We start from the raw sequence: 576,716 nt of genomic DNA, 5'->3' as shown, positions 1-576,716 counted from the left end.
GAGATCCTGATCCCCTTCTTATTTTATTACACCACATGAACCACAAATAGATTGAGTCCGTGCCTTTGTGCCACCTATATGGCCCATAATGCAACCTGACCACCTGCAGTTCATTCAACGAGTCATGTGTTAATGACTTCAGTTGCTGGTTCCTCGTGCAGAGATGAGAAATGGGCCCTGCCCCCGATTCTCAAACTTGTAGTCTTCAGATTCAATCAATACTGACTCAAATAACATCACTAGAGGCAGTTTATCAGACTTTGACACAGCGCCCTTCCAAACTATTTATATGTTTTATTTAACTTATACAGGATACTCAAAGAGGCCTGTTAATGGACTGATGTGTAAATGTGTGATGCTAATGTATTTTTCTGAGTGACTGACAGAATGCACAGAGCTAATAAATTAAAAAAAAAAAACAGGTAAATAAAGATATGCATACATAAAATATGTATTTTTTGTTTGTTTGTTTTGAAGATGGCCTATAAAAGGCTCATGCTACTCTGACAAATAATTTAAACCTTGGAGTGTATTAATGCTGAGGATGAATGAAAAGTGTTAAACATCCTGTTCAAAATGTCCTTCTTTTGAAATAGTTCAAATTTTAGGTACCTACATATGGTAGCTTATACAGGACTGTAGAGTTATAAAATAAAAGGACATATTCAGTGACAAAGCTCTAATCATCTGCATGTGCTACACCTTACAGTATGAAAAGCCTAGCACACAAACCCACAATCTGGTTGTATTACAGAGATTAAGACCTGCTGATTTCCCCTTGGTGACATTTAAAAGCATTTAACCTTTCGTTTTAGCCTCAGGTTCAGATAAAAGTTGTTTACAGCCTTCAAATATTTTTTGGAATCAAAAAAAAAGATGGCTGAAGATGCCATTTTCCTAATGTGTTGTTCTTCAGAAAAGTCTGCTGTGTGACCGACATTTGATAAGTAGCTAACGGAAATAATTGAATCTGAGGCTATAAGATTTTTTTTTTCCATTCAGGGTTAATTACCATGTCTTTCAAGAGTAATTTTTCATCACTTTCTGCTCATTCCGCCATAGGAAAGAAAAGTAAATTCATAAAATGTCATCAATACTTTCACACAGACCACAGCGATCTGTTGTGCCACAGGTACAAACAGTTCACTAATGGGCTCTCGATCACTCTCACCATGGTAACCCTATTGTTCCCGCAGAGCGAGATGCTGGCAGCGAGGTGGTCAGGTTCTGGTTTCATAGTCTCCAGACGTAGCTGCCTGCTCTTTAAACATCAAACCAGAGCTTACCAGGCTTAGCTACCATTATCAGGAGTAACATTGTTCCCTCCCCTCTTAAAACACAATCATATTATATTATAATGTCACTGCGGGTGTTAATGGATCAGTAAAATGTTGTATGAACATTGGAAACACAGCAAAAACGTTGCAGTCACAGGCAACGCAGAGTGGAGCAGAAACGACTTGATCCAAGATGAGAGGAATATGAGATTGTGAAAATATTCCTAAGGCATAAAACATTTAATTTCCAACATTTTGTCACTTCTTCACATCAAACCCCTCTCACCAAAACCATATATTCCCTTTCTGTAGCAGATCCCGCTCAATACCCCCTGCCTTGCACTATCCATGCAAAACTGAGACCATCTGTAGCTTTAGAAATCATCATGGCAGAGAAACCTAGCAAGGCTTTGAAAGGCATCTCTTTGACTTTGGTGGGCCAAGATTAGCACCCAGGATGCAGCTGCTCCTGGAGACATGCAGCAGCTTTGAAATCTCGAATGAGGAGCAAGAAGCAATGTTGCCTATAATCCTCTTATCTGTGATGTATCTGGATTTCTCCAGATATTTTACACAGATATTGGCAGCTATGGGTGACGACTTCTAGTATCCGAAATAAATTATTATAAAACAAGATGAAGTTTTTTTTTTATCAGTGTTATCAGTGCTACAGTATTTTATAAGTTCAGACAAAGAATCTGTATTTTGGATCTTCTTTTATACTTTAAATCAAACTTAATTTTCTTTAGCTTTTGCGTTTCTGTTAAATCTGAGCTGATCTGTTGGGACAAATAAAAGATCAGCTCAGTGACTACGCAAAGAAAAAGCAATGCAGTATTTCAACATCTATCATAGATCATGACAATTTATAAATAATACAAATCTTTTTGTCATCGTCTTGAGAGGCTAAAGGGTAAATAAATACAAACGTCGCCACCTAATCACTGTGACTCAACTGTGGGCCTTGGATGGATAAGATGGTCATGAGAGAAACAGTTGGGATGAATGTTAAGAGAAAAGTAGCAATATTAAATCAGTGGCAGTGTTTTATCTGTGGGTTGTTTGTCTTTGATCTGAATACTGGCATGCTGCGTGTGTAGATGTGAATGCAGTTAATGATATCAGTTGTTCAACTGTATAAATGACTTGACAGTTGTTTCTGAAAATCTGAGATCCCTTTATAAAAAAAAATATATAAAAAAAGTTTCCTTTTTTCAGCTAATTATGAGAACAAATAAATCCAAGATGTTTTTACATTTCAAAAGCAAAGAGAGTGAATAATTCACTAGGGATCCAGATTCTGGACACAACAAATCTTTCATGCTTTGAAAAGTGTGTAAAATATTGATGTCTTCTCTGAATCTACCCACAGTCACAGAAAGGAAAAAACACGGGAATCAGAAGTAGACATGATTCTCCTGTTCTGCTGTTTTATTTCTGACATATTTATTTATGCCGTATCTTGCTTAAGTTAAAACATTATTATTATTATTATTATTATTATTATTATTACTACTACTACTACTACTACTACTACTACTACTACTACTACTACTCATCATTAGTATTAGTATTAGTATTTTACATTATAAATGTAGAGCTTGTCTGTATGCTGCAATGACATTTAATAAATGAGATGTCGTTTAAGTCAAAACAGCTGCAAAGTAACAGCTGTATTCAACAACAGCGGAAAACGACAGTGATCAACATTCATTTAGCCTGTGCTTTGTTCACTGAAGGACTTGCAGAAAACACCAACATCAAAAAGTAATGCAAGAAGTATTATATTATGTGACCTATCCAGTAGTTTTGTGTGACAGAGAGAGAAAACATTTATTACTGTGGCGTTTTGTGAAGAACCAAAAGGACCAAGATCCACACCAAAAGCCTGTCACCATCTCAAATGTAAAAAATTTTAACACTTAACACTTTACTTTTTCATCCTCCACTGATCTGATCCTGATCTCCCACAAATGCTGTCATTATAACACAACCCTACAGTCTCCCCTTTTTAAACACCTCTGAAGTAGCAAGTCGCAAGTAGCCTAAGAAGTCTCCTCAAGAAGCGATCCAGGTGTTTACTTTTAGCTGTGATACTGCAACTCACTAAAATCCTTGTCAGCTCTCTGTGATGCTTGTAAAACAGAATAATAGACAAAGGGTTGCTGGTTAGGATGGCTAATATTCAGCACAGAATATGGACTACTGCTAACTATAGATCATTTAGCGTGTGAAAAAGAAACAGCCATGATTGCACATTCTCTGCCAGCTACAGCTAAAAATGTCTTTCTGCATTCAAACAGGTTTTCCTGAGCACGGCACTACATTATATTACTATCAGTCTTTTTTTTTTCCCACAAATGGCACAATTTTCTCTGCACATATGTCTCTGCTGTACAAACAGACCTACGGTGTGCATTGTTCCACAAGATGCACACCTGTGTTAAGTCTATTTATGAATGTGAACGTTGCAAATCAGGCAAAAAAAAAAAAAAAAGATGACAATAAAGTGACTGCTTTCATCCAGGTGGGTGTGATTAATGTGTAAGTGTGGCACAGGTGCTGTGCCTCACAGAATGAAGATAAACCTGAGGTTTTTGCCCAATGGCCATTATAATTACTGATTCCCTAATCCAATCTGTCATACTCATCACCCCCACATGAAAATGTAATTGAAAATTGAAGCTGCCTCCATTTGTTACAATTATAAATTGTTTTCTTTTCCTCTACACTTTGTTGAAAATATTTCTTGAGTTTCTTGAGTTTTTTTTTTTTTTTCTCTCGACAGGACAGTTAGTTTTTCCATATGATGTGATAATAGGAAAGCTTAAAGGAGGAGGTATCTCTGGGGATTAAGCTGTTACCACACTTAATTAGCACATCATGTCAGCACTCAGGTGTATGAGAAATTCCCTTCGCAGCGATGCATTAGAGCAATCACTCAAGAAGACTGCCAGTCAAACCAAGGCTCAGAAGAACACCTCTCGACCCTTTTAACATGAATAAGTCAACTTCAGCAGGTCCCAATTCCAACAGTATGCACCAGTGCAGAGTCCTTGAAGTATCAGAGGGATCGATTTTCTGTGCCGTGTGATTAGAGTTTGTCTTCAGACCTAAGTAAATAAGATATAATGGGGCAACTGTTCCCGCCACACTTCAACCACTGTGGTGTTTTTGCTCGCTGGCACTGACACAGATCTTGTTTGAAAGTACTTGATATACATGTTTAGGTTACGCAGCTTTTATTTCACATATTAAAATACAAAAACAAAAAAACAAAAAAATAACAGTTTATTTGGAAGAATATTTTCTTACACCCCTACCAATTATTATGTAGTAGTTGTCTGGTGGTTTGAATGTGTTAAATGAGATAGGTCTAGTGATATTTTATATTTGTCAACATACAGTACTACCAATCAAAGAATCAATCCTACTAGCAAATACTGTAATTGTAGCCAAAGTCCAATAGAACCTACTGGCCGCTGATATTGTTATCCTATAACAAAACACATCAATTAACCACATTTAACTGGACATGTTCCTTCATTACAACAAACATGGGTACTTTATTGACATACTGTAAATACTTACTAGCTCAGCCAACCTACAGGTAAAAATAGTTTTCTACAAATATACTGCCATCTACTACTATAATATGCTCTTGTAGGGAATTATTTAAGAAAGGTTTACATTTGTGACATGTTCCAAGATTTTTATCTAACGTAGGAAATGAGCTCTGCGCTGAGAGCCACAAACAGGCTCTAGATGTTGACAGAAGAAATAATGCATTGCTCGTTTTGGTCTTATGGGATCTGCTGACAATAACAAATATACAGAATATGGCCAGTTTCATCCTTAAGGAGCAAATCTGAAACAAAAGAATTATTTGAAAAGACAATTTTTATTTTTTTAGAGAATTCAAGATCATGTGAACCTTCATAATCCTTCCAACATATTGTTTTCTTATCAGTAGATTTCTATTATGTTACGAACTGACTAACGGGACCAACGAGTAAGAACAAAAAGATACATTTATTAACAAAAGAAGGGCAGGGGACACAGGAAACTACACAAACCAACAAAGTATCAAATTAAAGAGACCCAAAAACGCTGTAACAACATACAAACAAAACCATAACCCAACATACAAAGTAACAACTGAAACTACACACTAATGTGGACCAAACTAACGGACAAAGCAGATGAACAAAGTAACAAACTAAAATCACTGCAGGAGGCAGGATAGACGGAAACAAACGTACAAAACTAACAGGACAAAGTAACAACAAAAAATACACTGCAAAAGGCAGGCCAAACAATTCAAACTAACAAACAAAACAGAGGTTCCTGATGGACAAACGAACAAACGAACAAACTGACCAGAATTGTGGAGCATGAATGACAGAAGTGATGTCAATGTGTGAAAGTCAACAAACCAGCAACGAACTGAGGACTGAGGGGTGCTTTTAAAGCAGAGGGAGTGCACAGGTGAACTGAGTCAGTAATTAGTCCGGGGAGTTCAGTGGAAAGTGGAGGAAGTCCATATATGGGTGTGTGGCAGGAGGGTGAGACACAAAACAAAAACAAAACAGAACAACCCGACAGGGGCCGAAGGGGGGAATCGTAACAGAACCCCCCCGGCAAGGGGCGGATCCCAGACAGCCCCAAACAAACCAGGACGGGCGGGGGGAGGGAGGCCCGGAGGAGGGCCCGAAACACCAGACCGGGCGGGCGGAGGGAGGCCCGGAGGAGGGACCGGGCGCAGCAGACCAGGAGTGCCTCCGGCGGACGGCCAGGAGGCGGCAAACGGACCAGGAGTGCCTCCGGCGGACGGCCAGGAGGCGGCAAACGGACCAGGAGTGCCTCCGGCGGACGGCCAGGAGGCGGCAAACGGACCAGGAGTGCCTCCGGCGGACGGCCAGGAGGCGGCAAACGGACCAGGAGTGCCTCCGGCGGACGGCCGGGAGGCGGCGAACCAGAAGGCGGAGCCTCGGGCGGACGGCCGGGAGGCGACGAACCAGAAGACGGAGCCTCGGGCGGACGGCCGGGAGGCGACGAACCAGAAGACGGAGCCTCGGGCGGACGGCCGGGAGGCGACGAACCAGAAGACGGAGCCTCGGGCGGACGGCCGGGAGGCGACGAACCAGAAGACGGAGCCTCGGGCGGACGGCCGGGAGGCGACGAACCAGAAGACGGAGCCTCGGGCGGACGGCCGGGAGGCGACGAACCAGAAGACGGAGCCTCGGGCGGACGGCCGGGAGGCGACGAACCAGAAGGGAGAACCCGAGACCCTTGAGCCGGCTGGAGAACCGGGGACCGGAAAGCCAGTCGGAGAGCAGGCCGAGGACCCCCAGGCCGGGGGCCAGGATACGACCCATGGGGCAGGAGACCCGCAGGCGGACTGCCGGATGGCGAGCAGTGAGCCGGGGAACAGCAAGACGGCTGAGGACTCCCGGGCGGACTGCCCGGCGGCGACGAACAAGGCTGGAGAGCCCCGGGCGGACTGCCCGGCGGCGACGAACAAGGCTGGAGAGCCCCGGGCGGACTGCCCGGCGGCGACGAACAAGGCTGGAGAGCCCCGGGCGGACTGCCCGGCGGCGACGAACTTTGAGCCAGCTGGAGCTGAGGGGCCAGGACAGGAGCACAGTTCTCAGGGGCCCCCCAAGGAGACAGGAGCAGGGTGGTGGTGTCCTCATTGTCATCCCACCACATCTCCTGGGGTGACAAACAAAGTTCAAAGGTAAGAGACGGCGGCGACGGCCTCTGCGTCGACCCGTCCGAAGACTGAAGAGACGGCGGCGACGCCGGCCTCTGCGTCGACCCGTCCGAAGACTGAAGAGACGGCGGCGACGGCGGCCTCTGCGTCGACCCGTCCGCAGACTGAAGAGACGGCGGCGACGGCGGCCTCTGCGTCGACCCGTCCGCAGACTGAAGAGACGGCGGCGACGGCGGCCTCTGCGTCGACCCGTCCGCAGACTGAAGAGACGGCGACGACGGCGACCTCTGCGTCGACCCGCCTGGGAACCTGGCGGCTGCACGGACCGGAGCAGCAGCTGACACCAGAGCAGCGGTGACTGCAGCAATCAAGGTGGCTGCAACTGCGGCGACAGCTGAAGGACCAGGAACAGAAGCCGGATCCGTGACAGGAACAGGAGCCGGATCCGTGACAGGAACAGGAGCCGGATCCGTGACAGGAACAGGAGCCGGATCCGTGACAGGAACAGGAGCCGGATCCGTGACAGGAACAGGAGCCGGATCCGTGACAGGAACAGGAGCCGGATCCGTGACAGGAAAAGGAGCCGAGACCAAAGCAGCCTGGGCTGCAGGACCAACAAAAGCAGCGGGAGCTGCGGGACTAACAAAAACGGCATCGGCTGCTGGACTGACAAAAACGGCATCGGCTGCTGGACTGACAAAAACGGCATCGGCTGCTGGACTGACACACACGGCATCGGCTGCTGGGGGGCTAACTAAAACAGCATGGGCTGCGCGACTAACAAAGGCAGCTTCAGCTGCACAACCAACAAAGGCAGCTTCAGCTGCACAACCAACAAAAGCAGCATCAGCTGCAGGACTAACTAAAGCAGCATGGGCTGCTGGGCTAACTAAAGCAGCATGGGCTGCTGGGCTAACTAAAGCAGCATGGGCTGCTGGGCTAACTAAAGCAGCATGGGCTGCTGGGCTAACTAAAGCAGCATGGGCTGCAGGACCAACAAAAGCAGCAGTAGCTGCAGGACCAACAAAAGCAGCTTCGGCTGCAGAACTAACAAAAGCAGCTTCGGCTGCAGAACCAACTAAAGCAGCTTCGGCTGCAGAACCAACTAAAGCAGCTTCGGCTGCACAACCAACAAAAGCAGCACTAGCTGCATGACTAACAAACGCTGGGGACCGGGGAGTACTGGAGGAGGAGAGCAAATGGTGCTGGCTAGGCAGGGCAGTCAAACAAAACCCTTGTTTGAAGGAATTCAGAGAAGCCATCACAGCGTCTTTAAGACGCTGGAACTCTGGATACGTCATCATGTATCCCTTCTTCACAAAGGTTCTGATTGCTGCCCTGTACAGCGCCTCGAAACACTCGGGGTCCACACCCGAGTGCAGCCAACCGACCAAATGCTCCGCACTGCAAAGCAAGTCTAAATACTCCTCCTCCAGAATATCCGCCAGGCCCCCATAACAAACAAAACTAGGACAGGGAGGAAGGGGGAAGCGACCAGTGGTGGAATGCGGTGGTTCCATGGTCGCAAACGTGGCTGGTTTGTTCTGTTACGAACTGACTAACGGGACCAACGAGTAAGAACAAAAAGATACATTTATTAACAAAAGAAGGGCAGGGGACACAGGGAACTACACAAACCAACAAAAGTATCAAATTAAAGAGACCCAAAAACGCTGTAACAACATACAAACAAAACCATAACCCAACATACAAAGTAACAACTGAAACTACACACTAATGTGGACCAAACTAACGGACAAAGCAGATGAACAAAGTAACAAACTAAAATCACTGCAGGAGGCAGGATAGACGGAAACAAACGTACAAAACTAACAGGACAAAGTAACAACAAAAAATACACTGCAAAAGGCAGGCCAAACAATTCAAAAAAAGGTTCCTTGGACATGTGCGATGTCTAGGTGACAAAAGATAAGCAGGGCTTATGAGCTACAGAATAATCCAAATGCTAGGACTGACAACCATACAAGGGCTCCGTGTAGTAATAGCAGGCTTTGAGCTAATCCAAATGCTAGGACTGCAACATACAGGCGCTCCTAACATGGTGATGATACTGTTGATACTGTTTATTTATTTACTGTTATACACTATCACTAATGCTATTAAGGTATGTCCTCTGGTAACCATGAATATCTGAAAAAATAAAAACTATTTATCACCTTATTTAACAGGGAATAACACACAACTCATGAAACAGCTGAGCAGCCAATTGTCAAAATATTTCTGAGCCACTAAAACAGAGAGGCTCTGAATACAGTGTCCGTGGCTGTCATTACTACACGGTTCATCCAAAAATCTCAACCCACCAAACCATTTAAACACATCTCAACTGCATCACTGTCCAAATGTATACAGACCTTGCTGCAAATGTGACACATTGAAATAACAGCCTCCATCTTTTACGTTCCTAAACTGAAATTATGCATACGAGCAGTTTGAGCGACAGCTTCCTCACAGAACGGACGTTCATTGGGAACAGCTGAAACAACAGCAAGCTGAATGTTTGGTAGCGCTGACATTTGCTAATGATACATAGCAACAGCATTTGAAAAAAAGCGGAGCATTTCACTCATGTTCCCAAATTATTTTTCACATTTTCACACATTAACGTTTGCTTTACTGTGCTGCAGATAGATTTTTAAAACTGGACTGTGAAAGAGGCCTGCACTACGACACTAGCATGGTGATATGGACAAAACACAGTAAGAATGGAAAATCCTTTAAAATCCTTAAAAACTGGATTAGCTCCGATACCGACTCGAGCCTGAATGAAATGGAAAAAGAGTTGAATATCAACCGAATAGCAACTTTGTAGAGCAATATTGCACCTGAAAATGAAATTCACTTTCCTTCAGTATTATTCACTGCAAATATGCTATAAATGAAAGTAAGGAGACCAGCACTGTACTTTAAAATGCTCTTTCATAGGCAGATGCACACATACAGGGAGGAAACATCACCAAGACAAACTTTTTTACTTTTTTCATTCAACTGTTCAGTTATGAATCTGTTATTCTATTTTTCCTGTCAATGATCTCCATTTCTGCACATTAAGCCTGCAGGGATGTTGCTTTGATTGTTTTTAATACTTAGCTTAAAAAAAAAAAAGCCTTTTTGGTTCGCACCTAAAATCTCAGCTTTCACGGTTTGAAAACTATGTTGTGTTAAAACAGAGATGCGCGGGACGGACATGTCTAGTTGAGCTTTTTTCAGTCAGAACTAAAAGGGGAAAGACAGACAATCATTGCCATAAATAGAGCCACGTCGACAGCATGACAAAAATGACAGAGTAGATTCTATTAGTTGATGTTTATTCTCCAAGCCCCTAAAAGTCCTGTCTGTAGTCTGCTGCCAGTGCTGCCGGCCGCTGCACTCAGTGTTGTTAGTGCTTTTCAAATTGTTATGCAGGAAGAGCAGTTTGGCGCACACAAGTCTCAAGGTCAAATGTAATGGCTTCCCTTATAAACAAGACATCAACAGGCTGGGCTCTGAAATACAGTAGTTTTTATAGTAATAAAAAGCAATGGCATTAGACTGGTAAGACTCTGGACTACTGCAGCAGGGATTTGATGATATTGAATTGAATATTAAAAGACATTCACAGTACTCTCACTCGCCCTCTACTTCTGACTCATACTGGAGTCCATAAACTAAAGAATGATGCAGCGTCATATTTTTAAACATGTTTGTACTGGAATAAGCCATCAATGACAGCCTGATCTAATCTTAAAGGCAAACAGTCTGGCAGCTCCTCTTTAGATGATTCACTATGACCAGGCTTTTTGTTTTTCACTGCTTTTATTTACTCTTTGCCCTGAACCGGTATGTCACCTTGGACCACATCTCACACTAATTCACAAGGATAAACATGAATAGACATGCCCACACAGTTTAAAACTGAAATAAAATCAAATAAAATAAACATATACTCAGCCAAGTTTTTTTTTTTTTTTTTTGTTCTTCCTGAGTTGAAAACTCATCAGCAAAGGCAGTAGAAATGGGAACTGTCAGAATATCCATCATAGCTGTCAGGAAAAATCTGCATTCATCAATAGGCATGGAGCAAAATGTGAACCTGCTTATCATCCCTCATGGGCCACTTATGGAGGTCACTCGTGAAAAGTCAAAGACATATTCTGAATGCTGAGATAAAAGTGCTATTTGGGCTAAATTCCGGTGAAATACTCTGGTTCCACGGTTATAATTTTATGAGAAATAATACTGTTCTCTGGTGCAACTAATCTAATCCAACAATCTGTACATACTGCAAGTAGAAAAGGCAAACGTATCCAGTCAGCTCTGGTCTTTTGATCAGGAACAGGCATTTTTGAAGTTCATACAGCTTGAAAATGTCTGACATTCGTTTAGAAGATCATCTCAAAGCACAGGGGGCTTTCTTTGTACAGCCATTTGTGTCCAAAGTACAACACAAACGATGATCTCTAGCCTGATTAAAGCTTGACTGAACAACTACGGGGCTATTTCAGGAACAAATCAGTAATTTCCTTCCTAAAAAAAAAAAAATAGAAGTGGAAATGTTGAATATGATTTTCCATGAATCATTTCCTTTGCTCTCAAAATGCATGCAGATGAAAAGGGGACAAACACATTAGAAGTAACTTCACTGGGAAGGGATCAAGCATCTGCTACAATCTTCCCCCCCATCAGTTTGAGAAAATAGGCCATTTTGTATTCTGTGCCGTACGTCTCCCCAGAGCAAAACATAAAGTCAAATAGCCACAGAATGATTTCCCTACCCTGACCTCTACTAAGATGATACCTACTTACCTCGCGCAATTACTGTCTTATTGACTTGCAAAACAATGTTCGTGCAGTATCTACCCAGGGCTGAGCAAGTGAGAATCAGTATGACATATGGGATTAGGTGTAGAGGGCACCACTTGTTCTTTTGTTGTTCTCGTCCTTGTCCTGTTTTTTTCCCTTTTTGCAGAAAAATACGGCACATTTTTACCCAATAATACAGCCAGATTGTTAATTCCTCATTATTGAGAAACACAGTAGTGAATAGCTGCAATAATGATGTTGATTGTAACTGTGTTACTAGACAAACTTACATAACAATATATGGTCAGTTGCCTACTCTGATTGTTGTGTTAATTCCTCCTTACAGTGTTCTGTATCCTGTTTAATCAAATGATTATATGAAATTGAGAAGATAAAAAGTTTTAGAAAAATAGTACGAACATTGAACGAATCTGCTGCTACCTGCTGGTGTGTGCATTTCCCCAGAAACTGATGCTTGTGGTGCATTCATGGGCTGTTGTAACATAGATACTGATCTGTAATGCTAGACAGTTGGTGATACAAACCAGCCCAGGCCCAGTAAGAACCTGTCCATATTGGCCATTCTGGCTTCTGACAAAACCTCTATCATGGCTAATCACAATTTAAATAGTCTACAATGCCTGCAAAAAGGGAAATAAGGTTAGAAAAATATGAGGATGAGCAAGTTCACAGGTGTCCAGGCGTCTGCAGAAAGGAATAAATCTTGACCCTATGACCACCCCAAGTCTGTCTGTATTTGTCACAGTCCGAGCTGCACTTAAGTTGAGCTGTTGTAAAATTTGATTGACTTTGTCTGACTGGTTAGATGAATATGCTTTCCTCAAAAAAAAAAAAAAAACTTTAATAGGGTTTCAAGGCCGTCTAATGAGTCTAGGTCACGGAAGCTGTTGACAGCACCTCACCACATTTAGAGTGAGTTAGAGAAGTTTTATTTCTACTGAAAACATATTTGTAGACAGGTTATGTGCTGTATTTGAACACCTGGATGAAGTGAAATAAAAACCATGCTCACAGTTTATAAAATGTGAACATTACGGGACAGGCATCCACCATCTCGACATCCAAACCATCCATCACCTTGTTACATACAGGACACCCTTCTTCACTGACATGTTGATAATCTATATTTAATTTAAGAGAAAAATACTTCTATGTACAAAAAACCCAAATGAATGAAAATCATTGAAAACGAAAGTGTAACTAAAGCATCCATTCTTGTCTACCCACAGTTTCCATCTTTATTATTACTGGATCCTTTAAGAAGGAACGATCATTTACCATTTGTGTGCTGTCACATCCACAAAGATCCTAAGTGTAGATTAGAGCGGGCAGTTTGATTAGGTAAGGATTTTTCTGTCAGGGGGAAGGAAAGGTAAGGGTTTGTGCCAACACTGGTACATTCCACCTTTTCTCTTATCCCTACACTGATTAATGGCAGAGTCCCGCAGTCCACTGACAGATCGCTGAAGCCCTGGGAAACCTCCAGAGATCAAGCTCCCTGCCAATTACCTTCCTCAATAATGTCTATTCAATGCCTGAATGACAGGGACCTGCCCCTAAGGATCCGAGTGGGCTGCTATTAAAGCTACAAGTCATAGGTTTCATGAGTGGTGTGGCTGTACTGTATATGGCAAAATATGTAAGTGGCAGGGAAAATAAAATTGCATTACTAATGCAATGCTTTTGCCATATGGCTCTGCCCCTCTGATAATGTATAACTGCGTGTGTGTATAAAGGGGGCACCAATGACCCATTGCTGCAAGAAAAATAAATGCATAAAAAACATAAATTAAACATAATGGATGGAAAATATTCTCATTTTCCATAATTATGATATAGCAGTGATAATGTTTTATTGAGCATTATAGCAATGAACATATTTATCACACTAACCTGGCAAATGTAGCTTCCAGCGAGTCATCATACAAGTGCTGCATGTTCTGGAAAGAATGACGCATGTAGAAGAGATGGAGGCAAACTTTTTGATTACACATGTGGGGGGGAAAAGGTGTGAGCATTCAGAGAACTGTTGGAAGTGAGGACTTCAATTGTGCCACCTTTGGAAAACTTCTCTCCGAGATAGTGCAGATAAGTGGGCCTGAAAGGAGAGATTAGGAGCTTGCAGCAGATTCTGCTTCTCCCTGCTGATTTGGACATCCATTTTAATGGGACACTTAACACTTTTTCAGAAGCTAGACCTGGAGAGTCACAGGGCTTCCCCAAGTGCAGAAACACTACTCCCTGAGCAAGGAAATGGTAAGCCATTGTGGCCATCAAAAATGCATTACCTATGCTCCTCTGTCTGCTCAGCATTCTCACCAGTGGCAAGGTTTATTGTCAGCACAGTACCTTACTGACGAGAGCAGTTTGTAGGCTAAAGAGAAACAGGAGACCTGAATTACATCCCATAGCAATTTAAAAAGTACATACTTAAAAGTGACATACTTCGACAGTGCTCTAATTTGACAGAATTCATTGCTGTGAATTTGAGCAGCACCTTGAGAAAACTACAGTAATCTTACTAGTTTGAGTTACCCGGGCTGTGATAGTGTGTGTTTGGTTTAAAGTAGGGATGTTGAGGATGAGGTATTATTTGATTAATAATTGTCAATAATACTATGATTTTGCAGTGACACTGTCAGTAACATTACTGTAATTGCTGTATTACCTGGTTGCGCCACCAGGCGGTGGGTGAGAGACGCAGTTCAGTGTGTTTGCCGACAGCCGCAGATTATTAAAGACATGTTTCTGGTTGACATGAAATGAAGAAAAAAACATGTTTTAGCGCTCACTGTGGGAGACAGTTCAGAAGCAGCAGCTGGAAAACGTTAGCGAGGTGTGTGTGTGTGTGACACTCGGTGTTAAGACAAAGTTGAGTAATTTAAAATGAACATGACCTAGAGTTTATCTACATTTACATTAAGTTATTTGGCTTTTTATCCAAAAGAACGTAAAAGTTAAGTCCTCTAGGAAGAGCTGTTTCAGTTTCATGGGGTGTAAGTGCAAGGTTCTCTTTTCTTTTCTTTTCTTTTTTTAATAAAAGTTTTAAGTGCACAGAAAGGTTCAGAAGAGTTCAGTTTCAGTTTCATTCTGTGAGGTGAGGTGAAGGAACCAAAAGACATTGTTTGCTTGCAGAGTGCAGTGGGCAGGAGGGATTGTAGACCATGAAGGAGTTCAGGTAGGCTGGTACAGTTGAGTTGACCACTTTGTAGGCAAGGGTCAGGGCTTTGAATCTGATGCGGACAGCTACAGGAAACCAGTGCAGAGATCTGAAAAGTGGTGTAACGGGTGTCCTTTTGTGGTGATCAAAAATGAGACTTGCTGCTGCGTATTGGATTTTCTGGAGGGGTCGATGGTGCATGGTGGTAACCCTGTCAGTGACACATTGTAGTAGTCCAGACAAGATATAACCAAAGCTTGCACAATAAGATGTGTTGTATAGTCGGAAAGGTAGAGTAGTGAGTGTGTAGTGAGACAGTGGAGTCATCGGGTGGAAATGACAGGAAGAGCTGTGTGTCATCATCACCATAGCAACAATAGGAAAGCCATGAAACTGTATAATGGAACCTGGAAATGTGGTATAGATGGAAAAGAGAAGAGGACCAAGAACTGAGCCATATGGGACACCAGTGGAGAGGCAGTGAGAGTTAGAAACTGGCCCTGCCAAGAGAACTTAAAGGTACGTCCAGACAAGTAGGACTTAAGCCAGGCCACAACTTTAAAGGTTCAGGAGTGCTGTTTCTGTGGAGTGACCACAAGCTGGATTGGTTAACATGTAGGAGATTGTTCCTAAAAAGAAAGTCAGTCAGTTGATTGAAGACTGCTCGTTCAAAGGTTGGTCAAAATTGGAAGAAGAGAGACAGGTCTGTAATTTAGGAGTGGGGTGATCTGGGCCTGCTTAATTGAGGTGGGAAAGGTGCCTGTTGTATTACTTATTTCTCGTTTCTTGCTGTAACACAGGTCATATCAGTGGTTAAACAGTTTAATTAGAAAACTCTGATTCTCTAATTAATGAATAACCAGATACTAGTCTAAATACATTACAATTACTGTATATGGACAAGTGCGAACATTTCGGTGTTCATAAAGTTAACTTTACCTACCATTCAGTATCAGAGGAAAAAGTTGGACTGTGGACTTCTTCTTTTCCAGCATGCGGATCGATTCTGAACTAAAATCTCATTAATTGTTTCACTATAGACCCACTTGCATTCTGCCTCCCTCAGTGTGGGACCATCCAATTCTACAGAGCCAACAGACAGTCTAAAAATCAATCCCAAATACACTAAAGGCATAATGTCAAGCTCTCTGTGACAAGAAACATCAGCAAAAAGGTTTAATTGAAAATCATAGCGACTTGCCTTTCTCTGTCAACTGTTTTGGTTCTACAGCTACCTGTATAGGTGAAGAGGTGTTTCTTTTTTCCTTTCATTTCTTAGTCTTGTTGGGCCACCTGTGTTTTTTGTCTCTTATGTGAAGCACTTTGTAACACATGTTTATCAAGGTGCTCTAGAAATGTATTATTTACTGTTATTATTCACTAGTGTTATGGAAATGTAATACAGTCATTTTTTTTTCTCTAGTTTGCGTTGGATAAATACTACTTTGGTTTGTCTTTCTTTGAGAGGATTAAAATGGTCAGTGCATCCCAAACTCTCAAGGGGAAACTAATTTCAAACCATTACAGGCACAAAACTGAATGAGTCTAGTACTGCTACAATGGGTCTCTGTGAAATGATTTTTCTTATTTCCCCCTGTTCTCCCTGTGAAACACACGTACGTCACACACTCATGTCATGTCTGTTTTCCTGTAACACATGGACTCGTGGGTTGGAAGAATCCTTGTCTTCTCCAACTCGCACTTGGTAAGACACAAGACTAATATGAGAACAAATAGTATGAAAACAAATAACAGAGGAAATAACAAGGGGAAAACTTTTTTTTTGTAAAAAGTCAAGGTGGTACTGCATCCTAGCTGTCAAACAACAGGACTGTCGAGATTTTTCTGGACGTGAGCGCTCACTAGCCCCCGCCCCACAACCATTTCCCTAAAGAACAGCCATTTGTTCTCCTATATGTGCTATAACATTGACCTTCAGGTCTGTTCTTGTACCTTAACAACTAGAATATATAATAAAGAGGCATTTCATTCTAAGCAACAGCACCCTGTCTTTGCCTGAAAAAAAAAAAAGACTATGTGGAAGGAGCATGGTACATTTTCATTAGCATACAGTACAATGAACACTTTGTGGGCAGAATATTAATGTGTTTTTCAGAGCAATGTGACAAGCGTACATCTTGGCCTTTGGGCTGAGCTGAACGGGAAGAGAAGAATGAGAAAAGAGAAAGTATTTAACAGTGTTTTGTTTCCAAGAGCTGGAAGGTGAAAAGAAAATTAGTATTATCTATAATGTGGTAACAAGAAAAAATGGACAGCTCAGATGGTGCACTGCCAGGTTGAAAGTGGAGGAGCGGAGGACTTTGAAAATAAACTGGCTCAATTAGAAAAAATATGTTTCATGTATCATGGGCAATAAGCCTAAATAAAATGTAATTGTCTAAAAGCCATTATGCACAATTAGAAACTATTTTCAAATTTATTTTTGGTAATTACATTACTGAAATGTAATGCTACAAAAACGAATTCAGTACACGTATTTAAATGGTTCGAGCCTTGCAGAAGTGGAAATTAGTTATAGAACTGCCTGCATGAATTATGATCCATGTGTAAATCAGTGCTCACCAACGGTATCTCTCCTATATTTAACATCTCATCAGAAATCTACAAAAGGAGCATTTCATGGCGCCAGCAGTGCCACAAGCAAGATGCACACTGAAGGTATCAATCTCTCTTTTCATCTTCCTGCAAACCTCTCCTACCTCGCCCCCACTACTCAATAGGATTTTGCGTCATACAATCTTTTTCATTCCCATTTTTCATGTTCGAGCAGATGATTATATGATTATATTAAAAGTGAAAAGAGGATAAGCTTCTTTGATTGACTTGCCAGCCGAATGAATTGTCTGCCTCATCTCAACTCAATCCATTGACCTCCTGTGTGCAGGAGAATAGCAATAGGTGGCATCTAAATTCACCCATCAAACTAAGGAAGCCAGCAATACCTTCGCTTTTCATATTCAATCACACCAGTAAATTACAGTCACATGAGGCACAAAAAACTGTTCCAACATATATATTTAATGTTTCTGAATAGCAGAATGAATAAACCAGACTGTTTTTAATATATAAGACACATCAAAATGACACAGACACAAATAATCATATTTATTACTGACGCTGATATGTGCACAGCTTTATTTGGATGTGTAAAGTTCCAAAACAGCCACAAAAAACACAAGACGCTACTTGTGATGTAGCCACAGAACTCCAGGCTAACTGTGAATGATGTGAACCATCATGCGTGTAAAAATTTGACGAGCACAGAGCAGGATATCTTAGACTGAGATAGCAGATCAAGCTCAAAACTGGCCCATTCTGGTCTCCAACAAATCGATCTTCATTTAATATGAGAGCAAAAGGCATGGAAGATGTATGGCCAAAGAGGAGGCAAAAAACTGTGGAACATGAAAATCATTTAAATGACTAAAACGAAAAATGGCTATTTTAGAGGTAACTAATGCTAAATTAATTACCTGTTTGCTTTGTAGACGAAGGCTGGTTAAGTGCAAGGTGGCTGCCCAGCACTGACCCCTAGAGTAGAGATCTGTGGTAGACCTGATAGAATATGTTACTAATCGTATTAAAGTGACAAACATCATTGACTGCTGTGAGTAATAGGGGCCAGTTGGTGTTAAATAGTTCAATAGGCTTGGAGTTATTTATTGATTGGCAGTCTTGTGGGACTGGTAAACAAACCCTTTCCCAGCCAGTCTTTGGTCTGACATCCATCCCTCCCAAAGTAGTATCTGTGCATATGAATACTGTATTTTTCTCCCTGTGGCAACCGTAGAGTCACAAAACTGCCAAAACACTGACCCACTGCAGCTGAACTGTTTCCCAAAAACATAATACATCTAATCACAGATTATCTTCCCAATGTTCTTTTTGATCGCAGTATCCACTTGGAAAAGCCAACAAGATAAATGGTAATGAAATGCTTTATAACAATTTCATATTGATACAGTTATCTCATCCCTCCCTCGCAGGTTAAAATTACCCTGAATGTTTGTGCTCAGTCCCTCTTCAGATCAAGATAAATATTGCCAATCTGGCTTCCACAGGCTCCTGTTTGACTCTCACATCGTGGCCAAAAAAGAAAAATGGTCTGCCTTCCAAAGGAGTAGAGCAAGACTATCAGAGCTGTGCAACTTACAAATGCTGTGGATATTAGATTGCAGTTTCTCTCCAAAGACTGGCATTTATCTCCTCAACCTGAGCCACCTGATTGGTGGAGATGGCTTTCTTTGTACAGATGTCAGGGGTGACATTTTTAGACATCCAGCTAAAATGGAATGTTTGGAGTCACTCAGTGCAATAGCTCAAATGTTGACAGCAGGGGATATGCCAAGCCCTAAGAGAGCACATCTCTCAAGTGAAACATTTTGGAGATTGGATCCACCGTATGCCAGATGGAACAAGATTATGATGCACTGTCTACTCTGACAGCATCTGGCCTTGTGCTGGTTATCATAGAATACTAAATCTGTTCACACATTGGTATTTACCTGTCTGCGAGACGGTGTGCATATTTATATCAAGATAAGGATACTGTTCTCAGAATAAAGAGATTACTTTAAAGTAATAAACTGCACGAATATCCAGAGGAAAGTAGCCAGTTTTGATATGTATATTAAACACTTAGAGCAAATAAAAACTGCTGTGATATATTAGTATCAGTTTTAGAATATTCAAGTGTGGATGGATTTCTTTAGAGAGGAGACAAAACTTGAGTATAGTGGTGAGATCCTGGCTTCAATTGACAGCCTCACACTTCCACTATTGTAATTAGCCCCGTGGAGACATAAACAACACACTGTGGAAGAAGATATCATTACTTTCTCATGCTCCTGTCAGGTCTCACGCATCTAGTCCCAGTTGGTACCGCTAAAGTAAAACTAGCAACAACTATATAGACTTTTAAATGTAAAACACACGTCATTAAAACATCTAAATGTCGCTTTGTTTTATTTTGTTGTTTTGTTTTGGGTGTTTTTATCTATCTCTTAGATCTAAAAAGAAATAAAAGACATCCTGGACACGACTAAACTATACTGCTGTGTTATGTTTTCCAAGTGCAATATACAATAGATATAACATAATAAATACTCCAATAGCATAAAATGAGACTAGAATACTGTAACTATAGAGAAAGATAGTAAGTTATTAGTAAGAATTAATAAAAGCACCATTACAATGACATTCTAACAACTTTTGTCAACTCACTTTGACACTGTGTATATATTGTTTTTGGGAAGCAAAATCACTATGTTGGCAAACCCAGAACATATAAATCAATGAAAACTGCTAATACATTTTAACAAACAAGTGAACATCATCTGGCTAGGGGATAAAATAGGTTAAGTCATTTTAAATACATCTGTTTGTCACCCAGCAAATCAAGTTGTTTTTGTATTGTTCAAATCTGAATGCAAACACTGTGCACAAGGACACAATGTGTTCACACCGTCTTTGATTATAATTACAGATACAACAAGAACATGAACCTTTTTTTTTTCTTGCTTTGTTGTGAGTGATTGAAAATGGAAGATGCAATGAGTTTGGCCTTCAAAAGAAAGAAATGCAAGACACACACAGCTATAACACAGAACCTTTCAACTTACAGAATCAGTCAGTATCACATTGAGCTTCTGTTATGTTTTCCACACTATGCACCTACCTTTTGTGTGTAATATCACAATACATAATGCATATGTTCTTAATATTCAACATTATCTGAATCTAAGACATTTAACACTAGCAGCTCCTCTGAATGTGAGCACATTTATACTAAACATGTGTAAATGCACAGAAATATGTATACATTTGAACAGTCAGAAACAGGCAGAAACACCCGGTGTGAATTTCCTAAACTGACACCAGTGATTTGTTTTCTCTATTGCAGATTGATTTCCTATTGTGCACCACTGCGGATGCATGGTTGCTGTCTGCTGTATCAGCTGTTACAATAAACCCTGACTTGTGCATTTGCGCTTAGCTGGCCAAATACAAAAAAAAAAAAAAAAAAAAAAAACAGATCTGAAATGCATCAAATGTTAAGGACATAGATCAGTGAGAGTTCTCTAAATGTTAAAGATATAATACAAATACATCTGTGATTTACATCTTACTACTTACTACTGCTCTTTTGACCATGCAATTAATGCAAAACAAAAATTGTTCTCCTCACAAATAGTGAATTTGGGGTCTACCTAAACATCTGATTAAGAACACAAATCATACAGCAGAGAGCTACAGTACAGCGAGTAGAAGGCCATGTCTGATCCACTGGTAGAACGTTTTAATAAAAAGACCTTTTCAGTGCTGCTGTTGTCTTCCCTAATCCTATTAAATGATTTGGTTAGAGCCAAGCTCCTCACTATTTCAGAGGTCATGACTAAAGTACTGTACCCCTTTGCACCAAAAGGCTACCTAATAATGATAAGCCATTTGCCTGATAGATTATCATATATGCAACCCTGTAAACTTAAGTCTGTGAATGTAGTTGAACCATAAAAAAGTGTTAGAGATTAAAATGTACAATAGTTGTGACTTCTAATATGAGTACACTGTAATGCAAAGCATAGATGCATTTAGCTAAGCTAGTTGATTAAAACAAATGACCTGCCCTGTGTTGAGTCATGCACATTATATTAATAAACTCCCCTAAGACTCTGCGTTTTGTTTCTTTTACCTAAATTGCAAATTGCAATTATCACAGCTGAAGGAACCAATAAATTCTGGACCCTCTGGAACAATGGTGCAGGCAGTGCGTTCAACAAATTCCTCACGGGTGGTTAAGGATTTATGAGAATGGAGAAAGTGATTGTTCATAATGACATGTTTGAGATGAAATGTAAGGGCTCCAACATGATACGTGCAGCGACCCGGGTAATCACCTCTGAGGGTATGTGCACACTATCTACACCAATACAAGCGTGTAAATACACACTCATTATACTGTATATATGAATGCAATGATGCATTGTTTGTGTCATCGCCTTCATATAGCACAGAACTATTCTGTTTTATGGATTTATTGAAGTCGATATGTTGAGACATTAGAGAATAGGACAGGAATTGGTCAATTTTAACAATTCACGATAGTTTACTGTGGACAAAATCAGATTAGCCGCTCCATCAATAAGACATGCCACATTTTCCCATAAATGGACAAAGACACAGTATTTTTAACTAAACCAACTGTTTGCTTGAATAAAACCAATGAAAACTCATATGCCACATGCAACACAAGGCTACACACGAAATGAAAAGATAAATAATGTCAAATGCTACACATGTAAAATTGGTAGAAGCTAGTCTGTCAACTATTTCAGAGAGCACGTTTGGAACATCACAAAATTATGTCCTGCATTCATCCCATCATAATACATGCCACTAAATATAAATCCTTCTTTGTCAGTGATCCCTGAATCCAATTTGACGACTACATAAGATGCTGCTGAAAACAGAGGCTCCTTTTTGTTAATGCAGTGCACTTATCTAAGATATCCTGGGGCAATGTTGTCTGTGCGGACAATAAATCATGCTGTAAAATCATTTGTGCCGGCCTAGAAACAAGTGTAAGACTGTGAATGTTTCCATCAGAAAGTGTGCTTCAGCCTCGAGGTTAAATTCTTCTTGTGGTTGTACTGAATTTACAGGAAAGGACTGGTTGCTCAATGAAGTACATGATAAAGAGAGAAACAAAGGGAAGATAGCAAAATAACCCAGTGTATAGCAGAAACTGCTTTAACGTGTTCTAGCTAAATATCATGCCAGCGTGATTTACTAGTTGAGGAGACAAAGTCTTTTCTCTCATGTGCATTTATTCTAATCTTATACATGTTTTTTGTCCCATACATATTTAGACTTCATATACAGTGGCAAGAAAAACTATGTGAACCTCTTAGAAGTTCAAGATTTCTGCATTCATTTGTCATAAATGTGATCTGATTTTCGTCTAAGTTGAGAGAATTGACAAATATAATGTCTGTGTAAAATAATAACAAAGAAATTATGATCTTTCATGTGTTTATTGAGAACAACCTTAAAAAAACCTCATAGTACGAGTGGAAAATCTATAATAGCCTAAACCAGGCGCTTCCTGTAGCTGTAGTGAGGAATTTTAGCCCATTCTTCCTGCAGAACTGCTTTAGCTCTGTCATATTCTTTGGACGTCTCGTGTGTGTGGCTCTCTTCAAGTCGTTCCATAGCATCTCTATTGGGTTAAGGTCTGGACACTCCAAAAGACAGATCTTGTTTATCTGAAGTTATTCTGTTGTGTGTTTTGGGTCATTGTCCTGTTGCATCACCCAACTTCTAGTTCGACTTCAAGTTTCAGCTGAAGTACAGACATTCTGATATTATCCTGAAGACTTCTTTGATACTAATGGGAACTCATCCTCCCCCCAATCACTGCAAGCTGGCCAGACCCTGATGCAGCAAAGCAGACCCATATCATGATGTTTCCTCCATCATACTTTAGAATTGGGATGATGTTTTCATGATGATATGCAGTGACCTATTTACGTCAAATGTAGTACTGTGTTTTCTTTCCAAATAGATATATCAATATCAATATACAGTAGTTTCATCAGTTCACAAAACATTTTGCCAATACTGCTGTACAGTGTCAATGTGGTCTTTGGTGAACTTCAGGCATGAAGCAATTTTCTTTTTAATAAGCAGCAGCTTCCTTCCTGGTGTTCTGCCTTAGAAACCCTGCTAGTTCAATGTTTTACCTACTGTAGACTTATGAACACAGATGTTAGCCAGTACCAATGATGGCTTCAAATCTTTGATGATCAGATCACATTTTATGACAAATTAATGCAGAAAACCATGAAATAGCAATAGGTTCACATACCTTTTCTTGCCACTATATGTACATATGCAGTATTGTTACTCTCCTGCATACACACACTGAGTGACCAGAAAAAAATGAGATAGACACTGTAACATACTTTCTTCACCACCATTCATTATTAATCAAAAGAAACCACCAGCTGCTGTAAGTTATCAAACTGGCCAGCCATCTTTTAATAATGCATAAGCAAAGGTAACACTAGTGAGGGAAACAAACAGATACCTCCTTTAACACCTAGCCTACTTCATGTGGCATTGACAACTTGGATAAAAAAATAAATAAAGTACCTCAACCAGATGTTGATCCATCTACCCTATTATGTATGTTTCCACATTAATTTAGGAGAATTACGATTACAACAACAAAAATGTTATTTCAGTTGTAAAAGGACATTTCAACATTGTTGTCTATTTAACATATGACTCACCACACATACACATAAAAACTCTCTCCTTTCCTCCCCTGAACGGTCCAGATGATTATACAGATATGATATGACAGAGTGTATATACGCATCTTTGTTTGCTGTTCACTTCACCTAATTCTTATGATACTTCTGCATTAGCTGGTTCTCCCACAGCAGCATCCTGTCTGACTGACTGGGAGAGGTGAGTAACTGCAGGCAGTGAGAGAGGCTTTACTTTAACAGCACAAAAACACGATGCTTGAGATCTTTTATGATATTATTAGAAGTATACAAATATTTTGGTTCATCGTGACACTGTGGCAGAGTAAATTTGGCGATGGCACACTGCTACAGTCTAAGTGATTTGTACAGAAGCATGTAGTTAAAACATCTCTGATGAAATAACAAAGTGGACCTTATTCTCCTTATTTTTTTTAATTAGTGACAAATATTTTCTGTATGGCAAATGTTTCTTAAGTCTTAAGTTAAATATTGTTGAAATGTTAGTGGTATTATGCCAGAGCTGCTTTGGTTGGAAAGCAAAAGAGATCATATTTCACCTCCTTTTCACTGCCGTTTGATGTTCATTAATGTTAATGTGGCGGTGTAGTGTAGTGTAGAAAAGGAGGTGAATTATGACCTATTTGGCTTTTTGTGTCAGACAACATCAATGTGTATTCTCTCACCTAGATGTGCTCATAGCCTAAGCACCCAAAAATGGGAGCGAGTGATTTAACATGAAGTAGTACTCAGTAGAACAAACATGATTTGGTTGGTGATCTTGAAAGTCCAGAGTTTGCACCATAGTCGACAGATATTAAGTCATATCTTCCATATGGAGTGTATACCTCAGTAGAAAGTAAAAAGTCACATGCTTCATGTACGTCATGATTTATTCACTATATCTGTTTCCATTGCTCTGTCACATCTCACTATGTGAAAGTTATAAATATGTGTAAAAACAAGTAAATAAAGGTCCACCTGTTTAACCACAATCATGTACAGTAAATACTAGTAATCTTTATGTCTTCTCACATAAAACTGCACCAAGAACCCAGAAAGTTGTTACTCCCAGGGTGTTTAGCCAACAACGTCTGGTGTATTACATCTACTCTCTAGACAGAAGTATACAGTAAGCACTTTAGATGTGCACCACCTGGACAAATTAACTCAATCACCGCTATACTATAGTGCCAAAAAGACAGAGCAACAAAGAATAATTAAAACAACATAATAATAGACGACAATCTAGGCAATTTAGACCATTTTCAACTCTTCTGTAAGCTCATAAAAGGAAACATGCCACAGACACAGACCATGTTGCCTTCAACCTGAAGAAAAAAAAACATGAAGCAATGGCAGGAAACCTAGAGTTCGTTTTTTTTTTTTTTTTTTGTTACTGACAACTGTAATTTGAGGCACTTGGCTGTGATCGCCTGAAGACTGTCCACAATCTCCTGTGCTACAGTGAGCTCCCTCCCACTCTTTATGACAAAACGAAGTGCTGCTCCTAGTTCACACTTCATTACCCACAGTAATGCCTCAGCACAATGATGTATGGAACTCTTCTCACTCCCAGACTTGCTTCTGGCAGGAATGGCTCAACAAACTTGTGAAAGGGGTTACTCCTGCAACTTTTATTTCCTCTGGAGAGTGGGAAAACGTATATTACATTAATCACACCTCTTTGCATTGGCATGATTTTAAATATGTGTCGCTTTGAGATGGTATATCTTATCATAAGCAGAGCAAAGTATACATCACTGTAATCATCGGCCAACACCGCTGTTCTTTGTGTGTTGTGTGTCTGATTGGGACTGGAACCTCAGACATCTCATTCTACAAGGCCTGCTTATAAAAAGCCTACAAACTATATGGGTATACAGTGACTGACTAACATAACATGTCTTTAACTAATGTTAGCATACAGGTAGCATCGGGTCTGGACTTAATTTGGTTTCAAAAATAAGTGTGGGTAACGGGTCCGTCCAGTACCAAGTTTTGTGTGTGCAGGATTGCCACAATGGACCCATGGAGGACTCTGCTCATTTTTGCCTCCTATATATGTCATGTAGCCATCAAGAAGGCAGTAAAAGCTCATGTCTGAGCTGCAGTTAGGTTGACACTTTGCCATTCTGAAAGTAGAGTTGCACAACTCACAGCTTTATTGATGTACTGTTATTAGTGGTATTTCCATTTTAGAAAATGTTTCCTTGAAACACATAATGTAAAATGGCTCTTAAATGCACTAAATGGGTTTAGTATCGACAGATAATATTTCTGTCTGCAATTTAAGCAATAAAAATATTGATTTCTCTAAAACGAAAACAAATTAGTTGTTAATTTTAAGAGACTCGTCTTATGTTTTCTTTCTTTCGTATACTTCTTTGATGCAGAAGATTCAGATTAACCGATTAATTGATGGAATAATCAATAGAATATTCACCTACTAATATAAAACAAACAATCTTGTTTTAACCCAGAACCATTCAATAAACATTTTTCAAATGAATGTGTAACTTCTACTGGAGAACAATGGGAGTCACATGAGAAGACATGTTTTGGAAACCTCATTAAAATGTTTTGCTGTTTTTGTCACATGGATGATCATGTTGTTCTTGGATTAACTCAAGTAGTAAGACAATGCTCTCTGCGAGCTGCATATTTTTCTCTCCTTGAGACACTGGGGATTGATGATGTTGATGTCACAAAGTGAATATTATGGAAATGTCAAAAGATACTCTGTTGTATTAAATACTTTACTATGATTTGACTTGAATACTGTATTGAGAGATAGAAGTGGAAGAAAGATGCGTCAATGTACGTTATAACTAGCTGTCAGTAAATTACCACACAGAAGTATCGGGTTGAATGTTTTCCTTTTCAGACTGAGGTTAAGTTGAGGAACAGCCACTCCACCTTCACCCACTCAGCCACTGTTCTCCGTTTGTACATTTTCATGTATGATTCAGCAGCTAAAAAGGAAAATTAAACTCCCCAGCTATGCTGGAGAATGGAGGAAACGCTATAAATCTAGGTTCTTTGTTGCTATCAAACGTTGTATCAACAAATATGAATTTAGCCATGAACTAATTTTTTTTCACTGTGGAAAAAGATAATGGGAAAAAAAAATAAAGATAGAAAAAGAGACCTTAAGAAAAGAGAAGTGATAAAGGATTCCTTTATTAACTTGTCTTATAGAGTGAAACAGCACCAAGGTCTCCATACTGTATATCTAAAATCTTCATCCATTCACTTCAATCCACACTTATCCTATGGGGTCTTATAAACATTACAATGTGAGTCTTGAGTGTCTGTTTGAAATGTTCTTATTTTATGGTGCTCCATTTATACATCCTGTCATTTATGTTATTTAACACATGTAGGATAAATAAGACTGTGTATTGCTGAACAAGGCTCTAAGTTATATATATGTTTTAATGTATAAAAGGTATAGTCCTGGGGGTAACGCAAATACAACTGAAACAAATGAGGCACAGTAATTTGTGACTATACAGTACACTCACATAATAATCAAACAGCTAGAAACGGGAAAAAATATACACACACAGCTGTCAGAGGCTAATACCAGCTATAACTCCACTGAGATCAAATACTCCCGATTATCCTTTCATTAACCTACAAAGGCCTCCAAACAACAGTCACATGACAGCATCAAAGTAAGTCTTATAATAGCGCTTTGTTGGCTGAAAGCTGGAGCAAGCTGAGAATAACAATTATTCGTAACATTGGATGGAGCCGGTCGACAACCTAATTAATGGGTCAGAATGTGTGTGGGCACTAAGTAATTGCACAATGACACTAATCTACTTTGAGTTATTAAAATTTATGTTTAAATATTTTGTGCTTTTGAGAAATAATTAGTTATTTTCATGCTTGCCAGAGGGGATTTGTCTATCCCCAAAATCTGGGCAAAAATCCTGATGGAAGGCTTGGAACAGATAGCTGGAAACGATTATTGATGGTAAAATCAAGTAGTTATTAGGACATGCCCCCATTACGTTATTTGCAAACAAACATCGCAGCACATGCCCTGAACAAATCCTGTAATTCGAGGATTTTTCTAGAGATTGCCACAATACCAAACGCAGAATATTGCGGATATAGATATGTGGCAGATAATGCAGTGCATTAAAATATAGCTGGGTTTAGCCGAAATGTAACAGACCACACTTCCACAACAGAACAGAAGACTTTCGCCCTACAAAAGTTAGTGCAACACAGCTTTAGCACCATGTTAACGACACTGAACTGTTAACGTAGGATTCTGGTGGTTCACGTCTACAATAACGGGTGAAGACAGAGAATTCATTGCCCATCATTACCCTTCCTGCCTAATGTGGCAGGAAACAACTGATTACCATCACAGCTGATGGTTTGATCCAGATCTCAGGAGTTCATATAGGGTATTATCAGTCAAATCCAACAGCAAACGAACAGCAAATCCAGAATACTGTTGGAGAATTAAGCAGCAGAATCAGAAAGCGTATGTTTTGTCTTGGTTCATCATTTAGAACGCCTGTCCCAAAATAGACAACACTTCTAATTATCTAATTATCTTTCTGCTGGTGCATTTTTACAGTCACAATTAGGGAAGTGTCTAGCACAGACTTTTCAGCTTCCCCCCCCCCCTTTCTAACCTCCTTTAGGTTTCACTTTGAGCAACTTTCACATGCGGAAGGCTCTATTTGGAGCAGAGCAAAGGATCAAAGCACCTTCTGTCTGTGTGTGTGTACCTAAACACAAAGGGGCTCTGGTCAATTGAAAATCCGAGTCAGTATTTGAAAATAAGGGGAAGATCCTTAATTATACTGCAGCTGATATTTGTGCATTTCTCTCAGTGCGCCTGAGTGCCTCCCCCACTGGGAGAGGGCTCTGACTGAAAACTAGCGCTGACCTATTTAACCTTGGATCCTAGCAGCCAGCTGCACTTTGTGTAATTGAAAATGGGTACAAGAGCATCTTGCTCTGCTGTTTAATGCAGAGCACTGAAATGTGCACCTCGTAAACTTAACAAGCAGCCCTGTTTTCAAAAATGATTTGGCTCTCTTTGTAGCTTTACAGTACAGTGGCAAATGATTTGTTGTTGTTTTGTTGTGCTCAGTGATAAGATGATGGAGGCAGACAACAGTGTCTTTTGATATTTGCATGTAGCCAAAATTTTTTTTTTGGTTCATTAGCAGTGCTCTTCATGTATGTCAAGCTTCACCCCTGGTTTAGCAATGAATCTGCTTGTTTACCCAGCTGAAAAAAAAAAAACACATCACATTAATCATAGCTGGTTTCCCGTTGGCTTGATGATTCCCCTCCCCAGCACAAGACTGCAGATTAGCAAAAACACTCAGAAGTCATCAACTATCACTGTAGCTTTGGAGTCTGCTCCGCCGAGTGCTTCGAATCTGACTGAGTGCTCCACAAGTTCACATGACCAGATCTCAAATTCATATTCAGCATTCAGCCCCCATCCAGAGCAGTTAGTCTTTCACACATTAACTCCCGAGTTATTATCATGCCTAAAGGTGATCTAGTGGATCAAAGACGAGGATGTACCGTTTAATATTTCTGCCTCATTACAGTATAGGGGCTTTTGATTAGTGGCCTTTGTGTGGCTTTGTCAATTTGAGACTGTGAAGTCCTTTGCTGTTCAGCAGGAGTACAATATTAATCGCAGGAGATTTTTACTCCTGAATTAGGGAAGCACACATACACCGAGTTTCAGCCAGTGCAGGGCTTGTAATTGGTCTTCATATGTCACCTGCCTGACTTTATGCCATATGTTCTCCCTTTGGGAAAACTACTTCTCCCATTAAACCCACTGGACTGTCTATATTAATCTCACCTTTCCAATGTAATGATCCAGTGTTTCACATTCGACACTCCAGAGTCACTGTAATAGGGATGTTGTCAACTCAACCTGCATTAATTATTGTACCAAATGTCCTCTTTTATGTTCAAATAAAAAAAAAAAAAAAAAAAAAAAAAACTAAATTAATTTCTGAATTCTCAATCCAGCATTTTTTGGACTGTTAAATATGATACCTACCAGTGTAGAAAAAAAAAAGTTTCACACCTACTTGATTTACTTGTCAGTCACCTTGAGTCATTTTGCAAGGACTAGGAAAAATGTTACACTAATAAAGAGCAAAAAGTAAAATAAGAAATAAAATATTCCCTCTGCACCTTTATCCTTTAAACAGAAAGAACTGACTCATTCGACTTGAATTCAGGATTCTACTTAGCGGATCACAACATGTTGTCATTGAGGTTGAATAGAACAATCTAACGCCCCTGTCAGTGTTATGCATATGTGCTCATTATCTGCTCATTCACAGCTCTGTTAGGATACATTTACAGTACCTTTTCTGGGGCATCCGTTTGCAGCTCTGTGAAAACCAGCGCAAACTGACATTCTCCAGGAACCTCTCCCTTGGTCTTATATTCTCGACTAATTGGGGGAAGAGGCTCGGGCTAGCGTGAAGGTTGTTATTGTTTACCATGGATGAATAAACAGTGTGATGAGATGGGCTCGCTGACTGATGGTGCAAGAGCTGCCTTTGTGTCAATGCATCGATTCGCTCACATGCTCAAGCCAAGATGAAGCAAAGAGCTTTGAGATGATCCCCTCCCCCAAGCCTCAACGATCTGTTAGTAATCAGGTACAACAAAGCTGCAAATATTGCCTCTCTCACTTATATTCTTCCCACCACAGGTCAAATCAAAGCAATTCACTTATGTATGCCACCTTAGGTACAAAGAAACATCCACCTGTTCATTCATCCAGTAGCTACAGCATTATCGTATTGACAGCGTGAGTTTGTGGACTTCTGTCAAAGCTTGGAGTAATTATCTGATAGAGCGAAATATTAGGTATAGAAGAAAAGATGTGATTGATGTCGGCACAGCACATCCCCACTGTAATAGGTAACACTTGGCTTTCTTAAAACTTGTGCTTCACTTATATGTCATTATCATGTTGATTTAACCAACATAATGTAGGTAATGTCTTACATGAAATATTTAAAATACTAAGTCAGGTGAGCAGAGTGGACTTTAAACTACGAAAGCTACGGCACGCACACACACACACACACACACACACACACACACACACACACACACACACACACACACACAAATTAAATGTTCACTCAGGCTCATTTGCTCATCTGGTCATACACGATATTGTTCTCATGTTCAGAAAATCTACACGGAGCAGGTTTAATTAGGAACAACATAAATTGGCATAAGTCAAGGCAAAAATGTTAATTTAGTTTCACTGCAAAAGTTTTTCTGTATGTTATGAGGAAGACATTACATTCAGGTGAAATGACCCGGGTTAGCTAAGGCTGAGACATATCAGCTTAGGATTGTGTATACAGTGGTAGCAGAAGCATTAAACATTTTAAGAATATTTACAATATTATTATAAAAAATAATGCAATAAAAACTGAATGTCACGCAATCGTATTAAGGACCTACAGTGACAACAATTGCGTTGAACATGGTCAGTTTGATTTGTTTCATATTCCACATAGTTTTCATTTAGGTTGAAATGGGTCTGCGTTATTAAGGGTTAAAAGTGTGGCTATTTGCATCTGAAATGTAGTTGAGCGCTGCACCTGTTTGCAGGGGTTTGGATTTTAATGATAAACATTTTGACATGCTTCTCAAATATGCTTCAAATTTATGTGCATGAATGAAGGTTTAATTAAATTGAACTTGAATTCGTCCCTCACAGACACCAGGTCTGATTAATTTGAGTTCCTAAATTCTGCTGAGTAAATTGAACATTTTAGTTAAGTGATACTAACTTAGTTAACTTTAAGCTGCAAACAGAATAATTTAAGTATTCACCATGTATGACAACTTAAATAATATAATGCTGTAAATGCAACAGCAGTTTTAGTAAACATTGATATATGGATGTCTTAACAGAGGACATGAGGTTGGCTAGTGTTAGGGTAGAAGATGCCCATGATAGAGTTAGGTGGAGAAGGATGATTCGCTGTGGCGACCCCTGATGGGAAAAGCCGAAAGAGAAGAAGAAGTTTTAGTAAACATTACAAGTAGATATTAAGTAAACATAACCTGAAACTATTTGTTATATATATATTTTGTTTTTCAAGGCAATCAGTTTCCTAGAATTTTTTTTTAAGTAAGAAGACACCAAGGAGATTACTCCACCATCACCTCCTTCCTCTGCTCTGAAACTCCTACAAAAGGAATAGTTTTTACACTGGAGAAATCTATTTGACAGTTTTCCTTTTTACAAAGGCAAGAATTCTGCAATAGTTCTGCTGTATTGTTACTGTTCATGATGTATTGTGAGGTGATTGGGCAAATTGATTGCATTTATAATAATAATAATAATAATAATAATAATAATAATAATAATAATAATCACCCCTCTGAATTTATACAGATTAAAAACTGAAACCTGTTCTCATCAAGACACAAAAATCCCAGATGAAATAATTTGAAAAACTGCTCAAGCACAAGCTACTAAAAGTATAAATACAGCATCAAGGATACACTGGGTTTGATCCATGCGTTTTCTTTGGCAGCAGATAGAAAGAAATGTGAATTGAGTATTAAAGCAACTCCCATAATAAAGTTTGTGGCAAGGAGTAAAGCATACAGTGTATATAAAAAAGTATTCACCCCCTTGGATGTTTCATCCTTTTATTGACATTATAAATCAGTCATAGTCAATAAAAGTTGCTGACTTTCACAAAGAAATTCAGAAGAATACCTCATTTATGTCAAAGTGAAAACAGGTTTCTACAAAGTAATGTCAATTAAATAAAAATTTGTAGGTTGAAATCAGTGTTTGTATTAATATTCACCCCCTTCAGGTAAGTATTTAGTAGATCCACCAACTCTGTGTGGATAGGTCTCAATTAGGCTTGCACATGGACAGTAGAATTTTTTGCCATTATTATTTGCAAAACTGTTCAAGCTCTTTCAGGTTGCGGGGGGATCGGGCGTGCAGCCGTTTCAAGTCCATCTATAAATTCTCTTTTGGATTGAGGTCTGGGCTTTGACTGGGTCACTCCAGAACATTCAGTTTGTTGTCGTTAAACCATTTCTAGCTTTCCTTTCTTGCTGGAATACAAATCTTCTCCTAAGCTGTAGTTGTCTTGATGACTGAATAATATTGTTCTTTAGGATTGTCCTATATTTTGCTGCATTCATCTTACCCTCTACCTTAACAAGCCTTCCAGGGCTGGCTACCGAGAAGCATCCCCACAGCATGATGCTGCCACCACCATGTTTCACAGTGGGGATGGTGTGTTTGTCGTGATGTGCAGCGTTTGGTGTGCTCCAAACATAGCGTCTTGTCTGATGGCCAAAAAGCACCATTTTTGGTCTCATCAGACCAAAGAACCCTCTTCCACTTGACCATGGAGTCTTTCACATGCCTACTGGCGAACTCAAGTCGTGATTTAACATGGGTTTTCTTCAACAGTGGCTTTCTCCTTCCCACTCTCCTTTAAAGCTTTGACTGGTGAAGAACCCGGGCTTGTCAGAGTAGTCAGTAGTGTGTTAGTGGCCTCTCTCACTAGTTGTCTTTATACACAGTCACTCAGTTTGTGTGGACGGCCTGTTCTAGGCAGATTTAAAGATTTTTAAAATTTCTTTGTCAAAGTCACCAACATTTAATAACGATGATTGATTTACAATGTCAATAAAAGGATGAAACATCTAAGACAGTGAATACGTTTTATAAGCACTGTATATATGGCATCAGGTGCCGACTACTACATCAGATTCACATAGGAGAAACTGTTATACAGCTTCAACCAGTACCTGGTTGAACAAGTTACACTGTAGCTAAATTGAGTCCATCCATCTTAAAACATGTTCTCCCTCCTCATTAACTTTCACTGGATCTTGCAGAGTTTGGTTTTAACTTTGCAACCTTGGTGGTTAATTTATGTGCAATTTTAAAAAGGCAAAGATGTAAAAACAATTTTAAAATTAACACTGAGCAAATGCAGCAGTTCTTTGCATTTTAGATTTGGAATTTATTACACCTACCCACTACTAATGAAAACGCTGCTCTCTCACTGTGCAACGAGTGATGCCCACTCGACCAGTATTCGTATTAGTATGTGTTTCTTGCAGTGGCTAATGTATGCCAGCATAAATATTAATGATACAAGTCAACCAAGCTGTCTACTAGATGAAATTGCAAAGTTTGGGTAATATTAATGAAATGTAGTTGCTTATATGATCACGATAAGGTTTTTTTTTTTTTTTTAAACAATGACTTTTCTTACAACTGAAAGAGCATACTGAACAATTTTCCTCCTTGTATTTAAATACAGTGTGTTACAGTGGTTTCGTAAAATCGGACCACTTTGATTCACATCATGCCTAATGCCACTTGAAATACTTATACAGATGTAAATTATAGCCTGTCATAGTTTATTATCCCATCATAACTGTGCTGAAAGGAGCCTGAGAGTGTTTTTTTTTTCTCAATTAGTAAAATACTTCAGGCATTTCTGGCTTTTAAATTATGTTACAGTAAATCACTAAAAGTATGAGATGATATGACGTTGAGCATTTTCCCCAACATCTGTTAGCAGCGGCTTTTAAAGACAGCCTGTTTTGCATATGGACACAGTATAATACGCCTATAAACACATGCCCTGATATGGTAGTGTTGAAATGCAGGTGACAAATTGCACACAATTGTGTAAACAGGATTAAACTTACAGAAACACATTCACACCATATAATTCTCTCTCTCACACTCACACACACACAAAGCGTGCACGCCTCTTGTTTATACAGACGAGGAGCCCAACTTTTGGCATTGTGTGGCATTAAATGAGGCAGATTCCCTGTGATGTTCTTATCACCTCATCCTTCTCCTCTCCAGGGTCCACTAATGCCTCCCCTTCCTCGCTGATGCTTGACAGAGCCGCTGCAGTCTGGAATGAGATGAGCGGCTGGCCCAGATATGACAGAGAAACACACAACACTGAGGTCCTCTGCCCAGTAGGGATGGGAGTAATTACTGACAATATTATCTCCAGCTGTGGGCTGCTTGGGTTGCTGTACTTTTTCCACACTTTACCTCAGAGCCTTAACGTCTGCTGGGATTTCCCTCTGTTGTTCCTCTGTTACATTTCTCAATTTACTGCACAGTTGCTTGGGTACAAATGTTATGCAAATTCTGCGTTTTAATGTTGGGTTTAAATATAGCATGCAGGAATAGGCAACACCAGACTCTTTTTATGCATCTGGTAAAAAAAATAAAATAATAATAATAATAATAATAATAATAATAATAATAATAATAATAATAATAATAATAATAATAATAATTCCCTCACCACTTGTCTAGAAGAAATGCACGACGTCGTGCCGAAAATGAATTTGAGGTCTGTAAATTAAACGAACAGAAATTCAGTTAATCATTGTCTGCTGCATTTGAACCCTGGGGAAATGTGGTCTCACATACACGAAAATGAGAGTTTTGTTTTGGTCGTTTAAAAAAAAAAATGTGAAGATACTCATCAATTATAAACACTAGAGCTAATAAGTGTTCTTCACCTTGTTAAAAAAAGTTCACCTGGCACAGGAAGGAAAGTACAATAATGAAAAGCAACCCCAGTGTTACAATCTTTATTTAAGGCTAGACATGAGAAAAGCTAATGGTCCAGAAAGATTATAAATGTATTTTTATCCTGGCTTTTCCTCTTCCACCACTGAGCTGTTTATCATTACGGGGAGCTTCCTGCAGAGCTAATGTCAGTCACACAGGTAAACGACAAAGTGTGATCAGCTCATTACAGTGAGAGAGTAAGCGTTAAATAACAAGCCTGGCACAGTTTTCTTTTCCCTTGCACTTGTGCCATACCACACAGATGGCGTAAATCCACGGGCCTAAAATGAACATAGGGTGCCTATAGACCTATAGACAAGTGCACTGCATTGCTGACTTCACAACATCCTCCGTAATATAGGAGTACAGGTAGGTTTTGACGCAGCAGCTGAGGGAGCCCTGTACAGATTAGCTGTTACGAAACACAAAATGAAGTAAATGGCTTATTGATTTTGTCCCTCCCTCACGCCAAACTTAATAGGATGAGACAAGATGTTAATAAAGAGTGATGCCTTAATGAGATGACGCCTTCACTGTCCAGCACCTGCTGGTGATGCATTTAACTGTAGTTTCCACTCGACAGATAAATGATAATTGTGCTGTTGCAGAGAGATATACTGTTCCACTAGTGACAAGATTATGGTATGCAGTAAAAGTTATGTGCAGGTTACTGGTTCTGATCCATTACTAAGACTTAAGCATAGTCTGAGTGAGCCTGGACAAGTATTATTAATGAGTTGCATCAGCCCAAATTGATTGGAGCCTTAGAGAAGATTATCAAAAGCATTTAAGAGAGAAAGAGATAGAAAGTATTGATTCTTTGTGCTGGCTGCTCAGCTTTTCCACTGAAATCTCATTAAGGATGAAGAGCCCTGCAACAGTTGGCTTTGAGCAGTGTTTACCATCTTCTGCATAGAATTTTTTTTAATTACGGGAGCTGGCATAGCTGCCAGGATCAACAGTTACGAATCTCACACCAATGACTGAAGAGAGGAAATGTGTTTTAGCTGGAACTGGAAAAATGAAACATATGGACTTAGGCTATTTGCTTTGGGGCCCAGGTTCACGGCAACGTCCTTCAAAACTTCACTTTCAGCTCTAATAGTCTTGAGAAAAGAGGAAAAAAAAAAAAACAGGTTGGCAAAGGAAAACGGCCACGATGTGGAAGGCTGGTCAGTTATGCTTGTTATTTTTTCCCCTCCCGATAAAAGCATCATTAGCTCAAGGTTACTCCACTTCCTCCAGCATTTTCATTTTCTTCACACAGACTCTGCTTTTCACAAAAGGTGCTTCTATGTGTGACAGGAGAAAGGCTTTCCTCCTGCCGCAGACGTTGCAAACACAATTAGATGACAATTTCATTCTCTATAAAATCTCCATCAGCGCTGTCTGTTAATGCAGCACTCTAAAAAGGATAATCATCAGGACACTGGCCAGGGTCCCTGTCGACAATAAAGATATTGACATTTAATACTCACCAACTGGAATGTACATTTAAGTAGTTTAGTCACTTTCTGTGTATTAAAATAAGATTTCCGTAATACATTTGTAGTCCATGTATGACAGATATAGAACATAGCTACTGTGTAGTCTAGTGTATTAAAAATGTTAAAATCTTACATTCATTCATGAGCCATACATTGAATACTTATTTCCTTACAAGAACATACAGTAGATTATTAAAACTAAACGTTTCAATTGAATATCTCCAAACCTTCAATTCCACACATAAGTCACTCATAAGTTATTAATTGTTATCAAACATCTCTGCTATTTTAAATCATTTATTATTTAGGAACAGGAAGGCTCCATATGTCCTCTGCTAAGTCCAGTTTTACACAAATGTAAAACAACATTAACGATTAGTTAGAGATAGAATTCATTGCTCATAATTAGCATCTCCCTTCTGTTTGAGAAGTGCAAATACGTAGCGAGCAGGACGTGGCTGAGGAAAATTAGGATTTAATGAGAGTGATGCAGTTGAAGAAGAGAGTGTGACACCTGGTGAGAATATATAAAGGTTTCATTCAATAAAAAGAAGGATTTATACAGCCTGTGAATTTTACTCCAGGCAACACGGCAGTAAAATGATTCCAAGACGTATCAACACATTTGACAGTGTTTGAAACATATTAGGAGACCGAATCTAAACCTCATTAATGCTGGAGATGAGCTTACTATAGGCGTGGGTATGTTCGTGATCAAGTTGATCTCCACAGGCTAATCAGAGCAGTGCTGAGAAAAACGTCAACATTGATCAGTGTGATTTTACAGGCAGAGCATTAGCAGCTCATTACATATATAATGATAAGGGTTATAAGAGCTAAATTCAATTAGCCATTCCTTAAAATAATGAAGCTCCCTGTTCCTTCTCAGCAGTTACATCCATCACCCAAACTGATTCCAATAAATAAGCCACTTTAATTAGCACGACTAACCCTGGTTATTCCTTTGCATCGCAACGTAAATGAGGATGAAAGCGAAATTAAATCAGGACCAACACACGGCCTCTATTTGCTGTTATAGAAATTTCTTTCACGACCACAGTGAGGTAAAAAAAAAAAAAAAAAAGCTTCCAAATGTATGAAATGTTTTATAGTGAGCTTCTTTTACTTTAATCATTTTGGCCACAGATAAGCAAACAGCACCGCAGCTTGGGATCCATTCATTGTCCTCCGTTTTATAGCTAATGAAACCCATCCAATACTGCTGAGCACTGTGTGAGAGTGCAATAGGGAGCAACATAAACAGTATTGACACACAGCATACATGCTATCTTGATGCCCTCGTCAAACTGTCTGGCTTAAAAGCCAGGTGCTTTAATTAGCTATGGATTCTCCCGTACAATGGTTCTTCCGCAACAGCGGTAAAATATTTGACATGATGCCATTTGTCCAGTGACCAACACTAAGTGTTTGAGCAGCTGCTACACCCCTAAGTAAACCTCTAAAAGATGGTTGACATCAGTAAACATAGCTGCAATTGCTGTCACAGTTTATGTAGTTAAGGATTTTTCCCTGTGGCCCAACATTAACGTCCACTTTGGGTTGAAACAATCAGTGATAGATTATTACCTCAGGGACCACCAGTTTGTCAGCCTGAAATCATATTAACTGACTGGAAGATTTGAAAACTGAAATTGCTGACTGCCTGTGCCAAGATGCTCCCTGTACAGTACAGTTGTTTTCTCCTGCGCTGGGTATTTAACACCATCGAACACTTCAGCCGCTTTATCACCAGAGTTCTAATATGTGGCAGCAATTGGTATTTGTAATTGACATAAAGTCATTTGGAATCATTTCTATTAAAAAACAAAACAGTCGACCACACTAAAAACTCTGAAGTGATACTTAAGCATAAATGAGTGCTTTGAGCTACTAGAAATGTTGACATCACCTGTAATGAAGGTCCTCTTCATTACCTGTGGCCTTTGATTAGATTTACTTAGATAATTCATAGACTACAAACATGTGTTAGGTTGATATGTGTTAAAAACTACAAAGGTTAAAATGTTTAAACTAATGTAAAACGATTTAAAGAACTTACCTCATGTGCTTTCTCTGCAGGGTGTTCGGGCTAAAAGAGTCCCCCCCCCCTCAACTGAGTGCCATTTTAAAGGTTCCAGCATTAACCAACTGTTGATTAGTGTGGGGGGAGTTTGCATTTCTTTTTGGTTATAATTTCATTTAAATTAACTTTGAGTTCTTATGACTAGATTGTTGTATTATCTTTAGGGAATGTTTGTGATTTGTTTTTGCATATGTTTTCATGGGTTTAAATTTAGATCTCCCTTTAAGTTTTGGACGATCTAGGGCGGGGCAGCCTTCAGTATAAAATGGTAAATCTCATTCCATGGTGGAGAAAGGCTGCTGCCCAAACCTGCTGCCATTTTGTAGTTTTTTGTAGTTTTGTTTGTAGTTTTGTTTGTAGTTTTGTTTGTGCTTTGTTTGTGCTTTGTCTGGATGAGAATAAACACCTGCAACTCATCTCTGCCTCAAGCCTCTTGTTCATTCCAGTCGCTAACAGCTATCCTAACAAGTCGCCTCTTACACACATTAGGGATGTAAGAAAATATTGATACTCTTGAGTGTTGCATTATCTTGTTTTCCAATACTATAGATTTTCAAGATTACTGTGTCAATTTTAATTAACAGTTCACATGCAAAGATTATTATAGCTTAGGAGGCATTAGGTCGAAAAGGAAAAGACTAAACAAAGCGCAACTCAATAGATCATAACCAGTCAGAAGAGAGATTGTCATCATTAGGGCATATGAATGTCTGTACTAAATTTGATGCAGTAAATTTAACCAAAGGATTGGAATGCTAAGATCACTATTTGTTTTTTCTTTACACTGAAGACATTTGGGTTTGAGATCAAAAGAATATAAAAAAAACAGAAATTTACTTGATGGTATTTACACCTGTACACTGAACCACATGAAACAACCTCTGCAGAGTAGGGGTGAGGCCATGCCTTTACCATACAAAGGAATTATAGAGTGAATTAATACAAAGAACAGAGGCCATACCACCAGATGCAATCCCCTCATAAGCAATAATAACATAAAAGCTAAGTTGGAATTTTGCAGAGATGAGACAGAAAAGCTGTGGAACAAGTTTTATGGACTGATGAACCAAGTGCCACTTCTACCAAGGTGATGGAAAGGCCAAAGTGTGGAGGAGAAATGGATCTGCTCATGATCCAAACCACGCAAGCTCATCTGTGGAGCAGGACGGAGGTAGTCATTGGGCTTGCACGGCTGCTTCTGGAAGTGGCTCACTAATCTTTATTGATGATATAACTCATGGTGGTAACAGCAGACCGAGTTCGGAGGTGTACAGAAACATTTTTCTGGCAATTTACAGAGAAATGCATCAAAACTAATTGGGAGGAGCTTCATCATGCAGCAAGACTGTGAGCTAAAACTCTATGCCAGCTCGACATAGGACTGGCAAGGTTTTGCAATGACAAAGGCATTACCCCAATCGAACATTCATTTGAAATACTGACCAGGAGGCTGGAGATAGAAACCCACTATAACAAACAACTAAAGGTTGAAGGCTGCAGTAAATGCCTGATAAACCTTATTAAAAAGGAAACAACAGTTTGGTGTTGTCAGCATTAGAGCCCATGTAAAGCAGTAATAAATACATGTTCTAAGATTGTTGCACCACGGGAAAAGGTGTTATTTACCACCCAGCCAACTTTAAATGATTAATTCAAGTAAGTAAGTGTATAAAATTTCAGAATTAGAATAAAATAAGCAGCACTCTCTGTGCCTAGAGCTCACTGGAAATTGTGTTCTTTTATGGCTGTATAAAATAGAATATTGCATAAACACCAAATTAGACCTACCATATTTATTGCATCAGGTAATTTATGCGACATACTGTTGAAAAAGGCTCTGTTCCAAGTTGGAGTTTTACTTATTAGTGATGCTGAAATGTCAGTGGGATTGTGAATGAGGTCTTTTAGGTTCACCTCAGTTCAGTTGTTTCTGTGCATCATCAGGTTTCATTTCTGCTCCACTCAAAAAGTCCTGACCACAATATGGCGAAAAACTGTTAAACGGTCTAATTGCACAATTCAGTACTACATAGACTTTTCACACATTTTCATTTCAATTACTCAGTAATTTACTTGGTCTAAATACTATTATCTAATTATCTAGCATTCATCCTAAACCCAAATGTCATCTGTACAGCAAAAACTAAAAGAGATTTAGTGAAAGGATTTATCTTAGCTGTGAAACTGTGTCCTATAACTGTCTTCATTTCATTGTTTTTGGCTTTGTGTCATTGTTTTGAGCATTTTGTGTATATACACATATATACACAAAATGCATCATCAACATGAACATCATCAACAACTATGTGTAACGATGGAGCTGCTATTATTTGCTCTCAGGAGTCCCACATGTATTCTTTGTCCCTATTTGAGTCATGTATGGTTTCGTGCTGCGTGCTACATTTATTTGTCCTCTGGCACAACATAAAGAAGCCTACAAAGCCATAAAACTATTAATTTCTGCTCTCCCATACACCAACAAAAATAATAGGTCAGCAATGTTTATATTAGGCTGTGGCTAACTGAGTTTACCACAGTATATAGCTAGTGTCCCCGAGGCTCAGTATAAGAATGCACAGGTCCCTCAGATTCAAAAGCACCTGCACAAACACCTGCAAAAGATCCCTTGTGCATTTCTGTGAAATGCTTCCCTCAACACAACCTAAATCAGCACACTTTGTGCTTGTTTCAGTAAACAAGACCTTCAAGGTGTGCATTTTCAGCTGCAACCTACATGGCCTATGTCACCCAGTATTTCACAGTCAAACTCCAAGCCTCAGAACCACTCAGCAATTTTACCTCTGAAGAATTCTAATCAATCACGAAGCCCTGCAGCCACCTCCACAAGAGCTCTCTCATTCCCAGCGAGACCAAAAGAAAAGACATGACTTCAGTCAGTTGGGAATATAGATGGAGGAAATGGTGAAGACTATGTATAAAATGAATGCCTTAATTTTAATTTTCGTAGACCAAAGCCTAGAAACACTGTGCAAACAAAAAAAAAAATCCAGCTCTTCGCTAATCCAATTGCATGAAGCTTACTCACAGTCAAGATCGAAAGCAAGTAGTAGAAAATTAACACTTTGTTTCACACAATTTTCAAATGACTAAAAAGGGGAAAAAAGTGCATTTGATTACCCAAATGCACGAAGGAGTAAACAAGCTGTATGTCTGTGGCTTCAGTTTAATCCTCGAATGTTTTGTGGCAGTTAAATACACCAGATATTTCAAATTAGTTTTACACATATGGGAGATAAAAAATAAATAAATAAAAATCAGCAGTGTTCTAGTGAGGAGTACAACAAAGAGGAGGTGGGAGGGGGTCAATATAAAACGCTACTTTTATAAACTGATTGTATTGAAAATGTGGCTACAGTAATGGCTAAATGTGTGTGTGTTTTTATTTTAGTTACATAATCGAGTTGTTGTATGCTTAACTTGGATGATGATGAGGCCAGCGAGAGGTTTTGGTCTGTGGTCTGTTGGTGTGGTGTGGCCTTTAGGTAAAAGTTATCTTGGAAGAAAACAGAAAGTGAAAAAAGGAGGAATTTTGCATAGCTGCAGTCAATTTTCCATCCATGCTGCAAATGTAAGACAGGACTTCATGAATAAAATATGCAAGCAGGGAAAGCAAGCAGCATGAAAATCTGATTGGCCAGTGAGAAGTTAAGTCTTGGACATTGCTTTGCAGCTTGTTAAATGTGGCCAACGCTGGCCGAGTTTCCCTGGTCGCTCAGCTCTATAAGAAATTAAAGAACCTCTGGTGACATTAGCCAACTAGCTCTGAGATGGTGATGGGGAGAGACACAGCAGAGGAAGCTCAGGTGGAACTCACCCCCAGGCCAGTGGAGAAGCTAATCACTCATTAATGCTATCAGTGGGCACAGGTTGAGGACATTTTTCTGCTAAATGAACTTAATGTTCCCACTTTTAAACAGACCACTTTAAAATAACATGAGGATGTGTCTGGAGTAAGGTCAGTGATTAACTGTGGAAAACAGTCACTGGCATCAAGAAGAGCTTCTCCTTCACAGCACAGGAAAATCAATGGTTGTACTAATGTGTGTGTATATGTAGAGATGTATGATATTCAAGTTGATTGTACCGTGGCATCCTACACATGTCTCCTGTGAGATTAAGGAAACTGAATTTGTCCCACATGTTCTCTGAAGAGGTTTGACAACATCTTACAGAACCCCTGTACTCCTCCGATACCCCCATTCTTTGTTTGATGCATCAGGCGGGATCCTAATTTGCCCTATTAATTCTATAGTGCAAGGCAAGGCATGGCAAATGTTAAAAAAAAAGGGAACTATGTGATATCTCTGAAAACAGATGTGTCTGTTGTTCAATTACACAGACACACAGAGTCAGATTACTGCTACCTTTTAACTTGTCTGGTTTAAATGTAGATTTCATTTTCTGCATATGAAGTAAATGGCCCATGTAAATGGTTCATGACATTGCTTATCGTGGCCCTAAGTGCATTTAGGCCTCAGCTGAGCGTGTTAAACTGTATTCTTAGTCAAGCTAAGTCACTCAGTCGCTGACACAACATACAATTAACAAATGCATGAGTGCACACACACACACACACCCACACACACACACCAATTCCCCTGCAACTGTCCAAATTATTTATTATTAAAGCAAACTGTTGTGACAAATGATTAACCAAACTGTGCATCAGAAACAGTAGTTCCTCTTTTACTCCAAGTAGGTAGTAAAAAATATGTTGAATCTCTATCATTTGACTGTTAAACAATACTTGTTTAATGTCACACCATGTCACACATATTCTTTTATTATTATGGATGCAAGAACACATAAGCTTGAGAAGAAAAAGTATGACCTAATGCTAAAACATGGAAAACTGAAAACCTGCCAACAAGACAAGACAAGAAGGCATAGATTCAAGTGGACGAAAAAGAAAGCGAGGGACTGGGGAGTAGTTCAGGGCGTCAGCAGCCAGTTGTGGCATAATTAAGTCAGCTTGGCGTCTCTTTCTCTGCACTGAAAGAAGTGGCATTGAGTGCCAGGCCTCCACTGGGCCTGCTGAGCAGATGCTAATAGAGATGCCAGCCTACTCTGTGGTGTAGTTGTTGAATATCAAAGTTTTGCTCGGTCATGTCTTGGTTGTGAGAACTAAATAAAAAAAGTTAACCTTAATGTATTTTAAACAACAATCAGGGCCAACTGATGCCGCATGATGTTGACAATGTTCAGGGTTTCTAAACATTTTAACCGGGTCAGGCCCTGTGAATGATTGATGATCTTACGCTCCAAGCATTAATATTTCATGCTATTACACCCCAACAGGAAAGCTCCACATTTCTATGAGCATTACTTTGCTGCTATTGCAGAATAAAACTGCAGCTAAGATATTACGTAGTGGTATGACGTCAGAGACAAAAGCAAGCCTAGGGTGTCTTAAGATGTATGTATGTAATACTGAAGCATTTCATTACAATGACCTAAATAAGGGACTTTCAGTACAAAACAATGTGCACGCACATTGTAGCAACACATAATTAATTCGTTTCAAAGGAGAAGCAGCATATGGGAGACATCAATACTATAGAAATAATGGAGACATTGGTTATGGTTATTTCACCGTTCAGGAGCAAAGCAAAGCAAATCAAAACCTGTTTACAGCCACGAGTATCAAACTGAAGTGTATTCATGTAGCAACGACTGCTGAAGTGTTGAAGTCAGCATCACACATCTATAAATTCAGTATGCTGCATCATTTGTCATGCCTAGTCCCCCAAGCCGCATGTACGCACAGCAGCACCACGAACGCGCTCTTCATATAAATGGCTCTTTGGTATTATTCACCACGGAGAAACACAATTAGTTTAAGTACTTAGTGTGCATCAGAGATTCATGACAGGCCTATTTGTTAAAGGAACACTTTACGGTTTTAATTGTGCATAAAAGAATTTACATCATCGCAGAACACTAATCAAATATGTGTAGTCTCTTTTTAAAATGGAGTAAAAATAAATGGAAATCTCAATGCTAGCTTTCATTTTGTGTGTACAGTACGTGTTTGGTAGAGTGCAGAACACTCTAACCCTCTGCAGAGGACAGCAGCTGCATTAATGTTAGACTATTAGTAAATGCAGACAACAGTAGTTGTGTCCACAATGGATGCGAGCAGGGAAAGGAATTTGGTTTAATTTCCCCACTGTCCACCATTGTAACTGCACCCCTCGTCATTTGCCTTTGATCACAATGTCAATATCTATACTGAGCCCATTTCCCTCTGTGACTTGCTGCCATTTACACTAAGAAATTCATTCAGAAAGTTATTAATGCTTGATCATAAGGGATTCATGCCTCTGATTTCAATGTACATTTCCTGAATACCCCTCAGACAGTCGACAAATTTTAATTTTATTGGCTTATTCTCAATAAGCGTGAATGCCCAGGCCCAGGCCACAACACAATTAAAATTCTCAGTACAGAACAGACATGATGATATTCAACACAGCGGCTGAAATGACAGATGCTGGGAGGGAGCCACCCACCATATAATTACTCACACATTGTTATTCCCCATTTGTTCTCAGAGAATATACTTTTAATGTACATTAAACACTGAATTCACAATTCTCATAAAACACACAAATATGTACGTACATACCAAACAACCAGCAGCACTCCCAAGAGACACATCGTCTGGACATCTAGTCCAGCCAGAACACTGCGGGCCTCAGGTTATGACATTCAACCTAAATGATGTGCTTTCGTTCATTGACTAGAAATAGTTTAATATTATATATTATAACACGTTCTCTGATCTGTTCTATATAAAAATAATCCCGACTGTAACTGTTACTCCGATTTATGGCATTTTAGGCTTTATTAGAGAAAGAGAGAGTGTTTGACGTGCAGCAAAGTTCCCCTTCCAGGCTCAAACCGTAGACATTGTGATTATGTAGCATGCACATCAGCTATCAGGCTGCCAGTGAGCTCACGTAGCTGTTCATTTAAACTAGAAATTTGCAAACACTAAATCCATTACCATGGATTTGCTCGTCGTGTAAGATGAAATCTAAACAGTAATGGACGTTTCAGACATGCTGAAATTTTAATCATGATTATTCTCATGTATCATGCTTGTATTGAGAATTTAGGAACATTACAGGTTCTCTGCTGTTTTCAAACACACCAACCATGAATTAATTAATTATTCATGTAGACAGCATATGAATTGTGGACTTTTTTCACTGCTAATTGCTACATTTACCCAATCATTAGTAACTTTGGCAACTTCAGAAAAAAAAAAACTATTGTCTGGCATTTATTTCCTTTTAAGTAATGACCAACCATCCACCTTTTTTTTTTTTTTTTGTTTTTGCTAATCTATGATGCAGCTGAAGAATGAAAGAGAGAAGGATTGCAGGCACTGGGGAACTGGCATATATATTCTCCTCTTGGCACTCTCCTTTTAGAGCGATTCTACTGAATCTCTTAATCAAAGCCCTGAGTGTGGGAGAGGATATTTAGGATGGATGTTTTGCACTTAACTGAAATGAGTCGCATCTTTTGTCATTAGCGAGTCCTCCTTTGTTCCCCTCCTACTATTGACAGTGTTCACAGAGAACTCTATAGGAATGTGAGAAGGATGTTCTCTGTCATGTAAAGCCATTCGAGTGGGAAGGACGTACCGCGGCTCTTTAGTGGATGACATATTCCAGTGTCGCACAGACAATGTCAGTTAATGATGAACAATCCTGTAGGTGTCAAACTGTGCTTGTATCCTGTGCTCTTTTCCGACTGCATTCTGGTTGACTGTTATTGTTGGCAATGAAAATAGCCTGGCATAATGGTAGCTAATGGGGCTTTAATGGAGAGTGTCACAGAATAATCAATCTGAGAAGGAGAGTGGATGAACAGAAAGCCCATCACTAATGAATTTCTGCAACAATAAGACAAAATATTGTTCTTACAGTGACTTGTGAGATTCATTGGTAATTTAAGTCAGTGCCGACAATAATGGAACGCAATGGGGCCTTGAATTTAATCATAAAAAGCTGTTGCCTTTGTAATAAAAATAAAGATTAAATCAATTGGACTTGTGTTTGTTTTCTCTGAAGCAGCCTCGGATCGGAGTACAGTATAACGCTAATAGATTTAGAACAATGAGTCAACATTACAGTATGTGTCCTTAGTAAAAGGCTATTCATGTTCAATGTTCACATTTGCAGGGTGAGTGCAGAGAAGGACATAAAATGGTGATGGAGGCTGCGAGTGCCACTGTGTGTATGTGCCTGCAATGTTCAGAGTGTACTTTTCACCTCCTACTCCAAAACTCGGTGTTTCTGCGAGAGGTCTGAGTCACTCAAACTGACCTACATGTCACCCCTCCTCGCACCCTCTCCAGACATTCAGGGGGACCAGTGGACCAAGAAGACGGAAGAGAGAGAGAGAGAGAGAGAGAGAGAGAGGGAGGGAGGGAGGGAGGGGGGTCCAACAGTGGGGGAGGAAAATGAATTTAGGGCCAAAGCCGTACTTGATGTGAAAAGACATCTCTATTTATTTCCAAAAACATTTTCAGCTGTGCTGACAAACACAAAGTGACATCGCTGCCACACCACAGCTAGCTCCAAATTCTGATACTTGCTCTGTCCAAGTACCGTGATTCATGCAGGAAGTGTTCCACTTAGCAACATGGTGCCAACAGCTTGAAGACTTCAAACTCTAACTTTCTTATGATTTGGTTGAGCATTATTTTAAATCAAAATCTGCGTTCCCTTCACCCCCTAGATATTAAATGACTTCATTGGATTCCAAGGCACTAGAAATAACTCTTGGACCCTCTACGGGCAGATAATAAGCAGATTTCCACTGTGCACGATTGATTTTAGGCACCTTGAAGGACCCTGCTGTAAGCAGCCATGATGAAGACAGCAAAATTATTTAGAGTAGCTCAGATAAGCCTTTAGAAGACTTTCTATTTGTTGTTCTATTTCTATTTGTTTGACTCCCTTGATCAAGGCACTCGATCAATAGTGCCTTGTTGCAGATGCTGAGAGAGGGGACTGTCTGGCCAGATTTGCACTCAGGCTGTGCCACCTCTCTGATATCAACTGCTTTGGCTCTGGAGATTTCTGCCTTTTTCACTGATGACGATAAACAATGTCTCTGTAAATGTTGAGGGAGGATTCGTTGTAATAATGCTTCAAGCACACAAAGAAAAAGGCATTTTTTGCATGAGAGACACTGTGGTCAGGATACACATTTGATAGTCCTTTTTTAAGAGCCCTTCAGGATTTATATTCATCTGTTCTTTTGTTGAACAAGATGTATTACCCCGGTGTGTTGCGGGATGGAGAAGCTGTTTTCGAATCAGCTCATTTCACATTTTCCTGATGAGAATGGCAAAAAGGGAAAAGGCTGTTGTACCGTGCACTATTGTTAAATGGAAAGAGACATGGAAATATCTGTGACAATATTTTGTCAAGTGTATCGTCTTGTTTTTGTCTTTCCCTGCATCTTCATGTCTGACTAGTGTGGTAGAGAAGAGCATCCCAACAAATAGAAAACAGTCACTGAGACAGAGGTGACCTGGGTTGTATTTCACTGACAAAGGCCCGAACACATGCACTAACGGCTATCAAAACAATGAAACCTGATTCGTGACCAGCTTTTAAATTATTCATGAGATCTTACAGTTTAAAAGAAAGAGACATGATGGCATTTTATTCACTCTAATAAAGTTGTTTTAAAGCTCCTTTTACCATAACTGTTAGTTTTCCTTAATCACTTGTAACCTTTTTAACAGTAGAGCATGAAGTCATCACTGTTGATGATGAGGTTAGGAGATGATTTTCAATCACTTTATTATGTTTATTTTCATACTCGAATGACCTTTGAGATTTTAGGAAAAGGTGAGAAATAAATGCTAAATGCAAACTGCAGTGCAGCACTGGTTCGAGCTCTGTCATCCGTTTCCTGCAAACGTCTGAATACATTCTTTGTACCATTGTGATGTTTTAGATTACGAGCAAGTGCCAAACTCCACAAAATCCTCCCCCCTCAAATCATTTCCTTAAACATGTCAGTGTTTTTTTTTTTTTTAAATCAATATTTGCTTGTCTAACCCTTTTCTGTCTACCCTCTCAGTTTTCAAACTATAGATCTGTCTCACTGCTATACAGTATGTATTACATTCTTCATCGAATTCTTCTTCCACAGCCTCCATCACAACGGGCACTTCTGCAGAGCACAGATCAATTACAAGCCGGCCTGCCAAGCGATCAAGTCTATAATAACACAGTCTCTCCATCTTGCTCTGCTGCAGTAAATTACCTGGGCTGCAGGACAAGCCTCATCTTTCCACTCCCTCAACCCTTGAGGGATCTTTATTAATGCCCAGACTTTACATCAAATACAGTCAGGTGGCTCGGTAATGAGATTACGGCCAGGACTGGCCTGATTTAAATGCTAAATGCAGGTCAAAGCCAAACAATGACCTAAACACACTCTGCCAGCTGGATGTAATAATAATCCAGAAGCTGGTGTCACAGGAGGAAAGCAGAGAGAATGAGAGGATGCTGTGTGGGAGTACGTGTTTGTGTGAGTGGGAAAAGGATGCATGATGGGTAAGACGGGAGAAAGGGATGAGAGTGCAGAGACAGGTAGACAGAAAAATTAAAGATCTGAGTATGATTGTCTGTTCAGCTGAATTTTGCAGAGGATGTTTATTGCGGGTGTCTATGTGGAAAGTGCTGCAGTTATAAAACCACCTTTACACACCTTCAGTCTGGCAGACAGAAGCCAGCCAGGCTCTACCTCCTTGTTTTCCCTCACCACTCCCAAATACGCCAATTACTCAAGCCCTGGGCTAAATGTGAGCTGTCTAAAAGTTAAAAAGGAAAAGTAACAGATGAAAAAAAAAAAAAAAAACACGCACACACTTGTGGTAATTAAACATCAAGGCTGTGGAAAGAGGAAGTGCTAATCCGCCCAACTCAGCTGATTCCACCATTCCAAAAGCATTTACACTTTCATTAAAGTGTGCAGCCAAGCAGAACAAAATCATTTAGAAGAACCGGCATAAACAGAAGTGAACCTGTGGCTGTCTATGCCGCACAGTTCCAAATACAATAATTAGGACTAGCTGGGGCCACGACAAGATATTCACAAAGAGAAACTACAGAGAAAAAAATGCACGCTTAGATAAAATGTTCAGGGACACAAACAACTGTTAGCCCGCTTTTCTTCAATGGGATGCTTGACAATAAAAGGGATACAATTATTCTCCTTGGCTCCTTCATAATGAGCAAAATAGAAATACGAAACAAGCTGGAATGTGACTAAAAGTATTATTATTTTCAATCTAATTTTAGCGCATCGCACACAACATCACTGAAGCTGAGAGAGGGGTTAACATTGAGTTTCCTGATTAGATTCGGCATGTAAAGTGAATCTCCTAATGGGATTTTTATTTCAACCCACAGGACCGAACCCAGTATTTATCTGTTAATGAGCAAATTGCTTAATTAAGTGAGTGACCTGTTATTTCTTTTTATATCAGCCTTGCGTCTAATATCAGTAATAATCATCTTCACTTGCTAATTGAAATCTTTGCACCTACAATTTCACAACAGCAAACGGTGAAGCGCTTGTGAAAGTGTTTGGATCGTAAGATGGCACTCTTTAGTAGCTAAAGAGTGCCATCCCCACCTACTATACTGCATTTTAGAAGTGAGTTTTAAGTCCTGACTGTGCTGCCAAAGGAAAAAAAAAATACCTATGTAGCACACGAGTTTAAGGCTTTCAAGCACTACTGAACAAATATGCACTTGAAACATGAATATATTAATAATGTCAATTTTGTTCTGTAGCAGCATATGTGTTTGTGAAGTATTAGAGAGTAATTACATTTGAATGAAGCATTTATTGTATACTATGAGTACAACTTTCTGAGAAGCTTCTCTATCCATTAATGAAATCATAAAGCTTTGAATTATGCATCGCAAACTAATTTATTAATGTCAGCCACAAAGGAACAGCAGTCCACAAGATGAGGGGGAATTATTTCTTTTTTTTTTTTCCCTTTACAGTTCATTAAGTTTTAAAATCAGAAAATCAATGCCTGGAATCCATAAAGTCGGTGGTGGTTTTGAGTAAATGCATTCAGTCAGTGGGCAGGAGTATGAGTCAGTCTGAAGGCTCACACTGCTACCACTCCCACCTGCTTCACTGCCATCGGCATTATGTATTTATTTTTTAATGATTGTGGAGGAGAGCATGCCAGTGATGCGTGCGAGAGTGTATTGACAGAGGAGGCAGAAGGGTGAGGGGAAGGAGGGAGGGAGGGAGTTCAGAGAACATGTCTATGTGCCGCTGTGATTGGTCCCATCAAAGTCAACACTGTGCTGGTTGATTGGCATGATCTGTTTCTGCAAATTGCTGGGATAAATTGACTTTCCTCTCAGGACGTATAGCATTCCCACCAATGCCAGAAAAGAATGGCAGTGTGTCATTTGAGTGTAGCCACGAACTGATGGCTCTGAATTTACATCTGACAGCAAATCTTCTTGCAGACTGATGCAGGTGATCATGCATGTAAAAATCTAAAAAAATAAAATGTTTCAAGGCTTCACCTTCCCTGTATCCAAACAGTCGGTCACTAAGAATAAAAAATGTAAACACAGTAGAGTATGCATGTTTAATTTCATGTGTACAGTTTCAGTTCAAGGTGTTCTCACCTCGGAGACTAAGACAACACTAGCTCGTACAGCAAACAGCATTTATTAGCGTATTGACAGCCACACTGTAGCCCAAACACCGCTCCTGCAGAAAACCCAGTAAAAACCATAGACCCAAGCACGCAAGTCTGCAGTCTACTGTTCAAGTCAATTTGGTGAAGATGAAACATAGTTAAAGCTGTCATAATCACTGAAACAGTCCATTATTTAGATGTCATGCAGCCATTTGACTGTCACACAGTGTGGCTGAGTTTTACAAATCCCTGTCCTTCTAACAAAATGTTCGACAAGATCTTTGAAAGGCTGCCTTTTCCTTACTCAAAACTTTAGCTCTCTCAGTGGAGGGAGCTTTAATGTGATGGAAAGTAAATGTAAAAGTTTTGAACTGACAGATTGGACATAGATTGCACTTTTAAATATACATTGCTTGGATTGAAAATCGCTGAAGGCCACTGAGGACAGTAAATATGGAGTCAATTTGTGTAGTCCGAATAAAGTGTACTGACATTAGTCAGATATGTTTTCCTGTTTATGCAGTTTACTAGTGATCTGTGACACACTCAGTGTCCTTGAAATATTCAGGCTCTGTTTGTCTCTTTTGTCCAGGCTCCGTCCTTCACATCAATCGACTCTATGAATACGAATTAATACCACTAGTGTTTTTTTTTTTATGACAGGGAGGCTTTTTGAGTATGCAATCACAATTTAACTCAACTGATGGTGAAAACCTTAAAGGTCGGTAACTATCCTGAAGGCAAACAGAATCATAATTCTAAGCTTATGAATGTACTCAGCATGACACCTCCATTATTTCTCATACAACAGACAGCTGGTGCAAATTGACCCAATGAACACGTAAATTTGCAAAATGTACTTTACTGGACCATTTTTATTGCTAATAAATGAGTTTCAGTTTAGTTGATTTGTGTTGATGTGCACGCTCAGTGTACCTTCATCTAAAATTATTTACAGCCAGTATCAGCAGACATTCAGGGGTCCAGCTGATCTAGTACCAGAAGTGCAGGAGAAGAAGTGGCAATACATGCCAATTCATTTTCTCCATGTTCAAATGTGGCCTTTGATTCCAGCCACTAATTAATACAGAGTATCCTTGCAGTTGAATGGTCTCGTCCTTATCCTCCATGTGCAGGTACACAAACAATCAATGCTTGCCAAGTGCCTGTTCGCTTTTTAATTAGGCCTGCTTTCAAATGTATTACATCTGAAATACACTGTGTTCCTCTCCATGTCCGACAACCAGCATGTGGCTAGATTACAACCCAACACTTACAGCGCAGTGCATCCATCTACAACCCAATGCAGGGGCTCAGAAATTGATTACATCAGTGGTCGAGCACCGCGTCAGACTGCACACAGTCCACTCCTGTCCAAAAGGAGACAAATGACAGGTAAATACACCAAACTGCTTGTCACTGCACTGATCTACTGCCTATTTTTCATTTCAAAATAACAATGCAAGGGGGGAGACTTCTTTGTTGGACCTGCTGGAGCGTGAATGACTGGGGGAGGAAATAGGCCCAGTAATTATTCTTTCCTCTACTTGTCCCTCCTGTCGCGTCCCACCATCGCTCACACACTGGAGATACAGGCTATTGAATCCTGATGAAATCCCAGCACAACAATAGCTAGCATACTAGTCATGCAGCCGTCACTCTGTCCAAGCGATTGTTCCGAGCTGAACTCTGGATCTTACACTAAGGGATTTCCAATTATTGGAATTTCAATGATGCAGTCAATATACAACGTGGCAAGCTGGCAAGTGGCCCATAGGTAAGAACAAGCGGAACAGTGCTTTCACATGTCCATGGAAGCAATATCAATCGTCTGTGTAAATAGGCAGTGAATCTTTTTAATGCATAATTTCTTTTTAATGCATTGATGCTGAGAGTGTCACTTTATTAGACAAACTATATCTAGTATGTGATATGTAAAAAAAATATCTCATTTGTGAAAATCCAGAGTACTAAACTGAATGTCAAAACATAGAATAAATGGGCTCACCTTGGGCTGGATATACAGTAAATGTTCAGTATCGTAAATTATGTCCTACTACTCAACACAAGTGAGTCACAGCACAGAAATGAAGGAAACACGAAAAACAGCAACACTGACATTTACTATGCTAATATAAATGTGTCACAATGTCCTACAAGAGACAGGAGGATGGCTGTGTTTTATTTACATCTGGCTTTACTTTCTTGGCATAGCTGAATCTGAAATAAATGTCCATTGACCTGTGAAAGGCCGCTGTCCTCCCAGCCAACTACAGAAATGATTCTTCTGTCTGATAGTCTCTTTGAGCACATGAAAAGAATATCAAACAGAATAAATATCCATTATTAATATGTACTGTCCTGTGTACGGACTTTATACTATCGCATGTGGGGCTTTCATCTCTAGACAAAAACAGATGAGGCTCCCTTCCAGTTGTTTGGGAGTGCATCAGTGAAAACCTGCTGTCGGCTCTGGTTTAGAGCAAGTATTCACTGCATTGTGAACCCTTGCACATGTACTTGTCTGTTTGCACAATAAAGTAAGAGACAGTATCCGTGTGAACACACAAGCGAAAACTAAATTAGAGAGTGGGAGGTACAACGCTCCAGATGGCAATGCTGCTGTGCAAGGGGATGTTGAAAGTACCCACCGAAAGGAGAGCCAGCTGGGAGAGGTCAGCGAGATGAATCCACTGGGACACAGGGAACCAACATGAGGCAGCAAGAGCAGTGTAAAGATAGACAGAGCACTGGTGCATGATCGGTGCAAAAGCCAAGGTCAAGAGGACAGCTGCTGTATTTCTCTGCAGTACTGCTTCACCATTTTCAGAATTCGCAATGCATCACCAACTCTGACAATCCCATGATTCCTATGCACGTTTCTAAATAGCCATTCAGTAAACTCCACCATTGTCCATATGCCTTTTTGCTCTAAGCTTTAAACCCCACATTGACATATTTTCTAACTTTGCCATGCTTCATCTCTTCCGACCCTTCCAAGAACTCCCAATATAATCAGCTCGGCTCCCACGAGTGTCCAGCATGGATGCCCTTGGCATGTGCCCTCAGCTCCCAATGGTGGCATGAGAGAGAATTAGGGTCACCCCCGAGCAGCAGCAAGAGCCCAGGGAAAGCCTGTCATGACCAGTGACTTGGAAGTACTTTCAATGCCGAATTGCGTTGGTGGAGGCATGCAGCCAGTCGGAAGAAAACAAAATGAGCAACAGCTCATCACAAAACGGCCACAAGCATGTATTTGGAAGTGACCTGCCCTCCTTCCAGGTCACATGAGCTATGTTAGCAGTTGGCCTTTTTTAATTCATAGTATAGACACCGATGAGAGTAACATAAAGAGAATAAGACAAGAATGACAAAGGGAAGGGAATGCAGCATGCAGAATGTGTACCCACCCTTCAAACACCTTCAGTGGTCAAGTTGTGCCCTAGGTCAGGTATGTAATCTGATGTCGGAGTGTATTAGTACTCAGTGGGTCTACCACCTTTGTTTATAGTCTGCAGGTTCAACCCACACATTTGCTAGACATAAATTCACATCACAGCAGCAGCGGCCTTGGCCACACTCTGCAGCTCCGATTTTTCCATTCTGCTTCAACTTCACACTTGTTTCAGTCAAGGTCCATTACTTTGTATGCCCTTAGTCCTTGTCCAGACAACGTGTAACCTTGCATGTATTACATGGTCTGACAGAGTCTAGCAGAAAGTGAGAAAAAAAAGAAGGCAGGCCGAGGAAGAAAAGAGCTGTCAGAAGTCACTAAGGTGCTAAAACACCAACTACTTTTAAATCATATTGTCACCATCTCCATTCATTTTCTGCAGAATACAAAAAAGACGTAGAGAGATAAGGAACCTGGTCTGAAGAAATCAGGGACATCTGATGTATGTCACGTTCGCTCAGTAGGACTAAAAGAACAAAAAAAAAGGAAAAAATAGAAAACCAGCTCTCTTTACAGCCACAATCTAAATTAAAAAGGTCAGGCTTTTCCTTCAAATTAAAACTAACTGACAAGATCCTAATACATGATTTTGAAACAACTGACATTTTTATGGCTCTGGTTTGTGACTTGAAAAGCAATGAGGAAGTACTGCAGCTGCATTATTCATATCTCCACTCAGTGTATGAACTGCCAAGAAATGCCATAAACATTTACCATTGTGGGTCTTTGGAATGATGATGACGATGATGATGATGATGATGATGATGATGATGATGAACAATTTAGTTTGAGTTTTGACAGTAATGTAAAACACCGACACCGCTCTTGTCTTTGTTTGCTGTACTGAGCACTAATTCCTGGCCTATCAAGTGGTCACAAAGGAGGGAAGCGGTTTCCAATTATGCTTCATTACAACCACCCTTCCCTGAAAATGATCAGCGGTGATCATAAACATCAGTGAAAGTCTTGTCCAGAGAAGAACCTAACAAATTTGGCCTCTGTGAGTATGCAAATCCTTAAATCAGCCACTGCAGTTAAATTTTTAACAAGCTCAGTCCTTCCATTTGCTCCCTGCGCTGACCAAGTCTGGTTGTAAACAGGCTATTAAAGGGTCTATCTCTCCCTCAAGCGGCCTCTGGCCTTGGGCTCACAACACCAGCACTGCAGCTCTTAATGAAGCGTAAAATTAAAAGGTTTGGTTGGACATTGAAAGCTGGTTTTTCCTGTATGAAGGGATTGTTTTTTTATTCATCTCGCTTTGCCTGCTTCTCGCCACCAAAGCCCTCCACCCCTATTTCACAATCACACTCAAATAATCAAAGGTCACAATCAAATTATTTCAGAAAGTGCTTCACGTTTAACAGAAACTTGGTCAAGTGGATGAAGCCGGCATTGCCACTCATGCAAACAAGCCGCAAATAATAAGCACAATTAAAATTGCAAAACACATGATGTGGTAGAATGAAAAACTAATATCACATTTGGAAATTTGGGGCCTTGATAATACTTATTTGCATACTTAATTACATTTTTAATAAAGTATCACAGCAATGACATGCTCTACACGATTGTAGGCCTCCCTCATATCTGTCACAACGTTCAACCCAACCAGAACACAACAGTCTCATCAGAATATTGTATCTAGGGGTTTCATAATAGTTATTTGCATATTTCAGCAGATGTTTAATAAAATATTGTAGAACAGAAGTAGCACTACGCCATGCTGAATGTGTTTCTGAGGCTCCTTCGGCTCTGGTAATTTACGAAACCAACCAACACACTGAGGTCTCATCGAAATTTAACACGTCTCCACTGCCGGTTTACATTGTGACATAAGTGACTGCGAGTAGTGCATTAAATCTGTCACTGAATAATCTCTACTGGCGGGGAAGAAAAACAACATTAACACCCTGTTGACCTGTTGCCATGAAATATTTACAAGTTTTTTTCTCTGCTCCCATAATATAGACGATGCTCCCACTCACTCAGCTGTAAGACAGGAGAGTGTATCTCACGCTCAAATAACCAGCCAGGTGCTGAAGGCCCTACCAGTGGCAAGACCCTTTGTCATTTCTAAATGTCACTCACCAGCTTTTTAATAACTGCAACTACAATCGTCACTATCCCATGGGTCCACTTAAAAACTAAGGGCTAGCTTAAAACATGCTTAGTCTTTCTATCTTGCCATTTTAAGAGGGAGCCTAGAGAATCTTGGTCTTGAGGGTTTCACACAGACCTGTAAAGCACAGGAACCATTTTTCCAAGGGAAAATGTGACGGACGAGTCAATATCACAAGTCCAGTAGCTCTAATTAAATTCTAAGGGCCTCAGGACTGAGTGAGCTTCAAATGCTTTGAGGGAAGGAAAAGGGCTCACATGCTGCTTTGACTGGTAGCCAAGGGACAAGAAATTGTTTGCCAAAGGTAACAGGAACTTTGCTCAGAAAATGACACGCTGACCTCTTGCATTGACCTCAATCACTCTGTCCTGCTGCGTCCCACAATCCCTTCAACTTTTGGCAGTTTCCTTGCGTTACCACAGCGATGGCCTAATTTGGTGGAGTTTGGAGGAGTCGGGGAAATGCAGTCACTCATTGTGTGAAAGGACCTGGGACTTCAAACGAAGGATTTGGCCCTTTGACCCTCACTTTGTGCTTTGTTTGTGTCGTTGCACTGAGTGAACATCTAAATTGGTTTGCCTTTTGTTTTGGTTTTCTATTCCCGGAAGCACGAGAAGAAGAGGACGACTTAGTGTAAGAGACCTGTGTTTGATGCTGTGTTAAAGGGTCGTTTGGTCTAAATCACAACAATATAGTTTTCTTCCACCCTACTGTGTGACATATACTGTAACAATGCAGGTAGTCTTTGACTTGATGTGAAAGGTTTGGAGATAAGCTTGTTGATTTAAGTCTGTTTTTATCCCAGTACATGGAAGTGAAAACAGAATTAGATCTGCGGTGCTCAAAGTGTTAAAAAAAAAAAAGCTTGACAGCTATATGTCTTTACAGAGAAAGTTCCTGGTTGATCTGGATAACCTGCAGCCTTTCCTGTGAACAGTTTTATTTGAAACTGTTTTCTAAAGAAGAAATAGTCCAAGAAGTCGCCTGGAGCTTTGTTTGTGGAACGATACATTACTGTTTTTTTTTTTTTTTTCCCTGAAGTATAATTTTTAGTACGTTCAGCTGAACAAACAAGGACTCATTGTAAAATGCTTTCACATGATTCGTAGGCAAGGATACTCAAAGTTGGGCAAAGACCACCTAAGGTATCTGCATTGCGAAATGCTTTTGTAGCAAAGTTATGATGTCTCTTTGTTAATTTGGTGATGGATGGGGCAAAACTAATCTGGCGGTGGAAGACAAAGATCAACACAAACTCACATTAAGAAACATTTCCCAATGTGTAATATGTGTTTTTTTTACATGCACTGTAGTGCTGGTAAGTGGAATACTTTATTTGACGTTTAAAGTTTAAAACACAATGTAAAACGCATAATTTATAACTAACATTGCCTTGGGCGTCTCTAGAGAAGGTAATTTGACAAGGATATTCAACAGGGAGCACTCCTTGCATATTCAGTAAAACAGTTTACACAAACTACAGCTGTATCCAACTACAGGGTACAACAACAAAACAATGGAAGTATAAAAACGTCTGTCTCAAAGGCACATAAATAAATAGCAACATTATAATGATTATAAAGCAATATGGTTATATTAATATTTTGCCTTAGTCACCAAATATCCATTGAGATTGTGGATTGTTTTCCAGGCAAGCAGAACGGTAATGACCTGTGTTATCTGTCGGTGTGTTTACAGTCTATTTAGAATTTATTCCCTGGGCACAGGAAGAAGAGTTCTGCCCCCTTATTCGCTTTCCAATTTCGGACCATTGGGGACTGATTCCATCGATGTTCCTGGCATTGTACAAGATGTTCCCTTGCATAAGAGATTTCCCTCCTGATGTTGGCCAGTCATTTCCTTTCGTTGCTGTTAATATAATGTGACGACGTGGTGTCCCACACAACAGGGTCCTCCTGAGAGGCCCAAAAGTGTCCTGTGTCTCCGCCCACCCACACAGCCAAGCTGTGATGTTCTTCAACACCCAAAGCTGCTTTCACTGATGGTGTGAAGTAAAAAAAAAAAAAAAAAGCACCAGGTGTTATTTGAATATTTGAAGTGTAAAGAGCTTCTACATTGAGACACAACTACTTGAGTACAAAGACAAACCGTGGAGCAGCATCAAAAAACAGAGACCAAACACGTGAATGAAGCAGCTAGTTGAAAAATTCAGTTTATCCCACTACAAAATACAACTTCCCTATTCCATCTTTTGTGCAACCTTTTTTTTTAGCTGTTTGAACAGAGTTGTTCTTTTGAGATATATTTTGTATCAACTGAAGCAAGGAAACCAACTAATTGAACACTAATTATCACCTTTGTAGAGCCGCATGAAATTATCAAGACATTTAGCTCATCTAATAGTTCTAAGATGAGAGTTACTGGACTGTAATATTTTTTGAAAAAAAAAATTGTAATGAGCTTATTCTTGGGTGCCGTTTTACATTTGTTCTGCAGAGTTAGAAATGTCTTTGTCCATAGTTGCTTAGAATTTAAAATACTGAAATCATCTACCCTCACAGTGTCACTGTCTCACCATATCTTAATCTTCCAAAAAGATTAAAGGCTATTTGTTTGTTTTTAACTCATTTTAGAAATGAGATCATAGTTTGTACAGATGTGTGTCCCCTTGTTTGCAAGTTGGAAACGTGCATGTACAGAACCAAAAGTTAAGCAGTAATAATATTGCATGCAGTTCACATACAGCAGATTTCTAGTGTGGTTACAGTCCTGTGCGAAAGCAGAATCAGCAGGGCAGGGGTGTCTCTTAGTTGTTTCAGTGTGTCTCTGTAAAGGGTCAAATCCACAGGGTCAAGAGAGATGCATTCGAATGTCCAGGAGAAAGAACTGCAACATACAGTGGTGTTGACACAACCTCAACTTTCAGGTTAATTAATCTGCACCAAAGGAACAGAGGCAGAGGAAGGTGGTGCTGCTGAGTCCCTGTATGTTTCAGCCACAGCTTGAATCACTGGCAACGATGTGGGTTACACTAACAATTTAGAGGAGAAAAGGTACAGCATGAAAGCTCATTATGAGAAAAATGTTTTTTTTGTAATTGTACAACATCGAAAACTGTTTCACCAAGGCCTCTGAATAAAAATATGACCTCGAAAGATGGCCTCTATAAATACCACAAAACAGTTAATGCAGTGAGTGAAACAAATATTGTACATTTTTTTATAATAACAGATGTCTTCATTCACCAAATAAACAACTTCAAATGATGTGAAAGACCTTAGATTGAAAGAGCACATTTGAATTTGTTAGAAAACATTATCAAACCTTTTCCCTACAGTGCACTGAAATGGACCAACGTCACAAGGCTGCCAATTAAAAAAAACCAAAAGGCTAAAAATTAGACGTGTTTCTTGTGCAATATTAATCTAAAACCTGATATTCAGTCATGTCCGATAAATGTGTAATGAGACTGTTATAAATGTTAACTGTCATGCTGAGAAAGCACGATCAAATGTGTCGCGAGCCTTTTATTAATGTGCCATGCAAATCCTGAACCAACCAGTGTGCCACGCGCCACTGATTGACAGACTGAAGTTTCAGAACATGATCCACTCTGGCTGATGTGTCTCAGAGACTGTAAATATACTTTATCTAATGACAGAGACCACTGTTCAAAACATCGCTTGCTGCTCTTGATATTTGTGATGAAGCAGTGGGTGTGATACAAAATCTCTCTCATCCTTCTCCCTCCAGTTAAAATGAAAACCAGACAGGGAGGAAAAGAGTGGTGGGCCACAGCAGCTTCTATCACTTATCCACTACTCATGCATGATTGAAAGGCTTCTGCAAGCTTGGAGGACTGCATGATTTATACCAAGCTCCTTCAAATAAAAAAAAAAAAAAAAAAAAAATCAAGAGCCAAAGCAGTAGCTACAGTTAATATTGACAAAGCATTGGGTTTAAAAAAAAAAATTAAAAGCAGAAGAAAGTCTAAATACAAGTACAAGTTGATTCCCTTTTGGGTAAAGCTTAGATTTTTGTCTTTTCTATTTCCTTTGCTCCTATGCTAATCCTTTAGATGGGTTCGGCTAAATTGTTATAGTCTCCCACAGAACATAAATGGAGAGCATCCAGGGATTTGGAGCTGCTATTAGGGAGACAAAATGATCCATCAAAGCAGCTGCTAGGGAAGGAACTGGGAAATGAGGATGATGTGAGAGAAAGAGCTATTTTTGTAGGAATGCCATGTGGTGTGTTTTTTTTTTTTCCCCTCCCTTCCTATTCCCTTGCTTTCCTCGTTCCCCAGCAGTGGCTATACCACCATTGGTGAGCTAATCTGTGTTATCTTGTCCCATGTGTCCTCCATATATTTGTTCTTCATCAAACTTGCATCTAAGAGCGCATTAGGCTCAGCCCATCAGATCACAGAGCCCACAATCACCTCAGCACCAGCGGCGGCGTCTCACAGATGGACCATCACGGGCTGCAGAATAACTTCCTCTCTCTCCTCATGTCAACAGCTTCTAGGTGAAAGCAGAGGATTTCTGCTCATCAGTCACAGCCCGAGGGTGTACGATGTGTCGAATCTGCATTTGATGTCCGACCGGTGTGAAAGAGTTGAGGGAGTGGTGGGACGTGGAGGATGTGGGGGGGGGGGGGGGGGGGGGGTCACCGCCTGATTAATGGCTGAAAGCATCACATTCTCCTCCACCTACATCACCCTCGGAAAGAGGAGAGATACAGCCAAAACCCCTTACTGTTGCAGAATCCCAAGCCTCAACCAGTTGTGTTACCAATTTCAAATCCCCCAGCCCCTCTTACCCTCCACCCTCCTCCACCCGCCCCCTCAAAGCAGTACGATTATAATCACTCAACTCCGCTTTTGTTGTATGAAGTTTTTTTTTTTTTTTTCCTCCAATGCTCCGGAGATGGAAAGCTTGCACCTGTCAGTCACAGCTGCGGCTGGGTTTTGATGCCTTTAAAAGTGTGACATCGTGCTGCGAGATGAGACAGGAGCCCAGGCTCTGGCTGTGGCTGTTTGCCCACCGGGTTTCCAAGGGGAAATGGAAGCCACAGCAGTATTTACTGTTTTGTTTTTGCAGCCTTTTCCCTCACGCTCCAAAAATCCCTCACAACTGAAAACAACTGTGGCGAATGGTGGGGGACGTCTACGCAGTCTCATCTGTGGAGAAGTTTCATGAATCAATACTGATTTCCCTTTTTTTGTTTTTTGTTTTTTTTTCAACACATACAATGTGCAATCTGGAACAACAAATGCCTGAGGACTCGTGCTGGCACTAAATTCAGCTGGACTTTCAGTAGGTGAGAAAACGTATTCGGAACAAGGGCAAACACAGATATTTAATAAATGAAAACGTGGTCTCTGTGGCCAAAGTTAAATGCAAGAGCTTACATTAATGAACATAATTTTAGAAAAAGGGATGAGGCGTAATGAAATTCATAAAGTGCAGTCAGACACTACCTAAAAGAAACCCAATCATTTAATGAATACGCAGGCAGCATCATGGATCCGCTTCGTCTAGTGCTAAAACAATTAGGGGCAAACTGTTCACCTTGCCACCCCCACACATTATAACATTAGACGTGCTCTAGTGTTCTAAGGGTCCTGTCCTTCGCTATTCTGCGATAAGGCTGGTGATAATATCTGGCTGCAATATCGAGAGTCAAAGGGAAGATTCCTGTCAGGTGGGGAGGAAAAAAACGATTCAATCTGACAGAAGCTGCTCTTATCAAATATGTCCATAATATCCTGTAAATGTAATTAATGGCTCACACAGTTCTGACTGGACTAATCAGAGGATTCTGTAGTATAAGTCCTTCTTTTTTCTGATAAAGTGTAATTTCAAATGTTTAAGGATGTCACTTCATGTTCATCTTTACTGGGTTTCTTGAGTATAAGGAAATGTTTCACCACGAGTAGTGCAAGGCCTTATTATAGCCCAAAAGTGAGGGGAAAATGGCATACATTATACATAAAACAAGCTAAGTGAGATGTGTCACTGTATAATTTACATCTCATTGTCATACATACAGCCAGGCAGCTTAATTACGCTGTCAAACAATGGAAAAAGTCTCGATGGGAGTTAGAACAGGGCTCTGACAGCCTCTGCGCCTTGACCTAAGGCCCCACTGTTAGATGCTCCATGGGTACCGATGCAGAAGCAGAGGCTGACAGAGCTCAAAATAAACCTGTCCGAGGCTCAGTCGCAAAGTTTTTCTCATTTATTTTTCCTCCACACAACCAAAAGTGGCTTATCGGCCGAGTCTCACGTGGGAATGATAACTGTGATTGATTGCTGCAGTCGAGCCTTTCAAGGACTCACCGGAAAGATGTGTGAGGGGACAGGTATGCTTAGCTGACCTCCCAGGCCGTTGATTAATGCTGTGTGTGCTGCTGATTTGTGCCCCTGTGCGAGGGAGCACCGAGAGGGGCTGTGGAACACATGGTCCCCAGCATTGATAAAACTCAGAGCAGGCACAACCACAGTCTTCCTCCCTCCTCTTAGTAGAAAAGAGGTGTGATTTAGATTGTCGAAACACTGCAAGCAATCCACCCCAGTGCTCTGACAATCTATACTGTTGCTACCACCACTGCTTCCAATAAGTGGCCAAGACGTTGCCCAGAGGGTACCTACCATAGCAAAAGTGGATGAAACAGGGCTTGCTGACTGACATGAACCATAAAATGAGAAAAGCTGGGAAATTTTTTGTGTAAACACAACTGCATGTTTTTCATAGGCACCTCCGGGGGCGTTTAGCTTCGAATCTCTCTTAGGTTCCAGTTGATAAAGAGGCCCACGCTTAAAAATCACATCCAGGCACCTTAAGTAATAAGCTGCTGAATGGAAACAGCCTGGGAACATGTGGACGGGGCGAGCCAGGCAATCCTTTTCATGTGTTTATACTCAAGGCCAAGGAGCAGGACGAGGAGTAAGTCTGCACTGTCTTTCTCCAGGCTACGGGTTTTTTGTTTGACACAGATCAGCTCAACTTTGTTTACCGTTTCCCTGATTTTCTATTTAGTTCCCTCTCTGCACAGCTGCGGGGCTAAACACGTGTTTGTGTTGAGGAGCTCAATGTGATGCTAGAGGTCCCTTGGTTCGAAGATGAGGGTTTTGACTGATGGACAGGCTCCCCTCTGGCCATGGTATCCTGCTTTCTGCCTGCAAACGTGCACTCAGAGGAGAGTTTGGAAGAGCTGCACAGGAAGGGCAGAATACTGAGGGGAGTTGCTTTGATGTTTCAGTTTTAGCGTACTCCATTCCTTGTTATTACAACTATTTTTAAAGCATAATATAAAATAAGAATGTACATTTATATTTGCTGTAACATTTAGTTTACATTAGTTTGACGCAGTCTACGAGGAAGTGACACTTTCCTCAGCATCATTTTTTTTTCTCACATGATACAGCACCGTTGGATCATCCAAACAAAGTGTTAGCTTATGTGTAACACTGAGCGAAGATGGAAAATAAACATTCCACTTTCTATTTGTATACCTTTTCCTCACCATGACAGACAAAGCAATTTTCACCTTTTTATCCAATTTTCACCTTTTTATCCACCTTTTAATTTCTAATGTAAGGGAGGAGGGAGCTGAGCCGAAGGAAGGCTAGAGTGAAGCATATTTAAAAGAGCCGCTGTTATGAAGCAACTCACTGTGGAAAATGGCAAAAAAAAAAAAAAAAAAAAAAAAGACAAATTGCTACAGGAGAGCACATGTCCCCTGTGAGCATGTAGGGGTGGCAGCCCAACTGGAGCTGCGAGCAGGGGTCAGGGAATCACTTGTGTCGGCATATGCAGACACGTGCATATATAAAGCGCACGCCAGCCAAGGCGAAATAACAAATGGGTGATAAGAATGACAGATTAGTGCTGTAGATAGGGTGAAATGGGATATAAGGTGCTGGAGGGGGGGGGGGGGGGGGGGGTGAGGCACCATCCATCCTGGTCCGCAGGTGATCCATCAGGATGTGCTCAGGTCTGGTAAAGGGCAACTTGAGAGATGCAGCATGAGACCAAAGCCCCGTCCACGTCTGTGCATTTTCTGTGTGGGTGCATGAGAAAGACAGAGCCACCAATGATAGGGGAATTTCCAAATAGACAAAGCACGTGAATTAGGCTGTGGGCGAGATCCAGCCGTGTGTGTCCGCAGGAGAGTGTTTAAGCGAGAGGGAACAGCACTACTATGGGAATTCAAGCGCGCTAAAGGTAGATGTGAGAGAATAGGTGAACGCTTACGTGTGTTTAAAACTGACGTGAATGGGGGCGGGGGTGGCTGTAGGAGCACCAGCTGTGCATGTGAGGAAGAGTCTGAAATAAAGCTGGCATTCCTGAAATGTGTCTATTCAATATGACTACTCAAGGATGTCAACTTGGATGTTAGACTCCCACTGTTTGTACGCACGTGCGTGTGCAAGTCACACCCCACTCGATTCAAATTGGAAAGGTTGTCCGCCTGCATTCGGAGCTCCAGCACATGTATCAACCAGCTAAGTACAAAGCCTCCATATGCTCGCTCAGAGTAATATTACAAAGGGTTAAAACAATATCCTCTCTGATAACTCAGGGCTGAATGGGAGTGAGATTTGCTCCAGTGATTATGCAGTCAGACACAGCAGCCACTTTGATGCGTGATCATACTGTTGATGGCTTCAGAGTGCACGGATAAAATGACTTATGACAAATGATTTTGTATTCACATATCCGCCGCCCACCCACCGTCACCACTAACATGACACGCACACACACACACACACACACACACACACACACACACAGTAATCTCTAGACTGTTTGCAGAATATTCTGGGGGGTTGGTTTGGCTTTTGAATAGACCTCAGTTTCTCCATGTGCCCGAGGTTATGAAATCAGAATGAGATGTCTCCTGAGAAGAATGCTTGTCAAACATCATTTTACATCTCTTTCTCTTTACATCTCATGTCTCCTTCTGCTTTGGTGTGTGTTTAAATGAGAAAAGATGGTACCAGAGGTGCTAAACAGACAGACATACATGGACAACAAAAACACTCACTGTTTTGAGTCCAGTGCATTTTGGTTGCTGCCGAACAGCATTAAGCGAGAGAACATCAAAATGCACGATCACATCCAGCCTCTGGGCCTAAGCTTCGGGCTTCCCATGCAATATTTCTGAGTACACGGCTTCTGCTTGCATTGCATGTGTCATCACATAGCAGGGAATGCGCAGATGATACAACAATAGCAACAGTAAAGCTACAGATGTTTTGTTGCTGAACACCTCTTTAGGACGTGAGATGTTTTAATCATGTTTTTTTTTTTGTTTTACAGTTAAATAAAGCAGCACATCCTCCATGCAGCAAAAAAAAAAAAAAGGTTCTTATTCACTTTTACAGCAGTGGAGCAAACTCATATCTTTTGACAGCATTAGGGATCTATGAACTGGTTAATGGTGCCTCCAGATTGCGAAGAGCTGATTAATTGATTAGGCCCATTAGGAAAGGAGCATTAGAAGTGCTATTAATTTTGCAGCAGCGGCGCCCTATGCGTGCTGCCGGAGAGCAGATGGCAATGAATGATGTATTTTGTTAGAACAGTAAATATTGACAGGTGCGTCCGGGCGCCTCCTCTTGCTCCCCACGGATGATGCAAAGCGAGCACATTCTAATTGGCTTTCTCCAGTGTGGAGCCCTCTGGACGGCTGACGTGTTGACCCAATCAAGCCCCAAAAAAGGCTCGATGAAGGGACTGAGGAGACAAGTCATTTGCTTCAACCCTTCTTTGTAAATGTGTTTGGTAGGGGAGTGGGAGCCGACTGTGAATGCGAACACTCCTTCTCTGGAGCCGCTTTGCCTCCAGTCACAATGTCTTCACGTCATTTCAATCGGAAAAACCAAGAAAACTCATTTCTGAGCAGCCTTGACATCAATTGCACTCTCTCGCTCTGTGGCAATTTTAAAATCGATTGCTTCACACAGATCCCTTCACAGACTGTGAAATTTTTCCAATCTCAGACACAACCCAGACACTGTAACACAGAGAGACCCATGAAAGAAACAATAATGTTATGAGTTGGGATTAGCTGATCTCGCTCTCTGTCTGAGCAGAATATACCTGATTTAAAGAAGAGACACCACCAGGAAATGTACCCGCATAATGACTCCACACCGTAAAGTCTCCCGTCCATCCCGCGTGCCTTTGTTCTGTGTGAAGAAGCAAGAGCGCAGATACATATGCAAACACAGCAAGATGTCATCGGGGTATTGATCGCGGGTCCTTCTTTGCTGAGAGGCAACTGTTCTGCCATCTGCAGTAAGAGAGGCATCAGTGACGAGCCGGGGAAAGTGCTCCCCCGGGGATCTGACACCAACAAGATGTTTAAGTTGACCCAGGTTGGTGGTTCAAGGTTGTGGGCGGCCGCGTCACTAAAATATCCCAAGCAGGGATCAAAAGTGAAGATCATATGAGCTATGAGCTTAACCTTAGACGCTTGATGACGACAGGAGGAACAGATTCGATGGACTTCTTACAATTAATCCCACTTTTAAATCAGCTCTACAGCAGGACACACCAACACAACTTGGCAAAAAGTTTTAACATCTTTTTAACTAGTGCTGCACAATTAATCTTATCGCAGTTATGATCCTTTGCAATTATACTGTATGACGCAAAAGGCTGCAATTTAATTCATTAACTATGAATGTGTTTTAATGTGACAACCTTTTCTGTTATAGGCATCATAAGAGGGATTTAAGAAAATGATCCACACAACAGGAGGTACAACTAGTTTATATGTATGAGTTGCAAAACTGACATTTCAAAATTGTCTGTAATGTGCATTTTCCTTTATAAGCAAGCAAATAGACTCGTAATACCATTTGTTTTATATGTACTAATGTCAAATCATAATATTGTCAACAATATTATGACATTTACATCTATCTTTATACAACATATTTAAACAATTACATTATCCTTTAACCTCAACTCTCTTTTACAACAATGCCCTGATCACGTTCACATAGTTCACACATTGACATCTGGAAGCTGATCAGCCCCTAATGTACATAAATACCACTTTTTCGTTCTCTACACGATATCTTGTGGTTGCCTCACCTCACCCCAAAAGAGCTCAGGCAAAACTTTTCAGCTCAGTGGAAAAGACCTGCACACCTCTGCACGCTCAGCTGCCTCACGCTCAACTTTCTCAGCTCTCCGCTGCTGAAAACAGAACTCTTCCCAATCTTCCTCTGCACTCAAATCTTCCTCTGGACTTAAAAAAATAAAATAAAATAAAATCTTGCATCTAAACCCCATGAAACTGAAACAGTTCTTTCTAGAACACTTACTTTAAAGTTTGTCTCCTTGGCTCAGATATTAGCTTCGTACCTCACTTGTAAGTCGCTTTGGATAAAGGCGTCTGCCAAATAACTTAATGTAAAAGTGAATACAATCGGGACTTTGAAACCACAACAGTCTAAGACTGAACACAGCCAAATAAGTCTGAGGGCCAACAACAACAGTCTTGCAGTAGAACTGTTGTCCTAAGCTTAAACCTACATCAGTACTTTTGAATGTTGTTACTTGTTATCATAGGATCTGAAAATATCTACAGACAGTATACAGTGGTTTTATTGTGATGCCTTTGTGAAAGTACTGTTGTGCTGAGTACTGAGCTACACAAGGACGTTTCATAACAGTATGTTAACCTTCCCTTCTGCATCATGTGATCACATGGTGCGATAAACTGACTGCACCACTGCGTCTTTAACATAAATGAGGTACATATTATAATATTTCAACATGCTACACAGAATAAATGTCCAACAATATGTATGTGAAATATAATTATCTATCAAACTAAACTACTTCCTGTTACCATGTCACCATTTGCTTAAGACCCTTTACAGATGATCTGCTTTTAACCTGCCAACATATGGTTCCTCACGAAATATAAACCTAGTTACCAGACACAGGACATCCCATACTGGTTTTGTGTTAGCAGGCGAACTGGTGTGGAACTGAACAGACACTACCCGTGATCCAATACACACGGCCATGGTCCCCCTCCACTTTAGCTGATGACAAAGATGATTGGCATGTGATAAGACTGGTTTTTCCAGGCAGCAGATTTCCCTTCCAGAGAAATGTGTTGTTATTGTTGTTAGGCAGCCAGTTATAGCCCCCAGGAGAAAACCACAGATGATGCTAGGATGAAGTGTCTTTCCTGGAACTGAGGGAATAATAGCTCTGCTCATTCTTTCTCCACTCCTATGCTTCCTCTACGTTTCCCTGTATTTCAGCCTGCGAGAGCCGGCGGGCCGCTGTACCTCTGATTCTACTCCTTAATCCATGAAGACATGGCAAATTAGATTATCCCCGCTCTGTGTGCACGTGTGGGTGTGCGTTTCTGTACGGTCGTCCTAGTTGCGGGAGAAGGTGGGAGTTATTTTTAGGCAAAAAGTTAAAGTATGCTCACATCATTTTCCTCGTAGCAGGGTGTCAAACCTCTAAAGCAGTACATGATGAGATATCCTCTCCTCTTTTTTTTCCTCATTACAATACCATGTTCTTTAGTCTTTACTTTATAGGCTCTTTTCTTCTCTTTTATTTCATTGTATCTTAGCTGACCTTTGTGTCTTTGCTCTCCTTTCCCATAACTGCTGCTGTGTTACGAAACTGCACAGTGGGTTTTACTGCAGTTCTATTGTAGAGCTCCTGGTCCATTTGAAATGTGCTATACAAATCAAGTTATATAAGACAATAGAGAGATAGATAATTTATGGCATTAATAGTGGGTGACCTACAGTACCTTAATAACCTGGGATCTTTGGATAAAGAAATCTAATTAAATATTGTTGAATAAATTAAATCCAGCAGCGCACATTAATCCAAACACCTAAATCCTAAGATTTAACATTAATAGACAGCTTTCTTCTTCAGGCTGTTTGACTGAACAGGACACTTTTATATTCTTTCTACGATCAGCATACAGAGCAGAGAACAGAGATACTGACGGAGAAAAGTTCAAACCTTTTTAAAAAAAAGAAAAGGTTTCTGCCTGCATTATTTTACCATGTACTATATATAAAACACAAACATAGTGTTTAGACTGAGATAATATACTTTCACAGTGCATCATTAGCAGAGCCAATCTGTGACAGAAATGCTTTCCAATAGTTTGTCTTTGTTTTCCAACCTTAAAACGCAAATGCAATCTGGCTATTTAAAAAGGCACCCTGTGGGGTTTCCTTGCAAATTGTTATGTTTATATTTAGAGCTTCTCAGAAAAAAGCTCTCTATTGAACACATTTCCTTCCTCATAAAAACATTTGTATAGCCAATTTTTGATCCCTTTGAAATCTGCATTGTTAAAAAAATCAAGCCCTTAGGATCAGTGTTGGGCTGTGTAGCAACTTCTGTGCTGGCGATAATTCGGTTCCAAGTTCATATCAAAAATGGAAACATGACTTGTTTTCTGTGTATCGAAGGCACCAAAAGCTCCTCAGCAGCTGCCGTCAGGTCGTTTCTCCATCGCTGACGAGCTCAGCAAAATTAAAAGTGTGCTCTGAAGTTAAAATGGTAATAATAGACGAATGTTATTTCTATCGTCTGCCGGACCGCCGTCGCTTCCACGACCAAACAAAAGTCGTGTGTGGAGATATTCTGGGTTTGAGTTGGATGATCACAGACAAGTTATGGACTAAGTTGCCAAAGGTGTCTCAGAGGCTTTGAAACAAACAAAGGGAGCACACTGAACTGTTGCCTGTGTATGTGTTTATATGTAGCATGGTTTTCTTTGAGCTCTACCTGATAATTAAGGTCTCCTTATTTCCACCATAAAAAAGGTTTAAAACCATGTATTTGTGTTAGCTAGCAGTCTGCTAAGGTGACCTTTGCTGGTGCATGGCTACATTCCTTGGCACTTTACCTTCACCAACTGTTCAGCAGTCGTCTGACACAGTCAGCGGTGATGTGTATCATGTCACTGGCATGCTTGTGCGCTATCACATGCGTCCTTGTGCATACAGTATGTGAGCGGACCTGCTCATCATAACACTGTTTCCCAGTACACTCATGGTCAGGAACGCCACGTGGTACCTTTAAGTGCTCATTTAGTCCATTACATGATTGACAGGACTGTGCTTGGATAACCAAGCATATTATGATGCCTGACTGCATTCCGGCCCACCTGCCTAAACGCCATTTGGGCTCTGCACTGATGTACTACAACACAGAATTTCATTATTTAGCAGCATAAATGCAAATCAGACCGCTGGCGGTCTGAGGCAGGGATGTGGCGGACGAGGGAAACTGAGGTGAAGAGGAAGAGGTGAGCCATTCTTCCTGTGTCCTTCTCTAAGCCTTATTACACAGGAAGAAAATGAACACAGCTGATACATTATAAAAGGCTGCATATCTCTAATGCAGTCTTTTCCCTTAAACAAAAGAATGGAATAAGGTCTTTGTCAGCAGTTAGGGCATCTGTCCTCTTTCCCTCCTGCTCGCCTTGAGATAAAAGAATCAGCAAAGTCGCATAATGATTCTTAATGGGATCTTTATTAGCCAAATTATTGTCTCGCTGATAATTGCTTTCTCAATGTCATGTAGCTATGTTTTACACTGGCATTGAATTAATGTTGGGCATTAATGGAGTTGATTAGCCAACTTCAGCCTGGCCCTCCATCACCTCTCTTTGATTGGGATAATCGTGTACAGTTTGCTACCCTGAGTTGTGCAGTTAACGCCCTACGTAGTGCATTTCAAATCTGGAACTGAGGACACTTGTCATAGCGATGCAACAGCAGCCTTTCCAAAATACGACGTTTTCGTTTTGCACTTGTGCGCGTTTGAATGTTTGTTTGTGCATGTAGATGCTTGTAAGGTATGTGTTTGTGCATTAGCAGGCACAAGTATCCATCCCTTGTTGCAGAGGCAGAGATGAGCTTTGCTTCTTTTTAATTAGAGGCTCAGTGGACTTAACCCCACCTCATCATTCTGCCTGAACTAAAGCCCTGCGATTAATTGACTCCTCTGAGTTGTCATGGAACTTCATTTCCTCAGGACACTCTGAGTGTGCCTGTGAGTTCACAACACATTTTGCTTGCACAAATATCGAGTCTTAAGTAATGACACACGGTAAAGTCCTACAGGGCTTTGATGTTCCACTTTTCCATCTCCCTCACTTGTCTTACTTATCTCAGGCTGACTATGAGCTTAACAACTTATCACAAAACGTGCCTTTTTCCTCATTTTTATGCCCGTTTCTCTTTTCCAACTCGTTGCAGGTTTAATTGTTCTTTTGAACTGCCAGTACGTTGCACGCTGCCCTCAGTTGGTGACTCTATTACTGTTTCCATCCAACTGTCAAGAGAGTCTGAATTGTACTTTTGAAATGTCAGAAAAATAAAATGCAAATTAGGTGCATTTTTATTAGCTGGATTGAAAGGAAATAGTCTTGCAGAATATAAAACCTGCTAAGAGAGAAACGAGACCCACAAGAAAAATGTTACCAGGCTTAATGCTATGTAATTGTATGAAAAATGTATTTTTATCAATCATCTCTTTGCTGACAGCAAAAAGAACTGTCCTCAGTGTCAAAGCCTGAAAGAATAATTGATCATTACATGCTGCTTGGAAGCCTTTTTTTTTTTTAACTGCACACCTGCACTTATATTTGATGAGATTGTGAAAAGAAATAGTTTTGCTAGTTATGATTAGAAATGTCACAAATGATGTATGAGGTAAGCTGAGACGGGAAGATACAATGTAATGCAGAATGCAGGAGTAAAGGTTCAGAGCACCTGGTAGATGAATAGTTAAAGCACATGCCAACATAACCTCAGCGTCCCGGGTTTTTAATCTGACTGGGGACCTTTACGATGTGTCATACCACTTCTGTCCTGTGATGGACATGCGTGTGCCCAAGAAAACCCGGGAGGGGATCTTCTGAATGGCTTCATCCAAAAGGAAGCTCAAATAAACATTTGAAACTTACATGTATGGCAGGTTAACACAATCCTAAGTGTTAGTAGGATCTGTTCATCATAGGTTATTTTCATTTCATGGGCTTATTCACAACAAAAATAGTAAATATCACCACACTTATCCATCAAGTTTGCAATATTTGTTTTCGCTCTTGGTACAGTCTAATTTATGGCACTGTAAACCAATTATGGCCGGAGGCTTTAATTCCTGTGAAATGGTGACCAAAATACCAGCAATACATTTCTTTCTTCAGGTATTGGCAGCTGCAACCCCGTTATAAATGTCTCTGCACAGCTGTAGGCCGAGTGCAACAGAGGAATTAGTTACCTCTATTTAAGGTCTGCTGCCTATGCTCCCCCATTAGGCTTACACCCACAGATTTATATGGGAAGGAATTATGTGCGGCTGTTGTGGCACAGTTTTGATCCTGCAGCACCAAAACTGGAGCGTTGCCCTGTGAACTCAGTGGGAGTGCAACACTTATATTGAACCTCATCAGTTATACCTGGATACACACGCAACTGCTGCTCGCCTACTGAGCACCATCTCCCTGGGATGATAATCTTTCCCTATAAACTCACTGGAATGAGGATCTCTTTGTAGAACATAGCCATTAGACACTGATTACATCGCCAGCACCTGGGGACTGAGCTCAGGATGCAACTAAAGATGATGCGATAACCTTTTTGACCTACAGGTTTATGTAACAAGTTCAATTTCTTGAGTTTTATGTTTAGCTGTCAAACAATGTTCCAGCTGTTTTTGAAGAAGAAGGGTGCAGAGTTTTGCTGAATCAGATCAAGTTAAAGGAGAAAAACATATTTTATTATTTTCTCACTTCACTCCATAAGATTTCTCACTTAGCTGGATGTTTTAAACTTTGCTGGTAACTATCACCATAAACTCTCTCATGATTTATTAGAGGACGTCTTTATATTGTAAATATTTTCTCCTGACTCAATGTTGATGTCACCCCAGGAGTTTATAATATAAATCGTTTTTACATTTCTACTAAGCGATGCTGGGGAATATTCCAACATGTTTTAGGGGAAGTTAAAGGTCAAGATTTGGGCTGTTTACATTGTTGGACACAGTGACATCTGTAACAAAATTTCCCTTGATAAATCTTTCACCAGTGAAACACTACTGATCGCTCCAGAAGAAACATTTGAAATGAGTCATATCAAAAGTTGTGCTTGTCTATACAGATGCTGATGTGAGAAGATGTCACGTCAGCTCCAATTCACATGAGAAAATCTTGTTTTCACATTAGGACTGCATTCTCTTGTACTTCTGCCCGTGTGCATGCGTAAGTCATCCCTAGAGATGTGAAAAGAAAAACTATTCTGCTTTTCCTGGACGTCACCTAGAGCTGCACTTTTAAAGGGCTTTTAGTGTAATTCATTTCCCACCTCCAAAACTACTCCTTCTTAAATTAATGGGCCCCTAAACGTCTATCAGCTGAGCACATTTAGCAGTACTTTACTGTGCCTCAATCACTGCCAATGCTTTCAAGTATTATAATTTTGGTACTTTGCATCAGTTAGAAACATTTGCTCTGTGCATTAACTACATTGCAATTTTACCCAGAGCCCAGAAGACTAAAAAAAAAAATTATAAAATTGGCTCGGAACAGAGGAACTTACACAAACTTAAAGGTTATATCTTTATCCCATTTCATGCTCTAATGTAGGATATAAGCTTTGGTTAGCAATGAGAAACTGATGTCATACAATTGTGTCAAAATGTGTCAGTTTCCAACCAGTTTCAAGCAGAAAGTGTCAATAATACAGTCACATGAAAAAGTATGTGAATCCTTTGAAATTTCATGGTTTTTTTGCATTAATTTGTCATAAAATGTGATCTGATCTTCATCACGGGGTTCAACCAGTTAATAATTCCAAGGGTTCACATAGTTTTCTAGGGTTCACTTTGAGTTTTTATGGTTGTTCTCAATAAAGACATGAAAGATCAGAATTTTTATTATATTTATATTTTAATACTCTTGACCGATCAGTGCACATTTTATGACAAATAAATCCACAAAACTACGAAATTCCAAAAGGTTCCCAAACTTCTTCTTGTCGGTGTATAATACAATACAGCCACTATGACAAAGTCCAGGTTCTCTGCAGTGAAATAATTCTGTTCATTTGTTCAAAAGCACTATCAGAGGTTCTTCAGATTGGCGTCACATAAGAATCAGCTTGAGGTACGAGCACATTCTAAGAAATAGATGTTCACAGCATGCAATACCTCACAGATCCTGAAACAACTTCCAACAGATCTGCTGGTGCCAAACTCTTTTAGTCCATGAGATTTGGGCTCTTTAGTTTTAAATATGCACTGTCGGGCGTCAGTAGTTTAGCCAAGTAAACAGCGAGGAGAGAGCGAAGACTCACAAAGCTGTTTGAGTCCAGCTAGCTCTACAGACGTTAAGCAAAGCAACCAGTGCGTTCACCTTCCAGACGACTTTGGTTAAACCAAACACATTCTGGAAATAAATAGAGCAGACATGGAGCTAAAGGCCGCCTTACCGCCTCACAAGTAAATTCGATTCAAAATTCAGCCAGCGCACCGGGATGATGTGCGACTGGCTGCTGACGAGGCCGACATATGCTTTGTGTATCCTTTTGTTAAGCTGTCATGCGAGGGTGTCACAGATCAGCTCCTGCTTGTTTATGCCAGGACCAAGCAAACAAGCCCAGACAAATGGTGTGGCGATACAGCTGGTCTGAGAGCGCTGACACGAACACACACACATTCACTGACACACGTAAATACAGCTGCTTCCAGGGTTTCTCCCTGTCAAACACACATGCACACGTATGGAGAGATAACACACCTGCAGTGTCATATTGCAAACTCAGCCCACTGCAAGAATGGGGGGGGGGGGGGGGATTCAGATATCCATCTCCAGCACAAAGACACAAACACAAGTGAACGATTGTCCAGGTTCTCAGTGTCCCAGAGACCTAGCTAGGGCCAGGACCGCTGTCTCTGTGTCTCTGCCCTTTCTCTGTCCATCTCTGGCTGCTTTAGTGGCTTTTGACTTGAAGGACAGAGAGCAGGGAGCCTCTGCCAGGCTGGGAAAGGATACAAAGCAGCAGCCCTGACAAACACAAAGCCCTTCATTCCCTTTCAAACAAACTGCCATTCAGTCGCCAGGCTGCAGAGATCCAGGGAAAAGTAATTGACCCACGATTAGATTGATTAAACCATACTGAATATGATGATTTAAAAATACTACACATAAAGATGGGATCATTCATTGCTGATGCCCCGGAGTCAAGACAATGCCTCATCGTTCCCTGGGTGGAGTCAGATGTGTATGAAATAGATGAAGAAGTCAATGTTCATTTGGAGAAGGGCCAATACAACAGTCCTCGCGGCTGAACTCATATTCCACATCCATCCATTGCGTTTGACTTTCAGCAAAGCACATGCTTTGATTTCTGTTCAAGGCTGCACCGTGCAGCGAAATGTAAACTGGATTTGCGCATCACTCGCTGCCAGCCCGAACAGGTTTATATTGATTTCAAAACATTATGCAAACATTCAGATGACACATCCTGCATTTGGAGTCGTCGCAAGATCTAAGCGTGAAGTCCTCTTCAAAGTTTAAGCATCCGTGTTACAGTCTTTAGAGCTCAGCTCCAGCTCCAGCCTTGTGTAATTGTCTGGCTGCTTTTGTTTTGCGGTGTTAGCCATTTTATATGTAATTAGCTGTCAGTGATAGTGAAAGGGGGCTAATTCCCTTTCTATTTTTGCCTCCCTGAGTGGAGGCTATGCTCAAGTCTGACACTGACAATAATTAAAACTCTGCCTCAATGACTCTCATGTGCAATGTTACATTTGTTTTCACCCGTGTAATGTGTAATACGGCCGAGCATCGCCCCACACATTTCTCTGAGTAATTTGTTCCCCCTCAAGGATTTGACCGCTTGACAACGCTGGGCCATGACACTTAACAATGCTATCACTCACACGTCTAGTTAAGAAATATCTGAACTATAGGGCTTTCAAAGTCAGTGGAAGGCACAGATAATACAGTTGGTATCAGAGGAACTTCATTATTCATGGTGACACTATTCAACTTTGGCAGCTTGCAGTTAAGGGATTCAACACTCCAAAACATCTCATGTTTTTCATATCGTGTTTTGCTTTTATTGTGAGCACTGAATTTTAATGTTTAAGGTTTTTCATTTTCTAACTTTAGAGACACAGTGAGGTGAAGACTAGTGTGGAAATTGAATCCATCACACAATTCAACCCTAGTACAACAGTTTTCTTCTCCAACCTAAGTTGTTTCCGATTCCTATAAACACATAACGTATCCATCCAATTCATTTATACCCTCTAAATTCTTAATTTCACAAAATATTTAAAGATTAAAATCATTATCCTTTTTCTTCCACAGGACCGTAGCCAACCTCCTTGGACGTGGCTGCAAGAGGACAATTGAACAGAACAGCAACGAATTGATGAGACAGATAACATTGCTTGCGAGGAGCGAGCCAAAATACCCATCGACAGCCGCAGAAGTCTTATTGAGAGTAGATTGAGAAGTAGCTTGCTTACGGTGATTGCCTCACAAGGTTGTGCAACAAAATGTTAAGTAAAGGGTGCCGTCATTTTTGTTCAGGCCTGTTTCGCTGGTTTTCATGCGTTAATTTTTAGTACCTTTTTATTTATTATTACTTATGTCAGTTTCAAGTTATTTACATCTGTAAATAACTGTATTGAGTTTATACTAACATATCTCTACTTTAACTCATTTGCAGATTAGTTTCAAACTATCACGCCACATTGATGAAGACATAGTCAAAGATGTGGTTAAAACATACTACAAGGAGTTTGTGGATGTACTAATGCCAACTAATTTAATTTCAAGTCTATAATTTAGTTGTCCAGGCTAATGCTAGAGTTAGCAATAAGTGATAATTAGTAATGTGGGTAATGAACATTAATTGGTTTGGTGTGAAGTTGGTTACTGTAGTTGAATGGTATGAAACTTCAGGTTGGGTTAGTTTGAGTTTCTTAACTTCTTGGTTGGCGTGTTGGTTACTGTAGATAAGAAGTGTTTTATGGATGTGGTTTTTGTTGGGGTTTTGTGTAAATCAGAAACAATTCAGCAATTAAGATCTACAATATGCATATTTGAAAGTGCATCTTGAATTTCTGCAGCAATGCCCCGGCATGCTTAAAACGTCTCAATATGTAACCATAAAAATGCGTCTTTAAAAATAATGAACCATAACACAACATGACAATCAGACCTGAAACTAAATTTCTCTCCAGCCACGACGTGAATCTAATTATAGTACACATAATGATGCATCAGGGAACCAACAGCTGTTATTGTAATCATTATCCTTACCACTGTCATCAACATGTCATCTTAGTGCTGATGCTGATGCTTGATCCGATACGAGATGTATAGCAAGAAAAGAAATCAATGCCCACATACTTTCACCCTAAGAGGAGTCTTTTAGAATAGCAGGCCAGTGCAAAAACCAGCGTGACATGATGATATTCACATGGCAAATTGCAATCACTTAATCCTATTAGCAACATACCGTAGTCATGGCAACCCTTACAATGAAGTACACATTTGATCAAGATGTCCTGCATTTGCAATGGAGGTGCACAGATGTTTGCACTCATCGAGCTTTGTGAGTAAAATCCGGCACTCACACGGCTTTTTCCTCCATCTTAAAGCTACTGCACTTTATGTAAATTCCCCCCACTGCTGTTTGCATATGTGAGTGCATTTGTGCTGAACATCAGAACCAATTTCCAGCTGACGCTAAGGTAAAGAGTCAAACAGTCAAAGTAAATGGAAAAGCCAACGTAATTGCTGTATATGTTTCCAGACTTTTGAGTGAAAAGTGTGCCGCTTGTGTCCTTTCATAAAGAGTTCCGCTGCTCGACCCTCCTGATAATGCACAACACTGAGAGACACGCCTGCTGCGTTCAGAGAAAATTAAGGTCTGAGACTGACAATCAAGTATGTATGCGAGTTTTTTTTTTTTTTAAAACAGCATTGTTTGGCAGCTATTCTCCAGGCAGGTGCAGCAGGCATCTCTTTTTAATTTGCTACATGCTCAGTATTCAGCCACATGGATCAAAGGGACACTTAATTTTCCTCCCCTCTCCCCATTATGTGCAGTGAGGAATGAGGCAGACCCTCTCGGGAGCAGATTTGATTACGGTTTATCATTACTGTCACTCTCCATGGTGACAGAGGGGCTGATCCCAGGCCGCCAAGACGCAATCAAACAGATTAGTAAGAGGACCCTTATTTTCTGCTGTAATTTTATGCATCACTTGTACACTGAAGTCTTGTTAGATTTTAATTGTTGAGTGATTGTAAGGTCTATTTCCCAGCAGCCAGGGCTACATTTTACAACTTTGTATTTGTGCTCAAGCGGTGGACAATTATCAGGAAACCACTTTACACGTTAGCCTGAAAACAAAAATAAATGAAATTCATAAAAACACAGAAATAGCTGTAAATCCAGCCTGCATGCTTGCTAACAACAGCATCGTGGCCAACTGCAGATGTAGATATATGCTGATGCCTCTGCTGTTCAATGCAGGGGCAATCTGTGGGCCTAATTATTTCCCATCCAAGTTCGTTGTCTGTGTTTCCCCACCTCTCCTCTCTCATCCTCTCCAGTGCATCCTCAGCTCTCACTTTAAATCCACCCTAGCACTCGCAAAATGGGAATATGTGAATATTTCCTAACTACACACTACAACAGTATTCATTTCCAATTAGAGACACTATACTTTCATCCCTCAAGTGAAACTGGTAATTTTTTATCCGATTTGCTTCCCTCTCTACCTTTTTTTTCCCCCCCTTCCTCTCCTTATGTGATATTTTTCTGTGTCTACATTAGCATAAGTGCAGCGGTGATCAGCTTCAGGTTGACGGTTTTTAATGGTGCGGCATTTCCATTTCACAGAGGACGCATGTGGCGGTGGGATGCTGAGGAGGGCCGGGGGGAGGGTGGGGCGGGGGGTTACGGGAGGTAGCGGGTAGGGGGAAACAGTACAAAGAGAATGGTTGAGACACTCTGCAACGAGTCCTGTCACCCTTAATAATGCAGCAAGGATGGGGAAGGAGCAGTCATCTTCATCACTAAATGGAAGGTTGCAGCTATGGAGCCTAATTTTAACAGAAAGCCTCCTCTTATGTCCACAGGCATGTGAGCACCAACTCTGAACCACAGGAGAATCTACAAGATCCTTTCATAGGGCTCCAGGGAGTACAGGTGACACATGGGTAGGTATGCCACAGAGCCTCGGGGGACAGTTGCACAGCCCTCATGGCAGCAACTTGTCATGGATGTCAGTAGGACTTGACCTAGTTGCTCAATTGAGTGCTGGCAGCTGTCTCTCCAACACAGCATCTGTCAGTCTCGCTTGAAAAGTGAAATGCTAAGTCACTATGCAACAAAATGCAGAGGAAATTGTATAAATTTTCAGGACAAAAGTCTCACTTTAAACCGAGTTCCTCAGTTAATGTGAGGGTATGTTCGCTGTGCCTGTAGTGTAGAGAAGCTTACAAGCAGTGAGTGAATAAGATACGAATAACATTTAAAGTGACTTTATAAATATACACAGTGTAAGTCACCAGCTGACTGCTTTCAGTGAAATTTACCTGTGAAGAAACAAACTCCATTTCAAAGAAACGTTGCACTTTTTCCTCACTAAAATCTTTTTAACACTCAAAAGCTTTTCGCACTTCTGTTCTGAAAGCAATCGATTCTGAGCAAACTCCTCCCATCTTCAGGAGATAAACAAAGGTCAGCTTGTCAAGGGGACACATTTCCGATGGCTGATGCTAAACAGCTCACTCTGATTGTCTAATTAGGTTTGTTCTATATAGGATCGTAGAACTGATAAAGAAAAGGAAATGTCATATTATCATAGAAAACACATTTGAACTTCCGAACGTTCCCACCTTCGCTGTAATTTTTCACATTAATACTATAATCCTCGGGGCTTCCGAGACTGGAAAAGAGAGCGTGTTAAATGCTTGTTCAATCAATTTTAGTCACACAATATGCAAAAAAAATGTTTTATGAAATGACTACTACTGAAATACTATTGTATATATTGCATCTGCAATTATTTGACTTTTTCCCTCTAGAATTTACTGATTTGTGCTATAGCGATGTGGAAAATATAGCGTTTTTCAAATGGTACAGAAGCATGTTAGCTTGTGATATGGCATATATAATGTATACGCTGTTGGCATAAAAACTGACAATGTGACCTCGCTGTGCACTAAATAAAAGAGACGCACGACCGGCCGATTCATTAATGAGCTGTCACAGCAAAATAATCTGCACGGCAACACCCTACAATAATATTTTCCCTCACAAAAGAATGCTGTCACATCGCCCCAACTAGGAACAGTCTCATTTGTTGTGTTCAGAGGCACACGCTGTTGTTTTAGTGTTTGAACTGTGAAAGGCTGTTTTTTTTGTGAGCAACTTTTACGCAGGTGGAAATTGTTGCAGAAACAAGGGAAAATGTCAATTTGAGGAGAATTAAACAGCAGGTCCTGCTTCCCAGTTGTGATCGACAGACTCAGGAACAGATTTCAAATACGACATAAAAACACAGTTGTGAGGGATTAAGAGCGCCATCGAATAATAGAGATAAGTGAATGGATCAACAAACATGTTCTACGTTATCACTGACTTTTATGGTCTGAGATTAAATCCATTTCAATGCAGAATGTTTTTTTTTTAAGCTTATGTACTACAAGTATGTAAATCCAGTTTATGGATGTTCAGTAAAACGTGTTCTTTATCAAGAGAGGTATAGTTAATGGACCTACTGTAACTCAGCCTATTGTCCTAATTAATCTACAAGACTACAATGGCTGACTCAGGTTTTGCTTCGACTACTGGTGCTTGTAGGAGCACCTCAGTAAGAGCTGGGCTCTGTTTGTTTGTTTGTTTGTACAATGCATTCATATTAACTACCTAAATTCATTCAAATTCCCCATTAAGTAGCTTTGAAGTTTAGAAAAACAAATGAGTCATTGGGAACAGTGTGACTTTGCATATACAGTCTAATCCAAATCTGTTCCACATCCTCACTGAAGCCACATGATGTTTACATTGAGTGACATATTTGAACCCAAAATGCCACTTGTGCATCATTTATAACCATTTCCCTGTAATTCAGTCTGACATATTTGGTGTCTTCGGAAAGGTTCGTGTCGTGACTGGAATTTGAAATACACTTCTGTGGGTTTGTGCTTGTGCTCGCGCTGGGAATTTAAATGATAACCGCCCTGTGGGTCCAGGATGGTTTAAGAGGTTAAATCCAAGGAAACGCAATGGTTGAAGTCCACTGGCAACGAAATTCACATTCACAGTCACAACCCCGATTCATTTGGACAAGGACACGTGCACTTACGCTGCAAAGGCTTGTGGGAAGGTGAGCGCTGAACATTTGCAAAGCAGCAAGAGGGACACATTGAAAAGAGAGCTCAAGTTGTCTATGCAAATTTAAGCAGTGTGAAAGAACAGTTGACTAATGAACTGCCAGGTGTCTTTTTGATTGACGTCTGCTCATAAAACATCCCTATGCAGCTTTCACCTGCTTTGCCAGTGGTCTACAATTTTACCACACAAAAAAAAAAAAAGTAAATTAAAATCAGCCTGACTTCAGTTTTCCCAATAATTACAATACATCTCTTTTTAAGCACAGTGACAAATTAAAGCATGTAGCAGCACGGAAGAAAGTCTGTGAAATAATGGGAGTCGGTGAAGTATGGAGAGGTTGTAGCAGTGCTCTACAGTGCAAACAGCAGCTACATCACTGGATTTGAGCATGCAGAGTGAAGCGACATGTGGACTGAGACTTGGCTCATACCAACCATATGGCCCGGGGTGCAGACTTTGCACTCTGGCATTCTGTTTGGCACTCTCAGTACATATAAGTGCCTGAAACCCCCAAATGTACAAGTATATAAAAAAAGAAAAAAACAAAAATCAGCTTTCTACACCTCTTCAGCAAGACAAAATAATAATCCCATTGGAATGCTGCAAAGCAAATGCTTCCAGTTTCTATTTGTTTGGCCAAGCCTGGACATTTTGGCACCATCGACAGTGTTTCAAAATATCAGGTGGCACTCAGCCTTGTGCAGGACTCCAATTACATTAGTCATTTTTAGCACAATTGTGTAATTATCAGTGCCACACAAAGGGAAACTTTGTACTGGTAAAAGTAAAAGCTGCTGCAGAACCACAGAGTATACAGGAATCACAACTGCAGCTCTATATTGGTGTGTGATCGCTGAAACAAGTTGGTCTTAGCTTTTGCACCACCTGCCACAGTAAGTGCAAAGTACTGAAAGCCAAAGAGGCCACATGTCTTATTTTGCCCATGTTTGGGGAAACATGGTGAGGGTGACATAAAAAACGATACAGAAACTAAACAATACAAAAGAGGAGATGGAGACAACTGATGAGCTCTTCAGTTTTCAATAGCAAGCAATACAAGTGGGACAGTCCGGAGACGGTTAGGGACAAGGCAGCGGCTGGGTAGGTACTGATTAATTGAAAAGCCACATTTACTCATGATAAATATATGGTATTAAAATGATTATATTATAAACTATATAGTGTAAATTCTACCAAGCAGTGACAATCTAATTAGCAGAATAGGTCGAATAACACCATTGGTAGTTTACAGCTCCTCAGCCAAAGGATAAGTCAGAATATAGTCCCAGCGACGGCACATGAGCCGATTCAAAACAAAAAACATGGAGCTACCACGCTGCCTGTAAAATTCTGGTGCAGAAAATCTCATTAATCCAACCACACACAGTTAATGAACAACATGACAGTCTCACACCAGTGTGAGAGTGATTCCCCCGTGCAGCAGGTCTAATAACAAGAGGCTTTGAACTTTACAGGCAGATTACAGACATAAAACACAAGGTAACACAAATAAGCGCGACGTAACTGAAGCAAAAAAAAAAAATAATGAATTACAGTCACTGTGTGGATGTTTACATCGCAGTCCATCATGCACTAATCCGTCTTTGTGGAAATGTCCATTGCAGTGATGTGGGTATTTTTATCGGTTTAAAAGCCACAAACCCCCTCTCCTGTCAAAAACAGGCCCCTGCCCTTTACTCTCACACAGCTCTGTTACTTTACTTTGTTCCTCAAAGTGCTCAAAATGTCCTTCTCCGCTGAACTTTGAAAACTTGGATAATCTTTCATGTTCATCTCCAACTTACCAGGAAATGGGTGCTTTTAGAAAAGAATCCATTTCTGCTGTTCTGTGCTGGTAAAAGTTGCTTCCCATGAAATAGTGAAAATACAAAGCTGTGAAAGGACAAGCGAGCTCCTGAACTACAGTTAAGAAGACCGCATGCTGATGTCGGGCATGAGTGCAGTAACAAAAGCACAGGTTGCTCCACTGGAGTGCAGGTAAATCCCACCGAGGCCAGTATTACGCATTCAAGTTGGCACATGCTTTGGGTGAAAACAACCCTTTAACACGTTTTTAAAACAGGCAAACTGAAGTGAACCTGTTGACCTGCGTTTGGACCAATGCTGGCAAACATAACGAGAAATGCTGAATTTCCCGACACACATGGCACCGACTTTGAATCAGTGACCTACTCTTCACTGGGTCTGTTCACAACGAGACTTGCAGGTCACAGCTTCACTCCGCAGACGCAGGTCAGGTCAGCTCTTCGCACAGTGATGGCAGGAAGCGAGCAGCGGCACCACGCTCTGCCATAAAGAACATGACAGTATCCAGCATTTGAAGAGCAGGTTTTCAGGACGACATAAGAAAAGCCACAACATTGCAATTCATACAATTCAAACAATGATCTAACTGCTTGATGTCATTTCAAATTGTGTTTCTTCTGCACAAGTCTCCCGCCGATACACGTTCCCTTTACCTTCATTTTATATCCGCTGTAGAGAACGTCAAGGCTTTCTTTAACAAAGAAACAGATGTCAGTGCTGGATGGCTGTTGGAGAGAAGCAGCAGGTTCAGGTATCCTGTGCTGCAAAGCAAAGCTGTCTATCAGCTGCTCACAATGAAAACCCACGAAGCACAGATGAACGTCTCAGCAACAACGGGGCAGATTTCATGTTGATGTCGGTAACAAAAGCACGATTTGTTCCACTAACCTGCAGCAAGACTACTTTAAATAAGCCGCTTGGCAAGTTCAAAATGGCACGAAATGTCTTCCTCGTTTGTGTTAGTGACGGTGAAGCTGCCGTGTGTCGTGCTGTGTGCTGCCCCCTGCTGACTAAAGTACATGGTCTAAACAAGTACTCCATTAACAAACTGTTTCCCGTTGTATCAATCTGAATGATGAAATGAAACAAAATAGTTTAAACGCCAATAAACGTGAAGCTGCTCTTAGTTTAAATGTAAAAGTCTGATCCAGATTTGTTCCACACGTCCCTCATGAATAAAATGTCCTGCAGAAATCTAAAATGTTGAGACCTTGTTAAATTTGATTCATCCAGATTCAAGGAGAGAACACTTGACTTTTTTACTCTATGTTTATTAACAGTATGAAAGGCAAAGACTGGAGGCTACACACCATAGAAACTACAGTTTTCCTTATAGAAAGGTGAAAAGAAAGTTTTCTAATAATAATAAATAGGGACAAAGTTTTCTGTTAACTTCTTATGAACTGTCAGTTGATTAAATCATTATAATATAGTTTATTATATCTATATCTGCAAGTAACTTCCAGCCTGTATCAAATAAATGGAGTGGAGAAAAAAGTAGCATATTATAATAACAAATATAATTTCAAGTTGTGTTATTTACGACTAGATCTAGAATATTAAAGCAGCCGAATGGTGATTATAACACTGTAGCCTAACACTAAATAACATACAGGTAAATACAAACAGTGCAACAGTGCAAGTTACTGCCAACAAGCTGGTGCCTTTTGCCTGTATATTATTCTAATACATCATACTTAAACCCTGTGTCGGTGCTCTATTACATGTCCATTTATTATTTATTAGAGGAATTATTATTAACCACAAAGTGAGCCCCATTGTGTACTTGCAATACTTTCCCATAGTTTAATAAAGAGGTTAACTTTGGGGAACACATATATTGTTAAATAGCCAGAAATAAGCACACACTCATTTCGGCTGTCTGGAGACGGTAACTCCCAAGGTTGAGTTGACATAAATCACTGTATTTTGCAGCAGCCCATAAATTCATATGATGATAACTCAGATCTAAGTAGGTAGCTGGCAAAATTTTGCTCCATCTCAGCTGCCACTGGTAGCCTGGCAGTGTCGAGCAGATGGCGCTTTATGTATTTATAATTGTCCAAACATTGTAAAAACCTCTCAGTATTTGGATCCTGTGCACACTAATTAGCTTGATGGATATAAATAAAGTCCTTAAAATTTAGCACATCACAAAAACAGTGTGTCGGTGTGTGTGCATGTGTCAGCGTTGCATGGACATAATGTATGGACTCTGCTCGCAGATGGGTGTTTGCATCAGCGTGAGTAAGCCCCCTATCTGTTTCTAAGAGCCAACTACCACTGTCCATTATCCTCCTGTTCAACATGGTGTCATGAGGTTTGCTCAGCGGTGCCAGAAAATCATCACGATATTTATGATCTTTCTCAGGAGAGTTGTTAAACCAGCAACGCTAACATACTCAAACAACTGAAACTACTGAAGATACAGAAAGATTTTAGGCAACGAAAGGGGTGAGATAACGTTATTATATAGGCAACGCGGAGACAGTGTTAGCATATAACAGTATATTTTAATTTCGTAGCAGACCTGGCAACATTTTAACTAGAAGCCGTTTCTGATTTGAATATTTCAAGAAGCATAAAGATAATAAAAATAACTGGTGAGCATTATTAATGCACATTAGGAATAAGAGATTGTATCCATGTATCTGCACCCTAATGACACATACCCACATTTTCTGAATTTCTCCTTGTATGGAAGTAATTAATACAAATATCTCTCGTGCTATTGTGCATTGCTTATACGGTGTCTCATTTCCATCATGCTGCTGAGAGCACCTATCAGGTCTCCTGGGAAGCCCGATGATTGACACTGCTCAGTAAAATGAAACCCTGAATACATTTGTCATTTGTTAATGACAATAACATATAACGTGAGGCTTAGGAAACATAGCAGGAATAAGATGCTGGAGAGATACAATCAGTCAATCCCTCAAGCTTGGTGGGAGTGATTTATTTTATCTGTGTCTACACAGATTTCTTTTGGAAAAAATAAACATAAACAGCATAACATTAGTGAAATATCTGCAGTGGACTAATTTCTGGAGACGTACACTAATCCGCATATTAATTCACACGGCTGGTTGCTGCTTTAATAGAAAGTGCTAGGCTGTGACTGACTACTGATGCCACAGCAGAAGATCTTACAAAACCAGTAACTGCCTTTGAGCATGACTTCATCTCAAAAAGCTCCAGCTGTGCTCTGACATTGACAGTGTGCTGCTACACACTCCTTAAATTTGGATAAAAGGCTCAGACACAGTTCCAGACAGTTACAGAGGAACAGATGTAGACATGAACTGTGTAAATACAGACTGTTCCCCATCACGTACAGGAATACATGACAGTATGACTGTGTGCTGTGTGACATGACACATATTTGTTTTTAAAAAAAACCAGATCCACTTTCTTTACATTTCAGAAATGTGGGGTGTGGGTAAGATGTCGAACTTAAGTTGAGAAATAAGACGTGGTTTTTTTCTATGAGGTTCTTGAAGGACAGCAGATGGAGTCTTTGCTGGTTGCCAGGCAACCTTATTTGTCAATAAGGCTTCGGGGCTCTCTGTTTCCACCTTTCACAAAGAAAATGTTCACGTCAAATAAAGCCACCATTTGTTTCCCGTGTCTGATGATTTATGGGCGGGTTAGTTGTTTCACCTACTTAAAGAGTTAATGCAAAGCTAATCTTTTGACAAAGACCAACACAGTTAACCTAACCTAACCTGCATGTCTTTGGAGATGTACACATGCACACTTCAAATCCAGCTCTAACCACTGTGCCACCTAAAACTCTAAATAAAACGTCTTTTTTATGGCCGCTGTTAAACCTGTCACATCTATTTGCATTGGAAACCCTAAAATAACCTATTTTTAGAATTCAATAATCCATTTTTTTTGACTGCATAGAGGAAGCTCAAATAAACTGTAAACACAACACCTGAATACTATAGAGTTTTAAGTTGCCACAGCAAAGTTGCTATAATATCTGTCAGATATAAAAAACCTTAATTCATTGGAAGTTGTTGGGGTCCACTCCAACTCCAATCTTCACTCTCCATTAGCTCTGTTTTGCTGCTTCTCTGTCTCTCCAGCTGCTGAGTGCCCCATATGTTCACCAGCCAGTTGTTAAATTTGACAGCTTTCTAGTACTGGAGGACGGGACATGGTCACATTTTAGTTTCGTTTTTGGCACTGAGACACGACTAAAGACCAAAGTCTGGCCCGAAACTCTTGACTACAAAACCAAAACAATGAGCCAAAAACGATGAAAATTGGATGTGAGGCTGACAGTTCTCAGCAGGTTCATCAGTACGACACACAACACTAATGTGACAACACTTGTCACATTAGTAGTGGCTGTGAACCGTTGTTAATATGAAAAAAGTGCTAGTTTAATAAGCAAATAGCAAGTGCATTGTCATCAAGTAAATGCAACACCCTTCAAAATGTGCCATAAAGTCAAACTTTATACACATTCATATCTCATCAGCATCACCCAGTTGTTTATGTAACACAGAGGCCACAGTAATTATGCGAGTACACCATTGTAATTTATGGGAAACGTGTCCTATTTTGATGTAGAAGGATTAAGAAGCCTCCGAGGCTTTTTGACACCAATTCACGCAGGAGTGAATGCAAAACATTTCCTGCATGTCACCGACAGCCAGATCTGCATCAACAACATTATGCTGGGGAAAAGATTACACTGATGATGTGTGCATTCAATGAGTGTAGTCATCCAGACACTTAGTTACTTTTTTTTTATTCTTGATGTAAAGCAAGGAGTTGTCTGGCCTCGTTTCTCTAAAACAAGTTCCTTTCCCATCTGTCTGCTTTTCTCAACACAACAGTAATAATATAAATAAAAACATTAATAGAAAATACATTTAGGTGAACAAACTCCAAGTGATACCGTCCATGAAACTCCCATGTTACCTTGCTGTTTCCATTCCCCGTGGTTCAAAGCTCAGTGACCTTTCCTTGCACCTGCAAAATCAAGATGTACTGTGAGTGCGATGTGATATGGGATTTAAGAGTGACTGCCAAAATAAAATAGCTACGTTTCACAAGGAGGTTTTCATATCGAATAATAGCATAATAAAGAGTAATGGCCAATGTAAGAGTGTCATTACATATTCAGCGATGTAATTATAGCATTCTCTTTCTCCAGTTTTTTTTTTAAAAATCCACCATTTCAAATTATTATGGAGTAGTGCCGGTGGGTGGGTAAGATTTATCTGGAATAAACAGACACTGTTCTCTGGGCAATGAGTCTCTACTGTCATCTTTTCACAGGGACTAAAAATCCTTCTGCTCCCACTTAAAACATCAACAACTCTAACCATGTGGGCAGGGTAAATAAAACGGTTTGACAGAATGATACCGCTTTTCTAGCCTGACCCTCAACCCCAGCATGCTTGTTTTCCTTTCCTGCAAACTTCTGCGTAGGTTTGGTTTGTCGGCTTCCTCTTCAATGTGTGTGTGTGTGTGTGTGTGTGTGTGTTTCCAGAATTAACATCAAACCAAAGCAAACAAGTTTGTTTTTGTTATATCCTGCTCAGCAGTGCACAGGCTCCCTTTTGGGAGACACAAAAAACTACCAATATTTGGACTGACACAATAATTACATCAGAACTGAGGTTCTATTCAGATAGGTTTTTGTATTTACTGGTGAAAAGCCTGAGGAAAATTAACCTGATTGTAAGATCTCAAGTAGATGTTGAGTTCTGAAGTTACAAAATTGCAATAATTAGCATTTGCAAAAGAAAGAGGAAGTGACTTTTTCCCGATCAAAGAGCCACAGCAGGAAACCGTCTTTTTACTGGCGTGCTTTTGACCATTATTGCTCAATTTCCCTCAGTTAATGACTGGACATCAGTAGTACGTTAAAGGCGGGAGCGATCAACATGTAGCTCAGACCATATCACTGTGAAAATATTCATGGAGAAATGTACTGTGAGTCTCATTTCTTAATTTGTATGTGTGCGCCCGTCTTTCATTTTCACCGCCTCTCGCTGGTTTGCCTTCCAAGGAGAAATTCTATAAATATAAATTAGTGACCTGAAGTAATGCCTTCAACTGAGGTTTTAAGTAAACATACAAATAGTGGAGACAATTTATCTTGTCCTAACACCACTGAAGCATGCTATTGAAGAAGAAAAAAAAGATACTGTAGTTCAGCCTTTTTGGGACATCTGCTGCTGTCTTGCCTAAACTTAGACTCTCTCACTTCCATATTGTAAATTTAGTTTGGCTTAGCACAAAAACTGGAAACAGCCGGCCTGACTCTATAAGGGCAAAATGAGTTGTTTAGACTCCTTTTAGTTTAGACCCTATCTAATCTATTATTTTTATAAAGCTTTGTTACATTCCTGGTACATATTCATTCATATCAGTAGACCCTGTGTGTACTGCTATGTCTACTACTCTCTGTTACAGCACCATAACAACCTTTAGTGTGGAGCCATCATTCGCAGACCCCCTTTAAATGGATTTAAGCTGTAATAAAGAAACACAACATGTGTTGTTAAGATTCATAGCACAGGGATAGACTGACTGAAAGCGTGTAACACAGCATAATCCCTGTGAGTGTGCGAGCTGCCCAGGATGGTGTCATTGTTTCATGGAGCTGTTGATGACTGGTTTCCAGCACAATCTCTTTTGTTACATCTCTAGCTCATCATCCCATCTCTCTCATTTTTTCCTGGAAGTGGACCTCTTATCTGGGTTTGCCTCTTCCCTTTCTTCCTTTGCTTTAATGCAGCTTGTCAGATTGAATGTTTCCGAGTCACAACTCTCTCATTTCTGGATTATAGGACCCTTGAGGATTCTTCTTCTTTTTTTTTTTTTCCTGCATCCCAGCCTCTGCTCTTTTTCCTCTTCTTTATCCTCCCCTCCTCCTTTGAGATAGTAGGCCGGTATTCCCAGTAAGCCTCTTACCCCAACCCTCACCTCCATCTTTCTCCGTGTTCTCGTGATTGAAACAAGAAATACATTAACTTCTTGCTTAGCCACTTTCAACCCTCATGCACCCCTGGATCATTTTCGAAAGGGTGGGCAGAGGTCTCCATCCCTTGTCATGCACAGTTATCAGTGGTTACAATATATTCAGCTGTACTAAGTGGAGGCATATCTATATCACAACCTCTCCTTCCCAGCTTCACCAGTGAATGTGAGGCCACAGCACAGAAATGAGGCAACAACTCAGCAGGAGTGGTCTGCCGAGTTGTACTTCCATATGACTGATTTCACAACTGCAAGTTCCAGAAAGTCTTTGCTTTTAAACGCCACTAAATGGTCTTCAGGGTCCAGACCTTGCAAACAGATCAACATCCTTAATGTCTTGGTTTCAAAGTAACAATACATTTAAAATATTCATAAACAGACTGAGAACTACAGAGGACATTCATGTTTCTGCATCACCAGACTTAAGGAATTTCCTCTTTGTTTTCCATCTAGGATAATGGGATTTGTATCATTAGCGTGGCCGGTTCAAACTACAATCGCCATCAGCTCTTTCTTTATTATTTGTAATGATATTCTACATAAAATCACACACATAAATCACAGCAGGATGACTCTTTGTGGTTTCTTATCTTAGCTGTAGATGCAGAGTTCAGTGAACTGCTGTCATTTATTATGATATTTACTTCAACTTTTTTTTTTTTTTTTGTGGGGGGGGCCTCTGCAGGAGGTTGTGTTTGTTAATTTCTCACATGTCTGCACAGGATAGAGAGCATTACTGGTATGATGAAGGAAACGTTCTTCTCCTGTCTTGTCCCCTGTTCGCCTCCTCTCACTCAGCTCAGCACCCTACAGTGTGGCGAAGCCGAGCAGACGGCTGTCCAGACTCCCCAGATCATTACACAGGAATCACACTGGGAGAGGTGTGTGGGAAGCGGCGGTGACTCAGTGTGTGCACCAGTGGGTTCTGACATTCATCTCCATGTGTCACGACCCCAGCCAGTCAGAAGCCGTGGACGTGGATTTGGCTTTGGTTTGGGAGGAAATAAAAATATGAGGTGTGGGAGAAATCCAAAAAATGTACTTGTGCTAACTACATTTATACGAGCAGATAAGATTTTATCACCACAGACGCTGCTCATTCATATTCCATATCAGAACATTTCGATTTTGCAGCGTGCACGCTGATCCAGTGCAGAATGGGTGAAACATACTGTTCAAATGATACAATTCATACAGAAAAAGTCTCAAACCGCAAATGAACACCCTCAAATCTCAAATGAAAACAACCGGCTCTTGTACCGACTCCAATTACATTTTGGCATATCAGTATGAGAATACATACTCCAGAGCAAATTAAACCCCTTGCTTAACCAGCCTCCCCCCAGCAATTCAATTCTATGCAGTGTTGAAATCACTTCCCTGACTGCACTGCCAATCCCTCCATATGAAGGGAGAGATTCACTCCAGTCTATTTCTGAAAGTCTAATAAGATGAACCCTCACACTTGCCATGCCACGATAAGGAGTCGCTTGAGTGTGTTGAAGTGTTTACCATGGCTCAGAGTTGCCTTCCATGTACACAATACCTCCTCCAAACGTCTTAACCCATTAGTTTCCTTACAAGTGATTCTAAAACAAATTTGGAGCTGGCCTCTCGTCACTCATTATTTACATACTGGACAATCATTCGGTCACAGTCACTGTTTAGTCTGGTCACTTGTAAATATTCAGGGTAGCTACAGTAACACTCGAGGGATGACCTAAGGGGAGATTGGCCTCAAATGGAGAGGGAGACAATAAGTGGTTGTTGAAGTGGCGTTCTTTGGCATCCCATCTTATTAACCTTGTTATCAGCCTGAAGGCATACAGTTCCACTCTGTTTATGCATCCCCTCTACTGTTGAGTGGCCGTGGGCCACGCTGCCATTTCATTACAGCCTGGTAAATTGCAGAGTTGAAAGATAGCCCATCCCATCAGCTAGACCGCTGTGAATCGCTTTTGTGTATGATGTGAAGCAGAAAATGTCATCCTCGCTGTGATTCTTATGTCCTCCCAGAGGCCAGATCCACCGCCTATTTTAGATGCATCAACTTCTCCTGCTCTCCGGCTCCCACAAGAGCGCATGCAAAGTGTATGATCAAAACTGAAGCATGTTAGCTGTTCATTAATAATTTCTTTTTTAGGTGAGCAGATATGCTGTAGGTTTGCAAACATGCCCTATGTGGTGATTCTCCTTTTAAATATCTCATGTGTGTTTTCTCATCTATTCGTATCGAAATTACGATTTCAAAAGAAAAAAAAAAAACACACCTTTCTTTAGATTTAACATCAGTCCTTTCTTTTGATCATATCTCTCTGTATTTTTAGAATTAGTTTCCTGCAATGACCAACATCCAGTGATTACGTGATCACTAGGCCACAATCAGGCTGTGTCAGCGTAGAAGAACTGCATTGGCTGATTGTTCTCTTGGAGCTACTAGCTCCCTTTGATTAGTGCCGCAGACTGCAAGTGCAATCACATATGCAGCTACATACACACACACACACACACACACACTTTACACACACACAAACTGCAGTCTTTATATACCTGTAGAGGTCTTAGTGTTAACTGTGTTTTAATCACCGTGTGTGCTGACCTGAGTGAGTTGGGATGGACGCATGACTTTAAACAGAGCACAGTAAAATCAGCCACTGTTTAATCTTCTTTGGTCCTGGGTTGTAATCCTCTTTCTTATACTCTGACCTCCAGGGCTTACAACACAAGAGTGAACACACCAATCTTATTCAGATGATACAACAACAATAATCATCGTCTCTCCTCCTTCTGTCCTCTGCCCTTGCCTGCACCACATGCCGCTGTGGTTCTTTGTAATTATCCCTGCCTTGCAGATGGCAAAATTTGATTAAAAACCCTCTCTAAAAAATCACACGTTCTGCCCATTTCTCCACACAACAGAGTGTAACACCCCACCTGAACATTCAAAGTTACAGTAGCTACGAAGGGCCCACTGTGAAATGGTTTATCAAAGTAATCGGTGCTTTTCACTTTGGCCCAGGGTGTGGAATGGAAGGTAACAGATGTCGGTCTGAAGGAGATGTAGGTCATTGAGTTTCCTGTGCTCCCACTGATCCTATCAGATAAAGAGGAGGTTGTTTCTACGGCTGCTTCCCGCCATGACATCCTATCAGATGTGTAGCCCCATCTTACTTCCTGTGTTTGAGGAAAATCCATGTCTTTTGAGACTGCTGGAGAGGCCATGTCAGAGTAATTACTGCACCATGATATAATCTACCCCCACTTATCCTCTAATGGCAACAGTAGCTAAATCCTAGTATTGTTGCCCCGTTTCATTCGCTTTATGCCTAAATGTGACGGGATTTTATTTTGAAGCGTGATTCATTTTATAAATACAAAATAATCAAGGTGATGAAAAGCATGGTGGAGGTAGGACAACTTAAACAGCCTGTAAATATGCCTATTATCATTTTCCAGACAGTAACAGGGAGCGTCTCTCTCCATACTTACTGTAGGCCCGTTACGTGCCACCGAGTTAACAAAAAGCTTAATGGTGTAATCCTCATCGGCTGCCAGTTTGTCAGACTGTCCTCTTAGTGACTTATCCCCTGAGCCACAGGTCAAAGTGCACGACCCAGGAAACGCACGACCCCTCACACAACTCCATGACAGCTGGAAGCAGCGACAGTGTGCAGTCGTTTATGAAAAAGAGCAACTTACAAGGGAGCGGGGGGAAAAAAAATGCTTGATTGGTTTTCACAGACAGATGATTCCCTGTAAAAACCACACAACCCTGACCAGCCTCAAACGCTGCTGCTCACGCTCGTCCCCCCTCCCTCCTCCCAGCCAGCACACGGCCCGCAAAACCCTCACCATCCATGGTGGATTACGGAAAGGCCTCAGGGTAGACTGACTGGCTGGTTTCACTATCTGCCGGGTGTGACCCACATCCTCTCTCTGACTAATCCTTTTGTTCCTGCGATCTCTGAGTACCTAGCCACACCTAATCCTTTGTGCTGCTTTATTTCAGCGTTAGATTTCATCTCATCCAAGCATCTTCCTGATGATACCCCCTCATTCCCATCATCAGTTAGTTTTGAATGTGCAGTGAATCATTTTTTGCCTCAGGTTCAGACAGAGGGAAAGGAGCTCGGGGTTATTGTGTGTTCTGATCTCATTCTACTTTATCACCCAAAGAATATCAGATTAGTGGGCACGCAATTATTCCTTTGCTTGTAACACTAGACTAACTCACTCTGTACTGTTTGTACTGTTAACCTGAAATCGTCTGACCACTTGCAGAGAGATTAACCAAATTAATATATCTTCTTCAGACTCTTTGTTAAATACATCATTAGTTCACATCTTCAAGACTGTAAATCTGAGCCAGTTAAGTTTTTTTTTTATCTCTAATTCCTACAAACTCCAGTTACTTTGTCAGAGCAATTACACCAAGCTACAACAAGCAGCATCAGTTCATCGTTAATACAGTGTGACATATCAGTGTTGACATTTTTTTTTTATTTCTCTTCATTAAAGGGCAAGTTCCGCAATGAAATATGGAAATATTTTTTCACTTCTTAGCTAAAACAAAGCAACTGGGTTTCACATCTGTTAATTAACAAACAGAATAGGCCACATTTATGCTCACCCGACACAAACATGCACGCAATGTACATACACACAAAAAAATTTTAATTGGTTAGAGCCCCTCGGTCCACTTGGAGCCCCTCAACAATGAAACCGCTCTCTGCCTTGATAAATAAATAAAACTTACTGCATCTATTATACATGAATGTATACTGGACATATGGAGGAGACAAAACAACATATTAAATATACTGGAGTGCGGCTAAATTAAATAATCTGACGTACATTTCAAGCATTTAATACATGACTCAGGTGATTACTAATATTTGTCAGCATAAAACTAAAAGTACACCCAACACCATCTATAGCTTTGCTCCATAAGCCTTGCAAAGGCTCAGTAGTCAGTATCTTTCTCCTGTGTTTGCTGTTTTCTTTAAGCTCTTTTTGACCTTTTACTACCAGTGGAAGTAAAGCTACCGCCACAGACTTTAACTCTGGCTTGATTAAAGCTATGTTACATATACTGTAGGCTGTTAAACACCTTTCGCGTGTGCCCCATAACCTGTTAACTGTTCGAGCGTCACCATCACAGCATGTGAGAACGGAAGCTGCAATTGATTTTCCATGTAAGACGCATTTTAAAACCTAGTAAATTTTTCAGCGTGACTCTGCTGGAGTTGCTGTTTATCCTGTATATACCTCGTTCAATAGGACTTCATCCACAGCCGGGGAACATGCTCAGCATAACAGCAACACTACAATATGGAGTTTACAGGGTGGACAGCTAATGGACCCTGGCACGATGTGACAAAAGCTGTTTTGTAATGCACTTATGCAGTATGAATGTGTGTGGTATCTCCAGCAATACCAGTGACAAACTATACTGCGCAGCAGATTTTATCAGTTGTACGTAAAGTAATTAAGTAACATTAGCTTCATGTTTTGAAACTGCTGAGTCTGGCTTAAATGTTTCTTTCGGACATTTAAAGGGGAATCGCATCCAGTGCACTGTGATTGTGCACATGAAGAGCGGTGGCATGGTATCACTGCAAAAGACAGAGGCTAAAGTTGCAAAAAAAAGTCAGCATCCATTACACATGGGAATAATGTATAAAGAAATGATAAGAGACAGTAGTTAGAAGAGCTATTGTAAATATGACTGTAACCATTAGGAAAAATAAGGGGGGAAAATCCTTGGATCAGCTATGACACAGTGGAAACATAGAAAAGCTTTAAAACCCGTCATCAGAATTCATTATGTTCTCTTCGGAGTCCCATATTTTCCACTTCTCAGCTTGGAACTAGCCAGGAGACAGTGCAGTAAATCTATGATGTCATATGAAGACAGACTCAGCAGTGGATTTATCCTTGTAGTAAAGTGGGAATAATAAAAAACTGCATTTCTGCACTATTGAACACGCAGCACTGTCCAAAGTTTAATGTGTGAAAAGGCGTAAATCTTTGCTCATAGTGTAAAACACAATTATTACACAGAATACAACCTAGAGTACAATCCTGTGTGGTCCTAATCACACAACTGCAGTTACTTTCCACACTTAATTTTTTTTTTCTTCTTTTTACCAGACAGGATCCACTTTCGAGGTCAGATTGCTCTCCAGTGTGTTTCCCCTGAAGTCTCACTGTCCCACTGTTAAGCGGAACTCACATTTCACTAGAAATTTTCAGTTAACAGTGATCAATTTATGTTAAGTTTATTAATAAGGATAGAATTCCCCCAATCTTTATGGGGGAATAAAGATAGAAGCATCTATTGACAAATTGAAGAACTGTTTGTGGATGAACAGAGTTCTTAGGCTTCACAGGACTTTTTCAAAGCCAAAGGGAGTCATAAAATTGTTGTGTGTGGGCTGCTGGCAGAAGAAGACAGGGATCATGTTTTGTCTCAACATGCGGATGCATTCACTTTCCTCTCTCTTTCGCTTCCTTACACACACACTTAGAGAAAAGGCAAAAGTTGGCAGCCAGACTACTCTACTACTCAACAAATTGCTGTCCAGCCTGCTGTAGGCCTGTATGCATCATGTCTCAGCATTCGGGCGACGGCTTTGAATTGCTTATTATGCAGTTTCTCTGGAGTGCTCTGCTTGCACATGCAAGCCGCAATCTCTGTGCTGCAGCAGCTGACTAGGGAAACTGTGGAAATAATTGTCTGTCGTTCCTTGTTGGCTGCTTTGACATCTGGCGAATCCCTTTGTGTTGCACTAACAGAGTTGTTTGAAGTCTCTGTCACCATGTTAGGAAGTGGCATGGTGCAAGTGTGCACTACATGCTACTTCGCATCTGTGGTGCATTCCACGATCCACACAGTGTCAAACTGGTGGGTGGGTAGAAGAGAGGTTGGAGGGAAAGACAGGCCGCGCATAATAACTGGAGGGTTGATCCCAGCAGATGGACAAGCTACAGCTACTGAATTGACTTTTTTTTCATTAAACATGGATTATTAATGCAATATTTGGAACATTAATCAAAAAACTAAAAGAGAAAGTAGCTCCCACCTTCCTATCGACCCAGACTACAGATGCGAGAGAGAGACAATCAACCTTTGAATAGATGTAATTCAGCTTTTCCTCAATTTTGCACTTGTCAGAAGGAAACAGTTGTTCATAAAACAAATGGACATCGGCAGAAAAACAGGGAAGGATGCATGTTTCCCCACTGTCACCCGTCACTTTGGTCTGTTAGAAAGTAATGGCAGTTATTTTATTGTGTTGCCTGCTGCGTTACCTGTTTACTGTTACTTTCTAAAATGAGGTGGCTGAGAGTGACTAGTTGGCTATTGCTTGCTGGGTTGAGCAACCTGCTGTCTGTGATAGCAGCATGCTGTGTATAGCTTAACATGGACTTCCATGGGTGCTTGTAAAAAGGGGTTTGGTTATGAGATGCTGGAACAGACTGTTGAGCCAACTCAACAGGCCCAACAACTCTGCAGTCCCACACCCATGTTACGTTAGTTGGTAAAACAGGTCGTTCAGGTAATTCCTGGTTGGCTACTGGTGAGATTAGTGGAACTGGACAAGTGACTCTCAGTAAAGTGGTTCTCACTGGGTCAGACACTGTAGCTGTACATGAGTAGATAGATGCTGCCAAGTAGTTACGAGGACTGGCATTCTCTGCAATCTTAGCTGCTCATACTGATCTGCGTGTAATATTTTCTTTATTGGAGATGAATACAAGCTTGGATAAGTGAGTCTGGTGACTAAATGTTTATAATCATAGCCCTGGGTGTCGGCTAATGTGCCCAGGGAGAAGAGGGGGTGGGGAGTCGGGTTTGGGAGATGAGGAGCTCCAATCATCTGTCCAGGCAAGTCCCTCCAAGGCAGATGATAATGTGGGTCTAAACTGCTGCATGGGTGGGTAATGGGATTGTGAGTACGTTGGTCTCCTGCTGGATAAGCTCCCCTGATAGCACAACTGACCTCTTCGCAGATAGCCGGGACAGGGAGTCACAGCATGGCTCTATTTACTGTGTGTGTGTGTTTAGGTTGCACACACCATGTGTAAGGCAAAAGGGTAATGATAGGTGTGACAGTGGGAAGATGAAGAGGTAGGAGGTGTACGCATTTCCACAGGCAGAAAGGAAAGTATAGGGGATAAAACAAATAAAAATAAGAAAAGACAGTTCAGGAATTAAGCCTCAGGAGGGGTGCTATGATTAAACGTCCGGGAGAGTCTTGTTTTGGCACATACAGAAAATATAATATCCAAAGCAACGTGAAAGCTAATTTTCAAGCAGCAAGATCGCATTTCAAACACTCTTATGACAAAGAGTCATATTAGGCTGCATGCAAATTAGAAGTTTTCCTCTCGCTCCTGTTTATTGCTGTCATCTCTCGAACCCATCTCTCCGCGGTTAGTTTTCAACTTGTGACCGTTGTTCCGCTTTGTGGATGCAGCACGTCTCAGCTGGCCTATGTTGTAATGACTTCCCTAAAAGTTCCTCTTGACATAACTGAGTCATTTTCTAGTTTTTTTTTTAAAAATACAGTCTGTCTCATTTGTAGCTCTGTTGGTAAATCGCACACTAAATCTTACTGTCAGACCTGTTCAATAGCTGACAACGACCAGTAATTAGCATCCAACTGAATGTGATGCACCTGAAACTGACAACGTGAGTTAAAGTCATGATTCCTGAACTTTTAGGGTCATAAAGTGAAGACATACAATGCAGTGCACAGTGTACGCATATAAAGACTTACACTGTAACACTATAATCAGACTCTGCCCAAAGCTTTGATGATAACTGCTGACTCGGTTCAGTGGATAATAGTTCCCAACCCCATAATAAAGATGTTCCTGAGATGTACTTTAAAGTGGAACTGGAATATGGCCTCAGCCTGTAGAGAGAAAATTGATTTTCAGTTGGTTTTGTTTTGGAATCCCTCTTCCTCCTTTCCTCCTGCCTCCTGATGTCAGATCGTGCAGAAACAGGAGATCAAACTAAAATCAGCCTAACGTAAGCAGAGTTGTATTTTCAGCACGGCTAATAACGTGAGCGGCGGATTGTGGAGTCGTGGCGAAGCGTGCGACAGCATTAAGACAAAAAAAAAAAAAAAAAAAAAGGCCTCAGAACCGGAGCGCTATCTAAATGAGGCATAATAGATGTGAGAGTGACACAACTATGTTGAAGGGATGTAAGCAGTCTGACAAGAACATTGCTTCTAGCAACTCCTGTGTTGCATTAGTGATGATTTTCCAGGAGGTGCTCACAAAGAGCCTTCAGAGGGTTCTCCTGAGTCCCAGCCAAACCCGGAAAAGCCCCAAAACAACAGGCCATGTGCACACGGGCAAACGCTCTTTGACACAGCTTCACATGTTGTTATTCATAACTCGCCCTCGACACCGGCCAAATCTATTTCCCCCTTCCACTTCTAAATATATATATATATATCTATCTATCTATCTATCTATCTATCTATCTATATATATATATATATATATATATATATATATATAGGTCATTCCTGTTCTAAAAACGGCTGCCTTTCCCTGGGGCTTGCCAGAGCATGAAATAGACTTTACATCACGTTAGACGAGCAACAGCAACCAACTTTTTTTTTTTTTTTTTTTGGTCGTTGCTCATTTTTCATCTTTTGTTGCTGTAATCTAACATATGGTGGCTCTCTCACTCTCCTCTCTTTCAGTTTATGACCTGAATAAGATATCAGCAGTTTGCCAGGTCCGGGATTTGACAGGCGAGACTAAAGTTATGTCGAGATTTAGATAATATGGTTGTGGAACACTTTACAATGCTTTCCACCTCTGCCTTTCAGACTTCTCCTGTGCTGATAAGCAGGGATTTGGGGGTGGATTTCCAAATGCTTTGGATTAGCAAAGTGCCTGCTGATATGGCAAAGGCAGTCACATGACAGGCAGCCCAATCACTTCCTACCTGCCTGTAGTCTTCCCCTCCTCCCCTCAACCACAGGCAGATGAATTACAACAATATCTACTTGTTCTTTGTGTGGCTGCTGCAACACAATATGTACAAATAAGCTGCTCTCGCCTCCACTGTGGCTTTGACAACTTAGATTCCAATTTATAGAGGCACACGCATTCAAGGCAAATTAAATAATGCAGTGAGGAAATTTCTAGCGTCCTATTTGCTCTAGTCTACACTCGATTTTACACATTTCCAGATGCTCTCTCTCTCTCTCTCTCTCTCCACAACTATATTGTCCCAATTTCCCTCGGCAACATTTCCACCTTCTTCCTCTCTATGTCCAGTGTTTAAAGTCCCCGGTGGCTGTGCCTTCAAATGGCCTTATGTTTATTTAAACTTGGAGGGCAGCAGCGAAGCGCCTGGAGCGCCATTCGTTTCTGTGGTGTTTTCCTATAGCCAGCCAACCCCGGGGCCATTCATCAACCGGGCTAAGTGTAGCTACAGCGCAGAGGGCTACACGGCACTTCACCACAATGAGTGTGACATCAACTCTCCACACAAACCAGTGGGTGTGTCAAAGAGAAGCGCAATTACAGAGGAGAAGGAGAAGCCGAAGAAGTGGAGAAATGACCATGGACAGAGACAGAAAAAAAAAAAGTGTCAGTCGGGTAGCTTCTAATTTTGGTTCTGGCTCGAGTACTACTTTGTTCCACCACAGACTTTATGTTATGAGCATGAATGGGCGCAGAGACAGAGAGAGGCAGAAGAGCTATTGAATTAGCAGACCACACTTCACACACACACACACAAAGATCATGAGTAGGAAAGCTGATGGTGGACATATTTGCGTGTGTGAGCATTGAATACTGTTATAAAATTAAAAAGCACCCCTGAATGTTTGGTTTTTAAATTTGAATTTAATAGGCATGTATAAAAAAATAAAATAAAATAAAAAAAAACACACCAAATTCCACGGAGCCACTGTAAACCGTTTGAAAAACGATCTCCCCCAAATACAGATAAAAGGGAATGCTTGTTGAGCGGTGAGCAAAACAAAAGGGAACTTGGGCTGGGATCCAAATTAGAGGAGAGATGAAGATATGACAGATCAAAAGCGAGAAGGGGGAATTAGAAAAAAATGAATAGGAATTGGCAAACACTGGCGTCCAGCTGTGCCACAGTGAATCAAATTTTAAAAGGCAATATGAACCAGAGCCAGACCTCCTATAACTTACATGAGAAATCTTAAAAAAAAAAAAAAAAAAAGATTGAGACACAATCAATAAGAGTCCACACACAGCATAAGTGTATACATATCTATATATATATATCTATATATATATCTTCATTTATTTTAATATTTAAACCCACTAAAAGTTGTAAATACAACTTTTGAATGAAAGGCACAGGAAAAATCAGACAATGCTGATATAATACTCAAAAGAAAAATTACAGTACAAAAGTGGACAGTTAGTTACGCACGTACAAATCCCTCCAGGTTTCTCCACACAGAAACAAAGGAAGTGGGGCTTCAAAACCAGAAATCCATCAGCCCGACTTCTCTTTATTGCTTTTCCTAACTGACAAGGGTTGAATCAGCTCCTCGGGTGTCGCGCAAGGCCCGAAAAAAAAAAGAAAAGCAACTGCTATGCTTTCTAGTTTCCCAGTAGATGGAGTGGTTCATATTTACGTGATTATTGGCCTGTCTACTGACCATGCTACAAACACTCCACTGGGCATTTAGTGTCTGATGACATATGACCTACAAAACATAAAGGGTCTAAGAGGGGAGGTTTTTTTTTATTATTATTTTACTTTAATGTAATCTCTCCTGCTGCATTACAGAATCCGTTTATATTTGTGTGATTATGATTTAATTTGTTGGCCCACTGAGTGTAAAATCAGCCCAACCTCTAAGTGGTGTTAAATGTTTAAATATTCAGACATTTCTAGGCTGCTAAATTTAAAAAGTACAGGCTGGAAACTGGTTCTGGAGCAAGAACGTATTTTAGAATATCTTGATTCCCATTTTTAACCTTTCTTTGATTGAGCTCACTGCGCTCCACACCAGTGGGAGAAGGCCGACAATAGGATTCGTTTATTATTAACAGAGGAAAGATTAAAGAGAGTCTGGTGCTGGAGGCCATTGTATGACGTTTTATTTTATTTTCTAGTCCTTTTCATAATCACTACACTTCTGATTTTATTTTTTTGTCTAGATTTTTTTTTTAGCCTTGTTGAAGAGATACATGTCTAGGCCAAACCGATTTAATTTGTCAATCCTAGGGGAGATTAATGAAGGAGAGGGGTTTATGTAATATTAAGTATGGTCAGTTTATATTAAGGGGGGAAATCAGTATGCAGGCCAGGTCAGCTCCTAGAAGATTGTGTACACATTAGGATTCCTATGAACTCCTCTAGTGGGGAACAACTGGAGGCAAAGGTGCTGTCACTTTGTACTGCTTGGGGCTCTTAATATTACATATGGCCTCTTTGGTATAGGCACATCTGCATCAAGGGACCACTGTCTAATTACCCCTTTCCATTTCCTATGTGCAGCTGTTTCATTCTCTCTGGTTCCTATTAACAAATGAGAAAAAAAAAAAAACACTAAAAAATTAAAATATGATTGCCACAATCCTGAAACGTGGAAATTGAAAGATTGATTGGAAAAACAAGACATTAGCCAAAAAGGATTTTCTTTTCCTCCTGACCAACCCTCTGCTTCTTTCCTCTCCACCTGCTGTAGCTTAGCCTTCCCTGCTGCCGTACAGTGGGAAATTCATGATACCTCCGCCTTCCCTAGAGTCATGCTATGGAAAGAAAAAAAAAAACCCATGGCACAGCAAAAAGGGAAATGCACCAATCTACTTAAATTCAGCCCTGAAAAAAAATTTAAAAAGAGGAGATCCTGGGGGCAAAACGAAAAGAGTCAGCATTAAGATTCAATCTTATAAAACACAACAGCTCTGATGGATTGAGGACTGAACAGCGGGGTTGGTTATGGTCAGGACCGAAGGATGTTGCTGCTGCTGCTGCTGCTGTTGTTGCTTGGATGCTCTGGTTTGTGGCTGGGTGCAGTGAAGGATGCGTTCACCAGAGCCCTTTCTCACCTCCATCCCAGGCATGGCATGCCCACCCTGGGAGAGTAGTAGTTACCTCTATCCTCTCTTTATCCTGGTTCTAGCCAGAATCTCTTAGTGTCACACTCCTCGTTCACACAGAAGCAAAGTCAAGTAAAAGCTAGAGATTTAACAAATCTGCTTTGAAGTTTGATTCCTATACTTTCTGATGCAAGAACTCTTACACCTTCCTGCTCCAGTGCACAAAAGGGGGCGAATGACATCATGTACAAGAACCAGGATCTCAAGAGTCCGATGATAAAGAGTACAGGATCCAGTCTCTCAGTGCAACAGGCTAACGCCGACTCCTTTTATTACCTGGCCGTGGCAGAGGAGGAAGCAGCAGCTAGCTGTGTGAGGTATTCTCGCAGTTCCTTGGCCGCCTGGAAGCGGCCGTATCGTTTTTTGGGTTTGGTGCACTCGTCCAACAGGGCCTCGAGTTGTCCATCTTTGGCTATGTGGCCAGGGGGATCGTGGAGGAGGCCTCCAGTGGTGCCCCGCCACGTAGCATACCGCGACAGCAGGTTCTGGCAAATGGCATAGTAGTTGTGGTCAACAGTGACCCTCGAACAAAGGGAGTCCTTGGAGAAGGACAGACAGGCTTCCCTGTCGCACTCCTCGAAACGACTCTCATACCACACATCGTAGTTTTCGGGCTTGTCTGCAGGGGAGACAGTGACACAGTTAAAGTTAACACACTGTTGTAACATACGGATCATAAAAATGGTCAATAATATTAACAGGGCCATAACTACACAACATCCATTTTAAACATATAAAGCATTTATCGAGTCATGAGCTTTTTTTCTTACAGCTTTCATCAGATGAATATTCACTGAGATCAAGATATGTAGATCTTGCTGATAAAAATCATACAGCCAATACTGAATTTTTGGCAGAGCTCCATACATTTTTACATTCTTTGTATATAGCTTAAATACAGTATGTAGCCTTGAGCTTGAAACCCACATGGAGTGTACTTTTAAAGAGCTAATATTTCTTGCAGGAAGAACATTTTCTATCTTTCTTTCTTCTATTTTATTTTAAAAAAGGCGTTATTGTAAAAACAAAAAAAGATATACATGAAAAGTTTAAAGCAAAACTAATTTTAAGTGATTACAACTGTTTGGTGCATGTGACCATGGAGAATAACTATTTTTCAGACGTTTTTGGAAATTATAAACCAAGAAATCGACTTGAACCTGACATTGACAGGACTTGGGTGCTATGTTTGATATCCCACAGGCAACAGGGAATTCTTTTTCAAAGCACACAGCCGAACAACGCATCTAACATTTCATTTGACAGAAATGAACCACTTTTCAGATTTACGGAGCAAATAAAATTCTCTCTCCAGCTCATTTCCCTTTGCTTTTTCCTCTTTAGAGGATTGGGGCGGGGAAAGAAAATAACCTGGAATGATGAGAGAGCTATTGGTTTGTGCATTAAAAAGCAGATCAATAACAATGTTGGGAGGGGGGGAGGGGTAGACCCAGAGGATGCCCACACATAATCAGTGTATAAGCATTGTAATGCACTTCTCCTCTGGCTCATCAGAACAACTCAATCAAACATCCAGCGCTGCCCTGTTAGCAAGGGGCCCCTGTGGCCCCCAAAGAGGAGGGGCACATCAACCTCAATCAGCGTAGGTGATGAAGATGGATCTGCCTGTGTGCGCAAGCCACAAGCACGTGCACAAGCACACACACTTCTATAGAAAGACGTACATGCTTAAGCAGCAAGGTGAGGTGAAAGCAATTAATGTTTCAGAGCTGGCCATGCATCACACATCAGCACTGATTGACAGATGGCATCAGGAGAGTGTCCCCCTTCTTGTTCATTTTTTGCACAAAAACACGCACGCGCGCGCACTCTTTTTAGAACAAAAGGGAAAAAGGTTCATATTCAAGGACAAAGATGAACGCAGCAAAAAAGTACTTTAAGACTCAAGGGAAGGCTAAAAAAAGTGTCTTATACCCATTTACTTGCACCTGTTTCACACTTACTGCAGGCCTAAGTGTAAAAAAATCTCCAATTCAAATGAGTGAAAGCGCTGTAGGTAGGCAGCCTATACTCTCTCGTTTACTGCCTATCCACTCTCCATGTTAAAGAGCTTAGGTCAGACTTGTATAGATTCACCTCAGCCTTCTGCCTTCCCAGCGCAACACTGGGAATGGACACTGGGCCTGAAATGCTTATTAGCGTGGCCTTACTAGTGGCATTCGAGAGTACAAGCTGGTTTTAACAATGCATGCCTGAGTTAGAGTGCATTATTGAATGAGAGAGAACGAGCGAGACTGCATCTGTGTGAATGTTTAAAGCACTGTTGCGTGTGTGTGTGTGTGTGTGTTTGTGTAAGCCAGGGAGCGATCGTGTTAGGGAGAGAAGAGACTGAGTGAAGTGTGTGTGTGTGTGTGTGTGTGTGTGTGTGTGTGTTACATTATACAACAAGTGTTTCCAAAAACCACTGGGACTGAAACCATCCTCAAACGCTATAAACTCAATGATGGGGAATGGCTCCTCTCGCACCACTGGACTGTGCAAACACAAGGTGCGTGGGCCAAAGCGAACACAGCGTGCGTGTTATCTCGCCGAAACCCACTGCATCAATATGGGCGCTCCTAACGAGGGAGTGGAATGGCGCGTGGCGTTCTGTGTGTTTGATTTGCAAATCAATTGGCCTCAGTTTAGACTGATGAGATTCACACCACACTTTAACCTGCTTTCAATCTGAGCCTTTAATTGTTGGGATTGGATTCTCTGCTTCTGGAGCCTTGGGAGGTCACTGCGTCTATTTCCTACCGCTGTCCGACACATGGCCGTGACCTCGTAACACTCATTACCGCCATCATCCCTCTTCTTGCTGCTGCAACCTGACACTTGGCGCACACACACACACACACACACACACACACACACACACACACACACAGATCCAGGCGCACAAACACACAAGAAGCACGTAAACATTCTTGAGGCTTAAACTCTGAATGGCTAGCGTAAGCAGCTTGAGTTGTCAAGCTCCAACTGTGTCGGCCACACAAATGGAGCCTCAACCTAGATTGTGCTTCAGGATTTGCAAAGGGCTACTCAGACAGGGTGGAAAACTGCAGATATTGGCAATAGAGTAAATATACACACTTTTGGACTTGACTAACAGATGAAAATTATTCCCATAGGAAAATCAAAAACACCCAGATTAAATACATAGAAAAGTTAAAAAAAAAAAAAAAAGGAGCTAGTACATTAAAAGTTGGGAGAACATTAAAATGCTCATCTGTTAGCAGTTTTCTGGTGGTGATATTGTAATTAAGAAAAAAAATAAAAAATCTGTTTCACACTCTGTCTCTCAAACACACGCACACACACACTAGATAGTTTGTATATGCAACAGCATGATAGCAGAAGTGCAATACAAGAATACAAGAAGGAATTAACACATTTTAGAGCCCGACTGGGTGGCCGTCCCTCCCTCTGAAGTAGCCCTGGGAAGGGGGAGGAAGGCAGAGAAAGGCACGGGAAACTGCCACAGAGTGTGTGATGTATAGTGCTCGTCGTCCTTGTTATGATTTATTCTGAGAGGCAAAAAACTAGGGCAGCGGAGATGGCTTGTTATCTGAACGATCTTTGCTTGGACGGGGACAAATGTGTCGGAGGCAAAAGAGGTACCAGAGGAGTGTATTCTTAGTAGATATGAGGCTTTGAGCATGGGCAGATTTGCCCACAGCTGTCCCTCCCTTGAGGTCTTCACTCGAGCCTTCATCAGTGTCTCATAAGCTACAGTTGGAAGTTATAGTTAATAAGCTGCAATCTCACAGAAGTATAAAACCACCAATGGCAGCTCCATAATTTGAAGTTGAAGTAGTCCCAAGTGTTAAAGTAAAAAATGTCCTGTAAAAATGAGCAGTATTTCTCCTCTTATGTCGCTCCAGAGGTGTTGCTGTGTAAAGATGTGACACATGCATGTTTGTGAACAAATGGAAGCTGTATTAGGCATTATTCACAGACATATGGACGTACACCCACACACACACACACACACAGAACACATATGCGTTCAGGTAATGATGCTGCCACTCACTCTGCTTGATCAGCCTTTTGTCTGCCACCAGAACGTTCTCGGCATCAACAACGATGACTTTTCCGTCACGTGGGCCAACCGCAAAGTTATCGAAGCTGACATCGAGCAGATAGAGGGCAAACTCAAAGTCATTGTTGGTGAGCTGCTCTGCAATGTCCATCAGCTGGCGTGCCAAGTCTACCCTCTTCTCCCAGGGTGCGTTGTAGAAGCTCCACAGCTCCTCGCCAACATAGTTGACAGCCACCACGCGCCCACATGCTCCCAGGTACTTGGCAAAGGGCCACCCTTCGTCTGATGGAAAGCTCTGCGAAGGAGAAACAAATGAGAACGGAAAATGTTGATTTAAAAACACATAACAGAAGTCAAGCTGCGTAGAGTTGACTCGAAGAATATAAGAAATAACCTTTTGGCTTTGAAAAGCAGAGGCTAACAAGACTTAAGAGAGCCTTGGGGATTGTCAGAAAAGATTTGTTTAACTTGCACTAAAAATCAGGTTCTCACACAACAATCACAAACCAAACACAAAGTTCTCAAGCGCAGCCTTGGGTAAGTTTTGACAATTGCAAATATTCCAAAGGATCACATGAAACAGAGCCAGCACTGGATATAACAGATTAAAATTAATAAAAAGAAAAGAGCCAGTCTGTGTTAAAGCCCTACAGCTATGAGCTGATGTACACGGCTATACTTAGTGCTTCCACAGAACTGATGGGAGGTGATTTGTGGTAGCAGCAGTTAGCAGGAAAGCCTTATGTGTTGTGATGTAGCAGCGGGGCGATTTTAACTGCTGCGTGTTGTCGGCTAACCGAGTTAATGCCGTTTGGGCGTACTGACAAGAAATCGCTGTGTATTACAGGTTGATCTGATTAATAACAACGACGACAACGACAAAAAGGCAATACCACAAGAAGGAAGTGGTTTCACTGATTAAACGCAATAGACTAATCTTCATTTCCTTCCACTTTCATTATTGAGGTCAAACAAAAACAAAAACAGACACACACACACACACACACACACACACACACACACACACACACACACACACACACACACACACACACACACACACACACACACACAAAATCGCTTGAAATCAAATGGTAATATCTGCCCAGACAGACAACCTCACACCCAGAGAGCGTAAATGAGTCGGTCATAAAGCAGCTGCATTTGACAAATGTGCCATGCTGCTAAGAGACTTGATTCTGTACAGTGCGTCTCATTATGGCTTCCATGTCTCTCCATGAGCTCTGCTGTCTCACACTACATGTCTCTTTCTTTCTCCTGGTCCATTACATTGCCACAGGCTATCGCAGTGAGTAGACAAATCAATGGAAAATAATTAAATGAAATGCCCCCCCCCCCCCACCCCCCTTTTCTGCAGTCACAAGTTTTGCTCCAAGTGATAAGCTCCCATCTTCCACAATAAACCCCCTGCCATAGGCTCCATCTTTTACAATAAACACCTGGCCATATGCTAGCTTAATGATAGCCTGCAATTCCTATGTAACAAATCTCTCCTAGGCTGCTTTTTCTGGCAGGCAGCCACTGCACAGACAGAGACAGAGAGAGATCAGGAGCGCTCGTGTTTCACAGCAGCCTCGGTAGCCCTCCCTTTCTGAAACCCAATCGCATCAGAGATACGGCAGCGAACACACCGTGTCACTGCAGGTAAGGTGTGAACTACTATGACTGTCGCATCTCGCTTTACATTTGTGGTAAGGCAATACCTCACCAGCTTTCAATTTCTGTCAGGGGTGGGGGGTGTTAAATATGCATGACTACTGCCCTAACGCCCTTTAAACTTTAATCAAATACAAATTATTTAAAAACATACATTTTAAAACCCAGCTGTTGTAGCTCAAACACAACAGCTGGACCACTGCCACACAGACACTATAGCTCCGAGGATGCATGTTGAACAGGTGACTTTGCAGGGATTTGTGCAGCACTGACTAATGTTGAGACATTTTCTCTCACATAGTCCTCAAACTACTCTTTATTGCATCCACTGACTGGGCCATAAAGTGTATTAAAGAGTTGAGTCACAGCCACAACTCTCCGAATAACATTGATAATTAGCACATAGCAACCATTTTTAAATTGGTACAGTTGTTTAACAACTCCCTAATTCTGAAGGTATTTCCTGAAATACAATAATGTGGTCCTGTTCCTGACACAAACATTTGTTGGTTCTCATTTTGACAATTTCTTCTCCACATAAAAAAACAGGAGAAAAAAAAATGGTGGGACAATTTTTACCATTTTTGTTTTTGTGTACAATAAAGCCATACCAGAAAAAAGTACTCAAATTATGTTTTCTTTCTGTATAGAGAGAGGATTTGGGAATATCGTACGACTGTACAGATTAGAACCAATCACCATGTAATAATTTTGGAGGATATCGGGGGAGTTAACACTGCGACTCAAATGTAGATAATACATGAAGGGCACAAGCTGGAACTAATAAATCCCACCTGTGCTACAGTGTTTGATGCAAAAAGCAAGTGAGGCCTGTGGATCTTTTGCAAGCGTAACCTTAATCTGCACAGAAGGAGAGGCCACCTTCACAGTCTCTCACAGCCTGTTTTAATGGTAAAAATCTATACCTTACCTTATCTCTTGGGCCCATCAGTTTTAAGATCCACCACCAAAAGGGGAGGACAATGATAAGCTGCATGCAAGGCAGTCTTGGTTGAGCCTAATTCCCTGAGGTGACCCAATCAATTGCGAGTGAGACAACAGTCTGTCCAAGAAGCACTAAAGGCTTCCAGCAGCATGTCTGTCTGTGCCTGTCATGCTTTGACTTGGCAATGACTCACCCAAGTTCTCCCTAAAACTCTTGGCTTAATAGGCTTCCACTACTTTTTTTATAGCAAACATGACAGGAAGAGGATTCAGAGGAAATACGCATGTCTCAAAGTGAAAAATGTAGCAGATAATAAGAAACAAATGATAATGGTGGGCTTCCTGCACTCTGAAATACAAAGTATTGGCTGGAAAGGAGACAATCCCAGACTACTGAGGGCTAACAGGCATTCTAATATAAGAGATTTTAGGATTATTAGATTTAACAGGCTAAATATCTAAAATGGCTTTCTAATTTCTAGAGTTGGTATAGAAAGATTAGGTTGAAGCTGGATCAGTTGGTGGTACATCCCTATTAGGCTGGTTTCCCTTTGACCCAGTTTGAAACCTCAGACTGCTTTATGTTGCTGCAAATCTAAGCAGCTCTTGGTCTTGTTGACAAAACTTAGCCTGTCCAATGTTACGGTTAAACCTTCTTTGTGAAACATCCTCCCCTTCTCAACCCTGCAGGGCAGATGGATAGTTCTGGGGAAAGGGGTGTTGTTGGCGAGAGCAAAAGAGGGGAAGAGAGAGAATACGATGGAGACAGCAAACAGAGGAGACAAACAGAGTGTCTTTCACTTCTCCGCTCCAGTGGACAGGAGGAATAAACCAGCAAAGACCTGCCTGCTAAACACATCTCTCTCTTTGTTGTCAGGTTGCAGCCTGAATGGGAGCAAAAGTAGAGCGGCGGCAGATGGGGAGGATGGCTGATGGGAGGGAGGAGAAGGATGAATGCCTTACGGCTACTTTCAGACACTGTCAACGGCTGTTATGAGAATACCTTCATGTCTGTCCAGCCCTCATCTGCGGTTCTTAACATATATGTCGCTCATTCAGTGCACTGACAGCCTCATTTCGCTTCATCGACCATTGCCATGGTCTCAACAACTCATACCTTGGTGCTATTTTTAGTTCACTATGTTTAAGTTTTATATGCAATAAGCCGAAGGGTGAGAACTACTGAACAGTGTGAGCAGGTCCATGAAAGTAGGCACCTGAGCTTTGGATTCAAACACCTATTGCAGAGGTTGATAAATACTTCACATGTCCCACCAATCATTCTCCCTTAGTGATCCTTAAATGGTTACTCTGCAGAAGTCATTAACGTCTGCAATGAGGCGTTGAGGATAGGGTGGAGGGGTGAAATAAATTGGAAAGCCCAGCCTAATATTACATCCAATGCAGTATCTCTGAGAAGACTTGCGTGGGACTGCATAGGTAGTGAATTTTGCCAGCGATTTCCCAATGATGTTATGTTATACTGAAAGATGCTGAAGGTGCAAAAGTGCCAATGACACATCCCAGTGACTTTTACTGCTTTAAAGGTCTCACAGCTTCTTGTACCTGTCAGATAGAAACCTTTTATCTCCTCCTGGTACTCTCAAAGAACCCTGTGCCAAATGTTAATATTATTTTCCATACAACTTTTTGCGTAAAAATATCTTGCAGTGTTACTGAAATAATGAGCCTTGCTTGGGAGACAATGAAAGCAAGGGCGGAAAACAGACCAAAACAGATTCATCTCGTTAAAAACGACCTCGCAGTGACTTCTAGGCCGAAGTCTGACAAATCTAATCTTAAAGGTTGTGCTGGTGCACTACAGGAGCTTTGACTGGGGGTGTTTGTGCTTTCCACTCCTCTCCCTGTAATACAACAGACATGCTGGTGTCCTCTTGGGGGGAGATTGGAGTGGGCTGAAATGAAACACGGCCACAGACAAATGGGCAGCCTCTGGAGAGGAGGATGAAACGAATGGCGTAAGAGGCACAGGAACACACACCTGCGTCCTGACATCTGCTGACAAAGGCATGCCCTTCTACTGGGCCACTCAGGGGAGGGCGTGGATGTGTGTGTGTGTGTGTGTGTGTGTGTGTAAGAGTTCGAAAGAGCTTCTTTGTGAGTGTGTGTGTGCGTGTATATGACACTGTATCCCAGTGCATGTGAATGAGAACATGCAACGTGACCAGGGCTGATAACAACCTCTTTTCAGGGGCCAAGTAAACATGAGCAGCTCCCAAGATATTGCCTTGGCTGGCCTGCAAAGAAAGCTGGTCCATCAAACAGGCATATACATACAGTACACAGACACACACGCACGTGCAAATACAGTGAACACACAGAGCTGTGTTTATAAATGCATCATTTAAAGGAACCTGGTGCCTTTCCTAATGCAAGCACAGCTACTTAAAGCTAAAAGGAAATTAGTAGTTTGCCACAGAAGTGAAGTGTTTCATGTGTGCAGCTTGTTAAAGCCGTGAATGGGGCGTGGTGCAAATTCTCAACATTTTCTGTCTTGAACAAAAAACCCCACAGCTTCGTAGCGAACAAGTCAGGACAAGACTTGGCAAGATTCTGGGGATCAAAAAGTAAGGTTGAATAAGCATGGCGGACGGGGGCATGTAGTAAGACAACAAAAACAGAAATACTTTTTCATCCCCGATGTTGTGAAATGAACATTATACACTGTGTATATCAAACAGGCTCATCGTTAAGGAGTCACATCTGCTCTGCCAAGCTGAAAAAAAAAAAAAAGATGACACTTTTCTGTCTGTGCCGCTCTCTTGTTGACCTTGTGTGTCTAGGGGATGTGTAGCGAGCCCCGTCTGGCATTTTGCTGGCCATTTAAGTTTAAAATCCAGTCAGTTAGTCCACAGCAAGAGCTCAGACCCCACAGGGGAACTGCCGCTAACTCCTCATCCTGGCACACATGGCGCTACCCCTTTCTTTTCTTTTTTTTCCCCCCTCTCATCCCCTGCTGCTGCTGCTGCTGCTGCTGCTGCCGTTTCTCCTGCTAACCCTGCTTTCTCCCCTTGTCTCTTTATTCCACCACCAAAACCTGCAATAAAAGGACAGTGATGCTGTTCCAGACATAGAAGCCAAGAAATGCCTAGTCAGAGTAACAAGCTGAAAGCATGTGAGGATCTATAAAGGAAGTAAAGAGTAGTGAAAGACAGAGACTGCAAAGTGTATAAAGTTGAATTCAAAATAGGCCCTGCCTCTTTCTTCACAACACATGCAGTTCAAACAGTGCAAAGTCACAGTGTGTATAGCTGACAGCAGTCTTGAGAAAGAGGAAATCAATGACTGAGGAAACTGGAACTAGGACTGCTGGGCACATGTGCCTCTATCATTGTGTAAACTAATTATGAGGACATTTTAGCCAGTCCTCACAACTTCAAAGAGGAACTTGAGGGCCAAGGTTTAGTTTTAAGACAAGGGTTTAAATTAGGGTAAAGGCTGTGGAAAAGGGTTACGAAATGCCTTACGTCAATGAGCATCCTCACAACTAAAGAAAACCTATGTGTGTGTAGAAGTCAGAGGCAATAAGAAAGTCAGAGGTCACAAAACAAATGGTTGTGCGCAACACAAAACCAAAACCCAGAGGTCAGATTTTGACTGTATACCCCATGTATACTGGGGTTGTGAGGCACAAAGGACAGAGTGTGCCTATGATTCAGTGAGCTCTATTGTGCAGTGAGAAAATGGTTAGCTTGGACTTTGAATTCTGCAGGCCTCTGCTTGGGAGAGAGATAGAGAATGAGACCAGGATGAGAAATGAGAGCACAGGACAGTGCAGCTCTGGGTTGCTAGTACACACTCCACCAGTAACTGATCACTGAAGCCTTCTGCCAACCTGAACCTGAGCCACTGAGCACACATTCACCCCATAAAACACCTCGGCTGGAAGATGTGGAATGTATTAAGTCATAGGCAATGGTGTTGACTCATTCTAGGTGGTATTGCCGCCCACACGGCTGAGGAGGAACCCAAGTGAAACTTGGCCTCAGACTTGGGCTGTGGATTTGAGGCCTATATCAAAGCTTGCGTACTTCAGTGCAGGTGGCAATAATCTCAGGGGCAGCAGGGTGGCGTATTGAGTATGGAGACTGCTGCCACTGACCCTGCACTTTAACATCTTTGTAGAACAGGGAAAATAGAGAGGTTTGCACCCGCAGGGAACAATAAAGTATCTCACATTCCTAGTAAGGCCCACAACCAGTTGGCCTAACATTACCAGTTTAATGAAATTAAGTCATTTTAGCTACTGCAAAGATGCAAGTGCCAACGACCGGAAGATGCTACAGCATATCCCTGACCGGTCATATTTTCTCTGACGGGAACTAGGTGCCTGATGCTTTGATGCAGTGGACAATTTTATTACTGTGGCTGAGCTGATGTGGTAAAAAGCATATTCTTGCTCTAACATTAGGCTGTAGGCTCTCCAGGGGATGAGGCATAGTAAAGAGCCATCGTTACTGATCCATATTAGCCACCTTAACTGGCCCAAGGAGAATTGCGAATGGGGTTAGACTCTCCTGTGGTGCAGAACTACTTCTTCAGAGGCTGGGCATAATGTAGGTTGGGTGCAGGCTGTAACAGTAGGAAGCTGGGGTGAGGGGGAGAAATCTAAAAAAGGAGGCAGTGGGTGGGATCCAAACGGGGGAGTGTGTGTAAGGGGGTGTGGGGGGGGGTCGGCCACAGGCATTTACCTAACCAAACACAGCTGTCATGTGTGTGTGTGTGTATTTGGATAGAAAGAGAAAGAGAGAAAGGATTATGGTACCACAAGCAGTCTGGCTCATTCAAATGAGGGAAAACACCACAAGGCTCTGGCTTGTACAGCACACACTCACACAAACCCTCAGCTCCTCTCCCTCTCCTCCTCCTTCTTCTTCTTCCCTTTCCACGAGGGCCTCCATCCAGTGAGGGCAGCCAAAAGAGAAGAGTCGGGCCCAGATAACTCCTCGTCTTATCCTAACAGGATTCAGTCTGTACACAAAGGCCTATAAGAATAATGAAAGGGGGTTTGGGAGCACTTGAAGCGGGGTTAAGCGCCGTACACAACCTTGTCTCTTATGTACTAAGAGCGTCACAATCCCCCAGACCCAAAAACAAAGGTACTAATCACAGACTAGCAACTCCAATATTATTTACCAGTGGACCTCAGCCATCGAGCTGGCCTTAGAGACTGAAGGCTGTCACTTAGGTCTGGATAGCATGCAATGTCTGTGATTACATGAAAAGGGGAAAAAAAAATCTAAAAACAAAACAAGCTTTGATCCCCTTTGTAAAGAGGCTTGACCCAGAAAGCCAGACCATAAGATTACCAAATTTGTCCCTGTACAAACAAAATAAAGGCACAAAATCTGTGCTTATTGTAGGAATTTTGTCACCGCTCAATCTCAACTTGAAACAGCATAACGTCCTACTTGTTTTTATATTATGTGAACACTGACAAACTATCACGTTTCACCACACTACTACAAATTAGCTGTGCAGTCTCTAATATGGATAGAATAATGAAACAATTAATGTTCATGAAGATAAGCAGGGTTGTTTTATTTAAACACATTGTGTCCCTGTTTTCTTGTTATTCTATTAAAAGGTTTAAGACTATTGTTTACTTTCATGAATGCTATTTTTTTCAGCTATGCATATTTTACCGGGTTCCTAGGTGGTGAAAGTGTATGACCTGAGACTGACCTGAGTAGGTTGTGAAACCACCTCTGCCTCAATTAATGCTAGGAAAAACCCTGAATTCAGTTTATTTTGCCTTTACTTCTCGGAGGCCCATAATAGATTATGCAGAACCCTAATAAATTAACAGCATACCAAAGAGGCACCCTCCCATTTTCAAAAATTCAAACAAGCAGCGTTTGCTCAAATTGCTGTGAAGGTTTACTTTCACGTTAGCGTTAAAATACTTCTGTCAAAAATGTTAGGAGGAAAAGGAGATAAGGTCATCCTTCTAATCTCTCTCCTCTGCCTGTTCTCTGATTTAGCATCGGTGTCAGATGTCTGTGTTCTGGATAAAACAGACGGTGTTGTGTGAGAGGCTCATGCCTCCATGTCAGGTGAGGCTGGGGTGTTGAATTAGGATCTGTGGAAGGCAGGGAGAGACTGTAATAGAAAGAGGGAGAGGGGTGTCTGGGAGAGCACAGATTTGAGTCTGGAGGAGATGAGAGTACCACTGACTGATTTAACCCCACAGGCCTGTCACATCCTATTCTCGGCTTCACTGAGCAAGACAGGGCTGAGGACCAAAAAGGGTGCGAGTGCAGTCACATGCTCCTGGCGAACTCACGAAGCTTAATGATTTGGAAGGGAGGACTAGGCTAAATCGAACTAATTTAAGGTTGGGCCAGATGTACTCCATCAAACACAACCATCACCTGATGAATCAGTGAGTCATCTAGCCGGAGGAGATGAGCCAAGGATAGCAAATAAGATTACAGCCAGGGAAATGAGAAGAATAAATTACTCACTTTTCATGCAAAGCAAGTTATTGTCCAATAAGAGGTAAAATTAAACAGCATCATGTAATTTCTCCAGCTGGTGAAGAGACAACCCCTTGACACAAGTAGATTTATCACAGTAACAGAGAGCCCTTTACAGACCAAACTTATCTACGAAGCTTAACAACAGCAGCACTGGTTAATGGGGAACAAGAGAAAACAGATGAAGTTGCATAAGGTGCTTCTCGCTGCACAAGGATTTTCTTGTTTGCCTGTCATCATTTTGTCTTCCAAAAATATTTATTCTTCAAAGCCAAATTGTCCTCCACGTGACAGAGGAGTGGGGGTGGTGTGTGTGTGTGTGTGTGCGTATGCATGCGCTTGCGCTTGTGTACCGCAGAGCACACACAGAAAACGCATTGTTGGCCAGACTCAAAACAACACAGCAGATTGTTTCCTACTGACAAAGGAGGTCTGGTTTCTCATAGTGAAACAGGGCCGATTTACTGCCTGTGGCTTCAAAAGACTGGAAACAGAAGCCATTCTAAGAGAAAGTGCAGCTCACTGAGCTGACAGCAGAAATGTTCTTCCCATTATTCAACTGCATAAAGCCAAAGAAGACAGAAATGAATCAAAACAAATATTTAAAAAATAAAAAAATAAAAAAAATACACACACGCTGTTGACCAGTAGGAAATAATTTACACTAAAAAGCAAATATAATATCGCAAACTTAAAATATATACTGAGTGATACCAGCCTCAGAAAATGAAGTATTACTCTGATGAGGAGGCTGGGTGATTAAAAGTCTAACCAAGTATGAAGTTTTATTACACACATTCCTTTTGTTAAAACCAGTCCTTACGTAGTACCACTAACCTCTGGCAAAAAATGGAGACCAAGGTGTTGTAGTACAGCATGTCTCCTGTTCAGTCTCTATAGATGCCATTAATTCTTTATGGTCTACTGCTGCCCAACCTTGTGTATAGGGTCTCTCAGTCTCTCAGCAAATTTTCTCCTCATCTTTTGAGTTCAGTGGTGCTGACGAACAGTCAAAGCACTCAGGATCTGCGATTCTCTGAGATGTCTGGTGCATTTCTTTGTTTATTATCCGTCCGCACAACCATTTGTTATCCCTGCCATGGTGCATACGCAGACCTACAGTTATTTCTTATACCCACGGGTCACAAGTTCAGGATGAGATTAATGATTCATGAGTCCCTGTAAACATGCAAAGGCTACGTGGACCAGGGAGTGAAGAGCATGAAGAGCACGGTGGACAATGTGTGTGTGTGATGTGTTGGTGTGCCATTTGTGCAAGATAAGCGTGGTGGGTGATTCACCGAGCCTCTGAACTGGGGCATAATGGCATTAAAAACACTGATGGAATTAGAGTTTGTGAAGCGTACACAAGCGGGAAAGGGGAAAAAAAAAAAAAAAAGAAAAGGATGACACAGACATTAGGTGTAATGAGGGAAAAAAAGAGAAGAAAGGAAGGAGGGGAAGGGAAAGTAGCCAAACAGACTAATCAGATTTTATAGATTGACCGGACTAAAAAGCTGATCTCGGCTATTGTCCTCTGAAATGCCTCGAGGTGTCCAGCCCTGTGTTTGTGTGTGTGCATGTGTGTGGGAGGGGGTGTTTGCGGGGTGGGTTATCGTATGTCTATGTGGGTCATGACCATTGTTGTTGTCCCCTCATGAGACACAGTCAATGGCAGATTGAAATTGAAATTGATTGGCTGCTTGTAAAAGCAGTGAGAGAAAACGAAGAGGGTAGTGCTTATGTGATATAGTGTATGGATGCTTTGACAAACTGGATGACAGAAAAGAACTAGTTCGTGATTTTACTCCTAATCTGATGTCAAATCAAGATAGTCAAGTCTAAAAATTTAATTTATACTACACATGTAAAATAAAACCATAGGAAGCTTTGACTAAATCTTATTTTTATGCTGTAGTGATCAAGAAAGGAAGTTTTGTAAAATCAGAGGATCTAGTCACGTTTCTCTCTCACACACGACAAGAATCCAGTGGACACAGATGTATATTCAAATTAAAAAACAACTTGGATGATTAACAGATGCATCTTTAAATAATTCAAAACTGCCCTACATATTGTGTTAAATATGCAGTAATGCTGCCAGCCAGAGTCTCTCATCTTTTGGGCGGCCACAGGTCTTAAACCCTTTATTCTAAGCAGACACTACGCGCCTGCTAGTCTCGGTGCAGCCTCGAGTTTAGAGAGGGTGTAATGGCTTGTCTGAGATCTATGGAAGAGGAAGGAAAATGAGGATTCCACACCCTGTAATTTCCTGGGGGCTTTGTGGGCCAACACCCTGGCTTGCTTTGTACTGATGTTCTTACGCTTGTGTAGCAAAGTTAATCCAGAAACCGTGCCTTATCAATTACTCTGAAAACACCTGGTGCCACAGAGCAGCAGACAGACACCTCTTTATCAAGAGACAGCGATTCTCTTTCAGACTATAATAGATAAACATCAGTATAAAATATAGAATTAAAAATAAAGCCTCAAATATTATAACGCTGATCTAAATGACTTCACTTAAGAAAGTTAAAGAAGCAGTACCTGTAGCACGAGTGGTTCTGGATTAAATGCCAAGGTCATGAGCAGCTGCATTCTCTCTGTGTCCTTAAGGTTCTTGAGCAGGAAGCTGCCTGAGTCTTTGGTCTCAGCATACCTGCGGACCACACGGTCCAGCAGCCTCTGAGAGGGGCAGTGCACCAGGTCGGACCAGCCCTCCACTACTTCTGGAGTGAGCAGGCGTACATCGCCATTGATTCTAGCAAATTCAGTCTTGTACATTGCCTGAATGAGGTCACAACGTGGCCTTCCTGTGGCCCTCTTGCAGATTTTCTGGTCTATTTCGGCCAACTCCTGGTTGGAGCCAAGCCGTTTGAGTACCACACGGCGGGTGCCTTCCCTGGGCTCACCGTACTGGGCAAAGTAAACATTCTTGACATTGAAGACATCTAGGAAACGCAGGCGACCCCAGGTCTCAAAGGATACCTGGCCATTCATGAACTTGCGGCACCAGCTGGTTCCAAAGCAGGCGGGACACTTGTTCAGGTTGATGAAGCGTCTGTCTGTAAGCTCATTCTTCTGGAAGGAGGCGAACAGGTTGTGGGTGTTCATCAGCAAGATGACAAACAATCCCACCACCAACAGGAGCTTCAGACAGCGGTACAGGCGGCCAAGTTTGAGTGGCAGGAAGCGCAGCATGATGGGGACGGGGTCGGGGTGGGGAGGGTCTTGAGGGATTGGGAAGAGGGGAGGTATTGAGATGATCGTCAAGGAGTTATCCTCAATGCCTCTCAGTCATGGCGTACCAGCGTAGCGTCTAAACCGGCAGGCATGAGCAAGGTTGGCACAGCTGCCCCAAGCCATTTTCTGGCAGAGGCCAGTGAGTCATGTTCTCCTTTCTTGGTGTTTGTGTGCAACCTTGAGCCAGCAGGCCTGAAATCAAGCAAAGAAAGAGAGAGGGGAATTCATTACATCACAGCAAATTAAAAAAGCAGAATTTCATAACACAAAAAATTGCCCTTTTGGTCAAGGATAACATGTAAAAAGGTTTATTTATTTTTTCCTTCTGCTAGGCCTGTAACTTGAACACCTAAACCCTAGCACACAATACCTGCAATAAAACAAAGAAGCACTTTCGTGGCATATGAAATTGTCTCACAAATTTGTGTAGCTTGGGTCATTTGAGAGATTTCATTACTTTTTGAGCAGAAATGAGATGGCCCACAGCCAATGCAATACATTTCCCTGTGTCGGTTTGAGTTCTCTTAGGGATGCCTCACCACAAAAAAAGAAAATCAAAAAATAAAAATAGGGGAAAAGGGAAAATAAAGTGTCAGTTATCAAATTAAGAGGAAATGTACAACATCCTCTTCTAGTATAAATAAAATGTGCTGCACTCTCTAGATGATTCCTCAGAGGACCTTCCTCTGCAGCTACAAAAGTATCCATCACTTTCCATGCGATGCACAGTAAAATAACACCGTCTGCATACCTTAACAGATACACTAAGCTGTTACACCCCCCACCCCCACCCCCTCCCTTCAACTGGAGGAATCATACTTTGCTTTGTGAGGAGAGCCACACTGTGAGTAGTTTAACCTTTGATCAGAGTTTCTCTGCTTCATTTTAATCATGCTTTGAAGTTGTTTCTTTGAAAATGGCTGTTGTCACTAAAATAATGTTTGCGGTTAGGTGGAGTAACAATGAATACTTTTATTAGGCATATCAGTGTCAGGAAAGGGAAAGGTAGGAACTAGGACGGGAATATGAGACAACAATATGGGTACAGTGAGAATAAATCCTCAGAAGCCCCTAACAGTCTGCCTATGATGAAACCATGTTAGACCCCCAATCAGCTTTTTAGCAATGAGTCTTGTAAGTCTTATAAGGAGCTTTAAGAACGACAATGGCTCAGTCCATGCAAATTAGCTATCCTCAATTAGAACTCATTAGGACATGCTTATTAGGACAGCTGACTTGAGAGGGCATGGCTAACGAGCAGGCACACTACTGTGATTAGCGTGCGTGTCAATGGGTTTCTTACATTTTGCTTTTAGATCGAAGAGGCTGAGATCTGGAAAGACATGGGGCTGGAGGTAGGCAAGAGAGCAGCAGTCGCGAGAGATGTGGAGCGGTGGAGTGTCAGTTAAGAAGCTGGATAAACTAGTTCTTACCTCACACCTTTGTCTGAAAATATCTCGAGCACATCAGGCCAATATAACTAATGTAAAAATAGACCTTTTTTTTTTTTTTTTTTTTTTTTTAAAGGAAACTATAGATGGTTGTGCTACATATTTAATAACGAAAAGAAAAACATGATTCATGCAGTTGTCTATTATTACCACAAATCAAAAACTGACATAATGTGAGTCAAAGGTGAGCATATCATTTTCTTCGCTTCATGGTAAAATGGGAGCAATGGGAATGATAGGCTTTGTTTACATCCTTTTATTATAAGCAATCGTTAAGCAACAGTAAATACTAATAGGTAAAGTAATGTGTAACCAATTTTCAAGTAATTGGATGGCATTTATTTCATTCTAATGATATATTATGTATTATAAGAACGAAGTGCAATGATAGTTTAGATTTTACACATTAAATATTGGACAGTTTCTATATATTTCTTAAAAATCACATCAACCTGAGCTATCTGAGAAGCAAAACAATTCCAAAAAGTTAATTCTTTATGCACTTAGACAGAAACAGGATTTCCTCAAGCAAGCTGAACAAGAAAAATGTAGGTCCATTTGCCTGACTTTGACAGAATGTCTTCAGTGTGACAAATAAACCCATTCAGATGAGTTTTTTTTTTTTTTAAGCTAACTACAGCTTAACAGTACCCAGAAGAAATAGTTTATATTCTGCAAGATATTGAGTGGAAATTGGAAAAGGAAGATATACTATGTGCACCTTTGTGTGAAGCACCACACAAAAAGAGTAACTCCAAAAGGAGTCAGAAGATGTGCGCCTCATGCTTGGTACAACAGGAAGAGAGAGGAGGCCGATTGCTTAAGGGGAAAACTGAATACCCTATTGCTATAAGATCTCAATTCAAGTAGCATTTGGAATCAGACACAGAGGTGGTGGCAAGAACTTCAGAGTAAAGATATGATTTAACTAGGATTAACAAAAGCTCAAGGGGCACATAACATTGCCTCAGCCAGGCCAGAGGAGATGTTCACTTCTACTACATCCCTAAAAAAAAGTAAACGGAGAGGCAGGGGAAGTCGGAAGCAACCTGAAAAAGTCCTGGGCACTGCAGGGTACTGAGATGCATGAGCCAGAGGTTACAAGAAGAGGACACAGCTTCTACTTCTTCTTCTCCTAAGGATAACATTAGTCCTCAATTACCTATGGAGCACTACCTGGATTATGTCCGTGGTTGAACTAATTGCTGGTGTGAAAAGATAAGTTACACATAGCATTTCCTTTCTGTTAATAAGACAACTGAGGTGTCGCTTAAAATATGAAATGTACAAATCTGCCACCAATGGCTTTAACCCTTGGTTTTATAGGTTGTATAAAAGATTTGCTACTTATATGTCACTAGATTAGATGTATTATATTTGCTTCGCTGCTGGTGCTACACACAGTAATGTGTGAATGAGACCCAAACATTTAGCTTCATTGGACGGATGGCATGGTAATTTAAGACAGTGATATTTTTCCCTGGTAATTATCCCACTAGACTACTTCTTGAGAATTCTACACCTGCAAAACCATTTATTTAACTGTCTCGCTGTCTATTGCCGCATGCCACCCATTTGCTGAGAGTTATTTAACTCTGCACTTTAACAAGTGCAGAGAGGAAGGCAGACTGTATCTTTATGGCAAGGTTGCCTACTCGGATTTTTGACAAGGGTAAGGTGCACTTTAGGCTCTAAATTGAAGCCAGATGCATTTTTTTTCAAACACAGATGTTATACACCGGAATAGAAAAGCAGTGAAATTTAAAGCAGTGTTTTCTTTTGGACAAACCTCACTGTAACCACAAAAACTATAAATTAGGCCCCCTACTCCATTCCTCCCCCACAGTGCCTCAGCTCCTTGTGCACTTTGCGAAAAAACAGGGATGGGAATCCTGTTTAGAATAAGCACCAAATTACCTCTCATCACACACAGCCGCTGCCAAAAGTGGGGTAAAAGTTTTTCAGCGTACTCAGTCGACAAAAGTACGGTGGTGAGCGCTTCGGAAGAGAGGCAAAGAAAAGAGGGCAAATCAAAGGATGCCTGACTTCTCATGCATGGGAGATGAGTCTTGCATTCAAAATGTTCCAAGTTTGGCAGATGTTAAGAGTCGCAAAATGGCTCATTACTGGGACAGAAAAGGCGCGGGATAAAGCAAGAGGCCCTGTGTTAGCTTAAAACAGAATGACAAAAGGTCAAAACAGATGAAGATGACATCGTAATATCCTAATATTTCAACTTTTATTAAACTTAAATTTTTCACTGAATAACCGAGATAAGAGAGAGGGCTTTGAAAAGGAAATTTGCTTCTGGAATAATCTTTTCCACAGCTCATTGTGTAACACTGGTTTCAGATAATAGTGTACGAGGAAAAAGGCTACTTTCGGGCTAACCCATTTCCTTCACTGCACCTGAGGCTAAACTTCATTATGATATAATGAAGTCAAGCCACACATGAACATATCTGATTAAATTCACTAGAGATGCAAAGGCAGTGCTAAAAGAAGTGGTGAAAACGACTGGAGTCGTGAATAGAGTGGCAGCGTAAGAAAAAAAAAAAAAAAAGGAGAACGAAGAGCACAATCTAACCAAATGTAGAGCTAATGGACAACAAGATGAGAGAAATTTGAGTGTTCTTGTGATGGAAATGAACGGAAGGAGAAGAACACTTGAATACAGAGGAGCAGTTCTCCATCTCTGAATGGACAAACACACACATGAACGCGTCTACCCCTGGAGACCGCCGGAATTACCACGAAGCCCTACTCAAAGCTCGGAATAAGTCTCCTCTGACTCAGCCCCTCCCCTCCATTGCAATGTGCGGCTCTAGCTGGAGAGAGGAACTACTGTTGCCAAGGTTATCGACTGAGGGAGTCAATAATGTTTGATCACAAAAACATTCAGCCACAGCCGGATTTCCTCAGCACAGCAAACATGTAGACAGTGATGGATAGATACAAATGACAGTAACATTCGCACGCCTAATGGAAAATTGAGTCCTCACAATATAGGCAGCAATTAGCGGCATCCCCACATGAACATTAGTCCATTCATCTCTGGCTCAAACCGAATGATAGAGCTTTTAATGAGAATATCAATGGTGTCTGCTTTGCACCGAACCGCCGCAGCTGTTTGGAAGCACAAACTTGAACTGGGAAGACTTGCTCTGGTTCCTTTAACCGATAATTTGATTATTGTTGTTTGTTTTTTTACTCAAACAGCTGCACATTTCCCCGGAGTCAGCAACACCCTGCTTCTGCCGTTTAAAGAGTTGTCATACATTTAAGTCTTAGGTTAATGTTATTGGCAAAACAAACGTGTCACTGAAACAAAGCTATATTTGAACTGATTAAAACAAGATGCCAAAACAAGATTCAGTATGAACAAATGGGAAACATGTTTGGAGTGAGGGGGGACGTAATCGATTACCTGACTGACATTACTTATTCTATTTAGGATGATTCCTAACGTTGCTCCACATGTTGTGGAAGTTACTTTACCCAAGTATGATATAGTGAGTTTGGAGGTCAAAAGCAAAAATATACTGCTCCTATGGGAGCTTTTAGGCCACAATTACAAGACATTTCCCTGCTGAGCACTGAGAAACATTCAAATCAACCACCAGCAGAACATCTTAAGTGTACTGGTCTATTTTCATTGTTCCCTTGTCGACTAACCTTGCAGAAAGGCTCCACAATTAGTCTCTTGTTATGGTAAAATTAATTCTAACATGCTCCTTCTATTCATTAGACTAAAAAAAAAAAAAACTTTTTATGAGCGTTATCTGAACCAAACCAGCAGGACTGTTGTGGTAATCTATTTTCCCCCTTTAACAAATCAAGGGCAGGCGTTTTTCAAAAAGCATTAACTCCTTATTATGCCACAATAATCTCGTGGCCAAGTCAATTTTGCTATTATTGTAAAATACACTTCCATTTTCAATGCCTGAGCCGCTCTGTGTGATGGCCAAATAGCTCAACCTGATGTTTACTCATGCCAACAAGGCAGGCAAATATATAGCAAATCAATCTAAATCCAGTTGGCCAGGTGGAAACCTGTGGCGGCTTGTTCTAAAACTGCACTGCCAAATAAATAGAAGCAATGCAAAATAAAAATAAAAAATTTAAAATGGGAAGAAAAGAAATACTTTTAATGCAACACATGAAAATCTAGTAATGCCTAAAGCATATCCACGCCTTCTTAACACGTTTTTCCAACTATAAGTTATATAAGAATTAAAAGGATCTAAATCATATTCGCAAAGGTTAAAGGACACAGTGCCCAGCTGTGCAGCACAGCATGAATGATGACACTTGACTGCAGTTGTTGTTGTTGTTTGTGCATCAAATTGTTGTGCAGTCGACAGTGACTTGTGTTTTTGTGCCTCCTCATAAATAACACCAAATAGCCTCTAATGAAGGAAACAACTACCGCAAAGATAAGGCGACGCGACATCAGTGCTGACTGTCGAGATGCGGACGATATGCGAGTTTTAACAAAAAAGCATCCCGGGCTCTAATAGAGGTAATAAGAAACTTCCTGTTGCCCTCCGGCGGATGCGGGCACCTGATAAGAGAGTTTGTTACTTAAAAAACAAACCACGGTCGCCTCTGTGTTTCCTCTTATCATTTGTGAGGTAGCAACAGTAGCGCTCAAAGTGTCGAACAGCCTCGTTTATCAATGCACGGAAACAAAAAAAGGAAAGAAGAAGCTGAGATGTATCTGCTCACAACGCTTCCGTCTCAACAACAACAACAACAACAACAACAACAACAACAACAACAACAACAACAACAACAACAACAACAATGTGCCAGCTCCTGTTAGAGCAGCTCGCACCGCAAAGACGAGGAGCAAGTGAGAGACGAACCTGTGCGACTTTTCTCCCTCTCTCCGGGTCTGCAGGAGTGAAAATTGCTCAGCGATCAGTTGATCTCATTCTTCAAAGTTGCGGCTCCTCGGCGATGAGGGCGACAGACACTTTAAATCACGGCCGACTGTCTCTGGACCAAACGAGCAGCTTCTTCACAAGCTCGACGAGGATCTCTGTCGAGCAAACTCACACGGGCTCCCCATGTCTAGCTCCTAGGTATGTAGCCAGCTAGCCTGCTAGCTGCAGAAATAAACAGTTGGGATGTCTAGTCTTAACTCTTCAGATACCGGATCTTTCCGACTCGGAGACACGGTCCTCCTCACAAAGGAAACCGGCGGCGGCGCTCGGCGTGCACATTCGCTGTCTGTCCGCGTCTCATGAGTCCCTTTGTGGCCACGGAGTCGCCTGTTTCCCCCTCTGTGAGACAGCAGCTCACTCCTCTTCAACACCACAATGGGTTCTGTTTCCACTCTTTTCAGCACCAGCCTCTTGCGCCTTCGCGACAGCCGCTGTCTGTTTACGGCCGCGGTTGCTAAGCGATTGTTCTAATATTGTCTCGTCTGAAACGCCGCCCCCCCCCCCCACCAGTAGAAGTTAGCCACATTTCTATTTTTCCCAGTCCTTCCATTAGAAACATAATAATATAGCAACATAATCTATGATCTCATATCAGCACCAGTGCACCCTTTAGGCTAGTAAACTAAATAATCTGCAGGACATGTGTCCGCTGAAAGATGTGGGTAACACGCACAGAATTCATTTCCAAAATGCCAATAAAGTGCTTTTTCTGTAAGGATGAAGAAGAATAGTTGTGGAAGCAGACAACACAATCAATAGAAAGCTCTATCTGCCTCTATTTCTACAGCATCGACTGGATGTGTAGCGAGCGGGTCTTAGGAGAGCACCCAAGGAGGCCAGGCTTTTTAAAGGGTTCTCCATTTCATAATATAGGTCTTAGTTTGGAGTGGAAGATCAGCATAAGGCATTACACCCCCAGACGACTATCTGATTAATAATAAATTGCCAATGAAAGGCCATGGCCGATTTACTTAGAGTTACAGACGGGGTGAGTGTTAATTCAGTGTCCAGCTTCTTCCCGTGGACCAGCTGGAGCTGTGCGTGCATTAGTTTGCATCAATCGCCATCTGCTGGAAAGTGAGAGGCTGACACCCGGTGTTTGGTGCATTCCAGTGCTTTCGGAAGTGCTGCAATTATTTGGAAGCAGAGCAGAGAGATAAGGACACGAGCAGTCTCAGTTTTCATACTCACTTGAGCTTAAATGCTCAGTTTAAACGAATATTCACCAATCAGTTACGTTTTCCAAAGAAAAAAAAACAAAAAAACACAATCTCACAAATTAGTTTACTAAAAAGTGTTATTCACGTCGAGTGTGACAACGAAACTGAAAATTCCGTGCAGGCGCAAACGCAGCGCAGCACCGGTTTTTGAGCGCTGCTGATGCGGATGTTGCTGCTGCAGCACTCACACAGAAGTTTGTTTCCGAAAAGTTGACCTAGGTTTTGAAGATGTCGGGCACGGGGAACACAAGACAAGACAATGGGGTGCTCTTAGTGCTTCTTGCTGCCATTGGCTTGGCGCTTGTAACCATCCTGAGTGTGTGGAAGCTGAAACAGTTCAAATATAAACTTATACATGAGACTGGAGGAGCAATGTTTTATGGTAAGCATCTATTTAACATGGCTTATAGAGTACGGAAGCCGTTATTCAATGACACTTCCTGAAGTACAGAAATGTGGACTGTGTGATGAATCTTAACTCAGCTCTTGAATGGAGGCTACCTTTACATCAGAAACAGTGCACTTAAAGATAAGCATCTGTTATATGTCTGTATTATTTTTTCCTGCACCTAAGACATCAGGAGATAGTCATAGTATTCATAATATCAGCTTCTCTGTCTCTCTGTTTGTTTATTTATTTATCATTATTATTCTTATTTTGACTTGCAGGTATGCTCCTGGGATTAGCTGTTAAATACTTGACTACCCTGAACCACGGAGAGCCAGATGTGGATCATGTGTGCAGATGTGGGGGTATGAACAGCACTCCTCACATCCTGACCATCAATGCCACGCCACATGTGCACTGTTACAGGCGTGTTGGGAAAGTAAACCAAGCATGCCCCCTGCTCTCAGCCCCGCACATGGTAAATATGGCACTTTGAGTTGACCTTTGGTTCAAATGCACATAACTGAGGTGAATCTTTCGTTTGGATAAGCATTGCAGGTTGTGACACAGCAAAGGCACTGTAGTGAAAAGTGAAACAGCTTCAAATATAGCTTCATTTTCAATACTGGAAAAGGATTTTAAAAACAAACTGCTTGATACAGGATGCTTTCTGTTCCTTTGATGTAATCTTCTATCATTTGAAATGTTTTTTCCTTCATTGCCTTCCCTTTGACCACATCTATATTTTGTGTTTTGGCTCCTCTAATGGTTTTTAGTTATTGGTTTTTCTCTAAATTATTTGCATGGTCTGTTCATTACAAGGGAAGCAAGAGAGTGGTGGTACACGGAAACAAAACAGGACAATAGAGCAATTTAACCTATAATAAGGTTTTTATTAAGAAACAGGTAGACTGGGGAGGCTACGTTTTCAGGTGAAGCCAAAGGGAAATTAGAAGGCAACTAAACACAGAAACAAATAAACAGACTATATACTGTACCTCGACTACTAGAGTGGATAAAACAACATGAACGGTCTGATCATTGAGCAAAAATTCTTGCCAACAATGGTGAAACAGAAACTGTGTGAGTACAATTATAAAACCCAATTGATTTTCTTTTTTATTTGCGTTCCTCTCAAGACATTTTCCTAGTTGTGTGTTTAAATGTTTCAATTATTTTTTGTTTCAAGTCTTTTTTTGTTTGTTTGTTTTGGTTCATTTCTGTATGTTTCATTTGAACTCTTACATGCAAGAATTGTATTTATCAGAATATCATTTTTAATACAACATTTGTATTAGAAGTGCAACAGAAGTAATGCTGTAACTACAGCTCGGCCTTAAACCACAGTGCTTCCAGCTGCAGTATTCACAGCTATTTTTTGCTAGAAAGGAATTAGTCTGTGACTTTAATATCACTGCTAAGTAGAAGAATCCAAGCTCTGAGATGGGCCTCTGGTTGTCATTAGTATTATTACTATTTTCTGGCTCCTTTTCAAATTTAAGCCATGGAATCGGAGAGATTTGTCATATCAAATAAACTAACCAATGAGCCAGGGATATAACCATATGATGGCCAACAAGCATGAGAGGATATCGGATGAGCATATTTAAAATGTATTTCTTAATCCTAGAGTAATATTTCAACCCGAGAGAAAGGGGGTAAGTGAACCATGAACCTTGCAAATCATCCAGGCCAAGTGTAACTCTTCTCTAATGGCCTGGACTCTTTGGTCCCTTTGAATGCCAGGGTCTCATTAGCAAAGCAGCTGAGGTTACTACAAAGACCATTACATCGGTCAGACTGTTCTGTGCAGCCTTCACGCCATTAAGTCTGATACATATGGGGACCTAGCAGGGAGAGATAAGGATTTCATTGCATTACTGAGTCCATTATGTGCCACTAGGGAATAAGGCATTAAAGTTTGTGGTCTGATTAAATTTAGTGTTGCTCAGCTGAAGAGGCAATTAGTGTATACAACACACCTCCATCCTTGACTCTGTGTTGCAGGTGGCCCTTCGAGTAAAACCACCAGCATATGCATAATTTATTGATTACAGTGTCTGTATTAGTCTCTCTTATGCTGTTTTACATTTGTCTTGCACAGGCAGCACAGATGAAAAAGTATATATTGTGCTCTGTGGGTAATTGCAGCTGCAGAAAAGTAATTTATATTGAGTCGGGTGATAGTAGCAGAAAGATAGGAGCAATTTGTAGCTCTAGCAACCATTTCAAGTGTAAATTACTGAGAAAGCACAGTAGCTCTCCAAACTCTGTGGGGGGGGGAGTGGAGGGGTCTCCAGCCTCAGAAATGAAAATTAAAAACAATATTGCACATGTCCACACGTAATTCAATACGTCCTGGAACATTTGCAGAGGTAGGTGTGTTTACCTTCAACCAAACATTCATGCTTTCCATGCTGCTTCAACCTTTTTTTTTTATAAAAGCTAAATCTAGACCATCCTCAGAGGTCTGTGACCACAGCACTAGCAAGCATCAGCACCACTTTGTGCCTTTGGATTGAAAATTGAATTGAATTGCAATACATTTTTATTGCAGTGTTATCAGACTTTGTGGGATGTAACGAAGCATTATTTTGATCTGAATGAAGCATCGCTGGCGTTTGATCCTCAGAATGTAGCTGCAACACACTTAAAAAGGATTCAAGGATGAAGGACATGAAAGGCTACCTTTCTGAGCGGCGTGCATTGCATCATGTTGACGGGGATGAGGAACAGAGAATGCGCACGATATGTGCAAAAGCGCCTTGCAATCTTCTTACTATTTGTGGAAATAATGTAGTGTAGGTCGTTGTTATTAGGAGCTTTGGTTTTGTTTGATGTTAATCTGCTATGTGAACATGTGTGGCTAAACCAGTGGTAGTAGCTTATTCCCATTCTAATGAACGCTGGGAGCCTCCAGGGTAAAGACTGACACAACCAGTTAGACATCTCACTTTGTATTATGCTTTCCTTTAATCAGCTGTGGAAGTCTGACTCAGGGCACTTTGACAGAATGCTAATGCAGAACGCAGCATTTATATTATAGGCATAAGGCGATATAATGCACCATATGGATTAAAATTTGTATCCCATAACTTAGTGTTTGAACGCTCGTTAACATGTTAATATTCGTGTTGTGTTTTGTTTGTTTTGCTATAAAGTGATGGTTGTAATTTCTGCACATTGGTAAATGTTATTTGGCTGCTATTGAAAAAGATTGTCACATTTTCCTAATAACATGTGGTAGTTTCTTTATAGAAATAGTGGAAAGATAATAGCTCTATGGTACCGGGGGAATAATGTGACACCGGAAATCAAAGGGAAAATGAATTGGTGCCCTAACAGAGCTGCCGACGTGAAGGATCTATGTGTAACATCTGTCAGTCAGTCAGTCACATTCAGTAAACGGAGCCCTCTCGTTCCCTGAGGAGGCTTGTCAGTCACCAACATAACAGCTCTGTCTGTTACAGGAGACCTTTGATCCCGAGGTCATTTTCAATCTGTTCCTGTCACCCATCATCTTCCATGGAGCTTACACCCTTAATCAGGTGAGACTGCTGTCCAGACATGCACCCAAGAGGAGAGAAATACATAATCGGAGCACTACTCCTTATATATATGGGTTTACCATCACAAAAAGACTCATAGACTATGGTACTACAGTATCTGTTACATGAATTTTAAACAAATGTCTTCTATATTGGTATGGACTATACTGTTGGCTGTGGTTTGTTTTACTAATTGCAGATTGTTTTAATTACTCTTCTAGAAACGATTCATTATGAATTTGGGATCTGTTCTAGCCTTTGCTTTTTTGGGTACCATAATAAGCTGCTTGACCATAGGGTAAGTATTCCTCCTCACACAAACGTAGTCAGTATTAATAGTGTAACACTGTACTTATGCTCATGTATTGATCATTGTTAGTCAGAATAGTTCTAATTGTCAATTAATATGTTTCTCGTTTGAAGTGATATGAACTTACATTTATTAAAAAGTTACATCTGTACTGTTTAATTTGTACATTTACGAGGTAATCGACCATTAGACTATACAGTACATATATATTCTAAATAAAGAACGGAGAGGATAAAGTTTTGATTCGTTGATACATTGCACTGTGGTACAACAGCATTGCAGATGTACTTTATAACATAAATTCATTACAACAACATTAGTTATTGCTCTGGTTAATGCAAATGTTCGCGTGATAGCGTGCACAACAGCAGAACCCTGAAAATGACTGACTGGAAATGCAACAACAACAACAACAATAGAACAACAGAGATTTATGAAGCTTTGCTATTCTAGCCATACAACGCTAGATGGCACTCTCGGACTTTGGAGGAGTTGTTACTGAGCCACTAATGTGATGCACACAGAGTTTGTGTGAAAACCTCACATCTCCAGTCTCTGTGTGTGTGTGTGTGTGTGTGTGTGTGTGTGTGTGTGTGTGTGTGTGTGTGTGTGTGTGTGTGTGTGTGTGTGTGTGTGTGTGTGTGTGTGATCAGGGAACAATGAACAGTCTGGTTTCACTGCGCTATTATCACATAGTTCCAGCAATATATTAACTGTTGTTTCTCAATATATACATTTACATAGTATGAGAATATTAAATGTAAAATGGTTATTGTGATTGCTGGTATTAGTATTCGTTATCTGTTCATTTTCTGGTCAGAGGATTTATTGGGGACTTCATCCATGATTAAAGTTCATGCCCTTTAGATATCATAGCAGGGGCTAATGAGCTCCTCCGACTTGCTGATACCCAGTGTTAAAGACGTTGTCTTTCCTCACCGCCTTCTTCTTTCTTTTCCTCAATCACTCCTTCGTCAGAAACATCCTATGTCAAATATCGCCAACTCCCCAGAGAAGCAGGGCAGGGTTTGACATGTTGGGTCATGTGCACATTCTTTGATTCCAAGGCACCAGACCTGACCAATCATGTTGCTTGTTAGTGAGTCTGTCACGTCCTAAAGGAAAAAGGGTGTCATGGGAGCGGGGGAACTTGACTCTATACATGAAGGACATTCACTCATGCTCTTTTTTTTTCTGCCTGTCTCTTGCTCTCACTCACTCTGTCCCTTGCACACACACACACACACACACACACACACACACACACACACACACACACACACACACACACGCACACACGTCTTACATCATTACCATGGCTTCAAATGTCCCTTTAAGATACATGAATAAGACAGCTTAGTTTCTTGGGGCAGGACATGTGTAGTCACCATAGTAACAGAGTTGTGCCAAGAGACAGAGAGGTTCCCAAGAGCATACTGATTATTATGGGATTTCACAGACATAACACACATCAGTTACCCATTATAAGCTTTTCAGCAGAGGTAAATGCTGAATAGTTAAGTTAAGATTTATTTTCATAGTTCATTTTTGTAAGAGAGACAATTTTGTGGTTTATTCAGGGACAGTAAGAGTTTAAGTCTATTTTACTGCCAGCAATTAGAGCTGATAAAAATATCCTTCTTCTTCTTTTGTGTTATTTTTGTCACAGTGTCCTTTACAAACTCACGTCATGGTCTTTTTGGAGAATTCGTGTGCTCACACATAAACACACACATTTATAGTTATTGTGACGGAATGATTACACAGTAATACTGTCATAAAAGGATGACAGGGTGATGATAAATAGGAGCTAAAGTAAACTGTCTTAACAAGGGAATCTTTCATGTATGGTAGCGGGGGTGGTATTGCCTGAAGGGGCATGTATTTCTCTACACCTAGACACATTAGAGTGGTTAAATGTAATGCTATCCAACACAGTCACAGCTTGTGTGTCCACTTGTGCTAAGTAGCCGCTGTCTGGAAATGGGTCAACTCACCTGCTGGTAGTGCCTGGCCTCATTACCCAGACTACTCTGGGGTAAGCCCTGCTGTGGTTAGAGGGATGAATGATAGGCCTACTCTGGCTGGCACTCCCTGATGACCTCACTGTGTGTCATTCTGTCTGTCTCTCTGTCTGTCCTCAATCCCAGGGCCTGCGTCTACGGCTTCACCAGACTGATGGTGCTGTTGGGCCAGGCAGCAGATGGAGACTTTGTCCTCTCTGACTGCCTCCTGTTTGGTGCCATTATGTCAGCCACAGATCCAGGTATTGCCCTTATCAAGGAACTCCTACAGTAATTCTCACTAGTTCCAATGGCAGCATTCAAAAACTCCTTCTTTTACACATTAAAAATTTCAGATTTCATTCAAAAGACTTTATTTATTGCTATACAAAAGCTGAAAAGTGGCTGTATGCTACTTGCTCACAGTGAATATAACAGATATATAACAGATAATACAACAGACTGATCACAGACACATCACAGGGATCTGTAGTTAGGTCCTTATGATACAAACGAAAAAAAAAAAGTCAATAAAACATCAAAGACACATAATGGGTTGAAACTCTTCAGTCTCAAATTTCTGCACTTTCGGTTTTGTTTGGAGATGCTTCCATTCAACAACAGTAGTTAACATCTCAAATAACGTGTTTGAAAAGGTCAAAGCTGGCTCAACCTGTTCTTCCATACCCCCCTCCTCTTGTTATCTTGTATACATGTAAATGTATGTGACGCATCTCGTTCTCGTCTTACTCCATAGATACCCTTCCGTTTCTTTGTGTTTGCAAAGCAGAAATTTGCTTTGAATTCATTGCTTTCCTTAGGGCACCCATAATACAATGCATGCTCTTCAAGTGCAGCATTGGCAATGTGTGTCGCATGTGTGTCGATCGCCCATTTATTGGCAATAAATGGGCGATCAGTATGTGCGTCAAAGAGTTTATGCCACAGCTGTCGCCCCGAGAGACATTGTTTGCCTATGACACACTGTGCTTTTTCCTGCTGACCCCAGCGCCCTCGTCACTTTGATTAGAATCACAGTGCAATGCATTGATGGCCCCAACACCAAGACCTTTAGGCTGTCTCCATCTCATGCTGTCCAAATATAGCACCAGCTCTCTGATTCCTCCGAAAAGGAGGTCGTTGAATTTCGCCATCTCTCTCCCTCGTGCATTTGCATTTACAAGGCCAAAGCTGATGGACAACAGGCACATGCACGCACGCACGCGGACACACACGCGGACACACACGCGGACACACACGCGGACACACACGCACACAGTGAATCTCAAAACAATTTAGTGCTGAGGAATAAGCCTTTTTATCTGTGTCGTAACCCCTTGTGTGACAGCTCTCTCGATGTGCTGCTGAGTCACCGCGTAAGTGCAACTTTGTCACGTACTGACATAAATGATGGAGATCTTGAAAACACTGTGAAAGTCATCGCAAGCTGACAGCCAGGCCTTGAGTGAAATAGGAGCCCAATTTATTTGCCACTTTGCTTGCAGTGGTCTGTGGAATATTACAGGGACATTTGATATTCTAGGGCTTCAGCTTTAATGAGTTGATGCAAGCTTTGTCTAAGATAAGCAAATAGTAACAGTGCAGGGATATTTTCATAGCTAGTATTTTAAAACTTTAATTGGAAGCAGACTTAGACCGAATATACGTACACAACTAATCTATTATAGTTTCATATTTGAAAGTTGTGATGTTAATCTGGTGGTTTGGAGAAAATAATGTCAATGCGAGTTCTTATATAAGATCCAGATGCAGCGTTTGTTGACTGTTCAAGAATGAACCAAGGAAAGGAAAACTGCTGAATTTCTTTTTTTTTTTTTTACAGGAATAGCAGATGTAAAGATAAGTAAAGTTATATGCAGTGTTTTTTTGTTAACATCTCTTATTTTACACTGAACAGAAGTCTCTTTTTTTGACAATAGTGACAACTAAGGAATAAAATTCTCAGTAGTTAAATAATGTAATTTTCGTTTCTAGCACACTGTCTTCCTGTTTGTTCCTTTCGTCAGGAATTGATTTGTGAATTGCTCATTAGGTACGAGGCCCTGTTCTTGTCAGAGTCACAATAAGAGACATGGTTCAGGTCACCAAGTGAATGTGAGAATTCAGTAGCCTCAGGGATGGTTAAAAAATTGGTTGGTGAGATATTCCCTTAACTTTTTTTAGTGCAGTAGTTTTTCCCTTTCATCTCTGAGTTTGTGTTTATTTATTTATTCCCTTTTCAGTAATTCTCTTGACATGGAAACTGTGGGCACATCTTTCTTTCAGTACCGTATGTTGGTGTTGAAAATGATGCCAGAGGTGGAAATCACTTGTTTACATCTGTGGTTCTGAGCCAAGTGTCAGCGGTAACTACCAAGAATTAAAATATTGAAAAGACAGTAAATGTGTAAAAAAAAAAAAAAAAATACTGCAACAATAAACACAGGCCTGGTGATTAGTTACTACAGAAGAGTAGTGAACAAGAAGAAAAGACAGACAGGCCACGATTACTATTTACTAACCTTACACACCACAATAAGCAAGATAGATGGGCTTAAATGAGGTTAAGTTAAGAAATGTGGTGTGATGTTGTGAAATGTTTAACAAACATAATAAGCTGAACTTAGTGCAGATTGCCTTTAATTTGATGGTAATTAGAAATACTGAAAAACTTGTCTTGACATCCCAAACAAATAGTCTGTCTGATTCAGCATAAACAAAAAAAAACAAGCTAGAAAACTGAAAATGATAAAGTGCTGGTTTTACTTTATCTTGACCCACATTTGTGCACTCGTCAATGCCGAGAAAACTGAGCACTTTTTCCATGGAGAAGAGGAAATTATAGTAATTCCTTGTTGACCGTTATCTCTTTCCTAATGCGTCACTTTCAGTATTTCATCCATCTAATTTGGTCGAATCGGTGAGCGAATCCCCTGCTCTCTGACTGAATGACAGTGAGCTTTGCCTCTGCAGAACGGTAATTTGACCTAATAAGGTTTCCATTCGACCCTTTCAACTGTATTATGTTGGGAATAATTGTCTACTCTCTCCACCTTATGGTGTTGCTGTGGAAACTGATGAACACTTGACAGCTGTAGGACAGGGTTGCTATGACAACACAGCCAACACGAGCCCATCCTTGTGTATGTGTGTGGAGTGGGCGCTCCCCCCACCCCCCCCACCCGCCCACCAACCTTTCTTGCAATGTGGGTAGAGCAGGACATACTGTCATCAGCCAGGCATTATGGGAGCAGGGAAATGGAACGATCCTGACTCCGGGGTCGACCTCACCCTCTCCAGATAAAGGATTTTCCCCAAACAGGAAGAGCTTTAAAACTGTCAAAGACCAAAGAGCCAGATCTGTCAAAACAAGTCCAGAGGCTACTCTCTTGCCACTGCTCTGATTGTGAGGCTGTTCCCATTCTGGCTGTCATGCCCTCACTAGCATGGCGTTCACCATGGTCCAAGTTATGCCAGTCATTTCCTTGAAACTAATTTAAGCAGTTTTTTTTCCAGTCTTGGTCTCAACAGGTGTAATATTAATCTGCTGGGAGCTGTTATTGTTTTGAATATGATATTGTTTGGCCTTCAGCATGGCACCACGCTGAGTTTCCTACATCCTTGTAAATATGAGTGTGGGTTTGTGAGTGTGCATTAGTTTGGTCTTTTTCCCTATGTGACATTGTTTTTGTTATAATTTAGTTGTTCTTTTCCTTTTGTATTTACCTATCTGCTATCTGCAGCTCTCTACTTATCGCAAGCAACTTAATGTGATCAATTCTACTTTTTTCATTAAACACAGAGCCAACAATGCTACAGCTGATACCTCGGGCGTCAGAAAGTGTGCAGCTGACACTCATGTCACTGTCTCGTCAATGTCAGCACTGTCCCTGTCACTCAACCAGAACTCTTTGCCGCCCTGTGGCGTAGAGCATGTTGTGTTATGCGTGTGCTCATTCATGTGCTCAGCGTCTTCCACTTGATATTTACTGTTGGTGAACTCACAGTGAAGTTGCAGATTGTATTTATAGAGAATATATACCTTCTACTGATGGCTGATCTCAAACTGCTAATGACTGGTTAAAAGGTGCATTTGAACTAGACACACACACACAAACACACACACACACACACACACACAGATACATTTTGCCGCATGTGTAAAAGGCTCCAAGAGCTCTACTGATTAGTTAAGAGCTCACAACTCTCCAAACTTTCCAAAGATAACGCATGCACACTAGAATACAAATTTGAGAGGTTGCGTCTTTAATTTTTTTTTCTCATGTTCTCACTGTGTCTCTGCTGTGTGTGTGTGTTACACATGCAGTAACAGTGAACAGCAGGGAGCAGTGAGCAGCAGTCATTATGCAAGAAGCACCTGTGTGAGAGACTGGAAATATGTGGGAAGGTATTCTTTGTGTTGCTGAGCACTTAGTGACCCTTACATTATTTAAAGCATGGGGCTCTCTGCTGTATTTCCTCACATTAGGCTGTAATTGGCTCATTCTGGGCATTTTAATCAGCTGCAGCATCTTAACTCTAATCTCCTCCTTTTCAAACCAGCGCCCTCTCTTCTATTCTAAAAACTGCTGCAGTGCCCCAAGCTAATAATCTACATATATTCATGCAAAATATGACCATGATATGAACCAGAAACACCTGCAGTGTTAACAGTAAGGAAATAGTAACTATCTACATCATGTACAGTAATGCAAATCATGTTCAACTATTCAGTCATTTCCTTTACATGGATGATTTGCATCTGACCTCACTACTGCTGCCCTCATTAAGTCACACATTGACCAAAAAACACAGATATGTGCCCTTGTGAAATGTATTTGATAATATTTGTTTTTTACGTGTACCGATCCACGTAGTGAGTTTTGACCTGAAAATGTCACATTTTAGCAGAAACAATTAAAGTTAAAGAGCATTCATACGTCATCACGTCAAATAAGATAGGTATGCCCTTCAGTCTATCTGAAAATCTTCATGAATCATACTGATCCTTCATATCAGTAAATTAATATCGATGGTAGCTAATTCTTTTCATCACTCACCAACATCTTTTCTATAGGATAAGATAAGAATATAATAAAGATCAGGACCAGTGCAACATCTGTGTCAGCTTTCGTTGTCACACTAGACCTTTAGTTCCCCTGGTTATTCCTGTTTGTGGCTACAGCGGTAATACTCCACATAACTTTTACTGTGTGCTTAGAAAAGCATGTATTGTGTTTCTTCAGTAGCAGTAACTCTTTTGTTTTGTTTTGTTTTCTCCAGTTTCTGTGCTCGGCCTTTTGTCGGAGCTACATGTTGACCTGGATCTCCACTCCCTGCTGTTTGGTGAGAGTGTCCTGAATGATGCTGTAGCCATTGTGCTGACACAGTGAGTATCTCCCTTCAGGATTCATCTCTGCCCGCACAATGGCATATACTTCTAGGTTTAATTGTGTTGCAGATAAGTCTTTTCAAATTGGCTTTATGGGGGGTGGATGTGTGGGGGAACTGAAGCTGGATGGATGCTGCCGGCCTTAAGCAAAAAGAAGGGTGTGATTGTTAAAACAGCAGGAGTGGCTCAGATGCTATGCAGTGGACTGTGTAAGCGAGTTGCCCCTGGCACTGTCAGCATCTCATTAAGGTAGTCAGTGGAGAGGCTCACTGCCAAAGCAGAGACACACTCCCAGCTAACGAACTCAGCCAACACAGCTACTGTCAGATTCAGTCAAAATACAGCATAAAATTCTCGGAAGGCCAGTGAAGTGGCCATGATGCTGCTGAGCCTTGTCTGAGCATTTCAGTTGCTCCATTCTTTTCCCTGCACTTTTTCCCCTTGTACTTAAATATGCATGACTGTCTTTCTTACACACACACACATAAACACATTGGAGTGACTGTTTGCTCTATTTATGCAATGCTAGTGAACAAAGCCAGTCAAGTAGATGCGCTAACAGACGGTAAGATGAGGAGCAGATAGGGTGAGGGAACTCACACGGGGCCAAACCCCTGCTCGGGGAGACACATGAACTAATAAGGGTGGAAGGAGATGACAGAGGTATTATTTGACTATTGTATTCACAAGGACAGACACGTGTACAGTACTGGCACACGGCGACATGTCTCAAATGCACAAATGAGCGAAGACAGTCAGGCGGATGGAGAGGAAAGGGATTGGGTGTCGCATTTGTTGTGTTCACACTATGGCTGGTGTCTGCGTGAACACTGAAGCACAGGAGAGTGATCCCGCATGTCTTCCCGGACAAATAGTAAGATAGTGCTGTGTTTGTTCTTAGAGTGGCGTGACCGGCCTTCATGCCATCTCCTGTCACTTGACTGGCTCGCTAGCCTGCTGGTCGCCCTGGCCTCACATACAAAGCCGGCCCTTATTAGTGAACCACGCGGGGTCCTGGCACTGGAATTTTAACAAGCTCCCAGAGCAGCTCAACCTTACGCTGATGTGCCCTCGCACAGGCACTAAACTTCTTGCCCCGGCAGCCACCATTCAGCCACGGCATGTGCTGACATCTTAAGAAGGAATTAGCAGTCCTAAAAGTGTGAAGATGCAGTCTCCCAAAGGTCAAAGTGACCAAGTGACTAGTGGCCTACATATAATGTGCTGACTCTTTATTTTCATGATGAGACTGATAGATTTTCCCTTTTCAGCGTGCTGCGCTCATTAGCGACAGTTTGATTGATTTCTTCCAATTTTGCGTTGGAGATTAAGGCATGTTGTGGTGCGTGTTAGACCATTTCAACCTGACAGCATGAATAGTGGAGATACATTACAGGGCTATTTTCAGCAGTTTGATGGACACTTTTTTGACACTGAAAGTGTCTTCCACAACTCATTTTCATCCTAGCTGGCCATATAAAGTAACTTATTAGTCTTACCCTGGGTACCAAAAGCTTTGTCAATTCAAATGAAGCAAATAGCATTTGCACACTGCTTTTACAGAGTCAAATGTTTGACAATCATTTAAAATACTCAAACTCTAAAAGGAGTATACTGTATGTCAGAGTCTGTAATGGGTTAAAAAATACTGTCATTCCACAGATGCAGCCATCTCAATCAGCAGTTTGCATGTGTGCCTGTCTCTGCCTGCTTCACCTCAGGCCCTCTTCCAGTTTCTTGCTCTCTTCCCTCTCTCTTGCACTCATACTAACCTCCATGTGGAGATTTCCCCTTCCTACAAAGGAAATATTAAATATTCTTCACAAATTTATTGTGAAGAGCAATAGTATTTCCCTTATTGGCCACTAACTACTGGGGAATATCTCTGAGGCAAATTATCATGAATGTGTTGTTTTCCAATGAATGATTTCTTTTCTATGAAATGCCATGTATTTTTAGGAACGACTCCAGTAACCTGCACTTAAAGGCCTAGCTCAGCATAACAGGCGTATGAATTTATGCACACTGCTCCAGACTGGTTCAGACTAAGAAGCGAGGGCGATATTTTTGATGGCTGCACTTGTTTCTGAGCCATAAACCATGTTGTTGCTTTAATGTTTCAGCATATGTAACGCTCATTTTGACTTTGGTCGTAATTATGCTGCCGTCTTCCGTTTGTTCTATAACAGGTCTGGATTTTGTCATTTTTCTTGTAGTGCCATCACCACCTACAACCAGATGGATGCAGGACACACTTTCAACCACACTGCCTTTCTCCGCTCTGTTGGTTATTTTCTTGGAGTGCTCGTCGGCTCCTTCCTCTTGGGTTTCATATTTACAGTCATAACGGCCCTCATATCCTTTCATCCCCTCCCTTGTCTGCCTCTGCACCTCAGGCTCAATTATCACCTCCGCATCCGCCGCAATGTCCACTTCCTCAACTTGATAATTGCTTCTCTAACAAACTCCTACTGTACCAACATTATCAGCAAAAGCAATGCAGCAAAGTCTTAAGTGCTCCTGTGACATTAATGGTTGCAGAGAGGTCATCAATCAAGCCAATAGCATCTAATGAAATTTCGACTTGCACTGTTGTCCAGCATTTCTCTCTGATCTTCTAGTAATTAGACCTTGGGATGAAAAATGAGGATGTGTCATGAGACGTTCGGGGCAGAGCTCAGCTCTTATTTACAGTGACTAATCTCTGGGTGCAAGCAAAGCACAAAGTGAACATTTATTAGATTTTGCTTATGCCAACAGTCTGCTCTCTTCAAACAGTAGTTGTTTTGTTTTTTTGAAGAGATTCAGGTTGACATAAAGCTGTCAGCTGTCATGTTTTAATACCTCTCTGTATGTGTTGGTAATTACAGAAAGAAGCAATCAAGCTGAGGAAGGTATTTTGGTTATTGTGAGCCACCAGGGTATTTAAGGGAGATGAGAACAGCCAAATGCGACCAATGAGACGTTTTTAAATCGTACTATTTAAAGTACCTACAACTACTTATCTTCACTTTTTGTGTGAATGTTAGAAGTGAAGACAAGTGAAGGTGCTGTAGTAAACAATGGTAAACAAAGGTAAACAAAGAAGCTTTTCCAGTGGGGACTTTGGACAACAGACGTCTTCTGTTACGAGCTAACAAACTAACCAGAATATATACAAACAAAAAGGATTTTATTTACCTCCTGGACTCAAAATCAGAGGACACGGGGAACCAACAAGTCGAGGGAATCAAACACAGACACTACAACATAAACTAGGTGGGTACAAAGTGACAACTGAGAGACCTGAAACTCGGTGACAAACAAAGTGACTAACAAGCAAAAACAAGTGACCCCCACAAACCAAGAAAACTAAGTGACAAACAAAACACACAAATTCGAAATACAACAAACAATTGTGTCAACAAAAATCTATACTAATACAAACAAAAATACAATTCAGCTCACTAATCAGAAATACAAACAATAAATCACTGCAGGCAAACCAACTCACAAACAGGGAAAACAAAGTCCAGCAAACGAAGGCAAAGTCCAGGTTGTAACGAAGTGGTGAGTCCATGAAACAACAACAAGTCCAACAAACCAGCAGTGAACAGAGGACTGGAGGGAGCTTTTAAAGAAACGGGGACACACAAGTGAAGTGAATCCATAATCAGGGACCAGGAGAGTGAAGGGACAGGAAGTCCAAATACAGGTAAACAGGAAGTGGCTGGAGCGGCACCAGGTGAAACAAACAAAAACAAAACCTAAAAAAAAATAAATAAAAAGGGATGAAGAGAGGACGTGTAGCAGTTTTTGGAGAACTTGCAAACTGGATTTACATTTACATTTACATTTAGTCATTTAGCAGACGCTTTTATCCAAAGCGACTTACAAGTGAGGAACAAGGCAAGCAAACAAAATCTAAGTCAAGAAGAAACAACATCAAAGCAAAGTGCTATCAAAAAAGTGTTACTGTTTCAAGAGATGTTAGAAAGAAAGGGTAGAATTTTTTTTTTTTTTTTTTTTTTTAAGTGCAAAGGAAGATGCGAAAGAGTTCTGTTTTCAGCAGTTTTTTAAAGATTGCAAGTGAGGTGGCTGAGCGTGCAGAGATAGGCAGCTCATTCCACCATCTTGGGATCACTGAGCTGAACAGTTTTCCTTGGTGTCGACTGTGTGGTGCAGGTACCACCAGACGACGTTCCCTGGTTGAGCGCAGTGGACGGGAGGGGATGTAGACCTGAACGATTGAATTGAGATAAGATGGAGCTGTGGAGTTCACCACTCTGTAGGCAAGAGACAGAGCTTTGAACCTGATCCTTGCAGCCACAGGAAGCCAGCGTAAAGATCTGAAGAGCGGTGTGACATGAGACCTTCTAGGTTGATTGAAAATGAGGCGTGCTGCCGCATTTTGGATCATCTGGAGGGGTTTGGTCGTGGATGCCGGTAAACCCATCAGTAGTGCATTGCAGTAATCCAGGCGAGATAAGATCAACGCCTGTACAATGAGTTGAGTCGTGTATTCCGTCAGATAGGGTCTGATCTTTCTGATGTTGTGGAGGGCATATCTACACGACCTAGCGACTGTGGCGATGTGATCTGTGAAGGTCAGCTGGTCATCAATGATGACCCCCAGGTTTCTGGCTGACTTAGTAGGGGATATCACTGCAGATCCAATGTTAATGCTGATGTTGTGTTGAGTTGAAGGTCTGGCAGGGAAGACTAGAAGTTCAGTTTTGGGTATGTTGAGTTGAAGGTGTCTTTTTCTCATCCAGGCAGAGATGTCAGAGAGACAGGCAGAGATGCGAGATGAGACAGTTGAGTCATCCGGCGGAAAAGACAGGAAGAGCTGTGTGTCATCTGCATAGCAGTGATAAGAAAAGCCATGAGAATGGATGATAGAGCCTAGAGAAGCAGTATAGAGCCTAGAGAAGAAGTATAATTACCACTCAGGGCTGCTCTACATGGCAGAACCCCTGGCTTAGCAAGCACCCTCTGCATTTGTTTGCAGATACAGCACTATTGTGTATTACTACTTGTGTTCAGTGTTAGGTGTTGTATGATTATCTTTAACTCTCCCGTTCACCTCACCAAATTTACTAAACTTCATAAGAGACCATTGCTGGAAACATCAGTCTTCTTTCTGCTGTCTTGGAGCAGCTTCCTCTCAGCTGAAGCCAGTGGACTTTCAGGTGTGTACGATTCTCGTATATATGTCATTTGTGAATGCGGGGACATGTTTTTGTTCTGTGTGGCAGGGAGGGCAGACAAAAGACAAATCTTTTTAGTGAACCGCTGTCCTTTTTTCTGTCAAACAGCTCTTCTTGCTCTGGCTTGTTGCCTCAAGGCTACTCACACTCCACAAACCTGGAAATGATGTGTGTACAGTCTCCATGGTCCAAACATGAGCATCTGCATAATTCCGTGCTCAAAAACAAATGTATTTTCAGTCAAATAACTCCTCCTATACATTAGAAACTCCCCTGTTCCTTATAAACACACACATACCTTACCATCAGAGCATCCTTGAAATTATAGCAAGTTAATAAAGTGCAAATGACAAAGTATTGAGCCATCTCCCCCTCTACAGTGGACTGCAGGTACCAAGTACATTCTGTCCTAAAGTCCTATTACTCGTTTTCAAACCATGTCCGCCTTCGTCTGTCTCGGCGTGTTCGTACCATTAGTATTAGATGTGGCACCACAAATGGCAGTCAGAGAATAAATTCTTGCCCTAGATGTTTTGGTTCAAACTAAATGTGCTATCCTCTAAATTACGTAAAGGATCCAGATGTAAACACCTGGAAATGAAAATTGAAATGTCAGTCTTCATATTCATCTGTTGATGTCAAACCCAAGTGTTTTCAGTCTTCAACTGCAAAAATAGAGGAACTGGCCTCACTTTTCCAATACTTTTGGAGGAGAGTGTACTATGTATTTATTAGAAAGTAGTAGTAAAGTTGCCCTTGGTGATGGATTGATCATGCCGTATCTGTTTTTACATGTGGCCTGAGCACTTGTGATGTTCTAGGAAAGTTATGTGTTGTGGTGTACATAGGCACACATTAGTGTTGTTGTTTCCTCTGCCCTGATTGTGTCAGAGGGATTCCACTCATTCAGCTGATGTTGTGGTGCTTGGTCTTATTTGGCAGCACTCCCCATGGCCTGTGGAGGAGGAGAAGATGGTTTTAATGAAATAGCTTGACCTTTGTCTATTGGACCCAGATGCCCTGTCTACAAAGTACTACCACTTACAATTCTGCCCAGTGTGGGAGGCATACAGCAGCAAAACCTAGGGCAGTGATTCTCAGTATTATCTGGATGCAGTGCCCTGGGTATTTTTAGCAGTAGCACAGTGCCTTTCTGTGCTGTAGGACTGGAGCTAATTGTAAAATGCTTCATTTTGACTGTAAACAACAATTGTGATGCTTTGGCACAATTTAAAAGTCAGAATTTCTAATATCCTTGGTACAATATTGAATTCTACAAATCTAATATGTGGAGGGCTGCTATTTTGAAGGGCCGTTAATGGTTCATTTGGGGTGAAGCGTCACGTCATACAGAGGCGCCCAGTGAGCGATGGCACTTGTCCCTGGTGTCCTTTGGTAATCAAAGCTCTTTCTGTCTTTGTTAATTGCTGAAGTTAAGTGAGGGTGTGCCTAATGACCCTCAGCCTTTCAGGGAACCCTGCTATCATTAATCTTATGCCCCTCACAACTCCTCATTAATGGATGCGTCTCATCAGTTGCCAAGTGCCCTGAATGGAGGAGTCTTTTTGTGGATGGTGGCCAATGTGTTACCTCTGTCCATGTTATGTAAACCAAGGAGGACGTTGTTGTCCTAAGCCAAATGGAAACAAAATGAAGTCTGCTGGACAGGACATTGTGAGCAGGGATTACAGGAGTTAGCATAGTGCAGGAACAGATCGGCACCCCAGTCTGACGAATGGACGAATGGTGAAGAGAGAGTAATGGACTGGCTTCACTTAACAGCATGGACCACAGTCCCTATCTTTTCCCTCCTGCCTTATTTACCACTGCCAGGCACTGTCTTCTAACTGTTCCTAACCGTCACAGTAATTTCACATTTTGCTATCCTCTGTGATTCTCTCTCAAAATAGAAGGAGCAAGAACATGAAATTGAATTTCTGCGACAAAGCAAGCATGTCCTGTGAGGCAGCAAACCCACCTTTCATGCTTTGCGTTTCAAATTTCAGCTTTCTGCTCCAGCCAGCCTCCTCTCCTGACCTGATCACTCCCCCTGTTTCTTGTCTTTTTGGAGTCGTCTTTCTTTGGCTGCATTTCTTTCCCTTTTGTACTTTGCTTGTCAATTGTGTGGCTTTTGTTAATTTCTGCTCCTCCGCATCTGGCACGATCTATTAGGATGACTTATTTCTTTAGCATGTGTTATTCCCCGTGTTTTATGTCTCTGAAGCAGATTTTTTTTTTTCCAAACATGAGGATGTTTGAATTGGGTTGGGCAGCACATTTGATTAAGCTTATACAGCTGGAATTCAGTGGATACAGGGTTGGGTTGGTTTGATCTGGACTCATTTAATACTCAGATAAAAAACGTAGCTGCACACGGTCTCATTCAATGAACCTTTCAGACCCTTAAGACAATACTTACATGCATTGCTGTGCTAATATTTCTTTTAGTGTAGTCATAATTCCCAGGTTTAATTAGAAAATCATGTTTTTTCAGCTGAACATTTAAAAATTCTTGCATGTTAAACCACACAGCCTAACAGCCCTTTTCACAAATTTCACAAATCGTTCTCTTACGATGCAGGGACCTGCATGCTCCCAATACGAGACTCATAATAAGAATACTTTATATACTATGTGCATGTAGAAGTGCTTTTGCATGCTTCATACTAATCAGATTTCTGTGTCTTTTAGGTGTTGTGGCAGTGCTGTTTTGTGGCATGAGCCAGGCAAAGTACACAATTCACAATTTGTCCTCCGAGGGCAGGACCAGAACCGAGCAGGTACGTTTGTGGAGGACGGTTGAGACCTATTTCGGTGTTGTTTTCAAACAGCATTTTTCAGCCTCCTCATTATGTTCACGTTGACTGCTGATGCCAGTGTTTGTGTCTTGTGTGCATGTGCAAGCAATCATTAATTACCATTAGTGCTCTGCCTGTCCAGTGGGTGTCTGTGTAGGAGGCCAGTCTCCAGCTATCTGCTTAAAAGGCTGAGCACAGATGGAAGCAAGTACACTGTCATAATGTAAGCTTCACAGAGAAGCAAATAAATCAGAAGTACACACATATACTCATCTATGCATTTATTATTCATTATTGGTGCCACAGTGCAGCTAACTGTTTATCACAGAAATGCCTTTATGAAAAACTGCAGCAGGGTTGAGGCATTTGCCTATAAAGTGGATTGGCTATGCAGTAGTCAATGTATGTGTATGGAGCGGTGTGTTTACTGGGCACAAAGCCTTTATCTATATTTTTATGATTTATACATGCAGTCACAGCTCAAAGGGAAAGACAAAGTGATTTAGTATATGCAGACACTAGTTGAATAGCTAGTAAGAGAAATCTTTCTTCTGCGGCATCCCGTGTCCTTGTGATATGAGGTGAAGGCAAAAAAGGTACACTTATTCAATTAGATAGCTTTTTTTTTTTTTTTTTTACTAAAGCTTTAAATCAAAGCTGGTTTAATTGATAGAAACAGCAATTATTAAATCATTAATGAATCACAACATCTGCTGTAGTTTAATCTAGACACAACATATGGGCTTTAATTCTTTAATTAATAAATGATTTCTGATGCAGAAATGACTCATTAAAATGAATCCAATTCTGTTTTTTTTTTTATCTGCAGTAAATTATATCAAGCTCTGTAATATGGACAAACACAGGAACTGTAGGGCCGATTTGATGAGTTGTAATATTTCTTCATTATTAAGGCTAAGTCCAGAACTATTTCCACAAATGGCAATTTTCCTTTTAACAGGGAAATAATGAGAAGAACATGCAGCCACATTATGTCTTTAAGCTGCAGAGATGTTTGCTGTAGCTGCCTAAGCAAATCAGAGGATAACATCGACACTGAATTTGTAATATTTGTGATAATCTAAGCCTGTTTACTCGTTTCAGAAATGATCCCTCACTTTCACTTTTGCACGCACGCACGCAGACACTCCATCCACCTTGAATGCGTCGCCATCTCAGATGACCGTCTCCCTCATGATCCTCTCAATCCCTCTTATAATTTGCAGCTCTTTGAAGTCTTCAACTTCCTGGGGGAGATTTTCATCTTCAGCTACATGGGATATGTTTTGTTGACGTTCCCTCACCATGTCTTCAAAGCCCTATTCATTTCTGGGGCATTTGTATCCTTTCTGCTACATGATGGAGCATCTTCGCTCCCTGCTGTGCAGCCTTTGGAACCCACGCAGAATCCCGAAATTGTTGTTTTGTTCTGTCTCCCCTACCTTCAGCCATAATCCGTATCTGCACAATCATCTGCCACACATGTGACCAGAGTGGTCTTATTGTTCTCTGTCTTGCCTCGCCGGTGCTGCAGTGCAGCGATTTCCTCAGTTCATAGAAAAAGCAAAGTAATTCAGCACTTTAAATTATACAGGTTTGGGCCAGTGAGGTTTGTAGCAGCCATTCAGCTGGTCTCCCATGATCACCATCGCTGCAGATTAAGATGCTGCAGTGCAGCATAAGTTTGGAGGAACACCTAGGAAACTACAACTTAAATTGGACTGTAGTTAATGTTACTTTTTCAGTTTTCCTGCAAAGCTCTGTGGAGTCAAATTGTTTGCCAGTTTGAAATAAGCTTACAGTACCTTAAAATGCCGTGGATTAAGCGCTGTGGTGCTGCTGCAGTTGAAGATGAAATTGCGTTAGTTCCAGAAACACCAGTGAAAGAGGTTCTTGCTGTTTGAAATAGTATTCTGTTCATGGAGGAAAAATAGGTTGTTGAGGAGTTATTGGTGATTCATATTTATTTATGTTTTGGCCAAGCAATACAATATACAGTGTTGTTTAGTGGTGTATTATTTTTTCTTTTTGCAGAAGCCAAAATGTAGACAGTGTCTGAAATGATTAGTTCACTTAAAAAAAACCTGATAGTGACAGTTCATTGATTAAATGCAGAATCATCCCAGAATCATTGCCTGCTTTTAAGTATCATACATTCAATGTAATTGCAAATTTAAACTATTTAGCTTTACAACAAAACACAGAATATGACGATGTTTGTTTATTTGGGGGAATTTGGGATTTGTATTTAATTGCAATTTCTGGCTGAAAATTAATTCATTACATAAATATTCACAGTCATCTGAACATCAGCAGTAAACAGAGAGCAAAGGCTTCTTCAGCATAGACTCAAGCACAAATCCATCACAGAAAATGCTTTAGTTTCTCTAAAGAACCTCAACCCGTGCAGCCACAGAGCACGCTATCATATCAAAAAGCCATCACCCCCGTAATGATACTCATCACAAGTGAAAGTTATGCTGTCATAACAGATGCCCGATATTCACAGCTGTCGTTGTAGTGTCGGCCAGCTTTGCTACCTGAGGGGGAACAGAGGGGTAGTAATGGGCTTCTGGCTACCTATTCTACAACTGTCCTTGCCTTTGAGCTTGCATGAGTGTAGTGCATGCCTGCGTAGTGACTCTAGTGGCCACACTCCAAGGAGCTCTTCTTTCACAGTCCAGTGCCCAGATGGCCAACAATTATTATTTCAATCCATCTTCCACCACAGGGTCAAAGGAGCCAGAGAAAGAATTGAGTGCAGATCTTTCTCCAGTTCTCTTATGTTCAGCGCGAGGGGCTGCCAGAAAGAAAATGTTTGACTTCAGCACTGAGCCTGTTTAGCTCAGTCATCAGCTTTGTCCATAAAAAAGCAACTCTGGCTAACTACACCTACTGGAAACTAACCCGGATGTACAAATAGGAATAAATGGAGGCAGACGTCCTCTTGTACAGTGTTAAAAGTGTCTATAAAAATGAAATAACCCCAGTGATTCAACCCTGTTAATCGCTTTTTGGTTAGGCAGTAGATTTTAATCGCTGTAGCTTGCAGCCTTTGCCAGTGACAATGGAGATGGGCTTTATTGGAAATGAGGCTGAGATGAAAGTGCTTAATTACCTCCATTCAAATAGCTCAGAGGCCTTTGATAAAGAGAAATGACTGCTTTTGGGAGCAGGATATTGCTTTTGAAAATCCATAGGGTGCATGAGATCTAATATTGACTACAGGGTGCAAGTGAGTTCTGTTTTACTAAAAGCTCTGTCAGACTAAGCTCCCCTGCCGAAGATATCGGCCTCTTTACTATTGCAAGCGTGATATTTGGACTTTGGACAGTTGCAATCCCTCCTCCACGTGACGCTAAATCAGGGGAATCTGTCTGTATGATGTTTATGCACCAAATTCAAAGAGAGTCTAAAACACTTGGATTTAAAAGCGTCAAAACTTTGCTTGATCTCCTGCTGCCCAACCTCCTCAGGTTTATAGCTTTTAACTGAGGTATCACTAATACCTACGTGAGGATGTGAGGTGGCACCGAGGCTGAGACACATACAAGGTTATGAGATTAAATGGGGGACATAGTAACTTCACCCAAAGTATGATAAAAGCTGTTAAGTGTATCCAGGACAGCAGCTATGTCCCTGATAATTGTACAGATATCGTCTCCCTAACTGTTGCCCAGGACGCTTAGCATTCAGTCCCATTCTGTGTGAAACATCAAAGTGTGTGTGGAGGGCAGAGACAGCTGGCAGAGACCGATTGGCTCCATGCCTCAGCATGGTGTCACACTGCTGTGTTTGCATCCTAAACAGAAGATATTCAGAGGGTATTATTTTTTATGTGTGTTCGCTAGTGTCTGCACAAGAGTGTTTGCAACTGTTCATTTAATGTATTATGCCTGATAATAAATCTTTTATATATATATATATATATATATATAATTTTACCCTGACGTTAACCAGTACATAATAATAATTTTACATATCATACAATATGTCTCTGGAGCAGTTAGTGTGATGTAAAAATACTTTTTTTTTTTCATGATATCCAGATTTTCATGTGGATACGCTGGTTCATAAGTGTATTTGAAGTGTGTCTGAGTGCGTCTTGGTTCTAAGTATTCTCCTTAATCTGCACCCAACAAATACAGCTCTCCATGTTTATTTCAAGAGCGTGCAACATCTACCCTTTATCTTTCCTGTTAAACCTGGGACGAACAAACAAGATACCCCTCAGCTTCCAGCATTTTATGATGTGTACAGGTACAGTTTCCTCTTTCAAACACTGTCATGCCTTTTATTGCTATTTGTTGTGATTTATTTAAATTTTGCAGCCACAGTTTTGGATGTGGCTAAACATGTCTGTGTGATCTCTGGCTGCTACTGTGATAAATGTTGAGTCAGTGATGTGTGTGGATGTGCACAGTCAGTCAGGACCCGTTCCTTCCTCAGGCTTTTTTATTGCACAAAATGTTTTTTGTACTGATTGAAATCATCCGAATCTTTGACTTTTATATATTTTTTTAATAATTCACTCTCAGCCTTTTCTATTTTTAGAGTTGTATTTTGGGATGAAGAGTAAATAAAGTGTTCCCTCACATTAGCATCTGAGACGAAGCGCTCAGGCTCTCAATGGTTTGATGATGTGGGAAAAAAAGGGAATGTTTGATGTGAAGTGAGGCAGGGTAGTGCTGCAGCAGCATGTTTCACTGCTTGCCTGACCCACTTTGCCTCTTACGTAAGAAGGTTTCTTTAAAAAAAAAAAAAAAAAAAAAAAAAGCCCTTGTATTGCTATTTTTCCAAACTCCTCCACGGCCACCATCGACACCTTCTTCTTCTGTTTCTCATAATAATAAAGGGGAATTGTCTTAGCTTTAAACAATATAAGCAATATAGAGGGTTGTTTTGGGCCTGTTTGCTGGTCAGCATCTGGCCAGTGACAGTGATAGTGAGGCTGAAATCTGTTCCCTATTGGCATTATTATTAACTGAGTTGGTCTTCATTGATTCTTTATCATTTTTACTTTGTAGATGGTTGTTTTGCCATTTAATAGACAACAGCAATCCAGCAGTTTGCTCCGAAATGTCCTTTCTGTCCTTAGGTTTGAGGGGGGCTGTGGCATTTAGCCTTGCTATCCATTTAGACAAATCCACTGAAGTGAGGCACACCATCCTCACCACGACCCTGCTGCTGATCGCCTTCACCGTCTGGGTGCTGGGTGCTGCTGCTGATCCCATCTTGCGCACGTTGGACATCAGGTTAGTACTAACACACCTTGCTGAGAAACGCAGTCAGTCCTATCTCTCCGTCACTTTCCGCCTCCCTGTGTCTCATACGCTCACAGACAGACACGTCTTAATTAGACTCTCACATCAAGTATGCACTTTCCTTAATATGCAGTAGCTCTTTCTAAAGCTTTTCTCTGTGTGTCTGAATTCTGCGGCTCCCTTGTCCCCTTGTGGTTCAACCCTACACAGGCACTTAGCTCTGCGTGTCTGTTCCGGTTCTGCTCTGAGTTAGTGATTTGCACAGCTGTTGCACAGGGCCTAGCAGGTCTACAGGTCCCTGAAAATATGTTGCAGGGGAGATAACATAGGCTATTTCTTGCTTTAAAGTCTGCATACTATTTGTGATTCGTGGCCAGTGGGAGATAATGACTAAAGAGTGCAGAGAAGGCGTGAAGGATGCAAGGCAGTAATTACATACTTATATTATTAAAGTGCAATCTATGGCCCAGATCATCGTGATATAATTGACTCCCACAGTCTTTCAAGGCAGTGCTTTAGAATCGGAGTGCGAGCGTGCACGTCTGTCAGTGAAGACATTGTAACTGTAATAAAAGTGAAAATATACAAGATCAAATATATACTGGGCTGTTTTTGACCATCAAATTGCCCTCCTGCTCAGCAACACAGTGCAGACAATGAAGCAATTTGTGATGTGAGACAAAACCTGGCGCTGCTCTATTGTTGATGACTTGCAGATTGGCTTTGGTAATTGAATCTGCCCAGTTGTTTGTGTGAGCTTTTACAGCCAAATAGGCTTCATTTCTTTGTGACGTTAACACTTATGAACCAGACAAAGAACCCAAATTCCCGCCGGGGCACTGGAATCGTCTCTACAGATTCTGGTCTCATGATCAGCATCAGGTGAGCTGCTTTAAGAAGTGTCGACAGTATTTTTTCTAGATCCCCGCCTAGATCGAGCTGTGTTCAAAATAAGGGTCTGATTTGCACACAGCGACTGCCAAATACTTGAGAAACTTGTTTTTGGCAAAAGAACGGTGACTCATGGCCTGTAACTTTTTAAAACAATAATGTATGAATTCCTTTACTGTTACATCCTCTGGTTGAGAGATTAAGTGGCACCCACTCACTTTCACATGATGAGATCACGGCCCTCTAGGTCACATTCTTTATTTTTTTTTATTTTGTGTTTCTCACTTTTATTTTATCAAGTTACTCAAGGTAAAGATCCCCTAAAGATGTGTTTTATAATGTACAGGATGTATTCTCTCTCAGCGAAACACACTTTCGTTGAGGGGAATAAAAAAAAAATCCTTCGTTATACATGAGCGATCAGGTGTAACACAGTGTGGTTTGGTCAGATTCGACTGATAGCAGATGCAACAGAAGCAGCAACAACTGTTTCCTACATTGTTAGATCATCATTTGTAGGTAGAAATTCGTAGACTGAGCCTGCTCGTAATCTACAAGAAATAAATCCCCCTAAAGTCTTCACATTACTCACAGACTTCGCCCTTAGGTGCAGTTGCTGAGTTATATTGCTGCCATACGAAACCTTCCACCAGCACCGCTTGTTGTGTGTCTGTGTACATACATGTGTACCTGTGGATGTGAAGCTGCATATTTCTATCCCGATGACACCGCTGTCTTTGTGAGTAGTCGTTCCATCTCTGGATCACACCACCGCGCAGTGCGTCGAGCCTTCGGGCTGTTGCGTTTCAGAGAATAGCTCTGTTTTCCTCACTTGCCGTCCCAAAGTCCCACCTCTGCTTCCCCGCTCATCTCCCTTCCCTCATTCGATTGTATGAAGTGGAGGAACGAGTTACAACTTTGAAAGACTTCATTTCTGTGAATAATACATTACATTTCTTCACCTGGAGCAAATAGAACTTCCTCTCCGTTTCTGAAATGGTTCTGTGGAGGAGTCTTTGAAAGTTGTACCCTAAGTGAAATTACAATTTTTTTCCAGCCCTATTGCTACCTCAAAAGACCCACCGCTGCAGGCGTCAAACACAAGAAGAAGAGAGGGTAAATCTTTTGTTTCCATTATGTGGCATTTATTCAAGAAAGCTGGTATCACAGGTAATGTGGCGCTGGATGCATGTGTGCCGGTGCAATAAATGAGGCCGGTCTGCACTCTCATACATCCTGCATACTTTATTGTATACAGGAAATGGTGATGATTATCTATTCTTCAGTCTGATGTACTATATATGTTTTGCCAGTTGTTCCCCCTGCAAAACCAAACAGAGGTGTTTTTGTTCTTATTCATCAGATGTTTACATGTTTGAGGGGGGGTGTAGGCAGACAGATGGGCAAACGGACGAGCTCTCCGAGTTACTGAACTTCCCCTTATATCAGTGTGCTACATAAGCTGCTTTTATTGCTATTACGCCTGCGCACAGTACCAGAACCAGAATTCGAGGAGGGAGGCGAATTGAGTTTTTATAACCGAGACTAAAAAGAAAAACACATTTATGCAAATGCACACTCACATGTACACACCGCACAGCAGAGAGCTGGACTTGGAAGGGCGAGCTATCTGTGAGACTGTATAGAGAAATGAATGCGCTGCATGTGATAAAGTCTCCAACAGACGAGAATGACGAAAGCGCCCTTAGTTTTTAGTGAGCTCGCTGTTCAGTCAGACATCAGACTTCAGAACACTAGACAAAATGTGCTTTTAAAGCCCAGACCGTCTGTCTCTCCTCCACTCACCACTCCCCCCTTTTCCTCTCCATTTCAGTCTCAATTTCAAGGTACATTATTGGCCACACTTGGAGAGTTTCATCATGCCGCCACAAAATAAAGTGCATTTTAAATTCCTTTAAATAATTTATAAGCTTTTGAATATATGGTACCTTATGAAACACAGTTTTGACATGTCGACTTGTGCGGTCGCATACTATCAGTTATACTCATGTGGCTTGTGGTTCTTTTGTTGTACTAAGCACTACTTCAAACCTGCTGCTAAACAGGTAATCGTTGATCAAATTGAAATAATTCATCTTTGTTTACATTTTGAAAACAAGTGGCGTGCACTTCACTAGCTTATGAAATGACTCTCTTTATGCTGACATGTAACACACACATCTTATCTATTCCACCCATTTTTTTTGGTGCAAAACAACTAAACACAGCAAGGAAGGGGAAAAAAAAACTGCCTGCAAATGTTTGTGGCTCCACCAGCTTTGTACCATCATGGAAAATAGTCCTGACATCCTGACAACAACAGAAGTTGCTGAAATCCAAACCACTATTTGTGTGTGGTAATAATGACATGGTAAGTTGATATGACCCCTCCTCAAAGCCTTTTTAGAGCTGATGGTGAGGTAGACTTCAGTCAAAGTCAAATTTAGGTCACTGACACACGGTTTCCTGAGACGATCGTCCACAAAAAGGTTAACTCAAATTCAACAGTGCTTCAGTCAGTTCCAGACAATAGCTTTAAAAAAAGAAACTATGCAGCTTGTTAAATAACTACGGCACATTGTTGTATTTATTTGCGTCTGACTTCGTCTTTTCTTTTGCCTTTGTACCTCTATGTCCAAGCCGTATTACCAGCACGTAGACATACAGTACATAATGTCCCACAGCCGTTTCTCCGTCTCTGTCAGTCTCCTTGGTTTTAATAAGGGCTGGGGGTGATAAGGCACCCATGGGAAGATCCATGTCACATAGTGAGCAGGCTCAGGCCTTAAGGCTTTAAAAGTTGGCCAGACATGTCCTTCTCCAGACCTTTCTGAAAGTGTGTGAACATGGATTTAGTGTGAATCTGTCCTTTTTTCTCAGGCTGTTAATTTGATTTTGTTTTTTGCAGTTGTAATGTTGGATTACTAATAGTAGCCGTACCTGTAGAGCAAACAAATTGTGTTAGATAACTGATGATCAAATCTGATTATCTTTGAACAAACAAAATTGGATTGTTTTTATATCCTATCCAACTTGCATATGTTGTCCTAGTTTTGATTCATATCTGAAATATAGAAAAAATAGGGAATATGTACAAAATATAAAGAAGTAGCTTCTGCAGGCTAAACTGACAGATGTTGAGTGTGACCTTTGTAGAAGATTATGGAGAGGACAAGAACAAACATAGGAGGAGAAGACCTCACCTGTCAAAATCAGATGAGAGGTTTCTCAGTTTCCTCTTTGAGAGACCAGAGGCCCAGCAAGAGCCTGGCTCAGCATCTGACAGCTTCGCCTGGATACCAACGTGGATCCTCCCGTAGTCTGAAGAAGCTTGATCAAGAACTGGTCTTTGTAGAAGAAGAGCAGTCAAGAAACGACTTTCGCCAAAAAATAAATATATAGGGCCATCTCATCAAAACTAAATCAATGGCGGCCTGAGACTTGTGTGCAGTATTGTAGGCACTTCGCCAGTCATAATCATTCATTGTTGGCACAGGTTGGAACCTCCCAGACCAATAAACAGCAGTGAAGCACATTAAATGGAGAAACAAGTTTTATACATGTTGCATATTTATGAAAAGACGTCTGTTCAAGCTAAGCTGAAAGTCTTTGATGTCTCCCGGCGTTTTAGACCCAGCCCCTCCAACCCTCGCGTCTTTCTGCTACTTTCCCACCTACCGTACATGATGGTCAGACACACCTTTGTCCTCACTTACCTGCTCTGCATCAGTGCAGTCATATACATAAGCCACCAGCCAGCACATACTCCTCACCATGGTTCCTTCCTGTGACTTTCCAGCATCCTTGTTTGTGTTTGCTTCGGCCCGCTTAGACTCTGAGCCTGCCCGGCCCTTTCCGATGTTTTTTTTTTTTTTCACATTTCAGTATTTTTTCTAGATCCGCCTAGATTGAACTGTGTTCAAAGTCACGGGCTGATTTGCACAGAGCGACTGCCAAATACTTGAGAAATTAGTTTTTGGCAAAAGAACAGTGACTCATGGCAAAAAACAATAATGTATGAATTCCTTTACTGTTACATCCTCTGGTTGAGAGATGTAGTGGCACCCACTGTCACGGTTTAAGGAGGGGGACGAGGCAGGAATGAACTTAAACAGGATTTATTACTGAAAACTACAAAATCAAGGGAAACTAAGGAGGGCGTCAACAGACACTACAAAAACAGGCAGAAACACGAGAACAAAGTAACAACTCAGGGATCTAGGGACAAAACAAAAACCACTGCACAAGGGCAGGAAAACACTCACGGGAAACAGGTAACAAAGTCTAAGGTCCAGAGGGGGAAAACAAGTCCAGGGAATCCAGGGGGGAAGCAGACAGGGCTGAGGAGGACAGGCAGGAACAGGCAGGTTCAGGCAGGTTTAGAAACAGGCTGGAAACAGGTGGGGGAACGACGCTGGGGACAGGTTGGGAGCGACGACGAACTGACAGAGGGGGAAAAGGGCTGAGGAGAGTTTTGTAGGGGAAAGTGGGCACAGGTGAGTCCAATGTTCAGCTGATTGCTGTGAGCAGAGGGAGAGAATGGGCTGGTGGGCGGAGTCCAGAGGGAGAGTGAGGTGGAGCGGTGAGGGAAATCCTCAGCTTGGCCTGATGCCCGGCCGAAACCATGACACCCACTCACTTTCACATGATAAGATCACGGCCCTTTTTTTATTTACGTGTTTCTCACTTTTATTTAATCAAGTTACTTGAGTTAAAGATGTGTTTTATAATGTACAGGATGTATTCTCTCTCAGCAAAACACATTTTTGTTGAGGGGAGTTACAAAAAGTCCTTCGTTATAAATGAGCAATCGGGTGTAACACAGTGTGGTTTGGTCAGATTCGACTGAGAGGCAGCAGAAGCAGATGGCTCCAACCTTTCTTCTATGGCCCCAGCAGTTTGTGTAGCATGGTAGCATTTCAAAGTATGTCATGGTGGCTACTGAGCACAAGTATCGTAGGGCAGGCTAGAGGCCTCGCTCTGTGCTGTAGCATGCTTCCATGTGTGAGTCACTGTCTCTGTGTGTGCATACAGATAAATGGGCAGTATTGAAAACTCGGAGGCTAAGACATAACTGCTGGAGCCTGGCAAATGACTGGCCTGTTTGTTTTGAGTGGACAGATGGACGGGTGGAAAACCATGTCTCTGATGGTACTCACTCTCCTTCATGCCCCACTGACCTCTTATCACATTGGCTCTTACATTCTCACTCACACACTTGGTGTCTTTGACATCCATCTGCCCATAGAGTGTAATGCAAGACTAAGACATGGAAAGGCCAACGCACATCCTCTTCCCTAATATGTAGGCACAGCAGATTGAGAAAGAGAGAGGAACACCATCCTTTGTTGGATAAAGGATACTTTATGTCTCCAAAAATGAATAGTTCCTACATAGGTTTGGTCCTTCTGATACAGAAAAGAGACAATAATAGAGCAAAAAAATAATAGAAGCTTAAATCTGGACTTCTCCTTCAGTGAAACATACTCTGTTCTGTCCACTCATTGGAATTGCATTGCAACCAAGGGAAATAGGAAATATATAAGAGAAATGTGAATTATAAAATATAATCTATAGCAAAAGATGACTTTGAAAACTTCCACATGGAAAAAAGACTTTTCTTTCTTGCCTTAAAAGTACTTTATTAAATGTAACATATTCGTTAATAGGGTTTTCAATGGATCAGTGGAGGGTCAGTGTCTCTCTGTTGTCTGCCGGATTTGCACACTTTTCTACAAGTCTACAAAACACATTCATTATTAATGTAGCTTTATGATCCGCTGGTGGATTGGAGCTATAATATCATGTCCAGAAGATTTTGCTGCTGTTATTTCTCAAACTAACCTGCAGTTCTGTTTTCATCTCTCTCTTTCTTCTCCTCCTGACTTCTCTTCTCTCCTTGGTTGATTTAGCCTCCCTCCTTTTTTGCTGAAAGTTTAGTCTCATTTCTCATTACATTGAGCTCAGCTCCACTTAGGCACAGGGTACAGATGCTCAGCTCTAAGTCACGGTGGAGCCCTCCAAGTTCAGCCAGCCGCACCCGCCATTGATTAAGCCCCCTGTGCGCTGAAGAATCAAACATCATTTTAGCATTTCATATGTCTCTTTTCTGAGTTCGGGGAAGGACTCATATGGCACTAAGTCTCTACTCCAGATCAACCTGACACCAAGCTGTCATGTGTCGTTTCTGTTGTAGTCAGGGAACACGGCACTGTCACTCGGGTCTAGCTAACTGTTTTGTTGAGGTCTTCTTCGCGCTCATCCTATATTCATGAAGGGGAAGAGTCGATCGGCGCGACTTGTTCGGTTCTAGGGTGTTGCTGAGACCTCAGTGCTGAATTTGGAGTCAGGATAAGTAGGACCCGAATAGAGGATGGAGCTGTTGGTAACGTAATGAGAGTGATGGAAGCTGGGAGAGGCCAGTGAGTTATGATTCTGATGATGATCAGACATGAAACGTAATCTCTTCACATTAGCCTTCCAGAGTTACTCGCTATGGCACCAGATATAGATAGTCTTCTCTCAGTTCACCTATCAACACACACACACGGAGCTGATTGTTGAGCCACGTGTCTGTGTGTGTGTGTGTGTGTGTGTGTGTGTGTGTGTGTGTGTGTGTGTGTGTGTGTGCAAATGATGCACAGGTGAGAGCTTGAGGGCATGTACTGTATGTGCCAGTGTTAATGCACCACTCTCTCCTCTGACACACAGTTCAATGAGCTCCCTCTCAAAGTGGATTGATAGTCATGGTGGTGTGCAGAGAGACTGAACAGATTGCCGTGGTAACTGTGTCTGTCAGATCAGCCAATATGTTGAGTTTATCAGGTGGAGATTGACTCTGGGCAGGGGTCTCGTACACTGGCGTCCTGTGCTCCAGCGTCCACTAAAAAGGCCCAGAGGCACGGGCTAATGGATATGACGTCAATATGGAGAGGGAGGAGGGCCATTAAAAAGAGCATCAGGGCAATAAAAGTGCCCAATCCACTTTGTGTGTCTGTGTGTTTGTGTGTGTGTCTGTGAGGGCAGATAGATGCTCTAAATGCAGAGCCAAAATTTCTTTTGCATGAATCCAAATAGCACAAATACAGCGCATGTTGGTTTGTTAAGAAGTATATTTTTTGATTATTTGAAGAACGTCTCAGTTAAGTGCCAGGGAGGGAAGTATAGGGAGAACATCAGTATGTGCTGTGTGTATCTCTGGCAGGTGTCTGTGGGCTGAAAGAGGATCCACACATGAGTATGAATAATAAAACAGACACCGAGCGCCTCTGCTGTGTGCTTGCTCACACTCGCACAAATCCAAACATACACAAATACACATGCACACACATTTTTCCACTCCACTGGTGGATGAACGATGCTGTAAGAATGTGGTCTGCGTGGAATCCTCCGCGGGAAACGGGTAATGAGGGTTGATGGATGGTACTGATGGGGCTAAATTTGCACCACTGCGGAGATCTGCAGAGGTAGACTGAGAAAGTGTTTGTGTGAAACACTCTGGTCCCAACGCTGCCTCAGTGTGTGTGTGTGTCTGGGTGTGTAGGTCTGTGTGTGTGTTTACAAGAAAGCCGTGTTTTTGTTTGAGAGAGTCGTGGGGGATACTCTTTGGAAGCAGAGAGCACTAATGAATCCAACTTACCCAGCATCCCCAGCTGCCTAGCGACCTGACCTCTCAATCATTCTCAATGGGCACCTCTTATTTATAGAACCATTATTTTTAGCCCTCTATAATTTCACCACCGTGCCTCTTGATGAATTAAAAAAAAAAAAAAGACTATTCGTGGGAAAACTGAGACAGAAAATTGGAGAGAGACAGTATAAAAAGACTGCAAAACAGCAATGTCTTTAGGTTTGCATGTATCTGATTATAAACCAACTGACTGGGCAAATTAAACACTGCAGTATTAGGATAAATGTTTATATAGAACTCTAATCCATCTACTAGTTGAGATATATTACTCTGGAACAGAAACGATGCTCCAGAATTTAATAAGGAAGCAGAAATTGTTGAAATGCTCTGATTGTTTATACTGGTGATCCTCCCTCAGAACAGAATATCTCCGAGCTGTTGTGTTCTGACTTGACTGGAGGTGTCGACAGCAAGCGAGCTTTATCCTACATGAACTATTAATATCTTTCAAATTAAATGGTAATCCACCAACAAGTGCTAAGATTTTTCAGTCTGTTCAAAGTAGTAGTCTGACTGATAAGCGCTGTGATCCACTGAGCCACTCCTCTAGCCTGGACTATAGTAACCAGACTAGTGACTTGCTCATGTGTCCTTGTCAAGACACATGCAAAGTGAGGTAGCAATCATACGTGATGAACCACTCTACCCTGAATAATGAAATTCACCACAAGGCTGAAACCTGTCAGGCACTTTCCTGTGGTTGATGCTGTGTAATCCAAACTCCCTGAGGTGGTTCTTGTTTGGTCCCAAATGCCTGCTCTTGAGGCAGGGAATCACTGGCCAGAGAGAGAACAACAGTGTTGGCAAAAGATGAACTCCCAGTACACAGATGAGGAAAGAGAGGCGGATTTTAGCAGTTCAACAGAATGGATACACACACACACACACACACACACACACACACATACACATACATACATACAGCAAGAGAGGAGAAGAGGGTCGGGAAAGGGCGCAGGGCACAGAGGGAGAAGTGGATGTAGACTAACTATGAGACAATCAAGTGAAACGAGAGAGTGAGTGCTGGAAGATGGTAATTTATTCAGTCGTGAAAGCCTCTTAGCATTGGCACTGCACAAATCAAGCCCATGAAATCAAATTTTCAGGGCAATGAAGATGTGTATGAAGATATGTGAAACTGTTATGTAACTGGTACATAGCTAAAAGGACCACTTTCCACTACGGTACACCAATAATGTGAGCAGTGTCTGAGAAATGAGTGAGGAACCAATCAGGAATGACCTGCTAATTCATTATTTGCTAATGAGTCGACACCCTTAATAACTCATAGTAGGTAATGATGAGTTGTGGGTTAGACACAGAAATGTAGTTTTTGGTGTTTGTGTGTGCTGCACATCTGTTTTTGTGGCCTCCTGTTTGTTTTCTAGACTGTAGACCCCTGCCTCAAGGCTGAACCAGGATAGAAGAAGAATAGACTTGGCAGGCCTTGAGTTGGCCATCTGTTTCTTTGGATGTGGTCAGTCTGAATCAGGCCCCTCCGTCTCTTACACACACATAGACACACAACCCTCGTCCTCTTTCTACTGGCTTTCTCATGCTCTGTATTTCATCAAGCCTCTTACACACACAGGCACGGTGCATCTGGCTGTCCAGTCTGCCCCGTCCCGTGGCCATGTGTCTGTACTTCTGTTGAGAGGGTCTGTGGTTTCAGATAGAGAGAGAGAGAGAAAAAAAAAAAAGTGGGGGCGGGGGGGGGGGGCTCATATCGATTCATACCCGCCAGCGACGTGCCAAGAAGCTGCTTTCATAATCCTCCCTCTTAAATAATTCACCACTCGCCCTCAAAATTTCATCAGCACCTACATATAGAGAACAATCTCCCCCTCAGCAGCATTGTGTAGAAGGTGTGCTTACAAGAAAGAGAGGGGAGGCGGGGGACGGGAGGGGTGATGAGCAGCAGATGAGTGAGCAGGTGGAAGATGGTTGGGCTTGGACTCTTGTGCAAACCCAAGTTCAACTATTACAGGCCATTTCATGCAGCTGCAACACGTGCATGTGTGCATCGCCAGCCATGACAGTTAGATCCGCTCCATGCCTGGAGGGTGTGACAGAGTGTCTTGACACTTCATTTGGTTTGTCAGGCAGCTTCAACTAATGGTCATCCATACCTGCAGGGCTGCTGTGGCAGCAGACACACAGCAATGCATTTGCCATGCAGCCTCACCACTTCTCTCTTACTGCCTCTGTGTTAGTTGCGGGGCAAGTTTATTCTCGGTCTTAGTTCCCTTTTTCCAAGTCTCCATCCAGTGCAGGTTTCATTTACTAACTTCTATCAAGCCTGGTGTAAAGTGCAATGATACAAAAGTAGGCCGGTACTGTCCATTCTCCTTTAAAGAGACAAGGAAATCCCTGCAGCTACCTTTGCATCAGGAAGCAGCTGGCTTCATTAGCGGATTGCTGCACACAATAAGAACTGTTATTGGAACTGCTTCATCATGTTAAGTCCTTTTTTTTCTGAGATTCGTCTGATATATTTAGCTGGTGCCGGCAGACAATCGCCCTTTATCCTCCGCAATAAAGAGATCACACTGTCCAAATATGACAACCAAACACAGGATGAAGACATGCCTCAGAGGCAGCCATGAAAGATTTCACCATCTCTATCAAAATGAGGCATCTGATCTCATACCCTTGAGGTAGTTTTGGGCAAGAGTCGGAGAAAATAAAATGGAATGAAGGAGAAAGAAGGCCATGAAACAAAATCTGATCTGTCCCACAGTTATAATTGGTTGTGGAAATAGACTCGCAGGCAAGTGCCATCAGACTAGTTCACTTATTGGAAGCTTCATCAACAGCTTTGTTTTTGAAATTGGTTTTTCACTGACCACAGCCCTTTTCATTATGATTTCCCAGTCAGTCGGGCACATACACACACCAGCGAGCAGTAATGTGTCAGGCTATTATTTTATTTTCAGTCAAATGCTTCGCTCGTCATTAACAGTCATTAAACAGCTTGAGGTTTTAGAGCAATTCAGCGAGGACCTCGCTGGGCCTGGGAGAGACTTTAGCAGAGGCGTCCACATTTGTGTGGCTTACATTTTCATACAGTCATTAATAGTACTTGCTAATGGCAAAGTCGAAACATCCAAAGAGGCAAAAAAACAAAAAAAACAACATGGATTGGCTTGAGTTTTACTAATGTAGATCTTCTAGCATTGTTACCCAATTACAGTGCATAAAGAGCATTTAAATAGATATTATAGATTTACAGCACATGGCTTTATTTCCATGCCAATGGAAGCTTTGCTGGTGCTGAGCTCGTTGGCTAGCATTAAATTAAATCTGTCTCATGCACCAAAGCTGGTGGTTGCAGCTCTTTTCTGCGAAAGTAGTGGCTCACCTCTCATACACTCTCTGTGTGTAGAAATGAAGTGGCAGTGTCTATCAAGGGTAAACATATTTCATGTTTCCTCATCTTAAAACATGTAGAAACTAATTTAAGGAACTAAGACAAGGACATTGTTTTATTCATAGCTGAGATACGTTGCTGAAAAGGATTGATTCAATCATTCAATGGGCGTTTTTTTGCTCTCAGGTACTGACTGTTATCCAGCCCTGTATTCCTTTAACTCCACCAGACTAAATTTAGCCTCTTTCCCCGTGTCACGCTGAGACATCCAGGTGAATGTTGCGAGAAGGGAAATGAATTCTGCGAGATAATAATATCTTTGGCTCCCACAGTCTTTTCTTTGCTCCCAACTGTCCTTGGCTCCACAGGGATCCAGCTGGCTGAAATACTAACAGACTCTCTCTTCCTGTTAAACTGACACTGTTGGAAACACTGACGGCTGTCAGCTTCCGTGGTGGAGGGACGTCTCTATATTCAGCAGCCGAAACTGTAAGAAAACATGGGAGAGGTAATGGAAACAGAGATGTGATACAGCATAATTGCACTTTTTTTTTTTAAATCCCACACAGTAGCACAGGAGGATCCTGATACATAGATAATACAGGCAAAAACAAATCACTAGAGCAAAGTATAGGCTTCTTGGAACCTTGTTAACCTTAAGTAGGTTTATAATATCTACACTACTGAGGATATACTGCAGCAAATAATAATTCCTTCTACCATGAGACATACTGCATCCTGATCAAACAACACTAAAGTAATAGCTACAGCCAGCAGCCGACGAGCTTATCACAAAGACTGGAATTAGCCTTTCTTCTGTCTTTGTCAAAATATAATGTTATTTAGTGGGCCTGTTATACTAGCTACAGGACAGCTTTATATGTACAGATATGAAAGTGCTATCGGTCTTCTGCACATCTGAACATAATTTGCATTCTCTGAAAGGGAAAGTTCTTCAGAATTAAAATGTAAAAATTATATGAGAGGCTTACTCTGGTTTATTTAAACCATGTGTTTCAACAGTTACCGTACTTAAGCTCTTTCAAATTCAACTTAGATTTTTGTGTCACTGCCTTTAAAGGGGCCTTTGCGGCCCTATAAGATTATTATCATTGTTCACCTAGCTGTAGGGATTGAATACATTTCACCTTAAGTTGCATTATCACAAATGTATTTCAGCAATGTGAAACATTCAGTAGAATTATTTTTATAGCGTCTGTCAGCATTTGGTTTCAAATCATGACTTGCTGCAATTTCCAAATTGGCTTTACATATGCAGAGTTATTTCTGGGCATTATTGTGCTGCGGCTCAGTTTATACAACAGAAATGAAAACGTGATATTTGGACATCTGTTGAGTGGGTGATTGTTCATCACTGTGCAATATGGCAGAACATTTTTGAAAGTTTTCTCTGGTTAGATGAGATATGTACCAAAGCACATTATGTCTTATGACAATGAACCCATGCTTTTATGTAAATGCTCTGCACAGCCGGCTTCAACATGCACAGATGATTCCATGGCGTATGTCGTTGAATACACATGCACCTGATAACAAATACGCATGCACTACTCATAACAATTTTATTTTTACACTTGCTCAAGTGATGTGAAATTTAGGTTAAAGCTACAGAGAGGGTGGGATCTCCACTCTAGGTTGCAGTAGATTGACCTAAATACTGCAGTTAGAGACTTGGCCGTAAATGGATTGTTCTTTTGTAACACTGCAGTAATAAGAAAGGAAGCTTCTGCTGTACGGTTCTTTGCTTTATCTCCTCATAAAGCGACATTGCATTATTACTAAGACATGTAGTGCTCAGAGCACCTCATGCATGACAGCTCATATGCAGTAATGTTTCTTATAGAGGTTAGTGTTACGACCTAGTTTATATCCATTATAAACCATTAATTTCCCCTCATACCATCAGTGACACTGAAATCAGTACAAACATTTGGGATTATAGTTATTTTTTGCCTGGAGTTAAAAATATTATCATATAACTCCAGTGTTTCTATGCTTGTGGAGCACATGGTGGAAGTTAAGAGCTTATCACGCTGCACATCTGTGTGCATGCGCGTGTGGGTTTGTGTGAGAGCGCTGTCTGCCGCATGTTCTCATGACATCTGCCGCACAACCTTTGTTTTTGGGCGACATATTTGTTGCTACATAACTTTGATGACGTCTGTGGATTGGAAGCACCCATGGCAATAAATGATTATAAGCGTTTTCTGACGCTGTCCTTACACGGCTGCTGTTGTTTGTTTTTTTGTTTGTTTTATTTCTTGCAGTCTTGCAATTTTTCCGTTTCGATCTTACAGCCAGCTTGTGAGTCACTGCCGACATTGATGTCTGCATAGTGTTTATTCTATTTTAGCTATTTGTTAGTTTTATGTCAGTGCTAACGCTGCTTGTCCCAGTGCACAGTCTCTCACATTCTTTATTCTCTCAGCCATTTAGTTTTTCTTTTGGAGGTTATAAAAGATGTTACAGTACCTATATTGCCAGCTATAAGTCTGCCAATAAATGTATTCTGACACATTTCCAATCTATTGATCAAGGTATCTTTCTTCCAGTAAGCTTTGTCTTTGTAGTCCTGCCTGTATGCACACTTGTGTTTGGTGTACTTCACACATAATATGACAGGTGCTTTTTGCATCGCACATTTTGTGCTGGAAATGGTATAGTCAGATTCTTTCTGTAGCGCATATTCCCCTGTCTGCTCCAATTATGCAAGTTATACCTTTCATCGCCTTTCCCTTATTTCGATATACTCTATATGTGTTTTGTCAGTGGTGTTTATACTAGTGCTCAATCTCTGTTGAAGAGCATATGCTGTTTATTATGAAGTCCATGTGTCCCTGGTGAGAAGGACATCCGATTGGGGATTTGCAAACTTGAAACTGAGAAGATGACTTACAGCATACCTCTTGTCCAAACTCAAATTATAGAGCAAACACAGTCCCTGTGAGACTCTGGCTCTCTTTGTCTTCATCTCTCTGCGCTCCCCCTTCCTCTTCCCTCTCATCCCCTCGCTCTCTCTGTCAGAACTGCAACAGAAGGAAATAGCACAGAGGGAGCACAGCAGAGAGGGAGGAGTGCTGTAACTTAATTTGCCCTGCTGGTTGAGTATCTGCTACTTGAGCACTCGAACTGAAGAAGAAACTCATCCAAATGTTTATTAACTAGTGCTGCTAATCACATGGAGTGGAGAGTTTCTCCTCCTGAGCAAACGGAAATGTTTTCTCTGCATGTAAACACAGTTAAGTACTACCTGTAGACTTCCTCCAAGGTAAGACAATGGATCAGAAGGAATTGAGAGACATTCTGGCAGCCATACTGATGAAAAAGCTATAGTGGAGTAAGGAGGTGTTAATGGGTGTGTGGGCACGTGGATGTCTGTGTCCTCTAAAAGTGGTAATCTGCTATTTTCTCCTACATTTTTAAAAGAGTTCATGAACGGTAACCCAAACAACACGTTCACATTAATAGCCATCTTTCCCAAAAGCGCAGATGAGTTGTCAGTAAAGTCCCTGTGAATAGCGCTAAGTCATCCTGGAATGGGTCCAGAGATATTTTAGTCACAGGGGGGTATAAGCACATAAACAGCCCACTAACAGTGAACCGAGAATGAATTTTTTGGTCTTGGCAGCTGCTGACGACTGGTATGAAACTGGCCACAGCTCAATCATACAGTCTTGTTAGGCTGAGTTATTCCATCATGGGTTTCTTTTCTGACTGGATTGTTCTTGCATTGAATGTGATTTCCTTACAGAAAGGGGAACTCCACCTCAGTGGGGGATCTGTTACTCAGCCATTGTTTGAACCCCCGTTTCCTGCAGTAGATATAAATGTAGATAAAGTTTACAGTTACACTTTTCTTCCTCCTCCGTCCGTGTGTGTGTGCCTCTGGCTATCTACTTTCGCTCATTTGCAGATTTAGTCATATGAACTCACCGTCACAGAGTAGTTAGATTGGTTCGGACTTGATTTATCTTTATTGAATGTCAGTGTGTTGAAGATAAGAGCGACAGTGCACAGGCGTCACATCACTTTAAAAATGCATGGCTGTGAGAGCTGGCTGACAGCTTAATATTTTCTCCACAGCACGAAGCAAGCCATCGACCTACTCACAGACACCCCCACCCCCGCCTTGTTATCACATTGTTCCTCTCGCGCATCAGAACTTCTATTCTCTTTAATGTCGTTCCCTCTGCCCCTCTCTGGCTGTCTTGTCTTGTTACCCAGTCAATCTTTCACTCTCTCCCGTTCACTAGTAGTACCAACACATTCTGTCACTCAGGGGTCGCCACAGACCATCTTCCATCACGCTCAGGAAACTGCGACTCTTAGTTTTGCTCTTCTTCCCCCGTTTTTTTTTTTTTGCTCTGCCCCCAGCTTGTGTTCACTTTCTTGATCTTTCACTCACAGCTTAACTGCCCCGTCCCCTTTCAATCAGCATAGCTCAGTGACAGAGCCTGTTCCTGTGGAATGTATCCCATCACCTGGCGGAAATGCACCATGTCCAGTGCTGTACCTGTCACAACCTGCCCCCTTCAAGAGGTTTTCCCTTAGTCCAGACCCAGAGAAACATTGTGTAATACAGACAGATCCCAAGCTCCTTCTTTGCACAGATTCCTGTGCAATTTCAGCACAATTTCAACCTCTGTTGAGAACAGATCCGTGTGGTGGGCAGAAAATAAAGACAGAAGCTGGGAGATGGTAGTAGGAGGTGAGAAACAGAAAAAAGACAGATCTGAAAGTGTTAAATTAATGTTAAGAAGATAAAAAAAGGAGAGAGATGAAGAGAGATGGTTCGTTTAAACTGGGACATACTGTAGAAAAGGGGATAAAATAGAAGAAACAGGAAAAAAGGAGGTAAAAAAGGAGCAAGAAAGACAATGGTTGGTGCAATGAGTAGCTGGAAGGCAAAAACAGGAAGAGAGAGAATCTGGGTGAAACAAACAGGGAACTGGAATAAACTAAGGGAAACAGCTCTTTTTGGAATACACCACAGCCGAGAAACATATCAAGTTAATCAGCAAAACTCACACACAGAAACAACACCGAACAACAAAAGACAACACTGAAACGGGAGAAGCAGCAACAAGAGGAGGAATGATCAGAGTGGAAACACATTTAAAAAAACACACACACACACACACACAAACACCAGCAGAGACAGAGTGTGGAGGGAAGGCGGCCAAGACAAACCCTAAATAGTTGCAGCGTCTAATGCTCAGATGAAAATCTGCCCTCTGCTGCGAGGCCTCTGAGTGAATGTCTTTGGTGTCAGCACATTCAAAAGGCTCTCACACACACACACACACACACACACACACACACACACACACACACACACACAGTGCACAGTAATAGTGGTAAGTCATCTCAAAATGTCCAGAGCCTTGCAGGAGTACTGCAGGGCTATTAGAGTTAACTGCTGACCTGTAGGAGTTAGCAGTGACAATCATCTTGCACTCAGTACCCCTCTAAGCTCTGGGAGAAATGTTGTACCCATGGTTTAATGAATAAAAGGCTTTTGGACGGCATGTGCTCATGTGACTAGCAGAAAATGCTACCAAGTTATCATCACGTTTTGATTACAGATTAAGGGCTCTGTTTTCCTGCAGGCACAATGCCAGCGTTTGTCCAAAAGCTGAGATTTTATGCAATTGTCCTCGGAGCTGGTCTGTTTTCTATATTATTAAATTTTTTTCTCAGTCGGTGCCCACCTTTTCCTGGCTGTGGGCGAATTTGCAGCAGTGTGGGAGAAGAGGCGCAGCTTGGGCTGTGTTTATGCAGATTAGGCAGCAGTCAGTGTTTGTATATGAATATGAACTTATTTTAGTTGACCTTCAATGTTTATAGCAAGTAGCCGTTGGAAGGATGATTGCATTAATTTTCCTGTTTCCTGACTGCACAGTAAAACCAGCCCTCAGATATTCCAGCAGCTGCTGCACCAATATAGATTAGATGCCTGTTGATTTTAGTCTTTGACAGCACGTTTATGGTGATTTACATGAGTAATTGTAGTGTAGTGAGTATTTTGAATGTGTTAACTCTTTATATTTTAGAGATGGACATTCCCTCTAATCTAAGACTTCCATCTCACATGCTGCTTTTGAAGGGGACGTGATTGGCCATCATCATCGACTCCTGCCCTATCTAAGCCTATTCATCAAGCATTGCTCCTAGTAATAATGTATTCCACCTTTCTTCAATATTGCACCTCGATGAGCCATTGTAAAAATAGCAAAAAGATCACTGGAGACGCCCATAGCCACCAAATGAATTTGGACTTTGCCTCGTTTCAGGAAAAAAGGGCCCTTAGTGCTAAATATAATGCCATAGTGCTGCAGTGTAGGGATTCAGAATTCACAGAGATACACTGAATGCATCCATACACTGACCTCAGCAGGGTGATGATTTCAGCCACGCAGAATGTCAAGCAGAAATGAGCATAAATGTGTCTGTCATTTAGCAAGAGTTTACGCACTCTCCTTTTTTTTTTTTTTTTTTTGCCGTGATGTGAAAGATGAGAGTGATTTTGATGAAACTGTTCTGAACTAAAAGGTCATGTTCAAACCAAGTCGAGTTCCACGCTGATTCTCACTTTCATCGCTAAATCACATGCAGCGTTATACTGACTGTGCAGTCTAGCACTCACACATGTATGAAAACCTTGGTGTTTGTCTCTTTCACTTTGTCATTTTATTGTATTAAATCAGTTTTTCGCTGTAATCTTTCATTCGCTACAGTGTGGGGGAGGATGAAAATCCTGAGGAGCACCCTTCTTTGGAGGTAATAACACCATTTTTTCATACTGTCATTGTATTTATTCTTGCTGCATTTGTTCTTTCAGGACTCAAAATGTATTTTAATTTGAACTCTGTGCAGTGTCAGCACCATCGGCCTCTCAATAAAAAAATCATGTAGAACACCCTGATGAGATTTTAAATCAGAATTCCTGTTGTAATATATATCACAAGGTGCCAAATCATTTATAAATCATTATAATGTATCAAGAAACTGTGACTGTCACTGCACAGTTGTACTGTACTGGTACTGCTCATGAACCCCCATTTAAAATAATGAGCTAATATTAGTGCTACTGTATATTTATGTATTACAGTTAGTGGGAACTTGTGACATGAAACTTTTAAATAAGAAAAGCTAATTCTCGAAAAAGGAAGCTCAGCAACTGCTGTTAAAAAAAACAAAGTGATATAGATGTGTGTGACTGTGTGAGTATATGAGCTTTGAGCATTGACAGGAACTCAACAAAATGCTAGAGCATGGAGCAAAGACAATGATGTGCTGGCTGATACTTCATGTGATTAATCACAACTGTTACAGTGTATTTTGCACATACTGTACATTATAGAGATTTAATGCAGCATCTTTGCTGTATGTCGCATGGATTTACAATATATCCCGCCAACCTGTCCCACTGACATTTAATATGCTTCTACCCTTTAATTTCGTCTCGGTTGTTTGTTTTAACCACTCTGTGACTTCAAAGTAAAAAAAAAAGGTTCAAGAGGAGGAAATGCACCTTTACTTCCTGATAAATGACAGGCTGTAGCACTTCCTCTGACACTCACAGGCCCTCGGAGTGTGCATTTTTGCTGTGCAAGCACTCTCAACCACACACACACACACCCTTTTTTTTTTTTTTGACTTGACTCTTATCACAATGATTTGAATGGTAAGTCTGGTCACCTGCCTTCCCCCTATGAAGCCAGTGTTACAGACAGAATAGGTCTAGGGAAGACTGGAGGAGGATCCCAGTGGAGGTATAAGACTGAGCTCTAGTTCTCTTTCTTATGGAAATAGATGAATGTAACCTTGAGCCCACACAGACACAGCTCTGGGCAGGTTCTTACTGTAACGGGAAGGAATATCTGGGGACTCTGCAGTATCTTGAAACAGAATTCTTTTTTTGTTTTTGTTTTTCATACCTGCACAAAACCAATATGGGTATTGTTATTTTGAATTATTTGGGCATCTGGGGGTTCATGTTTTCAGCATCTTTATCAGGTATCAGCTACCTCAGAGGGTCTTTCTGTGTCACTGAGAAACAGTGGTTCTCTCATGGTCTACAGGTTGCTACAGAGAGGCCAGAGACAACACCAGGGCTGTTGCACAGACTGGACCACAAGTATCCTTTCACTATTTCGTTTTTAAGCACTGTCACATCTGCTCACACTCATAATGGTTAATGCACTGGTCCGTGGGGTAGTATTATAAAGTGAGTACAAGGAAAAATGGAAGCGTGCTTCAATTCAGAGCGTATGAAGAAAGACGCTTATGTACAGTGATAGGAGCACAAACTGGAAGGTCACGAACTGCTTCAGTTTCTTAGCACTAGTACAGTACCATTCAAAAGTTTTTGGTTACTAAGAAAATGTTTTTATTTCCATGAACACAAACATGCCACATTATTAGGTCCACCTTGCTAGTACTGTGTTGGACCTCCTATTGCATTAAAGGGTGACAGGGTGAATTATCCTGCTGGAAGTAGACATCAAAAGATGGGTACATGTTGGTTATAAAAGGTTTGTCATGGTCAGCGTCAGTGCTCAGGTAAGCTGTGGCACTCAAATGATGCTCCTAGGTACTGAGGGGCCCATGTGTCCCCAACACCATTATACTGCCACCAGCCTCCTGAATCATTGGTACGAGGTAAGATACATTCATATTTGTTGTTGATGTCAAATTCTGACCCTACCATACAAATGTTGAGACTTGAAATTGAGACTCATAAGGATTTTTGTAAGCACATGTAGTTATTCAGCTGCAAGAAAACAGTAGTGGAATTTCTTGAGGGCAGTCTCCTGACCTGCCCCAGTGCCCAGTAAAAACCACATCATTTTACTTTATGGCCTCCATCTCCTCTGCAAAATGATGAAATGATAAATAAATGAATCGAATGAATTCATTTGAATTAAAGTGAAGGGTGAAATATTTGAAAGGACAGTGTTGATAATGCAATTAACCACTGTGGGTTGGAAAAGCTCAAAACGTGCAGATGCAGAACTAGATGATAGGCAATGTTTTGTTTATGGAGAAGTGTTCTAATCTTGTTTCAGCAAGAAAGTCGAAAACCTCTAGTGAATTTTGATAAATAGAGATGTTTGCAACAGACTGTCCATTAATTTGAGAAACATACCCATATTAAATCATGTTATGACTATTAATCTTCTCTGATTATAACAGTAATGCACTAAATGGGCAGAATAGAGAAGATTACTTGAGTGTAGACAAGAGGCAACAATGCAGATAGAGTGGGTTTAGGTTCAAAATAACATAAAACAAAAGTGGAAAGCTGTGGAATAGATATAAGACCATATGTCAGGTAAGGATGAGTGAAGGAGTGAATCAAGTGACAGGACTGTCAGGAAGTTGGATGAATGCAAGACAGGGATGAGTGGTCAGGGTATGGATTGACAGAGGATTAGTGAAAACAGAAAACTGTGAGAGCGTGACACTTTCTGGTCATATCTGTATCTGTACAGGATTTTTTTCACATCATGCCTTGCATGCTAAAGTAGAACACGACACACGTGCAAACATCTGGCTTCACGTAATTCTTCCATAGTCAAAGAAAGACTTTCTACATATCGTTTATATGTTGTAACATTCTGAGACTAATGTTTCTCTAACGTGTGCCTCCTCCGTTGTCTTTACAAGACTCCATGTTCCTGCTGCTGAAAAGCCTCCACACAACATGATACTTCACACTTAGATGAGTGAGACTCTCGGCCAAGTTGCTTTACAACTGAGTCCATTTAAGCCCATTTTGAAAATAGGTTGAAAACTTACTGCAAAAAAACACATCACATTTGATTTATCTGAAATAATTACAGATTACGTCATGGATTATTGTGTAATGATTATCTAATTAAACCCATTTGGAATAGAAATATGGTGAAAAGCTCAATGTGGAACTGGCTGTAACCTAACTTCTTTTGCTTTTATTGGATTTGATCTTAGTGTTGCAGTTTCAGAGAACAGTGATTCAAATCATGTCACAGTCACTGCCAAAATGAGTTTCAAAATTCTTTCTTTGCAGAGATAGGACACTTTTACATTTTGAACTAGTGAAATCTATACCTTAGAGCAGTTCAGAATGACTGATGAATGACTGTGATTCAGTGAACGGCAGGAGGGGATGCAACATCACCTGAAGTGGCCGCGTCACAACCACGTTCTTCTCCTCTCATCCAACACAGCCAGGAAGTTGAATAAATGTAGTATAGTGCACATGCTTAATATGACTCACCGCAAACAATTAACTTATATTTGCCTGCATTGACCTACTCCTGGCTTGCAACAAAATATTGCAAACTGCGTAACCATAGCAACTACACAGCTATCCTGCAGACATTGTTAAGTCTGCATGTACATAGTGGGTTAATTAGCACATTTGACAGAATGAATGTCTGTGTTTTGTTTTTGTTTTTTTTTGTTTTTTTTTTGGATATCCATGTGAATGTGAGAAGGCTGAGGAGGGGTGGTGTTGAAAGTAGCCACAGACGCCTGATGAAAGGCACACTCCTGGCCCGTGTTTCCCATTGATGGGGGAAAAACATAGTCTGAAGATGCTTTGATGTGACCAGGTGAGAGGAGGCTCAGCCTGTATTGCGCTGCCAAGTAACTGAGTTTCTACTTGGCTTGTGTCTCTTACTGAAGTAATACTCTTAGGAGCAGATTTTGACCGTTTGATCCTTCTGGCAGAAATGGTTTACAGACTGTTTTGAGGACAGGTAACCACTCATTTTGGGTTGACTCTGATCCCTCATCCCAAAGGCCACCCATGTTTAAGAAACCTGAAGTGTCTATTATACAGCTGGTGGGGCTCAGGATGAGCCTGTGACATGACTTGGTTGTGAAATCTCAGGGTGTTACTTATATTTATAGCATTGTATTGTTTACCACAATAATCACAGGCATAAAAAATAGTCTACCAGAAGTAACGGTTAAAGGGAGGTGGCACCAACTGTAAATATGTAGTGCTGTCATTTTGTATTGTGTGTTAGAGACACATACAAGTAGTTATTATGCAGTATTTTTATTGTGTTGTATTATTATGTGTATTATATTGTTGGATGTCATAACCTATAAGCAGCGTTTAACATTGTTGCTGGTCAGTGGGGCTAATTTTACTTGTACTGTATTTTAAATAGACATAGTTTAAATACATACATAAATGTATATGTACATTAATTAAATTAATTAATTTGTAGGATTATTTTAAGTTTTGCATGAATATGGATCTGCATTATCTTATGTTTTGTTTTTTAGAGTGTAGCATACCGAATTGAAGCAGGGGATGAAAAGCTAGTATCGCTCTATTCAATGGTAAACAACTCCACCAGCAGTGGCTAAAGACCAGCCGTAAAACCTTTGACATCCTCATTCTAGTTTCTTATTCTGGGACTTTATGTTAATCTAAACTAGCAAGTATGAGAGAAGTATCGCCAAATTAGTCTTTAATGTGGGGCAAGGTCGCAGCACAAAGAACCGTGAAGCATGCTTCATGGTTTAAAAATACTTCAACAAGGTGCATCACTGTATCAGTCTGGCCTATTTATTTTTTAATAGGAGTCATTGACCCTCCTTGCTCTTCTTCATTATTTTAAATGTATATGTGCTTATTACGTGTGCTTTGTCTTCACTAGTACACAATACAATCTGTGTAGTAGCAGAAGAAAAATGCCTCAGAAGCTTGCTGAAGTATAGTAGTTGAGTAAATGCAGCCTTTGTCCCTGTTTGAGGGGTCGGGAAAAGATGAGGAGTGGAGCATACAGAGGAGGGAGTGATGCTTGTTATGTTGGTGGCCTACACATACACACACACACACACACCTGACACCACTGTGGAGGAGAAACCAGTTCTAGCAGTTATAATTACCGTCGCTGTCTAATATTATGCCAGCATGGAACAGGAGGACAACTCACTTCTGTAGATGCCAAGGAAGTCATTATTCCCCCATTCTCTACCTCCTCATCCGACGCCCTCTTTCCCTTTCTTCTCTCTCCCTGTCCCTCATTTAAGACATTTATAAATAAGTCCTGTTAGCTGGCAGAATGATGCCCATAATTCCCACCTCTTGTATATTGCTGATAGCAGCACCAGAATGTAAGAATTGGTGCCAAGTAACATATTAGATCATTTTTCCCTTGTCCTTGTTTTTTGTGCTTATGCCAGAGGATTGTGTACTTGTGTGCAGCTTCTGAGTCCCACATTATTTACTATTGGCTTTGCAGTACAAAGGTTGCCTTTGTCCAGAAATGATAGCATTGCTGAAGTATTGTTTTGTCTTTGTCCATGGAACAAGCAGAGCAAAGCGTATGAACACCTGCAATAGGGGCAGCTATTAATCAGAAGTGTTTTTACAACAAAAAGCTGGTCTGTAGTCATTTTCGAGCCTGCGAAGAGTTCAAAGTCAAGTGTAATACAAGACGGGTTCTCCCTAAGATATTATATGCTGAAATCTGGCCTGAAACGCTCTGGAAGGACTGGTTCTCTTTGAGAATATCAAGTGACCACCAATAGTCACAAGTGATTTGAGTCCAAAGCTCCAGTAGACTTTAATCAAAACATCTGGCATCCAGAAACAGTCCTTTCTACTTCTGCACTGATCTACAATATCCTCGCCTATCCTCCTTCATATAAGCACTTTTATAACACTAACACATTTACAACCCAGTTCTGACCTTGCCTCTGGTTTCAATAAAGTCTAAGACTGACCCGCCTTGCCTGAAATAACACATTTTATACCTTTATTATATGAGTAAATTCGTTTTTATCTCCATCCAGCCTCTGCCGGGGCTGCTTTTGTAAAGCACTTCCTTCTGAAATCCCAAAAATAGCACAAGCACCTAAAGCTTGAATGACTAATATCGAGCTCTATGCAGTTTGCTGTGTTGAATAAAAGGCCATGATAACTTAACGACAGTAAGCTGAATATGGTTTTAAAAGGAAACTAGTGTCTGCACTGACTATACTTACTTTTTACAGTGTAGATGTTAACTACACTAAAAAAAAAAGTGTGTGTGTGTGTGTGTGTGTGTGTGTGCAGTCCAGTTGAAGACAGACTACTTGGGTGATGTGTCGACTACTGCATGTCTCATGTTATAATCATCGGGATCATGATCATGGTTGCAGATAGAGATTTCGTTTGGCCCCCTGCTCACAGTATGTTTGGGGAAACCGGCTATTGTTACACCGTTATATTACACAGTCACTTTACTCCAGAATAAATGACTCACTTTAACCCATTCTTTCTAACATAGTCACTGAAAATTAACACGCTTACCCGAGAAACTAAAGCTCAGATGTTGCATCTTTTGTCTTCTGAACCTTGAAACCTCTAAAACACTACAATTGCTAATTTTCACACATATTGCATAATGTGCTCCTTCTGTGTCAGGAAGCTGTGAATTGGTCCTGCTGAAATTTTGACTGTTAGCCTGCAGCTACGTTTTGAAAATATTCAAAACCACTTCCTCTCTCACACTATTGCCACCATGCCCTAACAAGGTCACAGATATTTAAAGCCGGTGCTGACACACTGTGGCCCTCCGCTTGCCGACTCACTGCCACAGTGCTGTGGAGCATTTGCCAGACTCTTCAGCAGTGCGCATGTGCAGGAGGTAAGACTCTTTTGTGTTGTTGCATACTTTATCCTGAGAAAAAAAGGAAGGCAAATGAAGTTATCAATTGTGAGTTTCAGGTTGAGGAGCGACTGTGTGAGACTGAACCAGACGCGTCCACCTTGGATTTGGAGAAAACTGACATTCAACTTGTATCTATCAGTGGCGATTCTGCATCCGAGCACCAGGAAGACCTGGTGGAGGGAGACCTGGGCCTTGGCACTGCTCCAGCTCTCACTAGGGAGGCCTGAAGCTCCAAGACACCTCTAACCCCAGTTTATCAGCCCCTGTTGCTGAGAGGCTAAGGCGGTGCCTCCCGCAGAGAATAAGGTCACTGACCAGGGCATGTGAGAGGAGCCAACCGGGACTCACTGTTACAATGGCTCCCAAAAGGTCACCCCTCCCCTTTGTGCTGACATGCAAGCAAAGACACACTCACAGAGGGAGAAAGACAACTGCTCTTTCTCTCACTCTGCTGATGCTTCTTGTCTTGGCTATGCTTTTTTTTGTTGTTGTTGTTGTTGTTATAAGTTGTTAATAGAAACGTTAAGCCCGTAAAATGTAAGTGCCTTAAACTCAACCAATAGGAAGCAGCATTTGACTTTAACACAGCAAGCAAAATGATCAAACAACCGTTCTGGTAACAAAAAAAAAAAAAAGAACACAGTAAGTCACACATTAATTATGAGCAGAGCATCTTCATGATACTTGGTTACATAACATTTTGGTTTCAAGCTTTCGGGAGAATTGCTCATGATTGAATGCTACAGTATTTCCCTTAATCAGCGGAAATGGTATTTTTGTGCCAACTTTGCTTCGCTCGTCTTCAACTCCTTATTAAACTTTTATTGCACAGTGTTCTGCTACAATCCTTTTAACCGATTCAAATGTATTCCACTGAATTGGTTGCCCCATCATCCTCTCCCACCCCCACCCTCCACATCTTGCTTATCATTCTGCGCCTCGCCAGAATGCCTCCAAATGCTTAAGTATATTAACAGCGTTTGAGAAAGAGACTATTAACTTGGGGTTTCCTCTGACTTCTTTAATTATACATTGCACTTTGCTGCTTTCTGAGTACATCATTATAAATCTCGGGGCCCTTTTCCCCCTGAGTGAAGCATGCTGTGTACTGCACAAATCCAATCTGTGAAGGTTAGACTTTGTGATTAGGCAGACTGTTTCTCTCATATTAATAAAGACATTGTCCTTGGAGGGAGGGCCTTCCACGGGTGGATCCTTGTATTGCTCCTCTGTTTCTTTTTAAACATTTTAACTGCTGCAAAAAAAAAGACAGCATATTGTCTGTTGTTAGCGCCTATATGTAAATACTGCCTTGCTTTGAGCATAACAGGGTGAATGATAGCAATGGCCTTTATCGTGAGTGCACAAGCAGAGGTGCAGAGACCAGCCTTCCTCATTTTGATGCAGTTAGATGATATTTGGAGCCAATCAGCTGAACAACCCAATGTAATGCAAGTTTTACATTCCAAAACTCAATGATTATGTCTATTCTTCCACCTCACAGCTACTCCTGATAAACCACAGACCCCATTTGAACCGATTTCCTTGATATTTTTTTTTTTGTTGTTGTTCGTTTGCTGTTGCACAGCAATACAGGTCGTTCAAACAAAGATGCATGACGTGTCTCATTCACTGTGAGCTTTACTTGATGCAATATTCCCAAGACCATGTGTTTGTACTGTATACGAGCAAGCAGTTGTAAACATTAGAAATGGCAGAACAGACTTCTTACACCAACACTGAGGCAGACATTCCAGCTCCTGAGCCGTAACATTGTCCACAGCGCACGATGTTATCCTACATGAATTTGGAGACACAAATCAAAACATCTCTCATTTTAAATCTAGAAATACCACTAATGCTGTTCTGATGTAGCCTACTCATCACACTTTTACCTATGGCACATAAACAAACCAATTTATTGATTGTCTCTTGACTCCAACCAGATTACAAATAAACATTAGCAACAAGCCTGTTTTTTAAAATCAGATGTTCTTTGTTTTTTTTTTTGTTTATCTTTCATCCACTAGTTTCACTTTTACAGACAGTATGGAGACTGAAAAAAAACAGATTTTTTTGAACATTCAAAAATAACCTCAAAACATCCACTTTGAAATGTCATCATAACAAGATACATTAATTATACAGTTGTTGTTGTTGTTGTTTTCTCAACCGTTGCAGCTTCACTATTCATGTCATTCATTGGCCTCGCATTGTCAGACACATCCAGTATTCCAGTGTAAAAGAAGCGGTCCCTTCGATTCAACTTGGAGAAGCACGATACATTCCCGATGTTGCTGGTGGAACCACTCAAACACTGATATAAAGTAAAGCTTTGATTCCACAGTAAAAGGAAACTTGATGCAAAATGAACATTAAATTAAAAGGTCTTTGGTGGTGTGGACGCTTTCACAGTTTGGAGTGTGTCAGTAGTGATTTGCTCAAGTCCTTGGCCTCCCCGGCTGTTCTTACTCTTTCGTACCCTAGAACAGACATGGAATGGTGGCAATAGTCCTCCACTTGTTTGATCTGTTGAATGCTGAGAACTGTTCTCCATGCACTAGCAGCTTGTGTGGCATTCCTGGACGACACTATGAATGGCTTAGAGGAGGAGCTGGAGCCACTGGTCATGTTTAAAGCAAATGACTCGATGTCATGGTTGGTGGTCAGGTTGGCGAAGCGATAGACGTTCCTCAGGGTTTTAACTGGGTTCTCGACCAGGTCCTCGTACCGCACGGCCATGTACTTTCCCTTCAGCCAGCTGGGTGGGTTTAAGGCAGTCCTCAAAGTCCTGGAGGTGCGGTCACAGATCACCTCCATGGCTCCTATGGAGTGATAGTCGGAGCCGTCCTTCTTGTTGGCTTTGTGACCAGGGTCCACAAAAGGTATCCGACGAAGTTTGGGGTCCCTGCTGCGGACTACCTGTAAATTCTCCCTTATCAAGCCGTGTCTGGATTTGATCCTGGAGTTGGCCACTGCCCGGGGGTCTCTGACCAGGTGTATCACCTTCAAATCCAAGGAGGGATCCTCCATGAGAGGTGCTAACACGTTAACGTCCAAAATGCGTACCCCTTTAATGACAATAGTGTTATATTTGAGGCATTCCTCCTCCAATAGTCTAAGGCTTTGAGGGGGGCACTTTTTGCACACCTTATCATCCACCATCCCGACCACCTCCTTCCTGTAGGCTGAGCAGAGGGGATAGGAGCACACCACTTTATTGAGGGTGGCCCCAAATAGTCCTAGAGAGGTAAAATTCTTGCCCCCAGGGTTGTTGTAAAGTTGAAAAACAGACAGATCACAGCGATATAAGGAGCTCAGCATGTCCCTGGCTGCCCCTTGCAAAGAGACCGCATCGCCCGGGTACAGTTTCTGCCAGATATGCCACATTGGTTCATACAAGAAGAACACTTCAGGATTTTGGTTGAAAAGCTCCCCGAAAAAGGAGGAACCAGACCTCCAGGTTGTCAGAACATAGATAAGCTGTCTCTTTTTAGCCAGCGAAGGCCTGTACAGGAACCGAATGTCAGATCTGCTCTGATAACTGGCGCTCCTCAGCTGATGGTTACACTGCTGTGGCTCTTTAGTCCATTTATAATTAGCCAGGTTAAGCATAGTGAGGACCAGCAATAGGAAATAGGCCATAATCAACACAATCCTCTTCCTGCGAAGGACTTTCATCACGATCCCAGGCTGTGCTATTATCTTGGTATGATTCCTGTAGGTTTTAAGCTTCCTCCCAAAGCCAGCATCCTTCTCCCAAGGCGCTGTTAACTTCAGTGGGTGATGATATTGTTTGCCTCTCATCTGTACCCTCTGCTCCTTACATTGACAGTGCACCGACACGCTGCGTGAGCTGTACATGCACCATATACTGGGAACGGATACCCACTCGGAACACCAGCTGATTAGCTCATATATTTATCAACAAACCCAAATCCACAACACGATATCCCGTTTTGTTGTTTTTTTTTTTTCACTGCACTGCGCAACGCTCTTCATAGAAACGACGGATGCGAGCGGAGCTGAAGTTGTCCACACCGACCGCTGCGGTGTTTCTGTGGGTGGCCCGCGTTCAAAACAAAAAGGAGGAAGCCTTCATCACTGGAACAGACGCCCTGTTTTTCCATGTTCAGCGGAGGCATCCCTGCGCAGTTATCATCTGATGACTCCCCGTAGAAGGCGCCTTGTAAGATTCAGGCACAGCAGACAATGCAATCGTCACGATTTTTTTTTTTTGGCGCAGGCGTCTGGGAGTCGGGTTATTCCGCCTCTCGCATCGCGGCGCGGTTCGTGCCCTGTGTCCACAGTTAGCGTGCTCACTTGAAAGATCTCCCCTCTTCTTCTCGGTGCTCTGCTTGTCCAACTAATACAATCCGGACCGATTTAATCAAATACAAGATGAAAGGCCCGCCCACATGGGGAGGGAGGGCGGGGGGGTGTATTGGTCCGCGCCGTGGCGTCGTGCGTCAGCGAGCTGCGCCATTGGACGCGCTGCTCGTCCGTCTCTGCAGCCTCACAGCGCAATAATGTTGGACGGTGGGAAATGATGCTGTTGTGTTTCAGAGAGGTCTGGTTCGCTGTTACATCCTTGCAGCTTCGCTCCGTTCTTCCCTTGAACACACGCAGCTGCGTGTTTTACAGGGTGAAGCTGCGCTAGAGGAGTTTCTGCTTCTTTTGCTTGTTTTTTTTTTTTACTTTGTGGAGGAGACAACCTCACCCCCCCCACCCACCCCCCATTGTGTTTAAAACTGCCGTTTGTTCACGCCCCATGTGTTTTTAAGCTCTTATTCTCCTAATTGTTCTATTCCTACTTCCTCACTATGGTGTATGCTCGTATTATAACGCATGGCTGCAGAGAAGAGTCAGTGTTTCTAGTAGCTACTTGTTTTTTCCCAGTCCGGCCTCAAGAGGGTAGCCCAGATCTATATAAAAGCCTATTAATTGAATTAGTAATAGGAAAATGGCATCATTATTAAAGCTATATTAGCCATATTGCTGCTGTAACAGTAGTTTGTATGTGTTAAATTAGATTGAAATAAAACCATTCCACATAAATAAAGCAGTACGACAGGCCTGTAGGAGTATTGCAGTGATTTTTTTATTCAATCACTCAATCATCACCAATTACTTGACATTCGTCTCATGTGGAATCAGCTGAAATCTGACATATGACAGCTGCTCCCCAGGAACTGACAAGTCGTGGGAAGCTGTAAGACCATGTGTTTGAACAGGGGAGAGCACATGCTCCGCAGATTGAAAATCGTCTCTTCTAAGAGGCTTGCCAGTTTGGGATTACAGCTCTGCTCAACTGAACGGCACAAAAGACTGAATGAAAGGAGATGGGCTCTCTGACCCCTGATTTCACAGGGTATACCTTCCACATATGACTTTTATGTGTAATGTGTAGGGATGTGGTGGTAGTCTCACTGTAACTTGCCTTTATATCTTGTACCAACAAAACTGTCTTGTAACACTGACTTGTAACAAGGCTGTTTGTGTGTTAATATGCCAATAAAAACGTCAAAGCTGTGTTGTTTTCCCAAGAAGAACATCTCCTACAGATTAAGAAATATATAGGCTATTGCAACATATGGAATTCTTTGACTCTGTGGTCAATAATTACTCTTCTTGCCCTGTAAACCGTGCTGGTTGCTGGTGTTTATAACCCATAGATGCTCATTTTTATAGTAGGTTACTCATCCAATGCGGATGTTTACGTTACAAAGCCTTTGTGCATATCGCCCCCTGCTGGAGCTACTGTGTACAACCAGGACACAGATGCGGCCATTTCTCTCTGCCTTCTTACTACAAATACACTTTTAGAATAATTAAAGAATACAGGTCCTGTCCTAAGGTGTCTTCTTCTATTTGCCATCATTGACTGTACACAGTACCAAAGAATCCCATTTAGTCTGTATATTCTCTCGTCCATTCCTGGATGTTGTATTGTTGGATAATTAAGTGCAGCTCAGGAACCTTTCCTTCACTTGAGAGTCTAATTGCTTAGAAATGGAGTGAGTGAATGGGGAGAAGCCTGTTTTAAAATGCTCATAAAATTTTACGGGGCCGTCGTGAATGTTAATTAGTAGGGGCCAATATGACTTCATCTGAGCTATTTGGAGGTTTTATGTAGATTCTTAGACTGAGCCACTCATAGCTCTAACTAGTGTGTCTTGATCACGTTGTTTTGGACTTTTTAGGCTACAATGTCAGACTTACATGTATAAGGAAGGACGCCTGTTTATTCACATTTTCACATTTCATCTGTTAAATATGCCTCTGATGACGTTGTCTCAGCATAGGTAGCACATGTGCAAATAAAATACTAAATATAATAAAATAATCAAACATTATACTGCTTCTGTTCAGGGTGCTGGTTATTAATGCTTGCTCACAGTCACACTGACATATGAACAGAAAAGATCCATGCCAACCCCAACCTTACTGTAACACAATCCTGCACAGACCAGAAGTAATAGCAGTCGTGTATTTTCTTTGTCACACATGTATGATTTTTTTTGTGTGTGTTAATTATATTGAGCCATGCTGCCAAACTATATATTTCACACAGTCAATACTTCACAGTTTATTCTATAAAATAGCTTACAGAGCATCATGATGTCAGCACACAGCTGCACATGTGAATGTAATCTACTACATCAGCTCTGCTTAACTTGCAAGTATCTCTATTTTGCACTGTGCTGAAACTGGATCCCTGCATATAAACACACTCTGAGATTGTCAGCCTTGTTTTTATTTATTTATTTATTTTTATTTTTTTGTTACGTAATCATGAAGAGGCATTGCGCCCGCGACATGAACCAGCAGGTGGAGGATGAGGCATGCGCAGTAGCCTCGTCGGCAGCATCAGGACCAAAAAGATCCCTAAGGAGCCGATGATGCGAGAAGATGGTGCATGTAAACACGCCGAGGGAGCTCGTCGTTTTGCTTCGTCCCACTGCAGTCGCCACTTATTTAGGCTGAATCGAGGTTTTGAAGCTGTTTGGTGCTGCTGAAGGCTGAAGACACCGGCGGAAGCGAGCGCGCTAACGCACGCAGCAGAGATGCGATAATAATACTTGATGACATTGGTGTAGTCTCATGACGACGATTTAAACCTCTGCGACGGACAACCAAGGGATTTGTCTAATGTCACCCCATATGACGGGCTTTCTTGTGTAATGGTCGCCTCTTCCTAGTGGGATGCACATCAGTGTTTGGCCGTACTCGCTCTCCGTCGTAATGGCAGCTCTGTACCAGGGCACGGACGCTTCCTCTCCGGATAAATTTCTGGCCCTGAAAGACGTGAGAGAGGTGAAGGAGGAAACGACGCTGGACGAGAAGCTCTTCTTACTGGCGTGCGAGAAAGGTTTGTGATGTTTGGCTCTGGTTTCTTGCAAATGATGCATTGTTTCTTCCTGCTGAATATGGCGGATCCAGGGCCCTGTAAAAGCTTATCAGCATCATATCAGCAGGAATTCAGTAGATGTACTGTAGGGAAAAAAAAAGCAGCATCACTACCAGCTTCACTCAGCCTGTACAGCCATACCAGGTTTTAACAGGGGTTAAGATAGATTTACCTGAATGTCTGCTCCTCTGGAAGTTTTGTTTGTTTGTCCCGGGACTGCTGACTGTTGACAGCTTCTACCAATGAAGGTTCACGTATACTAAGCAAGAGAAACTGCTCAAGACCCAGACAGTACAAGTGTGAAACAGCAACAAGTCATGCACATTCTCAGGCAGACAGATGAGAGGAGGATATTTCATTGAGGAGTTCAGGACGCTGCACAGACAGCGGTTGTTTGAAGTGCACAGACCAATAACTGCCACTGTGACCATATTAAGTAAATGTGGCTCCGCAGCAGAGGTTGTCCTTTGAGGGAGATGTTATTGTTATCATACAGCTGAAGTTAAGGAGACACCTGGAGCTCAGCCTGCTCTGTAAGAGTGTGTGTGTTGCCTCATGAGTGAAGCCATGTGTGTCTGTCTTGGAGCCTTCTACCTATAATGCATCACCACTTTTATAGACCTGACTTTTGTAAAAGTTCATCATGTGCTGCCTTGGCACGCTCTTCAGGGGACTACTACATGGTGAAGAAGCTGCTCGAGGAGAACCGACACGGCGAGCTCAACATCAACTCCGTAGACGTGCTGGGCCGAGACGCCGTCACCATCGCCATAGAGAATGAGAATCTAGACATCCTGCAGCTTCTCCTGGAGCACGGCTGCCAGGTGGGGAAACGCTCAAGGGGCCAAACTGGGCCACACAAAGATGTCATTTTTTTCAATAATGCCATTACGAACTCTCTGCTTAGCTTGTACGATGATGCGTTTGTTTTGGTAGGCGACAGATGCCTTGTTGGTGGCCATAGACTCGGAGGTGGTGGGAGCTGTGGACATCCTGCTCAACCACAGGCCCAGGCGATCGTCTAAACCCTCTATTGCTGTTAGTCTCTTCTCATTGCCGCTCACCGATCATAAACAACACTAGTGATTGAACAGCTAATATCAGCTTGTTCTTATCTTTTTCATATATATTCTTTGTTAGAAACTGATGCAGCGAATTCAGAACCCAGAGTACTCCACAACCATGGACGTGGCTCCAGTCATCCTGGCAGCCCACAGGAACAATTATGAGATCCTGACTATGCTGCTGAAGCAGGACATCTCCCTTCCCCGACCCCACGCTGTAGGCTGCGAATGCACGCTCTGCAACGCTAAAAACAAGAAAGACAGCTTACGACACTCCAGGTACGGACAAACAAGAAACAGTCATCTGCAAATCAGAAAATGGAAGTGATATGGGTGTTCTCTTTGTCCTTTTTCTGGTATGTTGGGGCTTTAATTGGTTATCAATGTTATCTGTATTTTCTGGCTTGCTGGGAATGCTTTTATCCAGTTTTTACAGTACTAACACAGTACAGTAGGATATTAGGCTTATAGAGGACTTTCTGTATTGCTTTTCAAGATTTCCTTATCTAGCGTCTTCAGTGAGACACTGTCAATAGATTTGTTTTTGCCGGTTTTCAATCCAACGTGAAATCGCCACAAGATGCAGGATCAGAAACAGCAGTGTTTCCGTTGGAAGTAGTGATCCTCGGTTTCTGATATCATCTTGGACTTGCAGATGAGATTTTGCTTTATTGCCTTTGCTGGGCCTGTTCATTCTCTCTGCAGGGCAGTGTAGCTTCCCACACAGTACACTAAATGAATCAGTCTGCAGTTTGGCTGGTAAACAACATAGAGGTCAGAGAAGGTACAGATGAAACAGCTCCAAGACTGAATGCGTTTCCATTTTCCCGTTTGTTCAATCCTCTCTTATGCCACACGCTTTCATGCCCATTTTCTTTGCACCATCACTTCTACCTCATTCTGGGTCAGGTTCCGTCTGGACATCTACCGGTGCCTTGCGAGCCCCTCTCTGATCATGTTGACTGAGGAAGATCCCATACTCAGGGCCTTTGAGCTGAGTGCAGACCTCAAGGAGCTCAGCCTGGTTGAGGTGGAGTTTAGGTACGTTGACAACTGCTGTACATCAGTTGTTCATGTCAGATCAAGGTAATCTTATTTCTTTGCACATAAAGACTCAGACATACACAGATAAATGTGTCACGTGCATCATAATCATATGTATATTTGTGCAGAAAGTGATAAAACCCTTTTTCCTTTACTGCGTGGAACAGACAACAATCACACTCTGGACTGATTGCATCTAATTTCCTTACTCCAGGAATGACTATGAGGAGCTGGCAAAGCAGTGCAAGATGTTTGCCAAGGACCTGTTGGCTCAGGCTCGAAACTCTCGAGAGCTAGAAGTTATTCTCAATCACACGTCGAGCGAGGATCACGTTGACAAGAGAGGTTTGCTGGAGGAGCGCATGAACCTCAGCCGACTCAAACTCGCCATCAAGTACAACCAAAAAGAGGTGAGTGAGGCAACATGAATTTTTTTTTTTTTTATTATTGGCAGCATGAGCGAACGAAAAGCCAGTCTGCACCATCAGTGGGTTTAGAAAATAACGTCTGCTATATTAGTTGATCATTTCATTTGATACATATTCACAGATTAGTGGAGAGATAATAATGTAATTACTGTGTATATCCAACATGAGTATATCATGTTGGACTAAACATCTGCTCCACACACCATGTGCCTGTCATTAGGAAATATGGGTTTGGCACGATAAAGTACTTCCTCCAGGCAACAGCAGTCAAAGACAAACTAAAACAGAAAGTTTGAAGCTGTGGGGCAATTTACAACAGGGATGGCTCAGTGTGAAGAAAATTGCTCATATGTCAGAATAACGACTTGCTTATTTCCAAGTCTCACTGTATTCATTTCTTGGCTAGTAGCATGTTTGTGGTTAGATCTTTGTTGCACAGAGTAAACTGACACATTTATGGTTCAGCCATTAATAATTCATCTACATACAGTAATACACATTTAAAGCCGTTCCCACTAACAGCCAGAGTTTAACATATTTTCGTATCCTTCAGCAGAAAGAACACTATATTTACTCACACATGGATGGAAAAATGTCCACAATAATGACATTATTGTTGATACAGTTACATTAACTTAAACTAGAATATGCTCCTTATGCATCAAAATATTATCATTCTGGGAAAAACTGTATATGTTGTAGCTTTGTTGCTGAATGTTGAAAAGATTGACATCACTGATAATAAGCAGCTGGGCGGCTTTTGTTTAATTGATTTTGTTTAATTTAGCAAAAACCAGGAAACAGATTACTGATTAACAGACTTAGTTAAAGCTCACTAGCTAGACAGTCAATAAATTGAAGACACAGCACATTTTCCAAATCAAATATGTTCCTTCACACTTGAAGGGTCAATGCAACTCATTTGACCTGTGAATGATCAGATTCCAACCCATAATTTACACATTCATTATAATCTCCTGTTTATATTTTCCCTTTGTCTCATCCTTTCGCCTCTTCTGCAGTTTGTGGCCCAGTCCAACTGTCAGCAGTTTCTTAACACGGTCTGGTTCGGAGAGACGGCGAGCTACCGGCGAAAACACACATGTCTAAAGATAGCCACGGTGCTGAGCGTGGCCATGCTTTGGCCGCTGCTTTCCGTCTGCTACCTTCTGGTGCCGCGCTCCCGTGTGGGTCAGATCATCCACACGCCCTTTGTGAAGTTTATCATCCACAGCGCCTCCTACTTTACATTCCTGCTGCTGCTTAACCTCTACTCTCTGGTCTACAACGAGGGCAAGAAAAACACCATGGGCCCTGCGCTGGAGATGATTGATTACCTGCTCATCCTCTGGATAATAGGTCAGATTTTTACCCAGTAAATACCATACAGTGCAGAGGTTGTATGTAGTTAGTGTTTGACAGGAATATGCCCTATATTTCTGTCACTCAACAAGTATTTGTCTCAAAGTAGAAACAATAGAAATAGAAAAACTGGAATAAGATTTCCGACAAACTAGAATTTAATACAGTAGCATTCGCTCAGTGGAGTGCAAATGAGAGAGTCATGTCAGAGTCTGGCCAAAGTCCAGTAATCTTTATCTGTAATCTTATCAGGCAGAACATGACAAATAGCTGCTCCTGTACAGAAAGGCAGAATACACTGGATTCAATCTGTCAACTCTGCTTCTAACTGAGCTCTATAGCAGGGAACTGGAGCTTGTTTCTGTGCTATGTGAGTGTTGGTATCACTGAACCCTACACTCACAGGCACACATACATGCCAATATATTCACACAAAAACAAACATGTACCCAAGCGTCTTTTCAGAAGAACACTGACAGTTAGAAATTATCTCTCTGTCTTTCTCCGTGGAAAGGCTTCGCTACCTTCCTCTTTTGCCAAGAAACCATTAGCATGATCATTCAATTGCTTTAATGGCTCTGCCTTCTCAGCAGGGATATTTGTCTTGCTGTTGCAGCATCCTGCCTCCCTCTCCACTCAACGCAAAGCATTGCAACCACAGCTCATTGGTCTAGGTTTCATTGGCCGTTAGATAAATCATCCCAATAACTCCACCTGACAGGTTATAAAAGGATATATTATTCAATGTTGCTGTGGTGTAATCTCCATTACTTTGTGTATAACAGGTGAGAAATCAGCAGTTCAGTCATTAGCCAGTGTAATGGGTTTTTTCTGAGGCAGAGATAGCCCACTGGAGGGGGAAAGGGTTCTTAAATACTGCAAGAACAGCAGCATCAAAGATCAATTTTAACAACTTCAGGAGTTTTTTTTTTTTCTTTTCGTTTCTGCAGAGCTGCCTCATTCTGAAGCAGCTTCACTGCAAGATGTGATGCAGTGATGCAGATGTTATGGTCAAGAGCCTCTACAGAATCCCCCGAACATCCAGGATGAGTTAAATAACAGTTAAAATCAGATGTTAGCAGGAATTATTAGAGTTCCTACATGTGCTGGATGTCTGGGCAGCACAAGCCAAACAACAGCTTAACAATTCTTCTCCTTTGCATTGTTCAGTCCCTCTTCCACACTAACCCCCATCTACTCCATCCTGCTATTCCCCCGAGCCAGATGCCTCACATTAATGGGGAAGTTAGACTGGGAGAGTATCAGTGTGCTTGTGCATGCATGTGTTATGTGTCACGGTGCGCCGTGATGCATCTCTTGCTGCGCCGTACGCGAGTTCATGCCCTTTTGATTTCTCTATTACAACTCAAATTCAGTCGTTCCATTTTAAACCCACAGATCCTGCTAAGCAGATGAAATGAATGCAAATTATTCCGAGATGGAGACGATTCATGTGTGAAACATTACCTAGAGGGATTTCTGTGCCAAAGCCTGTAGCTCCGGCTCACTTTTTGCTGAAACCATGGAAACCAATAACAGAGCACTCAAGTTTAATCACATGTAATAATTTCTGAATCAGGGCATAGAGAATGTTTCACTGCCTCGAATTTCAGCTGGAGTCAAGCTTTCAGTTCTGACTTTATTATCGCCGGTGTACATTTGGACACATAAAGATGCACATATATCCAACAGATGTCACATTTTCAGCACATTAATCTCAGATTTCTGTGTCTCGTACATTCCTTTTTTCCCTGGGCGCTCTCTGTGGAATGACTTATGGCTGAATTTATGAGTAGTTTTTGAGTAGCATTTTTTTCCGTGTATATATATATATATATATATATATATGTGTGTGTGTGTGTGGTGATAGTGAATTTCTGCTCTCATATAGGAATGGTGTGGTCAGACGTGAAGCGCCTGTGGTACGAAGGCCTGGAAGACTTCCTGGAAGAGTCGAGGAACCAGCTGAGCTTCGTGATGAATTCCCTTTACTTAGCCACCTTTGCACTCAAGATTGTTGCTCACAGCAAGGTACCTACACAAGATTCTGCAGACGTGAAGAGTTGTAAGATTGCAAGAGAGTTTCTATAAGTATAGTAAATCCAGTTTCTGTTAAAATGTAGTTCTCTACATCTCTGAGAAGAAGTTAACTTCTTCTGCACTGCTTCTCTTTTCCTTTTTCTTCTTATTGTGTCTGCAGTTTAAGAATGCGGAGGACACAGAGAGGAAGAATTGGGATGCCTTCCACCCTATCCTGGTGGCCGAGGGCTTGTTTGCCTTTGCCAACGTTCTCAGCTACCTGCGGCTCTTCTTTATGTACACCACCAGCTCTATACTGGGGCCACTGCAGGTAGGAAAGCAGGGGAACGGACGCTGTACACTGAAGTATGATTTTGATGGATATTAGCAGAAGCACGGCACAGAGTCTGATTCCTAGTAAAGCCAGACATGCAGTAAGAAAGATCCCTGCCGGGTTTTAGATCATTTGCTATATCTTTACCACTTCGCTTAGGATAAGAAAAAGATACCAGGTTCTTATGTAATGATTATAAAACTGCTTCCTTTTCTCTCGATCTCTCTAACTCTCTCCACACGCATATATACCACCCACTCTCTTCCTCTGTCGGTGAAGTGTGAACACTCAAGGACAAGCCCACACAAAATATCTCGCCAGCTGTGCTCAGCAGTATCATAACCATCATCATCATAAACCTTAAGCATAAGCACAGTGAACTGAGTGAGTGATGTGCTGTAATAATATGCCCATAATAAACTGAACACATTATGAAGCTCTGCAGCTTAGTGGCCATATGCATCACCATACTGCTACCATTGTTTCTATCATCAACAGGAATGAGATCCTTCAGTTTACACAAAATTGATTCCTTTATGACTTATTTTAAGCTGGAGGACACTGATCTATATGGCCACAGCAGTTTTTCCTTTGCTTCAGGATCTTAGATCTTATTTTATCACCGTCTGGCCCATCTAGGAAGTTTGAACCAATGCCAGCTTAACAGGAAATGTAGCTGGAAGGGAATCATTTCTAACACTTATCAGTTGTCAACTTGACTTTAATACATTCAAATGAATGACATTTATTTAACATGGCAGATTATAATTTATATAGGTTTTGGTTGACTTGATTCTGATGTGTAAGTGTTGAATACCTGTAATAGAAGTAAAAGCCTAAGAGCTCATTTGTTTCATCTATTTATATTGAGCCGTTGCAGGTGGACAGTCAAAACCTGTTGGATAAACTTATTGTATTTTGACTCTGGAGCTCTTGTTATTCCGCTGATCTTCCACCTCCATGCTGAAGCCACTGATCTGGTTTGCATATTTTCTACTCAGTTTTCTCAACCGTGCCAGAGGTGTTACTTTTTATCACATCATGATAATCTGCATCATCCAGCCAGCTGGCAGAGTGGGACTGTAAAGCTAGCCAATATCTGACTTTGTGTTGGCGGTCCTTTGGATTTCACTTTTCCTTGTGTGTGACTTTTTTTTTTTTTTTTTAATACATAAAGCAGTCTTCAGGTATGCGGTGAGGTCAGACTCTTTGTTGGGATACTTTCCAGGTTCTAAGGCTGTTTATGGCTGACTTATATAACACTAAAGGTGCCCTGCAGATTGTTAATGAGCGCTTTTCAACTACAATCTCCTCCATCTCTCTCCTTCTTTCCCTTCTCGTTCACTCACTCAGTCTGTGACGTTACTGTCTGGCTTGGCAGAATGGAAAAATGATTAGCTTTGGAAATAGATGTGACTGTGTGTTCATGGCTGCACTCGCACTCACGTGGCCGACCCACCTCCCTACTAACGCCCACACATTTCCACACTCGTGTGATAGGTGAGCATGCAATTCGGTTACACTCACAGACAAGTCACAGGCGCGCGCACAGGCACACAGACAGCGAGTCGGTGATAAGTGGGATGCGGTGGTGAATGTTTCTCTGACTCCATCCTTCCAGTAGAAGCCAGCTCACCGTTCTGCTGGGTGGTGCCCCCTGCTGAGGTTGGAAAGAGTGACTGAAAGTGTCTGTCTGTGTCTAGCTGATGAAGTGGTTGTCCAACTATGCACTACAAAGAGGCTCACAGTTGAAAAAGCTTAAAATGAGCTGGAATAATATTGGCACGGTTCCAGGAACACAATTGGACTAAACTTAGCTCTCTTCTTGCTTAAATAAAATGTGCTTCACACATATACATTCAAAACACATCTTTTTGCTCGTGTGTGTAACTAAGTCGAGCTACCTGCCAGCCTGGGCACACAGGGAACATCCTCATATCCTAAATCAGTACAGAGTGTCAGAGGAATACACTGTGGGCATTTAGACATGACAAGAGGATGAATCAGACTAATAGAGTTACCCTCGTCCTCAAACAAGCTGCCTGGGTTTCAGTGCAAACACTGCAGCGGCTATTCACCTTGAGGTGCAGGCAGCGTGGTCACCCCTCACACTAAATGCTTTGTGTGTGTTTGTGTTTCGCAAGGGCAAGTGTGCTCTGTCCTTGTTTGAGCATCTCAAGGTCCTAGTAAACAGATAAGCCACTCAGGTTTAAAAATAGTGGGTTTCCAGTGGTCTGAGAAGAGTTTGCTTGTTTTCAAGCTCTCTTCCTGGCTTCCTCCGTGTTTGTCTGTCTCCTTTCAGGTAGGGTGAGGTTGCTTTTTCCACTTCTCAAGGGAACAGCAGCTAAACAAGGACATGTAGGAAAAACATGGTCAAAATGTTTGCTTGTTCAGGATAAGTGTTGAAAACGAACCAAAACATCACACTAAACGCCCTATTGCAACATTGCACTGTAAATGAGAAGTTAAAAATAACGGTTCCCAGACCCTAACAACATCTAATGTGATATTACATTTGGCATTTAAGGTAAAACACAAGTGTGACTAATAACATTAGCCGAGATTGCCCCTGCGTTATACAGCACAGCATACTGGAACACTTACATTGGATATTTTCATCATTACTAAATGGTTTTATCTGTGATTTTGTGGAAAAAGTTCTACATTATGCTTCATACTAAACCTTGCAAACTACATCACTCAGACATCCAAATGAATCACTCTGAATTCACAAACACTTCAAATCAATCAGTCTCTGGAAGGGTGAGACAAACGTCCTGCCTGGTGTCAGATCTGACCTCAGCTAGGTCCCTTTGTGATTGATGAGAATTGCCAGAAATGCTGGCGGAAAACTGACTTTAAAAAATAAACATAACTGTCTCATGCTTGCTTGATTGGAACAGATAAAGAAGCATTAATAGCCAAATATAAATCTTTCACCAGATCTCCATGGGTCAGATGCTGCAGGAGTTTGGAAAGTTTTTGGGCCTCTTCCTGCTGGTGTTATTCTCCTTCACCATTGGACTCACCCAGCTCTATGGAAAGGACCTGAAAGACAAAGACAAGAATCCACCCAAGGACTGCGAGGGCATCTTCTGCCAGCAGCAGAGCAATGATGCATTCCACACGTATGGTCCAACCTCAGTCTGTCACTTGACATCATTAGAGGACTGTGTCTTTTTTTTTACCATCATCTCACATATGTTGTCCGACAAGTACTAGGTTCTTCTGTTTCACAGGTTTATGGGGACCTGCTACGCCCTGTTCTGGTACATCTTCTCCCTGGCGCATGTTGCACTCTTCGTCACCCGCATCAGCTACACAGAGGAGCTGCGCTCATTCGTGGGTGCCATGATCATAGGCACCTACAACATCGTGGTGGTTATTGTCCTGACCAAGCTGCTGGTGGCCATGCTCCATAAAAGCTTCAGACAAATTGCTGTAAGTGTAAACAACTTTTGTCAGGGGTAATTTGAGTTCAAGCTGGAGTTGGAAGTTGTCACTGTTTTCATTTACTGTTAAGATGTAATCCCGCTGTAATTCACCCTGAAATGCTGCACAGATGTTAAAAAGCTTTTTCTTTGGAACCCCGCTGCACACTTTTGAACAAACAGGATTTGTGTCATATTAAGGAAAACAACTCAGTGTGCAGAAGAATGTTCTCCTCAAGGATTTCCAAAGAAATTGTCCTTTAGCATTTTTAAGAAGTCTCTCAGGAAACAGTGTGTGAAAGTTAACTGCTGCATTGCTCTGTTTTCAATCATGACCTCTGTAGAATCACGAGGATAAGGAGTGGAAGTTTGCTCGGGCCAAACTGTGGCTTAGCTACTTTGATGACAAGTGTACCCTGCCACCGCCCTTCAATATCCTGCCCTCCCCAAAGACTGTGTGCTACTTGGTGACAAGCATGAGAAAGTGGATCTGCTCACATACCTCAAAGGGCAAGGTGAAACGGCAGAACAGCCTCAAGGTAAGGAAAATAGTTACAGCTGCCGATCCAATCCCTTGCCTTTAATCTTGAACAAATGGTTGACAAACTGCTTCTAATTGCTTCTAAATTCCTTCCAGGAGTGGAAGAACCTCAAACAGAAGCGTGATGAGAACTATCAGAAGATAATGTGCTGCCTGGTGCACCGCTACTTGACCTCGACGCGGCAGAAGATGCAGAGCACGGACCAGGCCACGGTGGAAAATCTGAACGACCTACGCCAAGACCTCTCCAAGTTTCGCAATGAGATGAGAGACCTGCTGGGCTTCCGGACATCCAAATATGCCATGTTTTACCCAAGGAGCTAAACAAAGACTAGATATGTCTCCCCCTTTTTGCCTATCCTCTTGAAAAAAAAAAACCCTCTGCTTCTTGTTTATCTGGGATTTTATGTGACCCGAGCATGTGCAAAAACTCTGCTCTCTGAATCACAGAGGCAACCTTTAAACCTGGAATTTAAATAGAACAAATATATACTCTTCACCAAAGCCTCAAGACTCAGGCCCCCTTAAGTATTATACTGCTATTAAACATTTTTGTAAATAAAGAAAGCCATTGTTTTCAACAGAAAGACAAATAAAGATTTATGGAAAAATGTGACCAGCTGGGGCTTCAATGATGTAAAGAGCTGATGCATTTAGTTGCTTTTGAGACTTTGAAGTTACTGGTTGATCTCTCCGCTTGATAACAGATCTTTTGGCCGCTCAGGTCTGAGAGCCAGAAAAATTCGACTGTTCCGCCAGCTGCTCTGCGGTCGAGTCCACGTGAGAGATTACGTGCACCCGATCCTGTCTCGTGCTTGTGTGAGTGTAGCTGCCTGGACTGAGATTTTAAGGTGTCCAGTTGAAAGGCCTTATATAAAGACAGACGAAAGGAAACATGTTCAAGTGTTAGAGTTTTATTTGGGTAGACGAAAACAATAAAATATAAATTATATTCACAGACTTTTTTTTATATGAAAATATTTTTCATTTCACACCTCTGCCTTTAAAAACAGTGACAGTCAGGAAAAAGACATATGCTGATGGTGGTGCTTTGCATCTGTAAACAGACTAAAGAAAAGAGCTTTGGCTGGGAAGTGGCTTCACAAACCAGCATAAAAATATTTTTTCAAGAATCGTGTATATGTTATGAAATATTGCACTTTAATCATAACTTTCTAACTCCCAAGCCCCAGCCATTAAAACTAAATACAGAAATCTAATGGCAAGTTGTTAACAATGTCATTAAATCAGCTGGACCCAAACCCATTTGAATACCAATCAGACTTGTCTCTGTGCTGTACTCCCTATTCTGGGCTCTAGGTTACTGGCTACACTTTAATTCCCTGCTAGGGTGCATGACAGGAATGTGACTGGGCAGAGTACAAACGGTCTGAGAATAGGGACGGAGATTTCAGCTAATTTTTGCTGCTGATTCTATCTAATGGAGTTTCAGAACAGAGTAATTGGTTGAATTTTATTGGAAGACAAAGTTGAAATACTCGTTTAAAAACATGCGACCCACGGTGAAATTACAAAACTTGAGTTGCTCTCAACTAAATGAATCATGTAGATTTTCTGTTTTGCGCTCTGCATCAAGATTCGGTTTTGTTTTTGGTATAGTAAGGTGGTGGTCTTGAGATGGAGATGATTTCTGTGGACTTATTTCCACCTGCAGCTGAGACTCAGACCACACCAGTCCAGTGGAGATCCTCGGGGCTACTGAAGCTCAGCACCGCTTGTTTTTCAGAACATTTAGCAGTTTCTGGTTCTTCGTCTTGAACACCATGACGAAGTGGTGTGGCGCGATTTTCCCCCGGCCCTCCTCGTCCACCTGGCCCATGAAGATGTAGTTCAAACCTAGTGAGGTCACACAAAAAATACCTGAATGCAGTGGCGGAACGGCAGAGACATTCAGGGAGGCCAAATATCAGAATCTCCACACAGCAGGTCTGTATACCATGTGTTGATATGAATCCATATCAACACATGTTACACTTTGTTGACTGTTTGGACAGTGAGTTCTGCCGCTCACCTCACACACTAGGGCGAGCTCTATCAGCTGAGCACGGCGGCACAGCTGAGGGGGGCAAACTCAGAGCCATAGGTTATTCAAAAAAGTCCACCGAGAGCAGTTTGCTCGTGATCATCATTTAGATAATGACCAGTTTTAGGCAACAGTGATTTCATACATCAAAAACTACACTCTCAAGGACATGGAGTCAATTTAATTTCAGCAGCACACTGTATCCTCACCTCTTCTGATAAATGGGCACTTCTTGCACAAGATAATGATCTTGGTGCTCATGGTCTTTCCTGCCTGCTGGATGGCCAGACTGCCTTCTTTATACACGTTGATGATGGAGACGGTGGCGTACATACTTCCTCCTCTCATCACTGCCGTAATGACAGTCCCGGTTATCACTGTCGCGGACACACAAAATAACAAAGATGATCTGTGAAATGTACCCATAGATATACTGAATATTACCTACAGTACGAAAATGTGTTCTTTCAAAAGATTCACAAACAGCGCTCTTTACAATAAACAATAAAAAGTCTGTCGCTGGTCGAATAAGTGGAACCATAAGAATTTAAAACAAATGTTTAACGTCAAAGATAACATAGCCTGGAATTTACTGAGGGCATTTTAACATAGAAACGGTAGTTGTTAAAGAAATCTGCTTTTTATTGTCATCATAAATAATCTCTGAGAAATGTGAACAAGGTGCACATCAGTTCTGGATGTCTTTGAAGTGCAGCTTGTCTGTAAAGATGTCTTAGTGACTTTACAACATAGCTTCATAACATTTCCTTTCAGGCTTTCAACAGTCAACCTGATGACCTTTTTATGACTTCGTCTAGCTCCTCCTCAATCCACCCACCCCCCACCCCGAAAATACGGCAAAGGCGTCATTTACTGTAATTTTAAGATTAGCAATTCCATGGAATAGCCTGTGACGAGGTCAGCTATTTAGCAAATAAAATGTTTTGCATGTGAATCAGCAGAGCAGAGATCACTTGGGATAATGGCCAATACAATCTAGAGAGAAAATACAGAGAAAATAAGCGCTTCCTACCACAAAACTATTTCTATAACTATAACAAATCATCCTACAGGTGATCAGAGTGTTACTGCCTGCTGCCTTTACAGTTTGGCAGTGAAAGGAGTACAAATGTGCGGGGAAGTGAGGTTCCAGTTATTTCCTGTTTAGTCTGACCAGGTCTCCAAAAGTGCAGAAAATGCCATTTAGTTCTTGAAGAGACGCGACATTTAGCAGTGATAGTGTAGCAGAGTTAGAGGGAATCGTGTCATTCGGCATGAATAGGATTCTTTACACTGATGGTTCCAATATGTCTGGACTTTACATACTGCCCGTTTCAATTTCCTGATTTTCTTTCAGTCCAGTCCAGAGAACCGCCTGATTCAGTGATGTTATTTTTTCTGTTGCTGCAGTTACATAAACCAGCGTGCTGCCTTTGACGATTCTAAGTGTATCTATGAAACAATACCAAGTGACGATTAGACGCGTTTTCTTTGGTCTACTGTCAAGCCTCTTCATTAAGATGTGACGTAACATGTCGTGTGCTGGCTCCACCACCACATCACACGGGCAACTTTTTCCACATGCACCGCCGCACTGCTTGCCTTTTCCCGGTTCCTGATGCAGATCCAAATCAAGGTCTTTGACATGCCAATCTAACTCATGTGGTAAACATCTCAGGGAGGAAAACATCACAGAGCGGGAGAGTAGCAAACCGAGGCCAAGCTCGAATCAACACGTTCATTTATTAACAGTTTACCCACAGTCAGAGGATAAAGTGTGTGTGTGTGTGTGTTTACACTGGAGGTAACTGTGTCCCACTGTACATACTCCTTCGCTTCCTGACAGGCTATCAAGGAGGTCTTTGAGATGAGAAGCAATGAAAAATCAGAGGAACAAAGACTGTGACATGTTCGGGACTAAAAACTGCTTGTTAGGGGAGTTCTGGAGGCTGCTGCTCTGTGGGCTCTGTCTTGGGTCTATCTGCTGTACTGGATTGGCTATACTGTATGTAAACAGGAGATATGAGCGAAGCTGGACCATATAGGTGACTGTTTGCGTGTTTTTCAATAAATTGCAATACATTCAGTGCCATAAGATGTTCTTACCAAAGTTGCTGGAACAGTAATTGCTCTCAAGCGTCCCTCGCCTGTTGCACTTCTGCTGGCACAAAGCGACAGAGTACTTCAGAGCTGTGGAGACACACACACACACAGCCAAGAAAAGTCAAGTCTCTGTAATTTTGCCTGCCAGTGATGAAAGTATGCAAGTTATGGTTGCTTCTGCTTCCAAAGTTGTACAGTCACATAATTCTGTCAGTAACACAAGAATCTCAGCCTCAGAAGCAACTTGCATTGTTTCAAATAGCCCCATAATGTGACATGTGAATATCTGGTTTTAGACTTACACACAGTAAAGAGTCCATAGAGGAATGAAGCCAGACTCAACAACATATAAGGTGGCTAACTAAATATTATTCTTATTGGAGAGGGGGAAAAGTCAGGGAAGATAAGCCAACCATAAAACGTTGTCACAGTATGACATCATGACGGGGAGGTGCCAGAATAGCCTGGCTTGACTAAGGGAAAAAACCAACAGCGTGTGGGAATGTGAGTTGATGTAAGAAAACGAGCTGTGATTGCGGGTGCACACATATGTCCACGACATATGTGTTTTTTTACAGTTCATGATAAACGTGAACACAACACACAGCTTCAGCATATGCTATTTTTGTGCATGTGCTGCTGTTGGCTGCATCTCACGCTTTTTAAAACTTTCTACTTGCTGTATATTAACTACTTATCTGTAAAGCAGCTCTGATTCAGATACCATAACCATCGGCAGCGTAAATATGCCCTTTACAGTGGATAATTGCCAACACATTGTACTAATAGCAGAGTGTATCACTTCATGTGCTCCTTCTCTTGCCTCAATCTGCTATTAGAGTCAGATTCCAGATGCTTGAAGCAAACGATAAACGCCACATGTTAGTAAGAGAATCCAGTAGCTGTGGAGTCTCATGGCTACATCAACAAATACAGATGTTAGAAGTCCTCAAGTGGTTATTACTGGATCAAAGTTGCTACCTACGTATGGGTCTGGTGGTGACTGGCTGCGTCGTAGTGGTGGGTGATATTGTGGTGGTGGGGAATTTCTTTGGTCGGAACTTGTAGTGTCCAATGAAGCCATCTGCAGTGAGACTAAGATCTGACAGGAACTGAATTAGGAGCTGGTTCCCATCAGAGTACACGGGCCTGCAGAGGAACAGAGACTGAGTGACTAAGGATGAACTCAGATAAAGCCATAGCAAGGATGTTTTTTAGTAAAAACAAACTCCTCTACAGAATCAGACTGAATCACCTACCCTGGAGGGCTGTCTCCACAATATTTCCCAATCCTCTTGGCATCATTTATTTCGGCCCCGTTGAAAATGGAGACATGGTCATAGCGGCAGTAATTGTCTCGCTCCACATCAAACTTCTCGAACTTCACTTCGATAATCTGCAGCAGGACACGAATCACATGAAAAATCATCAAGAAAAAGCTTGTAACAGGCTGCTTGATTAATGGGCACTCATTTGTCATCTCATTTGTGGGGTGATGTTGTCCGTAACGATTCCACATGTTGACGTGTTAAAAAACAGTACAGGTAACTTCTCATACATGTATAAAATGTATACATTTTAACACATAGTCTAGCTGAATCCGATATTACACATCACACATCCCTTCGATGGCTCAGTTGGTAAAGCGGAGGACTGTAGTGGAAACTTAGACATCCTTAGGTCGCTGGTTTGAATCTGGCTCGAAGGAGGGACTCTTTTAGGCGGTCTGGTGGCTCAATGAGTAGATCATTAGCCTTAGATGCAGAAAGTTCAGGTTTCAAACCCCGTCACAGACACCAGGTGTGTCCTTGAGCTTCTTACTCAGCCCAGCGCTGTATGTGGCTGCCCACTGCTCCCCCCAGGGGGATGGGTTAAATGCAGAGGACCAATTTCATTGTGACATATGATGATTAAAGGCTTTTTTCTTCTTCTTTGGTCAATTTGACTAAAAGTCTCTTCATCTGAAGGTCACTTTTACCTTTTACCTCCCGTTTTTGAAAAAAAAAATACTTTGGTGAAATCATTTCAAACACACCAACCTGGTTCTTTGGTGCAACTATGTGCCAGGAGCAGGTGACACCAGCTGGGTAGTCCTTCTCAGGCCAGTTGGGTGTTTTGAAAGTCCCAGTGGGCTTGTCCAGCCTCCCTCCACAGTACTGGTCGCCTGTGGATAAGGGTTATCAGACAGCTCTTTTTGTTGCATTTATCATCCTTTTAAAGGCAGGAATTAAATGTAAATTATATGATCTGCTTTAATAACTGCTCTCGTTGTTTGTCATTATGAGCACCCCACAGAGCAACGTCATTTGATAGTCCCGTACAGAGAGCAGTTTCAAACACACAACATGTCTTCAATTATGACAGACATCACCTCAATAACCCTACACTGTTCACTTAAGTCTCCTAATGACGTGTTTTCTTCTTAACATAAACTTAGATTGATGTTTCTTTTCCAACATGTCTAAAAATGTCCAGTCACAATAATAGACTGTACAGTTGACAATGCTCAGGGACAGTGCTGCACTCCTGGTACCACTTGTAAAGCCAGGTCAGCTCGTTAACACAAACTGTCCATTACAGCTGTCAGCTCCCTGAGTACAGAGAACCAGCTATTAAAATTCCACAGAAACAGTAGATGAAACTTTGCAGAAGGCAAAAGGCACGTTCAGCTCTCAGTGATACCCCTGACCTGCGCCTTCTACTGAGGCGATTCGAGAAATGTCAGTGAGAAATTCCACATGAGACTGTGAGGAGTGCTGCGATGTTGCTCTCTTACTGTCAACATGCTGAAAGCAAGTATGGGAAGCAGCCATAGCTTAGTGTTGGATGACTGGAACCTCCAAAGGTCACAGGCTTTGACTGAGCAGGAGAAAAACTATATTCCGCTTGATTTACTGTAAGTGTGAAGTTTATTCACAGATTTATGTCAAATCTATTTATGCCGTTGTGTTAACATATAGTGATCACGCTTTTATATACATCAACTTGTTAATTTGCTTCTTAAAACCTGACCCTCTGCCCAAACAGCCGAAGTCATAGCTCCAACACAGTCCCACGTGTTTCTGTATTACACACTTGGGAAGTGGCAAGACATTCTCTACACAGCTGCTACCTTTGCAACCTTGGCACCTACTACATATGGAAGACATCAACTTTGAGAAGAATAATGCCAACACCATTTTCCCGACTACCCCTGTCTCCCTACCTCTCTCATGTGGGTGGGCAGCAGAGAAAACAGCAAGGAAGCCGCTCCCAGCTGTGTTGGCATCAGATACCATCTGCAGGAGCATCTTGTTGCCCATGGAAACCAGGGAACCTGGCTTGAATGTCCCACAGAAGCGGCCAAGTCTCTGCCCATTGACATGGCCGCTGTAAACATCCACATAGTCATAACGGCACAGGTTGTCGTTTTCCAAGTCAATAAAGCGGAAAGACAGGACCACGACCTTTCCCTCGGGCACCTGGGTGGAAAATGCAGAGAATATCAATTTTCACATAACCCATGCGATTATTTAAAAATACCATCTGACAAACTGGTATACAACTTTCAGCAATGCTGCATACATTTCTTAGATAATGCAATACAATTGTGCCCCACGGTGATCTCCACTGTTCCACAGCGCACTGGTGTAATAAAGCCAGGCTGCAAAAACTGCCTGGAGCCAGCTGTGGCTGTGGTTAAGTATTTTTAGAAGGAAATTAGGAGTTTGGGCTTAGTGAGAGAGTAGCATGCTGTTGCCCAGTGCAGCTGTTTGTTGTGTTTTAATAAACAAATCAGCTATCAATTGTACAGTCGTTTTCTGGCTGTGGTATAAAAATGAACCACGAATATGAAATTGGACTCACTGTGATTCTCCATACACATTTAGTATTTGGAGGGTAAACACCTGGGTACCCCTGGCTCCCGATTACTCCAGACTCCTCTGTGATGTTACCGCCGCAAGTGAAGGTTGGTCTAGAGGGAGAAAATATGTTGTATTTTCCAGATCTCAAAATGATTTATGTGTTAAAACATAATACGCACAACACCCTGTAATCAATGCCGGTTTAACCCGTCGGGACTGCGCCGTTTGTCCTCACTACAGGCTGTCCAGACTGCAGAAAATCCCTCTAAATAAACTCCACTAACGTTGCTGCCATCAAAGATACGTAGGATTCCTGACACCTTGCTCACTCATAAAGCTCCCAAATATATTGAAAATAGAGATGTACCTCTGCTGAGACTGCGCACAGACCTCTGTCAGAAACAGTAGACTCCATGCGCCAAAAATACCGCATGTACTCCACATTGTTGGGTTAACGGAGCAGGCTTTGCGCCTGTTTCGTGGCATGAATGGCATTATGTTGAGCAGCCCAAACGGTGGGGTGAGCACCGGGAGTTCCTGCAGGGAGTTTCAGTAACTGCAAGCTGGAGCAGATGAATATAGCGTTTGTTCTGCGCTGTAGGAGGGGAGGACGCACAGGCGACCCGGCTACCCCCTCCCTCACCCAAAAAAAAAAAGAAAAAAAAAAGAAAAGATTAAAAACAGCCTGTGAGGATGTGACTTCTCACATTAGTGCCAAAGAAGCCAATAAATACACTTGATTAAAAAAAGTCATACGTCCAATCAGTGGAGCCCCAGCGTTTCTGACAAGCAGAGCTGAGTAGAAGACACCTGCAGCCTCTTCTGTTAGAAGAATGTGAATTTTCACACCAGGTGAAACATTGAAATATGTGTTTGAAAGCGCTGTAGGCAGAGTTGACACACTAATACGCACAAGACCAGTAGTGGGTATACTGTGCAATAAGAGCTCCAGAGAGCAAGGACACCATCTGCTGGAAGAAGAAAAAATGATTTGTCCAATTCCACATCTCATTTTATTTCAGTTTTAAAAGTTGGTTATTTGGAAGAACTGGATACTGATTAAACGTAAACATAACATGGAGCTATATGCAGGAGCAATATTCTTACACAATTAAAATAATTACATAGATGTTATAACTGATCACGTAAAACAACATTTTATTTTATCTCTTAAAATATTGAGAAGGACAAATATTTGTGTTTAAACATGGCACAGTTGCGGTTCAACATAATCGCGTAAGAGTTTCCAGAAAAAACAACTAAGCCATCGGTGACTCGGTTATTGATTGTGTCGCCTGGACTTTTACAGCCGCCGCTATCTTCTAATCCACGATCGATTTGTTTTAGTTCCACAAAAGATGGCGGACCGAACGCCTGGTGGCTCTCAAAAAGCTAGCGCTAAGGTGAATTTACCACTTCTACTTTCATTAGCTAGGTCTCATGAGTTCCCATTAAAACGATGTAAAAGATAATATGCCGGAACAAGATTGATTGTTTACATATTTATAGCGCGCACGAGGCAAGAGTTACGAGTGTGCGCAACGGTGTTAGCTAACTACCAAGCTAACCTTTGGGCGCTCGCCACACTAGCTAATTTAGCTAGGCTACGCTGAGGATTTAGCTAACATCAACGGTGCTAGTGTGGGCAGTTATTTAAGAAATAGCTAATCGAAAGGTACCGACACGACTGGTCTCTTGAACAAAGTTTGGTTGCTGTGCATTTGAATTTAGTGATGGTAAATTCATTATTTGGGAACTCCGGCCTTTGCTCCTGCTTCTAGTCATTCGCTGTTAATGTATTCAGTCGGAGGCGCTGCTGCAGAGACCAGCTCATTAGGCCTCTTGTTAATTTTGCCTATGTATAGCAACTGCAGCTATGCAAACTACAAAATATTCACTAAATATAGCTTATAGAGTGCCCATCAACGATTTGTGTAATGTAGTCCAACCACGAGTGGGCACATCCCACTTTATAGTGCACTATGTGTTACGTAGCGTTAACAGTAGGTAACCGATGATGAGTCCCGCTAAACTTACCCTTGTTTATTATAAATATCACCTTTTAGCAACAATCTAAATAATAATAATTACATCCGTTATGCACCGAGTTCAATCTCATGTTGACCCGAGCGTATGACATACCTGTTGAAACATAACCACGCTTTGTTTACATCGGCAGGCGCTACTAGAGAGCAAACTGAAGTCTTTCAGCATTGGCAAAATGGCAGTGGCAAAGAGGACACTAAGCAAGAAGGAACAGGACGAAATAAAGAAAAAAGTAAGCATGGGAGAAACTTTGGAGAGTATTGTCTAACTATAATATGTGTAGAAATATCTGCAAGATGTTTTTCAGTGCGGTGGCGTATGTACTTTCTTTGATACTGTTTTCTGTGTTCAGGAGGATGAGCGGGCAGCAGCAGAGATTTATGAGGAATTTCTTGCTGCTTTTGAAGGAGGAGGGGAGGGTAAAGTCAAGGCTTTTGTGCGTGGTGGTATTGCAAATGCAACAAAAGGTAATTTAGTTACATTTTTGTGTTTTGCAAATGGATTGCATGAAATGTTAAGGCATGAGAAGTGTTCATAACTTTGTCTGACATCTGATGATGTAATCTAACAGAAAACTTTATTCGCTGTTTCAGAGGAAGCAGCCGCTGATGACAAGAGAGGAAAATTGTACAAGCCTAAGTCACGATTTGAGACCCAACCCAAAAGCTTCTTGCCTTTGGAAACCCCACCTCAATTTTTAGCATTAGACAAAAAACATGTAAGCGCTGTCACAGTCAACAGATAGTCTCTCTTGATAATGCTGTATTAAATAATAAATTGTATTTTGTTATTGCTGTGCTGACATTATTTCCTAATTTATGTTTTAGTCATTGAAGAAAAATACTGAAAAGGAAAAGAAGAAAAGCAACTTGGAGCTCTTCAAAGAAGAACTTAAACAGTAAGTTTCAACAAATAAATCTCTAACTAGTAGTTTCCAGCTGTTATGCTGTGGAACTATGATTATAAGTACAAGGTTTTTGGTAATTTGGAGGTAAGTTGTACTTAATTCTTATATATACTGTTTCCTGTAGAATACAGGAGGAAAGGGATGAAAGACACAAGTTGAAAGGACGTGTTAGTCGTTTTGAACCTCTCTCCGGCTTGGATGGAAGACGTTCATGTAAGTGTCTTCCAGTTGCATGATTCTATTCCATTTACTAACTTGGCCTGAAATGGCCCTGTCCTGCACGCTTTAGTCCACTCCCCCATCCCTTTTTCCACTTTCACCCAGAAACAAAATTTATACTGCTTTTCTGCTTCTTTTAGCGGATGGTTCTTCACGAAGAAACCGTCCGTCCAGTGGTAATTTTGACTTAATATGGTGGCCGTGAATACCTTCATCTTGCTTATAAAATATATTGTGCTGTCAGACAGCAGTAGGAAATTTTCTCTCTTCTGTCTCTGCAGTTTTGGATGATTGTGCACCAGGTTCCCATGATGTTGGAGATCCATCCACTACTAACTTGTATCTTGGAAACATCAATCCACAGGTGAGATTCCATTCAAACTATTATCAATAAATGACAATTAATTCCAAATGGACATTACCTTCTTATTTCCCTGTGCCCATAATTACAGCAGCAGTGTCGCGCTGTGCAAATATTTATGAAGTAATAATTTTTTGTATGTTTTTATTGTAGATGAATGAGGAGATGTTGTGTCAGGAATTTGGTCGCTATGGTCCACTGGCCAGTGTGAAGATCATGTGGCCAAGAACAGACGAGGAGAGGGCTCGGGAGAGGAACTGTGGCTTTGTGGCTTTCATGAACAGGAGGGATGCTGAGCGAGCACTCAAGAACCTAAACGGTATATAGCTGTACTTTTTCATATCATGTAATTAATTGACATACTTGTGCTTTTTTGTGCACATTTATATATTTTCTACTCTATATATTACAGGAAAGATGATAATGAACTTTGAGATGAAATTAGGATGGGGCAAAGGTGTGCCCATTCCACCCCACCCAATCTACATCCCTCCTTCCATGATGGAGCACACACTTCCACCACCTCCCTCTGGCCTTCCCTTCAATGCGCAGCCCCGAGAGAGGCTAAAGAACCCCAATGCTCCCCTGCTTCCTCCGCCTAAAAACAAGGAGGAGTTTGAGAAGGTAACTCAACATGTCAGACTAGGATTTTCTCATGGGTTATGGCAGTGTTTTGTTAATTCTGCTGGTACGATATTAGCTTTTCTAATTACAGTTAGAAACAGTTAGAAAGGTTTTAATCATAGCTTCTATAAGTTATATAGTTTTTTGACTGAAATAAATTAGTTGCACTGTATATCAAAGTGTGGCTATAATGAGATGTGTATAGTAAATGGTCAGTGTTAAAGACAGGTGTTTACAGTTAAGTGTCAGGGGTGTAGGACCTTTTAGTAAAACTGACAGCAGTAAAGGAAAGTTGTTGTCTTTTTGCACTTTTAAATGCATTTATAAAAAATTTATCTGTTGCCTTTTTAACAATACTCACATTCTATGTTTATTATCTGATGTGACTTCATATACAGACTCTGTCGCAAGCCATAGTCAAAGTGGTTATCCCAACAGAAAGGTACATGTTTTTCTTTTTTTAAATTGGTGTAAAAATTCAGAAAAAACATCCCATAATAAAGCAAAATGTTTGATCAGTTGATCACTGCATGCTACAGGGGGCTGGTCTGTGTGGGTGAGCAACGGTTGAGGCAATATTACAATGTTTTCATACCAGTACATAGATGAATACTGACTGACAACCTTTTTTTTGTGCCCTTCTCTTTCACATCCCACCATCATTTACACTTGGTTTAAATATGCAGCAAAACATTGTTGAAGCTGTTTGTGCTGTTTAGATGTTTATCCAGAGGACATGACATTATTCCATCAGAGTTCCACGCTGTACATCAACATTTATTTGTGTTGCTCAACTTTGGTGACATAGTACTGCCACATACATAGTCTGCTGACCCTAGATCTGTAGTTTGTTAAAATCTGCGCTCTGACCATTGCTCACTCAGACCGTCTACCCCCTTGGCCTCTGTCATTCTATCGGGAGCTCAGTAAATATGGCCCCTGCCAACAAATCTAAACCTGCCAGGATTAGTTTCTATATGACCTTTGACATTGGCCTTGGTGAGCAGCACAAGTTGAACTGTCTGCAGCAGCGAGGGACCTGAAAAGCATCATGGGATGGATTGGGAAAGTATACTGAATTTTACCCTGCCATTGGTACGATCGGCTCCAATACAAGTAAATGTGATCTGTGTTGTCAAATAAAAGACATCTTTTGTCTTGTTGGGCACTTTAGGTTAATTGTATGCAGCCTGCACCATGTATTTCCCCAAACATCGTCACAAAAATCTCTAATGTTCCCATTTGCACTGTATTCAGTCATTATCAGCTTCACCAGTAGATGAACTGTTTAGCATATTTAGGCCAACAATCCTATACTGCTTTGGTTCTTCCTCACTCCACATTAGTCAGGAGATGAGTGGGAATTGATAGGAAGATTTCAACACAGTGCAATGTAATTAAAACCTGTTGCACTAAAGCCTTAAAGAACTTCATGATACACCATAACAAAATCATGCTATGTAATTTGTTTGATTTATTTTTTTGTTGTACAAATTCTTAATTGTTTGAGTATTTTACTGTTATGAGTTTTTGGCATTCATGTTCTACATAGGCTCTGAGGCATAGTCACAGATGGAATTTATGCCTGGTCATGTGACACTTTGACAGTTGACAGTCTCTCTGTGAAGATATCTATCACCTAATTCTTCATTAAAAATGTAGCTGTATTAGATTAGTAAATAATTTATCATTCATCATTTTAGCATGGTCCATTGCCGGGTATGTTGTATGGCAACTCACTATTCCGCTGTAGACTCCTGTAGGTGACAAAGGCTGCATGTTCTTGTGAAACATCTGCCTGGCCTTTAGTAAGACAACTGTTCAGGGTGTCAAACCACCAAGCATAAATTAATCTTTATTAGGCAGGCTTTTATAGTGCTCAAAAGTCAGGCCAGTCTGAATCTGTTTGCTTTAACTGTGTTTTTCTTGTAGGAATTTGCTCTCTCTCATCCACCGAATGATCGAGTTTGTGGTGCGTGAAGGACCAATGTTTGAAGCCATGATCATGAACAGAGAAATCAACAATCCTATGTACAGGTCAGTGCATCTGTACTGAGTCAGAAATGTATTAACTGTTTACATTTACTAAATTGCATTATTAGTTTTAAGGTGTTTTTTTTTTCCCTGAGTTATGTCTTTCTTTTCCAGGTTTCTATTTGAGAACCAGAGCCCGGCACATGTATACTATCGGTGGAAGCTCTACTCCATACTACAGGTTTAATTTCTGTGTTTAAAGATTGTTTCAGTTCAGCAGAGGATTTCTGTGGCATCCAACATATTTACGAAGACAAACCTAATGTTCTAGGAGTAGGTTTTATTTTGACATTTTCTGCAAATTATCTTTGTCAGGGTGAAGCACCAGGCAAATGGCGAACAGACGATTTTAGGATGTTTAAAAATGGTTCTTTGTGGCGTCCGCCTCCTCTTAATCCATACCTCCATGGTCCTTATGATGATGGGGAAGAAGAGGAAGAAGAGGAGGAAGCCAGCAAGAAAGGCTCCTTGAAAGAAGAGTAAGACCATTTCCTTATGACTATTGGCATAAATTGTTTAGTAATTTATGGCGTAATGAATCAGTGCATGGAACTACTGTGTTGAAATGCTCTGCTGTTGATAAACCTGTAATTAGAATTTGATTTAACTGGTTTTAATTTCTGCAGGGAGCGGGACAAACTGGAGGAGATGCTGCGTGGTTTGACTCCAAGGAGGGGAGACATTGCAGAGGCCATGTTGTTTTGTCTTAGCCACGCTGAAGCTGCTGAAGAGATTGTAGAGTGCATCACAGAGTCCCTCTCCATCCTCAAGACCCCTCTACCCAAGAAGGCAAAACATAACACAGCCCTTCAGCTAGAAAATAATGTCAAATGATATAGTAGTCAATTGTCTGAAGAAACATTTGGATTTAAAAGAAATTTATTTATTTTTTCTTTGTCCCTTTTTTGTCTTTTCAATTTCAGATTGCACGGTTGTATTTAGTGTCTGATGTGCTGTACAACTCTTCTGCCAAAGTAGCAAATGCGTCTTACTACAGAAAATAGTAAGTTGTGCAATCTATCATATTAAACTATGACATAAGGCTTTCAAGTTAAGATTTTTACTATATTCTCTTATTCTCAACAGTTTTGAGACAAAACTCTGCCAGATTTTCTCAGACCTCAATGCGACATACAAAACAATACAGGGCCACCTTCAGTGTGAGAACTTTAAGGTAAACATCAAAATGACCAGATGTTTAAAATCCAACCTATTACCTAACCTAACCTATCCAACCATAATTTTATAAATCAACTGTCTATATTTTGTGTTCCTCTGGCAGCAACGAGTAATGTCCTGTTTCCGGGCATGGGAGGATTGGGCTGTATATCCAGACCCCTTCCTTATCAAGCTGCAGAACATATTCCTGGGTCTGGTTAATCTCTCTGCCGAGAAGGAGCCTCCAAGCATTGTGGAGGTAAAATATGAAACAATACTTTCACAATTTTATTACAGTAACGTAGCCCTAGGAACCTACCCTGTGTTCTACTAAAGTCACACATTTCTGTTTATTTATTTTGTGTGTGAAATGTTTAATTTGGTCCAGCCTGAGCCACCAGAAGACATAGACGGAGCACCAATCGGGGACTATGTCGATGGCACTCCACTGGAGGATGTGGATGGGGTGCCAATTGATGCAGGGCCCATTGATGGGGCTCCTATTGACGGAGCCCCCCTCGATGACCTTGACGGTGTTCCTATCAAGCCCATGGAAGAAGACATAGATGGAATACCTTGTGAGTAGTACAGAAATCTACACAGGATTTGATGACCCCAGTCCAAATGTTTTTGCAGCTATTGTACAGTAACTCAACTTAATGTCATTTTCCTGTTTTGTTTGTTTTTTTGTTTTGTTTTAAAGTGGATCCATCCAAGGAGGTAACCTTCAAGGTAGCACCCTCAAAATGGGAAGCGGTGGATGAGTCTGAGTTAGAAGCTCAAGGTGAGACCTTGAGGTGGCAAATTAGACTAATTATACCCTGACAGACATAATACACACAAATGTGTACCTAAATTACAGTAGCTTGACAGTAATAGATGTGATGTTGCTGCTATTTTTGCCTCAGTGCTGATTTCTAATTGGTTTGTGTTTACTCCTCAGCTGTGACAACCTCAAAATGGGAGATGTTTGAGCAACCAGAAGAACCGAAAAAGTGAGTTGGTGTGTGTGGGGGTGCACATGCACGTTTGTTTTGACGGTAATAGTCTTATTTTGTTACACTGTGAAGACCTCAGGACACTGAATTTATAAACTGTTTTCCACCTTTTGAAGGAATGAGGAGGACAGTGATGATGATGATAGGAGCCCTTGCTCGGAGGACATTCAGAGCTACTCCAATCCCATTAGAGAGGACTCAGATATTAAGTCCAAGATGTCAGAAATGAATGAGGAGAAACGCTCCAAGCTCAGAGAGATAGAGGTACCTTAGGGTTATTACAAACCCCAAAATTTCATGTACCAACATGTCATAATCTTTGAGGTATTTTGTGTGCAGTAGAAATTAATTATTTTGATCATTATTTAGGTTAAGGTCATGAAGTTCCAGGATGAGCTGGAGTCTGGTAAAAGGCCAAAGAAGCCTGGCCAGAGTATCCAGGAGCAGGTGGAGCACTACAGGGATAAACTACTACAAAAGGTAATAAATAAGGCCCTGCAAACGTTATCACATTAAGTACCGGAATACAGCAAAATTACTTAAATTTATTATGAACCTTTCCTGTAGGAAAAAGAAAAGGAGAAACTTGAGCGGGAGAAAGAGAAGGAGAAAGCCGAGACACGCTTGAAGGAGTTGAAGAAGGAAAAAGAGAAGGATGACACACCAACAAGGAAAGAGAGGTGGGACCTATTTGGCAGGGAGTAAAAGTGTAGGTCTAGTATTTTGGAGTGGGTATTTTAAACATGACATTTGTTGAATTAATGGATAATTATTTTCCCCTGTGGGTGATAGGAAGCGGCGTCACAGTGGGTCCCCCAGCCCAACACGAAGTAGCAGCAGACGAGGCCGATCATCCTCTCCCCGTTCAGAGCGCTCAGAACGTTCCGATCGATCATACTCCAAAGACACATCTTCACGCTCTTCTCATAAAGACTCCCCTCGATCCAGCAACAAGAAGTCCTCCAAGAGGTAAGATGAGCTCTCATTAGGAGCTTCTGGCTTTAACCTTGCATTTTCTGCTACAGTCCCCATGATCTTCATGAATAGTTGTGGGATCAGGTGAGTTGATGCATAAAGGTGTAACCAAAGTATTGCATCTTTGTCCCACTAGATCTCCCTCATCACCGCGCACACCTAAACGATCCAGGAGGTCGCGTTCCAGGACGCCCAAGAAGTCAACTAAGAAGTCCCGCTCCAAATCAAGGTCTCCCCACCGGTCTCACAAAAAGTCAAAGAAGAGCAAACACTGACATGTCTTTTCCTTCAGCCTCCAGACCGGCCTTTTCTCCTGCCCTGTCATTCTTCCCTTTTCTGCACCGTGTTGTATAAAAAGATTGACTGACTGATTTGGCAGCTGAAGCTCTCTACCCAGATGTTAATGTATAGACAATGAAGAGTGGAGGATGTTGCATGGGTTGCCAATAGGTGTATCAAATGGATGGGGGCCATTGCTGTTTTATATTGTACAAAAAAAAAATAATGTGCTTGTGTGTCCTGATTCCCCACCACCTTCAAATGGAATTCATCCATGTGGTAGACCACACCCGTACAGAGTGTGATGACAATTAGTCTTATATTCATGCTGTCATTTTCTGTTTTTGTAGTTCACGTAAAAAAAAAAAGACTTCCTAATAAACACGTCATTTTTAATCAAATATTATTTAGTGAAAAACAGGAATCGAGTACTGATTTTGATTTGAAAGAAGGCAGTTCTGGTAAATCTCATTTACAGTTAGTGTATTTTAGTAGCACAATAATGTAATTCTGAGGACTTAGAGTCAGAGGCCTTCTCAGCGGATACTTCATTGGTACTGAAAAGGCATTATGCAAAAATGTATCTGAAAACAGCAATGTAGTTTAGTGAGGCGGTTACAACTGCTTGTTTACAGTTTTGCCTGTGCCTTTTTGAGCTGATCCTTCAATTCTTGATATGCAATAGAAGAGAGGTGCACTTCATCAGGTCCGTCGGCAAAGCGCAGAGTCCGTGCATATGAATACCTGAGGAAGAACGTCCTTAGTAGGGGTATCAGATTTATTTCATGATGCTCTTCACTTGTGTGGAAAATATACTCACATCTGTGCTAGAGGGAAGTCTGCAGATACACCTGCACCTCCATACACCTGCATGGCACAGTCCACCACCTTACAGGCCATCCTGGCTGCTGCCACCTTAATCATAGAAATCTAGGAAGCCGGCCACAGTAGAAATAAAGAGGACTCATGCAACATCAAATAAATACTACATAAACACAGGTATAAAGTACACACGGGTAATAAAACGGTGTATGCCTAAAATGTAATTTTTCATACTTTAACCCAGTGATTTGGTGCATTGTTGAAGGAAACATGAGTGATAGTGCTGTGAAACTTACACAAGTTTAAACTTGGGGATAAAACTAATTTTAATATTTAGCTGAGCTGAAGTAGCAGGGCCATTCTGAAGCCAGTTTAAAATGTGACAGCTGTAAATATTTTTTCCTTTGTGTAAATCTGCAGTATGGTTATTTCTTACATATTAATTGCAAAGGCCGTATACTGTATTAGTAAATAGTGTGGAAATAGGACACAGCATGCTCAGTTAGACTAAAGTCGTACCTGTTTGCGAGCAGCCCGACTTCCCACTGTATCCAGCGCATGAGCAGCATGTAGAGTCAGTAGACGGGCCTGTTCTATCATGAGACGGCACTCTGCTATCCAGTGAGCAACAACCTCCTGTACACATACAGTAGACATACTCACATTTACTCACGGTGTAGCTACACATCTGTCCACTAGGTGTCGACAGTGGGAAGGAACCCCACACATGCTACAGGAACCTTCAAATTAAAGTAGAATTTAGTTCAGTTGACTAAATGTTTACTCACATGTTGGTAGAGTTTCTTTCCAAATGTGCGTCTGGACGCAGCCCGCTGACAGAGCAACTCCAGTGCAAACTCTGCGAGGCCAACAGCCCTCATACAGTGGTGCAGCCTTCCTGGTCCCAGACGACCCTGAGCAATCTCAAATCCCCTGCCTTCTCCTGGAAACAACAGAGATATCGTCAATCATCACCAGAGGGAAATGATACCTCTGTCTTAGTGACCTTTCACACATGTTCATCTGAAAATCAGTTTATTGTCTAAACACTATAAAGATAAGGAATCACATTTCTAAGGCTTTACAGGTGTAGAGTGCTTCATGGAAAAATCTAATGTGAGGAATACAACGCAAGAGAAGTACCAATACAGTTTCTTACCCAGAATAATGTTGGAGGCAGGGACCCGCACGTTTTCAAAGTGCACTTCAAAGTGGCCACCATGGACGGCATCTGAGCACAGAAATGGGGGGAAAAATGTTTAATTTAATGAAAACTGGTTATATTTTGTATAAAAACTTAATATTGTGGTAAAAGATAAAAAATAGCACACGAAGATGTGATGACAAGGCATAATCTTACCATCCTGTCCAAACACAGTGAGTGGTCTGATGAGCTTTACACCTGGTGTGTCCATAGGTACAAGGATCATGCTGTGTTGGCCATGCCTAGGAAAAAAAGGTTAGAACCAGAGCTGTAAAGGAGTGCCATCATCCTTTGTTGACCACGTAACTGTTTTTCTGTTGTAGTTTTTCCTCCTTATTTAAATGTGATACATTTTATGACGTTCACTGCTGGTGAAAAACCTCCAACCCTGATTTATTTCAGTCTCTTTGTGGACTAGTTTGGGCGTGTGTTTTGTTACACTGCTGTGGCAACAAATAAAGTAGAAAGTGTATTACATATATTGGGTGTGGTTGCTTCAAAAAAAAAAAAAAAAAAAAAAAATCATTAACATCAACATTATGCTTGTAACTGATGAGCATTGAATTCAAATGTGTGCCAATTATTTGTCAGCCACATGATTTAACTGTCAGAATGCCTCAGCAAGATTAAATTAATACATTTTTCTGCTATGCGACACAAAACATTTAGGCGGTGACACTAGGCAGTGTTCTTAAAATGTGAGCGCACACTGGGAAGTACTCCCTGTGCCTAAGCAAAGCCCATCTACATTATAATGGCAGCACAGAGGAAGTGCTGCCATTATAACGGCACAGTGGTTATGGTGAAGTCAAGTGCAAACGCAAATTAATCATTGAAATATTCAGCAATTTACAATTTATAAAACCAGAAACAGTAAGCAGGACTACAAAAAAGCAAAAATAATAACACCTGTGGTTAAAAACATGACTTCAGCTTTGCAAAAATACATACAGTGGCAAGAAAAAGTATGTTTTATGGTTTTCTGCATTAATATGTCATAAAATATGATCTGATCTTCAATTAAGTTAAGAGTATTAACTAATACAAGGAGATCACATTTTATGATAAATAAATGCATCAACCTATGAAATTCCAAAACGTTCACATACTTTTTCCTGCCACTGTAAAAAGTGTCCTTCCTGTCCACACCAGAGGAGGAAACGGACAAATATCCTTTGTCCCACAACTGTTGTACAGACCTGTTGCTCACATCCTGAGAACTGCTCTTGCACATCACAATGGCTACTTTGCATTGGGAACTGCCAGCACCTGCAGGGAACAGTTAAAAATGGCTCATTGGTATTCATGGTCTGCTGCTGTCCAGTGGTATAGCAAACAATAGAACCAGCAACCTTTCACAGCTCCACTCTGTCCTTAGCCATTTCATGACCCGAGTCTCTCCGGAAACATTGTGTGTCACGGACTAGGAAGTGCTCCAAACATTGGAGGAGCTGGTGACAGATTGGTGGCATGAGAACATTTCCTGAGTTGAACTATTTCACATATAGTTACTTTTTGGTTGACAATAAACAGATCGTATTTGTTGGAGACAAACTGGAGATATACATGAGTAACTTCTGGAAAAATAAAACATTGCTACTTATTGAGGCAAAAACATATAAATACTAGAAAACTCCCACTAGAGGGCGATCTCTGCAGACGTCACAGTGTAGACCGGTTTCCCAGCATCTGTCCAACAGTTCAGTGGAAAGGGAGTGAAGATGTGACATTTCTGATAATAGGATAGCTGAAGTGTGCAGAGTGATAATGACCAAATGGACAGTACCGTGGCACGTCCATGGTCGGAAGCCTACGTTCAGACATTCAGTCTCCCATATGGCCTTGAATCCCTCAGGCACAGTCTGGGTGACCAATGGTCTCCCTTCCTGTTTAGATTTTTGTCCAAATGGTAAAACTGTCCCCTAAGGAGAAGACATATGGACACCAGACGGTCCTTGACGACACATCAATAATGTCTGAATATTCAACAGCAGAATCACAGCATGAGCGCCTGTGAAGACTGAAACGATCCGACAGATGTTCAGTGTTTCAACTGCTTTACTGATTTAAACAAACATTGAACTATTATGCATGCGATGTAACAAAAACAGAAAAGATCGCCAGCCTGCTCCACCCAAAAGCAAACCACATAGAGGAAAGCCCGTTTGGCTCAGGGGCAGGCTGGCTTTTCTTGCTAACCCTTACATAAGTCTCATGGTTTCTGATCAGGGGTGAGCCCTGCTGTCATTCGTCAGTCTTGCCCATACACGTCTTATCACCACTGGAATGAAAAAACAGCTTCCCAACCCACTAATCTGTCTCCCCGAGAATGTGACAGTCAAACATGTTATGTTACTGCATTCTTTTAAAAACGTCTGTCAGACTAACTTACTCATAAAACTGATATCTTTCCAATTTGCCAAAGTTATGTTTAACTTTTTCACACAAGCATCCTTTTATTTATTTTAGTCTCCCGGATCCTCTTGCTTTGTGGATTTCTATTCTACTCATTTATTTATATAGTGAGGCATGAAGAAAGAGATAGAGAGAGAGTAAGAGAGAGCCAGGGAAGGTCTATAAACAAGTTGACCGTTTCTGAGGAAGCCAAAATAAGGAAACGGCAATCCTAAGCAACAAAATAATAAATAAATACCCAGGAATTCAGAATACTGTCGCGTCATTCAGAAATAGTTCTTGTTGATTTTAGCATCTGAATAGTTCACAGGAATATTTGCTAATATGAGTGCGCACACTAGCAAATAAAGCAATAAAAGGAAGCATTCCAGCAAACCACGGTAATCACAATGAGCGCAGCAAATGTGACAAACATGATCCACTTGGAATGTATTTTATACCCTATTATCACTTCTTTCCTTTCACAGACAGACAAAGGGCAACGGCCAGGGAACTCCCTGCATTACCTCAACAGTAGGAGATTAAATTCACAACTTAATCTGAGAATGAAACCCATCTTTTCTTTCTACAGTGCTTAGACAGTGTCACAGAGAAAGAGAGTAAGTCTATCCTGAAACGGGACAAAGCCACAGTCAGAGACGCGCACGCACACATAAACTGTGGAGAGCTACGTGGTTGAGTGAGTGTCAGCAGGGAGTGGGGAGGGCTGAGGCTAAAAGATCATTCACTGCAGTGCTACGGTACAGACAACTTTTCTCCGGAGCATGCACAACAACCATATGTGTGTAATTCAGGATTAATATTGTCAACTTTACAAATCTTATTAAAGGAGCACACAAGGTAAGAAAATCCTATCAACTTTGTCACACAAACATAAAAACACAATTTTAACAAAGTACTCAAGAAGAATCTGAAAGAAGTATTCTGTACCATGTACTGACAGCTTTGTAGAGGAAATCTTAAGATGTAATTTTGCTTTTATTATTTGTTGATTTTATGTTATTTTACATATTGTTAATTCTAAGTCAGTAAAATACATTTTTCCCATTTACTTGCACTAGCAGATACTGTAAATGGGAAGGCATGGCACCTTGTTTTTCTGACAGTAAACATTTACTTTAGTGTTAGACTTGCAGTCAAAGTCCTGGATATTTTATGACATTATTATAACCAGAGAGTTGTTGATAACAAATTAAAATAGGTATGCTGCTTGATGTTTGCATTTGTCTCAGTGGTGCTTCTAAAACTATTATTTTTAGTTATTGCTTGTATCATGATACATTTTTTAAGATAAAATGAATTATTTGAACAATTTTTAACATGAATGTTAGTACAGTACTAAAACTCCAAAATTAACAACCCTAAACAGCTAAATCTGAAATAATTAAGCTTTTCCAATACTATTAAAGGTTGGTTTATATATTATATATTTATAATATAGGTTGCTAAATTATAAATCCACATTGTGGTCATTTTTGTGATCCAAAAGTAAAGGGCGAGTTTTACCAATAATCCAAACAACTCCAAAAAATAAATAATAATCCTCCATGGATCCTCCAATCCATCAATCAACCTGTTACTATGCACCCTAGATACAAAGTGCAGTTGTCGACAGGGAAGGAATATCTGACATATTTGTGTTCCAGTCTGCTTAAGTAACACCCACTCCTCCCATGTGGGACCAAATAACTCCTTATATAACGAACCTAGGCAGTTGTCATAAACAACTGTTGTCATCTGTCAGCTCCAAAATATTCCTGGGATGCTGTATACTCCATACATATCTGGTCCATGTCCAAAGATGATGTAACCTGCTTCCTGAATTTCACTTCTTTGTGAATTGAAAAAAGTGTAAAACATGATAAGATCTATGTGAATAAATAGTGAAAAATATTTTCAGCTAAGCATTATTGCTGTTTTCAGTAGTCTTGATATCAAGCGTACATCTTGAACAGGCACATACCACCTACAGTAAAAACATTCTCCTGGCTGCACCGAGTAACTCTCATCTCTCTCCACATATTTCTCATAGTTCTTGACTTTTAACAGGAACAATTCCATTAATCATTAAAGAGAGATGGAAAACCAATTGGAGCTGTACACATGGATCGCTATGTTGTCAAAAGACCAAAAGATACCATTTCTAAATTCAGTAGATCATTCAGTATCCAACAGAATGCAGAGTGACTGAATTCAAAAGGACGATCTGTGAGCCTCTTGTTTTTTTTCCCCCAGAGCTGTGTTCACTGGGGCTATTCAAGCCCTCACAGTTCAGACTTCCAGAGCTCAAGCCATTAGTGAAACCAGGCAGGAGAGATTCCTCTGATGCAAAATACAGAAATAACTCCTCTTTTCTGTAACAGAGCTTACACGCCGTTTTGTTCTGCTGAATAACACAGACAAAAAAAACAAGACATGGATTTTACTGTTTGTGTTGTGTTTTCCTATTTAAAAATAAACAAATGTTTCCCTAAATTGTGCTGTATTTTCTGTAGAGCAAACAAAAATGGATTTCGACCTTGTTGATGGCGACTCCGGCTCCAATGACAGTTACGATGATGATTATGACTATATTGTCCACAGTATCTGTGACAAAGAAGATGTGAGGTCTTTTGCCGGCATCTTCCTGCCAGTCATCTATGCCCTGGCTCTGGTGGTGGGTCTGGCCGGGAATGCCCTTGTAGTGGTGGTCTACACATCTCGGGTGCGTGTACGAACGCTGACAGATGTGTGCATCCTTAACCTCGCCATTTCAGACCTGTTGCTCCTCTTAACCCTGCCCTTCTGGGCAGCTGATGCTGTCCATGGCTGGATGTTGGGTTCGGCAGCCTGCAAGCTCACCTCCTTCCTCTACAGTACCAACTTCAGCTGTGGCATGCTACTGCTGGCGTGTATCAGTGTGGATCGCTACAGGGCTGTAGCTCAAAACCCGACAGGCAGGACTGGAACGGGTCCCCGGGTAAGGAGACAATGGTTCCTGGTGTGTCTGGTGTTGTGGAGCGTAGCCAGCTTCCTCGGTCTTCCTGAACTTATCTTCTCTACAGTAAAGCACTCCCATCACAGGATGGCCTGTACAGCCAGGTATCCTCCTAGCATGGCCCGCCCTGCAAAGGCTGCTTTGGAGCTGCTAGAGGTGATCCTTAGATTTCTGCTGCCTTTCCTTGTCATGATAGTGTGCTACAGCTTGGTAGGACGGGCACTGAGCCAGGCAGTTGGGGTGCGGAGAGACCGGAAATGGCGCGCCCTGCGGGTCCTGCTGGCTGTGGTGGCTGTATTCCTGCTTACGCAGCTTCCCTACAACGTGGTCAAGCTGTGCCGAGCAATGGACGTCATTTACCTCCTTGTGACTGACTGCCAAGTCAGCAAGAGACTGGATCGTGCTATTCAAGTGACAGAGAGCCTGGCATTGACCCATGCCTGCATCAACCCACTCCTCTATGCCTTCATTGGATCCTCCTTCAGGGGACATGTGCTCAAGGCTATCAAGCACCTTGGACAGAGACTTGGGAGACACCCGAGACACGTCAATGAGGAGCCAGCAGTGGAGATTGCACTGAACACCTGCACTCAAACACAATCCCAGTCTGGTTCAGAAGACCAAGACACCAGTACCTTTACTATTTAAGACTTAAACATGTAGGGTACTGTATCTATATTTTTCTTTCTTGCACCTATACAAAATTGTCTATGTATACTGTATATATAGATATATTTACACATCTTTACTACCTTATACAGTAAGCTACACATCAGTAATCTTCAATTTTACTTCTTAGTGTTAATATATATATGTACAGTGAATTTATAAGCACTAACTAAAGTATTTTGTATAAATTATGTATTTTTTGTTAAATAAAGGAACAAATATTTTTCACTGAACCGCATCTGTCAACATCTGTTGCCAACTGATGTTGAAACTCAAGATGCTCTGAGTACTACTTCAGTTCCTTGCAACAAATCACAACAACCTTACAGTCCGCCTTCTTTGGGATGAGGGATGGCTTTGTTGCACAGTGAGTTACCCATTCTGTCAGAAAACATTTGGCAGACAAAGACAGACCAGCAAACAGCAAGAATGTCCCCTCCATTCCAGCTAACAGGGAAACCTACAAGGGGCTTCAGACTGAGTTGAATTGTTCATCTTTATTATGTGATTTTGTAGAAGAAATGCTTTCCAGTTGAGTGGTATCTAGAGTTTTGTGTAATGTCTTACCATTTCAGTGGTGTATTATAAAAGCTCTCCACAGACTTTACCAAATACCGTGATATTACTTTACCCTTTACTTGCTACCCCTAATACATTCACTGCTAATCAAATTCTGGGTCAGTGTGTTGGAACGGACACAGTCCAAGAAATAGCAGCAAGTTATTCAAACAGCTGCAACTATGAGAGGGACAGATGAATTTGGCCAGACTGCCTGACCAGATCCACCACAGATAATGACCTTAAGACGCAAAGCCATTTAATTGTTTAGCATTCTTTCCATCTCCTTTCAGCTTTGAATAAAAGCACGGGCCAGATGAAGGTTATTTACAGTTAGCAATCCTGTTTCCACTGTAATGTCTTACTGTAATGTCTGTAATGTGTGCGAGCTAGACTCTGTACAATATACAAACTAGGTGTGTCAGCCAAGAGAGGCAAATGTTTACACTGCAATTCCCAGTCTCCAAGCAAAGGGATGACTGGGTACCCAGAAAACACAAGTACTGCATGTTGCAAGAATAAGACAAGGAAGATCTAAGGCTTGCGTGATTCCGGTTAGTTATGTATCAAAACACCATAATTAAGTTCAATATTTACAACCTGTCTTTCATTTGAATTCATTATGATCTGACCCAGATGTATAACGTTTTTCAAACTGTAAATTTTCAAGCAGCTATTGGCAGACATTATGTATCACAACAAACTGTAACACTAAATCATGTGACCATTTCGCTCAACAATCTTTACTTGGCTCAAAGAAAACCAAGTTTTAAGGGCTTGTATGAGGATCCCTTTCCGCTAGCGACTACTAATAATGTTAAACATGTACAAAGTTTGAGCTTGCGTGAGCGCGTATACAAATAATAAATGCCTATGGCTTCATGATAAAAGACTGCAGGTCTGGGAATAATTTCAGTACATTTTCATGCCAACGGGTCAGTCTTACATAGCTTTAACACCACCGAGTTACACTGGTAAAATCTAGATTCTCCCCACGAACAAATTTAAGAACATAGGAAAATAGACTGGTTTTGTAGTGTATGTGGATTATAGACGTTTGTAGTGGATTAGTCATGAAATATTATTTCATGAAAAGCAACAGTTACTCACAGAAAGCTACTACAAGCTGCTGTGGAAATATCATGGAATTATTATAATTCACCATGAAATCCACAGACTTTTATTTCTCTGTGGGGAACCCTACTGTACAAAGATAAACACACAGATAAACAGACCCTCCTTTAGAGGACACATTGTGAAGGCTGCTCTTGGAGAATGTAGCGGGGAAAAACCAATAAGTGCTGGCTGTGGACGTTACGTTTTATACTTGAAAAGAATGTGTGACGATAGAAAAACAGTATTATGTAATTTAATTTAATACAACATGGTCCAGTTTGATCCTCCCTTTTGTTGCATAAAGTCAAGTTGGACTGAGTGTGTCTGGACATCATGACTCACCACAAAAGACCATCCAAAACCCACTCCAGAATAATATGTTTGCCACAAAAGCAGCCAAAGGTCACAGTAAGTATGATACATCCATTAAAACATCTGCTTCCCCCCCACCTAACACAGAGATCTAGCATATACAGGCAGACAGAGGAAATTCTCCAGAAGATTTTTTTTCCCAACTAATGGAAATTTAACTTCAAATGAAAAGAGGGGCGGTAGGAAAAGACATTCTTTTTTAGATCAAAATGACAGCTACCGTCTACATGATGGCTCATTTTTTAAAGAAAATAGTGCTTTCAGGAGGAATTCCACACAGACTCAAAAGCAAAAAGACTAAACAACAGACTCATGTTTTCCTTTAAACCCTCAGACCACATCCATGTCAAGGAAAACATCTGGAATATCTTTTAGTTCACAGTGATTCAAAGAGCATATCATATACATCTAAAAACTGTAAGCTGAGAATACGTAAGAGCTCATTTTACGCTGTTGGTGACTTCATTTGCATTATATTCCTTACATCAAATTATTCTGTTTCGTTAGTCTAACAGGATTCTATGATATAAGTTATTGAGCCAGTGGGTGGTCACAACAGACTACATTGCACCATAAACTAGAAGAATTCTGACTCACTTAATCAGAGATTACTATTTTTGTCCACAGAATAAACATATTCAATGTGCGCATGTAGTCAGGCAAACCAAAGGTGCTCCACAGCATATTTTCCAGAATGAAATGGAACAAAGTGTTTAAAGATCATAAAACGTTCTGTTACACAGTGCTTTTTGAATGAGTCATCTGCACTTTTTTTGTTGTCCATATGTTAGGAGTTTGGGGTTTGGGTAGGGATTTTTGGACAGCCACATCTTGAGTACACACAAATAGCAAAAAGCTCTTAAGGTAATGGACAAAATTCTCAGATATCAGATTAAAAAATACAAACTGAACTCAATTACTTGTGTGTTTATTATGTCTTGGGCTCTCTAATGGCATTTTCGGCTTTAAATGGACCATTAAACTCTTGAAGGACACAATATGCAATCTCTTGTATAACTAATAAATAAAAATGAACATACCACTGCTCCACCATTTCTTGCCATTTACGATGTAGCTGTTTTCATCCCTACGAAGAGTGCACTCCATGTTGGTCGCATCACTGGAGGCTACATTAGGCTCTGGGGAAGGGAGCAGAGGTTAGCTTAAAATTCACACCAAACAGAACATAGTGAGTACAATATTCAGACTCTAATTAATTGTATAGTCCCCGGCATTTGCTTCGTGTAGCATCTTTTTCAGGATTCCAGCTTAAAAAAACAGGTAGAGCGATTAATGTAATATACACTGAGCACTCAGTTCACAAATTTCAAACTTGAATTATACAGCAAGCAAGTTCTAACAAAGTCACACATCGAAATTCTTTTTCAGCAAATGACAGAGGTTGCTGTTTCTAATCATTGTAATAAATCAACCCAACTACCGACAAAAAACATCCCCAAAACACTACTTATCACCATCTGTGTTTACAAAAACCACGGGGAGGTTCACACCCAGTGTAATCACTTCTGGCAACAGCATGTCGCTGTTTCCAGGCAGTATGGAAACCAAACTGGAGAAAAACAGGGAGGAATTACTCATAACCAAGGGTTTCTGATGGCATATCACATTAAAGTGTTTGACAGACCTGCGTGCTACATTTCTTCTGAAAGATACCACAGTAAGTGTCCCTCAAGTGTACACACAGAAAATGATTTCACTCCATAAATCTGCCTGGTTCACGCCTGCCTAACTCCAGCTTTCAATATTCATAGCTCTACTGAGTCTATGAAATATGGTAGAGTGCAGTTTTATTTTTTCAGTTTTTGTAAAGCACAGTTACCTGTAATATAAATCAAATATCATTCAATAATGCACGGGAATATACACATTATAATACCTGTCATACAGAAGCAGGAACGTATTTCTCCTTTGAGTAGAGGCTCCAGCCATTTTTTCTTCTGTTCCTCGCTGCCAAACATGTGCAGCACCTCCATATTTCCGGTGTCTGTGAATCAACATCATAAAAAACTGTTTCTTCCAGTAGATGAGCTAAATTTGTAAAACGAAACAAAAAAACACATCCTCTCCAGGATCATACTGTTCTAACTCGTCTGAGACAAGTTGGAAAATGCATGATTACCATGACAAACCTGAATAGTTGGATGTGGAGAGGACATGAGATGACTACCTGACCACAAAAGATATTATCCGGAACATGTGAAAATATGATCTATGTTATATAACAAAGAGGAAGTATAGCCATGTAACTGACAAAGTGGATCCATAACATTGTCCATGCCCTCAATGTTTAATCAAAATCTGACACAATGTTTTACCAGGAGCCTGACAGTTGAAAACCTCAGGGGCAAAAATGCAGCGCCCAGTTTCCTCTGCAATATAGGCATAGTCCAACTGACTGAGACCACTGACTGCAGGAAGGAATAGGTTCCACAGCCCTGCCTCCCTGGCTTTAACCTGGCCACAGAGATACATTTTATTACACCCACTGTTTCCGTATGCACGGACTAAAGCAGACATTGATAATAAGCAACGTTCAAGTTGCAGCAGAAAACTGTATTTTTGATTAAACTGCTGAATGTAGTGTGCGGCTGACTCAGTAAGGACAGTAATGTTTAAACAATATTTGAATAAATAACATACCTTTAGATCCTCTATTATTTGCGGGCTGTGCCATCTTTGTGGAGAGTGGGTGTGTTTGGAATAGTACTCTGCAACTTCCTGGATAAAAATTGTATTTATTACAAAGCAGCTCAGTAATACAAGTCATAGCTATGCCAACATGCACCCATTTCATATTAACTTTGCTTTCACTACTGCACACCTCTCATTAGAGAAAACATGCAAATGTATTTATTATAAAATAATTTAAATATTTCCTCAACAAATTAATGCAAAAAAGATTTGTGACGTTTCAAAAATGCTTCTGTTTCCGATACAATGAATAGACGCATTGTTTTTTGCACATGAATTAATTTGTCCTCATTGAATGAACTTCTTTGTCGAACTCTTTCAAATCCTTTCATGACTGAGTTAAAAGTCCAAGTGGACAAACAAATCTCTCTTTTGTTTTACCAGATCTTGGTACTAACCTCCTGAGCAGGAAGTATGTATTGTCTCATAAAGTCTTTGACCTCCTGGAGAACAGCCTGACCTTTAGCTGTCTGGAGGAACAGTGTGTGTTCTGTTGGACCTACGGGCAAACTGGCAAAAACCACATCCGGCGGTTTAAAAACATCCAACAGGGAATGTCAAACACAGCTGCTAACTGCCTCATTTCAACTGCTGCTTGTTGAAACTTTAGGAGGCAGGTGGAACTGATTTGTTTTCCGGCCAACAACAAAAAGGAATTTAGATAACCGTCTCTTACATCAGCATACGAGCTCATTATATCAAGTTTTATTAACTTGATATCAGTGCATTAATCCATATCAATCAGATAACTGCAACCAACCTTTGCACAAGCTGCAAAGCAACCTTAGCCAGGGGCTCCACACACTGGCCAAACAGATCTGCCTTGGGTGCGCTGGCATTACCCAGAAGATGTCGAGCATAGATACCCTGGTGAAAAAAGGAGTCCACTGGGTTAAATCATACCAATCCAAAGAGGCATTGAATTTCATCTGGATCCTGTAATATCAACAAAGACAAACCTGAGCAATTCCTGCCATTTTAAAGACAGACAGGGCCAGATAGAAATTCAGCTCTGGCAAAGAAGATGGGATCCCCCGACACCTGCAGTAAATGGAGGTCAGGTCAGCCACACTTGGGATACCTGCTCAACAACAGCAACAGGGACAGTATACACAGTAAACCATGAGTGTACAAACATAAATAGTACACAAAGATGTTACAAAGATGTATCAATACATCTATTCACTGAGTATTTTCAAGGATTTAGTTAACTGTTGTCATAACCTTGTATTCCTTTCAAGCTGCCCATTGTACTGATGATGTGGAGGCTTCTGGGCCAGTAGTGAGGCATGAGGAAGTAGGCCAAGTCTGCCAAGGGCTGCCCAGTGGTAGACAGCTCCCAGTCCAACACTGCAACGACACGTGCCTAATGACATCAAATACACCTTGTGAAGCACTGTACGTCAAATATATCGAGGGGATAAGAAATAACGTCAGAAAAGGTTTACCTCTGTTGGATGGAATATTAAGTTGTCCAATCGGAAATCACCATGAACAAGCGTGACCTCATTATCACTGGCTGGCAAATTCTTCATCAACCAATTAGACAGTTCATTCATTGCTGGAATGTCTTTGTGGGCTGCTGCGTGGTACTGCTTTGTCCAGGTGGAAACCTATTAAGATGGAGAAACACATACTAATGTTAAAACTAGCCAGTCTAGATTACATTATATACAGAATACATACTGTATATAAAATGTTTTGACTTATTGAGTACAGTGTGTTATCTCACCTGTCTCTTGCAGTAGCCTGCTCCTCTCCCATACCCTTCAAGTTTCAGTGATGCCAAATCCAGTGAGTGCAGCTTTGCCAGTACTTCTACAGCGGCCACATACAGAGCTGTTCTCTCTGCTGGACTCACTCCAGGAAGACGAAGATCTCTGAATATACGTCCCTGCACAAGTGATGAGGGGAAAAACTCTATTTCTATCTGTTGACCATTACATAATGCAAGCATGCACATTTAGAGGTCTGTGCATCAGTTGGGTGTGTTAGCAAGCAACAACATGTGTCCAGATTTAATCTTTCAACAGAAAACAGGACAAAGGTTGAGGCAAACAGCAGTAGATATAAAAGATCAAAGGACTTTTGGCTGGTAATCTGCCCACTGTGGCACAGCTAACCTTCACATGCTCCATCAAGTAGAACTCTGTTCCGATTACTTCGACATCAGTGCTGTGCAAGAGAGGCTGGGGCACAGGGAAGCCAGCTGAGAACAGGGCCTTCTGCACCTGATACTCCCTGCCCACCTGCATTAACAAGGTGACAAAGATCAACCATACTGAGTCAAAACATAATTTTATTTGATATCTTTTATATCCTAGACACAATTGTCCTAAAAAAATCCTAAAAACCTCAGAGACATGATGTGACAAGGTGAGCTGGTGCTGCTGGAGATTTCTTCCTCTAAAGGGAGTTTTTCCTCGCCACTGTCACCTAGTGCTGCTCAAGTGGGGTTGTTAGGTTTTCTATATAATTCTCAATACAGTTATATTTTGTAAGGTCTTAAACCTTAAACACTGTAAAGTGCCTTAACATGACTTATTTATTTAGTGTTATACAGATAATACATTTGGAATTGAACTGAATTGAATAATTGAATATTGATTTGTAAAAATAAATACAAACTTAATAATATGGAAGCAAAAACAGTATTCTTTCAAATCATTCATTTAAATAAACTTCTAATGCAGCCTAGAGAATCTGTTAGTATCATCTGTTAGTACTGGACCAGTCGATCAAATCAAATGGAGCTTCTCCTCCTACTGGAGAAGTAACACTGCTACACACACAGCAGGCCCACATTTAACTTGATCAAACACATTTAACTTGATCAAACACATTTAACTTGATCAAACACATTTAACTTGATCAGACACATTTAACTTGATCAGACACATTTAACCCTAGGGCCAAAGGTTGCATGCATATCCAGCCTTACCTGATGAGCCCCTGGCAGCAGCTCACCTGGGGGTTTCTTCCTGAGAACATAGCTTTTTGACGGTGTCTGGATTAGGAAGCTGGGGTTTGACTGACCAGCACTGAAAAGATATCAGGAAGCTATTAACCAGTTAGCCACAGATGATTTGCACCATGTTTGCTTTTTAGCTGGTTTCTCGTTTAACGTGACGACACAAAACAAACTGAAGAAAAAAGAAAAGTGTGAAACGACCAAAGCAGCTCCATCTTACCTGTACTGTCTGACAGTGAACGTGTCATTATTTGACACCAGTGACTTAGCAGACAGATATCTGTGAAGCCTGTCGGTGTTGAACCTGTGTTGCTGTCGTACAGGAGTCGTTTCTTCCATGTCTCTGTCAGAACTCAACTGTTAATCATTTCTAGCTGTCTGTGTTGATCAGGACCCGGAGCGTTTACGGGTGCGCACACGGACGTAACGTCGTTTTTGTTTTATTATTATTATTATTGTTATTTAGCTGTTTTACTAGGTAATGTTTTAGAGGATAAAACATGTTTTGAAATGTAATGGGCAGAGATAATTTAACATTAAATTAAAATTACATTTTAAATAATCCACTGAAGAAGTCGGACCACTTTCGATATTTGTACTCATTTCCTGTACGGACGTTGTTCCGGGAGCACATGTCATGACAGCTGATTCGTGTTGTGAAGACGTGGACTTTTTGCGCTGATTAAAACGCTTCGTCAGATCGTTACCCGTTCATTATATTCGGTTCACATCGTTTAGATACCTTTGTTTTCACAATGGCGACCGTAGAGGAACTGAAGCTGCGGGTTAGAGAGCTGGAAAATGAATTGATCAAGTGTAAGCAGAAGCAGTGTGCCATGGAGGATGCGCTTCATAGACCGAAAATTGAGCAAATGAGTGCCGAAGTAGTGGATTCCAACCCATACAGGTGATTTTTTAAATTGTATTATGTTAGCTTTTGAGATTTTTGTCTAAACTGTTCATAGCGTCCAGAGGCGACGCCTTATGAGTCACTTATCCCATATGGTGATATTTCACAGACCACACATTAACCTCAGCTGTGTTTTCATTACAGTCGTCTAATGGCTCTAAAGAGAATGGGCATCGTGGATGATTATGAGGTATGATACCTTAGGGTTAGTCTTTTAGCTGTACAAAAGAATCAGAAAATAAATGATGCTAGTAAGGAAACGCATATTTCCAATACGTCCACGTCAGTGCTAGTTGATATTAAAACTAATGTGCTTATTATTATTTTCAATGCTTGTGTAAAACGTGTGTCACATTGTATTATTCTCTATTGTTTAGACCATGTGACATTCATGCTATTAATGTCAAAATGTGAACTGGTCTACTTCTTGACACTGATTTGCATGAATTTCGTTCTTCAAATGTTTGTACAGAAAATCAGGACATTCACGGTGGCTGTGGTTGGTGTCGGGGGAGTGGGCAGTGTGACAGCTGAAATGCTCACAAGATGTGGCATTGGTAAGGTAATACAGACGCTTAATTATTCCATCACATAACCCTGATTTATATTCACTTTGTCCAAACAGGCTGTCTGCTTGTCTGTGCTCACTCTTTCCCACTTCTCCTTGTGTGCCGTCATAGTTGCTCCTCTTTGACTATGATAAAGTGGAACTGGCCAATATGAACAGACTGTTCTTCCAGCCTCACCAGGCAGGCCTCAGTAAAGTGGAAGCAGCCGAACACACACTCAGGTACAAGGTTGTTGGCAGATAACCATTTTTCCTGTAAAGTTGATTCTTTTTGCTTACATGCTGCTCAATTATCTCAACAGAAACATTAATCCAGATGTGTCATTTGAGACCCACAACTACAACATCACCACAATGGAAAACTTTACACATTTTATGGATCGCATTAGGTGGGTGATTCTTGCTGTCAGCCATCTAGTGTTCTTCACCTGTTCCCACAGTTACACAGACCTTCATATCAAACTGTTGTATGTCTTCTCAGTCATGGGGGCCTGGAAGAAGGAAAGCCGGTGGATTTGGTCCTGAGCTGTGTGGACAACTTTGAGGCCAGGATGGCCATCAATACAGTAAGTATCTCTATTCCAATAACAACAACCAAGAGTACACTCTAATACAGATGCTGCTTTTGTAATGTTTGTTTCAGGCCTGTAATGAACTTGGTCAGATCTGGATGGAGTCTGGTGTCAGTGAGAATGCTGTATCAGGACACATCCAGCTTATCATTCCTGGAGAGACGGCCTGCTTCGCTGTATGTCCAAAGACAAAAGCATCTTTTGATTATGATGTTAAATTTATACATCTTGACCCTCTGAGAAAAATTGCACTAATTAGATTGTTATATATATTGTTTGTTAGTGTGCTCCTCCACTGGTGGTGGCAGCCAACATAGATGAGAAGACCCTAAAAAGGGAAGGGGTGTGTGCTGCCAGCTTACCAACAACAATGGGCGTGGTTGCAGGCCTTTTAGTGCAAAATGTCCTCAAGTAAGTTTCCATTATTTATGACCAGGTTGAAACTTAAATGTGCCATTTGTTAATTATTATTAATTGTTATGTCATTCAGATACCTGTTGAAGTTTGGCACCGTCAGTTATTACCTTGGCTACAATGCCATGCAGGACTTCTTCCCCACCATGGCCATGAAAGCGAACCCTCAGTGCAATGACCGCTACTGCAGGAGACAGCAAGAAGAGTACAAAGTGTGTATGCTTTGGATTTTAGGGTGTGGGGCCAACCAAAAGCCCACTTCATTTCAGAACAAATTTTTATACTAAATGCTGTCACAACATTTGGCAACGCTAACTACATCTATTTTTTTCCCCCCCATTTCAGAAGCAAGAAGCAGAGCGGCCCAAAGTGAAAGTTGTAGAGGTGGAGGAGGAGGTTGTACATGAGGACAATGAGTGGGGTGAGCAGGCAACTAATCAATCAGTGTACGACCTGTAGATCAGTGTGCAACACTTAATATTGCACAAAACATGTATGTGCTCATACTACTTGTGCTGTGCAGGTATTGAACTGGTATCAGAGGTGACTGACGCTGAGCTACAGGCTGCATCGGGCAGTGTGCCTGACCTGCCAGAAGGCATTACTGTGGCGTACACAATTCCAGCTAAGGTCAGTGTTGTTTACAGTGTTAAAGACATTTACTCCAATGTTTGAGCTCAATGTGTTGAACTAAATTCAAAATAATGGCTAAAGGATTTATCTTAAGACATTAAGGTCAAATATTTTCTACGAGAAACAACCTTAGGCAAGTTTCGAGTTCCCCATGTAATTTCATCCAGTCTTGATAGGAAAATAAAACCCCTGCCTGGATGTTAAAAGTCCAGATGCTGTGGAAAGGATTCAGCATTAATGTAAAGGATACAGACATTTTAATGTTTGTGAGACTCTTTCACTTTAAATGTAATAACATTTATTTTTTCTTTTGTTTGAACTAGGATACAGCAAGCGGGGAAACCGTGGAGGAGACTGAACAGAGTCTAGAAGACTTGATGGCTCAAATGAGAAAGTTATAGGCAGCAAGCTGGAGACATATTACTGCTATTCAGATAAAACATTGCTTTTTTGATGACAACAAACCTGACACTGGCTGCTTGGGACAAAAGAGTCCAATTCAATCAACAACAACCCTGAACTAATCCCTTCTAACAGCTAAAGAAGGCAAATGCATGAGAAGTGGAGCTTTGCAAAGGCACAATAGAGCGGTTAAATGTGTTATTAACTGGCATAATTGTTAACTGTGCGACACAGAATATCTCTAATGAAGAGTGTGTCAACCTAGAATTATATCATGGTTAGTGCATTAACACCTATCTCGGTATATATTTTCTAAGGTCCTGATTAGTGAATGAGTGTCCCTGCTTTTAACATATGTGCTCTGTCGTTCACTCAGCTTTAAGAAAACATTTGCTGAACAATGTTGAAGTTGTCTAAATAAAGTATTTATTAGACAGAATACAGTCCTCTTGATATACTGGACATAATTTGTTATGTACAGATTTTACAAAATTGAATTACATTATATCAATACAAACATAGAAAAAACACTGCATGTACAATATTTGGCAATGAAACAATAGGCTTTGGTATACTGTGTGCTTCATGTATCATAGTTAGACAATAATGCCTATTTTATTGGACTTTAACTTGGAGACTTGTGGCACCATCATGACTTTGGCAGCTCCCCTAAAATACTTTATGTAAAGAAGAATGCACATTTAATTTTGCATCAACAAAAGCTGAAAGTACCAGAGATAGTAGTTTCTCAGACTTGGCCTAGGTTTGTTTTGGACTCTGATCGTGGGCTTTAAATTTTCCCCTCTTTAGGATGCATACTTAATACTGATAGGTAAACAATTCATGAAACAAAAAATTGCATCCATACACTGTACATGTATCGTTGTTTCACAAAATGCACATCTAGCTCCAGGGTCTACAGTGCTCCATTGTAATTTATTTATGAATAACTATTCAGAATGAAGACTTGGAAACTTGGTAGTGCCTGAGATAATATTAACTAATATTCTCTAAACAGCTTTGGTAAAGATAAGGCATACCAACGCAGTGAGTGGTCGCAGTGTTTGAGGGTTCATCTTTCAACTCCTGAGGAGAAGCTTGAGAAAGTCCTGTGTAATGCATTTTTGGTCTTATAACTTTAAAAAACTATTTAGAAACAATGATCACTCTGCACTGAATGTGTTCATTCATATTACCCATGTTCTCGATGGGAATATGCACTAAAAAACCCCATACGCTGTAAGAAATGTAAATTGGAATGAAATGTTTGAGTCTGAGTTAAAACTAGTGTACACCTGAGTTCCAGGCCCTTAAAAGGACTAATTTAACAGAAGTTCAAAGTTTCTGACACACATTGGACTAGACATATGATTCACAGACTGCATAATCCAACTGCCAGTTAGTGTATATTTCACTAAACCCTAAAATCTCTATCCACACGACGATCACATCGTGATAAAGGTGACGATCACCTTTTTCATGAAACCATGGTTTCTTATGGTGGTTAGAGCTGTTAAAACCAGACTTTACTTGTAGTACTACTGTCAGCAATTGCTAATACAATCACCTCAGGGTATGGGGCAGTGGGGCAGGTGTCCTCAGACTAAATGTGTCCCCACTGGAGGAATGGCGGGACGGGGCATTTCCACACACCAACGATGGCTCTGCCTCTTTAATCTCCATTGCACGCTTGTAAAGCTCTGCCGCCTTCTCAAAGTCGCCCTCTTCATAGCTATTTACAAAGCATAGGAACAGCACAGAGAGAGAGTTATTCAAGTTATTCAAGGCCAAAACAAGTATTTATTTTCTGGTAGACCACATGTCAAATACTGTCTAACAACTACTACACCTTAGCACAGCCAGGTTTTTAAGGGTTTCCCCAACACGTGGATGTGAGCGCCCCAAACTGTCCTCATACACCTTCAGTGCTCGTTCATAAAGAGGCAAGGCGTCACTGTGTTTCTTCTACCAAAGACAAAATTAATTCACATTAAGCTTTGTTATATACAACATAAAGTACAGTAACACTGATGTGCTCATAAAATGAATGAACAAATTATATTCCAGAAATATGCAGTCTCACCAGTTGGCAGTATATGACAGCCAGATTGACCAGTGCTGTGGCCACACTTGGGTGTTTGGGCCCAAAACTTTTTTCCCTAATTTCCAGAGACAGCTCATACAGTGGCACAGCCTTGTCTAGTTTCCCCTGTACAAAACAAACATCTTTACATTAGACACTGATCCAAAAACCAACAATAAGTTTACTTTTAATAGGCAAGTGTCTCACTCTGCGTTTATAGAGCATGGCCAGGTGTTTGAGTGTGTATGCCAGTGAGGGGTGGTCTGGGGACAGAGCCTTCTTGCGGATGTCCAGTGCCCTTTCATACATGTCCTCGGCCGTTTCATATTCCTTCCTCTCTGTATGCAATGCAGCCAGGTTATTAAGGGACTGAGCACAGTCTGGGTGATCAGGCCCGAGGACACGCTGACGCATCTCCAGAGAGCGGGTCAAAAATAACTTAGCTGCACTGGGGAGAGCAATGAAAGATGTTACAAAATGTGAACTGCATTGAATCGTATGAAACAAACGAAGCTGCACATGTACATAGTTACATGCTTCTTACTCCAGGTTGTTTTGGAGGTAGTACAGGACACCTAGTTCATTAAGTGTCTTAGCACAGTCAGCTGAATCCTTCCCCAGAGTCAGCTCTTCCAGCTGTAGTGCTCTGCGCCTCAACAAAGTAAAGCCATACTGAAAGGAGTAAACAAAAGGCAAGTAAATTATGAGTGATAAAATTAATATGACAGGACAAACATCTTCACATTAGACATTGATCCATATCTGTGAAATACGCTCACCATATGACCTTTTTGGCGAGCAGTCTTCTGACGTATCTTCACTGATCTTTTCCTGAGTTTCTCTGCTTGCTCATATCTGTTTGTAAAACAGGTGTACGTCATTAAACATATGTTCAAAGTGTTTTTGTTATTGTCTGAATTCCATTAAGGTCTTAAGATCATCAGAGCAGCTGGTACACTCTCTGTAAACACATTGTTTAGTTGTGAGCAACATAACAGACATGACATCATACACATCTTTACCAAGAGGGTTCCATTTACTTGTTTTGTTTCTGATACAGCATTGCAAGTGACTCCAGCTCTCGTGCCACGCTGGCGTGCTCTGCACCATAAGCGTTCTCACTTATCTCAAGGGCCTGCTTGTATAGCTGCTCAGCATTGCCATACTTTTTCCACTGAACATAAACCCCAGCCAGCTGGTGCAGGGAGCGAGCTACACTGGGGTGGTCTGGGTCCAAGGCTGTCTCTCTGATCTCAAGGGACCTTTGTAAAGGGGCTACAGCCTAGACCCACAGACAGAACCAGATACAGATTTAATGGTCAATACACAAAAGCAAGCAGAAAACTGTGATAGTAGAAAATAATGCAACCATATAGCCTCCGCTACCTGACTTGGAAGGCCCAGATCTTTGAGGAAACGCCCCAAGGTCTCGTACAGGTTTGCCAACTTGGTCATGCTGTCTTCACTCTCACAGCTCTTCTCGTAGTGTTTCAAAGCATCAAAGTACTCAGTAGCCATTGAGCTTTTGTCTTTTCCCACATACTGCCAATAAGCCAGCAGCTCAGAGAAATGACCCCTGGAAAAAGAAGACAACACCCATCTGTAGGACCCCAACCAATAGGGCAGCCTCTGCGATGACAGCTTACATGGATGCATGTTTTATACCTTTTGTAGAGGTTTTGGGAGACAAACAAGTTCAGGAGGCTGCGCTGAAGTTTAGTCCTGTCCTCCTGCTGTTGGAGCAGCCATGGAAGTTCATCTGCAACACGCCACGTTACACAGTCTTGGCTATACAAACACAGACACACACTCAATGAAAAGGGTTGTTCTCAGAAGAGAATGTAAGGTTATACAGTGGCAAGAAAAAGTATGTGAACATTTTGGAATTTCATGGTTTTGTCAAAGATCTTAGAAATACACCAGTCTTGAGTTAGGAAAACTAAACTTCCTCACTACAGCTACAGGAAGCGTCTGGTTGAGTTTATTGCTGCCAAGGGGGGAGAGGTCAAGATACTTCTTCTACTAGCACTATGAGGTTTTTATGGTTGTTCTCAATAAAGATCAGAATGTTTTTTTTAATTAATATTTTAGCCACAAATATTACACTAATAGCCACATTGGAGCACCTGAGTTGCTGGCTGAAATAATGGATGAGTTTTTCTCTGTAAGTAGCAGAGCTGCTTCCTCCACCCAGAAACTCCAACCTCACAGCTTCCCAAGCCTGCAATACAGACAGAGAGACAAGTGTCAGTCTACTGAAAAATGTTGTGTCATGTAAATATCATAATTCTTTAGTGCATCTTGTATTTAGTAACTTTTAACGTTCTACTAGTCAAAGCCCAATTACCTGCAAGTGCTGAAATCTGATGAGCCCACAATGAAGGGTTACAATGCAGAGTCTGTTCAGGCGGTACAGCATAGAAGACAGTGCAGGCAACTCTAGGTCTGGGAATAGGTCTAAAACTTCAGATTCACTCACTCCATTATGGCTGGCACATACAAGGCACAGTATCTAAACCCCAAAAACAAGCATAAAGAAAAAAAAAACCACATAAAGGACAACCAAGTAATATAATTTCGCAGTACTCAGTACTTAGTATAGTGACAATAAAGAATCTTAAACCAAGTGTTCATATTAGTGAGGCAGACATTCTTCAAAAAAACCTATAAAAGTAGGTTTGCAGCACTCTTTCCATTAAAATTACTGTAGAAATGTTAACAAACCTATGTTTGTGTACCTATTGAGATAATGTATAGTTATTTTGGTCTAAACCTGTTCTACCTCTCTTATAATGTGTTGCTCTCTGTCTGTGTTGAGGGAGTTCAGCATCATTTTGAGTGCTAGGCGATAGAGTGACATCGTGTCCTGACATTGCAGACACTGCTCCATGCTCTTCTCCAGGGACCAACACGATCTGCTGCAAGACATCAACAAAATAAATGATCAGAAAATCAAACCTGGGTAACCACACATCCACATACATGTAATGAAGACCAGTAGAACATTTTCATTCACAGCAACATGCTTAAAAACCATTATAAAATTGTTTATATTGTTATATATATATATATATATATTGTTTGTATCCTATGTGCCTTGAATAGCAAAAGGCTTCCAGAAAAGAACACCTGCACCAGAGAGTTTTTTATTTTATATTTCATATTTCAGACAAATCATGCTGGAAGAAATGAAAAGAGAATTTTCCTGTAATGATCGACTAATTTAAAGTTGACAAGCCAGTGTTTGCTAACCTGGTGATCATCCTTGCTAGTAGTGTGACATACAATGCATTGCAAGTCGACGCAGAGCGACAAAGCCTTTCCAGCTTCTTTTCCTGAAACAAACATACATTCACATGTGGCAAAAAAATCTAGTTGCTTTTGATTCCGAATGTTTTCCCTCATTTGTAAGTGTAAAAATCAAAATCTCTTCCTAGTTGTTTAAAATAGATAGTGAGATGATGACTGACCTGATCCTTATTAAGTTTAAGATCCATACTTTGGCATTCTGCAATGACAACACTCCTGACCTCTCTGGGGCTCAGCGGGTCCAAGTGCAGTGTGGGCCACAACCTGAAGGAATAGGGCAACTGTGTTTCTGACAAAAATTAAACAATAAACCCAGTACAAATATATAAATAAACATATTTAGAATTCAAGTGGTGGGTTCTACCTCCAAGCTTGAGGACACGTCTCAACATTAACAGACACCACCACTCTAACATTGACAGGCAGAGGATCAATCAGCCACTTCATATGTCGCTCAGCTTGCTGGAGGAATACAAAAAGACAAACTGTACAGTTAGAAGAGCTATTCTGGGGACATTTGGTGTGATTAGTTAATCTGGGTTAAGGTGTTAAGCTTGTGCCTGTATTTGGTCAATCGAGTCAATGATGATGATGATGTTTCCTTGATGGCGTGCTGAAAGCCTTTCAAGCCAGCGGGGAAACTCCTCCAGTATCTTGCTGGGTTCCATGGACAAGCCAGAAATGGACCAGAAGTGCTGCAGCAGCTACAGGATGTGACAACAGGATGTGACAACAACAGGCAGACAACACATCAGTCTGAAAGATGACTTTAGGCCATCTCTGTCTGTCAAAAAATGGAAATAAGCCTGTGAGAGAGGTTTCTTACTTTGACTGTGAGGCGTTTGATAATGAGAACTGGCTCTGAGCTTGTGGAAAGTGGACGACCGACAAAATGGTAAAGGAACAAGGTGTTCGGGGATTGCTTCTGCTGTAGCTCAATCCTGAAGGGAATTAAAGAAAAAGTATAGTCATTTATTCATAATGTCATTCACAATGCTGTAGTGCCAAGTTATAAAGCAGCCAGTAGTATGAATCAAATATAAACCACTGGTAAGATAATTTAATTAATCAGTTCTCACCATTTGGAGAGCAAGAGAGATTTTCCTGAGCCTGGACCACCCGACACCAGCAGAGGAGGGGTGGGAGGGGGAGCAGCTATCATGTCATTTAAACGGTCTATATACTAAGTGGGACATCATATACAGCAGAGATTTAGACATATGAATTAACAAACTATTAAACTAGAAGTCAGGAGAGGAGAAGAAAAGGAAAAGAAGAGATTTGCTCCACCTTCTGAAAGCCTAAGTGAGAAGTGGTGCTGCTACACGCCTGCTGATAGGATTCAATCTGTTCTTGTTCATCATGCAGGTCCCACAGCACATCTCCAGAGTCTTCCTCACGCCCTTCTTCTATCCCAGAGTCCTTAGAGTCAGTATCTGCTGCTTCAAGACCCAGCAGCTCCTAGAAGGAGAGTGAAAATGAAAGTTTAAAAAGTTGTTAGGGACACGAGAAGTGAACATGAATTACTGTGACTTGATGAAAAGGTTTAAGTCATTTACTGCACCTGCTTGATGATTTTCTCTAGTTGAGCATAAATCAGGTCAGCTCCATCCTCTGCAGAACCACTGTGATCCACAACCTGGACTCACGTTCAAAACATGTGTGGCAGTAACAGTGAAATACAGCAATACACCGACAGATTAAAAGGAAATGAGATACGAAATGTACATACTGTGCAAGTACTGTATAAAAACTCCATGTAACAAAAAAATTGATGCTGATAATAATAAGATGGTGAATATCATAATCATTCATAGTAATCAGTTATTAAACGTATACAATATTTTGAAAAGATGAGCTAACTTGTTAATTTAATATATGGTACACACACACACACACCTTGACTTTGGCGGCCTTGTCTGCAGCATTGATCCTTTCTAGCAGATGCCTAGTGGGTCCGGTCAAATGCTGATCTTCTTCAGTTCTGAGGTAGAGCACCAGTGGATGGCCATCTGGATTCTTCACAAAAGCCTCCTCGCAATCCTCTACCCCAGAACTAGACGCATTTATTTAACGTGAGTATCAGAAAAGTAGAATTCTAAGAACATCTTCATTACATGGGGACATCAAAGCGACTATTGTTATAGGAATTATTGTACCTAGTGACAGTAGATTTGAGAAGAAGCACACACACAGAGCTCCTTTCAATCTCTTGCTTGCGCTCCACAGAGTATGAAGCAGCACTCTCTTCTGGAAAGTAGACATTCAGATAGAAATGTCCTAGACCCTCACACATCTTCCGTAACACAGGACAGTGTTTCTGAAACGAAAACAATCAGCACATTTCCTAAAAAAGTTAATTAAGTAATTTCCTTAAGATAAAGGTAAATTAACACTAAACACAGCCTCTAGTAGGCAAATTTAACTATTTTTGTTGAAGCCCTGCTCACATGTTATTTCATGCCCAAGAACCTAAAAAAGGTAAATAAACTTAATTGCTTTTACAATAACCAATGATATAAGAATATTTACAGTTTCACAATATAACATATTATTGCACAACCTTAATAAAGATATCCAGCTCAGCTTTGGTTTCCTGGTTATAGATTAGGTAGCAGCGCACTGTGTTACTCCATAAGGCCTGGGGCACGTGAGGGGAGACCTGAAGCAGACTGGCCACTGCAGCGTCCCAGTCATCTGACAAAGACAGATACACGTGAACAAGTAAAACACATAAACAGAGTGTATTTCAAAATCTATGCATATACAGTGTTTCCCCACAAATAGATTTTACTGGACAGGGCAGGGGGCACCCAAGTTCTGTGGGAAATACTGGGATGTTTATAATATATATTAGCTAATAATTAGGTAATGTAGAGGGGCAATTTATAGAAAAGTAGTATTATTCTTCCAGTGTTGCTGTAGCCTCTATGACAAAAGCCCTACTTCTGCCATCCTTACAACCCACATCATGATGCATCTCTTCTTTCTTACATGCTTAAAGTTTACTTACCTCTGCTCACATTTGCAAATGGCCCCTCTACATCAATCAAGCTGTGGGCAAACTCTGGCCCTCTGAAGGTCTGTTGCAACTGCATCATGCTACCCATAGAGGGCTCACTTCCCAGCACACCACCAGTCCAGTACTCACATTGAGTCCCTGCAGCTAAAGACAGGTAGTGAGTAAATTAAATATGTGTTATGCTAACAGAAAAAATACTGATGGAAAAAACAAAAAGGATGAATGGGATATAAGCTTGTCTCACTGGGCTCCAGAACAGGTATACTGAATGTACGGATGGACAAAGTCAAATGTATATACGTGTATGTATGTATGTATGTATGTATGTATGTATGTATATATATATTGTGGATTCTGGTTCTTACCAGTGACAGTGGTTTGATTGTCATCCGAGTCAGAATCATTCGGGTCGTATACTTGGATGCCCTGAGCTTGCAACTGTTGCAGTTTGGCCTCCAGGTCTCTCTTGGCCCGCAGGAGATCCTGAATCTCCTTTTCTTTTGTCTCTCTGAAAATCTGGTCACCGTTTAGCCATTAGGTTAGAGCTACAGTCATGATTACTTGAGAGAATGACACTCAGTAACATATGTGGGTTGGTTTACCTTAAACTGTCGTTTTACTTTGTCTCTGTCGTGTTCAAAAGTGGCAGCCCTCTCCATAGCTTGGTACTTTGCTTCAAGAGCACTCTCTTTTTCTCTAAGGATCTTCTGGTAGGTTTTCTGCAGAGCCTGTTGTCATAGTAAGAACAATGAGCATCCCATGCGACATGTCACAACGTCCACAAACCTAAGATTTAGCAACCAATAGCTTGTGCAATGATGATCGAGTGGTCTCTGAACTCCTACCTGTAGCTCAGCTCTAAGCCTCTTGTTTTCCTCATCCAGCTTAGCTTCTTTCTTTTGCATGGATGAGATCTCATTATTTTTGCTGACACGGAATATTTCATATTCTTTACGGAGTCTTTCGTACTCTGCAGCATACTCTAGATCCACAGAGCCTGTGGATTTGAAACTGGCACCAATCGCCCGAGGTCCTCTGCGAAATGAACTGCGCAGGAGTCGGGCTTTGGGCTTGACCTCCACTGGGATCTCACAGGCTTCCCCTCCTTCACCCCCATATCCATCCTCAATCACTTCTCCTGGGGCGACCAAAGAAGAAGCAGTGCCCATGGTGGCACTCAACACTGTAAATAAGTACTCAGCTTTTCAGATACCCATGGTTTGTTGTAATGAATTCCGGAGCAAGGGCAATAAATTGTCCTGCAAGACTATTTTGCAAGACTGTGGGTCTCTGTGTTGGAGTAGTTGTGAGTTGTTGTATGTAATGAGGTCTTTCTCCAAATACAAAGATTTACTGACAGTTTCAGAGAAAGATTTTCCTCAGCCATTTCATACTAGGGTTAGAAATAGCCTGCTGGACTTAAACTTGTTGCATCGTATGCGTTAGAGGTGAGGTGTAAGAGGTGACAGGTCTTTATTTCTCCTCAAAATGTGTTTAGATCTGAAAGTAGAAAGAAACTGTAATAAGTAGTAAGGAAGTTTAGGGTGCGATAGCTAATCAGTGTTGTGTTCTGTGCTAAAACACTCAGATTTGCGATAGACTAACCACAAGTATCACACCGACCACACCCATACGCTCCACAGAGCACTGATTTAAAAAAAAGCTATCTAGTTAGCTTAACGTCTGTCTAATGCATTTTAGGGTTGGGGGTTCCTGGAAGATGACAGACAGGCCAGGGACGGATAAGTTAGTTACAACTATAGAAAAGTTTTAATTTAGTGTACCTAGTACACTAAATGAACTACATTGGTAAGTTAACTAGGTTTCTACAGTGTATCACTATATGTTAGTCAATATATAACTAGCTAACTAGCTAGTTAAAACCAAAAAGTTAACGTGCATTTGACAAAAACAACAGCGCCGTCGACCATCAGTTAGTTTAAGGGAGGGCTTCTAGCAACAAAAAAGTGGCTGAACGAAAAGTAGTTTGCATTTAACTATTAGCCTTCTGATTATTCCTATTTGGCCACTAACGATTAAAAACGTGATTTGGTTTCCTAGAAAAACAACATTAGTTAACGCTAGCTACCATAACGGTACAAAAAACAGCTGCTCAACGCGCAGCACTCGCTGGCGGAAAAATACGAGGAAAGCCACTGCAACTGCTGCACATATTTAGGCTTCTACAGATCGTGGACTAAAACTAAAACAAGTGTTTGAGAAAACATATGAAGTTTGGTTAAACAAACAAGAATACACTCACCGTTCAGCCCCGTCAACAGCTTCTTCCTGGCTGCCTAGGTAACAAGTCCATAATACGGGTGCTCGCACGAGTCAAACTGGGTAAAAGTCAATTTCTCTTCTGTTGCTGTAGGTAAAGCTAAATGTTTCCAAAAGTAATTTTTAACGAACCTTCAAATTACGCAAATATATCACACTATACTAGTTATTAAAATCATTTTAAAAGCTCACTGATACGCACCACGTTTTATATCAGCGGCCTAGATTTCATCTTTAAAGGAAACTCGATTGATGGAGTCAGCTGTTCCATCAAACACTGTGAAACTATCGGACCTGTTCGTCTGCATGTTCTTAAAACCTGTCTGTAAAGGTCCCTCAGTAATATAGATAGGTTGAGCTATAAAAGTAGTCTGCATTTGAAATGTCCACCATGATTTCTGTTAGAAAGTAGGTCTATGTGTAGCTGTAGGAGTTTTATTATTATTATTATTATTATGGCTTCATGGGCTATACAGTGATTACAATGGAAATTTAGTTTGTGCAATTGTAGGAGTAGTCAGTCAGATAAAATATAACCCGTGGCATCTGATTTTGTGTTTAACTTCCTTTACCAGGTAACTGATAAGATCACAACCAACTTGTGGTTGACTGCATTCACATCCGAACTAACTCTGCAAATAACACAAGCAGAGGGCAATTTTTATTTAACCCTTTATTGTCTTCATAGCATGCATTGTTCACCCTCTTATTCATAACCTGCCCTGCTTTCGGAGAACAGCTGAAGCAGTTTATTCCTGTACACCCCGTTCAGGAAGAAATAGAGCAGAGGATCCAGGAGCCCGCTGACACAGCTGAGTGCAGATGTGATCCGATTGGCTCTTCCCAGGGACTCGCAACTTGCTGCAGTCAAACCCCCGCGGCTGTGTCGGTCAATATAGATGACCCGGCTCACATGGTAGGGTACAAATGCAAAGCAGAAGTTGATCACAATGAGGAAGATCATTTTTATGGCTTTGTCTTTCACTGGTCGGTCTTCCTGTTGTTTCACTCTTCTTAGTTTTAATATAATCAGTATGTAGGAAATCACTATGATGCTGAGGGGAATAAGAAATGCCACAATAGTGGAAACCAAGGCCTTAGAAGATGTCTTTTCCAAGTACAGACTGTTGCAGTTGCCAGTGGAGTTGTTGGTCACATTTTTTGTAGAAAACAGAGTAGGACTCATAGACACAATAACCATCACCCACAGTATGCCAACAAGTATCTTTGCATATTTAGGCTTCCTAACTAACTGTGATTTTAAAGGTAAAACCACAGCCAGAAATCTGTCCAGGCTGATGAAACTCATTAAATAGAGGCTGCAGTACATGTTTAGGTAAAAGAGGAAGCCTGATAATTGGCAGAGGACATGTCCGAAAGGCCAGTGGCTGTCGGACAGATGGTACGTTGTACGCATGGGTAATAGGAGCACGTAGGAGATGTCTGCTACAGAAAGGTGTCTCAGGAAGACCTTCGATGGAGATGTGATCTTCTGGTGAAAGAATGCCCACAGTGCCAAGGCATTCCCGGGCACAGCAATGATGAAGATCAGGATGTAAAACGTAGAAAACATGATGTTCTCTTCGTGGGAGGCACTGCCATAGACGCACTCTCTCTCCTCCTCAGAGATGTTCATAGTTGATGTGCAGAGGATCAGCCTGATGCAGCATGCAAACATACACAGCTTGTTATGATGCAGTAATTAACAGCCCACATAGCCTGTGGTTTAAATTATTTTCTAACGCATTACATACTCACACACATCAAACATAACATCAAAACAAGACTAAAAATGAACACTGTGCATGACAACATACAAGCAGCACAAGTGTGAAGTGTTATAGACAGGAAGTCCCTTTTACCCCACTCCAAACTTGCTATACATATATAGTTTAAAAGACAAACTGCATCATATAGTTATATATTAAAAATATTAGTATTAATATTACACAAAACACACACAAAACAAAACAAAAAATATTCACAAAGTAAGCAATGTGGGATGTTTTTTTTATAATTAAATAAATGACTGTTCAACCTCTTCTGTTTAAAATGGCAATTTGTAGTTGTTCGCTTCAAGTTACATTAATGTGAAAACATCAGAATCCATCCCGTAATGCATTCCGTCGAGATATCAGCTACGTCAAAGCAATAAGAGGGAAACTTCATCGTTTTAGCTGGTCTGTTTTTTGTGATAAATCATGTAATCCAGAAGACTGTATTTAAGACACACAGCCTCCACATGTCACAGTAACCATTAAGAATATTCTTACCTATAATTGAAGAGACACAAAATGTAGAATGTAATGTAAACAGAGAGTTCTACTCTGTGTTTAGTCTCAGTGGAAAAATCTTGTGACAGGTGAAGGGGAAGTGAGAACTGCTCAGTTTGTGTTGAGCATCTCCACTTTCATACTTATACACGTACACGTACACACACACACACACACACACCCACACACACACACACACACACACAGAAATGTAAATTTCACTAAGTGCTACCACAATAAAACAGGAAACTAGAAATTGAAAAAAAAAAGAAACAATTTTCAGGCATGCAAGTCTTTATTTATGCTACTCCAACACAGTTTTGTCTTTAGCACAATGCTCCATTATAGTATGATTTAAAGCTTTACAAAAGGAGAGAAAAACAAATATTTACAAAAATCTATCTGTGCAAACATAGTTCTTCTTTTACACCACTCTCCTAAAGTATCTGAAAGGCATGCATACAAATAAACTTTGGTATGTTAACAAAACTACTTATTTTCTTAGTAGAAGCATCTATTTACATGTGGTAGAACTGATTCATCACTTTTTGTTTTTTAGTACAGGTTACATTTTGACAACAATACATGTTAACTTAACAAACCAAGACCAGCAGTACAAACACTGAGGTCAACACTTCAACCATCAACACCACGGAAGTGCATTTTATTTCCCCTAAAACTTGTGACTGGTTTAGGCCTGAAGTGAGTCACTCTACAACAACTTTGGCAAAGAGACACATGAAATGAAAAACTGTATAAATCAAGAGTAGGTTTACAAATCTGTAAAAGAAATCGGCAGTTTATATGGGTGAAGAATGAGAAAATACTCTTAGAAAACAGAATTTAGAGAGTCCAACTTTTGAATGTCTGCATACGTCATGTATACAATTCATAAAAGGCATTTACAAGGGCTTTGTTAAATGTCTGGCAACATAAGAAACATAGAGGATTCAATTTACTATGGTTATTTAATCTCTCGTTTGAAAAATAAAACACAATATTTACACGGTACTTTGTGATTGTACATCAACTCTATATGCCCTGCAAGAGCTAGCTACAGCAAGAAAAATAGATTTAACACCATGAGTCTTCCACTTCAACTACAAAGTGGTAAAACTAAATAGTTTTTAGTTCCATCATAAAATATTTCTGTCAGATCACCTTCAAGAAAGAATCAAAATCCAACTAAGTATGATTCAACTTTTTCAAACGCAACTCAAACAAGATAAAAGCATTTGTGTGAGAATGCCAGTGTCAAATAAAACATGAATTGCGGGAGTGCAACACTGAATAATATTACTACAAAACTTTCAAAAAACTGAAAAAACAAGAAACCCAAACAATATAAAATAAAACATGACTAAGTCTACCTGCGATGCGGTAAAGCCAGGGAGGCCATAATAGGGATTAAGTAGTGTCCTTAGCTGCTGTGGCTGTTGGGATGCAGGATTTGCCGCTGCTGCCGTTGTGGGACCTGTAGCTGGTGAAGCTGGGGGTGTGTATGGTGCGGATGCTCTTTCCACCTGGGCCCAAAGGTGTGGGCGACAGAGGGGAGGGGGAAGGGGAGGAGGAGGAGGAGGAGGAGGAGGAGAATGAAGAGGAGGAGGAGTGCACTCGACCATTCTGAGTCTGCGAGGAGAACAAGAGAGCTTTACCTGTGTGCTGTGAGGATGTGGGGTGGAGTTTAAGGGATCCGTTACACAGGGAGGGGATATGGGATGAGGGTAGGGAACTAGAACGAGGAGTGTGAGAGGACAGGATGGAGGACTTTGTCACAGAGGAGCAGGAGGAAGGGTTAATCGGATTAGTAGCATCTGAGTTTTGTGCAGACTGGGAGCTGCCTTTAGTAGAGCTAGGATTAAAAGCAGGGATTTTAGAGGTGTGTATAGTAGGGGAGGTTGTTTTATGATCCCCTCCCACTCTTTTAGCACTTCCGTTAGCCTGCAAACAGAGATGCCAAACAGATACTGGTTGTCAAAATAGAAACCTGGTCAAATAATAGATATAAAAGGCAAGACGATGTTAAAAAAAAACTACAAGTTATACACACAGAAACACATTATGACCAAACATTAATATTACTAAGACACAACTAAAAGACACTAAAACAACATACACAGAAAATCTGTTGTACTACATTACACAAAATTTGAGACACACTGGAGTGAGAGACATTTTACCAAGAAACAGAACACTGACAGGATAGGGTTAGACAATGGCAATGGCAGACAGGAGGGGCATCTCTACAGACTGCCTGTGGGTTAGAGGAGTTGTTAGGTTTTTGTGGGGCAGTGGGAGAAAGTTCAGAAGGCAGAGATGCATAGGAGGGCCGGTGAAAATTAGATAACAGGGTTAGGAGTTTAACCAGTGAGAGCAGGCAGCGGAAATGTGGGCCAGTATTCCACTGAAACTGATGTTGCAAGATTGTGAGTTGTGCGGAGGTTTTGAGGGTAAGGCAGAGTCAGAGGTGCATTGTGAGATAGGAAGAACATAGCCGAAAAGTCAGTTAGGTTTGTATTCTTATGTAGCCACAAGCATCCTGGGATTTGGCAACACTGTTTAGGAACTCAGCTGTGATGGGAACTGGAGATGTGATGAGAACTCAGATGACAGGATATGATTCCACTTTTCCTTATTTTTGTTTAGTCACCAACACAGTGAAAACCATGACCAGTGTGGACATGCAGAAGCATACAGTACAGTGATGTTATGGGGTAACAGTCAAGAGTCAAACATGCCTTCTTGTCAGAGCAGACTCGAGAGAAACATTAACAGATCCACAGTCACCACCATGGCGACCTTTTTTTTTTTTTTTTCCCCAAAACTTCACAGCTTTGGTAGTCTTTTCACCCTAATAATACATGCCTCATTTTTTCGAACCCTAGTCTCTGGTAAGGCCTACAGTAAAACTACCTGTCGGAACTGCCTCTGAGCGTCCTGCAGTTTTTGTTGTTTTCCTGCTTTGTCGGTAGTACCCGGTGACTGCCTGGACTTCACAGACAAAGGGACGGGCATCCGACTAGTAGGGGAAGCAACACTGGTGTTCTGCAAGGGGATCCAAACGAAAAACAAAACAAGAAATAAAACAAAAGAAAGAAAAAACACACACCATATAGGAAGTATGAAAAATCAAGGCACTAATAGGTAAAAACCTGTTCAATAAACACCAGTGAAAGACCATGCACCCAGTAGGACCTTAAACAGTAAAGTCAATACACATAGTACATGCAGTCAAGAATAAGAGAGATATCAGCGCTTAATCATCATGAAAGTGTCTCTGATGATGAATGTGCTACTTGTGGAAAACCTCAGAGTTGAACTGAAAGAGAAAGATGGTTGCCAGGAACCCAACAAAATGCCACCCCCAATCATGTCACCATGATTTCACAGAGGGAGAAAGCCACGGGGGACATTTCCAATATTTCAAAGCACCTGTGGATTAATAATCTGTCGTATCAGTGGTTAGGGTTGAAGTGAAGGTAGGTTGGAAACAATAAAGAAGGACCCAAAGCCTCCCGGAGCAGCAAGAGCTAGAGAGAGACCTGTTGTATGATGCTGGGGGCACTGGGGACAGTAGTTGAGGTGGTCGTAGTGTTGGTAGTAGGGATGACTACAGGGCGAGGAAGGAGCTGAGGTTTACTCTTCTTCTGCAAAGAATTTTTGCTGGGTACCGTAGGACCTAACCCTCTAGACGCAGGGAGAGAGGAAGACCTCTTCAGCCCTACTCCTTCTGAGGTTTTCCTATTTGTTGCTTTAGCCTCCTCTGTAGAAACTTGCTCCTCGGGGGAGCATGGTCCCATCTCGCTGATTGTATTCTCAAGCTGCTTGATGGTTTGTTCTAGGCTGTCCAGTGTTTTGTATGTGCTCTTTCGGATTTCATCGGTCCTGCAGGAGGAGTCCGAGTTCTGCCTCTTGAGCATAGCTGAGCCTGCTGCCTTGGAGGTTTCTGCCAAAGATTTTGAGCGTGTAATCTCAAATCTCTTTGCTTCTTTATGCTGCCTGACAGTTCCATCTGATTCCTCCTCGTCTTCATACACAACAACTTGTAGAGTCTTCTTTCCTGACTTGGTGCCCGTGCGAATCGCCTGGGTAAGTGCCGCCAGCTGTTTCTTGGGAAACTTGAACTTGAACTTCTTCTTACCATCCTGCTTGGCATCTCCATTTGACTCCAAGTTTATTCCACCATCTGTTATTTCAGATATTGAAGACGAAGATGAGGATGATAAGCTAACAAGATCAGCAGAACTTTTTGAAGAGCTGACCTTTGTGCCATCCGTCATCTCAGTCTCTCCAGCTTTTACCTGCAGCCCACCACTCCTCTCTGTGTCCGACTCCTCACTCTCCTCCTCGATGCGCTCTTCTGCTAGCATCCTGTCCAGTTCCTCTTCACATTCAAAGATGGTGGACAGGCGCTTGTAAGCAGAACGGATGTCCATGGGCTCATCAAAAATGATGATGACGGGCTTCTTGGTAAAGCCATTATCCTGTGGTGCAGTGGAATCTGCTGTGACATTCCCCCTGTTTGTGGCACCACCTACAGTAACTGTCTGGACACTTCCCTTCTTGGCATTGACCAGTTCCTGGTATTCGCCACAAGACAGTGCCTGGACTTTGGTGTTAGTGATCATAAATGCTATGTTGTCTGGAGGTGGAGGTGCCTCCTCTCCAGGTAAATCCGGACTAAGACTAGCCCCCTCATCGCTCTCATTACTAAAAGCCTTATATGGATCACTATCCTCCCTAGAAGCCTTTTTAGGTGGAGCAACAGAACCTTTAGGCTTACTGGTTATTGTAGTTACCGTAGGCTCATGTATTTTATTCTTCCTGGAAGAAACATGCTCCTGAATGATTTTACTTTTCTTTTCAGTGTTTATTTTGTTGAGGATTTTTCCCTTCTCCATTTCTGCACTTGTCTTCAAGGACTCCGAGCGTTTAATGTGCTTCTTTGGAAGTTTGATTCCATTCAGTCCCACAGGCTTAGGTGATATAGGTGGAGGTGTTATTGGTGGAGGTGAGTTGGGTGATGTAGGCTTTGGCTGCTGCTGATTTTCCTGGCTTGGAGAACTGTCATTAACATTGACATTTGACACCTGTGTTGAAGTCTGTGTGGGCTCTCGATGTTCAGTGGATTCCTCCGTTCCTGACAATGATGGATGATCTTTGTGAATCTGGCCAGTCACATAGTATATGACCTGTGATTGTGAAATAAAAAAACAATTATCACATAATTTCCAACTTTAAAATTACTCTAGAATATACACTGCATTAACTATGCATGAATATAGTGTAATAACTAAATGGCATACATACCCCTTGGCTCTGTCTCATAGTAGTATTCCCATTTTCATCAGTGTCTGGATCTTTATCCTCCTGACTGGGCTCTGAACTCTGCTAGAACAGTGTGTGAGGGAATAATATTACTGTGCAACTGGTGTGCCAGGGGGCTGTATATGACTGCTGTAGCATCCACAGTGCCCACACTGCAGAGGGCAATTACCTTTTAACTCTTTGTAAGCTATGACTATAAGTAGTTTAAACTCTGCTAAAATGTTGCTTATTTTTTTGTGCTTGGTAAAGTTAACAATTCTACATTTAGATTATGTTTTCTAGTGCATTCACTTTTATATATATTCTTTCTTCTCTTGTTCAAACATTGTGTACTGTAGACACTACTGTAACACTACTTTCACTATTTAGTAAAATAATTTGGGCTACAGTCTCTGAAAAACTACCATCATTAATGTTTTAATATTTAGGTACTAGCTTACAGTACCACTAGTCATCGTACACCTCTGTATATTTCAAATCTCAGCTGTGAACTAGTCAAATTTGTTGCATTTGAACTTCCGTGTCTTATGAATTTACCTAAATGTAAAAAAATACAGCATTGTAGTGGTTACACGGGTTTAAAGCTAGGAAAGAAAACTGGGGTAAAGTTGTGCAAAGACATAGAAAAACAAAAAAGTAATTTCTCAGGAAAGTATAAGTGAGGGAAAGAGCATGCAAAGTGGTCAGACTGACCTCTAGTGAACCAAGTCTGCAAAAACAGGTTGTGCCTACAGTACAAAGGGAATTTTAATGTTGTTTCTCTCAATTGTTAATCATTTGAGAAATATTTGCTTTGTTGATTTCGTATGAAGACATGTCATTAAAGAAAGACACAAGACGATTTAAATAATAAAATACAGTGCTGAGGTCTTTATTGATTTGGAGAAAAAAGACAAATGAAAATTAAATCAGTGGCAAAACACATAGTTGTCTGGTCCAGGCACACGAAAGACACAGCATCTTTTGAGAGGCATATCTTTATGCAGACTTAATCCTGAAGATGTTCGAGCTGTGATGTCCAGCAGAATCAAAAGAGGTAAAGAAAATGAGGCAGCAAGGAAAGGAGGTTTTTGGAGGCAGCTGTTACAGGTTTCTCTCGAGCCAAAGCAAGGATGCAAAAGTTGTAGAATGGTTAGAACACAGCCTTTGATTGTGTCAGACAGTTGGCAGAGGCAGGCAGTTAGCTGGGCAGCTGCACGGCGACATATATTTTACCTTTTTCTCTTTTTGGGGCAATAAGGCCCCTGGTCTTAGTTCTCTGATTTGTGGTTCAATTCGAGTGGTGGGCTCTACCAAATTTTTCACCACTACATCCTTAACTGTGCACTTCTGGAAAACCTGAAGAGAAAAGTGAGGGGAAATGGGGACAAAGATTTTGGGGAGGGAGGGAATTTGAGTATCTCGACCACTGCCACCTAGACCCCACACCTAACAAAACTGAATTTCAAATCAAAGAGAAAAAAGAAAGAACTCTTTTGGCAGCTGTCAGTGCCTATCCTTTGCCACTTCTGAGGAAGTCAATCACCACATGAAGGCAACCCACTTCCACAATGCAGAACATCGAAAAATCCAGACAGACACCTTCACACACTCTAATTAATGTGCTTCAGGGAATGTTTGTGTGAGTGCTTGAATGTACATATGCGTCTAACCTGGAGCTCTGCCATGATCTTGTCCCCTTCATCCTCCTCTTCATTGGTAACAGAGGCAGTAACTGGGGGAGGAGTAGCAGGCTTGGGCTTGGTCTCCGGTGGAACCTTGGCAGGTTTGGGTTGCGGAGTGGGAGGTAGGACTTCTTCTTCACCCTCCTGTAGAATGATTTAATCTTTAATTTTCTAGGTCATACACCAAAATGCTTTAAAGGTTAAGACAACTGTAGGGTCAGATTCAACAGAGCGCTCCCTCTCATGTTTGTGATGCATAAAGGTCTGGGACAAAGTCATAAATCATGCAGCTCTAATTTGCCTTTTTTGTGTGCATGAAATGTGTTCATTTGTTAGCTATAGAGGTAGTGGTGAGTTTCTCTTTTCAAGTTTTGGATTAGTTATTTTTCGCTTCCTTTCAGTTCTGCAAACAGCCTCTTTGGTCTTTACTTGGTAAACTTGCACTGTGCACTGCTGGGAAAGCTCTCCGTGTTGAAACTGTGAATTTAAAAACAAACATGCAAACTGCAAGATGCAAAGAAATGTGAATAGTTACAAAGAGAAGACTTTTCTTCCACTGACAATACAAGAATAGAGAATGAGAAAACAATCTGCAGCTGCTGTTTGACCACCGAACAACCACTGACCAGACTGACCTGAGCTGAGACGCTGTCCTTCCTGCTGGTGTAGACCACTTCACCAGAGCGGGTTGTGGTCAAGCCTGAGCTCAAGCTGGAGTAGGTTTTTCTTGGAGGAGGTGGTGGTGGGGACTTGTTGGACTTTTCAAACCCCTGCTTAGTAAAACTGTCAAGGGGTGCAGGCTTTGTGGCTGTCTTGGAAAGCTTCTCCAGTACAGGTTTGGCTTGTTTCTCCATCATAGTCTTAGGGAGCTTCTCAGCCCCCTTCTTGGCTGGTTTGTCTGAGTGACGCTCAGACTGGGGCTCTTCTGTCATAAAGATCATTTAAATTATGTAGGAATAATTTGGACACTGTATAGTAAAACGTGTAAAATGTGCCTGTGTAGTAAGTTAAAGCTAAAGTTGTACCTGTTGAAGGTGAATCCACAAGATTTTGGATGTGAGCTTGTTCTCCGGTGGCAGCGAGTGGCAGTGCTGGGCTCTCCTCTGCCTCTATGCTGGGAATGCCCTTCATCATGTTGGCCTGGGCCTCTAGAAGGATCTTCTCAAACTCTTTTCCATCGTAATGACTCATGTTTTGTCTCCTCTCTTCCCACTCCTTCTCCGCTGCCTGTAAGTTTCAGAGATGAACATTATTAATTCAGAGATTTAAATGAATGTAGTGGGAAGGATATCCCCACGATCTGACCACAGCTTTACTATGTGAGATTAAGAAAAGGACCATATGCTTCTGGTTGGGTAAACAACTATACCTCTATGAACATGGCTCTGTTTTTGCTCTTGTCTTGACTGCTCTGCAGCTCCTCTATGACAAGGTCCGTGCTGGTAGTTCCATTGACATTATTCCCTTGTGCCTTCTTATGAAATGTGGGACTCTGGGATTCGGAGGCGCCCCCTTTAGGAGACTCCCTGCCTCGACTCTTGCAAGGGTTTGGATTAGAAACCTGAGTGGGGCTGGGGGTCAATGGGGGACTGGGCTGAGCAGTTAAGGCTGCAGACTGCTGGGACTGGTGCATGTGGACCGGGGAGCTCTGGACATGATGAATGACCACTGGGGAGGAAGGCATAACCTCTGATCTGATGGTGGAGTTCTGGGGCTCAAGTGGGGCTGAGGTGGAGCCAGGCTGGACTATTGCTGAGGGAACTTCTGCAGGGACCTCAGCTGGAGCGCTGTTTTCCACTGAGACATTAGCAGAAGGATCCGGTCCTTTCTGAGGACCCTCAGTAGCACATCTGCAGAGAGGGGGGGGAAACAGTGTGTGATTCAAACAATGTGGAAAACACAGGCAAAAAATATACACTCTTGGGTTTAAATCTAAACCTGACCTGGACCGATTTCACAACCAAAGTCGTATTAGTATGCAAAAACATGTTGATGTTCCATCCAATTTAAAAATAAATCAAACTTTATAATAATGCTGTCAAGTAATGTTCATACTCCAATGTGAGGGGTAAGAACAAAAAGTTATGACAATGTGTCCTATGGTTTGGCAACCGCACATGTTTCAGATGAAAGACGAGTGAGTAGTGGAGGGCAAGACGGGGCGAAAAGTCTGGAGTGAGTTTGGTATCTGTGACATATTTAAATGGAAATGAGGAGCTGCAGTGTCCACCAAATTAATTCACTTATCGGTTCAGTGAAGGCGATGGAAGTAAATCAAGCTGGACGTCATACTGCTCTGTCCACATGGAATGACCTCTTTGAAAAGATGAAGGCTGCCTTGCCACTATCATCACATAGTACAATCTCCCACATCACAGGCCTCAATGAGTAGCAGTGGAGACTGCTTTCTGTTTTCATCTTCTGTTCTCTCCCACTCTTATCCCCCATACTATAGCAGCCTCCTCTCCCGATGCCTACTTTATCTCCTTTGACATTTTTTTCTCTACATTTTCTTTCCTTTACCTTCTCAGACTGCTGAGTGTGTCAGTCAGGCTCTTGACCCTTTTCAGCATACTGTCCAGTTTATGTGGCTCCTCCTTCAGAAACTTTACAGCTTCCACTTCCACCCTGAGCACAGCTCGCATCCTGGTTTGTAGGGCTGGGAACTCTCCTACGCAAAGAGACATGCAAATATTTTGTAAACAGCTTGTTTAGGAACATTATTTTCAATGGCATTTCTTTTTCTGATTACAGCAGTATTTTAACTGCCTGCACTGTTAATCATTATAGTGTGTGAAAGCATCACAATAACATTTAGACTGCAATGAGAGGGTTACCAGCTTATTACCAATGTTAGATGTTCAGTGGGATACACTGACACCTTTGAATAGTTATCTGATAGTTATCTGATATAATCTTTTACTGTATGTACTTCAAAAGGAATTTTATCATGGTATTCTTCTCAAAATCAAATGAAGTCAAATGAATAATTTGTGCAACACAGCATACGATTTACTGCTTTGAACATCATGTTGACTATTTAATACATCATGATATATTGTGTGTGTGTATTAGCATCTCTCTGGTAAAGACAATAACATAGAAGACTAAGCTACTGTATGCTACACTAATGTATGTCACATTACTGAACAGTAACTTCTAGAAAAACACTAGTGTCCCCAGTAGTACGAATATTACCATCTTACCTTTGAGCCCTGCCAGAGATTCTCCCACCTTCCTCAGTGTCACGGCTCCCTCCTCCACATCCTTCAGGGTCACCACTCTGTGTGTTGCTGCTGAGTCCTTCTGCAGAGAAGCTACAAACAGCTCCAGCTCACTGCAGAAACAAACAGAGAACAAAGTAATTAGAGTTTGAGTGAAAACAGTTTTCCTATATCTAATGCACAGAACAAGAACATTGTGCTGCATGTATACCACAAAAAGACAATGGAAAATTAATCTGAAGATCAGAAAAAATAGTCAGTGGACAGAAAATACAATGGCTTCACTGATAATCATCACTGATAATTGTTAATTGTATTTATTAATATTTGTTCCTGACATTAATGTACCTGGCACAATTTTAATGTAAGAGAAATGCAGTAAAAACAGACGGATCATGAGGACTTTACATTTTATTTACTCCTTACAAACACCAGGGGGCATGACAAAATCATTTATATTCAAGGTTATGAAGTGACTGACTGTATAAAGGTGAGAGCAGATTTAGGACCGTGATTTGATAAAAACAAGGTGAAAATGGGATCATATGTAAAATATGTCTGTATGGGATAAACAGTCACTCTGAAATGAACTCTCCGTACTAAACTGGATTACTAAGACTAGATTGGATTGAATCTCATCCCAAAACCGCAGATGTTTACACACTGAATGAGAGCTTTTTTTTTGTGTGTGACAGAGCACTTCCTCACATAGAAAACATATCGCGCTTCTTCATAGCCATCCCAGTGCTCGAGAAAACGGCCTGCTCCAAGGGGAAATGTGGCGAATGATAACATTGTGTGCAGTGCTGGATTGCATGAGAGGGACGAAAATGGTGTTTCATTGTGGTCAGGTACCCTTGAGAAACAGTCTTTTATAGAAGTCCCCTAATGGGAGAGGGAAAGGCAACAAGGAGACGGTGTGTTAAATGCCCTGCTATGCCAAGGCCTGTTGGTAATAGGAATGATGATGGGAAATTCCAGCTGAGGACAAAGGAAACATAGTTTCCCTTTTTTATACCCACAGAAAAAAACAGATGCTAAATGTCTCGAAAATTAATATCTCAGTGTGTCAGAGTAAACAAGGCAAACGTCATGGAATTAGATACCCCCCCCCTGTGCCTTTTGTATTCTCTTTCATATACTGTAAATTACTGCTAGCAAGTGAATGCTTACAGAATTGGATCTAAAGCATATAACTAAAGATAAAGAAATCCTGACATAGCTTTGAGATGACAACTCATTTCCAAGCGCTTTTGTGGCGCTGGATAAATGCTTTGTATTTTTGCTTTGTGGAAGCTTTGTCGCCACCATCAATAGAAGCCAGATGATCATGTTTAATAGTCCTGGCATTGATTTATTTCTTGGCTTTTTCGAGTGTTGCTATTGTTGGATTACTTGCAAACTATGCCACATACAGTGGTGACACTTCACAAGTGAATGTAGTGAGCCACAGAATTGTGTAAAATGTAACACAATGTGCCCCGTAGGTCACGATAGATTTAGTTTTCCTCTTTTCCTCTTTAGAGGGCAGTGGTTTTCACACCACAGTCTCCCCTATGGTCTTAAAGCCAAGCAGCCCTAATTACCTACCCTTATTTAAAGTGTCAGCAGTCATGTTTTGCTGACTCACAACTGGCTCGATACCAAGAGCAACAGAGAGCTTAATCCACCTACTTGCCTCTTCATTTCTCCACAAACTGCTATCATGGCGTTTATTGGAGCATACTGTATGTTCACCACTATCTAGCATAACAATGCTGTTTGACCTTGCCTGTAAACATCCAAATAAAAAGGATTCAATTACAGCTCCCTGTTGGCAAGATTCTGCAAGTGAATTAAAATAGGAGCACAATAGTGAGTAATTACCCCACAGTTGAGTCCTTTGTTCTATATTTCTGTCTCTCGGAGGCAGGCACCACTTGCCTGTATCAACCTGTGCACTGCAGTTCAGAGGGCGTTGGCTTTTCAAAGGGGAGGGGGGTTAAAAAAATTTAATTACCTCATCATCAAGCTCTGCAACTCTTATGCAAGGAGTGAAAAACTACTAAGAAGAAACATTCAATAAGGAAATACACGAGCCTGATATAAAGGCTCTCCTGGAAGTCGATCTAGTGAGGACAGGGCTCAGTCTTACCTGAGCTGTGTGAGGACGTGCTCCTCCAGGCCCAAGTACTTGTGCCTGTCCTCTTCTACTAAAGTTCTCTGCCTCTGGACAGGGTCCTCCAGGCGCCGCATGGCCTCTGCAAGTTTAACGCTGATTTCCTGCTCGGCCCGCTTGAGCTGAAACCGTAATGCCTCCTGGTTCTGGAGCTGCAGGGAAACACACAGTGGAATGTAATATTGCCGGGCTCGGTCTAGCTAGATACCATTAAGGTTCACAGTCCCTCGCATGCATTCCCATAGGTGGACATCCGAACGGGGACTACCACGCTCTAAATTAATTAAAAGGTGAGAGGTCTTGCCTGCAGTTGTCTCATCTGATGAAGCTGCATCCTGAGGTCAGAAACATTCTTCCTGAACTGCAGGAGATTGAGTTTGAGAGGAACTGTACCCTTGTCCGAAGGGGTGGCACTGCTCTTGGGAGCTAAGACCGGAGAACCACCTGAGCCAAGATAAAAAGAATTCCAAACCGTACTCGAAATGAAAATGTGTTCATTTATCTGCTGATGCAAATATCCTAGGAACACTTCAGACACCATACATATCACCATTTATAACAGCCAATATTATTCCATTACAGTAGAAATTAGACCTACTATTATTGATCAAGGACAAACTCAAATAAAAAGATAACTCTCCCCTTAGTGTGAGTGGACAGTGTTGTTCTTTTCCAAACCCTCATGCTACCATCAAGTCTGACTTTGGTCTGCAAAATACTGGTTTGATTTTACATGTCTGCAAAGACAATTTCTCCTGGTAACACGCTGGTCTGACTTAATAGCCCTAACATTTAGAAATGAATGCCTGAACTCTGTGTGGCTGTCTTTTTGCCTGCACAATAAACACAGATATACTGGCTGCACCTCTGAAATGTCTGTCAACAGATTTCAGAAGAGGTTGAAACCAAGAGAGCTACTATTTGTGGTTTGGGTGCTAGTCCCTAAATGGCCAACAACAATAATAATTTAATTAAATCCATTTTCAGAATCTCGCCTGTAACTTTTGACTTTTTGAACTTTAGTTATCATCTACACACAGATGATGGTTTTATGAAGGAGTTCATTTAAATCTGTAGATAAATGGACTCGAAACCACAGAGCAGTTTGAATTAAAAACATTAACTCTTTGGCTTTAATTCATTTAAATGACAACTCAACGTTTTTTCATTTACGTCTAGATAAATTTAGTTTTGGTTTTACTTTTACAGAAACAACTCTTATTCCAGAAACTAATGTGGGTATTACTCTAGATAATCTACAGAACAAGTATAACAGGTTTTCCAAAGGACTATATCTTATGGAAAGTAGTTCTAAGAAGTGTGCATTATCCACAGGAACTGAAAAATTGTTTATGCAAAGACATGTTTGTGTTGCATTTTTCACATATCATTTTTCATAGCTGTGGACACCGCAAATTCATTAACCTCCATTAAATTGGGTTTGAGGCATGAATCCCAAATATGGATATCTCAATACATGGACAAATAAAACCAAAACTATCTGCAAAAAATATTTGTTTTGTAATTTTGGAGAACCAATCCTTTAACCTCAGAAGCACCAAGTCTATTAGAGAAAGTAGAGTCTCTGCCTGTGAGTTACACAATAAGCCAGGGGAATGTCCAGAGTGTACCGATAAGTTCCTGTGCCACAAACACTCTCTTTCTGCTGGGAAGTAAAACAACAAACTTTTGTCTTCATAATCCCAAAGGCCTATTCACTCTCTCTGACTTGCATATTACCTGACGACTGCCTAGACCTGAAGTGCAGGTTGCACAAAGTACACTGGTGCTTGTGTTTTGAGCCTTGAGAACATAAGGTCCATCAAAAAAGGGTGCAGGCTGTGTGGTGACACAAATGAGAATGTGACTCCAAAAAAAAAAAAAAAAAAAAAGAAAAAGCCATTGCTGCTGATTCTTCTGATTTTGAAGACTCACACTCAAGCATAACATGACAAGTAAATCTCTCCAAAAGCTACATTAGAAATGTGTCATGAGACATGAGATTAACTCCCAAGACACATAAATAGAGTTGGGTTTTCTCTGTGCCGCTGGTGTGGTTGGCCTTTTTATCAAACCTAGATCTGGCCACAGAGCTGCGAAGCAAAGATTGAATCGCTGAATCATCCTGGCAGGCTTGAGAAGTAATGGTGTCTTGTTTTAAGAAGTGCTCTGAGGGGCTTGTGTTAGCTGTGCTGGCTCTCTCCTCTTAACTACTATTAAACTAGATGTACGGGGGGAAAGGACTGTGAGGAAATATGAGCCGCTGACAAGCAAAGAAACCCGACTTTGTTTTCCCGCCCTGCAGCACTGCTCATTGCAGAGTGCTGACTGACACTGATGTGTGGGCTTGTCTGCACAAGACATTATGGTGCTAAATCTCTTGTTTATATATAAAAAAAAAAAAAAGTAAAGAAATTGTACAGAGTAACAGTGATACTAACCTGAGCTATTTGCACTGTGGGCAGGAGATGATGTCTTTGGTGGTCTCTCACTGTTGCCAGAGAAAATTTTGTAAGAGCAGGTTTTTGATCATAAAAAGAAAAGATTTTTGGACACTTTAGATTTACAGGTTAGTATTAGCAGCAAAGTATTATAGGAAACACTGACAAACCAGAGAGGTTAAAATGATGTTAATGAGGTTAACAAAGTTCATCAGCATTGCATCAGAACACACAAATTCACTTGACTCAGACCGTTTACACTGTCAAGCAAACATTTACACAAGCTCTCCACAGAGAAGATTGAAATGCAAAGAGGTGAAATGCAGCCAGATAAACCATACACAGTGGCCATTGATCTAGAGAGCAAATTACTTCAATATCAGATTCACAGTCAAACCTGTTTCCTCTTCACCAGATGCTATTTGACCTCAATGTTTGATATGGCCATAATAGAAGGGATACTTTATCTTTTCCACTCTGGCTGGATGGCTAGGCTTTTCATTTGAAACTCCATTTCCCCTGATGCCTCACTCTGCCCTATACTGTGATTGCTTACCTTAGAGGCTCCTTGGTGCCACTAGTGTTTGGCCCCTTTAAAAGTGCATGCTGAACAAGACCAGTCAAGCTGGCAATCTGTTGCTCCATAGCCTTCATTCGCTCTCTGCAGAAACATCAGAAAATTCTACTCAACACTGAGGCCTATTGGATAACACAGCTGCCACTACAGCAAATATTAGCTCACAATTAAACTGGTGGGGCTGTAATAGAATAATCCATTTTTTTAATGACCTGACCATAAATCTTATTGTTATTTCATGGGTAGGTTACACAACACTTTTCTTCCCCAATTGATTAGCAATTATGTCCTCAGTAAATGTGGCCTTTTGTCGAAGAAATAGCTTCTGAATTGCAACAGTCTAACAGCATTTGACTCACTCTCTTCATAAAAAGAAAAAAGCTTGAATAGAATAAAAAAGATGGACGACTCAAGACAGGAAAAAAAAAACCCTCAAAGATAAAAACCTCCACATGGATAGTGATCAGGTCAGATTGTTTTCTGAATAAAACAGGAGTGTGTCACAAGCGCTGGGTGCCAAGAGGGGAGTGAGAGGACAACTCTAAAATGACACCACCTCATGAAAGCCAAACACCAGAGGGGTGAGTAAGGAACCCGACTCTACGATTGTTTGGTAAGGCTAGCGGTTGGAAAAGAGGACAACTTTTGTTTTCAGATGTCATCATTTATCTTGAGGAAGGATATGTGGCCAGCTGAGGACACAGAGGGAGGGGGGGGGGGGGTGTGATTTTAGCTGTGCTATACACAAAAGACACAACAATACCTAACCTCAGTGTCACACAGCGTACGTCAAATGAATACAGTCTATGACAGCTAGAGAGCACTGAGTGCTGGGACTATTTTTATTTTGAATACAAAGTATTGTACTTTCCCGTTCAAATTCTTACTCTCCTTCCCCATGTTCCCGCGGCATTTCTAGTGGAGGGTTTTGGCCTACCCAGGTGGTCCAGCATGATCTGTTTGACTGATTTGGGTATATACTAGTAATAGTATTCAAATACTGTTTCAACCTGGTCAATATTTTCTTTGGTTTTCATATGTCCACATGTAGCTGTAACCTCAGTGTTAGTAAAACCACATTTGCCCGGCTAAGTGGCAAGCATTCCTCTTCCTCACTTTCCATGTTTATTTGCTCTCAGTTAGAGTAGACTAATCTAACCCAGGTACCAAAATGTCTACAGGATTATTGTAAATGTAGAGAGTCTACAGAGGGATTGTTGCTGTTGTTGTACAATATTCATGGAATAATAGTAAAATATACAGTGGCTTAATGGGGGTTTCATACTCCACATAGTTTCACTTGTGGTAAGTTATGTCTGGGTCTACACAAAATAACCAACACTGTGGGCCGAATACAGACTGTGAAAACAACCAAACCTTTTCAAAATAATGTGCATTAGTCTGCATTATTAAATGTGCAGATTGTAATGCTCAAGACAGTGAGATGGCAGGCTATACTGTGTTCTTAGTTTCGGTTATGGATGATGAAACTGAGTCAGAGCCAGGGTTTGAAAATCAGCAGCTCTTGGTTAGGGTGAAACTGGGATGCAGAGTTAGTCCATGCTCCCATGCAGTGTCTCAATGCTATCTTTAACAATCTCATCAGCCCATTGTATGTAACATTTCCCCTGTGCACTTACCGTGTCTGGTCACTCGTAGGTGGATTGGGTCCTTGGAGGTTACCTGGAAGGTCTGAAATCACAGGTGAGCCCATGTTGTTCCGGGCCTTGGTCCCAGTTACTTCCTCTTTCCTGAAGGACTGCCGCACAGGTGAGCTTCTCTCTATGGGAACACCGTGCGGTGGAATGCCATGAGGAGGCCCCCCGTGGATGTCAATCATCCGCACTTCAGTCACCCGGTGAGGGGATGGGGGTGGAGTCTTGGAGCCCAAAGTAGGCAGTTGGCTGTTTCTGGACTTCTGTCTGTACAGAGACGGGTGATCTATTGTATCTGTTGGGCTGGGTCCACCATAAGAGCTTGTGGATCGGATGGAGGCTCGATGAAATCCCCCCATGACGTGTTCTGGACCATCAAGCCCAGGGTTGGGGTGTGGTCCATGGGCAGTGGACACGCTCATTCGCCCCTCCTGGAGCATGTAAGGATCTGCATACAACCCCTCATTGCCCCTGGCTAGAGTGTGACTTTTCCCCCCCATGTCCTCATCTGGCTTCACGTCCCTTCTCTCCAGGATAGCGCTGGGACAGGGTGAGATAGAGCGAACTGAGGGGTTGGCATTAGCTATTCGGTCCCTCGGCATAGTGGCGCTGCCAGGTATGGAACCCTGCCGTGAGCCAAATGGGATTCTAGAGGGTGATGGGGGCATGGAGTGGGGAGTCGGGGAGAGCGCTCCCTGCATCGGATGGTGTGCTGGGGGAACCATGGGGGGCTGTCTCAGAGGGTGCTGTCCTTCACGACCGGCATGTACCATCTCATTGTGCATCTAGACAAGCACAAAACCATGTTATTATATATTTACAAATGTGAAAACTGGAATTACTACAACCTTAAATACTGCATTAACATTTAAAACAACTCAGCATAATTGACTGATTCATAAACCAAGCAACTAGCAGCTAGAAAATATTTGCAAGAAAACTAGCCCCTAGAGCACATTTTCCTAGGTAATATACCCACAAGCTTTTATGAACAATGTTACAACAAATGACCTCATTTCTTTAGCCCAACCATCTATAAGGGGTCACTGAAGGTCATTGAAGATGTACAATAAACCTAACTTTATTTAACTAGACCATCTTAGGGAAACTACTATGGGTACCCAAGTTGTACAGTAGGTGGTAAAGGAACACAAACAAGAAGGAGAAAGTCTTATCCTTAGTCTTGCACAGTAGAAGAAGCGTAGAAGAGGTAAAGTCAATGTGGTGACCTGGCTGTGTAAAGTATGAAAAGTTTCAACATGAATGTAAACAACTATCTTATCACAAAGTTTCAACATGATTGTAAACATGAGTCTTATCACATATATTCAAAGTTAGCTTTGTGTAATCTTTCCATCTCTTCCTCTATGTTCATAATACAGACCATAACAACACAACATAGAGCTATGAGGATATGTGATGCACTGAAAATCATAACACACTTTTCTGGGAGTGTCACATGCAGTCCAATCCATCTTGCTTCCTGTCTAAATCTATTTCTGTCACACAAACAAACCATTGTTCCTTCAAGGTATGACTCACGAGTTACACCTACACAAAAAGACAAGTTAAAACCTAATGCAAAGCTCTTTTAAAAACTTCAGGTGTGGTGTTTGACACTGTTTTTCAGCATTGTCTTTATTTCTTTAATTGCCCCGGGGCTGACACGGATTAATACAATGAAGAGAACAGTAAAGTGGGTGTGACACGTGTGTGTGTTTGTGTGTGTGTGTGTGTGTGTGTGTGTGTGTGTGTCTGAGCTCAGCAACTACTCAAAGTGTACAGTAACAAAGGGCTGAGGCTTGGCTGTGATAACAAAGGAAAAAAGAAAACTGTTGGCAATGAAAGCACACGCAGCCCATAAATATGGCAGCAACAAGTCTGACCAAGCAACAAAACATATAATAGGGAATCTGAGAAGCACAGAGCCACTGGAAACCATCATCAAGCCTTAATGACTTTCTCTATCCAAGGTGCCTACAAACATAGAAAAGAAAACTTGCCATATTTTGCAGGAATTTCTCTGGAGCACTGTGAGGGTGTTTTGCCAATTCCAGCACAGCAGTAAAAACAGCTTGGACCAAAACTTATCACCTGTCAATTCCACATATATTTTGCACCTTTGGAACACCCACCGTTCTTAAAATATCCCAAAAATACACCATTATTTTCTGTACGACGTGCATAAAGGCTCAAAAAAACAAACGTGCAAGCTACCGTGTCGTGTGGAAAACATTTGGTTTGAATTCTACTCGTGGACTTTCTTTAAAGAATTCAGTCTCTGTTTCCACTGTGCTCTTAAGCTTCCAGTAATGAGGCCGGCGTGACTAGTAGCGGCGCGCAAAGTTGCCTCAATCTTCTGCCATGTGAGAGATAGAGTGGGGTCTCTAAACTGATTCACAAACTGCGGAGCCTCAGAGGCAGCCGAGCTAACCAGATGAAGCGGTGCAGCAATGTTCGTGCAGCAACTGTGTCAGCGTTTGAAGAGCTGGAAATAGTACACTGTTGTGTCCCTAATGCTGAAAAAGCACCACTACTATTATAATAATGTGTGATTAATATTGAGACAATTGTTCATATTTGATTACATTTTTTAAAAAGGTGGGGCTGGAGGGGATTTTGCCAATAACTAAACCTCAGTTTACAAAATATCTCCCCCAGCTACTCACTGTGTACAAAACATCACTTCTGACAGCCATTGCTCTGGATTCAAAGCCCTTACCTAAGTACAGATACATATTTCAAAATAATAGTGTGTTTTCATCAAGCCAAACATGACAAAACATGCCAGAAAATGCCACTAAATCCCGCGTGTCTGCAACCTTTTCTGTCTATCAAGTTACTTATCCATTACTGTGTCCATCTGTCCACTTTATATCAATTATGACAGGCAAGATGATTGTTTTCATAACCAGAGGCACCTCTATTTGCCCAGAGGGCATCGTTCAATAACAGAAGTAATTGCGTACTCAGCTTTAAATCTGATCTGAGGAGAGGCATTCCTGTAAGACAAGAGCATGCTCAATAGCACAAACAGATGTGAAGTATCCCCCTCCCCAAACAGTGTTTGAACAGGTGTACGGCTCATTAAGTTGTAGTATTTGCCCTTCTGCCTCGAATGCCAGGGTTTTTTCTTTCATTATTAAAAGATGTTGCCAAGAACATAAAATAGAGAATAAAAAAGACTGTCTCTTGAGCAATCTTTAAAAGGCAACAAAAACCTAACACGTGTGTGTGTGTGTGTGTGTGTGTGTGTGTGTGTGTGTGTGTGTGTGTGTGTGTGTGTGTGTGTGTGTTAAAACTTGTCATTGCTTGTGTGGAAAGGCCGGTTTGGCATAAGGCTGCCATAAGAAGAGACATTTTTAGGTCAATACCACAAATGTCATCCAGCTAAATTCTTCCTGCCCTGTTCTCTGCCATTCTTCAACCACACTGCACAGCCACCTCCAATCCTTGTATCTGTGTCAACTGCTGGTTTGGTTAAACAGTGACAGAATTATTCATGACGACAATATTCTTCAGCAAATCTCTACCTCAAGCCCAGATTTCACAATGTTTGCACAAGCGCCTATATAAAGTTGCCTCGCTTCTCTTCAAATCAATGCACTCCAGTACGAGTTGTGTTTGACTAAACTGATGATTCAGCAAAACCCAGAGTTATTAAATAGCAAAAAGTAAAAAAAAAAAAAAACAGAACAAAAAGTATCAAGAAATCTAACATGGACAATTCAAATGATTCTGCTGATGCCAGTTTGTTAAGTTTTTCAGCACTATTAAATTCCTTTTTCACCTCATCAGTTGTATCTCTTTTTACCATCTTTTTCTCAGCTGTCTTTTGTTCCCTTTCCCTTGAAGGACCCCATCAGAACCAGCCGAAGTAACTCACATGGTAGCAGCAGAGAATTTTAAAAAGAGTCTTTGGCGCACCTCAAAGTCATCGTGCCATCTGAACTAAGACCTCCTAAACCATCATCACGCTTGCCTCATCACTCCTTTAAATTTCAGCAATTTCACTTTACACCTATATCACACGTACAGTATGTGGCAATGGAAGTCTAAAGCTAAGGTTAAAGTCATTTTGTCGTATCACAATAGCACTGCAATGCTGTCTGGAAATCAGCAGCAGGCAGAGAAGAGCTGCAGGCTAGGGCGGATTAGAGAGGTGGATTTGGGGAGGCACATTCTAAGAAAGGGATCTTTTGAGGTTTTAGTTTTGTTACATCAGCAGGAAACAAACATGAGATTACAGCTGATATTGGGGAAAGAAGGAACAAGGGAAATAGTCCTAAGAATTGCATTCAATTGTCCCTTAAGCAACAGAGCATACAGGCAAGGCTGAATCACAGAGAACAATATGAGACCCCCTCCAAACAGATTAACAAGAGGCAGGGGGACATTCCTTTCCTAAACTGCAAACAAGGTAGGAAAATAGGGTAGGACTTACTATTGTATCTGTATCTCTATACAGTTTGCACTGCTGTGTTGGCAGCTGTTATAGCTAAGTACTCACCCGGGCATCGCCGTTGGCAGGTCTTGGCCCATGGCTGAATGCCTGAGCTGGGTCTTTGTGGTAGACCTTCAGGCAGGAGTGGTCTGTGATATTCCTGTAGGGGGAAGAAGCGTCCAGTGGTAAGAAGGCAGCCCAGATATCACCATCAGACAGTGGCCGATCCTGCCTCAACATGGATCTCTTTAGCAGCCCCGCTAAGGGCACATACCCCGACACAGGCTGTGAAATGTCACGCAGCAGTTCCCTGTTACCTGACATTTTTACTAAATATTAAAAGTCTATAAAAAACAATACTGCCTTGAAATGTGGCTCGACATAAAGAGAGAGTGGCTCTAGTTGTTTCCCACTCACTCTCACTATGGTGTTGCACCCGGGACACTTCCCAGGTAACAACCTTTAGGAATCATGAGGCTTTTTTTACAGCCGTGATAAAGAATTCGTCACAAAGTACACATCGCACTTGGGCAGGAACTCAAAGGGTCAAAGTTGCTAGTGTCTACAAGAGTAATGTTTTTTTTTTTTTTTTTTTTAATAAAAACAACATGTGCCTGCACATGGAATCAATGTATTATAGATAAGAGATGCAGGTGAATACCAAACCAGGAACAAGGTACAAGAAAAAGAAAAGCAGTGAGCTAGTATGTGTGTGTTTGTGTACTTATTATACACACAGTTCTTAGTGCATGATTCTTTGGAAGCTACGCTGTAAAAAGCTTAAAAGTGCATAATAAAAGCTTTCATTGCAACTTTCCAGAGTCAAACTTTCTCCAGAGAGAGAGGACACCAGAAAGGAAAGTCGTCAAAGTCTCTCAAGAGTGTGCTTCAGTTTGTTTGGGTATACCAAAGACATTCTGCTTTTGTATACCTTGGGTTTCATCTCCAAATACTTTTCTGCCAAGTTTAACAAGGGACAACATGGGAAAACATAGGGAAAAGGGAAGTGAGAAGCTTTCCTGAGCAGTGACACTTCCTGTGCAGGGTGAATTTAAACAGGAAGTGCTCAGAGAGCGCAAAGGGAAAGGACTTTCAGAGAAGGGGTGAAACTATGAAGTATTATGAACCTTGGATGTTCTTGGATGTTAAACTGTTAGGCTGCTCTCCAGTACCATACTTATATCTTTACCTGACATCGGTGAGCTCATAGTACATGTTCCTCATGTCATCTTTGACGTAGACAGCGACGCTGGGCGATTCCAACATCTTCATTGTGAGCTGCTGCGGGAAGGCACTGACAAACAGAGCTCTGACTGTGTCGATGCTGGTGATCTCATTAGGCATGCGGATCTGTTTGGTCTCGTCCCCGTACTGCAGGTACAGCACACCTGCAGACAGAAAGTGCAGAAGCATTGATGAGCCCGAAGTAAACCTATTGCAGTTCCTGAAGCCCTTTCCTAAAACAGGCATGTGACTTACACAACTTGAATAAATGGTGAGACACCGTTTTGTTTCTCTCACTGCACTTTTCAGATGCTAATGAAGTTCAGTGTTAATCATGTAATGCAAACACAACAATTCATGCAGCTACTTAACAGTACGACCCATTTACAAAACACTGCAGGGCATTTACTCTTAAGCCGCTACATGAAGTACAGACTTACTTACTGAGGCTAGAGAGCGATTATTAAGATCTTTTTCAGTAATTGGCTCATCTTCAGTTTCTGTACATATGGGTGGCTACTGTTTATGTCCTTTAAAGTTCCAGCTATTTGTGGAGCTGGAAAAACAACTTTTAAAGTTTCTTTCCCTCAACAGCTCCGTAATAGATACTAAGACCTTCAAACTGAGGTGTGTGCATGTTGTAGCATGATTGTAAGCCACAAGGTCTTGTACTGAACCAAACTCAAAGATGACAAACTTTACATATATATGTGCAGAATCCTAACCGTGTGTTCGAAGTGGAACCGCACAACTTGTGCATCAAAGAGACCAAAGCCTGAACCTCTGAACCCTGGGTGTGGCCTCGGTACTGTGCTTTAGAAAAACAGATGCCTCTCCAACAAAATTTATGGACACGCCCACACTGCACTTGTATAAACAATGCCACGGAAAAGAAAAAACACATTTCTGTGTCTAGTTTATGATTCATTGCTTCAGGCAGCACGGCACTGATTTTGAAAGGGTTTATCAGTAAAAATAATAAACCGTTTTATTTATTTAAGGTTTATGAAAAGAACAAAGGAATCACATCAGTTTATGCTATGTTTTGATTTTGTTGTTATCATATTCAGTGAAAGGTGCTGAATGTCACATTTCATGAATGTGTGAGACTAAAGACTTGCTGTTTTACACAGAAATCAACCATTTTAGTCACTATTGCACTGAAAATAGCCGGGTTTAAGCAAAGGAGGCATGGTTTCACTTGATGTAACCCCATAAAAAGACTGCGCCAGTAAAAGCTACCAGATGTTGGTGAAATATTATACAAGATCCTACATGTTCCACGAGACAGAGAGAGGGCAAATCCAGGAAACAAAAACTGCTGAGTCTATCCATTGCTCTTTCTGGTCTGTCTGGGTTCCTGGATAGTAATAACTTAACAAAGTGCCCATTTGCAGAATAACTTCATCATTCTCCTGAGAGCTGTTATGTTAACAGTCGGCTAGTTTTCATCCAGATGTTAGCAACTAGAGCCCGATGACAAAGCGCCATTGATCGAGCATGCAAATTTGAAGATTTGAATTCTTTAACACTTTTTTTTTTTTTTAGCTGCAACAAAGTTAAATAGCTCACGTCTAACAAAGAGTGACACATTCCTCAGCGCCCGAATTGGAGTCAAATGGCCACTGGGTTTCCTGACCAAATGGGCACAGCACAGGATTCTTACTTAGCTGCAAAGCTGTTCTCCTAACTTCCTCAGTGACACACAAAAGTTTCAGTGCACGCATGAATAATATCACTCTGTGCCTATTGATATCATCATGAAGTTTGAAATCCTACAAAAAAAAAAAAAAAAGCAGAAAAAATATGTTGCAGCCACAGAATAAATGACCTGAAACACAATACCCTTGATGCCACACTCTAGACTAAATCTGATACTCACATTAGGGGTTTTAAGGATTTCCTGTTTTCTGCTGAGTCTTACGATGCTCGGGAAAAGCCCACATGCCAACTCCTACAGTACCGACCGAAGCCCCAAATGTCCGCTGGGACACAGCAAAGTGTGTGTCTGTGTTTGTGTGTGAGAGAGCGACTGTGGGAGGGGCAATGTAGTAAAGTGGTGCCCCCTTTTTTTTCCCCTCCTCCTCCTCAATCACACCATAACCCCCCACTGTCCCTAAGCTTTGTCCTGATGTTTTTCACAGAGAAAGAATCAGCGAGGTGGCGCATGTATGTGCACGTGCATGCATCTGTGGAGTGTTTTTTCTACGGGTCTTGTGTTTCTTCCCTTCAAGCAAAGCAAGAGACACTACTGGCACCGAGGAGAGTAGAAAACGACACCCTATGGTTTCGTTCATTTTCACTTTAGTTGAAAGGCGTTCCACTCAGATGCTGTGCTATTATCCAGAAGCAGATGCCTTGCTGAGTTTTGAACTACCTTTGAAGACAATCCTCTCCCTAAAAAACTCTAAAAGACTCTATGCACTGTTTAGAGAGCTTTCAAACTCTCTCCACCACTCTCCACAACAACCTACTTCTGCACAACTTTTGCATTGTTTCTGCATATGGATGTAAATGAAGCACCATGCGCATTGATAAGACGACCCATTTCTAATCCTGTCAATAACACGATGGCATTTTGTGGATGGATTCCCTAATCTTTCACTACAGAGGAAATTAATTCTAATTAAAACAGAGCTGGGTGTTGTGATGGAGAGAGGAGGAACGCAGCAGAGGAGAGGATACATGGAGTGTGAGGAAAACACTTGGACTGTCAAGGTGAAATAACAAGATCGTGGTGTGGTAGGAAGTTATTTCAGGGAGTTCTAAAGTTTGCCAAGATTGTGCTAAAAGAGCCGTAAAACACAGGTTATCCAACGTGTTTAATGCCACAGTCTATTCAAACAGTCAATTTTAAAATCAAAGAAACAGCCTTTGTCCTCAATACGTTCTTTATTTCCCTGTGGCAAAAATAATGTCACATTGCAGATTTTGAAATAGACTTTAATGTTAACCTAATGTAACAAGAAACAGCAACTGACTGAATTGTTACAAAAGTTATCAACCAGCTTACCTAGCGAGCGGTCCTTTGTCTGGTTGGCTGATCGCACCACTGGCAGGCTGGCACGAACCCGGCTGCCACGGGTAAAGGCTGTAGGTGCGTCTGCCTCAGACATGGCATCTAGCGACTCCAGGGAGGCCAGGGATAAGTGGTCAACCTGGTCACCGACGGCGGGCTGAGGGCTGGGGCCGTGCTTTGGGCTTCTGCTCTGGAGGGGAGACGAGAATGTTTTTAAATTTTCTAATATGTTAAACGAATTTTTTTTTATAAGTTAGAAAACAATGTACTACTTGCCATTCTGACAGCGTTAAGTGTGCTATGAGTCATACATAGTCTTTGGCAGGCTAGAAAGCCAGGCAGGCCTTTGATGTTGACTTTGAGTTTGACTCCAGCACAACAAGCAAAAGACCTCAGTCATGCAAATGTGCAGAGGAGTGATAGTACTGTAAGTCACTCGTATGTGCTCCCGGATCTCACACTGCTCAGCACTGCACATCACACCACTCAACGCCATCAAGCATGAGAAGGATTCTAAGAAATTCCACATTTACATGCACAAGCTGGAATTTACTTTAATTTAAGTTGTTTTTTTTTCTCAAATAGATCAAAACCCGAATGATGACACACTCGGAGATCAAACAGAAACCAACAATGAGACTCCTGTAGAGGAAAATAAAAACTCCTTTTAACCACCGATTAAAGATCGGGAATTGTGTCATCAAAATTTGAAGATCAGTTGGCTACTCTGTAATCAGATCTGCATGATGTGGCATCCTTGAGCCACAGCTTCGATAAGGTGATGTGTGACATGCCTACGGAGCTCATTGAGCTATCGTGTGGTGCTGTAAGGTGATCTGCTCCACAAGAACAACGTGGGGCTAAAACCGAGAGGGTCAGCGAACACAGGGCTCCTTTATGAGATGCTACTCTTCCCTGAGAGAAGGGTGGTAGAGTAGAGCTAACGAAGCTGGAGACATGAGGCCATGTCCACGTCCAGGTTATCTTGATCACACATACATGCACATGCATGCTGTGCACTTACAAATAAAGAATTAGAGCATTTTAATAATAAGCACAGTTGACACTTGTGGCCAGTTCATGGCCTGGACTGCTTTAGCCTGGAAGCCAAGTGTGCTTGGCAGACATAGACAGGGCAGACGCAAAGAGACACAGGGGCACAAAGGTTGGAACATGGCCACACAGCAGATGTTAGCAAGGGTCCAAACATAGCCACACACGCTAAGACACACACACACACACACACACACACACACACACACACACACACACACACACACACACACACAGTGGCATGATGCAGATAAGATAAAAGGCAGACTAACTCTGTGGGGCAATTGGATTTTCGTCAAGTACCCCTGAATGTCAAGCTCAGAATGAAGGGAAGAGAGCAAGGTCTGTAAAGACTGGCGGGAGAAAAGGAGAAAAGGAAAAGCAAACCCATCACTCAACTTCTGGGATTCCATTAAAATACGCTTAGGATGCAGCAGTCATGGATTACACGAGTCACACGAATAAAAATCAGCCCTTATATTGTTAACACATGACGATAGTCACCTTTAAAAGACAGAGGTCACATGGAGTTGACATGTCACCTGAAACCAGACATGTGTTGGGAAATTTAATCTGAACGCTGAATGATTTATGAGCGTGTTCGCTGGTGGTGGGTCCAAACAGCCCTCCCACATTGTTGTTCTGTCTTCTCGCGTGCTACTGTGTCACCCTTGGAAATGTAACGTGATATCGTCTTCCTTCACCTGTAGATAGTAATTACTCCATGTCACAGTGACTTAGCAGTGAAATCCACTTTATCAAAGAATTAAAACAAAAGTGGCACAAATACCATGAGTTCAAACTTGTAGAAAAACTTCATTTCATATGTGAGTTTATTGCACATGTTTAAAAAAATATTTTTACTTCTCACTTCTGCCAAACGTCGGAAAAACATTGCAATGGATGAGAAAGAATTTCACAGTAGAGAAAGTTAGAGCAGAGGCAGTCGCATATAAAAGCAGAGGAAATTGCAAATGAGACCTTCTGCCTCTCTCTGTGGAAAGAGGTAATTAAGTTAAATTGCTCCACACCAGTCCACATCTGACAAATGAGGTGTCCCCTTCAAAGGGCAACAGTTTAGTTCAGATTAACTCCTCTGTCTCTCTCGCTCCCATTTTCTCACATACGCATGCAGATGTCATTGCATGTATTGATAGCACCAAAATATCTTGCATAAAAAAAAAAACACGTCTTGACCCGGTTAACCACTTCCTGCTTTAGGTTCCAGATGTTAAAACCGCAGACTTACTGCGCTAACCGATCAGCACCGTAAAACCTGTTTCAACCCGCACACACCTACGGTGCATTCCACACCAGTGATTTCTCCTGCCTCAATCAAAGCGGCACAGCCCGTGATTCTGCTTTTTCAGCAGAGACTCCCATTTTACTCTGACAGCTATGATGAATGTGAAACTGAGACACTGACATTAGCTCATACACAGGAATATGACAAGTTAGAAAGTCCTTTAAAGACCTACATGGGAAAGAACGATGTGGAAAAGAAATCAAAAAATGCAAAGCTGCAATAACGGCAGGTTGCCTGTACATTGCTGCAGCCATTGTCAGAGTCACTAATCCAATATATTAGAACTGGTCTAGAAATAACTCAGTGGAATTTGCCTCATTTTGATGTTCGAGCTACAACATATAAGAAATACTGCATTGTTTTTTCTTCGGTACTAGAGAACGTATATTGAGATTTCTCATTGTCGAGTGATGATTAGGCAAAGGACCATGCTTGTTAAAAAAAAAAAAAAAAAGGAATAAGATTAAACCAGCTTAAACGTGCTGTCCTTGTGCAGTGTGTGTGTTTAAAAGAGAGAAAGAGGGATACAAAGAGAGACCAAGTGTGTGCATGAGTGAGCCAGGCCATTGTTCCAGAAAATCTGACCTGAACCCAGGACATCCTGAAAACATTTATGCAACAGTGGCCTGACAAACAGTATGCCGTCATCAGAAACAAAGCTTAGGTCTGTGTTGGTGAGTGGCTGCAAAATGTAATATTCCATTATTTATAGTTGAGCGCGTTTACATGTGATAATTACTGTGTTTCTTCTTTTGCATCATTTCACTTCTCACTGTAACATGTGTGAACAACAAGAGTGCCTTTCATTGCAACCTGTCACCTGTCTTGAATTTTGCAGAGCCTGTTTCAGACTGAAGGGGCCAATGTTGCATGATTTCACAGAGCAGAGCACATTATGTTATATCATGCGGCCCCTGTCTTAGCTCCTGACAGACAGGCTGACATGTGGAGCCGAGAAGGGCCGATTAAAGTAAATTATGATTGTTAAGTATAATGGCAGCTCCCATCAGGAGCCTGCTGTGTCACTCATGGAGATTTAAGTATAGACATAGCCTCAAAAGCAGCCAGAGCCTCGTGTACCACACCTGCTGCCAGCCTACATAAAGCCCACTGATTGGCGCCTACTTTCTTATATAATCAGCGTATTTGGGGTTATAAAAGATTTCTCATAGCACTGCTTTAGCCTTAAAAAAAGAAGGCATGTCATCATGTCAATCTTTTTCATCTCTGGGCTGTATCATTCTGGAGATGGGCGAACAAATGACACACTGAAAGATGGGCCAAGAAGCGTTTAACTACATGTATTTATCTGCAACAACAGTAACTACCAAGGTTTCGACCGCAATAGCATGCACTGGTGCATCATCTCTTCTGTACACAAACACAGCCCGTGTGACACAGGTAACCAGACAAACAAGTTCCATTACAGTCAAAGAATGTAAACATGAGAGGAGGAGGTGGCGAGTTTGTGTGTCTTTAAACACAAACTACAGCGTCGTGAGCACGGCTTCCCACTTAAGATGCTAATTTGGCCCCAAGCTCTGGGGAGCAGAAACAGAGTGAACTGTAATTACCTGGTCTGATCTGTATGGCAAACACATAAACAGACCCTGACTGAACACTGCAGACTTCTAACCTTAACTTATCATTCTGACATATTGTTTCATCTAGAGCACCGAGGAAGCCTTTGGTATCCGGGAGCAAAACACTATCATTGATGGCTCATTACAAATCAACATAGATAACCAATGTCTAATAGATCCCAATGTGTCACAAAAGTTCAACAAAGCAGGCACAAAAGGCGTTCATTAAAACGCTGTGCCGCTGCAGTTCTACACAGCTTTGAAGCATAAAGCCCCCATCAATCAACCAGTCAGCGCTCCGTCTGTATACTGTCTATAGACAGACCATCATCCTTTGTCTCCCCTAGCCTTAATGACATTATTCTGAAATTCCCTAGTCATCCATTCCCATTCACTGCTCCCACATCCCTCTCTCACTCCCTCCTCTGATGCATTCCTCTTCTAATCCCTTCACCCGAATCCCCAGATGACCTTTCAGAGATGGGCTCGTTTGTTAATTGATCTGTTAAAAGAAGATGACTTTATAGTATCCACAGTCGAAGCTGACGTTGAAGCTGAAAGTGTGTGCAAGTTGGAGCCATTTAAAACGTACTTTCTACAGGTTTATTATCAATTATTGTCAATATTATTGTCCAGAACTGCTACCACCTCATTCATAAAACATTACATTGGCAGGTAAAATATAATCAGGCAGATCTGTCAATCAAATGAAGTGCATAATCACAACAGAGACAATACTGAGCCTCTTAACCAGGTGCAGGAAGTAGGCAAGACGACTATTTCTTCTAGTGACATTTTGAACAACTGAGCCACACCACCCAACTGATTTCACGAGTTAGTCACGGTTATCACCAGCAGACATCAGCTCCATCTCTGAATGACAAAGGTCAAAGGAGTCAATCTTGTGTTACCATCAGATAATATCAGCCAATGGGAGTTTACGAACCAGAAAAAAAAAAAAGCCGGGTTAAAACCAGAGCCATCTTGACAGTGTGAACAAACATGTCAAATCTAAATAAAAACATTTTAGGCAACAATCATGTATTAATGATCTGGAAGAGCATAGTTACCATATTAGACTAGGGGTAGTCTCCTTCCTTCCATGTAGGATGAAAATTGCACTGGTATGAGGAAAACGCAGCCTCTTCCTCGTCCACTACTTTTATTTCATCCCTTGTAGCACTTGCTGTGTACAACTGTCCTGTCGAGCTCCCTTCCCTTTCTGCTCTGCCTCATAGCGGATGCCCCCACCGCCCCACATCCCTAACGAAACAAACGCACAATACAACTGCACACAATTCACACTCGGCATACAGCAGGGGGAAAGTCATTGCTTTGTGGCTGCTTTTTGCATCTGTGCACCTTCGTGTGAGACAGAGGTTGTGTTAGGGACTGAGGAAGATCAGTGCAAATCATGGTGTTCAGATATTTCTTAGATGTGCAGTGGGTTCTTCTAGCAGCCTGTGAGTTGAACATCTGATCCATGCAACAGCTTTAAAATTCCTCAAAGTTTCTATTCACAAGTAAATAAAAATATTTTCAAACGGCACCTTCAGCACAAATCCCCCTTGTCCCAGCTCAGCTTTCATTTCACTGCCCAGAAGTCAGACAAACAGATGACAGTGGTGCCCTGAGGAGATTAGAACCTGTTCTGCTGTCAGAGATCCTGAGAATATATTCAGCATATACTCCGCAGGGTGTCCTCCTATAGAAAGCACACACTGGGACACACCCAGTGCATGTACACACAGAAACACAAATCCAAATATTGGTGCTTACTTATTAGTGGAATTGTGAGCAGAGTGTATAATAAGGAATATGTAACTTTAAAGAAAGAGCAATTTGCTTTCCTAATTATACAGTTTTATTGTCAATATGTTGTGTTGTGGTTTCAGCCATGCAGTGAACTCAAGGTATTACGTAAGATTACAAGCCCAGACCTAGACCAAGATTGGCAGATCATTAACTAGTCTTGCATGCAATGATTTACACACACACACACATGAATGAGTGCGTGAACATAAAGTCTCACTTCCCGCTCACACACTCACGGTCTCTTTTCCCAAACAAATACATGCAAACTATTTGCTGACAGGGCTGCAGGTCCACAATCTGTCCAGACCTGCTCCTTAATATCACTCCATCAACAATGAGACATATTGTACAGCTCTGAACACTTACAGCATCCCAGAATAACCAATAAATGTCACACACTCAAACACACACGACAGTTGAAGTTGTCATCGCCAGGCAAAATGTCCTCACAGCAGCGGCACTGAATTAATGCGTCCCCGCAACAACATACAGACATGTACACACATGCAGGGTTTCTCCACAATGAGACAAAGTGAGAGCACTCATCCATATACACACACAGTGGACAAAGCCCCTGCACACATGTGAGATTTCACTTGACACGTCCCCACATGAACTGTCTGTTCTGTCTCCAGAAAGCATTTCTCCAGTGCCGAAATCAAGAAGCGTCCCCGTCTAATTTCAGCCACTCTGTGTGTGTATACAGGAGATTATGTGGATATGTGTGCTGTGCTGAACTTGTGATCACGGAGACAAAGAGGTCCTTCTCCTCTCCAGAGGACTCCAGCATCCTCTACACGATGTTACTTTATAAACGCTCACATAATTGAACTTTTAGAGAGAACAGGAAGTCTTTGCTGGTTTAAATGCGCAGTATTGTAACATGTGTCGAGCCTCCTTTCTTTTTGTATCAGGAAACCAGCCCTCATAATGGCAGAGCTTTTCATGTCTAATTAACAAGTCACCAAGGACTACACACTCTTAGCCTTCACTTAGCCTAAGATTTATTATACCCACAGTCTCCAAGGAGAATTTCTCGGTGTCTGTATAGAAACAGAGTCTTTTAATCTGTAATAAAATTACGTTTTCATTACGCTTAGAAACTGTGCAGCATTTCCTGATAACATCCACTGCACACGACCACGCCATGTAAACACTCTCAACTAGTTTATTTAAGTTATCAAGTTAAATTGAGCATTTTAGCAGGGTTATTTCCTGCGCTTCTCATTTGCTACATATTCCCGTCAACTATTGTTTCTCCTCTCATAGACATGCCTTTTCTTCATTATCCACTTCTAGCCACAGGTGACCTGTTTTTGACCTCTGGGTGACACAGTAAGAAACATTACTCACACACACACACACAAACACACACAGACCTGACCTCTCAGCTCTGTGTGACTCAGTCAGTTACGTGTTACTCTGTGATATTACGACTCACAGTGTCAACAAACAGCACCCACTGATGCAGAAGTGCAAAATCGCCATGTTTTTTATCCTGCGCTGTTCTCCAGGCTGACTTAGTCTGTTATCTGCCATGTCAACAAGTGTTAAACAGTGAACTAGACGTAACATCGCAAGAACTTGCACATGCAGTATATAAAGCACGAGCCAAAGTGGATAAAGGTACTGCAGTGGGCATGAGGAGGTGCTATGATCAACTGCAGCACACGCTCTACTTCTGCCTAACAGCCTAATTTATAACCGATTCCATTAGCTACTGATGCCTGAAAGATACTGTATACTTTCCCACGGCACACTTTCACTTGTTCCCTATCGCCTGTCATTTTGTTTAGTAAATGAAAAACCTGCAGTCCTGTTCTCCTGCTTGAAATGTCTTTTAAACATTTAGAAAAACTACTTCTACTGATTTGATGCCAAGTTGCTCTCTATCTCATACCCATGCTACCCTTCTTTATCCCTACTGACAAGGACCAGCTGGAAATAAAGTGCAGGAGATCAAAAAAGGGTTTGAGCCAGATGCTTGGAGTTGGTCCTGCTAGTGGTGAAATGATCCTGGTGTACTTCTGTCTCTCACTAGCCTTTTGAAGTTGGGTTCATACCTTTGGCCCAAGGTGGAATCCAGATGTTGGACTTCATGAAAAGGTTTGCAAAGCAAAGTTACTGTTGTTAAAGAGTCCTTTCTGTCATAAATACCTACCAAAACACATAGATGTGAAAAACAGACTTTGCATATATACAGTACTGGCTTACAGGGAGGACCCAGATGTGCTGTTCTTCTGGTCTACAAGCTGTCGTAACCAGTAAGAGAGTAGCTGTCAGTTCAACCAGTTCTCTGTTGACAACTTTAATTACTTGTTCTGTCTTCTGTATAGTATGCTGGAAGTCTAGTGGATTTTCAAAGAGAACAAAAGTCTGAAGACAAGGAACGGATGTCAGCTCCTCATGCTAGAACTGCGGTACTGACAAATGGATTTAATTTTACACTAAGAAACGTCGGGGCATAAGGTTAAAAAAGTCCGAGACATTTCACCTCCACTCTCTGCAAATCTGTCAAGAAACTGCTTTGTGCCTGCTCAGTTTAAATGAAGATAACTCCGGCTGCTGTTGTGAACTTAAGCCTAGGATAATGCAGCTCTGTTTTTCTGCAGAATAGCACACTGAAAGGAGCTCAGACCTGATTAGCTGGTCTGATTAACACACTGCCACTGCGTTTGAGACGGTGTGTAAAATTCCGTCTGGCTTGACTCATTATCAGCAGTGATTGGAGGCATGTCCATCAGGGCCTTCTGTCAGAGCGGCTTAACCTCCCCCCAGCAAAACTTGGAATTAGACACAGCCTTGACGCCACTCCATGGACTACTTGTCCTCTCAGTTGGAGAGCTGCATCCTTAAAAACTAACCCCCCCACCTCATATGTTAACTGGCAGGTGAAATGTATGCCTGTCGGTAACCTTGTGGTTCTTGTTTGTTTTACGGACTGTAGCTCTTAAAGTGTCACTTCATGCAGAGGTGACATGCTATTAAAAATAACCTAACTACTGCTAATTATGGTCAGTGGAGGAGATTAAAACCAGATGTTTTGCAGCACACATACCCTTATGATGTAATTTCAGCATTGCAGCGTAAAACAAAGACGTGTTATGTTTAAATGCATCCTTGAGTTTTAAATGTTTTAGTTTGCACTATCTACATGCAGGCCTGGTGGTTCATCTCCTCGAATGATACTCTAATCATTTCAACGATACTTTGCCAGCAGTGGAGGTCAATGAATGATCCTTTTCTCTGTGCAGTTTAGTTAATAACAGGAACAACACCGCCCCAACAACTCCCTGCTTCTTCTTCTTTTCTCTGATCATGGTCAGATTTCGTGCAGGGAGTTGATGCATGCTCGGAGCCACTGTTATCTAACCGACGCTGGCTCTAAGGAGCGAACATGTAGCAAGACCAGAAATGTTGCTATGTCTCAGAAAGACTCAGTGGGAGAGTCCAAGTCTACAGTATAATGACAAATATGTGGCTTTGTTCAATGTGAATTAGTGGGAAGATGCAAATAACCTGCATTAACCTTTTATTTTACTGATGTTGATGTTGTTACTAAATGCTATATTTTTTTAAATGCTTAATTTATATTGCTGCTCTGCTTTTGACATGATGTAAATTGTCCTTACGTCTTTTACTTTGTAGCAAAGCTCCAGCTCAACAAGCAAAAACACAGATTACACTGTTTGGCTTTGACGTATCAGGTCGTAAAAGTCACCGCACAAGTAACATTTTGAGACTTTTGATAACATCAGTGGTTATTAACAGTACTTTGTTTCTGCTATTCATCGAACTTGGTTCATGCTGGTTCTGGCCACAACACACACAAACACACAGTAAGCAAGTATATCAAGAGTAAAACCATGAATCTACTATCTGTCTGCAGGCAAAATACTACAGGAAATTACAGTGGTGGCGAGATAGCATAGCATAACATAACATAATTCATAATACAACTACTTAGCTTATCTGCTTCATCAAGACCATGTTAGTGTGGTTTGACTGATACTGATGGTGGCATCTTCTTGGCAGCCTCAGACAAACAGACTCAGATTCTTACGTAGACTGTTCAACTCTGAGAGGTACATGCACACAAATACCTTAGAATCACATTTGTAAAGTCCACTAAAAATGAGGAACTATCAACGCCGTTACCATAATCTGTGCTCTCATCAGATGGTGGATTATCACAGCTTGGGGTGACAGACCTGTGCGTCTGTCTGTCTGTCTGCCTGCCTGTCTGTCTGCCCTGTGCCCACAGCTGCAGACAACTGTCCTGACATGGCGACTCGATCCTGTAAGAAACTCAGGGCCCAGCAAGTCACAGCTCATCACACACAGACACACAGGCGGAAGGGAGGGGATTTGTTGAGTATGTGTGTGTGTGTGTGTGTGTGTGTGTGTGTGTGTGTGTGTGTGTGTGTATGCGTGCTTGTGATCGGTCAAGCGGCTCAGTTTGTGCCTGTCAAAGCCCCCGGGCGGAGAGAAAGAGGGGTGAGAGGATGGGTGGCGATCAGGCCAATGGGATGTTATCTCATCTCCCTCGGGTGGGATCCAGGTCTTTGCAGGCCTGATGAGGAGTGGAGGAAATTAAACCACTCGCCTTTGTTGAGGTTTTAGGGGAATCGAGGGGTCCCTTATTCAAGAATAAGTCACCCGGTGCGTGTCTGTATGTGTGTGAGCATTTGTGCGGTCATGCTGGATGGAGAGGGGTCATCCACTCTTAAGACCAGGGTGATATCATCTTCCCCAACCTCCACTTGACCTTGATAAATCTCTGCCTTTGTAACTCAAACCACTGGAGACATGTTTTCTTCTCACCTCTGGAGCATGCTCTGCTGCCATAGATGTTGCCTTTCTTGTATGGTAGGCGCGTTTATGCGTGAGAACAGTAGGAAATGTTATTCTTTCCCACACAATCTGTCACAGATTCAACAGCCACATTGCTGCGAGCAAGGCTGACTTGTTTCTTTGCTGTTTTTTCCCAAAGTAGAATGATTATATCTCCTCAGGACACCATATGACAAATGCTTCAATAAACTGATTTTCTTCTTTGTTGTTGTTTGTTTGTTTGCTTCGTTTTAATTTTTCAGCTGTTTATCCTAACAATGAGTTATTGCATTCATTTTGACATCGTGAATAAGATTATGCCAAAATGGTCTTCAATCATCCTCAACACTGCATATATTTGCCAGAAAAATCATGCTCAGACTAGACCGTTTCCTGACAGCCTCTTGTATCTTCTCCCAGGACATGATAAGTTCACCACTCAGATTTCATCACATACATCTTAATAACATATGAGGGACTTCATTCCCAAATCAATCTAAGAGTGCTGTGTCTGTTAACCGACCATCAACACTCAGATTATCTTATCTCTCTCATCCCATTCCAGCGTTTTCAGTAGCAAACGGAGAAGCTGGAAAAAAGTTTTTTTATGATTACACAAATTGGAATAAACCATCATAGCTTTTAAAGGAACTGTGCCAAAAAAAACAAAACTGGTAGAGTACTCCCTTGCTAATAAGGACCAAACTATTTGTGACCTAGAAATCACCCAAAACATATTTCTCTAGACTGGTTCACATACAAGCTGAAGAAAACGAATTTCCTCTTCCTCATTTGGCAGATGCTTTTATCCAGGGGTACAAGGAAAACAACTAGTAAAACATTCAAGTACAGTGCTGTAGTAATGGCCAGAAATGAACAAAATAAGAGAAACAGAACAAACTGTGGACACATTACAGCCAAATTATGCACCAACACACGCACAGTTCACTAATCAGCCATAAAATGTACATTTGGCAACATGCAAAATAAAAAAATCACGTGAAACATGGAAGAAACAAAACAGCATCAGGTGATGAGTGGGAGCACAGCATTATCCATGACACACAGGGACTGTAAAACTTCATTTGGGTCTTGTGTAATGTAATAATAATAATAATAATAACAATAATGTCACCGAAAAACGCGCAGCAGCCACCGTCCAACACTTGTATTATTACCAGATACTTCGCCTCCATAATCTTCCTGGTGATCACAGTCGTGTAAGATGCGTTTAAGTGGCACAACCCTCAACTTCAGTTCACAGTGACCGATTTGCTTTGCAATTACGGCTGCATAATTATGGTCAAGTTTGTTACACCTCATGGGTGGCTCACAACTGGAAACACCAGGGCGTCAGAGTTACTAAACCCCACTGGCATCAGTTTTTTTTTTTTTTTTTTTCCTTCCAGATGAAACTAGACCACCAAGTTTTGCGCTCGCTTCTCGGGAGTTTGCAGCACCTGACAGACCGACGTGCTGCGGCACACAAACTCCACGACGCATTTTTCACTTTTCCCATAAACCCTGCAAAAAAAAAAAAAAAAAAAAAATGAAGGGCGCTCCCAAAAGAATCGTCCGTTTTCGGACATATCCTACCTTTACTGCGGGAGACCGGGGCTAAATGCGTCGATGTTATAATTCCTCCTCCTTTAAGAAAAGTTTTCTTTCTATTCATCTGCGGGCTTCACGCACAGAGAGCCTGTCCCTCCTGTCTCCAGGTCCATCGCCTGCGCTCTGCAGCGCCGCGCACTCCCACAGATCTCACACAGATCTCAGCCTGCGCGCGCTCCAGCAGGCACCTACACGTAAGCTGAGCCCCTCCAGCGGTGACATCACGAGTCGCTATGGCAACTCTGACTCCACCCCAGTCCGTAGCTGAACTTACCTGTCTGATTACCTGCGCTTCATAATAAACCCTGCTCCACCTTAGACCCGTGGGCAACACGAAATGTTCACACGTCGTCCATTTTTTTGGGATCTGTGGGTTTGACTTTGGTGATAAACAGTCCACAGGCACACGTGTAAATAAACAAACACACAAACAAAAACAAACAAACAAAAAAAAAAAGACCCAGATGAGCTGATCAACTTGCAGCAGGCTACCAAAAAGCTGCTGGGTGATATTAGGCAAATGCACAGAGTTGGGGCTCAGTGCAGTGGGAAAAAAAAAGGTCTGCTTTGCATGTGGGCAGGCTCTGTGGGCTGGGCCTGAAAACAAACAGCTTCTTGCACAATGCCTTGTATCACTGCCTGGAGCTCCACTGTGGCTCGGTGCCAGTCTCACCATTACCTTGGTTGTTTTGGCTACAAAACCTGTTTGCCCCTCCCTTTCGTGTCCTCTGATCCGGAGCAAACAAATGGACAATGACCAGGTGAGCCAAACATCCAACTTTAGGCTCCCTCTGTGTCACCCTCCCCCCATCAACTTCGGTTAAAAAAAGCTGAGGTATGAGGAGAATTATAATCTTTATAATCCCGAGCAACACTGAGAAATCTGTACACCACAGCCTAGAATATAAACTCCAATCTGAACCTGTGAGAAAGCTCAATTATGGTGATCAAAAAAAAAGTTAAAGTGTATGAACAAATCATTGTCCGTGCTCCGCGTCTTTTTTCTGCTGCTTCACAAAAACACTACCTCCTCATTTCACAGCAGCTGTGGGAGGGAGATGTGATTTATAGGACACACTTCACATTTAACCTGGAGCCAAAAGAGTGGAGGAAATAGGTTTGCAGTTGCAATTCTGCCTCCGTCTACAAAGCAAATAAAAAATAAAAAATAAAAAATTGCAACTTCAAGAGTGGATAAGAGCATTTCGTAGTTCACAAATGATTCTGTCTATTAAAAACTTATTTATCTAAAGCTGTGCAATCCCATCTGTGTTGTAATTATCTTTTCGTGTAAATAAATATTTGTGGTGTAACAGTACATGCCAAAAACCCAACAATTCAAATGCTTTCAGTTCACAAATTGTTGTGTCAATGCCTCATCATGGTATTTACCCAGTGGCAACAAAACAATGTGCTGAAAGATGCTAAAACGGTCCCCTGAGCTGAGGGTAATAGCTCAGTAACCCCTTTTATTTATTACACATAGTCATCTGATACTGTTAAATTGATAATCTAATGTATAATAATGTAACGCCTTAAATGAAATAAACATAGCAGGATTCAGATCATCCACTCTTCCAAACATCCTTCCCCATCCAGTCCCCCTTTGGACTCACTGACCTGCTCTCGCAGTCGTTCCTGATGGCCCATGATCGCCGAGGCATGATGGGGGTATTTCTGCTTCAAATGCTCCAGGAAGGCCTCCCTTTTCTTGTCCATGTCGGATGGCTGCATAGCCAGGATCTCTCGGGAGCTGCGGGCCCCCCCTAACGTGTGCCTCCGGGGGACAGTTCGACTGCCTTTGGCGTCTCCTCTCGATGCGGGTGTCCCATTTGGGGAGGCCTGTCTACGGCTTATGTGCTCGGAGTCCTCTGGAGAGGTTACCTTCAGGTTGCTTTTGGTTTGTTCTGAAGGAAGAGACGGGACACAGAGACAAGGGGTTCAGGACAAGCGCTGTGGTGATGTTTTGACGAACAAGTGCATGTGTTTTAAAGAACCATCAGAGACCTAAAACTTTGCCTAAATAGAGGACGTTAAGACTCCAAACAATAGGAAACACACTTAAAGCATGTTTCTGATTAAAACCACTCTTCATAAGACGTCCACAGCTACAAGTGAATGGAGATACAACACCTCCTTAGCACATGAAAATATCTGCTTATTGTTATTTTATCTTGAAGCGATCAGGGCCTGGGGAACACATTGATAAATCATCAATCTGAAAGGTATCCCATGAGATTTCTGGTGAAAAGCAGATGGGCGATAAAGCAAACTGACCTGCTGCCTTGTTTTCTAGACACGCAGGTCGAGCTATAACAGGTGTCTTTCAGGGGCAATGGTGGAAAACGAAGGCCTGTTTTTGCAGAACACCTCCTTCACAGTTAAAGGAGGATATCTGAAGTGATTTGCCACGTTTTTATTGGGTGGTTTAAATATTCTTTTTTCATCTTTGAATGCTTGAAAGCACACCGTGTGCCACAGAGGAAGAAACACGTTTCTCGTTTTCCTCCCAAGACATGTTGGGACTGAGACAGAGGCAGCTTTGTGGCTTTAATGCAACAACGTGGGACAGGAAAAACATGCTACTGTTGCTTAGAAGCTGCATTTATTTCAAACTATTTGCTTCCTGTGCCCTCAGATTTCCTTCAACATCTGAAACTGCCTTGATTAGGAAACATAAAAAGCAGGCATCATTGTTTTAGAAACACTAAGCGGTTCTACGTCTTGATCAAACCCCGTCAGCAGCAGCCGCTCTGCTCAGGTTCAGAGACGCAGCACGTCTCATGCACTTCCAGTCCTATTTTTAACTCCCAAACACAGTTCCCTACTGCTAGCCAAATTACACACGGCACACAGAATAGACTGAAACCTCGCAAGGATCTGACTTCATTTGTGGGTGTCATGTCAAAAAAGCACATTACCTTCCCCAAGTGAACAATCTTTGTCTTCATCTGCAACTGCTTCTTCCATTGCACTTTGAGATTAAAGCACACGCAGTTACGGTGAGAGAGAGAGAGAGAGAGAGAGGCTGTGAGACTCAGCTAACTGCTTGCTTAGAGATTCCAGACGTTGCTCACATGGTAAAAGGGGGCTTGAGATAGGCCCTGCCCCACAGCCCCAGGATAGACTGGTGGGGATTTAGAAAGTCAACTGCATTCCAGGACGCGGCGCGACTCCCCTCAGGCTAAAGGCTCTTCTACTGCCATGAGGTGGTCATAGTCTGAATCTAAATGTGTGTGTTTGAGACAGAGAGAGTATACAGAATTATAAAAGAGGCTGCTGACAAGAAACGCATCCTCTCCTTTTAAAAACCGGACACTCAGACTAACAGGTGTGTGTGTGCGTCGAACTTTTGGATGCACACCCACGCTGCATACATACATACACACACACACACGCACACACACACACACACACACACACACACACACAGTCTGCTCTTTATCTGGGCTTTGTCTGCAAGCTGTCTCCTTTTTAACTCTGTGTCCCTGTTGAGGGGCCCACCAGGCACTCGCATGCATCCAAATGTGTCATAACCTACTTCTGAGCCACATCCAGAATGCTCTCAGCATACAGCAGCCAGCTAGTATGTGATCAAGTTATCTGATCAACACAACAGAATAAGACAAGCGTCAGTCCTGCAGGCAGTGTTGTTTCCAATTAGGAACCTCACAGGAGACACACCGCAGTCTTTGTGTTTGCTCTGGGATTTATAAAAAGCAACAGTGTCCTGTTCACCTGACAGTCAGCAAACATGCTGGCTGTATATGTCAGTATATGTTTGTCTCATACCCAACATATATGTCCAATACATATATGTTGGGTTTTTTTAAGAAGAAGAAGAAGGGGGAAAGGTTGCATCTGTGCATGAGCTCATTTCCTTGCACCTGCTGATGTAAGTGATCCTGTGTAAATGTACAGGGAAAAAAAGCACAAACGTGAGGGGATCAATGGCAACGAAAGTTGTGGGCCTCCACCCACTTTCTCCCTGCTTTCATCCCGTCACATGCTCGGGCACTTCCCAACAACAGGCAGATAGTTAGCAGGGCAATAATCAAAGATCATGCCATTAAAATTAAAGTGTGGATTTGAGTCAGCTTTATGCTGTTCTGGTAGTGTTTACACAGAATTTCAGTGAAAAAGTTTTTTTTTTTATGCAAACACTTCCTTAAAGAAACCCCTGGAGAACAGATTTGAACACGTTGGAGCTATAAGAGTATGTGAAATACCTACACTCATACACTCTACACTCATATTGACTGACATGTATATTTTTTAAAAAACGTTACCAATAGATTTCACCCAGAAATGCAAAAATCTTCTTGAGTCATCGCAAATCAATATGTGTCAAAAGTCTTTCTGTCCCGGCAAAGACACAATCATTATCTCAACTAACCAACAGGTCAGTCTTTGCCAAGCCAAACTTATAATTAAAGCAGCTCTTCCAAACCAGCAATTACATCCTTGGATCCAAACAACCTGCCTCCCTGCACTTTTACTGTCACCATTCCAGGCCAAAAAAAATGACCTCCTTCTTTCTGAAAATGTCACAGGGGGATCTGCGAGTGACCTGCGACTTGCTCCAGTAGCTCAAGAATGTCGCTCGCTCGTTCACAGCTGCCGGTGTTGAGTAAATGATGGTGCACTGAGATGAAAGACAACTTGAAACAATTGGCCCCAAGAACACCCAGGTCTAACAAGGAGCAGGGTCTCCTGTTGTTCGCAATTACTTTCTGGTTGTCACTTATTTATGGAGGAATTTATCCCTGTGTGCTCTCCCACTCTCCCCTACTATTACTGTCCCACAACTACGCAGTTAGATACAAAGCCCCGTTGTGTGCAATAAATCATGCCTCACATAGCATCGCCATGGCTGCAGATATTCTTACATAATTACACTGCCCTAACATTAAATAGATAACTTATTGGCTATCATAATGCAATTAAAAAATCATGTGGATATAAACATCTTAGCCACTAGAAATAGCATCAATCCATTTGTTCACCATCTTAAAACTAGAATAAAAACAAGCTCGTAAAACGTTATCAATCTGTGGACATACTCTTCCTACTCCGCTGCATCTCTGTGACTGAAAAAGCTTTGTTTCCTCAGTCATCCTTCCCGTGTCAGGCCCAGACCACCTGATCCTACGCCCTTCACTTATTGCATTACTTTCTTCCGCCCACAGTACAGCGCTGCACGCTGACCCCACCGTGCTGCAGTGGAGGGCTCATGTGTGAGTGTCTGTGTAGGTGACCTGCCCAAAGCCTGGAGGTAAAAAAAAAAGAGACAGATTTCTACTCTGACGTTTCACTGATTGCTGATCTGACAGATAAGCTCTCTCTGTGCAAGTAAGTGACACCAGAGTTCAAAAATGCCCCTAAATGCAGTTCAGTGACATTTTTTCACACCACATGCTGTATGCACACAAACACATACATGCACATAGTATCACTCGAGTGCAGGAAATATCGGACTTCCTAGCTGGGTATCAGTTTCACGCCCTCCCTGTCAGTCATGAAAAGCTTTTTTTTTCAAGCAACATGTTTAAATTTTGCACACAATAGGGGAAAAAAACATGCCTTATATGATGTCTTAAAAAGAAAAATGGGGAACCAGAAACAGCAGAAATCAAGGAATTTGGTGTAAATCTTAGGGCCAAAAAACATTGTCCACCTGTGAGTCCACCAGTCAGAGTCGCCTTTGTGAATAAGCCAAGCCCTTCCGTCTAAAGGGATGTGAATAAGTGGAGCTTTGTTTTTGTTAGGGAGGTTGATGGTATGAGCTTCAGGTCAGGGTGTCACAGTGCTCGGAGAACAGCAGGCTGCTGTCTCTCTCTCTCTCTCTCTCTCTCTCTCTCTCTCTCTCTCTCTCTCTCTCTCTCTCTCTCTCTATATATATATATATATATATATATGTTTACTTGCTGCCTTAGGACAGAAATGGACTTCTAGACCCCTTCTTTTACCTCTACCCAGTAATCTCTATTTTATATCCCATTATTTTCCTCTATCTGTGACCTGCTGATTCAAGACTGTGAAGTTCACAATGCCCACACATGCAGTGAGTGCAGCCATCCAGGATCCATGGTCATTCTGTCTAATGCAGTAAAAAAAAAAAAACACAACAGCGTTTTCAACATCTCCTCTCTGGCTGTCCTCTAACCTATAACAATTACACCACACCACACATGAATTATCCTAGTATATACTGTATTAGTGGCTGTAAAAAGTCACCAGGACTTCAGATGTCAAGTCTTTTGACTCCTCACTCTGATTGTCTTTCTACTTGTATTTGCACATTTTTCTTCTCATTTCTATATTTATCTATCTTTCCCACCCATTCTTCCCCCCATCTCTCACCTAATGAGGCATCTCCCAGCTGCCGTGCCACTGTTAATGACTGTTGATCCCCACCCAGTTAGCTAAGACCACTGCAACATCTGTCTCAGCTCAGACTTGCAGACACCCAGAGCTCTGTGCTACATACACACTAATTGCAATTCACATTTCATTTAAGATATATAATATATGTATAATATCTCTGTCTCTCTGTGTGTCTAGTCTGTCCAGGCTTTCTGTTCTGGTTATAAACAGACAAGGCTGCCAACTGACAGGCTGTCGGCCAAAAGATATTAGTTACACACATGTGGTCTATTGTGTGCATGTGGGTGTCAGTGCTGGGAATAGTAGCAGTGGTGGAGACAGATATCAAAACAGTCACAGAACAGCAGAGAACTTGACAACTTAACATTGCAAAATAAAGGTTAAGTACGTATTTGTGACTCCAAGCATATTCAAGTAAAGCTCTTTAGTGTAGCTGGGCTCATTGAAGCACGACAAATTGATTTTAGTGCTGCTTCACCTCCAAGTGGAATCGCTTATCCTGAGCAGGTAGATCTTTAACTCGAGTGCAAAGTTAATACGCTTCCTACTCAGTCGCGTACAACTTTGGAACAACAACCAGAGTCTTTGGGTGAAGCTGTTCCACAGTCCTCACAGAAGTAAATGACACTTAAATGTCTGCAAACAAGTCACTTTGTTCTCCGTCTCCCTCACCTCTTCCACTTCTTTCTTCTGCCGTTGTGCAACTAATAAAGTAAACAAGGAGTAGGGAGAGGTGCTGCTGGCAGATCAGGTCTCTCCTAATGCTTCCCTCTAAGACAGATAGAGGACAACTCAAACAAACAGCTTTATATATTGGCCAGCTCTGCTGAAGAGCACAAACACCATGTCTGTCTACTACTCCTCCTACAGCACTAGATCAATCAAGAGCCTTCTCCTTGCTGAACACACTGTTGCTTCTTATGAGATGAACTGCATATTTTTACACACCAGGGGGTGCTGGTGAAGATGAAATTATACAGCTTGTGCATGTGAGTCGCTTACTTGTGAGTTTGTGTGCTCTCTTAATATTGCACGAGGAATGAAGGAAACAGGCTTTAGAATATTTCCTTTGTCATTTATTAACTGAGCCAATAAGTGCTGCTTAATGAACCGGTGGGTTTGTTAGTGTGTGTGTGTGTGTGTGTGTGTGTTTGTGCACGTGTTTCTCTATAAATCCCAGAGGTGCGTACACTTCATTAACTTGTGGCCAGAGTAGGTGTAAGTCAACCCAGCCGTTTGATCAGATGTCGGCTGGTATCCCGTGACAACCGTCTCTGGGCCAACAGCGGGGCTGGTGGTGTGCTGAGGGGGAAGTGATGGAGAGATGCTGAGAAGGACTGCAGCTGGGAAAAGGACATCCACCCAGAGGGAGGAATTTGCTACCTCCTCCTCCTTCCTGAGAGTAACTTTTTACTCTGTGACTAGAGTTAGATGTTACTTCCTTAAATCACAATATAGAATCAATTAATCCGAGTTTCAATAACAAAATTATACCGTCTTGCAAGGCCACTGACTTGCCGGGCACTTAAGAGTCCTCACACTCACGCAGCATCTTTTCTTCTCTGCTGCTTCATGATACTTATTAGATGTAGTCGACCTTTAATGATGATAGAAATGCAAATAATAGAAATTTAAAAGGAAATAATATATAGAAAGGTACCTCAGTAACATGCTATACAACTCAACAACACTACAAAATGTATCTGTTTTTAGATGCCTGTAGCCTTTGGCATTGCAAATACACTATAAGTTGATGTTTATTTTCTCTTTTTGACAAAACCGATCCATTAACCTTCCACACGCATGACATCCAGTCGAAATCCTGCATTTGTACTTTTCTCCTGACAAGGAGAAACATCGTCTCTCTGCTAAACTCTGGACATGTGATGATAAATTCAGCGTGCACATCAGATCTGCCTAAAGCAGTTTTACTACAAGCCGTCCATGAGTCTGCAGAATGTTGCCTAAGTATTGCAACAGGAACAACGTCAAGTGAGAAAAGAAATTCTCAGGTGTCTCTCAAACTGTGTGCTAGAATGCATGATAACATATCTTTTATCTGTTTAGGCAAGTTTTCTGTGTCAACAATTCCAAAATAAGTGCACACAGCAGAAATGCTCTTGTGATATCAACACACAGTACATAGAAAAAAAGCACACACAAGCAAAAGCACATACTGTGGGCATGCAGTAGATAAATTATACAAATTATTTGCAAACATACAAGGGGAACACCTGCTTTTCTTGCCTGCTGATAATTAGATGGGTTAAGACACATTTTAAGACAGATTAGATGAAGAGTCACAGATGTAACAGCAAAGTCCTAAATGAAAGCCCTTCAGTGCCTTTTACTGCAGCGAGTTAACTATGCATTCAGTCTGCACATGGCATCCATTTAAATATGGCTTTCATTATGCCTGCCTCTCTCACAAGTTTATTAAAAAGTGATTGCACTGCAATTGACTCTCTTCATAGTGATAAGCAGCTTAGGACCAGCCAGTCAATCATGTGTTCCTCACTTTTCCCCCAGCACTGCCTATCTCTTCTTCACCCTCTTTTTCTCTGCATGCTAACACAGCATAACCAGTGTTAACTTAAAGCTTATTACTACCCAACAGCTCAGGAATGCAATGGAAATGAAATGCAAATAATAGAAATCAAATGATTCTAAATCAGCATCTAAATTCGCTGTATGATCTCAGGCATCAGGATAATAGTGTTTTGTTTTTTTTTTTGGTTTATTTTATGTATCACTCAAGCATTTTCAACATCGAGCTTTAAATTCAAAACCGAGTGTTTACATCTGTGTTTGCCAGAGAGCTGGCAAACACGAGGAGAGGTAGCTGGAGCTTGGTAAGTGATGCAGGTGGTTGTTGGATGTGAAATAGGCCCCATGAAGGGGGAGAATCCTGGGAACAGTAGTGCCTCTGTCTTTATCTGTGAAACCTGCTGTGTGTTGCCCATGTAGCGTGTCCCTGTCCATGTGTATTGTATACATTTGTGTGGGCCTGTGGGTGGACTGTATCCAGGCTCAAGGAGCTGTGGAGCTGAAAGCGCTGGAACTGCAAGGTCTGTAAATGTGCAGCAGCTTGGCCAGACTTCCTGAAAGGACCCTAACGCATAAACTGTACTGTAATGCTAATCACCACATATTTATCCTCAGTGTCCTATGTAAGAAGTAAAAGGGAGTGTGTAAAGACCTGCAACTGAACACACCTCAAACACACTAAAACCCCACAGTGGTGACTGCACAACAGGCCCGGGATGAGGACATAAGGTGCATGGATGGGAGCTGAGAGTGATATAACAACATGAAATACAGTTTACAACAAATGATCTGTGTATAAAATGTACTCTTTGAATTTACTGAATCTCATTTCGTTTTATTTCCAGACATAACAAGCAGATGTTTTCATGGAAAAAGCTAAACCAAATGTACAGTCCCTTTGTATAGATACGGAAATCTGAATTGGTAGATGGTGGAGACTAAAATGGGAGCTAAAAGTAGAGGAAGTACTGCTCCTGCCACAGGGCCTGAAACATGACTACTACTTCTCTGACCTTGAAGACAGCAGTGTAAGTGAATTTAACGGCTATAGGATACAGTCTGTTTCTCCCCTGAAGTCTATTCGTGTGGACAGGAACAAAGTAGTTATTCATGTGCTATTATGCTAGTTAAATTTTAATACCCTTGGGGCTATATTTACATGGCTGTTTACTGTTTGGGAGAGTCAGCTTCGCTTACCCTTTGCTCTGCGACAGAGACAGGAACAGACCTGAAATATATTTGTTTTAGCAGGAGCCTAAAAATAACGCCAGAAAAAAGCACATAACGACACAAAGGCTCCATGATTTGAGAGGAGGAAAAGACCATATCCTACTATTTCAGCCTGGGGAACTGGCCAGAACAACTACCGTCCCCCCCGGTTCTCTGATTGGTTATTAATGACATCATCCCCCAGGGCCAGCCCCCTCCCAGCCAGACGATGTCATCAGTGCTGAAGCATCTCAGTGATGTAATGCAGGGAGGCAAACGCTTGACAAACGCTCAAGTAGCACCCCTTCTTTCTTCCCCAGCCTTCCTCTCATTTCTCCGCCTGTTTCTTTTTTCCTTGATTCCCGTCTCAATCTCCGTCTTTTCATTTAGCTCTTTCCGCTCATCAGCTGTATCTAAATAAAAGCCCATTTCCACCTGTTTATTTGCGCTCAAATACAGGGCACAGGGATGTGCAGTCAAAAGGCCACAACTATTCAGAGTTCTTAACCGGTTCCTGAAAAGATGAGGCGAAATGGCTGCAAAAGACTATTTATGTTTCCTATTCCTGCCTCTGTTCTTAAGACATAATTAAAACATGAATCAGCTTTCGTGCCCATTTTTTTTCCCACAAGGCATTACATGAAAACCCGGCTTGATGTCATTAAATAATAAGCAGATACAGATAAAGAAGTCAGGACTAATCTTTACTCTTGTATGTATACAGACACAGGGTATAATGGGATAACTATCACTCCAAATACAATGTTTACCTCACAAAAAGTGGCCAATGTGTTGTCAGACATCCGAGTGTTATATCAGTTTGGTCCTGTTTGATTTATTCAGACTATCTCTTTTTGGCTAGGCCCTGACATCTGCTTTTTTTAATCACAAATTGACAAAGAGTGCATGTGTGTGTACAAACGTGTCCTAGGCAAACATGCAGAGCTCAAGCGGATTACTGAGGCAACTCTACCCTGATCAAAGCAGCACAGAATCCAGCTTACTGGGACATACTGTGTATCACGTATCCCCCATGGAAGTGATACTGTACATAGTGCAAACCCGTAGACAACTGACTGCAAAATACATTCTCAAAAGGGAATATCTGGGATTTCAGATTTCTATTTCTTGTATATCTCCCACATTGTCTAGACAAATTCTGGTTTGAGAAAAATAAATAAATAAAAACCTCTCTTCTGAAGCTGTTAATCAGGAAATGGACACTCAAGTGCTGTCATCAAGTGTGAATTATGCAGCTGCTCCATAGAAACTGTTCGAGTTAATAGTCCAAGTAGAATCTATTAGGTCTTTCTGGAAAAACACCAAGTAGAGATTTTTCCCTGGCGACAGGCTCTGATAAACCCAGTGTTCACCACCTGCCCAGCACCAAATGTCAGGCAGGCGAAGTTAGTGATTAGCAGGTTAACACATTGGAGAATTTCGCAGCTAAAGAGCCAGACATATTAGTAGACACCAAATCAGAGCTAATGGAGAATAGATAGTGGGCATATATTCATGTGTTTATAGCTTGTTGTACTACCCCCATGTGGCCAACTGTTTCATTTTAATATGCATTAGTCATAACTTTTACATGTTTTTACATTATAATTTATACAAGTTTGATAACAATTGAAAATAAAATACATAGAGGTCATAAATTATTGGTGCCAAATGCAAACAGCAGCTTGCTGCACATCTGCGGACAACCAGCATCAGAGTTCTGTCACAGTTACTGGTCGACTAATTGGGACTCGCTGATACAAAGTAAGACATGCATTATGGATACACTCCAAGTAAATTTAGATTGAGATAGTGACTGTAATTAACTCATTCTGCAGCTCCAGAGAGAGTGCTCCATCAAACTGCCTGAGCTTGACTGAGGGACCAAATGAGATGTGTCTGAGTCTAATAATAAAAGGCCTCCTCAGACATGGTGCGGGATCTGTCAGACCGTGGAAATTCAGAGCAGCGTTTGGCTAAATTCACAGGAAGCTTTAACAGAGAATATCTTAATATGTGAACAAGGCATGCCTCCCTTTGAAAGGCTTGTTTTATAATTGGCAGTCCACTGGTTGGAAGGCAGCGTGCCACATTTCAACACAGCTGCACGTGCAAATACAGGCAGACAGCTGATTCCACCCCATTCCATCTGCTTTATTATCTACGTAGTGAGATGGTTATTTTTCAGTGTGGCTAACCACTGCTATCCACCATCTAATGGCTTAAGCATGTGCCTTGCAGTCTATGGGCTCCAGTGGTTGCAGATCTTGGAGAGCTGAAATGAAGCAGGGCATTGTTGTGCTGCTGCCGGGAGGATACACATTTTGGAGAAAGGAAACTTGTCAGGAAGGAAACTTAGAAACAAAGTGCTAAGAAAATGTGATAGAGAGCACAAGGCACGGAAACTGTGTGTGCTGTGTGTGAATGCATATATTAAGGAGCTGTTTCCCATCTTCCTGCTGTTATGAAAACTACTGGAACTGTTCAGAGCAGTGGAATGTTCTCCATGCCTTGATTTTTAGGGTGGGATCTTAGGGTGGATGGAAATTTCAAGCAACCTACTTACTAGCCATTTTATGAGGGATGTAATGATAGTGTAGTAACTCTTATGGCTACTGCATGATATAGATGTTTTCTATAAAGATTAGATCTAAAATATAAACTTTCCCCACATGTCTTCAAGGAGGCTTTCAGCTACAAACATTCATAACTACACTATTAGGATTTTTAGCCATAATGACTGCTATAATATTACTAAACTATTCTCACACTGGAGGCATACTGAGCTTTTATTAATACATGCAATACACTGAACTAAGGTGGAGCATAAGGTAAAGGGCTAACGCCAGGTTTTACAGAGTGACTTTTATTGCTTCGAGGGGAGTCTCGGAGGAGCAGTGCACTCTGGGTAAGAAGTTAAAACAGCTAAAAAACAAACCAACCTCAAATTGTTTTATACTGTAACTCAAAGGTACTTATTATAGTTACGAATATTGCATATATCATTTATTGCATTGTCAACAAATCCCATAAAAAGAGCAAAAGCAACAATAACTGATCTTAGTAGTTACTAGTATGGCATATGCTGTCATCCAAGAACACATTAGCCACACTGCTGCACCGAGTGACATGGTCCTTCACTATACTGAACCTGGGAACTACATTATTTTCATGTCAACGCATCCAATAACTGTCAAGATATTTGATTGAAAACTAATAATGCCAGCCTTACATTGTCACCGGGGGGAGGGGGGAGGGGGGGGGGGGGGGGGGGGGGGGGGGGGAACAAGTGGGTCAAGGGATCATAAAAACCTGAATTTATTGCCCATTAAAGTGTAGATATGTGGATATTTCAGTCTGGACCAAACACACTGGAAATTGCTTAGAAACTACAAATGCAGCCAATACAGCCTGTTACACATGACGAAGTCTGTACTTAGCTGCAGTATGGATTTGAAGTTACGAAGTGCCAAACATGTTTAATCCTATGACTACTTAAAGCGCTCTGAGTAAATGGACTGGGTTCTGTGCCCTCGTGTATCCATGCACAGCACAAATATAGCAGCTCTCTCTCCGTATCTGTCACTACATTTAGCCTGAAATGGTTTTATTTCATAGCCATTAAACTGCTCTCCTGGGCCTCTTTCCAGTATTTATATGGTCCCGTCTATTTATCAGTCAGAGCAGGAAGGAGTTCTCCAAACAAACCCTACAGAGATAGAAGCCAGGTTTCCTCAAAACTTCCAACTCCAGAGCTCAGGTAGCTGCTGTTCTTAGAATAGCCTGGCTTAACAAAAACATGGATGTGTGTGTGTGTGTCACAAGCTTCGCAGGATATTTTCAGGAACAGGAGTTGTATAATCTCAACTGTGGCTAAATAAGAGTGTACTAAGTTTGTCAGGCACAAGGATAATGATGAAATCATTCCACGATGGTGAGCCGTGAGCAAGCGGTCAATTCGGTCGATAGAAGACCTAAAAAAAAGCCAACATCTGAGGAAAAGTGGCAAGACACCGGAGGTTGTTAAACAGGACTCAGGACAGCAATCTCATCCATATTTATTGGGATTAGGCAGCTTTAATACTCAAACTCACACTTTTCTTAATTAACAACGCTTTACTGTATGAAGAAAATCTCAAGCGCTTTATAGGATTTCAAAGAGAGAGAGTGATGTAAGTTTTGCAGACCTGACACATAAGGGCATTTGTAGAGAGCTAATTAGAGTCAAATTATAATTATCAGTGCACGTCTGCATTTAATCTTCCCTCTTAAATCGTTTTCACCTAATTTTTCCTTGTGATTAATTTGCTTAGAGGGCATAGATGGAAATAAACGAACGGAACAGTCATAGAAAAACATATGGCTCTCCTCTTTATGTGTACACAAAGCATGTTTGTGAGTAGACAAAAACAGCCCAGGCATGTTTTTGTGAGTTATAGGAGGCACCACGTCTAACTAAATGCCTGAAGGGGTGGACGGAAGGGAGAGGCAGAGGGATGTTTACACTGGGGAAAAAAACAGGGCTAGCGGGGTTAATAGTGACTGAAGAATGTCAGTTGCAGCGTCTGCCGGAGCGTCTCCCGCCTCCATCTGAGCCTGTGGGTAGAGAGCATTCGCGTCCCCAGCATACCCCATACTGACGAAGAAAGAGGAGGCGGTCAAACGAATGACTTCACTGAAAAGGTGGAGCCGACAATTGTCAAGAGGGAACAGAGTTTTTAGAAGTTTTACAAGAAGGAACACCATCCTACACAAATATATATATAATAAATGCACACTGACGTTTGACCAGTCACCAGATGTGTGACTCTTTGCAGAGAGACCTTCATAAAAATCTATTTATGTCTTGGCAAATTTTCCATTAGCACCACCAGCATCCAACACCATGACATGAAGCATGATTTTCCTCTCTGGATAATCCTTGTTACAGCAAAGCCTACAGCAGCGGCTGCAGCAAATTCTGAGGTCTAACATAAGCCTCTACCGACGTCCAGCAGCACAATGAAACACAGCATCAGGGAAACGTATTTGCTGAATTACTTTTTGTAAAACTTTGCAGGATAAGAAGACTTGTGATTTTTATTTGTGGTTACTTTCTTCTGCTCTGTCACTTTTCTCTGTATAAGTCATTCAAATGTTGCTGTTAGCTGCTGACAAAAATAATAATAATAATGATAATAATTTCAGAAAATGGCTGTATGTCATAGAAACAACTTATTTTCTGCAGTTTTAAAAAATGTGGCGTCCACTGCAGAGATAAAAGGTATTCAAACAGTGCCTTCATCTGTTCCTTTGGAAAATGATTTGGCTCAAAATGAGGTCAATTTGTAGCAGGGGAGAAGTCAATTAATGTGGTTGAGATTTGTCTGATTACACCTTGCTATCGTCCTCACCTCTGTTTGACTGTAAGCTGTAAGCTGTTTTGGCCTCTCGGGCTGCTTCTGGACTAAGCTGCTGAAAAGACTGAAAATCTTTCTTGGGGACGAGATCAGTTATTTGCAGCTAATTGAGAATCTAATGTTCCTCAGGCAAAATCTGAAAGCTTACTGAACAAACTGTTCAAATGACATCGGTTCCTGAAAAAAAAAGCCACTCCTTTGTCATCCTGTGCGAATCTCGCTTTCTTTTTTAACAAATATTTTAGGGAGCTTCGTTGACTGAGAACATGTGAACAAAATGAATGAGGTTTGAGGTTCGGTGACACAAGGCACGAGTTGTCTCGGGTCTCACTGAGGGATGACGCCGCAGACAGCTCTCTGGAGGAACACCTGGTCAGGCCTCTCCCTCCCCCCACTGCCCTCAGCGCTGCTTGGCCACATGCCACTGGACCAGGTGTGTTTTCCCACCAAGCTCAATGTCCCGTGGCAGCCATCAAACTCCAACAGCTCCAGATTTACAGCAACTAATGCATACGGCCAAGGTTAGTGCTTGATCTCCTGCACAGATCCAGATATGATCTTTTACTGTGTGTCTGGACACCGATGCAACAAAATATTTCAGCCAGGTAATCAAGTGTTCAAGTGACCTTAGTGTCTCGAGACCAGGGAAATGGAGGCATATGGTCAGGAACTACTGTGTGCCTTTGCTTGTTAAAACACTGCCAAATCCACTGTGCTTCATATGCTAGCACTTAGAAAAATAGCTTGGCTGAGTTAAACTGGCAGCCAAAAGGCTTAAAGTTAATAACAGTTTCCTCTGGTCTTGTGAGAAACTGACAACTTGCTACATCAGCATACAGAGAAAAACTTGTGAAAGTCTCTTAACGCTGTCAAAGAGCACGAACAAGTGATGAAGGATGGGGTTTGTGGGCTCTGGAAAGGGGGGTGCTAGGGTGCAAGCTCATTTGTCTTTGTGACGAGGCGCTTCTTTCTGACCTGTTTATCTTCCCTCCCAGCGGGGGGAGCTGAGGTTGATATACTCATTGCTAAAAGACACATAACAAATCACACCCATCACTGAACATTTGAGTGGTACAATATAGGATTGTGGAAACTTGAAGAGCTGGTGTTGCCCCTCAGCTGAACAGAAAAACAGTGCTGATGCTAAAATGTCTAATGATGGACCACCTAAAGGTGTTGCTGACATGTGTCAAATAACAGAAAAAAAAAACAAAACATGTTTGATTTCTATCACACTGTTACATGTGAATAGCTGTGAAATGAACTTCGGTTTTTCCATTTGCCTGGGCCTGTGGCAGACCAGCCTTCACCAGATGCAAATCTACTCAACAATGGAAAAATTCAAAGCAATTCCAGCACTATTCAAAAGCTCCAGACAGGAAAAGATGCTTGTTAAGACAGTTAAAATATGTTAAATGTTCCTTTATTTGCAGTGTAATGACAAACTTGCTACTAACAGCCATGGTTACCCAATAAAATGAGCTCACCTTCTCCTACGCTCTGCCTAGTTAGTGTGATCTATGGACGTGACAGTGTCTTTGAAGTTGCACGGTGACAATGATGCTCACTTTGACAGGAGGAATGCTCTCTCTCTCTCTCTCTCCACTCTGGGTGGGAAAACGTAGCTATCCATTGAATCCACAGAGCAAGCAGCACCATACATGGCTAAATCTACAGTAAATCGCTTCCACAACCAGCTACCTTCATCCGCAGATGTCATTTCTCAGAGATGTGCAAAATGAGATTCAGAACACGTTTGCTCAGTGACTGAGACAATTGATGCAACACATAGTTTGTGTTTCTGTAAAAGTGACTGTGCTGTTTTCAAGTGGAACCTCTCTCGGTCTGACCCTCACCACTCTTCTCCCCATCTGCTTAATTAGACACAGCCATACACACATTAGATGGTCCCCTTTTTATGCCTCACACGCTGAATGACTGGCCGCACTTCAAGGCACCACAAAAACAGCTATGCACAAAACAAGCAGATTTGAGGAGCAGGGGAAACAGCAACACATGAAGGTCACTGCACTGAATGGCATTCAACAGGCCTCTGGAATTTCAATGATATCGCGTGAAATAATAAGAAGAACAAGTCATTTCTCAAGTGCACGCGAGGATGTTTGCCTTACAAAACATCAATCTCAATGCAAGGACAACTAGTGTTATTTGTGTGAGTGTCTGTATTTCTACGTTCACATCTCTGTGCGAGTACGTGTGTGTGTGTCTTTGTATGAGATGCAGCTACTGACCTTTTTCTGGTTCTCTGTGATTTTCAGTATGTCCTTACAGAAAAAAGTCTTCGATGCAACAGGAGTGTCACAAACTAGCAAGCCGATGCAGTCCCCAAACTTTTTTGCTCTCTCCCGGCAGATCTACACACCTCTCCTAATCCCCCCTCCTTCTTTCTCTCTCTCTCTCCTACTTCAGCGCTTCCTGGGCTGCGATTTATCCTCCAATCAGTTCATCCTAGAACCCCCCCTCCATCTCAGCCAAAAGCCATTGTTTGGCAGGGGCTTGTCACATGTACACGTCTGTCTGTGTATGTGTGTTCCCTCTTAACTAAGTTTTTTTTAACGTCTTGCAGCTATCCGAACCTCAGACCCCCTTAACCAGGAGAAGAAGAGAGAGGGAGAAGCAAACTACGATCTGAAAGTGGAGGGAGGAGGAGGGAATCGAGGCTCGGAGACTAAAGAAAAACACATGGAGGGGGCTTCCTGCTCGAATGTCCTGCTGAGACAGATACAGTTTTTCAGGCATTAGGAAAAGGGGGCAGCAGCGCTGGGAAAGGTTGGGAGGTGTGTCTGAAAGTTTTTCTCCAAATCCCACAGCTTGCTGTTACAAACTGCAATGAGGCTGAGCCCAGCGAGAGCCTCAGAGCTCTGTCTCTGAAACAAGGCGCTGTTCCCATAGTCTGCCAAAGGTTTTCACCATGATACGCCAGCCCCTTCTCCCAAAGCCCCAAACTTTAATTCACTGCCCCGCTAAGCTGCCCAAACACAGCCAAGCCAGCTCTTTCTTGGTTTTGCATGGAATAAAAAAGGGTGGAGGTGTGATGTGGGGGTGCATAGTAATGAGGTGAAAGGTGACATGTGGGAGGAGGCAGGTTGACAGGAGCACACTGAGCTTTTGTTGGCGTTGTTAACGAATCCATCAACGCAGGATGGTAACACCTTGTGGTCAGCGGAAGAGTTTAGACTGACCTAATCGGAGTTGGTAATAGTCAAAGGCATGTGTTTGAAACATTGCACATTCGTCTAGACCACCTGGACCACTTTATTTCAAGGTAAAACAAAAAAATAAGAACTCCTCGCTCCTCTTTCCTCTTAACTCCCCTTTATTTTTGCTCTGAATACGAGTCTTTCAGGCCGCCTGTTGAGCCACACGGGCAGACTGGGGTGCCTCCGTGCCAGGTTGAATTCAGGAAACATTCATCTTGTTGTTTAGTCTGGGCACCATGTGTTGGAGCTGTTAGACTGCTCTCCTTGACAGACCCCCCTCTTGTGCACACAAGCACAGAAAACCCCAGACGGACAAACATGATGTGGACTTTCGCGACGATGGTGCACCGCTCAGAGGCCTCAGATGCACAAAAGAACAGAACTTCAAAGTAGCATTTAGCACAAAAAAACACCCACATGAAAAGAGAAAATGTGCTCTGTCACTACCTCCGCGGCTCAGGTGTGCCAGCACGACGGCTTTGTACATCAGCATCTTTTTCTTCTTCTTCTTTAATCTCGTAACAAAGGCTGAGAAAGAGATGTTGACTTAGACCAATTAATGGAGCGGAGAACAGAAGGCAGGTGCAACGAGGTGTATACAGTCCAACAACTGAAGGGGGAAATATGTATATGAAACTGTATGTGCATGTGTTCATGAATGTGTTTTGAACTCATGATGCCATGTGAAAGAGGAAACGCTTTGGCATTACCTTCCTCCTGCATGAATGCACTTTGACTAATCCCTTAGTGATAAATCCTGCCATTGCTGAAAAGAGACACAAACAAATGGAAGGTGAGAGACAAAATAAATCAAAACATTTGGGATTTACCGTGAGCGAGCAGGTGAGGATTACACCTGAAGCTATTGAGTTTGCCACCTCAGCCTGTGCCAGTCTCCTATTGAGGGACCAATCCTGCAGTCACCCAGTGAATGAGCCACCTGTGTGTTTTGGAAGAGACTGAACTGGACTGCACTTGGATAATATGACTTGAGTAAATGACAGGCACTTTGCTTTCAGTGAAGTAAATGGCACCAGATTCAGGAAATGAGCCTCAGTGGCACCATCGTCTCAAAGGCAGCTTTTAAGACAAATCTTTGTATGGAACAGTTAAATTTAACAGAGATTAGTCGTATCAGACAATAGAAGAACTAAATGAGTTGTGACAACATAACAGCTTGTCGCAGGAAGTCTGCTACTTTAATCCATGACTTAAACACTTGAAACAGTAGTTATCAATGAACAATACCTACAATTACAAATTTCATGAATAATTTATTGATCCACTTGGGGAAATTGGACAATTACTGTACCAAAACTTTATTTTAAACCCCTATTTATATGCACAGTATCATGCAGTAACAAACACAAGTATTTATTATTCAAACCTAACTGCCAACAAGGTTAGAAGAGAGGAGGGTGAAGTGATGCACCATCATGTCTAGTGTCTATTGTACAAGCCTGTGGGGGCAGTGCTATGATCTGGGGTTGCTGCAGTTGGTCAGGACTAGGTTTGGTAATGTTATGTGTTCAAAGAATGAGGTCAGCTGACGACCTGAATATACTGAAGGACCAAGTTATTCCATCAATGGACTTTTTTCTTCTCGATGGCATATTCCAAGATAACAATACCAGGATTCATCAGGCTCAAATTGTGAAAGAGTGGTTCAGGGAGCATGACACATCATTTTCACACATGGATTGGTCCACTACAGAGTTCAGCCCTTAACCCCATTAAGAATCTTTGGGATGTGCTGGAATAGACTTTGGGCAGCGGTCGGACTGTCCCATCATCAACGCTAGATCTTGGTAAAAAAGTAATGCAACTCTAGACGGAAATAAATGTTATAATATTGCTAAAGCTTAATCAAACGCGATGCCATGGCAAATGCATGTCGTGATCAAAGCTTAAGGTGGTCCAACAAAATATTAGAGTGTGTAACTTTTTTTTTGGACAGGCCGTGTATATAAACACAAAAAAATCCCTGAATCTATTTACAACCATCTTAGTATGTTAACAAGTGTTATAACTATTATTCATCCAGCGTTTCCCTTGATGGAACACTTGAACCGTGCCACCAAGGTAAAGTCTATGTGTGGGAAATGGTGTCATGCACTGCCTACAAAAAGATGTACAGTGGCAAGAAAAAGTATGTGAACCTAAGTATTGTATTTATTTATTTATTTTTCTTTCTTGAGAACAAGCATAAAAACGTCATAGTGATAGTGGAAAAAGTATGTTCAATGTTTTACCTACTGTAGATTCATGAACACAGATGTTAGCCAGTTCCAATGATGCCTACAAATCTTTAGCTGTCACACAGGGATACATCTTTACCTTATTAATGAGTGTTTATTGTGCTCTTGGGGTCATTTTGACTGGCTGGCCACTTCTTGGTAGAATATCCACAGTCCCAAAGTGTCTCCATTTGTAGATTGTTTTCTAACTGTAGACTGGTGAGTTTCTAAAGTCTTTGAATTCACTTTGTAGCTTTTTCCAGCTTTATGTAAATCAACAATTTCCAGCTTTATGTAAATCAACCATTCTTGATCATAGATCTTCTGAAAGCTCCTTCTGGCAAGACATGGCTCACATAAGTATTATTCTTGTGCGGAGCAAACTCAATAAGTTAGAGTGTTTCTTGTCAGTCAAAGCAGCTCTAGCCCACACCTCCAAACTAATTTCAGTCTTGAGTCAGGTGTTATTAGTAACACCTGACTCAAATGAGCTATTTTTGAGGTCATTATTCAAAGGGTTCACATACCTCTTCCACTGGCACTATGAGGTTTTCATGACTGTTCTCAATAAAGACATAAAAGATCATGAATAACGCTCTCACTTTTTCTGTTTACACCCTGTCTCTGAGTTGTGTATTTAAGATCAGTTTTTCTTCGAGTTGAGGACCTCACAGTCTTGCTGACTCATGTTAGCTTTTGGTTTGCAGGGGATTTTTCTACCCAGCTACTGAGTGTGAAAAAAGGCACCAGAGGTCTTGGCTGCCATCCACCCAGATCACACTTTAGCCCATGGACCAAGCTGACTTTTACACATATTTAGCCTAAAATCATCCAAAGCCCTGGTGAGCTGCTGCTCTCTATTTTAAAGCCTGTTTCATAATGTTTCACAGGAAGGCTGGAGTTTAGCTGATGGCAAAATGCAGCTACTGGACTAGTATAATCTGATCAAATATTCCGAAGGTGTGTAAAGAGACATCTTAGTTAAGTGCTGAGTTAGGATGATGACCATGTGTACACTGTGCACATAACACACAGCTCTCTACATTGCAACCTGGATTTAACCCAATGAGAACACATCTGAGTCAGAGGAGACACCACAACTCCTGCTCATAACTTGATGCAGCAGCTTGGAGAATATGCCTGTCATTATAGATTTCTGCGGAGAGGGACGTCAACAGATGTTGATTATATAAATTAATAATAGCCTGAAGTAATGAGATTGTGAAGTGAGAGGTGTGAGATCAGAGCCGAGCTGGAGAAGTGATTGTGGCACTATGAGGCCAGTCTGACTGTCCTGTAGCCCACTGCCAGAATGACAGAAAGAAACAATGAGACATAACTCACCCGGAGAACATAGTACAGAGGGTTAGAGGGGTCACATGAGTGTGTTCTGTCTGTCTGCTAGTCTTTCTGTCTTTGAGTCACCCATACATGCATGAATTAAAGTGGCAGAATCTGTGGGGATGGGACTAGACAAACTGTGTCCTCGTGAGAATGTGTGCGTGTATCATCCTGTGGTGAGTGGTCAGTGTTTATTCTTCTCCCAGTAAGACAGAGTCAGAAAGGAAAGGCCAATAACGTGCAACTGGGTCAACAAAGAGTGATTAACAAAGCAGACGCTGAGTGCAGATTCTTCAGAGCCAGTTGCATCGTAGGCGCCATTGTAGGGAGAAAAAAACCTTATCTTATAAAGGAATTTACAAAGGTTAAAAAAAGTGCTGCTCTCAAACAGCTACTGTCACAAATACACTAGTCACCACATGTTTTAAAATGTTGTATTTAGTGTTAGTATTTAAAATGTTGCATGATGGGTTTTGCTTTTTTCTCACTATGTTTATATCTAGCACTGAATCTTTAACAATGTTTGTGGCAGTGTAATATGGATGCAGCTGCACTAATCTTTCGTCTATCTAAATCTATAATATATTAGATTAGTCAGGGAATAGTATTAACAGACAATGATGCAAAACATTTTGTTTGTCTGTCTGTAGACCACAGTGCTTCGTATGAGCACTTCAACTGTCAATAACCCCATTTTAACAAGAAAAAAGAGACCCTGGCTTATCCTCAACCGTGGGAAGTTTCTGTAACTGTCTTGTTGTTTATGAAAATGAGACTGTGAGTGACCTTGAGTGCAACTCTGTGGTTTTAGCCAGTGGAACAAAAACTGTGAATGTGTTTACATGTGAACCCTGTAATGCAACTGTTGGTATGAAGAAGGGCAGTGCTCTCTCAGTCATGTCAGTTTGAAGAGAGCGTGTGTCTGCTTGTCCTGCACTGTCATCAGTTTTTGATTAGAGTGCATTGCTACGGAAGAGAAAAAACAAAGATCAACATGGACGGCAACAGTGCTGTGCCACCAGCTGGTTTAGGTGGTGAACCTGTCAGGTCAGGCTCTTCTCTCCCACCTGGCCCCACATCTGCCCGTCACTCTATCTGTGCCTTTCCCCCTTATTATGTAACACTATCAAATAATTGCAAGCGCAGCTCGACTAACAATAAATGGAAATACATGTTTTTTTGTTGTCATAGAAATGTGAATTCTAATCAGGTTTATAGATAAATAAGAAGCATTTAGTTTAATTGTGTTTGGCCCGTAAGTGCACTTTAGAGCCTTCTGGTGCAAAACAAGAATTATGGATCTTAATAAAATGTATTCAGAATGGCCAAGAATAATGAGACTACAGTTTTTATTATGTTTTTTTATCAGATATTTTATGTAATCTCAAAAGAAAAATGAACAAATATTATTTTTCTAAAATCAAGGGCTTTACAGCAAAGTGCAGCGCCCTATCTGCGTTGTAAAATATTTATTATTCAAAACACATCTGCGGGGAATCTGGAGATAAGCGGCCCTAAAGATACTTCATATAGTCACTTGCCTGGCAATAAAAGCGCACTTCATTGCTGCTCTAGAAAATGTTTCAACTCTGAATAATTGATGATTTCTGGTTGCATATCACATTAACTGCCAGCTGTCACACTGAACTGTGGGCCTCAATCAGCAACACACCCTTTTTGACTTCCCACTGATAGGAGAGATGCTCCCTGTCTGCCTGTCAAAGGGCTTCAGGGGATCACACAACAACAAACAAATGTGTTATGAAATATGCAGCACTGAGGAGCATTTGGTCTTAATCACAATTAATATTCTGTCACAGAGACCACAAAGAGAACAAAAGAGAACAATGAGGCCTGACTGCTTTCTTCTTATACCTACAGCGTTTCTGTGGTTCCATGCGGCCTCAGTGTGAAGCCGTTCACAAAGTGGAGCCACTGAGTTTATGATGCTGGTGTTACGTCATGATTTCACGCTCATCTCTGTAATTTAATTATTAGAATGTTTTACAACACAAATGCACCTTTTCATCAACCACCAATATTATTCATTTAGTGAATTTACTCACATTACCTTGATTTAGTTTTGAAGTGCAGATATGAACAAGTAGGAAAGTGTAAATTGAGGTGATGAACACTTAACGCAGCAGTCACAGCAAAAAAAAAAAGTAAGTAAAACTTCGAATGTCTTGTTTAAGTATTCATCATATTGTAGATGCCCTTAATGAAATGATGTGTTTTTCCAACATAGCAGTCTCCACCTTTTAGTTAAAGACGTGTGTGGCAATCAAAGACAGAAAGGGTGCTGACAAGAGGTTGCAGTTGGAGTGGAGAGGGTTTCAGGTTGTTCAAAATAGGGTTTAGAGGACAATCTGCAGGGAGCTGCACGGGTCAGTGCCATCACCAAAGTCCAGCAGCACAGCATCTGTTCTGTGAAAACAACAAGCCTGCAGGAGGAGACGCACATTCGACCATCATCACACAGGAACTTACAGTAACATGCATCATCTGTCCTGATATCAAGCACCTGTGCCTATGTTAATAGATTTACGGACTTGTGATGCTGCCAAGATGTCCCATCACAACGGAGCACAGCAAAACCTTGTCTACATGCAAAAAAAATCCACAGTGATCATATTTGATTTATATCCTTGTTTCACTGCCTGTTGTATAATGCCACAATGGGTCCTGCCTGCTCTGCCTCACATTGTCTTTTTCTCCGGTCTCTCTGGTCACAAGAAATCAAATATTATGTAACAAGGGATGTTAGATAAGGGTTTCTGATGCCTATCACAACCCATCTACATTCTTCTGCTGGGCGTCATGCAAAGCTATTGGCTGGGAAGGATCATGGGAGATTTGTTATTTGGTTGAGTATAATTCAGGGAGACAATTGCAGCTGAGAAAGAGACTCTACAAATAATGGATGCAAACATTTGTCTTTTACACAGGCTAAATAATCTGATTTAAAGTGTATTTCCACCGCTCTCAGTGCAGCGGAAAAAGTATAGTATTAAATGGATTAAATCTTTTTTATCCTGTCACTTGGTTGAATGGTCTATTAAATTTGCTCCTATCCAGCTTCTATGCCTCCAGAACTGATAACATATTCACCCTGTTTGATTTCATTCTAGTGATGGATTGAAATAAGCCTGACAGAGATAAAAATGAAACAAAACAAAACAAAAAAAAAAACAAAGGGGAGAAATCGAATGTCACAACATTCTTGTGTGTGTCTCGGTTCTCTGTTACGAATTAAACCTCCAGCTGTTAACATCAGTTCAGCACAACTGATTGTCTTCATTCAGCTTAGGCTAAAATGCTGCATCACTCTCATGATAGCTTTAGCTGCCTTTGCTGAAAAGCCTGCATGTCTTACCAATGACTTCATCAAGCAGCCAACCAGTACTATTCCCACTTCTGAAAAATCCCCAGCTTTAAGAGAGGGTGGAGAAGGAGAACGTTTGATCCCTGATGTTTCTAGTGTTTAATACTGCAGGAATGTACCAAAGATGCTCAGAAGCACAGGGCAGCTGTCAAACCAATCTGTGTTTCATATTTGGGGGAAAAGAAACTTGGCAAAAAAAAATTAAAAAAAAAAAGTAAAGCTTTTAGTCACAGTGTAACTGAACAAGCTGTGCCAGCAGGGATAAGATGAATAAATGTCAAATCAAACACTTTGACAAATCTGGATGAGAGGAGTGAAACTCCAGTGTGGGCATAATTAATCAAGTTCAACATGAAATCCTATCCGCTGTACAGCTGGGGGCGCTACACGCCAGGAGCTACTGAACTCTCCGATACCACGAGGAAGAAACTCACTGACACACTGTGTGTTGTACGGTGTTGTTAGTCAAAAGAGCTTGAACCCTTGAAAATCTCAGGTGTTTATAAGGTTTTCAGTACAATTAAAATGTGATTTTAAAACGCAGACGTAATATGAAATTAGAAAATAGAAGCTAAATACCAAAGCCAGAGAATGAATAAGATCATCACGATCTAAACAAGTGTCTGCTTTATGCTTTGTCTTCTACATTTTCCTACATCGTTACCACACATGCAACCAGGATTTTAAGAGTCAGCACACACAGGGAACAGTGAACTTACTGCCTTCAGAGCAGTGTGAGGGTGATCTCTGTTATCCGACAGTCACTGTGTTAACCATGACAGGCTGCTGAGTACAAGACAGTTACAGCACAGTGTCAGTGTTTGTTCTCCTGGAAGATACATACAAATAAAATGTACTTTTAATTAATTATGGTTCATAATTACAGTTAGTACAAGTTGATATACAGATGATGTTTTCTCATCAGCATCAGCCCTTAAAACACATTGCTTTTAATTTGAAACATCTCAGTGAACAAAGAGTAGATCAAATCCAGCAATGGTATACCATCCATATATTACACTGGTACTTTAAAGTGTTTCTGACTTGCAAGTTATGAACACTGCGACAGGCCTGGCAGAGCACAGCCTCTAAACATTTAAAGACTGCTGACATCCACTTCTAAAAGCAAAACCACACACAAGCTACCAAGTATTTAGAGAAATTGGAACAGTTTGCCTTTCAAATAAACACAGTCTAGGTTTTTTTTTTTTTTTTTTTGGTGAGGAAACAGTGATGGAGCTGACACACTTCTCAAACTGAAGGGAATGCATGAGTTATCAGTTTTACATTTAGACACACGTTGAGTATGAGGGGGCTGCTTTCCCTCACAGCAACAGTTAAACTCCAGTGAAAACTATTTATGTGTCTCATCTAGCAAATCTGAAGTGGCCCTTTGCCAAAAGTGTTGCACATTCAGTGCTACTTGAGCCATTATTTATTATCCATACATTGCAGCTTGCAGAAGCCACATTGTGGGGCACATTTTTCCCCGAAAGATTTAATTGCATCTGGGAAACAGATAATTCGAGAGGGTTCAATAAAACCTACACAGGTAACTACAATTGGCGGTAAACGCGTTCATATCACATTCCACATCCACCTTTGTTGAATGCACGTCGATACATGTGCCCATTTCAAGTGTATCTCGCTGCATCGAAATTGCAAGTCTACACACATGCACTGGCACACACTGACACATTGACAGATGAGCCATGACCAAGAAATGCCACTGATGTAGCCAAGTAAATCAGAACAATTCCAAGTCTGAACCAGCTACAGCGTATCTGGGCTTTTCCCCTTCTTGTAACTTTATAATTTCTCTTCTTCATCTGTCTTCCTCTTTCTCACAGGACAGCGAAAGAGAGAGAGAGAGAGAGACAAAAAGATGCCTATGCGTCATTGAGATTTAACGCTGCCTCATCCTGCTCAGCACTTGTGTCACATGGTGTACATCATCAATAATCTTTTACGAGCCTGTGCACTGGCTAAAACACAATAGTTCAATATGCTGGTCCTGTTGGAACCAGTGTTGGATGTTTTATCACCTGCATGTTGTTGCACCGCAACTCGATCGCAAAGTGATATCTCAATGCATGATGTTGGCTTTAAGCTCCACGTCTGACAGGGAGGGAGGCGTATTTTATTTTTGACCAAAATCGATCACAAGATAGGAAATGTGTCAGTTACAGCATGAGCTGCTATTTGCACAGTCACACATACAGTCTTCTAACTGATTCACACACGGAATTTCGTGAACAAGCAATATTGTCGAAAATGAACGTTTCCTTTTATTCTGTTTATTTTCAGAGCTGTGTGACTGTTGTCACTTTTGGTGCTGCAAACTAGGACAGACAAGGGCAGTTTCGAGGCACTAAAAGCTGCTGTTTGCAGTAAAGCTGCATAGAAGACGACAGGGTAAAGTCAAGAGGAAAATCCGAAATGACCAGGGTGCTTCAGACATGCATGATTCTTCTATTTTTGAATCTGTAACCAGCATTTATTGAGCAGAGAGAGAGAAAAATATTTTAGTCGAGCGTGGACCCAACCTTCTGTTGTGGATAGATGTCACCTATCCTTGCGAGTTCAGAGGTGAACCGAGAAGTTAAAAACACAGAGCGCCCTTCCTGTTCTCAACAATGAATAAAGACATGGCTGTTTCGTGTTGCTACAAGTTCCTCTTCCTGACCAAAAACCACAACTATGCTTTCAAGAAATGCCCTTAAAAGCTCAATTTCATGCCCTGCTGGAAAACTCAAACTCCGACTGTGCTTCTGCTGGGCATCTCCGAGATTCTGATTTGGTAGATGACCCTAGGAAAAATGCATTTCAATGTGGAACAAGTCGTACTCTGTATTCATTGAACTGACCACACGTAGCTGACTGTAGCACAGCCAACAACTGCAGAAACAATGTGGTTTCCCTCAAATCTCTGGACAAATTTTTGGGGTGATGATTGATTTCTTTTTTTCATTGTTACCTTAGATATGAGGACATTTAGCTGGATATAAAAGTCCTAACTGTTTCTATGATGGGATACGAGAGCCCATTTCATGTCTATCACGCCTTAATGTGAGAGGGTTAGATTTGGGGTTAAAGAGCAACACAAAATGGATGAAAAGTCAGTTCTCAGATCAAAAGGCTAATTTTCAATTCTAGTTGAGAGCCAGCGATACAAACAAAGACAATAGGGTGAAGTCAAACCAAGAGGCAAATTATGACTCTAACCCTGAGCAGGAGTAGGTGGAAAATGTACTTGTAGCTCCATCTAATGTTATAGATCTTTAATCACAGACCAGTGTACAGCAAAATGTCAAATGAAAAGCAAAGACTGCACTTATATATAGATCTTAGAAAGTGAATCTAAGACAGTAAGTTTTCCAGTGACTGTCTCGTGGTTTCACCCATTTGGAAATGTCTATTATAAAACCCCCGGGAAGAGTGGAATCCCTCACAACTGTGCCTGTTAGGGGATAAATCTCTCATGTCACCAGCTCCACTGATGCTGAATTTGGGCTGGAATTAACAGGTTTTATTGGCGCCACCAGGCTTCTTTTACATAACTGTCCATCTAGGACACAGTGCACAGGGTGGACTTGTGACAGAGTGTTCTTCATTTGAAATCATTTATTTCTTCAAAGCACGACTAAACTAATTTGGCACAATTACTTTACATACATTAAAGGTGCAGTTTTTTGTCTGTTAGCTGTTTATTATGCTTCTATATTATATATATTAATTGTTATTATACCACATTTACTAATCAAAACAAACTTAATTAACAATAAATAGATGATGGAATTTCAATTCATGTGCAACATACTGTATATACAGATCACTGAGTCATACTACAGTGTAACCTGCACTTTGTCTTTACTTGACTGACCTAACCCCTGACTTCAGTCACATCACATGTCTGCACAGTAGGAGGTAACTTCCCTATGGCGGGTCATGTGATCCACCGCTCATACAGTCATTTAGTCAGTTATTCAAAGTAAAAGTTGAAAAGATTTGGGAAAATACACTTTCTTTTACGCTTTCTCGTCAGCAGCTTGACATTGTCACCATACTCTTACCTTACACTGGAAGCAGTGGAAAACCACTAGCCTGGCTCTGCCGACATTTCAAACACCTCCAAAGTGTCCATTATATTATGTTTGTTTATTAAGTACACAAACCAGACACATGCTATAACTATTTTGAAATCATTGCGCCTGACTTCTGGTCTTTCAACAGTGACATCAACAATGAACTTGCACTTAAAATTCTGTTTTTTCATACATTACACAAACAACCAACAACGTGTTAATCACTAAACTTCCCAGTGCTGACCGGCAAGGCAGTTTTTTTTGTTGACCTGAGCTACGGTGTAATTGTCTCAGAGGTCTGTAGTAGATCTGTTTGTGTGTGCATTAATCAAACGATACACATGAGTATCAGAGGTGTCAGACTTATTTTCCATCCGTTTGTAATGTTAGTTGTGCTAATCAAACCTGGCTTCTTTTAAATACTTAACACGTACACATGAGAAGTACTGATCTACTGATCTTTTCATCTAACTCTCAGCAACAAAGCAAATTAGATGTTTTACCAACATGTCAATCTATTCCTTCAATTTCAACTTTAGCTTCAACTCAATTCTGGTAGAGCATCTCTCCGAATCTGTATGCTACATGGACACGAAGCATTTTAATGACCTTGACCAAATATCTTCTTGCCGATAATTACACATACTGCCAGGAACACTAAATACTGATGTAAAATAATGAAAGACATGAATGAAAAACCCAGTCCCCTGAAACAACATGTCGACGTGAAAGAAATAAACAACAGTGAGGGATTCAATTTAAATCGTCTGAAGTGCGGAGATAAAGGTTTGTGACTGTTAACCAGTTTGCGCATATACAATGCAAAAACAAATTGTGTGCACATTCACTCAGGCCCACACAAGCAGACATACACATACACTATGCCATGTTTGGCTGAAGGGCAAAAGGGTGTAAGAGGGGAGCTGGAGATATTGATTTCTCTGTCGACTCTTTGAGAGGAAACCGCGAGGGAGGCCTTGCATCCGCTTACACTCGTCAGTTAGGTGAATTAACCACATTTATGCTTTGGGCTGGAACACACACATGCATTACATTAAATTGAATAAACAGTCTGGTAGTGAGATGTCTGGTTTGAAGGAATTTCATGCCACATTTGCAATATTAGCTTTGAAGAGTTTGCTGTGTAACCAAGCCAAAGTAACAGACCACACTGATAAGTAAATATGGAAAAGATGTAGACATGACATTAGTCTGACTTCAGCAGGTGAAAACCTTCAGAGTCGAAGTCTGGGTGGGCACAAAAGTGATTAAAGCCTTTTGTTTTATCCCTAATCTGTCATGCAGAGTTCTCTCTGAGAACCGCACAGCCTCAGGAATCAGGAAGAAGCAACACTGCCCGGAGCTACAGCTCAAAAGAAAAACATACACCAGATCCAACAGGGGGATTTACAATACACACTCATGAGTACTCACATGACTAGGGCTCTTTCTTCTTGCTCAGTGGCCTGATTATTGTCTGTTTCTATTTGGGGGATGAGTCACATCCACTCATTTTCTGAAAACAGACCCTAGGCCCATGAACACACCATTAACTCACCTCCTCTCATGCTTCTAATGATTCATTGGACTTCTCGCCCGTCACCGGGTACTTATTGACAAACCAAAGACAAAGGTGAGTTGTCTCCCACAGCTGTGAAAACACTTTTCAAGAGACTCTAAATTGACTTCAGTCAATAAAGGAACTTTGCCAAAGTCTTAACAAACACAAATATCTGAGTGAGTTAGAGGAAGTCACCTAATAAATGCCGTCCCCTCTTTTACTGACTTAGGTACACTGGTACAACATTTGTGAGGGATTATATATTTTCTCATATATTTTCTCAATCATATGCAAAGGAACAGTAGCAGCACGACACAATGATAAGTAAGCCATATGAAAGCATGCAGTGAAAGTTTGTGATTGCTCAATTCAAAGCAAAAAGGGCAAATGGGTGGTTGCAGCGTGTTTAAAATCAACCCCCTACTTGCAGACTTCAACTTGTTAGCTCAGACTCAAAAAAACTGAATAGAAAAGAAAAGAAAGGTAAATTTGGAGGAATAAAAATGTCTTTCATGTAAATGATCCAATACCTAAAGAGATATGTACATACTGAGCTTTTAAAAAAAAGGACTTATGATGAATTTAAACTACGTATTCAACATGTAAGTAGAGTATTTTGTATTCTTAATAACTCTTGTACTCGGCCTGATAGTTGTCAAAGAATAAAAACCCAGAGAGACAACTGGGGGTTTAAAGAGTCATGAGAGGCTGCAATTAATCTAATCCCAACTCTTGGATTCTGTTACATTTCCCTCCTCCGGCCAGCTGAGGCAGTGTCCCCAGATGTCTCTGTATTTTTGTTTTTCCTCTTTGTTTCCCATCACTTCTGGGGACATGTCTCGGCTGGTCTGAGTGGCAGCAGGTGTGTGTTTTTTAGCAGGTGTCTTGTGTCTGTCATTACTGTGTCTTGTATTTAAGTTGGTGTCTGTCTGTCAGTCATTTGCTAGTGTGTCAATCGTCGTACCTGTGCATATCCTGTTTCCTCCATTTACCTTTTCCCCGACCTCTGGCTTTTCATCCACGGTTTGTGAGTTTGCGTACTGTTAGTTTGTCAGTGTAGCTGTACTTGTTCTGTTTGTTCCAGCATTTAGCTGCGTTTTTTGTTCATGTTAGTTCCAGCTTCGGCTGCCTGGTTTCGTTTGTTAGTCCCAGCGCTTGCTGTTGTTTTTTTTGTTAGCTCCAGCTTCGGCTGCGTTTTGGGTTGCTTTTTACTTTGTTCTTTTCCAGCTTTTGGCTGTGATTTTGATTTCCAGTTTGAATTGCGATTACTGCGGGTTTCTTTTCTAGTGAGTATCTAGTTTTGCCTGCCTTTTGCAGAGTTCCTGAATTTTCCTCCTTTTGAGGGTTTTGTTCTTTTGTTCACAGTGCATTACGTCTGTTCTGTATTTTTGATTACGTATTTTGTCAATAAACTTATTGGGAAATTCCACTCTGTTTGTTGTCTCTCTGCTTCTGGGTCCGCTCGTTAGCCTGTTCGTAACAGAACACACTAGCCAACATGGACCCAGCAGAGAGGTGGCAGTTACAGACTGCGCTCCAGTCCCAGGGGACCATGTTAGGTCACCTACAGGACCAGACTGATGCACATGTTTCGGCCCTAGCCTCTGTTAGTGCGGTTGCGGACCAGGCTTTGTTGCTGGCTAGTTCTCCCTCTACCGAGTGCAAATTGGCACCTCCCGAACGTTTTTTCGGGGACGCTACCAAGTGTCGCTCATTTTTGGCTGGGCTCAGACTTTTGTTTGAGCTCCAGCCAAATACATTTGCTACCGAGCGGCGCAAGGTAGCGTACACACTCTCTCTCCTCGGTGGGAGGGCACATGAGTGGGGAATGGCTGAATGGGAGAAACAGGATGAGTGCTGTTCCTCTTTTGATAAGTTTGCAGAGGAACTGACCTCCATATTCAATCCTTCCGCCCATCGCCGAGTGGTTGCAGCGAAGCTGTTCCGTCTCTCCCAGGGTGCTCAGTCCATCATTGACTATACTATTGAGTTTCGCACCCTGGCGGCCATGACGAGCTGGAAGGAGGAGACTCTCTGCGATAAGTACTATGAGGGCCTCGCGGAGGGCATAAAGGACGAGTTGGCAGGCCACACACTCCCAACAAAGTTAAAGGAGCTTATTTCTTTGGCGGTAGCAACGGGCCAACGCTTCACTGAGCGGCAGACAGAGCGGCGGCTGGACCGACGCACTCGGGGGAGTGGTCTTCTATCCACCTCCTCCACTGGACCGGGGCCCTCGACCGCTGAAGAGCTGCTTCTTCCTGGTGACAGGCGTCAGGCTGCTTCTTCTTCCACTCTCCTGGCGGATCCAGGGGAACCGATGCAGCTGGGACAAACTCGTCTGCCAGCGGCTGAGAGGCAGCGTCGCCTGTTGGGGGGACTTTGTCTCTATTGTGGGGAGACTGGACACCGAGCTCGTCAGTGCCCGTTAAACTCCAGCGCTCGTCAGGCAGCAGGGAGGCGCTGACGAGCTTTACTGCATGCACGTCCTCCCGTCCTCGTCCAGTGCTTAGAGGGGAGCTGTTTGGACCAGAAGCTTCGTTGGACCTCGACGTCTTCATTGACTCGGGATCAGAGGGGAATTTCATCGACGGCACTCTGGCCCAGAGCCTCTGTATCAGGACTGTGGGGCTGAGTAAGCCCATTGAGGTACGAGCCCTAGATGGTCATATTATACATGTTGTTCAGCATAAGACTGTTCCTACTAAGTTGGTGGTGTCCGGTAACCACCAGGAGTTTTTGGAGCTGAATGTCATCTCTTGCAGGCATACGCCACTGTTATTGGGTCTCCCATGGCTCGCTCTGCACAACCCTCATGTATGCTGGTCAGCGGGGAAGGTAAGAGGCTGGAGCTCCTTTTGTTTAGCCAACTGTTTACGCTCAGCAAACCCTCCTTCCTCCTCCAGAACTGCACTGCCTGCCACCATGCCAGTCAACCTGTCCGGGGTGCCTCCAGTCTACCACGACATCCAGGAGGTATTTAGCAAGAGCCGTGCGTCTTCTCTGCCGCCGCACCGCCCTTACGACTGTGCGATCGACCTACTCCCTGGTACAACCCCTCCTAGGGGTAGGATTTTCTCTCTATCCAACCCTGAAAGGCAGGTTATGAATGACTATATCCGAGACTCCCTCCAGGCCGGCATCATCAGGCCCTCCTCTTCACCAGCTGGAGCAGGGTTTTTCTTTGTGGACAAAAAGGACAAATCCTTACGCCCTTGCATTGACTTTCGAGGCCTTAATGACATTACCATTAAAAACAAATATCCCTTGCCACTCATCTCCTCAGCCTTTGAACTTTTACAGGATGCAGCAGTGTTCACCAGACTGGATCTGCGCAACGCCTACCACTTGGTTCGGATTAGGGAAGGAGATGAGTGGAAGACGGCATTCAACACCCCCAACGGCCACTATGAGTATCTAGTAATGCCGTTTGGTCTTACCAACGCCCCCGCCGTTTTCCAGGCCCTGGTGAACGACGTGCTCCGGGACATGATCAACCAGTTTGTTTTTGTTTACCTGGACGATATTCTAATCTATTCCAGCACCCTTGATCAACACGTCCAGCACGTCCGTGCTGTTCTTCTGCGCCTGTTGGAGAATCAGCTTTTTGTGAAAGCAGAAAAGTGTGAATTTCACGTACAGAAAACGACCTTCCTGGGTTTCGTCCTGGAACCAGGGAAGTTGTCTATGGACCCTGCCAAGGTTTCAGCAGTCCGGGATTGGCCCATTCCTAAAGACCGTAAGCAGCTACAGAGGTTTTTAGGGTTTGCCAACTTCTACCGTCGGTTCATTCGGGGCTACAGTAAGGTGGCCGCCCCTCTCCACGTACTCACCTCGTCCAAGATGGCATTCGTTTGGTCCTCGGCTGCTGAGGAAGCATTTGTTTGTTTGAAGGATTTGTTCACCTCTGCTCCCATACTCAACCTCCCTGACCCCAAGAGGCAATTCATCGTGGAGGTGGATGCCTCCAGTACTGGGGTCGGGGCGGTCCTTTCTCAGCGGGCTGCAGTTGACAACAAGATACACCCGTGTGCATTCTTCTCTCGCCGCCTGTCTGACGCAGAGAAGAACTACGATGTTGGCAACCGTGAGCTGCTTGCAGTCAAGCTGGCCTTGGAGGAGTGGAGACACTGGTTGGAGGGAGCTGACCAGCCTTTTTTGGTCTGGACTGACCATCGAAACCTGGAGTATATCAAGACTGCCAGGAAACTCAACGCCCGCCAATCTCGATGGGCGTTGTTTTTTGCCAGGTTTAACTTTGTCCTCTCTTTCAGGCCTGGCTCTCGAAATGGCAAACCGGATGCTCTGTCTCGCCAGTTCGAAGAGGGGAACTCGGGTTCCGAGGAGGATGCCATCAACCCACACATCGTTAACCCGGTCAACGTTCGGTCCCTCCGCTGGGACCTAGAAGAGAGGGTAAGACAGGCTCCTCATGTCACTCCTGTTCCCCATGGTTGTCCCGTGGGTCGTCTGTTTGTCCCCTCTTCTCTTCGTCCGCAGGTGCTTAGGTGGGGGCATGACTCAAAGCTGGCCTGTCATCCGGGTGCTTTTCGCACGGCAGCGCTGATCGCCCAACGCTTCTGGTGGCCATCGCTTAGGGAGGACGTCAAGCGATACGTGGCTGCCTGTCGGGTCTGCGCCTGCAATAAGGTCCCCCACCAAGCACCTGCAGGTTTGTTAAGGCCCCTTCCTGTTCCGTCGCGACCCTGGTCGCACATTTCCTTAGACTTTGTGACTGGATTACCGCCTTCAAATGGACGGACTGTAATTATGACTGTGGTAGACCGGTTTTCCAAGCTGGTCCATATTGTTCCTCTGTCCAAGCTGCCGTCCGCCAAGGACACTGCCATGCTTCTGGTGGACCATGTGTTCAGGTTGCACGGTCTGCCAGAGGATATCTTATCGGATCGGGGCCCACAGTTCACTGCGGCAGCTTGGGCGGAATTCTGTCAGGCACTCGGTGCCACTGTCAGCTTGTCTTCAGGTTTTCACCCACAGACTAACGGCCAAACGGAGCGGATTAATCAGGAGGTGGAAACGCTGCTGCGATGCATGGCTTCTACCAACCCCTCCACCTGGTCGCAGCAGCTTTCCTGGATCGAGTACGCCCACAACTCTCTTCCGTCCTTCGCCTTGGGCTGTTCGCCATTCGAGGCAGCATATGGCTACCAGCCTCCTCTCTTCCCTGCACAGTCTGCCAGGGCTTCTGTCTCGTCTGTTGGGGCCCTCATCCGGCGGTGCCGTTCCACCTGGGATCGGGTTCGCCGGCACCTCCTCCGGGGGCAGGACCGGTCTGCTCGGCAGGCCAACAAGCACAGGAGGCCAGCTCCTGCTTACAAGGTGGGAGATGAGGTGTGGCTGTCCACCAAGGACTTGCCTTTTAAGGTGGAGGGCCGTAAGCTGTCCCCTCGTTTTGTTGGTCCGTTCAAGGTTGATAAAGTTATTAATCCTGCTGCTGTTAGGCTGGCCCTTCCTGCCAGTATGAAAGTGCACCCTGTGTTTCATGTGTCCAGGTTGCAGCCGGTTTGTCGGAGTCCACTGGCGCCCTCCTCCGGCCTCCCTCCGCCCGCCCGGCTCGTTGATGGTGCTCCTGCCTACCCCGTTCGCCGCCTCCTTCGGTGTCGTCGCCGGGGTCGGGGGCTCCAGTACCTTGTTGACTGGGAGGGGTGCGGTCCGGAGGAGCGGTCCTGGGTTCCTTCCCGCTTTGTCCTGGACCGTGACATGGTGCGGGCCTTCCACCAGGCCCACCCTGAGTTCCCCTCCTAGGTCGCCGGGGGGCGACTTTTGGGGGGGGGGCTCTGTTACATTTCCCTCCTCCGGCCAGCTGAGGCAGTGTCCCCAGATGTCTCTGTATTTTTGTTTTTCCTCTTTGTTTCCCATCACTTCTGGGGACATGTCTCGGCTGGTCTGAGTGGCAGCAGGTGTGTGTTTTTTAGCAGGTGTCTTGTGTCTGTCATTACTGTGTCTTGTATTTAAGTTGGTGTCTGTCTGTCAGTCATTTGCTAGTGTGTCAATCGTCGTACCTGTGCATATCCTGTTTCCTCCATTTACCTTTTCCCCGACCTCTGGCTTTTCATCCACGGTTTGTGAGTTTGCGTACTGTTAGTTTGTCAGTGTAGCTGTACTTGTTCTGTTTGTTCCAGCATTTAGCTGCGTTTTTTGTTCATGTTAGTTCCAGCTTCGGCTGCCTGGTTTCGTTTGTTAGTCCCAGCGCTTGCTGTTGTTTTTTTTGTTAGCTCCAGCTTCGGCTGCGTTTTGGGTTGCTTTTTACTTTGTTCTTTTCCAGCTTTTGGCTGTGATTTTGATTTCCAGTTTGAATTGCGATTACTGCGGGTTTCTTTTCTAGTGAGTATCTAGTTTTGCCTGCCTTTTGCAGAGTTCCTGAGTTTTCCTCCTTTTGAGGGTTTTGTTCTTTTGTTCACAGTGCATTACGTCTGTTCTGTATTTTTGATTACGTATTTTGTCAATAAACTTATTGGGAAATTCCACTCTGTTTGTTGTCTCTCTGCTTCTGGGTCCGCTCGTTAGCCTGTTCGTAACAGATTCAGTGTCAAAGAAATGGGTGATCTCATCCCAATCCTCAAACTCATTCCCACGACACTAAGCGGTTTGTTCAACTTTTTCTAAAAGCTAGTGAGGCAGCATCTGCAAGAAAAAAAAAAAGTCTGCCGCTGATTCAGACTGTTCAAAGATTATTTACAGTGAATGTTGGGGCTAAATGGACATAGTGTACTGAGTGAGTGTGCAGTATCATCATGGTGTTGTAACACACCTTGCAAAACCACGACAGGGATCAAAGAACAGATCACAAGTGTATATGCCAGTGTCTGGATGAGTAAAGTAAAGGTAATACAGACAAGACTGACAAACCCCTCCCCATGATCGCGACGCTGTTTCTTTTATTGACTCGCCTTCTCAATCACCGAAAGGCGAGGTCATCCACAAATCCGAGCGGTGACTTTATCTCAAGGCCATCACAAGAACAAATCCATGCCTGATGGAGCATGGGATCAAAGGACCCATGTGGTTTTAGAAGAGGTGAAAAATGTTACGTTGTTCTAGACAGAAAGACAGAACACCGTCTGGGAGGTCTGGAGATAGCACAGACTGATAGGAGAGGACTGATTAAGTCATTAGCAGAGATCTTTGAAGACCTTAACCTTTCCAGATGTTTTTGATGCTTACTTTAAGATACACTATCTCAAAAAGTGAGAAAGAATACAGCCTAGCTTCATTGTATTAGTAGATCAATTCAATTAGTCAACAGGGGGGACTCGGAAATATGTGGACAGCCAGCAACACGCTGCCACCATGAAGAAAGCAAGGTCCAAGAAAAGGTCTTTCTGTGGTTTTTATGGAAAAACTTAAGTGGCCTGTACAGACCTGGACTGAAACTCATTAAAACACATTGGAAACCATTTTGAAGGTCATAGAGCCACAGATCAGCGCACAACCTCACAAATGCTACACTTATGTTCCAAATCTTGTGCAAAGTCCTCTCAGAAGAATGGAGCTTGTTATGTTTTTAAGGAGAAACAAAGCACACATATACTGTAGGTGCACCTTCAGGATGAGAGGAGCCAAAATATTCCTGAACAGTGGCTTGATGCAATGCCATGCAGTATCAGAGGGAAGCTGAACTTGAACCTGCACTTGAGAGTTGTATTATTCCCTGTCTGCACAGAGAATGTCACACGGATTTCGCCTTCGGTGGAAGCTGCCATGTTAAGACTGAAATTGGGCCCTTCGGCGAGCAGCAGTCAGCTCTGAAGCTTTCACACAGTGGAAATGTCACCTGTCACATGTACTTATTGTCTGCCAGTGCGGTGCACATCAGCTCTCTGTGACCCTGTGGGCTTGTGCTTTAGCTGCTGTCATGCCCTGTAACTGGCATTAGTTTGGGCGATGGAGACCTGGCACGGTCCAAACCCCCACCCCCACATTATCCTGCCCTGTTTGTATACAAGCTATAAGTGGATAAAGAAAATGATGAGTTGCCCATTAGCCTGCAGGGAACGGATATTTAATTGTGTTGCCCTTTTTAAAATCCCAAATATTCTGCTTGGTTGCTTCATGGTTCCACAAACTCAACAGCAATTTCAAGTGAATACCTTGCATAACATGTAAAAATAAAGTTTCTTGACTGACACTAGACTGTTGCAGCACTGCCTTTTCAGTGTAACTTCAAAGTTACAGTAACTTCAAAGTTACTGCCCATAACAAGAAATGCACAGAGTTCTCACTGCCTCCAAAGACAAACTCACACTTGACAAGGCACTCTAGGACAGAGGCAAAATGCTGCGAATACACACGGTTCATTCTTTTTTGATGGTCTTTTGTGAGTTTATGTGTATGTGTGTGGGGGCAGCCATGACATCTTTCAATAACCGATTCAGCTGCTGTCAGAACGCAACAGAAAAAAAAATAATAAAGGAATAAAGACAGAGAAAAACAAAAGTGGAGAGGGTGCGAGAGGGAAGAAAGAAAAAGAAAGTGAGCAGAAAGAAGGAGATCAGCGAGGGAGGACGTGAGAAGAAAGGGTTGGCATTTCCATTAAAAAGTTTGAGGTCCAATTTCCTTTTTTGAAGGGAAGTTTAGTTAAATTAAATCTATCGATTTAGTTTCAACCCACATTTAGGGTGTAAATCAGCTGACCCCTGACTCACCCTATCACTTGAGAAGTGAATCATTTCTGCAGAGAGACGATTTATTTATGTAAAGAGAAACTGGAGGCTGCACAGACTAGAACATCTGGTTTCCAGTACAAACCTGCCCCCTTGTAACCCATAACCTGTCTTTACTGGAGGGAGGGTTTCGCACACAGACACAGCTTGAGACCTGTTGATTTCCCAGCATGCCCTGCTCACATTCTTGACCTCCTTCTGTCACTCTCTCACTTGACTCTCCCCTGTTGCCTACATCTACATCACCCTCACACTTAACCCCCCCCCCTACACTTCCCAGCTGTGTCTTTGAGTACAAGCTGAACAGTCAAGAGTGATTCATGACTGACAAGAGACATTTCAAAGAATGGGAGAAAAATGGCCAGTCTGTCAATCAGACTCCCAACAGCTAACCGTATATTCACAGAGTACACAAATTCATCCTCTCACACTCTCTTGGTCATGTCGCCTTTGAGAGAGGGAGATGACTGTGACCTGACAAAACCATGAAAGCTGGCACCCCGCCGAGTTGTGAATCTAGTGAGACACCCTAAAGGGAATGATAAGACCACTTTTCTCAACCTCTTGCCATCCAATTCTTAATCTGCACCCCACAGAGACCGAGGCAGTGGGATAGTGACAGAGACTCCAGCTAGACTCAAGACCACATACAGACCAAGGATAGTGCACCATCAAAAGATGAAGCTCCCTCTTTCATTTTAACAAGACCAATGTATTGGCACAGCAGGTGCTGCGGATGTACGAGGCACGAGGGTGGAAATGCAGCAGCATTTAGTAGAAGAATCTACAGGAAAGGTTAATCTCCCCTTTTCATCTCATGCTTCATTGCAATGGACTGCAGTTCTTTCAGGTAATACATTGTGCTGGCCAATCAAACGTGTGCTGCTAATCAAATATGAGCAAGTGTACACTGTGTAAACTGAGCTGTTTGTTGCTGCATTAAAAAAATCCAGGTTGTATAATCCCACACTATTTTTGGAATATAAACTCTAGGATGTGTGACTTCAACTTGACTTTATGGTTCATACTTTTTTTTCTCACGCCCCGTCAGCGAAAACATTTTTGTGTTTGTTTTTTTTTTTTTTCTAAACTTTGGGCCTCACTAATGGTAAATGCTTGACAGGATCTATCCTTTGCCACAGGGCAGGAAAGAGATCCTAGATAAGAGGACCTAATCCTTATAGTACACAACACAGTGACCTGGCATTACAGAGGAGCCAGAACAAGCAGGAAAAGCCTAATCCCATGTACGCTAAATTACCCAATAAATACATTCATAGTGATTAAAACAAAGAAGAATAAAAAGGAGACAACTGTTTCATACTTTCTATTTTTAAGACAGACGCAGGAACTATGATCACAATGCTGACAGCCCAAACAAATCCCTTCATGCTAGGATACTACACTACACAGACGGCAAATCAGAGTTTCACATGAGAAACCAGTCCAGATGATTACTTACTGTGCACAGTGCCTTGTTGATGACTTGAGGCTTTAGGTGGGCTGATCCTGCTCTTGGGAAGGACGATCTCCATATTTTGGCCCTTCTCATCTGGACTCTGGTTGGGGGACTGAACCTCTGCCTGAGTCTCACTCTGTGATTTGTCCAGTGGCACAACTGTTGTTAAAGACTTCTGTCTGTTCAGGATACCGTCACTACCTGCTCTCATCAGCTTCTCCCCCACGGTTAGCATCCGGGCCCGACCAGCCGCGGCGACCGTGCCAGGGCATTCCTTTCTGGGGGAGGGCAGCTTGGATCCGACCCCTGCCGAGGGGGGCCGGGCCAGCCTGGAGGCTTTGGACATCCTGCAGGTCAGCGGATCAGTAACACTCCTCAGTCTTTCTCAGCCAGTGTGTCTACAGCTGTGTCCCGTGGGCAATCCAGGATTTCTCAGCTCTCAGTGACTGTGACTCGCCAGCTCCAGCGTGTTGTGACTGGTACAGGTAGGCTGATAGGGCCAGAGGGAGGGAAGGAGGGTACTTTTGGGAAGCTGAGTGGGAGGCAAGCTGAAGGTGAGGGGCGGTGGGGGTTAATAGCTCCTTGGAAGGTGTTCTCTCCTCTTGGCGTGGCCTCCTGGGATCATCCTCCAAAGCAAACAGTGTGTGTGTGCTATTGGATTTGCGTATGTGTGGATAAACCTGTGGAGTGACAGGATGTGCTGTGGCAAATGCAAACAGAAACTCAGGTCTCCAGTGTCAGTGCATTCCGGGTTTTAAATCCTCACTCTGCCTCTCTTTCTCCGCCTTTCACACACTCTCCTTCTCCATTCCCATTTTTTGCAATTTACTCGTGCTCCCTCTCTACTTCACGTGTATTCATAACATGGTTGTCAACTTCTGTTCCTACCTCGTGCCAAATAATTCTTTCCCATGTCCTCTTGTGCCTTCTCTTTTGCTTCAGTTGACTCGCTCTTTGCTGCTGATGCTCAGTGGGTAACCATTCCAGCACTCACGCAGGCAGACACAACCAGAGAGAGAAAAATTTTGATACTCCAAGAGAAAAAAGAAAAAAAAAAAAAGGAGGAGAGGGGGGTGCACAAAGAAGAAAGAGAAAGTGCCGGAAGAGGCTTTGCAGAGAAGCTCTTCTCTTCAGGTGCAGCTGCTCAAGCTGTTCCATATGTGTGTGCAGCGCTTCACGTCATCAGTCGACCGCTCTGAGCCACACTCTGGTACAATCACTGGCTTCACCTCGTCCTATTTTCCCTCTTTCTTCATCCTTTTCTCCCTCCGTGCTAGTTGCTCCAGCCCAGACAGCCTGCACTCCTCACATTGGTTAGATGTTCAGTCTACCAGAGGCAAGAATGCACACACACACACACGCGCACACACACATCTGCCTGGCGCAACACACTCACTAGTGTAATTTAACAGAGAATTAAAGAGCGCAGAGGAGGGGAGTGTTACAGCTTGTGTGTGTGTGTGTGTGTGTGTTTGTGTATGTGTGTGTGCGCGCAAGAGACACAGTGAAGCTGTTCTGAACTGCTGCACCAAAGACATCAGCTGTGACAAGGAAAAAAAAAAAAAAGCAGAAGTTTGCTGAGAGAGAAACAGCGAGGAATAGAAGATCAGAGCTTTCAAACACTTCTTTTCCTCCTACCCTCTAACCTGAAAAAGAAAAATAGACATAACAAACACTAATCTAGTTCTTGTTCTCAAGAACACTCTCACACGGAGAGACAGTGATTCTCTTTGACAACTGTGTGACCCACAGAGATTTTCTTTACATTACAGAGTGATCATTGCCAGACAAGGAAAATAAAGTAAGAATTTGAATTGGTTGGTAGACACACAAAAACAACAACAACTAAAAGAACCCTGAATCTCAAGATTTCAGGCTCGCTTTTAAAAGTAAAGTGAGAACCGCTCTGTTTCTTGGAATAAAGCACATTTAGCCGACAGACTAACTGTGGAAAGTAAACCACAACAACATATATTTGTCTAATTCATTAACTCCGCAGACAAGTCACCTTATTTGAGCTCCCCGCCTTGTGTAATATGCCGCAGCATGCGAAATGGAGACGTGATATAATACACACGGACGCCATTGCGTGCTTACTGACTAAACACCAGAAAATGGATTACAGTGAGCACAAGGATCAGCCGTGTCCAGGCAACACGTTATAAAAGAGCAACAATCCTCGTGGACCGGACCGCGGGCTTAGTTTTCAACATGGATGATTTCCCTCTTACTCTGCCGTGCCGCTCAGATCTAAAGCTGAGAAGTCCCACTATAGAACAGATTTGGTGTTTTACATGTGACGCCATGTTTTATCTACACATCAGCATGGGATGAGTAAACAATGACATATATGTTGGAGATCTACAAGGAGATTTAGAAGTAACTCAAATGTGCCTGGTCTTTACAAAAGACTGAGCGAGTGCCTTCATGCCAAGCCTCTCTTCACCTCCTAATTGCCTTTTAAATGGCTAAGCTCCCTGAACATGATGACAGCCATCACTGATTGTATAGATATGAAATGTTAATCATATTGCCACATATCTGTATGGCTTTAGATAAAGAGCAAAGCAGATTGACCTACATACTTTCCCAATGAATAATTCGCTGACAAAATCTGAGGGCTAAGAACCTCATGGGAACGGCTGCGTATCTGATGGAATTTTAAAGAGAGAAAAAGTGAAGAACATTGAGACATAACCATAAGATTAAATATTAGAATTGTGTCAGATTATACACGAGCGTCACTGGTTTGGCTGACTTCTGTAATGTTTACAGCGTACTGAGGATTACGTCAAGCCTAAAAAAAGGGGCAGGCAAGAAAAGACAGACTCCATATATGTTTCTGTGAGTGATTGAAATGGTAACTACATGCTGGGAGCAAATTAAAACCCTCTATGTGGACTGGCTGCCTCCCAGGCTTTAAACCAGTTCTGACTGTACAGTAGACAAACGGCGGGAAATTGGTTCAAAGTCTTTAAATAACATAGCATTTAGGGATGGATATAATTTGAGCTTCCTAATTAAGCCTGTGATTTTGTGGAATGTGATAGATCATAAAGTGCGTCTATGTATCAAATCGCAATTCGCAGCGTCGACACATCAGGCATGGCATCAATTTGCATTTCAAAGTACAAGTGGAAAAACAGCCCACCACAAGTATTAAAACTTCAAAAACGAAACTTGTGAAAGATGATCATCTGATGAGTTGAAACTGGCACTCACAATAAAGACCTTAATGACAAAACTGCCACCCACAGATGTTCGGGCTCACACCAAAGAGCCAACTAGGGTTTCACTTCTCAAGCAGGGAGTAGGCAGTTGGGGATTGAGAAGTACAGTGCGAGTTGTGGAACAGTGGGATGGGTGGTTATGGAAAAACAATGGTGCAGAAAATCCCACAAGTTCCAGTATAGCTGCTTATGGCCCATAAGTGTGCAGAGGAGGGGCTGTTGGACATATTTAAGAGGGATAGTGGGCCCAGCAAGGGTTGTCTGAGTGCCTCTGTGGTATTTCTCTAATTAACTGACTCCTCTGTCTGAGGGTTATTATTAAACCGGAGGCATAGCCTACAAGCGCCTCCCTTCAGTGACTGTTTGTGCACTCTGCTTACATTTTCTTCCAACATTTGTATTAATGTACACAAACAAATCAATACTTTCTAAGATAAAGTATTGAAATGTGTATGTAAGTAAGTTACAGTTTAAAAGCTCAGTCAGTTTATTTCTATAAGAAATGGGTCAAACAAATACCTGTACAGTATCTCAAAGGGGCGGCTCATTATCCATTGTTAATATAAAAATAATGATTATAACAGGTTTAAATTCCCATTTACTGGCTCTTGGAGCAGCAGCATAAACACAAAGTCCAAGTTTATACAGGGCTGATGCTGGACTATGCGGCGGGGGATTTGGGAGACAGTTGGGGGGATGGGTGAGCTGTGTACCTCTCTGCTGAGGATTAAGGTTGAGTATGTTTTCCAAGCCCTCGGGGGTTAGTTGTTTCTTTTTCTACATTCCATCTCAGAGCTCTCTCCCAACCATATCATGAGTCATTACTGTCTGCAACGTTCACTCGGTATCAGCCGCTGAATCAGTTACAGAAGACACACTACAAGCTCTACAGAAATGCACAGACACAGAAGAGGAACACCAAGTATGGAGCAACTGCAGCAGTGCAGCAGGTTAGGCTACCTAACATCCGTCTGAAACCACAGTCCATCATTACCAAACGTCTACGAATTTGCAGGGTGTAACATTTTGGTCCTACTTTGAGGTTTAGAAATTAGAGCAACAAATAAACATTCCTGACTTAGGAGACCGCTCTTATCTCCACTAAAACCTAGGAGATATCAGGAGGTCTCCGGACTGGCTACAGGTTGCTAGGAGATGGTGCTGAGGCAGAGAAATGTGTGCAGATCGCGGAAGAAGAGCGATTTTTTGCTAAACCTTAATGATAGCAAACTCATTAAGAGATACAGATAAAAAGTGCCTATGCTCCATCACCAAGAATATCACATGCTGTTGCAAAGAAATCACTAAAACTTTATATTTCTATTTTGCAACAGTGATTTAGGTCTGTCAGAAATGACAATGTTGGCCATACTGTAAATCAAACATAGATTCCGCTTACAAAACCATAGATGACGTGGCCGTTGCTCAGTTCATTCAAGGATAAACAATTGCAAATCACTCTGATCTCTGTTGGAGTCATCTAAAGAACAAACCTTAAAATTGCAGTTTTTTTACTGCATCATCGCCACTAGATTTAGTTCATTTTATCTAGTAATGAGTATCAGCGATATCGGTCAAACTTGCACAGAAGCAGCAGAAAACCCAAATGATCTCATTAAAACAATCAATATTTCATCAGAGACTTTAACAGTTCACCAAGTCATAAAAAGGGCATCTGCATCTCTGGAACACATACTGTATTTTAAATTGCTCAACAACATCGAATAAAACCAACTGGGTTTTATTTCTTCCCAACGTGAATTCGTTTCTGCATCTTGACGGCTCCCGACTCCCGTGTGAAGAAAAGTGACACAAAGGCAGAACAGAAATCTATGATACGATGAGATGAGACAATTAGTCTTAACACTCAGCTGCTCCCCGTGGAAAGCCATCCAACATGTCACATTATCTGCTGCATAAGGTCACAGCAAATGCAGCGAATCTACAGTACGCTCTGATCGTGCAGAGGGGGCCGCGCATAGCCTGCCACTCATGCAACAGGTCAAATGAGACAGGAGCTCCTGCAGGAGGAGTGCTGTCTTAACTATTTTCGTCAACTGTCGCTTAAACAAACACGACTGATCGAAGCGAATCTACTGTACGGTCTAATTAAACAGAACAAGAAGCCTTAAGGTTGCAAAATTGGCCCCATTTCATTTCCAATTCAAACCGAAACTCAAAGCTACAGTATGTAACTGGGCAGCAATTGGTATTTGGTGATTTTAGAGACAGATTTTAGATTGTTTAACACATTTAATTTAGACAGTTAAGTTGTTTTGCCTTCGATTTCCTACATTTGGTAACGTTGGTATTCTCTGAACAAAATATGTTAAAAAATTGAAGTTCAGAAACCCTCAATTAATGTATTTCTCCACCAAGCCTGCAAGTTCCCGTGAATTTACTATTTTACCGACAGAAAAGGTTTTATTTATATCTTGGCCTTGCTCAACATCTAATACACATGGCTGTTTTACAGTAGAATAATCTAGAAAAAGAAAAAAAAGAGCACCTTAACAGATATTTTCACTGAAATCCATACCTCACAGAAAACCTTGACAGATGCAATAAGCACAGAAGAATATATTTTATGAAAACCCCAGATTTCCAAACTTACATAAACTGATTCTCAAATTCTGGATGTTTGAGCATCGCAAAAAAACATAAAAACTGAACTTTTGCAGCACAGACCTTTCAAGCTGCCATGCAATTATAATGGGGGTTTGGAAATAAATGCATTGTGATGGATCATCTGTCTCATGCAAGACCCTCTGTGAGCTGACTTTATTTTTATGAGATGAAATGAATAGAAATAGATGCCTATTTGGCAGGACATGCATCATTTAGGAAATAATTCACAGTGATAGAACAGACTCAATTTTGTAGTTAACAAGCAGAGGAAGAATAATAAGAAAGATTCACTTAAAAAAGAAAATGCTTTGGGGAACAAAGTCATGCCATCTCAATTTGGTGATGTCCTGTCCCTGGGAATAAGTAGAACCCCTTCTTGACATGGACCCATAAGAGGATTATTTTAAAACATGCTAAAATGGAAAATGTTTACCTCAAATGTACCCATGTGGCTTACATGATGAGAGACAACAATACAGAAAATAATGAGTAGAGAGTCAGCACTGACTTGTTTTACAGCTTTCAGTGAGAAGGGATCCTGCATCAAGTGGCCCGGTCTGTCATCGTGAATTCCTCCTCCTTATGTCCTGTCTCTGGGGCCCCCCTGTGGCCTTATGAATCATTCCCGCTTTTTTACCCTCACACATGTGAGAGCTCACACGCTCCGAAACTCCACGCACAGTTTGGAAATGTCGTTTTAAACTCATGTTTTCACCCAGTTTCCCCAGAGGCAGTGCCTACACATTAAGCTCACAGCCCCGTCCTATCTTTTACGCCTCGGCATTTCAGAAGAGTTTAGCTTCTTATCTGGACAGTCTGTCAAGTGTGTTATTGGAGGCAAACTGATTGCTTCTGCTGGAAGTGTATAAATTGATATGAGGAGAGGAGAAAAAAAAGATTCTCTCCATTAAGACTGATGTAAATAACAAGCTAGTCCATTCTCTTTATGGCTTATTGATTTTCAGTTCGATGGCTGACTGCAGACAGAGACTGAAAAAAATAAAAGACAGAGAGAAGGAGTAGTTACCAAACTCTGAAACAGCAGCATCTTTTTGGTAACAAAAGCAGAGCTACATTAATACTCAGAAAAAAATATAAGAATAAGTCCTTCAAAACAAGCCTTTGCCCTTCAACATACAAGCATACAAATACTATATGAATGAACTCAGGCAACTATTGTAAGAGAATTATATCTTCAAGATTTCTGTGGTAATTTATCTTTATTTTTACATTGGGTATTTTTTACTTTCTCAAATCAAGTAAGCAAAATGGTGAAAGCATGAAAAAAACAACTCTCTGTTTAGATGCGTTTGGAAAACATAATGAACTTCTTCACATGTTTCTAGTATTACAGTGAAGCAATAACAGAGATCAGGTTTCCAGAGTATTTGAATTCATTATGTATTTTGGAACAAATACATAACCAAAACACACATGCATTTACTCAAGTTTAATAAACTTAAAAAAGTGAATACATTTGAATAAATAAGTAAAAATCATCTGTAATTTTATCTGCAACCTGAACACAAGGACCCGTTAGATCTTGTTGTTAGAATCATGTCAACAGCTTGAGGAGCTAAAGGAGCCTTTTAGTGACTCATATATTAGAGAGAAGCAATGATCTTTCATTATAGGGAAATGTTGTATTGTCAATATTGTCCTTGTGCAGAACTGTGGTGTAACTGTGACAGACGACAGAAACATGACATTTAACACTCTGTAAACTGGGGATATCTGGAAGTTGAGTCATGGCACCTGGACTTCTTTATTGTAAGTTGAAACATTTCACTATTAATCCAAGTTACCATGAAAAGGTAATCTTGCTTTTGGAGGACAAACATACTCATGAAAAGCTGAAAAGAGACCCCACCAGCAACTACAAGATGACGGTGATAGACTGTTTAAAACACATAGAATTGGAAAACACCATTAATAGGGTAACCGGTCACTGATTGTATCCTGGGGAAGCCATTCCTTGCCTTTATAAACTTCCCAAGATACACAAGGAAGGACACCCCCTCAGACCCGTAGTGAGTAGCATTAATGGTGTAAACTATAACATTGCCAACTACCTGGACACCATCTTGGCACCAATAGTTGGATATACGGACCACCAATCCACAGAGGACTTTGCTTCCAAGGTCAGGGGCCTGAAACCGGATACTGATGAAACCATGGTATCCTTTGATGTCACTTCCCTACCAGCATCCCCACCACTGATGCCTTAACATCTGTAAGGAGAACACTGAAAGAAGACAGCTCCCTCAGCAGCACAACCCAGACCAGATCTGCTCATTCCTGGACCTGTGCCTGAACATCAAGTAATTCACCTACAGAGGTGACATTTACAAACATAGACATGGCTGTGCCATGAGTTCCCCAGTGTCACCCATTATTGCCAACTTGTACATGGAAGAATTGGAGAAGAAAGCGCTCAACTCCTTCCCAGAGACAACACCAACCCACTGGTTCAGATATGTGGATGACACCTGGGTGAAGATCAAGATCCAGGAAGTACAGGTTTTCACAGACTCCATAAACTCAGTGGACTCTAACATCAAATTCACCAAGGAAGAAGCTAAAGACAACGGGTTGGCTTTCCTGGTCTGTGCAGTCATCACTGGGACAGGCAGCAGACTAGAAATAGAGATTTACAGAAAGCCCACCCACACTGACCAGTACCTTTTGTTTGACTCACATTATCCACTACAACACAAACTACTGTAGGAGTCATCAGGACTCTGAACTACAGAAAACATCCCCACTTCTACAGAAGCCAATTAGAAGGAAGACAGGCAAGTGAAGACAGCTCTCAAGACCTGTGGATACCCCAAGTGGGCCAGAGATTGCAAGTGGTTTGAGAGAGGTGTGAGGGAAGACATGCATGTGCAAATCAATACATCAACAGAGTTGGAGGCCTTAGACACACTGTCCTACTTATCATGCTCCCCAGAAAGATCACAAATTCACACATTCACCACACCTAAAGGCCACTTTAGGGAGTTTGAGGGGTTGGGAGAGGTATGACTACTTCTACAACCTCCACTTCCATTATTTCACCCAACAAGCCTATTCAGGCAAAGGGTGACGTGAAACAAACCTCTAGGATACATTTGTGGTTTCTAACCAACTATCTTCAGACTGATGAAGCTACTTGGAAGTAGTCAAATGTTTTAACTTAATAAGAAGGAAGCCCAGTTGCCATGACTCAACTTCCAGATAACATCTGAGGTTACAATAGCTGTGCAAAGAAAAGGGATTCATTTTGTTATGTTTTGTATTTTGTAATGTGTCCAAGTTTAAATTCCTTAAGAGTTCATCTCAAAGTCATTCAGCCTGATGTAACTAATGTCTTATACTGATACACTGACCCCCTTTAAGTCATGTAGCGTACCCAAATTTACTGTATTCTTTCAGCCATTATGTCATTTTTGACCTTTAATATGTGAAAATGCAATTTGTCTAAGCACTCACAGGGGTATTGTGGATAGTCCGTGTGTGTCCGTGACTGTTATGCTGCATGTGTGCATGTCTGCCAAGAAACTACATTTTCATTGCAGGTTTTCATGGCTTGAGCCTCTAAACCAAGCTGACAGCTTTCAAATGACTGATTATCATTCCCATAAATTTGCATACTTTGACCAGTGAATATAGTCCCACTCAACATCACATATACAACAGTCACTGAAAATAGATCATATGTTGTAAAGTAGACTGAACTGAACTATGTGAAACTCATGGTGGGAATTTTACAGTGGCAAAAATGTGTCTTCCACTCACAGCACAGACACTAGTATACAACCTTATATTGAGAAATGTGAGTTCATCCTCAGTGGACTGTGTTAAAATAAGAAATTAATTAACAATAAATATCTTTCATTCCTTGGTCTCTAAGTGAGAGAAAAGCTGTGAGGGTTCATGGGTTAGAAATGATTTACAAACATAGAGTAGAGATGAGAAGGAATCCCATCCTAAAGATGTGAGAGCATAAATGCAGAGTTGCCCAAGTAAAAATTAACTATGCCATTATATTTAGATATAATTTGATTGAATCATAGTGTTGGGCACATTTATTTAGTTTTGAGTAGGGGTGTTGGTATAGATTTAAAACTATTTGAAACATAATTAAACTTTAATTACTATTTGAATCTAAATTTTATAATATATTTGTAAAATAAATATATATATATAAGTTATATAGTTATATATATAACTATATAACTATATACCACAAGCCCTGCACAAACAATGATTAATAAATACAGTTTATACTGACAAATACTAAACTAATTAAGTAGGTTGCGAAGGTAATATTTCCTTCACATAATGTTGTCTGGAGTCTCCTTCTCCTGAATTAAAGGAGTTTGTTGGTGCAACTTCTGTATGATCTTCTCCTACTATTGCCGGTGTTTGTGCTCAAGGTGTTGAATCTAATTTGAGTCACATTTACCATGAGTTTCTGACAACTTGCCAATCAGAGCTGTTTGACCTGTTCAAATTTCAACCATTTTTAAAAGACAGAGAAAGTTTCTTCTTACGAATTCCAATATGTGAACTTGACCTTCGACCGTGCTTGTTGTATTTAAGCGGGCTGAGTGCTGTGTGAGCAAACTTCAACATAACAATATGAGAAATTCTTATCATGAAGAGGAAATATCATGGTATATCGTGGACAATAGCATATGACACACTTAGGTGCATACTTTATTTGGAAAATAACTTACAATCTATGTAATAGTGAGACTTTTTAAATTGTCCTAAACACATTCCCTTATTGTGTTATTGACATATTTGCCATAAGCTAATATCAGCCAATGTGTCTCAAGTAAAGGGCAACATGTGAAGTGCAGTGACAGCAAACACCAGCATCTTTACAAAAACCAAGAAGGCAGGCACACATACATACATGCACGGCTTCACAAATACACAAGGCTTCAGTCAGCAGCAGAGATGTGCTGAGCAAACAGCATTGGCCAGAGCCTGGGAAAACACAAGACCGAGATAAGAATCTGACACAAAGGGACAAAAAGTAATGTGGACACAAAAAGGGCTTATAAGAGGTGGCATAAAATAAATGTGGACTAAAACGGCTGTTAATGATGGAGGGACAGAGAATGAATGGATCAAGGTGCAGCCATGGAAGATAAAAAGACTTGCTTTACAGGGCAAAAAGATACAGATTCCTCAGCTTCACTTTCCTCATGTATGTCCTGGCCCAAACATTTCTACAGCAATAATGAGCTCCAATATTTACGCCTTCCATCTATGGCAATATTCTGAATTAACAGACCAGTTACTCAGCCGAAAATAGCACTGACTCACAGTGCTCACAAGTAATAGCTGCAGGTCTTTGCTGACAGCCCAACAGAGAGGTCTACGTCTAACTGAGACTCTCTCAACAATGTCCAGACACACTCGGACAATGTGCACCTAAAGTAAGAGGATAAATAAACAAATAAACGACATATTATTAGGCTCTGTAAGGTGAGAAACTGCTAATGCTGCAGCATCTTCTCAGTCTCAGGACCACTTAGGGAAAAAGAAAACGATTTCTATGGGTATCATTTGAAAGTGAAATGTTTCGCAGCGACTAACTGAGACGAGTACAAGCTCTGGTTTGACAACACTGAATCACGTTCTTCAAGACTATAAAGTTCCTTGCTAACAGCGAGTGTGACCCTAAAGTGCTATAACACTATACTGGGTCTTTGTTTCCCATTTATGAAATGTGTCTTTTCAACAGGAAAGGTAACCTAGAGCCCCGGCACACATGTTTTCGATTGGCCTTCAATTTCAGATCTTGGGTCAAGGGTTAGTTGGGTCCAATCTCTCCCTGACATCTGCCCTGACCCTTTGTCTTGTCACAGGTTTGTGTACACACATGTTTTAGTGTGCATGTCCAGTCCGGTCCCCCCTCCCGGGTGCGTTTCCTGTGCTGTGTCGCTCTGTCAGTCTCCCTAACCACACCTCCAGCTTCCCCAAGGTGCTGATGAAAAGACTTCAGAGACCTGATTCATCTGGGCCAAGGCCTCTTTAATGAACTGATGAACTCACTCTGACGCACAGACTCTGGGTGCCAAAGAGGCTGATTAAAGAAAGAGGGGCAGAGGGAGGAAAGAGGGGGGAATGTATACAAGGGAAAAGGCGGAGAAAAAAAATGTCTTCTCTCTTGAAGTAGACTGGTCCTTCAATCTCTGCTGGCCCTCTGCTCCGAATGGAAGAGGGAGGAGGGAGGGCTTTGGCCAAAAACCCCCAGAGTCTGATCCTCATTAAGAAGCACAAAGAACATCAAAGACCAACCCCAAACCTCTATCAGTCAGGAGCACCCCAATCCCCGTGATATTAAAACTCTGGGCACCATTCAGTGTCAAGTTCTGAGGGCTTGCGTGACTCAGAGGTTGGAGACTTTAAGGTCCCGAAGGTCAGTAAAAAGTTTGAGTTAACTTCTCACCTCAGTGATTGGTCACCGCTGAATAAGCTCTCCGCTGGAAAGAGGAAAGCAGGAGATGATAACTAGCAGCTGTGGTTAAATGGTAACTAGTGCATACACTTTAAATTCATTAAACTTGATCACACAAATCTCCCTGCTGAATTAAAAAACACAAGTAGCACCTAACAACTACAGTGAGTGTCAATATTATAGCCACTCCTTATTTCAAAAGCCTGAAAATGTGAAATCAAAAGTTTGTATAAACATTTTTAAAAGCTGCAGTGCTAATTGAGATAATCCTATTATCAGCATCATCCAGTGAATGTGTCAAAATGAATGAGTAATGACAAGAAAACAAAAACAAGAACTAAACTTATGATGTTGACCTTTGTGTGAAAACTGCCGAGGGACCAACAAGGAGGAAACAGAAACCTGCAAAACAAAAAGTCAAATAAATCACCTCTCAGGTTTTCTCTGCAGTTACGCTCTCTGCAGTCTGTTAAGTCGGCTGCTCACCCTGGGGCTGATTAGCTGAGGCTGTCAACTCCCCATACAAATAGACTCTTAAACCTTTTTTTTTCATGAGAGGTAAGAAACTATGAGTAGTGCACACCTCTTGGTTACATTGCAGTGTTGAGTATATTTCTCACTCTGCCCCGGTGGTCTAAACACAGAATGACTGAAGAGGCTGTTTCTATCACAGACACAGCAGGAATCAAACACACACCGGTAACTCCTGTTTTATTTAGCTAAACCGACACAAAAACCCAAGAAGAGAACTTGAAACACCTACAGGCTCAAAGTTAACTTAGCAAAGTGAAAAAACACACTATAAATGGCAGATCAATCTATGGGCATGTTCTGTCCATTAAAACACATGCATGTGTGTATCACAGGGTAGGTTTACAAGCAGTTCTACTAGGGTTAGGAGTTTCCCAGGCCTTCCTAAAATACAATTCTGCACTGATGTGCTAATAAAAGATCGATGACAGTTCAAACAGAGGACAGTAGACAAAAGCCATGCTTTAATTCATCCTACTTAATAAATATGAAAGATCAAAAATATCCATTGTTTTATTCACTGTGCTCCAAAATGATGGGCAATATAAGCGACATTAATCAAAACAAACGATAATTAAAAGCATTTTTTGGCAAGCACAATCTTAAAATGTAGTGTCTGGATGCTGGAAAGGTCCAAAATATCTTTTAGGCTGACTAACAGAGTGATTGAATGAGAGAAGCAGAGAGTAAAGAACCTTGCTGACCTTGCCAAAAGGTCTGGTGATTGCTGCCCCCTCTTTAGACTCCCAGGCTCAGCCATTAAATCTCTTACACAACTGCTGGCCTTTGCAGTGGTTCCTGACAGCCAAGTCTGCATCATCACAGCATTCAGCTATACTCATACATTACAGAGAGGCAGAGGATCGTATTTGATTGTTAGAAATCAGTCTTTCATCAGTTATAGCAGATGCTATGTATTCTGATAAATGCCAATTAAAGAATTAAAAAAAAATTAAAAAATGAAATAAAAGACTGACCATAAGCGCTTTTCAATATGGTTGGTGACTCTATATCACAAAGAAGGTTCTTGATTTTAAAACGCGTCATAGTCGTCATACTACAGTTTGGATCAAAGGATCAACAACCATTTGCTGATGCCAACGTCTCAGCTCTGCACTTATTGGGAAGCTGGTATTTCATAGACTTTGAGGGGAAGTAAAGTGGATTAGTCTAACTTGACCTGAAAACTCATAGGAAGTGCCACATAATTTACCTCACGCAGCAGCGCCTCTATTAATTTCCTCATTCTCACATTGGGAATAGTGCTGATAGAGATTTTTGGACGACATCTGCTGATAAAGCAATAGGTCGCTGCTTATTCTGCCATTCAGAAATAGAACTCGGGACCAGTCGGAAAGCATAGTTACTGTACTGCTGCGTCTTGAAGGTATTTCCCACCAGCTCTGGGAGAAAAAGTAGCTGCTCTAACTTTCTATATGGTCCTCGTGAAACTTCTCAGCACTTACATGCTGCTGTGTGAGGCTGTCCTCCCACAGTCCCTGGCTGTGACCGCACCCAATCGGCAGCGTCCCATCCACTTATGAACACCCACTTGTATCCTCACACTAAACCTCCCATTTATCACGCTGACAGGAGCGGCTTGTGGTTATTGACTGGGAGTGGATTCCTTTTCTATCCACAAGCTGAGTTATCAAATTAGATACTGAAGCAAAATGTTTGGAATGTTAAATGAGTGGTGTCAGATGGCTCGTCTTTAGCTAAGTGAGCATAAATTACTTCTAATAAGGAGGGACTTATCAAATACGGTTTGTTTTGCTGAGAAAATGTGGTCAGGCAGTGGGTGTTAGTGTTTTTGGTTTCTATTCTACTTCATCAGCTATGTTGAAATACAGGAAGTGCATATACACATTCTTCTGCCCATCTCAGCTGCGGCAGCCGGTCTGATCTTGTGATAGATTTGTAAAGTCATTAAAGTTGCAGCTGGAAAATAAAATACTCAGTGTCATCAGAAAAGAGCTTGGAGACAGGCCTAAGATAAGCCTAATTGTCAGGTAACCACACTCACAAACACACACACAGACACACACTATTAAGCATCAGCGAACGACCTCACTCACATGTGCACTGCCTCATTTTCTCTCCCACATACCTATTTGAGATTTTTCATTTGAACATGACCTCGCTGCAACATCAAAGGAGAGGCTATATATGACTTTTCGCTCATCTGTGTCCAAATCAGTTTTTTGTTCTCATTGCTTCTTTAAAAGAAAAAAAAAGTCATCAGGACTGTCATCACGCATCATTAGTGCTTAGGAAATGCATGCAGAGAATGTTATTACGCCCTGTCTCCGAACAGCACAGAAAAACAACCAGATTGTCTCAAATCACCAATAAAGAAACAGATATTTCAAGACCACTCCTCGGGGAAGGGTGAATGACAGTTGTGCAGAGCTGTGGCGCCCTTTGGGAGTCATCATTTTAACAGTCCACACTGCCAACTGTGTATTATCAGGACTCAGATCCTCTGAGATTTAAGATCACTGTAAACAAGACAAAAGTGTTTGTTTACTACTCAGCAGATTCCACAGGCACCAAAAAGAGCCGCAGTGACAGTTATAATGCTGTGATGTCTAAAGGCGCTGGGAGTTTCATCTCAGCAGCAGCAGCAAATCTGGAGCTTTAAGTGCCTGGTGCTCAGACGCCCATGTGTCTCTTGTTGAGTAGGTGAACTTCACTATATCTCTATACTTCTCAGGTGAGTCGATGAAATGTGATGCTGCTTAAGCCGAGACAGATGTAGATACTTCATTACATCCTCTTCGGGAAGAAACTCATGGAGGCAACTTACAAAAAAATGAATTAAAGAAAAAGAGGAAAACGTCATTTTACATCATAAAACACCGGCGTCCCACTGTCACAGAGACACAAACGTCAGGAGAGGACGGATAATTCATTAGGCACGCAGCATTTTGTGATGCAAAGTCATTCAGTGAGGCTGAGATGATGACTCAAGAAGATCCATCACAAGATACCATCTACTGTACAATATGTTCCATTGTTATGGTAAATCTCTGGTGTTTGGTCTTTTTTTAGTCTTTTCAAAATGTCATCTCCCTTCCACTTTGTTTCTCGACCATGACCTTTATGTTAACTTTCCTTTCTCACAAATGCTTTATGAGGAAAGAAAATGTCAGATGTCAGAATACACTCTGTAATGTTTTTACAAGAATAGGCCAAACAGAGGCAAAGCGCTTTCACTGTCTTGAATATGTAACATTAGAACCAGATCTACTGAATAAAGCTGCTGGAAAGATATGAAAAGGTTAGCAGTAAATGGATAAAATGTAGTGGGACGTATTGAAGAAGAAGTGCTGGAGATTAAACACAGAGTAATACATTTTGAAAGATGATCCTATAGTATGTTAAGCTCTTCTACAAGGACTGGAAGACGTTTGATTGCCATTTTCACATAAACGGCCCTTTTAGCACGGTGTCCAGTATCAACTAATTCAACGCTTTGACAAAGAAACCACAGCATGAACCAACAATTGCTGCAATAATATACAAGAGCTGAAGGAAATATTGACAAGATAAGAAGACTGAAAATGTCTTTGTAGCCAAAGCGAATTCACACGGGCTCTGCAATTCATAAGTTCGCTCAGCATTCAAGCAAGAAAATACTAAATGGATATCATCTCAAGGTTACTGCCTTTTATCAGACAGCGACATCCCCAGTTAAAGTTAGAACAACAGCAGCACAAAGTATGTTTTATACTTAAGAGCACAACATTTTTATCTCCTGTGAAACCAGCATCTCAGGAGTTTGGCTGTTTCAAGGAGAATCGTCTCCAGCACTTATGTAATGTGATCAGCATCTCCAGCGACGCCTACTAGAAATGACACCTTCTCTGAGAGGACAGCAACGCACTAAAACATGACTTTAACAGTGGTGAGTGAACTAGCTATTGAAAGTATGTCTCAGAAAATGCAGGCCAACCTTCATCCTCACCCGCACGTCTATGGGACGTCTTTGCGCAGAGAATGAGAAGCAGCATTGAGGAGGAGTTTACTGCTCTGGTCTCTAAAGGCTGACACGGGAACAGACACAATCTGCATTCCTAAACTGGTGAAGAAACACATTCTGTGATTATAATTCCACCATACCATTTCACATTTCCCCTGGGAAATGAGAGTATGATAGCATGCAGCCATGTTTATTATTCATTCTGGACATCCTGATAAAGAAAACACTGATAAGTGATTTTTAACAATGTAGTCAGAAGGAGCAAAATGGGCTAATAGAGTCAGCAGCGCTGCGTGGTCTCCCATTTATTATTAGTGGATGTGAGGAGCACTTTATGGTGTTGACAGACAATTTGTAGGCAAGTAAATGATTGTACTGTGATGCTATTTTAGAACGTCTCGTTAAAGTAATGTCTGGCAAGGTATGGTAACACTCTACTACAGTACAGTTGATATCATCCAGGTGTGTTCACTCAAAGCTGCAATCTGTTTTCATATGTTCAAAATACCTATAGCACAGCAGCAAGATTGCACAAACAAGTTGTTCAACCTGGTTGTTGTTGGTTGAAACATGTTGTTGTCATTAGTAACATGCAAGTATCTTATGTGCTGCAGTGTTTAGGAAAGACAGCTGGAAAACTGTTTACTGGGTAGGTGTGGCTCCACATGCCCAGTCAACACTTCAAAACCACACAGAAGGCTTGGAATCTGGTACTTAACGTGGTGAATACATCGGGTTTAAAGATACAGTATCATACGATAACAAACTGTGTGACCATTACAATACAATATAAAATATAATACAAACTATTACAACAACATAATATTATATGGTATCATATGGACGTCCTCTGAGATTCAATCTGTATCTAAACTGGCATCGCATCTAGTTCCAGTAGGGGTTAATTTTAAGTGTGAAATCATATTTACATAGATAGACATATACATAGAAAGTGCATGTATATAATGGAGAAAGTGATGTTCAATCCCACTTAGGGACATTACAGTTAAACAAATGTCCGAGAGCTCTGAGGAATAACAGAAGATCTGGACTCACAACAAACCTGTTTAATTAACTTTAAATGAATCACAAAAAGACATGAGTGATGGTGAAGCTGATGGATGAAGACATGTCTAGTGAGCCACAGCAACAGAATCAGTTAAGGCTGAGAGCAAAGCAGAGCGACTTGAGCAAAGAGCAAGTTAGTGACAGAGCTGGATGGATGTTCTCCACCCTCTCTTCAGGAGAATTGTTACCAGACTGATGGGAACAGAGAAGGCACATTTTTTGTCAGTCATCCAATCAAGGCTGCATACCCTTCTCCAGAAACAGCAGACATAATCTTCAAATATCGCTGCGATGGTGATGTTCATGGCTGATAGTGCAGCTGCAAGGGGTGTAAAGCCATGTGTGTCAATATGTATTGCGTGCTGCATTGACCTTAGTGGAAGATTAAAACTCTAATTACTAATCTTATTTAAATCTAATTTCTAATGGTCAAAGTAGAAAATGGGAACCTGGTGAAAGGCCAAGGGAGATCTTACCTGTTCTCTGGGTCATGTAGAACACAGTTCAATTTGTTAGATGATTCCCTAAAAGTGAGGTGGCACATGATATTGTCCCTTAACTTTGTTTTCAGAACCACGTCCACATTAATGCAAATAAACATGAAAACACACTACTATTGTTATTAATATAAAATCACTCAGGGCCAGTGTGGAGGCACCACAACAGTGAATCTCTAAAACATCAAACTGTACTGTAGATGTTGCAAATTACTGCTTTAACTCAAGTAAATGAAAAAGCAGCAGCAGCAGCAGCAGCAGCATTACATCTGAGCTGGATTTAGTCTTTGACAAACACACCACTCATATCTGCTGTACTATAACTCACGCCGAGATCATTAGTGACTATAGCGGGATGAAAGTCAACCAAATGACGGATGAGCCGCTGTTCTGCTGCCGTCTATTTATTAAATGTATTTCACACGTCTAATGCGAGGAGTGGATGAAGATGTACGTTCAAATCTTGACAGCAGCACGGCTTTTAACAGGAATGGTTGCAAAGCTGTGCACATGTGTTTGAGAGTGTGTACATGAGAGACAGAGAGAGAGAGACAGAGAGAGAGAGAAAGATAAGAGAGTGAAACTTGACCCCGCTGTTGCTTGCCTCTGATAAACAAAAGAAACGGACGGGCTGAGTCAGAATGTGTGTGTTTGCTGAAGCTGACATGCTGCTCTTCCACACACTAACCCTGCATGGCCAGCACACAGCATCAGCACTTCACCATGCTGTCCACATGCATGTTACTGATCGACTGCGGAAGCACAAAAACACACATCAAACTGTCAGAACCGCTGTTGTCATAGATACAAATACGGTGGCAAGAAAAAGTATGTGAACCTTTTGGAAATATATAGTTTTCTGCAATAATTTCTTATAAAATGTGATCTGATCGTCATCTAAGCCAAGGGTATTAACAAATATGATGTGCCTAAAGTAATAATACAAAACAATTCTGATCTTTCACGTCTTTATTGAGAACAACCATAAAAACCTCATAGTGAGTAGAATAAGTATGTTGACCCCCCCTTGGCAGCAATAACCTCAACCAGGCGCTTCCTGTAGCTGCAGTGAGGAATTTTAGTCCATTCTTCCTGCAGAACTGCTTTAGCTCTGTCATATTCTTTGGATGTCTTGTGTCTGTGGCTCTCTTCAGGTCGTTCCATAGCAGGTCTGGGCTCTGACTTGGCCACTCCAAAAGGCAGATTTTGTTTATCTGAAGCCATTCTGTTGTGGACTGCTAAGCGTTTTCGTTTATTGTCCTGTAGGATCACCCGACTTCTACAGAGTTTCAGCTGACATAAAGATATTCTCACATTATCCTGAAGAATTTTTGATACAGTTGGGAATTCATCTTCCCTCACCACTGCAGGATGACCAGGCCAGTGATGCAGCAAAGCAGACCCAAATTATGATGTTTCCTCCACCATCCTTTACAGTTGGGATGATGTTTTCAAGTTGATATGCAGCGACTTTTAATTCAATTTTTTTTAATGCCAGATTTAGTGCTGTGTGTTCTTTCCAAATAGTTCAATATACAGTCAAAGTAGCTCTAGTCCACACCTCTAAACTAATTTACTTAACTTATGCTAACACCTGACTCCATTTAGCTTTTTTAAGGTCATTATTCCAGCCTCATACTTTTTCCACTTGCACTATGAGGTTTTAGTGGTTATTCTCAATAAAGACATTATTATTATTATTTTAGGCACATTATATTTTTTAATACTCTTGACTTAGATTAAGATCAGATCATATTCATGAGAAGTTACTGCCAAAAAAAAAAAACATGAAATTCCAAAAGGTTCACATACTTTTTCGTGCCTCTGTATGTGCCGTCATCATCCCAGGGTGTACTGTAGATGCATCCCCGTGGAGAGCTTTTCAGCCAACGGGCAATTTTCCATTGTGTCCTTGCTCACGTGTCCTGTCACTCAACCTGTCACCATGGAGATGAGCTCAGCTTCTCCATGTCTCATGCTCATGTAGTGTATACGCTGCAGCACATAGCAGCAGAGGCAGGCACAGCTGACACTGACGCACCCCCACATGCAACCAGAAGCACGTCTTTAAACCAGCTCAATAGTACACAAATGTAGTTAAATGTCTTGTACTTAAAGACTGTGAGGTGCAGTGAAGTGGCCGCTACATGCATCTCAAGGTGAGCATCACCTTACTAAGACAGAGCACGAGAACTGTTACACTTACTGAGGAGAAAAGGCCAGCAGCAGCACGTAAAGGGCAACTGTCACTTCAGATAAGTGCATTAAGTGCTGACTGAATGGGATCATATCTGTGAAGCCCCTGCAGCACGGGTCTCAGGTGAGGGGTCATCACAACCACAAACCAGTCATGCAAAAGGAACATACCACATGTTTGTTATGACTACCAACAGTGGAAATGTTTGTGGCATTTTTAGATAAGATGTTTTTTGTGTTATTTTGGCATAAAAAAAAAAAGCATCCCGTGTCATGTTTAGGGCGCCTCTGTAAAAGTAGCATTAACTATTTCTTCCCTCCTATTATTAAATGTTAGTATGAACCTGGAGAATCTCACTCCTACAATCAAACAACAAACTTGAGGCTTTTCTGCGCTGTGGTGAGATCAAGGTCAGTCAAGACCGAGCAGCTCTGGAGTTTTCCTTACTGTGAAATTTGGGACTTCCCTTGTGATCACTCGGAGGAAGGTCCGCGAACTGCACCCGGTGTCCCGACATGCTGGATGGCACCTCTCAGGTCAGAGCCCCCGCGACCACGGAGCGTGTTTGTCTGTTCACCAGGTTGTTTCAAAGTATCCGCTAACTTCCGAGCACGGGGTGGGTGGGGAGTGAGGGGGTGGGGGTCTGAACTGCGTCCGTCTGCAAGGAGACCCGCTGCTCGCACCGGTGGGGACCGTGTGTCCTCGACTCTCCCTGTGCTCCCTCTGTGTCTCGGTGCTGACTGTGTGCCAGTGCTGCAGTGAACAAGCCGCCTGGTCCACACTCACCTGCCCTCTGCTCTGAAGCCTAACTTCCATATACGACACACACACACACACACACACACACCGAGGCGGGGAGGGAGGCACTATCCCTCCTCCCGCAGTCCAACAAAAAAAAAAAAAAAAAAAAAGAAAGATGAAAACTATTTTTCCAAACGTCCACATGACTGCAGGATTACGTCACCACCATAAGCTTTCAGGGAAAAGATGCATAACGACGTTTAATAAAGTTTAAGTAGGAACTTAATGCACTGATTTTGCAGAAATCCACATGCAGGCACATGCTGCAGCAGCACATGGGATGCACGTTTTCCAGGTGGGTGAATCTGGAAGCTGAAGTTGTCACTTTTTTAATCCAAAACCAAAAACTTTGTTCATTCTACTAAACATTTAATTGAAACTTTCTCATTTCCACATTTCCCCCCTCCTCCCCAAACATCAGCTCCTATTAATGCTGAAACATTTGTTTTCAGAAGTCAGGGAATTATGCAGTGCATGTATCTCAGTGGAGGTCTGAGGATATGTTGCAATCATTTGGAAAAAAAAAAAAAAGTGCACATTCCATCAATAATACATTAACTTGGTCCAAGACTATATGGGGGGCTGCAATGCCACCTAATGGAAGAGAGGGGCAACGTTGTGAGCTGCAAGGCATCCCACAGCATCCTAACGATGATTTTAATTAAAAGTAATCCTGCAACAACTGCAGGAAAATCTCACACACAAACACATGTAACAGTGTCCGTCAGAGGTCACACGTTGATAACACAGATGGCAATATAGAAGTTTTGAAAAATCTGACGCGCCTGATTGGCTCTATCTCTGTGACAACTCATAAACATGTCGCCTGCGTAACGCTTTGTAAAATGCGGCCACAAAGACAGAGCTGAATCGCTCTGTGAGTTGTACAGAGCTGCATTAAAGTGTAGCCTGCTGGTGATCAACAATTCACTTTAACGGTTGCCTGTATTGTTCATCTTGCACTTTACTCCTTTATTGTTCATTTCCTCCCTCATAAACTTGGTGAAATCCCCCAAAGGAAAATACAAACATCCCCTAATCACATAAAGCAAAACAATGTACAACTGTAACCAAACAAGGAAAAACAAAACCCAGTCGTGATGCAGCTGTAACACATTTCAGTATGAGTAAGCTGGTTGTGAGGAATGAGGTTTCCCCCCCTATTCACTTAATTAAAGGCAGACACCACACAGACAAATGCACAAAGTACAGTGGCATTGTGCATTTGTGCTGTGCTATAGCATGTCAGCCTCCAGCTTCCAGCTTCCATGTAGCTTTGACTCAGAACAGGCCCCTTGCTGATCTGCGTACCGAGACCACAGTCACTTAATACGCTGAGTTGTGCTGTCTGAGTGAACAGGGGCTGCAGGCTCCAGGCTCACTGCATGTAATAAATTCCAAACATAACTTTTAACTTCAGGAGGGGCAGGGGGGGTGGTAGGGGTGGTGGATGAGTGCAGCACACATCACATCATCTGCCCCTGCCTTGATTCAATTTAATAGATGGATGCCATTTTGGTTAGGTAGGATTTAGGATTCCAAGATTGAAAAAGGTGACATTATTAGCTATAGCTGTGCTGCAGTGGGGAAAGATAAATACGGGATAGATAATCAAGAAATGAGCACATACGCTAAGTATGAAATCATTACAAATCAGACTTCAAGCAAAGTCAAAGCACTTTTTAATATTCTACTTCTTACAAAGAACCAGAATAACAGAAAAGATGAATGTTTGAATTGTTCTCACAGACACAAATCAAATGCAAAACAAATGGCTAAGCCAGTGATCATAATAAAAATAATGATAAATGGCAAAAATGCTAACCAAGTCTCTGTAACTGAAAGTATTTGGCAATGGAAAAAAGCACAGGCATTGTAGAAAAATAACTGGCCTGTCAATAAAAGGCCAATAAATACAGTAGATGTAAAAGCATTAGAATAATCAACTCATGTCAACATAACCCAAACTGTCAAGAACACGCTCACACATATTCAAACACTTCAGACACACTGGCATATACAAAAGTTTAAAGTATGTGCACTGCACTTCTCTCACAATATAAAAATAATAATTTATAGAAAAACATTTCTACACTATTACAAAACAGTGTTCATTCTTTTATTTTCAACCCATTTCTTTCACGCACATCCATTTTTCTCAATGTACATATTGGATAAAGAGGCTGCCATGGACTTTGCCAGTTCCTCGTCTCGTTTCCTCTGCATCTGCGAGTGTCTGCACCAGTCTTCATACTCTGGGTTGGGGAGACACCTGTCCAAGAGGACGTCGTAGTGACCGTTGCTCAGCCAACTCAGCCAGATGGCCGGCTTGGAAGCATCCTCTTTCCCAAGATAGTGCACCATGGTGGAGACGGTGGGGCTCTCCAAGCTCCCCCCCGTCGTCAGGTGGATGTTGACGTTCAGCATCTGGCTCATTGCGAGAAGCTCGGGGTACCCGGCCCAGGCTCCGTCCTGCGCTGCGTTGATCAGGAACTCCCCAACATCTCCTTCGATGATGGGGTTGAACTCGTCCAGGTGGTCAGCGATGTGGTGCACCGTCTGCTCCCTCAGCTCCCCGTGCCTCGCCTGGTCCCCGTACACGGCTTTGCACACGGCTCTGTACAGACAGTTGCCATCTGGAATGATGTGGTACCTGTATTTGTGCTTCTCCTGGAGGTACTTGTTTTGTTTCTCTACTTCAGCCAGGTACCGGGTGACTTTATCATTAATATCCCCCGTCTGTTGGCACCTCTGCGGAGGACACTCCTGCAGAACGCTGAGCTCAAAGGCCCGACTCTCATCCGATGCTGGGGCAGGTTTTCCCCTGCTCAGACCACTGAAATCTTCACTGGTGAGGTCTCCAGGCTGAGCTGTGCTGGGGGGAACCTGCTCGTCCCATCCATTGCTTCTAGAGTGAGCATTAGACTCTAAAGCTGTGTTATCCTCACTTGAACATCCCACTGTCCTCTCGTACCCTTCGATTGTGGACTCACAGGCGTTGTTAGTGTTGAAAGGATGATTTCCCACCAGCTCTGGGCAGTCAGGGAAGAGCTCATCCGCCCCATTCCTCAGGTGATCTATCATATCCACTATCACATCAGAGTCACAGTCATTACAGAGGATAGCTGCCACCTTATGCGAGTGAGGGGAAGCTGGTTTTGTTTTGGATTCTCTCATGACATGGACAGGAACTGACCTCTCCACGCCATCGGGTCTACGGATTAATATTTCAGCAGTCGACGTGAAGTAAACTGGCCTCACAGGTGAAGCTTCGTAACAAGAAAAGGCAGGCATGTTTGCGGAAGAAGCAGCTTCTCTCACCGGATCCTCGCTGGCTGTTGAAGCAGTGTCTGCTGGTGTCAGTCCAGGTCGATCAGCCTCGGAGCAGGCTGGCGTCGTCCCGTTCAGACGCTCGGGTCCGGTCGATAAAGTGATCGTAACTTTGCGAGACGACTTCGGGTAGTGTGTCAGCGCACTGTTGTACATCTGCATTTTCAAAGAGTCCTTTATAGTGAACGCCACAGCCGGCCTGTTACGAAAACATGACAAGAGCAGCTAAAAATACCCTGCATGTCATCAACAACAGCAAAGTTGTAGGGGACGTTTCCATGGTCCTAAGTCCGGTCACCGGCGACGCACAGAGACCACCACACTGTCCACTTTAGACTCCTGCGTCATTTGCATTGAGGTGCCTCCCTAATTTTAGACTTAGACAGGACCCAGCCTGCTTCAACAGTCAAGTCAGGCAGAATGAAACTAGAGCTACGTCCGCTCAGCTGCTGTCACAATAAAAGAAAGTACTGTAACAGCTACATCACACAGATAATATACTACTCGTTAGTGATGGTTCCTTCAAAATGAGCTACAACAGACTGGTAAAAGATTTTCAGCGTCTTGTTGAGCACATTAAAGGACCTAAGCTTCCTCAAGAAGCAGAGTCCACTCCTCTAAACAGCCTCTCTGTGTTGCATTTCCAGTCCAGTCTGTTGTCCAGGTGAATTTGTACCTGTCCACCACCTCTACTTCCTCACAGGGTTTAAACTGTCTCTGTTCCTCCTAAAGTCCTCAACTATCTCCTTGGTCTTTGTCACATTCAAGTTCAGGTGGCTGATTCCACACCACTTTACTAAACAGTCCAGCAGGCCTCTGTACTCTGCCTCCTCATCACCACTAACACACAACGCGACTGCAGAGTCGTCTGAGAGCTTCTGCAGATGACAGGACTCAGTGTTGTACTGAAAGTCAGAGGTGTACAGAGTGAAGAGGACAGTCCCCTGTGATCCTCACAGTGCTGCCTGCTCCGTCCAGGTGTGAGAGTGCTCTCTGGAGCAGGTATATGATGACTCCAACCTGGAGGTGATAGGTGAACTGTAGTGGGTCTAAAGATGTGAAGAAGTGCCAGTCTCTTCAGAACTTTTTTTTGCATGTGAGGTGAGGGCGACTGGTCTATAATCATTTAGAGCAGCTGGAGATTAACATTTTGGCAGTGGCACAAGACATGATGTCTTCCAAAGCTTTATCTGTTTTTTGATAACTATGCAACCAAGTGGTGATCACTGATTTTTTTTCTCAACATTAAAAAGGAAGGTTTAATGTGATTAATTATCATTTTAAACGGGATGACGCCAAAGTAAATGCAGCTACTTCTGGTTGACAAGAAACACAAGAAACTATTGTGGCTTAGTGAAGAAAGGCAGCGTGTGACAGTTTTATTTTGAAACCCTACTCGTTTTCCGGTTGCACCACTCCTGCTGTCTGCAGCTTAGTGCGTCTCATTTCCGAGTCCTGGCTGAAACGTGTAAATCCACAAGTCCACAAATCTGAAGGATTTCATGTGTCTCTCAAAGTATTTGCATTAAAACCTCTCTCAAACAATAAAGCGGCACGACAAGCAAACGTTTTTACACGTTTCTCCTAAAGATGCAGGAGTTTGGTGAAGCTTTAACACGAGAAAACTGCTACTAAAAAGTCAGACACAAGTGACCTGACACTGAAAACCAACATTACTACCTGTATATACAAATAAAGATAATTATTAATAATCATTTCAGTGTGAAATGAGATGTAACACATGGTGTACATCAATGGAACTGGTTGATCCTGACTCACTCACTGCAGGCCTTGACTTGCTCACGTCTCTATTTATAATATAATGAATGTGTCCGGTGTGAAACGGTGCTGAAAGTGTTTTATATAGAGATATTACTTCAGTGTTTCAACCGCAGCCGGAGATTTATCTCGAAAAATCAGGAAATCATAAAAACGTCTTTGCCATGATTGTCTGCAGTGAGCTGCCTGAATGTAAACCTACTATCAAGACTTCACCACATTCAATAAAGTGGTGTTAAAACTGTTCTTACAGTTGTTCGTGGCTTTATGTGGATGGAGAAATAACATTTTTTCCTTGGAGGAAGGTGTTGGTGAAATTGAGCATGAGCAGAGGCACAGCGGCACAACAACCGCCAGAGGGAGTCCGAGCGCCTTCTGTTTATCGTGTTGTGAAGCATTCAGGTGCAGTACCGCATGCGCACACGCGGCGGCGACATTTAGCTTGAGGGGGGGGGGGAGAGAGAGATGAACGCCTCTGTGGAACAAATGCATGCACACACGATATGCTATAGCAGCTGTCGCAAGATTGTGCGCCGCATACAAATGAAGGCATTGATCGGTTCCCTTGTGCTGTACCGATGCGTCCAGCGGGTCCTGGACGGGTGCGCTGAGACAGACAGACAGACTCAACACCCCCCACCACCACCACCACCACCCCGGCACACTCACCTACATACTGCATTTGACACATTTCCTCATTGCCGCAAGGGTTTAGAGAAATGGTTATTTATTGAAAAGGAAATGACACACACACACACACACACACACGTTACTCCTTTTCTACATGCAACGAAACGCGCTACTGTGGAGAAAACGTGGGAGGGGAAAACGTGCAGCACATGATTTGCTGGTTAGTACATAAACACAATAAAGGCTCCTTATTGTAACACACGATGTAGTAAAATAATATGTGGGAATCATTGGATATTATGGTTTTAACAGCCAAAGCGCACGAGTTGATTTAATTTGGATCCGTTTGATTTCTTGGAAATATATTAAAAAAAATAAATAAATAGCCTGACACCAAGTGAAGTCATAACCGGAGGCGGTAGAAGAACTGTATAGCCGGTAGCAATCATATTTTCATTTAGTGATCATTCGTGGAGGATGTTACCACGAGGTCCGCAGTGCTCCCCCGCCAGCCTGTTGTTGTTGTTGTTGTTGTTGTTGTTGTTGTCATTCGCAGTGCGCGCCTAACTCAACGCCTTTCTTCCTGGATCAGAATTTAACACACACACACACACACACACGTATGTATATATATATAAATATATACAAATAACTGTGCATGTGCATAACGTGGAAGTTTAAGCTTAACTGGATCCATGTCAGTGGAACAAGCCATGCTGATGTCAGAGATTTTTTCCTCTGCCCTCTGCGGTGGGAGGATCTCTGTGCGTTGAGTCACGCAGCTGTCAAAGATAGCTGTCACCCAGTTTCAGGATCAAACAACACACACAGTCAATGAGGAAAGGGCTTGGAGGCGAAGGGACGCAGAGGTCTCGGGTAACCCCCCCTCAAGACTCCAAACAAGGACGGCGAGGAGCGATTTAAGAAGAAAACACGCGCAAACAAAAAAAGGAAAAAAGAGAAAAGAGGAGGAAAAAGGAAAAAGCTTTTGGATGAATAAGGATTTAGGAATATTCGGATACGCGCTGGGGATATCTGGAGGGAAGAAGAAAAACACTACACTCGCACAGGAGCCACGTTTTTGACGAAGAGAAAAGTGGACATTTACCGAGAGAGAGATGAAGGCGAAAAAAGGTAGGTCGGACGCCTGAGATGGCTTTTTTGTTTTTTTTTTTTTTTGGTCAAATGAGTTTAGAGGGGGAGAGCGCATAGAGAAAGCTGAACACAGCCACTTCCCTCGTATGCAAACCGTGCAGTCTATTGTTTCCTTTCCAGACATGACAGGGGGCTTTTTTTTTTCTGCCATGTGCTGGCGCGATGTCAAAAGTCGATATATCCACATTTGGAGCACTTCTCCGTGCGTTTTAGTCAAGTTTGGACGCGGAGCTGTGTCGCATTGTGTGTTGGGGTTTTTTTTTTTTTTGTAATGCCACGGTGGTGGTGGTGATGGTATCAGGCTTAACTTTGAAGCTCAACATGTCAAAACGGACGCTGGTTTGACTGTCGAAGGCCACATTTGTGCGTCGAAGTTCGCCCCGAAGTGATGAGACGAGTTAAAAAGTGGAGCGGCTGTGGTAACTTTAAGTCTTTACGACGTCCAGGTTGTAAAAAAAAAAAAAAACCTGAGTGTGTTTTTATTTGAACCGTCTTGGCAGGGACATAAATAGCTCCCCGCGCCCTTCTTTTTTTAAAAGTGTACATTAATCCAAATGTAGGCTTCATGTTCATCCTGACCTCGTTGTGGGAAGTTGATATTGGCTTGTTACATTCACGGACCTCGTGGTGCAGCGCGCACACACACACACTCTCACACAATAGAAAACCCCCTTACAAGTAGTTTAAACTTACTAAAAAAAAAAAATAAGTGTCTCCTTTGGCTTAAAACGGGTTTTCTGGCCACGCTATCGTGCTGTGGGGTTTTCAGTGAGGTTAAAGTTAATGGCGAAGTCGCCGTTTGCGCGTCGAAACTTTTGAATCGCATACAAAGAAGCATGCAGCCCTGGATTCTTTTGTTTAGTCTGGAGACGCTGATTTGCAACAGGTCTCCCCTCCCCCTTCCCCTCTCTCCTCTCTCTCTCTCTCTCTCCAGCCTACGTAATTACCTCATCCTGTTGGCCGCTCAGGAACTTGGGAACTTTCTGAGTCCTTTCCCACTAGTTTGCACCAGAGCAGTCAGCATCATGTTGTGGAAGAAGTTTCTCCTCGATCCTATTTCCAGATTTTCAGTAATGGCACCTCAGCTGTCTGCTGATATTCATGCGTAAAACGTTATATCAACTGCTGCATTATCTGCTTAAAACGATTTAATCACTCCAGCAGAAAGGCTATGTGCTATTTTACAACTATTATTTTATTATCCAGGCTTCAAAAAAAAAAAAAAAAAGATGATGGAAGCAGTTTTTACAAACAGTTAATAAGCAGGTTTTGCTGTCCTGACATTCAAAGGCACAAATCCTGTTTGGTTGTGTCTCACTTTAATAAGACGTGACATAAAAAGCTGAATTTAAAGAAGGGAAGAAAACAGATTCCAGCTCTGTAATCTTTTGCAAACACGGCGCTCCCGGTCTTCAGAACAGAAATCTCCTTTTTCACAGTGATTGTTCTCGTGGTCAGCTTATTGTACCTTACGTATCCCAGCATGCAAGGTGTGCTCTCAGCCTGCAATGGCCCTGGCTTGTATTTGTCGAGGCAGGTTTTATAACTGACACCGCGTCAGACCAGCCTTTGTGACGTCTCCTGCACCCCCCCCTCCCCTTTCTTCTTCCTCCTTTTCCTCCTCACGCCCTCCCTCGCTCCTTATATGAATCACATGGCTGAACTTGACAGCTTGCTTCTGACACATCAGCTGCCTCCCAGACAGCTTGCGTTTGGTAAACGGTTGCGGCACAGCGGCTGGGAGACAGGGTGGCTGACAGAAGAGGATACATATTCTTCTTTGTCCTGCTCTCATACGCTCTCTCTCTCTCTCTTTTTTTTCTCCTCTGTTCACTTGTGCAGGTTTAATGATGCTGTCAGGGAGTGAGACGGATGATGAGGACAGCGTAGATGCCCCTCTGGATCTGTCGTCCAGCACAGGCAGCAACGGGAAGAGGAAACGGAGGGGAAACCTGCCTAAGGAGTCCGTTCAAATCCTCAGGGAATGGTTGTATGAGCACCGTTACAACGCTTACCCCTCTGAGCAGGAGAAAGCCCTTCTGTCCAAGCAGACTCAGCTCTCCACACTGCAGGTATGGACACAGATATGACAGAAACCAAATGTTTACCTAAGCTAAAGAGTGTCAACAGACCACTGTAAAAGTGAAAAGGAAGCAAGACGTAGAATGAATGAATCATTTCCTGCGTAGATGGCAAACAACAACATGACACACAAACGGTGAAGGTCATTTAAAGCAGCTTGATGTTGCAACAGTAAAGTCTATGAGACAACGTGAGTAAACTCACTCCCTGTGTGCTGTGGGCTTGGCTGAGACACTTGGACAGGAATTTCCCTCCCTCCAGCCCCTTTCCATCCCAGCTGTCTGGGAACAATGCGGAGTCATTTACATAGTTAGAGCTACAAGCCTCCCCGAGCCAGTTACGACTAGCCTGGAGGAGTGAGAGGGAAAAAAAAAAAAGGAGCACGATGGCTGTGATTACTGCTATGACAAAAGAAAATCTGTTTTTATCTAAAACGATTTTTAATACAGAATTAGTGTGTCCAAACTAGACATTTAGAGTAAAGTTATTATTTAGCTTCTCAAAGTCTGAGCCATGGTCATAATCTTGGGTGTAGGTCTTTAGAGGTCTGTGTTTTCATTTCTACAGTGGTGAAATGGTAAACAGGAAATTCTAATGGTGTGAAATATACGGCGCCTGGTGTGAAATCACGATGTGTGATAGCTGGTGTTTAGCCTTTGAATTCTCTATTGAAAACACAGGTGCATTGAGCACCTGGGAATGAGTGTACCAGCAGATTTTAAATTGCAAGGCAGAACATAAGCGATGCAGCTCTCTCACAGCAGGGGTTTCTGTCGCCCGTCTCTCGCAGGTGTGCAACTGGTTCATTAACGCGCGGCGGCGACTTCTCCCAGAGATGCTGAGGAAAGATGGCAAAGACCCCAACCAGTTCACCATATCCAGGAAAGGTAGCAAAGCTGGTGACAGCTTCTCCGACAGCTCCCAGTCCCCGAAACACAGCAGTCCCGCAGCAGTTACGGACGAGAGCTACGACAAACGCGTTCTCCACCCCTCCAGCTTCGAACCAGCCGTGCCCAGTGTCCTGAGGAAGGCAGTGTCCCCCTCCATACCCTCTCCAAACTCCACGTCCCCTTCCCCAGGGCTCGTGCCCACTCGTCCTTCTGTCATCTGTCACACCACTGTCACCGCCTCGATGCAGGCCAGCCCGACAGCCTCCCACCCCTCTGTGCCAGGTATGAACTGTGACAGAGGAGCGGAGCTGTTGCAGTCTGCACAGGCGCTGCTCAGGTGCCGGGATGAAGGGCCAGGCAGCCAGCCACTCCCCACCACTACCACCATCCTCAGTGGCACCGGCATGGAGGGCAACCTGAGCCCCCGCAGCGGGCTGTTCAACACCCCTCCCCCCACCCCTCCAGACCTCACACAAGACTTCAGTGGCTTCCAGCTCCTGGTGGATGTGGCCCTCAAACGGGCCGCAGAGATGGAGCTGCAGGCGAAACAGCTGGTCTCCTAAAAGGGAGAAACGATGGAAGAAGAGGAGGGAATAGAGACTGACTTTGTGTCTCCACTATGGAACTCCTCAGAGTTCAATGACTTGTCTGCACGCAACAGAGAACAAATCCACATGAAAGCCTGATCATTTCTATTTTTGGTATACCAATCAAATTGATGAGGATGTTTTTGTTTTTGTTTTTTTTTGTTTTTCTTTTTTTTTTTTTTTTTATTAAAAAGTTATTGAGGTGCCTTGGCTGTAAGTTGTTTATTCATTTCATATACATGCGTATGTATCTACATGTGTATCTTATTTGCACACAGGGACCAAAAATGTTATCAGAGAAATGCTGCCTGTCTTATGTCTTTCCATTATACTGTATATTGTTTTAGAGAACAGAGCGAGACCTAGAAACAGCCCTCCTTCACAGACCAATCGGAAGGATTGGTCGCACTCACACACGTTTACTGTTTTACATTTCAAGGATCAGTTCATGATTGGTCTGCCCCGTTTGTTTGCACACTAAAGGCAGAACGAAGGTCATCTCAGTGTCTTAAACATGCTTTGCTCTTGGCATCTATGACAAACGTATTCACTACTGTAGTAAATGTTATGTGTTTTCATGAGTATAGTTTTGATTTTGTAAGTTACTTTTAGCTATTTTAAAAGAAAAATAAACTATGCTTTTTTTTTTTTTTTTTTTTCTTCCTACCAAGTTTCAGATGACCAATGTAGCAGGTTCTTAGTCTGAGCCTTCATCCCATCACTCAGCGAAAACGACGGCCAGTGGACTGGAAAATTAAACACTACAGATGTCTTTTCTGCATTTGCTGTTTTACAACCTGATAAAGACAGCATTTTGAAATCACCAAAAAGCATTTTCATGTATTATATGTATGTATATAGTTAATGTGACATGATGCCCAATGATGTGATTTCTTTTCATACTGTGCAATGTTTGTGGCAAATAGGGGTCACATGGGATTCAAATAAAGTTTTGCTTTTTCTACATTTCAGAACTGATCATTCTTATTATAGTAACCTTCTTAAACAGCAGCAACCTTTTGTCCTTAAAAACAATCCAACTAAACTTTGTGAAGATTACCTTTTTATCCCTCTAGGGACTATACTGAGTCCGAATGCTCAGTAAATAAAGCGGTGAGCACAATCGGACAGGAACAGCGTGGCACTCGTGTCTTTCCACTGGTTACCAGCATTTAGAGACATTCCTGTGTGCGAGAGGTTCACAACAGCTCCTGCCAATTAGCATAATCCTGCATAAATTAACACAGGCGAACAGCAGACGTCAACAGTTTCCTGCCAACAGGGTTTTATGGGCGTCCGCATCTCAATAGTCAATGTAAGGCAGCTAACAACTGAGGATGCTGCCGTGTTCAAGGCTAACGGGACAGCTGTTCCCCTGTGGTCCTACAACAATCCTAAAGCTTCTGTCCCCAACAATTCATTTAGACCATTTTCTTCTCTGACGTTCTGAACAAGTTTTATTATTTGGAATGAGTAAAAACTCGCTGTCTCTTATTTTCCCCATTAAAATAACTTCCAACTAATCTTCTTACAGTTGGAATCAGAGCTGGAATGTAACTGAGTCTGTTTACTAAAGTACTGAAATGCAAATTTGAAGTATGAGAATATTTGCATCAGCTCTTTAGCAAGCTCCAACAGTACAATGTTCAGCAATTAATTTATATTATTAGCACTGATTATATAATAAATGTTGAATATTCTAACCATTACAGGGACAGTGACTACATGTTTAATGTATAAAATATGTACTTTAATAGTAAATACTTCAAATACACTTTACTTGTACTAAAATATACATATTTTTATTGAAGTTTTGTGAAAAAGAATGTTTTTAAATACTTCCTCCACCACTGGTTAGGGCTTATTTGTTATTAATAGGCAGTATTAATTTTCAGGGCCTAGAGACCTGCAGCCCTGTGTGTTTTCCAACCACTTACTGCTTCTGATTGGCTGAACACACCTGATCCAGATAAACAACAGTGAGAAAGGCAGAGGGAGTTGGAAAACAAGCAGGGCTGTGGCTCTCCAGGGCTCCCTACCCCTGGACTAGATCATTGCCCCAGAAGACCTGACCCTGTTGGCCCTCAACAAATGTTCAGTATGCATATTGCACCTTTTTTCAGATGTTGCTTGACTAAAGCAACAGATCACGGAGTGGAGGCGGGACCTAATAACGGTTTAAATAAACCTCCAGGCACATATTGAGCAGTTGTGGCCCACCGTGGTAGGCAATATGCAAATGGTAGACTGACCCAGGCCTTTCACAGTGTAACACCCACTTTTACGAAGCCTTTTTTCACCTCCCCCACTCCTGAACCCTGGCCACTGAGGTCAGCACGCCGCCCCTCAGCAGGACTGATGTGTGAACGACAAATCACCAGAAGCTGCATGTACAGGAGCGTCAAGGATAAGCCAAGGCCAAAAGTGCTGTCTAATTATGGGGACCCGCCCTGCGGAAGGGAAATGCCCTCAAACACACCATGCTGGCCTTGTAATCTGTTTAATTATATTCCAATTGAAAACACATGTGGAGAAAGAATTGAACACAACAGAATTATGGCAATGATACATTTTTTAATGCTGATAAGAGCTCATACACGTGCCGTAACATCAACAGTGTAGTAACATTAATTACAAAATGTATATATGCTTAATATGTTATTCGATTGGATTTTTAGTTTACATTTACATAGGGAAACATTCATTTATGTACAAATGTTTATTAGAATGTTTTTTTTTCTCTTAGTATAACTACACCACAGGATTGCTGGAGTGCTGCTTGAGTTTCCAACAACAATCCAGCATTCTGGTTTCTATCTTCCTGCTATACCAGGATTATTATATTGATATGTTATTGTAATAAACATAAATAAGAAGTCATCATCTGACAGATAATTCAATTGAAATACAAGTTTCAAAGTAAAAAAAAAATGCTAAAATGAGCTTCATCTACATAAAATGGCATTAAATTCAAACTACTGTTACTTATATGCACCCTCTCTAAAACTTATCTTGACCATCTAAAGCAAATACGAATCGCACTGTACGTTCAATTCTTCATTTGAGTTCCTTCATACGTAAGCGGTTCTCAGATAAATCTCTTCATAGCGTTCAATAGAGACAATTAGCAGGAGTGTATCCTTACCAATAATTATCCGATGGCACAAAACTTTGTCAGATCAATAGAGAGAATTAGACTAACGCATCCAAATGCTGCTATTCTCTTATCAAAACGAAAACAATGTGACGGTAAACCAGCTCAGGATTGTCTCCACATTCAAGCAGCTGACAGATCTACCTTGTTACACTTAAATAAGTAGGGCTGGAACTTTGTTTAAAACATGGCATGGACACAATGTCCCTTAATTAAAGATCGTGTCCTATACTGGTGACAGGGGGGTTATATACAGCAAGAGACAAAACCATGGGTCACATATAGGCACACGCTCTCACACGCACTCATACATGCAGACACACACTTCTTCCCCTGAGACTGCAGTTGTGCTTGACTATCATATTAGAAATTAAGGCTGATCACTGAAACAGAAAAGACAAAAAGGTGCCTGTCATGCTAAAGAACCAACATAAAGAAAACATAAACACAGTATAAGGGCCTTGTTCTCAGTGCATAATAATTATCACAATGTCAAACAGTCATTGTTCTCCTAATCAATAAATTAAACATGAATACAAAATCTATGAAATTGGACTTTTTTTTTTATCTTCTTGTATGACCATCAAATAATTGCTTCATTTGGAGGCAGAGATAGTGCACACACAGTGAGAAGAAAGTAATCCCTTTTCAGTCCTTTAGTCTCAATACTGCCAGTAGACCTCTCTTGTTCAAAGTGTACATAATAAAATATAGTACAACTACCGGTATTGCACCAAATATCAGTATTTTAGCTTAGTCTGTAACACCAAAAGCTTGAATGGAACATGAAAAAAGATCAAACGTGTTAAAAAAAGACAAAAATATCAGTGACTTTGCGTCAGCATGCATGTTAGGTTATTATAAGTCCTCTATACAAACATGTTTTGCTCAGTCTTAAATGAGACACGGTGGGTTGGTTTGTTTACAGTTTGTTGACTCTGCTACCTCAATAATCAGTTACAACTAGGACCCTTCAGACCTAGAAAAATAGGAAGCACTTTATTAACAAAAATGGAACATCTGAATCAAAACACTCACACTCTCGCGTTCTCTCAGTCACACGCACGCAAATCTGGTTTGTGGCATCTTAGAACAGTGATTCTTCTGGTGAACTGCAACCGTTGCAGAGCCGCAAAATCTGCTCCTGGCTTGATAGCCACTTTCCATCACATCCTTAACATCTGACCTCTCGAGCTATTCTACCGGGTCAGGGCCACTGGACAGACCCATTTTTAGTGCTCGTGTTTTGCCTCATTACATGAAACAAAAACTTTTCTTTATTTTCAGACTCGCATCAGGAGATCTTGATAGAAAGATAAAAGTAAAATCAACTAAACTGATCTAGTCTTTCAATTTGATGTGATGTATCTGCTCTGACAGATGTGATCAAATACTGTACATCATCCTGCTCACATATGTTTCGTGTAAATCTCAGCTCCTGAAACGAATTATCGTGAAGCATCACTGCTGTGCTACACCTGGCTCACTTTGTAATATCAGGTCACTTAAAAAAGATACTTTATGGGTAAGGGCCAGGTACGAGGAAAAGAGGGAGTGCTACATCAAAGCTGCGAGATGGAAATGAGGAGGGAGGGTAGATAAATAAAAGAATAATATAAATACTGTAAACGTTCATTTCTTGTTCAACAACTTCTATGGTGACAGACCCCACAGTGAACTGAGAACTCAATGCAAAAAATGTGACTATGTAATGTTAGCACCCTAGCCTTACCATTCAGTGCTATTGTGTGCAGGGGAAATATTATTGAGGTGCAGGTACATGTGTTCCCCTGTCTCATAGCCTAGTCTGAGCCTCGGGGATATAGATCTCAATACTGTCTGCACTCTCGGTAGCGGAGCTCTGCCGAACTGATGCGGCACGTTTGGCAGCTAGCAGGCGTTTGCGAGCCTCCAGACGCTGGCGCTCAGAGCTTTCCAGCGAGCGGTCCCTAGCCAGGGGAGGGTGGCCCTTCTGGGGCTTCTTTGGCACGGGAGGGGGTATCCTTCTCTCCTGGACAGGAATGACAAATAGTCTTAATGATAGACTGGGTCCTCACGACAAGCTGCAGCTAAAGACAACAAGTAGCAACAAAACTGTAGCCAGTCTGCGTATGGGTTAGAAAGAGCGGTGCGGCTGCTGCCAGCGTAATGTCAGAGCATGCAATTTTGAATGAGGTTATGGTTCACAGTGGCAGCCATTTGCGTGGGGTAAGAGAGCACGGTGGTGGCCGTTGTGTGAGGTAAAAATGACCATTGGAGATGGACAGGCCCCAACGGTGCATGGCAGGTAGAGTGGCTTCTCAAAAGCAGCTCACTGTCGACAACAGAACAGAACAAAACACACAAATACAAGAGGTGATGTCAGGCAGGCAACATGACAGTATGCAACACACGTGTGCATGCTGCAACAAAGCTTAACCGTGAATCAGTAAGACTTGGAAATCAGAGTATACAATAATGAAAGCAGATAACGTGCAGGTTAGTAGGGCATTCCAAAACGAAGCCGAGGTTAAGTGAATCTGAAATGCTATTGAATAGAAGATGTGCGTCTGCACCTTAATCTCTGGGGGTGTCACAGGTTTCCAGTTGTTGGCTTTGAGCTGGTGGAGTTCATCAAACTTCAGGCTAATGTTTTCGATTGACAGCTGGAGCATGTCCCAGAAGCCTGCCAGGTCTTGGGAGACTGGCCGTGGATGTGCATTTGGGTTCTGAAACACAACGATTGCATACATGCACACATGATTACAAAGAATGCAGAGAGTACTCACGCAGACATGGGGCAAACTCCACACAGAAAGTCAGCCGGCCGACCTGTGGATTCCAACCACGGCCCTTCTTGCTGTGAGGTGGCAGCGAGGGGACTACACCTCCCATAAATAATACAGTACATGTGTAATATTTTTTTACATGAAAATGCTAAAAAAATATTTGTAAAATGTTCTTCCGCCATGTAAAATGTATATTTTAATTTCAGGATCTAGGTTTGTCAAGCTTTAGTTTTTAAACTGCAAGACCTGTTTTGTATGTGGAAGACAGCAAAGGGTGTACATACTAGATGCATAGTAAATGAGCACTGGCTGGGCCTGTCAGGATGATTTGTGCAGGATGATGTCAGTGCGGTATGGTGTGTGTGCGTGTGTGTGTGTGTGTAGGGGGGTGTGTGCAGGGGGGAGCATGCAGAGGATGAGGTGACACATACCAGATTCTCCTCACACAGCTCCCGGAACTGCTGGAACTTCTGGGACATCAGCAGCTGGGCACTCCCCACTGCAGTGCGGATCTTCCCCAGGACTGCAGAAAGACACAGACGCACATGCATGCACACACGCGAGCGCACACACAATTCACAATGCAATTACTCACAGAGCCGCAGTCTGCAGGCATGTTGCACCGCTAACAGACAGGCTGCATCAGTAATGTACCAGAAAAGGATGTGCTAGAATCCTCTTTTATCTCTGCCTCTCAGGAACTGAAATTATTTAGGAGTGTGAAATAATTACTGAAATGCACAAACACTTCTAATGCAAAACAATGCTTTACAGAAATAAAGAAAAAATAGGGATGTTGTTGCCGTATCAATCATAAAAACCTATTTTAAAACCGTGACATTGTGTTCGTTTCACAGCACCAGTTTGGCACACTGAAATATGAGATAAACACGGTTGTACTGCATATCCTGACTCCATTGGTCAGTCGTATTGACTCACACATCCCTATGGAGAGGAACTGTCAGTGCATGCATTACTCTCCACGAACAGAATGGGATCTGATGCTGAGAAGGCGAGTAATGAATCTGCACTACAAACACAAGCCTTCAGGATGTGTGTGTGTGTGTGTGTGTGTGTGTGTGCACACATGGCAGCGTGGGTATCTGGGAAAACATAACCTTGAGAACACCTCCCTGTTCTGTACGTTCTGTGAGAGAATCTCTTGCCTGGAACCAAAACAGGCCACTAGCTGCATAAATAATGACATTTTTAGTCAAATATGACATGAGCTGCATAGTAAGGACAGGTATACATACGGTGCCTACTGCCTGTGGCTTGTTTGCTCAGCCTGGTGTGTGAGGAACATTTATTTAGACGTGTGTACACAGACGTGAACTGCTGTGTGTCTATGTTGTTACGTCAAGATCAAATAATAGTCTGGAAGGAGCACTGACAGAAAGCCCTTCACTGTGTTTGTGTGAGAGATCATTATACAGCTTGTCTAGAGAACAGAAATGTGGCCAGGGCCAGCAGTGGCCTATTGATAAGTATGCACGGTATGTCTGAGGAGGCCAGAGGGCCCGAGACAGGAACAAGCAGCTATTGTGGCCCGATACCGTGAGTACCAGCACTGTCCAAATCAGAGGAAAGGAGAGGAGGACAAAAAATAGACCGAACATCAGTGTATAATAGATATGTTTGTTTTTTCCTCATATCGTGGCGTTTAAACTATGATTCAACTCACTCTCATCAGGCAGCTCAATCTCCATTTCGTCTTGCTTCATCTGTCTACACCAGCCTTCCATACGCTCTGTCTCGGCCTGCAGCAACTTAAGGAACCAGCGGCCGTCCCGGGGGCACACTGTTCGACCGACAGTCTCCAAAGCATCCGCATCTGGCTCAACCATGCTGTCCATCCAGGGGTCAGGAGGGGGAAGGATAGACGGGTCAAACCCCACCTCTCCATAGTCATCTCCAGCACAGGCATGGTAGTGGTTCCCCGAGCCTTGGATGCTGACTGTAGAGGTGGCGGCATCGCGGGAGTACTGCCGCGGCATGGTGGCGCAGTGCCGTGCAGGCAGCTCTGGGGCATCTGCAGGGTCATCAAGATCAGCCTGCACCGCTGTGGTTACGCTGTTGGAGCGGGTCATCCTTCGGTGACTACAAGGGGTAGGAATGACATGACATGACAGAACTGACTTTGCACAAGTGTTGATTACATATACTCACATCATGCAGTGCCTCAATGCAACATTTGTGCTTTACATTTAGTAGAAGTTTACACTGTTTACACAAAGTTCTTTAAAGTGCTCTTGATAAGAGAAATTGAAATGATCACAGCGATCTCACCAGTGATGGTGATGAATAGCTATTGTAGTGCGGAATATCTTTTGTGTGAGCGTGTTTTGTCACCTGGCTTATTCAGATGCAACAGAGTGTGCAATCTTCTGTCACACCACAAGCCCCGCTTCGGAACTGATGCACATACACAAATAGTACAGGCACACCAGTGCGCATTCAAACACACGTGCACACATACACCTGGGACCCTTCTACAGTTGGGTGTGCCATGTCTTGCTTGGCTCAGAGGCTTTGTGCCGCTGTTGTCCAGACTTTGCCAAGTCCCTCCACACTATGTGCAACAGTGCCCACACACACATTCGAGCAAAGATTAAATCAACACACACATTTGGCTAAGTTCTATATGGCAGCTCAACACACTAGTAATGAATGGGATGCCAGATAGATGCGGGCGTTGGGGGGGGGGAAAAAAATGGCCAGCTGGATGTGGAAGCCAGCAGACTAATCACTGCCAGATTACAACTCAAAGCACATCATTTTTTAACACGTACAAAAGTGTACGAGGGCGCTGCTCGTTGAGTCAGTTAATAAATAAATGACAGAATTTGATAAGTATACACGAGAGCATGCACAGACAGAAGCTCCATAGATAAACAGAGAATATCAAAGCATAAGAGTGCACAAACTTTAACCAATATATCACAAATGCTTACTATGTGGTGTCAATGGTGACACAGTGGTGTCAATAGACTGCAAATTGGAAAGAGGTAACAACTCTGAAGAGCCAGAAAAGAGACTCGATTGCTAGCCTGTTAACTCTACTCGTATTTAAACATGCCCGCAATCCTCTCACAAATGAACCTCAGCTTGACCTGCCTGCAGCATAACACACAGAAACCCATCCCCGGACGCTCACTCCTCCTCAGCACTTCCCATTCATCTGCACCTTTCTCATTCATCTCTCCCCTTCTGTGAACATGAAAAAGGGAGCAAGAACAAGGGAGTGGCTTCGGGTAGATCAAACAGTGTGCGTGTGCTCTATGTGTGCGTACCAGAAGCATGCAAGTGTGTGTGTGTGAAGAACAGTTAAAGAGTAACTCCTCTAAGCAGGTGTTCAGTTCTAATGACCTCAGTCTGCTTTCTATCAGCCTGCTAACAACTTCCTGCATGGGCAAAGACAAGCAAGGCCAAACACAGTGCAGACAGTAAGACAGACATACTTTATCGATAGGAAGGAGGCAAAAGAATAACGGTGGAAGGATATTTAAAGCGAAGAAAACTGATGTGAGGGAGACAAGAAATCACAGCATATGAGGAAGGTATGCAGGCTGAAAGAGTGAAAGTAAAATACTGAATTCCTTATAAGATTCATGTGATGAACATGAAGGAAAGTTATAAGTCACCGCAGAGAGGGAGTCAAAAGGCAACTACATAGTACCTCTAGTTTTTTAATGTCTTATTAATTTTCCTCTCCACTGCCAAGAGCGTGGTTCAAACCACAAACATGAAGAAAGACTGAACTACGTATAAACAAAAACGGCCTTGTCGTGTTTTATTTGGATGAAGAAAAAAAAAAAAAAAAGCCCAGAAGTAAGTTAAAGGACCGAAAACACAATACTACACCAGCTCTGTTTGTTTGTCTTAAGACAGTAATGACAAACCTTCAGTCAAGACTAAACCAAAAGGACAGGGAGGTACACAGTAGCTGTGCTTTAAGTAGACTTTTCAAGACGGTTGTGCAGATGGTTTAGTGACTACAGGGCCAAAGCAATGCATCACTCGCCCTGTGACTGCAGAACCATCTGGTAACCACCAACTTACATGTCCCTAAAAAGCTCAATTCATCGGCCAAAAATACATCCGTACACTTCTTGTGTCCGCGTTTGTTGTTGTTTGTTGTGTTAATCTCTTTTACAACTCTCTTCCACTCCCTTACAGTTAAAACTAGTTCAAAGAGCAAAGTGAGGTTATGACCTGAGACAGCTGTATATAAACACATAGACACAAATGAGGGAGCTCGAGCACCGGAGAGAGGCTGCTGGCACTCTCACTGTCTGGGACTCTAATGTAGAGGGCAGCATGTCCAGACCTCCCAGGTAGACACACACACACACACACACTCACATATACACGGACCAACTCATATACCCTCTCATGCCAACAGGTAGAAAAAGCAAGCACAAGCATGCACCAACAAAAATACCCTCCTACCTAATTCAAACATTAACTATAGATATACACAAGCGGCAGCGCTGCATGACATCCGAGCCTCAGCAGACTAGAAGGTGTCTGAATGAGTTAATATTTGGCTGGGAAACTCAGAACTCAGCTCAAAACACAGGGTTTGGTCAGTCAGCTGAGACCTCCCCTTTCAGAAAGCCCCTCACATTCCCTGACTGTGTATGCATGTGTGTGTTTTGAAGCACTGAACTTAGCCCTCTCTGTGACCTTTGATTAATGGTAATGTCTCTTTGAATTCCTGAAACCTACCCTGGCTACGGCACGAAAACCAGTACCATGGCTAAATTTGTCAACTTCATTCACCAGACAGATGGTCACTGATTGGACAGAGTGAAGGAAAACAGACAAATAAGCCATAAATGCCTGCGTGTCACATCAGAGGCCTTGATAAGCCGGGTGCAACGTGAGTTAATGAAACTGTGCCCACACTAGGCTGCTTCTTCTCAAACTCGGAGCGTGTTGCAGAACGAGAGGCTGTAGCTGACACACAGCAGTCTCTCGGAACTAAACAAACCCAATAAAACTCCGTCCTCTTCTCTCTCTCTCTCCCTCCCTCCCTCCCACACATACACAAACACATGCAGCCTCAAAGTAGCCTGAATCACAATGACTGGAGCAACAGATGGCTGTCAACTCACCCCCTCCACCTTCCCAGCTCCCTGCACCACATCCTCTGGCACAGCTGTCACTTGGGGCCCCTGTCTGTGGGGGCTCTGACGCCAACCTCCCCAGAACAAGGGACAGCTGCTGCGAGGAAGCCAGTGCAGGGGGGTGAAAGCTTGTATTTCACACTATACCGTTCTCTCTGTCTCTCTAAGTCCTTTTCCTGTTCAGACTATCTCTGTCTCATCCCTCCCATCAGGCTTATCTAGTTTCACTCTTACAACCTCTTTCTCTCTTTGCTCCCTACTCACCATCGCTCGTCCTCCACCTGGATTCCTATTGACTGGAATTTAGACTGCTCCTCTGTTGGCCCTCCCTCCTCTGGGTCCACCTAAGAGGGGGTGAGAAACTGTTAAAATGCATGCCAGAATTGTATTTTCAGAACTTCCACAGAAACCCGAGCTCATCCACAAACCTGGATCCCTATGGAGAGGCACTTGCGGAGTGCTTCCCTCTGTGCCTTGCTGTCTGCTGAGACGTGCGCAACGGCAGAGGTGGTGGCGGTGGCAGTGATGGTGATGGTGCTGTTGGTGACGTGCTGGCTGGCGGGGCCGTGCACCTGAGCGTTAGCTGCCTCTATGGCTGCCGTCAGGGCCTTCATGCTGTCTATACTCTCCGTGGAGTTGGACAGGCCAGGCTGGGAGCTCATGCCTGTCCGCTGGCCAGAGCCCCCGTCCATGTAGGCATCTTGGGCAGACTCAGTGCTGCTCTGGGCCGTGATGGATATGAAGGGTTTGGATGGGGTGGTCCTTGGTGGGACTGGGGGAGGTGTTTTCTTGTAGGTGGTGATGCATGATGACACTGGAGATATATAAAGAGAAAATTAGTTTGAACTTGGAATGCACATTACACCAATTCTGCATCACAAAGAATAAGCATCCTGTGAAAATGTTAAAATGCTAAATCTAAAGCTATAGCCGAGTCGGAAACAGATGACGTCATGGTGATGTCATCAGGCCTACAGAATGGAGGCTTGTAGACAGACAGTGGACACATACATCACATATCATCATCTGCTTCTGCTATTTTAACCTATGTGTTTTTAATCTGTCTCTAGGGAGTTCTCCAGTGCTATAGGAATGTAATATATAACCTCTCTACCCCATTAACAGTCCTGACTGGCAGGTTGGAATGATGCAGCAGTCCATAACTAGTATAATACCATAAGATAAGATAAGATAAAATAAGAGGAAAATAATAGATAATAACCGGTAACAATAGCTACAGGGGAAATGACTTTGGCAACAGCTGACGGTTTACCCGGACATCTCAGGTCACTGTGTGGGAGTCAAAGTGGACAGTAGATTAGGGCCAAGTTTAACAAATCAGAGCCTCGTCTAGTAATAGGATTAGTATGTCAGCCACTTGACCCACTGATCTAAATGGCTAAGCTCTCTATGCACTTACTGTACACATCCAAAACAACTTGATAGTGCTGAATATAGCCCTGTGTGCTCGTCTACCTCGGTGTTGTTTGCGCACATAATTGCACAGAAGTTTAATAATATTTGTGAAAAGGCGCAGAGGTTAAATACTATTGTTGAAAGCAGTTAAAGAGCTCAGTGCTCTCTAAGGGCATCGTATTAAATCCAAGCAAATAGATAAGAAACAAAACAAAACAACAAAAAAAAAAACATAATCTTGCTGCTCAGAAATACTCTGCCTCTTGCTGTGTGCCCTCCTCTTCTCAGGTTACAACTACAGGTTCTGCATACACAATGGAGCCTCTCACACAAACTCTGAGTCATAGGAAACACATATAGAAACACGCAAACAGATAAAAAAACACACATGGCCTGTCTGAAGTGACACAAATCAGTCACCTTCTAACTACATTATGCCATTATTGGAATCTCCTTCCTGGTCTAGTGCTATCATCAAAACTAGGTCACTCTCTCTGTGCTGTGCAGCAAAACTAGGACCGTGGGTTTCCTGGATCCCTTTAATCCCTACAAAAGACAAACATCCTACCGTGGTGAGATCACTGCTCTGTGTGGAGCAGACAACTGTTGTCAGCCACACCCAGCACGAGCAGCCATGTCTAAAACTATTAGAGCAGGATGCTGTTTGCTTTGTTTCTTGTCATCTCACTGACAGCTACAGAGAGACCTTAACATATTGAAGGTGAACAGAGGGCTGATTCATCCTCTTGGCTTGTCAGAGTCATCCGCTCAACCCTCCGCCCACCCTCCCAACTCCCTCCTGCCTCGCTAGCAGTGATTGGATGATCCCAGATGAGATTTCAGTCAGGTTTTGACAAGCTGGAAAGTCCTCAGACTCGGTGAGTGCTGTGTTGAGATCACAGTTCCAATGTGAGTGTCTTTGATGGTGTGGTAACAAACCACAAGAGAGACAAAGACTTACTGTATTTCCTTTATACATGTGCAGAGATGCTGCTCATGTAAAAATAAATGCAAAAGCCGTCCTAGACAGAGTCATTTTGGAGTACCACGATTTGCAGCAGACTCTAGCAAATATGATCAACATCCAGGGCTAATCTTTGGAAAAGGTCAGGGAGTACAGTCTCACAAGAGAACAACAACAACAGCAAAAAACACAGTGAGCACACACAAGTTTACATCACACAGAGAGAGAGAGGTCCAGGTCCTGCCCCCATTAACCGTAGAGGTTCAAAGGATAAAATGTCAGCCCCTTTCAGAGCTTCTATCTCCTGAAGTCATCTAAAAGTCATACGTATGTGTGTGTGTGTGTGTGTGTGTGTGTGTGTGTTGAATGGCTTTAGGTAGGTGTGTCCAAGGACTCCTCTCATGCCTGGAAGGCTTAAGAGCAGGTTTCCGTTTGCTCAAAAAAGCTTTGTATGAAACATGAGACGACGCGCCATGTCCCACCTAGCTGTCACTGCGAGAGCCAGACACGCTGGAGAATGACAGGGGGTTTTGAATGCCGAGACAGGTTAAGTAAACACAGGCAGAGTGCAAACATGCAGCCCGACCTCCTCCCCCACCCCACACACCTATGCACAAGTAACACGGACACAATCTTAATGTTTCAGCCTCTCCACATCAAGACAGACCACAGACTTCCTGCCACTGATTTACTCCCCATTCATCAGGAGGTGTTGTCGAAAATAATAATACGACACATGCCAGTGACTTGTGTGCAAGCATGGGTGATGATGTGTCCTCAAACATTTATTCTAATAAATGAATTTATGTTTGAGAAACTCAGGGAATGGATATTCTAAGTCTTTCCTATGTGACAATAGCAAAAAGAAGAGAAGACAATCTAACCACAACATTTGACAGAGGCCAAGCTTCCACAGGAATGATAAGGAAATATGTTGATACTTTTGCAGCCATGAAAGCATTAAATAACTACATTGCCCTGGACGTCCACCACACACAGACAGTCAAGGACGAGATGACGAGTGATGCAGGAATGTGACACAGGATTCCAGGATCAGACCCTTAAGAGGGAATGTGGAGAACTGTTTTCACCAACCACAGATATAAACACTTTGGATCTCTGTCACTTTATAAAATGAGTTAAATGCAAGCTTTGATTGCACAATAAGAAAGCCACCATTAATATTCTCGTGTGTGCAAACAAAAAACTCGGGAACAACTTCCTCATTTAGTGGAAATGGGGTTGTGGGATTTCATCTTCCTCTCAGAGGTAGCTGCAGCCTGCTGCGAGCATTGTCATCCTAAAGAAGAATTTGTGAATGACTAAACTCTAGTGGCTCTCTGCCAAATCCCTCTTTTGACAAATGCTTCAAACGGCCCATGCTGACAAGTTGGTGTGAATAGCAGTTCAGTCCGAGCGTTCCCCCTCCCCTGGGTTTGAGAATATCAGAGAAAGCCATCTTCCCTCCCCTGACACGAAGCAGTCTCCATTCATTTCTGCGGCCTTCAGAACAAAAACAGACGAGCTGGCCACCTATTTTTTTTTTTTTTTTTTGGGCCCTGCTGATCACTGTGTCCCATTTGTATGTCTGCCTAGGTGTATGCCGTTTCCTTCATTTAATCGCTGTGTTCATGTTACCGGACAGATTGAAGGCAGACAGCTGCCTTGTAATCTCCAATCTGCGTATCTGTGTGATAGGCCACTTCAAAGAGCAGACGGTTTGGTTTAAGAGGCTAGCTAACGGGAACGGGTTCCCCCGCGCGGGGGCCAAGGGCAAATCCAACACCATCCAAACAAATACAAAGGGCCTGGAAAGGGGGCGGTCGTTATGGGGTAACACTGACAGCTGAGCCCAGCTGCACTGTGTTTAGGATGAGGGTCTGCCAGAGGGGAGAGAATGGTGGACAGAAAAGAAGCGCTGAACACGACGGAGGAGGCGGAGGAGGAGGCGGAGGGACGAGGGTAAATCAGAGAGTTAATGCCTGGCTCTGTATGCCCGCTCTCTGTCCATCCCTGTCCCTCGCTCACTTTCTCTGTCAAACACACGCACATACACACTCACGCACGCACGGAGAACCAGCTGGAGTCCTTTGTGATAGCGTCGCCATGGCAACCCATAGCAACATGAAGTTTGCCGGGAGGCTTGGCGTTTTACCAGCAGTAAACAGAGGGGAGCTTCTGTTGGCCATTTGTTTACCTTGACAGGGTACACTGCAGCTGCACTGACACTCACCTAAACACCAGCCAACAAGAAAACACAGCGGGAGTAATGGGTCACAGCTAGTATAACCTAGAAATCAAATAAACACCAGTATGACTACATAGACAGAGCCAGTGAGTGCCATTGTGTAGTAAGTGAATGTCTACCAGTGTTTCTGGCCCTGAAGTGTCAGCTTTGTGCAACTTTGTTGAACTCTACCAACCAGTTTGTCTTGGACCCTTGTCAAAAAGGTTTGTCACTGAGTATCTGGGACAGTGCCATGAGATGACAATAACCTGAAAGGTTCACACCGTTTGACGTTACACTGCTGTTGTGAATAACAATGCAGCAATACAGGACACATCCTGAACAACTCAGCGTGGCCTCCAGCAGTGACTTCAAGTCACTGTAACAGTGACAAAAAGCTGTGAGTATCAGAGTATCAGAGTGGTTTGATGTGAACATAACCTACGATTGAAGGTTTGTTGCTCATAGCTTAACGCTGCTGATTAGATAATAATGCAGAGACACAACAAATGCTGCGCACACATAGTGGTGCTTCCAGAAATCCCCTGACAGGCCCTCTGAGTCACCTGAACGTCTCACAGAAAACCTCATGTCAGTCTGCAAGTCTCTGCCACCAGAGGTCAAAGGTCACTGGAGAGGGTTACTGCTCTCCAGATGCCAGAACTCTCTCAGACACAATAGCTCACTGTGTGTGTGTGTGTGAGAGAGAGAGAGAGAGAGAGCGAGGAGGGGAAGGTGGCAGCGCCTTTTAAAAGAGTATATTTAGCATTTGTGAGTGCTTGTTGGGAGGGACTTCTAACATCCTGCTCCTTTGGTTTTGTGTTGAGCATGCATATCAGCATGAAACATTTGTTAAACAGGCCTCAGGTGTTTTCAGACCAACTAAAACTGTCTGCTCGATATGCCCTCCTGACAGAAACCCGTGTCAACAGCCGGTAACTGCTCTGGCAGGCCCGTGCCTCCTGAATCACTAGATAAGAGTGTGTTTACAACTGTCAGACTCAGCTAAATCTGGCAGGCAGCTGCTGCCTGTTGGGCAATAGATTCACCCACTTTCCTGTGTTCCAAGTTCAAATAGAGAGCCTGGTTACCTGCATTCCTCTTTTATGGCCCGACGCTCTCCTTGACCTGTCAATCAGTGACAGGCAGGGAGAGACATGCTGAGAGTTAAAAAAAACCAGCGGGGCGGAGAAATGGAAATCAACAGGTCATGTTCACAACGTCTTATGTCTTATTGGTGATCATATTAAGGTTTTCATTGTGTGTTAGAGAGCTTATTTTTTAAAAAGAATGACCTATGCTGAGGTTGAACATCACTCTAAATAAGCAGCTGATTGTTTTAAATCTTATAATAGCTAATGTTTACTCCAAGCTGTGTAGCTGTTAATATCAAGGGTTTGGTCATCATCCAGGATTTAGTCGTCCCAAAGTTCCCCGTCGTACAGTACTGAGGCATTGGACTAATCTCCTAAAGACTTTTCTTACACGAAGGGGGTTTTCTCATCAGACCTGTCCTGTGACGGCTCCAGGCTGTTTCCATTGTTCTCTCCTGCTCCTTGGCAAGAGTTTTAGCCTGACTGGTCCACAACCACATGAAGAGACACATCAGTCTCTTGTTTCTGGCCAAAAGACCTGCCTGCAGGGCACCGAAAGAGAGAGTACAGTCGCTCGACATGAGGAGAGAAGTGAGAAGTGAGAAAAAGAAGGAGGAGAGGAGAGTTCCTGTACATTCCAGCTGTTTTGTGGGGCATAGTATTAGCCCTAATGCTAAAGCTAACACGCCCACACATCTCACGCATGCTTTCACTGCACTCATTTCCCACAGCATTGCTCACTGGCTGACTGAGACTATAAGTGTAGACTGGCGTGCTGTGCTCAGTGACACATCGCATGTGCCGGGAATGACAGCATAGGCAACTGTGGCCCACTGGCGGCGGGGGGGGGGAATCAGTTAGTCATGAAATGAAACTGGATTTGTAATTGAGCAGTGACTAGGTCTACATCAATATCAGAATATGTAACCTGTTAAAGTCAACACACACAGAGAAAGATGGAGACAAAGGGGGGAACAGAGTCTGGATGTTGCTAAGTAGATAATAGGGGCCACTCAGGCCAGTGTCTGGTAAACTAAAAACACACACAACAACAAAGCAACGTTGCCACCACACGGTCTCCAAGTGCTAAACATAGCTCCTGATAAAGCATGACAGACTGTCCACAAGAACTGAAAGTCTGCCGAGTTACAGCCGAGTACAGGAAAAACATAACCGTGAGCCTGGGAATAATGGACGCCATGGGGAAAACAGCAAACACACAGCCAGACAGATAAAAAAGACAAGAGGGCTGACGCATGCAACGCCAGGAATCGGTCCTAACCGAGAGGCTTGAAACACAATGCCGACGTCATGCCATTACATGTAAGATGACTGCGTGCTGCAGCTGTTATTTACATATAAATGCAGCAGATTGTGGTCAAAGGTTCACTTGTACTGGTGCTTTGGGGATTAACTAATTAAGAAATTTAAAAAAAGTTAGAGCGACATTCATAAAACGAGCGTGCAGACTAAGTAACAGGAAAGCTGGCTGGCAGTTTTTAACAAGCGTTTGAGTTTAATCTTCCAGGAATGCCATGAAACATCCGCGACGGGTGTTGTTTCACAGTCCTGTTTCTTTTTTCTTCCCTCACATTCCTTCCCCCTTTCCCCTTGTTTGACGCTCTTTGTCCTGACCACTTGCACATGGAGGGTAAAGGAGACACTGGCGGCTTAATCCACCGCCAGAGGCATGCTAAAACCATCTGGGCCCAAAACCAAACATCGGGACTTCTGCGTCTCCTGTATGTGTGGAGGAACGGGGCTAGGTAGGGGGGAGGATGGATGGAGAGAAGGAGTTGGAAAGTTAAAAGAGAGGAAAAAGGAAAATGAGAGAGAGAGAAAAAAGAAGAAGACAGAAAGGTAGGAAGTACAAGAGGGGGCTAAAGGGGGGGTCTGGAACAAGAAACAGGCTACACTGATGCATAGAGTTTTTTGTGGTTTCCAGTCCTGACCCCATGACCCCATGCATCCTGTTGAAGAAGTAGTGGGGGAGGAGGGAAAGACGAGATGGCAGCTATAGGCACTGGCTGCATGTGTGTGTGTGTAGCGGTGTGAAGTAGCAAGCGATGTGGACAGCGTGGTGTACAGATATGAGTATCAGAGAGGACGCTGCAGAGCTCTGCTCGTCCCTCAGGTGTGATTTTTCACACCCTCTTTCCCCCCTTTTTTCCTGTGTGTTTACATCCACTCCCTACAGAATCTAGTGGGGGAGGAACAATGGCCTCTCCAACATTCCCACTCTCCTGCTGAGAGCTCTCGTTTGTCTCCTGCATTCCTTTGCCCATTCATCTCTTTCTCTCTTTCCCCTCCTGGACGCAAAAAAAAAAAAAAAAAAAAAAAAAACCCTCTTATGCGGAGGAGGGGTCTTAAAAACCCCTGAGTGGAATCAGACCCCTTGAACACAACCCACCCCCCTCTTCCCCCTTTCCTCCCTGTTTTACTTGGTTAGTGAAGCAGCAAAGCTCAAAGAAAGGGAGGAGAAAGAGGAGATGCATTCTTTCTCTCCCTCTCGCTGTCTCTCAGTGTGTACCCGGGGTGAGTTGTGGCTTATTTTTAATGACTGGTTAAAAAAAAAAAAAAAAAAAAAAAGGAGGGCTGGGTCTCTTACACACAGACTCAGTCACTTCCAGCCACACACACACACACACACACACACACACACGCACACACACACATTACTGTAGCTGAGTCTGGGACTTTCACAGAGAGGTCTTTAATTTGCACTGGGGCCTGGCCTCCCACACTGCACAGCCCAAACCACCCACTTACAGCCATGCACAATTCCTCCGAGTTACTCCAACACACTCCCTCCCCTCCAGAGCAGTGAAAGCAACATGAACTCTCTAACACACAATTTAGCTGTCAGGGGAAAAAAAGTCTAAAAAACTTTCTACGTCCTAGAGAAGAAGAGAGCGAAGAGCACATGTCGGAGCCCGAAAATAGCTCCGTATCTTCAGAGGAGATTTGACTCTACATCCTGACCCCTTCTTATGTGTTTTCATTCCCCCCCAGGGATTTGAGTTTGCAGGCCCTGCCCTGCCCAGCTTTAGCATGCAGGAGCCATGAGGATCACCTACAGTCAACACTGAGGAAATCCTTTTGGGGCTTTGCTTTTCCTTTGCTCTTTCTGATGACAAAACACAGACAGGAAGAGCAAAAAAAAAAAAAAAAAAAAAAAAAAAAAAACAAAGAAAGAAAAACTGAAGAGTGGGACAGCCCCTACTTAACAGAACAGGCCCCTGTCCACCTGATCAGACACGCCGTGCGGCTGTTTACATCTTGGCATTTGGGAAAAGCAACCCTAAAGGGTAAATGAATGATTTCTTCATTTGAACAGGAAACTGCTGCATGTGCTCTTTCAGCAGGGTGGTGGTGGTGGGGGGGGGGACGGCAGGGGTGCACTGCCGCAGCCATTCTTTGTGTTTGCTGTAGCCCCGTCAGCTCCTCCCCGTGCTTCTCTCTCACCTTTTCAAACTTAGCAAAGGAGGAGAGGAATCAATGACATTTTCTGGCTCGTGCTTCCTGTGTCAAGACATATCCAAACGCTACTCTTCCTGCCTGAATGTCTCTAATCACAGCATTCCAGGCCATAACAGGCTGGGGCCAATTAAGTCGTAAGTAAACATAAACACCTAGCAGCCACTAAACAAAGCTCTAAGTCCTGCAGATGTATGCTATTGACTTTTATTCTGCTTTAGAGCGTGTACAGGCAGGAAATCGCTGTCTATTCAGCTCATGGAAATACACAATTACACATGATTGATAGGATGACAAAGCAATTTCGCTGCAAATATTCCCCAAGCGCCTACAGATGTGCTTCATCCGCATAGGTTGCTTATGATCGTGCTGACTCAGAGCGTCATGTTACCAATTATTTGGGTCACTTTCAAAAACTTATGGTTTGGACCAAATTTGACTGGCGGGCGTGCTTCAAAGGAGCTGAGGCTATGATGACATCTAGTGAAAGATTTCATATTGCAAGGCCAAACTAAAAAAAAACAAAAACCCTGCTCTCCCCCCCATGGTTACATCTGGATCGTTAGAAAGCTCATTTACTTCCAAAGGGAACTCTCAGTCGGCATTAGAAAGTGTCAGGAAGACTGGAGTTTAGCAAATCCACAGATGTAAACCTTCTTGTCGCTTCTTCTTGAAACCTCTGGATCTGCTTATCTGATTACTAACACTCTTAAGCTGACGCTGAGGCGCACACAGTAAAAGATGCTGAGTATTTTCTCCTTTTCCCCAGTGTCAATGAGAGAGCGACAGTGCAAGTTCCCACTGGCTTGCATTCTCAGACGGTCGTGACAGGATGAAGTAATTACTGAGTGGCTGACACACCAGCATGGTTAGGATTTATCTCCTCCAGGAAGAGAGATAGCCAAATCACAGTTTACCCACATCGAGCTCCCAGTTCAGGCTTGATCCCGCAGCTGCAAATGATGGAGCCACACACAGACACTCTGACACCGTGCAGTCACATGCGTGCACCACACACCCACATGCTTAAAAGCTCTATGCTGGCATGTACAGCCGCCCAACCGCAGCTGGGAACCGTGTGTTTCTCCTTTATACTACAGTACAGTACAGCGTGCATGTACGAGTATGTCACCACATGCCTTGACCCAGCCCTTTCTTCCTGTCAAACACACCTACTAGCACCATCAAAGCAAGAGGAAAGACAGCATTACGCAGGTGTTTAGGTGAGACGGGGCAAAAGAAGACAGGTGACAGCACAGTGCTGTTTAATTTACATCCCCTCTTTGACTAATAGTTCTACCTCAGAGCATGGCAGCTTTGATCCGCTGACACACAGGTGTATTTTTACCATGAGGCATTGCATTGCTTTTTGTCCCTGTAATTAAAGCAGGAAACGGAGAACTCTGCGTCTGCTTGTGTGATCGAAGGAAAAGACGTGCTAGGAGCGATGGAGCTCTAGGGATAATTTCTGTGCTAAGGTCCTCGGTGATTTGTACCATTCGTTTGATGTGCCGTGTCTCACAGGCACACATACATCAAGCAAAGCATGAATGTCAGCCGTGAATCAAGGTCACAGTGTGTCACACACACTGATCACTCGTTTCCTCTTTTCTTCTATCTACAGTCTACAGTAGCAGTAGCAGTAGTGTGTGCGAGACAGAAAATGGGCCTAAAATAATGCCAGACAGCAATCTCAAGATAAAACTCGTGATGGCCCCCACAACAGCTTCATTTAACAGTAGAGATGCAGCTCCCTCTAGTGGTGACAAAGGTGTATTGGAAAACTAAAAACAGAAGTATGTAATATATGAACTGCAGTGTATCTTACTGGAAAGAAATCAGTTTACTATTAGTTTGATACGGTAAAAAAGAATATGTAGTTGCTTATTCGTATACAAAACCTTTTTCCTACTTCTCTTGTTTGATTTTATACCTGCAAAATAAGAAGGAATGTCTTTCCCCCTTGTATTCATAGCTTAGTGTTTAACCATTTTAATCAACAACCGTACTTTCACCTGACCTCTTTATCTCCTTTCTTCTGTTTGTCTTTTTATACGGATTACTAAAAACCTGGCATTAGCTTTGCACACAGCACTAAGGGATTAGGAGGCTGATGAAAGAGTGAGGATGAAAGTGCAGCAGAAAGTACTGAATAAATCTGTGTAACTATGCAGACAAGTTAGTGAAAGACACCAAAGACATGCCGGTCTGTTTATACTATAAAACGACACAAATGGAATAGTTTTAGTGAGTATATTTTGTTTTCATTAAGCTTGATTTCAGCATAGTAACAGGATGATACACTCTCCACACTGTACCTGTGGTGTACAGAGTTAAACAATATATGCAAAAGACCTTTCACAACTGATAAATACAGATGTTGTTTTTTTTTACTCTAATAGAAATATATTTTGGAGATCATTTGTGATTACAGCTGACCCACAATGTGAAGAAATCATCTAATGTTTCACACAGAGATAATAAAGCACATTAGAATACAGAAATCCAAACGATGACCAGGACATATGCTGCTACACACGAAAAGGTTTGGTTCTGTTTTTTTACAATGTTCTTTCCTGCTGGGAGAAGACGTTTCTGAAACCCTGTACTTCAATCAGTTTAAATGTCAATACATTGCCATTTCAATATATGGTGCCGCAGAGGAAACGTTTATCATGATGAATGTCAAGCCACTGCTGATGAGTTGGAGCAATTTCTGAATCAAACTGGGGGTAATGATCCCTCAGGGTAAAAATGGGTACAGCAAAGAAATTAATGGAATTCAGCTGTGAAAAATGACTTTAGAGCACGAGCACAGGCAAAGAAACAAAGAAACCTGGTGTAAACCGTCTGTAAACCATCGAATGCCATACAGCCATAGAGTAAGGCAAAGTCACTTAACTCAAACCTGTCAACTTTTTACCCCAATCATTACGTTTTTGCAGTTTAGCTTGCAATTGCTTTATTTATTACTTGATAATAAATAAAACACCTGTTACTGGATGTGTCACTATGACTAAGGACTTCCTGGAATAACATGTCAACAGCTGAGACTCCAACTCAGAGTCACTAAGGCCTCTCTCATTTACATCACATTAACCTAATCCCACATGACTATGACCTAGTTGGATCAGTGGAAATGCATGTGTACTGTACGTGTGTGTGTGTATGTGTGTCCATGGCATATTGACCTCAGTTGGATCTGTGGCCTTGTCTGAAAATAGAAAGCAGAGATCTGGTAGGTGAGCAGGCAGGCGGCATAGCTGGCATCACTGGCGTGCATGAGCTTAAGTGTGTGCATGAGTCACTCAAACACAGATGGTCGGCTAGAAACATGGGACCACAGACTGCTCATCTGTCACGCAGTAGGATGTTAGGGGCCTTCCATCTATGCTTGCAGCCCCTAAACTGACTTACCCTCCGCCCTCTGCATAATCACTTTTACAAGCACATAAGCCTGAGATGAACCCTTATGAACTCCAGTGCCACAGGGACCCTTAGTCTGACCGAAATAAGTGGACCCTGCAGGGGCGTGTATTGTAATGCTGTGCCAAGCGTTGCTCTGTGTGATGCACCTGTCTTCCCCCCCCCCCCCCAATCAGAGATATAATACCAAAATAGTCTGGGAGCTGGAAGGTGATCAACATTTCACAGCTACCATGAGCAGAGGGGGAAGCAAATTGCATGTTGGTTATATCAGTGTGCTCATATACTGTCCTGTTAGCAGGGAAAACAAGTTGCAGAGTTGCTGTGGCTTATTATAAATGTCACTACTTTGTTAGCTATGTAAGTCTATGACTCCACAGACAATAAATAGAGTTTAAAAAAATGTTGCTTTACAGAATTAATATTCTAGTCTCTTTCAAAATAAAACAATAGCCTAGTCTATATACCATTTTAAATATTAGAAACTATTTGAATTCAATGATTTAGAACATTTTTTTATTTAATTGTCTCTGTCATCGGCACTGTAGCTGTTAACAGATTCAGGAGGATTCTTCCATTTTCATGTGAAGCATGAATAAGCAGAAAGCATGGGATGGTCGCAGAAAGCTTCACCGTCAAGCCTGTCACAATACAAACACACCTTCCGGCTCACGCTTTCACAGTAAAGGTCTGCGACGCTTTTTTTAAATTGTACTTGCTGACCTTATGACGTTAAATACCTTTACTCGAATACAATAAGAGAAGGTAGACCAATTCCCTTATGTTATGTGCTGTCTTCAGTATCATTTTAATCCGCTAACTCGCCACTCCCCCCCCCTCCCTCCCCTTTCCCGGCACACTTTATTTTGAAAGGTCCGTCTCCTCACTTCCCTTTCTCTGCCTCTCTGGCCGCAGCTCGCCTGCCGCCGGGCATCATGCTCCACTCCCAAACAGATGAACACAACAACAGCAGCTTTTACTCACAAAGGCGAATCCAGTAGTCACACATGCCGAGCAGCGCGCCGTACAGACGCTGGAGCAGCGTCATGAGAGACGCGGGGCTGCCACACTGAGCTGGGATCACAGGAGGAGTCCTCTCTCCTTCTTTTCCTCTTTCACTCTGACGATATTGGATCTTATGTCAGGATGTGGACGCGCCTTGATCGTACCCCCCGCCCCACACAAACACTTAATAATACTAACTCATTCAGCACTGGCTGGGACAGTCTCTGCCTCTGTATCTGCTGGTGGTTAACACACATATATATGAAGCTTTTTATTTTATTTAGTTTCTGTCTAGAAATGTCAAACTCTAACATATTGATTAGAAAAATCAAAAACAAACAAAAAAAACCTTTACACCCATACATGAGTGTAATTATATGACCATTAAAGACTGTTCCACTCTTAATAATAATATATTATTGCAGACATGACCCCTGTCAGCCCAGTGTCAGCCCTAGTGTCAGGATGAGATGCTAAATTCAGCCTTATGTCCGCCACCTTGTGGTAAAAGCTGGCTGACTTTACACTGAGCATTTTCACACCCATTGGCAGAGTCGCCTGTAATGTTTCTATTAAATATCCCACGATCTATCTTTACAATAGGGCTTAGTGGGGCTGGGATCTCCTAGTGAATGATTGTGCTCACATGACATAAAACACTTTGGATAACGCCAATCCAGATTCTACCTTTTAGCCTGAACTTGCACAGACTATTGTCTACTGTACAGACTACATGGCAACATGCAACAATAAGCTGGTTGCACATGACTCATACGGGCCTGAGGATTGTTTACCTTCCTGACCTCATCATTCAGTGTTAACGGGCGAGCAGATGTTCAAATCCACAGAAACTGACTGGAGCAACATGGAGCAAGGTAACACTGCTCAGCGTCATCAGGACCGATCGTTCTGTCAGATCTGATGCGGCCGCAGGGGCCCTTCACCTGTGGTCCTTCTCAAATGCACTTTGAGAGGGGACCTTCTCCAAACACATCAGGAAACACACACACAGGGCCCCGGAGCAGCATTTTCTTCGCTTTTATAACATCTGAGTCACCCTGGCATATGACAAACACATTTTGGGCTTGCTCGTAGAGATATGTGTGGGCCGGTGGAGGTGTGAGGGGAGATCTGGCCAAATGCTTGATTTTGATTTGCTCAGGCTTTGGTGGACTGTCCCCCTGTCACTTATCGTTAGCACACTGGGAAATCCAAATATATTAACTCTGACAACCTCTCTCAGAACAGAACTCTTGGAAATCTGCCCGTGTTGGCAGTGATTGTTGTTAATTGGGTCAAGCTGTCTGCTAGTTTTCATCCACCCACTCTCACTGCTACTGTTAAAAGAAAAGGCAGAGGTGCAGTGCTGTGTTACGCTGAGCCCCTGGGGGCAGTGTTGTACTGGGTTTATTTTAGCCTGTGGTACAGTGGAGCTGGGAAAACACAGGAGCTCCAAGTAACTGCAAAACAGAGAAGCCTGCATAACAGGACATAAACAAAACAGTAAATAGTAATATATTAAGCTGCTAATCAGTGTCACCAGCTTGAACATATACGATAACTATGGAGGTTTAAACACATAAGGAAACATCTTAATAAAGTGTTCTTGATGTACTATTTTGCCATAAATGTGTTCTGTTTTTCTGACATCTCCACTCAGCCTGTAGGTTTATTTTTACAGAAATGTCAGTCTTCTTGCATTTCCTGTATCATGTGGAAACAAGTGGCTTTCTCTGAAGATAATCCCTGACTCATAGATTAGTAAGTGAATATTATTCAAATCAGAGAGTGCAGATGCTTTTTCCTGTCATTATTCATTGAAGGGGCTTTGAAAGCACCTCCAGCGAGCCTTTATTTGGGCAGCAGTGGCCTGCATGCTTCAAATGATTACTTAAGGAATGTTTTATTGAGCATGACGCCTCTGTTCAGAGCTGTAGGAAATTCACAGCCATTAAATTAGACATTGTCCTGTAGCCCGTTACAATGAGCTAGGGCAGGAAAGCCTCCCCTTTCACTCAATCCTGAGCACCACCGAAAGATAGTGGCTGCGAAAAATGAGGCCGGATAATTGACAGCAGATCACTGAGCTGGGGAAACCAGGGGTGAGAGGAAGAGAAACACAAAACTGTGGCACATTTCCCAGACTTAAGACCTGTGTGCATACTCTGCCTAATTGAAGGTCAATTCTTCCTCTTAGTGAAACAACAGGTTGATTTACCCACACACCTAAGTGCTCTCGTGAAAAGGCAGGGGACCTACTGTAGCTGCAGCGTAAGGAAAGGAAGGGAAAGACAAATCAGAGCGAAGAGGTGATGAATATGTTAACTCGAGACGACGTGGGGTGGAGGAGCCAGGGCTTAGAGGCAGTGAAATCCTCACATTAACCGATTGCTATGGATTTTCCCAAGCTTTAGAAAGAGGATCTGCTCCAGATTCTGTTAAACCCATCCAAAGGAGCTGACGTCTAGGCCAACATGTCTGTCCAAGGCAATAGTAATATGTGCGCGTGAGTGATTCTGCGTTGGCACGTGTATGCGTATGTGCAAGTTTGAGTGGGCACAGAGGCGGGCAATAGCAGCCGCAACCACTTGACGTTCAAAGAGAAGAGATCAAAGTACAGCACCTCACTTTGGTCTCCTTCTTCAGGATTAAAAAGATCATCAATAATAATGTGCTGGAGCAGCACGGTGGGCAAACTGGAGAGGGGCACGAGCGGAAGGTGATAGGTTTCTCCTGTGTATGTGTGCGTGAGCGTATGTGTGATATTTTGGCGGTTCGCCGCAGGGACAAGTGGGAGCCGAAACCATAAGTGAAGGCTGTTTTTTCTGGAACTGGTGCCTGAACCATCCTTCAGAAAATCATGCAATATTCACTACAACAACGTTTTCACTTCTCACTTTGGGCTCCCAGTCAATTTCCTGTGAAATATCTGAATGTGTGTGTGTGTGTGTTGACATGCATCCTTCTCCATGGTGAAATGGCAGATAGAAAGAAAAGTGTAAAAGCTGTAACTGTTTGCTTGGCAACCACCACTTATGTGTCGCTTATCAGTTGTGGAACAAGTACTCAGTTCATTTAAGTAAAAGTATCACTACCAAAGTAACAAGTACACGTCCTGCATTAAGTAAAAGTACAAAAGTATTATTTTAGGACTGATTTTAAGATTTTATTATTACAGTATATTGTAGTTGGTCAAGATAAACCTTTAAATAAAGCAGTAGAGTAAATTAAGTGCAAATAAAGTAAAAAGTACCATAAAATGAAGCAACAGTAGCTACAATCCACCATTAGGTGTGAAATTCTGAATATCAGATTTACAGGTGTCTATGGGTGTTAATTAAGGTTTAGGTATGTTAATGAAAATGCCAAATATAACTTGTGAACCCTGCCAATGTACTTCACGCTTTGTGTAACATTGTGTTCAAAAATCTGAAAATTGTAATTACAGTAACTACTCCGCTACTACATGGTGATAGTATTGACAAGGCCGGCGAGACAGGTAAAATAATCAAAAGGAGTTTTTTTTTTTCCTATTCTCCGTTCAACTTCCCTCTCTTCCTCTACTGTTCAATCACAGTCTTCCCCCGGGCGAAGAAAAAGGAGAGGAAACTAATTAATTACAGTGACTGACGACTCAGTGGTGAAGATCCAAGGAGGTGATGTATTGTGCAGCAGTAAAACTATGACAGTAATCTGAGGCAATCCTCTACCTTCACAGCCGACCACGGTGAACTGCTTTCCACACCGCCTCATAATATATCACTTGAACCTGCTCTTCCCTTCTCGTTTTGTTTGAGCTCCAATTGTAGCCGCGGAAGCAATAAGGTTGGCAGCAAATGAAGGTCAAGGGTCAGATGAAGCCGACAGCCAGTCACATTGAGCTATGGGAGCCGGTCAGAAGATTGCCCTCCGTTGGAAGCAGCACCATAATGTCGGCTCGTCTGCAGCGACCACACAGCAAACTGATACCATTTCTCTTTACTGTACTTTCACAACATTCATCCATCAAGTGACGACTTCAGGTTGGAAAAATGGATGTTCATTAAATTGCCAACAGCTGTGAAGCTACTGCAACAGACATACGTGCTACATAGCCCACATACACACACTCACTTTTGTTTAGTCATTCATTTTTTTAACCTGAGAAAGATGAGCACTAAACTTCTAATAAAGAAAGTTGCATCTGTGTGTGAGAGGCACCGGACAGATAAAGGGAAAAACAAAGAAAGCACCTGTGTCATGAGGAGCAGCAGTGTAGGTAGCATGACAGAGCAGCTGTCTAGCTTGAAAACTAGACTTTAGTCCCTACAGCACTTCACTTGATAGATGGTCTTCATTATCTCTTCCTTCCTGAGGGGAAGGAGCTCTGCATATTCTCTCTTGATCTTATCAGTCTCCATTTATAGATAAATAACTACCACCACACAATAGAACAATCAACTGAATCCTCCATTTCCCTTAATTGTACTGTTAGCTCGAACTGTCAATTGATGTGCAATAATAAAAACACTGGGGTAAAACTTCAGATTTTGACTAATTTCATTAACAGAATATGAAAATTATAGACTTGGATGATGTTGAAGCAGATGAAGCAATTAAATAAATGTTTGTTGAGAGTCAACGGTAAGCCCTTTGAATTGATTGAACCACTTTTTCCATTCTTCCAATTTGCAGTAAATGTGTTTAATTAGCTGCTTGTAACCTTGTCGGTTAGTATGGGGAAAGGCTGTCTTTTAATGGCCATAATTAAACAAGAATGGAGGAGTGTGTCAGGCGAAGGTGACTCAACACGCACGATGTAAGGGAATAGCATTCGGATTTGCAGTGGGAAACACAGACCAACCCAGTGCTGGATGCCAGTAGCACTCAGCATCAATACTGCATGCCGTAATGTTGGAGAGCCAAGTGCTCCAGACCATGAGGCACACAACAGGGCTAAAATAAGACCCAGCAGCCACTGAGCTTCACGGATCAAATAAGCTCTTATGTGGAAACAACAGTTCTGTATTCATCTGATTGTGTTTGAGAAGAAATCTGGGTCAGATGAATAATAATGTCGAGAGTTTGGGTCTGCATTCGCAAAATGAAACAGGTCTTTGGTGAACTAACCAAGTTAACTATATATATATATATATATTTATTATATAAAAATTCTCAGTGCAGGACTTCAACATAAAAATGAAAGAATTAGATCTCATGTCCAAACTTAATACAATGTGAAATCTCCCTTTACATTAACTGCAGTTCTAAATTATTTATATTTCTCTGTTGACACTATTCACATGCTGCATAACTTAGACACACAGCACATCTATAATGGATACTTTCTATGCATAAGTATCAATTTATAATGTGCTTTGGATTATGTATGTTCACACGTTCATGAGCATGAGTATGTGTGTGTCGAGTGCATGTTCCCACCGACCTGTGCTGCTCTGGATGGTTCTGACAGTGGTGGTGGAGCGAGGGGGGGAGTTGGTCCTTCTGTTGCCCACCATGACACCACCCTCCTCCTCTTCCTGCGAGCAGCCTTTCTCTATTGCGCGCACGTAGCTGTGGCTCCGCATGCGAAAGCAGCCAGGCATGGGCAGGTCCAGGGCATCAACCGCCTGCGACTCCATCTCACTAAACACTGACTCACACACCGCCTCGATCTGCCCATTCACCTCCACCTCACTCACCTGTGAGGAAAACGACACACACGCAGATATACAGTACATGCGCGCACACCCAGACGACAATACACACACACGGAAGAATACCGGCATGCATGTGTGGGGAAATATAAAAATGCACAGACACAAACTACCACAGTGCAAGACAAATGCGAATGGACAATATAGTCTAGGTGCAAAACCCAGTGATGGATCTTATTAGTGCTGCTCAGTGTAAAGCACCTTTCTACTGATTAAAGCTTCATTAGGCAGGAGCTACACACCAATCAGCTACAACTTTAAATAATATTGCCTAATATTGTGTAGGTCCCCATCACCTGGTATCTGGAGCCGTGAAGTCAATAGCACATTCTCGCCCTGTCAATTGAAAGGTGGGTGCCACCGTGCATTGGACTCCTAAGGGGGATCCTGGTGTCATATCTTCCCCGGTAAACTATGTTCATATGCTCATTGTAAGTGCTTTCTGTAGTTGGGTCTCTGAGCTCTCCCAGTTCAATCAATTTTGTCATGACTCGGAAACCTAATTAGACGTATGGACAAATTTGGTTTTCTAACATTTACATTTACATAGCGACTTACAAGGGTAGGCAGGGTAAAGCAGGGTAAGTGTAAGGAGGTCTTGCCTAAGGACCCCTACTGGAGGTAGGCCACTGTAGCTTTATAACACATTTTTGCGTGGTTTGATGTGGTTTGTCATCAAACATTTACATCTTTTACGATAATACTGCCTTGTGAAGCTTTAAGTTGTATATAGAAATGTGCAGGTTTTAAATAAAAGATATATGGTAGATAAACAAAAACAACACCTATGGAGTACAGAGGGGGAGGAATCACTGTAGGTTAGAACTTCAAGGGGCCATACTCAATACCATGAGTATTGTTATTAACAGTGTTTAATGGGACATGGGATTTGAGGGAATCTACACCTACATCACAATCTAGTGCGGTATGGGGATTAAAAGGAACTGGAGCAAAAAAAAAAAAAAGAATATTCACCAGACTTGTGCAATGGAGGTATGTTACATGTTGGGTTGAGTAAGGAAAGAAAACATCAGCCTACATCCCATTCCTTGAAATTGCTGTTGTTCAGCTAGTGCAAATAAAGAAAAGCTTGCTAGATGCACAGCGAGCAACACATAGGAATGGGATGTAGCCGGGAACTAAAGCTACTGGACAAATGTGAGTGTGTACTATAGAGCTTGGAATCAGAAAGGTTTGTGGACCTCGATTCAATGATTTAAGCCTCTTTTTGTGAGGCTTTCTCTGTGTCAGTTCACACTCTATACACATACAGTGAGGGTGAGTAAGATAGAGAGCCTAGCAGCACCTCTTTTATTCAGTGGCATTTTTGCAGATGCCAGGTCCGGTGTGTCATTCTCCTCCGGGCTTGTTCTATGCCAGGACCTGAAGGGATGTCTCAAGGGTCCATCATTCAGTTGGCAAAGCAAAGTGTTGCCCCTGGGCTTTTGGAGAGGAGTACATATCCTCATCACCCAGGCAAAAAGGTAAGCTAAGCTCTCCTGTCACTCCAAATAATGTCGAGCACGAAGCCGTGCACAAAATCCAAAATGACTAACATATTATTTAGCAGCAGCTGTGACAGTAACAGACTTACACTGTTTCCGGGCCAATTCTTCAATATGTTCAATAACCATCAAATCAAGGTAACTGCCCATCATCCTTTGAAACCAATCTATTTCAATTACTCATAAAATTCACATGGCTGGATTCGAAACCTTGTTTTTTTTTTCCCTCTCATATTGCAGATGCCAAATTGAGAAGACCATTTTTAGCCTGTCATGTTGCTTCACAAAGTAAGCTCAGGCAGAAGGAGCATATTAGTGCATCTGAATTCGCCTGTAATCATCTGAGCTCCAGAAAACAGCGCAGTGGTGTACACTAATTGAAAGATTGAGGGGGAGTTTGTACTGTTCGTACTTTGCCAGATGGTGACCTGATGGTTAATTCAGGCCTTACAACTGCTACTGGTGGGATTTCCTCCCCCTGCACGACCTTATTGGACATAGCAGTGGAGGTACAGCGGGTGTAATGGCCAACGGCAGAAAGGCATGGACCCCTGGGTGCCACTAACCTGGCTGATGGTGCTCATGGCTCTCATGTAGCTCTCGTTTCGCGAGCGGAATTTAGGCGAGGCCAGCAGCCCTGCCGGGTCCAAGCTGTCCAGACTCCTATTGATGGAAACCTCACTCACCGCCCGCAGGTAGCTGTGACTCCGGATCTGCAGTTTGGGCGAGTGCTCTGTGGAAATCCTGCCGCAAGCGAAGCAAAGAGGAAGAGGAGGAACAAAAAGAATAAATAATTGAACTCAGGAAAAGGAAAAGCTGGGTATAAGGCGAGAAACTATCAAGACAGAGACAGAATCGGAGCAGGTGATAGGAGAGGAGAGGAGGAATTAAGAAGAGAGTCAGAGAAAGTACTTGCAAAGTACTTGGCACTGTGTATGAACCCACAGATACGGATCAATCCACAATTGCTTCAGGAAAAACTGTTATCTAATCAACAAGCGCAGTACTATTGAGAAACACTCGCAGTAGCTTAGATAGTGTGTCCTTGAAGCACATTGTAAGCACTTTCAAAAAACACTTAACAGTAAGAACACTCATACATACGTCAAGAGAGGGAAAAGAGCTGTGTGTGTGTGTGTGTGTGTGTGTGTGTGTGTGTGCCTGTGAGATAATACGGATAGACACAAAACACACACACACATGCATAAACACATCCCATCTCCAAGGATGATGAATAGGTGTCTCATTAGCTCTCATCTGCGTCCAATCCCATTTCCTAGCATGCTTCACACCTATATGCAGGTGTGTGTTTGTGAAGAAAGCTCTGTGTGTGTGTGGGTGTATGTGTGTGTATGTGTGTGTTTAGGTTATTCAGCAATTTAATATGAGCTAAACAATTTATTATTTAGGGGAAATAAAACCTAAAAAGCCTACTTGTCTTCCTCATGGTGAACACCATGGTTGACTAAGCCAACTTACGGGACACCATGAGCAGAGGGAAACAAATTACTATACAGATTAAAACGTCTATTCTCACGTCAGCTTTAATAAGCAAAGGTCTAGTTCTCCCTGTTTTTCACACTGTTAACGTCTCTCATTTTCACACGTGGATATATAAATACCTTTGTGCCCGCATACACATACTGTACACATACACAACCCTTACTTTCTGCCTCCAGGTCAGGTCGGCTTTAATTATGTATTTTCCTCCTTAAAATAGAACGTGGTTACTGCAGCAAAGCAAACTGGATTACTCATTCCTGGATAAAAGAACAGAGGGGAGAAGACGGAGGGCAGAGAAACAGGTAATGGGAGGCCAGATGAGCTATAGAGAGGGGAATAAGGATGGTGATTTCATTAGAACAGTTACTAAATTTAAAATACATCTCCGCGTAGTCAAACTGTCCTCTGGGGTTTTTAATCTTCAGCAGAATTTACTGAGAGCTCCTATATCAAAGCTTTCTAGGGTGACTCATGCTTACAAGTTCATTTTATCAGCACAGTTCATTCTTTTTTAATCACAGGTTTCCAATTTGAGGTCTTCCATAGAAGCACGGTGCTTTTAATACATATTTAAAGCCGCGTTTCTCTGCTGGTAGGTTTGACAAACAAATGTGGGATGTGGTGTGTGGATGTGTCACACAACACAAAGTGCAGCTTTATTCGACTAATTCTGGGATTTTTAATTCTCTCTGACCTGATTTCATCGTCAAAGCATGAGTTGACCATGAAAAAAGAGGACTAGGCAAAAGTGGCTGATTTAACCAGCTCACATATTGAAGCCTAGAGGTGACATTAGACAACAATAGGCTGTCTGACAATCTGGAAATAGAGCTTGGAACAATTAAAATATTTACTGAGATGAGTTGATCAACAGAAATTTATTTTTTAACAATAGCTGATTAATTGTTTAGTTAATTTTTAGGCATAATTGTTATACAACAAAATACATTGTTCCTCTATGACTAATTGGGAAACTTTGTTCATACTCTTGTTTATGTTCCAACTCATTTCAACTTCTTGTTTTAGTCTTTTAAATCAGTTTAATCATTTTTCTTCCCAAATTTTCTGGGGCACCATGCTCCAGTGGAGTCAATATGATGATAGAAATGAAATAAAATCTATCTTTCAACCAAGAAATAAAATGATAATTTACATCCCAGGCTTCGCAGATTGGCATGAATCATCCATAACAACCACCTGAAGTCTGTGACTGTGGGTGATGCGCAGAGGAATCAAGTCGGAGAAGAATCTATCCACACCATTATCTCTATCCACGCCTCCCCTTGATTTCCCTGTGGGGCTGATTATAGGCCGGATCAGTGAAGTCTATTGAGGCAACTTGAATGGCAGACCCAGGCTGTAATCAGTACCACCAAAGGGGAGGTCAGTCTGTCCCAGGGTGTCCCTCAATGGAACAAGTGACATTAATGAACATACTATCCTCTGCCAGTCAGAAATCACGGCTGTCTAAACCTGTCTGCTGATTTCCGCTACACTACACAGCATCCCTGTAATCCTGAAGCTTTTTTTTTTCCTCATCGGTTTTCTTCCCTATGTCCTCTATCATCTTCCTTTGTCCTCTTGCTTCACCTCTCTACTGTCAATCGCTTCATCCTGTTTCCACACTTGAGAGGTTTTCTTTGTCCAACTCCCCTATCTTCATTACCTTCTCCTGTTTCTTCCATTTGTCACTTTTATTCAGTGAGTAAAAGTTGTCTCGGAGTGAGGCCTATGGTTGGAGCGATGGAAGGAGAGAATAACAAAGGTTTGTCTGGGAGGAGTCCTAACCACCTAAGTACATGCTTTATCTGACTGCTGTGTTTTAATAGGGAGGAAGGTTAGCATTGGGTGAGAGCAAACAAATCCCCCAAAGTTCTGAGGAGGAATTTCACCAGTCAAGGGCACAGTGGTCACAGAATAGGCTCTAAATCATATGGAACAACAAAGCTGATTATTGAATTCATTGCAGAGCGAGATACAGACTTGTGCCAGATCCCAGAAGCACAGTGTGAAAACAAGATGTCCGCTGCTCCCGCCTCATTCTCTATCTCCAATGTGCAGCACTGCAGTTTGGTTTGTTCCACTGGGTTCCATCAGACAATCACGGCCTTCTCCAAGCCAAATTCAAGTAATTAGTGGCCCCCAAGCTGCATCACTTTCACTTACATAAGGGCCATATGTATGTGTGTGCTTGTGTGTGTGTGTGAGCAGTAACAATGACTGAGCACCCACTGGTGTTTTTGTCTTCACTGTATATTACACAGCTCATCAGTCACAGCTCGGGTACTGCAACATAAAACTAGTCCAATTCTTTCACATGTAAGGCAGTTTTAATGGAATTATTTTAGGTCGCAGGTTGCCATGTCCAGCAAAAAAAATAAATAGTGGAGAGGCATGTTTCATTTTGCTAATTAAAGGAAGAAACGAACGTTTTTGACACCTCAGCAATGAGTCTGTTCAGAACAATGTTCCCACTGAAACGTAGCTGTGCACAATATTGTCAGCTTGATGCTTTTCAACACTTTAAGTCAGGGATCTTCTTGAGAGACTCTACACTGTGAAATAGTTAATGAGTCAAAAGTGTGAAAAAATGTGCTGCTGAGCAAAGAATGTCTTACGCAACAAGAAACAACTTCACGAAATTCTTCAAAAAGCAAAGACCAGCTTTTAACCTCATATCTTTCAAAAAGAAATCCTTTGAGAAATGTTTGATGAGGTTTCTTGAGAACGTCGCATTTACTTCTGAGGAGACTTCAGTAAATGAACAGGCGATATATGTATTTTCATTGAGCTTGTTAGATATACAGAAGTCATCTGTGAAGATAGAAGTCTGTGTCTGAGGTGTAATCACAGAATAGGTAATTAAGCCGAGGCCACTGAAAGCCAGGGAATCGCACGTAAGCCAGAGTGCTACTGGGAAGACAGTGATTCTTTCTGTTCGTGGACTTTCCTTTTTTCTTCCACTGCCTTTATATTTCCTGCATTTCACTGATACTACACACAGACACACCCATATTACAGTAGGTTCAGATGCATGTACTACATACACACTCCAACGTGCCAAACAGACAGACATACAGTTAAACCGTACATTAACACACAAACTAGTCAAAAGGTAATTAAATGGTGTTTATGATTAACATCGACATTTACTCAAAGACTGTTTTCGCACTGGACTGGCGCACACTCACTTGAGTGTTGTCATCTCTGTGAGGGACGGCTGGGTCGCCTTAAGGTAGCTGGCCCGCCGTGCCTGGACCTTGGGCGAGGGCTTGGGGCTGCAGTCCGAGTCGCCACTGTCTTCTTCTGCCATGGCCTTGATGTAGCTGCCGCTGCGCATTCGCCGGCATGGGATCTCATCATCCTTCCCTAACGGAGAGAAACCACTCCAGTCATCCTGAGGCACCTGTGGAGATGAGATAAGATAAGGTAAAGAGCAAGTGAACACAAGTCATCCTCTAGACTTGAGGGCTCATACAGATGCACTCACACGAGAATAAACGCATATACAGCCAGGATGCAATAATTCCTACTGTGGCCTGATATAAGTACCTGTATCACACAGTGCATGTCATGCCTTAGTAACAGCTTCACTGCAGGGCTGCCTTGATCATGCCACAAGCTTTGTGCCTTTTTTCTATCCTCTTATGCATACTTGTATTTTACAAGAAGTTGCTGCATCCTAGCCCCTGTCTGCTCTGCTGATTTTCACACACACTAATGAAGGTAAAAATAAAAGGAAGTAAAGCTATCTTCCAGCCCCTATTCTAAAAGAGAGAGAGAGAGAGAGTCAAAGACAGCAGACATGGAGAGAAAGGGAAAACAAAGGGGGTTTTGTTCGGTAGAACCACTGCAGCCCCAACATGAGTGGCTGTTAGGGAACCAGCTCTGAAGTGAAAGAAATGAGATACAGAGTGAGAGAAAAGTGCATGAGAGTCATTCAACAGACTGCTGCGTAGCTAGGAAACTAAGTTGACCTTGATGTCAGGGGCAACCACAGATTGTGTTAACATCTTGGGAAAGGCCGGGTCTGTGATGATGTTAGAAGAACGGAAATACTGCTATTGAGAATATAAGCCCTAAAAAAAAAAAGTTTTTAATCCTATTAACCTCGTAGCTGAGTGCAGCAAATTTAAGATTTTGTAGCCTGGATTTGTTGCACAAATACACACACACACACACAAAATCAGGCATTAAATTAAGCATCTGTTTAGCATCTGCCTGTGATTATGTATGTATGTGCACATCAAACACTGGATTACAGGATCCCATCCCAGTAGGCAAAGGAAACATCATGTCATGTCCTTGTTATCAGGATTCAGGTTTTTCCCTTCTGTCTTTCTAGACCAAAAAACAAAAACAAAAAAACAACGTTTCTTTTAGGTTTGGAATAATATTGGCGCAATGCAGCGACAACATCCCTCCTTGATCTGCTCCCTCGGTTTGCCAGGCTGTTAAAATGCACGGCCACGCAAGAAGTTTCTCTCTTTCTTTTATGCTGCCTCACTTTTGCTTTTCTGTCTTTTACATTATTCTTTGATGCCCTCCTCTTTAGCCCATTTTTTGCTCTCTTTTGGTCCCTACAATAAACTCACACATGTTGTTGCCTTATTCCCTCATGGGGCTTATATTTAAACTGAAGTGGGATTGGGTGTTTTGACACGTTTGCATGCGTGTGTGTACGTGTGTGTGTGTGTGTGTGTGTGTGGGGGCTAAAAGACTAGAGCATTTCTTTTAATTTCTTTGTCTGCTCCGATCTGGCTCCTTCTGATTTCACAGTCCTACTTTTTCTCACTCGCTTGCACACACCACCATCAGCCAGTGCATGGGAAAATTTGACATTTATGTTTCTGATCTGCTTTCATCTGCTTATTTATTGTAAAATAAAACTGTGACACTGCATGAACCTGACCTAGCAATCGACACTAATTCAAGCACTCACTGCATTATTAGTGCATGTGAAGGTTAAGTACACTACTCTGTGAACTTTGACATGGTGTACAGTACAGACGTAATAGTATAAACATCCACATGCTCTTGTATGAATAATTCCATGAAAGTGGTCACAAACACAGAGGAGCAGATGACATGGTGATTTGGCAAAAAATGTTTTATGACGAAAAGAGAGAGAACACAAGAATAATAATTATTTGAGACATAGGGAAGGACAGGATGGGGACCGAGCCACTGCTTTCCTGCGTAATCCCTCTAACTTGCAGAGACATGCACACAAACACAAATAAATGCAGAAAACCAGAAGCATGGAGGAGCAGCTGGCCCAAGATGATGAATGAAGCATGACATTCGAGAGGTCAGCCTGTTTTATAACAGTCCTACCTGCAGGAAGTGGCAGGTGCGTCCCTGCTCAGCTTTCACTAGAGCTTTATCTAGGTTGACTGAGGCCTTCTGGTAGAACTCTCTTGCTCTGCTCACCGTCAGAGTAGAAGACCACGAGCTCTTCTTCAGCTGCATTTGGCTATCCAGCGTGCCAACAACTGGCAGCCCTCCACTTTTTCCTCCAGAGCATGTTGCGCACTTCACGTCATTGTTGCTGCGTGATGTCTTGAGAGAGTGAGCGCTAATGGTGTTATAGGACTCCATGAAGTACTGTGACTGGGATTTGTTTGGGTGGCGCCCCATAGTCATGACCTCAGAGGGCAGACCTCCACTACTACCCCCATGGTGATGGTGGTAGAGGCACACCTCCCGGTCGAGTGTGTCATCTGAGCTCCAGTATCCTGAGATGGCAGTGCGCATCTTAGGCTCTGACTTGGAGCGGTCTTTGCTCTTACTGCGCTTGCTGTGCTTCAGGGTGCCAGAGGACGAGGGAGGGTCATCAGGACTGGATTTGTTGCCATTCATTCTTCCGCTCCCTCCTCCTCCAGACCCGGAAGGCCCCTCCAGGGAGTGAGACTTGGTGAAAAGCTTCTGGACAGAGTGAACAAGGTGGCGGATTCGACCAGGGCTGTCACTGCGTTGGTGCTCCACTGCAGTGCGCTTGTACTGCAGTGTGTGGTAGCCTTCACGCCGCACCGGCGCCTGGCGCTCAAACTGCTCCAGCAGGTTCGAAGGAATATGATTGTTGTTTCCTCCACCTCCGCCATTTCCCTTACTACTCCCTGATGGCCCTACATAAGGCACCACAGCGCCACATTCCTCCTTCAGCTCATGGTGGGAGCTGTAATGTCTGCGAGGGAAGGTGCAGCTGGCCAGATCAGGGTAGGCACTGCACTCAGGCTGGAAAGAGTTACATTGGTTGTAACAGGCATGGTCAGTAGGATGAGCCTCCCCAGGGTTGAGCAAGTAGGACCGACGATCTGAATGTCCCAGTGTCATGGAGTCATACGAGGGGTCGCAGGTCACTGTGTGGTGGTGACTGCGGCTGCTGGACAGGCCTTTCATTGTCATTGCGGCTTGCACATCCAACTGCTGCTGCACAGGCCCCAAAACTAGCTCTACAAAGAAACACACAGCCATGACGAATAAAAGACAAACAAACAAGAAGAGAGAGACAGACAGAAAATAGAATTATAAATATCTCACATTTGCATACACTCAAAGCACAGTGCAATGTCTTCAGCTCCTTCATTTGAAGAAGATACTTTTTGGCATGCTTTCACAGATTAGAAAACTTGCTGATGTTGATGGGACTTAGACCTATTATTCTCTTCCAACCTTTTATTTTTGTCCTTCAAAACTTCAAAAGGAGCACTGCTAAATATAGCAGCCACTTGGCATGTGGTTCCTGACATCCAGATCTGTCCTCAAGCTTCCTCTTCTTATTTGCTCTGATAGTTTTCAGTGAAACAAAGTGACAGGGGATTGAGGAAACTGAGAGAAACAAAGGAAGAAGAGGTATCAGGAAGAGTTCAAATCTATTTTCAGCTCAAGTATGTGCTATATTTATTCAAGGTTACTGTTAGAAATTAAGCATCAGTGTAACTCGACGCACAAAATAATGAGAAATTGGTGGTGGGAATGCAGAGAAACATTCATTCTCTGCAGAGAGTCTTAATCCCTCAAATAATCTCACCGGAACTGCTCAGTGCAGTCTCCTTAAGTCAGTCCAGTGCTTTCGCAGAACAGTGGATGTAATGGATTGGGCAATACTCAAAAAGTGCATTCATTTTGCTTTACCTGCTCTGTGTGTACACATGCACATCCCCCCACCCAACGAACACAACAAATGATCACAGCCTGAGCCTGCACTTTCCCTCCATACCTCTAGTTCTCCTCTAAGGGCAAACTAATTGGCCAGTAAAACCCAGCTGACAGCTTCTGGGCCAGTTGAGGCAACCAGCAATAAATGACCTTTCCCTCACATGGTGACATGAAAACAATGGCATTCATCAGTGCCCTTAAACTGCTTTCCTTATCCATCCGGGGCTGTGGCTGGCTAGCCACTGAACCCATACTGTTTCCAAGGCACTGGAGGTGAAGCTAACGAGACAATAATAAGAGCCCACACACACTAGTATAGCCCTGTGACAGCAGTGTGGCCAAGCCTGTGCAAGGAATTCATTACTGCCATTTATAACGCACTAGGAAAGGCCACTGTGGTAAATATAAAAAAAAAAAGAGGAGGAGGAAACTAAGGGAGGAAAGATAAGAGAAAATGAGGGAGACGGGCCAAAATGAAACATCCTATCAGTTCTTTACATATCTAGAGGACACTGTGTAGGGCACGTGCATGATGTATTTATGGGGATGTATATATAGTTAGTCAGATTTAATGTTTTCTTTGATGTGACTGTCAAGTGGATGGTGGATTAATTGAAAAATCCACGGAAAATATTCAAGCAATTCCATGTCTACACTGAACCAGGAGATCAAATCACTCTGGGAGAGAATTAAGCTAATATATTATTCTTGCTAGAGAGAAAATACAAAATATACAGTGGTCAATCCCCACCTCCATCTGCAATATTCTTATTCTATTATTAAGAGAGAACTCACATAAAGCACACACTGTAAAGACATGCATAGTGTCCGCTTCTTGCAGGGCACTTAAGAGGGCTGAGTCTAACTGGAGGTATTCATTGCAGCTGACAGAGATCCCTTCTGTTGGCCGCTGAAGCACAGAATGTGACCTAAATAAAAGGCCCTCGCGGTGATCCACAGCAGCGTGTTTGTGGCACAGCTGTCTGCAGCACTGCACTAAAGCTGAAAAGCTGAAGTTGGGTCATGCTGGCTTTCTGCCTACTAGCCACACACACACACACACACACACACACACACACACACACACACAAAGACACAGTCATACAAATACACAGTGTATCTGACAGGATGCATATCCATGCTGAATTTTGATGCTGTTAGCTTGTAAAGTGCAGTTTATCAATGAGAAGAAGGGGATTTGCTGGTTCTGCCATGTCTGTCAGGTATGGCCCGCAGTGACATGAGGAAAGCTCATGGACAGCTGTGGTTATTTATTATGCTCCATGTCCATTGTAGCTGACTGACCCAGTTCTACTTATCTGGTAACCTGGGTACCACCTGGACATGCCATACTACAACTCTGAAATACTTCAATACTTCTAATTACAGTGTGTGACTTCTTTGAATAGTTTTAGTAGAAATATTCTCCAAAAGCTCTTGTGGAGAGGTTGTTGCTGTTGAAGCCGCCCATGCAGAACGGCACTGGCAGCAGGGCAGATATTCACTTCTACAAGTTTTGGAGTGTGGCTCATGGCAGAGGGCTGAAAACGGTACGAGAGCATAACAGAGGAAGTAGAGGGAGAAGAGAAGATTCATTAGGTTGCATATTGCACGTTGCTAAGTGACCGTTTACTAAACCGCTTAGTTACTATTGTTATGTTTGTCAAGGGTTCAGTTCTTGCAAAGCATATAGTCTAATTTATGGCATTAAATGACACAAACATATAGCCAAAAGTGTCCCAGCTGGTTGTCTTGCTAATTAAGTTAATGTCAGCTGTCTGAGAAAATTGTAAATACTCTTACTGGCACATTTTCATCTCACTCTTTTTAAATCCCTGTCAAACTTCATCCGTGACTGATTTCTGCACAATGTAGATGCGCTAATAGTAAACAGGACCTTTTCTTTTCTACTTAACCTGCAACCCCACAAATAAATGTAGTTAGTAAATGATATGTCAACAATTTGCCTTTGCAAATAACAGAGGCTGGTTAGCAGAACTACTTCGACTGACTAATCTATGATCAGACATTCATATCTCATGAGGGGATATGTTCAGGGAAAGGTTAGCTGTCAACATGGGAAACTATTAAAGGCACACCAATGCCGTGGTAAGAATATAAAAACCCAACAAGCAAAGAAATTAAAACAGCAAGAAAATCCAAGAACTTGCTTCTTCTACTTCTACTTCTACTTCTACTGTGTGAAGAGGCTCCAAAAACCACTGAGACTTCATTACATTTAGGGTGATTGTATGCTGAACAACAAGGTGTGACAACAATACGCACCAGTAGATAAAACAAATAAGGCTATGAATGTTCATTTCCATTAACAGCCAGGCTCCGTCGGCACAGCAGGCGGAAATCTATTTAGCTTTAGCCACGTTTCTTTGAGCTCAGATGAGACAAATGGCGAATAGATGTTTTTTATTTTTTATCCTGTAACACAGTAGCCTCTTGGACACAGCATCAGAGCGGGAAATTTTTCTTTACTTCAGCAAATGAACAAAAGTAGTATGAAAATGCTAAGTAACATCGACTTACAGCACACAATCTTTGTGGGAAGTGTTGAAATCAATATGCCTTAGTATGAGAGGACTGCTGCAGCCTCTCTTGCTGGCAAAATAAAAGGCTGCTGTCTGAACTGCAGTTAGTCTATCTTCCTCAATCGACATCAAACGGTGGTTGCAAGCTGGAGCTTAGGGTATACAGAGATTCTCTGCAGCCTTTAGAGGCCAAAAGTCTGCTAAAGGTCTAGGGTCTAAAACCTGGCAATGATTTTCTCAAAGCTTTAAACATTACCAATCTCCTCTCCATGGAGGATCACATCACCTCATTGGATGCGGCACATCTTATGTGTGTGGTTGTAACTGTGGTATTGTGCAGATGAATCAGAAGACAGAGTGCAGCACTTACAGGTTACTGCATTAAGTAACTGCACAGACTGGACATAAGGGTGAATTGCATTGTTTCTTGATGTATGTTTCTTCATGTCTTCTCTGTTTTAGATAGAAAGAGGATGACAGTCGACCTGTACCTCTATGACTTTCTACTGCATTGTACCTGAACATATAGGGCAACCGTGGAAATTATTATCTTGTACTAGTCCTATTATCATTATGCTTTTCTGGGCAGAAGTCAATTAAAAGTTCAACGTAAACTACAGAGCGACATAGTAAGTATTAAATGCTCTGCCTTATTGCTGAGTGATATAAAGACACACAGGGGATATATATTTTTGGACATTCTGTTAAGCCACTTTAATAGACTCAGAGGAGTTTAAGGAATTCACCTGCATTTATAAAAATGATAAATTACATGTAGCCTATATTTGAAGCTTTAAGATTGCAAAATTAAATAGACAGAGAGAGAGAGAGAAAGAAGGAGTGACAGAGAAGATGTTTCCATTAAGAACGTGTGAACAGTGCCTTTAAAAAAAAATCCCCCAGAGAATGATGTCGTGGAACATTTTAAAGACAGCCAGGGGCCAAAAAGCCATTGAGGGAACTGGTAATTTTTTGTGTTTCTGGATTATGTAGAAGTGGCTTTTAGGGATGTTGGGAGAAGCTGAGAACCACTAACTTTAATGTCTTGCTGTTAAAATGACTCTTAAATGATAGATGACGGTCTCCCTTGACTGTCGTCTCTGGCAGCAGCGAGGCAACATTCTGACGAATAACTTGAAATTAATGCTTCTAGTTTATGTGATGTACTTCCCAAACTATCTGACATGGAAAAAGTAATAAAAAAAGGGAAAGCTAAAATGCTTTCAGCATTCCATCTTGTTTTCGTGGAGGCCATAGTCAATTTCAGTGCATCCAGGTTCAGACGTGTTGTCCTTACTATCTCGATAAATGACATCTTACACACGTTCCCTTTGTATTGAATAGTGGCCTTATTCAGACATTAAATAACTGCTTGTCATCTTATCAAGATCACACTATGTGAACTGACAAATTTACGACATATCTTTAAACCATTTCTTTTTTAACCAAACGGATCATTAGACCTCGTCACAGATGCAGTTCCACTCAACAGCTAATAGGCATGTTTCTGGTCGTTGTATTGGCTATATTATGAAGACACATGCTTTCATGGATGGATTGATGTTCCCAGTTTTCACAAGACAGCTCCTTTGTCACAACCAAACTAATTAGACTGACTGTCAGGGCTCTCGCTGATAAATGGAGTCTGTGTTGAGTTATAGCTCAGGACTCGCCAAACACATTGTGGAGACAAATTCCTCTAGTGATGAGGTCTATTTGATCAAGGTAAACAAATTAACAAAGGCATTAAATCTAGAGCAAGCCTGGTGTTGTTTGTCTCGGGCAGATCTGTCACTGAAGCTCTGGCTGCTTGTTCAAAGAACTTCAGCAACACAGAAAAAAAGTGGACAGAAAATGCAGCAATGGAGGCAACCAAGCATGGGATTCGAAGGTCAGTGACTAAGGCTTCTGAGAGTGCATTTCTATGTACAGCTCTACAAAAACATTTCAAAATTACAATTCTTTTCGGATATGCTTATGTATATTTCATTTGAAAAAGTTTCAAGCATTGAAATTTTACATTTGTACAGTACAGTATATATATATGTATCTATAAAATCACTTAATCCCACCTCATAGGATGTTTTTTTCAGGCAGCTGGTTAAAAGAAAGGAGAAGGGATGCGACTGTGAGATTGCTAAACTGGAATGAAAACGAACTGACTCATTCAAGAATGCCTTGATGTTTGAAAGAAATGACTGAATTGTCTTTTGACTGCAGGCCTACATTTTATGTAGTTTTAGTAGTGAAAGAAAAATCATACATAAAGCAAGGCCAGAGTGCCTTGTTAGCTTAACTGGACAACCGTGGATAGGCTATGCTGGTTGTGTCTGAATAGAGTGAAGCACAAAGTATGTTGCTTTCATTAAAAGACGGTTCAAATTAGTTCTTTTTGAATAAGTGGCAGCTCCACTGCTACTTCCACTTGCTCAGGCAAAAACATTAAATCCGGCAATTACTATTACAATTATGGCAGTTTACTGTGAGTTTAAGGCCACATTTCTAACAAGTTAATTTCCTGTTTTCAATTATAGATAAAACTAATTTTATAAATAGCAACAAGAGCTACCACACATAAGGGATACATTATTATGAATTATAGTTTATTACCCAGGAGTCAAACCTAAGTAAGTGTTAGAAGATAATAATGCAACTGAATACAAACAAAATATCACTTTGAGCCTTTCCAACTGATCTACCTCTGTAACCCTTGATATTACCGAGTGTGAGAGATTACAAACTGTTTCTCTCTCCTCTTTTTTAATAAAGTTCAATAAAGCTATCCATAAAAAACAGCCAGGGAAATTGGACAAGGGAAGACATCATCGCCATGGAAACAAATGGATTTTCTGGTGGAACACAATGTGTTTCAGCCCAGCTAATGAGAAATCATATGTACCAACCGCTCTGGGATCATATGTGTGGACAGCAACAGAAGTCGCCATTTCTTATGCTTTATATCTTCATGTACCCAAAGGGAATTTGAGAAATTGTGAAAAGTCACCAAAACCTAGTCTCATCATTTTTTAGAGGATGGAGGTGACCCAGAACATGATGACAACAGATATGGGCCAGTTACTGTTTCTGAAGAATAGAAAGTCAAAAATATTAAAGAACAGAAGAATAGCACAGAATTCATCCCTTTTCATACTGACTGTTTATGTACAGTTCAGTAGGAACTGAAATGACCCCAGGTAAATGCACTGAACACTGCATGTCCAGGATGAACAAAATGAGGAATAAAACTTACATCTCTCATAATAGAGATCTTGATCTCATTGAGATTTACTGGTTACATAAAGCTTAATGTACCTGACAGTGGCAGTTCATGGTTTTCTGCATTAATTTGTCGAAAATGTGATCTGATCTTCATCTAAGTCTGGAGTATTAACAAATATAATGTGCCTAAAGTAATAACACAAAAAAATTCTGATCCTTTATGTCTTTATTGAGAACAACCATAAAAACCTGACAGTGACAAGTCACAGTCACAAAAATGCTAATTGGTGTCAGGTGTTTGGAGAAAAAAAAATTAGTTTGGATGTGTGCACTAGAGCTACTCTGACTGACAAAAAACACAAAAGGAGCTTTCTGAGCATCTACGATCAAGAATTGTTGAATTACAAAAGCTGGAAAGGGTTACAAAGTAATATAAAAGACATTTTTCACCAGTCTTCAGTTAGGTAAACAATCTACAAATGGAGACACTATGGGATTGTGGCTACTTTACCAAGAAGTGGACGGCCAGTCAAAATGACCCCAAGAACACAACAAACACTCATCAGTAAGGTAAAGAAACAACCCCAAAGGACAGTCAAAGGCATCAATGAAACTGGCTAACATCTCTGTTCATGAGTCTACAGTAGGTACAACATTGAACTAGCAGGATGTCTATGGCAGGACACCACAAAGGAAGCTGCTACACACTAAAAAGAACACAGCTGCATGCCTGAATTTTATGAAAGAGCACATTTACACTTCACAGCGGCATTGGCCAAATCTTTAGTAGACTGGTGAAACTAAGATTGAACTATTTGGAAAGAACACACAGCACTACATCTGGAATTAAAAGCTCACTGCATATCATTATAAAAACATAATCCCACCTGTAGAGTAAGGTGGAGGAAACATCATGAATTGGGTCTGCTTTGCTGCATCAGGGACCTGGCCAGCTTGCAGTGATTGGGGGGTAGGATGAATTCCCAAGTGTATCAAAAATTCTTTATGATAATGTGAGAATGTCTGTACGTCAGCTGAAACTCTGTAGAAGTGGGTGATGCAACAGAACAATGAACAAAAACACTGAGGAGTTAACAACAGGAGTTAACTTCAGAAGAACAAAATCCACCTTTTAGAGTGGCCAAGTCAGAGCCCAGACCTCAACCCGATAGAGAGGCTGTGGAACGATTTTAAGACAGCCACACACATGAGACATCCAAAGAATATGACAGAGCTAAAGTAGTTCTGCAGGAAGAATGGGCTAAAATTCCTCCTAAACAATGTGTAGGTCTGATCACAGCTACAGGAAGCGCCTAATCGAGGTTATTGCTGCCAAGTGGGAGTCAACCAGTAATTAATTCCAAGGGTTCTTGCCACTGTTCAGCAGGTACTTTCCGTAAATGGACTAATCTATGTCAACATGTGCTGAACCTGTCCTGGTGGCTACTCGTGGTCCACTGCCTTACTAACACACTTACTGTGGGATATTTCTTTTTATGGTCACCCATTTGTACACTGTGGCTGGTGAGTAAACAACACACTAATTATACCTCATGCACATACTACTATACATACACACACACACACACACACACACACACACACACACACACACACACACACACACACACACACACACATACATATATATATATATATAACTATATAACTATATATATAGTTCCATGAGCCACTCTAAGTCTGACAACACAAACTAATAAAAGATTAGGTAAAAAGCATCTGCCATTGTTTGGATATGCACATTTCCATCTGCGCTCACATAGAATAATAACTACATGTTTATTCTCTCTTAAGAGCTGTGAAATCTGGGACGTTTAATCCGGGACTATGTAGGGGCGGCATAGTGCTGTGACAGTGATAACTAAAGTGAACCCTTGAGACAGACTGTGTGTGCGTGCGTGTGTGTGTGTGTGTGTGTGTGTGTGTGTGTGTGTGTGTGTGTGTGTGTGTGTGTGTGTCTGTGCATGTTCTACATAACATACTGCAGCCTCATCCATCAACTGCAGCCATGACCCACATGTGAAAAAGTTGCTAATGCTGCTAATGTCAGTGGAAGGCTTGCAACTGATTCTTCCTTGTGGCATTTCTGCTGCGTTCATACACGTGTAGCTCATAATAGGAATGCTGCTGCTTCTGCATTATAGCTGCTACTTCCACTCGTGCACGTAAATGTGAGCAGCACAGATAAGCTGAACACGGACAATTAAACTTTACAAATTAATCTGTGCTTTTATTTAGAAACCTCGCTGTTTGCTTCAGATGCTGAATGTATTTTTTTAAATTATCTGCCTAGTGCTACATGTGACTGGAAACAAATATGCAGACCCACATTTACTGCTCGAACATATATCACGATTACGCGCATGCATTTTGATTGTGCATGATGGCATTCAAGCAGTCTGAGTGTTAAACTACTGTAGAGACATCCAGAGTCAGCTGATTTCAAGCAACTGATTCTACACTTTATCACAGGTCAGTAAACAGAGAAGGTGTACACTCCTGATGCGTTACTATGTGTTTAGCTAATCCGATCTGAAAGGTTAGTGCATCTAATGAAATATCAATTATATTAAATTATTTCTTAAACTTGTGTAATACAGTGGATGTGCTTGGTCAAAATGAAACACTGTATTAACAATACCAGTGAAAAGAAATATAGCAATAAGGCATACATTCTGCCATGCATAAATGTTTTAACTTCCTGCTGCCAGGAAAAAAAACAGAATCTTACAGAAAAATGTCAACATAAGAACACAAAAGCGGATTGAGCATTTTTCTTTTACATAATGGGCTGACAACCAACTGAAGCCTTTTGATGAGATTAAATCAACTCCATCTGTAGGACGGATGCAATGCTATTTGCTTAACTTCTGACACCAGAGGTCACAGGCTGGTTACAGGAGGCACTTGAGTAAAACGATGAGAACAAGCTGGATGATTTGTGCCTCTCCTTCACTGTGGGTGGCAAGTCACATCGAGGACATGTCAAGAGACGTCTGACAGATCTGGGAGTGAGATCCAACTGAGCAAGAGGGGTGGGGAAGTCTAACCACAGTGTCTTCTTGCATGAGTGCTAGGGGATGTATATCTAATGCGACACAGTCATACACAAGGCAAGCAATCACAAATAAAGAAAACAACCTGATGGATACATGCACACACGCACAGATGCCAGGAGGCATAATTCCAACTCTCCTCGCGCACTGTGGAGAGTTGAGGCTAAACCAAACATGCCGCCTGCACGGAGGGCAGGTGTCAGACCAGGTGAGCGCTGTCCGCTGACGGCGACCGGCTAGCTCCCAGCTGACCTCACATCAAAACTTGGCGACACGTAGACGGCATAAAAATTGGAAAGTGGAATAAGCAAGGCTTATGTCGTCAAAATTGACTCAATAATGTCTCCTGTCAACCCAGGCTTAGCCAGCGTCTGTCAGACTGCAGATGTGAGGTCCTGTTGCTAAATTGAGATTACTTTAGAGATTCTGAGATTAGACTTTTTCCCTTCAGCAGATTCCTGTGGTCAACATGTTGTGTCATGTAAGTGCAGAAGTTCAACAACAGCAACAATAATGCGGCATTAATACAGACGGACACTAATCAAGACTGAGAGATAAATGGTGATATTTGTCAGATTTATGCTCACGCCCAGCCCTGATTAACTCTTCTTTGTTTATGATACACTCTGACTGGCCAGAATTTGTTAATATCCTAAAAACAAAATAACTCACAGTGTCTTTATGCAACCAAAGCTAATGAAATCAGTATTTGTTTAGCATTAAATGTTCATTTAACAGGGGGTGTATACATGTATGTATGATATAACACTAAATGGAAAAATTACAGACAATTCAAGTCAATTCAGTCAATTTAATCTTCCTTTTATAAAATTTAAACAACTTTTTCATGCAATTCTGCCTGAGGCCTCAAAGATCACGGGCTTATTGCCTTTAATATCCGGTCTAAATAACCATGATGCTGACCTGTAAACAATTAGCCTAATTTGCTGAGAGATGTTGAGATTTTTAGCTCTACACAACCTTTCCAGTCTTTTATTGCACCTGTACTAACATTTTTGAAACATGCTGTTGCCCAAATTTCCAATTTAGCATTTAGTTTTAATAAACAAACAAATTGAAAATTGAAAAAAAGTTTTCAAACGATTTACAATTCTTCCATTTTGCTTTACATAATGTCCCAGCTTTACTGGAATACGGGTTTGTAAAGTATTATGCATTTTCAATTTTACTGGAACTGTGATACTGTGTCAAATCTTATAATATCTAAATCATCTGAATATTAAATATAATTATTGCATCTGAGTTTTTGACATTGTATTGGGAAAGTACATCAGACAAATGTCTTTCCTTAGCCACCCCGGCACAATAAAGTGCTGAAATTCAAGGGGTCGAGGGTGTTAAACATGGTTTGGTGTTAAAGGTGGTTTGGTGTTGAGTGTTTCATGAACAGACAAATGGACTGTGAAATATGACGCTCATCAAGCAAGTTAAATTAACTTCCCATTTCATAATTTGCTCAGGTACACACAGATAACAGCCTGGCGTACTGAGGGGACACACATTACATTGAACAACGTTAACATTCAGTATTTTACAAGTTAATGCTCAAGTAGTGAACCGTGGTCAAGGAGCCTTTTTCTGCAAAAAAAATCTTAAATTATTCACTGAAAGGTGAAAACAAAGGGATTTAATCAAAATGTGCAAGTGCGGTATAATTATGAAGTCAGGAAGCAGTTCACTTGAGTGTTTCCCAGTGTTCTACATTAAAACACAGTAAGGCCCCATTAATACCTTCATCATAAAAACACTAAACCATTCCCAGAGTTGCTAAAACCCTGTATTATGAAGTGTTTGTGATTACACCCACTTAAATATAAATCATTATGCTTACAATGATTGGCTCTTTAATTCTATAGTTAGCTGATCCTCGTTTCTCAAAAGTGCTTTTACAACATTACGTTTTTACCATTGCATCGAACTGCTACACGACTCTGTCTGTTTCATAACAAGCATCCTCTACTTCAACCTATTTCTGCCAATGCATGGAGTGTAAAAAAGAAAAAACATGAATGACAGCACCTTCCCTCGCATCTGAACAAATGTGCTTCTCTCACACCGACTTCAGTGCGTCCGCTGAGCCTGGGCTGTTTATTGATAATGTATAAGTATCTATGAGAAGCATCTTTGAAGGAGGAAAAGCAGACATTTCCACACTGTCAGAGGTGCATGTTGTGTCGAGCTGGATGTCCAATCATTCCTTTCAGTCTGGAATTCAATTTGTCTCTGCTTTCTTCTCATTTCCACATCTTTCTTTTACACCTCACCTCAAAACGCTTTCTTCTCCTCACTTTCCACCATACATACAACCCCAGTCTCCATCCTTTGATCTTTCCTCTTCCTCTTTTTTGTCTCCACCAAACCCTGCATGCTTGTTCTGTTCAACTGAATAACAGCACCGTGGCTCTCCTCCCACTGGCCAAGATTTTCCTCATCTGATCATCCCTAATTACACACTCACTGGCTACCTAATCTCCATAAACACACTCCACACAAAACTGCTTGTAGCTGGAAGCTCCAAATGTTGTTTTTGCAGGATAACATTAACATTTTGGTAGTAAAGAAATGTTAAATTGGAGAGTGTTGCTGCACAGCAGGAATTCTGTGATACAGCCTCAGCTATCAACTCGTTTATCCCAGTGCCTGCTAAATCCTGCTCCCTCTCCAAACTTTCCTCGGGATGCACAACACATTGGCTTAGAGTATACCACATTACTTCTTTTCAAAACGCCTTTGATGATGACCGAAGCCAGTGCAATGATACGTTTTCAGATGGTAAGCTGTGCTCGCTGTAAATCCAGCTTTTTGGCAGTGGCCCTGGACCTTAGGGTTCAGGGTTGGCTCATCTTCAAGAGCTGAGCCAGGGATGGGATCCCATGTGTGATTATATATTAATCATTCAAGGCAATGATGATCCATTCTTGTTCAGCTGCATCACATCTGCTTGTTATGAATAAGCTGAAAAATGAAATTATAAAAGAAAAAAAAATCTGAATGAATGATTTTCTGGAAATATAACAACTCTCTACTTTGAGTTATAACTCAGAATTAGTTATCACACAACTGTGCACAATCAAGCAAACCGACTGCCGAACCGCTTTTGACAAAATGTCAAAATACAAACTTTAAACCTGTCCATACATGAGCATAAGACTCAAACAATGTACTGTGATGGGTTTATGTTAGATTAGATTAGATTATTATAATATAATATATAATAATAATTATAAATAATATAATGTACATGTGATCGTCTATGTAAATCTACTTTGCTGTTCTCTACTGTACACATGACATCTATTGGATATTTGTTTCTCCATTGTCTTAACTAAAGACAGAGGATGTCGTATGCTCTACAGGTTGTGAAGGCCCTTGAGACAGATTCGTGATTTTCAGCGATGTATATAAATCAAACTTCATTTGATTTCATCAGCTACAAACGTAGTGTTCGGTAACACTGAATAAAACAAGCAATCAAAATTTGGCAAATAGCATTGTCAGCGTGAAGCCCCCCCACAAAGCTAAGTATCTGATTTTACATAAAGTAAATACAATCTTTGAAGAAAAAAAAAAAATCTAAATGCCGTTTACATGCCCTTACAGCTGTTTTGCAAACTCATTAACCATCTGGATGAAAAAAAAAATACTCATTTTATCAAATAGGTCCTTCAATACAACCATTAATTCAACTGTTAAGTTAAAAACATATTCAAATTGTAGAAAACAGGGATGGGCATACTTAATTAGTGCTATCACTTCTGAGGAGAAAGAAAAACGAGTGCACCTTTAGAAATAGGTTATAAAACTCCTCTGTCCTAAATGATTCTAGTGGTAAACAACCAGGATTTTTCAAACCTTTCTGGGTTTATGTTTTAGAGAAAGGGATACTTAGCTTTGTGACTGGAATTTAATATATGAAGGCACAAAGTAGGGCAAAGTAATCCATACACATACACTGTGTCACAGCTCTGGCTTAAATATTTTATCTTTTGTTTACACTGAAACATTCATAAACAGCTTGGATCACTAGTGTATTATACAGCAGGTTAACGTATAGTAGAAAGATGAAAATATAAGTATTGACGTTTGTATTTGTCTCCTATGACTCAAATAAAAATGTCAATGACTCTATTTCTGACTGGTAACTTGAAATCCTTTTGCCCTCCCTGCGTTTTTATCGCCTCCAAAACACTGTTAGAGTGCTTGAACTTAAGCCTCGCCGAGTTAACACGCTCAGCACTTTTATTTGCTATTGAGCACTTCAACACGCTTCTTTAAATTGTTTATCTCACCACCACCATCTGCTCTGTCACCAGTTATCTCCACACATACAGGGAACGAGCATTTTCTACTCAGCAATCTCTGTAAAACCTCCGTCCCGCTTCTGTTTGTCTCATCTCCATGTCTTTCCATGATGTCCCTTTTGCCTGCCATTCACCCCTTTGCCAATCTGCCTCTTTGTGTCTCATTTCTGCTGCCACCAGTGTTAGACTGTCAACCTTGACAGATGTGTTTTTTTTCACTAAGGGCACACTAAAAGATTTTTGATAGCAGGGAAAAGATCAAAGGTGTGTCATGAGTGTGCAGGTGTGAAAACTGATGCATTCAGGAGCTGTCATAACAGAATTAATATAGCATACATAAGAAAGGGTTTTTTTTTTCCCAGAACTTTATAGGTGCTCACTGACCTGTGCATCAATAAAGCGCTTAGAGCAGCACCGTAGGCAGTATAATGATCCAATGGAGAACAAGCAAGCTGAGAAGTGCAACTCACCTTCTTTACTGTCTCATCTTTGGCATCTTTTCTCTCCTGTGCTTAATTCCAGGTTATTCGTCCTCCGTGCGTGCTCATTTCTCCACCTTGAAGTGAATAAAGACAAAAGTCCGTCACTGAGAATTCATCACAACACATCAAAACACTCCTGTGGTGCTCCTGGTGGCGAATGTTCTGGTCCCTGTGTCATGTGCTCATGCTGTGATGTTGAACCCCGCTGTTCTTCCAGCCTCACACCGGTGTTGCAGCAGCATAATTCTTGTTAGAGGGGAAAAGAAAAAGAGAGAAATATACAAATCCTTGCTGGTTTTCAAGCAAATCCAAGAGGAAAACAGAAAACTTTGATCTTCATTGACCAGAGTGGTTGGATTAAAAGCCATTAAAATGTCTGTGAGCACAATCAGCTAAAGCCAATATTGTTTGGCTGTGAATTCACAGCATCAGTGTGTTAGCTTCATTCCACACTCAGTCTTTTGGGAAACAGCATCTCAGAGAAATTGCACAAAAGAAGGGAGGGTACATTCACTGCTGACACGAAAAAAGAAAAGATAAGGGGAAGAAATTCCGTTTAAGCTTGTCTTCTTTAAATCTAGCATACCAAGTCCTTGAGGTGTTTTGAGGGAGGGTGAAACGAGGCTTTGTCTCAGGGCAGTGACTCACTCTTCTTTACAATAGAGCACATCCTCAACACTCCTCTCAGATTACAGCAGTGGACTGTCAATTTGCTGAGCATTTTCCATCATGTGGAAATGTCTTATGTAAGAAACATCCAACTACGAGACACATCTTAACATAATTATTCCGTGTAATAACCCATCAAACCGGATTCGTTGCTGCACTTGTGAAAATGAACTAACTCTTTGCAGATGAATTTTCCAGAAAGCATCCACTCCCTGATATCCCATGAAGGTGATGAGGAAGAGGTGGCATGTAGTTCAGTGTGGGGGCACAGAACAGATGGCGGTCTGTCTGCCTCTTGCCAGGTGGGGATTGGTTCGAACAGGTTGCACACACACACATACATGCACATACAAACAGGTCAGAAGGAGGACATTAATACACAAGGGGGGCTGCAAGCCCTTTTCATATGACAGGGATGCAGGGATACCAATAAACCAAAAGTCTTTGGTCAGTTTGAAGTACTTGTGAAGTTAGATTCATATAGTATCACTATCTATAGCTGGTTGGGTAGTGTAGTGGTAACTACCTTGTATGTATGGGAGACTGGGGTTCAGATCCCGGCCGTGGCCTAACTCCAGTAGGGTTTCTTTGGAAGATCTTCTTATTCCTACCCTTAACATATATACGTTTTAGTTTTCTGCATTGATCACTTTGTTATTTGAAAAAGGAACATTTAACATCCAAACTCATTCTTCAAACCTCAACCTCACTTTATGACAAATGAATGAAGAAAAGCAGGAAATTCCAATACTTTTACCATTCACATACTTTTTCTTGCCACTGTACATGCATGTATGTGTATATGTATGTATTTGTATTTACATATATACATGTACTGTCTTATTTATTTCGCTATCTGTTTTATTGGTTTTATTTTTTACACCATTTGTGCTGCTTTTATTCTTATTTTATTTTATGTTTTAACCTGTACTTTTGACCATGTGAAGCTTTCTGATACATTACCATTTACTGTGTAATAGAAACGATTGTCCCTACATTTAAGTCGATTTAGATACTGTATGTCAATATGGATGAATATGTGACTATATAAATAAACAAATATTGACTCAGTTGTCCATATAAGAATGAATAATGCTGGTACTGCTGTCAAAAGCCATTATATTTAAATGAATACAGTGAAGCAGCTTCAATATAGTAACCAGCAAATAAAAAAAAAAATAAAAAAAATTAAAATACACATATGATTGAACTCAGATGTTTAAATTCTTTTATATCTCCAACAAGAGGCAATGTTTAGTTATTGTTCTTACTATAATGTTAATTTTGGTTTGGATTTGCGGACCTAACCCATCCCCTCCTATCTGCTAAAGTCTCTAGTACTCTGCCTAGTAGCCAGGAATTATGTGGAGCAATGGAGTCTGCTACAAGAACAACGTCATCTGGCACAAGATTACATCTTTTTATAGTCCATTTTTGCCTCGCTTGTAATAATGGCAGGTACTCCTTTATCCATCTTTTCCAAAAAAAGATATCATACTGAATCTGTTTCCATTTTCTTTTCACATACTAATAGGATTTCTTGAAAACACCAGGGACATAGACAGGTTGTCTCTTCAGAGTAAGTTGATGATTCAGAGTAAGTGGTTCTAGATCACAGGGATCATCAGACATTTTTGTGATGGGCCGATCTTTAAGTATCGCCTCTGCCTCACGTAAAACAGTGTGTAATCCATCGTCGAGCATTTGTCCACTCAGTACTGAAGACAACACATTTCGAACCCTTTTAATGTGCCACCATGGTGAGAAGCTGCACGAGTGTTAAAACTCCATTTTATTCCCTTTTATCTTGATTCAACTCTTCAAAAAGCCCTTTTCAGTTCCTTATGTGCACTAGTGAAATTGGCTCCATTGTCGGATCTCATACGACTCACTTGCCCTCTTCAGCAAATGAATCGTCGCAAGGCATTAATGCAATAATCTGTGTCCATTGAGTATGCCACCCCCAAATGGACTGCCTTACTTGCCATGCAGGTAAATATTACACCATAGCATTTAACTTAAGAGCGACCTCTTTTTACTTAAATCGGGCCATAATAATCACCCCCTACGTTAGTAAATGGGCGTAAATCTAGCAGAACTCTTTCCACAGGCAAATCAGCCATTATTTGCTCTCCTAGTTTAACTTTGTGTTACTTGAAAGGATTGTCCAAGCAGCTGAATTGGCCTGAGTGATGCAATGTTTTTCTCTTAGAACAGAGAGCATGTAGTTTCTACTACTTTGACCTGTGTGTATATGAATGTCTCTGACAATCACGTAGCAATATGCTGATAGGATGTTTTCTTTTCATAGGCCTGGCAGCTTTACATAGCCTCCCACCAACTTTTAATAATCCACCATCCAGATTGGGGTTTAACCCACGAGTGGGGCTGTCTCTTTTGACTTTAGGTCAACATTTCTTCATGCCATCTGTGCAGAGCTGCGTCTTTTACAAGCCTTCCTCTACATCATCAACTCAACAGGCCAGTTTATTCTAATGTTTTGCAAAAATATTTTGCAGATGATAGCAATGCAGGTCAAAATGTCATTATTTAAGAATCAGAGATAAATTTACATTTATAGCAGCAGCATATCTCTTGTTCAACATCATGATGAGCAAAGGTCATGCATTATGTGCAAATAATGTATTTTACCGTTTTGAAAACCACAGCATTTCAAACCTATGATATTGTGACAATATTAATATTCCCACACTCAAATGAGCCACTTCAGAGCTACTGGGGAAAAACAACAACAACTTGAGTCAAAGATGAGATTTCACATCTTCCGTGTCCTCTACTCTCTGTCAATCATGTCACCTCTACAGGGGAGAATTTCAATTTCACACTCGACTGGGGTGCATGACACACATCACTTAAGCACAGGCACAAAAACAAAGAGATGGGGCGAGGGCTGGCCTGTTAAAAATTGATCAACATATGTATTCATGAGTGAGTAAACAACCTGGGTATGAACATAAATGAATACATCAAACACGCTGCTGTCATGCTAATACAACTTTTACAGCAACAATGTCATTGCTCTCAGTGAAAGTAAGCAGCAGAGGACAAGCAGAGCCCACGACTAATCCCAAGCTTTGTCTACTTTCAAATAAACTCAACCACATGCACACAAAATTATTAATGAGATTAAACCCTTATTATAATGTTTAAATTAAGTTCTTGACTTTATTCAATCAGAGGCTGTGATTAGGAAGGGCCATCATTATGGTGTAGCAGTCTGACTGTGCACAAGGAACATTTTATTTCATTCAGCCAAAGCAGACTAATGAAATTATATGTGACCTTATTTAACTTCTAAGAAGAGTCCATCTCATATAAGCTTCTTGTAGGTCAAATGCAGCTGTCAAAATTAAAGTATTCATTACCTGCTATCTGAATAATTCACAATTGCACAATAAAAAGTAAAAATAAATGCAGTATATGAATGAATATATGAAGAAAAGATGTCTGTCAACTGGCCAAATGGCTCTTTTTCTATGCAAAATAAGCAGAACTGAAGAGAGTGATGCTCACTGAGCGGTAGTTAGAAGACAAGGATGAATAACAAATGGTAAATAAAAACACAGAGGAAAGTAAGAAAAATTAAATCAGAACCGTATGAACAAGAGAAAAGCGTCCTTCTCTTGGAAATAGGGAAAAACTCCATATGCTAGAGCGTGATACGGAAATAGGTCCCTCCGTATTCATGAATCTCTTAGAGCGCAATCAATGGGGTAAGAGATACATAAAAGATGAGGCTGAGTTTGACCTGTGCACTGAGAGGAAGGGGAAATGTTCTGTAGAGCCTGGACCGGAGGAGATGGCAATTTAGACTCTGTCAGAGCATCCTTTGAAGTTTTGGCAGATGAGCATGAGCTGTGGATCAGCCCGTGGCCCTGCTGCATTAACCCCCAAGCTCCAGCTATGCTTGCACTGAGTCAGCAGCGACAGCAGCGTGCTGCCTGCCTGCCTGCCTGGCCAGCATGATGCATAATGTGTAGCACAGATCCATTATATAGAGCCATTATTCAAAATTCAGCAGTGATTATGTTTTATTACCTTTTCACTGCAGCATGACTTCACACCAGTTGGCCGCCGATCTGATCTGATGTTGATGCTTATTTTGGACAAAGATGGAATTTGCAGAAGCTCGCAGGATCAACTTAAAAGTTATTGTGTGATTCCTTATCTGCCAGCAACAACCACAAGCAATGACTTTTATCCGTCTGAACATCAAGACCTGCAAAGATTGAAAATCGTACGGTGCACATGCATGTACAAAAAGCACACACACTGTTAGCACATGTTTGACTGATTGTTTGAGGCCTGTGGACACTCTGGTAGGCCGAGATAGAGGTGAATCACATCAGAAAGAGGATTAGAAGGGCTGTGAAAAAGCAGAGAATTACCAACAGAAAAGAGGGGGATTTAGATTTAGCTCAGCCAGTCCACAGGAGTCTCTAACCCCTCCCCTCTCCCTTCTACATATACACACTTAAACACAAAAACTAGTGATGACTCAGTAAGTCTGTCTCTTACTGAGACAGTCCACAGTGACTGAGCAATGTCAGTCACTTTGTACTGACATTGCTCAGGAAACGATAAATTCAATCTAACCTGATTGTTTTTATATTAGGCCTCATCCCATCACTGCAAACACAGCCAGCTCCACACAAACAGTAGCATCCCTCGAACACAGGGGTGTACGTACATAATGGATAAAAGGATGCACGGACAAAGTCAGACATGATCTTGTAGAATCTCGTGTATTTGCAGAAGCACATACACTAATCCGATTCAAAATACACCCAAATCTCTGTGTGATTAAGATAATTCCACGCTGATTTTGAATAAATCACGGGTGATTACACTAACAAGTATACCCGTCTGAGGCTACAAGCTCAGTCTTATGTTTTGTTTCTGCTGCAAAAAAAAAAAGACAGAAAAACAAACGCTCGGTGGACGAGTTTTGCAGTGTCGTGTCTGTAAGTGAACACCTGTGGTTTGGGCTGTGGTTACGTGTGTGTTCTGGGGGTTTTTACAAGGGCACTAAGATGTGTATAGTATTTGCAATTGAAATGCAAGGCGTCATTCAGACAGAGAGAGGGTTGATGGCACCCCACCTGGCTGCTTAGACCTCCAAAGGGCAAACTTAATGAATTCACTGTGCTGTAATGTGAGAACCACGCACTGATGACAGGTAGTAATTTATTAAAAAGCAGGTGTTTACTGTATACAGGTGACAATGCTGTGAAATGGTGGCTTGAATTCAGGGGGTACAGCATCCCTTCAGACAAACCAGCTCAATTGCAGTGGATGTATTAAATGTGATGGCCTCCCCTCTTTACCCAAGATAAAATCAACACGTTTGCACGTTTTTGTTAACTTGTTAACTAATGTGAAGGCTGTAAAAACAGTGACTTGAGGGTCTAAGGATAGATGGCGCTTTTTGTTACAGTTTATGATTTTAGGGGATATACTGTAAATTAACTAAACCCCTGATTTGTGCTCCCTGTGGCTAATGTTGAAGTTGCTCACCAGGACACGGAAGATGTTCATACCTGCCTCTCAAAGCTGGGAAACACTGGCTAGGGCAATGGAAAAAAAAGCTAAATTAAATGTATATATTACATGCTGGCGATGTCCTATGTTGGAGTTCCTTCACTGTTCAGCAATATGGCTAACCTTTGTAGAGAGCAAAAAAAAAAGCCTACTGAAGATATCAAATCAGATGTGATGCCATTTGTCATTGTCTCTCTATGCACATTTGCCTTCTTGACATCATTGTCAGTTCATATTAGAACAGGGTCTGGGTTATATCCGAGAATACATGTGAACAGTGGCCAAAACAATCAGATATGAGCAGCAGATTTGGCATTGAGCATGAGGGGGGCTGTGGTGTGAACATATTGGGAAAATAAAAGAGACGTACGTCACAACTGCAGACTGAACGTGAAATGAACACTGATATATTTAAAGAATCGTATTAGGAATCATTCTTTTTATCTGTTATCTGTTCTGTACCTCAGTGTGACTTGATAGAAGCTGATGCTAAGATAGAGCCTCCTCCTGGCTCACTACTGCTCTCTGCTTGCTTTCACTCTCCTTTCAGGCTGTCGCCATTTTCGCTGTTAACCAACAATGACGCACAGTGGCCGAGCTAACAAGCTGTATCCTAATAATGAAGTATAAACATTTAAATTGAACAGACGGTCGGCAATAAGCTCCGTGCGGCAAACTCTTCAATAATATTCCTCCCCCTGAGCCACTGTCGGCGCTCTCTTCGACTATTTTGATTGAATAAAGAAATTGAAACAATCCACATTTACTGTCCTAATTGTCAGTATGTTTGGTTAAGCCGTTCTCCTATGTGAGACAGGTGTGGTAATGTGAGATTACCCACAGAGACATGCCCATCCATAGCGTGTCATTGAGCCTATTATCACACTCCAACCATGTCAGTAACTAGAGGACACATCCTGAATGCTTGTACAAAATGCACATCCAGTATTAAGACTCCTACATAGCTCCATATTAGCTGCATATTGTGAGAGATGATCGGCAATGGTTTAATCATAACGTGAAACTTCAAGTCAAGGTATGTACTAGCTTGAACACCAAGGTACCAAAAGGTTTTATGGTGTCAATTCCACAGAAAATACAATACTGTCTAATAAATCTGATTCTGTGGGGGCGCTTGTCCTCGAGTCTAAGCTTTGAGAGGCAGAAGCACAGAGTGCAGTGTTAATAGACAGTCTTGTCACAGCTCCAGTACATCTCTACTCCTATGTCTCCCTTGCTATTCATAACTGTCTCTCTTATCTTTTCTCTGCTGCTCCATTTCCGAGCATATTGCCCACATTGCCTTATTTGTGATCTTTTTTTTTTTTTTTTTACATATCCTTCCATTCTTTTGTTCACTTTCATGCCTAATCTGTGTTTTTTCCTGTCTTCACTTTATTTCCCACAGAGACAGTCTCTCTCCATCTCTCCTTGGCTCTGTCTCTCACTCCATCGCTCTCCAATGCTCAGTCAGAATAACAGCAGCGATCTATCAAAATGTTTTTTTTTTTCTTTTTTGCAACCAGAGGGCAATTTTCCGGACCTGGCAGAGCGTCGGCCTTTTTGCTATACTGTACCAAGACGCAGCTGTAATAATAACAGCAAGAAATCTGATTAACACAGTACAGTATGTGTGCTGCGGCAAGGCAAGCAGCAACAGCAAAGCAAGCAACAGAGCAGGCCAGTGATTTCATCCGCAGCGTTGCCATGGGCTGTGAGTGAGTGACATGGGCTGAGGGGAAGGGCGCATGCAAATTGCGGTTGAAGAAATGGGTGTGCACAGTGATTGAGTGCAAACACAACCTAGGGACTCCAATCAGGCCAAATCAATGTGAACTAATCCTTTGCCAATTAAGACACCGTGGTTCAACGCCCAGGACCTAATTCAATTTCTTTCTGAGTTCTGGCTGTGAAAGGACTGATTGAACCTCCTGAATACGAGCCAGACAAATGAGAGAATATGGTTACGAGAGAGTTTTTTCCTTTCTCTTAAACACACAACTCTCTGCATTCAGGACTCCATTGATTGCAGGTCAGACAAGAAGTGTTTCAGCGTATCAGCCTCGAAGCTCAGTGCACTACAGTAACACAGAGATTAGCCTCTCGTCGTCAGCTTTGCTTTCATTTCTCCCTTTTGGTACTTCTCACTGTTATACTAATACTGTGGCCTATGTCCCACGCATGAACAGTGAACATTATCTTCTTGATGCACATAAGCACAAAGCTCAGGTTGGATGTGCTGCTCAGAGGAAGAGACGGCGAGGGGGAGAAGGAGGTGAGAAAGAGATGACAAGTGTGTAATTGTACAGTTTTCAAGAATATGAACTGTTTATCTTTCATCTCTAAGGCAGTTGCAATAAAACAATATAGAACAAAAACCTCCTCCTCCTTATAGAAGTTTTTAGTTGTTGTACAACAGATGTGTGGCACAGATGATAAGCTATACTGGGCTTTGGCTATATAGACAATACTCCTTTGTTATATTTATACACTTCTCAATTGATACCATGTTCTAGGTGACAGTAAGGACATTGACAATAAGAATCCCATCACACACAGACTGCAGAGACATTATTTAACTCTTTGAGGTAAAATAAACATTTGTATAATATCAGTACTGTGAGGTTAAAAAGAAAATGATGTCATTGTTTTTCAGCACAGCATATTAAAATGTTTGCTGCAATGATGCAGACCAACAATCAATAGAAAAGGTGAAATGGAATTGTATTAATTTGTCTTCACATTTAATAAAAAAGGAAAAAAAATGAATGAAAAACAAACCTCTCAAAAAGTCTATTCACAGAAAACCCTTCTGTGTTTACATATTGATGTGTTTTATATCAGCCTACTTGAAATTAGATGTTTCTGAAGCTAATTCATCCACTGCCTTATCAGACCACAACAAATACAGGAAAAATGTATTGTGGAAAGTCTTATCCAAGCTGAACTGTCCACAGGAATAACAACAACAACACCTGGCTCTCTCTCAAAACCATCCAACAGCAAAATACATCTCATTACCAGAAGCTGTTTATTTAACTGCATTAAAGTGCATTTCTTTTTCTTTTACATTCTAGACTTAAATTGAGACAGAGTGGTTATTTCAAAAATGCTAAATCCTTTGAATTCATAAAACTGCTTGCATAACGGCAACATGCTCTAGGGAGACATAATTCACTGATATTTTCTTGACTGTGTTTTTTAAAGTTATGTAACTCAAGGTTTCAGCGGTTTTGAATAAGTCAAAAGAAATTTGTAGGTGCAGAAAAAAAAAAAACAATGTGGCTGACTGAGGAAGACGGAGAAAGACAGACATCTGACGGAAGCAGATTGATGCCCTTAGAGAGTGCTAAGCTCTATCTACGGTGCAGGGCAGCAAGCATAAAACACACACACTGATAAATCCTCATGTGGAGTGGAGAAAGAAAGAGAGAGCAACTCTCATGTCAACCACAGCAAGTAAAGTAGGATTGTATGAGCATGTAAACTGGCACTTGGATGAGTTACAGCTGAGAGACAGATGCATCGCACAGCTCAGAGGACCAACAAAGGAACAAACAGATTAGGTTTGAAAAAAAAAAACACACACAGAACATGTTGGAGACAAAATGAGGGCTGTGTGAAATTCACAGGAGAGATGTCGTCCAGATTTTTAGAAAGCCAGGCTGTCTATAATCTTTAACAAAATAGAAAAAAAAAAACAAGGCAAATGAGAAAGGATAATACTGAGTGTGTTTTTTTTTTTTTTTAAGCCAGGCAGGACAACGTACAAGTAAGAACTGCTTTGTTTTTGAATGTCATGAGACAGAAAGGTGGAGAACAAGCTGAAGCGTATGCCTACAATTCGAGCACCCAGTAGCATCCGGTTGCATTTCTGTGAGACAGCTTTCCTGCCACCGTCTGGCTGCATCCCGTCTCGTAAAGCAGAAAATGCTTTAATCAATTGTCACACAAAATTAACCTTTACAACCCAAACGTATCTGGAACAGAAAAAGAGCAAAACAGAAGTGCTATAAAACTGATACGAGTGTTTGTATGCTCGGTGTTTATGCTTACATAAATGCAGCATTATAAAACGCCAAAGCTGTAAGAGCTGACTTCAACAACATCTTTGTCTACTGTCCAGTCAAGATACGAATTGCAGCTCATTCTTTTTCTGCACAAACCCACTATTGGCATTTTACATCATAACAAACATAACAAAAACATGAAAGAGTGATGCCCTGTCTTGCTTATAAGCTCTATATTTCACCTCTACTGTAAAATGCTAGATGTGCTGCTCATATAGAGAAGCCAATCATGCGCAATAACAATATTTCTGTTGTTTTTTTAATAAGCTTTGTGTACAATGTTAAACAAGCTGCTGTTATAGCTAAAACTGGGCAATGCTGCAATTAGGTTAGATTTCCATGGGAGTTATTGTGAGTTGTCATAGCAGGAAAAGCAAAGATGAAACAAATTCCCTTAATGACAGCTCAGTCCCATTAAGTGTTCCAGTAAACCATGTCAGCGAGCCAGCTTGCTTAATATCAGCTAGCTCACATAAACGGACTGTGTGCTTTCCCGACATGACGTGACAAAAAGGTATTTTAATGGCTAAGAGCTCGCAGAGGTTTGCAGGTTGACAATTTGACTTCCCAAGATGATAAATCTCACTTGCTATTTTTTAAATAGATTTTTACTTTTCAAATAAAATGTATTGTAGCGTTATATAAAAAAGGAAAAGATGTAGTACTACAGTAAGTACAGTGTCTAAACATTTACAGTGGTACCTGTTTGATTGTCTGAAAGGAGCCTGGATGTTCCAATAATGTGACTTACTGTATGAGACCATAAGAGCAGGGTAAGGTAGTGTGTGTTGCAGCTGATTGGATAGGAGGATACTGTAGGTTTATGCCTGGGAGACAGAAAGTTTAGAAGTGCACAGCAAACCATTGTCAAGGAAGCAGAAGATCTGTTTTCTCACTGTGATAAACGTATGCAATGTGCCTTGCATAAATTTGCACAATTCTGCACGTCCTTGTACAGTATCCTACTTTGGCCTCAGGCACCGTGCTCATGCTCCTGCTCCTGCTACTGCTCCTGCTTCACGGTACTCAAATAACTACCTTCTTGCATTTCATTCAACTCACTTGAACCTTAATGTTATTCTGCACCAATGCACCACTGGACGGTCGCCATTCCCACCATACTGTGTACTGTATCACTCTTGAATAAATATACTGAGTCAACAGTAGGCGCAGCCTTTATTAGTGTTCACCTTATGGCAAAGGATGCTAACGTTTATCAGTTTAGCTGGATTTGATTAAATTATTTATTCAGTTTAAACAGCTGAAGACACATTTTTCATAATACATACTGCATATGAATTAAGACCAGCTAAGTGTTGTTAATTGATTTTTTTTAAACAATACTGTTTGTCAGCTATCAGTGTAACAACACTTACTGTGCCAATATGCACCAAAGTCTACATTTAATTCACATATTGCAGTGCTGTGATAATTCTGCAGACATGGGAAGTGTTGTGTAGTGCGACAAAATGAAACCTAATCTGACAAATTCATCTGGCATAGACAAGCAAATGGAGGATTTGAGCTAATTATCAAATCAGTATACAAGTGATAAAATGTACATTGTTAGGAGACTTAACAAAATCCTTTATGCATGTCTATGGCCAAGACCAGTCCAAGATGGCCGTGAAGGGACATATCATCTTATTTCTTTGCTGTGTCCTTGCCCTGAGCTGCCCTTAACACCTCCCTCTCCCTCCTTTCGTTCCGCTCTTTCTTCCTCACTTTCCCTTTCTTTCTATTCCTCTGTTTTCTTTTCCCTTTCCTCCCTCTCCCTCTTTTATCTCCGTGCTTGTGTAATCCTAATGTTCCACTCTCGGAGAGCCTCATTAGTCTAACCCCCCCTCTCCTCCTCCCTCCCTGGTTGAAATTCACAGAAGACATCACTGGGTTGACAGCTCCTGAACATTTGCTGTATCCAACAATCAAACCAGATAAATAAAAGATGTTGTTCACACAAACATGGGCAAAGTAACTGTATAAACATTTATTTGCGTGCAGAGACTGAAACACAGACCTGCAGACTAAATGCTCACCCCTCCATCTGGCCGACACTAGCTAGCTCACTGAGGCATTCCATAAGGAGCATACCAAGTCATTAAATCAGTGTGTACACATTATATGCTGCCTCTCATTAACTTGTTACCTAGTGTGTAGCTGTTCACAGCAGTCTGTGGGTTATACGATTAATGCAGCGTGGGACCGCGCTTACATAAGAAGAGGGTCTAATGAAAAACAGCATAACTCATCGGAAAGAATGAAGCCCGGGCTTCCTAAGAAGATAGATTTCTGTGTATGAGGCCCACATGGTATCGAAATGTTTCTGTGATATGAAGCTATTATAAGACAATAAATCAGTTGTATTATATGTGATTATATGTGAATGCCTGCACGCACGAATGCTAAACAAACGCCTGCGGTTGGTGAAATCAAATATTTAGAGCATGCAAGTACAGGTGTTGTGTTGATCTGACAAACTAAAACAAATGCATGGCAGTGTCTTTTATGTAACTGGTTTTATTAGTGTAAGCTACTGTATGTGTCCCCTCTGCGTCGTCCTACATACTGGTGAGATGAGCAGTCCTTGATCTCTACCTCAGCTAATCTGAAGTGAAGGTAATCAGGCTATCAGTGGGGAATTTAAGGGGATTACACATGCTGAAGAAAATAAGGCTTAGGCGCAATACTATGCATCGAGGTGCATGTCCACATGAACACACATCAGTTTTTTCTCTATTAGAAAATATTTCAAAGAGTTGCCATCACCCTCATCATCTAACATTTATAAGCATTTACAGATATCATATAAACAAAAACATTAACGATTTATGGAAATTATTAATTATTCTTATTAATATTAGTAAAATAATTATACGCACAACAACCCACTACTGAAATCTTTAGGTTTTTCACTTGCCTGTAGTACCTTCGTATAACACCCTCACATAGATGTTAGATGTGTTTGACTGTACTTGAATTCTGATGACTCAGCGTCCAGGTCCTCTCCTCTCTGACCATGCAACAGTGCCAGAGGAGCTGAGAGAGTTAAGACAGTCAAGATGAGTCAAGAGTAGGTTATAGTTGGCAGCAAGTGTGGCGGTTACATCATCAGCCAGGACAGTTAGTGTCATCACCTGAGGGGACTCTGGTACTGGGAGGCCAGCAGCACCACACTGACAGCCAGGAGTCACTCCAACCCCTGCGAGTGCTTAGAGAATAGCGTGTCGGTCTAAATCACCCCACGAAGCATGTCTGAACAGCCACAGGCATCACATGCATCCGGATTAAAACACACACGTGTGAGCATATATGTACTGTGTTTTTCTAAACATTGGTTTAATACAGGCTAATGCATGTAGAGCAACAGAGCCATGCAAATACACGACCTTCAGAAATCTATACTTCCAAATAGAGACACAAAAGCAGAAAAATACTTGGCTGTAGCCCACACCAATGTCCTGTGAATAACCATGAAGGACACATAATATAAGAAACTGCTGTGCATGATGCAGAAGATTTTCTCCACAGCAAACACAGGGATCACTGATACGGTGTTCGAGGCAATCTAGCAGTGTATTGTACCAAAGTCTGAAAGTCTTGGAACTAATCCATTTACCTTTATAATTATCTCTACATGCAAAATTAAATAAATAAATTTCACCACTGCTGTTTTCCGATATAGAAACTCATGGCATCACATGATACTATTAATATTACACTGAGAAACTGTAGAAACAACACAGTATGGGGATACATTGTGGCCAGAACTGTTTTTTTTAATGGTTCTTATTGATGTTTGCTTCCAGGCGATCGGAGGATGTTGACGCATCACTATGGTGTGGTCTAGTTTGTATTGGCCCTGTGTATAAATCAATGAACACACACTAATTGTAAGGTATCCTGTTACTCTAGCTGTGTTGCTGCCAGCAGAGTTTTCACAGGTCATTGTAAAAAATGTTCGATGTGGTTCATTTTTGTGACGATTAGAGTAATTATGCTTTTAGTGACTTCACACTAATAGACAGAGCTGTGTGGTAAGCATTTCCAGACATCTGCTCTTTTCTTTCGTCTGTAAACATTGAACCACTTTTATTAATTGTTTGGTCTATTGTGAGTATAAAGCTATTATAATTAATTTATGGCTGCAAGCAAAACCTTAATTAGATATCTAAATGCTTGTACAGGACTTGCTCCAAGAACTTATTATCTGGCCTGTGACCAAAATTATTATTATTATTATTATTTTTTTTTATCAAGCTGTGTAATAATGTTTTTAATTGTCTGGCATTTTGGAACGTGACAGATTCCCAAAGTACAACAATACTTCAAGAGCGAGTACAGCCAAAATAACTGGAAAAAAAAAAGGACTGAAGGAAATCTGACATTTATCACATGGTGTAAACGTGATAAATTAATTACAGCATTTAGCAAAGTCAACAGCACGTGAACAGTCCTTCGAAAGTGCTTGAATAATTATTTTTCTTATAGTTCGTTTTGCTCATTTTCCTTACTTTACCTGTTCAGATTAGCCAAACATCAGTCGCTAATGGCTTAATGGTGCACATGGATCAGAAGCACTTTGTTTTGATTTAAGTGACTGCATGAATTATAGCAATATGAGGTATAATGACTTACGCATCAGCACATTTTGCTTGTTGGAATCTGGATATAAGGCAAAAAACAGCATTGAGTGAACAAGAGAATAGCATTCATTAGGCATCCCTCCCCAGTACAAAAGCACACACGCGCGCGCGCACACACACACACACACACACACACACACACACGGACTCCTCTGTTCCCCATACATCCCCTCCTACACACAAAATCATTATGGCAGTGACTGCTCATTCTGCCGGCTGCCTCCTCATCAACGTTGGCCCAGATTCCATGAGATTATACAAATGACATCATCAAATGTGTGTGTTTGTGCAGCACAGTATCTATTGCTCTGTGTACCATATGTGCATTCGTGTGTACTAGTGCATTTTAGAGCTCTAAAAATTGTAATATTTTAAAAGCCTCATCATATCACAAACAAAAAAACCCTCTTGAACATACAGTTGGAACATATAGGGTTTGACTCATACGCAAGAAACGAATGCACAGTGGCTTTAGAGACATGACTACATCTGTTGTTCTGCAGGCCACTGAAGGTCAACAGCCATATATGCATCGCCTGAACAGAGCCTCCGTGCACTTTGACATGCAAAGAATAATCCCACTGTGCACAACAGGATTACATTATTATTTAGTGGGCTGCATCTATATAGATTTATTTTTAAAGGCATGAGAAAATAGATTTCTGGGGATACATTAAAACGCTTCTTTGCCTCTACACCTCTGGGTGGGTGGGCCGGTTTAAGTCTTTGATTGACAGCTGAGCCACTAGAGGCACCATGTTAACAAACCCCTGCAGCTACTGTACTTCACTGCTTACAAGTCAAAGTTTTATTAGAAGTGGCATTGAAAAATTGAGATCACATAATAAAGTGAGTGATCATGCCATTTACTACTATTATTTTAAATTTTTAAGTTAATAGATGCAGCTAGATAATTAGCTTTTACTCATCACTTGAGCAATGTTTGTTTGGTCAAATAACATTTGTATCCACGCTTGTCCAGATAAGGGGAGACAAGAGTTTTAAAAAGGTTCAGTTTCAGTTTGTGGCTCTTTTTGTGTCATGTTGCAGTTTGCTGTCAAATAAATATTTTTGCCATGTGCAAGCAGTATTTCTGTCTATGTAGAGCTGCATTCTCTGCAGCGAGGCTTGTTAATGAAACTACACATTCTCCTGCTCTGTGCTATTGTTCACAAAAGAGAGCACATGACATGCAGTTTACAGAGCAGATTTGTAAGCGGCAATAGAAAAATAAATAACAAAATGTTGAATTTCCAATTCCTGTTGCTGTGGCACTGAAAGCCTCTGTATGTGTCATATAAACAACCTGGACCATTCCATAAAGTGTATGATAATCATGGCAGATAAAGACTGTGAGAAAAAGTATGTGTTGGCAATGTGGCGTCAAGAAAATCTTTCTCACTTAGCTTATTGGAGCCTGAGAAAATGCCCTGGCTTGTCACAGCTATTCAAAGCTATTGGCTAGTGATGACCCTGACTAAGCCATTTTCTACTGCCTGTGCACCCATCTCTGTCTCCTCCAGAACCGCCAAGGAGATTTGGGTGTCCTCACAGATGCCAGTATTTCATGCTTTCGACATGCCGGCTTTCACTGTCTGTCTGCCTGGCAGCGTGGAAAGCATTTAGCGAAAGAGAGAAGAAAAAAGCACCCTCTCCTCAACAACTCGCTAATTACGCTACAAAAGCTTGCTTGCTGACCGTAATGCATTGGATACATCTCTCTCCAAAAAAAGGACAATGCTATTCACTGATGTGCTTTCTGATCTAAAATTTGTGAAGAGGTGCCTATTTGCATTTTCCACTCATTCTATTTATTTATTTATTTAATTTTTGATATGACATTTTTGAAAAGAGAGGCCAGAACTTTTAAAAGTATAATCCCGGCCAAACCCATCTTATCCAGACTATCAAGTTCAATGAAATGCCTGTCTAAAAGGATTCGTGGACATAGGTAAGATGGAAATGAATATTTTAAGTGTGGCTGGGATGAGATAACTTGAAGACGAGTCCATAGATTTGTCAGGTGCCATCATTTACATCTATTATGTAGAAGATTTTGGTGAACATCAAATTCAACCGGGATTTGTTAAAAAGAAAAATTACCAGCAAAGACGTTGCCAGCCGAGATATACTAGAGGCATAAATGAGACAAACATCATGTAATATTAGTAGAGTTTTGAAATCTGAAATAGCTATGGACATATTTAACTGTACTTAAAGTCACAAATATTTTTAGGAGAACCATCTCCAAATCGAAGTCTCCCGTCAGGTCAGACTCACAGAAAAACCTGGCAGCAGCAAAAGGACTTTTGTTTTTTGAACGAGGCTTGATCTTCTAACCAATCAGAGAACAAGCTTGTTGCATATTGTACCTTTAAATTATTATTATTTGTAAGAAAATAAAGCCAACGTGTTATACAGAACAAATTCAATGTAGCAGAGAATGTCAAGATTGTTTTGACAACTGAAAATTATGGGGAAAAAAATGTAAATACACCAAAAGCAGTATCTATTTGTATTTTTCCACAAATAATGTGATAACAAAAAAAAACAAAAAACTTTGATGCAAAGGGTCTGATTCTCTGTTCGCTTCAAAAACCTTTTAGTGAATTTGCAAGGTGTCAAACCAGCCACGGAAATAAGCAGATAAAATAACAGGTAATGCTAAATTAAGCTTGGCTTCCTTTGTGGGCTGTGAACTTGTGTTTACTGAGCTTCTGACAGAAACTTGCTGCTCAGATCTTTGCTGCGCTGCCATATTCATTAATCTAGAAACTTACATTTGCTTTTGAAATGGTGTGAGTCCGTGTGTGTGTTTGCAAGAACAGCTGGAGCGAAGCAATACAGATAAAGGAGCATTGTGATCTGCATGAAGCATGAGACACTGTCCATGGTGCTGAAGTCATTCTTCAAGCTGCACCAGCCTGTTCTCAGTTAGGGACATTCATTCATCTTTCTCTCTTCCTCTCTCTGTGTCACACACACACACACACACACACACACACACACACACACACACACACACACACACAGCAGATCATCACTTAGTTTCAGCCAATAACATATTTTGATCTCCTCGCAAATCTGCTGTCCTGAATTCCCTCCAAAACCACTTTTATTATGTATATCTAGATTATGCTAAAAATGGAAAGTCCATGAAAGGCTCAGTGAGAAAACATGCGTAACCGATGACCTGAAAAAGAAGCGACCAATGACAAGACAAGAAGTCAGCTAATTCTACCACAAATCTATCATTGGGCCCACAGGGCTAGACTGATGCCTGACCCCTAGCTGTCTGTCCATTTTGTAGTCAATTAGCAAACAACTGTCCCTGCTGCACATGTACAAAGATCCCATCGCCTGTGACCTTTTTCTTCCCTGCTAATTAAATTAGGAATAAATCTAGACAATAAATTCCTCTCGCACAAAAGAGTGGGCGTGGTGGTCAAGAGAAAGGAGCGAGAAGAGCCAGAATGACAGTCAATGACATTGATGGCGAGGGTCTTTCCCCGCTGCTCTCTCTGCAGATAGATGGTTGGGAGCAGTGCAGCGTTCACTGTCACTCAGTTGCCAAGACAATATCAGCTTGTAAGGAGTCACAAGAGGAAAAAAGCTACTCAGGCAAAAGTGCATGTTATAAAAAAAAAAATGCCATGCTTTTCCACAGGTTGTCAGCAAAAAGAAAAAGCAAGATGGACTCCAAATCCTACTTCTGTTCTTTCGAAGAACAACAGCACAGCTCCAGATCAGATTCAATGTATTTCTGTCTGCGTCTAATTTAAATCCCCACATCATTTTCCTTTGACCACCTTTTCATCAACTTTGAAGGTGCCGCAGAAAAGAAAACCGATTTGGCCAATTTTGTCCTCTTCCTGTGGATGACATATAACAACGAGCTGCTGTGCATGATACACACGCGTCAAAATTACAGCAGACCTCCTATTTTGGGCCTGTTATGTAGTTGGAGCCATTTTTAAGTCTGTATGGAAGTTGTTCTTAATCCAGTACAAAAATAAATGGAAGAAAATGGCCTTTTCATGAAAGTGGAAAAATAAGCCCTAATACCCTCTGACTGTATGAAGAAAAAGCATCAAATAGAGGGGCAATCTAGATGATTGGCCATGAGCAGGGCTCTGTCTGTCACTTTCCATCCATGAGGCACATTAGACTGAGAAGATGTTTTTTCTCTTTCACCTTCTCTCTCCCTCCCACTTCTTCCACGCCTGCCACCTTGGCATCGCTCATATTTTGGCTTCGTACCACAGTTTCAGCCCCTCCCTCCCTCCTTTTTTTTTTTTTTTTTCTCCTCTCCCTTGCAGCCATTGCACAACATGGTGATTTATGGCTGAACCTGAAAACACCACACAAAGATCAGTGTTTATTTTTACACCACTTCATTGAAATGTTTTGCAGGTTCCCTGTCCTGGTCACACGCGAATCCAATTTTATTGGCAAACGATTATCATCATAAACGAAGCGATAATCCGGGAATTAACGCAAACGTGACATTTGGTTTAGTTCCATTCGAATTATTGTTTCACAGGAATTATTCAAAGTTGTGACTGATTAGACTATGTTTGGGACGGATTCGCTTAAATCTGAAGGGACTGAATAAAGGTAAATTACATTAAATGGGGAAAATGTGACCAGATATTTGACAAAGGTAAAACTACCTTCACAGGATTTATTTTTTATCGTACCAAGTTAGCAGAAGAGCTTTTGATAAACAATCATTTAAACTGTAAACTATACTGATATCACATATTTAAAATAACATCCTTTGAAACAAATCTGTCTAACAGATGAAACTGAAACTAACTGGACTCAAACCAAAACTAACAATAACCTTCATTGCCCTGGGACCTACAGTAGCGTCGATATCACCAAGTTGACAACCACGTTTGGTGCTTCTTGCACTTGCTTCTGTGCAAAAACAACCCTGAGCACCGACACCAAGCATTCACTCATTCACACACTGACACACACATACAGTCACCATCTGTCATGCAGTATCCTCCCCGAGCTCGCTTTCCCTCGCCGCCCTGCCGGGACACATGCTCACTAATGATTCCATAATTTTGTTACCACCTCATTATGATGGTTAGTAAGCACCATAGCTCGATTTACCACTTTGTTATGGACTAGCAGTGCGGACTCAGCTGCTTGACAGTCGTATTGAATCACTGCACTGTGACAAACTGACCAGTCGAGACTGCGTGGTAGCAACGCTGACCTCCACCTGCTCTCAAGCTACTGCCGTCATTGTGTCCATCTGCCTTTTCTCCCTTCTATATCTGATAATACTGCAGCAATAGTTAAAGTATTTTACTGAAATATGTTGTAATTTCTACAAACAATGAAAGGTTGTTCTGCTCAACTCCACAGCTTTCTGAGTTGAACAGGCTCCAGTATTGCAATACACACTGACTGATGTGTTTACTCACAGATCTCTACAGTTTCACACCACCTGGGAAAAAAAAAGATCATAGCCAAGTTTCGTACCAAGGAACAAAACCAAGGGAAAAGCTATGATTTGAAGACAGCAAGGAATAAAGAATTTGTACCACACTGGCTCCCAAACAGAATATCCTCCGAGGACAGAACATGAGAAGATGATGCCCAAGTTGCTCTATGCAGCTATTATATAAGGCCAATGTGCGTTGCTTTTAAGCAAATCCAGGAGCAACTGGAAGACCTGTAAAAGTAGTCTGTAATGACTTCAGTAGAAGTCATGCAGGCACAAACATTTCAGTGTATGCAGCTGCTCTGCATATGTATTTCAACCTACTGGGACATTTCTCAGGGAGGAGGACACCATCAAATAAGAAAGGAACTGTCACAGAGCTCAGGAAGGACTGAACTACTCACGCGGGCTCTAGTTTACTACTAGAGGTGGAGACCCAATCAGATTAGTGTGGGATAGAGTGAGTGTGAGCATGATTGGTTAACTAATGTACAAACTAGCACGATGACCTTTTGGTTAGGAAGTGACCAGTTGGTGCAGATAATCCTTTGGAAAATCTGCTCCTACAGACTGAACAATGGTCTCCTCCCCCACAAACCATCGGCGCTGCTGCTGTGCATACAGCCCTCTTTGATTGTATCATGAGCTTTCTTCTAATTGATTTTCCTAATATGTTGGTGGACAACCGTACCGCAAAAAACACCCGTAATCATTTATACAAATCTTTGATGCACTACAGAAGCTATCAGCATGTCATGTAATGTCTCAGTTACAGGATAATAATCGATCATCAGATGATTTATATGTTTTACACAATGACTTTCGTCAAAGAAAGGTATTTATACTGAGGTCTGTTATGTTGCACAGTCTTCTCAATGTAAACCCATGTCCTCTGTGTGCTTCTTCTGCACAGCACATTAGCCATCTCCTCCTTGTTCTCCAGCTCGCATTGCCTCCTCATTCATTGGCCCTTGTGCTTGATTTAGCCAGTGCCTTGGGCCTGCAGCAACTAGCAGTGGTATAGAGGGCCATGTAAATGTCACCGTCTCTGAGGCTGTGTTCTGTCGAGCGTGAAATGAAATCTGGCAGAGTTTTAGGGCCCTGCCTTTCCTCACATGCACATTCCACAGTACATGGGCCCTATATAAAACTCCAGTGCATGTTACAATTACATCTGGACTCCCTGCCTGCTTTCTTTATCAATTATTTAAGTATGAGGTACAAAGCATTCAGTCACTGCAATGTAGGAATAAACATTCTCCCAACCCAATTAGTGTTAAAAACCAATTAATCTCATGAGAAATTGGTCAGTTTTGCTAATCCAAAGTAATCCTGTGTATGCAATCATGTTAATGTACGTTAGTGCATGTTGTATGCGTGTACTGTATGCACATACTGCAGTAGCACACTGCAGATCTCGTCCTTGAGGGACGTAACAAGCCTCGTATCTAACCACTCAAATGTCAGTCATATTACTTTGTGTTTTTTGAAGGAATATTGGCTGGTACTTTCTCACAACGGGAGGAGACAGAAGAACTCTGGGTACGGTACACAGGCACCGAAGGATGGCGAGTAGTTCAACATTTCACTGCAGGAAAGGTTCCCCTGTAGGGTTTCCTCTGCTGGGAAGATTGGCAGTACACTTGAGGGGCTCTCTCTCAATTAAAGTCAAGAACATGAAGGGGGCTTTCAGCCTGCACCAGTTTGGATCCGAAACATCTGTGTCAAACCTCCCCTGCTCAATCAGTTCTGCATTAGACTATTTCCTGTGGGCTTTTTTTTACTCAGGGATGGGATCAAAGTAAGCCCATGTACTGTGCATGTAAGGCTTAAAGAAGAGGGAAAAAATCAGCTGTTGATGTATCAGAATTCCTGTTCTGACATTCAGGTCATACATGCCATCCTATCCTACTATTACTTTCTTTGAACTGACAGAGTGGTTTCGGCGTTTAGATGAACTCAATAAAACCCCCATTTCGTAGTCTATTCAAAAGTGATGAGATCAATTAAAGGCTGTCATCACAAAATATCTACCCTTTAAAATACCCATTGTTGAAATTACCCACTCTTGCCTATCGCCTCTATTCCTCTCTCAGGCAGGCACTTAAAGCCAGGCACTTGCGGACATTTACAAATAGGTTCTTCTATTCCATTTAGAGCTGTACCTTTTACAGCTTATCTTGTGTAACGGGCTCTCAAATAAATCTCCTTGCTTTAAATAAGCGGGAGCGGTGCTCACGAAGGCTTTCCTTGACGCTGGGTCATGTGACAGTCTGGCTGCCCTATGGAGGTACCGACATGCTAATGCCAACAACAGATCAATCTTTGCTGATGGTAGAAGCCGGTAAAAAGTATTTAATTTGTTTATAATACACCAATAAATGGGGAGTTAGTTCAGACTAGTTTGCTTAAAACAATATTATTGGCAGATTGCAAAGTGCCTCAACCTTTCCCACACCCTCACAAGAGCCCTACCAACTGGAGAGTGCGGATCAGTAATGTGTGAAAGCTTTGAGGAACCACACTTGCCTATGAGCTTTAAAATGGCTGAATGTAACTGGGATCACAGGCTCTCACGCTGCGTGACAGCGCCTGGCAACTCAGAGAGGAGTCAGTGCTGGGGATATCTTCGTCATTCCCCTGATTCATCGTCATCCTCCTTCTCCTGTCGCAGCCACTGAGAGATGTCCAAGCCTGCTGCTACAGGGCACAGCAGAAAGCTGTGGCATGGAGGGATGTTGGCAGGTCAAGAAAAGCCCCCTCACTGCCCCACCAAGCCAATCCTCACCAAAGTCACACTGTGAGTGACAAGATTCTCCGTGGTCCATGAAGTAAAGCCTTGATGGAAACTGGAATATAGGAAGTGAGATTTAGCTGAGACCCTGTTTGTTTTATACTGTTTATAGTCAGCAACATTACTTTAGGTATCTACATTCTGCTATTTTATTGTTATACTGTCTATGTATAATAATGATATGTATTTTTTTATTGTTAGCGGTGGAGCCCATCGTTCTCATCTGGGATTTAAGTTGCAAGTTGCACAAGGGATTAACAGGAAACAATGCAGGATGTAACCCACAATTTTATCCCGCTGCTGCCAGTGACTACTGCAATCTTTCATCAAAGGTGTTTCTACATAACAAGGCATGATTGTGTTTTTCTCACAGGGAATCAGTTTTAAATACCGCACAGAGTAAAAGAACAAGACGGACCAGCCACACTGCTAGCTACAAATGTTGGAATTTATTTAAAATGAAATTTGTTTTTCTTTTCTCTGTGAAACTTTTGTCTGGTTAAAAAAAAAAAAAAAGGAGAAATAAATGTAATAACAATTACATTTCAAATTAAATGAAAACACTACACTACACTACACTGTACCTTTCAAGACTATAGTATAATTATTATAATTATCAATATAATATATGAATAATATTAGTTTTAGCTTCCAGTGAAAAAATCTCCAGCTGATCCTAGTACAGTTTTCCAGAAACACTGGATCCTACTGTATATTTATGTATATACGATCTTCCATACTTATAGTCTGCACTCCTCAAGGACATATTATATTCTAACACACTACACGTACAGAAAGGATTCAAATTGGAGACCCCCTTCACATATATACATAATGTTTCTTTCTCTTACCCAGAAACTCATATTAACTTTCATATATAACAAATTGGTTCAGCCTGTACTACATTAATGGCAGTTTAATGTATCCGGTTTATACTGCAGAATCCCTCATTAGTTATTACAGGATATGACATGTCCTGTGTAGAGATTAAATAGGTTGACGTGACACTGATTGTGGCCCTTGCCTGTTCTACCAATAATCCCCTTTAGGCAGCTAAGGTTTGATGATTGCACTGAAATTACTCCTAATGGAACACCACATGAACAGGGTACACACGCTCTCACACACACACAAACACAAAAACACCTTTTTTAACACGTGGGGATGATGTCAGGAGCTACGAGGCTCTCTAGACAACTGTCATGCTATAAAATTCCTACTGCAAGCACCTGTTTAATGACAAGTCATTTCTATTATAATACGTTTTCTTCTTCCTTCTTAAGGAAAAAAACAAGTGGAAAAATATGATTTCAATTTTAAATGAACTCAGGAAGATTACTTTACATTGTTGCAACATATTAGCCTGTGTCTCTTGGAAAAACAGTAGGATATCGTCAAAACCTCCTCAAATGTACTGTAGCATCACAAATCTAACTGTCAATCCATTCAGGGTTTCACTGTGTGATAATCACAGTCTGTTTGCACACAACAGACTGTGGTACAATACATCTGCTACCAGCTTTTTTCATCTTACCAGACATCTTAGAGTATGCCATAAATGATATTACAGGGGGAAATCCTGTTTACAAACATTCATTGTATTTGTACAAGTAGTTGCATACTGTCATTCTTCTAGCTTTGATTGCTTAGCAGTGGAGACGTGTCTTTTGTGCATGCCAGCAAATTGTTGGGTCATGAAAGAGCTGATTCAACAAGACATGTTCTCATATAAGGAGCCATCACAAGTGAGCCAGTGAAGCGCTTTGGCTTCAACGAGCTGTGCCCAGCACATAACATCAAATTATAAGTGAAATCAGTGAACATGTGACAGAGGTTATTAGAACATGGCTGTTATTTCACTTTTAAGTGTATTAGATAAAGTGATAAGAGGAACGTGTACCTTCTTTAAGGGGAGGCCATGCCAAAAACAGATATCATTATTTATTTATCCTGGATTTTTAGTCATTTGCCTCTCACACTGTGTGCACAGAAACATCAATATTGACTGAGTACATTTCTTTATACTATATGAATAAGTACACTTGATTCTGAATTAGAACTGAAATTAATATTACCACATTTTATTATTGTTAAGTTAATAGTTTCTATAAAATTACATCAAGGTTTCCAAAACAAGCTGCCACTTATCATTTTCACTTAACCTGCTGGTAATTTTCTTGATTCACTGATCGACTATTCTGACTAAAGATGCAGCACTTAAAGAAGCACACGTGGAGGGATTATAGGAAAATGGGCCCCTGGGCACAGACCAGAAAAGGAAAGCTCTCTGAGACATGACCTGCTATACACCTTGACAGAGACACAAAACAGCCACAAATGGGGCTGTAATGTTGTTTGTAATTATTGAACGTCTTTTCGTGGTCATTTTCTCTTTATGCTATTCTAAACTCTAACTTTCAAACAAGAAACGTCACTTGGTACAGATGTGCAGGCCCTTCTCAGGCCCCTGGGTCTGTGCCCGCTAGGCCCATTCAGTAATCCCACCATGGAAACATACAGCGTATTTGCACAACAGATAATAGCCTGAGGCAGGCAGATCTGCACTGAAGTGTAGAGTATGCCCATCATATCTGTATGTGTGCCTTTCTCTGTGTGTGAGTGTATGTATTTATGTGCATGGTCTATTACATTATATCTTTATATGTCTCCTTGATGGGAAAAAATGTCTGTATTTATTAGATAGTAAGCAATCCGATACTGAGCAATGAGCCTGCGTATAATCTACTGTCAGCCACTGATTCCAATATTAAACCACAAATCTGCTGCTCACAAACACATTATTGTCGGTATCAGTACTGCAGGTGATCATACACACCACTTCATTAGAACCACTCGCTCTCTGGGATGATGTTTTTTTCACACAGGAGGTATTTGTGTGTCTATATTTTCTCCATTCAGACGCTCGCCTTGCCATCGGTGGAGGATATCAGAAAGCACTGCTGTCAATAAGACTGTTTAAACAAGCCGGTCAGCTAGCTGAGGTTTTGTGTTTAGAATGGCAACAATAATGGGATGTGTGCGCTATCACCCCACTCGCCAGTTCAGTAACACTTGAAAATTGCTTAGCATTCAGCAGCTGATTCCAGCACAGAAAGGGATATGCATCAGTACGGAGAGAGAGAGAGGGAGAGTGTGTATAAGCAGTCCTCCCCAGTGTCTGGCTGACGGCCTCCCTGGTGGATTATGTTGCCCAACAATGGATGTGGCCTTTCACAGTCGGAGCATGCTCCAATAGCTAGGAGGCATACAAACATGCCTCTCTTCTCCTTCACTTGTTCTCCCTCCAGAATTGACATTGTCCCCTGGCCAATGCAGGTCAACAGTATGTCTTTATATCAACAAATGAGTGGCCTATTTTGGATGAAAGGCACATAAAAAAGCAGGCTATCATACCGAAGCACGCTGTTCCATGAATGGCATCTCACGTGGAACTAGAACCAGTGTCACTGCATGCTTGTGAAGGCAGAAAATGATAAGACCACTGTGGCTTTTAGCATCTCCTCAGTAATTAAAGATGGCCAGTTAAGAAAAGGTGGCAGGGCTGCGAAGAGATAATGATGTGATAAGACAACCTGTACACTCCTGTGTGTTTAAAATGGGTGTAGAGACACACATTATCAACTCAGAAAAGGAGAGACAGCCTGAGGCATGGACTGTAGTAAGTCCTGCAGACATCAGACATGAAGGGAAGCTGTAATAGTAAATAATGCTCTTCATCACATATCCTGTAGAGATGGCTGCTGCAAACACAACTAAAGTAACATGTTATAATATATCATACTTTATACGCCGACATCCCATAGTCCACAAATGAGTAATTCCTGGGGAGCAGAAAGTGATTTTCCTGTAAAATTCCTAAAAAAGGGTCATAATCTGAGACGAGCAGGATTAGAACATTCATTGGTGTGCTGAGCTTGGGTTTATTTCATGTGAGTAGCAATCTGCCCGGGTGCAGTAAGGCCTGTTTCATGAGGCCTTGAGCGTACACAGGCTTTATAAAGACGTTCAGCTTCCTGTAAGCTTCACAGTTTAGAGCACAGAAACAACGCACGCAGTTTGTTCTCCTCGTGTTTTGAAACAACAAATACACAAGAGGAAAGCTGAAGAAATTAAATTGGCTGACTGACAGCTCCCATACGACCAATCGGAGCAGCTACGCGCACCGGAAAGTGCGGAGCCCAAGATTACAGGACTAGACGAGGAGTGCTTAAAGAGTCCCCTCAAGCCCAACTACTAAGTCTTATTAGTGTGAGAGAGAAGACTCAGAAAAAGAAGATGTCCCGTTCTCATAAGTGAAACACTGAAAAGCAGCAAGACGTAGTGGGACCTGACGGGGCTCTGATCAGTAGAACAGTGCAGTGTAATTAAAATTCAGCAAAGAAAAGAACAGCCTGAAACTACAGCACATCAGAGAACACAGCTCTAGCTGACTCATCATCGCTGTCATCCACAACCATCATTACAGCACGACTGTGACTTCTGACCTTCCCTAATAAAACCTGAGGGGGACAAGTTATGAGTAACAGCTATGTCATCACTGTGCATTGCAAAATCTTCTTTGCCGTCATCATCCCTTATTTTTATTGTAAACCCTAGGGGTGTTGGAAAGCAATATTTACGCCACTACTAGTCTTGGCTCTGGCTGCTCAAATCTGATGGCCCTTTTATAATTGCACATTTAATTTCAGGGTTTCGTGGACTGAAAAAGAGAGAAGCCCAAAAACAGAGCAAACACACAAACAAGGCCATTCGGACTTCCTCAATGACACATTTGCATCCGGACAGCATTATCTGCATAATTACAAAGCAAAGCAAGGACTTCCTCAGCATGTAGGAAGTGTGAAAAATATACAGAGATTTTTAAATATTCACCAGCTCTTATCTCTCCTCGAAAGCATCCTTAATATTCCACTGGCAGCATGTGGAAAGCAGCAGCTGAGGCCATGTTTACAGGTATTTTGCAGCTGATTTCGTTGTGTTTTAACGAACACCGGCAGTGCTTAGTTGAACAACAGCACAACACGGACCGGAGCAGGATAAGCCGTCTGCTAACTGACATGGGAATAAAGAACAGGCAGTCACGTACAACCCTCAAGTCAGTGGATTCTTAGGTTTTTGTCGTCTGTGAGGTGGGTGAGACGTATGGAAACGCTACGGAAGGAATCCACTGCAGCTGATCATAGTATGAAGCCAAAAAGAAAGCTATTGAAGCGCAGGCACAGGGTTGGGAGTTCAACAGAGTCCGTCATTATCTGACAGGCAAAGAAGAAAGACAGCTAATGATCACTCCGGCACTCCGTCTCAACAGTTCTATGAACCCACTACAGTCGTACCAGCGAGATGCAGTGGGTCTCTAATGGGAGATGGGATGGGAGGGGGGGGCTTGAGTTTAACAAGGAAAGCGTGCACGTTTATTGTTGGAGGAAGTGACACAGGCACTGAGGGAAGATCAACAGATTCTGGGCTGTTCGCTGCCTCTTTGAGATAAGCTTGCAAAAATGTCCGCCTTGCAACACTGTTCTCTTAGGGTAGGCAAGAATAAAAAGACAGAGGAGGGGGAAAAATGATTAAATATAGCTCTAAATCTGCAGCGTATTCCCTCAAATCTGGAGTCTCTGTGTGAGCTGCAAGTTTCTCTATTCGTTTTGCTTAATTCAGTCTGGTAGGAGACTCCAGCAGCTCCTTCATACTAGGCTGACCTCTTAGCCTTGATCCCTTTCTCCCGTCCTTGAATCTTGCTCTACCTCTGCTGGAGTCAGAACAACAATTGCACTCCTTTCCAATTGGCTCGCTGCCCCTCTACACATACACAACAATAATTACAGTCTATTCTAATAGCATGTAATTTTCATCCACACCGGGAGCCATTAGCACAGCTTTATTCTTGCAGATGAACTGATCCATTCACACTGCAGCTGGAGTTAGTGTAGAGAGTAATTTACAGATGTAATGTTAGTTAATGTTTGTCTGTATTTCACGGGCTACTACTTGTGGCAGTACTTTAATGACTGGTATCACACATTCAGGCTGGTTCGGTGATGTCTGTGCAGACCACAAGCGACACCAGGGCTTCAGATGGAAGGACGATGTGGTCAGATTAACACCTTAAAGCCTTGACCACTGAGAATGATATGAGCCCCCCCACCCCCCATCACTGCATCCCACGAGTGACAGCTACAGTCTGTTTTGTTGTTTATTTATTTTTTGGCTTTTAGTGTTCACAAAGATAAAGTCATGCTCTTTTTTTTTTTTTTTTTTTTGCAAACGGAGCAATTTCCCTCAGCTGATCCTCTCCTATTAAAATGCCAAAGACGCAATCGCAGACGCGGTGATTCCGTCAGGGCGCACGGTGAGGGCGGTGGGATGTTTTACTCTCGTGTCGCTGTCACTTACTGCAAGTGGTGAGGGATGCTGATAACGTGCCACAGGGGGGGGGGAAAAGAACTTAGTCCAAACAAATTGCCTCGTTTGTTCAAGAGTCTTATAGGTTATATGAAAGTTATGGAAATGTGAACCATCAGCCCAATGGGTCATGCCAGACCTGATAACACGAGAAAAGCTGAATGAGGACTTCATGTTGTGTTGCTGACAGGACACGTTTAGAAACACACTCGAGTTTCACTGATGACAAGTGAAAAACAAATTCTCACCGCAGAATGAATGGAGCCAGTAAACAATTTGCGTAATTGCCTCCTACCTTGTCAACACTGCAGACTGGCAGTCCGGGAATCGCCTCTTCAGTAATCCTCTGAGTTTCACTGAGATGCCTTTTTGTCGCTTTGGGATTATTGCAAATCGGGATTGATCATAAAGGACGTCACTTGGATGGTAAGAGTCCCAGCGACTGTAGTAGCCTATCTTCCTGTATCGCTCCGTCTGTGAGCTGCAGAGGCATCACTGAACGGATGAAACAGCGCTTCACGCGAGAAAGGAAAAGTCCGGCATGGAGTCCGGAACCTGGATCATCCCGGTTTCCACTTAACACAACCTGCAACACATTTCACTGAAAGCCGTGGCCACAAAACCAAGAGTAATATTAAAACACAGGCTGCATCTAATGTTACTAATACTGGTGATAAACACAGATGTATTGTGTAAAGTGAGTGACAGGTGCAACGAATGTGTCAAATCACTCATGATGACATGATGTTAAGGCTTCCTATGTGTTTCATAATTCAACATCTAACAAGAAGGATGTTGTCTTGCAGCACAAATGAGCTACTTGGTCCAATGTGCATTTAAAAAAAGCATCCATAACATTTTTACCTCTATTTTTGTGTTGTATTGTTTCTTTCAGTCACCTGGAATCTGTACTTCTGTTTGGGGTCAATGTTTAACTTTGTGTAGTTTTTAACATCTTCATCATTTCTTTAGACATTTATTATTAAAAAATCAGTTGTTTAACACAGGCACATCACACAAACTCCTTCACCCTCTGTTTTCTCTACCAGTGATGCTAATGAATGACTGGAGGCTACTCTGCTGGGAGAGAGCAAGAACCATCCCAGCTCTGCGCTCTGTGTCCGCTCAGCAGCCTGGATCTACAGTAATAACAAGGATGTGTACTTTAATGGCTTAACCCTGGCAACAGCAGCAGCAACTGAACTTGCTGTAGGCTGCTAGTGTGTGCTAGTATGGGCTTAACCAAATCAGTACAATATAATACAAGGCCATGGCTTCAATGTGACAGCACACAAGGAAACATCTACATTGAGACATTATCCGGGGATGTACTATAGCCTGAAGCCTTTTTATCAACCAGCAGTCAACAATTTATTGGTGATAGTCAGTCAATAAAGGCGTTCCCAGAAAGTGTCAGTGAAATAAATACTCAGAGAGAGGAAGATGGTGAGAGAAAGGAGAAATACACACAGCTATAATTATTGGCCACATTGGAGCTTGTATGCTAATAAGATGGATGAGCCGTGTTGCCAGTGAGGCCTTATGAATTAACTGGGGTGAAATAGATTAGTACAATCTACTACTCATTCACATTCATTTTGACTAAACTTGTCAGTTTTCCCCTCTCACACTCCCTTAGACTTCTACTGTCGGTGTAATTGTGACATCCTGCGTGATTCTAGTGCGGCTCGTGCAAACCATAGACTTAAACAACCAGTAGGGGTGTGTATACGATGTACTTATCATTACTTATATTCAAATACAAGATTGTGTTTTGTTTTCAATAAAACCTTCAGTGTTGCAGTGAGTCTCTTAGCGTGCACGTGTGATCTCTTTTGGATCACTGTATCTCGCCTGGACAGCGCACATGGAGTTAGATTTGTGCGGCTCTGCTCTCTCTAAACTTTTGTCTTGAGACTGAGGAACGGAGGAATACACTGAAATGTCTCCTGAAAATACATAGGAAAGATAAGATGCCTGGGGCTTTTCAGCAAAATATTTCAAAATGTCTGAAGACACTTTATTTTAAAAATGATTAACTGAGAAAAAAGGATCTATGAAAACAGCACAGGTTTTAACACATTATGGTCATGTTGCAATCAAGACATCAGTGAATCCTGCTGTCGCTGAATCCAGTCCATGTTTTACTTCTCTCTCTGTCTCAGCATGCAACAGCCAGCTATTTATCAATAATTCATACCAAAGGAGACAGTTGCAAACATATGAAAGATGACAGAGAGAGTGCAAAGTAACTGTTAGATTACTTTGTTGGAGCAATTACCATTAAATCACATTTCTGACAGCCTACAACTATTCAGCTAAGGAGAAGCACTGTTCTGTTTTACATGCTTGTTTTGCATGCATTTGTGTCCTGTCACACAGCACACCATGTGTAGTGGGCTTTACCTGTGTTGACTCTGCAAACAGAGGAATCTCATAGTTTATTATGGCACAGAAATCTATTTAATTAATCAAATTAATGATGCTGACAGATGAAGCACAAGCCAGATTAATGTAAATTATTAATCACTTTTACATCATTAGAAATTCTGTTGATGCCGCCAGAGCAATGGCAGCCTCTTCAAGAGTCAAAGGCTTAATTAAAATCAAACCAAAACATGAAGTAATACTAGAAAAACGTATTTGGTTGTGAAGATGAATATTGCATGCTGAATAAAACAAAAGCAATCTGAATTGCATAACATCTAAAAAGAACTGAATCGTGCTTTTATTTGTGGCAGCACATTGATCGCACAAGTGGTTGGCAGCAGATGTCCCCCAGTTCCAGCTTCACCTTCCCATCTTTTCCTCCTACAGCCACTCACCCTTCAGAACAATTTCAGACTTGAGAGATTAGCAGATCTCAGCTACGAGGCGTGGCTGGATGAAATCAGTTTCACTGGATGGGGAAACCGTAAGCACATTCCCGCCCAGCGTTTTCGATCAATGCCCATGAAAACAGCCCAGAGGGACGTCTGCAAACCTTTGATGTTCACTTAAAGACTCTATCGTTTTTCGACTTGATTTAATTCAGGCCTCTTTGTCTTCAAGCAAATTAATTCCACCCTGGAAAGTGGCATGTAAACACTGCCTTCTAATTTTAAACCTTGCAGCATGTATGCACATTTTGAATGCAAAGAGCAGATGTCAGGGTGGGCATGTTGGTCGTAAGCTCAGAAACATCGAACATGTTGCATTTTGTAATTACTCAATAAATATTACACACAGAACATAGTGTTTGTGCGACTGATATATACTGATATTTCATAGTATGCTAAGCTTTGCCAATCTGCAGCCTTCCTAGTAAGTACCAGGGACAGAAATGGCATTGCAGCTGAATAATTCAAATGCAGGGGGTGGAATACACAATGTGTTTTTCCATGAGGCTTCAAAGAAAAAGAAATGCTGATATCACAACAGTGTTTTGCCCTCAGTGAGAAATCAGTTTGTATGTTTCATGTGTGAACTAATTACATTCACACAGCTGCTCTCCTTCATCCCTTTTTTTGTCTATGGGTCCTGCGCTTGTCACACCGCCCTAAACATTTCACAAGAAATTCACAATGAAGTATTAAAGATTGAACACCACAAGTGAGAAAGTCACAGAGTCTGTCGGTGAAGTGGATGAGGAGCATGGTTTGATGATTTGTGGATAAAGGCAAAAGACTAAACCAGCTGTACTGTGAGGAGCAGGACAGAGTTTTGCATGTTTTTCTAGTGTGGCAAAATGGCAGGAGAGCACCTCTTCAAGAGTAACTCTGCTAGAAGCGTCCTGCAGCATTATTTTTAAAAGATGCACAAAGAAACCCAGGGAAAACAGTTTATACATAGTCGCTACATAGTGTGTGAGGTGGAGGGTCAGAGGACACACTCACTGACCACCAGCCAGTGGAGCATGGACAGTGTCTTAGAGCTGCGGTCTGAGCTAATCAGCCATGAGAGGCTACTGTCAGACTTCCCTTATCTCACCTGGAAAGACAGGCAGGCTGGGGGGAGTTCTGACTGTTACTGGAGGCACATTCACGGCCCTTTGAGAGACCTAATAGAAGCTTTCTTAGCAGTTCTCCCAAATGGGTATCTGCAGGGGAGGGCCGGTTCACAGTCGTAATCCTGTGGTTAACGTTAGTATGTGTCAGCTTTAAAATTCTGCTTAAGCTCTGATTACTCCAGAGGTTTCGTTGTGTTTCCTGCCACTGCAGAGGAATAAATGTCATTCATATTCAAGACCTGTTTTTTTTTAATTTTTATTATTATTATTTTATTACACGTGGGACCAAAACAAAGTCCTGTGTCACAATGACATGATGTGACTGAAGCAAACTAAAAATCCAGACAGACAGAAAGCTACATATGAGCAGAAATACTGCTGCAAAGAGTCAGCTACATAGCTTCAACATCATATGCCCTGTCACTCTTCAGAAACCTAACAGACTACAAATTATCCTTTAGATGACAAGATTCCCACCACTCTGCATACTAAAAATGAAACTACAGCAAGGAGTGTGTTAACTTAATTTAAAATAAAAACTGTTTGCAGGAGTGGTGAAGTATGTGCTGGACGTGATGTAGTTATATCACGGGTTAGTTTGTTCACTTTATGAAAGTCAGACTGGCTGTTTCCACTTAGGGTGGCTGTGTCAAGTCAATCAATCAGTCTGTCGATATACAAAGCTATCAGTCAGTTTGGCACTTCTATTGTTTAGCAGTGAGCGACGAAGCAAGCTGACGTTAGGTGTCTTGCTCAGAAACATTTTGACAGGACACAGATCTGCAGATGAACATCAGGCTGCTCCCCAAATTGAATCAGTGACCCTCCAGTAATGGGGAAGAGCTAGGGCTCTCTAGTAATAACCTATGTGCAACCTTGACATTAAAGGCCTTAAACGTTGCAGAAGACATTGGTTACAGCAGAGTTGCTTGTATTTGCACCATAGCGCTGTGTTGTTACCTTCTCTCACCATGTTGTCATTCTGTAGCTGCCGTGTCCTCTCGGTAGAGACAGACAAGAGCAATTCCTGCTTGAACTGTTCACTGACAGAAGGTGCTGAGAGAACCGAGCAGTGACTACATTATCTTTGCTTCACTGCACCGCTTTCACTTCACTTTTCTTGCTCTTTGCCCTCTGCCTCACTTTTTTGTTCTTTTTCTCGGACTCTGACTTCTTATTCGGTGGACCCTTTAATTCACGATGTCCCAGCTGACGTGACAGGTGTCTGAAGGGCTCCTCTCATATTGACTAAACACTGTGACCTTGGAAAAGACACAGCTTACGTCAAATCCATCTCTCTACTCTGCAAATCAGCCCCCCTAAAAAAGGAGAAAGTGTACTGTAGCTGTTCAACTGTGTAGGTTTAAAATGAGCTTTTCATTACCTTCATATTAAGGTAATGAAAAAACCCAGTTGGTTTCTAGCTGCCTGCTTGTGTCAATTAATTTCAAGAAAGCTGAATAGGTTAAAGGATGAAGTTGACTGTAAACAAGGGGGAAACATCTCTGCTTTACTGGCAGTGACTTCAATGTGCTGTGATGCACTGCAGCTACAGGAAGCTTTAAAAAATAGTTTTCTTCTTTTTAGCATTATTAACATTAATGCTGTTGGATGTCACTATGGATTCTGGGAAAATGTAATGAATCATTGCACTAGTGCCGTAGAATGAGATACGATACAGCCATTACGTTTTTATTACAAAATAGCACCAATTGATGGTGCATTGTAAGAGCACCTGAGAATGGAGTTTTCCTAAAGCAGTTTCAGGAGAAAAATGTCTTTGTGAGAAACAAAACTATGCAAACCTTTCCTTGAATCAAGCGATTCCACATTTGAGACACTCTAACAATGCCACTAAACCGCCGTGTATTGCTTCTGGGAGTTCATAGCTCTGACAGTATTGGATTCAGAGATGAAAGAGCGGGGGTGGGGGGGATATGAAAGTAAATCACGGAGGGCGGAAAGAAAGAAAGCTGCTGAAGACATGCTGCTGCGGCTGCGGGTAGATGTTGCGGGAGGAAAGCTTTGACCCTGGATGCCAGGGAAGGATCATTACTCTATAGCCACCATTAGGCATAACCACACTTTGAGTGTATGCACCTTAATGAGACACTTTCTCTTATAATAGTATAATTAATCATTACACCGACCAGAGGGGCCACGCCGCTGCAGTAGACACAGCGCCTCATTTCTCTTGACATCGGTCTCTCTGCAGCTGCTTCTTGTCACATGCTTGTCATCTTTGTGAGGTTGCCATTTTGTCCCCTGCATAATAAACATTCAATCTACCTCAATTTATCTTTTTTTTTTTCTTTTCTTCTTTTTGTTTGTTTCAATTTTGCATCATTTTTGGTGCAGTGTGGCTAATTTAAGGAGATACAGTCTGTGCTCTCCAGCCTGAACCTGATGGATGATGCAACGTGAGTTCAAAAGAGAAGAGCCGCTTGACAGAAAGTGGTTTTTAAATTCAAATAGAATAAGCTTTCTAAGACTGGGGGTATTATTTGGGCTTGTGATCCCTCTATTTAAAGCGACATCTACTTGTTACGTCTTATCGCAGGTTGGCAACACAGGATGTGTCGACTGGTTGTGTCACAATCGCGGATACATCAGGAAGGAGAGCACAAACACAACTAGCAGGCAGGTGCAGCGAAGTGACTTTATTGAAAGATTAGGTGATAACAAAAGCTCACAGGCAGAGTCAGGCAGAAAACCAGGCGGGAACAAATACCTGTCAAGTCCACGAAGAACATCTTAACAGTCTCTGTGTATGTCAGCATGGAAACATGCTAACAGATTCTCTGTCTTAGTTTAGTGTGTTGTGCGATGGGAACTCGAGTGCAGCAGTGGTTTCAGAAAGCACTTTTTAACTTTCTTGTTCAATTTATTGTGTTGTAGACTCGACTCTGCATGTGTAAAACTTTGGAGAAGTCGAGATGGTTGGGTTTGCTCGACATTTCCTCATTGTTTTAATTGGGCAGTTGCAGCCGTTTGCATTCTCTAACTTTGAGTTGTTGGATAATTTATTAAGGTCAGTGCATAAAAGAGAATCCAGCAATTATTGTAGATTCTGAAAGTATTCAGACCCCTATGCTGACAAATTAAAATCATGGTCTAAGAGAAGTGTCCAAATATTTTAAAATGATTGAATTTGAAAATCTAAATCACTTTTCTTCTTTATTCGAGAGGCATCAGCCATACACATAGAAAAGTAGCCTGATGTCTGGATGAGGTTTATTGCCAATCCATCCAGGAGACAAACCAGCATTTCTGTCCTAAAGCCAAGCTCCAAGCTCAGTTAGTCAATAATTTCACTAATGTAGTGATTGTGAAAGTCAGAACATATCATATCCCTCATTTTCATACTTATCAAACTATTCATGGTTCTAGTATTCCTGAAAAACTCATTCTCATCTTTTTGGGAAGTTTTTTTTTTTAATAATCTACCCTTCAGTGTCTGATGATGATTAAATATCAGTAAACATTGACGATGTCCCATAGCACCAAGCACCAAGCATCCCAATGAATTGTCAATACAACAACAAAAGGCTTTTCATTTTTCATTTTAGTACATCTGTTTAAAGGTGAGCTGATACCTTCTTATGGCAAAGAGTTTAAGTAGGAGAGCTGATAGTAATTCTAGTTATTGTGAAGATGTGACTCATGCCTCCAAATCACCAAATCCCCAAAATCATGTCAGATTGTTTTTCCTAGACATGCTCAAGTTTGTTGAGAATAAAGACATAATGTCTGAGTGAAGCGGATTTCTCGTTTCTCATTTCTCTGAGATTCACAGTTGCCTTGATTAAAGCAGGAAAAGGGGCTACACTAAGGTTTGACAGGCATTTATTTTAATGTTATTTTGGTCATGTCAGACAGATTTTCATTTTTATTTTTACTTGTACTCTGCACGCTGCACTGAGAGCTTCAAGCATATTTAATCAAGCAACATTTTGTTTAAAAGAGAAGTTTGTCAGGCATTGACTGCACCAAAAAAGCAGAACAGGCGAAGGCACCACACAGTCAGCACACAGGTGGTTGTGATCTGCATGATGGAAAGTCAGCCTGCTCTCAGAGTGGATCAATTAGAGACGAGCTGGATAACACAGTGTGTTGTTCTCTCATGTGGCCTCTTTCATTCAGAGCATTGTGTTTCTCAAGTACAGCTCAATTTTGAATCTGAAAACATAATTTTTCTTCATCTTTGTACCTCCAACCAGTGATTCCAGAGAAACCCATGAACACTGCTGCAGTATGTGGTATATGCACTGTACAATGTCCCTCAAGTCGTTTGCTCACTAGTCTAGGAGAAATTCTCTTAAACTGATCTTGGGTGTTGCTCCATAGTTCTCCAAAATCTGAGTTTGAGAGAAAGGTTCAGACATCAGTAGACCCAAAACAGAAAACCTCTCAGGAAGGAAAGTTAAGACCATCGTGGTTTTCCCATGGGCCACACTAGCAGAATATGAGTGACAGTGGCACCGAGAAAGGTTGTGCTGTCAATACCGTGCACATTGTGAGTTCTAAAAGTCTCATGACACGACACATGTGTTGTGTCCAGACTTTGTTTGGTGATAATATAGCTCAGCAGCAGACAGCAGCGGTTACCAGGGACCTTTGGAGGAAAGAAAATATTATTTTGACAGGTTCTTACAGACCAAAGTGGTTTCGAATGTGGAGATTTATCTCTTGTGATAGCTTGTCAGAGGCGGAAAGGTGTGGATAGGAGGGAGTAAGATTGGATGTGATCCTTCCATCAACACTGAAAACACTGTATGTTGTCTACTGTTGGTGAAAAGAGGTGAATCAATCTCAGTTTCAAACAAACCCCATGATGGTGTAACTCACTTTTTGTGTTAAGTGATGATTGAGCAAGTGCAGGTTTCAGAGCTTCAGTATTTTTATTTATTTTGCAAAATGGCAGAAACTGTTCACACAATAATTAAGGTTTTAAATGTTGTAAATCTTTAAATGCTGCACAGGCTCAACCGTTCCCAGTAATGTCTGCGCTGTAGTTCTGGGGCTCTTGATTGCATTTGAAGGATAATATCCCCCATCTCACCTTTACCGTCCTTTGCCATCCTCATTTGTAATCTAGTTGGCACAGCCACCGCTATTGGTCATGGCAATGTAATTGTGACATTAGGGGTTGGCTTGGCTCCAGAGGGATACACAAATGTCGTCCACAAATACAGCGTGAAAGTCACATAGCCCGGGCTGTGAGGAGATAAACAGTCCAAATACACAGAGCTTGTTAGTAATGGTCCCTAATTACCAAGCGCTTCATGTAGGAATGTCCCAGTTGTCCAGTCCAGTCTGCAAAGAAACAATGCCAGCGAAGCTGTTTGCATTCATAACGACTTGAATTTCAGATCTTTTCAAGTAGTTTTTCTTCAGTGATTGATCAATATTCCCTGCCACAAACAGGGAATGTTTGTCTGCCTCTGTCACTTCAAGGTAATTACTGTTCTCGCTGGCAGTCAAACAATGTTTTTTCTTTTTTTTTCATTTTTTAAAATGTTGATTATATTTTAATAATACAGCGTGTGGATGTACTTGCTGTGTGATGCAGAAAGCCTATGAGGATTCACCGTTGCCAAGACCTACGTGAGTCACAAAGTGAATCATAATGTATTACCAAAGTGACAGTGATATGGTTAATACCCATCATGCACATATCTCTCATAATGTTAGCGATAAAAGATGGCAGGCATGTAATTGGATATGATTCCGCTCATTAGATGATGAGCAGCCGACAAATTGGGCCTTGTCCTCTGCCAACAGTACGGGTCACAGCAATCAGTCAGTTTACTTGAAAAAGTCATCCACACACAATGTGGTGATTACAAAATCAGAAATAAAAAAAATAAATACCGTTCCGTATGCGGTTTAAAGTCAACACTAGTGTTAAGTGTTCTTTTGGTAAATTTAGCTTTGTACGCTGTGGAGGGCTTGTTGACTTGATGATCATGAAAACCCTCTTGTGCTCATAAGCATCAATACTGAGCTCTTACTTTCTCCCACATGTATCAGGTGTTATGACTCACCTCTAGTAAATAGTGTGTGCTCTCGGAAAGAGCGCAATCCTCTGTATGCTGTGTATATATGCTGCGTGTTTGTGTGCGATCATCCACAAAGCCTTTAATCCAAGCCTCTCCTACAGGAGCTCCACGCTTGTTATTGTTCAGCATTGGGTACAGTAGACCAAAAGGCAACATCTGGCGCTCGGTGAAGAAACTGGCAGGGGAGGTTTCCGTTAGGAAGCATGAATGTCAGCTGTGCCGCCCTACACACGGCCTGCCTGCCCACAAACCCAGTCCTCAGAAGCAGAATAATTGGGTCATATGGATAATGACGAATTGACAAAAGTGCTGGAACATTATTAAAACTGTTTGTTATTTTTTGACATCTGTATCACTGTTGACAGTCCTCTTTCCTAACTCCATAACAGACAGTTGTAATATGTAAAGGTAATTATTTTATGTTAGGTTTATGTTTATGTTTAGGTACATAAAGCTAAAATCTGCATTAAAATAAAGCTCAGAAACCTAAATGCAACTAAATAGTTTGACCTTAGTTCAAATGCGTGGCACTCTGCATCTCAAAGCTACATTAATATGTGTGAAAAGTGAGAGACAGAGACACAGATCCCCAGGTAAAAAGCTCCAGCTGTTCTTCGTCAGTACGTCTTTTGAAATCATGCTGCATTTAATTGAGAATTAAAAGTGAGATGGTACCATATTCTCTCATAATGCCTCGTTGCCATACTGTCATGCAATGGTGCCACTGTGTGGAAAGAAGCTGCACACACACAAGACATCAGAATGACAAGTGTGATATTCACAGTATAAAAAAACGAACTGAGGAGGTTTCTAACCTACACTTTAACTTAAGCCCACACACATACTGTGAACGTGCACAGTAAAAAGTAAATAATAAGTCCAGGAGATTCTTTAACAATTTGTGAGAAAAAAGAATCAGGAGAACTTTTATCATTCATAACCACAAAAAGCTCAATTTCTGTTAAAGAATGTGAAACATTAAACCCATGCTAAATTATATAACCTGCATAAGTAGTAAATTTAACTAATGATTCCGGGTTAGCTCATGCCATAGCCACATCATTCCTTATTGAATTTGATGCTGCATTTGTTAAACAATAGGTTTGTTGTTTGACTCCACAGTCTCTGATGATGGCCTCATTTTCTGTGTTGCTTTCTCACGCTCTGGTCCTTAGTCTTTTCCCGGTAGATTGTTTATGACAGGAGAAGATAAGAGATGCTCAGCGAAGGACCATAAAAACACATCACACTACTTCTGATATATTATGCCAAGACAGGTTGTGATAGGTGCAGTCCCTGTTTCAGACCTGCAGACACTGGCAAACATTTGTTGTGGAAGAACCATAAAGAAAATTTATACATGCAATTTTTTATTTTTGTTTTATTTTAGTTTTTTTTTTTTTTTTTTTTTTGTATCAGGAAAGGATTGCTTTGTTGCTCTTTTGACGTTTTCATTTCAACCAACAATTGTATCCTGCTGGGGACTTTTTCACCCTCAGACCATCACCATGGTAAACCACAACCCAGCCCGCATTGCGCTGATGGTTCTCGGGTTTCTTGTATTCTTAGCTGCAATCGCGTTCAACTGTCTGTCAGGACTTGGTGCTGAATCAGGTTAATATTTGTCAAACAAATCAAATAAGTTTTCTGAATGGCGTCTATGGAATAAACAATAAAATGTGCTTATCTCGGTTCAGGTGTTTTCCAGCATCGGACAGAAGATGTGATGCTAAAATATATGACACCGATAACTCCTGCACAGTGGGCTCTGTTTGTCTGGGATTTCATATATTTTTGGGTTTTTGCCATGTTTCTGTATCTTTTAGTGGGACTCTGTAGAAGGTAGGGCTCTGCACTGTTTGTCATACATCCATGCATCTTCTACAAAATGTAACACAGACTGCAGAATTTTCTCTGTCTCTAAATACAGTTCTCTTTTCTTATGCATGCAGAAAACCTCTCCACCTGTTTAGTCTGCTTCTGTTCAGTCCTCGACATGTTGCAGATTTCTCTGACAGCGTACGAAAGATTCTGATTATTTCCCCACAGGCACACGTTGTCTGAATCTAACAATATTATCTGTGCTCCCTGCAGGAGTGCTTATGAATGGATGCACACCACGCCCGCGGTGCTACCCTATGGATTTCATGTCTCTGTCATTATCAACTTCTGCTTGAGCACCACCTGGCTGTTTTTGTTCGACAGAGAGTAAGTGTATGACTTGAGGTCGGCCACTGAAACATGTTTAGCTATCATTACCATGAATAACTACGGCATTTTTTTCTGTATAACCTGACAATCTGCTTTTCTGTGTGTGTGTGTAGGATGTTGGGGTCAGCGTTAATAACCTCAACATCAATGACTCTCACCAATTACATGATGCTGTTCTTCTCCTGTCATGGGATGAAGATATATGGAGCCTGGTTAAACAAACATCACATCAGAGACCTTTGGCTCGTCAGAATATTGGTAATATTATATGATAGATAGTTTATTTATATGGACTTTGGAATATAAGATTTTTGAAAATGATAACATGTTAACAGGAAGCAAGTGGATTTTGTTGCTGATTTACAGAAACAGTTAGTAAAAAGCTCATAAAACCTACACTTTCAGGAAGAAAAGGTGCTCTTGCAGTGTGAAACAGTGTGTAAATACAGTGCAAAAACACAGCACTCCAAGGCACTCAGTTTGTAAAGAGCATAAAGAGCCCTTGTGTGTACGATCAGTGTGACGCTACAGACAGGAGACAAATTAAATGAAAAATTCCCTTCACTGAGGGGATCTGGTGGCTCAGGTGGACATCACCTTTATCCTATGCTGAAACAATCCCATACTGATGGTAGTGGTCTCTGCCAGGATGACAGTACCTCCATCAGTTAGACATGAAGGCTCACCGAGGGGTTTAATGAGTGTGAAAACCATGTGAATCAAATGCAATGACCTTCACAGTCACCACATCTCAACTCAATGGAGCACCCAGGGGAGACGTTGAAGGGACATTTTCCAAACACCAAATGAAGGAATATATTAGTATCCACTATCCAGATTGTTTCCGTTGAAGCTGATCTGGTGGCGCGTGGCAGCCACTCCTTCAAAAGAAATTCTCATTTAGCGATTTGATGGTGATGGTATAGAGTGTTGTCTAACATGTCAAATGTTAAATAATTCTGTGAATGATTGACAATATCAGCCCCGGCTGCTTGCACTTCAAAAGAATCCGTCAGTGAGTTGGTACAATCAGTTGGTCTTTGTTCAGACTTTACGGTATGGATAGTTGCAGGACTTACACATTTGCATTGCTAATCTTTCAAGCTTTGAAGTCTTCTTTCATTGTCTTGGATCAGGTGCAAAATGGAGTGGCAGTGTATGCGACATGGGGAACCCTCTCCACCCTACTGAACCTGACAGTGTACCTACAGCATAAGACAGTAACCTCTCGATGTAACTGCTCATTGCTGTCACTACTGCTGCTTCTGATGGAGCTGTTAGCCTGGTGCGCCTGAATCCCTGCTGTGTTTTAGTCACTTAGCTATTGAATGTTTTATTGTTCCGCTTAGAGATGGCATGAAAGCAAAGGAACCCAAATCAGTTGTCATTATCTGCCTTTGCTCCCAGGTTTCTGCTGGAGAACTTTTGCCTCGATGAGCATGTGCGTTACATCGTGACCATCTACCCTGTAGTAATCCTGTGGTTGGCAGCCACCCTGGACAATGCGGACTCTCTTGAAAGTCACATTTACAGTTTTGCAGGTACTGTTTGACAGTTAGCTCATTGCATCTATCTCTGGTCATTTTAGTTTCTGAGACCTCTTCAATAATTGTGGGATCTCTTCTTGCCTCTTCAGCTGTGATCCTGGCTATTTCCTGCATCGTGTTTGTGGCACGCATTGCCCTGGTCACATGGAAGCACCACAAACAGCCACTTTACAGGGACAGTGAACCCAATATGTCACCAGCAGAAATTGCCTTGACACAAAGCAATGTCTTTCTACGAATATTAGGTTAGGGTTACATAATGTCATTTTATTTTTCTCTATGTTAATGTTTTTTGGTTGATTTGCAATTTACAATGACTATACTACAATGAATTTGTATACTAAAAAAATATGAAAGGATAGTGTCAGCATTACACAACTGAAATGGATGTTCAGGTTTTGTAAGAAATAAATAAACAAATAGCCATGCATAATAAGTGTGAGTGTTTTTATTTTCAAAGCCATGTGTCAGCACCAGACACATAATTACAGGGAATCAAAGTGTATATTCTCATTCTTCTGAGCTGACAGGTCTCCTCTCAGTGAAAACAGTGGTCATATAGTAACGCGGTATGTAAGCAGACCTATGTTTAGTAAATGATGATGTTACATACTTCATTGCACCAAACAGGACGATGATTAACTATAACGTTAGACCTCAGGATAGATGACACATTAATATGTTTTTCTTGTTTTTTTCAGCTGTGATTATTGTGTGATTATGTTTTCAAGGGCTTTATGCCAACATGTTTCCATTGAAGCAGAGTTGTTGATGTTATACTATGATATAATTATTGCTGGTAAAACACTACCTTAATACTATATTATCATTTAAAGCTGCTGTTGCCTTCTGTAGTGATCTACCTGGAACTGTGTTACCAGTCCTCAGCTTCTCCAAGATATACATGTCATACATTAATATAAACAAGCTGCAGCAATATTAAAGCCTGGTCATTAAGTAATAGTAACCTTTTTTTCAGCATTTTGGAAAGTTAGGGGTAGCACTATAGGGCATAAAGAGAAAAGTCTCACTAGATTCCCCTGTGCTCTTTATTTCCATCATGGAGAAGTAAAGCAAACATCTGGCCAAGGAGTCTTTTGGGACTGTGTACCAACTTAAAGGCAATAAATACTAAACCAAAACGTCAGAACTCACACCAGCTGGAAAACTTTCTGCAAAAATGTATATTGTGCCAATTTACAATTTTCATTTTTTTGTTATTTTTCATTTCCAAAGGGGGGCAGCATATGCTCACTTCACATTCTCGATGTGAAGTGACAAAGAAAGCTCAGCTATACCAGAAGATGGCACAGTGGTTCAAGTTTTGTATGGAAAAGCTCTCCATTCTTGAAACTCCTATGATTTAAAACTATATATATATTTTTTTAAACAAATAAAAATATTATCTAGTGTGGTTTTGTGTGTAACTTGATCTGGTGTTTGTGTCTAAATACAAGAAAACTTAATGCACACTTGCCTACTTCAATTCTGACAGAAAATAGAATTAAAGCTTTGTTTGTTTGTTTATTTTTCAAAATAATGTTTTTTTTTAATTGGTGTACAAAAAGGTTCAACCTCTATACCCTCTCCCACTCCCTCTCTGTGTCTCTGACTGTGTGTGACGTGGCGCTGCAGAGATAATCACACATGCTCAAGTTTATAAGTGCCCTCTTTCTTGATGCGGCTTACAGAATGGAATATCAAACATGCCCGTTGGCTGTGGGGAAGAGAAGCACGACCTTTGATGAGGACACAGAGCTGAATAGAACTGAACGTTAGATGAAAGCAGCAGAAAAAAAAAAGACAAAAGAGATACAATGACTGAATGTGTCCATAGATGGATATGGTGACCACACAGCTGAGCAAATTGGTGTCCATCTGCAGCCTGCTGCCGAATAGTAACTGGCTGGTTATTTCCACACACTCACATATGTTCAGAGCAATATGCACAGACATTACGTCTTTTGAACATGTTCAGATCAGTGATTAATTCACAGCAAACTACACAGAAAAAAAACCAAAAACATTTAGCCTGCTGTTGATGAGGTGTTATTTTAGTGTTTACAGAAATACATTAGATTGCAAAGTGCGTTCTGTAGTGGGTGGATGTCTTTGACCGTGATCATAAAGTCGCATTGGCAATATATTCCACTGCTTCATTTAGAGAAAAGTCTGCTTCATAATCTCTGGCTCCGTAATGCAGAACTGATTCGCTTTCAGGGTCGCTTCAGACAGAGGCCATGCTAGCACATACAGAAGTGTAAAATCACTAATTACGAGTCAGATACACTGGTACATTTTTGAGCAAGCAAATTCTGCTTTCATAAGCATTAGTTCTGGCGAAAATATGTTTGGAGATGCAAGAACTGCATGCTGGAATGATGTTGTGGCTCAAACAGCAGTATTTTGTTTCTATTTAGGGCTGATTTGGTGTTGGTTTTTAGCTCAACAGAAAATGCAGCAGAAAAATTGTGTTATTTAAGCCTTATTTAAATTTGAATTACAAAGAGTCCTGTTCTAGCTTTTCAAACCTGAATACGTTGTTGTTTTATTAGTCTTCTCTAATAATAGAAATGAAAATGTTTTGGTTTAAAAACATAAATACAAACTAAATAAGACATTTTAAGATGTTCCTTTGGGAACTGATTGCCTATGACAACATATGACCATTTTGGAGAGCATAATTGTATTAAAAAGGAAGATTGCAGGCATACTCAGACAATTACAGTCAAAAGTCCCATTGGCCTTTTTGCAATGAAGTAATATAAAATCTAATTGTACTTATGCTAATATTAAGTAACGTCTAGTTGAGTTGGACAGTCAAGTAGTCTTTTCACCCCTGACAACATAATGCATCAGCTTGGTTCATTAAAAATAGCAATGGCTGGCCCAGACTGTGTCCAGTATTATCACAGCAGGAACAAATGAAGGAAATGAATTCCCGCATGCTATTTATCATCTAGTATTGGCTTACAGAAGTCCAATCATATTTTCTTTGGAACTTAATTTCAACTGGTCCCCTCCCTGGGAACTATTTCTGTAAATTGCTATTTTTTTTTTATTAATACCTACAAGCATTTAAAGTAATTTAAAGACGTCAGGTGTTAAAGGTGGTGGCAAACTCCTGTTCAATTGCTTCATGGATGTGACTCCTCCACATATTGCACTGTGGTTTAATCACATCATTCCTCTTGAGTACTGAGGCCAAATTCTCCCTGGAGTAAAACACTAGAGGAAATGACAGATATGAAAGAAGAAATTGAGGTGTTTTACTGTCTGGCAGTCTTGTAATTGTTTCTATACTCTCCAAAGACCATTTCCTCCATAAGAGAAATAACCCAGATATGCAAATGTGTATTCCCAATTAATTTAATTCATATAATTACGCCAAGAAAAGAGATTGGGTTGGAAAAAGAGTCTTACCTTGAGCCAAGTTTTCCTCCCACTCAAGCCCCCACTCTGCAGGGTATAAATTAGCTTGGAATATTGAATCATGCTCGGCTACACAGATGAGCATCAATTATCGCTAACATTTTAATGACTGGTCTTCAGCCTTTTGGAAACAACAAACAGCGAGTTGCCGGTAGTAATCAGTTTAGTAAGTAGACATTCACTGTAAATGAAGCCATACACCAACATCACCTCATGATCCCATTGCCACCGATTTTAGTTATTTAATTTAAATGACTTGGTTAGGTTCAGGAATGATTTATATTTCATCTGTTGTCAGGACAGGCAACTGAAACAAGTCATTAGGGATCAGAATCAATGACTCTTTGTTTCTTTGGTTCATTTCTATGACGCTCTCTGGGTGAAGTCTATGTTTGATGTTATTATGAACATGAGAAGAATTTAAAAGTCGGCTAGAGATTGAAAACAGGAAGTAAAATCAGAATGCCTTTTAAAAGTTCCAGTTTTTAAGTTTTAGGCATAAAATAATATAATAATAAATTCTGAAATCAGAATGGCTTCTAGAAATATTGAAATTTGAAACCATCTTTACCTATGCTACCTAGCTTCTTTTTCGGAAGTAATACATGTTTAAAATAAAGCATTGAAAAGTTAAATCATGGATAAACTATAGTCAGGAATCATATATCAAAATGTCTTATTTTGTAGTGATTTATTGTATTTATTAAGCATTTATTTGTTATATTTTAAATAATTTTCAAGTTATAAGCTATAATCCAGTCTGTGCAGTATTTTTATCTGAGTAAGTACAATACATTTTGGACCTTTTGCAAGTCTCTGAAAAACATTTTTGAAAAAATGCTTTTCTATTAGTATTCAACATTGTTTCATGTGGCGTGTGCTTTTCTAAACAGCAGACAGAACAATTGCAACAACAAGTTGAAGTGTGACATTTTGGCTTTTGCTGAAAGTAAACAAACTTCAACAATCCTCAGTGTTACAACTGTGGCACAGTGACACCAATTGGCAAGACAATTAGACTATATGTAAATGCTTTGAATTAATTAATCCCATGAAACAGCTACACTAATTAGCTGCTACTCCCTGTTTCCTATTGCTCCATATTTAACAGTAACTCACTCAGTCCATATACGGGGACAGCAGACACCAAAGAGAGAAAAATGTCGGAATAATTATCACTTTAAAAGGATGATTTTTTAAAATCTAGATCTGACAAATTAGTGGTGGTGGCAGATGAGCATTGATGATGTACAGCAGTCTTCTAGGACACATGCAAACCAACAAGGAACTTGTTGATCTTAATCAAAAGATCTAGACTTCAATTTACATTTGTAATTAAGGGAGTAATAATTACAACAGTTCTCAGTGGTCTGTAAATCTCTTTAAAAAGAGAAATAATGGTGTGACATGTTTATAATCACTCTCACAGCTGAACAGTTGAAAACTGGCAATGAAATTATGACGTTTTCAGACTCTGAACACGTTGTCGTATGTCTATAGATGTCTTACAATTCTGCATCAGCGTGTGTAACAACACAGCATGTTTATGTTACCAGTTCACAGCCAGTTTGCCTGTGTGTAAGTTGACTTGTGTGTCAATCCTGTATTGTATAACTGTCTCGCAATGTGTCAACATGTAGTCTGTTTCATTTTACTGACATTGTATATGGTGAACAAATGCAAGAGTGAGAGAAGAAAATGAATGTGCACACAGTCGGGGGTTTAGAAGGTGCATGTCAACAAACTGTGCCTGCAGAAAACAACTGGAAATGTCTTGTACTGGAATTACGGCAAAATAAATGAACAAAAGGAGCGCCTTGAGAGTGAAGTTGCAGAAAATAATAATGACAAAATACAAGGACTCTTCATGCTCAACATAAGCCTTTTTGCTTATTTGTGTGTTACTGTTTAGCAGCGGATAGACATGGAAGTGCTAAAAACACAAGGGCTTCCGTGATAATTGAATGCCACATTGAAAGATAATCCTTCATTTGAATTATATTGTGTGAAAATGACAGCACAACTCAACTTATCTGCCTGCACTCGCTCACAGATGTATTTTTCTTACACTAATGCTTTCACATTTGTTCATCTACTATAAGCTGTTTGTTGTTTATACACATGTCAGCAGAATTATACCTCAGCTGCTTCCCCACCGACTATCTGACATTAACTAACAAATTTTCTGACTGAACTGAATTTGTTATTTCCAATCCAAAATGTGTTTATGTCCTAAAAAAGTGAATTGTAATGTTGAAGGAAAGTTTAGTACTACTGAGAGGAGGTACAACAAATTTACAAGCTGAAGAAAATATTAAATAGTACTTTGTATAAGCAAATGTCAATTTGAAATTATGCTGCAAGCTCTGTCAGCATGGCACGGTCTTTGATTCAAAATTGTTCATGATGTCAGGGAAAATAATAATATGTTTCCAGGATCTAAACCACAGCTGCAGTCAATAAGTTGGGAGGAAAAAGGCTGACCATCTTAAATTAGATGGATCACTACTGACTTCATATTGAGTCTGTCACCAACAGAGCAAAGCAAAATGTCCAGACGTAGAAAACAGGACAGTACACCCTGATTGTGTGGCGTCTAGCAGGGGATCAATTTCAAGTATCTGACTCATCGTACCCCAAAGGTCCAGGGTCTCTGATTGCAACAAATTACAGATTAAAGGGCCCTTCATGCTGTTAAACAAGTGCTCCCCACACATTTGCATGTGTCTGAGATGACATGTGATGCATGGGGTTGTTGTGGGACTGTATAAGAATGTGTGTGTGTGTTGCCGTGGGGGCAGCAGGATACCAGCACTATTTATTTGTTAATGAGTAAAATGGGAGTGGGATTGGAGGAAAGCAGCCTCGATCTCACACACATAAAAACAACTGAGAGTAAAATGAATCCTGAATCCAAATATGTTAACAGATGTGAAAGGATAAGACAACTTTGTGTAAATTCAAAGCGTTTCCTGGCTGCAGGAGAACCATATTAGATAAGTTATTGCCATTCTAAACCACACTTCTTCATTGTTGCACTTGAAAATGCAAATGTTTTACTTTAAAAAAATATGAAGCCTAAGCCTGCTTTACCTTGGCTGGTCCCTCGGAGCAGCAGATGAATGGCTCCTCTCAGAGTTTCATGGCATGTGACCTTGAGTACTTTATTAATTTCCTTATTTTTTAGGGCAATACCTCAGGCTATTCACCTATAAGATGAGTCGGGGGATTACTTGAGGCATAAGATCTGAAATTAGACAATTTCCAGTTAAAAAGATTTCATTAACAATTTCAATTATAAATTCATGTCGAATAATTGAAGAATAATTAAATTAAAATGATCAAATTAGCTGTATTTTTTATGTGTAAGCTATTCCATTCAATTATCCACAGGATAGTAATTATTTAAGGTATGTAGTAGCTGGAGTCTGGCTAACATACTGTAGATCAAACTGTTTTAACATTGAAAGCAGAAATAACTGTATCATTCCACTGTGCTAGATTTATACTTAGACTTAATGCAAAGTAGCAAAGTTGGCACTCTTAAAAGAGAAATGCAGAGGAGATTATTGAGTGGAATGATACTGTGATGAAGTTGAAGGGCTTTAGACAAACTGGCATGTAACCACTTGAATTAAAAACCTTGTTCAAGGAGATGATAAACTCATGTGGTATAATGACATTGTCCCCGGAGAATATAAACTGGGGACTCTAAGATATGTGGATTCGTGTTTTGACAGACATCTAGAATAACTTTCATTCAGCTAGTTAAATGACCAATTCACACACTGACTCACTGTGTTTTGAAATACGTTGCATGCGTTATGTTCGGAAAGGTGTGAATAAGGCTGAATATCTAATCTACATTGTGTGCATCCAAGATGCGAGAAGAAATAAGAGAGAAAATCCCTCCCTGACTGTATTCCACTATGATTTTTTTAATATTATCTTTTCAAAAACAAAATATTAATTGAAACATATCAGTACTGACTATTTATACCCTTCAGAACACATACATGCAGTGGTTAAAGCATCTCTAGGTCAGATTCACCCAGTCAGCTTGGGTGAGGAGTCATGAATAAATAACAACTAGAAGAAAAAGTGTTGTATACTGAGAGTGATGTTGACAGCAACAGATCATATAACCTTGCATCTGACCATTCCTTCCTCTGTATATTACTCTGAAAGCAAAACAAGCCTCATTCTGTCATTTATAGCAGCTTGAAATTCCGGGAACATAGCAGGGCGCTGCAGTATTTCCAGTCTTGGCAAGTTCACAGCACTACACAGGGTCAGAGCAATTTATCAAGATGATCGCTGCACAATAACGACACCTCTGTCCTCCATATTATCTGCAATGTCTAAAAAGCAGCCAAACATTTCCAGGGAGATCACAGAGGTGGACTGAAAGGCTGTGTGCAGCAATAAGGCAATTAAAGTGTTTTGACTCGCCAAATGAAGACTGGTGAGTTTGTTTCCCATTAGCTGGTATAATACAGCAGCTATTCATCCTGGAGTCCATATCAAAACATACATAGTGACAATACAATTCATCTTAGACTCCAACTCCAAATTACATAAGGATAATAGAACACAACAGCTAAAACTAGAAGCAAAAACAGTGTTGTTTTAAAAATAGTATTTTATCTATTGTTTCACGTCTTTTCAGGAGATTTTAAAACTACACATGCAATAGCTTTGAGTAATGATTGAGAAAAATCCATGTATGGATTGTTTGATATTGAAAAGTTGATAGGATTGCATTTCTTCTTGTTTAAGGCTTTTTAAACAGCTTTCTGCCATTTGTGTTTTTCTGTAAAATCTTTGTCACTACAGTGTTTCTGGTAACAAGAGGCTCTGCCCTCATCTTTCCTTCCAGGTGACATGGGAAGGCAACCCTGAAAGGATCAGTGTCTGAGCCACTCAGCCTTACGATAGCAGCACCTCTCTGTCCTGTCTTCTTTCCTCTACACTAGTCACACGCGTTGTCTTCATGCACTGCATGCTTCACTTACTGTATCACTGCTATGCCGATGACATCCAGCTTTACTTTCCAGCCTCCCCTGCGTGACACTCAAGTTGAGTCAAATTACAGTCTGTACAGCAGCATTATGTCACATTCACAGTCACTCTCTGTTTGTCTTTACCATTCTATCGCCTCGATTTCTCATTTGAGCCTCAGCCACTCCTTCCTGCCCTGCAGTAACCCTGACCCCTTCCAACAGAACTGATTCCCTGCTCTCACCCTGTTCCCCGCTCCTTTATTAGCTCCCTAGCATGTATACCAGCCTACTTCCATTTTTTTGATGCTAGACCATCCATTGTACCATACAAGCTGTTGCTTTCAAGCCCTGTTTTCAGTCTGGTTTTGCCTGCTTGCCTTTTTTTTTTGTCATGCCTGTTTTTGGACTTCACCTTTTGCCTGCCTGTTGCCAACCATTTGCCTGCTTGCTGAATTCGCCCTGCACCACTCCATTTTGCCTGTGTCTCTTTGGCACCACCTCAAAAATCCCTTAAATGTGAAAAAAAAACTAAGAGACATGCACAAGAGAATGCAAAGATGAGTACAGAAAAGAACGCATTACTATACATAGACATCCAAAACATCTGTTATAAGGGACTTAAAACCAACAGAGGGGATGTGATCCCAGGACAGCCAATGGACCGGCACAGAGAAGCCTGAGAGAAACGGGAGAGAAGAGAGGAGCAAACAAGGAGAGACAGGGATAGATGAGCACACAGCTTGGACACTCATGTGCTTAAGGGAACAAACAAACAGAGGTTTAGAGAGATTCAGTGGCTTTCAGATGGTTTAGAGTAAAGCACTTGGAAGTATAGTGTACATACTAGGTTTAATAAATTAAGTCAGACTGAAACTGAGCCAGGAGGGGACAATGGTAACAGGTACAAAGCCTGAGGTAACAAAAAAATAATAATATTAACTAACTGAAAGTTAGTTAATATTTAAAGGGCTCAATTGAGTTTGTGATGTGTAAAAGGAAGTTATTCAAGAAGAAGAAGAAGAAGAAGAAGAAGAAGAAGACATGATAGCAAAGGGCCCTGCAGCTCATACAGACTTTTTTTTTTACTCTGGGGACAGACACAAGCCCTGCATTCAGAGAGAGAGGAGAGCATGGCATGGAATATAAGGTTTAAGGGGATCAGACAGATACGGCATGAAGGTGAATGCTCATTTAGGATTAAGTGTGTAATTATAACACATTAATGTCTGACCTGTTGTGGAAAGGGAGCCAAAGAACATAATGTTAAAACTAGAGCAGTGGGATCAAATATATTCAGGGGAAGAAGTTTGTAAGGGGAAAAAAATGAAATGACAGGAACAAGCTGAAGTTTGTTGCTGTCATGTAGATTTCCATAATTCATTATTCTGCATTGTATTAACATACCGTATTACTGTATTTGACCCACAGCTGCTTATGCTGCATATACAGTATAATGTTGCATATGTAGGTAACACACTTCTGCTGTAACGCGGTGTGGTGCAGTCTTTGGCATGCATCCAAATGACAATGAGGTCATTGTTGTCTACCTTTAAAAAAAAAAGTTCAAGTTGGGAGCACCATTGATGTGCAGGAGTTTCTGCTCCCTGGGCACGCTGCCGTCCATGACCTCCACTCGTCCATCTTCACAATTTATTGAATCTCTTCTGCTTTTTTCTTCTTCTAGGAGAGGAGAAAAAGAATGATGTGCTGCTTGCCTCAGCACATCACAGCCTAACACCTTGCCTGTCTGAACTCATTCTTACTGCACCCACCACTGACACACGCTGATGCTGTAATTAGGTGTGGGTGGTACAATGCAGACAGATATCATTAACTTTCAGGGACGGGTGACAGTCGAGCTTGACAGTATCAGCCTTGTCGGGAGAAAAGAGGAGGATTTGGTGATTCTGAAGTTCAAAATGTTTAGCCTTATATCTCCCACAGCACATTTAGTGTCTATTATTCAGATCAAATCCTTCTGAAAAAGACAAGACGCACCTTCCACGTTTTATGTTTTATGTTAAAATGATAGAAGTGAACGTGTGAATACATACTGAGCAGCCAGTGAATACCTCAACACTCACCCAGGTGGTGGAGAGCTTCACTTCTACATTTTCCACACAGATGAACCAATGGTGTCTGTGAAACACTCACAACATCTACAACACATGTGATTTTGTAGGATCATAGACCAAACAGAAGGCGCCCTAATATAAAAGCTCCTGTTTCTCCACATTTAACATTTATTTATTCATTTCACAATTACTGCAGGCCAGAACCGAAGGCACATCACTGAATTTATGTGACAGGTTTAGCAGCAAATATCAAATCACATTTTTCCCTGTAGTCACTTACCAGAAACGACTTTTTAAAGTTATAGTTGCTGACAACATTAAATTGTGGTAGTAACAGCAATAACTGATGACGAGCTATTTATGGGGATGGGACCGACCTGGCAGGACAAGGTCAGGAATGTGATTTACAGTAATGTGCTCAGGAAAGAATAAAAAAGTCCCTTTAGCTTCCGACATGGGAAGAGAACAGAGCAAGAGTATTTACAAATTGGTATGAGTTAGATGAGTCACATCTACTCAGAACAGGATGTAGTGATTTTTATGGATGACACAGAGTTACATGCTAAGCTTGATTAGTGCACATGTTTTCTTTTTTTTTTTTTTGCAAAAACACTGACTACACCACATGATGTAAGTCTACTTTTAAGCCTGCTGCAGTTCATTTTCATCATTTTCTGGTGACTAAACTGCTAAACAGCTGGAAGTGCAAGCATGATATCTGTTTTAATAAGAGCCACTCTTCACTTACACTAGTGGGTTGCATTAATGCCTTCATAACTCTATTATTAGCAAGACACAATTATTCAGCAGTGACTAGAAAACCAGTCGCTAAGCTGATTTAATTTTGTGCCTCAGGATCATGTTTTCCTTCAGCAGGGGATGATATGATACAGTGCATCCAGAAAGTATTCACAGCTTAACTTTTCCACATTTTGGAAAATTAATTATTTTCCTCAAAATTCTACAATCAATACCCCATAATATCAAAGTAAGTCTGTAAATTTATTACAAATAAAAAACAAAAAAAGATCACATGTACATAAGTATTCACAGTCTTTGCTCAATACTTTGTGGAAGCACCTTTAGCACCAATTACAGCCTCAAGTCTTTTTGAGTATGTTGCTACAAGCTTGTCACCTATTCTGGGGCAGTTTGTCCCAGTCTTCTTGTGCCTCTCAAGCTCCATCAGGTTGGATGGGTGGTGTCGGGGCACAGCCATATTCAGGTTTCTCCAGAGATTTTTAATCAGGTTCTAGTCTGGGCTCTGGCTGGACCATTCAAGGACATTCACGAGTTCTCCTGTAGCCACTCCGTTGTTGTCGTGGCTGTGTGCTATGGGTTGTTGTCCTGTTGAAAGATGAACAGTGTGAGGTCTAGATCGCTCTGGAACAGGTTTTCATCAAAGATGCCTTTGTACATCGCTGCATTCATCTTTCCCTCAATCCTAACGCGTCTCCTACTTCCTGCCACTGAAAAACATCCCCACAGCATGATGCTGCCACCACCATATTACCCTGTAGGGATGGTATAGGCCAGGTGCTGAGCAGTCCAGACATGACGCTTGGAATTCAGGCCAAAGAGTTCAATCTTTGTTTCATCAGATCAGAGAATCTTGTTGATCCTCAGATCTGTGCCTCGATACAATCCTGTCTGTGAGGTCTACAGATGATTCCTTGGACTTCATGGCTTGGTTTGTGCTCTGACATGCACTGTTAACTGTGGGACATTATAGAGACAGGTGTATGTCTTTACAAATCATGTCCAATGAACTGAATTTTCCTCCAGTCAAGTTGTAGAAATCTTTCAAGGATGATCAGTGGAAACAGGATGCACCAGAACTCTATTTTGAGTGTCATAAGAAAAGCTGCGAACATTTATGTACACGTTTTTATTTATTTTTAATAAATTTGTGAAGATTTCAAACTAATATTTTCACACCGTCATTATGGGGTATTGTTTGTGGAATTCTGGATGCACTGGAAGTGTGTTATAAGTGAGTACAAGTATGCCCTAATATGTGTCCAGCTGCATATTTCTGCACTCAGCCTCATATAAACAGATGTTTCAAGCAAATCCTACGGATTAGGAAGAAATGTTAGCACAAGCAACAATTAGATGGATTCATTTTTGCCATGCATGCTTTCTGAGGTAAAGGTGCAGTAGCAGTGGAAAAACTCAGGACTTTCTCTCTACTAGTGCTGTGTTATATTAAAGGGACAGGTGGAAGTCAGGTACAGTACCTTCACAGTAACTGCCTGCCATTATTAAGTCTGGCAGGTATCATAAATCTTCTTTCGTCAATTCTCTCTCCATTCCTGGTCTTCACATAGTCTCAAGTCAGTTGTTGATTGAGGTACAGGGCTACAGTACAGAAATATTCGTTGACAGTCTCCCATGGATCAGATAGGAGTCATGATAACTCACCATTAGTGACGCGACAGAGGCCTGAAATTCTTTGGATCCTTTGTGGTTTCTCAAATAAGCTGTCTCCATGTCTTTGGGCTAATTTTGGAAAGTCAGCCACTTCTGGGAAGGTACATGGTTGTTCCATGTCTAATCCTCATGTAAATATAGCATCTCTCACTGTCGACCTGTCAGCTTTGTAGGTCTCCCCAGACTGATCAGTGCAGTTTAGTGGTTTTACTAAACTGCACTGGATGTAGGGGGCAAATACTTTATGCCACAGGCCAAGTTGTTATAACATCACTACTGAAATACAATTTGACCTTATTTTATGTCACATTTTATCTGTAGATCTGCAACATTTTAGCATCAGATTCACCCAAAAACAGAGAACAATGTTTTGCAGCAGGTGCAAAATATGATGGATTAATTGCAATAATTATCTAAGGACTTTTTTTCCGGGACAAGCAAGTGTCCCACTGGATATCCTGTGCTTATTTCTGTGAGGAAGATGGATTAATCACATTGGTGGGAGACGGGACAAACGCCAGGGGACTTTCATAGGTGGTGGCATGGAAATATCTTCTATCATAAAGCGGCAGGATCCTGGTTTCCCCAAAGCAACCTCTGATCACTGCAGAATAAGACTAATTATAGAGAGGGAATGCTTTCAGAGAAACACGAGGCAGAGGTTTGTCCTTCCTCCACACTGCGTGGTCGTGTAAAGAAAACTACAGCTCGCGTTATGTGAACACAGAAAACGCGCACACGAATCTCCCGCATGCCCTGAAAAACGCAGCCTCTCAGCAGAGCTGGACTCAGCTCCCCCTTCCTCGGTGTGTGGTTCATTCCAGCGCCTCTGTATCCTCAGTACGAGGTGTGTTTCTGCTGTCATCAACACTGAGCCAGGCGCTTCTATCACTCCGCTGACAAGAGCTGCAAAGTGAATTTCGATGGAGGGGTCAGGACCGAGAGATGCTCTCGTGTCGGGCTGCTTCATGGCGAGCTGTTGATGGGGTGAGTGAGTTTTCCTTTCCAACAAACAAATGCGTTTTTAGATGGGGAATCTTAAAAGTGAGCCTGTGTTGCCGAGATGATGTGTAACAAGTGTCTTGGTTGGTTAAGCGCGTCAGCTAGAGCCGAGCGCGCACCAGGGGAAAAACGCATCAGTAGAAAACTTACTGTTCTGGAGAGAAACGCGTTTGAAGCGATGGATTAGAACATGAAACGCACACACGAATAGACTTTTCTCCTCCCCCCCCCCCCCCCCACCCCCCTTAGTTGCATGCTGTAAATATCTTCCTCAAAAGAGACGCATCGTGTTGGTTCAACCAGCCCGCGGATAAAAGTGCTGGTGCTGCAGACGGTGCGCAGCTGGAGTTGACCATCGCATCACCTGAGTCAGAGGACGCGTCCACACACGTCCCCTGCTTTCAGCTGCAAATGTCAGCCTCAGAGAAACTCCGTGGAGAAGATTGTGTAACAAACGAGCACGCTGGCCGTTTCATGGTCGAGGATGTCTCTCACGCTCTTGTGTACAGCGGTTATGTTTTGGACACAATGAGATGAGATGTCAAAGTAGTTTTTTTTTTTTTTTTTTTTTTTTAGCTTTTTCTACAGCTGACAGCCTTCAATGCTTTATTGGAAATTGGAAAAGGATGCAAGAATTAATGGAAAGAGCTCACAGGGCAAATCTCCACAGCACTAGGAAATTACAGTTTTTACAGAATTACATTATGACGTCAGCTCTGGACAGAAACAATAGCAACCAAGAAAACTCATTTGAAAAACAAGCAAACATGCAAAACCCATCAATCTGAGTTTGTGGCTAGATGATATAATGAAACAGCATCGTGGGTTCTTCAGCATCTGGGGCTTTCTGTTTTCAAGAGCATGTGAAGTTCAGATTATGTTTGATTAATGTTGAATTTGCTTATTTCCAAGTGATAGTGACATCTACAGAATGTGTGGAGGTATTGTTCTGCTGCCGTTAGGTCAAGAAATATAAAAATGATTCTCTGTTACTTTCAGCTCTATCCTCCTACAGACAATAATAAGTAAAAGGGAACAGACCTTATGATTGGTGGTGAAATGTGAATCACCCTCTGTCCCTGTTTAATTTCTAGCAGTTATCTAAAACCCCCCACAAGGCTCTGGAGTAATAATGCCAGCTGTAACAAGTCTCGAGACAGCAACTGGCCTAAACTTGGCACTTTACCCACACAGCTACCGGCAAACGCTCTAAACTACATGACTGTAAAACGTGCATTCAGGAGTTATCCTTTGACACTGGTGAACATCCTGGCTTCTTGTCTATCAGCGAGTTCTTCCTCACTCCTCGCTGACGTGCACGTGTTTTTCTGGGCCTTTCTGTCTTGTGTGTCACAGCGTGAGCGACAGCCGCTGTTCGAGACACCTGGCCTGTGATGTCAGCAGAGAAGCTGTAGCATTGCTTTGCTGAATGCCGCATGTTTGATTGCCTGTTTCCCTCATAATGGTTGTCCAATTTCATGGCTATCAGGCTTGTTAATAAGAGCGAGGAGACGAGAGAACAGAGGGTCCATCGGTGTGCTTGGTTGGACCCTTTGATTGGAGGGCACGGTTTGTGATGCAAAGCGACAGTGTCACGTCGCATAAATACAGCGTCTGACAGGAATATGGCTCATATTGTTATTACCTGTTTGCTCTTATTGATGAAACCCAGTGATTGATAACCAGCAGATCAATTTGACACAACCTTTTTGATGTAAACACATTATACAGTATATGAATAAAGCATTTATTTTGATTTTCAAGAAAAATGTCCTTGTAAATAAAAAAAGAAAACCATTTGAGTGATTTATTCATCAGATTAATGCTTCAGTAATAAAGCAAAAAGTCATGCTGCTAGAGGCCAAACAGCTACAAGAATATGATCCTATTGATTAAACCCTGCAATTTAAATCAAACTCAATTAGGGACAATTATTTCAACTGAATTATATGAATTAGGTACACTCATTATGGATACTTGTACTGCACCCAGAGGCCTGGGAGGATCTGAGCAAATCATCCACAAACCCTCATGACAATGTCACAGGAGGATACGTGCAAAATGAATGATTATATTTAATATTCAAGATTATGGGTAAAACTCAACTTTTAACAGTAAAGTGTGGTCGATCCACTGAGCAAAGGTCAGAAATTAGTATTTGTTAACAAACAGCAAGTAATTAAAGATTTTCAAGATTTTAGATAAAGATTAAAGCAGGAGAAGTTGTTTAAACTGTGCATTTATAAATAAGAATTATGACTAATGATTCAAATTAACATCTTCAAGAGATTGTTAAGTCAGACACATTTGAATATGTTTTCCAAAACATGATGCATGAAATCATTATTGCCCCCAGTGATGCTTTCAACAGACGCTTCTGTGAGTCAGATGTGACTTGGTTATCATAGCACTGGATCATAGCAAATGACGGTTTTCCGAATGTCTTTGCATATTTGTCATGTGAAGTTTGTAGTCGTCGCGGAAGCCGAAATAATGCGATGCATCAAATTCGGTTCAATTTAATACCAAACTTTGCACCATCCAGGCAGACAGTGGGAGTGGTTGGTGTTTGAGATTCATTGTTTCTGCACTGTTGAGCATTGTGTAGTGGAGACTTTTCCACTTGCTAAGCCTCGCCTGCGAATGTATTGATAGAGCTGGCATGTCAAATCTTTTCTTATGTCAGTCCGAGACTGAGACAATCCTATGTTAATATGGAATATCTCTCCGGCAGACATTCTCCTTTCTAGGGAAAAATATATTCTGCTCTCCACTATATATATATATGTATATGGAGGGATCTCTCTATTGAATGTGAAAGGTAGATATTCCCAAATGACTGTACAACAAAGACGCCTCTTAAAACAGTTCATTTTTGGAGCGCAGGCTTGACTTTGATGCAAATCAAAGGACAGCAGTGGGATGATGAAACTGAATATTTATGGTCTTTTCCGAGCCCAGTCATGTCCCAGAGTACTTTTAAGCCCTATTAACAGCAGATAAAATTGCACTTGAAAGTTGTAGGCAGGTTGCTTGACAGCTGAAATGAGAAACTCAAGGGTTTTTAACTATTGTGAGCAAATCACTAAACTACCTCTCTGAGGTGAATGACACAGTACACTAGTGCATTTGCAAAATTGTGCAAATCCAGCTGTAAAAGCAACAAATTTTCATGTGTTGCTATTTTACTCTTTAGCAAATATTGCTGAATTTCAAAGACCTTTCATACTGAGGGAGATTTGTACACATAGCTGATTGCAAAACAATTTCTCCCTCTTTTCTCTCCCTGCTGCAGAATGAATCAGTTGTCTGCAGAAACTGTCTGAATCGTTTGGCCCTTGGCTGCGGGGCTGTGAGCAGCTACCATGACGTATCCCAACGCCAGCATGCTGACAGCCAACTTCAGTGGAGCTTTGGACAGTCATAACTCCGGGGGAAACATCTACCGACCTTTCTCGGTTTTCAGTGTGCTCACTCTTACTTTACTGGCAATGCTGGTAGTGGCTACGTTTGTGTGGAACTTGCTGGTTTTAGTCACCATCCTGAGGGTGAGAACGTTCCACCGAGTGCCGCACAACCTAGTGGCTTCCATGGCCATCTCCGACGTAATGGTGGCTGCCCTGGTCATGCCTCTCAGTCTCGTTCATGAGCTCAACGGCCGGCTGTGGAAACTGGGCCGTGTGCTGTGCCAGGTGTGGATCTCCTTCGACGTGCTCTGCTGCACAGCCAGCATCTGGAACGTGACGGCCATCGCACTGGACCGCTACTGGTCCATCACGAGGCACCTGGAGTACACGCTTAAGACACGCAAAAAGATCTCCAATATCATGATCGCACTCACGTGGCTACTGTCCTCCATCATCTCTCTGTCGCCTCTCTTTGGCTGGGGGGAGACCTACTCAGAGGGGATGAAGTGCCAGGTGAGCCAGGAGCCATCCTACACGATCTTCTCCACCTTCGGAGCATTTTACCTCCCTCTTTGTGTGGTACTGTTTGTTTATTGGAAGATCTACAAGGCTGCTAAATTTCGGATTGGCTCCCGCAAGACCAACACAATCACACCCATGGCTGAGGTGATTATACATTTTCTTTTTTTAAAACCCATTTTCTTAAATAACCCCTTGTCCTTATAACTCCCAATATCATTATCATCTCCCTCTTGTGTGAAATGATGCCTATTTCTCCTCCTGCAAAAGGCTGATGCCCCTGACCCACAAATATGGGTTGCTGTGCGGTTATTTATTATATTGGCTGATGAGCTATTCAACAATAATCAGGGAAACATAAGTATCCAATATTAAAGCATACGTACAAATAATTGAAGCCATCTTGCTCATCTCATCGCCACTAGCTTGTTAATGTGCGTAGGTGGAATATAGAAGGCTATAAATACCACCTCTGGCATGTTTAATGGGCCATTGCACCTTCCTGGCTTTGGCATTTCTCAAATCTGACACAAAAGTCTGGATCTATTCCAGACTCATTAGCAAACATTTAATCAGGTAATTTCTTCTTGTAAAAATTGAGACTACATCCACTTTTCACCTGCCATGATGGTGGGAAATCTGAACCCCCTCCAGAACATGTCACTGATAGAGATAGTGCTACTTTTAGCTATTTTTTAACACCTATGAAAGCAGTTATTTATGAAAATCATCACTCTGACAACTTGGAAAACGTCCACACAAAAAATAAGTGGTTTCCAGATAATATTCATTTTATTTATTTTTTTATTCATTTATGTAATACATGTATTTCTCCCCCGAATTCTCCTGATGCCCCTTATTAGTTACAAGTTTGACATCAGTTTGCATCAACTGCATGTTGAGGGGGACCAGTCAAATGAATTATCTCTGTCTTTTATTGGCTTGGTAGTCCAGCTTCTATGTTAGGAATCATTTTGCAGCCAATCGTGCTTGTGGCTACAGCCTGTTAAACAGAAACATGTTTTATTAGTCACTTCGCTGTCCACAGATGTACTTATAGCGTATGCTTGTATTGTAGATGTCTCATTACGCAGCCAAAGTTTATTTTCATCACTTCCCGGTGTACTTTGAAAAGTCAAGGCCCTGCAAAGTGTCTGCACAGAGCCGTGATGTGAGCTGTAGCATCACCATCCAAGATAATAAACCTCGTGCACTCATCCATCAACAACACCCACACAAAGGCATTAAGACACATAGACACAACAGAAATAGAATGTATTGATTCTTGGCCTAGTTGCACAAATAACTAATAATACTACTAAAAATGTTGATGTCAGTGCAAAAAAAAGGTAACTGATGCTGATATGTTTACTTTTTTTTTTTTTTTTACCTAGATTTTATTCTATTTTATTTGCTTCCTGGCTGAATTACCCGGCCTTCAACACATAATTTACACTCATGCAACCATTTTAATGCATGAAAGAAGCTGATGAAAAGATTTTAAGATAATAAAGCAACCATATGTGCAGGTGAAAGATTGTCCTCATGAGAAAATCCCACAGGAGGCAGAGGTTCACATCTGTAATCCCTCTCAAATTAGATGAGCACTGGAGGAATTTTAAATGACTAAACATTACGTCTCAGAATGTTCAACTTTAACCTCACCCTGTAACCCAGACCCTGAAGTAGTTTAGAAGAACATTTTAGAAGGTAATAAATGACAAATTATCAAATCTGTTGTTTAGATATGACAAAATACTGTGCAAGCACCGGTGCAGACATGCACTCCAAACTGTAGCAAGACAAAAGCTGATACACAAAAGCAGTAGTAGGTGTGTAAAATGCATCAGTATATGCACATTAAGTATCTGCGTGTTGGCGCGTCAATGATAAGGACACTGTTACAAGGTCTCTGTTTTAGTTTGAGGGCTCATCATAACCTCATTGATTCACTGTATTAAGGAAACCTCCTTCTCGATAGAACTGTGCTTTTAACTTTTGGCCTGTGCCTTAAACGGATCAACTTCATCCATCAGATTAGTTCAATGCCCCACTTACCTGAAATAATTAAATTAAATACACACCTGTGTGTGTACAAGTCCCTTTATTCTAGTGTAGGTTCTTGTTTGAAAGTAAAACAAAATGCGTGCTTTCACTTTCAACATGTTTACAGGGATGGGTTGTCTGTGTAAACGCTGTTCAGCAGTGGAATGACCTCCAGAACTTAAGCTCATACACAAAAAATAGTCAGCCTTGAGCTGTGCTAGGCAACAAACAAGAGAGGAGAAAGTCAGCCGATTAATGTTGGCATTTTCTTCTTCCTTTTTCCAGCTGTGCGGTGTGTTTGTGAAATGCCACAAAATGAGCTGCTGGAAAATGCAGATTAAGACACGGCTCCGGCTTTGTACTCTGCGCTGTGTGTCTGTGTGTGTTAATGTGTGTAGGAAATGAACACATTATATTTGGTTTGTTGATCCACCTGTTGATTCCCACTTCTGTTTGCTCCATACTAAATAATCCATCTTTTGCTGAGCAGCCACAAAAGTTTCACTTCAGAAATTGCTTTTCTTTATAATGTTAAAGATATTGCTTTTCTCATTTTAATGCTAACCAGGTTTGTCTGATTGATTGAGAAATCAACAGAGTAGCTGATTTACTCTCTGGCTGCCTGCCTCCCAGGTAAAAGAGGAAACACACCAGCCCCAGATGGTATTTACTGTGCGCCATGCCACTGTGACCTTCCAGACAGACGGGGATACATGGCGGGAGCAGAAGGAAAAAAAGGCAGCCCTGATGGTAGGCATTTTGATCGGCGTGTTTGTACTTTGCTGGATTCCCTTCTTCATCACCGAGCTCATTGTGCCGCTGTGCTCTTGCGACATCCCGCCCATCTGGAAGAGCATCTTCCTGTGGCTGGGCTACTCCAACTCCTTCTTTAACCCGCTGATTTACACAGCTTTTAATAAGAACTACAACAATGCTCTGAGGAACCTCTTCTCTCGGCAGCGCTGAGCCATTCGCTCGGCTGACACACTACACCAGCATGCACTCAACAGTGTTACTCCTCCAGACAGAACAGATGAAACTGTGAAATGATGAGATGATGAACTGAAGCTGACAGTAGATACTGTGTCTAAAAAAAAAAATGTCTTTATAAATGTGTCATTTTTATTTAGGTTGTGTTATGTTTATTACCATGCTGATAAAACTTCATTGGTGGACTGAGATGGGTGTCTGAGCTTCTGTATCTACAAAGGGGAGAATAAATACAGCGCTGTCTACGTGTTGGTTTTCTCTTTGTTGTGTCAGACGAAGTCACTTGTAAGCAGTTTCATCATTATTTGCTAGGCTGCTGTGAATAATTTCAAAGTAGACCTGGAAGAAATGTTCAAAAAATTCTGTTAGAAACTACTAGAAAGGAAACAAGAAACAAACTGTAGATTTTTTTATGAACTTGACAACAAAACTTCAAAATGAAAATGTATTTGATTAAAGAACGGCGGGATCAGAAAGCCCTCCACCAAAAGGGATAAAATCATAAGAGACCTCTACCTTATAACTACCTACAGTATATATGCAGTTTCTGCTTTTACATGCAGTTCGTTCATTCATACATACGTCTAGATAAATATGCAGAACAATAACATGAAAGTTATTTCCATCATTTTTGAATGGGTGCATTGTTGAGTGACTGCAGCCGCAAATTGTCTTATACCACATAAATAAAGTAGCTCTGAGTAACATAAGACTTGTAGACTGATGTGAAGCTATCACAAAAACTCATTCTGAAGGAGATAAGTCAATAGAATTTGAATTTGGAAAATAAAAACAACAACACATATTGCTTCATTGTGTAGGGAAGCTACATCTAAAATGTTGAGACACTGCATATCTTCGAGAATGACTTGTTAGACTATAGTAGGAGGATTATAGGAGCAAGATATGCTAAACAAATAGTCACTTTTCAGTAAAATGTAGAATCAGTACGTCGGTAAAATGCTGTGCTGTGAGGAATGCATCATAATTTAATCCTCAGCAAATAACTGTGCTGAATGTAGGTGACCATTCTGTTTTTGGCAAATCTCTAATATGTCATTACGTTGTTGTCCTTTGAAAAGGAACATTATGTTTAGTAGACAGGGCTCTTACCTGACTAAAGTTTAAACCACAGTTATGGAGCTTTGTCCCATTCTTCTGCTGACTCCAGATACTACATAAACAAGCCACAGCTTTACAATTTTGCATAATTTTACTCATTTGTGATTTGAAATGTCGGCTTTTAAAATCCTGCCATAGGTGTTCAAGGTGGAATCAGATGTGGACTATGACAGTGGACAAGATGAACAACCAGTTTGCAAGCCCTATCCAGCTTTCGAATACGAAGCAGGTTGTTGTTGTTGTTGTTGTTGTACAAGTTATTCACTGGGTATAGAAAACTAAGTTTAAACTAAGTAAATCTTCAGTGAATCACAGCGACCCCTCCTAGTCCTCAGCACTCAGCAGAGTGAAGGAAAAACCTCACTGCTTACGTGAGCTGGTGGGTATGACTGTGTATTGTGTGTGGAAATGGAGGTCAATGTTACATACAGTATCCTAAATACCTGAAGATTTCAAGTGGCATGGTTTATTTGTTCCATAACCGATATAAAGAGTCTTTATTGAGGAAAAAGTTAAATATCTGACATGTACTAGATGATCAGATTAAACTGATGAATATATCACAATGAAGAAAAATAAATATATAAAATTAAATAATTATAAAAATATATTTTAAAAATTAAATGAGTCACTCTAATCTTGTTCCACTGAAAATCATATTTGGTGGTTAAAAATGAGGTGTGTGGAATATATACAAAAACAGTAAAAATTATTTTTATATCCTTTCAAATATGATGAAGTAAATGGAAAAACTGATGAAACTGGTCTGTTCTCTCTTATATATTTTTTTCATGTATTAGTCGCATGACTTGCTCATTGACTTGAGCCAGAGGTGTTCTGCAGAATTCACTTATTTAAATGACTCCGGTCTGCTTTTTAAATTGCCAGAGGACAGTGGATTATTCACCCTTTGCTCCTCTAAAGTCGAGTTCTGTGTGATGACCCTGCTCAGGAAAAGTTGAAAAAAATTTACATAAATGTGATGCTTAACATCCATATCTATTTCCATTTTTCATGTTCAAAAGAGGAAAAAAAAGTGGACCTTCAGAGGTAGTTTTTTGGAAATACATATTCATGACTAAAGAAAACACTAAACTAGTGACATTTGAAATAGTCTATCATCTGTAGAAGCACTTTATTTGCTTGGAGCTTAGAGTTTTGACAAGAAGGTCTATAAAAACAACAGCTATGAGGCATCAGTAAGCTACAGACGAACACACACACATACCCCTGAATAGCCTAACATGCAGAAAATAGAAAAGAAAGAATGAAAGACAGAGAAAAATCAGGGTCTTGATAATAATAATTTATTTTTATCATGATTATTGCCCAACAACTGGAGATCATTTTATAAGCAGCCATTGGCATGTCCAATCTCACTACGGAGCCACTGCCAGCACGCACATTTCAGAGCCAGGAGTAAGCCTGCTGCTGTTCAAAGGAGCACATCCATTTCAGGGAAGACAGCATGCATGAAAATGTGGCTTGGCTAAACTGACTTCAGATTAGAACCAACTGCCTCTGGCAAGGCAGACCTGTGCTTCAGCTTGCTGAATTTTACAGAAATAGATGCAACGGGATGCAGTGAAAGGAAAAATGTGATGAATGTAGTTTTATTAACAAAACATTTTAAATATATATATATGTATTGTCACCGTAAGCAGCACCTGTTCTACACATAGCACGTGGATTGTATAAATAAATATCCCTTCCCTGTAATATACAGGATGCTACTGGCCGGCCGGCTCATAGCCTTTCAATAACAATAAAATAAGCTTCCATGTAAATGGTGAAAAACACTTAGTTAAGAGTTGCAGTTTACAAGGACCAGACAAGACCAGGAGTGCACTGCCTCGTCTCTCTCTTATCTTGACAACAAAGTGGATTCAGTCTCCTCCTGACTGAGGCGTCATCGACTGTGTGACTCTGTTGTTGTTCCACTTGTTATTCTGCGACATCTCAGTTTTATCCAAATAGAAGCTGCACAGCGGGAGTGTGTGGAAGAGGATCCTGGGGAGCATATGCATGTACGATCTGAACGAGGGCTCACTTTCTCACCGCTCCTCGCTTGGTTTTGATTCAGGTTTTCAGGGCAAAACAGAGGTGAGCATGGAAAATTGAAAATTCTAAAATACCCCAGAAGAGACACAAGCCAATAAACCTTTCTTTGCCATGAGACAGAACTGGGATGGACAGTGCTTACTGGATTTTTAACTTTCCTTCTTCCTTTATAATACATGAACTCTACTGATACTGCTGCACTGAAGCTGAATGTTAAACTGGTCATATTATGCTTTATTTAGAGTTTATGTTTTATTCTATGGCTTCACTGATGCAAGATTAGGTGGTTTCTGAGTTTAAAACTGCAAATACATGTTACAATCCCCCTCTATGCAACAGCTCAACAGGCCATGAGAGTGAAAGGACTCATTTGAGCCCTACCCCCACCTCACTTTGTTCTCATTGGCCAGCTTATGGGAAACTTCTGAGGGGCCAAACCGAACCCAAAACACCACATTATCGCTGTCTATCATCACCTTTGGATACTGTCTCAGTAAACTTTAAAGACACATGTCCAGTCCACATCAAACACAAACTGATAAAACACAATAGTTCACTCTGTGAGAAAAGCAATTAGCGCCAAGCATAAAGTACAACTGAGGACTTTGGACAAGTTGCTGAGGCAAAATTGTTTCAAACCTCCCGTGATGATTTCACAATAGAGTTGTGAAGAGGGATTAAATGAAAGCAACTTTATCAAGTCTTTCACAGACAATTCAGCTATTATGACCAGTAATTCCACTTTGTTTTCAGTTTCCAAGCTTAAAATGCATCCATAATTTTACATGAAGAGCTGTGCAGTCCCCAATAAAATAAAGCATATGGCATATGCAAATGAACAGAAACTGAAATAAAATGTTCTTTCAGCCTCAAAAAGACAAACAAGACAACATTTTGCAACCTGAGAAAAATGCTGTCATCAAAATTTCCTAAGCACCACGTAGAGTCATCTGTCTTTTACTGGAGATTCAACAGTGTTGTCATCTGTGTTGTCATCTGTTTTCTCTGAACATTGATACACAGCCTGTGTTCGGCCATTTATTGCGCTTCCTCTCGCTCGTGACTCCGGTGCTGTCATTCACTATAATAACTTACGCTGCCAGGCCATGAATAGTTAATACAATGTATGTGGGAAGCATCTCAAACAGGTTCTGCAGATCCTGCTGCGCTACAGTGCCACTGATGTTGAATTAAGATTAGCCTGTGGCATTTTGAGCACTCTGGACCTCGGTCAGCCTCTAAAGCCTTTTGAAATAGTAAATAGTAAACAGGTAACAATGGGATGTTTCTGTCCTGTATGTCCATGTACCAGAACAAAACTAGATGTTTTTATATTGGGTTGCAATGGAGTGAAAGAAAAAAGTGTAATCTTTTGTCTTGTCTGTCTGTCTGCATTTCAATTTTACACCCCAGCGGTCTTGGTTAAACCAATGCTGACATGGAGAGGAAGCAGAAGGACCTTTGAGAGGAGTTATAATAAAAAAAGACACTGCACAGTCAAACGCATCTAAATGCTGTTAGAAAGAGGGCCGTCTCCTGGTGAGATTAGGCAGGGGGTGTTGTAATTTCGAGATTGCAGGAAATTACAAGCAAGCTAATTCAGGATGTGATTGCTCAGAGTATGTAAATTGCAAGCTGTGGGAAATCTCGCCATGTGTTCATCAGGTAGACAGACACACGTTCATGTGCATGTAAACCCAGACACGATGCAGACACAGTCAGTTCTTTACAGAAATAAAAGAGGTTAGTCTGTTAGTACTCAGTCATTTATATTGCTGGAGAGTCACAGAAGAAACAGGTGACTCCTCTGCTCCACGACGCTTCCTCAGTACAGTAAAGCTAAACCAACACAGCCTTAAGCTCTGTTGCTATGGCACCAAGACTGTGAAAGAAAGCTCGGTGCATGCCGGTGAAGATTTTCTGTCACCCAAGTTATATAGGATGTCTACATGTACTAAGGCAAAAAGGTAAGTGGACATGTTATTTGTTCTGCCTCCAGGACTCCAAGAGTCCTGAAACCTGTTCAACAAGTCTGCTCCCCTGTATGTGACTTACCACTCATAGATAATAAGCAGGCATCCATGCAAAGAGGAAGGCCGTACTCTAAACTGGTTAGTCCTGTAAGGCGCTTGTAGGCTCACGTTTTTGTCATGTCCAGCTGTGCAACATTAAGAGTGAGGGCACTTCTCTGAAGGTTGGCTCAAACAGGTGGTGATCCTCGGTAAGAAACAGCATATGCATTGTCATTCCTTGCAGATTTTTTAATTTTTTTTTCTCTCAGCTTTCAGATTTAGTCCACGGAAATGCCCTCCACCTCAATCAGCCCGGAGGATGTTTGCACACACCACTTTGATGTCTGATAGCGTGTATGTCGGCTCTGTTTTATCATTGCTCGCATTTTCCACCCCCAGTGTGAGAGCTTCTGGTTTGAATTCCCTTGAATAAACATTACAATATGAATGAGATCTATTGCACCACAGCAAAATGCGGCTGATTACCCTGCCTGATCGTCACAATGAAAATAGCGTGACCATGAGCTCCACTGGATTTCTTGTGCCCGCTCAGGAGTTTATAGTGATTGTTCACTAACAGGGATTTAGAGATGCTTCGAATCTATGTTGACCAAACCTCTGCAGATCAGGAACAAGAGCCTGCATCACCGCTCTTAGCACCACGATAAGTCCCAGGGGGAAAACAGCCTTTGTTTTGCATTCCATTATTGCAGGGCATTCATATTCAGGAGATGCTTGTAGTACACTGGCAGACACTAACCCAACTGCATGGCCTTAAACAGCCCATTGCTTCATTTACAGACCCTGAAAACATGACTTTTGTTGTTGATGTTGTTGTTGATTTCCCATACGCACTGTTGTTGTTGCACAGTAACATTTGTCCAGCTTGTTGCTATGGTATTTTGTGGAAGGAATATATCAGCACAAGCTTTAATGGAGTGTTTTTGTTTTTATGATGAAAGCCGTATTGACATCCTTGAGATAAAATCTACCTCAAGGACCAAACCTAAATATGACCTTATGTTCAGTCTATTTGTGCCTTTGACATGTTTCAGTTTTTCTGTCAGTTAAAAGATGGTTTTATCTCCCTTTGATTTATTTTAAATGTTTAATGAAAATTCATCTCTGTATGGCACAGTGGCATTCGTGTTAATGCCTTTGACAAACTGCACAGTGGTAACTTTATTGTCCAGCTGATTTCCTGTTAGTTTTCATGTCTTCTGTAGCTGTTTTGAGATATTTGAGATATATGTCCTCAACAAGGAAATGCATTGTTTTTAGTGCCTTTAACATATTCTGCCCTGCTGCATGCCTGTGGTGTTAACTTTATTGGCCAGTTGACTGCTTTTTAGTTTCCACTTCTGCTTTAGCTGTTTTTGGAAATTCAACCTGCATGAGAAAACACTGAATTAGCATATTGTTTGAACAACTAAATAATGAAAGATTATCAGTAAATGCTGAAATACGGCCTATCAACCTTGAATTTGTAGATTTAGATTTTTACATCATTTACTCAGTGTAAACCAGAGTTATTATAATATTTATGTGTCAATTGATTATCTGATGCCAACAAAGACGATTCAAATATATAAACAACATGAAAATCTTCTGAGGGTCTGATCTAGAAAAAGACAGAATATATTTGATCACTAGCAAGCTACACTGCAGTTTGAATTTAGCACCACTGGTTATCCCTGCCTTGGGTTTTTATAGCCACAGCTGGTCCATGCCAACTCCACTCCACACAGCCCACTTCTCACTTAAAATGTCCTCTTGGACTACAGCACTTAGCAACATGTTCTCTGTGCGAGCCCGAGAAGGCTCAGTAGCAGCTAAATTACGTAGGAGATAAGAGCTGAACTCAAAATGAATCCCAAATTCTCCACAGGAAACATTCAATTTATGCAGTGTTTGGATATGTATTATGAATGAAAAGGGTTGAACATCTTTCACCAAGAGGTCATAAAATTTGAAATTTGCATATAATACTTTAAAAAACTAATTAAACACAAGATATCAAAGAAGAAAATGACTTGGACTCAATGACTCCCCGAGGAACCATAATCAAGAAAAGAGATTATTATCTTATAGTTAAGGTGTTAACTCTAGTTGGTCATTTACCATCCACAGATCTTTCAGTGTCTCCTCAAACATGACTTTATTTGAACAGCTCCTTAATACGGGCCGCAGTGCTCATTTCACTATTGAATATACAATTAGATTAACTGCAATGTGCTGAGTGGGCAGATTCAGGAGCAGTGAGCTGTCCTATTAACTAAAGCATGTTGACTCTGATAAGTGAAACGAGTGTTGTGGGGGTAGATGTAGCTCTGATCAGTGGGAATATTATCAGAATTGATGTGTGTGATGATAAAAGGGGATGTAAAGAGGAAAAAGTACAGTGGAGCGTCTAATGTGTGTCTGAAAATAAAAAACTATGACAGAAACGGTTTCTCAGTGTTCATCCCTGAAACTTTCTTACTATGAATTTAAGACTGATGCTGTATGTTTTTCGGTATTGGAGCTAATTTGCTTTTAAAAGGGAGTGGATTCAACAAGCAGAACATGCTGCACACTGCTGTTTACAGTAGAGTGTAAGCTCTGATCTTTTATTCATTCCTTACACTTTTGTGTTTGGGTTTTGGAGAGGGTCAAATTAGTACACCCCATCAAAATGCTGATCATCACTGTTATTGGGGCCTATTAACACCACTTTGACATCTGGAGAAAGCATGAGAAAGCATCCAAAGCATGAGAGCAGGTTTCTAAACTATGATTAAATCGTAACTAATAAAAAGAAAATGACGCCAAACGTGAATGCAGGCATTAAAGAAATGCAGAAATTTGTAACTAACTAATCCACAGATGTATCATGAGTTTTCTACGTTGGCCATTTTTGTCTGTACATTTGTTCCATTGTCCAGTTTAGATGTGTGAGTCATTTGTCATTATCAAGACAGTAAGTAGCTGCCAGATCGAGGCCAATCAACCTTTCATCACAGCCCCACGGGAAATGTATGCACCAGGCAGCATAGCATGGACAAGCACACAATAATCTTTCCAATCAGGGTGATCATCATTAATCTACGCACTTTATATGCACTGACAGCGGTGTGTGAAACAAGTTCAGGACAAATTCTGGGACTCCAGAGAGATACCGTACCGTATATGCTAAACCTCCTGGCATTCATTATCTCTGTAACAGAGCATGAGCTTCTGGTACTTTTGAATGAGATAAACCCCAGTGAACTGAACTCTCATCATCCTCAACCAGATTTATTGCTGTAACTGGCTTCAAATATTACTTCTCCACTCATATGTACAGTACTTCCAGAAAGTATTCACGGCCTATAACATTTTCCATTTTGTTATGTTACAGACATTATACAAAAATTACCCACACTGACAATTTAAAAGTTTGTTTGCAAATGTATTAAATATCACATGTACATAAGTATTCACAGTCTTTGCTCAATCCTTTGTTGAAGCACCTTACCTCTCAACCTCCGCCAGGTTGGATGGTGAGCGTCAGTGCACAGACATTATCAAATCTCTCCAGAGATGTCTGGACTCACCAGACAGACCAGAGGGTTCAATCTTTGTTTCATCAGACCAGAGTATCTTGTTTCTCATGGTCAGAGAGTCCTTCAGGTGCATTTTGGCAAACTTGTACTGAGGAGTGGTTTCTGCCTGGCCACCTTACCAGACTACAGGACGGATTGATTGAGTGCCGCAGGGATGGTTGTTCTTCTGAAACGTTCTTCTCTCTCCACAGAGAAACGCTGGAGCTCTTTCAGAGTGACCATCGGGTTCTTGGTCACCTCCCTGACTAAGGCCCTTCTCTCTCGATCGCTCAGTTTGGCTGAGACTCCTGTTGGTTCCAAACTTCTTCCATTAACGGATGATGGAGGTCACTGTGCTCATTGGGACCTTCAGTGCTACAGAAATGTTTCTGTTCCCTTCCTGAGATCGGTGCCTCGATACAATCTCGTCTCTGAGGTCTACAGATGATTCCTTGGACGTCAAGGCTTGGTTTGTGCTCTGACATGCGCTGTTAACTGTGGGATATTATAGAGACAGGTGTATGTCTTTACAAATCATGTCCAATGAACTGATTTTCCCACAGCTGGACTCCAATCAAGTTGTAGAAACATTTCAAGGATGATCAGTGGAAACAGGATAAACCAGAGCTCAATTTTGAGAGTCATGAGAAATACATTTGCAAAGAATTCAAACAAACTTTTTGGAATAAGGCTGTAACAAGTTAAGACCTGTGAATATATTTCTGGTTGCACTGTAATACTGAATGAATAGCATTAGGGTTCTATTTTCCACATTGCAGGGATATTATTATTAATGCTTGCACAAAACCTGTTTTCCTACTGTGCATTTCTGGTACAGAATGCACAGTATTTCACAGTGTATATATACTTGAAGACATTTCTACTGACAGTGTCAACAACTGTAGAAAGAAACAGAGAGGCTACAGCCTCTGTGTCTTCGTCATCCTTTAATAAGCTTGTCATGATGTAAAAGATTTGATAAGAATTCCCAGAGTCCATTGTCCATACTTGGTGTGAGGTGATGATAAAGCAGCTATCCCAATGAGAAGCATCAAGGTAAAAGCTTAATGTTCCACTGCTCCTGTACCCAACATGCTAATCACCTTTTGATGGGAAGGCGCCTGATTGTTTGCTGTTAATATGTCACTGCAAAAGTATAGGTTTCTCAGGTTTCTGCCAGTTCGACTGCTTCTCCCTGAAAAGTTAAAAAAAAGTGCAATGTTGTGTGCTGCATGACTAAAAAGCCCCAGCTGTGTAGCTTAATTGAGATTCACAATGTAATTTAGAGCACCATATGTGGATTCATGTGTGCATCTCCAGACTCTGCAGTGCTATCAGTCATGGTCATCCATGTCTGTGTCTGTGTAATTGCTGGACTCATCATTATTTATCAGTATTGATCTAAACAGGCCCATATTTCGTGATCGTGCCAGGAAAAATTTGATTGTCCCCTGAGCACTGGGGGACATTAAAAATTAAGAGATAGATAGATAGATAGATAGATAGATAGATAGATAGATAGATAGATAGATAGATAGATAGATAGATAGATAGATAGATAGATAGATAGATAGATAGATACTCACTCTCCGGGTGTCCCACGTAAAGTTATTATTTCATTAGGGAAATGAAAGTAGAAAAGTGACTGTAGAAAGTGTCCTTCCTCATGCACAAGAGCAAATACATGCATTCAAGGGGGTATGAAGTAACATTTGGGGGATGGAAGATGTCTTATGAAATTATGCATCCTTTGCACAGAAAAAAAAAACCCAAACAAACAAACTCTTGGTGAGGAAATAGTTTTCTTCATGCTCGTTTCAAATATGTACAAAATAAATTGATAAATGTTTGATGGCACAATCTGAAATACTATTACAGCGCTCTCCTTGACATCTGGCATTATCTGGCCATTTCATATTGAATTTGTGAAAATCACAGACCCTGAACACAGCAGAGTTTCATTGTTCTACATTCACAGTAACAAAGACAAATATAGAAAAGATTTATGGTGAGTGATTTTTTTCCTCTGCTCACAGCGAAGAGTCTTTCATTTGGCCTGTCAAAGGAGCTTTTACCTCACTGTAAACTGCCTGAACAAAGTGAATGAAGCAGCTTATGAAAAGATAAAATATGGCTTTCTAAAACTGAATTTACGACTGGGGAGGCTAAAAACACATTCACATATTAGAATGGCTACAAACAATCCCCCGTTTTGTTCCCTGTACACACATTTCAAAATACAGGCACAACATTGAGGTATAAATATCAGTCGAGATATTTCCATGCCAACAAAAAATAATAATGAAAATAATAACAGTAGGTTGCAGGAAGACTCAAGACAAAGACAATGACTGGAAAGCGAAGCCAATATCAGTGTCGGCTCTAATGAGGTCATTTGATGTGATTAACTGCAGGGTAATTATTGATCGTTACCAGAAGCTGGAAATAATGCTAAGGTAGGCTAATGCTGCAGCCATGAACAGAGAACATTTTTATTTAGTTCTGCATTATTTATATCTAGATATATTATTCCTGCATTTTAAATTTTCTTTTTAAAGTCTCTTTAATTTACAAGTGAAACCACTATAGTCTATGAACTAGTTTGTGTGCTGTCATTAAATCCAGATTAAAGTATTATCATAATGAGTTACCTTTTGCTGGCGACGTAATTTGGGAGAATGTGTTTGAAATCGTAAGCGGTAAGTCAGGTGTTTTAGGTACTTTTGTGCTTTTTGACTCAAAACAAGCACAAACAAACAAAAAAAAAGCTAAGACCAGCTCAGGGCCTCTCTGTTGTTTTGGATCTTTGGTTTTTTATTTCTCCACGTTGTCATAATTCAACCAAAGTCATTGCTCAAATGTTCATTTTCTTCACACCAGCTAAAAAAAGACACCATCTGCTCTTTCTATGAGTACATTCACAACACTAGAAGGCTTTTTAACACGGTTTCTGCTTCTTGGTCACCACAATCAATAAAAACATATCGATTGACACATTTGTTTTCCCCCAGATTTCATTTATTCACATATGCTGCGGTTTTAGGAAGATCATTTAATTCTTGTTTGCAAATGCATATTATTTCACATCATAATTGCTTAACATTTCATTTAATTTGGAAATCAGCTCTGCATATTCACAATATCAGATCCTTTAAAGTTATTCCCTGAATGTTCAGTCCCAGAACATGTACCCACTCAAACGCAACCCTAATCACCTACACAAATTGCTATTTTAAATGGCCACAACATATTTCTCTGCATAGAAGAGTGTAGGTGTACTGCAGCCTAATGCTGGCATGCTGTTCCTGTCTGCTCCCACCATACCGATGTTAAAACACAAGGAGAAATCATGCAATAGCTGGACTAAAATAGATGGATTCCACAGTGTAGCAGCAAATGAATCAAAGGCAGTGAGCTTGAGATAATCATAGCAAGGCACTCTGCGGAGAGATCAAAAGTAGAACGTTTCTGCACCTGCCAGTGTCTCTGTGCTGTGTGTCACAGTTGGCTTCCTCACCAAGGAAAACAGAACTGCACCTCCTATCCTGCAGGGACCCCAACTCAATCGCTGGTTAACTGATGACTTTGTGCACACATCAGAACTGATATTTCAGTTCTTATTTGTAAACATCTTCATGTTCAAGGTTCGGGGGTGCTGTCATACGATAGAGAAAACTCCAACATTATTTGCTGAGGTTCTATGTTGAAGTGTTCCTCATCCGACGTCCGAACATCCTGAACACACAGTCATGCAAGTGCAAATAGCGAGATGGGAAGAGTCCTGTGAGTCACGTGCACTTGGACATCTTAACCTTTTGCAATTTGGGAATTTCACAGGCAAATGCCAAATCAGTGATGCGTATTGCTTTTGAACAAGAAAAAAGACATATGACATCTGTCTAGATTGTTTCCTTATTCTAAATATATAATTTTTTATCCTTTATAAATCTCACATTTCTGTATAGAAAACAAAAGCACTAAATATATTACATGTGAACATGTACTACATTTCACTTATCAGGTATTTACACACTGCAAATAATTGTTTTAATTCAAAGGCCTGACACTGTGCAGAAAACAAGTGCTTTCAGTTTAGCCTGATTAATGAGGTCAACTGGGAGATCAGACCTCTTCTCACAATGCTGTGGTCTTCTACTGATGTGTTTGAATGACACCTCTCTCTACTCTTCTCCCTTCGCTCTCTTGCGACACGTTGAGATGTCCTCTATTTACATTTCTGTCTGCTGACAGTCAAACAGCCGCAGCTTTCAAAGCTTCGAGTGTTAGCAATGACAGCACGAGTCAGAATAAGAGGAAACTCCTGTGCTGCTTATTGGAATCAGGTCCTTGTTCAGTAGATTGCTCTACAGTGAGCAGTAATCTGAATCATCCTCATTTCACGTCATCACTCACAGGTGGGTGTACTGTCCCATCACTGCACGTTTTGTACTTGTGGAATTGAATTGTTACCACGTACTAGGACACTAGTTTTGTTGGTGCCATTGAAATCTTCGAGGCACTTGAATAAATTGGTTCTGATACAAAATGTCCCAGTGTAACCACTGCTACATGATAGAAAATTGAGGGAGCCGTGTTCGCACATACACAGTTGTGACAAGAGGTTTAATTAGGCAGCATAAGTGAAAACATCATTGTAGGTGGACAATGGATGTGTGCAGGTGTTAATATGACTCAGGGCACTTGTTAATTGCTAAATTCTAACAATAAAAACAGACAATTTTCACATCGGGAATCCTGGCATGCCATTTGTCATGTAGGCTAATTAATAATATTAATAATTCTTAAATTGAATTGAAGTGTACCTGTGCCAAGGCCACTGGTGTGATACATGAAGGCTCACTGTCATAAATTTAGAAAGATGATGCTGCTGTTGTTGTTCTGCGTGTGTGAGTAGCTGTCCTGCAGATTGAAGAGGATGCAACCGTTTACACTACATGATCGATCGATATGTGCATGGCAGCGGGTACATGGGTGAACTCACATGTCAGTATAAAGAAAAGGTTTGCTGCTTTCTCCATTTTGTCATATTCTGCATGAATATGTAAGTATACACATGTTAAGATACAGTTTTAAGTGTGCATGCACATCTGCAATCCATCTCGTCTTTTGATTCGTACTGACTAAAGCAACAAGAGTAGTTTTGTTGTGCATTTAACAGTACAGCTAATAATAGGCGAATCTCAGCAGGTTAACAATGAACAGATTTGGCGACCTTGTCTCTTTACAACATCACCTGTTCTTTGAACGGCAAATATTGAAAGCAGGAGCTCTTCAGTGAGTGCTCATAAAATGTCAACACAGAATGTCTGTTTACATCCTGTCGGAGCTGACCTCCTTGGCACTGATTCACACTGAACTCTCAAACAGAATCAGCACTAAGGCGACACAATTGAAATGTAGGAAGAAAATATTCTAGTGAATTGGAAAGTATGACAGTCAACACGCTGACTGAAAGGCGTCTATTTTTAATTAGCAGAGCATGAGAATCCCTCAGGAATTTATTTTCAATTTTCCAATGACTGTTCTTTAACGTGCTTAATCTCCTCGATCTGTTAATAACCTCTAAGTTGATTAAAGAGCATAATTTTTTGCTCCTTTTTCAAGCTATTAAAAAAGTGTCATTCATTTCCTCAAACTTTCTTTAGTCTCAAGGACTTTGCTAACATGAATTCATGCTGTCCATAATGTGAAAGCACTTTGTTGCTCTGTTCTGCATAACATCCGTCTGTCCTGGAAGAGGGATACCTCCACGGCTTCTCTTCCTGAGAGCGCTTCCATTTTCACCACATTCCTTGATCCAATGAAGGATGACAAATGGCGGACTGCACAAATGTGTAACTATCCTCTGAACCCAGCCTGCTGCATTTCACCTCATGTACATTCACATGCCGCAAGTGGGCGTCAATACTCAAACAAGCGAGTTTCTATTTGACTTGCAGGATTCACTTTCACCTACAGGGAGTTACTAACCAAAAAAACATCCTGCTCGGCTCAGCTCACAAGCATTCACGCGCTGATGAAAGTTGGGCCCCGGACCATTCCCCTCCCCCACCTTTTTTAGAGCCTTGAAACTGTGTGTGACAATAAAGCTGAACAGACTTATCAGTGAAACACAATGCAAAATGTGAAGGTCTCTTCTGTGGATTGTTTCATTTCTGCACTGCATGAAAATGTAAATGCGTTTAAACAACAGCCATGTGAGGATTTTTGAAAGAGCTGAGGAAAAAGTACAATATATGTTGCTAAATACTTTAAATGCTCACCAGTGATCAATAGTACATGCGGTCTGCTCAAGTTGAGATGGAATATTTTCCTACTCAAAGTGTGGTGACGTCAAGCAAACCCACTTGACAGTCAAAGTAGGGTTTTTGATATGCATATCCACTGAAATTATCATCCTTTCACTATTTCATGATTTCATTATCTGCAATTAGATGACAAAAGAACTTTTGTAATAATTGCCCGCAATTACTGGATAGCTGGCGCCCATTACTATTTGGCTTGTTTCATGATTTAAGAGTGCCCTGTAAGCCGCCCACCTTTACAGGGATGATAATGACAGACTAAGTAGAAAACAATTTACCTGCTTGTGCAACAACGGCACAATTATGTCCGCATGGTTTCAAGAGGAAAAGAGGACGCATCTTATTTTCCAACATGGCACGATGAGTAAGTAATGCAAAACAATATTCATGTAACAGAACATAAGCTTGAATCAGTCATGCGAGTAAAAGATGAGACAGTAAACTGTATGTGTCTTTCAAACATGTTTTCCCTGTCGAGTGAAATGAATTCACAGGTAATATACACTCTGGAGTCAGCAGCGGAATGGAGAGTCATTCTTCTCTGACCCTGTTGGCCACCAGACGAGCTGTTATCAACAAATAAGTCTGTCGCCCTCATGGCCAGTGCTGGAATCTTTCAAAGGAGCTGAGGGAGATCTCTGCTCCAAATTGAAAACGTCTCCTTCCACTTACATCGAAAGAATAAACAACCTTTGGACATTGAACATCCCTAAGTGACATTCTTTGCCTCCCTAATTTCCAATTTATGGTACAGCGGTAAGCATACAAATGTTTAATTAGCTGTGTATTAGATGTCTGTGAGTGTTTCGGAAAGTTTGCAGTAATTTCTCAAATTAAAATCCCTCTCAAAGTTTGGAAATGTTCTTTTATAAATGTCTCACACAAACTAAAGTTGAACGTGTGTTTTTGTTCTGGTACCATAACACAGTTTTGCACCCATTTTTCACATGATGCCACCTGACTTTCAGTAATTCTCCAGTGAAACTAATGAATCAAATGCTGAGAAGCAGCAGTGTTGTCGCCTAGTTCAGGTGTTTGTTTTTTCACTTGCGCTCAGGGTTTAATCAGTTGCAGGCTTGGGATCCCAGCCTTAGACTCAGACAGGTATATGGAAGAATATAAAGAGCATGAGTAATTTGGTAAGGGAAAATTCAGTTTCTTTAGACTGGTGTTGCCTGTTGTGTGGGTGCCATCTGCTGGTTGAGCTTATGCAAGAAGTCAAGTCTGTGTTTTATCCTAACCTACCACTAGACGGACTCTGTACCACTGCAGGTTTCATGTGAAAACCATTCAGATTAGGAGGCATCAAACTATTTTTATGTCTTAAAATTCCATTTCTATAAAATCCTATATTCCATATTCCAAAGAAAATCCTTTATTCTGTTTCCGTTACGTCAGAGCTACATGCTCCAGTACTATCACCACCAGATATAATAGATCAGTCTCACTTACCGTAGTGCATCAGCATGTACATGAAGATACACTACTGATAACATTACTAGTCAAATAAAGGCATACCTTAAGGTGCAGCGTTTAATGTAGTCAATGCCATTTCTGTATAAAATAATGAGTCATATCATGGAAAACTAAATAATTAAGACTGTAACAGGTGAAAGTAAGGCCCAGAGAACAATGATACAACCATGTTATCCAGCACCTTACTGCATAGACAATTCTAATCTTATTGTTAATTCCACACTTAACTTGTGCACTTGACTTGAAAAGCTGTGCTGCTGCAAGGAAGAAAAACTATTATCTATATATATATATATATATATATATATATACACATACAAAAAAAGATTCACATGCCTCAAGGCTTCATCTGCGATAAGCACAGAGCTGGTCGCCAACAGCAATGATAGGAGCTGTCCTATCATACGTAAGAGACGCACTGTTCAAAGCTTCACTCTGTCCTGTGACTTTCACAATCACATGACGTCAGTGAGTCTTTGGGTGTTCAGTGTGGCATAATTAACAGTGAATCAAGGTTCAGGATGTTGAAACGGCAGGAGACCTGTCTTTCCCGTGGTGACTGTCTGTATGCATTTTCGGATGTGCGTTTGTCTCTACTTTATGTATAACTGTTTTGTACCTGTCGTAAAACTTGCACAAGTTTTGTTTGTTTAATGTTGCCGTACTTATAGTTGAAATACAAAATCTCAAGTACGTCACAACTCATAAACACGACGTAGGAATGATGTTGGCTTTGCTGTAACCAACAGGGGTCAAGTTCAACTCAGAGAACAGTAAACATGTCAAGTTTGCTTTTTAACCTGTACAGACTTTTTTTCCCAAACGAATCCTTTTGACAACATGATATTCCACCGTGTGCGGAGTCCACACTATGTTAAACATTAAGCTATATCTGGAGACAGCTGAGGAAGAGCTTGTTTTAGGTGAAGGTGGAGTGGTCAAAAGCAACTGTGTTGACGAGGAGAACACAGACAAGTGTGCCAACAGATTATTATTTAAAACATTATAAATAGGGGAAATTAAACTGTAAAGCTATTTAACATTGTGTTAAATAGACTGTTTGACAATGAGGGAGATATGTTCGCTATCTTCTTGTATCTGGCCTTAGAGATATGATAAGTGATGTTTAAAGATGCTGACAGGGGGTTAGGTTACCTTCAGACAGAGCCAGGTTAGCTTTTTGCCACTCTTTCAAGTCTTTGTGCCAAGTTAAAGTCACAATATACAACCCAAACAGGGGTTTGGGGTTTGGGTTGTAGCAGGGAGAGGGAAGGCTGAGTGTTGTCTCATGCTAGTGCTTGCATGAGACAACACTCAGCTTTCCCTCTCCCTGCTTCTCTGTGCTCTATTACGCTTTACTCTGCTACAATCTGACAAGCTCTGACCTGCACTCAACAAAATGAATTCACTCATGTTATAAAATGTTGAATTTCCTTAAACAGAATTTATTTAAATTATGGTGTTACATTGAAATTGACAGCCGCCACTCGATATGATGATGCCAACCATTTTTGGACGGTTGCTGTAATGATGTACAAAGTTTTGGTGACGACCTTCCAAAGCTATTATTCATGCTTCCACATCCCAGCATGATCACACTGGGTGTGTACTGTCATTGTGAGCTGTCCTGTTATTCACTGCCTGTGAAGCAGCTGTAGGATTTGTCCGTGGATTACATCATCATTAAATTCTGCCTTTGTGCTGTTCAGCCTGAGGAGAAGATTTACCAAAATAAAACATCACAACACTGCAGAAAAACTGGAGGAGGATTTTAGGATCATTGTCCAACTTTATATCAGTTCTCTCTGTCGCTTTCATTATCCCTTTTTCTCCCTCTTAATTTCTTTCGCCTTCTCACACACACACATACACACACTTAGAGAAATGTACCCACTGAGGGACCAACTGTGATTGGTTGAGAATGACACCTGAGCAGACAGCCAGGGATAATTTAGGATGTTCATTGGCTGTTGGAGCTGTGCTGTTCCTGGGCACTTGGAACAGTAGACTTGAAAAGAGCTTTTGTGTAAACATGCCACATATGCAGACATGGGAGAACAATACCACAAACACCTATGCTGTATTCTAAAGCAGCGCAGTACAATAGCCTGCCACTAAACACAGTACTTATGTTAAGCTTGTCCTGTTTAAGCTTTGTGAAACTGTCAGCGAGGTGGTGATTCATGATCGTGGTGAAGTTTTATGTGCATGGTGCTGACTCATCTGTTTACCTGGCTGCACAAAAATCATAAAGTAATTAAACTACAGCTATCTGCACTGTTGATGGAGTACTTGTGGTCTTGATGTCACTTCCTTGAGACACAGATAACAAAGTGAATTGCTTTTCTTTAAAGTGAAATGACTACTAAAAGGTCAACGGCAGCACTAAGATTAGCAGCAGGAAGCTCCCAGCTGATAAGAGCAGAGGTTGTAGTGTAGTGTAGTCTGTCACAACAGACACATTTTAAAACATGTCTAATATAAAATATATAAAATAATATAAAAATATGATCTAATTTATTTGTCTTGTCTGCTGTTTCTCATCTCTGTAAACAAAACACATTCTTTCAGTCACATGAAACTTAAAAAAAAGAGCATGCCATATAGGAAAGGGTGGAGGATCTGACTATGAAAAAAAGGTGAGCAGCTCTGAAACAATTTCAGTGCTGTCAATGAACAAAGGGGCTGGGAGATTGCATCCAGGTGCCACGCCCTCGGGCTGTAGAGTGAGGGTCTTTATAGCACCCTTTGTTAAGCTGCTTGAGTCACTCTGCACCCCAGAATCTACTTTCATCTTCCAGCACAGTGAGAGAGAGAGAGCGAGCGCTACTCAGAAGGTTGTATGTATCCAGAAAAGTGGCCAGAATGCACCGAAACAGTTGTATTGGAGAAAGAAGTACAAAAACGTTTTTGATCAAACCGTCCGTTATTAACCTCGTCATATGAAGGCCTGGATGCCACATTGCCAGTGGTACATTTACTTGAAAACAACTTCAGTCATTTGAAAGACTAAATGTGCAGTATTATCACTTATCACCTGAATTCGAAGGAATGAACAGGAGAAAGCTGAAACCAGTTTCATCTTAATCAAATATTGGGGAGGGTGGATTAGGACATTTCCCTTCATAATTTCACACGGGATTGAAGAAAAAATTGTCAAGCTCAGGTTTGATAGATCAATTTACCAGCTGTTCCAGCAGGCTTTTCCTTTAGCTATAATTCAACCCCTCCCAGTCTAACAGCATAATCTATGACACGCTTGATCTGATATTCATTTGAAGTGCCATAGCATCCCGCTTTATCTTCTGATGTGGCTGAGACCTCCTTGACGCCGGTGCCAGCGCTGCTGGTTGCTAGGAGCTATTTGCTATATGCCGAGTCATTTTCATGGTTATTATGGCCCCGCATTAGCTAAAATACAACTTGTGAATCCAGACTCCGCGTTAATGCACATGTTACTGTCAGTAGATGCACTAACTAGCAATTTACAGTGGATTCTCATGGCACCCCGCTGTTTTTCATGATTGAAGTTGTTTACCTTTTTTATCAATAGAATAATATATAAGATGTGTCTTTGTGTATGGAAGACATCTTTGGTCAACAATGCTCCTTTTCTTTGTGGATTAACACATACACTTATAAAGATTTACACTCTGACACCCACACACTCACTATCCGCTGTAAGCTTATATCCTCAGGCATGGGATTGCCAAGAATTACATAGACAGAAACATATTCATTTGGGTGAACATAAACACACTCCTTCCCAGAGATGAGCCTTCAACATAGTCATTTTGTCCTGGGGCACAGATGAATACTATTGTTGTGGATTACTGGGGTGGTGTAGCAGTCTGGGGTCTTGGGGAGCTTCTAGGTGCACCCTTCTCTTTTTGACCTCCTTTTCCGCATTTGTGAATCCATGTGAGGTTCTGGCAAGTTATCTGTTGTAACCACATGGTCCGCTGAAATTAAAATAGAGTAAATATGACTGAAGTCATTATCAACGGGTTGTAGCAAACAGCATGTTTGTAAAGGGGTTATGGGCGAGGGTATATGCCATTATATCCAAGAATATTTTAAACAAGCTGTGAAATGAGTGAGGAAGAAAAAGAAAACCCATTCCGATTGTTAAAAAGCAGAATTTCCTCTTTGACAGCACTCTCATCCTGTAAGACATGCTGCACATGCTCGAGCCCTCTGCATACATCAACACAACCGCAAGCACTCAGAAATGTGACGGGAGGACAAATGCAAACTTTTCAACCCTTAATATACTTTCATGCTTGAATTATTTGTTACAAAATAGTGAAACAGCTCTAATGGAGTGCAACTGTGACATTTATATTTAACCGTTCAGTTATCACTGCCATTTTAGAAATGGCATTTTCTCATTCAGTTCAAGTGGAACCAATTTCAACTTGGTCAATTTGAATGTGGTGTCTGGAAATATAAGTGACTTTCATAGCTATATGTGATATTGACATTCAAAACTCATTCTGAAAGAGCTTTAAAGAAAAATAAAGCTGCTCTATGGTTTAACTGTGTGTGATGACATGGTTAGCAACTTATAATATGAAAGTTGATGGAATACAGTAGCATTTATTATGACTGTTTTGTAGGTACCACAACACAGCAGTCATACTAGAAGCTCCCTGAGCTGCTCTTTATACACACCAGTCCTTTGAGCTCAACATCAGCATGTTAATGTGCCCACATTGACGATGCCAATATGCTGATGCTGAGCAGGAATAGCTCCTTTAAATAAAAGAAAGTTCCTGGTACTTTTCTTTCTTAGGAGTTAATGTCCAGAAACTTTCCCTGTGGTAAAAGTCTTTTCAAGGGAACTATCCAAAGCATGATGGTTGGTCACTTCTTACATCACTTGAACACTTCATCATCGCTCCATCGCTCAACACTGATTTGGCAAACAAGCAAAACAAAACCACCCAGATGTTCAGAATACATCAATTACGGTGTGACATTATGTAAAAAGTTACAGAAGTGTTTATGAGTGTGATGCGTTACTGAATAAAGTGATGTTAATGAAATAGTGTGTTATAATACTGCGTTACCGTGTACCAGGCACTGGCACCCAATGGATCATCAGTGTTGTTACACTTTATCTTGAGGGGAACATGATTCCTTTTACCACATTAAGGCAAACCTTCCAATAATTCACTCAATCTCACAAATAACAGCCCTATAGTAGTCAAAGAATCACCAAAAGTATACATCATGCAGTTTTACCTGCTGGTGGTGGTGTTACAGTCAAGGGATTGCCAACAAATTTCTGGCACCATGTAATTACTGCAGTGTTTGCAGGTTTATCTACATAAATATACTGTAGTTATTGGGTGTTTTTACCAATTTTCCCAGTAATTGAGGAATCATTTCCCTCCACATGGCAAATCAAATCAGCCATAGCAAAGAATTAAATTCAGCGGTTGGGTTAATGCTTTGAAGCCGAACACAGGGTGACAACCGGAAGCCAGTCCCCACATCGCATCCTCATGTGGTGCTGAATCCATTTTTTAGTTCTGCATTTTAGCGTCGCATAATTGCCAAAAAACAATGAACACAATACCCTGAGACATCAGCAGCAGAATTAATTACACTAAATAGGGTTTTTAATTAAACTTAATTGAAAAGAAATGCTATCTCACTGATACGCTGGGTTTTTGTTTATCACATTTGCTGTAGGTTATGAAGCATCTCTCAATTGTACGAGCCAGTTTGCATGAAAAAGATGATTTACTCGCTGAATTACTTTCTACAAAGTGCCAATGGCTAAAATGAAGTTGGATTTTTTTGACAGTTAACTATAATGTTTTGTTAGATCCCGTGGGGATGTTGTGAAGTAAGTTGTTTGCTATGCATTTCAGTTGTGCAGATTGGGTTCATTTACAAACTCCCCCTTTGTAAGTCTTCAGGCACAGAGAGACCAGTATGTTCTTTGCTGCACGTATGCATCGGGTGGAGGGTTATCAAGCTGCTCTATATAGGCTACACCTGCTCGATTCACACAGGTTCGTGCAAAACATGTTTTCATGTTGTTGTCAGTCCTTGAAAGATTATGTTGATATGCAGACGGACACTGAACCTTTTCCCATTCACATGATCTCCCACTGACGTGCAGGAGCCCCACACAGTCATGTCGGAAGACACACCTCCTCTAACCTGACCTAAAGTTCAACAAATTTATACTAACATCAGAGAAAAAAGGTGTGCCACTGACCCACTTTGCTTAAAGCTGCATATAGATATATATAAGGGGTGAATGTAGAGGGGTTAGTCTGGTTAAATAGTAAGAGAGGAAGCGACAGTGAAAGCTCTTTTGAGAAGGATCAAGGGTCTACTGGTTTCCACTTGGTAAACACATCTTTCCTTTTTTGAAAAAGAGAAAACTAATTTTCTCACAATGGAGACACTTCTATATTCATAATAACTTTTCAGTGCACTGTTCTGTTGCCTCCTGTATTTGCTCTCATAGCATCTAGTTTATTTTTTCTTTTGATTTTTTTTTTTCATTTGTATTTTGACTCTGCATGGTGAGAGCTAGCCTACATATGTTTTGAAGCAGTCCTCTGTTTCCACTTTCACTTCAGCTCTGCAGCCTCCTGGTCTGTGCGTGTGTCCCGGACGAAGGGGGCGGTGGGGTGGCGTCACGTCATATCAGCCGCCGCGCTCTGATTGGCTGCCGATTCTCACCCGACACAGCTGTGATTGTTGTCTGCAGAGGAAGCGCTCGTCCCCGCTATGAGATCGGCGCCGTGAAATGGAGCAGTGCTCTGTCGTCTTTTCGACAACGATGTGAACAAAACAACGTGATTGCAGTCCTCGTCGTGAAAAAAGAACAGGAAAGGAAGGAGGGGGATCTTGGCTTAATCATTTGCTGAGGCGCGCATGAACAAGAGTGGAGGTTTCTCTGTGGACCAGACACTGAAGACGTCTGGAAATCAAAGTAAGGAGCAGTGATCACAGCTTTTATTCTCTCTCTTTTACTGTAGTCTAACTTCAGAAGAACTGAGAAAACCAACACTTTGTCTAGTTCTCGTTGTATCTACACTTGTGAGCTGACAGTGACATTTCCTCCTTCAGTCCAAAAGTGCCAAATGCCCAGATTAGAAGAGCACTGCTGGAGCTGCTCCTGTACATCGAGGGTTGAAACTAAGAATCCATCAGCTGGCGCAAACTGGTTGGCATCTAAAGCAGAAGAAATGATGTCCATCATCACCTCGGTGCTCAGCCATGCCTACGGGTCCCTGCACGACGTGTGGACGGCCAACTTGATCCGCCGCGGTCTCGTCCTCTTCACGGTCGGAGTGTTCCTCGCCCTGGTGCTCAACTTGCTGCAGATACAAAGAAATGTCACCCTGTTCCCCGAGGAGGTGATGACAACTCTGTTTTCCTCTGCCTGGTGGATCCCACCGTGCTGTGGCACAGGAGCAGGTGAGCAGACAACACTAATACTGATGAGTGTTAGAAATAGTTTGTCCGCAGTTTGGAGCTAAGTTTGGGACAAAGCAGTGTGGCAGGGGAGGGGTTAAATAGGAAATCACAATGAAGAAGAAACGCATTCAAATGTTATTAACAATCATCTGTGGGCTGGAAATCCCCTCAGTGGGCTTATTTTCACCACAGACAATGTTAAGCAGTCAAATCGTGGCATTTTAAACTCCGTGAGGCTGAAAAAGACAATGCGCTCCCATAATTGCCAGTATTATCAGCTACGTATGATCAGGCGGTAATGAATCACCATTCGGCTTTGTTTTTGTTTGCTATTATATAAGGATGCCCTAGTCATGATGATTTTTATGTGCAACTCCACTAAGTAAAAAAAAAAACGATTTGTACAGATGGTAGAGATTCTCGCGCTCTGATTGGTCGCAACAGGCGGACACGAGGTGAGCAGGGCGCTGATTGGCTGGTGTCATAACGGGTGAGCCGAGGGGGAGGGGCTTTAAGGCCAGGAACCCGGAAATGGGAAAGAAAAAAAAACTAGACTCCACCCTGTGCTCCTCCCCCCATGTGATACACAGTAGACAAATGGCTTCATGTCCTTAGTGTTGACATCAGTCAGTGTTTTATTCATGTCTCTCTGAGCCATGTAAGGACTTGTTTAGGGCTTTACTGTATAAACTACATGTCTTTAGCACTCAGTATTTACTGTAGAGCCACAGTAAACTTACAGGAACATTTGCTTTGATTGTGTCCACTAGTCTCAGTTAGGGCAATATTTTGAATAATATAATTAAATACATAAAAATGACCTTTACTATATTTCCAGAGCCACTGGTGATGTCTTTAAATATCATGTTTTGTCTGACTAACAGAAAGATACTCAACTTAGAGTGCTGATAAAGGCATCAGGTTCTCACATTTAAAAGCTAGAAACAGTAAATGTTCGGTATTTTTCCCTGATAAATAAACTATTTTAATAAATTGAGAACTTTTCAACAATTCAGATCTAACCCTCAATAATATTCTCCTGTTAGAATTATAACTAGCTTATTGCTCAGCAGTCTTCTCACTGAAAAATCAGTCTAAAATTAGTCAGGTACTGTTTTAAATAAATGTTAAGTCTATAGAGTAAAGAGTAAGTTTGGCACTTTAACAATGCATGTGATCAAAAATAGTTAAAAGGGGACATCTGTAGTTGGTTTAACTTGATTGGCAAATTGGAGAAGTGCGAAAAGCAAAACCAGAGCTTTATATTACACAAAATCAGGAATTAAATCAAATGCACTTGCAATCAAACAAAAAGGCAGAACAAATTTAAGAGGCTACTGAAATACAGTAAGTGTATATTGTTATGGTAGCGGTGTGTATTTATGTGTACTGTAGTTATATAAATGAGCTACAAGTTATGGAAACTCATGTTCAGCAAATGACCCCACTCAGCAGCTCTATGACAGATTTTTGCTTATCTTGTGTAATTCGGTTCTGCTTGTTCCTTCTCACAGCTGTTATCGGCCTGCTGTATCCCTGCCTCGACAGTCATTTGGGAGAACCGCACAAGTTCAAGAGGGAGTGGGCCAGCGTCATGAGATGCGTTGCAGTGTTTGTCGGCATCAACCACGCCAGTGTTGTATCCTTTTTTGTACCAAAGTCACCACAGAGACATATTTGCCTTTCCATTGTTGGTGTGGACATTACCTAAAGCAATAGGATGTCCTGTTTTACCCTTTACTCTAACTTGGTGCTAGAAGGTTGTACAAATATTTGACTAGTAAGCAATTCTTTGCTTGGATTATACTGTTTGAATTCCTCCTTAACTGTCTGGTAACAGAAACTAGACTTTGATAACAACGTGCAGCTCTCGCTAACACTGGCAGCCTTGTCCTTGGGCCTGTGGTGGACATTTGACCGGTCCAGGAGCGGCTTTGGCCTGGGCATCACCACTGCCTTCTTAGCTACAGTGATCACACAGCTGCTGGTCTACAATGGAGTCTACCAGTAAGTCAGAAACTAATGTCGTCCACATTTTCATTATGAGGAAACAAAACTAAGACTGACTACAATAATCAGTCACAAGAGCTGTGTCGTCACTAATTCCTGATTACATATTACACCAACAACAAAAACAATGTTGTTTAACACGCCCTGGTGTAAAGGAAGTAGACACAGTAGCTCAAGTAGTAGCTCAAGTAGTAGCTAAGCACAGATAACACACAAAGAGTACTGAGTTACTGTATATTTTCATTCTTCCCTTTTTCTCTGGGACGCCAAATAACTGGCCCTCCTACCTGCTTTAGTGGCATATGATGAAAATAATACACAGCTGAGGAACTGACCAAGAAGACTGGTTCCATTAAAACAAGAGGTTCAAAAGGCATCTGTAGATCACACTAATTTTACAAAACAGAAATAGAGATGGGGGAAGGCAAGGGGAGATAATGATAGTTATAATTATATGCATGAAATTATATTTCAGCATAACAGGTTTAACTTTGGCAAGTGTGATTTATTTTGACCCTCATCAGAGGCGTCAGAGGTAAAGGTCAGTTAAACAAGAGTATCATAGGCTTACTATGCAATACAAGAATTATATTTAATATGATTTTTTTTTTGTCTTTCAGGTACACATCCCCAGACTTCTTGTATGTACGCTCCTGGCTCCCATGTATATTCTTCTCAGGCGGTGTTACCGTGGGAAACATAGGACGACAACTTGCCATGGTAAAGTTTGCAACTTTTCACAATATACAGTGTGATATGTAAGGAGTAAAATACATATTTATTGGAATTAGAAAATAAGAGCATTACGTGGCAGACTTTGGAATGATTCTCGCCTCAACATGCCTTTAGGTAATGTAAAAAGGAAGCTTTCATACCTGTGTCATAACTGTGTCAAGCATAAGACACACACCAGTTTGTTATATAGTTGAAAATTGTTCTTCACATATCTGGGTCAAAATAATTTATTCACCAAATTTGTGAATTCCTCATAAATAAATTAAACAATTGGGTTTTGGGTCTGTGAGATGAGTATTTATTTTATTATCTGCTAGTTTGTCCAACGTTAACTCTTTAATGTGGTCATGACTACAGCTCGCCATGTTTTTAGGTAGCTACTTGTCAGAAAGAAAATGAATATGCTGTTGAATCTTCCACTGAGGGTATTTGTGCATCAGTGCTGTCACTGGATGGCAGCTTTGGGGTGAACTGTTTGTTTACCTCTACAGCTAGCAAACCAGTTTCAACACCGAAAGTGCCTGTGGAATGTTTTACAGTCACATGATACTCTTGATCTTAATCTGGAGGCTTTTTTCAATGTGCCAAGAATTAATAATATAATCAGGGGTAAACATCTGTGATCTGGGATCCTGTGTGATGTTTGGAAAGATTTCGCTGCTTCATATTTGCAGAAATAACCCCTGCACGTTCATCTGTGGCAACCTTCAAACGCCTCTGTCTGTTTAACTCCTCTGCACTGTGAGCAGCTGAACTGAAAATGATCACTTCTAAAGACTCCGCTGCATAACACGCGCTTCATTTGCAACGATCTAGCTGAACTGCAACAGCAGATAACGTTGTCGAATGGGTTAAAGTTGCGCACAAAGCTTTAGACGCCCACCTTCCCTCATAATTATCCCATCAAGTCAGCTTTGATGTCTTCATTAAGCTTTCTGCCCAGAAGCCTCACCTCATTCTGTCTGTAAAGTAAGAGTCCCGTCACTCCCTCAGTTTGACTCAGTGAAAGCGTGAAAGCAGATTAAGGGCTGTTGTTTTTCACAGTCATGGCGAGACACAGAGCCAGTCAGGACTCGGCTGACCAGAGGGTCATTTGCTACTTGTTGTTTTTGTTTGTGATGAGGCCTGAGGAATGTTGGCACAAGCCTACACTCGTGGTTTTGTTCTGGTGGTTTTCTCCCTTTTGCTTCAGTGGGTCATTTATGAGGAGGATCAGGAAAAGCAGAGAGACTTTTTTTCCTCACAATAGCTTTTTAGGTGATTTTTTTCATTTAATTTTAGGTTTAATCCAGTTACAGTGTAACAATCTGTTTGGCACCATGAACCACGGTGAATATAAATTTAAAAAAAAGCTTTATCTGCCCAACACATTTTAGATCTGCTTCAATAGGTGTAATTTTACAGCAGTTATGGATGTACTTTCTTCCCCTATTTGTTTCAAATGTTCAGTTTCCATCCAAAGCAGGAACTGAAAGAAAAAAGTTTCAGTCTTTAACCACGACTATGACATTCAAAGTTGTGCTGGTTAATTCATGGAGTTATAATCAGGAAATTGTCCACTTGGGTTTTCGGTTTTGGCTGCGGCCTTGAGTTCACAGGAAACTTCTCAAACTGATGCTTGTAAATGACACCTGATGCTGATAAAGATTTCCTAAAACAGTTTTCTACACATCAGAATATTACAGTGGTTTCAAAAATGTAATGAATTCAATTACTGATGTTTCTCTGCACAAGTGCTCTAACTATAAGGATAGGAAGTCTACTTCAGTGCTTATGTGAAGCTGACTTTAGCCACTTCCTGAACACAATAATGGTGCTTGATTTGAGCCTCTTTATTTCAACTGTTTGAAAACTATGTGACTTCACAACTAGAGATTCACTGATTTGTTATTAACACCGTTCTTTTCTCTGTCTCCCCTCAGGGTGGTGTTGAGAAACCCCACATGGACTGAGCAGTGGCCGTGCAGAAAGCCAGATGAATTATAGGAAACATAAAAATTACCTAATGATATGAAGAATGACAAGAATAACAGGAGGGAAAAAAAGACTTTTGTCATTTTGACTTCATCCCCTGTTCTCATAACAAAGTGCGGGTCAGTAAAGCCCCTCATCTTACGTGCCATGTCCTCCTTGTGGCCAAACAACCTCTCCGATCTCTGTTGTACTCCATTAGCATTAAGGCTTCCTTCACACTAGACCAGAGGACAGTGTTTGACGACTTTGTTGTATTTTTTTAAGTGAGCTGTTGACTGGTTTTAATTTTATGCTGGAAGTATGTATCTTCTTAGAGGATAGAGTGGAAGCGTGTGTGCGTGTGTGCTTTGGCGTGGATGTGTCTTGATCTTTGCAGAAATTATATGTTGGGGAGGGAGGGGGGGCTATAATGTCTGTTTTAGTTTTTGTTTTAGCCTAAACATAACATAAACATAAAAGGGAAACGCTGTGTGAGTGGGCAACAAATCTGTCTTCACTCTCCCGCAAAAATAAGGTCAGTGGCATCCGTGAGAGATGTATGTTCCCAATCAAACCAAATACTTATTTGATACTACTCAAATATATGTATGCTCAGTATGTAGCTAGAGTCAGTCAGTTAGCTTAGTACATAAACTATAAGTGGAAGGAAACTAATAGCTCCTCTACCCGCACTCTAAAGCTCACCAAACTAAACATGCAATAGTGGAATTCAAGCTTAAATTCAATCTAATTCTTCAGAGGAAAGCAAATCAATACGCAAAATGGTGAACTCTTCCTTCAAGGTGACTATAAAACATGATACAAATGAAGAGGATAGTAGATTGAATAAATAAAACATGAAATGGAGATGAAAGTATAGAGGTGCCAATTAGTTTACTACCAATTTGTACGGAGAGATATTCACTTTTATGATATACTGAGTGTTGATCTATCTGATGGGGACACTGCAGATCATTTAGGTTCCTCAATGGAAATGATCAATTATCTGTGAATAGTATCAGCACAAGATCACAGTTCTTATTTTTAAGAAAGCCACTCTGAAAATGTCAGTATCCGACAGTATTGGTCTGTGTCTAGAAGGTTTGAGATTGTTGGTTTGTACGTCGGTTGAAATGTGACATCCCAGCATTACTGTGGACTGAAACGAATGAGGAAAACCACCATGTTTCGAAAGAATGTATTATGAGTAAGTTAAACTATAACTTCGCTGTTATACCAGTTTGAAATGCTTCCCATTGCCCATTTTTAACTTTGTCCCCGGGTTTTGAATATCTTGTGTAATGCACCTGTGATTCCCACCAAGACTTTACTGTGTTAACATGAGCATTTGCCACTTTGAAGCACATCGGGAGCATACACTGGTTGAAGGACACAGCAGGACATTATGATGTAAAATTTGCAATCTGTGATTGCCTGTGTATTATAGAATGTAGTGCTTTTGTCACTATAACAGTTTAGTTTTATCATTTGTACAAACATATTGACATTACTGCTTGTATGTATAATGGCTTGCCTGTGTAATCATGCAGGTGTTATTACCTTACTAGACCTACTGTGTGTTAGTTAATGTTTGGGGGTCTAGAGGATTAAGTGCAATCATAAAATACATGAGCCGATTTTTCTTCCTTATTTATTATAATTTCTGACAACGGCTAAATAAACGTATAACTTGTAAGTATATGCAGTGTGGATACTTCACAAAAAAGCAATAACATCTTTTTGTGAATATAGACTTTGTCAGAGATTTCATGCCTTTTAGAGTCAATACCAATGACTCTCACCAGAGAGACAACATAAAGAAATGTCAAACGGTGTCAAACTGTTCTAAGAATTTCATTCAGTAGCATTATCTAAGGAACATGATTTATTTTTTTAAATACTTTTTCTGGCAGATGACTTCAGGTTAAATCTGCGTACATTCAGGTGTGCTATTCTGAAGAGAAAGCTTTATTTTTTTGAGATGGTGAAGCACCTTTTTTTTTTTTTTGTGAGTTTTTTGTGTGTCTGATATTTTAGCTGTGTATCTTTTTTTTTTTGCTACCTTGGATATAAGTGAAAAATAAAAACACCTGATAAGGAAATCTGTGTATAGTCTTTACTCACACGTGGGACTGGGTTAAAGGATTTTAAACCGAGATGAATTCCTAAAATATATATAGACTTAAAGGTAGTTCGACCTCTGTCTTCACTTCCAGTGACATAAACTCGATACAATCTGAGCTGCAGCCGTTCATTTTGTAGTTGATTACTAGATACTAGCAACATCTCAATAGCCCTCAGATTGTTAGTTAGTTTTTCTGTGGCGTAAAAAGCAGCAGCGCCTCAATTGGACTGGAGCTTTCTGGGGTTCTGATGATGGCATTTGTTGGGTCTGCTGTCACGCCCAAGTTGAATAGACGAGGGCACTCTTTTGTCTGGGGTCTCTGTCAGTCTCTAGAGCCGTTACAATGTTTGGCTGCATCTTCCCTCTCTCTCTCCTCTATAGCACATAACCACCCACAGCCCCCCTTAGAAAATCCTTGAAACTACCCCCACCTCTTGCCAGGGATCAGGAGGAACTGGCCCACCTCCCTCCTCTGTCTACCCCCTCCTGAACACGCCTTTCTGGAGGGCAGACTTCTATTTATACCTAGCGGGGGACTGACAGTTAACCTTTTGCACTGGGGGAAATTTCTGGGAGTGGGGCCAATATGTGTGCTATTCTGAATCAGAGCCCCATTCTGGGAGTCTCTCTATACATCTATGTATGTTCTTTTTCTGTGTGTCCATATTTTATATATATATATATATATATATATAAATATAATATATAATATATGCATCTCTCCGTCTATCTATATCCATCTATCTGACAGGGCAATGATTCACTGCCACACGTTACTTCTCTCCTCTTTTAGTCTCCTCTTCTTTGGCCGGGCTTCAACTTCCTTTCATTTTCAGCCACAGCAAACTGAAAGACTCCATTAGAGCATGTTATTATTGCCAAAAGACCCCCCCCCCTCCTTTTCTACTACTCTCTCTGTCCTCCCTTCAAGGCAAGAAGACAGTCTGGGCCCATCTGATGTATTGATTTGCGCCTCCTATAGGTTAGCCTGGTAGACAGTTCAATTTCATCTCCTTGCAGCACCTTTGTGACTTTGAAATTTCTGATACTAAGCCTCTAATTTGATGCAGTGAGTCAACTGCCAGTAAACATGAAGGTAGTGATGGGAAAACTGAACAATTCTGCGCTCAAAGATGAGCATTTTAAGTTATTTTTTTACAAACACTTACAAACTTTTTGTCTTAGAATCGTGTTTTTTGATAAGTCTGTTAGGTGAGATACTGGATGTCTGAACATTTTCATTCTCCCACGTCATAGCATGTAAAATGATTGTCTTTGAATCCAATCAGTAATGTATTATCAGAGTCCTCACAGGAAAAATACCTGAGGAGTAGATATGAAAAAAAGATATGCAAATGTTTATATTTAATATAGATTGTAATTATAACTACAGAATACTGTAGCATTGAGAAATCACAGGACTGGATTGGAAAGTGGTTTAGTCTATTGATAAAATATTAAGATTATGACAAAGCTTTAAGGTTAGAGGTAAAACATCTACATGAATCTAAAGCAGCTCTAAGAGATCATACGAACATCAGGTACCCCACTCTACTTGAAAATAAACACGACGTCCTCTTAACATCTCATCATTTTATTTAAATGACTATTTGAGGTTAGAATTGGCAAAATAATATATAATTAAGAAACTTATTATAAGATGGTTTAGTAGAAGGTTTTTTTTGTTCATTTATCATCTGACAATCTCTCCGGTTCATCTCGTGATTTGTAGCGGAAAGCTTGGCCCTTACGTTAGGAGCCAGTGGCCTCACCTGCTGAATACTTCCTCCACCATCAGTCCTGTCCTTGCTGGAGGCAGATAATCTGTCTCCCACTGAACATGGGTCTCTGTAGAAAACTTCCTCCCTGAGGAGGCTCCTGTCACCTTTCTCTGACTGTAACACACACACACGTGTGCCGTGACAAGAAGTCTTGACAGCTGCTTTCATAAATGTTCATACTCTCTTGCTAAACTGATGTTGAAAAGTAAAACGTGCATTAAGGTGGCAGAGAAGCATAAGATATCACATATCAGGGACACTCTGGAGGAGTAAGTCATACAGTATGCTGTTGGATTAGGACGCTGTCTGCTAAGTAGTGATGGCTTTTGTTACCACCAGATGACAGTATTTATCTTCTTAGCTTGTATGGACGTTATAACCATGACCATCTATGGACCCCTACTGGAAGCACAAGGAACAACAACATCGTGCATTGTCTCATCTTACCCTGCAGAAGGTTTACCAAACGTAGGCATCTACTTTATGAAGACATTTTTTAGACAACAAATCTCTGAAGCCTTGAAGACAAAACACAGACAGTGGATTTAATAGGTTCTATCAATCCAAAATAAATGTCCAACTATGCAAAAGAAGGAGAGAACCGGAGTATCTGTGGGTGTGTTTTAATAGTACAGATTTTCATAAAACCACTGATGCACATACAAATCCAGATCCAGTGATTTATTTAACACAAGCAAAGAAATATTATTCCTGGAATATTTATCTCAGACCGCAGTGAGCGGGCAGTCACATGCATGATAGAAAAGGTCAATGAAATGGAGTGAATGTGGATAAAATCACTGCACACTCTTATTTCTCTGCCAAAAGGTCGTCAGTGGGATTAATGTCCTGATATATAATGAAAGACTGTGTGTGTGTGTGTGTGTGTGTGAGAGAGAGAGACTCGTTTAGGTCTACTGAGTCTTCATTACACCGGAGCTGGGTCCACTCCTGTCCTCTGCCTTCCCTCATTGCCTCTCCCTGTGCTGGCCAGGAATAATGAATTACAGTGGATGCCATGGGGGCCTGTGTGAGTGGCTCAGAAGTGGACTCCATTTTAGCTCAAATTACCTCTCAGATCCCATTCAAATGGCAGTCTCATGCTGCACTCTGCCTCCTCCATCTATCCATTCACACCTTTTCTTTATTTATTCATTTAAGTGGACTTTTTTGGTGATCGGTCCTCCAGAGCTCTACGTGAAATCACAGGGAAATAAAAAAGAATGAAAGCGAAACATAAAAACAGGGAATACACTAAAGAGACACGATCATCTTCAACAGTGTAAACAACAGTCCATGTCTCAGTGGGATTTATCAGTTCAGTCAGCATGCTCAGCCTTGTGTGCCATTCCCGTTGATTCCTCTTCTTCCTCCGCAGGACAATAATAAAATGACAGCATAAACCTCAGGTGATGGCACATTATGCATGCCATCCAAACAAATCCTTCCCAGTGTAAATTAAACACACCCAGTGCATCTTACAGCCCAGATCAGACTCTGAAATCAACCAGGGTAATAATAACAACTGAATAAAAGGTAATGGAATAAATCAAGGTGAGCGTTTCCACAGCGTGGTGTATCCTGAGGGGCAGACAACAAAAAAGTCTGCACCTTGTGAACAACTCACAAACAGGGAGTAGCCCAAGAATTTACACCAACATCCATACCTGATCCTTAGTATGTGTGCGTATGATAGTACGCTCAGTCTGAATTCATCACATTTTAAGATTAGCTCTGTGAGAGGTCCTCTAACTGTAACACATACTTATCAAATGATCAAATATGTAAAGCAGTTTCTAGGTGAGTCAGTCTGTGTGCGCTTAACAAGCCCAGACACCTGTTGTGGGGCTCCACAGACCTGGAATCACACAGATCTTCAGCTATTTAAATAAACACATCTAAGGAATATGTCCTGTGTCACCTACATGAATATTATCAAAGCATAGAGACTTCAGTTGCATAATCCAAATTATGCTTGCAGCCCTACTTAGGATGCACTAAAGGTCTATGTTTGTTATGTTTTAATTAGTCTTCATTAGTAGGCGTAAGAGACATTTCTGGGAAGCAACAGGCATGCAGTCTATTCATCTGGCTGCTGAGGGGTGCACAAAGTTGGCAGGCTAAAACCATCTGGGAAACTTATTGCTCCTAAAATGCCCTTTGACAGCCTGCCCGCTGATAAGTGACAAATTCACAACATATCTGCGGTTGGGGGGGGGGTAAAAACAACTCAGGTGCACACGGGGAGAGGAGAGGGACTGCGTCGCACATGGCGCTTTCAGGGGAGTCCAGCAGCACTATTTTGGCGAAACGGCGCAGGGCGCGATGCCACACAGGGAGAGGGGTCGAATAACCGCTTATGAGTGACCTCTTTCCACTATAATTAAAGTGGCACACCGGACCCGGAGACATAACAGAAATTGTTTCTCGCTTTTAGAATCAGCTGAGGTCTGAAAACAGAAAACATCAGCTGAAAAAAAAAATACTAATACTGTGATAATGCTGGGTTATTTTACTCCTTACAAATGACAAAATCACATCTACTGCTGCTTCTACTCGTTTTCCCCACTGTCCAGAAACACATACAGTTCACTGAAACAGGCTACAGGTTGAATCTACTGTAAGAGTCCGTTCTTCTTTTAATTTCCAGGCTGTTCACAAAGAAATCTCTTTTTGCAGACTAGGCTACAAATACGAGTTTATTCTGCAGCAAGTGCTTTCCAGCTGTCTGTCTCTCTCTCTCCCACTTGTTTCCCCTCCTGCTTCTAAAAGCGAGACAGGTGCACGAAGCATGAGGACGATCCAAAACCTGTAAAGCATCTATGAAGCATGGGGGGGGGGACCATAAACATTAAGGGCCAAGGAGTGGAGATGAGCTGAATGAACAGGGGTCACAGGAGATCAGGTGGACTGCGGTGCACCGCTGCTGCTTTAGTGCCTTTTACATTACACTTGCTTTCTTGGAGCCTTGTTTAGCGGCACATTTTCATTCATAAATGCCCCCTCACCACCACCACCACCACCACCCCTAGCCACCTTCTTCCCTCTGGACTCCCTCCCATGACGCATGGCAGCCTGTTTGTTCTGTATGACTGAGAATGTAAACCCATTAACCTTACGGAAATAGCCACCACGTGCACTTCATTTTTTGCTGTCCCAAGTAAGATGTGAAATCTTGTCCTGCAAAAAATGTGGAGGACAGTGAGGAGCTGCCACCAGTTGAGTTTCACACAGACGAGGACCCCGTTTACCTACCTGCACCAGGACAGTGACTTTATTTAAGTCCAGTCTGTTTATTCTCACACTTGAATCAGAGGCCAACAATCCTGTTTAAGTTGTAGAAAAACGCAAAGGGATTGTGGACATAAACGCTCCTCATTCACTCGTATATGGAAAGTTAAAGTTGTGTGCGCCCTCTTTATTTTTCCCTTAGTAATCGGAGTTTTCTCTTTAACCTTTTTTTATCTATTGTCACTGGAACTTAAAGCAATAATTTAGGACGAGCTGTTTCAAAACAGCACACCTAGTTTTCTTTTATTTTTTTTTTTAAATACCACATTAATAATTACAGTAGCCTAAGTCACAGACCTGCTGCTGTGAGCGTCCATTTAGCAGTTTCACTGAGGTTTCTTATTGTAACTTCACTTTTGGTACTGTTTTTATATTTTATTTGAGTCCAACCTGGACCACTTAACCTCCACCAAATGAGAAACATTTGAAACACTGAGCAAACCATTTAGGATTTATACACTGAAACCAGCTTTGTTCAAACTACATTTTTCACGTCACAAACATTTTCTGAGACCAAAACTCAACAGAAATGTATCAAACGGGCCACGTTTCAATTATTGTCTTAGCGTTTTTTTTTTACATTAGTGTTGTTCATAAGTTTCTTATTTCGCAAACAACACAACTCAACATTGACCCCCAGATACAAAATGAAGGGTTTTCTCCGAATACATCGTCTCTTTTGTGAAAAATGAGATTTAAAAAATACGATGAGTGTTATAACTGCATCCTGCCTTTAACAAATGCGCGTCTTAGATATTTGTCTTCTTCTGATATTTACTTTTAAAATAATGTACCAGCCTCTCCACTGAACGTTTTTCTCACATTAATGGAGCATTCAGGAGTTTTCTGATGGGAACTCAGTTGCATTCAATTATCCTATCATCTAATTTAACTGAGGCCTTAATTGCGCTCAGGGTGGTGCGGTTGTTTGTGCTCAGCGCTGTTTGAGACTTCTGTGAAGAAATAGGAGCCGCTCCTGAAGAACAATCCCAATTCAAATGAGACTTATCTACGCCAGACCGATCAGACGGATTAAGAGTTATTAAAACCTATAAAGGGTTGAAACCAGAAGAGTCGGCAGCGCCAAAGTCCGCAGCGTGGCGACTCCTGAGGATTTCTCTGTAAACACATTAACGCCACGGAAAAAATAATTATATAGACATCATAATGTGATGTATGCTGATTAGATAGTGGGACACACAAAGATATCTGTAAGGCTCACAAACAAGAGAAATTAAAAATAAAGGAATTAGACTGTGAGAGGTATCACATGACTGCGTGTTTTTATAAAAACACTAAGCCAAACTCCAGCTTTACATCACCGTATGACTTGTAGGAGAATAAGAATGGTTTAGGAGGTAAGACAATTTATCTTTACGAGCTATTTCACCGGGATTTGAGCAGTGACGTGAATCAGCAGCAAACATATCTTGACACAAGTGGCAAGTGCGATTAAATAATAGTATTTGTTGGCTCCTTGTCATTTGTCCAGTTGTGGCACAGCTGCAGCTCTGGCACATTGGCACACGGCCTGTTTCCTGGAAATGCTTGGAAAACAATGGGCCATTAGAAAAAGGTGGACTCCATCTACCAACTGTATTATTATTTTTTTTAATTAATTGCATTTGTAGACTGACTTTTTGCAGTGCAGGCTACACGCAATTAGTCCCGCTTCTAATCTTTTCTAATTCGGCTGCCATGCTCTTGGCTGACCCGGGATGAAAAACAGGGGGCAGCCCACAAAAGCGCAACAAAAAAATCATACAGGATCATCAAATAGGAGAGACGTGCTTTCAGGTTTTGAAAGGCACAGGAAGCTGGAGGATTTGGTCTGACCCCTGCATGGTGACAGAGCTGATGTCTTAGAGACCCCATTCATCTGGAGGGAGGGATGGTGACCGGGAGAAGGAGGGGTGCTGGGCTAGGGTGGGGTGTAGGAGGCTCACGGTGCATCTGCAGAGGTCCCACCGCCCTCTGATCTATGAGCTGGCACACATCACGGCGTCCATTCACAAATCCTCCTTCTGCGCGTCACCTTTTGTAGTACTCCATAGTACTGAGCGCTGGTGACGTGTCAGACAATCCTACCAAGGAAAATACAGAGGAAAAAATAGGTTATAGGAACTCAAGGACAGGGCACATGCGCACAATGCATGCGATGGGAGAGCGGGCGTGGGGGGAGGGTGGGGGTGGTGGTTGTAAGTGAATATGAAATAGGCACAGTTGCTGGATTTATGGGCTGCATAGAAACAAAATCAGACGCTGACACAGTGAGCTAGCAGCCTTGAATTGATTTTAAAAAAACAGGATATATTAACCCTTCCCTGCAAAGCAAAAGAGATGCTCCAGTGCTTTTTAAAACAAACAAGAGAAAGGAGAGAAGAAAACGGAGGCGTCTACTTATTTAGCAGAACCTGAAAGACATGACATGTACAATGATCAATATTTCCTGCTTCCCTGAACAAGAACAGAATATATTCATAGCAAATATGCTTTAACCATAGGGCGGAACCCTCGATATAGACTAAAGCGGAAGAAAAATGGGCTGCGGTTTGGATCATAACGCTGTATTGGCAAAAAAATACTCTGGGTGGTAACAGGTATTTTCTAAAACTTCTCCTCATTGATTAGTGATTTGACGTGGAGCTGCAGGCGGGTGTTACAAGGTAACCTGACGGAGTCCTCTGTGCTCCAGTGCTCAACACGTGAAGAGATGGCAGACCAAGCCTCGCTTCTGCTCACATTAGACTACAGAGGAATTAGTTTGTTTTGTTTTTTTATAATGGCTTTGTAAAAACCAGCCTCACCTGAGTGCATATGAGTCTCAACACTGGACCACGACCTGTGCACATGTGACAGGTAAACATGCATAGGTGTTGAAGTGATTTGAACACACACTGCACACGCCTGTAACACCAGCCAGTGCGGCCTGCCAGATGGACACATACACGCAATAACGCCCTGAGTATTATACATGTGTTTCAAAGGTTTCTGATAATGTCACCAGCAAGAAAAATAACATCTGAATTTATTGAGTCATTTTTCCATTTGCTGCGTGGACAGCATAGGTACAGATAAAAAATAAAAACATTGCAGCCGCCATTAAAAAAAAGCCTTTTTCTTTAAAGTGGCACTTATTTTGTGTATGAATCAGTATTTTGAAAAAGAATGAAGGAAGCGGATTGAAAGGGAAATGATTACATATGATGGGAATTTACTATGTAAAGCTACTAGCCAATGGAGTAAAACAGTAGCCTAAACCAGTACACACTACAACGCAAGGATGGCAACAACTACCCAACAACAATACGGCAGACTTATAACATACACTTACTAATACCTTTATATCATTATGTCTGACAAGAAAAAGTAAAAATTAAAAAAACAGCATTACTGTAAAGGGAAATCATTTGAATGCTAAGACAATAGTTTAACCCTTAACCAACCAGAACAAAATGTTCCAGAATATTTTTCATTCCCTAATGTGGAGGTAAACCTGGTTTAGAAACTCTCAGTAAGTCCAACAAAGACTGTGAGTGGTTTCCTAGTAAATTAAAAACAAGATACTTTTATATTTTGAGCAACTTAGTAGTGTCTAAACCTGACAAAAGCACGGATCATAAGACTGGAAGGTGTCCACTGCTTAGAATAAACACGTGGTCTAATACTGAGACATAAAATGTTGTTTTCTTTCTTAAAACTGCTCTAACGTCAGATGACGTCTTTACGCCGTTTTAATATTTTTTAGGATGCTACATACAGTATGTCTAAACCCCTTTATTCTCTATCCGCTACCTTCAAACAAGTCTATATTTCTGATTTAAAACGGCGCTTACAATGAAAAGAAGTGAAACAAGAGCCAGGTTTGTCAGTTTTTTAAGGAAATTTAGGATTTCTGCTTATTTTTTTGCAGTGCACACAGCCTCTTAATATAATTCAGAGCCTGAAATGGTGTCATTTCCTCCAGACATCCCTGTTTTGCTGTGAGGTTAGAGGCCAAGCCCAGGCGGTAGCGGCCAGTTTGTGCCTCCATTGTCTGCTGCTTATTTAGCGCTCAACATTAATCTGCGCTTTGTGAGAAACAATCGCAGCATGAGAGTGGCCTGTCTAATTACATCTTTCACTCCCAACTTTCACTTCAGCAGCCGACGGGAGAGCTTAGATGGGCCCTTTGTCATGGGGACATGTAAGATAGGGACGGGAGGTGTCAATACAGGTAGATTTAGAGTGGTGTTTTTTTTTTTTGTTTCTTAGTGTTCAAGAAAGCAGCATTATCAGATGACAATCAATCACTTTTAATTGAAGAACACTGCTGGAATATCCAGCATCAGCTTGTGATGTTGCACTTTGTGAATTTGTGTGCACACGAGCTGTCCAGACACTTTTGAACACAAGCCCAGATTAACTCCAAATAAATACTTTATGCAATGACACCTCGCCATAATTGCTTTGCAATTTGCACAAAGCCTGTATTTAACACGTGAAAAGTCATGGGTAGGATGTTTCCCGCAGGACAAAACCTGGCTTACACTAAAGCTTAAATTAAAGGGTTTAACGTGCCACAGATATAAATTAAAACAACAGTTTGGAGCTTAAAACCAACCTTTGTCCAAGACGCTAAGCGCACAGTCAGCATGTGCACAGTTATACACAGTAAAACATCCATATATCATAACGGCTGGTTGGCCTACGACGCACAAATAACCAAACTGCACAATTAAATAGGTTAATGCACCCTATGATCATTTAAAACATTTGTTACGACCCAAGTGTCACTCGCTCCCGGAAAAGTAGAAGAAAAAAGCACTACGTGCTTGTAATAACAAACAGAAGGCAGCTGACTTTCTAAGTGAAATGTTCAAAGGCTCCTCACTCACTCTCAGCCTTGTTGCTCCTCTGGTCTGCATCCATGCCATCTATTTTACGCGCAGCCCGGGTTCAAACGCCCAGCGGAGAAGCGACTGAGCCGTCCCTGCAGCCCTGTGGCGTCCTGGGAGGAGAAACGCGAACTTAGCGCTGGTCAGCAAAGTTACTCAAAGTTTTGTCTTTGGCGCGACTCAGTATCCCGAGCACCGCGCACAAAACAGTTTGTTTGCATCACTGATTTCTTTTAAAGGGATATAGACCCAGTTCTTGACGGACCGCAGCGTCACGACCGGCGAATATCGGCAACACAAATACTTTCCACGCGTCCTTGAGCGTTTGAAATCACGCAGATTTCCACTCTTTGCATGTCGGTTTTTGACAGGTTTTGTTGCCAGTCATGAGCCGACTGAAAGCAATATTGCCACCCCGCAAATCATTATAGACAAACGCTCACGTTACAATCAAGAAAAAAAAACGTTCTTACAAAAGGTTTAAATGTTTGAGATTGAATTTAATTTTCAAGAAAATACAGTTACTCCACCCTCAGCTAAGACGTGAGCATGTGGACATGCAGCAAATGTGCTTTCCGCATTTAACCTTGGCCAGGACAAACTAACAAGACTTTTAGTGCCAGTTTCACCTTACAGGTGTTATAATAACCTTTCTTGCGTATATATTATGAGATATATCTAACGGATAATAGTGGTTTCGGTGTTGTTTAAACGTCCGCTTTGAGATAATATTGGAGCACATGTTGCTTCAAGGATGTTCACGTTACAGATGCCCAGCACATCCATATGAGGTCATTTGCCCTGTTTTGATAGGGTTGTTTCCTCTGGCTTCACATGAGCCAATTTTGAGTTGATGTTTTAAAACTGAACTGTGCACTAAAAAGTATCAGGGGAGGAACATGCTGCATTTGTTAAATATATGTTATTGGGTGTTTTAAAATAAAGGGGCCTATTAAAAACGTACTATCCCTCTTTATATTAGGAATCCCTCCCTGCCCTGCAAGCCAGGAACCCCAGGGGTCCCCGCAACCCACTTTGACCAGCGATCCTTCAAAATCCTATTGTTTTTTTATAAACACAAACAGCCTGTTTGTGCGTCGTGTTTTTCTTGGCGTATTAAAACTCCATAAAATTAATAATAAAAACAAGTTACAGGTTCATAAACAGTGAGGAATTATTGGGAGTATCTGAGGGCATGCACAGGATTTAAATTAGGCTTCTTCTCCGTTAGTCCAGGACTCTTTCCCTTTACTAAGGCGAGGATGGGCGTTTGTGGACTGCTTTGGAGTCTGCATCACGTGGCCTGGTTTCTGCCATCCTATTGGTGAAAGGCACGTGTCTGGGAGGACGGTGGGAAAACGTCACTCGAGGGGCTCGTATTGAAAATAAGAACAAAACTCCAGAGTGAGAGTATTAGAGCATCAGTTTAGGAGCCTCTTTATTTACCCTTAGTTTAGTTTAGGTGTAGGCATCACTGAGCACTCTGAAATCGGACAACATTAGGATGGTGCGCAAATGGCACATGTTTTAGGTCTACGTTATCAGTTGTAACCCGATATTGAGGGAATATATGTCAAAAAGTATGCTTTTCTCAGAGGACACTACCGCATGGCTTTGCATGGTGTCCAAGGCACTCACTAGCAATTGAGTTTTATTTTTTATTTATTTTACGCTCGAAATTTTTTGCAATTTAATTTCCCCGAAGTTCTTTGCGAAGCTGCCTGCAGCGGAGAGAGCAATAAAGGGGTTAAAGAGAGTGGAGCGGGGAAAGTGAATCAGTATGGAAGAAAATGATCACGGCAACAGAGACGTGGTGGAGCGGCAGGAGTCGGTGGATGAATCAAACAGAGCCATCCTTCCCCTCTTACAGGCGCCGGGAAACCTGCAGATCCCTCACCGGGTCACCAATTTCTTCATCGACAACATCTTGCGGCCGGATTTTGGACGGAAAAAGGACCCAGCTGCGACCCTTGAAGAGTGCAGCCCGGCCTCGCAGGAGAGCCACAACAGCCCCGCTGCCCCTCAAACCGAGCCGGTAGGGAGCACCGTGCCGACAGAGGGGACCTCCACTCCACACACGCTTACCGGGACCAAGAAGCCCGCTATAGCCGCCAATGAGCCCCTTAAGCCCCGCGGGGAGAACGGAGACCAGTGCCTAAGCTCAGACTCAGACAGTTCCCAAGCCAGCTCAAACCAAGCCTCGTCCCAGCCCATGCTGTGGCCAGCCTGGGTCTATTGCACCAGATACTCGGACAGGCCTTCTTCAGGTTGGTAGCACCGTACATGCGTTTCTCATACCCTGTTCTCGGTAACCTGAAATACCCCTTTACACTGACCCCGAATGCCTTGACCGACTTCTGCCGAGCAGAGTAGAGCGAAGCATGCAGCGCCAGTAAAACCGCGCATTTACGGATAGAAATGTGTTTGAAAGTGGAAACAGTGAGATATTTAATGCAAAACACAAACCAACTAGACTGTGGGGAAAACACGCCCATGTGCAAAGTAGAAAAATAGGATGAAATGCTATTTTAAAATTGGCTCTCCGGTCAGAGTGGGCCTACTTTGAAATGTAAACACCAGAAAACGAAATATTTCTTTAAAGCAGCGACTCTTTCTAAAAATCTTCCTATTTTAATTACTCGCTAAAACGCATCGCAACGCAACAACGACTATTTGTGAAGCATTACGCACAGATTTTTTTTTTTTCCAATACAACGATCGCGCAGTGCTCTTGCAAATTTCCTCGGGTTATGAATATGATAATACCGAGGTCCTACATATAGTAAACATAAGCGCGCTGATAGGCTGCGTGTCTCCCACAGAATGTGTGCGTCTGCAAAATATTATTTGGTGCGCTTGTCAGAGTTTAGACAAGTAGTGACAGGGTTGGATTAAATGTTTTGATGGTGGACGCTTCCATAGTGGTGAGTAGTATTATTTCTACTCTTCATTTATAAGACAAGAGAAGTTGCAGCTCCCCAACCTGCAGCACGTTTTAAATCCTGTATTTTTCTAAGCGTCCGTCAAGTACAACAGTAGAGTACAACTTGTTCTCATGCATTATGTAACGCTGTATGGAGTGGCGTAGGCGACTACTACGAGTTGTAGAGCTGCACAGTTTTATATGGGCTGTTTGGGGGGGAAAAAAGATACGCACAAGCTGATTCACCGGGAAAAAAAAAAAAAAAAAAAAGCTTCGGCCTGTATTATACCGTGTCATTAATGTTTTGTCACTGTTTGGAGAAGAGAAACAAACACTCAGCCCGACGCTCCAGATAGGCCTCTATCCAGATGGAAAATTAATGTGTGTCTAATGTGTGCTGCTCAGATTCCGTTCACGTTTGACCACTGAGGAGCTTTTCAAGTGGCCCACAAAAACAAAAATGCAAAGTAGCTGCTTAAAATTTATCCTGTTTTTCAACTCACCTACAAAACAGTGGCTCAAATGTACCGCTGCTGCTGCTGCTGGGGTTTTTTTTTTCCAGTGTTGCTAAATTATTCTATACTGCTGAAGATGGTCTCAGTGTGTGTGTGTGTGTGTGTGTGTGTGTGTGTGTGTGTGTGTTACATGTAGGTAGTCTATGTGTGTGAAAGCGATGAAGAGACACAGGGAGGGAGGGGAGGTTTTGCTTCTCGGATGTTTTCTTCAGTGAACGTGTCAATATTTTACACAGTTTGTCATCAGGAAAACTTATTCCCACCATCCAGCCGATGACGCATCAAGAGCCATTTGTTTAGATCTTCAATTTGGAGATGAAATAAGTTTAAAAATCGCCACCTCCTTATATAATTCAAGAGATGCATGTGTTTTAGATAAATGTGTGTGCACAATTCTTAATGCAAAGTAGAGACATGGCACGCTGATGAAATGTTCGTGGAGTTTTTAACGGGATAACCCAAACACATAACCGCTCATCTGGTTTATAACGTTGATATCAAATCGTTTGTCGGGCATTAAACGTAATTAGTTGACTTTTCTGACCTATATTCACTGAATGTTATGATCCTAACAGTCCAATATGTGCGTCTGTGCCTCCCACCCCTACATCCCCTCCTCTACAGGGCCGAGATCTCGCAAACCAAAGAAGAAAACGACCAGCAAAGAGGACAAGCGACCACGGACGGCCTTCACAGCAGAACAGCTGCAAAGACTAAAATCGGAGTTTCAGACAAATCGCTATCTGACCGAGCAGAGGCGGCAGAACCTGGCGCAGGAACTGGGCCTGAATGAGTCCCAGATCAAGATCTGGTTTCAGAACAAGAGGGCCAAAATCAAGAAGGCCAGCGGCACTAAAAACAGCCTAGCCTTGCACCTGATGGCACAGGGACTGTACAATCACGCCACCGTCACGTCGAAAGACGAAAAATCAGACAGCGATTGATTTCCCGAGAAGTAACAACAGCCTCCTGACGAAAAAGAACCTATAGTAATCCTAATAGATTTATATGGCTACCACAGCGAAACTCTACCGACAGGAATATTTAATGATCCCACCGCAGATAAGAATACCACCAAGTACTTCTACTATATAGGTACTCAACGTTGACCCACTATAGAATACATACAAAAATACTACAAATAAACAGTAAGGTCAGTGGACTACTAAGAGTCCCTACAGGAATATTTTATCATATCTATAGGTTCCTATTGGAGTATTATAGTGGGGTTTTTCGTTATATGGGAGGTTTAATCAAGCCTACAATGCAATAATTTCATCAAGTAAAGGGCCAGTGTATAGAGTATACCAGCATAAATTGTTAAAAAAAAGAGAGATATTTGATATTTCTGCAATATCACGTCTATAAAAAATGTTGTATAAAGGTATGTTTTCATTGTATGTCGCCCCCTCCCACACACACACACACACACACACACACACACACCCACACGCACCCCTTCTGTTTTATACAGGCCTATTGCTATCCATGATTGTCATCATTTTACATTTAACTAACTGGCACTTGACGTTTCGATCTGTCAGTGAAGTGAACAAACTTAAGTCCAAAGAATATTTTTCTGCTGCATCCAGGCTACTGTGAATTTAAAATCAGTGTTAACACGACTTTATTTCTATGCTTGTTGGGTTCCTTAGTTGTGTTTGATGTGAAATGGGCAGAGAAAGACGTTTTTTCTGAGTGTTAGTCGAAGACCTAATTGGGCAGACTATGAATTTTGATACTTTGTGTAAAATGGAAATTTACAGGAACAGTTTGTTATAAGTAACAGAGAGGTAGCGGAATTTTTTCTAACACGCCACTTAACTAAAATGCTGAGTTAGGCCCTTTTTCTACGTATGTGGACGTTTGATAGCCTTTAAAACGAATTAATGCGCGCATTTCATTCGTGATACCAATGCACCAGTGCAGCTATTATAGTTTTAAATAGCAATATGAATCTTTTTTTTTGTAGCTAAGTGAAGGCTATAATGCTGCCTATAAAGTCACAGAAACAACTCTGTAGCATAAAGACAATGATGACAACCATTTTGCGCACTCCTGAGTACAGACTATGAATGCAGGTTATTGGATGTTCTTGTTAAATCTTTCTCTATATACATTTTTATTACATATCCATATATCATAAAAGAAGGCAAATCCGTCAGTGACTGTATTACAAATGTTGGAAATCTCTTATCGTTGTTGAAAGGACTTCATGTGTATTTATATAGATTATATTGAGAAAAAAATCTATCCAATGACCAGTGTTGCTTTAGAGTAGATATCTGAGGTGTTTACACTGCTTGTTTATCTTGCAATAACTTCTTTTGTTTTATTTTTTGTGAATGAAAAGTTGTTTATGGGGCCTTTGCATGACAGCTGCAATTTGTTGTACTTGGGCAAATAACTGTGTTTATAAACTTTGGTCTTTATCGACGAAAGTATGATCGAGCTAAGTTTTAGACTGTATCCATACCAAATTGTGGACTTTTTGCCTTTCAAAGTGATTTTGTTGTGTATCTGCAAAAAGTGTGTGTGAATTAAAATCCACCAAACAGAAACACACTTTGCCTTAAAGTTCAAGGGTGAACTTTTTATGAAACAGAACTGTGCCGAATCAGAGAAGCAGTATTACTTCAAATGCAGACTATTCAAGTTTAATGCCTTTATGAAAACTGCTGGTATGACATTATGAATTTACTCATCAGCATATATCTATCTATATATGAACATGTTTAAATAAAATTACAACACAGAGTTGTAGAATACAATGCTATTTTTTATTTTATGTTGGAAGTATTCTTTGGTATAATGTACATAATTTGTATCATGTATTAATTGTGTAATTAACTGCCTCCTGAAAACTGCAAAAGAAGAGTAAATAAACCTTGAAGATTATACACAAGATTCTGACATGTCTATGTGACGCAACTGCTTCATATGTTGGTCTAAAAACACAGAAGAAAACGAGAGTACTGAGCCAAAGCAGTAAATGTGACCTTCAACCAAGCTGAGCTTCGGCAGGCATGAAGGGAAAAAAATTAATTAATAAATAAAATTCATCACTGGTTAAATTGTCTACTAGACAAATACATAGAAGTGTAGTTTTAAATAAATGCGGCCAGATGTCAAATAGTCACAGATTTTATCATAAACATTATTAATTTGCACCCACTCATTGTAGCTCACCATCAGATTCATAGAGGACAGAATTCACAGGTTTTAAGATTAAAAGATTTGCAAAACCACCAGCATTATGCAAGGGAAAGCCTTGAACAATTCCCAGGCATGTTTCCTCAACAATGCCTTATCTGCATTTCCATACTTGCACCACTAGTCTTTGAACGCCAACGGCCAGTGACTAGCATTTGAGCAGACAGGGCTGCTCCCAGCACTGTCTTCGCGATGGTCAGTCTTCCTCTCCGCTTCTGAAAAGAGCCTGTGCTTCGATCACAAGGCAGAAAGGGGAGTCGAAAGGAAAGAGTGAGAGAGAGGGAGGGGGTGAGAGGAAGAGAGAGACAGAGAGCAAGAGAGAGCAATGAAGGTCAAAGCCTGTCATGGCTGCAGGTGGCTGGTTTCCACCCCTCCCGCCCTGCAGTAACCCATTCTCCACACACAGTTTTCTCGCTCACTAACTCATATTCTCTTACTATCACTTGGTTTTATTTTATCCTTGCCTGGGACGCACACATCTCCGCACACAGCACAGTTCATTCATTTCTGTTCCTCCTCATATGCACACATACCGTTGTTGTTTTGGTGCTTCATTCAGCACATCAATAGGAAGCCCCATCAAAATATTCACAGGCAGAGAAGCTCCCTGAAGTTCAGATAGGGACACCAATGCATGAACGGTGACTAAAGCCATAAGGCTGCATGGGCACATTCTCCTGGAACAAAAGCTTTTATTTATTATTATTTATTATTTTTGTTTTTTTCGTAATTCGTATCATTCGTATCATCATTATCAAATGAGATTCAGGTGGTCAGGTGACATCAAGTGGCTGTTGTTCCGGGCTCTTAACTGCAACTAATAAGTCTAAACTTGATATATGAAAACTAAAAACTTGATATACGATACCATAAATGACCACTCATCTGGGTAGATAACACAAAGGAGTAACCACGTCTGCTGGAACAGGCTGCATGAACTGCAAATATGCTGGGAATAAGTTGCCTTCTGGAGTGCAGCTGACAATTTCAGAAAGTGCAGGACACATCAGGGAAGTATCAATGTCTACCTCTAAACACAAAGGGCCCCATCCTGCTTTGACCTCTCCTACCATCCTCCCCCTCCCCTACTGTGTCATTTACCCACAGTTTCTAAATGCTTCCTACGGCCAGAGTGGAATCTGCTCAGAGGTGCCTGGGCTTTGTGGCGGAAACATAATTAAAGTGGTGAAAGATGTAAAAGGTGAAGAATGGGGATGACATCAGGCCAATTTCACACTTGGCACTCGAATGGCTAGGTCCAAGCCAGGACACTTGCCTCGCAACACAGATCAAAGCCCACTGTCACCGCACCACTGCAGGAAAAAAAGAGCCAAAAGGACACCTAACTATGTTAATCCCCTGGACGAATATATTTTAATCTTGTTAGAATACAAGTTAATGCTGTGGCTCAGTGACTGAACTTTTTGAGAGGTGGACAGACCTACTTTTACCTTTTCTACATGAGGTGCCTCTGTCTGGCACCGGATAAACAGCCAGAGTCTGAACAAACTTTCTTTAGGGCAAACTCAGCGTATTATCAATCCACATACTGTACAGGCTGCAGGTAGCGACCAGAAGCCACTGAAAAGGCAAGCAACAGTTTTCATTAAGAACAATGATGGAAAAAAACTCAATCCCAGTAGCTGTGTCGCTGACCCTGTCTGAATCCCCACTAGGGCACCTAACATGCAAAGGAAATGAGTATTTTGTGGACTGGTTTGTCCCCTCTCACATTGAGCCCTCCTTTCTCAAAAGCACCTTGGTAACCCTTGATCTCTCATGTATGGAAGTCAGGGCACTGGGGCCTGCAGAAGTTGACTAGGCAGACAATAGCAAGCGGATGCTTTCTGGAAAAGTCACACCCAGGCAACTCTCATTTCACACACCGTGTTTGAGTGACCCTTGAAAAAAGATGCAAGACTTTTCACTAAAGATTCTTTTTGTTCACTTAATGAAATTCAGAAAAAAACATGCATGTACTACTTACCATGGTTTTAGACTTTTATATCATGTTACGCTTAACATTTCACAAAGTTGTTTATGATGTGGTTTGAACAGCAGTGCTTTTGTTTTTTAGAAAAATCTACTTGTCTTCCAGGTTACAGCAATAGTTGTTTCAGTTACATTTTGGGTTCAATCGCATTTTATGCAGGTTGGATTTGATTTAAAATTGACTACATCCCCAGTATTAGTAAAATTGTAGAAATTCTAAAAATGATATATTGATATGATGGTTATATTTTTGACAAGTGGAACATAATGATTTATTTTTATATGAACCCATCTTTAATTGAACACAACAAGGTCTAAATCCATTATCTTTAGGGCTAATAGATCTGTTTACAATTTTCCTTAGTCCAGCACTCATTTAATCATTAATCAATCATTTTATCTTGAAAATTATATTTAAAAAATCCTAATGCCCATCACAATTTCTCAGAAGTTGAGGTGACTTTTAAAATTGCTTTTATTGACCAGTCATCAACACAAATTCAAAAGATATACAGTATGATTTCCACAGATGGACAATGGAGAACAGAAGGAAATGTTTGCATTTGCTTCACATTTGTTCAGAATTGTTGCACTTTTCTGTTGAATGATTAATCAGCTGAATGAACACTAACAATAGTGATAATTACAAAAAAGACTACAGCAAATCCAAAACCTTACACTTGACATGCTTTCACTTATTGAGAGAATAAGATGGGAAACAAAAACAAGAAGAGCGATTCAAAAATAAAACTCATTTTCTTTACAAGGTTCTGAAATCCTTTGGGTTTAAGTAATAACCAGTTATTTCAACCACGGAGACCTAGGTGAACATTACATTATCTAAGGTCAGGTCACCCCAAAACATTTTAACCTATACCTATACAGTGGTAGTTGATTTACATTTGAACACTAAGGATTTGTCAGTCCTTTAGGAACACATCTTGTGCAGTTTTCTCAAATTCATTCTTGAAATATCTGACTAACAAACTTAGGGTCTTTTTTTTAACAGCAGCTAACTTCTTGTGCTCTTTAAAATCAGAACACTTCGCAACTTAAGATATATACAAAGTCTAAGCAAAAATAAGTAGATGCAACAAAAAAAAAAACAGTAATAAAGAAGCATAAAAACAAGTTGATACAGATATGCTACTTTTATTACTTCTTTCTCCAGTTCCCACCTGCTGCATCTTCATACGCCGAAGTAAACAATGTTGAATTTTTACTAAAATCAGTACTGAGTTCTTCACAATACCACAAAGACAAGACTAAAACATTTCATACTCTGGTGGCAACGTGATATACTTGTATTATAATTTCATAATTCCTAAGTTGAGGTACTCTAAGCAATGAAAATTTCTTAAACAGAAGCAGTCGATGTGGTTGTATTTCTTGGTGCTTCTTAAAAACTGTCTCCTACATTCTTCTTCTACATACTAAATTAAGATGTACAATGTACAGTCATGCCAGCTCTAGCCTTTTTTACTGAGTTTGTGTTGCTTGCTGACACACAGCCAGACAGGGTCAAGGATACATCTGACTCACCTCAGGCCCCCTGCTCTCCCTGGGGACTGGCCTGTCACTCACTTTGTGGTTACGCATCATAGCTGACAGAGGCACAAAGTGAGAGCTCGATGCAGCATCAACAGCAGCAACATCATCACCAAAACCCATCCTTAGCATGACATCTTCCTCCTCTTCCACCACCACCTCTCTACACTGTGAAAGGGAAGAAAAAACATATTCACACCAAGAGCCAATAATAAAATGTCAGTGTGAGTAGGAAGAGCCAAAAATAGAAGATTTGGACATTTACCTTAAAATTCTCCACACTGCAGTTTCTATGTGGAAGGCCTTGCAATGGAGTTGTTAGTCGCAGCCAGATCTGCAAAGGTTTAAAAACATTGAGAGCAATATATAATTTTAGGTTTTTTGAAATCAGATATACACGTCTATACTCTGTGAGCGACTTTAAATGAGTCTCTAACTCACTGAAACAGTGCTAGGTTAGTGTAGCACATAGTGTTTAATTGGTATTAGTTATGATGACATATGCACATGACCAGAGCTATCTGACTAAGAGTAAAGGGTTTGAGTGGGCACCGATCGTAACACTTCTACATGAAAAATAGATGTAGTCACTGAAAAACTGTACTGCACAATTTCAGACTACAAAAGATGCTATGCTCTACGCCTATAATCCAAGCCACGACACATTACAGCAGAAAAAACCAAAAAACAACAAAACAAACAAACAAAAAAAACCAGAGTGCAGGAATAAGAGTTTGATTTCACTTGTTAGATGCCACAGAGCAGAAAATTCGGCAATAATCAGGCCGTTGCCTTTGTGCTAAAGTGCAACCAACAATTTGGGGAATAAAATGGCAGTTCGCCAAAGATATGGGTGAAGAGTTCAAAAAATGCTAACACTTTTCTTTAAAATGCTGTGAGGGCCACATTGAATTAAAAAATTACATTCTGTGTTTTTTCTCTTTGGCTCCATTTGTAAAATAGCAGAGCAGTGGTTTTGCCAATGCTTGGAATAATTTAGAATTTCTTATTTTAAAGAAGAATGTACAACAAATTTGAAGCTCTCACTAAACATATAGTGGCAGAACATAGAGCATTATCGTGAACTACAGATTTAGGATAAATCTATGACAAAATAAGCTAACCCTTCATTGATTTCCGCGCCGTCTGTCTAGACGTCTTTACATTTGACTCAAACGACTGAATACACCAAAAATAATCATCTCGGTTTGACTTGGCATACAAGGCAAGCTAGGGCTCAGTCGACCGTGCCTGAGCTCACAGTAGTGGGCGTCTCTTTCTCCCCTCTCACTCATTTTGCTGCATGCTGCCATTTTAACTGTTCCTGAGTGGCAGGCGAGAGGGCGGGGTTGGTAGTGGCGGCCATGATGGTGAAATCACTACACCCACTCCTGAGGAACAGCCTCAACATCAAAACCAATTCACACATTTGGCTATGTCTTGGTTCAGGACGAAACCAAGGACTCTTGGTAAAGGACTAACTATAATGCAAGATAAATAAGAATGAAACAATATGTCACTGTGTGCATGACAAAAGATTTATATAAGTATATACATATACTAATCTGTAAACAATTTAACCAAAATAACAAACAAACAAACAAAACATCTTAATTATCTACAAAAATAGTCAAAGACAGATGTTTAAAGTCAGAAAAGTTCAATAACCTACATCAGAGAACATTAAGTACTAAAACTGAAAATAACAGCATTATTTGTAGCGCTAAATATGTCTTGACAATCTGTGTAGAATATTTTCATTTTTTCCCACTGGAGCTGTGTACCTACATGCTTTCTGTAAACACAGTTTAAGATAAAGTGCATCTTGGAAAGAGCTAAGGAATATGCTGCACATCATATACTGAAAGTAAAAATTACAGTTTTATATAGGTAACACATAATTAGAGTTGCAATTATGGCTCTCAGCTCAGAAAAACTATTAAGCTTCAGCATTGTGAAAGAATACATAGCGAACGCAGATACAAAGGAAAATTAACTTCACAATAAATTTAAAAAATACTTACAGTCCACGAGATGCAAAAGATCCAAATATGTACTAAAATCTGAAAACAGTCATGAATAAAATATAACACGACTTACTTAATGTTAGGATGTCACTCCTCCATGTCATCATGGGATTAGATAAACTTTTCAATTCTCAGAAAAGTTACTTTCATTTCATAAATAACTCTCACTTCAGAGTTTTCAATATTGTTTTCTGCCTTGCTCAACAGTTTTGAAGCCTTTTAACCCAAGCGAAAATGCCACACAAGTATTAAAATCAAAAAGAGGAAGGTTGCCAATAAATTCATGCTCATGGCCCCTAAAAGCAGATTGGAGATTGAAGATGTCTTTCTTGGTTGCTCAGAGTGGCTGCTAACCAACTACATTTGAGGTCAAAGTTCATTATGTCCCCTTGGCAACACCAGGGCAGCCAGTAACGGTGTCTAGACAGGTCATGGTACCCCCAACTCACCACCCTGTGGCTCTTCCGGAAGGAGGTGTCAACAGCAGCCAAGTGCAGGGTAAACAGGGTGGGGGACGGGTGGCCTTTGGCCCTCTTAAGGTCGAATCAGCAGATCCACCCTCCACTGATCAAAGCTGAGGATCCTCCATGCCAGGGCCTTGGTCAAAGGGGGCAGGGCCGAGAGATGAACTCTGCGTTTCTGTAATCTGGACGTGTCCAGACCCAATTGTCTTCTTTCACAGCCCAAAATGGACCCTTCCGGTGCTGCTGATTACATTAGGGAGGGCAGCCTCTTTTCACAGGGGTGCTTGGACAAAAGAGGCGCTTCTGTGCCCCTCGCCATCTGGTCCCAAAATAACAGAAAAGGTCCCAGGAAAAAAAGCCCAGCTAGCACACAGCCTTAAATGAAAGGAACGCTGTTTGAATAGATGGGATGGCTGGACAGATAAGCAAACATACAGTAAAGCCCCACACATTTACGTAGAGATTGGAACCTAATCTACATCAGCAAATAAAGCCGTGTACATGGGCTCTAATGAGCAGGCCTACAAATCATGGATGGATTTAAGCAAAATGGAATTCAGCTGTGCATCAAATAAAGAACTGTGCCAATCATACATCATTATTATTATTGCAAACTATCAATATTAAAAGGTATTGATTGTTTTTAATTGGTTTATACTAATCAGTTTGTGATGGAAATGAGAAGAAAGGCACCAAATATATATATAGTTGTGTTTTTAATACACTAGTGTCTATTGTAACAGTGATAATTTTAGACATTTAATCTAAATATAAAGGGCAGCTTTCTTACTTTTGTTTTTTTTTTTCCAATTATCAATAAGTACAATGTCAGACACAACAAACTGTACTGTGTGCCCATCTTAACCCTGTTGGTTAGTTTCCACTTGTGCCCATGTCCTCATGGCTTTTGACTCTTCACTTAACATGTTAAATAATTTGGCTTTTCTTTTTAAATTGGACACAGCTGCTGTTTTGGCACAGGTCATTTAACCCACTTGCATTGAAAATTCCAATAAATACAAGTGCTTATTACTAGACCTGTGCCATAGCTGAAAACTGCTGCTTACAGGCACTCCACATAATAGTACCATATTATAGCTGAGATTCATTTTTATTGTTTTTTCCACTATTTTGTCTATCTCCTGTTTGTGCTGTGTCACTAGTGGAGTTATATTATAGGAAGACAACCAAGCTATAAATACTTACTCTTTGTGTAAAAAAAAAAGATTATTTACTAGAGTAATCAGTCACCTGAACATCTTCTCAGTCGACCAGAGCAGAATGTTATAAAATAAATGGCTAGCCATTCAAATTAACTCGTAAAAGTGCTAATGACAGAGAGACCAGTTAAGAAGTCCTCATTGCTCTCGTTTGAAGATTATACCCAATTTAAAATCCAGTACGACTACTTTATAATCATTTGGTCTTCACTTCCGCAACATCTTTGAGAGGTTTATATGTTCAACATGAAGGCATCTGGATAAACTACACAGTGTTATACTGTCACAAATTGTATAACTTGGGGCTTTTGGAGCTCTGTTTTGCTAATGCTGATTGTGTGCTCTGCTATGCATGGCCTGTTTTTCTCTCACAGGTTTAGTCCACAAGGAAATTTGGTAAATAAACAATCTCATTACTGGCAAAGGTGATGCTGCCCTTGATCTTGAATGGTTTTGTCAGGAGAAAGCTGAATGCACATATTGAGTATTGAGAAGGCTGCCCATATGGGGCTATTAGCTTTGTTGTGAAAACTGATTTCATAACAAAGATACATAACCTAAAATACAACTCTTAACTGGCACAATCCAAGCAGGCATAATGAGAAAAGTACTGTACGCAAATCTACCTTCAAAACATAAAAAAGCTACAAATCACACAGATAACGTGCTTTAGGTCTAGAACTGACACTCAATGATTCAACACAAAAAAACAGAGACGATAGAAAGGTCTGGGCCATGAACGACTTTACTGTCATGTCTCTAAACTCTATGCTCCATAGACACAGACACACACACACACACACACACACACACACACACACACACACACACACACACACACACTACAGTATATATATATATAACCAGCTACCATAAGCTTTAAGTAATGTATATATTCAAGTTTTCAGACAGGCCCGTCATCCTTAACGGGTTAGTTAAGGGAGATTTATGAAATCAAAATTAAAAGCATTGCTAGAACAAACTGATGTTTTAATGAATCATGCTTTATATGCATATTATTGGTAGAACTAGGACATGCCGAATATCCAAGGTAAAACTCAAGCACCTAGATCTGATTTTTTTTTTATAACGTTTAGCTTTGAACTCTCCAAATAATTATGTAAAGCTGATTTTAAGTATTGCAATTTTGTGTAATGTCTTAAATTCTGTTCTAGTGTTAAGGATACCATATCTTCGGACTGGAATAGGACACGTTTTTTTAAGGTAAACAGAGGACTTTAGTAAATCATTTACCTTTTCAATCATTTACTAAACTTCTCATTTTCTACCTTTTCTCTACAAGCTATTTTGCTTTTATCCTTCATTTCCCCTGTTATACAGAAACTCTATATGAATCATACCCAGGCTTAAACCCTTCTGTTTTTAACAATTATTTCAATAAGTAAAAAAAAAAAGTGAAGTGCATGACATAACTATATAAACACACATATCTAAGTAGTCGAAAATGGTCAGATGGCACAGATAAACAGTGATTCGTAAAAATGAACTCAATGTGAATGACAGTCTACAGGTATGCTTTCTGACAGCTATATCCTGAGAACAGTCTTTTTTCATCCCTGCTGTGATGCAGCAACATCCTGAAAGTACTTTACACCTGCTTTTTTCATCCGTGTCATTTCTAGGTGAGCCATTTATATTAAAACAATATGGAAGAGAATAAGCTGAAGCAGGTGAAGCGATGTGATCTGTCTGCTATTCAAGAGAGGAATACATTAGGTATATTTTTAATCAGTGCCAAGTAAAGGTGCAAGTTCCAAACTGTAGAACCAGAGGAGGTTGTGGCACATAGAGGTATAATGTCTTTATAATCAGTTTGAATGCACTGACTTGCATCTGAACCAGGATTTAATAGGCTTATAAACAACTTAGACAGTTAGTTGTAAACCACGTTGATTGTCCTTTCAATAATTGTAATTAATAATAAATGAAATTTTGCACGCTTAAGATTTTGCTTCTTTTTGACCAACATTCAAACAATTTTAAAACACACACAGGGGTGTGGCTGATATTTTCCTTGTCTTCTTAATAAGAGGTTTTTGGCCTTGCAATTATTGATAAAAGCAGTCAGAAAAAAGGCCTCTATACCAAGAGAGAATTCAAAATTCCAGTTAGAACCAGACTCTTTTTGGAGCTTTGTTTAGGTGAGTTTGCCACAAGACAACATTAGTAAATACTGTTAAAATACTGGTGAAGCATGCATAAGTAAAATTTTACTTGTGTGGAAGTCAGAAGCAGAGTGTGGTTGCCAATTATTATTCTTCATACAATTGAACTTATGACAATTTTAGAAAAAATCACTTTATAGATTTGAACTTGTTATGCCAGCGCAACACTGGCATAAATATTCAAACTTGCATAAGATCAGACGATCTTACACATAAGTCTCAGAAAGTCTCAACTGTTTTATATTCATAGAGTACTACTACCAGTTTTTGAAGCAGGTAGTGTACAGAAAAAAAAAAAAAGATTCAAAATCACAGCCAGAACTGAAGCAACATCTCATACAGCACTGCATATGGTCATCCACCATGTTCCTGCCCTGTTAAATGTCTATTCCCAACACATGTTTTAACATATTTCAGACTAAATGCAAGAAAAACAAAGCTGCAGCAGGTCAAGCTGTAAAACAAATACTGACCAGAAAAACACATTAGCACTATTTGCCTAGAAACAAATCCTCTACGATGACCTGACTTCTCTGAGACTTTCCCAAAGTCAGCAACACTAAAGGAAGTTCCCCTACTTTTTCTACCACTGAATCATTCTCCCATCATACTCTCAGTCCTGGACTTCAATGTACCTACAGTATATGTCTTTATTTATTAGTGAAGAAAACAGAAAATACAGATACAGATTTTTTTAAGTCCATCCCACACTCATTCACTGTGTACGTGCCTGTTGGGAGTTGCACATAACTGGCAGACACCGGCTCTATTTCACAGCTGTGGGATAAGTAAAGGGAGTGTGATATACAGAGGGCAGGTGGTGCCAGTCAAGTGAAGCACGCAAGCGTAATCCCAAGCTGTAGTTTTTTTAGTTAATTAGTTATTTTTCCATAGCAATCTCTAAATTATGTCATCAGGACTTCCAGAGTATTCATTATTCCCTGCAACCAACAAGCTAGAAATAACACTCAATCCTATGGAGACCTGAGAACTGGGTTCCATGGAGGTACTTGAGCCCCTGTGTGAAACCAACAAGAACCAACACGACACTTGGCATTTTCCAGCAAACATGGGCAGTTGCACACTGCTGAGCACAATAGCAAGACAACTTGTGCAACTGTGCAGGTTTGAGTATTGAGGGGGAAAAAAAATCAAACATATGGGGGTTTGTCTATTAAAGACTTAAATGCCTAACCATGTATATGTGGGGAAAATATTGGAACATATAGACATGATAAATTAATTTGTATGTTAGTCTTCACCTGAAGCTTTTTTCCCCCCTCATTCTTTCTTTTTGTTTTCAACAAACCAGAACACAAAAAATCTTAAATAGAAAACAGATTAACACCTACAACACAGGTGAAGGATCCAAACCTTTTTGAAAATGTATCCACAGAATAAACAACTTATTGTAGGAGACAGGCAAACAATTCTTGTTCTACACACAATGTTAGTTATTTTACTGTCTAACATGACTTATAAGAACTAATCACATCATCAATTTTGTCCTTTGATGTAATGCTTATAGATTTTCAATGTGTTATATTTAGCATCTTCTCCTGCTGTATTGTGAGAAGTTTGCAATAAATGATTCCTGTCTAGTCCTTTAAACTATTTGAAAGTGTAAGAAGTCCCTCTGCACACACAATTGCTTATGCAAAATATTTTAGATTAAACAGTCTGACCCTACTGACCTCAAAACCTTGATACTGTGTCCCCAAACCCTGAATATAGAGATAAAAACTAATCATAGTACATAATCATGCCTAAAATAACTGTCATTCCAAAATACAAATTGTACCATTTCTATGATTTTAGAAAATGTAAAAGATAGGAGTTCATAAATGGGCTTGCTTTTATTATAATCAAATTTCTCAAAGTGATGACAAACTGAAGACAGGTTGATGTCAGCAACATGCAATAATGATGAAATATGTTAAAATTAATATAGCTAAAACTTTGTGCTAAATGTTTAGTAATAGTTATTAACACTGTATCCTGAAATTAGTTTACTAAGTGGATTAACATTTCCAGGTGCTGTAATAAACCAGAAAAGCTAATAACAGACTATCTGTGGGAGGCAATGAAAAGACTGAAAAGGTTTCATCAATCATGATCATCAATAGAAATCCATAATTAACATTAACACATATCAGTGTAAACTGAATACCAATTCATGGTCATTTCAACAAAATTTTATTTGAAGAAAAAAAAAAAAAGAAGTGAACTATTACTTAAAAAATCTCTTGGGACCTGATTCAACACCTGCACTTTCATAAAAGTGACCTGTCCAGACTTTAAGTCCGTGCAAACAATTTAGAGAGGGCAATTAGTCAACAATTAAAGTCAGTAATCACCTAGTGATGAAGATGAAAGGACTAAAAGAAAAACAAACTGTATATGGGCTGGTACCATTCACATCACAGTCGGATTCTAGAGGTCATGTGCTAAGTCCCATTAAGAGCCTTAAAGGAGAAACCCTGAACACTGAGCACTCATGTGTAAGTGTTTAGAAACACAGCCAGATTTTAAGCACACAAACATGAAAAATATCAATTTCACATTTGGTTTAACACTTTCACACTTTCTGTCACTGACACCCACAGAGAAAGGCTGTGGAAGACAAAACACAGCTCCTGGATAAGGATCATGTTAATGCCTATCAATTAGGATCAAAAAGGGATTAACCGGCATGGTTGCAGCGGTGGGATGGGGGCCCATGCAAAGTCACAAAATACTAGGGGTCACACCCCCGACTTCATTAGGCCTGACCTCTCCACACCATTGTGTGACAGGAGAGAGACCCTGCAGTCTGTGTTTCCCCTTTAACCATCTTAGATGGCTTATGGAGAGTCAAGTATGAGACATGCAGAAAAGCTGTTAGAGATCAGTGAGAATATGAAATATTCACTTTCAAAGTCCAGGGAGACTTATTAGGTTACTGCAACTTGGTGCAGGTGGGTATTTACTCATCAACCCCCATCCTTTTTGCAAAGGAAATCATTTTTAACCTCAGAGAGAAGTGAGATTTACTAATTAGTCATGGTGCAGCCTCTTCTTGCTATGATGTAGGACAGGATTGACGAGCCCCAACTCTGTCTTGCTGTCTTAATTCACAAAAGGTCAAATGGCAAAGTAAAAGCAGGTATTCCAGGTGTGTTAAAATAAGCCCCAATTAGGGAAAAATGCAAGCACACCCTCAAGTCTCACATATCTGACTTAGAAGGAACTTTTAAAGCCCCGCAGCTGGGGAAATTTTAATGCTGGTACATGTTAGCATCCTTGTTTATACACACTTATTAGACATATGGAAAAACAAGACTAATCAAAGAATATAAAATTTTAAATTAAGCTCCTTGTGTCCATATGATTTTGAAACCACCTTACTGGTGACATAAAAACTAGGATGCCTGAATTTAAAACCCAGGCATACTATTACATGCCAAATACAGTATTGGTATCCTTAAAAGTTGCTACAATATTTAATTTTTTTCATACCTGAGATTAAACTAAGCAAGGCTGTAGATAGAAGGTATAACTTCACACTTTCTAATGTAATGCCTCAAGTTACAAAAGATCAAGAATTTTTGGGATGAAAACAAGAAAATCTTGCTTAGCGGACTGAAGATGAATGAAATTAACTTCTACTTTTTACTAGAAATCAGTCCAGGCAGAGGACAGAATTAACGTCTTACACGCACTATAAGAACTGTTCATTTATTGCACAACTGTAATGACATTTCACATGAACAAATAACCATGTATCCATATCAATTAAAATTCTTCTTTAGACTCCAACCATATCACGATCAGGCCCTAAAATGCACTTTCAACCTTTCATAACACAGCTGAATAGTATCTGGCAATCTGATATCTGGAAATTTGATCATGGAAAGGTTAACCCAGTCACTTCATGAAGCACAGTGCAGCAAAAGCAACACATCACTGGAAAAAGACAACTTAGAAGACATGACAACTTCTTTTTATTAGCCTTATCTCAGTCCAACAAAACATACTGTATATACTTCCCACGTGCTGAGGACTCAGCTAGAGTTAAGAGTTAAGTAAAAAGCATGTTCATCTCAGATCAAAAGTTTTGTCCCAGTAACTAAGTACTTGTTCAGGATAATCTTCAGCTTAAACAGACATGCAACCTTGCAGTACAGTCAGACTGTGGTCAACCAGGCCTACAGTCTTCTTTGTAGCATTTATGAGGGTGTTATAGATGAGCACACTTAATTCAAAAGTCGCTAGCTGATTTACAGTCAAATGAAAACAGGAAGTACTGAAGCTGTAAATGCTACCCAGCTGAATGGGAATGGACATGCTGCATGTGTACATTTTAAAACTGGGTGGATTACAAACAATGGAAACAAACGCAGGCAACACACAACGTTCACACTTCACTGAACAAACGCAGGTTATTTACTTACCTTTCACAAAGCTCAAAAATAACAGTTTTAACAATTGACATTTACAGTATAGCCACTGTGCAATTTCAACAAGGCAGCCTTCCTCTGATTAGGATTTAATATTCATGTGAGGCTGATACTGATGTTGTGGCTGCAGTTTAAAGTGAGGTGAGTGCTGTGTTGACTTTGGATGTGTTAATGATAAACAAAGGTTTGCCATCTCCAGGCAAAATTCCTTCTGTTGACTCAAGATGAATTCTATGTGTGACATTTCTGATAGTTTGCTAAATCCACTCATAAAGTCCCCCGTATTATTATTCTATTATTAAGATATGTTGAATACAGTATAAGAGAAAGATTTAGCTCAAAAGAAATATCAGCTCTGAATATCAAAAAACAATATGGAATAATATCAAAAGCGTTTGTGGTTTAGTATCAATACAAATTATGATTTAATACAATCAGGATTCAATTCACAAGTCTGACAATAATTACGTTTTAATGTGCGAAATTAAAACGTGAAATGTCTATATCGTCTTCTTGCATCGGTGGAACTTAGGATTTGCTGAAGTAAAATTTATTTGTTTTGACCAAACTACAAAAATCTATAAGAAAACAGCAAGTAAATAAATAAATAAATGAATAAATAAACTTATTCAATCTGCCATTAATCTGCAGGCTTAGCATTTCTGACGTGCCTCTTTTCCTCATGACACCCCAAAACATGTCTTTTCCCCCTCTATTTTGGTAGCTACAGACCAGAGAGCCAGCTTAATATGTTACTGACAGCCACTGTTGTGCTACGTGGCATCAGAACACAGTCTGGCTTTCACATGAGGCGTTAACACTGGACGAAAACGAGTATTCAGCAGGGTAAAGGTCACTTAAACCTTTCAGTGAGTCAGGTTACAATATTTTCAAATAAACATTACAATGGGAAAACTTCAATTCAAAGTACATTTAGAGAAACATAATTATGAAAAGATATATTGATCACTTTTTAAATTTCAATTAATGCAATATAATGAACAAATACAGAGTTATAATGCTGTGGTCGCCATGATTTTCTATATCCATAATAAGCATCCACTAAAATCTTAATTACATTTAATATACCTAGATATAAGTGTATCGTTAGTTTTGTGACTTGTAAAATGTTTTCGTGCCCAATTCCACAAATGTTTGCAAACTAAAAATAATTAGATAAATTGGAAATATACGCATAATCTGATCATACTAAATATGTAAATGTTGTTTATTACTACAAAAATCTGATAAACAATAATACAATTAAATAAAATTAGGCTTATGATGCCGGGTTCGCCATAAAAAAAGCATTTTATTTTCTCAAGGTTCTTTTTCAGTTTCAACTTTCCATAGCTTTAGATTTTTTAAATCCAAATACAATAATACATTACTTAACCTCTGATTAACTTCTAGCTTTGATTATTTTTACAATAAAATACAAGCAATACAAACAAAAGAAACTGTTCATCGCACACTATGTTTCATATTACATTACATTTTTTTACTGTTAATATTATCGTAATCTATTATTAAATGTGGAGAATTGTATTACTTTAACATTTAGTTTAAATATTTAATAATTTAGCATTTTTACTATATATTGCACCACTAGCAAACGTAGCAAATGCAAAACAAGACAGTTAAAAAGTATGAGAATAAAATAAGATGATGTCATAAAATCAAAATACTATACAAATAAAACTTTGTTGTTTCGGTGGAGTTCCCAAAAACTAAAGCTACAATCTGTTAAATTCATATAGTAGTTTATTTTCAGATAAGTTCCACTAGAAGCTGTTCACTCCTCAAATGTTGTGCTGATTTCTGTTATCGACAAAATTACGCTGCAAGTCCTTATTTCTATATCTACAAGCGATGGCACAGTTCATCTCTTTCACCAGTGCCTAAAACCTAAAATGGACGCTGCGGGCTTTGAGTTATCAATGGCTAGGACCCTATAAGGGCCACAGCTGTGCAGTTGTGCTCTTAGGAGGGAACAGGCAAATGGATCCATGTCTTGGCAGACTGCCAGGAGCCTCCTTAAAATACAGTGAAAGCCTTGATTTAAAATATGCCAGACCAATGTCAAAGGATACTGCGTCATTACGCAGCATAGACTGGTGAGATAAACAACCCACCCTTGACAACAGACAATGGCAGGTGCTGTTGAGCTTTCGTGCATGCTTAAATTTTACTGTATGTGCACAGAAATAACCCACAAAATCTTTGCATTACAGCTCATGAACTATTAGAGTCTACTTGAAAACCTATTTTCTTCAGACATCATCCTGATGTTAGACCTCGTGACTGCACTGTGGGTGGAGACAATGAGCAAACAGAAAGAAGGGATGAACATTCAGAGCCCTTCTTGCATCAGCATTTTCCGACTAAGCCTCAAGTGAAAGTTACGAGATCCATATCTATGATTATCTTATGAAGAGATCAAAAATTTGTTAATAAAAAATGATTGCTGCTGACGAGTGAATGACAGCATTGAATTTGATTCGCAATTTCTGAGCATCATATCATGTAGAATTGGCATTGCAAGCCAGAGCTCAACCTCTGTAAATCCTGGTGTGTGCAGTGGACTGATATTTCCCTCAGGCAATCACATTCACTCACTGCAGCACCTTAAAGCATTCCTAGAATTGCTTTTCTCAACTTTAAACATGCCCAAATGTGCTTTAATGAACAGGTCAACACAGATCTTACCATTTGGGCAGACACACTCCAGCGTCAAAGACATTAAGGTATGACAGGCTGCAGGATACTATGGATGTCCTGTAAAATTAGACAAAGACATTAACACCCAGCTGTGTGGCATTATATTGTCAAGAGGAAAATAACAGGAATAAAACATAAGAGAAAATATTAAATTCAAAAGCATTTTTATTTTGGTTTATAGCGCTGGAGATCTGACTGGTAAAACATTCTAACTAATTTGCACTGAGAAAGTTATAATATAAAAATAAATATTAAATTGTGTATGTTACAAGGATCTCGATCAGAAATAAATAGTGTTTACGGTAGTTTACAGTAAAGATATCTGCGTTACATAACTGTACCTATTTGCTGTTATAATTACTTGAGAATAGTGAATATCTAATACCGACTACATATATTAGGAATAATGTCCTAATTCTTCTCAAATTTAATGTGTAATATTCCTACAAGCACCAGTGATCGCACAATCATCATCGATTTATTATTTTAGTCAATGTATTACAAATAAAGTTAAAGTAAATAAATACAAAAACATCTACGATACACAAACACTGTGTAGCAGAAACCTCAGAAGTATATTTCAATCAATATTTGCTAAATTATGACTATAAAGCAAAGTGTAAGTGTAATAAGTTACCGCAAGAGAAATGTATGTCTCGTTCCACTTTCTTACCTTTTTGACTGCAATTCCAATCATTTTTGTCAGAGACTGGATCATATTTGGGACAGGCCTGCAAAGATACAACATGTTTTAAGTGTGGCTGTGCGCTCCACTGAAATCAGAATCAAAACCATTAACAAATATGACAAGACAAGACTAAAGGAGATGTCTGACAGCAGAGTAATAAAGAGATCTGTCCAGGCTGGTCACTGATACAAACAGATAAACATCACAGAATCACTGAGTGAAAGTAACATGCTATGTCAAAGTAAAGCTTGGAGCACTTCTGGAAGCAAAATTACTTGTACCCTCCCTCAGTGAAATAGGGGGCTATGAAATGCTGTAAAAAGTTATGTGAAATCTTTCCTTTGCTTAAAGTGAAGTAGCATTTCATTAAATCTACTCATGCTGGTTGCTGCTTAAAATACTAAACCTCCTCTGAAAATAAGAGATAAGGCATATCACTGGTCAATAGTAAAGATGGTATTAAGATAAGTTTCACTGATTATTACTAAAGCAATGAATTGAGTCTAAGCAACTAAACTGCGAGAAAAAAAATTAATAACACCTAATATGTAACCCGTTACATATTGCCTTTCCTTTCAACTGGTAAGAAATTCAATTTGCTACACTTCTGAGAATGAAGAGAGTGATTCGATTACTTTGTAAGCTATCAGTACAAAATCCACTTGTTACCTAACTCTTAAAATACTAAAACTGCTATTTTTATTTTCAACAACATTCAAACTGCATAGAATTATATTTGTGTTCACACCGTGGCCATTGCAATGTGAAGAAATTCTGATACTTACATGCAATAGCTTTTTATTTATTTCGAAATGCGTGCAAGATACTATATTTTAAAGACATAACCACAAGTGTAGTAAGCAAGACATACTGTCAGTATATTCAACAGATACAGTGTCTTCACAAGAAGGTGGATTTCCGAAGATGGTATAAAATAATATATCGACATGATAGTTTAGGCATTTAGATAACATGTGGACACACTGTGGCTGTGCACAACAAATTGTGGCATACACTGCAAGCCTTTGGCAGTGATGTATCAGACAAAATGGCTACCATGCGTTCCAATAACAGACACAGCAGTAGAGAAATGAGGGGAAAAAACATCCATCAAGTTGAGATTAAAATAACTGGAACTATGTAGTTAGTAGGTTACGCTTACACAAGGATGGAGACGAGTGATAAAATAATTATCAGATAAACAACATCTTTGGGTCACAAACCCTACTATCCACTATCCCCTTCCTGTGCAGCATACACTCAGTTAGTTGATGTCTATTACATTTCATGATGCATCGCCTTACTTTCCACTTTTTTTTTTCCTCGTCACATTAATTCATATACGTCACGGGCAACAACAATTCTATAGCAGCCATCTTGCCCCAAAAGAACAGATGGGGGGGGGGGGCTCCGCCAAGTCATATGACTACACTGTCTGCAGACAACTGCAGTGACCTAGCAAAAGCGTCTAGACGAGTCTGATGGATGAAGCAGCAGCAGATCAGGTACACATTCACTGTTGTACATAGTGGGTCTAGTTAAATCTTAAAGCAACATTTTCATTCCTATACATTGACCTGTACACACAATGACATAAAAGTCCAAAAAGAATTATTATTTCACGTAAAAAATGTGATATAGGGTAAAAAAATAAATACAAATGTATGTTACGGTCAAAAGACCACTGTCAGCACAACTTACCCTGCCATTAAACTTTTGATAAGCAATAGCTAATTAATTCGGGTAGGTAGCAGTACTGTGAATAACTTCGTAAACTAAACAAGACAGCACTATTCTAACAGAATTCAAGAGAGGGTCACAACTTTGCCAAATATACCAAATATGCATGGCTGACCTACAGAGGAGGTGTAAAAACAATGCATGAAACGTCTATAATTTTTTGTGCTTTAAGTGATGATGAACTTGCTTTGGGTGACAGCATCTGTCAAATGACTAAATGTAAAATTACATTTTATTATTTGCATCATAGCTATAGATTTAAATGTAGTAAGCCTTCAAGACAGCAGACTGCAGACACATGGGCAATTTGAAAAAAGGATTACTGGAGTTCGAAGCTTGAAAAGGAATTACTAAAAACTTGGTGAATCCAAAAAACAGAATTGTATAGTCAATTTTAATATGTTTTTAAAATTGGTAGTGAGAGATGCAACTGTGACAAACCTGACAACAGCCTGAATAACTATATTAAACCTCTGCAAAAGCTAAAAAAGTGACAGTGCCACTGCCCCTTTCTTAACCCAGATTGTGTACAGTAACCAACCTTTTTGTGCTAGTGCATGCTGCTTTTGTGGACGGTGCACTCCTCTTGAACTCCGGGCTGCCGGCAGATCTTCTGCAGAGCAGAAACATGGACAGGAAAAGAAAAGAGCATTCAGACACATTCACCCAGACTGGCTCCGATTAGTTAACTGCATGTGTGCATGACAAAGATATTGTTCTGTGCTTTGGATTCACAAATTATAGGGGGTCGTATGCTTTATTAGCAGGTGTCTGCTGAGTAACAGGTAGCTCAGGAGAGCGTGGAGTTAATCAGCAACCTCACGTCAGCACAGGTGAGTCACCTGCGCATCCTCCTGAAGTAGTGTGAGTGAGGGCGAGCGTCCACAACAAACAGCTGCTGTGTGGACTTCACACGGAATGAGGAAACGTACTGCTACAATGATGTTACGGTACAACGGGGTAATTTTCACCGGAAAGACACAGTTCATTTCCACAAGTAAGCCTCTGTTGTGGCAGCGGGTGAACGCTGCAGTATCCATGTATATTTGGTAACTTGCACTCTGGCGCCTGCCTTACCTGCCTGTGGATAAAGAGCTGTCTGCTGACAGACTGCAGAAGAAAAAACTTTCACAGCGTTTACCTACAAAAAAAAAAAACAAAGATTTTGTCTAAGCGTGGCGAGTCGTGGGTGAAGGCGTTTGAGGAGGAGAAGAGCGGAAAAGAATAAAAAATAAAACCCAATTCCGACCGGCAGCTTCTTTGTAAATGAGCAAATGTAAAAGTCCATCTCCAATTTGATCATATTCAGACAGACTCCAGACAGTCTCCAAGCAAGCGGGTACGTGCTTGTCCTGCGCGTGCACGCCGAGTGGCGCGGGAAGCGATAATAACAGATCCTGAGTGACACGGCGAGCAGCCAATGGCGAAGAGGAGCCGAATCTAGCATCCAATCACAACGGCCGATAAGTGGGCACCTCCGCCCCTCCTCCCCCTCAGCAGTGTGTTGACAGTGCACTGAATAAAACAACAGTCTGATTTAAGCAGTTCACTGCACTAAGATGTGGGTCACTAACTGCAGCCTTTGTGCTCTAGGAAAATGGCAGACATGCAGGGTGTCATACAGGCCGATAATATGTACAAATCATACAAATATCACCTCAGGTTATAAAGACATTTTTAATGTCGCCCTGTAACTGGTACCATTTCTATAAATCGTAGGCACCAGGTACAGATGCCACTGATATATGTGGCAGCCATTGTGTCCATATCATGTACTGTATATATTTATTATATTACAATATACTGTGACTGTATGATGATTGACATAGATAGATAGATAGATAGATAGATAATCTATTGCTGGACTAAACACTCCCAGTCCTCATCCCCAGTATAATTTTCTCAAGACAGCTGCAGATCCCCACAACAGCAAAAAATGTATTGTCTCATTCAAAATAATGTCCAAGTTGGCATTTAAATTCGGTCAGTCTACAAAAGGCATACAGACAAGTTTGTTGTAAAGAACCTCTGTCCTTTAGATGGAAAATAACAAGTCTTGTCTCCTTCAGCTTTGCACCCTTTAATTTGCATTGTTATGGAAAACCGCTGGATTTGGATAGGGCACAGAATCATTGAGGTCACCATAATAGAATGTGACAGCTCCCCTTTTCACATCTATTTGGAAGTAAAATCAAAATTCCTGGGAAAGTGAATCCAGGCAGAATAGAAATATCCCATACAGTTTTGGAAACAGCTGTTTAGAGTGGATATTTAATGAGGTACATGTTGATATGATATATATTGGCTTGGCAATAATATGTAACTTGAATGCACGAGCAACTGCACATGACATGCAAAGAATGTGTGATAGTTTGTAGTACTGTGGATACATTTCATTTACATTACTTTTAAAAAGAAAAGACAAACATTTGCCAACTCAACATTTAATCTACACTCTGCCCATAGTTCATTAGAATTCACAGTCTTTCACTAAGAAATTCCCTTTACGCTTTCTCAAATTAAAAATCTCATGGCTGATCCCCTCCATTGCCCTGGCTTTCAGATATTGACCTTGTGGTGCTACAAAATAGCTTCTTCCTCGCTGCGGGACCCCATAATGAGCCAATACAATGAGGCTCTAGTTCACTGCTCACCTCTCTTTGGTGTCTCTCAGGGTCTTTGTTGACGTTTGTCAGCCCAGGAGGAATTTGGGAGTTAGAATTCAGCTGTAGTCAAACTGTAGACTCAGACAACAACTTTGACTCCCAGACCTTAACCATGAAAGAGGAAAAAACTGGTAAGAGATTAAAAGCATTTGACCTTACATGGAAGAAAAAATCAATGGAGTGACTTGAATAAAGATTAGGCAGCAATTTGAATTTCAGTCAAAGTAACAATGATTTGAAAAGTGCAAACATTTATTGTCATGGAAATATTGAGTTCAGTGTTACTTTCATTTTTGCATAGATCGACAAAAAGAAACACAGCAATCACACAATTATAGTGAAGTCCAAACTCCAAGGAGAAGCATACCAATATACAGACTTTTAAACACAGACCATCAAATATAAAGCTTTTCTTTGACTGGTTATTTTGTTAGTTAGTTTCTAGCTATGTTCTGTTTATACAGCTGCATCAAACTCATGTCCTTGTCAGACCACTCACATTAAAAGTGAATTGCTTGGTAGATCAAAAACATTGTAGAAACAATCTATATTATTTCTCCTCTGTAAATCCTGACTGGTTTCAGTAACCCTACATGACAGGGCCAAACTTGTCTTTAATGTCCTAATGCCATTGCTTAATGTGTATAAAGCAATGATATTTTATTTCCATGACCTAATCTCAAAGTTCTTATGATCTACACTTTCTGACAGACTGAAATCATGAAAGAATATGCCATGAAAGCTCTGTTATGACATTGTTTTGAAAAATAATGATAAATAATTATAGTCGAAATACCTTTTTGTGAATTATTTGCTCGATAAGGAAGAAATGAAATAGGAATGGTGACTACCTTCAGTCCCTTAGCTGTTCAGTATGATCTTTGTTTTTATCATCTTGCATAAAGGCACCACCTGTACTCATAGCCTACTTTAAAGCGCCGTGCTCAACCCTAGCCTACAGGAATCCCTCTAGATTTCTAACCATACAAGCCTTCTAGTCTATAGAAGACATAATATGTGCAGTTTACATAATCAAAGTTGAATCATTAGGCAACATATTTGATGTATTTTCCACAGCCAGTACCAGGAAACGCCTGATCCTTGCCAGATTCACGGTGATCATCCAGTTTGTTTACCAGGTCGCTTTCGTGCAGCAAACCGACCGGGGGAGCTGGTGTTTCCCTCCCACAATGCATCATCGCTGCACCCAGGGGTCAGCCATGTTTGTACTCTGGTCGTGGACAGAAATCATTGCCGCATAGAAATTGTTCCCTTATTAGTCTCACGATTTGTATTGCTATAATGGTGAAATACTAAATGTAATCGCCAGTTTTAAAACGCTAGTCAGGCTTCAAGCAAGACGTACCGTGTACCATGTCAGCCAACGCTCAGGGTGAGTAATGTCGGTGTTTTTTGTCGATAATGTTAGCTATGTAGCTAGGCCGGGCTAGGCTAGGCTAAGCTAAAATGGCTATCTGATGTTAGCAGCAGTTTAATACTCGGCTGCATAGGTAGGCCACACACTAACATCAGCGTTGGTTAGTTAGTTAACCTTGAATAGTTATCAGTGGTTGTAAACAAAGTTCGAGCAAACATAGCTGGTATTTTCGATTGACAGGTAACGTTAAGTAGCTAGCTACTCAACAAGATGCATGTTAGCTTGGCACAATACGGTACATTTACCAGAGTTTACTAGTCGCATTAGCCGCTAACATTAGCTTAGCAAATAAGTCCCGGAGAAAATTGTGACCTAGTGTAAGTTTTTATTTTATAATGGAAAATTTTATGTTTGAGGTTGTACCTTAAGTAACGCTAATTTATCAAGATGAGTTAGCTGACGTCTTTAGCAAATAAGCAATTTAACGTTAGTTAGCTAGCAACATTACCTGGCTATTTTAGCGTTTCAGTAACGGATAAATAGTAATATTGCTCTCATGTTCGTCATATTGTTGTTCTGAAATTTAAAACCTGTGAATATAATTATGGCCACGTAATGTCAGGTTTTTGGGCTCACATGCAACGGTAGTGACAATATTTCGCATATACCCTACGCCTGAGAAAGCTAACCTCGATCAGCACAAGGCAGTTGTTTAATTTGAAGTATTTGGGTGATGGTAATGTTTTGTTAAAATAATTTAACTCTAACTTACCTGCCCAGTGTTAAATATTCAAGCTTTGTCGCCGGTGTTGTAACTCAGTAAGTCTGTATGTATACATTATGCATTACTTTGTTGATTTTGATTAGCTTTGCGTTGTAGTGGTCATCAGACGATTTTTCACTTGGTAGTTGTACTCAAAATTTACAGGTGATGTGAGTTGGTGAAATGAATGCACCAGGCCTGCGAGCACATTAGCTCTCTAGTGGCACCTCTGGGATGACGTTGTAAACACAATGAAGCTGTATCCTCGAAAGCATGTGGATAAAAAGACTGGGTCCTTCAGAGGACCCAAAGGGTAGACCAGACCCTTTCTTGTTGCCCTCATGAGACTGTTTCTCAATATCAGTGTTTAGATCATCCCTGTCAAACATACAGTTTAAAATATAAATAAATATTTTTAATCACTGATTCCCAGAAAGTTGGGAAAAATGTAGGTGTATAAATAAAAATAATGAATGGTAACTTTTAAACTACAGCTCTGTCCTCGGTAGTGGTGTATTTACTTTTGCAGTTTGTTACAAACACAACAGCTAGGAAATAGTCATGTTATTGTTATAAGTAATGTTTTCTATATTGCCCTATGATTGGCAGTATATTCAGGCAGAAACAGATGCCTGGCTTGCAAGGTCAACATCATTCAGTGGCATTTCTCTTGGTTAAGTTTATATATCTGAGTAGGATGAGAAAGACTTGAGTGGTTTGACACTAAGGGTGCTTTCACACCAAAATTTGTTTGCTTTGGTCAGAATCAGTTGATGAGTTTGTAAACTTGTAGCAATTTCTCCTTGGTTCGGTTTCATTTCACACACAGAAAAATCCAAGCGCACCAAAACACATCACTCTCCTCACTAGGAGAACTGCACCAGAGTTCGCTAAGTGAAACTAAAGCCTATAGGTCTATAGCCTATATAGTTTACATTGTAAGGTTAAGACTTTGCAACATTTTGTGGAAAACATATACGAGTATATATAGATCGAGAGACAAGAAGAGAGGCGCTAAGTGCATCAAAGGTGGTCCCCCAGCAATCTAAGTCTATAGCAGCATATCTTAAGAGTTTGTGGCTGCAGCATTTTGGATTACTGGGACATCCTATGACTAGGGTATTACTGTAGTCCAGTCTAGAAGTAACAATTTGGAATAGTTTTTTAACGTCACAGTGACAAAATGTGCTCCTTATTTTAGCAATTTTCAACCAACTAAAAAGCAGTTAGAGAGATTTTTTGCAGCACCACCACAGTAAGCACCAGTTGGCAGAGGCACAGGGACACAGAAGTTCACTGCTGGTCTATTTATATTTGTATCTGTATAGTGAGCATCAACTGCAATATTGACACACACATAGCTGATGAGATCACCAGTCAGTACGTAAAAAAAAAAGAAAACACAATGGCAAATTTAACGCCAAAATCCATGTACATGTTTTCGCATTTAATGATGGATGATGGAAGAGACCTGTCAGATGCAGGTGAAGGCAGAGCATGTCTAGTGGCAGCACCCTTTCTCCTGTGTACCTGGTGTCCCTGACAGCATCGCATAGAAGAGATTTTGTAGAAAATAAATATGAAAATGAATTGAAATTGCAGTTTGGGAATGTGGTGATGGGTTGGTCCTAAAGGGTTTCTAAAGAGTTATGAATCACAGGTTTAAATGAATAGGATTTGAGTTAACATTGATGTATAACAGATAGTGCTTATAGAATAATGTGTTTTACAAGGACATAGCTAACCTTAATAATATATGACTTAGGTGATTGGTTTGATATGAACCAAAATTAAACATCAACATTTAGTGGAAAGTTTGGCCTGGTTCAACATCTTACCATCTCAACTCCATGGGAAGGCGTGCCTGCCACAATTGTAAATGAGACCCATGGTATTGTGCATTTTGGCTCACAGTAACAGTCATTGCTGAGGTACTCGGCACACTCACTCTGGAAAGCTGATGATTCTTTGTTCCAACTTGGCTTTCTTTTGGCATTGTAGAATACATGTATGTGTGCTGTTTTCTATATTCCCTGGTTGTTTTTTGGGTCTTTATAAATGCATTGGTTGTCTGTTATCAATGCATTCTGCAAGGTGTGTGTGTGTGTGTGTGAAAGACACAGGTGCAAGGTCCAATTCACGGCTGCACTCATGAAATTGCAGAGTTCTGGTACACATTTAAGAGGCCTGGCAGGAGAAGCATGCAGCAAGTTTTACTGGTACACAACAAAACTAGTTTTAATGGTAGTAGTAATACTTGTGTTATTTCCCCCCATGGCAAATTGTATACGATAAGGAGCCACTGCAACTAAACTCTTTAAGTTCAGTAAATCATAAAGGCACTGCCTCTGTTATCAGTTTTGTTGAAAGGAATATGAAATAGTTCTGTTTTTAAATATTTTAAGTCTGTCATTGTTTTGAACATATTTTATGTGGGATAATTTAGGTAATTTCTGTGGTTTCATTGTTCTGGTTGCTTTTGATATTATTTTCCCCAGATCACAATCAAGGGTTTCCATTTGACTCTGTTATGTTCTCCCAGTAAATGCATTCAGTTTCATAGTACCAGTAGGGCTAGGAAAGCTTATCAATCTGTATGAGTTTATGGTCAAGCAGCAGCAAGTAGTTAACAAATACTGTTCTAAGACGTTGTTGTTAAAGCCTAATAACTAGCAACAGGTGAACAAGTAAGTCAACATTATGAAACTGCACAAACTTTTACAACTGTAACTTGGGTCAAACATTCATTTTGTCTTTAGAGAGCTTTTAATTACTTCACTAATAGTTTTTAAAGTTTGGATTCAATCATAGTGTTCTTGTCTTTGCTGTATACTATGTTGCTAGCATGCATAGTGTTTGTGCAGTTGGGTCACGCTGGCACAAGCAGAATGTATATTTCAAATTTTGCCGGCCATTAGGACAGTTAGCCTATTAGCATATAGTATATTATTATCTCTGGGTAAATCTGTAAGCAAAAATGCCTTTGTGTTGCAGATTATGACTTTGATGAGTATGACAAACCTGGTGCTGAACGTTCACGCAGGAGGAGAGGAGAAGATGATGATCTAGAGAGGTACATTTTCTTTTATGTTCATATATCTACAGGACAACTGCTGTGCTGTATAAAATGCAGGCATTGCCTGTTGTAATGGTTTCTCACTAATAAATTAATGTATTGTTTTGTGTTTCAGCAGATCGTTATGTATGGACATTTCATTACAGTTACTTTAATTATTGGCTAGATTCTTCTTGGTCTTTGCTTAACACAAAATCATAGAGTCTGCACAGGATTTATAATTGCTTAACATTTAGTGATATTAACCAGGGGTGTACTCACTTTGTTGTACACTACTTACTCACAGCTAATAATGCAAGCCAGGTCTTTTGCAGTATAAATAAGTAAGAAAAACACCTTTGGAAGAGACAGGAAATACCGCTTGTTATTTTATTGCATTGACTTGCATTGTATTTTTAATAACCGATCATTATTATATGCTTTGTGTCATATTCTAATTCTTTAAATTGAGAGTTGTTTTCTTCTAATGTGCAATAATATTTAAAATATGCACAAAACATCTGCTTTTCACAAGCAAAGAAAATCTGCTCAGCTATCAACCTTGAAGCAATGTGTTTTTAAATAATTAATTGGACTGTTAAAGAAACAAAATCACAAAGTTACATAATATAGTTGTATATAAAGTTTCCCTGTTAAGCCAACTGCCTCAGACTAAAGAGTCTTTCAGAGAGCACTGCAACTGTTAACCCTTTTCCAGTTCCTTTGGTTAGAGTTTGAGGTTGAGATTGGGCACATAAAAAGAAAACTGTTATCACATTGGTACATACAGGGGGAATTATTATAACATAATTACATATTATACCATGATCTTTATTCCTCACAAAGAATACCCAGAAAACAGAAATGCTGTGTTGTTGCAATGTTTTCATTTTTATTACCTTAAAACAAGGATATATTTTATCCCAATTGTTCTACTTAAAATCATTTTAATTATGCTGCCTTAAGATTATGCCTTGAGAATTAACCCTCTGCACCTATATCTGACTCTGCCAACTTGTCTTTTTTGCTTAAGTGATTTAGAAGAGAATTTGTTGGAAGAGGATTGGCCATCAGGTAAAAAGGTAAAAAAAAATCTCTTTGAATCTCACTTTTTTTGTTTACTTTGATTTCATTCTAGGTGCCAAAAAGCACTTGGCTTGTCACTGTGTTTTCTCTGCGTAAAGCAGGATATAGGAAAATAACATCCAAAACATGAGTTAGTGTTAGTGTAGAACATTTAGAGAATAGAAGTGGACTTGTAGCAGGTGGCTCCTCCACAGGGGGAACTGTTGATGTGAACCAGGAGGAAGTACTGTGGACAAAAAAGAACTGTGTTGACCTGTCCAGATTGCCTTCACCACATGGGAATAGTGTATCCTTTGGGGTTGGAGGTAGTCCCCCACCCCCATGCTTTATACACACTCACTCTCAAGCACAAAATTAAGTAGAGTAGAATACAATTTTAAAAGAACACAACAAAGTTTTCCTTTTTTTTGTTTCAGAATCCCTCAGAAGTGTCTGATGAAGAGCTGAATGATGACCTTCTACAAAGTGATGATGAAGATGTGAATATTAGGTAAACTAATCTTCATATACAATCTATGGGTAAACCAGTATTGTCCGTGCCATATGTTGAAGTTTATTGGATTTATTTGTAAAGCTGTGAAAGAAAATCTCCTGTTTCGAAGGTTTCCTCATTCATATTTTATTTCTGTTTTCCGTTTTGTTTGTGTTCAGTGGTCAGGATGTGAGCCTCAATGCCACATACAGCCTGGTCACGTCCTTTGACCAGCAGGACAACTCACAGGAAGCTGACTACACAGATGATGTTGTGAACCTGGGTGCAGAAGGTTATGAAGAAGGGGATGTAGAGGAGGAAGGCTACCAGCAAGAGGGGGAAGATGAGTACACGGAGGAATACAGCCAGGATGACAACGCAGAGATGCCTGAAGACCAAATGGATTATGCTGGAGAACTAGCTGAGGGTGAAGATGGCTGCCAGGACGAAATACTAGACATTCAAATCAATGAGCCTATAGATGGTGAATTTCAAGTGAGTTATCACATTTGCTTACTCACATGTAAAATCCTGTGAATGCACACACGCACAGACAGACACATATAACCTCCCTACTCCCTTTTCTGTCTAACCCTATTGTATCCAAGAGATAACATCTGTTTTCTTGTCTCTGTAAGGGCACAGTCTGCATTGGAAATCTATTAAGGAGAGGGAGATGTATGTTGCTGTTCTTTGGGGGGGGGGCTTAGATTCATTATCACTTCCTGCCAGTTAATTTCTCCATCTTGCTGACAAAGTTTGTGTTGACAGCTTGTTTGGAAGGAGGTAATGCTCTGCTCTCCAAATCCCTGTGCCATTGTGACCTTGGGTCCTGTATCTTTGGAGGAGTAGGAATCTGCTTTGTGTTGAGGAGATGTGCTGCCATTCGGCAGAGTTTAATGTGGGGGGGGCCTTTATCTCAGGCTTTAGACTGGATCTGATAAAGTCTCATGCAGGTGAAAAGATTATTGACCTTCCTGAGGACACCCTATACAGTTTTCTAATGATTGATGTTGGTTTCCCTTTTATTCGTTTCCCTTCCCTCTTAGCCCAGACTAAGAGGATCAAAGATAAGACCAGATCCATGTGCATATGTCCGTTATGGTCCATTTACCAAGGTGAGATGCTGCTTGGCACCTGACAGAGATATATTAGCCTGCCTCCATTCTCCAAACAAAGATAAGATACTGACCTTACTAAAGGTGGACAGCACAAGTCGATGCCTGTTTTTAGATTTTGGAAAATGTCTGTTAATGTGAATATGTATTTGTATTATCTGTAAGACAAATAACTCTTTACAAGGGCACTGAACTGCTTGGCCTTGTCATTTTACTTGCCATGGTATTCAGTGAGTACTATGTGGAACAGTTTAAAGGATTAAGCTGTTGTGTTCCCTTGGGGCATCCTGTCCATCCATCTGGTTTACGGAGTGCGTTTTTTCTTTTTTTCTTTTCTGCATTAATGTGTGCTGTTGTTTGGCAGGTTAATGGAGTGCAACAGCGAACACCATCGTATGACCTACAGTCTGACTTTATTTAGCAGTGAATATTTGTCATGCAGATAGGATGCTTGAATTAGTAGCAACTCCTGCCAGTCATGTGGCCACAACTATACCTTTTTTTTTTCTTGTTGCCTTTCTGGAATGACTATTATGTTTATACAAGATTATTTTAAGTGATTGTAGTGTTGGGTGGAATTTTGTTATGGACTAGGAAAAGAAATATTAGTAATTTCCTAGCATGTTTACATCTGTGCTACATTTTTGGTATGGGGTCATGAATTTACAGAGCGGTCAGTGATTTGTGTGGAGTCAGTCAATGATATTTTCACCATCATTGAAGCAGAAGAAAAGTTTTTTTTTTTTTTTTTTTTTAATCTGTGCCTGCATTTCTGTATATCATGTCAAACATTTACATCTCATTGAATTTCAAATGTTGTCAGGAATAGTAATGAAGCCTTGCTCCCACTGTTATGGTAATTTGGGTTGGGGGGGGTGTTACATGGTACCTCCCAAAAATCCTTTCCATAATATATCAGTGTTTGCCTTTTATGCTCTGGCTAATTTTTTGCCTTTTTTTTAAATGCTATGTCTTAATTGTAAGTATGAAAGTTTATCAATATTAATCCCACTCAGCGTGGGTGTAGTTCAGACCATATATCCATGTTTTCTATTGGATGTTACTCAATCTCATCCTGTTTTCTTTGTCTATATGTTTGCCTTTTATTATAGGACGCTTGGTAGGAATAGATCAATGCATATGTAATCAATGTATATTATCCATGTGATCTTTAAAGGATGATGAATATCAAACCTCCTATGATGATGAACCTGTTGATGAACATGGAGTCCATGAGGAAGAGGCCCGTGAGGAGGAGGATGAAGGGGTTGAAGAGCAGCAGGAAGAGGAGGAGGAAGACACTGCAAAGGGCTCCCAGGTCTTTGACACAGAGGAGGTATGCTAAGACCCTCCATACTTGCACATACTTTGATTAATTGCATTACTTCAGAAAATTCTGTTGAAACCCAGCATAGATGGAGCAGATGATATCCATTATCTTCACTATAGATTAAACAGTTGATTCAATAATAATTTGTCCCAGAAAAGTTATTATTCATTAAAACTATAGATATCCTTTTACAGTGTCTGATTGTTCTTACTAGCTCACAGCATGTTTGAACACTAAGAAGGCAAGTGAGTATTACAGTTTTAGAACTTGATAAGTTTATTATTATATATTTTTTAATTTCCTTAAATTTGGGTCAGATTAAAATTGTTGCTCAGCAACTATATCGTCAGTTAATTCAGCTCTAGACAATAGTACAGGCAATTTTGTGTTACACTGCAAACTATGATAAAATAAAACACAATCATATTAGGTGGGTTATTACTGAGCCAAATTGCATGCACTTTGAAAATGTCTTCAGTTTGAAAATGAAGCTGTGCCTGAAGAGGAGACAAAGGAGGAATCAGATGAGGAGGAGGATGAGGAAGATGAAGGGTCTGGTCGCATACGGTTCAAATCTGAGAGAACAGATAGCGCTGTTGTTCGGCTGGCTGATGCAGGCAGTAAAAGGAGGAATATCCCTGAAACACTAGGTAAAAATCTTGAGTATCTTCTTCTACACTACAGAACCTGTGTTTTATCCCAAGCTTATGTTTTCCTTGGCAGGAAAATGCAATAAATCTGTATTTCTCTTTTCTATCTGTTAGAACTGTCAGAGAAGGCCAAGCAAGACCTAATGCAGTTTGAGGAACAAGAACAACAGAAGAGACTGAACCGTTTTGGAGGTCGGGGGAGAGGAGGAGGTGGACGAGGGAGCAGAGGAAGAGGAGGCTTTGGAGGTTTTGGAATGGTTGATTTTAGAGGAGGACACAGGGGAAGAATGAGTGACCAGAGGCCTCCTTTAATGGGAAACATGGGCATGCAGGTAAACAAAATTAAAAGTATAAAATCATTCATTACTTAGGCAATTCTTTACAAGGGCAGCTAAAGGTGGTACAAGAATATCAGTGTCTTAGGTCATCTAAAATGGCTTAACTTTTTATTTTCTTGTTTGAGTGATTAGGATAAGGTTGCATGTCCTTTTACTTTTGTTTGCCCCTGCTCCCTCTACACTGTAAAACCTCTAAGGCAATAGATGTCATTAATTAATTAAAGTAAATCTAGACAGTATTGTATGTATACTGTATGTGACATTTTATTATTCAGTATCACCTTGAATGGCTCATTGGTTCATAAAAAAATAACTTCAATAACAAGTAATTGAATAAAAAGAACTACCAATGATGATTCACAATATTGTGGTGGAAGTGGAAGGTTGCTAGCTTTGGCAATTGAACTAGTTATAATCATCTTCCCTTCCTGTTGGTCATAATGTTAATGTTCATTTCCACCTTTTGTTTTTTCAAACACTGAATGAAGTTCCATAGTTAGCAATTATGCTATACAGTGTACAAATGCAAAATAACACAAAAATATTGCAAAAGTAACATAGTGCATAAATAATAATATGCCTTTATATTATTATATATTTATACATTGTATACCTTTAAGGCTGCATAACATTTCATTCCAACTCTTCATTTTTTAGGTTGCATTAATTAATGATAATAAGCTGTACAATTCAAAACAAAACCTAAAATGAAAATTTAATGGCAGATGGACAAAATGCCAACACCACAAACAGTCTCCTGACTGCTGTTAATTAGCTCATACTTCTTACAAGATACTGTAGTAGTCATGTTTAACTTCTTGACTAATTTGGTCAGTGTCTTGTTTGTTTGTTTGTTTGTTTGGTTGGTTGGTTGTTTAAACAGATACACAGGCCAATTATCAGGGACTTATTTTAAGTATCACTTAACTGTATAATCATTATTCCAATATTTATCAGTTTGTTCATCCATTGTTGGTATAGTCCATATATGTAAATCTTAAGGTGAGACTTTCACTAAATGATTTAAGGTTACCATTTTCAGTCTTGCTGGTGAATTGACTTGTTGTGCCATTGTGTGGCTGCAAGCAAGACTCAAGAATCAGAATCTTCCCAGTAGGAAATTTGTTTTGACAGGTTGTTTTGGTTTTCCTTCCTTTCCATTTCCCCATCTCTTTGCAATTAGCAGCCATCATCTCGAATGCCTCCTCCTCATCATCAGCAGCAAGTGCAGTCACAGCAGCACCACTCTTCTCGTCCAAGAGGACCTCCTCCCTTTCAGGGGCATGGGCGACCCCTAACCCAGCAGCCCCTTCAGCCCCTCATCCCCCCACATGTAGCTCACCGCTCCCCGCCATTGCGACCCCAGATGGAGCCGCCACCCCGGATGATGAACTCCCTGCCACCCAACTTCTCACAGCATCACCAGCAGCCTCCACAGCCCAAAAACATCCACATTAACCCCCATTTCAGAGGACCCACCTCATCCTCTGTACAAGGTAGGTTAATATACAATCACTCAAAGGCTTCCTGCTGCTCTTCAACCCCTTCATCCTCCTCCTCACTATACTTTTAAATGTACTTCTGTACAAAAACCCCTGTAATTTCCAATGTTTTGTGGGTTCACCACAGTGGTGCATGATTACATTTTGTAGTTTCATTCAGTCTTGAAACCTATGAAAAATAAAGCTCTTCTAATTACATCCACAACTCACCTCAGTAAATGACAAAAAACATGATCAACTGTGCCAAGACAAAATATTGGAATATCTGTTGTGTGAAACCTTATGTGTTTTTGTGATTTTTGCTTTTGTAAGTGGTTGCTAATGATTTTACCCTTTACAGTATGAAAATAGATGATTTACTAAATATTCATATTAAAATACTTTACCTGCTCTCTTCCAAGAGCATGAATATATTAAACAAATCTATTTCTAATCTAGTACCAAACTCTCATTTTTTTTTTATTTTTTTTTTTTAAGTTTCATAATATCAGGTCAGAGTATAAAGATCATAATTGTTAGTGTAAACTGCAGTTTAGGCGCCTGATGCCATTTGGTTTGCAGCTTTCCTGAGTTATGCTGTTCTGAAAGGTGTCTGGATTAGAATGTCATTTTGTTGTTTGGTTGAATGACAAGTGAATAGCTCTCTCAGCCAGTAATGGGTTTATGCTCCATTTTTTTTCTGGCAGCATCACTATTTCATTCCCTGAGATGGGTTTATCTGCCCTGTCTGTCCAAGCAAAGATTGAAATTTTGTTAGCAAAGTGTGTGTGTGTGTGTGTGTGTGTGTGTGTGTGTGTGTGTGTGTGTGTGTGTGTGTGTGTGTGTGTGTGTGTGTGTGTGCGTGTGTGTGTGTGTGTGTGCGCGCGCACGCGCAAACCCCAATGTATGCATGTGTCAGAAATTGCCTTTGGTTATGATTTAATGTGCATGTGTTTGTATACAATATATTTTTTATTTAGATATTTTGAATATGTTTATTTAAATAATTAATTTAACTAATAGTATTATCCCAATTGTTAAACAGTAAATTACTTATATGCTTTTATTTGGCAAATCCATGTGTATTTAATATTACTTTAAGCTCCCTGGTCTTTACCCAGCAATATAAAGATTTGAGGAGAAACTCAAAGATCAAATTTAACATGTATGTTCATGGATCAGCCTTAAGCATGAAGATGTCTAATGGTTTCCTACCTATCTGCGATCACCATCCTCTATCTGCTTATGGCACTTCTTTTTCACTGACACCCACCCCCCATCTTTCTCTTTCTCTCTCATTGCAGTGCCCTTGATGCCTCCTGTTCAGAGCCAGCCCAGACCTGCTGTGGGTCCTCAGAGGTTCCCTGTGAGTAGCAGCTGCTCCTCTCCCTCCCTTTCAACTCACTTTCTCTCCCTCTCCACACGGGTAGCATCCATTTTTGTGAGGGCAATATCATTATGGCAATTAGATTGCCTGCCCTGGCCAAATACTGTTAAAGCAAATGTGTAAACAGTGATATGGGTCTGGCTGCATGGCTGGAAATGCGTGATAGGGGCTTTAGGCTGTAGACTTTTAGGGTTTGGGGCTGCAGTGGCGGGACTTAGTTAGCAACTCTTCATGGATGGGCTGGGGCTCAGACTAGCCAGCTTGGCATATAATGGAATTGTGAAACCAGGATATACTGCCAATTAAAATTCACTTTCCACAAGTTTGTGTCCCAAAGGCACGGAAGACCTTTTTTGAACGGTATTTGAATTAATGAAACATGGTGGTAGTTTGATGGGACTCGGTTGAGCCCCTTGCCTTTTTGAACCATGTATTCTGAAGGCTGAATTTCACGTCAGAGAAAAGGAATCTTAAGTCCGTGATTTCCTGAAAGAAAAGGTCCTTTATTTCACTCACAAAGAACCCATATAAGAGATGACAGAAATGCCTTTAAAGTAATTACTGTATTGAGAGAAATGGTATGCCAGCAAGTCAGCCAAAGTGCCTTAAGTTACTCGTCCTTCTATTAATGATGTCCAGACATCAGGTGGTGCTGGAACTGAGTGACATCTTTCTGGAAAGTGCATTTTATATGGATTTATGCAAATTAGTCATTGGAAAATAGCTGCATCCAATTGCATTCATGTGGATTTACAACCCTGTTGGCACATGAGCCAGGCTTTCATGCAGGAGTCAGTCTTTGTCAAAAAATTGTATATTTAGCGTTTTATACAACCTTCAGTGTCTACACGATATAATTTGTGTTCCCTGGGATCTGTGATGGTGCTCGATATTGATAGCATGGTAGCAGGGAGCTGTTTTGGCTGTTATCAGACAGGCGAAGGTGGGGTTGGAAGGGCATGCAGACAACTGGGCTGATGAACAGCATAGTGTTGGATCCCCCAGCTGTCAATCACATTTAGGCTGCTGTTGCCAAGGACACAATTTGAAATGCAGGTGACATACCAGCCGGCAACGTTCCATTTACCAGCGAGCACCTGATTACTCATGATTATCATACATTATCATCCCATCAAATTTAATTGTTAAAAGGCCGGGCGAATGGGGGTCATAGCCTCTAGTATTACTGCATTAAATTCTTGTTGGCGGAGACTGGTTTTGAAATATTAATCTCTCTTAATAATCAGTTTAAATAATGACATTCATGAAATAAAGATACCACCAACCACACCATTTGAAAATGTTGCCAGTATTGCGCTAATTTCAAGTAGCCGATACTTTTTTTGAAATCCCTTTTTTTTCCCTTGTTCCACATTTGAATAATTTTATTCTTCTCTGAAGACAAAAATTAGCAGTCACAGCCTTGACTTTTATGATTTGCGAATAGTATCAAACCAAAAACAAAGCATCTGTCTTATCATAGAAGTTAACGTGAAGCCCAGAAAGAGAGAATCTCTTCAAGCTAAAATTTCCATTTTTTATTAAATAGGTGACATTTGGCCTCTTTGAATTATTTGTCTTGGTTATCCCCTTACTGCTAAGAGGTATCCTAGCATCAGTTGCTTATTGAGCAGCCTGTTTATCAGGGATTAGAAGATGTGGGGATGAGCCACGTTATTTTAGAGGTATTATATGGACACTAGAGCTCTTATTGTACGAATCTGCCTGTCTGACCTTTTAGAACAGTGTGATTGTGCCCTCCATTGTGATCCCCTGTCTTTCTAAGCCCCTTTGATTAACTTTCTGTTAAGCAAGTTTTTGGGACTTTGGCCTTCTAGCTTTCTAACACCTCACCTCTCTAAATACCGCTACGCAGCAGTGGAATAAAGATGGATTAAGCCTCGATAGCATCTTAAGTAATTTACAATAGGCTCGAAGGAGGCAAGCAGCCCATTTGTGGAAGTGCCACGTGTTGAATAGCAGGTTAATTTTTCAACAGAGATGGATGTTTTAAAAGAATAAAGGAGACAGTTATGAGGGGGATTCAAATTCCAAGGGGGGATTAAAGGGTTGTTATCTAGTTTTCCTTGGAAGATAGATGGGGAGTAGTGTGCATGCAATGATTAGAAAGCTGTCGAACATGCGGAGTGGTTGAAACAAAGATGAGGGCACTTATCCCCTCCTGAAATACCCTTTCCTTGTTAGAGACAGGCTTTTAGAAGGTTTATCAACAAAGCCCCAAGTAGCATTAATGCGGGTTTGCTCTCGAATTCATGCTGAAGGCTTTCTTTAATATTGGCATGCATATTGATGTTTACAACTCAAGATTCTGCGTCTTTTTAATGACCCTAGCCCTTCAATTACAAGTACTGCCAGCCTGATGCAATGCTCCACAACAAATTCCCATTTTTATTAGTTTAATTTGTTTGTGATTATTAAGTTCCCAGTGTGGCCTTTAATTCCTGAGTTTCATGTTTTCCTAGGGACCGGGAGACTTCCAGCAGCATATGCCTGGTAATTTTGGTCAGCCCCAACGGCCACCACATTTCATGGAGCCCTTTAGAAACCAGCCACCCCAAGGACCCCAGGACAGAGAGCCCTTCTATATGGGAGGTGAGTCTCACACCAAGCTGGAAGAGGGCTTACAAAGTTCTCTGAGCATATTAAGCCTATTCAGCATCACCTCCGGCAGTAGGCCTATGTGGGATGCCACTAGCTTTGTTACTCGTGGTAAATGCATGTGTGTATATATAGTGGCTTCAGAGTATACTAAGCACCATTTTGCAAACTTTATTGTGTTGTACATTTATTTGACTCCAGTGTTCCATCATTGTGACCTTAATAACCCATAATGACAGACAAACGTATTCAGTTAGTGGACAGGTATTAATTAAGGTAATGGCAATTGCATATCTACATGAAAACTGACTTCCTCTCTCCCAGAATCTACTTCAAAACTTTAGCATCTAACTACAAACTGGAAATGCAGTGTGTTAAAGAAACAGGAAAGTTGACATAAAATGAGTTTATTCATGAGGTGGATACAAAGCACGCTTTTAGTCGAATACTACAAGGACAGTGGAAACGGTAAATTAAGACAAAGTGTGCACATCTGCTACATGTTTGTCAAAAACCAACCCAAAAACATGAGTCCTGCACACTTGCTTTACAACATTTCAGTCTGTTCAACCTTCATTAACTAAGTACTACATTAATTGAATCAAATGTATTACATTAAACAGTGGGCAGCAATGGTTGATGTTTTTTACATCAAATTTGTGCTAAAATGCTGTTAACGCAGACCTTTTACTCGTAAATATCTTAGAGGTAGTTATTTTAGACCAGCTATATCTCAGTTTTACAAAGGCCTTTTTGCAAATATACATGTGAGTAAAATTCTCTTTTTGAAGCCCTCTGTTGTTGTTGTTTTGTGTTTGAGTGAGAAATTATTTGCCAAGGCTTTCTATTTTAAACTTTAAACTTAAAAAAAAAACCTTTTAGTTTAGCAGTGAAAAACGTTTATTTGTCTGGACCTTGACTGGAGAGGTTATCGAGTAAGTGACCCTTCAAATTTAGATATTTCAGTTGCTGTGACAGTTCAAATTGTGGTCAGGTGCATCCTGTTTGCATCACTTTTCTTTTAATTGTGTACATATACCTTAAATCGACCTGTCGATGGGTTTTAGTTTCCATAGCAGAAATTTCCTTGTAAATCTTTAGAAAATTTGTAAAAGTACATCCAAATCAGTGTGCATTTAAGTCTACTACTACCATATGAATATTAGAGGATTCCAATATTTTCCCAGTCAGGAATTGTTGAGCCTAGTGCAGAGGCAGAGGGCACAATGTAATTAAAAGTGCTAGTCAAACCCCAAACGACCATGATCGAAATTGGCATTTTTGTTTCTGCCAGTGGATATTACAGCCACATTATTATTCTGCGTTATGATTCAGTTTTAAATCTGTTTTCATTGCAGCTGATTGCATTTTGCTTTTATCAATATGCCAACTTTTACCCTCTGGCTAGTGTAAAACCCTTTTTTTTCACAATTCCAGCACTGTTACACCATTGTTTGTGTGCACATTGGAAAAAAACGATACACAAATCAAGCAAATAAAAATTGCTACATAAAAATTCAACATATATAAGATCTCACAGTTTACTCAATATCTTTACGACCAAGCCATGAAGGTACTTTCTGTGGAACACAGTGATATGGTGGGAGCAAAGATCAAGACAATAGTCTAGAACCATTTCCAAGGCTCTTAGAATAAGACCACAGCATCCCTCAATAATCATGAAATAGAAGAAGTTTCAGTTGTAGTGTAGCCAAACTGAGTAATTGAGCCAATTTCAAGCCAAAAGGTCCTGCAACAAAACTGCTCTAGATTAGATGAGCCTCATGGCTGGGATGACGCCTTTTAGCACAAGAGAGACGTGAAGCATTGAGCCATGACAGTGCTGGAGTAGCTTCAGAACAAAGTCTCTCACTGTCATCCAATAGCACAGCCAAAGCCTTGAACCTCACAGAACATCTGTGGAGAGACATGAATGTTAGTTCACATATGCTTCCCATCCAAACCCTTCTGATATCTGCTAAAAAAAAACTGTCAGGAAGAAAGGGATTAACTATTTAAATGTTGTTATGGTGAGCTTGTAGATACATTACCAAGAAGACTGCCACAGGTGCTTATATCAAGTATTAAATTAAGGGTGTTTTTCAAATTTTTAAATCTGATTTGCAAAAACATCTCAACTATGTTTATCAATTTGTTAATATGGGTTATTGTGCATAACTTAATGGGCTAAATGGCAGTTTTTTCCATTTATAATGAAATGTATGGCATTATAAAGTGTGCAAAAAGTGAATACTTAAACTAGATTTATGAAACACGAACATACATATTTCAGATAAATCAAGACTTTTCAGTGTTAATGCAGAATTAAATAATGTTTGCACTTTTCACCTTGACAGAATTTTTTCTTTTTTCATTTCACTCTGCATAAAACCATACATATAGAAAAGGAGTTACTGGTCTATTAAAATTCGCTCACAAGACAAAAAACTGACATCTCTGTTGTGTTTTTGTTGTTTGGTTTTTCTTACGTGGGCATAGAGCGCACAGAATCAACACGGTTTCCAGGGCAGCACTTGTTTGATCACCAGGGCCCCAGCCCTCTGATGAACAACAGCAACAACCTCCATCAGCAGCAGCAGCTGCCCGGCCAGGGCCACATGGGCTTTGGCCCACCTGGACCAGCCTTCAACCAGCCCGGTCAGGGCCCGCTAGGACTGTTTCCGAGAGAACCACCAAGACCAAACCTCCCTCCCCACCAAGGTCACCAGGGGATGGTCGGCTTGAATCAACAAGGGGGCCCCCCTAACCAGCCCAGGGCTTTTATGGGCCCTCGTCAGCCATTTGGTCAGCAGGGAAACGTTTTCCCTCCTCCACAAGTTCAGTTTGGGATGCAGGTACGACTAAGAGTAAGTGATTTTTATAATGAGTAGACAGATAATGTCTATGATTTTGTGCTGATGCACAACAATTGTGTGTTGTTTCTATTTGTCTTCTCCTGATTTCCTGAAATTTCATAGTACTTTGATGTTTTCCTTGCATTTCCCCATGCCTGGCAAACACAGATTTTTCTAGCGTGAATGTATGAATTTTTGTAGATTTTTGTTGTCTGGAGAGCGATGACTAGGCTGCTTTATGCACAAATAAACTAGACTAGTTACCATATTTACCACTACTGAGGTGATGAGGGACACACTGATTCTGTATGACACCTCAGCATCATGTCAAGAGACAGAGACAAGAGCTCCCTCTAGTGATTGAAACACTATTGTTGTTGTACTACATCGATACATGAGAGCTCTGTTTACAGGTTGATTATTAACAGTAACTGTCTGTTCTAATGTTGATAGTAAGCAGTTGTAAGACTTGTTAATATTGTGTTTTTAAAACAATTAACTGGTGTGGACAGTGATAAAAGCTCTATTTCTACTAGTTATTTATGTTGTAGTTAATCTTCTTTTTCTGCTATTTTAGAATTTAATGCACGGCCCTCCTGTGTCCCAGCTTCCACATCACAACCCACTGCCATCCCATCAGCCCATGCACCAGCACCCGCACCATAGGCAGGAGTTACCCCATCATCAACATCATCATCATCAGCAACAGCTAAATCTCAATGAGCCTCGTCCCATGATGCACCATGGTGAAAATCCCTTCCGTCAACAGCAGGTACACGGTAGCCCCAGGCAGATGACTCCTCGCCCTCAGAACACCCATCAGCTCAACATGTCCAACAGGCAGAGGATGGTGAGAGATTAACTAATTAACTCAATTATCTAAAAAGCAGTTACATAGCCTCTGTATTTTATCAGTGTGTGGTCTAATTATTCCACATTTTTCTATCAGCATATTTCCTCAATAAACAAAGCACATGATGGTAAAAAAGCTAAATATATATTAAATACAGACACACAACTAAATGTTTACATTGTGCCTCGTCCTTAGAACACACCTGTCTCTAAGCAAATGCAGCAGCGCAACAGCAACTTACGGGAGCTCCCTGTAGCACCTGGCAACGCAAGCATGAACAGTGCCCGTCCCGCCGCCACCCCCACCACTCCATCCTCCAATGTCAGGCCTGTTGCCAAAGCAACACAGGGGGTGCGTCCCGGGCAGAACACTCAACCAGTGCCTGATGGTGGCAGAGGAAGAGGCCAAGTTGCTGCCATGACTCAATTGCAGCCTGGGGGAGCATGCAGGACAGTGGTTCAGAAGGAAGTCCCTAGCACACCATCCAACACAGCACCACAGGTCAGCTTTTTAACACTCGTGAAAAAAATGAAGAAAGGGGCAGCCTGAATTTGTGTGCTTAATGCACAAATGATTGCATGAGTATCAAGTGTGTGTTGTCTTTTTTTAATTTTTTTTATTAAATGGTCTGGAATGGTATTGTAAATGAGTAAATTGAGTTTTTTTCTGTTAAAAGCAATGGTGCAGAAATTCTAGGTTTTGCTGAGCTTGTTAAAATGATGAGAGGATTCCTACATTAAAATCCCAGTAATAAGGTTGTTAATGACAGCAGTCTCGTTACATTGGAAAGAACAGATCATACTACTACTTTCACCTTGACTGCATTGTGTGACCATGTTATATCATTCAGATAGGACAAAGTGGTTAATGGCTCGTTGTCCAGTAAATGGAGGCAGACATTCATATTGTCAGCATATGTTTTGTGCCATAGGAACCTGATGAGGATGAAGAGACTCGCCAGTACCGCCTGAAGATTGAGGAGCAGAAGCGTCTAAGGGAGGAGATTCTGAAGAGGAAGGAGTTGCGACGGCAAATGCAGGCTGGCGTCAGAAAAAAGGAGTTGCTGGAAAGACTTAACTCCCAAACAAACACTCCTAATCAAAGCCCCTCTCCTACACAGACTCAGCCTGTACAACAAAATCAGCAAACGCCACACCCTATACAACAGCAACCGCCACCACAACAGCAGCAAGCAGAACAAAAACAACAGCAGCAGCAGCAGCAGCAGCAACAACTACAACCACAACAACAACAACAGAGACCGCTTCCTCAGAGAACACCACAGTCATTAAATCCATCATTAACGAATCCCAGACAAGGCACCCCAGTCCCTCCCAACGGTGCCACTCGGAACCCTACACCACGTCCAAATGTCAAGGCACGCCTGCAGATGGTCAAAGGTAGCACCCAGCAGCAGCCGAGCCCCGGGCCTGGTCAAGATCTGCAATGGAATCAACCTCAACAAAATAATCAGCAGCTGCAGCAACAACTACAACGAAGGAACAGTGCTCTGCAGAATGTAAATAGACCTGGCACTCAGATCCAGTCCACTCAAAAGAGTGTACCTGTAACTCCTTCAGCCGGCCCTGGTCAGGCCCAGGTTCAGAATCAAGTACCTAAGCCTGGGGCTAAAAGAACTGTTATGCAGCGAACCAGGAGTTCTAGTGCTGAAGGCCAGCAAGTGCCACAGAAAGTCAGAGTTGTCAAACTTTCAGCAGCGGTGAGCATATAACTTAATTTTTACCCAACAACTCTAGTGTTCTGGTCCAACATTTATTTGATTCTCTTCAGCCGGGGAAACATAGTTTCATAGTTTTAAAATGAAATAGTTTTAAATGTCACTGATTGCCCTTACACTATCTATTTTGTAATCTAACACATATCTAACCTATGGGAATGACAGAGTGATGTCTGTGTCATTTTGGCAAAATTGATCTGTTAAGAATTTCTTTTCTTCTGGTTTGGGAACTGGTATTTAAGCCACAATGTCTTTACGCACTTTTTACCTTTAGAATACAGAAAGGCTGTAGGCATTAAGAAGAGCAGTATGACATTTATCTGTAGAGTTGCAGACATCTCGTGACTGCTCTTAAAGGTTGATATCCTTGTTTAAGGGCAAAGAAGCACTCTTTTAAAGATGGAGGACTTGAAGAGGGTAAAACAAGAATGACACTAACACCAACAAAGTCCAGAATTACCACTGCTGGCTATTATATACCCACTTGATAAGTTACTGCTGTGGACTTAATTACATATTAATCTTTATTGAAAAACCACAAAAGCATGAATGTTAAACATTCATACTTGTCGTTGATAAGACACATTGGTGGGATGTGATTGTATTTGAAATAAGCTCCTTTCCAACTCCAGAGGATCAAGCTGCAGAGCCAAAATTGCAGGCTGGCTGCAGATGAAGATAACTGGGTGTCAGTGCGCTAATGGAAACCTGTGCAGAGCTATCTGATGTAGCGCATCTTAGAGAGAAAAGGGGAGTGGGGTGGAGAAAGAGAGATGGAAACAGAAAGACACAGCAAAGGCCTATAGCTACGGTGAAAAGAAGATCTCTCTCTCTCTCTCTCTCTCTCTCTCTCTAGATGCTTCCTCTTCCACATTGTTCTGCTGTCATCGGCAGAAGCTTGACAATGTTATCTTCTCTCTTCTCGTTTTTTTCTTGCTCTCTCTCCTTTCTGTCATCCCTCAGTTGCTTTTTTCCATCAACTCATCTCTCAGGTGTGAGGCAACAAAAGAATGCCAATCCAAGAGCCTTGTAATTAATCTTTCTTGGTTGAGGGGGGGGCAACATAATACCTGTGTAAGAAAGTTGCCACTTTTGAGGATTTGGATTTGTATGGCTTAGGCACACAGATAAGAGGCAAATTATATTTTCATCAGGCATAATACAAAACAGCGCAAGACACAAAAGCTGAGGAGGAGGGGGGTGTGAGGGGGATGGAGTACACATCGAGCTGCTGTCGTTCCAGTGTAATGCAGCTTAGCATTTGATGGGTGCAATCAGGAGCTGTGATTTCTATAGGAGGGATTAATCCATTTACTCTCAACTGGGGACAGGTCAGAGATATCGCCCCTTTTCTTCTCCTGTATTGATCTGTCACATCTCTCTGAAGAGTCGGGGAAGAGACGACCTTCAATTCCTCCCCGCATGTCAACAGAGTTGAGCTGTGACTTTATTTGATAATGAGACCATCACCTTGTTGGGTTGATCTTTTTTCCCCACAGCCTGTGTGATAGGAATCTGACTCCAATGCTGCCACAATTTCAGTTTGCTTTGTAGCTGCGCCCTTGCATTTCCCCTTGTTGCCCAGAAACGTGATACTTTGCCCTAATGCATATTTTGAGCAGGAGTTTATTATGCCTGCAAACTAACCACCTAACACACATAATAAAGGCTGTCATCGTAGTTGAGGTGTTAAAATAGTGTTTTCCTACATCATCCTGTTTCCAGAGTGGAAAGATGCCCGAAGCCACCGGCAGCCCAGTGCAGCAACAAGGCACCTGTCCGACAACCCCACTCATCCAGGGCGTTCAGAGGAAGGTGACCATGACAGGACAGCAGCAACAGGGAGCAGGCGGAACACTGCAGGCTAGCCGAGGGGGCATGGCAAACCCACACCAAAACAGGGTATGATGCAAATGAATGCTGGTTTTCTTCTGTGCAGTGGACACAAGCAGCAGTGTAACTTATAATATAGATAAAAATTGAGCAGACTGTGGGGTAATGGCAGATGTTATATTAAGAAGCCAAAATGTGTCGTGTAAAGTTATCCTATGCCGCTGGCACTAACCTGGTATTCAGCAAAAACACCAATCGAGCAGTAGTGGTGATAAGACAGGACAGTATGCCAGGTGCAGGAGTATTGACAAGCTGAAAGCAGTGTAACATAGGAGGCTACACAAGGTCCCCTGGCCTTTCTGCACGCCTGTCACCACCAGGCTGCTGTCACAGTTACCATACTCACTGATGCTGACAGGGTAAGGCAGCCACCATGACGCTTGCATGGCTCTTCTCCCTTTATGTACCCCCACCCCCAATTCACCCACACACACACTCCCTCTACCTTTTCTCTTTTCAGGGTCTCTCCCTCCTCTCTCTCCTCCTCCTCCTGCGCTTCCTCTGCAGCTGAAGAAACATACCTCTCACTCATGAGCTCACATAAAGATATGCCATGCCACATGCATCATGTTCTGACATTGATGTTCTATGTAGAAATATGATAAGTCAATCACATAAAAGGATGGTGTGTCTTGAGAAGTGTGAGAGGAAAACAGCAGCGTTTAAAAATATTTTTCTTTGTACAGTAAAGCTCCTCTCCACCTGGCTAAATCCACCATTAATGCCACAACATGCTTTTTTGTGCAGAAAAAGGTTCAGTTTCTATTTTCGCCATTTTTCATTTTTCACTTTTCTCATATTTTCCTTCATATGTGCAATTTTTTTCTCACACCTGGCACTGGTGTAGGTTGTTGTTTCGGGCCGGGGCCGAGGTAGAGGAGGTCAAATGGGTCGAGGTCGTCCGATGGCCACCAGGCAGAGTCAAAGGGGTGCGGAGAGCGGGCGCTGTACTGTGTCCATAGAGGGCCTCTCTTCGTCTACAACTGAAGTTCAGCTGCAGAACCTTCTCAGGTCCATTGGCCCCATAGAGGTTGGTACCAGATGCCTGAAACTTGATGTTTATGTGAGCATATTTATTGTATTTCTGTGATCTACCTTTGATAGCATTTAATATTTCCATTTTGCATAACTTACATAAAATTAGTTGCAGTTGCTCAAAGCTGTAAATAATGTGATGTACATATGTCCTGTGATGAAAACATAAAACATAGACATATACTTGCAGCCACTAGTGCTGCCCCTGAAATTTTCTTAGTGTGATCCCATAGCGCCCTCTGTTGTTGTGATTAGGTAGATAGTGGGTCAATAAATTAATCAATTTCTCTTCACCACCCTCACTCCCCCTTGTGGGTGAGAGCGGTATCTTGTATTTAATTTGTGATTTTCTTTCTGTGTATTGCAGATGTTCAAAATGATGCCCCAGCAGAGGAAAGCAGTTGCCAAATTTTCCAGTCCCCAGCACGCAGCAAGTTTTCAAATGAGCTTCCACAGGTAATCAATAGTCCATCTTTTCAACATCTTTTTACGCATGCTAATTATATTATGACATTTTGTGTTAGTTCTCCCATTTATCAACATGAAGATCTCAATATGTAGTTCCTGTAAATGCTGCACTAATAAGTGTTGATTAGCATCTCCTCTCAGTGATTCAAACATTGTGGGTCAACATATTACAATTACAATTATCACACAGGCACATGATTGATTTATCCCACATTGATGTGTCGCTGATTGATGGATGAGGAGCACGCTAGAGCCAGGGAGACCAGTTACAAGAAGTCACTTTCTCCTGATGTGGGAGCATCTCATGCAGAAGCTGCGCAGCTCCAGTTTGGCATAGGAATATTTCTTCAACCCTGTGGGGTTCACATCTCTGCATAGACGCATCATTCGTCCCCTATCAGCTTGGAACAGTGAACACAAAGACATTAGCAGAGAGCATGCCTGTGTTTAACTGTGTTTTCCATTGTTTTGAAATGGTACCGGAGAGACACTGGACAGTTAATCCTACTTTAATGTAGTTTAAGAATGTTATTGTACATCTTACACAGACACATGAGTAGAATTTATCATGAGATAATGGTTGCTCCCTTTGTCAGTACGATTCATTATATCAAACATAAAGAACCACTTTAACACTGTAATTCTGATGTGACCACTTTAACAACTTATATTTAATATTATTTGCGGCTCGGTGTTTAGCTTATAGGCAGGGCTGGTTGTGGCAGACTGTGGCCAGCTTACCTATGTGGACTCCTCCTTAGCAGTATTTCTCCGTCTCTGTAGATGGCAGCATTTCATCACTATTGGAGCTTTTTTTTTTAACCTAAGCTCATTTCAGGTATGAACCTCCCAGCAGTGTTTGGGTGAATAGCACTACCTAGTGGAGAACTTGCAAACAGGCACAGAGGTGACTTGGTTTGATTATTCAACATGCATTACAATCACTAGAACCAAATTGTCACAGAATGCAGCATGAATACATTGTGACTAAGTTTCCAGTATTTTGTTGATTACGTGGTGCTTTAAGTTTCTGTGCTTGTTGTCAGATCGTCTCACTACTTTAAGTTAGTTAATTTGGTCGTTTGACATTACTCTTTGTTCTAAACGTTATTAGGTGTTTTAACTGTTACCTGCATTTCAGAAACATCTTCTATGACTTTTGGATCTATATTTTATTTGTATTTGTCTGATTATGAAGTAGTTGGATTTCTAATCTGCACTTGGTGCGCTTTAAAAGTACGTATTTATGGTTTTGGGTTTTTTTATAATTAAAAATAAAAAGTATCTTGATGTAATATTTGTCCTCTTCTGTAGATCAACAGAGAATATCTTACAGTTCTTCAGGATATACACCCACAGTTTATGTAGATTATGGAGGTAGGATTAACATTTGACTTTCTCCTTCTAGTGCAACTGATTTGAAAGTGTATGACTCGGTTGATAATTTAAAATCTTGTCACTGAAGTGCTCAGTGTATCTGAAATAGCATTTTGTAGATGAACAGAAAAATTCCAAACACTGAAGGTCCTGTTGGTATAACGTCAACATTCAGAAATTCTGGGCTCTCTCCTACAGGCATTTGTACAATCACTAATGACTGATCTGAACATGTGAACCTGTTCTTGGTAGTGCTACCACATCATAGAAAACTTCAGTCGATTTCATGAGACAACATTATCAAAATAGTGGCAAATTACACTCATTTACTTTTTCCATTATCCGATCTTTCAGACATCGTTAATCGATTTTTACTAATAACTAAAGTTCGAAACCAAACCTTGTGTACATTATTCACAAGAATGTGAGGGGGCAACCATTATCTGCGTAGTGATCATGTACATAAGTAGACTAGAACTTTCACTTGATATTTATCCTGTTATATTTCTTTGAAGTTATTCTCTTTTCTCATGTTGTATCAAGTTAAACATTTTTATATGTAAGCTTATGATTACGTGTCCAGACAAAAATCATTTTACTAGTGTTTTGTTTCGAATTGAGAGGCAAAATGGATTTAAAAGAATGACTGGACAACATTTCTGTTTATAAGATATTTGATAAAAAGTTTAAGGAAAAACAAGAAAATAAAAACATGGCCAATATACCCTGAACATGCAGGTATGTGAAGCCGGTTGAACTTTAGTCCAAAGATGTGTGGTTGTGTGTGGTGTCCACGTGTCTGGTGCCTTTCCATATGAAGTATTTACTTATTTGTGCTGCATTTTATTCATTGATTCTGTAAGTTACTGAATTTTCAATGTGCAATCTATCATACATACTTTTAAAAAGCATTTACCACCTTGGGAATAATGCACAACTTTTGAATATCTATATTTAACTAATTTTGTAAGTTTATACACTGTAGCAACAATATTACAAGAAATACTGCCTCTTGAAGATAAGGGGGAATGCCACTGAATTTAGTTGTTAAAATTATCTGCTTCATAGTTGAAATGAAAGATTTTCAACTGCTATTTAACTGTGATGTCATACTAAATGTGCTGCTCCATGTAAAAGGTTCAGTTAATATTACAGCACCCAATAGGACTTCAACACAAACGCACTAGAAAAACAAAGTTTTTCCTTTTTGTCCAATAATAATCTTCTAGCTGTGCATCTGGGTGACATCACAGGTTGTCTTTATGAAATAGGGGTTCATGTTGACAAGTACCTTCTGGCCTCTGTCCTTAAATGCATGTGTCTGTCAAAATCATAAATTGAGTGGTATTGCCCTTAAATTAGCTACTACTTGAAATAAGTCTAAATCCATCATTTTAAAATATGCTGCACATACGTACACACACACGCCCGTAAAAGTCAGTGGATTCTCAGCTACTCATATAGAGATATTGGCAGGAAAAAAGGTGTCGGAAAATGTCCAAACCCTGCAACTTCCTTCCTGATTACTTGATGTAAAACTTGAGGTTGTGTGGTTTCAAGTCTTTTGTATGTTGTACAGCTGTGTTTTACTGACTTCTTTATGTTTTATTCCTTTTTTCAGTTGAATTGATGTTTAGGTTTTTGTTGTCTAACATTGCTTTTTATTTATTTATTTATTTTATACTGTCTTTTCATGTTGTGGGTTAAAACTCGAGTTTTAGCGCTGTGGTAAATCCTGTGGATTTGAAATCGTATTGGCAATGCCAGTTATAGTGACATTGTTATGAGACTTTGGGTCTTGTACTGACAGAACAGATTCACGTTGAATCTATTTGTACCTTTAATCTTAAGGGTTTTTTTAAGATGTGTACTTTGAGCTTTTAGATACGATGCTTGATTTCTCAGAGTAATTGTCTTGAGAAAAATGCTGCTGATTTATGACTAGATTTACTGTAGGATGTTTAACTAGCAGGATGTTTGCACACTCATATGTTTGCAGTAGGGTATTCAGATCACTCATTCACGAAGGCTCGTCTGTCAGATGTTTATTGGACTTTCTTTTGCTTGCATACGAGTCTTTGATTATGCTGGCTAATGAGTAGCATCAGAGTGTTTGCACTAGCTTTAGAAAGAAAAACTCAAAACTAACTTACAACCTTTTTTAAACAGGTTCCTGTAGTGAGCAAGACTGCTGAAATAATCATTTCATGTTTTTTCTTTTTCTTCAGGTGTCATCCACTTCGACACAGCAGTCATAAATACTCATCAGTGTTGTTACCAACCTCGAAAGCACCGTTAAGAAACCATGTCAAAGGTTTAGTAGGATTTAGAAAATCAACAAATTGGATCATAATTCTGTTATTTGCTACAGACGATTGTACAAATTCAACAACGTAGATACACTGCCCAACTTGAAAGCAGCTGTTGGTTTTTGTTCATGTTTGCGCCAAGAAAATCACGCACAGACTTGAATGTTGCTTGAGCATCACCTTTATTTTTACCAAAAATGCGTTATTACATAATAATACCATTAACCGTAAGTTGTTCGTTGATAAATTCATGGGAAATACCAACACCTGAATTTTGAGTTGGCAGTTTGTTATTGCATAAAACTATTACCAGTTTGTACCTCTAATGTTAGCTTGGCCTACTTTTAGAAACCCAGTGGGTCTTTTAACACCACTTACTGCTGTTTCGAGACCACTTGAAAGACTTTTCTATCCTGCTGGTATAAAAAAAGAAATAGATCTGCTGCATGTTTATGCAACACTTGCAGAGCTTACAAGTGTTTTCTGATCAGGCTTTTTTAATACATACTTGTTTTCCTCAAGTTGTGCTTAACAAGCAAGGGGATACATGTGTCATCTCCTGTTTTGTCCTTCTTTGGTCAAAGTAGTGGTTGCACTTTGTTAAAGTTTACTATACAAAAGATAGATAGACTTGAACCAGCAAAATCCAGCTTCAGCTCTTTTTTTTTTTTTTTTTTTTTTTTAACATTTAAATATGTGACTGACAGTAGAGATAATGATGACATGAAAGGTGCTAACTGGTGGATCAAAACATCTGCTAAACTGCTGGCATGGTCCAACTCTTGTTTCACACTGGGCTGTTGGAGGTTGGAGCTGCACTGGGATTTTGTTTTGGACGATACTGTTGATGTTTGTCTCATGTGAGCACATATGATGTATGCTTGTTTTTTCAGCAGCCGTGTCCGTGATGCTTGGTGACTTCTCCTGCCTTAACTCACTCGCTTGAAATTTCCTTTACAGACAATCCAGACTGTGGCCTTGAAACGAAGACTTAACTTGAACTTGTTTCCCTCACTAAATAGATGGATGCTGCCTTCAGATGGGTGCTCCTTCCTGCCGTTGCTGTTCTTCTATCTTGCGTATATGCTAACAATTACTCATGTTTTCCCTGTTTATGCCATTGTTGAATGAACTTAAGACTTCTGTACCAAGCAGGGTGGCCAACCTGGATTTCCATTGTTTGTTAACCCTTTGGATGGAGGTTTCCATCTCTGTGATGACAGCCGGGGTCACAGAGCAGACACGTAACTCTAAAGCCGTTTTATGGCTTTCACTGCACCAAAGGTCATCCCAGCTTCTTGGCACTGATTGTTTGGTTGGATTTCCAAAAAAAACAAAAAAAAAAGTCACTGCAGTAGTTTGCCCGTCTTGAACAGTGTGGTGCATCTGACAATGACTGACAATCCAAACTGTTGAGTTTTGACTGAAGCTGTCGACAAAGCATCATGCCGTGTTTTCACTCTTCACATTGGAGTAATCATGTTTTGTGTTGGAATACTCTGCAATCACTGTGAAAGTCCGTCTGATGGTGTAAACCATAATATTTGTAAAGAGGAAAAATTATTTTACTAGAACTCTGTTGTTTCATAAGAAATGTGAAATTTGATACCAGAATTTTATGTCAAATAAACTTGTTGACATGCACACTGGAGCTGACTTGTTTTTATTGTGGAGCGGGGAGAAACATTTTGTGGTCCAGATTTTCTTCAACTCAGGTCAAAATCCCTAGTCAGACTGGACCAGTTGTCACCTGACAAACACGTACAGTGATTCCTAAACTTTTTTTTAACTAGCCAACCCTGAAAATTAAGTATTTATTTACCACATCTTAACACTGTAACGATAAAAGCAGTAGTTAGGTAGATAAAAATCTACAAAAGTCTTTCTACTGTCAGTGTCCAAACTAGGGTTGTGAAACACTGATCTGAAGGAATTTCACCTAAAGTCTTTAAACCAGCAGTTTTTTTTCCACAATGAGGTGTTGAAGAGGTTTAAAGCAGAAATAAAATGGTCTAATATGTGAAGTATTTGTTTCTATTTGACCATGTTCCCGTCTTCAGAACCAGAGCCAACATGGAAAGTCAGGAGAATAAAAGAAATGATGACTTGTTTGTTCAACCTTTTGGGTTTTAAGCATCTTAGTATCACAAATAGTGAGTCCAGCTGGCAACCACATTTTCTTTATTTTTGATGAAACCTTCATAATAATGTCCCTCAAGATCTACGACTGTGTCGTCAGTGGAGCCATTTGTCTTTCTATGAAATCCACGTTTGTAATCGGTCTGTTTCAAGTAGTTTGGTCCTCGGCCTCGGTTTATTGACGG

The 576,716-nt window shown here is 41.3% G+C and overlaps 19 protein-coding genes, 1 long non-coding RNA gene and 1 other non-coding gene across 54 annotated transcripts; 11 read left to right on the top strand and 10 right to left on the bottom strand.

Annotated features, from left to right (window-relative positions):
* Positions 1-104,253: 104,253 nt before the first annotated feature.
* On the bottom strand, positions 104,254-128,050 carry dipk2ab (divergent protein kinase domain 2Ab). Its single transcript, XM_026363936.1, has 4 exons — positions 127,916-128,050; positions 120,901-121,788; positions 109,223-109,526; positions 104,254-105,802 (listed from the first exon to the last, which is right to left on the bottom strand). Exons 2-4 carry the CDS (start codon positions 121,552-121,554, stop codon positions 105,456-105,458), a joined length of 1,305 nt encoding a protein of 434 aa, XP_026219721.1. The 5' UTR covers positions 121,555-121,788; positions 127,916-128,050; the 3' UTR covers positions 104,254-105,455.
* On the top strand, positions 128,049-181,732 carry LOC113164577 (sodium/hydrogen exchanger 9-like). Of its 2 annotated transcripts, none has more exons than XM_026363933.1 (16): positions 128,049-128,134; positions 129,886-130,082; positions 133,075-133,152; positions 133,374-133,450; positions 135,613-135,728; positions 140,749-140,854; positions 143,074-143,212; positions 145,923-146,028; positions 148,738-148,826; positions 150,071-150,184; positions 152,993-153,104; positions 153,943-154,099; positions 172,818-172,860; positions 174,165-174,220; positions 179,615-179,720; positions 179,801-181,732. In XM_026363933.1, the coding sequence occupies exons 2-16, from the start codon at positions 129,888-129,890 to the stop codon at positions 179,969-179,971; spliced, it is 1,665 nt and encodes a 554-aa protein (XP_026219718.1). In that variant the 5' UTR covers positions 128,049-128,134; positions 129,886-129,887; the 3' UTR covers positions 179,972-181,732. The 2 variants fall into 2 exon arrangements, with proteins under 2 accessions (XP_026219718.1, XP_026219717.1); XM_026363932.1 differs by lacking the exon at positions 128,049-128,134 and adding an exon at positions 129,373-129,598.
* On the bottom strand, positions 181,641-184,150 carry chst2b (carbohydrate (N-acetylglucosamine-6-O) sulfotransferase 2b). Its single transcript, XM_026363935.1, has one exon. It carries the CDS (start codon positions 183,606-183,608, stop codon positions 182,154-182,156), a length of 1,455 nt encoding a protein of 484 aa, XP_026219720.1. The 5' UTR covers positions 183,609-184,150; the 3' UTR covers positions 181,641-182,153.
* A 2,470-nt stretch (positions 184,151-186,620) lies between these two features.
* Positions 186,621-197,994, top strand: trpc1 (transient receptor potential cation channel, subfamily C, member 1). The gene is made up of 13 exons (XM_026361344.1): positions 186,621-187,116; positions 187,825-187,979; positions 188,092-188,193; positions 188,296-188,498; positions 189,129-189,260; positions 189,478-189,673; positions 190,714-191,050; positions 192,945-193,084; positions 193,254-193,403; positions 196,350-196,534; positions 196,646-196,847; positions 197,182-197,376; positions 197,475-197,994. The coding sequence occupies exons 1-13, from the start codon at positions 186,951-186,953 to the stop codon at positions 197,700-197,702; spliced, it is 2,391 nt and encodes a 796-aa protein (XP_026217129.1). The 5' UTR covers positions 186,621-186,950; the 3' UTR covers positions 197,703-197,994.
* A 282-nt stretch (positions 197,995-198,276) lies between these two features.
* Positions 198,277-205,933, bottom strand: pcolce2b (procollagen C-endopeptidase enhancer 2b). Its single transcript, XM_026360988.1, has 9 exons — positions 205,738-205,933; positions 205,372-205,480; positions 204,731-204,986; positions 203,565-203,689; positions 202,785-202,921; positions 202,511-202,674; positions 201,529-201,612; positions 199,632-199,799; positions 198,277-199,235 (listed from the first exon to the last, which is right to left on the bottom strand). Exons 1-9 carry the CDS (start codon positions 205,863-205,865, stop codon positions 199,105-199,107), a joined length of 1,302 nt encoding a protein of 433 aa, XP_026216773.1. The 5' UTR covers positions 205,866-205,933; the 3' UTR covers positions 198,277-199,104.
* trnay-gua lies at positions 203,148-203,233 on the top strand. The gene is given in 2 exon segments: positions 203,148-203,184; positions 203,198-203,233. It is a non-coding gene; the product is annotated as a tRNA-Tyr (tRNA).
* A 779-nt stretch (positions 205,934-206,712) lies between the features above and the next one.
* u2surp (U2 snRNP-associated SURP domain containing) lies at positions 206,713-215,372 on the top strand. 3 transcript variants are annotated; one of them, XM_026363797.1, is made up of 26 exons: positions 206,713-206,773; positions 207,550-207,648; positions 207,769-207,883; positions 208,010-208,134; positions 208,244-208,314; positions 208,448-208,536; positions 208,683-208,718; positions 208,824-208,906; positions 209,057-209,222; positions 209,316-209,527; positions 209,926-209,969; positions 211,460-211,564; positions 211,676-211,742; positions 211,877-212,040; positions 212,188-212,350; positions 212,485-212,564; positions 212,648-212,735; positions 212,844-212,978; positions 213,108-213,297; positions 213,423-213,503; positions 213,663-213,714; positions 213,834-213,981; positions 214,087-214,197; positions 214,285-214,397; positions 214,510-214,686; positions 214,829-215,372. In XM_026363797.1, the coding sequence occupies exons 1-26, from the start codon at positions 206,729-206,731 to the stop codon at positions 214,965-214,967; spliced, it is 2,898 nt and encodes a 965-aa protein (XP_026219582.1). In that variant the 5' UTR covers positions 206,713-206,728; the 3' UTR covers positions 214,968-215,372. The 3 variants fall into 3 exon arrangements, with proteins under 3 accessions (XP_026219582.1, XP_026219583.1, XP_026219584.1); XM_026363798.1 differs by lacking the exon at positions 208,683-208,718; XM_026363799.1 differs by lacking the exons at positions 206,713-206,773; positions 207,550-207,648; positions 207,769-207,883; ... (5 more) ...; positions 209,057-209,222; positions 209,926-209,969 and having other exon boundaries at positions 209,332-209,527.
* acad11 (acyl-CoA dehydrogenase family, member 11) lies at positions 215,347-231,188 on the bottom strand. 2 transcript variants are annotated; one of them, XM_026363800.1, is made up of 20 exons: positions 231,008-231,188; positions 230,758-230,857; positions 229,940-230,065; positions 229,549-229,710; positions 229,265-229,429; positions 229,041-229,182; positions 228,776-228,897; positions 228,577-228,683; positions 228,215-228,326; positions 227,766-227,843; positions 227,441-227,579; positions 227,002-227,109; positions 226,145-226,243; positions 218,197-218,266; positions 217,154-217,239; positions 216,953-217,024; positions 216,582-216,736; positions 216,313-216,429; positions 215,792-215,901; positions 215,347-215,715 (listed from the first exon to the last, which is right to left on the bottom strand). In XM_026363800.1, the coding sequence occupies exons 1-20, from the start codon at positions 231,124-231,126 to the stop codon at positions 215,601-215,603; spliced, it is 2,304 nt and encodes a 767-aa protein (XP_026219585.1). In that variant the 5' UTR covers positions 231,127-231,188; the 3' UTR covers positions 215,347-215,600. The 2 variants fall into 2 exon arrangements, with proteins under 2 accessions (XP_026219585.1, XP_026219587.1); XM_026363802.1 differs by having other exon boundaries at positions 230,758-230,876; positions 231,008-231,121.
* Positions 218,273-226,136, top strand: ackr4b (atypical chemokine receptor 4b). Its single transcript, XM_026363803.1, has 2 exons — positions 218,273-220,252; positions 221,908-226,136. The coding sequence occupies exon 2, from the start codon at positions 221,919-221,921 to the stop codon at positions 223,035-223,037; it is 1,119 nt and encodes a 372-aa protein (XP_026219588.1). The 5' UTR covers positions 218,273-220,252; positions 221,908-221,918; the 3' UTR covers positions 223,038-226,136.
* Positions 231,189-231,406: 218 nt separating the features above from the next.
* Positions 231,407-234,722, top strand: uba5 (ubiquitin-like modifier activating enzyme 5). 2 transcript variants are annotated; one of them, XM_026362917.1, is made up of 12 exons: positions 231,407-231,694; positions 231,842-231,887; positions 232,170-232,259; positions 232,378-232,487; positions 232,568-232,654; positions 232,747-232,831; positions 232,909-233,013; positions 233,121-233,248; positions 233,328-233,463; positions 233,597-233,672; positions 233,775-233,881; positions 234,208-234,722. In XM_026362917.1, exons 1-12 carry the CDS (start codon positions 231,543-231,545, stop codon positions 234,283-234,285), a joined length of 1,200 nt encoding a protein of 399 aa, XP_026218702.1. In that variant the 5' UTR covers positions 231,407-231,542; the 3' UTR covers positions 234,286-234,722. The 2 variants fall into 2 exon arrangements, with proteins under 2 accessions (XP_026218702.1, XP_026218703.1); XM_026362918.1 differs by lacking the exon at positions 231,407-231,694 and having other exon boundaries at positions 231,870-231,887; positions 232,170-232,254.
* nphp3 (nephronophthisis 3) lies at positions 234,690-244,994 on the bottom strand. 3 transcript variants are annotated; one of them, XM_026362913.1, is made up of 28 exons: positions 244,964-244,994; positions 243,546-244,200; positions 243,303-243,428; positions 243,066-243,216; positions 242,692-242,844; positions 242,242-242,375; positions 241,838-241,998; positions 241,578-241,734; positions 241,243-241,317; positions 240,969-241,139; positions 240,758-240,861; positions 240,505-240,619; positions 240,239-240,382; positions 240,043-240,140; positions 239,840-239,942; positions 239,622-239,704; positions 239,152-239,287; positions 238,717-238,881; positions 238,496-238,590; positions 238,035-238,157; positions 237,756-237,945; positions 237,410-237,651; positions 237,149-237,224; positions 236,914-237,041; positions 236,577-236,817; positions 236,370-236,495; positions 236,136-236,251; positions 235,850-236,018 (listed from the first exon to the last, which is right to left on the bottom strand). In XM_026362913.1, the coding sequence occupies exons 2-28, from the start codon at positions 243,867-243,869 to the stop codon at positions 235,850-235,852; spliced, it is 3,906 nt and encodes a 1,301-aa protein (XP_026218698.1). In that variant the 5' UTR covers positions 243,870-244,200; positions 244,964-244,994. The 3 variants fall into 3 exon arrangements, with proteins under 3 accessions (XP_026218700.1, XP_026218698.1, XP_026218699.1); XM_026362914.1 differs by having other exon boundaries at positions 243,546-243,883; positions 244,964-244,992; XM_026362915.1 differs by lacking the exon at positions 244,964-244,994 and having other exon boundaries at positions 234,690-236,018; positions 243,546-243,869.
* Positions 244,995-245,656: 662 nt separating this feature from the next.
* Positions 245,657-247,381, bottom strand: LOC113163882 (uracil nucleotide/cysteinyl leukotriene receptor). Its single transcript, XM_026362919.1, has 2 exons — positions 247,254-247,381; positions 245,657-246,638 (listed from the first exon to the last, which is right to left on the bottom strand). The coding sequence occupies exon 2, from the start codon at positions 246,614-246,616 to the stop codon at positions 245,687-245,689; it is 930 nt and encodes a 309-aa protein (XP_026218704.1). The 5' UTR covers positions 246,617-246,638; positions 247,254-247,381; the 3' UTR covers positions 245,657-245,686.
* Positions 247,382-247,529: 148 nt separating this feature from the next.
* Positions 247,530-347,829, bottom strand: si:ch211-285f17.1 (sickle tail protein homolog). 20 transcript variants are annotated; one of them, XM_026362521.1, is made up of 21 exons: positions 347,747-347,829; positions 286,809-287,095; positions 272,982-273,177; positions 269,934-270,132; positions 268,811-268,904; positions 264,286-265,085; positions 262,625-262,729; positions 262,069-262,118; positions 259,932-260,071; positions 259,604-259,779; positions 257,452-257,582; positions 256,769-256,916; positions 255,615-256,095; positions 255,271-255,472; positions 254,881-255,170; positions 254,234-254,389; positions 253,797-253,919; positions 252,564-252,644; positions 250,796-252,445; positions 250,167-250,310; positions 247,530-249,194 (listed from the first exon to the last, which is right to left on the bottom strand). In XM_026362521.1, the coding sequence occupies exons 1-21, from the start codon at positions 347,814-347,816 to the stop codon at positions 248,661-248,663; spliced, it is 6,057 nt and encodes a 2,018-aa protein (XP_026218306.1). In that variant the 5' UTR covers positions 347,817-347,829; the 3' UTR covers positions 247,530-248,660. The 20 variants fall into 20 exon arrangements, with proteins under 20 accessions (XP_026218306.1, XP_026218298.1, XP_026218301.1 ...); XM_026362513.1 differs by lacking the exon at positions 347,747-347,829 and adding an exon at positions 326,707-327,289 and having other exon boundaries at positions 254,881-255,167; XM_026362516.1 differs by lacking the exon at positions 347,747-347,829 and adding an exon at positions 326,707-327,288 and having other exon boundaries at positions 250,167-250,298; positions 252,564-252,641; positions 254,881-255,167.
* Positions 347,830-349,781: 1,952 nt separating this feature from the next.
* On the bottom strand, positions 349,782-351,932 carry LOC113162992 (OTU domain-containing protein 1). The gene has a single exon (XM_026361281.1). The coding sequence runs from the start codon at positions 351,590-351,592 to the stop codon at positions 350,240-350,242; it is 1,353 nt and encodes a 450-aa protein (XP_026217066.1). The 5' UTR covers positions 351,593-351,932; the 3' UTR covers positions 349,782-350,239.
* Positions 351,933-354,630: 2,698 nt separating this feature from the next.
* Positions 354,631-359,517, top strand: tgif1 (TGFB-induced factor homeobox 1). Its single transcript, XM_026364136.2, has 3 exons — positions 354,631-354,973; positions 356,837-357,066; positions 357,867-359,517. The coding sequence occupies exons 1-3, from the start codon at positions 354,958-354,960 to the stop codon at positions 358,527-358,529; spliced, it is 909 nt and encodes a 302-aa protein (XP_026219921.1). The 5' UTR covers positions 354,631-354,957; the 3' UTR covers positions 358,530-359,517.
* Positions 359,518-361,112: 1,595 nt separating this feature from the next.
* dlgap1b (discs, large (Drosophila) homolog-associated protein 1b) lies at positions 361,113-442,796 on the bottom strand. Of its 4 annotated transcripts, XR_003299042.1 has the most exons (13): positions 442,645-442,796; positions 412,713-412,798; positions 397,258-398,375; positions 395,112-395,326; positions 390,984-391,161; positions 388,642-388,897; positions 370,036-370,421; positions 369,872-369,951; positions 366,160-366,575; positions 364,907-364,998; positions 364,263-364,415; positions 363,959-364,021; positions 363,584-363,718 (listed from the first exon to the last, which is right to left on the bottom strand). XR_003299042.1 is itself a non-coding variant. In XM_026364392.1 (12 exons), the coding sequence occupies exons 3-12, from the start codon at positions 398,326-398,328 to the stop codon at positions 363,503-363,505; spliced, it is 3,063 nt and encodes a 1,020-aa protein (XP_026220177.1). In that variant the 5' UTR covers positions 398,329-398,373; positions 412,713-412,798; positions 442,645-442,796; the 3' UTR covers positions 361,113-363,502. The 4 variants fall into 4 exon arrangements, 2 of the variants coding, with proteins under 2 accessions (XP_026220177.1, XP_026220178.1); XM_026364392.1 differs by lacking the exon at positions 363,959-364,021 and having other exon boundaries at positions 361,113-363,718; positions 397,258-398,373; XM_026364393.1 differs by lacking the exons at positions 363,959-364,021; positions 442,645-442,796 and having other exon boundaries at positions 361,113-363,718; positions 412,713-412,929.
* Positions 442,797-469,977: 27,181 nt separating this feature from the next.
* htr5ab (5-hydroxytryptamine (serotonin) receptor 5A, genome duplicate b) lies at positions 469,978-477,290 on the top strand. Its single transcript, XM_026363747.1, has 3 exons — positions 469,978-470,087; positions 473,398-474,175; positions 476,708-477,290. Exons 2-3 carry the CDS (start codon positions 473,468-473,470, stop codon positions 477,038-477,040), a joined length of 1,041 nt encoding a protein of 346 aa, XP_026219532.1. The 5' UTR covers positions 469,978-470,087; positions 473,398-473,467; the 3' UTR covers positions 477,041-477,290.
* Positions 477,291-500,319: 23,029 nt separating this feature from the next.
* Positions 500,320-507,481, top strand: insig1 (insulin induced gene 1). Its single transcript, XM_026363499.1, has 6 exons — positions 500,320-500,585; positions 500,723-501,073; positions 502,588-502,712; positions 502,914-503,080; positions 503,704-503,803; positions 505,741-507,481. Exons 1-6 carry the CDS (start codon positions 500,528-500,530, stop codon positions 505,768-505,770), a joined length of 831 nt encoding a protein of 276 aa, XP_026219284.1. The 5' UTR covers positions 500,320-500,527; the 3' UTR covers positions 505,771-507,481.
* Positions 507,482-514,582: 7,101 nt separating this feature from the next.
* LOC113163104 lies at positions 514,583-548,481 on the bottom strand. Of its 3 annotated transcripts, XR_003298871.1 has the most exons (8): positions 548,338-548,481; positions 546,176-546,292; positions 544,063-544,134; positions 541,767-541,824; positions 541,082-541,150; positions 528,302-528,370; positions 528,031-528,204; positions 514,583-515,052 (listed from the first exon to the last, which is right to left on the bottom strand). It is a non-coding gene; the product is annotated as an uncharacterized LOC113163104 (long non-coding RNA). The 3 variants fall into 3 exon arrangements; XR_003298870.1 differs by lacking the exon at positions 514,583-515,052 and having other exon boundaries at positions 526,982-528,204; XR_003298872.1 differs by lacking the exons at positions 514,583-515,052; positions 546,176-546,292; positions 548,338-548,481 and adding an exon at positions 544,599-544,835 and having other exon boundaries at positions 526,982-528,204.
* en2a (engrailed homeobox 2a) lies at positions 519,626-522,290 on the top strand. Its single transcript, XM_026361440.1, has 2 exons — positions 519,626-520,112; positions 521,908-522,290. Exons 1-2 carry the CDS (start codon positions 519,626-519,628, stop codon positions 522,225-522,227), a joined length of 807 nt encoding a protein of 268 aa, XP_026217225.1. The 3' UTR covers positions 522,228-522,290.
* rbm33a (RNA binding motif protein 33a) lies at positions 547,401-576,036 on the top strand. 3 transcript variants are annotated; one of them, XM_026361438.1, is made up of 19 exons: positions 547,401-547,580; positions 551,323-551,401; positions 552,417-552,465; positions 552,886-552,959; positions 553,121-553,436; positions 555,237-555,395; positions 555,868-556,039; positions 556,154-556,371; positions 557,564-557,873; positions 559,163-559,224; positions 561,729-561,858; positions 564,364-564,731; positions 565,297-565,569; positions 565,768-566,073; positions 566,504-567,292; positions 569,036-569,212; positions 570,051-570,233; positions 570,606-570,694; positions 570,897-576,036. In XM_026361438.1, exons 1-19 carry the CDS (start codon positions 547,562-547,564, stop codon positions 570,943-570,945), a joined length of 3,822 nt encoding a protein of 1,273 aa, XP_026217223.1. In that variant the 5' UTR covers positions 547,401-547,561; the 3' UTR covers positions 570,946-576,036. The 3 variants fall into 3 exon arrangements, with proteins under 3 accessions (XP_026217223.1, XP_026217224.1, XP_026217222.1); XM_026361439.1 differs by having other exon boundaries at positions 557,561-557,873; positions 564,364-564,719; XM_026361437.1 differs by having other exon boundaries at positions 557,561-557,873.
* The last annotated feature ends 680 nt before the right edge of the window (positions 576,037-576,716 follow it).

The sequence above is a fragment of the Anabas testudineus genome, chromosome 2 (genome assembly GCF_900324465.2).
Source record: "Anabas testudineus chromosome 2, fAnaTes1.2, whole genome shotgun sequence".
Lineage (NCBI taxonomy): Eukaryota > Metazoa > Chordata > Actinopteri > Anabantiformes > Anabantidae > Anabas > Anabas testudineus.
This window is presented reverse-complemented; position numbering and strand designations above follow the sequence as displayed.

Excerpts from the sequence above, each read along its gene's own strand:
- uba5 (XM_026362917.1), top strand. The coding sequence starts at position 231,543 with ATGGCGACCGTAGAGGAACTGAAGCTGCGGGTTAGAGAGCTGGAAAAT. Across the intron at positions 232,832-232,908 it reads CCAGGATGGCCATCAATACA|GCCTGTAATGAACTTGGTCA; the intron begins GTAAGTATCTCT and ends TGTTTGTTTCAG. Across the intron at positions 233,882-234,207 it reads CGTACACAATTCCAGCTAAG|GATACAGCAAGCGGGGAAAC; the intron begins GTCAGTGTTGTT and ends TGTTTGAACTAG.
- u2surp (XM_026363797.1), top strand. The coding sequence starts at position 206,729 with ATGGCGGACCGAACGCCTGGTGGCTCTCAAAAAGCTAGCGCTAAG. Across the intron at positions 208,315-208,447 it reads TTCAAAGAAGAACTTAAACA|AATACAGGAGGAAAGGGATG; the intron begins GTAAGTTTCAAC and ends TGTTTCCTGTAG. Across the intron at positions 211,565-211,675 it reads ATCAACAATCCTATGTACAG|GTTTCTATTTGAGAACCAGA; the intron begins GTCAGTGCATCT and ends TTTCTTTTCCAG.
- htr5ab (XM_026363747.1), top strand. The coding sequence starts at position 473,468 with ATGACGTATCCCAACGCCAGCATGCTGACAGCCAACTTCAGTGGAGCT. Across the intron at positions 474,176-476,707 it reads CAATCACACCCATGGCTGAG|GTAAAAGAGGAAACACACCA; the intron begins GTGATTATACAT and ends CCTGCCTCCCAG.
- en2a (XM_026361440.1), top strand. The coding sequence starts at position 519,626 with ATGGAAGAAAATGATCACGGCAACAGAGACGTGGTGGAGCGGCAGGAG. Across the intron at positions 520,113-521,907 it reads CTCGGACAGGCCTTCTTCAG|GGCCGAGATCTCGCAAACCA; the intron begins GTTGGTAGCACC and ends CCTCCTCTACAG.
- tgif1 (XM_026364136.2), top strand. Across the intron at positions 357,067-357,866 it reads CTCAGCTCTCCACACTGCAG|GTGTGCAACTGGTTCATTAA; the intron begins GTATGGACACAG and ends CGTCTCTCGCAG.
- rbm33a (XM_026361437.1), top strand. Across the intron at positions 561,859-564,363 it reads AGAGCCCTTCTATATGGGAG|AGCGCACAGAATCAACACGG; the intron begins GTGAGTCTCACA and ends ACGTGGGCATAG. Across the intron at positions 564,732-565,296 it reads GGATGCAGGTACGACTAAGA|AATTTAATGCACGGCCCTCC; the intron begins GTAAGTGATTTT and ends CTGCTATTTTAG.
- dipk2ab (XM_026363936.1), bottom strand. The coding sequence starts at position 121,554 with ATGCTGCGCTTCCTGCCACTCAAACTTGGCCGCCTGTACCGCTGTCTG. Across the intron at positions 109,527-120,900 it reads CAGAACCACTCGTGCTACAG|AGCTTTCCATCAGACGAAGG; the intron begins GTACTGCTTCTT and ends TCTCCTTCGCAG. Across the intron at positions 105,803-109,222 it reads CAAAAGGCTGATCAAGCAGA|ACAAGCCCGAAAACTACGAT; the intron begins GTGAGTGGCAGC and ends TCTCCCCTGCAG.
- acad11 (XM_026363800.1), bottom strand. The coding sequence starts at position 231,126 with ATGGAAGAAACGACTCCTGTACGACAGCAACACAGGTTCAACACCGAC. Across the intron at positions 229,183-229,264 it reads TAATATTCCATCCAACAGAG|GCACGTGTCGTTGCAGTGTT; the intron begins GTAAACCTTTTC and ends TGATGTCATTAG. Across the intron at positions 228,898-229,040 it reads CAGCTTGAAAGGAATACAAG|GTATCCCAAGTGTGGCTGAC; the intron begins GTTATGACAACA and ends GTTGTTGAGCAG.
- LOC113163882 (XM_026362919.1), bottom strand. The coding sequence starts at position 246,616 with ATGAACATCTCTGAGGAGGAGAGAGAGTGCGTCTATGGCAGTGCCTCC.
- ackr4b (XM_026363803.1), top strand. The coding sequence starts at position 221,919 with ATGGATTTCGACCTTGTTGATGGCGACTCCGGCTCCAATGACAGTTAC.
- nphp3 (XM_026362913.1), bottom strand. The coding sequence starts at position 243,869 with ATGGGCACTGCTTCTTCTTTGGTCGCCCCAGGAGAAGTGATTGAGGAT. Across the intron at positions 239,288-239,621 it reads CTAGCAAGGATGATCACCAG|CAGATCGTGTTGGTCCCTGG; the intron begins GTTAGCAAACAC and ends GATGTCTTGCAG. Across the intron at positions 236,496-236,576 it reads CCATGCTCTATAAACGCAGA|GGGAAACTAGACAAGGCTGT; the intron begins GTGAGACACTTG and ends TGTTTTGTACAG.
- LOC113164577 (XM_026363932.1), top strand. The coding sequence starts at position 129,445 with ATGTCGGGCACGGGGAACACAAGACAAGACAATGGGGTGCTCTTAGTG. Across the intron at positions 150,185-152,992 it reads TATTCATTTCTGGGGCATTT|CTCTCCATGTTTATTTCAAG; the intron begins GTATCCTTTCTG and ends CAACAAATACAG. Across the intron at positions 174,221-179,614 it reads TTGCACAGACTGGACCACAA|ATATTTAAAGCCGGTGCTGA; the intron begins GTATCCTTTCAC and ends ACAAGGTCACAG.
- chst2b (XM_026363935.1), bottom strand. The coding sequence starts at position 183,608 with ATGTACAGCTCACGCAGCGTGTCGGTGCACTGTCAATGTAAGGAGCAG.
- insig1 (XM_026363499.1), top strand. The coding sequence starts at position 500,528 with ATGAACAAGAGTGGAGGTTTCTCTGTGGACCAGACACTGAAGACGTCT. Across the intron at positions 500,586-500,722 it reads GAAGACGTCTGGAAATCAAA|TCCAAAAGTGCCAAATGCCC; the intron begins GTAAGGAGCAGT and ends TTCCTCCTTCAG. Across the intron at positions 503,804-505,740 it reads TAGGACGACAACTTGCCATG|GGTGGTGTTGAGAAACCCCA; the intron begins GTAAAGTTTGCA and ends GTCTCCCCTCAG.
- pcolce2b (XM_026360988.1), bottom strand. The coding sequence starts at position 205,865 with ATGCCATTCATGCCACGAAACAGGCGCAAAGCCTGCTCCGTTAACCCA. Across the intron at positions 205,481-205,737 it reads TGTGCGCAGTCTCAGCAGAG|ACCAACCTTCACTTGCGGCG; the intron begins GTACATCTCTAT and ends TTCTCCCTCTAG. Across the intron at positions 199,800-201,528 it reads TTACTGTTCCAGCAACTTTG|TGATAACCGGGACTGTCATT; the intron begins GTAAGAACATCT and ends TGTCCGCGACAG.
- trpc1 (XM_026361344.1), top strand. The coding sequence starts at position 186,951 with ATGCACATCAGTGTTTGGCCGTACTCGCTCTCCGTCGTAATGGCAGCT. Across the intron at positions 187,117-187,824 it reads CTTACTGGCGTGCGAGAAAG|GGGACTACTACATGGTGAAG; the intron begins GTTTGTGATGTT and ends CACGCTCTTCAG. Across the intron at positions 189,261-189,477 it reads CTGGTTGAGGTGGAGTTTAG|GAATGACTATGAGGAGCTGG; the intron begins GTACGTTGACAA and ends TCCTTACTCCAG.
- dlgap1b (XM_026364392.1), bottom strand. The coding sequence starts at position 398,328 with ATGACAATGAAAGGCCTGTCCAGCAGCCGCAGTCACCACCACACAGTG. Across the intron at positions 391,162-395,111 it reads ACAGAGATGACAACACTCAA|GATTTCCACAGAGCACTCGC; the intron begins GTGAGTGTGCGC and ends CGCTTGCGGCAG. Across the intron at positions 369,952-370,035 it reads GCCTCTCCATAGGGATCCAG|GTGGACCCAGAGGAGGGAGG; the intron begins GTTTGTGGATGA and ends ACCCCCTCTTAG.
- si:ch211-285f17.1 (XM_026362511.1), bottom strand. The coding sequence starts at position 327,049 with ATGTCCAAAGCCTCCAGGCTGGCCCGGCCCCCCTCGGCAGGGGTCGGA. Across the intron at positions 256,096-256,768 it reads ACACTCAGCAGTCTGAGAAG|ATGTGCTACTGAGGGTCCTC; the intron begins GTAAAGGAAAGA and ends CCCTCTCTGCAG. Across the intron at positions 249,195-250,166 it reads CTCAGAGGCAGTTCCGACAG|GCTAACGGAAGTGCTAAAAG; the intron begins GTAGTTTTACTG and ends CTCTGTTTGCAG.
- LOC113162992 (XM_026361281.1), bottom strand. The coding sequence starts at position 351,592 with ATGCAGATGTACAACAGTGCGCTGACACACTACCCGAAGTCGTCTCGC.